This window comes from Pomacea canaliculata, linkage group LG11 (assembly GCF_003073045.1).
Source record: "Pomacea canaliculata isolate SZHN2017 linkage group LG11, ASM307304v1, whole genome shotgun sequence".
NCBI lineage: Eukaryota > Metazoa > Mollusca > Gastropoda > Architaenioglossa > Ampullariidae > Pomacea > Pomacea canaliculata.
Window position 1 is genome coordinate 8,508,098 of NC_037600.1, and position 485,297 is coordinate 8,993,394.

General features: G+C 39.4%; 38 protein-coding genes and 2 long non-coding RNA genes across 71 annotated transcripts; 21 read left to right on the top strand and 19 right to left on the bottom strand.

Moving 5' to 3' along the window:
• The first annotated feature begins 1,963 nt into the window (after positions 1 to 1,963).
• LOC112574891 (zinc finger protein 184-like) lies at positions 1,964 to 11,003 on the top strand. 3 transcript variants are annotated; one of them, XM_025256249.1, is made up of 2 exons: positions 1,964 to 2,766; positions 7,582 to 11,003. In XM_025256249.1, exon 2 carries the CDS (start codon positions 7,708 to 7,710, stop codon positions 9,391 to 9,393), a length of 1,686 nt encoding a protein of 561 aa, XP_025112034.1. In that variant the 5' UTR covers positions 1,964 to 2,766; positions 7,582 to 7,707; the 3' UTR covers positions 9,394 to 11,003. The 3 variants fall into 3 exon arrangements, with proteins under 3 accessions (XP_025112034.1, XP_025112036.1, XP_025112035.1); XM_025256251.1 differs by lacking the exon at positions 1,964 to 2,766 and adding an exon at positions 3,669 to 3,751; XM_025256250.1 differs by lacking the exon at positions 1,964 to 2,766 and adding an exon at positions 3,975 to 5,360.
• A 144-nt stretch (positions 11,004 to 11,147) lies between these two features.
• Positions 11,148 to 15,282, bottom strand: LOC112574893 (peptidyl-prolyl cis-trans isomerase NIMA-interacting 1-like). Its single transcript, XM_025256255.1, has 3 exons — positions 15,134 to 15,282; positions 14,582 to 14,776; positions 11,148 to 13,384 (listed from the first exon to the last, which is right to left on the bottom strand). The coding sequence occupies exons 1-3, from the start codon at positions 15,186 to 15,188 to the stop codon at positions 13,164 to 13,166; spliced, it is 471 nt and encodes a 156-aa protein (XP_025112040.1). The 5' UTR covers positions 15,189 to 15,282; the 3' UTR covers positions 11,148 to 13,163.
• A 429-nt stretch (positions 15,283 to 15,711) lies between these two features.
• Positions 15,712 to 34,392, top strand: LOC112575736 (calcium-binding mitochondrial carrier protein SCaMC-2-like). Of its 2 annotated transcripts, none has more exons than XM_025257741.1 (11): positions 15,712 to 15,751; positions 16,126 to 16,337; positions 19,114 to 19,240; positions 19,832 to 19,919; positions 20,156 to 20,474; positions 25,283 to 25,441; positions 26,421 to 26,573; positions 27,112 to 27,219; positions 28,620 to 28,787; positions 29,110 to 29,254; positions 29,516 to 34,392. In XM_025257741.1, the coding sequence occupies exons 2-11, from the start codon at positions 16,167 to 16,169 to the stop codon at positions 29,686 to 29,688; spliced, it is 1,611 nt and encodes a 536-aa protein (XP_025113526.1). In that variant the 5' UTR covers positions 15,712 to 15,751; positions 16,126 to 16,166; the 3' UTR covers positions 29,689 to 34,392. The 2 variants fall into 2 exon arrangements, with proteins under 2 accessions (XP_025113526.1, XP_025113527.1); XM_025257742.1 differs by having other exon boundaries at positions 15,718 to 15,751; positions 20,156 to 20,267.
• Positions 34,393 to 36,009: 1,617 nt separating this feature from the next.
• On the bottom strand, positions 36,010 to 84,861 carry LOC112575735 (formin-binding protein 1-like). 5 transcript variants are annotated; one of them, XM_025257736.1, is made up of 16 exons: positions 84,711 to 84,861; positions 83,760 to 83,875; positions 76,173 to 76,223; positions 62,583 to 62,730; positions 61,038 to 61,100; positions 60,499 to 60,603; positions 59,712 to 59,840; positions 58,487 to 58,633; positions 57,843 to 58,055; positions 55,657 to 55,662; positions 55,111 to 55,128; positions 50,507 to 50,619; positions 49,802 to 49,934; positions 48,977 to 49,116; positions 48,379 to 48,473; positions 36,010 to 47,656 (listed from the first exon to the last, which is right to left on the bottom strand). In XM_025257736.1, exons 1-16 carry the CDS (start codon positions 84,732 to 84,734, stop codon positions 47,499 to 47,501), a joined length of 1,659 nt encoding a protein of 552 aa, XP_025113521.1. In that variant the 5' UTR covers positions 84,735 to 84,861; the 3' UTR covers positions 36,010 to 47,498. The 5 variants fall into 5 exon arrangements, with proteins under 5 accessions (XP_025113521.1, XP_025113522.1, XP_025113524.1 ...); XM_025257737.1 differs by lacking the exon at positions 55,111 to 55,128 and adding an exon at positions 56,481 to 56,495; XM_025257739.1 differs by lacking the exon at positions 55,111 to 55,128.
• A 1,136-nt stretch (positions 84,862 to 85,997) lies between these two features.
• Positions 85,998 to 88,773, bottom strand: LOC112575737 (MORN repeat-containing protein 5-like). Its single transcript, XM_025257743.1, has 4 exons — positions 88,703 to 88,773; positions 87,874 to 88,021; positions 87,235 to 87,478; positions 85,998 to 86,839 (listed from the first exon to the last, which is right to left on the bottom strand). Exons 1-4 carry the CDS (start codon positions 88,747 to 88,749, stop codon positions 86,754 to 86,756), a joined length of 525 nt encoding a protein of 174 aa, XP_025113528.1. The 5' UTR covers positions 88,750 to 88,773; the 3' UTR covers positions 85,998 to 86,753.
• Positions 88,774 to 90,390: 1,617 nt separating this feature from the next.
• Positions 90,391 to 91,816, bottom strand: LOC112575772. Its single transcript, XM_025257787.1, has 4 exons — positions 91,693 to 91,816; positions 91,565 to 91,597; positions 91,124 to 91,208; positions 90,391 to 90,857 (listed from the first exon to the last, which is right to left on the bottom strand). The coding sequence occupies exons 1-4, from the start codon at positions 91,735 to 91,737 to the stop codon at positions 90,520 to 90,522; spliced, it is 501 nt and encodes a 166-aa protein (XP_025113572.1). The 5' UTR covers positions 91,738 to 91,816; the 3' UTR covers positions 90,391 to 90,519.
• Positions 91,817 to 93,187: 1,371 nt separating this feature from the next.
• Positions 93,188 to 94,774, top strand: LOC112575541 (keratin, type I cytoskeletal 10-like). The gene is made up of 4 exons (XM_025257481.1): positions 93,188 to 93,312; positions 93,596 to 93,628; positions 93,867 to 93,945; positions 94,252 to 94,774. Exons 1-4 carry the CDS (start codon positions 93,268 to 93,270, stop codon positions 94,650 to 94,652), a joined length of 558 nt encoding a protein of 185 aa, XP_025113266.1. The 5' UTR covers positions 93,188 to 93,267; the 3' UTR covers positions 94,653 to 94,774.
• Positions 94,775 to 97,870: 3,096 nt separating this feature from the next.
• Positions 97,871 to 99,238, bottom strand: LOC112576086. Its single transcript, XM_025258335.1, has 4 exons — positions 99,115 to 99,238; positions 98,987 to 99,019; positions 98,604 to 98,688; positions 97,871 to 98,337 (listed from the first exon to the last, which is right to left on the bottom strand). The coding sequence occupies exons 1-4, from the start codon at positions 99,157 to 99,159 to the stop codon at positions 98,000 to 98,002; spliced, it is 501 nt and encodes a 166-aa protein (XP_025114120.1). The 5' UTR covers positions 99,160 to 99,238; the 3' UTR covers positions 97,871 to 97,999.
• Positions 99,239 to 100,327: 1,089 nt separating this feature from the next.
• On the top strand, positions 100,328 to 102,309 carry LOC112576085 (keratin, type I cytoskeletal 10-like). Its single transcript, XM_025258334.1, has 4 exons — positions 100,328 to 100,454; positions 101,123 to 101,155; positions 101,392 to 101,470; positions 101,787 to 102,309. The coding sequence occupies exons 1-4, from the start codon at positions 100,410 to 100,412 to the stop codon at positions 102,185 to 102,187; spliced, it is 558 nt and encodes a 185-aa protein (XP_025114119.1). The 5' UTR covers positions 100,328 to 100,409; the 3' UTR covers positions 102,188 to 102,309.
• A 4,375-nt stretch (positions 102,310 to 106,684) lies between these two features.
• Positions 106,685 to 112,749, top strand: LOC112576084. The gene is made up of 10 exons (XM_025258333.1): positions 106,685 to 106,815; positions 107,070 to 107,281; positions 108,099 to 108,269; positions 108,407 to 108,624; positions 108,797 to 108,967; positions 109,216 to 109,334; positions 109,861 to 109,918; positions 110,264 to 110,506; positions 111,012 to 111,144; positions 111,813 to 112,749. The coding sequence occupies exons 2-10, from the start codon at positions 107,097 to 107,099 to the stop codon at positions 111,892 to 111,894; spliced, it is 1,380 nt and encodes a 459-aa protein (XP_025114118.1). The 5' UTR covers positions 106,685 to 106,815; positions 107,070 to 107,096; the 3' UTR covers positions 111,895 to 112,749.
• A 1,481-nt stretch (positions 112,750 to 114,230) lies between these two features.
• On the bottom strand, positions 114,231 to 115,597 carry LOC112576087. The gene is made up of 4 exons (XM_025258337.1): positions 115,474 to 115,597; positions 115,346 to 115,378; positions 114,963 to 115,047; positions 114,231 to 114,697 (listed from the first exon to the last, which is right to left on the bottom strand). The coding sequence occupies exons 1-4, from the start codon at positions 115,516 to 115,518 to the stop codon at positions 114,360 to 114,362; spliced, it is 501 nt and encodes a 166-aa protein (XP_025114122.1). The 5' UTR covers positions 115,519 to 115,597; the 3' UTR covers positions 114,231 to 114,359.
• Positions 115,598 to 116,677: 1,080 nt separating this feature from the next.
• LOC112575480 (keratin, type I cytoskeletal 10-like) lies at positions 116,678 to 118,628 on the top strand. The gene is made up of 4 exons (XM_025257379.1): positions 116,678 to 116,803; positions 117,466 to 117,498; positions 117,735 to 117,813; positions 118,106 to 118,628. The coding sequence occupies exons 1-4, from the start codon at positions 116,759 to 116,761 to the stop codon at positions 118,504 to 118,506; spliced, it is 558 nt and encodes a 185-aa protein (XP_025113164.1). The 5' UTR covers positions 116,678 to 116,758; the 3' UTR covers positions 118,507 to 118,628.
• Positions 118,629 to 122,028: 3,400 nt separating this feature from the next.
• LOC112575474 (keratin, type I cytoskeletal 10-like) lies at positions 122,029 to 124,021 on the bottom strand. The gene is made up of 4 exons (XM_025257371.1): positions 123,895 to 124,021; positions 123,200 to 123,232; positions 122,885 to 122,963; positions 122,029 to 122,551 (listed from the first exon to the last, which is right to left on the bottom strand). Exons 1-4 carry the CDS (start codon positions 123,937 to 123,939, stop codon positions 122,151 to 122,153), a joined length of 558 nt encoding a protein of 185 aa, XP_025113156.1. The 5' UTR covers positions 123,940 to 124,021; the 3' UTR covers positions 122,029 to 122,150.
• A 1,076-nt stretch (positions 124,022 to 125,097) lies between these two features.
• Positions 125,098 to 126,456, top strand: LOC112575620. The gene is made up of 4 exons (XM_025257595.1): positions 125,098 to 125,221; positions 125,317 to 125,349; positions 125,648 to 125,726; positions 125,992 to 126,456. The coding sequence occupies exons 1-4, from the start codon at positions 125,177 to 125,179 to the stop codon at positions 126,159 to 126,161; spliced, it is 327 nt and encodes a 108-aa protein (XP_025113380.1). The 5' UTR covers positions 125,098 to 125,176; the 3' UTR covers positions 126,162 to 126,456.
• A 3,096-nt stretch (positions 126,457 to 129,552) lies between these two features.
• On the bottom strand, positions 129,553 to 131,540 carry LOC112575501 (keratin, type I cytoskeletal 10-like). Its single transcript, XM_025257410.1, has 4 exons — positions 131,414 to 131,540; positions 130,718 to 130,750; positions 130,403 to 130,481; positions 129,553 to 130,075 (listed from the first exon to the last, which is right to left on the bottom strand). Exons 1-4 carry the CDS (start codon positions 131,456 to 131,458, stop codon positions 129,675 to 129,677), a joined length of 558 nt encoding a protein of 185 aa, XP_025113195.1. The 5' UTR covers positions 131,459 to 131,540; the 3' UTR covers positions 129,553 to 129,674.
• A 1,077-nt stretch (positions 131,541 to 132,617) lies between these two features.
• On the top strand, positions 132,618 to 133,986 carry LOC112575570. Its single transcript, XM_025257517.1, has 4 exons — positions 132,618 to 132,741; positions 132,837 to 132,869; positions 133,168 to 133,252; positions 133,520 to 133,986. Exons 1-4 carry the CDS (start codon positions 132,697 to 132,699, stop codon positions 133,855 to 133,857), a joined length of 501 nt encoding a protein of 166 aa, XP_025113302.1. The 5' UTR covers positions 132,618 to 132,696; the 3' UTR covers positions 133,858 to 133,986.
• An 858-nt stretch (positions 133,987 to 134,844) lies between these two features.
• Positions 134,845 to 142,932, bottom strand: LOC112576114. 3 transcript variants are annotated; one of them, XM_025258368.1, is made up of 11 exons: positions 142,618 to 142,932; positions 140,373 to 140,453; positions 139,853 to 140,064; positions 139,072 to 139,242; positions 138,706 to 138,929; positions 138,361 to 138,531; positions 137,990 to 138,108; positions 137,569 to 137,626; positions 137,045 to 137,287; positions 136,406 to 136,538; positions 134,845 to 135,744 (listed from the first exon to the last, which is right to left on the bottom strand). In XM_025258368.1, the coding sequence occupies exons 3-11, from the start codon at positions 140,035 to 140,037 to the stop codon at positions 135,651 to 135,653; spliced, it is 1,398 nt and encodes a 465-aa protein (XP_025114153.1). In that variant the 5' UTR covers positions 140,038 to 140,064; positions 140,373 to 140,453; positions 142,618 to 142,932; the 3' UTR covers positions 134,845 to 135,650. The 3 variants fall into 3 exon arrangements, with proteins under 3 accessions (XP_025114153.1, XP_025114152.1, XP_025114151.1); XM_025258367.1 differs by having other exon boundaries at positions 140,325 to 140,453; XM_025258366.1 differs by lacking the exon at positions 140,373 to 140,453 and having other exon boundaries at positions 142,618 to 142,921.
• A 1,724-nt stretch (positions 142,933 to 144,656) lies between these two features.
• Positions 144,657 to 169,421, top strand: LOC112575853 (far upstream element-binding protein 1-like). Of its 8 annotated transcripts, XM_025257929.1 has the most exons (20): positions 144,658 to 144,776; positions 146,890 to 146,974; positions 148,023 to 148,055; positions 148,391 to 148,457; positions 148,639 to 148,802; positions 149,059 to 149,130; positions 149,669 to 149,726; positions 150,043 to 150,205; positions 151,860 to 151,958; positions 153,354 to 153,491; positions 154,807 to 154,909; positions 156,022 to 156,122; positions 156,500 to 156,538; positions 157,399 to 157,630; positions 157,815 to 157,975; positions 160,778 to 160,911; positions 161,135 to 161,214; positions 161,333 to 161,536; positions 162,402 to 162,577; positions 165,384 to 169,421. In XM_025257929.1, exons 1-19 carry the CDS (start codon positions 144,723 to 144,725, stop codon positions 162,551 to 162,553), a joined length of 2,139 nt encoding a protein of 712 aa, XP_025113714.1. In that variant the 5' UTR covers positions 144,658 to 144,722; the 3' UTR covers positions 162,554 to 162,577; positions 165,384 to 169,421. The 8 variants fall into 8 exon arrangements, with proteins under 8 accessions (XP_025113718.1, XP_025113714.1, XP_025113713.1 ...); XM_025257928.1 differs by having other exon boundaries at positions 162,402 to 169,421; XM_025257930.1 differs by having other exon boundaries at positions 146,890 to 146,938; positions 162,402 to 169,421.
• A 180-nt stretch (positions 169,422 to 169,601) lies between these two features.
• Positions 169,602 to 173,844, bottom strand: LOC112575854 (very low-density lipoprotein receptor-like). The gene is made up of 4 exons (XM_025257937.1): positions 173,362 to 173,844; positions 171,405 to 171,524; positions 170,677 to 170,790; positions 169,602 to 170,113 (listed from the first exon to the last, which is right to left on the bottom strand). The coding sequence occupies exons 1-4, from the start codon at positions 173,432 to 173,434 to the stop codon at positions 169,980 to 169,982; spliced, it is 441 nt and encodes a 146-aa protein (XP_025113722.1). The 5' UTR covers positions 173,435 to 173,844; the 3' UTR covers positions 169,602 to 169,979.
• Positions 173,845 to 177,505: 3,661 nt separating this feature from the next.
• Positions 177,506 to 191,232, top strand: LOC112575855 (integrator complex subunit 5-like). 2 transcript variants are annotated; one of them, XM_025257938.1, is made up of 22 exons: positions 177,506 to 177,630; positions 177,837 to 178,041; positions 179,402 to 179,511; positions 179,894 to 180,048; positions 180,183 to 180,275; positions 180,528 to 180,729; positions 181,045 to 181,162; positions 181,527 to 181,602; positions 181,893 to 181,990; positions 182,481 to 182,539; positions 182,971 to 183,113; positions 183,350 to 183,458; positions 184,195 to 184,388; positions 184,690 to 184,907; positions 187,299 to 187,429; positions 188,143 to 188,334; positions 188,579 to 188,853; positions 189,330 to 189,400; positions 189,546 to 189,694; positions 189,846 to 189,950; positions 190,208 to 190,247; positions 190,717 to 191,232. In XM_025257938.1, the coding sequence occupies exons 1-22, from the start codon at positions 177,568 to 177,570 to the stop codon at positions 190,812 to 190,814; spliced, it is 2,904 nt and encodes a 967-aa protein (XP_025113723.1). In that variant the 5' UTR covers positions 177,506 to 177,567; the 3' UTR covers positions 190,815 to 191,232. The 2 variants fall into 2 exon arrangements, with proteins under 2 accessions (XP_025113723.1, XP_025113724.1); XM_025257939.1 differs by having other exon boundaries at positions 190,720 to 191,232.
• On the bottom strand, positions 189,589 to 203,872 carry LOC112575856 (tubulin polyglutamylase TTLL11-like). Of its 3 annotated transcripts, none has more exons than XM_025257941.1 (10): positions 203,667 to 203,872; positions 202,235 to 202,725; positions 198,606 to 198,708; positions 197,587 to 198,287; positions 197,046 to 197,257; positions 196,223 to 196,846; positions 195,709 to 195,812; positions 194,613 to 194,914; positions 190,496 to 190,643; positions 189,589 to 189,709 (listed from the first exon to the last, which is right to left on the bottom strand). In XM_025257941.1, exons 2-10 carry the CDS (start codon positions 202,691 to 202,693, stop codon positions 189,681 to 189,683), a joined length of 2,682 nt encoding a protein of 893 aa, XP_025113726.1. In that variant the 5' UTR covers positions 202,694 to 202,725; positions 203,667 to 203,872; the 3' UTR covers positions 189,589 to 189,680. The 3 variants fall into 3 exon arrangements, with proteins under 3 accessions (XP_025113726.1, XP_025113725.1, XP_025113728.1); XM_025257940.1 differs by having other exon boundaries at positions 202,235 to 202,757; XM_025257943.1 differs by lacking the exons at positions 189,589 to 189,709; positions 190,496 to 190,643 and adding an exon at positions 193,103 to 193,810 and having other exon boundaries at positions 202,235 to 202,757.
• A 3,228-nt stretch (positions 203,873 to 207,100) lies between these two features.
• Positions 207,101 to 280,588, top strand: LOC112574986 (protein crumbs-like). 4 transcript variants are annotated; one of them, XR_003101544.1, is made up of 34 exons: positions 207,101 to 207,631; positions 222,640 to 223,254; positions 243,203 to 243,334; positions 244,521 to 244,625; positions 245,062 to 245,175; positions 245,647 to 245,780; positions 246,174 to 246,387; positions 246,994 to 247,177; positions 247,618 to 247,744; positions 247,967 to 248,117; positions 248,818 to 249,156; positions 250,684 to 250,836; positions 251,576 to 251,713; positions 252,528 to 252,650; positions 253,268 to 253,460; positions 254,058 to 254,120; positions 255,244 to 255,358; positions 256,522 to 256,729; positions 257,299 to 258,345; positions 258,867 to 259,569; positions 259,971 to 260,083; positions 261,117 to 261,909; positions 269,890 to 270,028; positions 270,435 to 270,488; positions 270,779 to 270,926; positions 271,599 to 271,700; positions 271,989 to 272,111; positions 272,348 to 272,572; positions 272,945 to 273,070; positions 273,723 to 273,956; positions 274,700 to 274,968; positions 275,405 to 275,486; positions 276,053 to 276,338; positions 276,787 to 280,588. XR_003101544.1 is itself a non-coding variant. In XM_025256457.1 (33 exons), the coding sequence occupies exons 1-33, from the start codon at positions 207,601 to 207,603 to the stop codon at positions 276,190 to 276,192; spliced, it is 7,437 nt and encodes a 2,478-aa protein (XP_025112242.1). In that variant the 5' UTR covers positions 207,101 to 207,600; the 3' UTR covers positions 276,193 to 280,588. The 4 variants fall into 4 exon arrangements, 3 of the variants coding, with proteins under 3 accessions (XP_025112242.1, XP_025112243.1, XP_025112244.1); XM_025256457.1 differs by having other exon boundaries at positions 276,053 to 280,588; XM_025256458.1 differs by having other exon boundaries at positions 254,061 to 254,120; positions 276,053 to 280,588.
• Positions 279,655 to 282,665, bottom strand: LOC112574987 (endonuclease G, mitochondrial-like). Its single transcript, XM_025256460.1, has 3 exons — positions 281,906 to 282,665; positions 281,464 to 281,576; positions 279,655 to 281,272 (listed from the first exon to the last, which is right to left on the bottom strand). Exons 1-3 carry the CDS (start codon positions 282,521 to 282,523, stop codon positions 280,993 to 280,995), a joined length of 1,011 nt encoding a protein of 336 aa, XP_025112245.1. The 5' UTR covers positions 282,524 to 282,665; the 3' UTR covers positions 279,655 to 280,992.
• Positions 282,666 to 284,191: 1,526 nt separating this feature from the next.
• Positions 284,192 to 287,532, top strand: LOC112574989. The gene is made up of 5 exons (XM_025256461.1): positions 284,192 to 284,217; positions 285,659 to 285,708; positions 286,091 to 286,239; positions 286,929 to 287,096; positions 287,419 to 287,532. The coding sequence occupies exons 2-5, from the start codon at positions 285,659 to 285,661 to the stop codon at positions 287,499 to 287,501; spliced, it is 450 nt and encodes a 149-aa protein (XP_025112246.1). The 5' UTR covers positions 284,192 to 284,217; the 3' UTR covers positions 287,502 to 287,532.
• A 3,268-nt stretch (positions 287,533 to 290,800) lies between these two features.
• LOC112574990 lies at positions 290,801 to 292,548 on the top strand. Its single transcript, XR_003101545.1, has 3 exons — positions 290,801 to 290,968; positions 291,455 to 291,539; positions 292,340 to 292,548. It is a non-coding gene; the product is annotated as an uncharacterized LOC112574990 (long non-coding RNA).
• A 1,192-nt stretch (positions 292,549 to 293,740) lies between these two features.
• On the top strand, positions 293,741 to 298,135 carry LOC112576236. The gene is made up of 5 exons (XM_025258541.1): positions 293,741 to 293,849; positions 294,239 to 294,285; positions 295,520 to 295,668; positions 297,417 to 297,584; positions 297,946 to 298,135. The coding sequence occupies exons 2-5, from the start codon at positions 294,239 to 294,241 to the stop codon at positions 298,002 to 298,004; spliced, it is 423 nt and encodes a 140-aa protein (XP_025114326.1). The 5' UTR covers positions 293,741 to 293,849; the 3' UTR covers positions 298,005 to 298,135.
• Positions 298,136 to 299,153: 1,018 nt separating this feature from the next.
• On the top strand, positions 299,154 to 307,933 carry LOC112575434 (O-acyltransferase like protein-like). 2 transcript variants are annotated; one of them, XM_025257305.1, is made up of 15 exons: positions 299,154 to 299,887; positions 300,343 to 300,512; positions 300,645 to 300,735; positions 301,129 to 301,225; positions 301,757 to 302,481; positions 302,856 to 303,029; positions 303,238 to 303,316; positions 304,153 to 304,245; positions 304,482 to 304,641; positions 304,927 to 305,006; positions 305,302 to 305,424; positions 305,894 to 306,020; positions 306,490 to 306,679; positions 307,329 to 307,471; positions 307,764 to 307,933. In XM_025257305.1, exons 1-15 carry the CDS (start codon positions 299,560 to 299,562, stop codon positions 307,911 to 307,913), a joined length of 2,730 nt encoding a protein of 909 aa, XP_025113090.1. In that variant the 5' UTR covers positions 299,154 to 299,559; the 3' UTR covers positions 307,914 to 307,933. The 2 variants fall into 2 exon arrangements, with proteins under 2 accessions (XP_025113090.1, XP_025113091.1); XM_025257306.1 differs by having other exon boundaries at positions 299,155 to 299,887; positions 305,897 to 306,020.
• Positions 307,934 to 308,072: 139 nt separating this feature from the next.
• On the bottom strand, positions 308,073 to 316,157 carry LOC112575435 (kelch-like protein 20). Its single transcript, XM_025257307.1, has 9 exons — positions 315,960 to 316,157; positions 314,380 to 314,990; positions 313,659 to 313,817; positions 313,293 to 313,503; positions 312,699 to 312,882; positions 311,728 to 311,871; positions 311,376 to 311,509; positions 310,913 to 311,121; positions 308,073 to 310,428 (listed from the first exon to the last, which is right to left on the bottom strand). Exons 2-9 carry the CDS (start codon positions 314,902 to 314,904, stop codon positions 310,237 to 310,239), a joined length of 1,758 nt encoding a protein of 585 aa, XP_025113092.1. The 5' UTR covers positions 314,905 to 314,990; positions 315,960 to 316,157; the 3' UTR covers positions 308,073 to 310,236.
• A 1,688-nt stretch (positions 316,158 to 317,845) lies between these two features.
• On the top strand, positions 317,846 to 325,862 carry LOC112575261 (tripartite motif-containing protein 45-like). 2 transcript variants are annotated; one of them, XM_025256983.1, is made up of 8 exons: positions 317,846 to 318,095; positions 320,078 to 321,925; positions 322,097 to 322,188; positions 322,340 to 322,581; positions 324,069 to 324,198; positions 324,822 to 324,936; positions 325,229 to 325,352; positions 325,586 to 325,862. In XM_025256983.1, exons 2-8 carry the CDS (start codon positions 320,312 to 320,314, stop codon positions 325,720 to 325,722), a joined length of 2,454 nt encoding a protein of 817 aa, XP_025112768.1. In that variant the 5' UTR covers positions 317,846 to 318,095; positions 320,078 to 320,311; the 3' UTR covers positions 325,723 to 325,862. The 2 variants fall into 2 exon arrangements, with proteins under 2 accessions (XP_025112768.1, XP_025112770.1); XM_025256985.1 differs by lacking the exon at positions 317,846 to 318,095 and having other exon boundaries at positions 318,751 to 321,925.
• Positions 325,863 to 326,023: 161 nt separating this feature from the next.
• On the bottom strand, positions 326,024 to 327,627 carry LOC112575264 (60S ribosomal protein L28-like). Its single transcript, XM_025256988.1, has 5 exons — positions 327,572 to 327,627; positions 327,236 to 327,323; positions 326,786 to 326,909; positions 326,362 to 326,480; positions 326,024 to 326,150 (listed from the first exon to the last, which is right to left on the bottom strand). Exons 2-5 carry the CDS (start codon positions 327,317 to 327,319, stop codon positions 326,067 to 326,069), a joined length of 411 nt encoding a protein of 136 aa, XP_025112773.1. The 5' UTR covers positions 327,320 to 327,323; positions 327,572 to 327,627; the 3' UTR covers positions 326,024 to 326,066.
• A 205-nt stretch (positions 327,628 to 327,832) lies between these two features.
• On the top strand, positions 327,833 to 332,354 carry LOC112575263. The gene is made up of 5 exons (XM_025256987.1): positions 327,833 to 328,408; positions 329,168 to 329,262; positions 329,478 to 329,569; positions 329,724 to 329,966; positions 330,190 to 332,354. Exons 1-5 carry the CDS (start codon positions 328,271 to 328,273, stop codon positions 330,297 to 330,299), a joined length of 678 nt encoding a protein of 225 aa, XP_025112772.1. The 5' UTR covers positions 327,833 to 328,270; the 3' UTR covers positions 330,300 to 332,354.
• LOC112575262 (protein odr-4 homolog) lies at positions 331,857 to 342,355 on the bottom strand. The gene is made up of 12 exons (XM_025256986.1): positions 342,174 to 342,355; positions 340,811 to 340,993; positions 340,234 to 340,329; positions 339,872 to 339,975; positions 339,287 to 339,323; positions 337,546 to 337,683; positions 336,811 to 336,984; positions 336,297 to 336,419; positions 335,917 to 336,001; positions 335,165 to 335,347; positions 334,581 to 334,685; positions 331,857 to 333,947 (listed from the first exon to the last, which is right to left on the bottom strand). Exons 1-12 carry the CDS (start codon positions 342,267 to 342,269, stop codon positions 333,874 to 333,876), a joined length of 1,398 nt encoding a protein of 465 aa, XP_025112771.1. The 5' UTR covers positions 342,270 to 342,355; the 3' UTR covers positions 331,857 to 333,873.
• Positions 342,356 to 344,837: 2,482 nt separating this feature from the next.
• Positions 344,838 to 359,416, bottom strand: LOC112575454. Its single transcript, XM_025257331.1, has 13 exons — positions 358,633 to 359,416; positions 357,474 to 358,122; positions 356,736 to 356,822; positions 355,806 to 355,964; positions 355,030 to 355,155; positions 354,468 to 354,618; positions 354,157 to 354,268; positions 351,352 to 351,448; positions 350,905 to 351,003; positions 350,455 to 350,568; positions 349,558 to 349,782; positions 349,212 to 349,309; positions 344,838 to 346,708 (listed from the first exon to the last, which is right to left on the bottom strand). Exons 1-13 carry the CDS (start codon positions 359,116 to 359,118, stop codon positions 346,607 to 346,609), a joined length of 2,505 nt encoding a protein of 834 aa, XP_025113116.1. The 5' UTR covers positions 359,119 to 359,416; the 3' UTR covers positions 344,838 to 346,606.
• Positions 359,405 to 365,303, top strand: LOC112575456 (proteasome subunit beta type-7-like). Its single transcript, XM_025257332.1, has 8 exons — positions 359,405 to 359,548; positions 361,241 to 361,322; positions 362,165 to 362,262; positions 362,571 to 362,711; positions 363,391 to 363,506; positions 363,631 to 363,689; positions 364,111 to 364,262; positions 364,640 to 365,303. Exons 1-8 carry the CDS (start codon positions 359,487 to 359,489, stop codon positions 364,758 to 364,760), a joined length of 831 nt encoding a protein of 276 aa, XP_025113117.1. The 5' UTR covers positions 359,405 to 359,486; the 3' UTR covers positions 364,761 to 365,303.
• A 10,528-nt stretch (positions 365,304 to 375,831) lies between these two features.
• LOC112575645 lies at positions 375,832 to 395,986 on the top strand. Of its 2 annotated transcripts, none has more exons than XM_025257622.1 (10): positions 375,832 to 377,103; positions 377,505 to 377,855; positions 387,235 to 387,322; positions 388,128 to 388,279; positions 388,389 to 388,698; positions 389,636 to 389,725; positions 390,011 to 390,135; positions 390,713 to 391,317; positions 393,660 to 393,884; positions 394,364 to 395,986. In XM_025257622.1, the coding sequence occupies exons 2-10, from the start codon at positions 377,729 to 377,731 to the stop codon at positions 394,511 to 394,513; spliced, it is 1,872 nt and encodes a 623-aa protein (XP_025113407.1). In that variant the 5' UTR covers positions 375,832 to 377,103; positions 377,505 to 377,728; the 3' UTR covers positions 394,514 to 395,986. The 2 variants fall into 2 exon arrangements, with proteins under 2 accessions (XP_025113407.1, XP_025113406.1); XM_025257621.1 differs by having other exon boundaries at positions 375,835 to 377,103; positions 393,642 to 393,884.
• Positions 395,987 to 398,586: 2,600 nt separating this feature from the next.
• LOC112575113 (ankyrin repeat and SOCS box protein 10-like) lies at positions 398,587 to 405,699 on the top strand. 2 transcript variants are annotated; one of them, XM_025256698.1, is made up of 8 exons: positions 398,587 to 399,106; positions 400,852 to 401,064; positions 401,520 to 401,665; positions 402,229 to 402,375; positions 402,730 to 402,864; positions 403,144 to 403,432; positions 404,139 to 404,391; positions 404,665 to 405,699. In XM_025256698.1, exons 1-8 carry the CDS (start codon positions 399,071 to 399,073, stop codon positions 404,973 to 404,975), a joined length of 1,530 nt encoding a protein of 509 aa, XP_025112483.1. In that variant the 5' UTR covers positions 398,587 to 399,070; the 3' UTR covers positions 404,976 to 405,699. The 2 variants fall into 2 exon arrangements, with proteins under 2 accessions (XP_025112483.1, XP_025112484.1); XM_025256699.1 differs by having other exon boundaries at positions 400,855 to 401,064.
• LOC112575112 (neurogenic locus Notch protein-like) lies at positions 405,487 to 456,012 on the bottom strand. Of its 4 annotated transcripts, none has more exons than XM_025256694.1 (44): positions 455,619 to 456,007; positions 442,375 to 442,446; positions 441,306 to 441,444; positions 440,855 to 440,925; positions 440,414 to 440,475; positions 439,972 to 440,120; positions 439,554 to 439,627; positions 438,348 to 438,400; positions 437,139 to 437,317; positions 436,593 to 436,706; positions 435,866 to 435,997; positions 435,156 to 435,265; positions 434,582 to 434,640; positions 434,231 to 434,391; positions 433,946 to 434,056; positions 432,825 to 432,929; positions 432,462 to 432,593; positions 430,940 to 431,085; positions 430,615 to 430,771; positions 428,950 to 429,090; positions 428,498 to 428,629; positions 427,963 to 428,259; positions 424,774 to 424,911; positions 424,237 to 424,374; positions 423,537 to 423,674; positions 421,862 to 422,008; positions 420,552 to 420,649; positions 419,883 to 419,944; positions 419,460 to 419,611; positions 418,946 to 419,041; positions 417,800 to 417,919; positions 417,191 to 417,313; positions 416,804 to 417,058; positions 414,836 to 414,976; positions 414,051 to 414,359; positions 413,609 to 413,779; positions 411,458 to 411,634; positions 410,926 to 411,126; positions 410,454 to 410,544; positions 410,158 to 410,218; positions 409,563 to 409,652; positions 409,135 to 409,350; positions 408,429 to 408,494; positions 405,487 to 408,115 (listed from the first exon to the last, which is right to left on the bottom strand). In XM_025256694.1, the coding sequence occupies exons 3-44, from the start codon at positions 441,406 to 441,408 to the stop codon at positions 407,969 to 407,971; spliced, it is 5,625 nt and encodes a 1,874-aa protein (XP_025112479.1). In that variant the 5' UTR covers positions 441,409 to 441,444; positions 442,375 to 442,446; positions 455,619 to 456,007; the 3' UTR covers positions 405,487 to 407,968. The 4 variants fall into 4 exon arrangements, with proteins under 4 accessions (XP_025112479.1, XP_025112480.1, XP_025112482.1 ...); XM_025256695.1 differs by lacking the exon at positions 455,619 to 456,007 and adding an exon at positions 445,983 to 446,228; XM_025256697.1 differs by lacking the exon at positions 424,237 to 424,374 and having other exon boundaries at positions 455,619 to 456,012.
• A 4,501-nt stretch (positions 456,013 to 460,513) lies between these two features.
• LOC112575115 lies at positions 460,514 to 463,680 on the top strand. Its single transcript, XR_003101566.1, has 3 exons — positions 460,514 to 461,297; positions 461,766 to 461,830; positions 462,646 to 463,680. It is a non-coding gene; the product is annotated as an uncharacterized LOC112575115 (long non-coding RNA).
• Positions 463,681 to 468,063: 4,383 nt separating this feature from the next.
• Positions 468,064 to 470,490, bottom strand: LOC112575716. The gene is made up of 2 exons (XM_025257709.1): positions 470,389 to 470,490; positions 468,064 to 469,763 (listed from the first exon to the last, which is right to left on the bottom strand). Exons 1-2 carry the CDS (start codon positions 470,488 to 470,490, stop codon positions 468,630 to 468,632), a joined length of 1,236 nt encoding a protein of 411 aa, XP_025113494.1. The 3' UTR covers positions 468,064 to 468,629.
• A 576-nt stretch (positions 470,491 to 471,066) lies between these two features.
• LOC112575114 lies at positions 471,067 to 476,025 on the bottom strand. 3 transcript variants are annotated; one of them, XM_025256701.1, is made up of 4 exons: positions 473,198 to 473,376; positions 472,936 to 473,027; positions 471,794 to 471,947; positions 471,067 to 471,423 (listed from the first exon to the last, which is right to left on the bottom strand). In XM_025256701.1, exons 1-4 carry the CDS (start codon positions 473,209 to 473,211, stop codon positions 471,291 to 471,293), a joined length of 393 nt encoding a protein of 130 aa, XP_025112486.1. In that variant the 5' UTR covers positions 473,212 to 473,376; the 3' UTR covers positions 471,067 to 471,290. The 3 variants fall into 3 exon arrangements, 1 of the variants encoding a protein (XP_025112486.1); XR_003101565.1 differs by lacking the exons at positions 471,067 to 471,423; positions 472,936 to 473,027 and adding an exon at positions 473,509 to 476,025 and having other exon boundaries at positions 471,801 to 471,947; positions 473,198 to 473,303; XR_003101564.1 differs by lacking the exon at positions 471,067 to 471,423 and adding an exon at positions 473,509 to 476,025 and having other exon boundaries at positions 471,801 to 473,027; positions 473,198 to 473,303.
• Positions 476,026 to 485,297: the final 9,272 nt, after the last annotated feature.

The following is a 485,297-nucleotide window of genomic DNA, read 5'->3' on the forward strand; positions in this document are numbered from 1 at the left end:
ATAGTTTGCAGCGAGAATTGTGTGTGGACATTGCAAGCAAGATTTATGTCAGAAAAGCCTGTACTCAGTTTAGAATTGGTGTTTCGGAAGTAAATTGCTACAGAAACAGTTTTGTTCAGCACGAAGCAACATGACATTTTCTATGTTTAATTTTTAACTTCATTCAATCGACATTTCACGTGGCTAAGCAGCGCAACTTTATTTAAAAATAATCTAAAAACTACATCCTTTATTTTTCTGCTGTTTGCTCTTCTTTAAATTAGCGTAAAAAATCCCCGTCATTGAGAGGTGGAGAAAAGTTACAGCACCAACCCGAGCCGTACGTGAAATACACTGAAATTCGTGGCCAGCGCTTTTCCACGAAAAACAGGACATACATGCGTATCAGATTATCCACCTTCGACCCCCTTACAGTCCGTTACACTGTCTTAAGTCTTACATTATCCTTTAGGTCTTCTTGTAGATCACCTACAGACCTCGGTTCAGTCTTGATGCTGTGCATACATGAGACCTGCACTTGATATGGCACACATAGCTTCGTCTTCATCTCCGATTACATTGGATTTTTTCTTCTTTTATTGTTAAAGTAGTGTCTGACTGAATCTGGACACCAGTCCTGAGGTTCTTCATCTCTGCTGTCTCTGTCCTTGGTGCTATAACAAACAGGGATGGGAAGTAGCTGCATGTAGCCTAGCTACAGCTACTGTAGCCGGCCACAAATTTTGTAGTTTGTAGTGTAGCAGGCTACAAATTAAAAAAAAGTAGTTTGTAGCCGCAGCTACATTTTAGAAAGTATGAAAGAGCATGGAGGACGTTTGAACAGTATGGTGGCTTGAAGGATTTTATATTTAATGCTAGTAATTTAATATGACAATTAGCTTGGTAGAAACTTGCTGTGATTGTGAATGGACTTCTAAAATTTTGTTTCATTTTCATGTGTTTATTTTAGAGGAAACATCCACTGCTTGCCAGGCAGTTGACTCAAGACTTGGAAACGTCACGAAAGCGGAAAAGGGAAGACGACGACCAACCCTCTGTCTCGAAGCTCTTCAAAGTGGAACACAAGAGTACCATCAGCAAAGCAGACGTCAATTCCGCCGTCCTTGATTACCTGTTGGAATGCAACCTGTCCTTCTTCATGCTCAGCTGAACAGGCAGACTTCATCATTTATGAAGAAGTTACCGGCACCCCTGAGACAACTACCTTCCTGATGTCTGGATTGTCGCAGAATGTCAATGAACTGGACAAATACCCCACGGTCAAACAACTCTATCTGCGCACCAACACCGTCTTGCCAAGCAGTGCTGCGGTTGAGAGATTGTTCAGTCTGGCAGGACTTATGACAAAGCTGCGCACTAGGGTGACAGACAGCAACTTCGAGGCCAAAGTTCTGGTCAAGTTCAATTCCATGAAGGACTGAAAAAATGTAGATTTGTTTTAACAGTATTCACAAATTATCAGCACTAAGTCAAAAGGTTGTTTTATACCTTTGCATTTTGTTGTTAATATGGAGTTTTTGGTGGTCTCAGATCAGAATAAAGGTCAATGTATATAAAAACCAGTTCTTGTGTTAGCAAGTAATAGTGTTTTGTGTGTACGTTTGATGTTTGTGTATGTTGCTACAGCCAGCTGGCTACAGCTAACTTTTTATAACATCACGCTTTTAAAAGTAGCCAGAAGAAGCTGACTACATTTTAAAAGTAGCCAAAAGTAGCTGGCTACTTTTTGGAAAATTGCAGCTGTAGTGTAGCGGCTATATTTTGAAAAAAAAGTAGCTGTAGCCTAGCCGACTACAAATTAAAAGTATCTTGCCCATCCCTGATAACAAAAACCTGCAATGATACAATGTAAGAATAAATTAATCACATTTTACATCTATCTAATGCTCTAGTTTTCTTATCTGGTAAACTTTATAAATATACAGTTGCACATGTGAAAGTAAAAGTACTATGCAATTATATTTAAAAAAAACCAGTTGCATTCTAAAAACCTACTTAAAGCTCCATTATTACTTGTAAAGAAATATTTTTCCTGTACGAAAAGCTAAAGGCGGTCAAACCCTACTGTAGGCATGAATTTACCCTTTTGCAAAAAAAAATATTAAAATGATGATGATGATGAATATTTATTCAAAATGTAACGAAGCGGTTCAAGATGGCAAACTGTCAAATTTGCAAGTGATGGAAGTGGAGAAAATATTTGTGTAGAGATCGCTAGTCCACAAAGTCATGCGACGAATAGCACAAGAAACCCGTACGTTACTCCAGATATGATTTGTTCTGGCGCTTTATGAATTGCCGAGAACTGATGTAAGCTTCCTCAGAATAGAATATCACAAAATATAGATTAATAGAGTGTTTTTGTTTTGTTTCTTTCTTTTTTTTAAGAGCACCAAATCAATAATCACAACGATAATCGCAAATGGTAGATGGAGGCCAGTTCCCAGATTTTAGATCTACACAGTAGGAATCTTTTCACCGACGAATGGCGAGAAGCCGTTACGAAGACGCTAAAATAGCTAAACAAGATATAGATCAACAATTCAAATTGATTATGACAGATCAAAATGTGTAGAAGTGGAAAAGTTTACCTTAATCTTGCTTGAGAACTCACTTTTATGATAATCCAAGCAAAATTAGGTATATGTGAAGTTTGGAAAATGTTTTTTTTTTTCTACACAACCAACCGACCTATGACGTACTTCCTTTACGAGAACGTTGTGCCTGCAGACATATTCAGCGAAATGATAGAAGTCTGATTATCAGGTCGGTATAAAACATTCTGATGTTGTACTTAGCCTTGAACACAACTGGCCGTTTTCTCTGATTAATCATTCTGCCTGGATACTAATCCAAGCCCTAACCTAAAGGTAAGGTGACCAGACGTTTCGGGGGCGAAAGCGGGACACGTGCCGATGATGGTGTCGTCACCGTCAAAGAACGCCGAAAAAAGTGATTTTTAAAGACAACCGGGACATTTATGGACTTGCCAGAAAGCCAGAAAGCGGGACATTGGGCGTCCCGTCCGATATTCAGGCGGGACACGAGGTCAAAAGCGGGACTGTCCCGCCAAATGCGGGACGTCTGGTCACCTTACTAAAGGTATATAATATTAACACACACACACACCCTTCAATAAAAAGAAAAGAAAAAATCAAAACGTATATAAGTTTGCAACTGACTACAAAAATGAGATCTCACTTTATAAAGACTTCAGTAGTAGTGTGTTATGATAATGTATTGTTATAACAAAATCAGGAAAAGATAAGGCACAGATCTCTTAGAGGGAGACACGCGGACCACAAAATGGCGTACACAAGATGGCGTGATACAAAAGGGCGTCCTTGACCTCCGTCGTCTGCTGTGCTAAACCCATGCAAAAACTATAACATCCCTATCATAGATCCACCGAAGGCAGATTATTAACGGCACACAACACCACATGACACCCACCCACGGTCCCCTCTAAAAGATTGATCATACCCTCTCCTCTCACCTCATCAACCACGTTCCGCAAAAAACTGAAAACCCATCTGTTTCTTTCAAACCAGTCGTAAACTCCCAAGAAACACTTCTGTCTATATTTTTACTTTTCCTGGTGTTTTATATATTTGGTCACTTTATTTGTTCTTCATTTGTTGTTTTTTTTCTGCGCAATGAGCATTCTTCGGAATGGATACCTGCGCATTACAAATCGACATCATCATCATCCTCTGTGAAAATAACATCGGACTGTCACCATGTAAGAAAGGTGTGCCAAAAGGGGTATCATTTAGAAATTTCACAATCTAAAATTATCTCAATATTTAAATGTAGTAAATTATTATCCTAATGTGCAAATGAAAATATTTACAATAGAATGCTCCATTCAGTATGCACTGTTAACTGGAAAATAAACGAAGAAATGTCCTTTACAGGATCGACATACATTGTTCAGGCCTATCCACATACTGCTATTTCAAAATCTACTTTCTAGTGTTGATTTAATGAATATGCAATTGGTTCCTTTATGAGATCTTTTCTTGTAATATGAATCCAGTTGTAATGCCTAAATGTTTAAAAATAACTATTTTTTAATTGGAAGGCAATATTTCCTTACAAGTAATAACCCAGCAAACACACCTAGATTGGGCCAAGCTTGGTGCATCCTTGGTCAGCCTTGGTACCAATATTGGCTCTTCCTTGGTCTTTTCATTGGATCTTCATTGGAGGTGATAGTTGGGCCATGCTTGGCCCAAGATTGGGCAAATCTTGGTCGAATCTTGGCACCAAGGTATCACCCATCTTATCCCAATCTTGGGCCAGTCTTGGGCCATTCGTGTGTTGCCCAAAGATGCCCCACATTCAACCAATAATGCCCCAATGATGTTTTTGGTGGTATATTAGCCCTATTTTGCTGCAGTGTTGTAGCTGAAGACAGCTTGGTTTGATACATTTAAAACATTGTCATTTGTTTTGGTCTGTAAAACGTCCTTCAGTTGACAAGTCATTAGAGCAAGACTAACAGTAGCTATATTTACTTGCAAGTTGTTCTATATTATCAAAAACCATATTAAGATACATTATTTATTTCCTATCATAACCAGCAGACACACAATTTTCTTATCACGATTTAACCAGGAGAACACAGTGAATATGAATAATAGCCATTTTATTTCTACTTACTGTCGATAAAGATTTTTAAAAAATGCACCAACATAAAATATACACCAATACTAAATGTAAACACCCCTCTCAAAAGATCTATAAATGAATAAACATAAAATTTTATCAAGTTATCAATATTATTTACAAATGCCCCTCCAAAAGGCCATAAAACACCCAAGTATAAAACTCATACACATAATATATACAAGCACCCCTCCCAAAATGAAATCAAGATGAAGTGTTCGACACACTTTGTTGCTTTTTTCCCTCCCTCCACTTGCAGCCTCCATCACAGTCACCTGATATGGCCAGCCATTCCCCTATATACTTGTCCAAAGTGGCCATTGTGACATTGTTGTATCGTTTCAGTATAGGCTCTGGATAGAAAGAAAGAGAAAAAAAAAAGCAATTTCATGTGAGTTGAAAAGAAATAGGTGTTAACTTTCCAAAAAGGCGTACAATATCCACTAAGAAATTATCTTTGCAATTACATTAGTCTTAACATTATTTGCTTAGGAGAAAATTGTGTATTATTGCTGGTGGCATAGTGTCAAAGGCATGATTTATTTTAAAAATATGGACTTTTTTGCAGCAACTAATGTAAATCAAAGACTAGTGTCTTGGAAGTTGCAGGAACAAAGGGCTCTTAAAATGGTGCCAAATTAAAATTAGTGACAAGCTGGGTGTTAAGGGCATCCTTTGTGATTGGAAAGGTAAGCTTAAAAATCTCCATCCCAAATCCCCAAAACTGCTGTGAATATTACTTATTATAAATTGTGGCTTTTAAATGTTGCAAGGTGTTAAATCTTCGTTTCTCCTTCCTCCCTTCCAAGCTGTGCAGATGCTTCAGCAGACGGTACAGTGCCTCTTTTCTGTGTGCGGCCACCAAAATAGCTCAGATACAAAACCTGAAACCAAAAAATGTTTCGATCAGCATCAGTCTCCTTATACATATATAAAAATCCCATCTGTGAATCTTCTCAAGATGGCATGTACAATGGGTGAGCTGATATGGTAAAACAAAGTTTAACAAATATGGAAGCAGTAAACACTAACATGTTACTTTTTACTCCCGGTTATTCTTTCGTGTCTCTTGGGATTGCCCTTACTGACAAAATCTTTCCCGCATCTTACCATTCTTTGTCTGGTATCCTCCTCTGCCAAAGTATCGTTTAAGCTGATGAAAAAATATCAATGCAAGTGTATTTAAGTGTACACACAATATAATTACATCTTTTACTTGTGCATGAGTGGGTGTGTGTGCACATGTGTGTGTGTATGTCGCCAGAATCTATTCCCTTTCATCTCTCACATCATTCTTCCCTCTAGTGTGCTGGCGTGTCATCATACCTCTAATTGCCCTTGTGGATGAATAAAGTTGTATTGAATTGAATTGAATACATAAAGTAAACAAAAAGGTACTTCTAATTCTCTGAACATATTAATTTCAAACTCAAAAGTAAACAAAAAGGTACTTCTAATTCTCTGAACATATTAATTTCAAACTCAAAAGTAAACAAAAAGGTACTTCTAATTCTCTGAACATATTAATTTCAAACTCAAGTGTAACCTTACTGTTAATAGCAGTAAATGGTCATGGCTGTTCTGGAGAATCTACAGACTAAACACATCTAATAGAAGACGGAGTTTGCGCATAACTGAACCCACAGGTCTTGGTGATGCTGGTGGGGGGAATACAAAGTGGTGATGTACTGCTTTAACAGCCAGGGCTCCTAAAACAAGCAATTTTGGTATCAAATCACCAGAAAAGTCTTGTTCACACTTATGTTTATTTGATTTCTAAAGTATCAAATACTAAATTTCTTTCAAAAATTCTATGATATACTATATTCAATTTATCATTAGTGAATTAGAAGAATTTTTTTAATTTTTTAACAAAGGAGTAATCAAATGAGCACACACAGAGAAAATAACTTACATGTGCTTTTAATTATCTGCTGGTAGGTGAAAATATTCCAGTTTGGGCCTGGCTTTTTGTGTTTTTGACCTAGGTGGAGTCTGCTTTAGAGCTAGGCCAGAAATATCTATTGGTGCTCTCTGGGATTAGCCATTCATCGGGCATGATGCCTGCAGACTTCTTTCCATCTTCGAATAGCTCGATAATATGGCACATCTTTTAAATCTTTGATCATCAAAACCTAGCAAATAAATAGGAAAAGACTATATAAAAAAACTTTAACAAATTAAATGTCTTTTCTTAATCTTATTTCTTTAATCAAAATACTGTGTACTTGTACCTTGATAACTTTCGGAGAACAATGAAGATCAGACGATCGAGTGTAACTCCAATGTCGCTGTATTTTATATTTAAATATGGCGGTGACCGGAACACATTCGAATAAGGGTTGCGCAAGTGATCGTTCTTGATAATATATTTACATGTGTGTATACTTTATATTTTTTAAACTGTGATAACTATTAAGTATAAAATATATTTATGTGTTATTTAACAATCTACAAAATAATTACAAATAAGCGCTTTGTAAAACGTGTCTTGATAGTCATAAATCATTCGATGTCAGCAAGCTTGGGTCAAGCTTGGCGACCGGGGTTCTTGGCCGGCCACTATTCCTCCAAGCTTTTTCCAAGTTCCCCATCGCAGCTGAATGAGCGATTGCGTTTCGCGCGCACCGTGAGCCTTGGCGCTTGCTTGGTGGATGCTTGGTACTGGGCTAACCAATGTTACAAGATTTTCCCAAGCGTGGCCCAAGCTTGGCCGAATCTTACGTGTTTTTTCTGTGAATGGAGTTTTAAGTAGATTTTTAGTATTAGCTTGTTTTGTAAAAATAATTGCAGGGTAATTTTACTTTCACATGTGCAGCTGTATATTTATAAAGTTTACCAGATAAGAAAACAAGAGCAGAAAAAAGATGTAAAATGTAATTAATTTATTCTTACATTGTAATATTGCAGGTTTTTGTTAGAGGACAGAGACAGCAGAGATGAAGAACCTCAGGACTGGTGTCCAGATTCAGTCAGACACTACTTTAACAATAAAAGAAGAAAAAATCCAATGAAATCGTAGATGAAGAGGGAGCTATGTCTGCCATAAACAATCAAGTGCAGGTCTCATGTATGCGCAGCATCAAGACTGAACCGAGGTCTGTAGGTGATCTACAAGAAGACCTAAAGGATAATGTAATACTTAAGACAGAAAGCGCATTTTGTTCTGATACAGATATGACATATTGCTCACCAATTAGCTGTATGCAGGTTGAAAACATTTCTGCTCCAGCTTACATAAAACCTGATCATGCTTGGAATATTCCTGAATCAAACTGGAAACATGAGGATGCTGTAAAACTGGAGCTTAATCCTCAAGATTCCTATTGTATTAAAACTGAGCAAGTTCCTGGTGAAAAACTTCGTCCCATAAAAGCCGAGAGTGCTGCACACATTGAGCAGTCAGATTGCAGTCATGAGAATGCTGTGAAAGTGGAGTACCACTGCCAAGATGTCACCTGTTCGATTAAGACTGAGCAGGATCCTGTGCAGTGTGCAAAGACAGAGGAGCAGCTTGTATTTAAGCAAGAACAAGATCATACTCACATGGTGAAGACTGAGACAGGGTGGCCTGGTCCGCATGCAGAGACTGTTGCGGAAGTAACCATTGATACAGCAACAGAAATCCAGAAGAAACAAGTGATGATCCATTCTGATTTAAAAGATTACAGTTGCACTTCATGTAGCGTTGTAGTATGTCAAGATCATACTCACATGGTGAAGACTGAGACAGGGTGGCCTGGTCAGTATGCAATGTGGCATGAGAATTGTCAAGAAATGAGTGTTGCTAGATGCATAACTCCTGAGGTGACAGATATTATGAGAGAAAATCAACATCAGACTACGCCAACTGTTACTGAAGTCCCCATTAATGCAGAAACAGAAATCCACAAGAAACAAATGATGATCCACTCTGTTTTGAAAGCTTACGGTTGTAGTCCATGTAGCGTTCTGTTAGAAAGAATAGATACTTTAAAAGAGCAGAAGGAAGCTAACAGTAATAAGAGATCTCACCACAGTGTTGAAAGACCTCACAAGTGTAATGTATGTGATGCAGCTTTTAAAACATTAGATGTTTTAAAAAAGCACATGTTGACCCACAGTAATGTTAGACCTCACCAGTGTACTTTATGTCCTTTAGCTTGCAAAAGATTAGACCATTTAAAACAGCACATGTTGACCCACAGTAATGTTAGAACTCACCAGTGCAGTATATGTAATAAGGCTTTCCTGTGGCCAAGTAATTTAAAAGAACATATGGTGACCCACAGGGATGAGAGACCTCACCAGTGCAGTATATGTAATGGGGCTTTCAAGTTGTCAGGTAATTTAAAAAAACATATGGGGACCCACAAGGATGAGAGACCTCACCAGTGCAGTATATGTAATAGTGCTTTCAAGTTGTCAATTTATTTAAAAAAGCATATGGTGACCCACAAGGATGAGAGACCTCACCAGTGCAGTATATGCAATAGGGCTTTCAAGTTGTCACGTTATTTAAAAGTACATATGCTGAACCACAGTGATGAGAGACCTCACCAGTGTTGTGTGTGTCATTTAGCCTTCAAAACAACTGGTAGTCTAAAACAGCACATGGTGAATCACTGGGATGTGAAACCTTGCCCGTGCAGGGTTTGTAGGAAAATGTTTAGGCGGCCATTTGATTTAAAAATGCACATGCGTACCCACAGGGATGTGACCTCACCAGTGCCATCTGAGTAGACCTAGTTCCAAGCAGAGGGCAGTTTTAAACACGTGATAATTAACAGGGATGTGATTAATGCAGTGTATATGAACAACCACGTGGTATGCTATCAATGAGAGAGACCTTATGAGTAATGTACTTAAAGCTTTTTTTCTTTTTCTTTTTTTTTTTTTTTTTTTTTTTTTTTTTTTTTTTTGAGGTTCCATGACCATTAAAACTGTCTTATATAAGTTTGTCTCTGAATGATTCATACTGACATTTAGACATAATGTAAAGCTTTTTTTTGTTTTGAGGCTCCATGACCATTTAAAACAGTGCATTCTTATATAAGGTTGTCTGTGAATGACACATACTGACATTAACACATACTCATTCATGCATGAAGTGTGTAGTGGTGCTAGTTGGTTTCCTTCCGTTAAGAGGATCAAATAATTTGAAAGAGCCATTTTAATCCTCTTTTTCTCAATGCAGGTTGTTTCTTTGGACATTTTGTCAGTGCCCTAAATTTTTTATACTTTGTATTAATCCATGATCTAGGAGAGAGGTGATTTCTCTGCCAGAGAAACAGCTTGTCTTTTCAAAGAACATGTACTGATATTGATGAGTATCTTTGTGCTCAGTGTGTACAGCCAAATCCTAAAAATGTACATGATAATTCAACATGTATCACACTTAGCCCCTTTTTGGCCTATTTTCTCCCTGCTTTGTATGAATTGTCAAAGATGTCATGTTTTTTCAAAAACTGAATGGCACACTATCAGAATGGTTCCAAATTAGAAGAGGATGCAGGCAGGGTGACCCCATCTCGCCTTATTTATTCATAGGTGTGTGCACATCCTCACAAAGCACTGTGATTTTGGGGATCTAGTTTCTTATAGCAATGCTAGTGTTTCGAAAAAAGGCAGGTTGGGCTCATGTTCAATCTAAATAACATTTGACTGTACTTGTAAATGAATCTTCTTTCGCTGGATATTTGTCAATCAAGCTAGTCATTTCCATGAATAACAGTACATTCTGTACACAATGCACTTTGTACAAATGTAAAAGTGAATGAAACCTATAGGGTAAATTTAAACCTCTCATGAGCGTGACCTCTGCCTTTTTTCATTTCCCTTTAGACATGGTGTTGTTGGGTCTTGTGTATTACTTCGCAAAAATCAGTGATTTGTTTTAAAGTGTACATACTTTGTGCTGGGGGTGTCTGAAGGTCTGCATGATACATTGCTTGCTTTCCCTTACTCATGAATGGTATGAGGAAGCAATGTATAAGCAGAATTGTTGTCTACAAGACTGCTATGCAGGTAGAACCTTTTTTTTTGTTGTTGTTGGTTGTTTGTTGGCTAATCAAAAAAGGTCCTGTACTTCTTTTTTAAAAAGTATACAAAGATCTTTAAATTTCATCTGGATATAACTCAATAATTATATAACATGAGAGTTGATACGAATGTACAGATGCTTGCATCACTAATTTACAAACAAAAGCTTGCAGATTTTTTCCCCAGAACATTGCACAAGTTGAAATGGCTTACTGTAGCTGAAGAGTTTCAGTGTAACGAATATGCTAAGTTTCATCATTGACTCCTAAATATTGCTGTTCTTGTTCTGTGTGACTACAACCTCTACCCATCAACAGTCACATTTCGTTATTTGTCCTCCATGTTTTTATAAACTTTCATCGTTGAATATAAGCTGTAATGCATGACCATGTATCAGTGTTCCTGTACTGTTTCATTTAAGATAATACACAAACTCTAAAAGAAAAGAATATCCAAACTTGCAAACATTTTAATGCATGAAACAAGCAAGCCTTTATCTAATGTTCCAAAAAGGCATGACATTTTAATTTTTCAACAGCAGAATAATAATACTAGAGTTGGCTTAAATAACTTCACATTTAAAATAAATTTACATTTAATTCAAAGCTAAATTATTATTTTGAACTTCAATTAAAAGATGTTTACATAAGATTACCCACAATTTAGAAATATGAACAATACTTTATTTTCAATCGACATTGCACTATGTTCATAAACATATACTAATCATGATATGTGGGATCATAGTAGTGTTGTGAAACTATGCATGGATGTCACACAATAAACTGCATTTGGGTTATCGGACTCTCATAAAGTAAAGATGAACCAATAGAACAAAAACTCAGTTGTGATTACATTGTTACTCATACCTGCTTTTTCAAAAATTAATTCTAAACCTCACTCAAATATTCAAAGTCTTTCTCGTTTACATAACTGGAGTGCTTCCAGTAGACTCATGCCATGGTAAAGGCTGAAAACATCAATGCCATCAGTTTTTTTTTGCTTGTTCCACACATTTAACATTTCATTCCTGGGGTGGGAGGGAGTAAGACATTGCTGAAACTTTTCCCTTTATAACAGACTAAATACATAAAAGTAGTGGATGGAGGGATCTTAAGAGACCTAAACTGTGACTGAAATTGCAGGTAAAAGAGTATCCAGTCCATCACTTTTATTTTGTGAACTACAAAGCTAACTTTTCATCACTTTGACAAAACCAAGCCAAAATTTAGACCTTTAATTCGATTTCTGATAAATCCTACAATGGCATACCATGTCCATCAATCTAACACTTAAAAAACATGTACATCTGAAAACTTGAAAGATATGATTGCTGACAGGTGTATATTTTAGGGCCCACTTCTGGGCTGCAAATGCATGGTGTGAGCTGACAGTTGACTGTCAGCCTGACTAAAATGATCTCTATGAAATTTTACACTTTCCAATTTGTAACCTAAGTTTGCTTTAGATCTTGTACAGTTCTTTAAAAGACTTGCTTTGTAAAAACTATGTTTAAAGCTAGTTTACAAGTAAGGTCATGAGCTTTAAATTTCTTTCATGTATTTATTTTTTTTTTATATTTAGGAGATGCAAAGTTGTCACGAAAACTTTGCAAGCCTGTGAGTGATAGAAAAGAACTGACACCTGAGCAGGGTCATGTGCACTATGTTAGAAAGTGGTCCATTTCATTCAAATAAAAGAAAAACCAACCTAAAATGCATTTACAGGTGTTTTATTTAGTGATGCGGTTGTAAATTTTTTGTCGCCTCAAAATGTGCCTGTGTGGCATATTCATGCATGTGTGTTTGCATGCTTCTGTTCATATTTACACCTTTACAGCTTCATTGCATCTACTTGCAATGTTTGATTTCCTTGCTGCAAAACTCACTCACAATTTATTTTACTATTGATAGCTGGCTACTCTATGACAGTCTCTGTTTGGTCTTTGTGTTGATGTTATTCTTAAGCAATATGTCACATCCTAGCATTCAACAAGTTTTAGTTTATCTTTTCCATCATGCTAGAAGTAGAGGGAAAAGTTTTTAAAATACGACTTGTAAAGAGACCTTGTTGATGTTTTGAAATTTATCCATAATATTATTCATGAAGTTTTAAAAAGACATCTATATTATCCACACAACATGAAACAAAAAAAGCACAGAGAGCAATGATACATTAAGTTTAATAACCCAAGAAATGCTCTCCTTGACTGGATTTGATTTAGCTCCACATTTAAATAATTTTTTCATGCAAAGTGAAACAACTAAGAAACAGATTTTTAAGAATTGAAATAACTAAACATCAAATCTTACAGCCAACAACTGAATCTTGCATTTCAGTAAGCTGTTATTTAAAACCTATAAAAGCAAATGGGAACTTAGTGTAGTTTAGATACACAATAACGAGGGAAGGTAAAAAAGAGATTTTTAAAAATTTGGAATCTCCCTTTTCAAATATCATCCACATACAAATCAAGCTGTTCTGAGAATAATGTGTACTCCAGAATCAGTCCACACAGGCTTAGACATCTCTCCAACCTTCAGTGAAAAAGAGACTTCTTCAAATGGTTTTTGCATAGCACCACGTCCAAATGGTCCCAAGTCTCCTCCTTTTGTTGCAGAGCTGCAATCACTGTATTGTCTAGCCATCTCTGCAAAGCTGGCCTTACCCATTTGAATTTTGGTCATGTAACCTGAAAGTGATAAGATACTCAATTTATCTGTAAGTTGATAGCAGCTCTATAAGAAAACAAAGGTTAGAACCACACAGCACAACATCAACAATTAACAGTACCATCACACATATTTGCCACAACAAAGTGACTCCAGCCAAAAAATTAGACCTACATATGATCAACAATGTTTCAAAATGCCCTCAAATCTAAGGTTTATTACATGGCAAAATTTAATGTAAACATTTGCAGGCCATTCATTCAACCGAAATTTTATCTTAAGGACACTCATCCAAGTATCTCCAATTATATCTTCTACAGGTTTCCCAGGGATCAGGGATGATGCCAGGTAAGGACATTATAAGGACTTTTCATGCATTTGTAAGGACCTAAGTGACAGTCATCAATGCTTAAGTTTTTCTCATGTACAGTCAGAAAGAGGTATTATTTATGAATCTTTGGTCTTCTCTATGTTCTGAAATACATGTATTACTATTCTAGTAATAAATAATCAAAAAGTTAATTTTGATGCCTATCTGCCATATTTAGATAACTGAAAAAGTCTCTTTAGCGTGCTGATAACATACACCGTTAATATTAATGTTCCAAGTTTTCTAGAAATCTAAGTAATTGCTAGACCTGAAATCCATTCTTTAGTGCAATACAAAAAAAAAGTCAGTTCATGTCTCTCTCTCACCTACTCAAAAGAGGACTAAAATGTCGCGAAACGTAAGTTCTTGTCACAAACGAGACTCGGCAGTCGTGTGATTAAAATAGCAGTGAGGATAAGAATCGTCAGTATTTTGCAGATTTATAAGAGGCAGGAAAAATAAATCTGTGGTAATATTTTATCGATATAAGGACTTGTAAGGGTCACAGAGAAAATGTAAGGACGTGTGTGAAGAATTGTAAGGACCACATGGCAAATATAAGGACTTATAAGGCCTTACGGCGAAAATTCTCCATGCAAGGACTTGTAAGGATAGGTAAGGACCCTGCGAACCCTGCTTCTAATATAAAAAGTAAACATTTATTGCTTTTTGAAAGAAAAGTGATAAATACCTTTACCATCCCCCATTATATAAGAACCAATTACAAAAAACAATTAAAACCACAAAAATTGTGTACATTTTATTGCTTCAGCTAGCAACTCATTTTTTCCATTTAATTGTTTGCTTTTGATATATGTTAATATAGTATTTTATAGTGTTTGCTAACCTTGTAAAAGTGCCAGTGCTTCCTCCTTATTTCTCGTTATCTTTTCTCCTTTGTAGTTTTGTGGTCGACGGGATTCATTGTGTTTGACTAGTAGGTGAGAACACTGAACCTCCTCAGCTCTATTACGTTCTGCCGGCTCTGTCGGCAGTTCCCACTGGCTCTCTTTTGTGTAGATGTTTAAGTAATAATCTCTCCCTGAAGAAATTGCATTTATAGTTTTATACATTAAATCTATCGTTCCTCATAAAGTATGAAGAATACCCACTGCGTACCATTCAATTACCCCTTACATCCTCAGATTCGCCACGACTTCACAACCACTGATTCTGCACTGGAATACACATAAACATATCACATGTCTCATAATTACATAGACCTCTTACGTAAGGCAAGAGATCTTTCGATTAAATATCTTTGGATTCATACACAGTCGTAAGACTTTTTATTCTAGACTGAGTAATCAGAAGCAGTTTCAAACCCAACAGGAAAACAAAAAATTAATCTGTAACTAAAATAATCAATGTATTCTTTAAAAGTTTCTTAAATACGAACCACTACTCCGACTCTGTTTCTTTTGCCAGCCTGACGGTAGATCTCCATCAGCCATGCTGAGTTTCCGTCTTTCGATCTCCTCGCGTCGGCTCAAGCAGTAAAGTAAAAACCATTTTCTTCAAACTATTTAAGAATGAAAATAATGAAGATGGTAGATTTTAGAAACCGACCGTTTGAGAACCTCAAAAAAAGACCAAAAAGAAACCAATATATATGTTGACGTATTACCCAATTTACAAAAAAATACTAAGGCACAAATTTAGTAGCGCTTCAGATATTTTATGAAATTTCTGTTACGTTGTCATTTTATTTTTCAATTTTTTCCATTGAACCTCATGAGCAGACGAGTCGACTACAAGGGACACAACCCCGTGTTGTTGTTTTTTTTAATGAAAAATGGTCGAAAAGTTACAAAGCAATAAAGAAAGTTATTTTACTTTTAAAAAAGTGGAAGTTCCATGTTGGTTTTTTCACTTTTTTACTTTAAGACATATATTTTATCTTATTTGGATGTGTGTGGGGTGTAGTATTCATTTTTGACGCGCCTCTGCACGGGATTGTGTGTGCACCATCATCCGTGGTGTGTGAGGATGAGCGCTTTGTAAATTGTAACAGATGGTAAATATAACAATTTGCATTTTTAGCCTAAATCTCTGGTTAGCAGAAATAGGAGCTTCAGAAAATTCAAAAGCAAAACATAAGGTGGTAAGAAATATATAAAATGTTTCTGGTGATACGTTATGTGTGGTCTTTCAGTCTCCTGCATCAGCGTCATTTTCTTCCATGTAAATGATATGATCAAATTTTAGAAAGTAGTCACAAATATTGTGAGAGTTATTAACTACCGTTTAGATTTTACAATGTGATAAAAAGTCACACATTATCAGTGTGTTGTGTATAAAATAGTTGACGAACATACTCTGTTTTTCATTGGTCAAAAATTAAAATCTTATCCAATCATAACGTGACTTTTGCTTAGGTGTGGGTTTGAGACCGTCCCATGGAAGACGACAAGTAATCAGACAAAACCATAATGTCCACCGAAGCAGAGGTACAGGCCGGAACTATGTCGTCCGAAGAGAACAAAAAGCTGCACGATCTATTTGAGCAGCTTGACGTAAACAAAGATGGAAGGATTGACATCGACGACTTGACCCATGCAATGGCGAGCATGCAGGTTCCACAGATACCCGGACATGCACAGGTGGGTTTGAATGCCGACTAAAGTGACCCATAAAATTGTACAAGCATACAGCATATGAATTTCACTTTCGCGACACGACTTCGAAGTGGTTATTAGCATGAGAGCGTAAAAAATACTCCCCTAAAAAAGTGTGATGAAATGCAGACGACTTTATGCAGTCTTCTTTATGGTGTTAGTATAATTAGCGACTTATTATGTTACATTCCTTTATAAATTTAAAGTCTCCGTTTTCCGGGGACAGCCCCTTTTTTCGGACGTTGGTAGTCAACGCTACTGTAGTTCCCCCCTCCCGGCTCATGTCTCCGGATTGGCTTAAAAAATGCTGGTCACGTTAATAAATGAGGCTTCAGAAAATGTAAACTTAGCAGGGTTTTTTTATTTAAAAAAATTGTATTCGTTATACCAGCGAGAACAGAATTGTTGGCTGCTGTGATAGTCCTGGGTGTGTCTGTGCCTCAAGACTGCCTATTTATTTAAAACATCATTCAGCAACCAACCTAGATATCAAAGCCGTATTATTTAAGTTGCACAAGCTGTCTTTCCTGACCTGCCACACCCAGTGTACCTGCATATCTTGAGGCGTCTGTAGCAGTGACAAAATCCTGTGTGACTAAACATACAGTTTTTTTTAATTTACATAGGTAAGGAGGTGTCGTGTAAGACTCATTTAAAATGTCATTCAGTCATGTTTGGTGGAAGGGGAGGGGATGTAAGAGAATGATAAGATTGTTGTATTTTTTACAGCACCATGAACTAGCTGTGGACAGAAAAACACAGTTCAAGCACTCTATTATAATTATCATACATTTTCAATAAGTTTTGTGTTGAATTTTTCAGTTATTCAGTTTAATTGTTTGGGTTTTTTTGTTTTTTTGTTTTTGCTTCTGCTGCTACTGGTTTAAAAACTTTGCAAGTCAGAGAATTCAATCAGATAACTAACAATTGATATCTCTTTACAAGTGTAGTTAGCCTTTTGACAAAAGACTAGTATGAACTGGAAGCCGAAACTGATTTTTCTTAGAGTTTCATAAATTAAAAAGTCAGAGATAATGATCCTTAAGCCTGCAAAGTAATATGGAATATAGTTCTATTTATGAAACTGAGATCGACAGTTCTTATTTATCGACAAAGCTTATTTATTTTTAAAACTTTGAAATAATGTACTACATGTATTTGAAAGAACAGTTTCCCTAATGCTATAAACATAAGCATCTGCTGATTCTGTTACAAAGTCAATTTAGATTTTAGCTAAATATTATCAAAAAAACAGAATTGAAACTATTGGGAATGTGGGTGGGAGGGAAGCTGATTTACAGTGTTTTAAAACATTTAGTGTTACCAGAGGATTCAAATCTTACCATTATGCAATCAGAGACAAATCACTTCCACGTGAGCTGATTAACCCATTTATATTATAGGTTGACATTTTTGAATTTGTGCAAGAAATTCATGCATATGATCTACAAATATTCAACTTCAAGGAACAAGAATTCTAAGAGAAAAGAATTTTTATTTTGTTCCAGTAGTGGAATATATGGCTTAAATGGGTTAATATAGATTTGTTGCAGTTTCTACTTAATTAATTAATTTTGGATCGTCAGATCTGAGAGTAAACATTCTTCTTTAGTTCTGCACTTTTTGTGAAATAAATTATTATTAACAATAATGGTAAACTGGGACATTATATAGGCTGCAGTTCCATCAGAGTGTGAGTCTTAGTTCCCAGTTTCCTGGAATCTGTCACACAATGATGACTTCATTTAGTGTATGCTGATATCTTTTATGACAGAAAGTTTATGGAATGCAGAAGTTGTAGCCATCAAGGCTTTCAATGAATCCTGTTATTGGGGTTTCACTTGTGCTACACTTTGGTCCAACTAGTGCTAACTGCAGGTGTAAAATAGTATTGAGTCAGTCCCGTTAATAAATGTTGAGCAAACATAAAAATTGCAGCATTACTCCTAGTATCTTTTATGTGTTGTTATTTCAAATCATTCAGGTTTGTGCACATAGAATAATTTTTTTAATTTTTGTGAGATTTATTATTTCTTCCGCTACCCAATGACAAAATATTGAAACTTATTTTCTTCAATTGTGTATAATGCTATATTGAGCCCTGCCTCTCTAGCTGACACAGTTTGTGAGGTGGCTTTACATGTCTTTCTAAACTGTTGTCAAAATTTCAGTGAAAACGCAGTGTCTACTTGATAGTAAGTAGTAGATCTATTTGATTTTATTTGATGAGCCAAACTTTGTCCAACCCTGCCTCACCTCTACCACACAGGGTGTGCCAGATATGCAACGATTAGTGCCTGTCACCAATACAGTGAAGGTTGGCTGTCTTGGTTTCAGCTCTCGTCTCAGGCATACTGTTCTTTCTTTGCATGTGGCATCTGTTAACAGCACTTTCTGTCCCGTGATATAATCTTAGTTGTTGTCTGAGTATAAACTGCTAATTCTCCCTCTCACCACTACCCTCCCAGTCTTCATCGCGGGACTTTCCAGAAAAGCTTTTGGTGTCGGTGCAAGTCTGAGGCCATGAAAAACATATCCTGTAGTTCTCATTAGAATTTTTGTTAAAATGATGTTTAGTTATTTTTTTTTAAATTCTTAATGCTGTATACTGATCTCCTTCCACACACACAAAAAAAAAATCCCTAATTTTGCAAGCATTTTACGTCCAGTTTATGTCTGCTTGACTAGAGAGAATGTTTCTGTGTTGTTACACTGTAATTAACTTTTTATTTCTCCTATTTTCTCTTAACTCATTTTTCAGAGGCTTTTCAAAAAGTATGACAAGGACCGAGATGAACAAATTGACTTCTCAGAGTTCGTAAAGTATGTGCAGGAACATGAAAAAGAACTCCGTCTGCATTTCAAAAACATTGACACCAATGATGATGGTAACTGTTATTCTTGTTATTATAAATATTAAACTGTGAAAGGTTCGATTTAATTATGATTTCAGGCTATGTGAAACAAATTATTTTGCTTTTTAAAAAAAGTTTGTAATAGTGATATTACAGTTTAGTACACAAAATAATATTTGTATTTTAAAAGTTATTGATTTTCATTAACTTTTATAACGGAAAGACTTATCTGCAACCACTCAGATGTGATGGTACTTCCTCAGGAGAATGTCTGCATTGAGTGTCTGGTGTGTACAACAATTTTAAAGTTGACAGTTTGGACATACAAAAAGAATTCCTATCTGACATCAGCCTGTTTGGATATTGAATAATGATTTATTCTGTTGATGATAAATTCAAAGAATGTACTTGTATACATGTGTTGTTTCCCTCCCAGTCTGGTTGTCAGATGTTGGGGTTTGTGTTTCATGTTGGCCTGATACACAGTTAATATTTAGACAAATATTCAGCTGCATGGGAAACTTACAAGTCAGCCATCTTTGTCATTTTAGTGTCTGCTGATGCAGATGTCAAAGAATTTGCTGGTGTTTATTTGCTTTTGTCTTTTTTCTGTTTGTTTGGCAGGAAGTATTGATGCTCAAGAAATTGTTGAATCCTTCAAAAAACTTGGTGTCAACATTGACTATAAAGAGGCAGTAAAACTGCTTCAGCGGTAAGAAAGTTTCCAAGTAGTGTGCATGTTTGTATGTCTTCTGAGACAGATAAAGTTTCAATGTTCATGCTATAAGGTTATTTTAAACTGAGAATGCATTTCTTCAGAACAAGGTTCACTTAAAATTTGATGGTTATTTAGAAAAAAAAAATTGTAGATGAGATGATGTGTTGACAACAGTAGAAAGAAAGGAAAAAATTCTGAACTTTGGTTTAGATTGTGTTTCTGCTTGACAGGATGGACCGAGATGGAACCTTGAAGATTGATTGGAATGAGTGGCGGGAGTACCTGCTGCTTTCCCCTACAGGCAGTATCCAGGACATCTTACATTACTGGCGACACTCCTCTGTACGTCCTCTACTTTGCCACTGCCTCTCACTTAGATCTCACTTATCTTCTCACCTCGGCCTCCGCTTTCCTAACTCAAGGATGCCCTGGCCCCTGCATGCACAGTGTGCCTGTGGTCATGGCCCCGCCCCCTCCCCAGGAGTCTCTTTGGCGCTGCCTACAGACTGGGAATGGGACCATGGCACTCACCCAATGTGGCCACTAACAGTGGGTAGCTCTTGTCTTTCAGCTGGTGATTGTTGGCTTTATGCCATTCCCTCACCTGTCCATTGTGTCTGTGTTTTTGTTGGGTGTCCTGGTCCACAGACATTTTTATCTCTCATGGCCATTTCACCCGTAGTCCATGAGTTCCAGCATTGTTTACTGTATTATGTCAGCATCATCTAGAGATGAGTCGTCACTATCTGAGCACATTGGTGGTCAGTCCTGATCGTCGTCTTCACCAACTTTCATGCCATCGTGACTACGTTTTCACCAGGTCACCCAATTTGTCAGTTTTTTTCTTCCTTTGTGTGTTGAAACCCAAACCAGCTAATTAATTGGACAGCTGACTATAAGTCACTACATTAATCAACCCTAACTCACTTAACTCTTGCATGAAGGAATGTTTTCCTCTTCCTGACAGCTTTGTTGACCACATTTTGCACTTTCCAGAAGTCTTGTTTCATAGGACTGGCAGCCCACTGACCCATACAGTGATCTTTGATGCATCCCCATCATGCTAGCAGCATATAATAACCTCACTGTTTGATAGTTTTGCTTGCACATGTAGATAAACATGTAATCTGTTTGTTTTTTGATTTGTGCTTTTTTTTTGTAGTTTCCATACTTAAATATAACCATTAAAGCTTATATTGCTGCAAAATAAACTTTAGACTGAGTCTTTTACATAATTAGATTATTCAGAATATGTTCTTTTACTATTAATAGCCTACTGAGCTATGGTTTTGCCACAGATTTCAATTATATGTGAGCAGCATGTTCTCATAAGTTGAATAATTTTTTACTATACTCCATTGTCCCTTGACCGGCACCTGTCGTTGGGGAGGAGCACGTGGATAGATGTGACAACTGACGGCCCACCACTCTTGCCTGTTGTGGGCGGTAGTCAGCAGGTCCTGTACAGGACGACCAGTCCAGTCTTTGACTTTCGTAAGCCAGTGCTTTCTTTGGCCACTATGGCATCGGCTACCCTCCAAGGTGCCTTGAAGGATAGTCTTGACAAGGTATTGTGCCAGGTCACGTGGCCAAAGAAGACCAGCTTATGTCGCTTGACTGTTTAGAGGTTCCTGGTGTCATACGAGTGTAGCAATCTTGCTTACTACAAAGTCGTTAGTTCTGTGTTCTTTGTGTGAGATCTGAAGCAGCCTCCTGAGGCACTTGTTCTTGAATGCCTGGATTCTCCTTTCCGTTTCGGCGAGCAGAGTCCAAGTGTCACATTCGTAGAGCAGAATCGGCACTATCAGGGATTTGTTCAGCTTGTACTTGGTAGTGAACCTTATGACTATGCCAGATCCTGTCTAGTCTAGCCATTGCTGCTGTTGCTGTTGTGATCCTGATGCAGATATCTGGCATGGAGCTGCCGTCCTTGGAGAGGTTGGCTCCCAAGTACTTGAAGCTGCTTATTTTTTCGAGCTGTACCCTGTTCATATAGATCTCTGCTTTGCCGCTACCATTGATCATAACTTTGTTCTTTTCAATGCTGGTCTCCATTCCATATGCATTTAAACTGTCAGTCTGTTGGTGAACTATTGTAGTTATTTGTTAGTGCCTGCTAACAGATCTATGTCATCTGCAAAGCATAGGTTGCAGATCGGTCTTCCTCCAGTTGAGATGGAAGTATGATGGTCATGGAGAGCTTTGAGTATGATGTTCACCAAGAAAATATTAAACGGCACTGGTGATGGGGACATTTTCGACATGCGCCTGCTGTGCTTCGAAAGAGAGCCCCTGTTTGGTTCAGCAGTACTGTACTCGTAGAGCTATTTTACAGCGCTTCAGTGACTTAAACAAGGCCTTCTTCTATGTTCACTTTTCATATCACATGCCATAGCACCTTGTGCTATACTCTGGCAAATGCCTTTTTAAAGTCAGTGAAGTTATGGTAGAGGTTCCGCTGATGCTGAAGATGCTTTTCTATGAGAATGCGACAGTTGAAGAACTGCTCAACTGTGCTTCTACGTGGTCTGAATCCAGCCTGTTCTTCTAACAGCTCTTCTGTGGTTGTTCTGATACAGTTCTGTATGTACTTCAGCATGACTTTGCTTGGGTGACTAATAAGGTTTACGGTTCTGTAGTTTTCCTGTTTTGGGGAGGGGTATGATTAGTGACTGCGTCCAGTTATACTCGCAAAGGATGTAATACAATTTTATCCCATTGGTCTATGTTTAAATGCCTTTCAAAATATATTCTGAGTTTTATGTCCTAGACCAAGTGTAAGGATTTCATGGTAATACAGGGTCTTGGGTTCTCAAAGAATTCACTCACCTTGCCAATCTTTCCCTCTGGCCTGGTGCTGCAGGTGTGCCCTATCCTTTTTTTTTCTATTACATACTGTATCACAGGCATTAAGTGATGATGCCTTGTGTATCTTAATTGCTGGGCTTCATGCCTGTTGCATCATTTTGTCACAAAATATTCATGAGCACTCTCACCCAGGTACTGCACTGCATGATAAGTTCACATCTGTGGATTTTTTTGTTTTAATTTTAAAGTATTCCAAAGACTAGTTTCTTCTGTGGAAATTAAAATGTAGACTGAATTTTAAAGACTTAAATACTGCAGTACAATAATCCAGAAAATGTTTCCAGAACTTTTCATTAGTGTTTATCTTTTTACTCGGATGAAAAGACGAAGTGATGATTAGAACGATAATTTAAATTTATTTTTTATTTAAAGATAGTTGTTCTGCTGTATTGTGTATGAGATGGACTTGATCTTTACTGTTTTTCCCCCATCTTTCTCTCATCCCTCCTCCACCAAACATTTCTCCATTCTTCAACAGCAATTATTCAGAACAGAGTTGTGTGTAAACTGATTTTTTAAAAAAAAACAACCTTTGTTTCAAACTTACGGTAGGGTGTTAAAGCGAAGTCTGAGGATGCATTCTCATCATTCTTCAGGGACATCCCAGAATGGCATGAAATCCACATAGTAGGCTTGCACTGTCAGTTATTTAAATGCTTAGTGTGTTTGGCTTTTTTTTATGTTTGCTTTTTAAAAAATTATTATCAGAGGATGTTCTCATGATTCATGTTACTGTTTCTGACACTGAGAGATCACTAACATTTTCCTTTTGCTTGTTTACAGTGACACTTTTCTTTGCTGCGTAAGTTATAAAATATAAAGTTCATTCCCTCTTGCAATTTTTTTAATGCTTCTTTATTTTAACAAACAAACAAAACCAGTTTGATAACTTGCTTTAGAATCTCCCATCTTCTATTAGATTTTCTACTGACCTGTTCATATTTAGATAAGCAACAGTGTTGTCATGCAATCCAACCTGCACCATGGTTTTCAAATTGAAGGTATATAATCACCAAGTTTTCCTAAAGTAATGGCAAAAAAAATCATGTCTTGATAAATAATTTCAATTGAAGTCTTTTAAAGAGAGCAAGGTCTAGCTCTCACCTGCCCTTCTGTTTGTTTTGGGTTTTTTTTTTTTTGAGGGTAGGAAGAGGAGGTGGTTGCAGTGGTTTATAAATCTTTGGGGAGGGAGTGATTGGCACTTTAATATCACTAATGTCTTCACTGATCAGACCATAAGTGGAACCTAATTATGAAAAAGATGATTTATCACCCATTAAAAGGAAAAAATGAGAAGTATTATGTGCTGAATTGTTATGTTCATCAAAGGTATTGAGAAAATGCAGTAAAAATGTATTTATCTTATTCAAATAGGCTTTTTTTATGGGAAGGATTATATCGAGAGGGCCTCTGAACCCCTCTGTTTTGTAAATCCCAGAATAATTTTGCATGAATGTGATTTCTAAAAACCACCATTCTGTCACAACAGATGGAGGAATGGCACTGGTATGCCTAGTCACTGGCGTAGTCTGTAGGACTAGTTAGAAGTACTTTAAGCTGTTAAAATTTGTTTAGGTTTTTTTTTTATAATATATAAGTGTGGTGTAGTCTTCTCAAAGAAAAAAATACTGCAAAAGTCTTGAGGAATTTTATGTTGTGGTGTTCTAGATCCCCTGGATGTTTGCAGAAAAGTTGTGATATTTTGGGTGTAATCACCAGAACAAAGATTGTGTGGAAAGAAATTTATACCAGTTTTAGGGGAAAAAACCCTCAGATTTTAAATTTGTGCCTAAATAGTATTGATGGGAAGAAAACACTGTTAAACCCCATGAAGCTAACTTTGGGTGTAAGTAGTGAACATTAGCAAAAGAATAACAAATGATAACTGTCTTTAAAATAAAAAACAGCAAACTGCATTAGTACAGTATTTAGATTGCATGACAACACCCACCCCTCCTCTTATTTGAGGGTGGTGGGAGGACAAAACTGCCCAAATCGTGTTTCCAGAAAAAAGTGGAAGTATTTGTGCATAATAAACCCTTTTTGTGAAGATGCATGTTTTGAAACAGTAATGTTGGTACCAAGAACACCTTACCTTGTTAATACTACATTGTGTTTCATTAACACCAAAGATTTTGATGAATAACCAGTTGAAAATGTGCAAATTATGGTATTTAAGGGAGGTTTTAATCCAGATGAAATGCTGTTGGAAAAAAATAAGATTTATCTCAAGCTGATAAAGTTAATATTGTTTTGAAATTTTAGTATATTTTGCTTAGTACCTTGGTTTCCTTACTGTATGCATAAAATTGTGCAGGAATACTATGTCTTCTTACAAGATTTTACATTAAGTGTCTGTTGGCTTCTGTATATTTTACAAAAGGCACATGAGGTAGACTGACAATGCTGTAAGTTTGACCCCAGTTAAGGTTGTTACTTAAGGTAATTGAGGAATGAGATCAAGAAATCGTCTATCAAATTCTGAACAGATTATTGACATTGGAGAGAACAGCCTTGTGCCAGATGACTTCACCGAGACGGAACTCAAAACAGGAATGTGGTGGCGGCATCTGGTGGCTGGTGGGGGTGCTGGGGCAGTGTCCAGGACATGCACTGCTCCACTCGACCGGCTGAAAGTCTTGCTGCAGGTCGAGCGTTTGGATTGTCTCTTTGTTTGTTCATGTGTTCATGTTTGATGTAAGTATCAATGTCTTGGAAGACATCGGAGCATAAACCTTACCTTCAACTCATTCTTCATTAGTACACAAAATAATATTTCTAATTGCTCACCAACACCCCCACCCCTAAACACACAGACACATGAACATCCACATGCACATGGTTTTTTGTTTTTGTTTTTTTTTTAATACAGCCTTAAACTGCTACGGGTGATCTAAAATGAGTAATGCAAATAGTTTTTTTAATTCTCCGGTCATCTCGTCTTGGTCCAACTCCTATTGCTTTTCAGTAAACTAAAATGAATTGGGATAACATGATCATCACCTCGATCATTTGTGACGTTTACAATAAGCACATGACAATAAATTTATAATAATAATGTGGATTTATATAGCACATTTTAAAAAAAAAATTTATAGTGGGTTTCACAATTGAGGACTGTGATGTTGGTGCACTTTTGTAGTATGGATGTGCTTTGAGCTGAGTACCCAGTCTGCTTATGAGAAGGGGAAAAAAGTCAAAATACATAGTACACAGTAAAATGATGACAAACGCTTTAATTTAAAATATTGTTTAAAATGGAAAAACACGTTTATTTGCAATTGTAAGATATGTTCTCTGCATGAGTATTGCCAAGAGGCCTTTTATTTTTTAAAGTGGTGGCTAAACTTATTCGCATGGTTCTGCTAGAAATAGGCAACCAAGCTTGCATATCTGTATTGTTCAAATAATGTATGGCTCGATTGGTAACATTTGGTATTAATATTAATTTCCTTGTTTCATCAGTGATCGATTTGACTTTTGGGCTTGGGCTTTAAAACAGCCTCTCCCTATACAACAAGTTTTGTGTGGTTATGTGGTTCACAATTTTTTTTTTTTTTTTTTCAGTTGTTTGCAGTATGTTCACATTATGTGCCATGCTAAAGACAAAATTTCATGTATGTTTAGGTGCACGGATCCAGCAAAAACAATTTGACAATAATGTCCGGATTCAAGCAAATGTTAGATGAAGGGGGCATCAAATCTCTCTGGCGAGGAAATGCCATGAATGTCATCAAAATTGCCCCTGAGTCTGCTATTAAGTTTATGGCTTATGAACAGGTGAGAAACTGCTGTATTATTGATATTTGGGTCTGTGTTGAGACTTGGTACTCTCTAGCAAATTAAGTGACATGATGACAAGGGTAAAAACTGACAAACAGTTTTAAACATGCTGCTAAATAATGATTAGGTAGTCCTGTATGAGCCTCGAAGTGTGCAGTGATGTGGAATCTTGTGAATATTTCAGTAAAGATTTCTGTATTGAATTAATTCCGAAGCTGGAACTTTTTTATTTTTGAATGTCCACTTACCAACTTCATTTATTGATCTGACAGTCTAGGTTTGTTGCTCGTTTTGTGATTCAGGAAAGCAGTGATTTGAAATTGCAGAATAGAAGGTAACAATGCACACTTGGGGACAACGTCTCAGTTTTGAAAGTGCTTGCTTTTCTGATCTGTATGATAATAATTAAAAAAAATTGCATGTACCTTTAACTTTTATTAAGAGCTTTTCAATTATACCATGCTATCAATTTTCTCCTCGTGTATTTATGAAAATAGTACAAATATTGTTGTAACAAGTGTTACTGTTGCAATAGATCAAGGCCATGGTGAAGGGGGACTCTAAGGAAATTGGAGTTGGGCAGCGGCTGTTATCAGGTTCTGCTGCAGGTGCAATAGCTCAGACCCTCATCTACCCCATGGAGGTAAGGTTTCCTTGGTTTTGCATCCAATTAATGAAGACTCACTTTTGTAGCTTGTAAATCACCAAGTCACCTTTATTTGTTTGTGTAATTCTTGCTCTCAGGCTGCCCTGCATACTGCATTCACTGACTTCAGAAAGTACAGAACTCTGCCACTCAAAACAAGGAAACAGGACCATATCACTCGTCTTCTTTGCTCTCTGGGCTGGCTGCCTGTTCATGCTCACATTCATCATAGGTTGTCAATGTTCTGCTTTCATTTCTTTTCAGACTCCTGTCCTGCTTATTTGTTCAAACTTCTTTTCCCCAGCCAGAAAATTTGTCTGTCCATCACACCTTATCTACACCTGTCACCGAAACAATAGTGTATAGTCACCAGCGTTTTAGCCTATGAGGCAGCAAAGCAGTGAAATTTCCTTCCTTTTTATGTCTGCCCCTTACACTAACACACCATTGAGTCATTTCAACTATTATGGGTATCTAGCTAGGGTTTGCTGTGAACTTTTCACATGACCATAATTGACCATTTGACCAGTAGCGTTTAAATATTTATAAATATTAGCCTACAATAAAGACATCATGACACCATTCTAGAGCATTTTTTAAAAAACTACATGGTGTCATTTTTAAGAATTATTGTTTTTGTTTCCTTTTACTAAATTCAAATAAAAGATGGTATCTGTACGTAATAGGATGGCTCAGGTTCAGGAAGTAGATCACAAAGAAATTCACACAAAAAATATTTACAAAGTACATACACATATAAAGTGCCAAGCAGACATATATTAGAATTTAAATATTACTACTTTCTTACCATTTTATTGTAGTAGAAATCCACATCAAATTGAGAAAGCACCACTGACTCAAACATGGCGCTTGATCAATTGAATTTTTGCCTTCTTTCAAACATAAAATACCCGATTAGCTTTCTAAGGGAAATAATCCATAGTAGAACAATTCCTAAATATGCTAACAGTTTCTTCCCTTACCTATAAATTTACGCTCGATTTGACGTATTTGCTGACACTAAGCTACTGGCAAAAAAAGTTTGCATGCAGTGGGGCAGATGCCTAGAAAAGGTTGAGCATGCATTAAAATCTTTTCCATGAGCATTACTCCTGAACATAGTCCACTTATGCTGCTAACCTGTTCTTTTATCTCTCTTGATTAGTCTGTCCTGCCAATATCCCTTTCTTTAATTACTTTTTAGCTAATACTTTATCATCACTGGCTGTTACCTTTGTATCTTCACTATCTTTTGTACTTTGTCGTCTTTGTTGCCCGTCTTTCCATTTTATCATGTTTTAGATGTTGACCTAGCTTTTGCTTTAATCACTTAATATATGACATCCTCTATGAGTTTGATTCTGTGCTACATAACTTGTACATTGTTTGGTGGCCAGGTGATGAAGACACGGCTGACACTGCGCAAGACAGGCCAGTATGATGGAATGTTTGACTGTGCCCGCAAGATTGCCAGGCACGAGGGCATGAAAGCATTCTACAGGGGCTATATCCCAAATCTACTAGGAATCATACCTTATGCAGGGATTGACTTGGCTGTTTATGAGGTGCATGTCTTGGGTCTGACTGATAAGTTTTGAAATGTCTTCTGCATATGTTGTCCAAAATCTTCACCTAATGAACACAGTATCCTGGTGTGTGTATGGAGCAGATCAATTTTATAGCCCTTTTGGTTAGTTTTTCATGAACTACCAGTATGTATTTATTTGATGGTCACAATTGCAAACCCATTTCAGAATAAACAAAAAAATAAATAAAAATAAAGATTTCTTAAAAGCTTGATTCCCATTTAGCTAGTCTATACCACCACCACTAACAAAGAAGCCGTTTTCAAGTACAATGTCTTAAGTGTTCACTAATGTTTTCCAGACACTGAAAAAGCTGTATATGCAGAAGAACAAGAACCAGGACCCAGGAATTTTGGCATTGTTAGGTTGTGGCACAGTCAGTAGCACCTGTGGTCAGCTGGCCAGCTACCCACTGGCCCTTATTCGCACCCGGCTACAAGCCCAAGGTAGAGCAGAAATAGCATTTCAGTGTGCATGCCATAGATGTAGAATATAATTTAAAGCATAAAATTTATTTCTTGGTGGTTTTATTCATTAAAAAGGATCTCACTAAAATTTTATTGTTAAATGTTCAACATTTTAATTTTCACTTCACTGTTGCGTACTTTTACATTCTTGATTGCAAGCATGAAACTTACTAATCCATTTGTATGCAATTTTTTAATTTTATTTATTTATTTTTTTTTTGTGTGTGTGTGTGTGTGCAGGTGGCTCCAAAGCTAGCATGGTAGGACTGTTCCGTAAAATACTTCACGATGACGGTCCAAGAGGTCTATACCGTGGAATTGCCCCTAACTTCCTGAAGGTGGCACCAGCTGTCAGTATAAGCTATGTCGTCTATGAACAACTGCGCAAGAGTCTAGGGGTCACAATGTCATGAGTGAGCAGCTTTGCTTTGTCTGTTCATGACTCCTAGCAGACATTCTTCCCATAGTGAATGAGCTGTGGTGTCTTTCTCCTTCATTCAGACTTCATTCAAAAGTAGGGCTTGAGGCATGTAGAAGTGGTAAATGGTAATGGATTTGATGATACATTTTGTTAGTTGAGAAAGAACAGAATGTTTACCAGAATGGAGGGTTTGTGAGTTCAGAGAGAAAATAAATTCTGATATATTCACATAGATTAGGTGGATAGAAGGTATATCTTTGTTAGTGGAAGGCTGCAAGGGAATGATTTTTGTCTTTTCACTTTTCCACAAAAGTGAAAGCAGGAGATGGTAAAGTGTTGGCCAGAGTTTTATTTGCACTTTAGTTTTTATACTGGATGAATGCAGAGCTTACCCAAGGTATTTTTTGTTGGGAGAAAAGCTAGGATACTTGTATAAAAGAGTGTTTGAGAGTCCCGGTACTGGTTCTTGGTAGAGCCTTGGAAGCTCATTTTTCTTGTGATTGTACAGTAGAGGCTGTCTTTTCTTGATCTACGCATTTTGCTTTTCTTACCATCATTGCTTCTTCCCTCTCCACGTGCTTGCTCATCACTCGCCTTCTTGAGTATGTGAGTTGCATTCATGCATTTGCACACAGATGCAATAACTGTTGTTGCTGTCATTGGCAGTGGGAACTTCTGGGCTGTAAGAGCTGCACCTTTGTGTAGATTCATGCTTTAACGCCTGAACCACCTAATCTGGCTTCCTTTCGCTTTTCAGTTGTGTGAAGCCAAAAGGTGTGTTCGGGCAGGCAAAGGTCAGCTGCCATCATCGGACGAGTCATTCACTGATACAAAAATATAAATAAACAAGACAAATGAGAGACATAATTTGCAAACCAGAGAACAGAACAGCCCTCACTAGCTTCCCTCTTCCATTGTCAAATGCAAGATGAGTGCAAATCATGGCAGTTGGCAGATGGGTTTTTGGAGGTGGGAAGGGAAACTTCATTTTCATCAGGGTGTCTCATTCTTTTGGTTGACTTTCTGTGTTACTGTATTTTGCTGTTGAGGATTGGTTCACAGCTGTACTGATCTAGCTGTGAGACTGTTGATGATAACAGAGTTGGACATTTTTGTGCACCTCTGAGCAACTAATCGTGGGTAAAGAGCAGGTTTTTCATCCCTTTGGGTCTTTTCCCCACTTCCACCCTCATTAACATAATCATCTTTTATGGAGAAATCTTTAAAAAATCTTCCTAGTAGGATGTTTTCATCTGCATTCTTCATGTGAAGGTATTTCATCATTATGACGTCCAGCCTTCATTGTAAGAGTGGAGGAAAGAGAGACATAAAAATAAAGAATTCATTATTGTACACTTGGTGCTGTGATCTCAGAGGCAGTCATGGGAGTTACAATAAGTTTATTGAGAAGGTGTGCATCAGGGTGACAATGTTTATCATATCATATTTAATAGACCGATCACTGATGTTATTTTAATTTGACATATTCTTCTCCTTGATCACAGTTCTATTATTATCTACTGTTTATGTGAGCAGGAACATTGGTCATATTTCTTTGTGTCTGTTATTGTAGTGCAGAGTTAGTACTGAAACTCAGTGTCACGAAGTCAAAGCTATGATTAGTTTGGTGCTCATTTTGTTAGCTTAAATTGGAAGTCTTTTTTTTTTTTTTCTATTTTTGGTTTGATATTTTTCAATACAAAGGCAAAGAAAAGACAGGCAAATATGATTATACATGATTGTAAAACAAATAAAAGGCTGTTGATGGGCTCCAAGGTAGAGGAGCAGTTTGGATTTGGATCTTTAAACAAAATACACAAATGATCCATCAAAACTTGTCACCAAGCCCACTTTCCTTTTTTTTATTTTTATTTTTCACTTTAAAAAAGTTAGACTTGAATAACAAAGGTGTTAACATATTGAATCATACATTTTTCTCCTTCACCCCCTCCACCCCTAAAGGGAAAACAATGTCCTTGATTTTGATCTTGAAAGGCTGAGTGATATGACGTTTTGCATTTGTTCACACTGTTGAAGCATGTCAAACAATTTCGCTGGATGGTGAGGCTTCAATGGACAGGCTTTTAAACACCAGAATATTGTCTCCACAGATGAAGGCTTTCCTATTTTGTCAGTATCATCTCAGGGTAGTACTTTTTTTTTTTGTCCTTGTAAGAACATCTACAAAACTTTTTCTCTAGGTCTGTGATAATTCATCTTGTCTTTATTTTGTTCTGTGTTTCTTCATGTTTACAAAAATGAGTTGTAACATCCATAAACTCAAGCATTGGCATTCTAGCGTGAGCTTTTATCTAAGAATTTCCTTGTTAGGAGGAAATAGTGGTGCTTTGAAGTAGCTTGTGCTAGTAGGTGATGTCTTTTTAAAGCATGAGGTCACAAGCAAGTTCATTCTTTGCCTTATTTTTTTTTTAATCATAATTGAGCAGCAGATGTCAATGGTTTAAAAGGACTGTTATGAGTGGCTGAGGTGGAAAGTTTGACGATTGCTGAGAAAGATTATTTCATAAAATGGATATATTTGCTTGCTGTTGAGAGCTGTGTGTTGAATTTTTTTTTGGGGGGAAGAGGGGTAGAGGGGAGGAAAAAAAAGGTTTAGGTGAAAGGTTATGACCTGTCAGTCATGAAAGTTTTTCCTGCCTTGATCAAAATCGAATCTTTTATTAATGTGACTACTGCCTTTGTCTACCATGGCTTGTAGCGGCTACTGATGCATTGTGCCGACCTGTGCATCGTGGGGAAGCACTAGTTGCCAAGATCTTAAATGTGTGTGAAATATAATTAGCTACAAAATGTGTATACCTGTCAACTCCAGCAGCTTTTTTATTGGGTGACATCTTGGTTTTTGTCTGTGACGATGGTTAAATACTGCAGAGGTATATTAAGGTAATTGTATATTTATTATTAGCTCTGTTAGCATACCCTTGCTCTTGAGGTAGTTTTTTTTTTTCCACCAAGTAGTTGCTGTATTGTAGTTTCCTGCTATTGTGTGCTGCTGTTTTGTCACTGCAAAGGGCTGGACTTTATGATGCATTATGTACAATCAAGTTTGGGTCAGTATTGACCCTGGCTTTATTAGCTAATGCAAGCTGTGGACAAACTTGTGTTAAAATATTTCACATTTGTAACTACTCTGAGGTCTGCACAACTACTGTTTTAATCTGCCACCATTTTAAAAACTCTTGTGTCCTTATTTTCCCTTACCCACACTTCTGTGTAATTTTTTTTTTTTTTTTTGGGGGGGGGGGGATGAGACAATGTCAAATTTTGTTGGACTCAATATTGAAGAATAGACATCATGAGTTAGAGCCACAAGATTGAAAGATGGCTTCAATCGTCAAGTAAAATCCATAGTTTGTGTACCATGTGGTGAATTCTCAGTCTTTTTCTTGACAATAAACTTGGTACTAATCAAGAAGTTACACATATTGTAGCTCATGTACAGTATAAAATTCATTATAACAGATCTTTAATGATCCTGCAAAGATCCAAAAGGTCCCACGCTTAAATTTCCAGTTGACCATTTAATAAAAATCAAGCATTCGGAAGCACTTTAATAACAGCAGGAAATACCTTTAGTTCAATATCATGCAGTGTCCCATGTAACTCCAAACACCCCTGTTAACTTGCAGTTATTTCAGGTGGTGAGCATAAAACTTTTTATTTGAAGTGCCTTGTGCTAGCATTGTGTAGCTTGTGTAAGCTCCAGACTGTTGTGATTTAGGCGTGTTAAAAGAACTTTTTTGGTGTACGTTTTGTAGTATTTTTTATTATTGTGGAGTGTAGTTATTCCCCTTTCTATTCATGCCCTCTACCCATTCTTCAGATCCCACACTCATTAATTCTTGAAGTTGTTGAGTTTTTCATTTGCATTTAAATGCAATAATTGCTTTCTCTTTGTTGTACATGAACTTCTGCCACTGTTCAAAACCAGTATTTGCTGTCATCTGGCATGTTTTCATGCCACAGTTTTGTCCTTTGCTGGTGGGCATATTACAGTTTCACAGTGCAAAAGCGCAAACTTCTCTCACAAGAAATTGTTTGTTATATTCTTTATCTTGATTCATTGTGCTTATTTTTATTAATCAGTAGTATCAGAATTCATTTTTTATCAACCTCACTTTGAAGAAAATTTTGACTCTAGTTTTATTACTGCTTGTTTCCATTTATTAATTTATTTCTCTAATACTTGTTGTCCCTTGCTAATGTTGCTTGATATTTCTCTAACACAAACCACCTGTTAAACATTCCTTTCTGGTTATACAGGGATGTTCATGAACCTGCTCCCACCCTGACTTCCTTAATCCACCCCACACTTTCACCTTTTACTAACCCCCAGTCGCATGCTTCACTGTTAACTGCTGCAATTCATTCTGCAAGCCTGTTGTAAATATTTTTGTTTTCAGTGCAAGATTTATTAAACTTCACTGTACATACCTATGCTACCAGAACCTTTATTACTGGGGGTTTGCACCTCTCCAATTTAACATTTTACACTGTTTTTGTACAGTATCAATTCGACTAAGGCATTGATATAATTATATTGCAAAAATAATACCTTTTTTAAAAAAAATTGCAAGTGTTTGTGTTTTGTGCAAAGATTTGTAAAAGGTCAGTATATTTTCATTTTTTAACCAGAACAATCTAATCTTTGCTCTTAAATACACAGAACTATGTGCTCACTCTTCCCCCTCTTCTCTGTGTGTGTGTGAGAGAGAGAAACATGTACCTTGCACTCAACTGGGGAACATTGATGGGCAGAGGTTAGAGTCAGTGTTGTTTTAGGGTCATGTTTGGTTGAGGCCTTGAAAGTGTAATGTATTTAATTGTCTGTGGTGTTAATCAACTACTGAACATATTTCTCTTTTTTTTTTTCTTTTTTGTCAAAATATAAGATTCAGCATGATCTCAACAATCAAAGTGTTTCTGAATGTATCAGTTGGAATGTTCCTGGTCTGCACAAGAACTGTGTCACTACTTTTTGAATTCATTTTATCTAGGGACACAAGAAGTAGTCAAGGAAGCCATTCACAAGATCAACTGCTAGATCCTGTTCCCATAACCCCCACTCCCCCCTCCCCCATATCAATTGAAGGCATTGACTCGCTTTTGCCTTTGATCATCAGTTATCAGGTTAGTTTCCTTAACCATTCAAGTCTGTATGGTAAAATCACTCCCCAAGACAATGAATGTAGACTAGAATAAACTCAGAAATGATGTTTAGGTATCAATTGTAACTTAATGTAATCCAGTCCTGAAAGCAACTTATATACAATTTGCATCATCTACCAAACAGTACCTGCCATTTTTTTTTTTTTAAGTCAACTTTAAACAAAGTGGAGCAAGGGAAACAATTTGTCTAGCACCTCTGATGTTTACAGGAATTGTCTCCCTTAGACCATAACTCTATTTAAAACACTTTTCATTTTTAATCCCAGTGTACCATATGAATTATGTAACTTCACCTACACTTTTTATAGTGTTTGGGTTCTGTTTTGCAGCATCAAATAACGTTCTAAAACCAACTTCAGTTTGCTTGTAAGTGTACTGGAGTACTGATGATGCTACCCTAATCCTTGAATACCTCCTACCCCATAGCCACCTAGCAAAGACTAGATCATGTGTTTATGATTTCACTCAGTATGCAATACACACCTCATGGTAATAAAACTTGTTTTTAAGTTAATACAAGGTTAATATTTTGGATTACAAATTTTCTTTATTAACCGACCTAAGGCAGTAGACTATTAGAATTTTTCTTACAAATTTAACTGGTGTTTCACAAGGAACAGTCACTTTGTGTTATCACCAGTGTTATTTGCATTGTATACAAATGCTTGCAGAAGCCCTAGTCTCAATGAGCATTCCAGTGACCTGTCAAACTTGGACTTAAATCTCAGGAAAATGAAGAGATGCTAATAGACTTACGTATTAGATAATATGAAAGGAGTGACTGCTTACAATTATTTAGGGACCACAACTGACAAGCTCAAAACAGTCCACACACAAAAACAGACCTTTGCACCCAGGTCTATTACACTTTTAAATGGGTGTTGAAAGTGCTGCATCCCAAGTCAGCATAAACGGAACATGAAGGCAGAATGTGATAATATACACACCTTGATATACTTTGTAGTTGCTGGGGTGAATACAAAAATGAAGATATACTTTGTATGTTATGTTCAATTTTGGAGTTGTGCTAAAATGATGAGAGCATTGTCCTGGTCTAAAACAATTTTCTAAGCAACCTAAAAACAAAATCTCAAATACCAAGGGTATTATATGCAAAAGACGCTTCTATTATACAAGTCTTATCTTTATTTTCATGAAAAGGGCAAAAGACAAAGACATACACTGATGCAACCATGTCCTCCATCTTGGACAAGATAATTTGTTTCCAGTATTGTGACGACAAACAATACTCCTTACATTATTGTAATGTTGCCAACAAAAAAACAAAAAAAACAAACTTTCATGCATATAATTAGGTGACGACACTGTACAAAGCTTGCAAGCAATACTGCTAGTTGACAATCTGCCTTTAACCAGCAAATCATTAGAAATATGAATGGATTCACACATGCACACTTCTGCACCTGGAAACATTATTTCTGCCACATCCACACTTCAAGATGAAATTATGAGCAAATGACTTTTGCTTGTACATTTCCTTAAACTTAATTCAAGACCATCGTCTGGGGTGGGGGAGGAGAGAGAACACTAATTTTTTTTAAATTGATTTTCTATCAGATGCATGTACAATCAAAATAGTGGTAATTTGCTGTCAGTCAAAAACTTATCACAATTCAATTAAAGAGTGATGTGCAAATGTTTTTAAAAGATGAATGAACCTTTTTATCATGGCCCACTTTTTTCAAACTGTTCTTTGAAAACTTGGACTGAAAAAACAATAAGAGTGCTGAACAGAATGGCACCAAAATATTTAACTCTTTAATAAAAGGTGCAAAAGTAGTGTACACACAGCATATTCACTACACTCAAAAAGGGAATCAGATTTCAAGCCCGTACAATGAAAGGCTCTTAGTATTATTCATGAATGTGTCAGTCTCGCGGTTCTCAACCTGTGGGAGAAGTGGGGCATGAAGGCAGTCATTTTATTTTAAGGTTTCTCATATCTCATATTGGTATTAGTGAAATTAGCTGGCTAACAGGGGCGCACAGACGTACCTTTTTTTCTCTGGGGGCGTCACACAAGTAAAAGATTGAGAAATGAGGTGTTAGTCCTTTAGCAGGGTCTTGCAATACTTTTCAATTCCCTCCCAATGACTTCCTCGGGAATGTCAGGACAAATTTCATTTTTGCCAAGTTATTAAAAAAAATGATATTGCATGCAAGTCAAAAATCTCTATTCTCTGAAATGGATTATCAGAGAAGAAAAGGAAAACATGTTTCTCTTGTTTTAAAAAAAACAATACAATTTTTATAGGGAGAGCCAGTTTTACAACGGTGGTCTCTCAATTCTGTTATCGATCATCCTTTATTATTGCAATGGTCTAAATTGATTAATAAGTCATAAAATTTCATAGGTTTTACAAGACAACATTCTGACCAGTTAAAAAAAAAACCTGAAATATACCCATATACAACAACAGAAAAAAACCTGCAAGGTTGCACTGTGGCACAACATACCACATCCCCATTAAAAAAAACTAAATTTAAGAACTTTCAAATACCAAGATGGTCCTCAAACTCTTAGCAAAGTGTTCATAATTAAAAAGATGAAATTGTTCATCTGCTGTACAAAACCAGTCTTTTAAGTCTGTGCTTATCAACAGCTTTGCATACATTACACATCTGTGAGCTGCATTGTAATGGAATGAACTGCCAGGAGACATTTTCCAAGAGACAAGAACTGGTCAGTTTTTGTTCAGAAATCCTATAGACACACCCCAGTATTTGAAGCCTCCATTCAAATTCAAAGTTGTTTGTTTTTTTGTTTTTTTTTGTTTCTTTTAAAACAGTCATTTTCTCTTTCTTACAATTATTTCAAAGAGCACTTCTAAGGTTGAAGAACTGAAACGAGGGCAAGTCGTTGCCCAGGTGTAACATGGAAAATTCAAGGAAAAGCTTCTTGTTTCCAAAGTTATATAGGGGTATCCAGGTGCCATAAATGGTGTTTTACCCCTGGAGTGGTGGCAAAGTTGCCCTGGGGTTAAGAAAAATGAAGAAGTGTTTGCAGGGTCTAGGAAAAGCATTGTAACTTAAACAGTTCCCGACTTTACTCCAGGAGAAACTTCATAATGATGGCCCTTATTGGTGATTATTTCCCAGATGGCAAAAACATTCAGGGTTGCTAAACTAACAGCTGATTATTTTTTTTAATTTTCTCAAAGGTTAAGCATGGAGGAGATCCGTCTTTGATCCTAATTTAAACTTTTACTAGTTTTAAGTTTGCATTTTCTGAAACAGTGAAATACTTCCCATGAAAGCAGCTTGTTTGAAGGAAGATAATTTCTTTTTTTTTCTATACTGTTGTAACAATAGTCTGATATTCTACTGCTGCAGAAATATCTATTGGACAGATGTTAGACTGATAACTGTGTCACAAACATGATGAACAGATATTGTTAGATATAGAATAAACAGCCATCCACACACCAGGTATCAGAAGAGAATGCTTCTTAGAATGCATGGAATTTATCTTCTTTTGTCCATCTGAAGTCCATCTGGGGTTATGCCCGTTTTCTGAGAACTATAGGCTGTTGACTAGCTAAGGAAGAATACTGCTGCTGTAGTAGAACGGTAGTTACCTCCCCTTTGTCCAGATGACCAAACCACAGAGCCTGACTTCCGAAACCAGATTAATCTAGAATGCCAGCAGGCAGCAGCATCTGATATGACAAACTGCAAAGAAACTGATATCCCTCAAAGAACTTTTGCAGTTCTTTTCCTTGGCATTTGCCTTCCTACTGACCAGTTACAAGCTAATGTAACCGCTCATAGTTGATAGTTGTGTTTTCCTTACTTTTCAAAGCAGCTTTTAAAACATCCTATAAAAAGGCTATGGTGCATCATAATTAATTCAGCACATGTTCAGTCTACTGATAATAGTTTGCATAAAAATATTTTTAAAACATTAAAAATCATTAAAAATAACTTAAGTGGAGTAATCTGTATTCCACAAGCAATTTTTGGTTGTAACTCCTCCAGTCTTAAATATCAACATTGCTGAATCAAACTCACCAAAAAGGAGTGGGATGGGGAAGAATTAAAAGCAAGTTACACATGTAGACATGGGTACACATAGAATCTAAAAACTGAAATTGTGCACGTAATAATTATTCTCTTGCTTGCACACACAGCTAGCACATCTCAAGATAAAAATCACTTTCACTAAATAAAATGTACAACATCCACTTCCAGCAACTCCGCAGGTCTGCAGCAACAAGTAAATGCAAGAACCAAAACTTCAAGTTATTATTCTTTGAAGAAACAAACACACATTTGACAAAACACACAAGCAGCTAAAAGCCTGCATCAAGAATTAAAGGCACCTGCACAGATTTTCTAAAATCTATCAACATAATCACATGTTTGCTAACAGACGTATATATCGAGCTTCACAAGTACACCACACAACCACTCACTGTATCCAAGACATTTTTCTGACACCCATATTTCCAAGTACTTACATCTTGCATGTTGAGTATGCATTTTTCTTGGGTATGGAGGTGGTGAGGGAAAGGTGGCCACACCAACAGATGTACATTAAGAGTACAGACTACCTTGTAGACTAACAGATCACAAACCATAAATATCCGACATCTTCCACAGTCTTTGGCTGTTATTTTCTTTGAGTACATGTTGTGCCCAAAGAGCTGGGAGGACAAAATTCTATGGAAGCAGAGCACACACACTCACATATACAATGGTGAACTAATGTACAAACTACAGACAGCTACTGTGACAGATAGGAATCCGAAAAAATGTTGAATGTTTGATGGTGCACAAATTTATATTGCTCCATCTGTTCAGTGCCTGAATCCCATTCACTTTGACCAACTTCCCCGTCCCCTCCCCCCAACCTCATTCTAGAGACATGAAAATAGAAGAGATTTCCAAGAGCTCCTTAAATGCATAATGGTCTTGACACGTCTTCAAATAGATTAGTTTGTCTACTAGAGTAATGAACACTTCACCTACAGACCAATGATGCAACACTCATCAGCCACAACAGTGGGATACTGGCATTTCTAGCTTCCTCCACACAGATAACTGAAACTTATCAACCTACAAAGCACTGCTAATTGTCATGGCACTGGTACCTGCATTGTCAGTCAAGCACTTTAGCCAAGCGTTGAACAATGGTTGCATTTAGTAACATCTCTACTTCTGAACACAAGAGAAAATTTCTTACTGGTAAAAGAGGACATGGTTGTACAGCAAATGTAATCAAAAATGTTGCTTTATACCAGCAATGCAAAAGTTTCTTACAGGAAAACAAGATTCGGTTCAAGGCAACAGGTACACAAGATTAAAGAAAACTGTCATAACCTACAATTGTGAAATTAAAAAAAAATATCTGACCCTTTGATCATTGTCAGTTGCTAAAAAAAAAATGTTGACTCTCAAATTCTAATAACTGGAATTTGACATTCATTACAAAAGCTTACGGATGCAATGCTAGAAAATTTCTTATCATCTTAGGTTACAATCTAAGGGTTTTGCATTAGTAACATAAAAAATTATTTTTAAAAATAAATAAAAATCATAATACCACTGAAATGATTAATTCTGAATGCACATCTGTGGATCAGCTTCATCTGAGTACATAATACCACAACAACGTGAATATTTTATAAAAAAATTCCTAATAAACCTTTCATTAAGTCTCTGAATGTTCAGCATTTTACCAACAGTATTTGGGAGAAAAATGCAATGTCCAATCTCTGTATAAGTTAAGAACATCAAATAAAGTTTCACACCTCACAAAAATCATTCTCACACTGTGCTAGTTCCAACACAGCTTCACATGGCTTCACGAGTGTTTACCTGGTCAAAGAACTAGTCTCTATAAGGGCCCCATTCCAAGACTATAAGAAGTTCAGCCTACACAAAAGCTTTTATTTTCACTGACAAAACTCCATTACACTTTTTTGTTAAAGCTGCCTGAGCTACTCATTTACAACTTTCATTAAATGTTACTTCTTGGCATTCCATTCACTGCTACTCCATCATAAGGCAGTGTGATTATCCATAGCTTTACCATCACACTAGGTTAAGAATCAATGGATTTTATTGTCAGCAAAACAAGATTTTAATAAATTAATCTTACAAGCAGAAAAAAATATGCAACAGGGCTAAAAAATCTGGTTAAATCTAGAAATTGGGAAAAGTTGCAAATTCTATGACATATATGACTTGATTCTTACTCAGAAGGTTGTATTACAAATCAAGGAGCTTGCTAAAAAATAAAAAGTCTTAATGACACAAGTAACCAAACATTATTGCATCATTCTGAAGGATTAAAACACAAGTTTATCATTACACTTGATCATCACCTTCAACATGAAAAAAACAACTTATTTAAAATGTCAATGAAATGCATATCATCTAGCATAAACAGATGAACAAAATGCTTGCTGCTGCATAAGTCCAAAGCTAAAGCAGGTGTTGGTGAATTGTATCACCTCAACACATTGATTTAGCACTTTTTATGTGTGGATGGGAGGTGTTCATCAACTATATTTTCTTATACATCATGCCTTGTTGGAGTTTTCCTGATTGCCAACTGTGGTCATTATTTCTGTGCATATTTTGGGCACTTAATATTTTATACCATAAAAAAGGTCATGACAGGCAAGTTGATGCAAAACTACTCATATGACTCCAGTTCTAGTCGCACTTCCTCAAAACATTCAAAAAGAAAAATGAAAATGTCAATGATTAGTTTCTACCTTGTAATCATTCTAATGCACGGGACCAAGCCCCTTTTTAGATGAATGCAAGACACACTAGTATAATCTACGTGGAGAACCAGCTCCTTGTCACACAGATCAATGCCCACATTTTACCTCTATCCCTGTCTATAATTTGGGAGGTGGGGAGGTTTCGGGCAGTTTTTTGTGGTTTAAGGGGAAGAAGGGGTATGCTGTCTGCACACAATTTGAACTCTGAAAACCCAAAAAGGTTTCTTGTTAAATGGTAGGGCAGGTGTGGAAACAAACTGTTGTTTGCAACAATATAAATTTTAAGCAGTCAGCTGCTAAAAAGTTGGGTGATGGGATAAATTATCTCCCCTTGGCAGAAGAGGAAAGCTCCATAGCAAGACACTGAACCTCCACACAAATATCCACAGGACCATAAAAGGAAATCAAAGTCACTTTGTGAAGCCAAGTACTAAAGGATAATAGCTAAAAAAAAGATTTCAAGTTAAAGGCTCATCCAAACTGAACAAACCCTTTATAACTCGATGTGAACACGATCAACTCTACTGAACTACTATTATAATAATTTAACACAAGGCATTGACAACATGCAAAAAAGAAAAACCCACCAAAAGACTACAAAATAAGAAAAAGAAAGAAAACTCCCTGTATTTTTTTTGACTAGATGAAAAAAACTGGATTTTTTTTTTCATTAAACGATTTTTCTTTCAAGAAATCGTCTCTCGTTACTGTGCCTCCATCGCTTTACAATTTCACAAGTCATGGCTGCATGAAAATTGCATTTTAAAAAAAAAGTTGGGAATTGTTTTAAGGCAACAAGATTAGCTCTTGTGGACAGAGAGATAAAGGGGGTGGGGGACAGGGGTTGGTGTTCTATACCCAACCAGCAACTAAGGCTCTATCATAGTTAAGTAGCAGCCCTTGTAAACTGATGCTACATGCAGAGAAAGAACAGCAAGCCTGAGATGAAATCTGAACCCAAGACAACTTATCCTCATTGCATTGGTAACAGGCACCATTGCACCATCGGACTGCCCAACAAATAGACCAAAGTACTAAACACATTCAAATGTTATATTCGTACTAAACTTTCATCTGTAATTTGAATTAGGCTGTATACACATACACTTCCTCTATGCAAAATCACTAAATAAAAATCAAGTTCTTTTAACTTAAGAGTCTTACACAGACTTCAAAAATTTGTGTATTTAAATTTTCTAATTTTTTAACTTTAATTTATAGGGAGCACAATGTAGTATGTGTCATACTATCTTCCATATAGGGCCTCACTATACTTTTCAATTTATTTCTCTTAACACCTTGACAACAAATTCATACTTGCAAAAACACCAAACAAATGTCACCTTCGCTGACTGATTCTTCACCCTATTTATGTCCTACTCACTGGTTTAGCCTCATTCTCAATTTAACTGCCAGACAACAGTCTCACACATGCTTAGTGTAAAATCCTTCTATAACCTCTTTCACTGCTTTAGATTTCCATTAGTTATAGGAAGTGCTTGAGAAATGTATAAAGATGGGCTTCATTTGGAAAAAAAAAACATATCTGGATGAAGGATTTATCCATATTTAGATTTCATGACATAAAGCATTGATTGAATAGAAGGTACAAATAGTTATTAAAAAAAAACCAGAGAACTTACTATACTTGCTAAGTATCTTGCACTTGTTTACCAAACTTGGAGAAGTTATCAGAGTATATAAATATAAACCAGAAAAACTAGACTGTGCTAGAGTATGTTCATACCAGTGATCAGTGGTATGATGACCCAAATAGTGCGAACTGAAAAGAACCATACTTTTCTCAGGTTTCAGGGTAAACAAGTCGGACACAAACCAGATTTCACATGGAAACATTTATTCTCACAAAACTGGAACACAAAAAAAGCACATTCACCATTAGACTAGAGATGCCATCAGCAGTCACTGAAGGGATGGGATGAGAAGGCATGGGGGAAAAAGAGGAAGAGGTCATTTTATTTGTTCAATACTGTCTGACAGCAGCTGCTGAAGCAAGTATAAAAAAATGCTGAAACATCATTTGAAACTTTGAAAAAGTTTCGCCTAAAATTGTGGGTGTTTTGTGGACAGAGCTTATAAACTGTCATCAAACAAAGAAATTAGAAAAAGGTGTAAAAGGTAATGGAATTTCATTTTATCAATAAAATTTTGTAGCACTTACAAACTTCTAACTCTGGGGGTAAACTTCATGTGGGATGTATAGAGCATCAAGAAGATTATGATAGGATAAAAAGAACGGTCCTGTCTACAACCACCCCACAAATGAACTCTTCCTTCACACACTCCCATCAACGGCAACAGTCAAATGCAATCGTGAGCCACTTCCTCAATGCACAGACCATGCAGGATGACATTCAACATGGCTAAACAAGGAATGATTGGCAAAATTGATTTTTTTTTCTTTCAGTCCCAAGAAATCAAAAGGAGGCACGCAGAAACAACAGAACACAGTAAAGACAGTGACCATACATGAATGTATAAAAATGAATAAAAAATATCACAATGATGTAGAAGAAAGCATTGAACGTCTGTGCTAACACTGACCCCATTCTATATCTTACACACCATGCTATTTGTTGAGTTTTGTAATAATCTCAGTATTAAGTCAAGGCCCAACTGCTATAACATGCAACACCACTCAACAAGACGCCTTTAATGTATGTCAAATTGTAACTCCTTTTGTCTTGGCAATATTGCATGTCACGGGATGAACATTTTACTGATGAACACAAAAAAAAAACACCCCAAAAAACTAAAAAAAATAAATTATTAAAAATGAATTAATTACGCAATCACTGCCATGCAGTCTTAATGTTCCTCAGGAAATTATTTCTCATTCACCACCCCAGATGATGAGCGTGTAATTTATGCAGTCTTTGTATGAAGTTCTATTAGTTCTCACTGATGATAAGCTTTTTCCCTCTTTTTTTTTAAACAAGTAGACAGACTCTAGTTTAAGCAAAACAGCAAGTGAGCTTCAACTGTTATTTCTTCAATCAAAGGTGCTTTATCATTAACCAAAGTAGCTTTCCAAAAGAAACTGCAATCCTATACATCAAAACATTTACACTGAGGTGAAAAATTTCATGTAGGAGAAAAATTCCTAACCACAGGCTATGTGCTGGTGCTAGGAAAGGTGATCTCGATAAAAGTTGGGCTCAAAAAGTAATATTCTGGTGATAAGAGCTCACTATGAAAATGAGCTTGAATCAAGAATGAATACATAAATACAATAAAACTTCTTATTCTTAAGTGATACAGTTCATGGCACTAAAGACACTGGCTCAAAAGGGCAACCTCTATCATTCCTCATCACAGTGGTGCTATCACTCTTTAGCATGCCACATAGCACACTTCCTGCTAAACCAAGTGTACTTCCAGGCACAATTATATTAAGATGAGAATAACTTTAGCACTCATAGACATCACACACACTGCTGTAAATGTATGGTGCCACTGTCCTGCTTTCAGAGGATTTGAATGAAAAACTTCATCACTGTGCAATGACCTACTATTACATCTTTATCAATTTCTGCAGTTTTGATTTCAAAAAAGCTGTAACATACGTTATTATTATGTAAATTTTTCTTTAAAATATTTCTTGCCTTATCCCATTTCAACAAAAAAAATTCTTCCACAAAAAGGATGGGACGCATGTAGAGTTGTCCCTTAATTCCCAATTATCATCCCTTTGCTCATCCTTATAAAAGCAATTAACCCTGATTGCTCCCACAAAACCAACCTCTGTATAAGAAATATGCATCTAAATAAGAAAGGTGTACACTGCTAACAGCGCACATATATGTACCGTTATGATAATGATTTACAAGTCAAAAACCAGTTAGTCCAAACAATATCAGATTTAGTATGAATCACACATTATAGATCATTTGAATGACTGCAAGAATTATACTAAAAGTTACAAGTTTCCTCTCCTTACAGTAGGACGTCATGCATTTTGATGTTCAGCTCTATGCCCAAAAGACTGACTTCCTCAAAGCTGCAGTATCAACTTAAGTCTACTTGTAGTGTAACAGTAACTACACACTTCTAGTCTACACCACAAGACAATTTGATTGGTGTATTGACAATCTATAGCACACTGATAGCATAGTTTTCTTTATAATGCTAACTCAGGGTGTACGCTATACTTGCACTTCTGACTGCACAAATCATAGTCATTGAGGCACAGGATCAATGAAGAAGCTTCCTTGATAGTTATGTCTCAATTATTTGTTTGATGTGGCAAAATCGTACCCACCAACGTGTTGACATTTAAAAAAAGTAATCTATTTGTAGAAAAAAAAATTTAACATTAATGCTACCAGTTATAACTTTGGATTTCCTTCTTACTTCATGAATCTTTTGGTTGTGCGGGGGGTGGGGGTGGGGGGGGGGAGTTAATTAATATTTAAAAACATCCAGTTTTTAATATTCCATAAATGTACAAAATAAAAAAATCAGCACATTTCTCTTTGATTACATGCTATCTCTAACTTCTACAAAATAAAGAAGTGAACAGAGACAGGACAAGGTGAATAATTGAAACTGTTAAAGAAATTTACACCATGACCTTCTAAAAAAGCAGTGGTCTGTTAGGATCTGAAAGGTTAAGTAATGAAGTAGTGTTGATAAGAGTGTTGATAACCTATCTGACAAGCAGCTGTAACAGAACTAATTTCTGATGACACCTGCCGTTAAGCCGAATGTGCTTTTTGTTCTGTGCAGCATGTGAGCTGAGCTTACAGCCTGTACAATTTTAAAGCTAAAAATTTGGAATAATTTGTCCATGTCAATTTCCACCATAACTCATCAACCAACCACTTTGGTATTTTCATTTAACATAGCTGATGTCAAATTCATTTTCTGAACCTGAAACTTTTTTCACTCAACTACTATGATGTGCACTGTTTTACCCGCTGGGACTACCATTCTAATTAATCCTGACAAAACTTTACCCACCAAAAGTTAATGCGAAAAACTTAAAACTGGAAGCACGATGTACTATTATCAGTATGCACTTATGTAAAAGAAAGTCAGGTCCCTGATGGCAATTTTTCAGATTTAACACCATGCCATGCCACTTGATGTTGAAGTAACCACAAGAAGTCAGTACTGATGACTACATAAAGAGTTGCACTACACATCTTTCACAACATTCTATAGAAAACTTTCTTCCGTTCTTTTCTTGTATGCTGAGGTAGAACTCATAAGCATCAGTTTGATCCCAGTTCTGACATCAGATTCACCACTCTCTATATTTCTCTAAAACATTCTTAAATTTGAAAATCTACAAGTCTTTCCGTACATGGATTAACCGTTTAAATTAAAAACACTAAAAAAAAAATTTAAAAAAAAAGTTGGGGTAAGAAACTGATGGAACTTAACAGTGACAGAATGCATCTTCCCGAAAACACAGGCCACTAAGATTAAACATAGTGTTCTGCTACTAATCATGCTGGCCAGTTCTGCTATTGGACATGTTTGCCGGTTCTGCTGCTGGTCATGCTTTCTAGTTCTGGACATAAAGCACTGAAGACTTGTTTCTCCCTATAGTAACCAAGTTGCCAAGCCAAGAATCATCCACTCCACTTACAACCTTCTCCAAAAAAAAAAAAACCAAAAAAAGCAAAGACCTAAACTTCAAAATTCCTTTTTTTCCAAAAAAAAAAAAATAATGATGACCTTGCCTATTTCAGTAAAGGGTCCCTCCCAGGAGGCAACTCGAGTTCCAGCACCCAGCAGACCTGACACAAGTCCACCATCAAAATGCTACGAGAAACCGAGTCTTGAGCACAGCAACAGTCTTTCTGGGAGCAACACAGCTCATGTCTTAATCACTTGTGAGATAATGGCACTGGACGTAGGAGGACGGAACGAATCCCTCGGTCCCATCTACCTTCCGCACTCTTGTCCAACCATCCCCCTGGTCCTCTTCCAGGATCTGCATTTCCTCGTTTTCAGACATTGGCACAGAGCCCTCATTGGTTGCTGCAACAAAACAAAATCACTCAAAGTGCACGCAGAAACTAAGCAACAAAAAGAACAAAAACTGGATTGTATTTCAATTAACATGTTATCTTTCTCATTTTTGACACCTGATATAATTGAGCATTACTCCTAACAACAGTCCGCATACCCCTCCTACTGCTACTTTCCTTCTCTTCTTCCTCTGCTGCATCACAACACTCTTAGTTCTTGTTACCTGATTCCTCTTTGCATTTTCTGCATTTATCTTTTATTAGTCATCAGTATTGTTCGTTCATCCTTCTGTTCCTTCATATGTTGTCCATGTCTCATTCTTGTCTCAAGCACTAAGAGCATGCTCTTTACAAGTATGTGCTATATAAATCATGCATTTATTATTATATATTTCTTTTCATCTGTCACTCTAAAATATAACATTCACTTACTAACTATAAGAGGTTTAGCCTGGTTGCACTACTAAGCATCAAGACTTACTTTAACATAAACTGCAAGGCCATAGAACTTCTATGCATAATAGAGACAAAACAAACTTGGAGAGTCAAGTAATAACTTTTTAAAATAAATAGGAAATGCGACTTTAATATAAAGAACAAGGTGAGCAGAGACAGAGAGATATAGCAAGATTAAAAAAAAAAGGGAAAATGAGGGATGGGAGAGAGGAGGAAAGGTGAAACGCAGATACAAATATGTACAGATTATGCACACAGTAATCACTTCATGCTCACCTTCAAACGGATAAAGTGCTCGACATGTGCCGATAACATGGAATTCTACATCTCCTTCTCCAAACTCATCACCATCCTCATCACCATCTATTGGACTGAGAAAAAAAATCAGAGAACTGAATCATTAACTGTCTTGCTCATCTTCCAAGTAAATGTAGTTTTATACATGGTTTTACACACCTGGCTTAATATGCAGAAAGCCCTGATTCAACTATCATAATGACAGCGCGTAAAAATTCTAATGCAGGAGCCCACGACTGCTGGCTATTGTATAATATGGTGCTGCAACAGGGCCCCTGCATCAGAATTTTCAGTTGCTATCATGACAAAAGTCCAATCAGAGCTTCCTGCACACGAGGACTGGATGGCACACACACACACACACGCTCAAACAAACAGTCACAAAAAAATATGTTCCTTGAAATTAACTTTCTTGGCAACTGAATGAAAATCGCTGATGGAAGACATGTAGCAAGATATATACATGCATGATTCCACCTACAAAACAGTTGTGTGCATGAACTTGATCACACAAACACATACCTCTCGACAGACACACACATACAACACTCTCTCTCATGGTCCAAGCAATACCTACGCATACACATTGTGTGGCTGTTGATGTGGTGTGCCTGGTGTGGAAATGGTGTGTGGAGCATGATGCCCACTGTCTGAGGAATGAATACTGTCTCCTGAGGCACTATGTCTTCTCTTGCCTTCACACTCTGCCAGGTAACCCTGCATGTCAAGAGAGAAATAAAAATAATGAAAATGGAAATGCACCAAACCACAATCAAGATCAGAAAAAGAGCAAGATATAACTACCTAACTCCTTCAGACAAGTCACAAATAATGTAATATATAATCCAAGGCTACAGGGAAACAGTTTTTAATTTGCCTTCCTGAATTCAACTTAATTATGACTAACCTACCTTATGGAAGGAAAAATGGTTCAACCCAGGGGAGGGAGATGAGTAAATGCAGTGCTGGCTACCCTTCTGGTCATTTTATGGTGTTTTCATCTTGCCCAGCAAGTACTCTCAACTCCCTCAGACAGACTGAATTCATTCTTTCCCACCAGATAGTTCAGTCTTAAAGGAATCAATGGTTGTCCTAACCACACCACAGCCACAATTCAGCCAGTGACCCACAGGACACTAGAAACTCCAGAAAGTTTCTTTGATTCACCCTCTTTACTAGACATTCAAGAACAAAGTAATGGTTGCTAATAAATGGAGAAAATGTGTCAGCAAAGGCTGTGCTCCTTTCACTTCTGCGATAATCAAATATCAATAAATCAGTTTGGTTCATATTTCCCAAGATGTGTTTCATATCATAAAATCTACTGCAACCTCATGTATACTTGAAGAATACCCTTATTACTGCAGCTAGGGAACTTAAAAAAAATAAAAACACCACTCACTTCATATTTAAGAAGCTCCTGCTGTAATGCATCCAATTTCTGTGCATTTTCTTCCACCTTTTCTGCCAACATATTGGGATCACCAAGTGCTGGGTTGCTGACATACACATCTTTCAGCTTCAGAATGCCTTCTCTAAATTAAAAAAAAAAATTAAATGTTCAGTATCACACAACGTCTATCCAATATCAATAGAACTGCGTCAAACAAAAAGAATTAAAATGTCAACAATTTTAAAAAGCCAAAACAAAACAAAAAAAAAAAAAAAAAACAGTCAAACATAACATCTATAAACTGTGACATAGCATTCTGCATTCAAAAATGCTTTATATTTGTTAACTATCACTTTACAAATGGCAGTTGCTGTTAAGTGTTCATACTGAATGCCCAAAAGAGATCTTTGAAAACACTGCATCTCTACTGATAGCAATTTTTGCCTAGTGACAGATTTATCTAGGCAAAAAATCAAAGTAAATGTTTAGAATCCCCATGGCCATTTTGTAAACAATACAAAGAAATAAATTAGTAATACAAATTACCTTTACCTTGAAAAACCAACATCTCCATACATGCTATATGTGACTATTCTTTCTGGTTCCTAAATCCAGCTCTAAAGACAAAGTCCAGTGTTTTGAACACCTGTACAGTGATCCATAACCCAACAAATGATGTACAACTGATGAAAACCAAAGAGAATCATGAGTTACCTTTCTGCAGTCTCTTTAGCCATATCTTTCTTGATCAAGTCTATCTTCTGCTGCAGTTTTCTCCTCCGCTGGTTTGGTGGAAGGTCACTGAAATCTTCCTTCTGATCGTCAACCTGGTAATCAAAGGTATTGTCCCATTACTGTACTAAAAACTAAAAATAAGCACAAGGATAACAAACAAGCCACAAAAAATGTCAAAATTGCAAATGTCAAAATTGCAAACATGAGCATGACCATAAGACCATAAAAAAATTATAACCTATGCCTGTTTATTTTAAATTCTTACTTTTGTAAGGTATAAACTAAGCTTTCAGACAACATACTTATTTTGAGAGTGTTTAACTCAAAGCTTTATGATAAAAGCTAAGTATAAATTAATGCTATATTCAATAGCTGTCATTGTCATGAACTGATGCATTTTAAAAAAATGATGATGATAGCAAACACAAAACATTTACACAAAAAAATTGTGAAATCTTTAAATGTAAACTTCAGTTCTATGTCAGAACCTTTTGCAATCCATAATCCCATTATACATTTTAAGAAAAGACTTGTTAAAAAATAAATTTAAATGTATAGTCAAGCAAATACAAAGAGACATAAAGCATTTTCATAAGCTACACTCTTAGGTCCTTGAAATAATAAACAAATTTTATGATCAACTAGCCCAGATTCAACAACAGCTTGTCAATGATTATGCAAATCTGCAATCTAACCTCTCAAAGCAAATTTCCTGCATCAAATCATTGCTTTCTTCAAGTCAGACATTTTTTGTCAAACACATTTGAAAAGCAGCATGGACATTTCAAGATGTAAATTAATTACAAATACAAACTAATCTTTGTAATTGTAATGAAATGACCTAGCTTCTTCAAAAATTGAATACAAAGCCTATGCTATATATATATATCATGAAAACAAAAGAGAGCAATGAACAAACTTAAAAAGTAGAATAAATGTAATTTGTTCACACTAAGCAAGTGAATGGAGAAATTCTTGCATGTATATGGCGCACACACACACATGCATGCATATGTTGCCTTCAAGTGAAAGGGATGGAGAGAGAGAGAAAGCAGATGGCTGATGGGTGGGTAAGTGGATAGAAGCAAGGTGGTGGTGAGGAGAATCAGCCAAATTTACTGCTGAATTATGCTTTTTAATACTTCATGCTGTACAGTCTGCATATCACAGTTGTCTGGGGGACGGGGGTATAAGGTTTGCAAAAACCCACAATCTGGCACTTATATCAGCAACTGAATTTCCACAAAAGAAGACCAATGTATTTAAGTATATAAATATGAATTCTATGCACTTAAAACCTCCAGAAATTTTTACATGAAATGACATCACAGGGGAAAATAATAAGCATGCAATCTGAACATAAAGGTTTCAATAAAGTTCGGGCTATAATCTCTATAATTTATACGTATACAATATACATATAGAGAAATTAATACTGATTGTAACAAAAAAGGGACACACTTTACAGGCTGATCTTGTGCTTTATAATAACTACTCTTTACTCTCCTCTCATTTTCCTTGATCTCCAATTTTTAATGCATGTTAAATTGTAGAAACCTGGCCATTTAATACACAAATCACAAACTAAAAATTGAATATCCTTGTGGCAAACTTGTGAGTCTTTATTCAAGGATGCATGCAGCGAAGTTTTGTACTGACAATCAAAGGATATGTCATCATCTATTAATGATTAAACAAGTGATCATCTTAAGTTAACACAGGAAGAAGCAAGAATATGAAGGAAACAAGATGTGATAAAAAGTAAAAGACTTCAAATCAGTTATGCTAAGTTCCAGACATCACTCCAAGTTCCTTAACCAGCGGCATGCCAAGAATTTTTTTAAAAAACACTAAAATATAAAAGGGCAGAGGGATCAAACATATCTAGCAACCAGCAAGTAAAAACATCAACCTCCTGACAAAGTCTGTCTTAAATAAATACAATGAGAAACAATAAATCCACTTTCTTCTTGTCTTCAGCACTGAAATAATTCTCCTTTGAGAGAATGATCATGCACTATTTCACATCTTTTTATTCTTTTAAAATCTTGATCACATCCACACTAAATATGTATTTCAAACATACACTTTAATCTGACATGGTGTCAAAGCAGCAATAGCATCTCACTTCACAGACAAGTGGTTACACCATGCAACACATGAATGATTGTAACAATAACAAAGATCAACTGTAATGGGAAAGGGATATTGGGTAGTGGGGAGGTAAGTAGCCTGTTAAAATGCAAATTAAATAAGATTGTAAATTAGATATAAACTGACAAAAACTGAGCAAAAGCTTTTCTGCTTCCAACACTACCTGCCTAGAACAAAGAACACTATCAACAAGACCTCCACAAAAATCTCCAAAACTGTAATGTAGGACTCTCCCTCTAGGCAACAGGGAAGGAGGGAAGGAAAGAAAAAAGTCCTGTATGGGTCAAGAAAAAAATGACTTGTAGAAGGCAAAGCAAATCCAACACTCAAGTCACACAGGCCAGTACAGTGCTAAATCTATGAAATTCCAATCTAGATTATTTTCATATGATAAACTGTCATTTTTTTTGTATTTTTATACTGTGTGTTTGACTAACTCAGATGGCAATAAATAAGGCAAAAAATCTGTCTAGCTATAGCAGACCACAACCAATGAAAAAACTCCAGTGAAAAGCCACTGCATAAAACAAGAGACATTTGTGACAGTGTTATGTGTTGGTTTTTGCTTAACCATCATTTCTAAACAATAATAGATCAAAATGGGACAACCTACCCGGCAAGTTTGCTTGTAAAATAAAATAAAAAAAAACATAGTTCATTTGGCACAATCTTCCAAGCAAAAGAATATCTTTATCCAAAACTAACCAACTACAGTAAGAACACATTTCCTGTATTTATGGTAATATATATTATTTCTAACATTTTCAGCAACTTTTCTCAAGAGAAGGGAGAAAAATAATTTTGATGAAGAAATTTTCCATGCTGATCAACCTTCTGGACAGAATGAGAATGTATGCCTTTGTAGATAACTGCAAACAAGTGCAACTAGGTTTTCTTTTAATAAAAAAGAGTGAATGATAATCTCAAAAGAATATTCAATGTTCATTCAAACACAAAGTTCAAATGACATAGCCACCACTCCTATATGTGATACATAAAAATATCTCAACTGATTCCACTCTAGCATTCTCTGCACGATATCTTTTTGTTGCAGCAGTCCTTCTACTGATAAGTTTTGATAAACAGCAGACGATTACAGATACACATACATATACTTTAGGATATTTTAAACATTTGCAAACATGCACAAAAATGGACAGATGGGCACAATTTGGCAGTTATACTAAACCCATGCATGCATACTTGAGCACAGCCTGACCATCTCAACATGCACAGAACACTTAATATCTAGGGCATCCATACCCTCTATCCAGGATCAGGAATAGTAGAAGGAACGAGTACTGGTTTTCAGTTACAGCATAATTAAACCCTTGGCAAGTCTAAGCTAGGGTCAAATGACAACCTCTCAAATTAAATACAGAATTTGTAGTCAAATTAATTAGGTGGTGTAATCTGATGATGAAAGACAAATCTGATCTCATAAATATTCTCATCATGCACAACAAATGATAGCAGTAAGTTTCCTATACTCTGACAGGTGCAGGGGGTTAGGGGGGAGGGTGTTGTGAGTTGGGAGCAAAGATGGTTAAGATAGATGCATTTACAAGGCAGGGAGGGGAGGCAGGGACAATGCCTGTGATCTTGACCGCTGTCTATAAGGTCACAGGAATGGAGTTTCAAACAAACAAAAACAAGCCACAATGCAATTTTGTATAAAAACAAACAAATCACAGCAGTTTGTTCTATTAACCTGTCAGCAATTTTGTGGCAATGTGAGAAACTAATGTCTGCACTAAGTTCTATTAACCTGTCAGCAATGTTAAGGAAAACTTCACATTTGGATACTTGTAAAATCTTTTAACAGCTAATTTCAAGCAACCAACCACGCCTCAAAAAACAACGGTCGAAGTATTTAAGTAACCCAAAAAAAAAAAAAAAAGAGAGAGAAAAGGTGGTTAATGAAAACCTACTGTATGTACTAGTGTTTTTATGTATGCAAACATTCACAGCAACAACAATATTGGTGAATCAATGCACCACCCATGCAACATCCTGCATATCAGCAATGCTATGAAACTAGCTTCTTTAACAGCACACTAAACTTCTTCAACAGAAATTTGTGATATTTAACCTGTGGCTACTTCTTTAAGCAAACAGAAAAGAATAAATTGCATTTAACGTTTTTTGTCAACCATTCTAGTCTCGAATGTAGTTGTTTCATATATTAAATATTAATTCTCTCCCTTCCCCTGTTTCGCACGCACACACACACATGCAAGCACATGCATAGACAAGTGTGAAATCAACAAAATGAATGTTTGTTCCTTTAAGTGTGTGATGTAGTGTCTACGATATGAAGCATTGTTGTGTAAAATGAAATGACCCTACGTCAATATACTCTGATAATAACAAGCAGCTAAACATTTTACAAAAGAAATGTCACATTTCTGTAATATGTACACAATTACCACAGGAAGCAGTGCAGGCTGAAATAAAGTGGGAAAAATAATAAACTAAGTCTGGGTGTTCACAATGCAACCAAATTACCACATCAATTTTTCAAGACATTTCCATTTCTTCTACAGCCAAATTGAACACCACAAACCTAACTTCTAGTGCAATCCATGAAGTTGCCTTATAATCAACTCACTCATTTCACTCTTACGTTCACACTCAGCAGTCCTGCTTTCACTGAAAACTGCTAACACAACATCAATCATTCTTGAAAGTGCCTCCTGGGAACCAACTAGTTTTGCTCTCTTTTCAAAAATTAACTTAGTTATTTTTACCTAGATTTGTCAAAAATAAGTAAATCATGAAAGATTGAAGACAATCAACTGCCAGAATAATGCAACTCAGTTTTCTTATATTAATGACTACTACTCATGTTGTGAAACATCTGAATGAGGCACTTCTCAGAATGAGAAGAAAAAAGGTGAACAACAACAGGGCATAAACACCATGAGACATTGTTAAAAATTAAAACAATTCACAAAAAGCATCAATATACTCACTTTGCCCTAAAGCACATTAAACAGAAAAGGGATCAAAAAAGACCTGTGATCAATGCCAAAGCAAACACCGGGTGCATATCATTTTTTCATAAGCTAAGAATATACAGTAACATACTGAAACATATATCCTAGTGGTAACTGTCATAATGTAAGATGTATCTTTATGTAACTCAAATACTAGTCTTATCAACAAACACAGTGCAGAGGTGTCTGCATGTGCATCATTATGCATGCACCCACTCATCCTTCAATACTGCTGACAAATACACTTTAAATGAGGTCTTTCATCACAGCATGTCCAATTTCTTGTCAAGCACAACAGCCCTCTTCTACCAGGTGGCATGAACAGTGCTGGTATGCACCTGACAAATGTGCTGTGATGCTGATGCAGATTAAAGCAAATTTTTTTTGCAACCATGTTCCTGGCATGAAAGCCAGCTTCTCATTCACTAAGCTTCTGCAAGCACTCGGTTATCTTACTATCCCATCCCCTCCCCCATTCTGCATGCCTTGCATGTGTGGAAAGTGGTGCCTTCTATAGGCAAGCTGCTCACCAGCGCCAGCACAACAACCTACTAGCCAGCAGCATGACAAGAACTACAACTCTGCCTCCACCCCTAACCAAAACTGAACATAAAAGAATTCAAACGAATAAATAATTTTGTTTTAAAAGATAGTATAGGGTAAATGTTCATGCAGTTGAAATATATGGAATAACTAATAAAGGGAAATAAACCCAATCAAAAAAGAAAAACATCCACAAGCCCAAGCAAGGATGAACTAAACATGGGGCAATGAAGGACTGTGTGTGTGGTGGTACATACCAGCAGTCCTATGATCTTCAAGTTCAAGAAAAGAAGTTATAACAGAATTATGTCAGGGCTCACATCTCCATGAAACAAAGCCTAGTACAAACAAAACTGTAAGGCAGACAGACAAAATAAACTGGACATACAAAACATAAACAGCGATTAAATAATTTGCTGACAAAATGGAAACAGCAAGAAAACGCATGCGGCAAGAATGGCAAAGGTAAAGAAGAATGTGGAGTAACAATAGGAAAAGATGTAAGGTATCTGTCTCTGTCTTGGGCGTTGACTAATAAGTTTAAGCCTGCAACAATAACCTTCCAAAAATTAAGGGAAATAAACAGAAACAGATAAAAGAAACAGGATGTCTTTTCTTTTATAGATCTATAGAGCCAACAGAGGTCCATCACTAAACCAAATATCACAGTTCTTTCTCTTTTGGTTTTCTCTTATTCTTAGTTGCTTTTGTGCGTGTATGTGTGTGGAGGGGTGGGAGAGGGTGCACAAACATCACTTAGTTCACTGGCAGTTTAAGTCTAGCAACGTTCCATGATAAGCATCACTTTTGCTATCATAATAAGAGCCTTCAATGATGAAAACACAAGAGCTATGTGTAAGATAGCTATGACAGATTTAATCACAGCTGGCTATGATTTGTCTTCCATTTTCCCTTCTGCAAAGCAGCCACTGATAACAACACTAGCTTTCCCAAACCTGTAACCTCAAAACACACACACATACACACAAAATTTATAGCTGCTTTTGTTAAAGAAAGCTAATTTTAAAATATACAGCACACACACACATACACATACACAAAGACAGCAAACTCTAATGTAGGTTTGCTCCTTTCGTTAGAACAGGGATAGCTGCCATGGATACAGTCTACTTTTTTTCTGGCCTCTGCACCTACACTAGGTACTTTCTGAAAATCTTGCTCACAAGTATAGAAGTCTAAATAGAAATGACAGTGGACCCAAGAGAAAAACATGCAATATATGCAGAAATAATTATAAGCAAAACCAAAAGCATAAACTGGCGGTATGGCATGGCTGGCACTGTGACCCTTTTTCAACCGAATGCATAATGTAATAGGACAATCAGCAAGATGCATTGATGGAGGGGGGTTGGAGAGCCCATTTTCTTCCTGCATTTTGTAATTCAAATTCAAAACACCTGATAACATTTTCCAGTCAAAACCCTATACCCCTAAGTACAAACCCCCAAATAAAAATTATTTTCAAGGCATCAGGTACATCCCTCTATTACATCATCCCATCCTTTTAAATCTAGTATGATTTTTTTTAAATATAAGAAAAAACTGAGTCCATTTTATAACACTTTTCTGCAAGGACTGGCAGTTCATCTACAACATACCTTTGATGATCCAAAGAGGCCAAACAGACCACCTCGCTTCTTCTGCTTGCTTGATACAGTTGACGGTTTCATAGGATTAGAAGGTGTTTGTTTGTTGGAGGTGGAATTATTCTGGTTGTCGACCATTCCACCCATATTGCTCAGATCCTCAAAAGGGACATCTTGAGGTATAGGGAACCCAGATTTGTACTTGTCTATGACTAACTTAGAATCCTGAACATACAGTATAGAAGACAAACAGCAAGCATAAGTCTGCTGCCTTTGGGCAAATAACATTTTTTATTTACACCCACATAATATTTGTGCAGGCAATAGTACTTTAGAACAGGTGGTACTAGAGTACACTTTAAGATATTTCTGAGCATTTATTAACAGAGCTGCTTTGCTTAAACTGCCTGATAAATTAGATTGCTTCTACAATCTTTTCATGCCAAAATATGTGAGAAAATTGTTTTGAGAGAATCATTTGAACACTTGATTATACCTGACCAAGCAGAAAATCCTTTTTATTTACTGTATTTAAGCTTAACAGCTGAGCCCTAGGTGTTTTCTGCTAAGGGCAAAAGGTAATTTTAATACCACTTATGGACCTTCTAATTAGCAGGCACTCCGGGTGTAGTGTGTCACTTCCTGCCATGACCCACCTGAGCACTGTTCACACTGCCTGCAGCTTTTATCATGCCTTCAATACAGGTATTGATGATGGGTATAACACTTTTTTCTATTTCTGCACATTGCAGAACACAGTCTTTCATTTTTGTTATCCGCTTGGTTTCCATTTCTTGAAGTTGCTGCAAACAAAATTCCCAACAGAAATCAGGTTTTAGGGGGTGGAGGAAAATGTCTCAACATCGTGGACGATATGCTTATAAAAGGATGCAACATTTTCGTTGTCTTAAAACCTAAACACCAGGAATATGTGAATATGTTAAATAATATTAATAAATTAAAAAAGGGTAGTTCACTACAGGCTTAGCAAGAGACAACTGGGGAAAAAAAAGAAGAGCCCCAGGTGAAGTCTGGCCTAGAAAGCTTCTAAGGTGGTCACTGCTAAGTGTAAGTGAAAGAAAAATAGCAGCACCCAAAGTAAGTCTCATTTATAATGTACTGAAGTTAATCATGAAAAGGCACATGTGTACATTGTAACTTACTGCTTACTGTAATCTGACAAAGGAAAAAATTATTTCTCTGAGGGTTCTGCTTTTCACAAAGTGCAACAATGTTACTATGTTTTCTCATCAAACACAAGACACTGGGCCCAGAGAACTGGCAAAGTGGGTATGAGTTATAGCTGTAACTGACTATCCATATTAACACACGACTGCATAGGAAACTATACTTACAACGTTCACACACCAGTCAATTAAAATGTTAACGTGCAGCCCACAATCCCCCACCCCTGCTCTTCAATCAAAGTACAAGAGAAAAGGATTTATGAAAAAAATTCAGGTTATGCAAAATTTATACATACAAATTTTGGCTCACCCACAAGGGTCTCTAAAGGGAAGACTTACTCAAACTTACATTAGCCACACATTGCCCCCATGAGACTGGCCAGTGAAGGAAACAAATACCTCAGTGCTGCTCTCCACTAGTAGGTGCTTACATCTGTCTTCTGGTAACAGGGCACCACTCCAGTAGCTTCATCAATGCCATTGTTCTTACTTGACTGCTCTAAGGCCACTTAGAACTTGGTATCTTATATAGTGCTCTCTGACAGCTTGTACACAAGACTTTCTTAGTCACTTAGTGCTCTCTAGCTGTGACCACATGGTCAATTTAGCCCTAGACTTTAATTATGGGAAATGTTCACGACCCAAAATAACCACATGACAGAGAGTATTAATAGGCAATTTTAAAAGCACGGACCTGGAAGACCATTGGCATGGCAGTATGGTAATGTTCCTGCTGATGACTGTTGAATTGCTGCAGTACGCTGGCATACTCATTTTTGCAATCTTCACACTGCTGGGCTTTCTGGTTCATTATAATCCGTTGCTGACAAAAGGTAAGAAAAATGGTTAAAACATCAACTACAGCACTACTGCTTCATTCTTATAAGGAAAGTATAGTGCACAGCTATAAAAACTGGCTGCAAAGCCATTTGATCTGCACTGAAATGTACATTTCATCTAAACTAGCAAACTACTACAACATCAGGTGTTATAGTAACTGCATAGCTTTCTGAAGGATGTGTGAACTTTCAGAAATTTCATCACTGCTGTTAACCTGAACTATTACGTTTAAAAGTCATTTCACTCAGTGAAAATTTCAAGAAAGTAAAAAACAAAATATACATACGCCGTGTACTTTCATTCTTAAACACTCATATTTATTACTGTGCTTAAGACTTTTCTCTAAATAGTATAATTATTAATGGCAAAATAAGCTAGAACTTTACAACTATCAAAATCCTGAAAACAAATTTTCTTAAGTAACCTCAGTAAAATTGCACTTACTGAAATCTTTTCAGTTTTCCTACAATTGCATATGAAATATCAAAACCCATGACAGAAATTCCTAATTATCTAAAATACAATTCCTAGTTATCTACATACAAGAATATAACTAATTCCGTTATCAAACAGATAATGAAACAACCTTAAGATAATGAAACAGCCCCACCACTGAGTTTTGTATTTAAAAAAAAAAATACCTTCTCAACGTCAGCACGTGATAAATTAATGTCGGCATCTGCTTTTCTATAGTTGTCTAATGCTCTCTCTGACTCTTTAAATGCCTTCTCATATGTCTTCTTTGCCTAAACAGATTAGCAGGAAAAGGATGGAAAGAAATAAAATAGATTTCAACTTGATCATTTCAGCAACAAAGATTAACAATTAAGATGAACAAACTAACATCCTGAAAAATAAATTATAAGTGTGTCTGATATTAATAAGGCTCATTTCTATGCCACAGTGAATTCAAAACCTGAGATAAAAGGAAACGTTCCAATAATAACAGTATGTTTCCACAAAGTTCTGGGGTTGCTGCTATGTTAAATAACCCTCACAGAGAAGGAAACACAGAAGAGCAACAATTGCAAGAGTACAAACTACTTTAAGTTCTATGATTATGTGCAATCTGAATCTCTTTTTTTTTTTTTTTTAGCAAGGTGCACTTCAAATATGTGCTAGATCACCTAGTCCCACATATTCAATCCATGAAAGAACTAGCTGCTGTGCAGAAACTCACTTTGTCAAGTGATAATGCCATTTGCCGTAGTTGTTCTTGAAGTCTTGCACCCTCTTGAAGATGCTGCACAAACAAGTAGTATGGGATATAACCTTTACCTTGCTAAAAACAAAAGAGGTCTTATAATGTGCAGCAAAACAGACAAAAAAATATTTAACCACTTCCATTTGCACATGGCCACTTAATAAAATCTTCCATAAGCTTAAAAAATGTTCTTTTTCAAAATAATTTTTGTCACAGCTTAGAATTACAAGGCAAAATCTTCATGAGAAACATCAACTGTTTAGTCATGTTTGTGCCAACCTGCAGTTAGCAGTAAATAAGCACTTTTCGTTCTACCCTTTACCTTTGTTTTTATTTATCAAAAGGCCTACTCTTTACAATCACAACAGTTATACCCTGTAGATATACCAAAGCCATTGTCAGCTTATTTCAAAGAGATAATGAGAATGAATCTTGCTGAAATCTAGTAGAAAAACAAGCTATATAGATAACAGCTTTCCTCTCCTTGTTTCATTTCATGACACGGACCCTATGAGTGAAAGGAATAACAATCTTATATTTAGTATTTTGGTAATATCAGGAAAACAGCTAAACAGCTTTTTGCTGTTTGGCAAGTACATTTTAACAAGGTCACTTATTCTTAACGAGATTACATTACAGTGAAAAATTATTACGAAAACTTTCCTCTTTCACCCCCTAACATGCTCCTGATCAGGGGTGGTCTCCCTTGACATGAGATATGAAATATTTTGGAATGCCACCACTTCCACAGTGAAAGCACTCTTTACCTATGAGTCATCAAGTATCTGCTTCAAGTTTAAGTCATGGAGGTATACCTCTGGACTGCTTGCAGACAAATTTTCCTGGTTTAACTTCTAGAATGACAGTAATGCACAAATTCTCTTTTAGCTTTATTATCAACATCAAGAAAAAAAGCAGACAATGCAAACTCTCTACCTAACAGAGGTAACAAAAAAAAAAGCTCAAGCTGTTTTCAGTTTATTGGCCTAAAGTAATGAGAAGTGGAGGTCATGGATGTTTGCCAAAAAAATGAAAGAAAAAATGTAAGTAATTAATTTATTCCAAGTCTATTGTTGACTGTGAGAACTGTATTGGAGTTGCAGCTCATAATCAGATATTAAATGGTTTACCAAAACCTAACAGCCTACAACTTCTTGCGAGGCTGGTCTCAGCAGACAGTCCAGCAGTTCAGAGACAAACATTAACGATGAAGCTGAATTGCAGATCTACTTTTCTATGTTTCTTTTCCCTTCTTCCAAATATTAACAACAACAGATGTGCCCCATGTAGTAAATCTATTTTAGATAAAAATTTCTACATGATATTTAGCAAATGAAAAACTGGCGAGCTCCTTGGAAAACATTACACCATATAATAATCTTCTGTTATGGAAACATTGCAGAAGGTTGAAATTCTGTGCTGGTTTCATCTTAGCAGCAATTTTTCTGCAACTGCGTCAAAGCACAAACCCTTGTCATAAGACTGGTCTGTCAGAGGCAAAGAAGATAAAACAACTGAAACCTTCTTGCGATCCTGCTTAAGCTCTGTCATGAGATTCTGTAAATCTTTGTAAACAGTGCCCTGCAGACTCTCTGCAATGACTTCGTGTTGGCCAGCGATGTCGTGGACCTCTTTGATCATGTCGACAAATCCTTTTGCCCATGTGAATCTGGATTTAAAAAAAAAAAATTATGTTTAGCCCATGGCTCCTCAAATCACAAGGAAAGATTCTTTTGTTATTAAGAGTACACATGTATTTCAACAATACAAATTTACAATGGGGGGTGGGGGCAGCGGTTGAATCAACAATAAAATCTTTCCCATACATAATAAGCCTTATACTGCTTTTATGAACAGCATCCAAAACTGTTTTTTACTTTAGCCTCTGTGTGAGTGTTTGAATGTCTCCTGTGCTCACTCACACATTCAAGTACACAAAAAGTATCTAATCAAAATTCAAAAGGTATCTTATGATCACAGTAGAGTACTTAAGGAAAATTGTCTAGTTTATATTTATAAAGTGACAGCTGAGCCAAAGAGTAGGCCATGAGAGAAACATGCTGTTGACACCAATTTCTGTCATGCACTCTGGCATAGCTATCACATTTACTGTTAATAAAACACTGTGGCAAGTGAAGCTTCCAGCTAACATCAACATTTTACTTAACACAGTTTATGGACTGGTGTTGGTTTTTTGGCATGCAAAACAAAGTACCTCTTTATGAATTGGGCCAAAAAAACTCAAATGCCACATTTTTGCCATAGTTATCTGTAACAATACAGAATGTACTACAGTGACACCACAGACTAGGTTTAAAACCGAGTTTAGAACCCATAAAAACAGAGAAAAGGTCAGAATTCATGCAAATAATGTGGTAGTAATTGTATGCTGGAATCATTGCTGACCAAGACGAAAACCAGCTATAATCTTAGACATCATACCACAGTTCTGGGTTAAAAGATAAAAACTGAAAACTAATAAAATAAATTTCAAAGTTAAAAATCTGATGAAAAAGTGAACTCTGAAGAAGAAAATTTCTCTTTCAAAGCTTTCTTTTCAAATCATCAAACTTGAGGGACTGGTGTTATGCAAAATAATATAACAGCCATCTCCAATCTCTGATCAAAACATACTTGAGTAATGTAACATATAATGCAATGTCATTAGAATGCCAACTCTTTATTCCTTTTTCCTATGTTTCTCCTTCTAGCCACTCTCTTCCATAAATCTGAAGATTTTCCCACACAAACCCTTCTCTTCTCCTAATAAAGCAGCAGGCAGTAACTATACTTCTGGTCATTCCACTTTCTCAACAGCAAATACTTTAGCCATTGGTGTGTAGTCCCATCCCTAAAAATATATATTTAATCCCTCCTGCCCCACTCCATCAGATTTATTGGCCAAGAGACTGCTGTGACTAACAGTGTGGTGCCTGCAGCACACCCAGTAAAATTCATTGTCCTTGAATCCTGACGCTGCAGCTTATGAGTTTAAAAACAAACCAAGCTTGCACACTGGTGCTTTTCCCATATAGATCCTACTAGATTATAAAAAAGGTTAGGGTAACACTGTGCCTTATGGAGTCTCCTTGTTCTCAAAAACCTTCACGTTGGAATAACTTTTTTAAAATTGCATTTAAGAATAAAGTCAATTCTTTAAAACCCTCCAGCCACGAGCAATGAAAAATCTAAATTTCCTGTTATGTGTACCATGCCAACTGGGTAAGGAACGATAAAGTTGTTGCTTCTAAACAAAATTGTTTTTTAAAGAAAAAACATTGTTCTGCTGCTGAAACTGTTATATTTTTGGCATTCAAACTTTTCCTCTATACCTAGGACAGCTGAATGCAGCAAAACATCAAGTTCTTCTAGAAGAAGAGACAGGTAATCCAGGGAAAACTGCTTTCCTCTTTTGCTTGCTATGCAACCACTACCGTTAGCCTTGGTGTGTTCGTGATTAGTGCCCTAGCAAATCCTTTACACACAGACGGCCTCATCATGTTCAAAAACATTCTTTAGGACCAAACGACCGGGCAATGGGAGGCTCGGTTACATCGCTCATAAACCCCCCAGTAGGCAAGGTCTTCGTAACCTTACCCACCCCCTCCACCCTCAATGCCCTCTGGCTTGACAAATCGCCTGTCGAGCAGCCACTCCCCCGGCCTTCCTGGAGAGGAGTAGCGTGGGCAAGGACCGCACGAGACGCTACGCCTAAAGACCAACCTAAACGGTTTTCGTTTTTTTGCAGATATCGGTAGATAATCCCAAACCCATCCCTTAATTAATTATCCGCTAGCAAGGTACGCGATTCGCACCTGCGATCAACGAGCGATGGTAACAGTGTACGACGTCACGCTAGTGAACCATTCACAAAAGCTGCCATCAGTCAACACCAGACAGAAAATGGGCGACAGACAGAAAAAAAATTAACTTCAGTTGCACAGTAGCCGAGAAAGGAGACGGGAGTGGTTCGTGTTGATGATGCTCTCGGTCAACACGAGTGTTTATTGCTTACTACGGTCAAGCGGGTGATCAGCGGCACTTATCACCGTCGTTGTGACGCTGGGCATCACTTGACTCCACTACGATTTCCACCGTGCATAGCACTTCAGTGCTCGCTCTCTCGCTCTGTGAAGCTGTTTCTGCTGTTGTTGCTGACGAAGAACCGTGCGCGTGTACACACCACTTCCACTCTTTCTGGTTAGCACCACCACGCACCGATGGGGGAGTGGGGGGAAGTCAACATCGTCAGTCGTTGCCTCGCGGAAGTTCCTCAACTTTCACTCTCATACGTGTTCCTTTTCGTCATCATTCCCCCCCCCCCCCTTGGGCCAAAAAAAAACGTGGCGGTTCTTTCTTCGTCTTCGCTCCTTCCTTCTCACCCACCCCCACACAGCACTTTTTTTCTTCCCTTAACAAGTCGCAGGATTTGTGTTGTGTCTGCGTTTGTTTTTCGTTGGGTTTTTTTTTTTTTCTCTTCTACTTCAATAATAAAAGATACTTATACATGTATATGCCCAGACAAATGGGCATGCTCATAGCGCTTTACAAAAAAAATGGTTAAGGCTGCAAATGCTCCGGTCATGGAACAGATCATATATAAGTAGGTGCGAATCATTTTTTCTGCTCAAAGGGCAGTCTGTGAAATACTTTTATGCGTTTGCATGTAAGAGAGAGGAAAAGGGGAGAAAGATGAAATTTAAAAAATTGTATTGTATTTGTGATATGTTTTCCGCAGCTTGCCTTTGTATATATTACTTTGTTTTGTTTTCTGAATCTTATTGAGCCTGCTACTTTAGTATGCTTTATAATCCACTTTATTATTACTTAGAGGGAAACGTTTTAATGCTACAGTGTAGCTGAAGTCAAATGCAGCAATGATAGCATGGCGGCTGCTTAGCTAGTGAAAGGAGTGTCTGAGCTGATCTGTTAAACAAAACTGTTCTTTAAGGTTGTGAAATATGGGAATGGAGAATGTGAGCATTGTCTTAAACTACAATAAGTTACTCAAAATAAAGATGATTTGCACGATGTTTAGCGAGTGTAGAATAAACAATAAATAAAGAGCAAGTGATTATAGCCACAAGACATGTACTCTTGCGTAGGATAAGAGAGAGTGGGCGGGGTCAACGGATGGATCCTTCTGATCTTCACTTTAACACTGCTGTTGGTTTTTTTTCTTTCTTTCTTTTTCTTCTTCCTCTTTAATCACCAGTCCTCGACTATGGCAGTCTGGCCAAGCTTTAAAGCGACGGACAGTCAATGAAAAAGGAGAAAAAAAAAAAAAAAACTCATTCCGACCTGCCCACCCAAGTTGGACAAAGAAGTGACTGTGGCTCTTGAGGTACCCGGCATTTGCGCGAGTTGAACCTTACTAAATGCGGCCTCTGGATGTTTATTTAACTCGACTGAAACAAGCTGTAAAACTAAAAAGGTGGACTGCAAGAAAATTTTGTTTTAATGTCTTGGAAACTAAATCCTTTCATCGTCTGGCTGAGCAAACTGCGCTGCTTTCCCCTTCCTCACCCTTCCAATGCTTAGTTTTCCGATACTCATTTTTATGTAACCCTCAAACTCTTAGCGTGCAAACCTTTTGTTCTTTATTCAAGACTGTAGAATATACTGCTTCTCAAAGTCTGAATGAATAGCCCTTCTTACATCACGAAAAACATCCTCGTGCACAGAAAGAGCTTAACAGTGACGTCACGAATGTCCATGGACATGCTTCGATAACATAAAATCTCAGTTCTGCCACCGGCTGTAGCCTCGACATCATCAACGTATTAAGAAACATTCCTGATGTCCTCTATCGGCGAGATAGGTCATGTTTGTATGTCCGATATTTCGAGATATGTGGAGCTGTTATGTGAAGTGCTATCTTGCATAGAGCTCAGCCATCTGAGCGACAGTGACCTCCTGCAGACTATAATACGCGCGCTACTCCCCCACCTTCCCAATTCTTCCGTCCGTGAAAAATTTCCACGACAGTCGGAGAGAACTCGTTCGACAATGTGTTTCCTTGTGCGATTACCTTCACCACCAATGTCAAGCGGAGAAACCCATTGCCTTTATTTCTCCCGTTGCTAAAGGGCACGTAATTCTGTGGGACACCACAGTCACCCACCCCTGCATTTCCTAAAAACGCCATGTCAACAAACGACGACACGAAAAGGTCACAAATCACAGTAGCGCGTGCCGCAATGAAGTTTACCCGACAGTTTGCGAAACCCGAAAGAAAAAAAAACAAACAAGCAAAATACGCGGGTCTGCCACGAATGGACTGACGCTGTTAAGGCCGTTCTTAACAGGACAAACAGGTCGAATATTTGACCAAGCTGGGTAAAGTTTTTCTACATTTGTCATATAATGAGTTTCGCAAAACCTGGTCAAAATGTTTTTATCCAGTTAAGGATGACCTTCAAGTATCCCGTCTTCCCTGGCCTTAGGTGAGTGGGTGACAATGACCAACTGGCAAAGAGTTACGTGCTCAACCCTCAGACATTTGTTAGCCAAATATATGACTAATGTCTTACATGGTCGTCAATGTCAAAATGTCATGTCAAAGCCCTTCAAAGACGGTGTCATCGTGCAGATGCCGCGAGCTGGCAATCGAAACCTATGGGTCCACATGTCCGGCGTGGATAGTGGAGGAAGTTTGGGGAGGTTGGGGGCAGGGAGTAAGGTCAATTATCAATGATTGGCAGCAACCAGACAACAACAAACGACAAATGTCTGGGTCCGACTCCGTGGTCTGCGAGTGGCATGGCAGCAGTTCAGAGCCAATAATGAATACAACAGGTCGACAGTCTACCTCACCAAGTTACACATCGACACCTTGACTCAGTCTTTTCAAACATTTGTTTATTGGTGGTTGCGATTTCGGGTTCCTGAAAGAGTAACACTTCCTCGTTCGCCTCCCTTCCTTGTATTATTAATGAAGTATTCATAAAATACGACAGAAAAAAGTCACATCTCGAGCAGGCAGGTTCGTAACCGTACCCCCTGTCCTTCCCATGCGACAAATGACTGAGAAAGCATACCAGTCAACTAGCCGGCAACGTACAGTTATCGTCTGTACAATCTGATGCTAAGCTCCAAGCGGATGAAGATTTCAACTTGTGCTTCCGGCCAAAGGCAGATTTGAGATTAACGCGAATTTGCTCCAAGCGAAGCAGCGAGTGATTTGTCATAGTAGGCTTCTTGCGCCATTTAGGGGATTATTATGGCTAACCCGATTAGCCACTCGTATGTTAAGAGGCAACGATTCGCAAGAGCTCATTTCCCTAGTCTTCTATTGTGTGTACACGCGCACGGCACACAATGCGGCTCTCTCCGAGACATTAGACCAAAACAACCAACCTCCTATATCGGCCACTCAAAGCTGTCGGAGGCGGGATGCACAGCAAGTCGCTAGATGATAGCTGTAGCTGTGTAACGCGCAGCACTGACCTCAACTACTTCTATCTAGCGTAATCTTTAGCTGACTGCTTTAGATTAGCCGTCGAGCTAGCGCCTAGCGACGTGCCATGCAGCCGGCCCCACACCGACATCCATAGTGCAAGGCACGAAGAGACGTGTGCGACTCCGCAAAGTGGCTCGTTTTTGGATACAAACACGCTAAACATCCAAGCCCTGAGCAGTTATAAGCTTACAAAGGAATCAAGCAGCCATAAAAACATAAATATGGGCAATAAACCGCTGTAATATGTAGCATCTTCACATGCACTTCACCTTACAACCGCGTGCATGAATGTTAAGCGTGAAAAAGGTCAAGGAAGTGCTACGACTCCTTTTTCTTCTTCGGTAAAATGCAAACATGATATCTTAAAATATTGCAAGACTTAGCCATACGGTGGGGGTAAACTGCTAGGAAGGGGGAGGCTATGGGAGGGAGTTTTGCTCTCCTTGTGGGCTTCTCGTCTTTCTCCTCTCTGGTTTGGGGATTTTTATCACTGCCGCCATTTTGACGCGAATTTTACTGTGTGTATCTTATAAATAAAACAGTGTACAGATGTTACATAGAAAGTATGTTGGGGGGGGGGGGGCTGAAACGTAATGAAATCCATACAGTATGCCTGATCCTTACCCTGGCAAATTCCTTTCAATTACGGCTCAGTTATGGGCTATGTTAGATGTACACCTGCCCGAGCATATTCATTTTTGTTTAGTTTCTCCGTTCTTCTGGGTGGCTCTTTATCGTGAAATATTCCGCAAAAGAAACAGCAACATACATCTAACGTAAACATCGGAATCTCAGAATTTGAGACGGTATCGAAGAGAGAAGGAAGAAAGAAAAAATATGTGACAGTAAAAGGGGGGAGGGAGGAAAAAGCGAGAGGCCCGCGCTGCGACTTCAGTCGAAGCATGCACCCGTTGTCGAACATGAGCTGTCGGGGATTCGTGGGTACAGGCCGTCTCCTGTGAACGGACGTGCGAATTACAGACATCCGTGCTGGGGAACGAGTTGCCACAAGGCCTGTTGAGTAAGAATCCGTATTACTGACAAACAGTCCGTGGTAACGAACTAGAAAACTATTTGTCACTCTACTATGATTGTGTTCGTGGTGCTTTGTGGTATTTGGAAGTGTTTCTAACATGTTTTGTACGCACATTACTGCACAGAAGGGAAAATATGACTAATTGATGCTGAAGCCAAACCGAAAGTATGGGTTCCATCTTATTTACAAAACAAACTCCGGAACATAATCTCGTTTTTGTAACCCTTATTGGCGAGACGGCCTAATACGTGTTTCTTTATTTCACTAAACACACTCCGGGTATGACTAAGATTGACTCAACTGAAGCGACAGGTCAAAAGTTGACAACACCACCACAGCTGGAAGAATTAATAACAGAAATCAAGCCCGGCTAGTAGTGACATCAAACAAAGATTGATTTCAACCTACAGCAAAAGCTAAGCAGTAATGTCAGACAGCTCCTACAGTCCAACGCTGACCTTTGACCTCACTACTTTGGTTCACTTGCGATCGTCCCCGTTTTACCTACTTTCCTAGTTACTGGTTGTGCGCACGCACATCAGCGACAAAGCCTGATACTGTTTCACGGAACACTACTTTGTAGTATGTGTTCTGCTCGCGGCACTAAGGAAAAAATCAGTCATGCGTAACAGGATTTGTGTTTTATGCCGTGTCAGTGACTAAGGGTATATCACGGCGATGTGTAACAGGAGGGTACTCGCCATATAGCCCATGGCGAAAAAAACAATGGCGGCATGGTTGTGTTACTGAGTTCCGTTTGCGGGATACTTTGTTACCTATCCTTCTAGGCACCCTTTCCACCACCATCACCACTCGTGCTCTTCTTGCCTGCGTCGCTAGGAGAAGAGATTAAAGTTCAATCAATGCAGTAATTAAACAAAGTCTCCTTGAGGCGCATAGCGCTCTTTCGAGTTTTTAATGGATTAGTTTTCTCCTGCTAATTACTCCCTCAGCCATGCCTGCTCAGCAAATAGCAATTATGTTATTTAATATAAATACTACTTATGTCTAATATATTATTATGTTATTGGTAATATTTGATTACGTACGAGCTAAAATTAAGATAAAAAATATGGGTCATCAAGAACAAGCATCTAAATGGGGGTTCTCATGCCGGATTTTTATCTCAAGCTTTGTACTGTTGACGCTGAGGTTCACACATCTATTCCGTATTTCACAACCACCACCGCCACCACCATCACAAACACACACACACAGGTTCATATTTTCTCTTCATACACACACTGCATTTCAAGTTTGAATGAAGGGACACCTGGCAGACAAAACTGACTGTGACAAAGGAACAACAGTTATTTTCCCCTTCGCAATGGTCCGTCTCCCTAACTATATCAAAATATCAGATATAAGCATGTTTACTTTCATGGTGCGTGTTTATCAACATTACAGAAGTGTATGCGTCCTTCGTCTTCATTTAAATGCGTTACAAAAACACGGTTGACGCAGCAACCCACAAAGAAGCCGTGTGTAAGGTGTCCAACACAAGCCAGAACTCGCCTACTTTTTGTCTAGTCCTGACAGTACAGTCTTCTGCCCACTATCACTGGTCATTTTTGCGACTATCGTCCGATGAACGATCTCTCCCCACACACTTCACGTCTTCCCGCGGCTTCCATAATGAACGAAGCACTGCAGGTGTCTAAATGTTCACCCGCTACACCCGTGACCAAAGACAGCATCCTTGGTGTACGATATTCGACAAGAAGATGAGGAGATTGGAAGATACCAAATGTGGATGAGGGAGTAGGGCATTGGATAAACAAGGCCGTTCCGACGTATCGAAGAATGCCAGAAATTCTGAGCAGCACGACCTGTTATCGCTTGAAACCTAGTTGGGATGGGTATGCGGGAATGCTGCCAAGAAGTAGCTATTCCCTTTGCGGTTCGATAGCACACCAGCGGCGATGCCAGACCTGAACGAAAACGTTTTTCCCAAATTCCCGAGGAGTCCGGTCTCTCTCTCTCTCCTAATTCTCGACTGCCTTTTATCTGCTCAGACATCGGTTGTCTGTGGCAGGGACAAGCAAATCGCCAAGTCTGCCGGAAAGTATTCCTTGGTATGATGAATAAAATAACGAACAAGATAAATTTGGTAACTCCGTCTTGAAATACAATTCCCGACATCAAGATAGAGAAAGTAAATAACTGTCGCGCGCACAGCATTTTTTACTGCATTCCGGCCTAAGAGCAACCTGACCGTTGCCGTTTTTGCAAACAGAGGCTCTCAGATATAGAGCTCGAGTATGAAAGACACTTCAACATCGCGCTATCCAGGCCAGAGCAGACGAGGCGACAGAATGTAACCAGGGCACGCAGCCAACTCTTGGCAAATGGTGTCATCAGAACCACACAGCACTTAGTCTGACAAATGAGCATCAACCTGCAGTCCACTCGGGCGCTTCTGCGTCTCAGTAATATATCCCAGCGGTTGGTCACAATGTAGGTGGCACACTACTGTCCGGGGCTGGAATTCGTCGGTGACTAACCTGTCTTGCGTACCACAGCTGTACAGCTGACGTGGCGCTAGCTATCCAGCAAGTACTCAGCCTTAGCGCTTTATGCGTGCAGTTTCCTGCAGTTTTGCCCACGCGTGTTTGGAGAAATAACAATACATAATGCACCCAGAGCCATGTCGAACCCACAAATCAAACCCACTCTACCCTTTAAACAAAATCGATGTTCCTAATAAACCATCGCACTACAAAAAAGGGCGGGGGGAGAAGTGCTGCGCATTTCTGCACACAATGGCCACTCAATATCACAAAAGGTACCGATCCGAGTGCTCAACTCAAACCCAAGTCACAGCTTTGAGGTGTACAGCCCGTAGCTGACGGGCGTCGACAAGGTAAGTGTCCTCCGCAGTTCGGTTGGTTGGTTTGAGAGGAGAGAAATTTCACCAAGAGGCCATTTCGCACTACGGATGTCGGTGGTGAACGGGAGACGGGGAGAAAGAAGGAAAGCACAGTACTCCGGCGACGGTGTACGGAGAGAAAGGAGGGGAAATCCAGACAAGTTCTACGAATAGATGTTAGCTACCAGAAGCCTTCCTGAGATGCGTATCACATGAAGTAGAAATTACCTCAATCCTTGGATTTCAAGACTACAAAACCTCTCGGCTTTACGGCCTTCACTTCTGTCTGGTGACAAGTCAGCGTTTCACGTCTGCCGCACAACCCTCTTCGCAGCCTCTGGCGAAGGGACAAGAGGCCAAGCGCTCATCTTGCTCCTTGTACCCCTTACCCCCGGCCCACTCTTGACGTTGCTTACGTCTACGTTGACCGACTGCCTACGCCACTCCAGCACCCTTCCCCTTCCCGGGAAGCTGGCAGAGGGAAGTGATAGGACCGCTCCCTCAAGCCTGTTGCTGGATTGTCGAGAGTCCCTCCACAAATTCCCCATGCCGTCACACCCTTGCTGACCTGACCGCATTAAGTGTCAAAAGTGGCGGAGACAGACAAGGAAGAGCTGAAAGACTTCCCTTCGTAGGTCACGATACATAAATACAATCAGATGCCTGCGGAGAAAACAAAATTTTATCTACCGACGTGCGTAGCCAGCTGGCAGCCATAATAAGTTCACACGTACACGTCTGATGCTACTAGATGTAAAATGAAGTCATCACTACCGCGATGGTCTTACTGGCCTCGATGGTAGCAGATCTGGCAGCGAATCGCAAAAGCGCCTCTAACGCCACTGCTAGGCACGAGAACTACAGACTTTCAACGTCCGAATAACCCAAACTGTCGGTCTGATTTGTGTTTACTGCTGGCAGTGTTGTGAACGGTGTAGTACACTGACGTAGTACACTGTTAGCGGCGCTCGTTGATCGCAGGTACGAATCGCTTACTTTGCTAACGGATCGGTTTTGAAAGCTGAAATTTACAGCTTAGGTTTATATCGCCTATATCTACCGATATCTGAAAAAAAAAAAGGCAAACCATTCAGGTTGGTTTTTAACATGCGTCACGAACACGTGTGCGTGTGTGTGTGTCAAAGAAAGAGAAGGGGAGAGAATGGAGTCTATGGAGATCATGAACTAATATCTCTGGACTGCTGGCAGACGATTTTTTTTCCAGTTAACTGCTAAAACGAGGTATTAGACGACATAGCTTCCGGTTTAGTCACATTCTTTGTTACAGCTCGCCGAGACTAACAGCGGATCACTTCGCAAGAGGCCAAGAGTGAGTCTCGGCATACAGACATCAGTTCATAAATACACGTCCATGACAGAGATCGAGAAAACTGACAAATTTAACAATTGTAAACTTAAAGGCCTACATAAGTGAAAAAAACAACTTTCACACAACTGTAAGAAACGCTCACAAAGAGAAACAAAAACTAATTTATGACAGGCCACTCTTTTTCCGGGGTCACTTCCTCCGTGTTACTGATGGAAGAAGAGCTTAATAAGGATCTTTGTAGGGCTTCCCGTCCCATCACAATTTTCCCCATGATCGTAGCTTTTGCACACAACAGCAGAGATGAGCCTAAAAGAGTAAGTAATTAACAAATAGAAAAAAAAAGTATTTTGGGAGAAGGGAAGAAATGAACTGGCTGAAATCGAAAACGAATGCGGAAAACTTTGCAACATGGGGCTCAACAAGTAGCGAGTTTTAAAAAATGTATAAAATGTATATCAACGTAACATATGCAAATGTACACAGTTGTTTTGACCGCAGTTCATACAAGACCCTGATTTTCCGAAAGTCAAAGCAGATTGTATGTTGTTTTTTTTTTACTCGTGTAATTCTATTTTATGAACACGCTCTTTCACAGAAAGAAGGAAACCAGATACAAGTATGGAGTGGGGGACCTCGTACGTACAAATGTTCAGAACCGTCATCAGCTGTATACCCATTTCCGGCAGCCAGATCTCCATTCGCATCTCGGCAAAAGCCTCACAATGTCACCAGTTCCCAAGTTTACGTTCCGAGTTCCACCAAGACGACAGAGAAGTGAAGGAGGTTCTACGAAGATCTGGATAGGGTCATAACAGCAGTACCGAGAGCTGACATCTTCGTCGTACAGGAACGAAGAAATCGGCCAAGATGCCTTCCAGCAATGGGCCGTAACTGTTACAGCGGACAACATAATCGTTCGTTAACTGGCAGCAATCAAAGGATGGATGAGCGAATGAATCTTTCATTGCACTGTCGTCAGAGTGTCATCAAAGAGAAAAACCCTGCGTATAGTCCACACTGTTGTATCTTTAGGACGATATTTCGGGGGCGTCATGGCCCGCGATTTCGATGCCTGGTTTCAACAGCTGTTTAATGGCGATAGAACGACCGGCAAATCTGAGCAGCAGAAACAGAAACGACCTGACGGAAAGCTTAGTCACGAAAGCCATACGGCTCTTTAAAAAAATCCAGGGTAGATTAATAGCGCTTCATTAAGGGAAACTCCACTCCACACCACCCTTACTCTTACCCTTGCATTATCACTTCCTTCCCATCCTGTTTCTTTACTCGCGCATTTAGGAGCGTTTCATACTCCCACCCCTTCGCCTTTTCCGCTTCCAGCACGCAATCCCTGCGACTCGAGTTTCTGACCTGACTATTCTGTTGCCAGCGTATTCGCGTAGCAGCATAGCCGTCCGTCTGCTTCTCGCATCCCAGGCGAGAGGGACGGCGTGACAGATGCGCTGAAGCAGTGAACACCAAAATGCTCGAAGAGTAAGCAAAGCATTAAACACCATAAAAAAGCAAGAACGCGCCAGTGAATGGACGACGTAGTCAAAAATGAGTAAGAGAGCTAGGAAGGTTAATCCTGCGTGCACACGATGCTGGCATCCGCACGATTGTACACCGTAAAATTACTGCCCAAACAAATAAAACGAAAGGAAGGAGAGAAAGAAAACTCAGAAAAAAATACCTCATGCAAAACACCCCTACACCATGTCTTGACTTCAAAAGGAGAAACAGTAGATCGTGCAGCAGGTGGCAAATGGCAGGGAAATCCCGTAGTACGCAATTATGCAGCGGAATGCGGAGCATGCAGGTCTGCGCAACCTTGGTCGCGTCGATATCCCGATTCTATGAAGGGGCGGTGGTCGTCGGTCTTGACGTTTCCTCCTGGGATGGCAAGCGCAGCAACGCCTTCAACGTCTACGTGTAATAAGCTCGTAGTTATCAGCCGCAACAAAGCACACAGGTTTTATAGTTCAACACCTCTATGGGACATTCCCCAGTGTTTTCTCTTCGTTGAAACGCCCCCTTGTTGCCACGACTAAAAAGGATGTTAAATTTAAATGAGGCATCGAAACAACAGCCAAAATAGAATCGTCAGTTAGTGCTAGAAACAAGGATTTGGAACTGGCTGTTCTGCAGCGGTAGCAACGTGCGTCAAGGATTGTCGAGCGCGCTGAACACCAACCCCCTGCCCTCTCTGATGACCCACGTGCTATGGGTAAAAATTATGGCCGTCGGTGACTGGGGTAAAAGGAAATACATGATAGACATCGCCCAAAGACGAAATGACGGAAGAAATAACAATGAGATCAAGAGAGAACTCTAACTTGTATAAGCATTGTGTCCTCATGCAGGCCCGCACAGACAAACGAGAGGAACTGAGAGTGAGATACAAATCGACTTACTGATACTCGTCTTCTTCTCTCTTCTTCGGTTGAAAATTTTTCACCAGTTTCCTGCAACACATGTGAAACAGTGAAACATTAGTGTCTTTCTTCTCCTCGAGCAACGAGTGCTAACGTTACACTTTTGATAAGACAACGTTCCACGGGTCACTGTCACACCCCTCCTTTAGTCAGCTTCACGCCTGCAAACAATAATTCTTAACTGTAAGCAGATAAAGCCACGAGCCATGTGTATTTTCTGTTATATATCATCTGCTTTTCAATCATTCTTGGTTCGCATGTTTTTATAGCATGTTTTAAGGATGCTCATGTTTAATTTTAATAAATGAGTATAATAATACGACCACCTGTACCATAAGCCGTAAACAAATCTTAGAGAGAGAATATGCCTTGCGTATCGTTTATCTGACAAAGATTTTTGAGGCGCTAATTAATAAAACATATGTAGTACACTTAAATAAATGGGGCAAAAGAAACCCCGTTTCGAATAAATGTTCAAAGGCTGCTGTTGCTTATAATTTCTTTTTTAAATTCTCGTTCGCAGCTTGGGCCTGAAAGGCTCTAGGCAAGGGAGCGCGCAAATGGGCGGCTGCTGTCCGTACCAATCGCCAGCCTCTCCAGTTTGATGAGGCTAATCGCTGCCCACAGGCTCTACACGCTTTCTCGCAGGATAACCTCTCGGAAAAAGAAGGGAGGAAACTGGAGGCGGTGATGGTGGCTGCGGGGCAAGTGAAAGCGCGTCTAGTAGCCCACCTAAAGTGCACACGCTGTCCACGCCATTCAAAGCTCACGTCCAAAATTTAAAGGCAATAATTTTAAGATCGATGCTTACAGACAAAGGTCGCAACTCAAACGAATAAACAGACAACACGAAAAATGTGTGAGTAAAAGAGGGAGTGAGAAAAAAAGTGATGGGAGGGTGGGAGACAGGCAGGGTAACACAACATTTTAAACGTTTACTCATATTGAAAGGCCATGTTACCAGCGCTGATTTTAAGAATATGGTGCTGCAGTACTAATAAAACAGGTCAGAGGGGTTCCAGTTCTACAGACTTCCATAAAGTTCTTTCTCTCGCTAGGTCTAGTCCCTCGCTCGCTCGCGTTCATCATGCACACGGCGAGCGTCGTGTGGCGTTAGTGAATGGGGTTCAGAGACTCGACCATCCACGCTCTGCCCTTGCTGAATGTTTATAGTTTAGGACTGGCAGCGTTCGCGCCTGTTAGCACCTGACACGGATTGTTTTCGCGAATGAGGCCGGCGTGGGGCTAGGGGTAGGGAAGCGTACAATTTACGGTCAACAACTAAAGTGTTTATTTTTTATGTGTACTCACAACAACCAGTACTTTCACTATGAACCGAGTCCACAACGGGGAAAACAAACACTAAAGACCCCATCGTCAGTGTAAGTGTGCGCGAGTGCGTTTGTCTGTGTAGTTGTGGGAGGGGGGAACGCTCGCACGAGGTTGGTCGTAAAACAAAAGAGGCACTTGCCATCACAAGTGTTTCCCCTGGAGAGCAGAGTATTTGTTCAAGCCGCATTTAAGCTTAATGATCCCCAAATTCACTTAAAAAAAAACAAAAACAAGATCGTGCTATAGACCGAAACACAGCCCAGTCTTCCATCCGCTGCAATGCAATGCGATTCAATAATCCCTAGAGGGAAGTCCCTTCACACTCTACGACCTTTGTGGCTGTTCCGTCTGCTTGTTACCTCCTGAACTATTCGTCATTTGGTACTATTATCGTTAAGCATATGTATGCATACATTCATCTGTCAAGGGCGTAGCGAGCTTTCCTCTCGCGACATCCGACCCAGATCAGGAACATGATGCACAATCGAGCTCGCTGGATAAGTTAATATTTCTAGAATCATCACGGTTGGCATTAGCATCCAGGTAGTTCGCTGTCTTGAACGCTGAGTTTTTGCTTTTCCTGGGTGTCACTTGGGCAGCTTTCGCTTTCCTATTTGTCACTCCAAGGGTTTCACGGCCGGTTCTCAATGTGCAGTAATTTCCAACTACTGTTGCACACCAATCCGCTTGAAGACACTGAATCAGTTGGCACAGATGCTTCTCAGCTAGCCCCCTCATGGTGGGGGACTGCTCGTATTTTCTCGCTTTCGCCTCGTTCTTCCTCTCCCTTCCCCCCCCCCCACTACCACCAATCAAGACCCAGATGCAGGCGTGTATACTAGGTCCATAGTGACAAGCCCACATATTCAAAATCCCCTTTTGCCACTCCTCGACAACTGGGGAACGTTTGTTGTTATGTCAATGGTAAGCGTTCAATGGATGTGCATACACGCTCGTTCCACAGACATCCCGTCTCTTGTCGCAGCAGACCACGTGCACGTGGAACTTCGAGCACCAAACGGCGCATTACACAATCACTTCTGCGACGCATGTAAGTCTCTGCTCAAGCTTGACTGTTTGGCGCGCTGGCTGGCCGCGCTCTCGATCCATATCCTCCACGCAAATGCCACCACCCTTTACAGGTGGCCTTTAGCTTGGTGTTTACCACGGCCCAGCGCAAAGCGTTACAATATCTACTTCTCCATCCGGCTATTGCTATACTCGTACAAAACCCTTTCTTTCGTCCTCCGCTCCTATTACACGTGGATAAGAGATAATCATCTGGATGCATTTCTTTTTTTTTTCTAAACAGGTGCTTTTGCATGCATTGTCCCAAATCATGATCAGTTTCCTTGCGGCAAACACTACAAAAACATTTTCCACATTCTTTATTATTTCATAAGGTACACGATTCAAGCAAGCCTTTTTTTTTAATATAAGTAGCGGCACTGTAAGACCATTTAAACAATACTTATTCTCAGTTAGGAATTATCCTGCAACCTCCATCTTCCTCACACACGGCAGAAGATGGAAAGGATGGAGGAAGAGGAAAGACAAATTCTTTTGATGTTTTCAGGCAGCTAAAATAAGGTGCTGGAAATCAACACAACAACCCTAAACTCTTTTTTCTTCCCATGCTAACGAAGTCCATTACAGGGGGAAAGCAAGCACACACTCACGGTCGCATGACTTTATTTACTTGAGTGATGGCGGCGTGCCGACAAAAGCCTGACACCTGGGGACTGTCCAAATTATGTCAAAGGCATGGCAAACGCAGGGCTCGCAAACAAAACTGCCCTCCAACCCTGCCTTGTGTCGGCGTGGTCCGAGTTGCCGTCACACCATGACAAGAGTCATCCTGCTGTACAGCCAGCCAATGGAGAGATTTGAGAGATCAAGTCAGTGCGCGAAATCTTATTTCGAAATGGACTTATCTGTGCTCTATGCGTTTCCGTTGAAGCAGATGCTCAAAACTGCTATGCATGATAAAGGCGTTTTAGGTCTCCACAGAGCGATTGCAGCTACAATAGACATTTAGCTCAGGACTGCTAGCAGTCTGCAGACACCAATTCTTACCCTTTCGCGAAGTTGTATACTTTCAATAAGACTTATTTAGTTGTCGTAGACCTCACAACTTTTCACGACTTAAAAGCCATGAAACTGAAAACACAACAGACCATGAATCTTGAGCTTTTGTATATTTGTTATGTCGCGAGTTCGCATCGTCTGCTCTTCTTTATCGTCTTCGAAAATAACGACGAAAATCCAGAGATATCTGTCCGTGACCTTAATTTATTCTCAATCTCCCTATTGTTATCAATTCTTCGATAGAGTAACCCAGAATTCACTGAAACACTGTGTGCACAGAGCAAAACACAAATCTTATTTGAAATAATTAGAGCAAAGCACAGCTTAATCTACTTTAAACGTACACTTCCTTCTGCATTATTTCCCGGTTTTCCCAAAACTCTTTTTTTAGTAAAAACAGTAAACACGTTTTAGCCATTCCCAGAAGTGCCTAGTCCTGACACTGCCTCCTTATTTTTCGTATTGGAAACATCATAAGACAAGCAGCAATACTCTTGAACGTACATCAGCCTCTCGACTGCAAAGGGACTACTTGGTTATCGGTGCTAGCAATCGAAGCGTTCATTCTCTTCTCCGACAGGACTGCCTACGCCCTACGGCAATGAGCAGCTGTGCTGCGAGTACCGACGGCGGGAGAAAGGGGAAGAGTGGCCAGGGTGGAGGTAGGGTGAAACTCTCTACGTATCCAGGCAGCAGGGTATGGGCTGAAGAACGAAGCAGAGAGGTACTCTCATCTGTGCGAGCAGGGGAAGAGCGAATTAGCCCTGCCCCTCAGATAAAGACTGAAGGAAGCTGGCGCCACTTCCTGTCGCTCTCTCCGTCTTTGATTTGTGGATACGGATACCCGCCGGGTGGTTGTAGCCTGTACGGCGTTGTGTATGAGCGCATGCACACAAGGGCGATGGCGGGAATTGTGCGACTTTGCTGGCTTGGTACCTGCGGCTGGACGACACTACTCGGGCTCTTGACTGCCGCAGCGCAATCCGACGACAGCAACGTCACGGTAGCCGGGTGCCAAGAGCTACTCGTGCCCATGTGTCGGGGGCTAGTGGACTACACCCATGCGTACCTGCCCAACCGCTTCAACCACACGAGCCAGCGCGAGGTGTACTGGGCCCTGCAGCCGTGGTGGCCCTTCATGGACATGGGCTGCTCCGACAACTTGCGCAACTTTCTGTGTGCCACATACCTGCCCAGGTGCGTTCCCAGCAACAACGACAACGAGCACGACGAAGGGCAGAAGGAGGAGATGGAGCAGGGAGAGCCACCCTGCCAGGGGACCTGCCGCAAAGCCAAGCAAAGGTGCTCGGCCTTGACCCAGCGGCAGGGCATGCAGTGGGGCCGAGAGCTGGACTGCGAGGGCTTGCCCAACTACAAAAAGTCCAAGGCCTGCGTCAAGCAGAAGAGAGAGACCAACAAGAAAAGATGGCGGCGGCAGATGGAGTGCCAGCCAAACCCGCTTCATATTTGCCAACATTTGCCCTACACGCTGGGATCCTTGCCAAACCCCTTCATGCAGGCATGAACATTTGTTTTTTTTTTTCATTTTTACGAACTCTGCCTCATCTTAAATTTATGACATGGTTTTCATAGCTGAAGCACTAAACAAAGTGTGGCTTAACTTTGTTCTCAATCTGATTACAGACATATTTTAATGCATAAAAGAACTAGATTTTAGTCCCAAGGTTAAACAGCAAGCTTTTTTCTTACAACACATTTTCTCCAATTTAACATTTAATTTCTCTTTAATTTTGGTCTCAATAATATCATTTTAACAGTTAACTTGTTTCAGTTTTTATTTATGTGTGAACCTAATTCCTCATTTTTACTGGTGTTTACAGTCTGACTTGGAAGAAATCAGACATGAAGTACTGCAATATCAGTCACTGATAGAGTCAGGGTGCTCCACACGTCTGACCTTTTTACTGTGTGGTGCATTCATGCCATTCTGTATTCATGGCCCAAGTCTTGATCAGCCCTATGTAGTGCCTTGTCGAGAAGTGTGCCAAGAAGTACGCAACGACTGTCGCCGGCAGTTTCAAGAACTCTGGGGAGGCATTCCCTGGCCAGCAAAACTACACTGTCATCGGTATCCTTCACAAAGATCCAAGTTTGTGAAAACTGATAAAAAGAGTGACAAACGAGCTGTTCCTTGTGCAATGCCACCAGTGGGATTTTAGAACCTGATCTGCATCTCATCATCTTATCTCTTACACTAACAGAAAAGAAACCTACAGAGACTTATAATGTGCTGCATGAGTATTTTTTGCATTTATTATACAGGAAAAGCAGGAAGGATCAGACATTTACAGATTATTTATTTAAACTGTCAAGAGTCTGCTAGACTCATCCTACAATGGGATATAACAAGAAAATGAACACCAAGTGCAAATATTAACATAGTGTAATGCTACAAAGAAAATAATTTTGGATTAAAATTAAATATCTTGGATTAAGTTCAAATGTGTGTTTTAGGAAATAAAGAACACTTTCCATGCTAATCTGATAATGTTCTCAAATAAAATAGAATCAGTTTTGTAAGCCCTACATATTACTTTTTAATTACTTTTAATAACCATTAATCATGAGATTATTTTCCTCTTCATTCTACCTGAAAGGGTCACATCTTTAACTGGGATCAGTAAATCATCAAGATAATGATAACTATAAAATCTATATGATTAGTTGATTAAAAAATGCAGCCAGTATGTCAAACACAGAACTTATCAGCATTTGAACATGTGTCACAAGAATCACAATCACACATTTGGCTAAGTGATACAATAGCACTAACTTCTACACAAGGCCCTTTTCTCAAGGATTCCAGCAACACAAAATGTAAGATGGATATAGGAAGATGACCTAAATTCATCAGATATACATAGAACACAAACTTTTTCAATTCGAAACCTGAAGCCTGTAAACTACTGCCTTATGAATGCAGTAAATCAAACAAAATACTTCAGCAATTGCCTTGGGCACTTACTCCATCATATCTAGCACATGACCCGACAGCAGATAGCTATGTCAGTCCAAATCATTAACCACAATAATCAGGGCACATTTTCAACTGCTTTGGTACAAAAGGAAAACTGAGACTAAGTGGTGCATTCCTGAATTGCAAAGTGGTCAGATTCACAGTTTCTCTATATAAAGAGAGTAAGATAAAATCTACAAAACCAATCCTTAAAAGCTAATGATGACTGAAATGATATGGATTGGTTGGAGAAGGGGAGGGAAAATGGAGACTGTTACAGTGCAAGTAAAAGTGTATGCTTTATAGCATCAAAGAGAGTGAGCCAGTAAGTGTATGTGGATGTTCAGGTCATACAAACGCCCATAAGGAGACATGAACAGATCCAGACTACAAACCTCAAAGAAAGATTTTACCATCACTTGGTTCAGTCCCATAGACATGTTTCCAGATTTTAAGACACTTGAAACTAAAAGATACAGCAACAACACTAAGACTATGTAAGAGGACCAAGCTGTACAAATTATCTGCTTCATAGTTAGCTGTTGTCACTAGTAGATATGAGGGGTCAATTGTCTATGTTCTGCAATTTTGTTTCTGCGTGTATGTCTTATATAACCTGAAAGACTTTAGGTGGTTCATTGTATATCAGGGCTTCTGCTTACGCAAAAAATTGCGTACAGTACGCATTAAAAGTTCGGAGGACCCCTTCAATTTTCATCAATGGGGTCCCTTTCAAATTTAGCCTTATCACAAGCCCTGTATATCAAGATTTTATCTAATTCTCTGCAAATTATGTCTAATAACAATTAGATTTAGCAACAACTTATTGAATAACAAACATGGAAACAGCTGAAATCAATTTTATATCCTAAGTACCCTAAAAAGATGTCAACAAACCACTTACTACTATTTCACCATCCACCTCATCAGATGGACACCTATATCAGAAATTAATTTTTGAAACTTCAGGTTTCATTCACCACACTCTGGCTTTTTGTCACTACACACATATGGTTCCTAACTCCATCCGTCTATTGTCTTACACCCAACCACACTGTATACAGTAGGTACAATAGCCCTTTAGCTCAAAATTATTTCATAAGCTAAACAAGATAAACATTCAACAAATAAAAAGATCAACATCACACACACACACAAAAAAAACTTACTTCAGATTTCGTGCATATTCTAATTCCACAGCAGATCTCTCCTTTAGAAAGTGTGTAAATTTCTCACAAAAGTCAATGCCCTTTTGTGTGTGTACCCCCACATTATCATATTGATCCTGAAATAAATATAAACAAATACAATCATGAAAGCGGTGATAATTTATTATAAAAATAAATTGATACAGATGTATTAGTACTGTTGATTCTTTACTGGTGAAATAAAAACAAATTTTACATTACTTGTCTAGTAACTAATGTATATTACACACCTAGTGACATACAGTAACATATCGTAAGCTACTTCTTTTGCACAATTTATTTTTAAAAAAAACAAAAACTTAAATTGCTACACTTCAAAAAGGCTAATTAAATGGAAATAAAATCAATAAAATTCAAACTTATTTGTACAAACGAATTTCTTTATGACTCTTCCTGCGTATGTAACTTACTGTGTATATTATTTTGTATCTTAACTTTGGTAAGCTATGACAACTTCCTCCCTACCAATAAAATGATTTGCTCTCAAACTTTGTACACGAACCATATTCGCGATGATGGATATAACATGCATGAGTAAATACGATTCTAAGGTCTGCTAGCCATTACCATAACAATCGTGACGGCTGCGATGCACGGAGCATCAATTAGGACTAGAATATGACGTTTATTCGCCGACTTTCTAGCTATTTCTTTCACATGATAAATGAAACATAAATGAGTGTAAATATATCTCTTGGGCGGAGGGAACTTCGAATATGAACATGTTCCTTTCAAAATGCAGCTAACAAGCAAAACGAGTCGAAAACCCTTATCAATGGTTGACGCTATCTGCAGCACAAGCTAAACAAACGCAGACGGCACATCTTCAGTAACGTCTGCAACCATGATCTGCTGCAAAAGCCTTTGGATTTTGTAAAATCAAGAACATATAGAAAACAACAGGATAAATACCCAAAGCTCAGTTCCCCAGCTCATGGCTGCATCTGCAAAAATCAGCTAAGAGAGTCCGATCACAAGCAGTGTTCTTATTTCAGACGACTTCTTCCTTCTTTAGGATGATCAATCTAATATGGCGGATGGATGAGTCACGTTCTTAACCGAAAATTACGAGACTTTCTTGTAAAATAAGAAAATAGCATGTAATACAAGATAATAAACTGACAATTTCATCTTTCGAAAAATTCTAGTTTTCGTCTGGCATCAGCAGAATCAAGAAAACTAAATTGGTTAATTATGCTTGTGAGCAAGGGAAGTAACATTTCTTTAGATTCGTATCGTCTGCTGTGCGTTTTTGCATAGTCTACCCTGTTATACTGTGTAATGAGCCGGTGAGGAGAAAAGAAGCGAACTCTAAAGTTTAGCTTGGAGAAGTGAGTTTCCCTTTTTCTTGTACTTATTTGACAAGTTCAATTGCGCCTCTTCACAATTTAACCTTTTTCCCTTTTCAAAAGCTGCCTCGATATTTTTAGGTGAGATGCCTGCCAACGGCAAATCTTCGTTACTTTCTAGCTGTGTATGTTAATATTTAATATCAAAGTTGAAAGAATTACATTTCATCAGGTTGCAGCTTGTTCAAATTGAAACAAAGGAATCGTACAGTTTCAGCGATCATGCTGTTTGTAAACCCTCTAAATATTTAAGTTCTTACACAATCTATTTTCATCGTGAGAGCAATAATTGTATTTTACGTAGGGAAAAATAAGTGTTCAACTGTACCCACATAAGTGAAGCACTTATGAATAAAGAAAAGTGACCACAACTTAACACAAGATCTCAGCATGTGGAATCCTTGGAGATTAAATGGCTTTTACACTGATAAGGAAAAAAGGATCAGGAGCAAGTTCTAAAACCTAGTGAAACAGAATCCCTGCATTATCAAGTCCCTGTACAAGAAGTCATTACAGCCATCCATTCACAAATATTGCAGTCACAAATGCCTGCTAAATTGAAAGTTGGCTGGACAAGCATCTTGCAACATCAGACCAAAATAGTATATGTGTTCACTATCTAAACATAAACTGCATCTTTTTGGAATAGTCAAATCAATATGCGGAAAAAACAGCTTTTGAATGTAAGAGTTGGACATGCACACAAAAGAGAGAACAACAAAGAAGTAGCAAATAAAACATGCATGATCCAATGGTTCATTTCCAAAATTTCTTTCTCTCTCTCTCTCACTCACACACACACACACACAAAATTGCTGTGTCCATTGGCATACATGAAAGAACTCACAAACCAGTTAATAATTAAATTTTAATTTTATGGCAGAGAATGGTGGTCAAGCATGAAAAACACACACAAACACGACACACACATGCACACTATTCATTCACATATGTCGCCCTAACATTGTCTATATCCAGACTGTGACTTTTTCTACAACCAGTTTATTTATATTATGGCATCTTATTTAGACAATGATGACTGTGTCCATTTTATCTTGAAACATATGCTGTCTTGCACATCTTTAACCTAAACATCTATAGTCTTATCACCTATACTAGTCATCAAACTCTGCAAATACATCTTTGTATCTTCCAACCCATACATAATGAAGGCAATAGAGAGAGAGAGAAAAAACAAATGATAGATTTCTTTTATCCTTGATACAAATGAAGTTTGTCAAAGAGAGACTTTTCTTGAGTTCTGAATTTCAGATGCATGTTTTACAGATGTATTTCTTCTGATTTCAACCATAAACAACCTACAAATTTTAGATATTACTGGCATAAGAATTCAAATTTTTTTTCATGGTGTTTTCACACATTAATTAAACTGAGATATCTTTTTATTAAAGATTAGTTTCTGATGCAAAAGATTTTGTTCTTTGTATTTTATCTAGAGCAGACTAGTCCTAGACTTAGCTCTATCATCACATGAACTAGAGAAAGTCACTTTTATATTTCCTAGCACAGCATGCAAAACAGCCTTATGTGGTGAAATTTATTCATAGAACTATTGGCTTCTTGTCTAGCTTTGGCTGGATAATTTTCAAGTTGCTGGCTTTTCTGTGTAACCAACATATTCATCCCAGGCTTTCCGACAGGTTTTCAAAATCCATTCATGTTCATCATCATCTGAAGCAAAACAATATAAAAAAAAAAAAAGATTTAACAGATGCACTAAAATATGTTGAAAAATTATTGAGATAAAAATTCTTGTCCTTAAAAATTAAAAAATTGACCGTTATGTCAGATGAGCTTCCTTAAGGGCTACTAGGCATATTTGTCTTAATATATCTTAATGACAATTGCTACTAAAGATGTTAGTAAACAATTTAATGATTGTCACAGTATTTTTTCCTTTTTTTAAACCTTTTATTTATTTATTTTTTGTTTGCTGGGCTTGTCAGTCATGCATAGACGTGAATAATAATTGGCAAAAGCAAAAGGAAACTGGCAGACTGTTTCAGATCAAAGGGAAAATAACCTGTATCTGTCAGTAACTAACATTCATTTGTTATAAATCTAACCTGCATTTCTTAGAAATTTAAAATTGTAGTCCACAACAACTCGAGTGTTAGGATTGTAGAAGCCATCTCCACAGTCATAACAGCCTTCTGGGATTTTCCTTGGTGGAATTTTATTTGTCAGCTGGGAGCGACCTGCAGGTTTAAGACCATCACATATCTCTGTGTAGAAGCGGCGGTCATATCCATCACAATATTCCCAATTTTCTTCTTCATATTGCAGTCCATCAGCAAAGGTGTATTTACCCTGCACACAATGTTAAGCATTCATTTATATTTTGATAAGTGACTACTCACTTTTTCAGATGGTAAACATTTGTATCCCTCTTCTTCTCTCTTTCTCTATTAGGTGTATATATCTATCTATAATGTTGCTTTGCATTTACCATGGTTGCCTTTGTTCTATAGCCCTGAGTGTAGAGGCCACCAGCTTTGTTCTAAAGATTCAATTCTGGTCTGTGTGTGTATATGTGTCTGTGAGAGAAAAAGAAGGATATATTACACATATTAACATATTTTTAGTAACACGCATGCAATTAAGGGTTTAATGAAAATGTGGGATTATGTCTAGTAGTATCAAAAGATAAGATATCAAATGTCTGTTTATCTTCATATTTACAAATGAAAAATTGATTTGCATGCCTCTTTTGCATAACCATTTTCCCAAATGGCTTCATATCTGCTGCCATTGGTAAAAAAGAGTGTTCCTTTGCCATGGAACATGCCATCTTGCATCTCTCCTTCATAGCGAGTTTCAGTCGGAAAAGTGTAAATGCCTTGACCCTCCATCCTAATAAAATCATAAAATGTTCTTTGTTAGAGTTTTTAAACAAACAATTTTTAACAGTCTGTGACATATGGCAGTCATGGATAAACTGACATTATCAAGAAGGATCATTAGTTATAATGACAGGCACGATGTTGAACAAGCACATTTCACAAATAAGTGTAGCATATAAATTAATAGAAATATGTGATGCAGTGATTAATTATGTGTCCTCAAAGGATCAAAACAAGACAACATTGCAAGGTACTAGCTTTGCATCAGACAAAACTGTTTAAAACCTGATTTTTATAAACATAGCTTAGCAAGGCAAAGCTATACATATATAAGGAGGCTGGATAAGCTCATGCATGGTCTGTTATTTTATCCGGTACTTATAAGTAATTATCATCCTACATTTGGGGTCTAAGACAGTCAAACAATACTCAATTTATATCACTTAAAGACCACTGCATGTCTTAATTATGAAATACAACCTATAAAAATCAGAATGAACTTTTCCGCATAAGGAATGTTGGTTGACTAAATGAGATGACATGATCATGCAAGAACAATTAAATCGAGAGGTCCTATCTCGAAATAATTAAACGTTTATGTGCTAAATGAAAACTTTGACAGATCAAAATGAACAATGTACGAGCAATGGCAGAAATGTCTTGAAAATCGATCCATATTTTATTTAAACACCTTCCATTTGTGTAGTCCCCATCGTAGTTGCTGCCTGTGTACTCCATTTTTAAGCCGTCATTAGTTGCTATAGCAGCTGCTCAAGGGAAGGCACTCTTAACACCTCTGAAACCTCTCGACCGAGCGATAAACATGGCTTGATGATGGCCGCCTACTACTCAACAGATACCAATCTAACACATGCACTTGCAGACAATACTTCATTCGCTGCTATACGTAAAACAATATAAAAAAAATGAAAGGCATAAGAAAATGAAGAAATGAAGTAAATTCCTCTCCTGGCGCCAACACGAGCCGCAACCCCCTTTCATATGCACATGGAATACATGTATAATAATAAATGCAAAATTCATAAAGCGAATAGGAAGCACCCCAGCACGCTCCCTGAGTATTTCAAACTTGATTTAAAAAGGTCTATTCTAGGATTGGGAATATTAAGTTTTGCAGAAGTTCTACTGGTATTGGAAGAAAATATAGAGTCTCGGCGATAGTTTACCAGTCAGTATTGTACACGAAAAAGCATTTATTTTATTTAAGTTTAATTGTTTTTTAGAGGAAGAACTCCCAGAGAGGCGAAGTCATTTGGCTTTATTTTCGGCTTTAGCAGAACAGCTTTGATTGCTCGCCTCTGAATGGTTGATAGAGGTTTCATGGAAGCTCCACTAGCGGAGTCCCAGAAGGTGCAGTCAATGACTGAATGTGGGTAGTATAGATTATAGAAGACTTTCCTTGCGTGATGGTCTAGGACTCTAGGTAATGTTTAGTTCTTGGCAGGTGGTAGACTTTCTTGGAGATGCTTTTGCTTGTGGCAGAGATGTGTTGGGACCACAATGAGTTTGTGATACTGTATTTCCATTATTGATTGAGTGCTGATATGGATACTTGGAAATGGGGTGGCTAGGTTTTGTTTTTGTCTGATTCTTAGAAGCATGATTTCAGTTTTCTTGAGGTTGAGTGACATGTGGTTTGATTCAGTCCAAGCCTGGAGCTCGTCGGCGCTCAGCTGTAGGAGGAAAGCACCTGGCTTAATCTGCTGGTGGTGGTGGTGTGTGTGTATTGTGGTGTCGTCTGCTAACAATTCACATGATTGGGATATGTGAAGAGGAAGATCATTTATGTATATAGAAAACACAACAGATCCTAATACCGAGCCTTGAGGAACACCAAATTTAACTTCAAGAGGATCAGAGAAATAAATGGTTGTTTACAGCGATTTGAGACTACCCTAGTAGCAATTCCTGCAAAATGTGCCTTCAGTGTGTTAGAGAGTATTTTAATTGTAGGACCGATTTGTCTTGACTTGTTGGTTAATTGATTGATGACTTTCTAGATCAGTTGAGTGTTCTTTTTGCATTCTATAGGTTCGCTAAAGTAGTTTCTCATCTTGCTTCGTTTCATAGTGGAGACAATGTTTCTTTGTTGTTGTTGTTGTTGTTGTTGTTGTTGTTGTTGTTGTTGTTGTTTAACTCAGCTTCTTGGCCCCTCTTTTTAAGTGTGTCTCTTACATTAATCGCGTTTTGGACCTCCGCGTCGAACCAAGCAGGCTTAGTGTTACATGGCTGTGTTAAAAGAAAAAGTCCCCTCCCCCTAAAAAACATTAAAGAATGGAAGGGGTATCCCTTAAAATTATCGGCACATTTCTAAAAACAACTTTGCTCACTCCTGTTACTGAACACATCACACCATCACGTGATTCCTACGTCATTTATTGCCATGTCATGTCATCAATTCCATGCTCTGTGCATCGTAGCACAAACGGTTTTCTCCTCCCAAAACAATGACATATGCAGCGTGGCGAAACATGGCGTCAGGGTGAGCTAGAGTGTGCCCACCACACCTGACTGCCCTCCGAACGCCCCGCCCACCTGGCCGCCACCAAAGCCTCCTTCGCCCAGGCCTCCAAAACCAGATAGCAGAGGGAAGTGGGGCTTCCTCAGGCATCGGGTCTCGTACATCCCAGTCCTTCTGCGGACTCGGCAGCACTTATAGGGGTTGTCGGTGCCGATGGAAAGCCCCATGTATCGTCGCCTGCAGGTCTGGTCGCTGTTGCACTCTCCTAGCACTCCTACTCCTCCGATGCCAGCGGCTTGACGCTTCACAATGGGAGATTCCGTCAGATCTCTGGCTCCCATTCTGTTGCAGTCAGGGTCCATTACTGACGGAAAGACAATGAAAATATTGCACAATATAAGTAGTGTATCTTGTAGACTATTTGCGCGAGTATGGGACTGTGGCGATAATGGAAGTTGTAGGTGTGCCATCACAATACGATTGTTCTCAAGTTAAGAGCGATTTCATGTTTTTGGTCAACATGACAACCGATTATAAACTCAGTATGGAAGATTTAAAGACAAGGACTGAATCGAGAAAAATCGCTTTCAAACGACAGAAAAGAATGAAATAAGCAAATGATTTACTTACAAACACATTCGGATTGGGAGCCCATGCCGGACATACCCATCCTCATGCAAATGTATTTTTCAGGACACACATACTTGCTCTGAGTCTGTGCGACACAAAAATGCTTTGTAAATAATAATGTTAGTATTATGAATGATAATGATGATGGTGGTGATGATAATGACTACGACGCCAGTAAAGACATCTTTCTTAGTGTTAACAAACACTCAACACGCACATGAACAAGAGAAGAAGTATTCAAAACATTGACCATGGGAAGGCGCTATATGTATCATCTACGTATATGAAATCATTTTTTAGTTTCATATTATAGCTTCTTAGATTAATCTATCATTGAAGAAACGTAACTTGTACATCCTCCTCCTTTTTAATCATTATCCAGATAAAAGGTACATTATCCTCATTATTAATCATTATCCAGATATAAATAAAGGTACTCACAGACATGCAAATGTTCCACATCTGGGACGTTGCCTAAAAAAAGAAAGATTAGGCTGTTAGTTAAAGTTAAAGAACTTTTGATTTTTAAAATTAAACTATCTTTTCTTGCTAACTAAAGGGATACATACGAGAAGAAACATCGATGACAACAAGACCAGAGACAGCAGCGCCATGTTGGATTCTAAAACACTGGAAACGTCACGGGTCTCGCTGCGGTCCAATCAGATGCTCTATCCACTGTGGACTCCGGCTTTTATACCTGAGTGTGGCAACATGTTTACTTCAGCACCAAAATTTTCGATTACTATCGGCTGATGGGTCAACATGTTGATCTCAACATTTACTTATAATTAAAAACCAAAATTAGAAAATTTAGTCGAGTATGAAACGGTTCAGTGACAAGATCCTCTGACATCTTACACTAATATCAAACTTCAAGGTATAAGTTTGAAAGCATTGATAACATCTGCTATCACAGTTGTTGTGAAAACATGATGGAAAGGAAAGTAAACAAAATGAAACTGCGTTTTACGAAAAATAGTGAAGGCATGAAAAGGAAGAGACAAGCAAGAACAAAGAAAGGATGAAACCGAACATGAAATGAAATATTTATTTAGCTTTTGCCACAATGTGATGTCTTCTGGAAGATAAAGCGACTGATAAATTGCTGTAGAATTGAACTACAAACCTTTCTGGTAAAATTTGTGGAGCTTCGGTCAGAGTTCCAGAAACTTATTTTAAAGCCAGTTTCATGAGACATCGCTTAGAACAAAAAAATAACGACAAAGATTTGTGAGACCGAAGAAAAGTTCAGCAGCCTATTTTGACTATTTTATGTTTTCTTATTAAGTATCGTGTAGCCGATGATGTTCTTTGATAATGAAAAGTTCTTTTCTTGAAGGGATATTTCTTAATAGCGAAGGGGCTGACCTCAGCACAATAAACTATTTTCTAAAATTTTAGTGAATGTATTTAGTTATCATGATACATATCACAGTTCAGAGATAAAATTCAACACAGTGATATCATGACAGTCCAGGAATATGCCAAATCAGTATCTTTTCCAAGCATATCAAGAGGCTGCAACCCGGGCAACGTACGAATACCCATGATATGAGCCCAGACAATAAGAGAAAATTTAACGCACTGAAAATCCGTTACTGTTTCCTGTTAATTTGCAAAGGCTGGTGTAATGTTTATTGTACAATATCTGTTAAAAGCAACTTTTCTTGTGCTTAAACGAGAATGGAAAAAGCAAAAAAAAAGTATTTAAATTACAATTAAATTGAAAAAGAAAACAACAACAAAAATAGGAATAAATCGAAGGATTTTTGTTTTATGTAGTCGTTAGTACCAAGGTCATCTCCGCTCTCTAAATATAAAACGACATCAAAATGCTTTCAGAGTCGCACATCATGTGTTGGCTTATTTTTCGAGCCTCTATCTGCGAAACAATCTCTTAAAAACACTGTCATCGCAAGACCACGTTATTGCCTCGTCGTCACTCATCTGTCACCACCACCAGCTCCGAGTGTGCGTTGCATGACAGGCGGTTTAAATGTCATGGTCTGGACACTAAACAGGTCAACAAATAAACAAGATGGACTATAAAAGGGACACTGTCAGAAGGCTTGAACCATCCGCTCCGGTAAAGACTTTGAACACTTTTGTCATCCAACGACAACCAGTGTCCGGGCTTCACAATGCTGCTGTTCTTCGTCGCTGTCACTGCCTCTGTCTTTCTAGGGGTAAGTGTTGTGTACGGATGCCATTTAACAGACACAATCTTTAAGGTTTGATACCCACTTCGTTGTATGTTTATTCCTAAAAACAAGCTCAGGTGTTATATGCAAACTAATATCCTTCCTTATCCAACTACACTTTCTAAATATATCGTTCTTATAGTTCAAGAACATACAAACTGCTTGCATCATTCGAGAAACAGTGTGATACACATCATTAAAGGAAACCCGTGTTAGAATGCGTTGTACACGAATTGCGAGAATATTACTGGTCTTCCTCTCATTTCAGGTGTCTTCACAGATGTATTCAGCATGCATGTCGGTGAGTACGCCTCACGTATCCAACTCCAACGCATCCTGCTATCCACTTTCCACTGTAAACGGTAGCGGTCGTGATTTAAAAAAGAGAAACTAAAGTGGCATATGCTTAAATGGTAGTGACTAATAAATTTGTGAAAAAATATAAAAATTGTAAAGATATTTTGACAATTAGGTTTAGGGAACGTCGCTGTCGGTTGGCACGGCTGAGATGAGAGTTGTTGTTTTCCTGTGTTGTGCAGCAAATTACCTGTGCCGAAAGCTTCACCTGTATGTATGTACGATCTCCACAAAGCTTCTACATGCGTCCCGCCTGCGTCCGTGAGTATATCAGAGACAAGCACAAGGAGATTTTACAAGTTTGTTAGTCGCCTCAATCCGAGTTAAACACTCGCCTAGCAGAGCACAGGCTGAGTAACCAAAAAGCAAACAAACAAACAAACAAACAAACAAACAAACAAACAAACAAACAAACAAACAAAAACCCGCTTAAATCTTTAAATGTCATCGTGTGGGCTGGTAGGAAGGTTGAGAAGAAAAGAGTGGAGAGGAAGGTAGTGAATTGAAAGGAAAATGTGAAGGAGGGTTGGGTCACTTTTTCATGGTCATCTCGTCTTCTGTGGACAGAGATGGACGCTGACTGTCAGACGCTTGGCGGGTACGATTTGACCGACGTGGGCAACGTCAAGCGACAGATCGGAGGTCAGATGGGGTGGATGCAGGCTGAAGGAGAGTGCAACAGCGACAGCATCTGTACCTACATGTACAACTTGGGTGGTGGATTCTATGGCGGAAGCTTCGGTGGAGGCATGGGCGGCGGCGGAATTAGCGGAGGAGGCATGGGCGGAGGACTGGAGGGTGGCATGGGAGGAGGTTTCGGAGGAACAGGGGGAATTGCAGGAGGCATGGAAGGAGGCATTGCACGTGACCATCCTTACAAGTGCTGTCGGATGCGCTCGTACTCCGGGAACCTGGTGACGCGCTGCGTGCAGAAGCCGCACTACTTCATACAGTACGCCATGGGCTGACCTGTGACCCGTATGTGAGCTGGTCCTGCAGGCGCAAGAAAGGGTATCCATGTCAAGCTGCTGCTCTGTTTGGCAAAATGTACGCAGTGGTCAAAAGACAACAATAAATGAGTAACTGAAAAGGGCACTTGTTTATTTTAACACATGCGTGTGAGAGACATGTCAGCAGAGAGATATATATATATTCTTATATAAACATATGTGTGCATGTGTGCATTTAGCTATGTGTTTGTATGTGTGCGCGTGTATATATCTATATGCGTTCGTGAGCACGTTTGTGTGTATTTGTGCGCATTCTTTCTCTGTGTGTGTGTTTCTATATTTGTTCCTCTGTCTCTCCTTCATTCTCAGTATGTTTGTTATATTAGGATCGTGGGCACATGTGTTCGTCTTTTCGAATGATGTGGTGATGCAACACTATGTCCCACTAACTTAGGGCGAGTACCACTCACTCCTGTTTTCATGACCATTCCTACACTCCGTTTTTGTGAATCATGGATGACACAAGAATGTCACTTATCCGAACCACAGACACATGTATCTACAATTTAAGGCCGTCTTGCAATTTTGCTCATTTTACGTTGACTTATCATTTTACTAGCAAGTTTACAATACATTCAGCTGTTATTAGTTTGTTACTAAATATGTAATATCATATTATCGTTTTAGATTACTTTAAAAAATAACACACCAGGAATTTAAACTTCTGGCGTTACCAATAGCTTCGGGCACGAATTTTATAAATGAGTATATGTTCATCACAACTCAATACACTTGTTTAAAACTATTCTTTACTCGGGTTGGCCTTTGTTTTAGTAACAAACATAAACGTCCACTTATCCCTTTTCTTGTCTTTCCGACATTTATTCTGTCTGTAAATCCTATTATTTTATTTTAAGTTTTACTGTTCAAATCTAGCATTATTGTTTGTCTGTTAATGTTCCATCTTCACTGATTAATTTTTGAGTTAGAGCCAGACCAGTTATTTCTCTTTAATCGTCAGCAATTAGAAGTGAGTTAATAATTATTGTGTCTTATCAATCCGGCCAATGGTGTTGACTGACATACACGCCTTGACTGCTACAAGGTTAGGGCAGTGTGCTGATCTGTGATTGGTCAGAAACAGGCCAGGCAAGTAAAGAAAGAGAGAATCGACTATTTTCACGATGCTGTTCCATATTTGGACTTTTAATATTACGCAGAGACAAAGTGAGAAAATATAGAAAGTTTATCACGAAAAAAAAAAAAATCAAAAATAAACATGTCTACAGTATGTTGCATATAAGAAACGTTTTGACCTATGTCAACAAGAGTAAAAATGATATATTGAACTGATCATAAATAAAATAAGCAAAAACAAAATTTTAAACACACTTTTATTTTAAATGTACTAAAAATTGATGTACGTCAGCGGTATTCGACTGTTTTATAAGCAGGGCCAGCCAGCCTTTGAACAAATCGGCATTAATCGGTGTAATAAATATCATCTGTATTCGTGTCATACCTGCGTGCCTCTAGAAAAGCAAAGAGCGAGACAACAGACTGCATCTAAAGGGAAACTGTGGATTTTTAAAAAAGTTTTTTTTCTTCACGTAATCGTATGCATTAATTCCTTTTCATTATCATTTTAATGTTATTTTTACTTTTATTGAAGTGATATTTCATGTTTTCATGTACAACATGATGCAGAAATGTTAATTTTATATTTGTTAATAAACTTTCTATATTTTCCACTTTGTCTCAGCGTGATGTCCGAAGTGAAGACTGCAGTGTTATGTGAAAATAGTCTCTCTTTCGTCACTTTTTCTCCTATTTCGGACAAAACATAGTTCAGTACACTGCAATATCTTTTCTGCAGCAATGGCGCGCCTACCCAGCAAGAAATAAAACTTAACAGATAATTTTTTTTACCCGAAACAGAGTCAGTACATATCGTTAAACTCATTCTTTCACTTGCCTTTTCCTTCATATCTAACGATCAACGCATTGTCAGCTATCCTGAAAACCTCGCAATCAAATATTTTTCAAAACACGCGAACTAGCAATTTATCTGCATTAGTAGTGTCTACAGTGGAACCGAGAACTGTGCTTCACCAACAAGCTAATAAAACACTAAATTATTCATAGCACAGTCACAAAACAGCAAAATTGGATGCGTCTATTAATAAACTATATATAGCTTCAGTTAAATGACTATGACAATGAGAATTCTTTACTAACGAGAGGTAAAATAAACAAGAAAATGGTGTTTTTTTTTCATTTAGCCCTCACCCATTAAGGGGAAAGAATAAACTAAGTAATTGTAGTAATTAAGTACTATGAGAATAACTATTAGTAAACATAAGAAAGGTATCAAAAGAGAGTTGAAGGTGAATATGTACAAAAGTGATGGCTAAGAAAAACATATATTTACTAGGTTTTTTGGAGTTGGGAGGTATCTCTGTTATGGATGTGTTTTTCGAAGGGTTTTAAGAGAGGATTGAGATTAGAAGATAGCTTGTAGGGTCACTTGGATCACCTGATTTATGTATTGGGATTACTTTAGCTTGTTTAAGGTGCGATGGAAAGTAAGATTTATAAATACAGAGGTTTTACAGGTAGGTCAGGATTTCAGCAATGACCGGTGCTGAACGCTTTAGAATTTTGTTGTCGATGCTGTCTGGCCCTCCGGTGTTGGTATCTTTGAGTTTGGTAAGTGCTTGATATACTTCTAATATACCCACTGGGAGAATGAAAAAAGCGGTATCAATTTATTTTGACTTACAGAAGTTTCGTAGTTTGTCTAGTTTGTTTTCTTGTGACTTGTCGTTTGAGACTACCGTAGTAGTAATTCGTGCAAAATGTGCCTTCAGTGTGTTAGAGAGTATTTTAATTGTGGACCAGTTTGTCTCGACTTGTTGGTTATTTATTGATGGCTTTCTAGATCAGTTTAGTGTTCTTTCTGCATTCTATAGGTTCGCTAAAGTAGTTTCTCATCTTGCTTCGTTTCATAGCGGTGACAACATTTCTTTGTTTTTTGAACTCAGCTTTTTGGCCCCTCTTTTTAAAGTGTGTCTCTTACATTAATCGCTTTCTGCACCTCCAAGTCCAACAAAAACTAACAAACAAACAAACAAACAAACAAAAATTAAAGAATGGAAGGGATATCCCTCACCACTATCGGTACGTTTCTAAAAACAACTTTGCTCACTCCTGTTACTGAACACATCACACCATCACGTGATTCCTACATCATTTATTGCCATGTCATGTCATCAATTCCATGCTCTGTGCATCGTAGCACAAACGGTTTTTTCCTCCCAAAACAATGACATATGCAGCGTGGTTAAACATGGCGTCAGGGTGAGCTAGACCCCGCCCACCACACCCGCCTGCCCTCCGAACTCGCCGCCCACCTGGCCGCCCCCAAAGCCTCCTTCGCCCAGGCCTCCAAAACCAGACAGCAGAGGGAAGTGGGGCTTCCTCAGGCATCGGGTCTCGTACATCCCAGTCCTTGTGCGGACTCGGCAGCACTTATAGGGGTTGTCGGTGCCGATGGAAAGCCCCATGTATCGTCGCCTGCAGGTCTGGTCGCTGTTGCACTCTCCTAGCACTCCTACTCCTCCGATGCCAGCGGCTTGACGCTTCACAATGGAAGTTTCCGTCAGATCTCTGGCTCCCATTTTGTTGCAGTCAGCGTCCATTACTGACGGAAAAACAGTGAAAATATTGCACAATATAAGTAGTGTATCTTGTAGACGACTTGCGCGAGTATGGGACTGTGGCGATAATGGAAGTTGTAGGTGTGGCATCACAATACGATTGTTCTCAAGTTAAGAGCGATTTCATGTTTTTGGTCAACATGACAACCGATTATAAACTCAGTATGGAAGATTCAAAGACAAGGACTGAATCGATAAAAATCGCTTTCAAGCGACAGAAAAGAATGAAATAAGCAAATGATTTACTTACTAACACATTCGGATTGGGAGCCCATGCCGGACATACCCATCCTCATGCAAATGAAACGTTCAGGACACACATACTTGCTCTGAGTCTGTGCGACACAAAAATGCTTTGTAAATAATAATGTTAGTATTATGAATGATAATGATGATGGTGGTGATGATAATGACTACGACGCCAGTAAAGACATCTTTCTTAGTGTTAACAAACACTCAACACGCACATGAACAAGAGAAGAAGTATTCAAAACCCTAACCATATTTCATCCACATATATTAAATCAACTTTTCAGTTTCATATTATAGCTTCTTAGATTAATCTATCTTTGACGAAACCTGTGTATCATCCTCATTATTACTCATTATCCAGATATAAATAAAGGTACTCACAGACATGCAAATGTTCCACATCTGGGACGTTGCCTAAAAAAAGAAAGATTAGGCTGTTAGTTTAAGTTAAAGAACTTTTGATTTTTGAAATGAAACTATCTTTTCTTGCTAACTAAAGGGATACATACGAGAAGAAACATCGATGACAACAAGACCAGAGACAGCAGCGCCATGTTGGATTCTAAAACACTGGAAACGTCACGGGTCTCGCTGCGGTCCAATCAGATGCTCTATCCACTGTGGACTCCGGCTTTTATACCTGAGTGTGGCAACATGTTTACTTCAGCACCAAAATTTTCGATCACTATCGGCTGACGGGTCAACATGTTGATCTCCCCATTTACTTATAATTAAAAATCAAAATTAAAAAAAAACTCAAACGAGTATGAAACAGTTGAGTGACAAGGGATCACATATCCTCATTACAAACTTGAAAGTATAAGTTTGAAAACATTGATAACATCTGCTGTCAAAACATGATGGAGAACAAAGTAAACAAACCGAAACTGCGTATCACGACCGAAACTGCGTTTCACGACAAAATTAAAAGAAAGGAAGAGTAGAAAACAAACAAGAAGAAGAAAGAAAAAGGGGAAAAAAACCCAAAAGAAATGTAAGCTTTTGTCACAATGTGATTTCTTCTGAAATAAAGATGGATGGATAAACCGTTACTGAGTTTTACATCAAGAAGTTCAAGAAACCTATTTTAAAGCCAGTTATTAGAGGCATTGCTTAAAACAAAAGCAAAAATAGAATAAGTAAAAAATAAAATTAAAGAAACTTTTATTTTAAGTGTATTAAAAAGGTTAAATATTTGTTTTCCTTAGGTCATGTGATTTTCTTTAAGGTGTATGTACACCTTAACATCTAAAAGTGTGAAAGGCAGCATTTAAAAAATTCAAAGAGTGCCATTCACAATTTTATATTTAAGTTATATGTGTTAAAGGAAATCTCGAGACCTAAGGAAAAAAAATTACGAGTGAATGAGAGGATTTCTTTTTGAATTGGGTCTTTAGTATCAAGATCATCTTCTCTCATTAGTTTTCCACGCTCTCTCTCTCTCTGTAAAACGACATCCAAACTCTATCAGAGTTGCTGGGGTGGTGAACCGAATGACTGGCACATCATGTGTTGGCTTTTTTTTTTTTTTCGGTGAGTCTCTATCTGCGAAACAATCTCTCAAAAACACTGTCATCGCAAGACCACGTTATTGCCTCGTCGTCACTCATCTGTCACCACCACCAGCTCCGAGTGTACGTGGCATGAGAGGCGGTTCAAATGTCATGGTCTGAACACTAAACAGGTCAACAAATAAACAAGAGGCAGTATAAAAGGGACACAGTCTGAAGGCTTGAACTATTCGCTCCGGTAAAGACTTTGAACACTTTTGTCATCCAACGACAACCAGTGTCCGGGCTTCACAATGCTGCTGTTCTTCGTCGCTGTCACTGCCTCTGTCTTTCTAGGGGTAAGTGTTGTGTACGGATGCCATTTAATGGCCAACGACGATTTACTCTTTGAGTAAACTACCTACACCTAGCTAGACTAACCATCTGATCAAATGTAGTACCTAGCAAGGCGAAGAGGAAAGATAGAAAGAAAGGAATAGGATAGTGATGTCAGAATGGGTTATAGCGTCCCATTCTATACCTTTCAGGGGTCAGTTTGTACTTTTCTCCCAACAGTATCTTTTTTTGTGGATTGCCATCCTGATCTCTCTATTTTGTTGTTTTGCCAGTGCAAGACGGAAAGTGTAAAAAAATGTTGTAAATGAAAGCTATTCTTAAAGTCGGTATAAATAAATTATAGCTTGATAGACTCATTCCTTATTATTCGTCTCAAACTATTTTTTTAAACAGACGGAGCTTATAAGTTTGATGATAACTTCGTTGTATAGTTACTCCTACAAACGAGCTCTGGTATTATATGCAAATAAGGATCGTTGCTTATCAAACTACATAAGAAAATTGGTCGGCTGTCTTTTCGTTCTTGTAGTTTTAACCAAACCCTAACCAGAACATAGAGACTGCTTTCATCATTCAAGAAACAGTGTAGTGCACATCATTAAAGGAAACCCGTGTTAGACTGAGTTGTACACAAATAGCGAGAACATTACTGGTCTTCTTCTCATTTCAGGTGTCTTCACAGATGTATTCAGCATGCATGTCGGTGAGTACGCCTCACGCATCCAACGTGATTAGGGTTAACCTGCTATCATACATCTTTAACACTGTAAACGGCCGCGGTCGTGATTTTGAGAGTGACATATGCTTAAATGGTAGTGAATAATTGGATTTGTAGTTAAATGCTTAAAAAGTTAGAATATTTTGACAATTAGGTTTAGGGAACGTTGCTGTCGGTTGGCACGGCTGAGATGAGAGTTGTTGTTTTCCTGTGTCGTGCAGCAAATTACCTGTGCCGAAGGCTTCACCTGTATGTATGTACGATCTCCACAAAGCTTCTACATGCGTCCCGCCTGCGTCCGTGAGTATATCAGCGACAAGCACAAGGAGATTTTACAAGTTTGTTAGTCGCCTCAATCCGAGTTAAACACTCGGCTAGCAGAGCACAGGCTGAGTAACCAAAACACAAACAAACAAACAAACAAACAAACAAACAAACAAACAAACAAACAAAAACCCCGCTTAAATCTTTAGATGTCAACGTGTGGGCTGGTAGGAAGGTTGAGAAGAAAAGGAGAGGAGGGTAGTAAATTTGGAAGGTATGAAGCCTTGAAAGGAAAACATGAAGAAGGGGGGAAGGGTCAATTTCTCATGGTCATCTCGTCTTCTGTGGGCAGAGATGGACGCTGACTGTCAGACGCTTGGCGGGTACGATTTGACCGACGTGGGCAACGTCAAGCGACAGATCGGAGGTCAGATGGGGTGGATGCAGGCTGAAGGAGAGTGCAACAGCGACAGCATCTGTACCTACATGTACAACTTGGGTGGTGGATTCTATGGCGGAAGCTTCGGTGGAGGCATGGGCGGCGGCGGAATTAGCGGAGGAGGCATGGGCGGAGGACTGGAGGGTGGCATGGGAGGAGGTTTCGGAGGAACAGGGGGAATTGCAGGAGGCATGGAAGGAGGCATTGCACGTGACCATCCTTACAAGTGCTGTCGGATGCGCTCGTATTCCGGGAACCTGGTGACGCGCTGCGTGCAGAAGCCGCACTACTTCATACAGTACGCCATGGGCTGACCTGTGACCCGTGTGTGAGCTGGTCCTGCAGGCGCAAGAAAGGGTATCCATGTCAAGCTGCTGCTATGTTTGGCAAAATGTACGCAGTGGTCAAAAGACAACAATAAATGAGTAACTGAAAAGGGCACTTGTTTATTTTAACACATGCGTGTGAGAGACATGTCAGCAGAGAGATATATATATATATTCTTATATAAACATATGTGTGCATGTGTGCATTTAGCTATGTGTTTGTATGTGTGCGCGTGTATATATCTATATGCGTTCGCGAGCACGTTTGTGTGTATTTGTGCGCATTCTTTCTCTGTGTGTGTGTTTCTATATTTGTTCCTCTGTCTCTCCTTCTTTCTCAGTATGTTTGTTATATTAGGATCGTGGGCACATGTGTTCGTCTTTTCGAATGATGTGGTGATGCAACACTATGTCCCACTAACTTAGGGCGAGTACCACTCACTCCTGTTTTCATGACCATTCCTACACTCCGTGTTTGTGAATCATGGATGACACAAGAATGTCACTTATCCGAACCACACACACACACACAGACACATGTATCTACAATTTAAGGCCGTCTTGCAATTTTGCTCATTTTACGTTGAGTTATCACTTTACTAGCAAGTTTACAATACATTCAGCTGTTATTAGTTTGTTACTAAATATGTAATATCACATTATCGTTTTAGATTACTTTAAAAAATAACACACCAGGAATTTAAACTTCTGGCGTTACCAATAGCTTCGGGCACGAATTTTATAAATGAGTATATGTTCATCACAACTCAATACACTTGTTTAAAACTATTCTTTACTCGGGTTGGCCTTTGTTTTAGTAACAAACATAAACGTCCACTTATCCCTTTTCTTGTCTTTCCGACATTTATTCTGTCTGTAAATCCTATTATTTTATTTTAAGTTTTACTGTTCAAATCTAGCATTATTGTTTGTCTGTTAATGTTCCATCTTCACTGATTAATTTTTGAGTTAGAGCCAGACCAGTTATTTCTCTTTAATCGTGAGCAATTGAAAGTGAGTTAATAATTATTGTGTCTTATCAATCCGGCCAATGGTGTTGACTGACATACACGCCTTGACTGCTACAAGGTTAGGGCAGTGTGCTGATCTGTGATTGGTCAGAAACAGGCCAGGCAAGTGAAGAAAGAATCGACTATTTTCACGATGCTGTTCCATATTTGGACCTTTAACATTACGCAGAGACAAAGTGAGAAAATATAGAAAGTTTATCACAAAAAAAAAAAATTAAAAATCAAAAATAAACATGTCTACAGTAGGTTGCATATAAGAAACGTTTTGACCTATGTCAAAAAGAGTAAAAATGATATATTGAACTGATCATAAATAAAAGAAGTAAAAACAACATTTTAAACACACTTTTCTTTTAAATGTACTAAAAAGGGTAAAATAATTTTTTCCTTAGGTTTTGATATTTTCTCTGATACATATAACTTAAAATATAAAAGCGTGAGGGGCACTCATTCCATCCTAACAGATAGATAAAAACGGTAAAGAAGTAGTATTTTATTTCGATGTTTCTAAGAATGTGTCACACTTTTATAATTGAAATTATATGTTCAAAGATGATCTAGAGACCCAAGGAAAAAAATTATTTTACTCTTTTTAGTACATTTAAAATAAAAGTGTATTTTAAAAATTTTACTTGTTTCATTAAAAAAGTGTTAGTCTTTTTTAATTTTCCATGATTTTTTCGAGTTACTTTGTGAATTTATTCCCTTCTTTAATTCAATATAAACTGTATGCAAATTATGAATATTAAATATTGAAATGATGTCATTAAATCTATCATCATTCTATTTCTCAATGTAGCCTTCTTCGTAACTTATCAAACTAATGGTTTGGTTTAACAGATTACACAAGGCGAAGGCGAGGATAGGTACTTGAAAGTAAGAGGCTAAATGTAATGACTTACATAGCTTTACTTTCTATATTAATTCTGCTCTTTACTTTTTTTGGGGGGGTGGCCTTTCATACAATGTGCCCAACCAAAGTTATGTGCGTATTTTGAATTTCTTTTAACCGAGACACAAAACAATTTTTTTAATGATAAGCACGCTCATACTACTTTTCGTGATGGACAAGCAATCAAATCAGTGTAAATAGCTGGCTGCTCCCACGCATTACACAACGTTTGATATGAAACTTCGGTATGAAAGCGATTGAAATGTCTTGCTATTGACTTCATCTAGTCTTGTTTGTTTGTCTTTTAATTGCATTCAACCAACGGTTAGTTTAGTGTCTGGTGCTTTATTAGACTTACACATTTTATGCAAAATTAATTTTAAAAAATTACTTTACTACTTGTGGACTGCTGGAAATTATTTAATATTGTACCGGGAATGAGTAACTGGTGAAAAATTCTTACAATAGGACGATAATTCAATTCAATTCAATCAATTCAATGGAACTTTATTATCTCACTAGGAGAAATTATATGACGTGGTATGACAACTGGCAATAGAGGTTTTTGGTTCTAGGAACAGGACATATGATGGATTTTTCCAGATATTTGGTACAGTACTCACATTTTACAGACCAAGAGAACAACTGAGTAAAAACACCAGACAGCTGAGTAGCACAGTTTTTCAACACTCTTCCACAAATACCATCAGGGCCACATGCGTTCCTCACATTCACCGGTCTAAAAGGGATAAAACAGCGTTTTCCTCAATCACAAAGTCATCCAATTCGCTCCCATGCTGCTCCTCCCCTACTCTCTCCTCCAGTGCAGAAATCACATTAAATAACTCCTCCCCAACATCATCCCTCTCAAAGCGACAATAAAATGCATTCAGTTTGTTTGCATAATCTACTCTGTAGGCAGGAATAAGACGTACATAAGACGATTTGAGGGAGCTGGATGGATTTGAATGCATTGGAATGTTGCCGTAGCAACGATCGGGGTCACCATCAAGACGGGTATTACAAGTTACATATTGTTTGAAAGCAGGCAGAGCAGATCGTACAACCCCAGTTATTAAAATCACCAAGTACAAAGTTAGGAGCATCTGGGCTAAGTGACTGTAGCGATCGGACAACTTCGGCGATCTCCATGGCGGCGCGTGACAGTTTCGCTGTCGGGTGCGCATACACAACAGTGATACACACCAGTCCAAACTCACGTGGCAGATACTTGGGCGTGAGAAATACAGTGGAACCTCGGTTAACGAACTTAATCCGTTCTGGAAAGTTGTTCGTTATCCGAAATGTTCGTTATCCGAAACAATTTTTTCCATAAGAAATAAAGGAAATAGATTTAATTGGTTCCCAGCCCCTGTTGACTGGCTAATATTTGAAAGTTAAAGGCTATATAGGTATTTGTTTAATAAGAACAGTTATGAAACAAAATAAATGAAGTTAAATAAACATAAAAACATTAACGAAAGCATTTAAACATCAGAAAACTTGCCGTTTTGACGGCGTGGGTGGATGGAGGTGTGGGGAGGAAGGGGTGGAACTACTGCTTTGATTCTCCCTCCATGAGCACACGTGACATTGTAAAATCGGGGGAGACTTCCCTTTTCTGTAGCTTTGAAGTTGAAGGTAAAAACTTGTCCAGTGTCTGTTCCTTCTGTCTTTTTTGTAAAACTCTTGGGTAATACGACATCACATATCCGACAGACGCATGCCACCTTCATACTTTGAAATCATTTCATTTTTCAATTCATTTGTTGGCCGCTTCCTTGTGATTACCTCACTACTATTAATTGCTCTTAATCTTCTTTGGAGCCATGATTGAGGATTATATTACTAAAATAAAGCACAGCAATCACTAAATAAGAAGGATGCTCATAGATAAGGAACGACCGATCGTAACTGTGTCTCGAGCGCGAATGATGACATGATGACATGCTGGTCGGTCACGTGTGGTTCACGTGGCTGTTCGTTATTCAAAATTTTGTTCGCTATCCGAGACAAATTTTTAACAAAATTTTTGTTCGTTATCCGAAATTTTGTTCGCTATCCGAGACAAATTTTTAACGAAATTTTTGTTCGTTAACCGAAAAATTCGCTATCCGAGGCGTTCGCTAACCGAGGTTCCACTGTATGTCGATTGAGCGTCTGGATATCGGTCGCCATGTTGACCCGGTGTGCCAGCAACAACACCAACTCTGAATGCACAGAAAACTACTGCCACCACCACCAAACCGTCCAGCAGCAACACAGCACGCATCCTGAATCTTTCATAAAACTTCCAAAACGAAAAATAGTCCCTCCAACAGGGCTGAAACAGGTGAACAAATGTAAAACCTATGCCAGCTGAACACACGCGTCTGAGTCGCCCCGTGTGAAGCGCCCCTTTTGTGACGTATACGGTGGTTATTAATTATAGGAAGTATGGACGGATGGACGGAAAGGGTAACAATTGCCAATAACCTGGTGGTGGATATACACAGGTCAAAAGCACAGCATGAAGTGGGTCAGTGATATAGTTCGAAGTCACGCGGTGATGTCAACAGTGACGACAATGTATTATGACGTAGAAACGTAGCGGACTAGGTACGGAAGCACAGACAAAAATAAATGTGAATACAGGAAAATAAGACCACATATCCACAACCACCGTCTGCAGGCACCGAAATACAGAAATACAGGTATATACAATTTTTATGCTAATTGCGTTGTTAAGGGTGGTGTATACTAAATGTATTGCTGCTTTTCTGAAGAATGATACCTGATATCAAAATGTCTACAAATGTATTCCTTCCATCCTTTATTCCATTCTCAACCCTCAAGTATACCATGAATTTCTCGACCTCTTCTATTTCTGTTGCTCCTTTTCTTTGGTAGACCTTTCCTTTTTTATTTCTATGGTTCGTTGATTTTCGTCTCTTTTTATGTCATCAAGTTATCCTTAGAAATATAAAGGAAAAGAATGACAAGTGAATCTCCAGCGCAGATCGAAACAGAGATGATGGAGGTGTTCACAACGTCGATGCCCGAAGGGAAAGAAACTGTTGTCGAGAGTGCGGAACAGTTGCCTCCCTTGACTTACGTCGATTTTTACCCTCGCTGCTTGGGTACCAAGTTTGCCGGCGAGCCACAGTACGCAGACTTTCAGTAAGTACACGTCTCATATCTACCCTTTCCCACCATGCTAGTCCTTTCTCACATCCTTCCCTGCTCGTCTTCCTTTAGCAATATCATGTTACTCTCAATTCTTGTTCTTTGCTTCCTATATATAGCGTTTTCTGTATTTGATTATTCTTTGTTAGTACTGTTTATTCTTTTATAGTTCATCTGCTATTTTTTTCCTGTCCCATATACGCTGTCCATGTTTAGTTCTTGTTTTTAGGCGCTCAGAGCATGCTCCTGAGTGCGAGTATGCTCTTTACAAATTTTGCATTTATTATTATTATCACCTAAGAATTCTCACCATTCATCTTTCGTTCCTTCGCGCGCGCGGACACACACTTCTCTTTCTCGTGCGACATTGGATCTTTACCAGAGAATACTTCCCGATTATCTTGACAATGTACTTCTGATCAATCTCTAACAAATCAAGTGGTCAAGAGTACGCTCTTTTTAAACTGTTGGTTCAGTTTTTCACTCACGAGTCGGCGATACTTCAAACGATTTTCGCAGAAGTTTTTTTAAAGAATTAAAATAAAATAAAAACAACAGCCCCCTAAGAGAATACGAGAAACACCGTGTGACAGGTTGTAAGCGTGTCCTTTTGAATGTGTAACTTGCTGAGAATGTATATTTTAACTTTCGTCAGTAACACAATTCTTTATCTGTGATTAACAAAGATAGAAACAGTGCATAATAAATTATTCGCAGCAAGAGAATGCTCTCCCCTAGCTCCTCTCGTACAGCCAATAGTTTTGTCGAGTAAAATAAGATGTGTGTTTCTTTTCGACCAATCGCCTTGCAGGACTGTTGTTGAGGAGGCCAATCAGTGGCTTCGCTCGATGCCGCAGTTTGTGGTCGTCAAGTGCGAGACAGTAGAGAGCAAGCTGAACTCCGCGGATTTCAAGGCGGACTTCGATTACAGCTTCTGTCACGTTTCCAGTAATGGCAAGAATGTCTACCTGAAGGGGCTGAGGTGAACGGTCTTGCTTGGTCTTCTGTCTTTCAAGAGTCACGCATAGTGTAGTTCCATGATATTCCATCCATCGATGTGTCCATTAGCTTCTAATAAATGGCTCTCACTGAGTGGTGCTTATTGCCATTGTCCAACAGACTATGGCTGCGACCGCAAGGAGAGACGCCGGCGCCGGTGCAGAAGCTGGCGTACATGACTGTGCTGCCAGACCACAACAACCTCGTCAGCACCTTGGCCTCTATGGTTGCCACGATCTCGCTCCGCGTGGCGCCGGACAACGTCCTGCCGTCCTTCGATTCGCTGCCTACCATGTTGCAAAAGCTCAGCCGCCATTTGCAACAGAAGCCCTTGCCAGGTATGCCATAATGTCTGTTTTGTCTGTGTAAAGGTCTGGAGCGGGGCTCTGTCGTGCAATGGATAACTTTTGACACACGAATTTTCTAATTGAATTTTCTTGTTTGTAAATCACGCGAACTTCAATTACATCTAAATCTGATTTTTTTTCTTCTGCCTACCTGCATGTCCAGGTAAGATCTTAACTGTTGAGACGGTGACTTTCAAAGTGATGGAGACTGCGTCGCTAGATAAGATTGACACCGAGAACTGTCTTTGGTGGGAATCAGGTCGCACTACCCGGATGTACGTCTGCGGCATTCGACTGTTTTATGAGCAGGGCCAGCCAGCCTTTGAACAAATCGGTAGGTTGCCTTTGAAAATAACGAATTAATGCCTGTGGAAAAACAGGCACTCTGCCTTGGATCATAGTAGAATGTTGCCATATCATATCTGCATGTCGTTTAGATAATAAATCTGGATAGTCACTTTGCCTTCTATCGGAATGATGGGTCAGATAAACGGTCTGCTTATTTGAGAACGGAATGTTTATTTTGAATTGTAGCTGTTTGTTCGTCTGGGCGAGTATTCTTATTCTTATTTTTATTTTTAGGCTATCATGATGAAGTTCCGGATATAGCCCAGGACCACGAAAACTTTATGCACAGAGTGCGGTTCGCTCCATTTTCCAGCATTGTCTCCAAGGCAGCGCATTGGCTACAAGGCCAGCAAGTAAGCAGCTACCAGCGTACATGTCCGGGCTGCTTGCAGACGAATTTCTGTTCAGAGTTGAATGCCTTTTATGCCTTAAATCTACTGAAATAATCAGCTTTGTAGAAAATAAAGTCTACAAAAAATTTAAGAACCTATTTTAAAAATAAAATTGTTTTAAATGAAATAAAACTGTTGAAACCAGACTTTCACTCCCATGAGCAAAATTTGTGGATGCGGTTGTGGAACGCATCTAAATGGCATAGGAGGAATTTTTGAAAACTTTTAAAATTTGCTTCTTTAGAACAGTTTTAGAAACATGTCGCAACTAGCCTATGGAAGCGACTATGCAGTTTGTATTGCGCACGAACGAGTTGAAAGAGCGGAAACAGTGGGAATACGTGGGGTATGACAAAGCGAGAGAAATACCTCAGTCTGAGAGGGACGATTGCCTCGTAAATTCGTTACTCTTAATGTATAACAATACTTTGTATAAACATAATCAGACTTTAACTAAGTAGAAGTACATTTTAAAAATTTCTTTCAGAATATTCGAGCTGTCAACTTTCAGTCCCTGACGTTCAAAGCAGAGAGGCCAGGGGGAAGTAAGTGTGGAGTATCTTTGTAATGACCCATGATGTCATGTTTCACATTGTTCGTCAGTCAGTTAATCTGTTAATCTCTTGTTATTCGTAATCCAAGCGAACTATTCCGCTTACACCCCACTTATTCGTTTTTATCCACACACTTCGTTCATGCTTGCCACAGTCTCTTTCGATTGTTGTTGCCTCTGTCTTCGTTCTGTTCGTTCGTCTGTTCGCCTTCACACGCGAAAATGCGATCTAGAAAAAAAATAGTTTAAATCAGTGCAACATTTATGTCCTCTGTTTATTTTTATTTTTTTTAATTCTTTAACGTGTCATAACTGTTAGTTACGTGTCATTTTGCAGTGGGCCCATACCTCATTGAAACCACGCAGTCTGGGTTCGCAGAAGCGCCCAGCCTCCTGGAAACGCGCTACATCAAAATTCTTCGCATTTTTTACGTTAAGGACCAAAAGAGCGAAAACTCGTCTCTCTACAGCTCCGTTCATCTGACAACTCGACTCTTCGTGCCCGCTCGACCGGCAGGTGCAGTGTTCGAATCTCGCTCCAAAACTGCTCAGAGAATCATTTCCTGGTTGAGCGCTACAGGTAAACAGCTCTACCCACGGTTATATGTACTTGAATCCTTATGGTCTATGCATGCAGCTTGTGCGACGGGTATGTTAATAAACAAACAAACAAACCAAAAAAAAAAAAAAACGAAAACAAAACAAAAACGCACACTTCTTTGAAAACTGTTTAAGTAGCTTGCAATAGTCTGAGGCGGGATACTGTGAAGGAGAATTTAGAAAGCAAAAATGTTTTTTCTATCAAGGAAATATTTGTTTCACGGGGGTGCTGGGGGAAGCATATCTCGATGGAAATTTTCTTAACCCTCTTAGCTCACTACCGCGCAGAAACACGTAGTTCTTTTCAAGCCTTGTTCAAGTGTCTCAGAGTGTTGTAGCCATAGGATTATTTTATCATCTGCTAGGGGAAGGGATGATCTTCATCTGGATTTTTGAAGTTTTTTTTTATATCAGCTTAATCGTCGAGCATTTCCAGGTTGTCTAGACGCAGAAGCTACAAGTGAACGTTGATGGAATGTTCATAGGTGTCCCAGTGCTCAGCGCGGAAACTGTCCGTTACGCTGTGGACAAGGATAGCGAAGGTACAGGTGTCAAGGAAGATCGCTCTGACTCAGTAGCGACTACGTCGGCAGGCCAGCAGTACGTCACCTGCGTCAGGTGAGGATTCCTTAAAATGCACGGTCTACCTCTTCCTATCTCTGGAATCTTCTATCCCTGTCTGGTGTTTTTTCGGTCTCTCATTCCTTTGTGTGTGTGTGTGTGTGAGCGCGCACGCGTTTCTCAGCCTGCTTATCTGTCTGTCGGTCAGTCACGGTCTCATTTTGGTCTAGTATGAGTGTTAACCCATGTGGTGTCCATCCATGTTGTTTCAGTGTTCGCCATTAACATTAAGTTAAAAGTTGTCAACATGAAAATATTAGCAATGGAAAAAAAGATTTGTCACTTGCTTTTTTTTATTGCTAATATTTTCATATTGACATCTTTTAACGCTGCACATTGCAACGAATTTTATTCTTACTTTTATTTCTATTGCTTGTAACTAGATCACCTACCCATGTTCAAATTGTCCACTGGGACAAATAAAGTTGACCATTGTCATTGTCTTTGTATTCTCTTCCTCTGCAGATTTATTCACTCTCCATCCTTACTGTTTGTTCCCTGATTCCTCTAAGCGTCGCCTACGTTTGTCTTTTATTTCTTGTCTGCATGGCTGTTACTCCTTCCGTCCTTCGTATACTGTCCATGTCTTTTACTTGAAAGCATGCTCCTTCGTGAGCGTTTCTTCTCCTTGTTGTTGCTGTTATTATTAATATTTTTGTTTCCAGATTGTTCTTTCCGTGCGAGTTCCAGGAGCCACCGCCGGAAGTCGTCCCTCAAACCGCAGAAGAATGGTGTGTTATTGTGTAGAGACCTGCTGCTACGATCCCTTCCTTCGTCGCCATCACAATCATTTTGCTGTGAACAGACACAAGTTTTAGGAGCTCGGTCATTTTTCTCCGACTGTTCCGCTGTCGCGGTTTACCAGGCTAATGTGAAGGACATAAAAATAATTGACATCTTACAGTTTCGTTGCAGGAAGTGGACAGAGGTGGAGAACAAAATCTTCTCTCCCTCCACCACTCCACATCTTAGTCTCATTTTGATCACCTCCGAAATGAGGCTGTTACCAAGCTATGCAACCCGGCATTTTTTTATTTTGTTTGTCTTAAGCACAGTATCTCAGAGCATGACCACTTTCATGCAGCTCTGTGGAAGAATCAATCAAAGCTACAAAGATATATTTTTTTATTTACAGCGTTGTTAAAGTGTCTTTAGTGCGAACTACGTTGAAACTTATTACTAGGAATTCAAAACGTAGGAGACACCCTACCCTTCCTATACCTCCTTCCCACATTCAACCCTCACATCCTAGGTTGCAGACATCTTACACACAGATCACGTAAATGGAGCGAAATTTTCGTGCGTTTTGCATCTAGTTGATTTCTTTATTTGTTTACTTATTTACTGCGGTGTAATAAATATCATATTCGCGTCATACCTGTGTGCCTTTAGAAAAGCAAAAAGCGAGACAACAGTCTGCATGTAAAGGGAAACTGTGGATTTTTAAAAAAGGATTTTTTCTTCACATAATCGTGTGCATTAATTCCTTTTCATCATCATTTTAATATGTTATTTTTACTTTTATTGAAGTGATATTTCATGTTTTCATGTACAACATGATGCAGAAATGTTAATTTTATATTTGTTAATAAACTTTCTATATTTTTCTCTTTGTCTCAGCGTGATGTTCGAAGTGAAGACTGCAGTGTTATGTGAAAATAGTCTCTCTTTCGTCAGTTTTTCTCCTATTTCGGACAAAACATAGATAAGTACACTGCACTATCTTTTCTGCAGCAATGGCGCGCCTACCCGGCAAGAAATAAAACTTAACAGATAATTTTTTTACCCGAAACAGAGTCAGTACCTATCGTTAAACTCATTCTTTCACTTGCCTTTTCCTTCATATCTAACGATCAACGCATTGTCAGCTGTCCTGAAAACCTCGCAATCATATATTTTTCAAAACACGCGAACTAGCAATTTATCTGCATTAGTAGTGTCTACAGTGGAATCGAGAACTGTGCTTCATCAACAAGCTAATAAAACACTAAATTATTCATAGCACAGTCACAAAACAGCAAAATTGGATGCGTCTATTAATAAACTATATATAGCTTCAGTTAAATGACTATAACAATTCTTTACTAACGAGAGGTAAAATAAACAAGAAAATGGTGTTTTCTTTTCATTTAGCCATCACCCATTTCGGGGAAAGAATAAACTAAGTAATTGTAGCAATTAAGTACTATGAGAATAACTATTAGAAAACATAAGAAAGGTATCAAAGGAGAGTGGAGGGTGAATATGTACAAAAGTGATGGTTAAGAAAAACATATATTTACTATGTGTCCTGGAGTTGGGAGGTATCTCTGTTATGGATGTGTTTTTCCAAGGGTTTTGAGAGAGGATTGAGATTAGAAGATAGCTTGTAGGGTCACTTGGAACACCTGATTTATGTAGTGAGATTACTTTAGCTTGTTTAAGGTGCGATGGAAAGTAAGATTTATAAATACAGAGGTTTTACAGGTAGGTCAGGATTTCAGTAATGACCGGTGCTGAACGCTTTAGAATTTTGTTGTCGATGCTGTCTGGCCCTCCGGTGTTGGTATCTTTGAGTTTGGTAAGTGCTTGATATACTTCTAATATACTCATTGGGAGAATGAAAAGAGCGGTATAAATTTGTTTTGACTTACAGAAGTTTCGTAGTTTGTCTAGTTTGTTTTCTTGTGACTTGTCGTTTGACACCACCGTAGTAGCAATTCCTGCAAAATGTGCCTTCAGTGTGTTAGAGAGAATTTTAATTGTAGGACCGGTTTGTCTCGACTTGTTGGTTAATTATTGATGGCTTTCTAGATCATTTTAGTGTTCTTTCTGCATTCTATGAGTTTGCTAAAGAAGTTTCTCATCTTGCTTCGTTTCATAGCGGTGACAACATTTCTTTGTTTTTTGAACTCAGCTTTTTGGCCTCTCCTTTTAAGTGTGTCTCTTACATTAATCGCTTTCTGGACATCCAAGTCCAACAAAAACAAACAAAAAACAAACAAACAAAAAATTAAAGAATGGAAGGGATATCCCTCACCACTATCCGTACTTTTCTAAAAACAACTTTGCTCACTCCTGTTACTGAACACATCACACCATCACGTGATTCCTACGTCATTTATTGCCATGTCATGTCAACAATTCCATGCTCTGTGCATCGTAGCACAAACGGTTTTTTCCTCCAAAAACAATGACATATGCAGCGTGGCGAAACATGGCGTCAGGGTGAGCTAGACCGTGCCCACCACACCTGCCTGCCCTCCGAACCCGCCGCCCACCTGGCCGCCACCAAAGCCTCCTTCGCCCAGGCCTCCAAAACCAGATAGCAGAGGGAAGTGGGGCTTCCTCAGGCATCGGGTCTCGAACATCCCAGTCCTTGTGCGGACTCGGCAGCACTTATAGGGGTTGTCGGTGCCGATGGAAAGCCCCATGTATCGTCGCCTGCAGGTCTGGTCGCTGTTGCACTCTCCTAGCACTCCTACTCCTCCGATGCCAGCGGCTTGACGCTTCACAATGGAAGTTTCCGTCAGATCTCTGCCTCCCATTCTGTTGCAGTCAGGGTCCATTACTGACGGAAAGACAGTGAAAATGTTGCACAATATAAGTAGTGTATCTTGTAGACGATTTGCGCGAGTATGGGATTGTGGCGATAATAGAAGTTCTAGGTGTGGCATCACAATACGATTGTTCTCAAGTTAAGAGCGATTTCATGTTTCGCTCAACATGACAACCGATTATAAACTCAGTATGGAAGATTCAAAGACAAGGACTGAATCGAGAAAAATCGCTTTCAAACGACAGAAAAGAATGAAATAAGCAAATGATTTACTTACTAACACATTCGGATTGGGAGCCCATGCCGGACATACCCGTCCTCATGCAAATGAAACGTTCAGGACACACATACTTGCTCTGAGTCTGTGCGACACAAAAATGCTTTGTAAATAATAATGTTAGTATTATCAATAATAATGATGATGGTGGTGATGATAATGACTATGACGCCAGTAAAGACATCTTTCTTAGTGTTAACAGAAACTCAACACGCACATGAACAAGAGAAGAAGTATTCAAAACCCTAACCATGTTTCATCCACATATATTAAATCAACTTTTCAGTTTCATATTATAGCTTCTTAGATTAATCTATCTTTGACGAAACCTGTGTATCATCCTCATTATTACTCATTATCCAGATATAAATAAAGGTACTCACAGACATGCAAATGTTCCACATCTGGGACGTTGCCTAAAAAAAGAAAGATTAGGCTGTTAGTTTAAGTTAAAGAACTTTTGATTTTTGAAATGAAACTATCTTTTCTTGCAAGCTACAAGAATACATACGAGAAGAAACATCGATGACAACAAGACCAGAGACAGCAGCGCCATGTTGGATTCTAAAACACTGGAAACGTCACGGGTCTCGCTGCGGTCCAATCAGATGCTCTATCCACTGTGGACTCCGGCTTTTATACCTGAGTGTGGCAACATGTTTACTTCAGCACCAAAATTTTCGATCACTATCGGCTGACGGGTCAACATGTTGATCTCCCCATTTACGTATAATTAAAAATCTAAATTAAAAAAAAAACTCAAACGAGTATGAAACAGTTGAGTGACAAGGGATCACATATCCTCAATACAAACTTGAAAGTATAAGTTTGAAAACATTGATAACATCTGCTGTCAAAACATGATGGAGAGCAAAGTAAACAAACCGAAACTGCGTAACACGACCGAAACTGCGTTTAACGACAAAATTAAAAGAAAGGAAGAGTAGAAAAGAAACAAGAAGAAGAAAGAAAAAGGGGAAAAAACCCCAAAAGAAATGTAAGCTTTTGTCACAATGTGATTTCTTCTGAAATAAAGATGGATTGATAAACCGTTACTGAGTCTTACATCAAGAAGTTCAAGAAACCTATTTTAAAGCCAGTCATTAAAGACATTGCTTAAAACAAAAGCAAAAATAGAATAAGTAAAAAATAAAATTAAACAAACTTTTATTTTAAGTGTATTTAAAAGGGTAAATATTTGTTTTCCTTAGGTCACGTGATTTTCATTAATACATACACCTTAACATCTAAAGTGTGAAAGGCAGCATTTAAAAAATTCAAAGAGTGCCATTCACAATTTTATATTTAAGGTATATGTGTTAAAGGAAATCTCGAGACCAAAGGAAAAAAAATTACGAGTGAATGAGAGGATTTCTTTTTGAATTGAGTCTTTAGTATCAAGATCATCTTCTCTCATTAGTTTTCCACGCTCTCTCTCTCTGTAAAACGACATCCAAACTCTATCAGAGTTGCTGGGGTGGTGAACCGAATGACTGGCACATCATGTGTTGGCTTTTTTTTTTTTTTCGGTGAGTCTCTATCTGCAAAACAATCAAAAATACTGTCATCGCAAGACCACGTTATTACCTCGTCGTCACTCATCTGTCACCACCCCCAGCTCCGAGTGTACGTGGCATGAGAGGCGGTTCAAATGTCATGGTCTGAACACTAAACAGGTCAACAAATAAACAAGAGGCAGTATAAAAGGGACACAGTCTGAAGGCTTGAACTATTCGCTCCGGTAAAGACTTTGAACACTTTTGTCATCCAACGACAACCAGTGTCCGGGCTTCACAATGCTGCTGTTCTTCGTCGCTGTCACTGCCTCTGTCTTTCTAGGGGTAAGTGTTGTGTACGGATGCCATTTAAGGGCCATTTACTCTTTGAGTAAGCTACCTACACCTAGCTAGACTAACCATCTGGGCAAATGTAGTACCTAACAAGGCGAAGAGGAAAGATGGAAAGAAAGGAATAGGATAGTGATGTCAGAATGGGTTAGGGCGTCCCTACCTATACCTTCCAGGGGTCAGTTTGTACTTTTCTCCCAACAGTATCTTTTTTTGTGGATTGCCTTCCTAATTTCTCTATTTTGTTGTTTTGCCAGTGCAAGACAGAAAGATGTAAAAAATTTTTGTAAATGAAAGCTATTCTTAAAGTCGGTATAAATAAATTATAGCTTGATAGACTCATTCCTTATTATTCATTTCAAACTATTTTTTTTTAAAGACTCAGCTTATAAGTTTGATGCTAACTTCGTTGTATATTTACTCCTACAAACGAGCTCTGGTATTATATGCAAATTAGGATCGTTCATTATCAAACTACATAAGAAAATTGGTCGGCTGTCTTTTCGTTCTTGTAGTTTTAACCAAACCCTAACCAGAACATAGAGACTGCTTCCATTATTCAAGAAACAGTGTAGTGCACATCATTAAAGGAAACCCGTGTTAGACTGAGTTGTACACAAATAGCGAGAATATTACTGGTCTTCCTCTCATTTCAGGTCTCTTCACAGATGTATTCAGCATGCATGTCGGTGAGTACGCCTCACGCATCCAACGTGATTAGGGTTAACCTGTTATCACACATCTTTTCTACTGTAAACGGCCGCGGTCGTGATTTTGAGAGTGACATATGCTTAAATGGTAGTGAATAATTGGATTTGTAGTTAAATGCTTAAAAAGTTAGAATATTTTGACAATTAGGTTTAGGGAACGTCGCTGTCGGTTGGCACGGCTGAGATGAGAGTTGTTGTTTTCCTGTGTCGTGCAGCAAATTACCTGTGCCGAAAGCTTCACCTGTATGTATGTACGATCTCCACAAAGCTTCTACATGCGTCCCGCCTGCGTCCGTGAGTATATCAGAGACAAGCACAAGGAGATTTTACAAGTTTGTTAGTCGCCTCAATCCGAGTTAAACACTCTGCTAGCAGAGCACAGGCTTAGTAACCAAAAAACAAACAAACAAACAAACAAACAAAAACCCCGCTTAAATCTTTAGATGTCATCGTGTAGGCTGGTAGGAAGGTTGAGAAGAAAAGGAGAGAAGGGTAGTAAATTTGGAAGGGATGAAGCCTTGAAAGGAAAACATGAAGAAGGGGGGAAGGGTCAATTTTTCATGGTCATCTCGTCTTCTGTGGACAGAGATGGACGCTGACTGTCAGACGCTTGGCGGGTACGATTTGACCGACGTGGGCAACGTCAAGCGACAGATCGGAGGTCAGATGGGATGGATGCAGGCTGAAGGAGAGTGCAACAGTGACAGCATCTGTACCTACATGTACAACTTGGGTGGTGGATTCTATGGCGGAAGCTTCGGTGGAGGCATGGGCGGCGGCGGAATTAGCGGAGGAGGCATGGGCGGAGGACTGGAGGGTGGCATTGGAGGAGGTTTCGGAGGAACAGGGGGAATTGCAGGAGGCATGGAAGGAGGCATGGCACGTGACCATCCTTACAAATGCTGTCGGATGCGCTCGTATTCCGGGAACCTGGTGACGCGCTGCGTGCAGAAGCCGCACTACTTCATACAGTACGCCATGGGCTGACCTGTGACCCGTGTGTGAGCTGGTCCTGCAGGCGCAAGAAACGGTATCCATGTCAAGCTGCTGCTATGTTTGGCAATATGTACGCAGTGGTCAAAAGACAACAATAAATGAGTAACTGAAAAGGGCACTTGTTTATTTTAACATATGCGTGTGAGAGACATGTCAGCAGATATATATTTATATTATATGTACATGTATATGTGTTTGTATGTATGTGTGCATTTGAGTGCACGTGTGTGTATGTATTTGTGAGCACTAGCGTGTGTGTGTGAGAGAGAGAGGGGAATAATTTGTGTGCATGTTTCTTGCCTGCTGTGTGTTGATATCTTGCTTTCTGTTTCTCTGTTTCCCCTGTCTTTCATCAGAGGCGGCCTGAACAGTAGCTAACCCCCACTCCCAAAGGGAAGCCTCTATTCTCGGTCGGTTCGTGGGTACAGGTATTAGTCTTGTGACGATGTCCCACCAATTCGGGATTAGCACTACTTATTTCTAATGACTATTTGTCCACTCCGTGTTTGTGAATCACGCACGATACCACAAGAGAAACTATGAAAGTCGGTTTGGAAAAATACCCTTCCTGTACCTGACATACTTGAGGGAAATTTCTTTCAAACGAAGAACACTTGCTGAGGCCTCCCATCCACCCCTGGAGAACCAAGCAGAAAGAACCATTTAACTTTTAATCTTTCTGATGCCAGAAAACATTTTGGTACTTGCTTCATGACTCCAGATTTTTTTTTTTTTTTTAGTCTAGATCAGACCTGGGCAAAGGCCGGCCCGCGGGCCGGATCCGGCCCGCCTCCTGTCTCTGACCGGCCCACCCGCTGGCGAAGGATAGTATATATACTATACATACAGTACTGGGTAAAACTGAGTTAACTATATTAGTCCGGCCCTCTAAAACCATCCCAATGTCTCATGCGGCCCCTTGGGAAAATTAATTGCCCACCCCTGGTCTAGATGATGACAACAATAATGATTTAGAAGGTCGATATTTATAATTTAAGCCTAACGGGCCGATTACGTTGTCTTTTTCTTGAGCGTGCTTTGATTAAAGGTTGCATGTGGACTATACTGAGGCAACATTCTGTGTAAATTCAAACAAAAAATCTCGGTATGGTCGAGTACAGGATTTATTTATTTATTTTTTTTTATTACACACTTTTATTTAATTCACTTTGTCTTTCCGGTTGGAATTTTTATAATCGATTTTTCACTCCCTTCTTATCGTCCTAGTGTGTGAATTTTTCATCAGTTACTCATTCCCGGTACAATATTAAATAATTTCCAGCAGTCCACAAGTAGTAAAGTAAATTTTAAAAAAATAATTTTGCATAAAATGTTTAAGTCTAATAAAGCACCAGACACTAAACTAACTCTTGGTTGAATGCAATTAAAAGACAAACAAACAAGACTAGATGAAGTCAATAGCAAGACATTTCAATCGCTTTCATACCGAAGTTTCATATCAAACGTTGTGTAATGCGTGGGAGCAGCCAGCTATTTACACTGATTTGATTGCTTGTCCATCACGACAAGTAGTATGAGCGTGCTTATCATTAAAAAAATTGTTTTGTGTCTCGGTTAAAAGAAATTCAAAATACGCACATAACTTTGGTTGGGCACATTGTATAAAAGGCCACACCCCCCCCCCCAAAAAAAAGTAAAGAGCAGAATTAATATAGAAAGTAAAGCTATGTAAGTCATTACATTTAGCCTCTTACTTTCAAGTACCTATCTTCGCCTTCGCCTTGTGTAATCTGTTAAACCAAACCATTAGTTTGGTAAGTTACGAAGAAGGCTACATTGAGAAATAGAATGATGATAGATTTAATGTCATCATTTCAATATTTAATATTCATAATTTGCATACAGTTTATATTGAATTAAAGAAGGGAATAAATTCACAAAGTAACTCGAAAAAAATCATGGAAAATTAAAAAAGACTAACACTTTTTTAATGAAACAAGTAAAATTTTTAAAATACACTTTTATTTTAAATGTACTAAAAAGAGTAAAATAATTTTTTTCCTTGGGTCTCTAGATCATCTTTGAACATATAATTTCAATTATAAAAGTGTGACACATTCTTAGAAACATCGAAATAAAATACTACTTCTTTACCGTTTTTATCTATCTGTTAGGATGGAATGAGTGCCCCTAAAGCTTTTATATTTTAAGTTATATATATTAGAGAAAATATCAAAACCTAAGGAAAAAATTATTTTACCCTTTTTAGTACATTTAAAATAAAAGTGTGTTTAAAATGTTGTTTTTACTTCTTTTATTTATGATCAGTTCAATATATCATTTTTACTCTTTTTGACATAGGTCAAAACGTTTCTTATATGCAACCTACTGTAGACATGTTTATTTTTGATTTTTTTTTTTTTTTTCGTGATAAACTTTCTATATTTTCTCACTTTATCTCTGCGTAATGTTAAAGGTCCAAATATGGAACAGCATCGTGAAAATAGTCGATTCTCTGTTTCTTCACTTGCCTGGCCTGTTTCTGACCAATCACAGATCAGCACACTGCCCTAACCTTGTAGCAGTAAAGACGTGTATGTCAGTCAACACCATTGGCCGGATTGATAAGACACAATAATTATTAACTCACTTTCAATTGCTCACGATTAAAGAGAAATAACTGGTCTGGCTCTAACTCAAAAATTAATCAGTGAAGATGGAACATTAACAGACAAACAATAATGCTAGATTTGAACAGTAAAACTTAAAATAAAATAATAGGATTTACAGACAGAATAAATGTCGGAAAGACAAGAAAAGGGATAAATGGACGTTTATGTTGGTTACTAAAACAAAGGCCAACCCGAGTAAAGAATAGTTTTAAACAAGTGTATTGAGTTGTGATTAACATATACTCATTTATAAAATTCGTGCCAGAAGCTATTGGTAATGCCAGAAGTTTAAATTCCTGGTGTGTTATTTTTTAAAGTAATCTAAAACGATAATGTGATACTACATATTTAGTAACAAACTAATAACAGCTGAATGTATTGTAAACTTGCTAGTAAAAGGATAAGTCAACGTAAAATGAGCAAAATTGCAAGACGGCCTTAAATTGTAGATACATGTGTCTGTGTGTGTGTGTGTGGTTCGGGTAAGTGACATTCTTGTGTCATCCATGATTCACAAACACGGAGTGTAGGAATGATCAGGAAAACAGGAGTGAGTGGTACTCGCCCTAAGTTAGTGGGACATAGTGTTGCATCACCACATAATTGGAAAAGACGAACACATGTGCCCACGATCCTAATATAACAAACATACTGAGAATGAAGGAGAGACAGAGGAACAAATATAGAAACACACACACAGAGAAAGAATGCGCACAAATACACACAAACGTGCTCGCGAACGCATATAGATATATACACGCGCACACATACAAACACATAGCTAAATGCACACATGCACACATATGTTTATATAAGAATATATATATATATCTCTGCTGATATGTCTCTCACACGCATGTGTTAAAATAAACAAGTGCCCTTTTCAGTTACTCATTTATTGTTGTCTTTTGACCACTGCGTACATTTTGCCAAACAGAGCAGCAGCTTGACATGGATACCCTTTCTTGCACCTGCAGGACCAGCTCACACACGGGTCACAGGTCAGCCCATGGCGTACTGTATGAAGTAGTGCGGCTTCTGCACGCAGCGCGTCACCAGGTTCCCGGAATACGAGCGCATCCGACAGCATTTGTAAGGATGGTCACGTGCCATGCCTCCTTCCATGCCTCCTGCAATTCCCCCTGTTCCTCCGAAACCTCCTCCCATGCCACCCTCCAGTCCTCCGCCCATGCCTCCTCCGCTAATTCCGCCGCCGCCCATGCCTCCACCGAAGCTTCCGCCATAGAATCCACCACCCAAGTTGTACATGTAGGTACAGATGCTGTCGCTGTTGCACTCTCCTTCAGCCTGCATCCACCCCATCTGACCTCCGATCTGTCGCTTGACGTTGCCCACGTCGGTCAAATCGTACCCGCCAAGCGTCTGACAGTCAGCGTCCATCTCTGCCCACAGAAGACGAAATGACCATGAAAAAGTGACCCTTCCCCCCTTCTTCATGTTTTCCTTTCAATTCACTACCTTCCTCTCCACTCTTTTCTTCTCAACCTTCCTATCAGCCCACCAGACCACACGATGACATCATAAGATTTAAGCGGGTTTTTGTTTGTTTGTTTGTTTGTTTGTTTTTTGTTTGTTTGTTTGTTTGTTTGTTTGTTTGTTTGTTTGTTTGTTTTTTTGGTTACTAAGCCTGTGCTCTGCTAGCCGAGTGTTTAACTCGGATTGAGGCGACTAACAAACTTGTAAAATCTCCTTGTGCTTGTCTCTGATATACTCACGGACGCAGGCGGGACGCATGTAGAAGCTTTGTGGAGATCGTACATACATACAGGTGAAGCCTTCGGCACAGGTAATTTGCTGCACGACACAGGAAAACAACAACTCTCATCTCAGCCGTGCCAACCGACAGCGACGTTCCCTAAACCTAATTGTCAAAATATTCTAACTTTTTAAGCATTTCACTACAAATCCAATTATTCACTACCATTTAAGCATATGTCACTCTCAAAATCACGACCGCGGCCGTTTACAGTGGAAAAGATGTATGATAGCAGGTTAACCCTAATCACGTTGGATGCGTGAGGCATACTCACCGACATGCATGCTGAATACATCTGTGAAGACACCTGAAATGAGAGGAAGACCAGTAATGTTCTCGCTATTTGTGTACAACCCAGTCTAACACGGGTTCCTTTAATGATGTGCACTACACTGTTTCTTGAATAATGCAAGCAGTCTCTATGTTCTGGTTAGGGTTTGGTTAAAACTACAAGAACGAAAAGACAGCCGACCAATTTTCTTATGTAGTTTGATAATGAACGATCCTAATTTTCATACAATACCAGAGCTCATTTGTAGGAGTAAATATACAACGAAGTTAGCATCAAACTTGATAAGCTGCGTCTGTTTAAAAAAATAGTTTGAAACGAATAATAAGGAATGAGTCTATAAAGCTATAATTTATTTATACCGACTTTAAGAATAGCTTTCATTTACAACAATTTTTTACATCTTTTTGTCTTGCACTGGAAAACAACAAAATAGAGAAATCAGGAAGGCAATCCACAAAAAAGAGATACTGTTGGGAGAAAAGTACAAACTGACCCCTGGAAGGTATAGGTAGGGACGCCCTAACCCATTCTGACATCACTATCCTATTCCTTTCTTTCTATCTTTCCTCTTCGCCTTGTTAGGTACTACATTTGCCCAGATGGTTAGTCTAGCTAGGTGTAGGTATCTTACTCAAAGAGTAAATCGCCATTAAATGGCATCCGTACACAACACTTACCCCTAGAAAGACAGAGGCAGTGACAGCGACGAAGAACAGCAGCATTGTGAAGCCCGGACACTGGTTGTCGTTGGATGACAAAAGTGTTCAAAGTCTTTACCGGAGCGAATAGTTGAAGCCTTCAAACAGTGTCCCTTTTATACTGCCTCTTGTTTATTTGTTGACCTGTTTAGTGTTCAGACCATGACATTTGAACCGCCTCTCATGCCACGTACACTCGGAGCTGGTGGTGGTGACAGATGAGTGACGACGAGGCAATAACGTGGTCTTGCGATGACAGTGTTTTTGAAAGATTGTTTCACAGATACAGGCTCATCAAAAAAAAAAGCCAACACATGATGTGCCAGTCATTCGGTTCACCACCCCAGCAACTCTGATAGAGTTTGGATGTCGTTTTACAGAGAGAGAGAGCGTGGAAAACTAATGAGAGAAGATGATCTTGATACTAAAGACTCAATTCAAAAAGAAATCCTCTCATTCACTCGTAATTTTTTTTCCTTTGGTCTCGAGATTTCCTTTAACACATATACCTTAAATATAAAATTGTGAATGGCACTCTTTGAATTTTTTAAATGCTGCCTTTCACACTTTAGATGTTAAGGTGTATGTATTAATGAAAATCACGTGACCTAAGGAAAACAAATATTTACCCTTTTAAATACACTTAAAATAAAAGTTTGTTTAATTTTATTTTTTACTTATTCTATTTTTGCTTTTGTTTTAAGCAATGTCTTTAATGACTGGCTTTAAAATAGGTTTCTTGAACTTCTTGATGTAAGACTCAGTAACGGTTTATCCATCCATCTTTATTTCAGAAGAAATCACATTGTGACAAAAGCTTACATTTCTTTTGGGGTTTTTTCCCCTTTTTCTTTCTTCTTCTTGTTTCTTTTCTACTCTTCCTTTCTTTTAATTTTGTCGTGAAACGCAGTTTCAGTCGTGATACGCAGTTTCGGTTTGTTTACTTTGCTCTCCATCATGTTTTGACAGCAGATGTTATCAATGTTTTCAAACTTATACTTTCAAGTTTGTATTGAGGATATGTGATCCCTTGTCACTCAACTGTTTCATACTCGTTTGAGTTTTTTTTAATTTTGATTTTTAATTATAAGTAAATGGTGAGATCAACATGTTGACCCGTCAGCCGATAGTGATCGAAAATTTTGGTGCTGAAGTAAACATGTTGCCACACTCAGGTATAAAAGCCGGAGTCCACAGTGGATAGAGCATCTGATTGGACCGCAGCGAGACCCGTGACGTTTCCAGTGTTTTAGAATCCAACATGGCGCTGCTGTCTCTGGTCTTGTTGTCATCGATGTTTCTTCTCGTATGTATCCCTTTAGTTAGCAAGAAAAGATAGTTTAATTTCAAAAATCAAAAGTTCTTTAACTTTAACTAACAGCCTAATCTTTCTTTTTTTAGGCAACGTCCCAGATGTGGAACATTTGCATGTCTGTGAGTACCTTTATTTATATCTGGATAATGATTAATAATGAGGATGATATAAAGGTTTCGTCAAAGATAGATTAATCTAAGAAGCTATAATATGAAACTGAAAAGTTGATTTAATATATGTAGATGAAACATGGTTAGGGTTTTGAATACTTCTTCTCTTGTTCATGTGCGTGTTGAGTTTCTGTTAACACTAAGAAAGATGTCTTTACTGGCGTCGTAATCATTATCATCACCACCATCATCATTATCATTCGTAATACTAACATTATTATTTAAAAAGCATTTTTGTGTCGCACAGACTCAGAGCAAGTATGTGTGTCCTGAACGTTTCATTTGCATGAGGACGGGTATGTCCGGCTCCCAATCCGAATGTGTTAGTAAGTAAATCATTTGCTTATTTCATTCTTTTCTGTCGTTTGAAAGCGATTTTTCTCGATTCAGTCCTTGTCTTCGAATCTTCCATACTGAGTTTGTAATCGGTTGTTATGTTGAGCAAATCATGAAATCGCTCTCAACTTGAGAACAATCGTATTGTGATGCCACACCTAGAACTTCTATTATCGCCACAATCCCATACTCGCGCAAATCGTCTACAAGATACACTACTTATATTGTGCAACATTTTCACTGTCTTTCCGTCAGTAATGGACGCTGACTGCAACAAAATGGGAGCCAGAGATCTGACGGAAACTTCCATTGTGAAGCGTCAAGCCGCTGGCATCGGAGGAGTAGGAGTGCTAGGAGAGTGCAACAGCGACCAGACCTGCAGGCGACGATACATGGGGCTTTCCATCGGCACGACAACCCTATAAGTGCTGCCGAGTCCGCACAAGGACTGGGATGTTCGAGACCCGATGCCTGAGGAAGCCCCACTTCCCTCTGCTATCTGGTTTTGGAGGCCTGGGCGAAGGAGGCTTTGGTGGCGGCCAGGTGGGCGGCGGGTTCGGAGGGCAGGCAGGTGTGGTGGGCACGGTCTAGCTCACCCTGACGCCATGTTTCGCCACGCTGCATATGTCATTGTTTTTGGAGGAAAAAACCGTTTGTGCTACGATGCACAGAGCATGGAATTGTTGACATGACATGGCAATAAATGACATAGGAATCACGTGATGGTGTGACGTGTTCAGTAACAGGAGTGAGCAAAGTTGTTTTTAGAAAAGTACGGATAGTGGTGAGGGATATCCCTTCCATTCTTTAATTTTTTGTTTGTTTGTTTTTTGTTTGTTTTTGTTGGACTTGGATGTCCAGAAAGCGATTAATGTAAGAGACACACTTAAAAAGAGAGGCCAAAAAGCTGAGTTCAAAAAACAAAGAAATGTTGTCACCGCTATGAAACGAAGCAAGATGAGAAACTACTTTAGCAAACTCATAGAATGCAGAAAGAACACTAAACTGATCTAGAAAGTCATCAAACAATTAACCAACAAGTCAAGACAAACCAGTCCTACAATTAAAATTCTCTCTAACACACTGAAGGCACATTTTGCAGGAATTGCTACTACGGTGGTGTCAAACGACAAGTCACAAGAAAACAAACTAGACAAACTACGAAACTTCTGTAAGTCAAAACAAATTGATACCGCTCTTTTCATTCTCCCAATGAGTATATTAGAAGTATATCAAGCACTTACCAAACTCAAAGATACCAACACCGGAGGGCCAGACAGCATCGACAACAAAATTCTAAAGCGTTCAGCACCGGTCATTACTGAAATCCTGACCTACCTGTAAAACCTCTGTATTTATAAATCTTCCTTTCCATCGCACCTTAAACAAGCTAAAGTAATCTCACTACATAAATCAGGTGTTCCAAGTGACCCTACAAGCTATCTTCTAATCTCAATCCTCTCTCAAAACCCTTGGAAAAACACATCCATAACAGAGATACCTCCCAACTCCAGGACACATAGTAAATATATGTTTTTCTTAACCATCACTTTTGTACATATTCACCCTCCACTCTCCTTTGATACCTTTCTTATGTTTTCTAATAGTTATTCTCATAGTACTTAATTGCTACAATTACTTAGTTTATTCTTTCCCCTTAATGGGTGATGGCTAAATGAAAAGAAAACACCATTTTCTTGTTTATTTTACCTCTCGTTAATAAAGAATTGTCATTGTCATAGTCATTTAACTGAAGCTATATATAGTTTATTAATAGACGCATCCAATTTTGCGGTTTTGTGACTGTGCTATGAATAATTTAGTGTTTTATTAGCTTGTTGATGAAGCACAGTTCTCGATTCCACTGTAGACACTACTAATGCAGATAAATTGTTAGTTCGCGTGTTTTGATAAATATATGATTGCGAGGTTTTCAGGACAGCTGACAATGCGTTGATCGTTAGATATGAAGGAAAAGGCAAGTGAAAGAATGAGTTTAACGATAGGTACAGACTCTGTTTCGGGTAAAAAAATTATCTGTTAAGTTTTATTTCTTGCTGAGTAGGCGCGCCATTGCTGCAGAAAAGATATTGCAGTGTACTTATCTATGTTTTGTCCGAAATAGGAGAAAAAGTGACGAAAGAGAGACTATTTTCACATAACACTGCAGTCTTCACTTCGAACATCACGCTGAGACAAAGTGGAAAATATAGAAAGTTTATTAACAAATATAAAATTAACATTTCTGCATCATGTTGTACATGAAAACATGAAATATCACTTCAATAAAAGTAAAAATAACATTAAAATGATGATGAAAAGGAATTAATGCATACGATTACGTGAAGAAAAAAAAAACATTTTTAAAAATCCACAGTTTCCCTTTACATGCAGTCTGTTGTCTCGCTCTTTGCTTTTCTAGAGGCATGCAGGTATGACGCGAATACAGATGATATTTATTACACCGATTAATGCCGATTTGTTCAATGGCTGGCTGGCCCTGCTCATAAAACAGTCGAATACCGCTGACGTACATCAATTTTTAGTACATTTAAAATAAAAGTGTGTTTAAAATTTTGTTTTTGCTTATTTTATTTATGATCAGTTCAATATATCATTTTTACTCTTGTTGACATAGGTCAAAACGTTTCTTATATGCAACACACTGTAGACATGTTTATTTTTGATTTTATTTTCGTGATAAACTTTCTATATTTTCTCACTTTGTCTCTGCGTAATATTAAAAGTCCAAATATGGAACAGCATCGTGAAAATAGTCGATTCTCTGTTTCTTCACTTGCCTGGCCTGTTTCTGACCAATCACAGATCAGCACACTGCCCTAACCTTGTAGCAGTCAAGACGTGTATGTCAGTCAACACCATTGGCCAGATTGATAAGACACAATAATTATTAACTCACTTTCAATTGCTCACGATTAAAGAGAAATAACTGGTCTGGCTCTAACTCAAAAATTAATCAGTGAAGATGGAACATTAACAGACAAACAATAATGCTAGATTTGAACAGTAAAACTTAAAATAAAATAATAGGATTTACAGACAGAATAAATGTCGGAAAAACAAGAAAAGGGATAAGTGGACGTTTATGTTGGTTACTAAAACAAAGGCCAACCCGAGTAAAGAATAGTTTTAAACAAGTGTATTGAGTTGTGATGAACATATACTCAGTTATAAAATTCGTGCCCGAAGCTATTGGTAATGCCAGAAGTTTAAATTCCTGGTGTGTTATTTTTTAAAGTAATCTAAAACGATAATGTGATATTACATATTTAGTAACAAACTAATAACAGCTGAATGTCTTGTAAACTTGCTAGTAAAATGATAAGTCAACGTAAAATGAGCAAAATTGCAAGACGGCCTTAAATTGTAGATACATGTGTCTGTGTGTGTGTGTGGTTCGGGTAAGTGACATTCTTGTGTCATCCATGATTCACAAACACGGAGTGTAGGAATGATCAGGAAAACAGGAGTGAGTGGTACTCGCCCTAAGTTAGTGGGACATAGTGTTGCATCACCACATAATTCGAAAAGACGAACACATGTGCCCACGATCCTAATATAACAGACATACTGAGAAAGAAGGAGAGACAGAGGAACAAATATAGAAACACACACACAGAGAAAGAATGCGCACAAATACACACAAACGTGCTCGCGAACGCATATAGATATATACACGCGCACACATACAAACACATAGCTAAATGCACACATGCACACATATGTTTATATACGAATATATATCTCTCTGCTGACATGTCTCTCACACGCATTTGTTAAAATAAACAAGTGCCCTTTTCAGTTACTCATTTATTGTTGTCTTTTGACCACTGCGTACATTTTGCCAAACAGAGCAGCAGCTTGACATGGATACCGTTTCTTGCGCCTGCAGGACCAGCTCACACACGGGTCACAGGTCAGCCCATGGCGTACTGTATGAAGTAGTGCGGCTTCTGCACGCAGCGCGTCACCAGGTTCCCGGAATACGAGCGCATCCGACAGCACTTGTAAGGATGGTCACGTGCAATGCCTCCTTCCATGCCTCCTGCAATTCCCCCTGTTCCTCCGAAACCTCCTCCCATGCCACCCTCCATTCCTCCGCCGATGCCTCCTCCGCTAATTCCGCCGCCGCCCATGCCTCCACCGAAGCTTCCGCCATAGAATCCACCACCCAAGTTGTACATGTAGGTACAGATGCTGTCACTGTTGCACTCTCCTTCAGCCTGCATCCACCCCATCTGACCTCCGATCTGTCGCTTGACGTTGCCCACGTCGGTCAAATCGTACCCGCCAAGCGTCTGACAGTCAGCGTCCATCTCTGTCCACAGAAGACGAGATGACCATGAAAAATTGACCCTTCCCCCCTTCTTCATGTTTTCCTTTCGATTCACTACCTTCCTCTCCACTCTTTTCTTCTCAACCTTCCTATCAGCCCACACGATGACATCTAAAGATTTAAGCGGGTTTTTGTTTGTTTGTTTGTTTGTTTGTTTTTGTTTGTTTGTTTGTTTGTTTGTTTGTTTGTTTGTTTGTTTGTTTGTTTTTTGGTTACTAAGCCTGTGCTCTGCTAGCCGAGTGTTTAACTCGGATTGAGGCGACTAACAAACTTGTAAAATCTCCTTGTGCTTGTCTCTGATATACTCACGGACGCAGGCGGGACGCATGTAGAAGCTTTGTGGAGATCGTACATACATACAGGTGAAGCCTTCGGCACAGGTAATTTGCTGCACGACACAGGAAAACAACAACTCTCATCTCAGCCGTGCCAACCGACAGCGATGTTCCCTAAACCTAATTGTCAAAATATTCTAACTTTTTAAGCATTTAACTACAAGTTCAATTATTCACTACCATTTAAGCATATGTCACTCTCAAAATCACGACCGCGGCCGTTTACAGTGTTAAAGATGTATGATAACAGGTTAACCCTAATCACGTTGGATGCGTGAGGCGTACTCACCGACATGCATGCTGAATACATCTGTGAAGACACCTGAAATGAGAGGAAGACCAGTAATGTTCTCACTATTTGTGTACAGCTCAGTCTAACACGGGTTTCCTTTAATGATGTGCACTACACTGTTTCTTGAATGATGCAAACAGTCTCTATGTTCTTGTTAGGGTTTGGTTAAAACTACAAGAACGAAAAGACAGCCGACCAATTTTCTTATGTAGTTTGATAACGAACATTCCTAATTTGCATACAATACCAGAGCTCGTTTGTAGGAGTAAATATACAACGAAGTTAGCATCAAACTTGATAAGCTGCGTCTGTTTAAAAAAATAGTTTGAAATGAATAATAAGGAATGAGTCTATCAAACTATAATTTATTTATAACGACTCTAAGAATAGCTTTCATTTACAACAATTTTTTACATCTTTCCGTCTTGCACTGGGAAAACAACAAAATATAGAAATCAGGATGGCAATCCACAAAAAAAGATACTGTTGGGAGAAAAGTACAAACTGACCCCTGGAAGGTATAGTTAGGGAAGCTATAACCCATTCTGACATCACTATCCTATTCCTTTCTTTCTATCTTTCCTCTTCGCCTTGTTAGGTACTACATTTGCCCAGATGGTTAGTCTAGCTAGGTGTAGGTAGCTTACTCAAAGAGTAAATGGCCATTAAATGGCATCCGTACACAACACTTACCCCTAGAAAGACAGAGGCAGTGACAGCGACGAAGAACAGCAGCATTGTGAAGCCCGGACACTGGTTGTCGTTGGATGACAAAAGTGTTCAAAGTCTTTACCGGAGCGAATAGTTCAAGCCTTCAAACTGTGTCCCTTTTATAGTCCCTCTTGTTTATTTGTTGACCTGTTTAGTGTTCAGACCATGACATTTGAACCGCCTCTCATGCCACGTACACTCGGAGCTGGTGGTGGTGACAGATGAGTGACGACGAGGTAATAACGTGGTCTTGCGATGACAGTGTTTTTGAAAGATTGTTTCACAGATACAGGCTCATCAAAAAAAAAAGCCAACACATGATGTGCCAGTCATTCGGTTCACCACCCCAGCAACTCTGATAGAGTTTGGATGTCGTTTTACAGAGAGAGAGAGCGTGGAAAACTAATGAGAGAAGATGATCTTGATACTAAAGACTCAATTCAAAAAGAAATCCTCTCATTCACTCGTAATTTTTTTCCTTAGGTCTCGAGATTTCCTTTAACACATATAACTTAAATATAAAATTGTGAATGGCTCTCTTTGAATTTTTTAAATGCTGCCTTTCACACTTTTAGATGCTAAGGTGTACGTCTTAAAGAAAATCACGTGACCTAAGGAAAGCAAATATTTAACCTTTTTAATACACTTAAAATAAAAGTTTGTTTAATTTTATTTTTTACTTATTCTATTTTTGCTTTTGTTTTAAGCAATGTCTTTAATGACTGGCTTTAAAATAAATTTCTTGAACTTCTTGATGTAAGACTCAGTAACGGTTTATCCATCCATCTTTATTTCAGAAGAAATCACATTGTGACAAAAGCTTACATTTCTTTTGGGGTTTTTTCCCCTTTTTCTTTCTTCTTCTTGTTTCTTTTCTACTCTTCCTTTCTTTTAATTTTGTCGTGAAACGCAGTTTCAGTCGTGATACGCAGTTTCGGTTTGTTTACTTTGCTCTCCATCATGTTTTGACAACAGATGTTATCAATGTTTTCAAACTTATACTTTCAAGTTTGTAATGAGGATATGTGATCCCTTGTCACTCAACTGTTTCATACTCGTTTGAGGTTTTTTTTAATTTTGATTTTTAATTATAAGTAAATGGTGAGATCAACATGTTGACCCGTCAGCCGATAGTGATCGAAAATTTTGGTGCTGAAGTAAACATGTTGCCACACTCAGGTATAAAAGCCGGAGTCCACAGTGGATAGAGCATCTGATTGGACCGCAGCGAGACCCGTGACGTTTCCAGTGTTTTAGAATCCAACATGGCGCTGCTGTCTCTGGTCTTGTTGTCATCGATGTTTCTTCTCGTATGTATCCCTTTAGTTAGCAAGAAAAGATAGTTTAATTTCAAAAATCAAAAGTTCTTTAACTTTAACTAACAGCCTAATCTTTCTTTTTTTAGGCAACGTCCCAGATGTGGAACATTTGCATGTCTGTGAGTACCTTTATTTATATCTGGATAATGAGTAATAATGAGGATGATATAAAGGTTTCGTCAAAGATAGATTAATCTAAGAAGCTATAATATGAAACTGAAAAGTTGATTTAATATATGTAGATGAAACATGGTTAGGGTTTTGAATACTTCTTCTCTTGTTCATGTGCGTGTTGAGTTTCTGTTTACACAAAAAAAGATGTCTTTACTGGCGTCGTAATCATTATCATCACCACCATCATCATTATCATTCATAATACTAACATTATTATTTACAAAGCATTTTTGTGTCGCACAGACTCAGAGCAAGTATGTGTGTCCTGAACGTTTCATTTGCATGAGGATGGGTATGTCCGGCATGGGCTCCCAAGCCGAATGTGTTAGTAAGTAAATCCTTTTTTCTAATTTCATTCTTTTCCTTGTTTTGAAAGCTATTTTTCTCGATTCAGTCCTTGTCTTCGAATCTTCCATACTGAGTTTGTAATCGGTTGTTATGTTGAGCAAATCATGAAATCGCTCTCAACTTGAGAACAATCGAATTGTGATGCCACACCTAGAACTTCTATTATCGCCACAATCCCATACTCGCGCAAATCGTCTACAAGATACACTACTTATATTGTGCAACATTTTCACTGTCTTTCCGTCAGTAATGGACGCTGACTGCAACAAAATGGGAGCCAGAGATCTGACGGAAACTTCCATTGTGAAGCGTCAAGCCGCTGGCATCGGAGGAGTAGGAGTGCTAGGAGAGTGCAACAGCGACCAGACCTGCAGGCGACGATACATGGGGCTTTCCATCGGCACCGACAACCCCTATAAGTGCTGCCGAGTCCGCACAAGGACTGGGATGTACCAGACCCGATGCCTGAGGAAGCCCCACTTCCCTCTGCTATCTGGTTTTGGAGGCCTGGGCGAAGGAGGCTTTGGTGGCGGCCAGGTAGGCGGCGAGTTCGGTGGGCAGGCAGGTGTGGTGGGCACACTCTAGCTCACCCTGACGCCATGTTTCGCCACGCTGCATATGTCATTGTTTTTGGAGGAAAAAACCGTTTGTGCTACGATGCACAGAGCATGGAATTGATGACATGACATGGCAATAAATGACATAGGAATCACGTGATGGTGTGACGTGTTCAGTAACAGGAGTGAGCAAAGTTGTTTTTAGAAACGTACCGATAGTGGTGAGGGATATCCCTTCCATTCTTTAATTTTTTGTTTGTTTGTTTGTTTGTTTGTTTTTTTGTTCGACTCGGAGGTGCAGAAAGCGATTAATGTAAGAGACACACTTAAAAAGAGGGGCCAAGAAGCTGAGTTCAAAATAACAAAGAAATATTGTCGCTGCTATGAAACGAAGCAAGATGAGAAACTACTTTAGCAAACTCATAGAATGCAAAAAGAACACTAAACTGATCTAGAAAGTCATCAATCAAATAACCAACAAGTCGAGACAAACTGGTCCACAATTAAAATACTCTCTAACACACTGAAGGCACATTTTGCAGGAATTGCTACTACGGTAGTCTCAAACGACAAGTCACAACAAAAACAAACTAGATAAACTACGAAACTTCTGTAAGTCAAAACAGATTGATACCGCTTTTTTCATTCTCCCAATGAGTATATTAGAAGTATATCAAGCACTTACCAAATTCAAAGATACCAACACCGGAGGGCCAGACAGCATCGACAACAAAATTCTAAAGCGTTCAGCACCGGTCAAGTGAAAGAATGAGTTTAACGATAGGTACTGACTCTGTTTCAGGTAAAAAAATTATCTGTTAAGTTTTATTTTTTGCTGCGTAGGCGCGCCATTGCTGCAGTGTACTGATCTGTTTTGTCCGAAATAGGAGAAAAAGTGACGAAAGAGAGACTATTTTCACATAACACTGAAGTCTTCACTTCGAACATTACGATGAGACAAAGTGAAAAATATAAAAAGTTTATTAACAAATATAAAATTAACATTTCTGCATCATGTTGTGCATGAAAACATGAAATATCACTTCAATAAAAGTAAAAATGATATATTAAAATGATGATGAAAAGGAATTAATGCACACGATTATTTGAAGAAAAAAAATACTTTTTTTTAAAAATCCACATTTTCCCTTTACATGCAGTCTGTTGTCTTGCTCTTTGCTTTTCTAAAGGCACGCAGGTATGACGCGAATACAGATGATTTTTATTACACCGCAGTAAATAAGTAAACAAATAAAGAATGCAAAACGCACGAAAATTTCGCTCCATTTACGTAATCTATTTGTAAGATATCTGCAACCTAAGATGTGAGGGTTGAATGTGTGAAGGAGGTATAGGAAGGGTAGGGTGTCTCCTACGTTTTGAATTCCTAGTAATAAGTTTCAACGTAGACACTTTAACAACGCTGTAATTAAAAAAATATATCTTTTGTAGCTTTGATTGATTCTTCCACAGAGCTGCATGAAAACGGTCATGCTCTGAGATACTGTGCTTCAGACAAACAAAAAACAAAACAAAAAAAAATACCGGGTTGCATAGCTTGGTAACAGCCTCATTTCGGAGGTGATCAAAGTGAGACTAAGATGTGGAGTGGTGGAGGGAGAGAAGAGTTTGTTCTCCACCTCTGTCCACTTCCTGCAACGAAACTGTAAGATGTCAAATATTTTTATGTCCTTCACATCAGCCTGGTAAACCGCGACAGCGGAACAGTCCGAGAAAAATGACCGAGCTCCTAAAACTTGTGTCTGTTCACAGCAAAATGATTGTGATGGCGACGAAGGAAGGGATCGTAGCAGCAGGTCTCTACGCAATAACACACCCCCACCCCCACTGATCTTCTGCAGTCTGAGGGACGACTTCCGGCGGTGGCTCCTGGAACTCGCACGGAAAGAACAATCTGGAAAAAATATTAATAATAACAGCAACAACAAGGAGAAGAAACGCTCACGAAGGAGCATGCTTTCAAGTAAAAGACAGGGACAGTATACGAAGGACGGAAGGAGTAACAGCCATGCAGACAAGAAATAAAAGACAAACGTAGGCGACGCTTAGAGGAATCAGGGAACAAACAGTAAGGATGGAGAGTGTCATAAATCTGCAGAGGAAGAGAATACAAAGACAATGACAATGATCAACTTTATTTGTCCAAGTGGACAATTTGAACATGGGAAGGTGATCTAGTTATAAGCAATAGAAATAAAAGTAAGAATAAAGTTCGTTGCAATGTGCAGCGTTAAAAGATGTCAATATGAAAATATTAGCAATAAAAAAAAACCAGGTGACAATTCTTTTTTTCCATTGCTAATATTTTCATGTTGACAACATTTAACTTAATGTTAATGGCGAACACTGAAACAACATGGATGGACACCACATGGGTTAACTCACATACTAGACCAAAATGAGACCGTGACTGACCGACAGACTGATAAGCAGGCTGAGAAACGCGTGCGCGTTCACACACACACAAAGGAATGAGAGACCGAAAAAACACCAGACAGGGATAGAAGATTCCAGAGATAGGAAGAGGTAGACAGTGCATTTTAAGGAATCCTCACCTGACGCAGGTGACGTACTGCTGGCCTGCCGACGTAGTCGCTACTGAGTCAGAGCGATCTTCCTTGACACCTGTACCTTCGCTATCCTTGTCCACAGCATAACGGACAGTTTCCGCGCTGAGCACTGGGACACCTATGAACATTCCATCAACGTTCACTTGTACTTTCTATGTTTAGACAACGTGGAAATGCTCGATGATTAAGCTGATATCATAAACTTCAAGAATCCAGATGAAGATCATCCCTTCCCCTAGCAGATGATAAAATAATTCTATGGCTACAACACTCTGAGACACTTGAACAAGGCTTGAAAAGAACTACCTTTTTCTGCGCGGTAGTGAGCTAAGAGGGTTAAGAAAATTTCCATCGAGATGTGCTTCCCCTACCACCCCCAGTGAAACAAATATTTCCTTGATAGAAACAAACATTTTTGCTTTCTAAATTCTCCTTCACAGTATCCCGCCTCAGACTATTGCAAGCTACTTAAACAGTTTTCAAAGAAGTGTGGGTTTTTGTTTTGTTTTCGTTTTTTTTTTTTTTTGTTTTTTGTTTTTTTTTTTATTAACATACCCGTCGCACAAGCTGCATGCATTGACCATAAGGATTCAGGTACATTTAACGGTGGGTAGAGCTGTTTACCTGTAGCGGTCAACCAGGAAATGATTCTCTGAGCAGTTTTGGAGCGAGATTCGAACCCTGCACCTGCCGGTCGAGCGGGCACGAAGAGTCGAGTTGTCAGATGAACGGAGCTGTAGAGAGACGAGTTTTCGCTCTTTTGGTCCTTAACGTAAAAAATGCGAAGAATTTTGATGTAGCGCGTTTCCAGGAGGCTGGGCGCTTCTGCGAACCCAGACTGCGTGGTTTCAATGAGGTAGGGGCCCACTGCAAAATGACACATAACTAACAGTTATGACAGTTTTTTTTTTTTCTATATCGCATTTTCCCGTGTGAAGGCGAACAGACGAACGAACAGAACGAAGACAGGCAACAACAATCGAAAGAGACTGTGGCAAGCATGAACGAAGTGCATGGACGAAAACGAATAAGTGGGGTGTAAGTGGAGTAGTTCACTTGGATTACGAATAACAAGAGATTAACAGATTAACTGAAGAACAATGTGAAACATGATATCATGGGTCATTACAAAGATACTCCACACTTACTTCCCCCTGGCCTCTCTGCTTTGAACGTCAGGGACTGAAAGTTGACAGCTCGAATATTCTGAAAGAAATTTTAAAAATGTACTTCTACTTAGTTAAAGTCTGATTATGTTTATACAAAGAAGCAAATTTTAAAACAGTTTTCAAAAATTCCTCCTATTTGCCATTTAGATGCGTTCCACAACCGCATCCACAAATTTTGCTCATGGGAGTGAAAGTCTGGTTTCAACAGTTTTATTTCATTTAAAACAATTTTATTTTTAAAATAGGTTCTTAAATTATGTTGTAGACTTTCTTTTCTACAAAGCTGATTATTTAAGTAGATTTAAGGCATAAAAGTGTTTGAAATTAGTAGTGTGTTGTTCAACTCTGAACGGAAATTCGTCTGCAAGCAGCCTGGACATGTACGCTGGTAGCTGCTTACTTGCTGGCCTTGTAGCCAATGCGCTGCCTTGGAGACAATGCTGGAAAATGGAGCGAACCGCACTCTGTGCATAAAGTTTTCGTGGTCCTGGGCTATATCCGGAACTTCATCATGATAGCCTGAAAATAAAAATAAGAATAATAATACTCGCCCAGACGAACAAACAGCTACAATTCAAAATAAACATACCGTTCTCACCCAAATAAGCAGACCGTTTATCTGACCCATCATTCCGATAGAAGGCAAAGTGACTATCCAGATTTATTATCTAAACGACATGCAGATATGATATGCCAACATTCTACTATGATCCAAGGCAGAGTGCCTGTTTTTCCACAGGCATTAATTCGTTATTTTCAAAGGCAACCTACCGATTTGTTCAAAGGCTGGCTGGCCCTGCTCATAAAACAGTCGAATGCCGCAGACGTACATCCGGGTAGTGCGACCTGATTCCCACCCTAGACAGTTCTCGGTGTTGATCTTCTCAAGCGACGCAGTCTCCATCACTTTGAAAGTCACCGTCTCAACAGTTAAGATCTTACCTGGACATGCAGGTAGGCAGAAGAAAAAAAATCAGATTTAGATGTAATTGAAGTTCGCGTGATTTACAAAACAAGAAAATTCAATTAGAAAATTCGTGTGTCAAAAGTTATCCATTGCGCGATAGAGCCCACACTCCAGACCTTTACACAGACAAAACAGACATTATGGCATACCTGGCAAGGGCTTCTGTTGCAAATGGCGGCTGAGCTTCTGCAACATGGTAGGCAGCGAATCGAAGGACGGCAGGACGTTGTCCGGCGCCACGCGGAGCGAGATGGTGGCAGCCACGGCGGCCAAGGTGCTGACGAGGTTGTTGTTGGTGTGGTCTGGCAGCACCGTCATGTACGCCAGCTGCTGCACCGGCGCCGGCGTCTCTCCTTGCGGTCGCAGCCATAGTCTGTTGGACAATGGCAATAAGCAGCGCTCAGTGACAGCCATTAAAATTATTAGCAGCTAATGGACACATCGATGGACGGAATATCTTGGAACTACACTATGCGTGACTCTTGAAAGACAGAAGACCAAGCAAGACCGTTTACCTCAGCCCCTTCAGGTAGACATTCTTGCCATTACTGGAAATGTGACAGAAGCTGTTATCGAAGTCCGCCTTGAAATCCGCGGCGTTCAGCTTGCTCTCTACTGTCTCGCACTTGACGACCACAAACTGCGGCATCGAGCGAAGCCACTGATTGGCCTCCTCAACAACAGACCTGCAATGCGATTGGTCGAAAAGAAACACACATCTTATTTTACTCGCCAAAACTATTGGCTGCACGAGAGGAGCTAGGGGAGAGCATTCTCTTGCTGCGAATTACTTATTAGGCAATGTTTCTATCTTTGTTAATCACAGATGTAGAATTGTGTTACAGACGAAAGTTAAAATATACATTCTCAGCAAGAGTTGCACATTCAAAAGGACGACGCTTACAGCCTGTCACACAGTGTTTCTCGTATTCTCTTAGGGGGCTGTTGTTTTTATTTTATTTTAATTCTTTAAAAAAAAAACTTCTGCCAAAATCGTTTAAAGTATCGCCGACTCGTGAGTGAAAAACTGAACCAACAGTTCTTGACTACTTGATTAGTTAGAGATTGATCAGAAGTACATTTCAAGATAATCGGGAAGTATTCTCTGGTAAAGATCCAATGTTGCACGAGAAAGAGAAGTGTGTGTGTGTGCATAATCAAATACAGAAAACTCTACAGAGGAACCAAAGAACAAGAACTGAGAGTAACAAAATAATGCAAAAGGAAGACGAGCAGGGAATGGTCTGAGAAAGGACTAGCATGGTGGGAAAGGGTAGATATGAGACGTGTACTTACTGAAAGTCTGCGTACTGTGGCTCGCCGGCAAACTTGGTACCCAAGCAGCGAGGGTAAAAATCGACGTAAGTCAAGGGAGGCAACTGTTCCGCAGTCTCGACAACAGTTTCTTTCCCTTCTGGCATCGACGTTGTGAACACCTCCATCATCTCTGTTTCGATCTGCGCTGGAGATTCGCTTGTCATTCTTTTCCTTTATATTTCTAAGGATAACTTGATGACATAAAAAGAGACGAAAATCAACGAACCATAGAAATAAAAAAGGAAAGGTCTACCAAAGAAAAGGAGCAACAGAAATAGAAGAGGTCGAGAAATTCATGGTGTACTTGCGGGTTGAGAGTGGAATAAAGGATGGAAGGAATAAGTTTGGAGAAATTTTGATATCAGGTATCATTCTTCAGAAAAGCAGCAATACATTTAGTATACACCACCCTAATAAGCAACAACGCAATTCGCATAAAAATTTTATATACCTGTATTTCTTTTCTCCTCTCTTTTATTTATTTTTATTCTTTTTCTACCTTTAATCTTTCTTTACTTCTTTCTTTTAGTCTCTTAATGATGTATCCTTTTGTTCTTGTTCAACAGCACACAGGGTTTAGCTAGAATGAAATAGAAAATAATTAAGCTGGTGATAATAGCAAATAGCAACAAAACTAATGCTAATACGATATACTATAATTTTCCATCCAAACTGTGTGTGGTATATGTATCGTGTCAGTCTATTCACTTATTAATGTGGGTTTTTTTTAAAATAGGAAAAACGTCGATGTGAGTCATTCACTTGACGTTTGGTTGTAAAAAGCCACTTCATGACCCTATGCTGACCTCAATGGCCTGTTATTCATCGATCCCTGCTGAGACATTGGACATTTACAACACAAGTTCGTGCTGAGACCTATCCCCACCAGCCCTGCGTTCCGCACTGCGGCGCTCACTCGATCTCGCCTGCGAGACTGTGAAACCCTTTGCACACCGCTGGCGCCTTTTTAAATGGCGGTTGCTCGCGAAGTATATAGAGAATGGAATTGTGTCGATGGACACATTTGAGAACGACGACGAAGTAATAGAAGCAATCTATTGCAGCACCAAACAGTATACTTCTAGTGGCATTCATTTCTTAGCGCTCCACAGTTTATCACAGGGGATTATGGGAACAAAATTATGAAACATCAATTGTTTCGGATTAATAACATCATCAGTCACTCGTTAACTGGGATCTGTCGTTGAGGGGAGCACATGGATAGACGCGTCAGCTGAAAAGGCTCGCCTCTCGTGCCTGTTTTGTACGATAGTGAGCAGGTCCTGTACAGGACTACCAGTCCGGTCTTCGATGTTCGTAAGCCAGCACCTCCTCTGGCCATCGTGTCGTCGACTTAGGTACCTTGAAAGACAGTCATCGACAAGGTGTCGTGCCCGGTCACATGGCCAGATCACACCAGCTTACGTCGCGTGACTGTTGCAAGTAGAGGTTTCTGGTGTCCTACGAGTGTCGTAACCGTGCTTCGACAAAGTTATTGGGTTTATGTCCTCTGTACGAGATGCAGAGCAGCCTCCTCAGGCATCAGACATAAGGTGAAGATCACACTAATGCTGGTGGGAAAGTGGTAGGGTCTAGGTGGCGCAAGATGTTACAGGTCTCGTGGAGTAGTAGTAGTAAAGTACACACATCATATTATCACCAACAATCTTTGTGGTGGTCATAGACTGGATTATGCGCAAGACAACCCAAGACAACAACACCGATATCCAGTGGATCTTCACAAAACAGCTACAGGACCTGGACTTTGCACATGACATTAGTCTCCTATCTCATCGGCAACTACTTGCACAAACCAAACTGAGTAAGCTAGCTGAGGAAGCAGAGAAGACTGGCTTAAAGGTCAACAGAAAGAAGACCGAAGCGATAAGAATCAGCAACAAGCAGGAAGTCCCAATCCAACTTCAAGGAGAGAACATCCTGGAAACAGACTGCTTCACGTATCTGGGGAGCATTAATTGTCAACAAGGACGGTGGAGCGGACGATGACATCAAAAGCCGCATCAACAAACCCAGGCATCCTTTCAACAGCCTAAGCCCCATCTGGAACTCCCGAGAATTATCCTTCTGATGCATCTTCAACCAATGTGAAGGCAGTCCTACTGTATGATTCTGACAACTGTCGAGGGACAAACATCATCAACAACAAGCTCCAGACCTTTACCAACTGATGTATACGTCATATTGTGGGAATAAGATGGCCTGAAAAGATCTCCAACAACAGCCTGTGGAAAAGAACTAACCAGAATGCCACTAGCCAAGACATCAAGAAGCGCAAATGGGGCTGAATAGGACACACCCTGTTCAAACCAGCTGACACCATTGAAAGCAGGCACTTGACTGGAATCCTTAGGGGAAGAGGAGAGTTGGGAGACCAAAGCAGATTTGGAAATGAGCAGTAGAGAGCGAAGCAAAGGACGTCGGAACAACATGGGCCCAACTGAAGGGGCTGCCCAAAACCGGGTCTCTTGGCGAGGTCCTCGAGAAGTAACAAGGGCTAAACTAAACACACAGCTGTCACTTTTTTAAAAATTAAACATTTCATGAAGTCAAATACTCTTGGATCATTAGCTCTTTTCTGTTGTGTATGTGATTAACAGAATCAAATAGGTAAAGACAACGTAGTGAGCGCGTTGTGTGCTGCCAAAAGAGTCAGAACGAGTCAACATCGGACCTCACCGAAGCAAAGTATAGGTAATTTCATGTATGCATGGCGGTTACCTTACCTTCGTTGTGGGGAAACACAACAGGGTAGACAACCCTTATCACTCGAAATGTGTAGCTGGCGCAACAAGTCTCATGACCGCTGAATGCACTGGGCACATGACCGGCTACTTCGAAGTCCGTCAAGAAGGCAGAAAAGTGTCGCGGCAGATTTGTTAGAACAAAGTATGTAGAGGTTGAGTCTGAGCTACGCGGTACTCCTGTGAGCACGTGGTGACATAGTTTGAATGTGTTTGCCCCTGTCGCCAGGCAACGACTAGACAGGTGGTTTGTAACTCCACGTTGCAACTCGCACGAGGAGCTCGCGAGCCTTGCGCAGTCGCGTGAGGCTACAGACAACTCTTGTCTATACATTGTGAATGCACTGAGGCCAGTCTTCTGGGTCTGCGCTGTCGCTGTATGTTCCAGCACCGACTTGTTAGCGAAGAGCGTTTAACTCTTCTCCATGACACAAGAGTTACCGGACTTTCACAGGTACACATTCCGCATGAACTTTTAAGAACTTGTACTCATTATACAGTGGAAAAACTAAACAATGAACTCAGGTTTTGCAACAAATGGCAGTGGTGCATGCAAGGTTTCAGCTTTGGCTGACAGCCAGAAAAGGGTTCTTAGCAGATATCTGATCACAGTGATAAAATCCATCTGAAATATTTAAATCCATATAATGAAAAAATGTTATAATAAGTTAGTGCGTGGTTCTCATATCATTCAGGCCATTGAAACTGTTCATGTTGGTATTACGATTTGGTAAGCTTTGTTTGTCTAGATAATTTTATCGCTAAGACAATAAGTGTGGGAATATGAGCAAAATTTAGGACATGCAGTTTCAATTAGGTTCGATCTGTTCTTCCAGTTTGTACACTCATCTACAAGACAGCTTACAAATCAATAATTTATAATACTGATTCGAATAGGACAAAAATATGTATACTAATCGATACTTTTCAACAGTATTTGTCTCTCACGTATCTGTCAGGTAGACGAACAGCGACGATTAGTGGCACACAAGCTGGGTCTCTCTTTCAGTGTGTATATATGTGTGTTGCCTCTGTGTGTGTGCGTGCGCGTGCGTGCATGCGTGCTTGATCAGTCCTAGATAATTTTGCTTCCTGCAAAACATCCTAACGCTTCAACCAGAAGGTGATGACAAACGGCATGACAAGCGTTAATCGACACAATTAAGTCCACGGACGCCACTGACAGACGCGCAGGATTCAGTACTAAGAAGAGCGCGCGCGTTTTTGTTGCACGCACAAATTTATATTTCATAAGGCTAACTTATCTCATAGGTAACAGGAATCAGAACAGCAAATCATAAACAGAATTATCATCTCTTATTTTTTAAGGCGCGGAAGAATGCAATGCCTTTATGGCTTTATCGCTAAAATGCGTTTATGTCGATCTCACTGTCTCTTGTATAATCTTCTTTTGAAAGTAAACCATAATCAACGAACTGTATAATATATATACCGTAAGAAAGATGTGAATCTAACATAAGATAATTATCACTTTATTTAAACTATAGGGGCAGCTCGATATCAAAAGCACAATACTAGAACATCCACCAAACAGACTCATACATTCATGGTTCAGACAGCTGCATTCATTCATAAAATAGAAATGGCAACCGAAAAAAAAAACGATTTATAAGTTAAACTCCAGTCTCTTTTGACCCCCCCACAAAGTGTGTGAGATAAAAGATACAATACCTTCCTGGAGAAACAAACTATACATGTATAGGTTTTGTAGATTTACAAAATAATATACCACTGCCCTATCATCTATTAAGAATATGTATGCACGTACACGATTTTTCCCATTAAAATGTCTCATCTCACTCAAAGGAGAGTATTAAATTTCTAGTTTGTAGTTGCACTTGCTTCATCACTTGTTACTTGTTCTGGAGTGTGACAAAAGGGGGGGGGGGCATCATCAATGTTAAAGGGATACAACTTTTGGTGACGCGGTTTACAAGGTTATCTGTTCATGGCTTTGTTGGAAAAATTATGCGATAGGTGGCGCTTTTTCTTGACTCAACCAACCACCAACTCCGCTACCATACGCCATCTCTTTCCTTTCTAGTACGCCATTTTGCAGAAAGATCATGGCCGAGGACTCCAATAACGCATTTGCGTCCGCTCTCGCTAGAGCTAGACAGGTAAAACAGTAGAATAGCATAAATTTGTTGCGTGTAACTTTCACAGCATAGAAGTATATTATTTTCTGATTATAGCGATAAATAGCGCCTTGAGAATTCCAAGTACAAGGATGTCAGGCTTTGCCGGGAAATTCGCCCGGGTGGGCGTCATAAAATGCACGTGGTTTTCTACTTTGCTTCAATCGCTGCTGTATATGACATGTTTAAATAAAGAGAAGTGATCTTTGTTTTCAAAACAGTTTCGTTATTCTGACAATAACTTAGGCAATGAATATTACCACAGCGATCACTTCCCAGCTCAGATTTCTTCCGATTGACCTTGCGGTTGTTACACGAGGCCGATAAGCCGATTAGACTGAAATGAAAGCTCTGTTAACAAACTTATATTTTAATATTATTAAAGAATGAAAATATTTTTTTGTGAGGATATTGTTCAGGCAGTGAACACGAATCAAGTTGTAAAAGTGTTTCTCTCTTCCTTGAATAAATATGCATGCTGCTTATACTGCGAAAAGATGGACGTGAAAGTGTAATTTGCAGACTTGGCATTGGGTTGACCGACTTAACTGGTTATATCCCGTCACACTTACTTGTCCAAACGTACTTTTGCTAAATTTAATATAAACTTGACGCGACACACTATAATTGTTACTGTATAGATCAGTTTCTTCAAAACAGCTGTGATGACACTACTACAAACTACATAATTCACAAAATCTTAGCATTTAATCCAAAGTTGATTTCATCTCTATATTTGAGAATTATAATTGATGCTTGTTTTTTTTATGCGAGCTGGAGGGGGGGGGTAGAAGCATGTCTCTCATTGTACAGTTAAAATTTTGTCATGTTATATACAGCATGGACACTTGTATAAGAAGGCATTAGACAATGATTAAAAATATAGTAAACTAATAACTTGCTGTGTAGAAGAATAGACAGTCATTAATACATTTGTTCGTTTACTAAGTGATTACTAAGCAGTGTGCAGAAATGAATACTCAAAAACTAAACCCAGGAACAGAACTTCCCAGTCTAAATATTATCCACACTGGTGGATATAGCTGATTGAGATAAGCTGGCTAAGAACTGCATACCTTGAATACCACTCTAATTATGACAGAATATAAAAAATTTCGAGCATGACAACATCGCAGAAACTAACGGCACTAAAGCTGATCAAAATATTGCGCCAGATATTTTCCAGTCATAATTTAATGTGTGTGCTTACTCTTAAAGAGCATGTAATATAAGAATTAAATCTTCTTGGCCATATTTTCTTTCTAGACAGTCATTTTCCTTTTTTATAATATTTTCCAGTTTTTTTTTTTTTTAGTGCAATAGATTAACATGGGATATCAGATTATTTGGAGGTCCTACTGAATGCATTAAGATGTTTTCTTCCAGCCTGCACCACTGATTCCTGAAAATAGTGTAGGTCAATGTGTTTTACAACACTTGACAACAAGCAAGTTTCAGCATCAAAATTTCGTAGTTTTCATTTTCTTCACTGACGCATTAAGCATGTTTTAGATTTGGGGGAATCAATTGTGTGATAGTTTTCACTCTGCAGTTTATTTCATTTTCCCACCCGATTTCCTTTTTCACAAAAACGCCAAAAATGTGTATTGCTTGGCTGAGATATTTAATTTTTATTTTGGTATATTTGTTTTCTCAGGATAGCTTTTGGCTGTGCATCCATAAAGCTGTTCATAGAACGTGTTAATGTGTTTAATTTAATGATTCTTCAACATTTTTGTAGAATTTCCTTAAAGCAACAAAGTTAAATGTTTAGGATCATGGTCATGCTGGAAGAAATTTTGAAAGCTTCTAATGATATTTAACACAAGAACCCTTGAATAAGGACATGGTTGGACAAATCTCACCCCCTTTTCCACACCCCACATTCCCAGTTTTAATTTTGTTAATTTTTGTTTTTTATTTCCTGTATTTGTATCTTTTTTGTTTTGGGAGGAAAATAAGATTCCCTTGTCCAGTTCTAACTCTGCAGAAATTAATTTGCGGATAAGTTATCCCCTTTTGCCTTTTTGTATTGAGCGGTTTAGATACTGCTTCCTTACAGTACTAGTCAGTGTCCACTTTAATACTCTTACAGATAGCAGCCAAGATAAACCAGCCTGGCGCGGGGGATGCACAGCCACAAGGTATCAAGAGACCTTTTGACGACGAAGCCTGCTTCGGTAATTTAGCCTGCTTGCTCGTCCACACCTTGCACCACAGAGCTTCGGAGACAAATGTTTAGGCTTTTCTCCCTTGACTAGATGACTGTGGTGCTAACTCGCAGTTGCCCAAAGCTAAGGAAGTCGTTTTAATAACGAAGAGGCTTAATGGAAGTCGGTTCTACTGAGTACGGCTAGCATTGATAGAGTAGTAGTGACAGGGTTTGACCGGCAGATTTCAAGGTGAATATTCCACCCCCTTCAGGAATTACTGCATTGTCATCAGAGATTTATATTTAGACCTCCACAACATATGCCAGTGACCTCTGGTTTCTAAATCAGAAACAAACCTTTAAAAAAAAATTCCCCTCGGCAGATGTCTACTGCATGTTTCATTTGAATGAAGCGATTTGAAAGACTTTAAAGGAATCTTGCTAGAAAAGTTAATTTGCTTTTTATCTTATTCTTATTTTATTACTGTAAAAAATTCACAATTGCGGAATAAAGGCTTCTGTCCTCTGGACTGATGTTTGGACATAGAGTGCAATCAACTAATAAGGAAGAGTAGGCAGCGCTTTCACCAGTAGCTGGCTTCATGTGGCGTCAACAATTGAGTGGAGTGAATTTTATTTTCCTTTTGTATATTGGACTACAGTACATGTATTGTCTGTTATATACGTCGTCACAATGGACACTTTTTCCTTTTTCCTTCGGAATTTGATTTCTATGTCTGGTGTGCAGTGATGTGTTTATAATAAAGTGGAGGTCTTGGTCATTGATTCTATTTTCACATTCCCTATTCCACCCTAAAAACACCTGTTGTGGAGTTATTTGTATAGTTAGAAAGAATACTGATATAAAACACGCATTTATTTGCGTATGAAGTTTATATTTAGTCCACACAGAAACGACTTCCATTTCCAAAAGTGACGGTTATGAAAATGTTATGGAGTTTTTTTTGTTGTTGTTTTTTTTGTTTGTTTTTTTTTGTGAAAAATAAAGTTTTTGCCATCCAATGATGTTTGGAATAGAGAAGGTGAAAGATTTTGTTTTGGTTTTTTTGTTTCAGGTGAGCCCGATTCAAAGAAACCCGCCCATGATCGTGAGTCAAAATTTTCTTTTACTCAGCTGAGACTTCAGCCCTGGTGCTGTATCCGATCCGAAAAGCTGAGGGCAGATTTTTCCAGACGACTGGTGGTCTCTAATCTTCACAACATGCAGTAGAATGCATGTCATTCAAACTGTCTTTGCACAAATGTATTTCATGCTAAATTGTGGGGTTTTTTTACTTTTGCAGCCAGTTCTGCAAATCAGCCACACACCAGGCATCATACTTAAACTGTTGTATTTTGGTTTAGTAGTCTTAAGTTATTGGTGCTGCATATGCTTAGTTACTGCTAGTCTGAATGGGTTTTCAGCTGTCTTTTTGTGTTACAGCAGCAATAGGCGGCATTGGAGCCCAGTTACAAGCTCTTGCCAACCAGAGTTCAGTCCCAGTGTCCAGGTTGATAACTATTTGGACTATTTATCTTATATTATAAACAATGTTAATTCATTCTTTTCAAATTGTATTTTCGGTAAAAAAAAAAAAAATCATTTCTGAGTTTATAGCTATAATCAGTTGTTTTTTTTTTTTTTTTAAATAATGGTAAAGGATAGGGTCACAGATTTGTTTTTTGTTGCAGTGAGGCAGCTCAGGCAGCACAAGAGGCTGCAGCACGAATTAATCGACAACTGGGACTAAATCCTGCGGACGGGGTCATGCAGCCACAAAAACCAGGCCCCCATGCTGGGCTGGGGCTTGTTACTACTGAGAACTACCATGTTCCTGACAAAATGGTTGGATTGAGTAAGTGGCTTTTGTAAACTAACACTTAAGTGCTTTGTTGCTAAATTTTTACTATTTAAGTATGATGCTACCTCACTAGTGTTTTTATCAGTTCATTCTTTAACTTTTTAAAATTTGTCCTTTACCTGACAGTTGTAAAAATATTCCTTAATGATTACTCAAAGCGTGTAGGTGTTTCATTTTGAAAATGACCTTTTAATCCTATTTACACCCTTTCCAAAATCTCTCATCACTCGTAAATTTGTGGCTGTTTCAGTTATTGGCAAAGGGGGTGAACAGATAACAAGGCTGCAAGCCGAGTCTGGGTGCAAAGTTCAAATCGCACCAGGTAAGAATTTTTATCTTGGCTTCAAAAGCACCTATTTATATTCTGTAAAACTGTACTGCTCCATTGTAAAGATATTTTTAACCTGATAATAATAAAACTATTAAAAACTTTAAAAAGAATAGCAATTATAATAAATTTTTAATTTAAGCAATGAATCAGAAAACCCTAAATCACAGATTGTTGATTTTAGTGTTTTTGTAAAGTACGAGCTGGTATCTAAATTTTTGAGCATGTTTATTATGAAATTCTTGAAGTATATTGAATTATTGAAGTATATTCTTTAAATATCCAGGTGTTAGACTAAATTTGACATTGATTGTACATAGTGAAAGCTTTCCAACTTCAGAACAGTGTTATTCTTGCATTGTAATCAATTTCCTAGTCTGTTTGCCTGCACCATCCATAGCTGTTGCACAGTGATAGGTGGTGAGCAACTTAGGATATCCATAATATTTATGGATAACATCTAATTTTTGAATTGGTAGTGTTGGTTTGGTAAAAAAGATATGCAGAATTTTATGTGTTTCGATTGCTTCAGACAGTGGAGGCATGCCTGAAAGGCCATGCACCTTAACAGGAACTCCTCAAGCTATAAGGTATTTCATAACATTTTTACAAAGTTCTTGCTGGAGAGAAAAGGGTTGTGTATGAACTGGTGTCCACATTAAAAGAAAATCTTGCATCGAGTTAAATTTGTCATTTTGGTCTTTTTTTTGTAGTCTTGTATACTTCTGATTATCTTTATAATGTTAATTATAAACTGTTCCAGATTTAAAATTATTCACTGCATAAAGACCACTTACAAGCAAGAGAATCAATGTGTTACAAATATTTAACAGAAGATATTTCAATTTGGTGCTATTTTATAACCTTATATGTTTATATTATTCGTCCTGAATGATCTGTGTGCAGTATATGTAAGCAGTTGATCCAGCAGATAATTGACCGAGGAAATGCACCACATATGGGTATGGAAGGTGGTACTGAAAACCAGTCTGTGGTTGAGATGTCAATCCCCGGGGGCAAAGTTGGTCTTGTCATTGGGAAAGGGGGAGAAACAATCCGACAGCTGCAGGTGATTTATAAATGATTTTAAAGCCTTGTTCAATTGCTTATAGATTATGTGGTCTGAAACCAATCCTTTAAGTTAGTACTGTTAGATTAAGGTTCGGCATATACTCCTAAAATTAAAAGCAATATTGTGAATATCTTTAAGGGTTTTTTCATATAAAGTAACAAAATAACATAAATATCACTTTTAAACTGTTGGTAAGGTTAGGGGCGCCTCAGAAAAATAGGCTTGAGGTGTCATCATATTCAAGATGACACTGTATTTGCATACTTTAACATATAATAAAACGGATTGCAGGGTGTTCTTGAAAGATTTATGTTTGATGCTGAATAAAATTTTTAACATCTACTCTAATCAGTTTTATCCCCAATACCGAAAATGGCCCATTTGAGCCTTGTTTGCGCAGTCGCAATCTCACGAAGACCAAACTGTTGTATACCCTTTGAAACGGCAGTCTGACCCTAACTCACTACACAAGTGAAAGGCCTATGCTGTCTATTTTTAAACCAGGTCACCCTTTTTCGCATCATATGCTGCCATTTGCTTCGTGGTTTCCATTAAAAACTTTAAAACGAAGTGATTTGTTTGGTTTGTAACCCTAACAATGAGCACTTCCATCGTTCCCAAAATGTCTGATGCTGTTGATTCATTCTAACTCATTTGCACTTGGGGCATAGTTTGCTGAATATTGATCTAGCTAATGTGAATGGCTCTGTGTACCAGTTTTCTAATTGCCCACAACTGTTTTAGTTAAAAGATTAGATACGCTGAATTTTGTAATCATATCCAGTGTAACAATGTAGAATCACAATACAGTCAAATCTCGCTACTATGCCACCTACCGGGACCGAGTGGCATAGTAGTGAGGGTTCGTAAAAACGGCTTTATTTGCTCAAGTTACCCGTTGGTCCAAAGCTCTCAACAATCGTCTGCTGGCACTAGCTGTCTCCTCTCATTCTCCCCCTCACCTCTTCATCCTACACCCCTCCGAACCACAGCTGCGCACCTGCATCCTGTTGCTAGTTGACCCCCTCCCGCTCTCCCTCTATCACGGGGCTGTCACCTGGCTAACGACTACCCACCCCCCATCGCCAGCCTCCACCCTCCCTGAGTGGGTGCTATGTTCCATCCCACTAAACTGCCATGTCCCACACTACCATACAGAATGATAACCGAGCACCGCGCGGAATTTCACAACTTGTGTCTTTTAACAATCACACAATAGTGGCATAGTAGGGGGTGGCATAGTAAATTTTTTTTTGCATTGAATTTAAAGTCGGGACCGAGCAAAGGTGGCATAATACCAAGAGTGGCATAGTAGCGAGATTTGACTGTATATCACAAAATGTTCTAATTAACATGTGCCACTCAAAACGACCAGCAACTTAGGGATGACCCAGTCAAATTTTGATTCCTAAACAGATACACAAGGCTCATTAGTGTTTTTGTTAAAAAAAAAAATCCCTTTTAAAGTTGGATCTGGCATTCATCAAATCTAGTTTTCTAGGAACATAGCCAAGATTTCAGATGCTTAAATTCCTTTCCTTGTAAATAAAGCGCTGACCATTAGCATATTGTTAGTTGGGTTGTAAGTCATGATTTTGATTGGCTCATTTTGAACATTTGGCATTTTTCTAATTTGGGTTTTGATGTATAGGAACGTGCTGGTGTAAAGATGGTCATGATACAAGACAGTAATGCACCTACTGCTTCAGACAAACCGTTGCGCATTACTGGTGAGCCAAGCAAGTGTCAAGTAAGTGTAATAAGCTCACTATCGCAATTGTGTCTTAAAACCGCGAAACCTTGGTCTGATAACTCATCATAACTACGGGTTATATATTTCCACATAATAACGTAAGTGTCAGATTTGCAAAGTTTTTGAAATGCGGCAATGTGACATACCGAAAATTATAGTAAGTCTTTAAATGCTTTCATTCTTTCCTCCCCACACCACCACCACCACCCCACCCCACCACCCCTCACAGTTTTCACACAATAAGTACACTTATTTTACGATATAATAAACATTTCTGGATCTTTTTCCTGATTTGGACCGAACAAATTATGAAAGTTTGCTGATAGATATTTGTTTTCTATAACTATTTGTTCCCGATTATTTAGAAATGAAACCTGAACGGAAGTGTCAGTATCAGGTACCTAGTGAATTTTCAATTAGGTTATGCGGTGATGAAAAATGTCAACGTCATATGTGACGATGAACAACAGACCATTAAAACAAATAAGTGAGTTTGCGTGGAATATAAGTAAAACTGTTTAATCTGCAAGGCAAGCTGATCATAAGGCTTTTTTTATAAAACATAGACACTGAGAAAACAAAGAAGAGAACACAACAAAAAGTTGATAGTTTCCGAGCAAGAAAGCTGTTGGGGTGAAATTTATAGTCCTGACATAGTAGGATGTTCAGTGTAGCATATAAACACTGAAATATATTTTTCAAAAATGATCTAATACAAGATATATTTATTTTAAATCTTTAAGCTTGAATTTCTCTGTTTGCCGTTTCTGACAATCAGTACTTAATCTAAAAACCTGATTCTCAAGATTGGCTTGTGCTACAGCAGTAAAATTTTGCAGTTTTGTTTAAAAATGTATAAGCTACAAAGTGATGCATGTGAGATTATGGTATAAACATTACTTTTGATAAAATTAACACTTTTCTAAAGCTTTAATTACCACATTCACACTGAGTCAGATTTCTTATGTCTCCTAGAAATCTTGAGATATCAAAAAGGCTAATGCATTCCTTTTTATATCAGTGCCTCTAGTTTACAAAAACTAACCCTAACCCAAAACCTTTGGTATATGACTTATGGTATTGTGTACATGATTTTTTAAAATACGTGTACCTTTTGAAACAAAAACATCGACCAAAGTCACAATTTTCACTTTTAGGTACTCAAAAACGGTTTTAAAGTGCCCTAACTATGTTATTTTGTAACTCTATATTAAAAAACCCTTAAAGATATTTAAAATATGGATTTTAATTTTTGGAGTGTACTGGTTACCTTTAGGGCCTATTTTTGAAACAATAAGTTTTTTGTTTGAATTTTCTGAATGTCTCACATCTTTCCAGTTTTCGAATTGGTAGTTTGTATTTTAAAAAATAAAGTACTCCTGCTACTTTCAGCGTGCCAAAGAAATGGTACTTGAACTTTTGGCGGAAAAAGATATGCATGGTGGCATGGGCACATTCAACAATTATGATGGAATGGGCCATGGCGGCGGCGGCGGTGGTGGTGGTGGTAGCGGGCCAGGGGGAATGGAGGTGAGAATTTAATATGCTTAGAGCCTTTTAATTTAAAAAAAGCACATCGTTAGAACCTGACAGTATGCTATTGCTTTTTCAGGTGTAGATAATGTGCTATAGAAAGATCGGAGGGTCTGTTTTGATCCCAAAATTGTAATAATGGGATCTTACTTATCCTTCGCTACATAAACATCTTTTTTCTTTGGTTTGTTGTGCGTTCTGTATGTTAAATAGTTAAGCATGCTAAATATAGAAATAGATTTGAAGAACCGTTTTAGTGGTTTGCTAATTTAGGATACTGTTTGAAATAAATGTTGAAAAATAATATTTTGTACTTATAACATATTTATAACATATTTAATGTAATCACTTAAATTATTTTCTACTTGCTAGATTATATTTTTTTTTATTTTATTTTATCACTTATTTTGAAGACTTCATCCTTGTAAAGGAATTTTGCTTTAGAAATAGCATTTGACCTAAATGAATTGCTTTGAACATAGGTATCAACAGACATTGCAGTGCCAATTGATTTTTATGCCAGATCTTTTGTACCCAAGGATTTTTACTAAAAAAGAACTATAGAGCACATCTTACAGCTTGGTGTAAAGCTTATGCTACATCAAGTGTCAAATGTGTGCAATAGTAAATTTGCAAGAATTCGCGGATACCATCTAAGGGGTGCTTAGCTCTGATATTTGGTATTTGATAAATAACTTGCCACAGAGTTTTTCACACATCAAGGTTAAAATGGTTAACAAGTGCAAAAATTGAAAATCTTTATCTGTGAAGTCATTTTTCAACAAAGATCAAAATATGAAAGATATCTGATGAGGGTATCATATGTTGCTAATGTGATGGCCTAGGCACAGTATTAGAGCTTAGTGCATTAGGTGTCAAGAATGTGAAAAAGAGAAGTTGCAAGGATTTGGGAATGCCACTTTATGAAAAACTTCATGATATGGTGTTTGATAAATTCCTTACCATAGTGAATTTTTGTTTACAAATGTATTCTTGGTACTTTTATGTTAGTACAATGTCATAAGGAAGTTCTGAGTGATGACGCGGGCACATCATTAGAGCTTGGTGCTAAGTTTTTACTGCATCAGGTGTCAAGAATGTGCAACAGAGAAGTTGCGAGGATTCGCAAATGCCACTTTGGGGAAAAACTCCATAGCAAGTGATGTTTGATAAATGCCTTGCCACAATGTCTTTTGTATTTGTGATATACAAATTGCAACTCATTTGCCTCCAGGAGACGTAGTCTTGTCAAACTGTTTTGTAGAGGCTTTTTTTTTTATATTTCAAACAATGTATGATTATGTGCTGGCAGATTCCTGTTCCACGCCAAGCTGTTGGTCTTGTAATTGGCAAAGGTGGGGAAATGATAAAAAAAATTCAAGGAGAGACTGGTGCCAAAGTGCAGTTTAAACCAGGTAAGCAAGTACTCCCTTATTAGCTACACATTGTGATGTTAAAGGGCGGGGAGTGTGGTGGTTTGGATAAGGTATGGAGTTGCTTTTTTTTAAATGGAATATCAGGCTAGGGTTGGTCTAGGTTACAATATTTAAAAACAATCAAAAGAAGTATAATCATGGTAAACTAGAACCATTAGATTTGAAACAAATATTCTTCGTGACTTATTTTCCAAACATTAACTCTGTTCTGTACAGTCCATCACACATCTTTACTTTAAATTTAGAAAAAATCAAAATGTATATTTTTTTTTACCTAACTTGTAAATGTTTCCAAAAATAAATTTCGTTAAAACACAAATGATTGTTTAGAATGTAAGGTTAATTGCATTTTTTGTTTAAATAAAGATGTTTTGATGTGTATTTTTAGCACCTGCCCTTCCCAAACCTCTGAACCTGATATCAAATATTGCTTATGTTTGAATCTTGTTTATGAACACAGCAACCATAATAAAAACCTGATATGTCAAATATCTGTAAAAGTAGACACCAGTCAGATTAAAGATGAGTTTTCTTTAAGTTAATAAATTTACACTTGCCCATTTGAATTTCTAAATGAACGCTTTTCACGGCTACTTAAATAAGTGTACGATCTGAATCATCACTATAAGGTATAGTGATGTGCTTTAAATCATTTTCATATGTATTAACCATACTCTGCCTTCTTTTCCCTCCCCCCAACCCCCCTCCCCTCAAAAAAAAACCTTTCCAGTGATAAAATATGAATTGATAATCTTAAAAGATAGCTTAAATTCAAAATTTTCAATGAAACCACTTTTTTGTTAGTAAGAAGTATTCTGTCACCAAAAAATTAAGTCTTTAAAACAAAGAATTTCGGTTGCAGGGTGGTATTTATACTTTGAGTGTTCTGTATACAAATACTAGTATATATTAAAAAATGACAAGTCTGTTTAGAGGTATGTGCAACTAAAGGCACATTTGTCTGTGCTTAATTCGTTTGCTTATTTTTAAGTTTGTATATTTTTAGACATTGCGAGAAAAATGTGATTGGATCTAGTTTCCTGTCATAAGACGGCTTATTTAACACCTACATCTTTTGCTTCACGTAACAGATGATGGCCAGAGTGAAGACCGCCTTTGTGCGATCACAGGTTCACCAGACAAAGTGCAGAATGCAATTAGCATGATCCATGAGCTGCTTGCCAATGCCAACGTAAGTTAAGAAATTTTTTATCACCAGCAAAATAAGACATAAAGTCATATGGTTTTACTTGGCATCCCAATGATCACGCTTGACAAACCGTTTTAAACTATTTTAGCAATTAGTTTGAAGTACAGTTTATTTTTAAAGAAATAAGTGTACACTTGTTATTATGGTAGAAGTTTAGAAGGGAGGGGTAAGGGTGTAAAAGGCCACGTCAAATGAATTCATCACCTTATGATTTCAGCATCCAAAACTTAAGAAAATTTTCTACATTTATTTTGTTTAAGTCACTTTCTGTTTTGGGATGGTTGGACATGCCCAAGATTTAAATTTTATATCAGCTAGAGTGTATACTGGTGTTAAGAGTTATGTTTCCCCATGGGCAGATTGATGGCCCAGATTTCCGACAGCAGCATTCCAGAGAGGTAATTTCAAAATATATACCACTTTTGCCTTGAGTGCAAATTTTTTTTAAATAAAAGTTTGTGGGTATATATATATTTTACAACATGTGCTTTTTCAGCGTGTAGAGTACATTTAAATTTCATTTTATTTAAAGTATCCATGGTAATAAAATTGCAATTGTTGTATAGTGTGTTTATCTTGATAGCTTATAAATCAATATTTTATTCTTGAAAGCAGAAGCTGTACACAAAGACAAGTAAAACTGAAAACTTTTTTTAAAGGGAGTGTTTAGATCAAAATGTGCCACAAACAGAAAATGTTTTTAAAAAAAACCCTCACAGAAGTTCCTCCCCTTATCATCGTTTCATGTTGAATTGTGTGGGGTATAGGCTTCTGTGCATGCTTGTGCAGCTGTTCAAGTTCACCTCATTGTAGCTGTATTTTAAAGAACACATTTGTCTTTTAAACATACAGTTGTGGTATTCTTGTAAAAATACTTTAAAGAAGTTAAACGGACTATTGTACAGACAGAATTATAGCGGACAGAATATTTCAGATTAAGGGAAAATAAGGTTCATGTACCCTCTTTTCATTTGAAAGAGATTAAAAGTGTTATCTTCCAATTCTTCAAACTATAAAGCATACCATTAATATTGCGTAGTCAAGATCAGTTTCAAATACCATAACAGAAGTTACTCTTGTTTAAATGCCTCCCCTTAATTCTGGTGTACAGTAATATTGCTTTTTAGTTCCATCACTAGGGTTCAATAATGTAGATTGCATGCACTCTACTTCAGATCATAATAATTCAAGAAATTCTAGTTGCCTTAGAAAAGTGACGCATGCATGAAAAGTGAACTAATATTTTTGTTTGTTTCAGTACAATATTGGAGGTCGTGGAGGTGGTGGCTTTGGCATGGGCCGTGGTGGAGGTCCACCAGGCCGTGGTGGTGGTCGTGGTCGTGGCGGTGGTCCGTTCCCTCCTGGTGGTCCAGGCCGTGGTGGAGGAGTTGGTGGTGGTATGGGAAGGGGTGGCTATGGAGACCCCAACTTTCAGGATCAGACATCGTACTCTGTTCCAGCTGATAAATGTGGCCTAGTCATTGGGAAAGGTGAGATTTATTCCTTGTGATTTATGTAGATTTGCACTTGCTAGCCCTTTGTTACAAAATTCTTCTCAGTAAATTTTTTAAGAACAATTGTACTACTTAACATTTTTGTGTTGTTTTTTTTTTTCGGGATGGGTAGTCTTTCAGAGAAAAAAAATGGTTGCAAAAAGACTTCTTTCACCTGCAGGTGGTGAAACAATCCGGGAAATTAACAGACAGTCTGGAGCTCATGTGGAATTAGACAGAAATGCTCCTCCCAACATGGGCGAAAAAATCTTTACAATCCGTGGCACACCTCAACAAATCCAGCACGCCATACAACTAATCTGTGAGAAAACAGGAATGCAGGTGAATTATTCTGTTATAGTTTTTGTATCAGGTCGTAACTTTCCCCCCTTGGGCCTGTGGCCTTTGCTTGTCTACATCATAACTGGCTGGCATGTGCTGTATTATAACCAAAGCAGAAGTCTAAGGTTGAAGCATAAGGGAGAAAATACTGGAACCTGTTAGCATTGTTTCACCATGGATTACTTCCCTTTAAAAGCTGAAAAAAAGGCAACAAATCAGGCATTTCGTTATGTTTGGAAGTAGGCAAAACACTAGCACTGATGCCGAAAATGGCCCTTGTCTGAGCCTTTATAAAGCATACGACAATTGCGTGAAAGCCAACATGTACACTTTAAACCAGCAGTCTCTCCCCTAACTTTCTATACACATGAAAGGCTTATGGTAAAAATACTTTCTTAGCTATTTATAACTAAAATAGGTCACATTTTTCGTATTGTTCACTGCTAATGGCTTACGCTGGAGTTTCCTGCACAAAGGTGATCCAATTTGTTCTTGACCACAACAATTAACGCTTCTTTTTTCCTCAACCTGTTTCGCAACACAATAGGTGAGGGTATGTGTGGAAAATGATTTCATTCAGCATCAAAACACATTTTAAGGTGGGACACCTACTCCAATGAGTGAAATATTTGTTTTGAATATATATTTAAATGCTTTATATCCCAGAGTGTTAAAATACCATATTTGTAGTACATGGATAGTGTTTTTGGAAGCTACAATGAAAATTTTGATTTTAATCAACATTTTTCGTTAAAAACGTACAAGTATTTCAAAATTGCATACACACAATACCATATGTCATATACCAAAACTTTAGGTGTTTTTATAAACTAGAAACAGTGATCTAAAGGATATCCAATTAACTTTTTGTTATCTCAAGAGGTTTAGGAGATACAACCAGTCAAACATGGTACCCACCAGTAGACTCGGCCATTGGATTTTTTTTCCTCTTCAAATGCTAATTTCAGTCAAAGTAATGTTTCTACCAGGAAATCCATAAGCTATCCTTGAGTTTATACATTTCTAAATAAAACTGCAAAATTTGGATGTTGTAGCACAAGCCTATCTTGAGATATAGTTTATTTTTTATTTAAGCCGCTGCATCAAAACGGAAATAAGAAAAATTCCGGTTTAAAGATTGAAAATGAATATATCTAATATAAGATTATTTTTGAAAAATATATTTCTGAGTTTATATGCTACACTTGGCATCCTACTATGTAATTTAAGTCTATCCTAGTATCCCAGGACTATATATTAATCTTTAACAGCTTTCTTGTTCAGAAACCATAAGCTTTTTTGTTCCTCTTATTGCTTTCTCACTGTCTGGGTTTCAGGTATAGCCTTATAATCTGCTTGTCTGTGTTAGATTAAGCACCATTATACTTAAGAGTCCATGCACATTTGCTTATTTATTTTAGTGGTTTGTCGTTCATCATTACAATATTAATATGAGGTTAATATTTGTCTTTACCGCATAGTAAAATTTATTGAAACTTCCACCATTTACCTGATAGGGACGCTACTGTTTTCAGTTCTATGTAATCGTGGCCAAATGGTTATAGGCAGCAAATGTCCATCGGAAAACTTTAATAGTTCGTTCTTTCACTAAAACAGTTTGCGGGAAAAAGCTCCAGAAATGTTTATTATATCGCATAACAAGTGCACTCATTGTGCGAGGAAGTGTGTGTGTGTGGGGGGGGTAACGCAGGAACAAATAAAAGCATTTGTAGACTCGCTAAATAAAATTTACAGGATGCCGCATTTCTAATCAAAACCTTTGAAAATCTAAAAAATTTCCTACATATAAAAGATGTTACTATCGGAATTTTGTTAAATTGTCAGGGACGGTCGTTACTTGCACATCATCGCGATGTCATTTCGGCACGTGCTATTTCCCGAAACTTGTGTTATTTTGCTGTGTAGTCGCTGTATTTCGCTTGTTCAACTCCAAAGAATGTTTCTCACGCCAAGATTTCTTTTTCTCACTCATAAATTAAATGACATTTATTAAAATTGTGCGTCAATCCCAACTGAACTGGACTGAATCAAAAATGTCAGCCATTTTGTTGACGACGGAAGTTTTCATTGCTAGGACCAAGAACCAATCGGATCACGTCGTTTCAAATTTTGTACCGGAAACTACAATGTAAGCCAATGGCAGTGAACAATACGAAAAAGAGTGACATCATTTAGTTAAAAATAGCTTAAAAACTATTTTTACCATAGGCCTTTTACTTGTATAGTGAGCTAGGGGAGAGAATGCCGGTTCAAACGGTATACAACATGTCGGCTTTCGCGGGATCGAAATATGCGTAACCAAGGCTCAAAAAAGAGCAATTTTCGGTATCAGCACGAGGTTTGGAAACAAAATCGGTAAGGGTAGGTGTTAAAAACTATTTTATTAAGCATCAAAACACACATTTTTAAACAAAAACACCTCGGAATCTGTTTTATTATATGTCAAAGTACGCAAATCTGGTGTTAGCTGAAAATAGACCACGGCACCCAAAAATCGATATTTTACCGAGCCGCGTCCCACCTTAAACAAAATTCGAAATCTTGGGGGGGGGGGGGGGGAGTTGATTGTATTTCTAAGTACACAGATCTAATGTAAACTCAGAATCAACCATGGCACCATAACCTCGATATTTTCCAGAGCTGGGTACCATCTTAATCATTGTGCAACTTTCTACTTTGTTTCCCATGAGTATTGGATAGACTAGATTTCATGACCTGGCACTCTTTTGAGCAAATAAAGTAGCAACTGAGTGTATAATGTTTTTGATTAAATCATTTCAGGGTCCCCCTGGTGGTCCTCCAGGTGGTCCTATGGGCCCAGGACCTGGTGGTCCAGGCCCACAAGGCCCTGGTCATCAAGGTCCAGGTCCTCAAGGTCCAGGTTATGATCAATATGGTCAATATGGACAACCCAGGTAAGATTTATGATGATGTTATGAGGGTTAAGTCTTAATTGGTAGCCAAAATACAACCGAAGGTATTATCATTGAGAAATTTTACGTTTTATAGATTTACATTAGGTAAATGTTTGCAATTCAGTATTAAAAGATTGAAAAATTTTGAATAGACATGTTAAAGGTTGAGTGGTAGTATTCATGTCCTTTGTTTTCAATTTTGAGGAAATGATCTATTTTTCAGTCAACCTCCCCAACAGTATGGGGCTCCACAAAGCTGGAATGCTTACGGTAATCAATATCAACAGCAGCCGAATGACCCAAGTAAGTTCATTTCTCGAGAATTGATCGAAGCTTTGTTTTAGGTTTTTTGTTTTCGTTGTTTTATGTAATTAAGACCTTTTGGTCTAGGCTAAAAATTAAATGGGTATTTGTCTTGCAGGTGCTGACAAACAGGCTCAGGATGCCAATGCTGCTGCCTGGGCGGCTTACTACTCTCAGTACTATGCTCAGTATGGTCAGTACACACAGTATGCCCAACAGCAACAACAACAGCAGCAGCAGCAAGCCCCTCAACAGCAGCCACAGCAGGCGCCCCAGCAACAGCAGCCACAACAAGCGGCCACAACTAATTATGCCCAGCCCAGTAAGTGTCTAGCAGGGTCCTTATAAGTCCTTATATTTGCCATTCGGTCCTTACAATTCCTAACACACATCCTTACATTTTCTCTGTAACCCTTACAAGTTCTTATATTGATGAAATATTACCTCAGATTTTGTTATTCATGCCATTTATAAATCCACAAATTTATTTTCTGAGTCGACTTTAGCGCAAAATACAGAATATTTTCCTCTTTAATCACACGACTTACAAGTCTTGTTCGCGACGAGGACTTAAGTTACGTGAGATTTTAGTCTGGACAGATGACCACATTTCTTTGTCTTCTTGACAATTCAACAAATGCCTGGGGAGTGTTTTCAGAACTGGCTAAAGACAGAAAAATATCAAGACTCTAAAATAAACATTGTTCAGGATGTGCTGCTTGCGAATTATCCTGGAATCTTTCGTCAATGGGCAAAAGTGTTTTGAAGAAGCATGTGCTTACTGATAGACACAAGAAGCACATGAAAGTATTTCTGGAAGATCTGCACATTTGTGTTACAGATTACTTTCGTAATCAAGAATGCTTAAATAATATCTCAACGTTAAAAATAATAAATGGGCTTTTATGCTTGACAGTTTCAACTCTTTCCATTTTTGGTTTAGCATTAGGTCTTTTTAAGGTCCTTACTTGGCACCATCCCAGATTCCTGGGAACCCTGGTCTAGGATAGCGTTAGGTGTTTAATCAAGTAGAGACACACTAGCATGTTACCTACAGTTCCTTTGATACCATTGCGCATTCAGAAGAAGTAGCATAAAAAAATTTAGAAGATGACAAAAGGATGGCTTGTTTTTCCATTCAGATTCTGTAAGGTTTATGCTTATCTTTCAACTTTTCTCTCCTACAGCAATCAACCCACAGACAGGCCAACCTGACTACAGTGCAGCATGGGCAGAGTACTACCGACAGCAAGGACTGTACCATCAGGCCAACATGATTCTGCAGCAAGCCCAAGCCAATGCTATGCAGAACCCTCAGCAACAACAGGCACCACAATGAGATCCTTCTTCGTTGTCTGTATAGGTAAGTGTTTGTGTGTGTGTGTGTGTCAGGCATGGTAGCACTGTTCCTGTCCACTCATAAGTTGTCACCATTTTTGTTGTTGTTGTTGAGAAAGGCAAGTGCGTGGCTATTCTTATTGCCCAGGCCTAAGGTTTTTTCTTATCTGCTTACCTGTTTGACGGGCACTTCAGAGAAGAGGTGCCATAACCTAGTTTGGTTTTTTTTCTTTTCTTTTGAAGGTTGTGGTGCTATGCAGTTTTATTAAGTGGTTTTTACACATTTATAGCTTAGCTGCTTGGCGTTGATGGTATGAATGAAGGTCAGAATAGTTATCTTAATGTCTGAAAATACTGGTTACAACCGACAAATTTTTAAATATCTTGATTTTAGCTAATAAACTTCTGTAGGATCCTTGTAACTTTTTTAACGACATTTTATTTACTCTGTCTGCTCTAACCTGCTTGATGCACAAGTGCTGATAAAGTTAAGAAAATATAAAAATTCTGGTGATCGCTTCTTTTTGGTAGTAAACAGTATTCAGATAGTAAGCCTGTGGCAGCAGAATAGCCACTTAAAAATCCAGTGCCTCTTTAATTTTGTTGAAGACATCGTTGATAGCTCTTTTTATATGGTGGCAAGATTTTTTTGAGTTGGACATTGGACAGTTGTGTGTGTTTTTGGTCCCATTCCTCACAACATTTTCACACTATTGTCAGGCCACAGCTTGCTTTATAAATATTGCATTCTACGTCTTTTTTATCATGGCACATACTCATTGACGTAGTTGTTGCTTTGCACAAAGCAAAGCACAAAATAAATTACCCTGCCCACACCTAATCAGATTTTCTTGTTTATAGAAGAAATTGGGAATAGCTTTATGATAAATCATTTCACATTAAGGCATAAAACCCTTATAATTTTGATTGAATCCATGTCTAGGGACTGAGCGGGTGTTTTAGTTTATGGTCCAATGCCATAAAGGGTTTCAAGACCGAAAGCAACATCTGATCAGTAGGTACAGAACTACAGGCACAAGGCGCATGCTGATGTGGTTGTCATGGCATTAATATTACAAAGATTATTTTTAAAATATTATGTTTCGAAGTAATTTTTATTTCATGCAGTTTTAAGTAAAGTCATTGCATTTTTTCCCCTTGCATTTGACGTTTTTATTGCACATCTCACAAAAATCATTTGCTTTGAAAAATGATTCTCTGAAGATATTTTAGTCTGACGTGGCGTGGCAGCATCTGGAACGTTCTGTAAGTGGTGTGGGAAAGGGCTGGTGGCACACGCAAGGCAGCAAGAGCAGCTTCTCCATCCCAACCTCTGGGATTGTGGTATCAGGGATTAACTTCAGAAACATTTGGTCTAGATGTTTTTCCTATGTCAAAATCATGAATTTTTTGAATGCATTTTTGAAATGATGATGCTCTGTGCTAATTAAACAGTTAGCTTTTTAACATGTTTGTGGGGAATTTAAAAAATTTGACCCTTTGATATGACAAATGAACGGATTTTTCTAGCAAAAATTTGTCTACATTTCTTGCATTTTGTGTGCCGTAAACTCTCTTCAGGTCTAAAGTCTGGTGCAGGAAGGAAAGCTGCATTCATCTTGTTTACCTCTACTTTGAATGCATACGTTGACATGCCATTCCTTATAGAAACAGCATTCTTACTCATTTACCAGTTTCATGCTGTATTTCTATGCTGTTGATGCTTTAAGAAAGTTTCTGATGCCATGATGTGGTTCAAGCATTTTGACATGTCTTTCCTAATCTCCTAGTATGAATTGCCATGCTCTTGCCACCACAGGGGTCAGGGATGAAAAAGGTATATAACAGTGCTAAATCCTTTGTACAGTTGCACCCATTATAAAAGTTACTTTGCCTGCATTTAAACAATGTTTTAATTATGCAAGTGATCATCGTATCAAGCTGCCCTTTGAAGACTTATGCGTTATGATTTCATTATGCAGAAAGTGTAGGTTCGTCACTTACATTTTATTTTCTGGTTTTTGATTCATGTGCCAAACACATCTTTAATCATGTGTTACTTTCAGAAGTGCTTTAAGATGTTGCTCTTTTAATAATTGAGGTTGACAGATTTTATAAGGATAATGCCAATCATTTAAACAGAAATTGCGTCATTTTCACATACATATGTGGTCATTTACACACTCAGCCTGCAAATAATTTGACTTGCGATCTCAGGATTTGCTTTGCATCATAAGCACAAATTATCACAGTTCATGCAGTTGAAGGTTATGCATGTTGACACTTAATCCAGTATGTGGATTTAATGACATGGAATTTATGTTGTTTATCCACTTGCAATGCCAGACAATTCTTTTTTACCTGTTGGTTACTATGCACATGCTGTCGTTCATGCCTTGGTTTTTGTATGGAGTTCTCCATGATGTATGCATTTGCATCGTTACTTCGCTGGCCACGTGCCTTTTAAAACAAAAAAGCAGGTGCGGCTCATAGGCACATGGCTTGGTAGAAATCCTCACTAACCATGGACGAGGATGGGTCCTGCAAACACCCCACAAAACACCCTGCTCGCCATTCTGTAAGTAACAAGCAAATGTTGAATTGAAACTTGGACAGATGGTGCCAAAAACCTTTGATGGATTTTTTTTTTAGAAGCCCTATCATTCACAGTTATTCTTAAGGGATTTTCTTTTTAGTAAAATTTTAGGTTTGCCATGTTCGTTCATATGTCAAGCATTAATAGGTAGGCCTTCCACACACAGGTGAGTATGAACCTGATCTCTTTGTGAATGTGGTTGCATTGTTTTGTTGTTTTGTTTCTGTTTTGGCAGGGTTCCGGGTGGCTGCTTGCTCAGTCTTCTGCAGCGAAAAGCATAGTGTGTTCAGTATTCGATGTCTGATGGATCTTCACAAAAATGTCTCCTGCGCTAAAAGTTTGCCATAGCTAAGCTCATGCTCTCACTTTCTTCATCTTTACTACGTACTCTTCTAGCATTTGTCATGTTTTCCCGTAATTAATCTTAGTAATTTTATTGTAAGTTTGAGTGCTGAATATCCATACCACTAAGCCTTCTCAACATTTAAGGCCTGTCTTCTGTCTTCCTCCCCTAACAACTTTTTGGTGTTATTTACCCACCATTTCCTCTCTTGTCATCCACTTCTAATCACACCCTAATGTATCCATGTATACTTTGTAATTTAACAGTTTTTGATTTCAATTCTGAATTCGTGGAGAATACTTTTCTGCCCTGCCTTAGTGCTTTTTTCCCTTTTTTTAAGACTTATGGGTTTTTTAAATTTTTTTTTTTTTTGGTAAAAAGTTTTTATGCTAAGTAGTGTTGGTGGTTTGGGGTGTAGTATTGCTGAAAACAGCACATTCCAGGCACTGCATAGATTGACCGTATTTCTGTTACATCTGACTTGCAACAGCTACTGTATGTATAAAACTATGCCAGACACCAGTAAGAAGCTGAGGTGAAAAGTTGATTGTGTGTATTTGTGTGGGAAAGTGTGTAAACATGGGTGAATGGAAGGTGTATGTGGAATTTTATATTGCAGAATTTTTGTATGTTTTCCCCCCTTTCAGTTTTTTTAACAATGTCTTTGAAAAAAATGTTCCAAATGAAGATGTTACTTAGGCAGTGGACAACATCGGTTATTTTAATGTATAGATGCACGCTTTTTTTTTAAAAAAAAACAAAAAGCATGTAGTGGAAATATTTTCCACATTGAAAGGGACAGTATTCTATATTGAAATGGATATATTGTTATTTTTCGCCAATTGAGAATGTGCTTATTAAATACAAATATATAACACATTTGCAGCAGTTAACTGTGTGAAATTATAAGGGAAAGCTATATTTTGGAGGCTTGGGTTCTTTCTACAAAAAGAAAAAAAGAAGCAGAATTTTCCAATGTTATCTGACCATGTAAATACATAATACGCTATGAATGGTTGGTGTTACTCGATTGAGTGCAAAGGTATTTACACTGTAGGTATAGGAACAGTTTGTAAGTATGATGTTTTGCTGCATTGCTGCCCATATGCCACTCCTGACATTCTCACCAATGTTTGATTACTGTGCACAAACATGTTCTCCCTAGTATAATGTTGAAATCATGTCTTGCTCCTGGTTGCTTCTTTTACTTTGATGTCATGTTAAGGAAAACAAGGTGGGTTAAGCTGTATCAGCAAGGGTCATCTGGGTTGGGGGATTCCCCCCTTCTCTTTTTCTCACCCCCCACCATGTCCATGTTCTTATCTGTGCAGATGTATGTTGTTTCTTTCAGCAATCAGGGTGGCTCTCAGGTAAGGCTTATAATTTTAACAAATGTCTTTGCAGGTATTTTTAAGAAACAAAATGAAAATTTCTTAGTTTGCTCTTAACTTGTCCTTTGATCATGAAACATGCAATTTGTAAGTATTTGTGTTTTGCAGTCTGTAGCGTTTTAATACATTAGTGTAAGATGCCTTGATGCTAAATCCCCCAGTAGATCTTCTTTTGCAACCACTTAATATTATGATGAAGTCTGTTTACTCTTGTCCCATTTCTTGTCCATCTTTCCCTTGCCTTTAGATTGACCAGTATGACTTCAAGCTTATCACTAAGACATGCTGTTGTATTACTTACATTTGATAAATCTTGCCAAGTGATTTTGCTCACCTTTAAAAATGACATTTAATACTGTTGAAGTCATTCCAGGATTTGCATATTGTCTTTTAAAAAGTCATTATTTTGTCTTCTTATCCCTCTGCCATTTTGTTGAAACATTTGTAATCTGTTAACAGCCATGAAGTGTTTGACTGGTTATTGATCTCGAACTTGAGGTGTTTTTTTTTTTGTTTTTTTTTTTTTTAATAAGAAGGCTTAGTGCAAAGCAGTGCTCTATTTTTTCCATTTTATTGGCTCTAACATGTTTGTGTACATACTGCATGAATTTTTAGACCCATATAAATTGAAATAAGAAACGGCAACTCATGAATTTTTTGATGCATCAGCACGAAATCATCTCAGTCCATGCTGTCAATTAAACCTGGTAGAATCAGTTGTTGAACACTGTTCGTGATGAACATGAGTTAATTTTTTATGCCTTGTCAATGACATATATGATGCTGTCTGACTTTTAATGCAGGTTTATGCCATTTTTAAGAACACTTTTTTTTTTCATTTGGAAATTGTGGATGTAAATAGCATGAAACATAGGTTTTAATAGTGGGCGAAATGTGCAGATTTATTTATGTGTGGTAACCCATGCCATCGTACACAATGAACATGTCAAAGTATTTTCACTGCCTCAGTATGCCACAAAGTACCCAAAGAGCTGTTAATTTAAAAATGTGCATAAATAATGATGGTATAATGCTATATAATTCATGTCAAACTATTATAAAACTAGAATTGCACTTATTTTAACTTCTATTTGTACAGAGCATATTGCAATACTCGATGCTAAAAATTTTGCCCCTCCCCCTTTAATGGTCTCGATAAAGATATGTTTTTAACTTGATATCTTAATACATATGGCTGTTTTTTATTCTGTATTTGAATCTTGATCCAGTCAAATAGCCATGGAAACTGAACCCAAAAAACAATGTCTTTCACAGTCATGAAAATGCATCACATGTAATTTCCTTCCCAGAATAGGATTAAATGAAAGACTCTCATGACATGTATAAGCCTGGAGTTTTATTTGCCATTAAGTAGCCTTTTCTGTCTTGACATGCAACTAATTTTGATTGTTTCCTTGTATACGTACTTCCAACATGATGCTTGCATTGATATCATTAGTCGTGCTGTTGTCAGTTATGGGCGGCAAGGAAGCTGTGGGCTTTTTTTGCTGCTTCCCATCAATTTGAGATATCCAGCTGTGATAACTCGATGCCTGTAGGCAGTGATTTACCCCAGCGGGCGCAATGCACAATGACCATACATACAGTATAAGTTGAGATATATATATTATGATCAGATATTTGATGTGCGATGATACCAGTCAAATTGACATTGATGTACACTTTATCACATGAAAAATAAATAGCATGATACTTTTTAAATGAGGAATTGTATTGATTTGGTTATAGCATTGAAGAGCACTTATGAACTACAAGAAAGAGACCTTATAGTAATCTTTTGCATTGTTTTGGGATTACAAAGTCCCAGTTTAGTTTAATGACCTGTGAAGTGTTAAGATTTGATTCCCCCATATGGGGGTTATTTTTTTCATTTGAATGAACAACTCTGTCTGGATGATGAAGTAGTGCTAGAAGAGAACTTGAAGTTTGGAAGCGTGGGTGAGTTGTGTATGTGTGGGAGCAAGCTAGGTGCTGGCTTGACACAAGTTTGAGGGCCTATGGTAAGGTTGGACTTGAGTTATTTTTGACATGAACACAGTGCAGTCATGTATCAATACACCTCGGGTTTTGCATGTTGTCATTGTTAATTAATACCTGGTTCAAACATAACCTTACCTCTCAGAATTTGCCAGTGTACAGTTCATGCCTGTAAACAATGCTTTTGCTGTTATTAAAGGATTATCCCATGCACATTGTATTCCCCTTCCCCGTTCTTTGGCTTTTAGACATAACTGATTACTGGATAATATTGCTTGGTAATGTATGATGGACTTATCCTAGCTGATAATGTTTGCTTTAACAGTGAGTGTTTTAATTTTTTTTTATTTTGTTCACTTTTCCACTTAACGTATGCAGAGGCTTGTGACAAATTATTCTTGACAACATTCATGGGTCTGTTTTTTTTTTATAATCTTTTTGTTGAAAAATGCGAATGCTGTATCTGTTAAAGTATGTCATGTAATGCATATTTGGTTTGATATGTAACATGCAGATAAATAAATTTGTTGTACAACACTAATTCTGTTTTCTGATGTATACAGATAGCTGTGAAGAAAGTTTGTGCTTGTCGACCTGTGTGATAACTTAGGAGACAAGAGCTAGAAAAAATGCTGACTGTGAAAGGGAGAATAGGAAAAAAGTGAAAGTATTTCTTTTTTATACTTGTTCATTTTTAAGGTATTTTCCATAGCAAAAGGCATAATGTTTCCAGTAGGGTTTATTGGTAAACATTGATTCAAGTAATGCGTATCAGTATAATAAACGATGCAGGCGTTTTTTTTTACATTTATAAATCTCTTTAATGTACACGTTACCTAGATCCTGGCTACCGAAAGCTGGAAGTTTTTGTCAAGCACTGAATGGAGCAGCAGTTCCTTTACACATACGAGAGAACACATTTTCACGCAAACATCATCAGTAACGCTTAATCACCGCTGACTAGAACTTAAAGATTCTGATGCGACTAAAGTATGTAGTTACAAAAACGGAAGAGACTAACGTCTGCACGTGCGACATCCGCACTTGAGTGCCACAGCAGGCTCATGACCAATCCTTGCTAACCGCACCACCAAACAGCCTACTGACGCGGCAGGGCGTCATCGCTGTGCAGCCGCCGGTGCTCATGGAATCCGCGGTGGCTGTTGGAGTGATGTACAGGCACCTGCCCGTTGGGGTTGTCCTCGTTCTCTTGAGGTCTGACGTAAGTTTCACCTGATAGGCACAAAAGAGTCTGGTCTTAAGCATGTCTCGCAAAAATAAAGCAATAGGAATACAGCGCGAAACAAAAAATGGTGTTCATGGAGTAAATGAAAATAGGTGCATACATTTCAGATAAAGTTCTCATAACATTAGTGTGTTTACGAGAAATCGCGAAATAAAGCCGTACTATGATGTCGCCGGTGAGTTTAAACAGTCTCATGCATAGTGTGGTCAGGTGTTAAATCATCAATGCCAAATTAGGCAGGACAAATCGCCGAAAATGCTTACACATTTTAACGTATTTACCATGGACGCATACAATATTCTTGCACATGCAAAGAATAGAGCGGCATCTTACGGTCGTGTAAGATTGACAGTAATGATAGAATAATGAGAAGCACACTGACTTGTTTTTGATCAACTTAAGGTAACTGACCGTAAAATGTGACTGATGCTAGTGTCTTGTGTCTACAGCAGCCGAAAGAAAACTCCAGCTTTAGCAACACTGAGGACACGTGAGAATGGATGGGGGGGAAGGTAGTGGTTGTGGTGGGGGGAGTGGAAATAACACTCACAATTCCTCTCGTCGGTGCCGTCTTCGCAGTCCATTTCCTCGTCACAGCGCCAGTTCTCTGGGATGCAGTCACCATCACTAGCGCACATGAAGTCGCCAATCGGGCACTGATGGTCTGTAAATGCAATCACACAAGAAAACATAACTGGCTACTTTCAGAAAGTTTCGTTTTCAGTTACCTCCCATGTATGTCGTACTTTACGCGACGACTTTATCTACAAAAATGTGCAGCAAACCTTTGATTGTGGGGTAGAAACGTAATCGTATTTTTTTTTTAAACTACTGTTTAGTGTGCTGATGTTATTTGTCGACAAACAAAGAAAACCACGAGTTATAGACCATTATCCAGTTTAGCTGCTTTTAAAAAGAATAATTTGGTGCTCTATTGCTTATTATCAAAACTTAGTGTTGAACACCATATTGCAAAGTATCGACACAGTTTTGTAAGTATCCAAGTCTTGGCTTCTGCAGACTTGTTAATTGAATGTGCATGTGAAGTACGGTCATCTTAAAAATAACATATTAGTCATGTTATGGAAGCACTGTAAGAGCATTTGTTTTATTTCCTATTATGTCAAGTTTTTGTTTTTTCGGAAAATACTGTCCAACATATTAAACCGGAAGTCTCACTATCTGAAGCCACCAGGCACAAAATTAATGTTGTAATCTACATTCTACAACAAAACCACGCTATGTTAAAACTGGATGCCAAGGAAACAAGCATCATACCTGAACAATTCCTCTCATCTGCAGCATCTGGACAATCTTCGTCGAAGTCACACACCCACGCCCTTGGTATGCAGGGACCCGCGTTAGGGCACATGAACATGTTGCTTCGGCATGAGGTGGCTGCACGAGACAAGACGATGATGACGTCTTATTTTACTGCTGTTTGTACGTCAATTTAAAAGTGCACTGACGTCACACTAACGTCAATAGAGTTGTCCAGCATTATCGGGTTTTCTGAACGAGGCTTAAGCGTCCCAAAACGAGGCTGCTCCACAAGCTGGAGTATGTTATAGGAAAGGTGTGAATCATTTCTATGCAAAGAAGTGCATTTAATCTGATTAGAGATTCTTACGCTGCGCATTTCAGAAAATCCGTGACAAACTACAAGGAAACAAGCGACAAACAGGAGGAATAACTCGCTTTGTGTGTCAGAAATCAAAGAAACTTGTTTATATACTAGTCTGTATGAATCATTGTCAGGTCGATAGTTTTGTTGTTTGTTTTTTGTTTTTTTTTTAGGTGGTGGGTCTTTTTTTTTTATATATTTTAATAGCCAAGCCCACCACCCCACCCCCAAATAAAAACCGAATGTATAAAAAAATTTGCTTCACAGCTATACATTAATAGACTCAGCTCTGCGTACATCGCATTCTCGTTCGTCGGCTGTTTCATTATGCCAAGTCGGTCCCGTGGCATGCAACCATCCGCGACACGTAGTGGAGGGCAAAGGGCAGCAGGCGATATGGCTTCATACTGAGCGTGCCTGCTTGTCCGTAAGAAGATTTATGCAACAGCGAAATAAAATGGGACTCAAATGGTTCTGAAAGCCAACTTCACGTTTTTGCGTCATGAGACCTCCATCTGCGATTCCTCCAAGGTGTATAACATATGTGGTCGTCTGATAAGGAGTTGTATTGTCTTCCCTCTTTCCTCTCGATATCCATCTAATCAGCTTTTCTGTGGTTATTTTGTTCGTTAAATTAGTCGATATCAGAAAGAAGAAATTTTTACCTCATCCCATCGGTAACTGATCCACCCTCGATTTTTGTTTCAGTCATTTCAGCCAATGAGAATGATGTGAAGAGAATTGTTCTCATGTCCAAAACTAACCACATATATTCTTGAAATGATCCCAAGAAGCCCTCTCTTTGAGTGTATCGACCTTGCCCTCCCATCTTTTATCTACCTCATCAAAATTTAACACCAGATGTGTACCGTTTCTACTATTTAGCATATTTCCTTTGACTCTTTTTTTAACACCAGTCAGCCTCAAAGATTGACTAGCACACTTAAGATTCCCAAATCACGTTGTAAGAACCCTTTTCCACCCTAAACCTAGTTTTCAACCTGCCATTGAATCAGTGTTCTTTCTCGATATATAAGGGGGAAAAAAAACCCTGGGATCGACAATCATTGCTTATCCTTCCGAACCAGGTTCACACGTGGAACCAACACCCCTTTATGTCTTGTCTAACAGAAAAGGGATAGCGATAACGCTGACTGTTTGAACCCAGTGATAATACAAGCTTGGAACACTGGCTGGAGTTTGCTCTTAGCAAAGCTCAAGCGCTAGAAACGCCTTCTGAGTCATTCTTCAAGAGTAGTCCGCTTCTAACCTTGGTTTTCCGCCAGCGGGGTCATGCCAAATAGGTCACTGTAAACAACGATTGCTTATACAATTCATGCACTCTAAGCGAACTTTCATTGACGGACGACAAACACGGGATCACATTATATAATCTCTTTCTCTCTCACACATAAAGAGAATACAATTAAAGAGCAACAAGGGTAGGGAGTCTATTAATCATTCAATGCATCAAATGTTTACATTTGGTATGCACATATCTGCAGAGAAGGTAACCTGCCTTCCGCCAAAATGTGTCCCCTCCCGTTATAACCTTGCCGATGCATTCTCAGAACTAGGTCAGTATATAAAACTAGGTCAGTTTGTACTCACGTGCAACTCTGGCTGCAGACATTCCAAGGGCGATAAGCAGCAGGGAGCAGGTCAGAACTACGGAGGAGACCATAGTTGCTGTTGTTTTATTTTCCCCCGAAACACCGCTTGCTGTGTTTGCAATCAGAATCCAGAAACTGCTAAGAAACCCTGTATCTGGGCCACAGAACGTTCGCGAAACACTCGCAGAAGTTAGTTTGCTAAATAACCATTAATGTATTTTGAGACAAGTTTTTCTCAGATCACTTTCGATATATCCAGGGAATGTCTGTAAATGATTTTTCAGATCGTCCTCTGTTGAACGGAACCTGTTTCCCCCTAATCAGAACTGATTACAGAGTAATCTGAAAAAAATAAAGGGGGAAAAAGAATTAAGGAACGTTGTGTTCTATGCGAAAAGATTCTGACAGTCGAGCACGGTGCGTTAACTGCAAGACGTTGGTGTCGAGTCGACAGTGTCTGGCGCTAATAGTTCGCCCAACTATCCAAGCAGCTGAGTTTTGTTTGGTCTGGCTGGAACTGGTTTAATGCGGTAAAGAGAACATGGGGAGGGTGGTGGTAGTGGGGTGATGTGGGGAAAGCGAGGGGTTGGGGTGAAGATGTGAAGTGAGCTCGGCTTGAGAGACGGCAGCGAGGGTCAAATCTAAATAAAAACCTCGATCGAAAACTATGAAGGATGCAGTCCAGAGCTGTCATATTGTTCTGAGTTGTTTGCTTTTTATATTCTAATAACAGAAGTTTATCTTAAATTATTGAAAGTGGAATGCGGACATCTACCTCTAAATACACTCTGTGTGTTTGTGTGCGCGTGCACGTGCGAAGGAAAGAGAGAGAGTAGGCAAACGGACAGATGATGGACAGTAGATCAGATCAGTAGGGACGCAGCTGGAGGACTCAACCCCTCTAAGTGGACGATGGCCTGAATATCAGATGTGGCTCGATTGACGATAAGCTCTGATAAAAGAGATATTATCACCTGCCAGGTGTTGAGCATACAAACATCCCACTAACCTGACATGACTGGGTGAAGTGACGTCTTCCTTAAAGCTTTTGAACTATAATCTCAACCACAAATATGGTATGTTCCTAGTAAAAGTGGTACTAGAGGAAATATGCGAGCTGGTATAGAAAGCATGTATAAGGTAGTGAAAGCCTGGGTTAGATGTGGCAGGACGTGACTGATCTCTTCTCTTGCCCTGAAACCCTTATTATTCCTGTTCACCCCCAGTGGAGCATAGGGCCGCCACCTGAAGCAGGGTGATATAACCAGCCTTCTTTCTCGTTACTAATAAAATGTATCTGTCGCACTTTATGTTGTAGTAAGTCATAAATTGACTTTTTTTTTTTTTACAACAGGCACAATTAGAAGGTCAGTCTGTGCGTACATTTTCCCGAAAATTTACGATGCGTTTTTGTAACAAATTATAGAATATAGATACTTTGTTATGTTAGCTTGCAAGAGAATTTGAGTTTAATTCAATGTTTCGTTGAGGTTAACCTTGAAGAATACAACAAAGTAAAGAACTCGCTCTATGCGAAAAAGACGACCTTTCATGCCTTGAAGGCAGAAGTTATAAATAATCCAACTAACATGGCTGGGGTCAGTCTAACTGTAAGAAGATACAGCCCGTCAAGTCAAGCGCCAATTACGATCAGTCTGATAGCATCTTCGTCTCCTGCCAGTGACACGTAGTGAAAGAGGTGCCGCAGCTAATTACCAGCCAATGTCGTAGATAAACAGAAAAGGACTGGGTTGGTACCACAAAAGATTTCTTTGAAATGCAGCAGTTACGATGCAAGATACTTTTATTGCGAACAGATAAATGCGGAATGAAGTTTCCATACATAAATAATGCACACACACACACATACACGATTGATAGAAAACTTTAAGCAAGTACCAGCTTTTAACAGAAAGCCTCTAGTGTAGGCAATTCACGCACTTTTAAACTTTTCAAAGCATAACATGCTGTTGTTTTCGTCGGAATCATGTACTGAAATTGGCATCATTTGGAGCTGTCTGGAAACAAGACTACATTGAAAACTCGTTAGCACACTTTGTACCATCCAGCTTGTTTACGAACGGCTCCTTCTTGTAAGGATAAAACACAAACGGCTTTAAAATAGATTTCTTTCTTCCCATGTTGATTCTATGCAGGATTTAAGTGTTTGATGGAATATATATATATATATCAGCTCTTAAACTATGATTTAAATAATAATAATAAATGCAAAATTTGTAAAGCGCATACTCTCCTAAGGAGCATATGATCTTAGCGCTTAAGAACAAGAACAAAACATGGACAGCATACGAAGGACAGGAAAACAAACAAATGACATATGAACTATAAAAGAATAAACAACCGTACTTAACGAAGAATAAAATAAAATACAAAAAAAAAAAACACAAAGAGGATTCAGCAAAAACAAGAGCTGAGAGTAACATGATATTGCAAAAGGAAGGGTGTGATTGGATTGGGAAATGTTGCTAGAAATCCCTCTGAAATGCGTTTAGTTCAGCATCAGTAAAATGTATTGTGCGAACTGTTCAGTTTTTGATTTTTTTTTAATTTCACCGATCGATCATTTGGTCACTCACAATTATATACTGCTTTATCTGCAAGAAAACTGGATTTATATATTTAAAGCATCATATTCCTTATCACACCCTCTCTTGCACTTTGCAAAACCCAGTCATTTTAGCAATGGTCCTGCTTCATGTACTGTTAAACTATGACCTAAAGTTGTTTACCTCTTGGATTCGACAAAAATATCGTAAAAAGTACCCCAGCACCCTGTTTGGCCTACATCCCTTGCAGCAGCTGTTATAGAGAGGCAGGCAGGAAAAAGAAAGGAAGAGGGAGAGAAAAAGAAAGAAAACATACAACATAAAGATGAAAAATTAAAATGGAAAAACTTTATTTTGCCTCCTATCTCCCGCTCTTGCCAGAGCTTGCTGCTTCAACACCAAAGCATTAGGTTACGTCGGTGACCTGCTTATCTAAAATGTAACGCACATATTCGGGGAAGGATAAGGATGGGGAAAAGGAGAAAATATAAAGAGTTACACCTCCCCCTTTTTTCCCCATTTTAAAGGAAAGAAACACAGAAATGTGATCAAGCAGAATGGGGGAAAAAAAGAGGATGGTGTGGTAAGGGGGATGGGAGAGGCGCGTGAACACTCAGATCGCGTGAACCGTGAGAACGTCATGCGTGCGCAGTTACAAACACGTGGTGTTGTCTGTTGATAGTCTGGATACTGTCTGTAAACAAGGTTGGCGTGGGGTCACAGATTTAAGACTGCCTCATGCCAAAGGGAACTCTCAAAATATTTACACATATTGCACAACCGTTTTAAAGTAGGATATCCTAAATTTAAAAAAAAAAAAAAGAGTTTAGAAAGGATTTGTTTTTCTTTGCCAAAGCTGCAGCTTTCATATGGTCGTATGTAACAGGAATGAAAAAACTAACAAAAACCGGGGATCGTGAGTGAGAATACCACAATATGGAGGGAAGATTAAACGATCTTTAGAGGAGGAGATCGAGGAAGAACGACATCAAGCGAATGCTCCTCCAATGACTCCATGCTATTGAAATCATAGGGGATCGAGGAGTTGATACGTTGGGGAGGGAACGGCATATATATATATTATTTTTCTAGCTATTAACCTGGTTAGCTGATGCATCAAACCTCGATCTGAACGAGACGACATTTTTATACGGAACACTACTCACGAAGGAAAGGACAGAAGGGATAAAGAAACATTGAGTGTCAAAAGGAAGTCCCGATCGGTCCCAACATTTCATTAAAATGACGAGGAAAAGAAAGAAAAGTTGAAATCATCTATGCTCTTTTCGTGGACTATTATCACTGATAATGACGAGGAGGAGAAAGTCGACAAGCGATGAACCTTAAGGCTCATAAAGATATACATACAGTATGTATAATGCATACTGTATTCTTTCACTGGCTTACATCTCGTGCCGTCGTCTCTTTTAAAGTAAGCTAGATACATAATTTGTTGTTTCTCTCCCTGGCTTTGACTTTGCAGTCTTCTTTTTGTTACTGATTTTTTTCTTTTACCAAGCTTTTTTCCCCACCCTCACAGACGCCATTTCCAGCTGCAGCATTAGCGCCAAACCTTTCTCCAGCTGCGTGAGCTCCAAAACAAAGGGGACATTACTCTATAGCTCTTTAAATAAGCAATGGCGTCCGCCTGGGATTCTTCTAGCGCTGGCAGCATCTCGTCAGCTTTTGTTGCCCCTCATGTAAGATGTACTGATTAAAAATTAAGGAAGGGTATATTTGAAGCAATTTTAAATATAGTTAAACGATTTTTCAAAAAATAAATCGAGTGAGTATATATGCACATTTGCATCTCACTACGCGTGTGTTCGTTTTTATGGATAGGTAAAGAATAAGTGGATATGCTGGTTTGGTAATCTCTTGACTATTAATGCATTTTGTTTAAAAGGATATCTTAAAAGAAGTGAATGTCTTCTTGTGCGGAGCAACATGCCCAGGCAAAGTTCCGGTTGAGCACCTCTCCCAGACAGCCTTGTTACTGCTGCAGAAGATGCCCGCTGCCAGACATGCAGTACTAGAGCATTTTTGTAATGTGTTTGACGAGGCAGCCGGAGCTTACATCAAGCAGACTGACGGTGACCACAAATCAGAAGGTGTGAAAGATAAATGCATTGTGGGTGCTGCATTAATGTCAATACAGTCTGTTTTGTATAATGGTTACACTCTAGCACAGGGGTGGGCAATTAATTTTCCCAAGGGGCCGCATGAGAAATTGGGATGTTTTAGAGGGCCGGACTAATATAGTTAACCCAGTTTTACAAAATACTGTATATATAGTATATATACTGGCGGGCGGGCCGGTCAGAGACAAGAGGCAGGCCGGATCTGGCCCACGGGCCGGCCTTTGCCCAGGTCTGCTCTAGCAGATAGGAGCTTTCATATTAAATTTACTGATGATACTGCCCTGCTGTCACTTTTGTATACAAATGACCATGTTCATAGTGCCATTCTTGCTGACTTTTTACGCTGTTGTGGCAAAGACTTCTTTGTCTCAAATGCCTCAAAGACTAAGAAAATTATCTTTGACTTTCGGACAAACATGCCTGAGGCAGTCATCAGTAGTATCCATAATGATGCCATTGAAATAGTCAACTCTTATAAATATTTAGTTACAGTCTTCAATAAAAGGCTTAAATCTCTCATCACTTTTTCTTTCATCTCTTGGTTCCACCTCTCCCTAGGGAACAGGAACAGTTTTGTCTCCCTTGTTAATATTTGTTCCAAGATCACCAGAACCAGACAGAAGGACGAGGCAGTTTAAGGTCATCAGCAAATCTTTAGAAATGTGTACTGTATTTTCACTATTTCTGATTATGTGTTGGCATGTGAGTTTTTACTTTTGCGGTTTAGCTGCAGCTACACAATGCCTGTATGCAGAACTAATCATCATTGCAATTTATTTATTCCATATGCATTCACTTGATCAATTTTACTAGCTATGATCCTGTATTAGCCTCTAAGGTCAACAACTGTATCTTACTGTTGTTGGTAGTATGTGTACATATAGTGTGTGAAAAAGAGAAATTTCAGCATGTATATGCATATTGTTAGCATTTGAGCACTATCTGGAATTGCCGTTGTGGTTTAATAAAATTGTATTGTATTGCAGTCATTATAAATGGATAGGAATATACTTTAAAGAGATTTTAAAGTTTTTTAAAATGTGTGAATTTTTATTCAGTTTAATTTAAAATGCCTTTAATATTTGAACGAGAGTGGACTTAAAACTAAGATTATTTTTAAGAGATGGTTTATACTTGTAAAAGTTGTTAACAAGATACAAAATTTAAAATGTTTGAATATAAGTGATGTATGTTGAAATGCATTATCTAAATAAAATATTTAAATTTCTAGCACTTCTCAAATGCATCAATATCATTATAAAATAGTTATAAATGAGTTTTCTTTTATACAACTTAAAAAATAAGTTTTTTGTGTGCTATAATTTTGCAGAGCTTGGTGACAGAGGGCAAAGTCAGTATTCTGCACTTCAAGATGTAACAGGGGTGCTTCTAAACTTCATCAACACAAACCCAGAGGCCTGGGCCCCCATTGTCTCCTCAGTAGGTCTTAATTCTTTTATGTCACTAGTTTATCCAGGAAATTCACTCATCAAAATTTTTTAAACACATGCATAATAGGTACACAAGATTTCTTGAGGTTTTCATTAGTGGGAGGAGGAGGAAAATATTTCTAAAAATACAACCCTCCAATGTCTAGTTAATTTTTTTTTCTATACCTTGCCTGAGCTAAGTAATCAGAGGGTAGGTCCACCATGATGAGCACACACCAACATTTTCAGTGGAATGTCAAAATTTTCTAACAAAGACTAAAGTAATTTAGATACCATTCAATGTCAAGCATGACATTCACTTGAAACTATTTGTTAATATTTATTTCTTTGTGTGATATTTTTGGAGGATGATGAAAGATGGGTTCTTGCAGTGGTCCTTGAATCTGCTGGGCCAGATAAGCAGCAAGTATTGTGATCAGCAAGGTATGGCTATGTCAGCCTCACTGAATGAAGCACTTCAACTCTGGATGACATGCCCACCAACTAAATTGTTGATGGAGCTTGCCATTGAATGTTTTGCGACAATGTAAGTTATCATATCAGTGCATGTATGTTTGCATGCTCATGTACATTTGTGTGTGTATGTGTGTGTACACATTTGTGAATATTTTTATATGAACAGACATGTAGGAATAGTCACATGTTATGTATGTATTGCAGGGTTGGAAGTGCCCCAGATGTGTGCGTAGATGCTCTTTTAGAGGCATCTGTCAAGTTCAGCCCTCACTTTGACTGGGTAGTGGCCAGGGTTGGGTAAGATCTATGTTACCTGATGTTATCTTTATGTATATACTCATTTTAAAAAAAGGATTGGATGTGAGTGAAAGAATGTGTTTGTACATATGTACAACGTACATGTGCATTGCTAATGAACATTTTATGTAAGCCTCAGCTTTCATATGCACTCATTGGTATAAGTATGTGGCCTGTATATTTTCTAATGTTTTTGTTACACTACTTTTGAGTTTTTCATGTGATTTATCTCCATCTCCATCACCATCCCAGGTCCTGTTTCCCTACCACCATTATCACGCGTGTGCTCAACTGTGGGCTGAAAGATTTCTGCAATGTAGGAAAGGGACTCTCAGATCGAGACCCTGGGGCACGGAAAAAGATCCCAAAGATGGCATCTGTTGTAGGCATTTTGGGACACTTGGCTTCAAAACACCGTCAGGACATTAGGAAAGCACTCATGGCTTTGTTTGAGGTTTGCAGAGTGATTTTCTTTGATTTAAAGCTTTCTCAGTTCACAGCATCAGAAACATGTATCTCAGCTACATTTTTTACCATTGTGAAAAGAGTTTTGGAAGGGCTTCTTTTTATTTTTAATTAATGTGATTACATCTGTTAATGTGAGCCTGTTATGCATCAGTACTTTTTTTAATTTTTGGGTGGGGGGGGGGGTAAAAGTCTTTAAGCAACTTTCCTGTATGATGGAGGTAGTGTAAATTATCATTATTGGCATTGTTGTTATTATTTTGTTAAACAAATGCTGCCCTAAGCACACTGAGGATGTTCATAGGAAGGACTGCAGTCTGATGGAGATGCTGTTCGGGTTACAACAGTTCCTTTCTTGCTGCAGCTGGCCTCCATGTCTCCAATGTTATTGCAGGTTCTCACCACAGACCTTGTCAAAGCCTGTGAGTGAACAAACTGTGACTTTCATTATTCCTTTTCTTGTCATATTTTTCCGTTTAGTTGCATGTCACTATATTCAAAGTGATTAGATTATATAATTTATCTAGTTCTGTTTCATAATTTATTTCACTTATTTACTTTTTTCTTAATTTATTCAACTCTGAAATGTCAATTTAATTTAAATGTTGAATACACAGCAATAGAAAACTTGCATATGTGAGCAAATAGACATTTATAGCCAGAAATACACATGGAAGCGTATATCTGCATGTTCATGAGCAGTCACAGAAATATTAAAATTATCTTTGGTTTTTGGAAAAATTGTCTTTTATTTTAAGAATATCCTCGTCTTTATTATTGTTTCAGTAACCCCTTCTGTTCTGAACCGATTGCACCATCAGTTTTCCGGATGGAAGATGTCTAATCCAGTTGATTATAACAGGTGAACCTATTTGTTAGTTTCACAAAACTTTGATACTGGGAAAGGGTTTAATATCTTAATATGAAATGCAAGGCATAAATCTTTAAATGGTTGACCTATTGCATTCATGTCATACTTTTGTTGTGGGTACCTACACCCTGGCTTAAGTGGAAAAGTCTTTAAACTAAGTGCAAAAACTTATGACCACCTCTTCAATGAGAAACAGTTGTAAATCAAGGACAATAGATCACACTTGTTTCCTCATTCTTAGAGATATTAGAGATTTTATTATCTCTTTGTTATTCTTTCAGTTTTCTTAATCTGGTGGTGCACCTGCTGGGCAAATGTGACATTGGGGCTTTTGATATTCTCAACTTTATGATAATCACAGCAGTTCCTTCTCTCAGGGGTAGGTTATCTATTTGTTTTTCTTCTTCTTTCTGATGGCCAGCCAGTTGTTCTTTTCAGATTCTTTAGTCAACTGTAGTTTTGTCACTGCATTAGGTGTAAAAAAGGGCAGAACTCCAAGAGAGGGAGAGTTTGTGTGTGTATATTCATACATGCTTGTGTGCATTAATATGTGTGCATGTATGTTAATTAATAGTTGTCTGAATCTCTGTCTGCAGTTGTCGCAGAAATACAAGACCATTACAATTTTGCTATTGCAGTCAAAAGAGGACAAAGTCTCATGCTTTTATGTTGAAACTGCTCCTGTTTGTTCATTGTGATGGTTGTTTACACATAGTACATTATCTTCAAATGCCACTTGATGTTGCTCCTTCCATAGTCAAAAATTACACATGAGAACTGCAGTGTCTACTTTTGGAACTAATGAAGTAAAGGAGAAGAGTGAAAACAAAAAATGTCAGAACCATATTCATACATTTGTGTTGTTTTAGGGTCTGTTCCTGAAGAGTCTGTGACAGAAGCAGTACAAGACACATGCGTGGAATTGATTGTTAGTGATTATTTTTTACTTTCCATATTTTTTTTAATGTTATTAGTCTTAATTGTGAATGATAGCTCTTAATTTTTTGTAAACAGATGCATGGGATATTGCTTTACTTCCTTCTGTTAAATCTTTGTTAGAGTTAAAAGAACTTACTGTGATGACAATTTTCAGTCTTTAAGAAAAGGACCATTTTTCAGATTTTTTAAAAATTCTTGCTCTGTTTAGGTTGATTTCTGAGTATGTTCCAGCTTAAACTGGGTGCAAGTTTTTACTTTGTCTTAAACTTCTTGCTGATGTTTAAATGCTGCTACGCTTGTAATTAATTCTTCTGTATGACTGATACTATAGATGTGTAATTTTCTGTGAATGTGTATGTGCACGGACACATTCACATCCAGACATGTAATTTGCTTTTATTTCTTTATTGCATTTTTTAGCACATGCTGCTTTTTGAGCTTCAACGGAGTGTCTATGGGAAAAGAAGAGAGGGAACACTGTGGGAAATGCCCCTGCTTGAGGGTCTGGCCAGGGAGACAGAGAGACTGGTCCAGCTGCTTCTTACATCTGCAGAATCTTCTGGGTCAGTTAAGAGCTAAATTATCTATGGGCTTCTGATTGATTGGTCTGTCAGCGTGTACTACATAGGCCAGCGGCATGTATTTACTTTCATTTAAATGTTTGTTTTGGTGGTGTGTGAGTGTGTAGCAGGGTGGGTGGGGGTAACATGCTTAGATTTTAGAAATTAGCTTCTTAGAGGTTAGCCAAATCAGAAAAGAAAAATTGAAATGGGTATTCATTCTGTTTTGGGTTTTTCAGCTTACCTTGGATAGAGAAACTGCTTATCTTTACTGCAGTCCATTCTGGTGAGTCATGTGCAGCTAAAATTTTGGCAGCAGTGATCATGCAGGCATCAACACCAAAGCAGGTGAGGAATGAAAAAAAGTGTATGAAATACTAGTAGTAGTACTGAAGCTGGAAGTTGCAGGAGTGCAAAAAGATGACAGATTGTTGCTTAATTTGTAACAGTCCAAACACATATTTTAAAATTTGTCAGTCTAAATTAGTGTAAAAGTATTAAATACAATCAGAGTAATATGCAGATAAGAATATAAAATATTTTAAGAAATAGTAAAAAGGAAAAAAAAATCTACAGTATTATGCATGGAAATCCTTTGGATAGCCATATACTTGTGTCTCTTTGGAGGGCATACAGCAGTGATGTCTTTCACTTCTGTTTCTTTATACCCCATACAAATTAAAACGAAGTGTCATTTTTATTCATAATCATAATTTTATTTACTGTAGAATAAAGGGGTGCATTTTAATAACCTTACATAATGGCTTAGTAACGTCATTCATGCATGCGAGAGCAGCTTTGGTTTGGGCAAATTAAGATAGATCACTAGTTAACATGAATCTAAGTTGCGGTTGACTGACTTTTTATTAATAATAAACCTTTGACTGTCCAAATCAGATTCAAACTAGGTTTGATTCAGTGTAGGCACTCCTTCTCTTCATGTTACCTTTTACTTCACCTTTATGCTCACTTGTTCTTTTAAGAGTAGTCCTCGGGGTGGGGTTTGATCCTATATGTAGACCACTTTCCCCTGTGTTGAAGGCTTGCCCAGTAGGGATCACCTGGAATGTGTGTCTGTCATCAGCTGTCACTGTACTTTCACCTCCAAGAGAACATGGAGAAGAGTCTGGGTAACATAGCTCGAGACACTTTAAACAACGTTTTTGGTGCCATTTCTGCTGTGACCGAGCTACCCCAGCTGGTCCAAATGCTGCGCAACTTTGAGCGGGTCATTCTTGGGGAGAAGAAGCGTGCTCGCCTGTTAACAGCTCTTTCCAGGTATTTTTAAAAAAAATAAAGTTCTTTTCTCACTCTTTCTAGTTTGCATGATGATAGTAGCTGGAAATAAAGAAATTTTCATGAGTGCAGACTGTTTTGAAAAATTCCAGACTTTTTAAACATCTTTTTTTTGTCTTTTGATTGGGTCTTTTATCAAAACCTAGTTTATTTCTTAAGTTTTAAAACACAAGTATTTTTTGCAATGAGGTTCATTAAAAACTGTTAAAAATTATTATATTTTTTTGTGAGGTGTAGCGCATGCCTAAATAAGTTTGATAACTCTGCCATTAACTGTTGACAGTTTCCTGTTGGAAGCCATGCAGAAGGAGCTAGGAAAGCTGAGTGACATTCTTCTGCACCCAAACATAGAAGTCAGCATGTGTGGTTTGCGACTTTTAGAAACGGTGGGAGTACCAGCCACGACAGAAATGCCAGTGTTGACATGTCTTTCTGCGAGTGTAGTGCTGGTGCTCTTCAATTTACTGTGGGAAGGCGTTAGGCAAAGGCGTGCTGGAATAGGTTTGTACAAAAAATTATATTAACTTGGTCCTGACATACTGAAGTGCCAGTTTCATGTTTTGTGTTCGCTACTAACAACTGAGTTTATGATCCTTTTTGAAAACTTCCCACTCAAGAACGTTTTGCTGTATTAGGAAAGAATTTGCTGTGTTTAAAAGCGGATAAAATTCTCTGTAGAGCTCGATATCTTGAAATCTATTTTATTTAATGATGTCATGATTAAGTCCATGAAGAGGTACAAATGATGCTTTTGTGCATGTCAGTAAACTATTTTATAGACTACATTATATTAATTTATTTAATTTTATTTTTACCATTTGAATTTTACAACTTGCAGGCAAATGTTGCTCCTTTTCTGCATCAGTTTCATATAATAAATTATACATTAATTTATACATTAAATTATGGACTACACATTTTCTACGGGATTTCTGGACCTGCACTAGTGTGGTTCAACTCCCATCTCACTGATAGGATGCAGACTGTGTTTGTTGATGGTCAAACATCTCGCCCTGCTTCACTTTCTTGTGGTGTCCCTCAAGGCTCAGTACTTGGCCCAGTTCTGTTCATTCTGTATATGAAGCCACTTTTTTCTTGCATGCAGTTTACAACATTTCTCATCAATCATATGCTGATGATAGACAGATGTACTGCTCCACTCCACCCGCTGAGTCTCACTCTGCTACCAGCACTATTGAAGTCTGTATTAATGAAGTCAAAGTCTGGATGGTGTCAAACAATCTTAAACTCAATGATGATAAAACAGAAGCCCTCCTGTGTTTCAGAAGAAGAAATCCATCTTCACTTGTTTGTCCACCAAGTCACATCAAGGTGGGCGAAATCAACATCACCTTTGTGTCCTCCATCAGGAATCTGGGATGCAGACATGACTCTTGCTAAACAAGTTACAGTTGTGTGTCAGTCTTCCTATTATGATAAACAAGTTACAGCCGTCTGTCAGTCTGCATATTATGAACTATGCAAGATCAGAGCCATCCATCACATTCTGTCTACGCAGGCTACCAACACTTTTTGTCTGTGTGTTTGTTTTATCCAGACTTGATTACTGCAACTCCTTGCTTGCTGGCTGCCCTGAATACCTTCTTCACAAACTCCAGAAAGTACAGAACTCTGTACTAGAGCTAGGAAATGGAACTATGCCACCCCTCTCCTTCGTTTTCTACACTGGCTTCCCATCTGTTCTCACATCCAGTACAAACTGTCTGTGCTGTGTTTAATTTCTTTGCTGGCACCTGCCCTGATTATTTCTCTGAACTGCTCTTCCCTTGCGTCCCAGCTAGACAACTCCGCTTGTTATCTGATGATCATCTCCTTACTTTTCCTATCACCAAAACAACAACATATGGCCACAGGATGTTTAGTTATTGTGCAGCGAAACAATGGAACTCTCTCCCTTTCTGTATCCACCACCTACCCGCTATTGAATCCTTTAAACATGCACTGAAAGCACACTCCTAACAACCTTTCCCATAATGCTAGTCCTTTTTCGCACTCTTCCTTTTGCAACATCATGTTACTCTCAGCTCTTGTTCTTGCTGGTTCCTCTTTGTGTTTTTTGTATTTGATTTTATTCTTCGTTTAGCACAGTTTTTTATTCTTTTATATATGTTATTTGTTTTCCTGTTCCTCGTATGCTGTCGATGAGCGGTCCGGTGGCACAACGGTTAGCGTCTGTCACCAATACAGTGAAAGCTGGCTGCCCTGAGTTCATTTCTCGTCTCAGGCACGCTGTTCTTTATCTGCACGAGGCATCTGTTTACAGGGCTGGCTGCCTTGCCGTGTTATAGCCTCAATTGCTGGCACGGCGTAAAACACCAGTCCCCCCCCCCCCCTTGTATGCTGTCCATGTTTTGTTCTTGTTCTTAAGCGCTAAAAGCGTGCTTCTTAGGAGTGTGTATATGCGCTTTACAAAATGCATTTATTATTATTTTTGTTGAAATTATCATATGGAACTGATGCAGAAAAGGAGTAATATTTGCCTGCAAGTTGTAAAATTCAAATGGTCATAATAAAATTATTAAGAAAAGCTTGAAAAAATGTGAGAGGCTGAGACAGGTAAATTGGTGTCAAAATATTTTGTTTTTTAATATGAATGCATACAGGCACCTACATGCTACCCAGTTTATCACCTGTGGTTGCATTCATCATCCATTTGGTAAAGCTTAAATGATACTTCACTGTCCTCCATACAAACTTTTTTTTGCATTGCCAAAATAGGGATTCTTATTGATTCATATGCTCATTTACACAGTTTTATAAGTGAAAATCATGCTTAAATGGTGCCTGTGCATTATGACAGTAGTGCACAAACACTCTCTTCTGATTGTTGGTATGTGTTTGCTTTCTTCCTCATTTTTATGGCCACTGCAGCAAAGAAGCCAAGATTTGTGGGCTATCAAAGGGGAGTAGGCTTGTGCCATTCATGTCTCCGGAACCTTAGTCAACACACCTTCACTCAGAGCCTCTTGCTTCAGTACCTGCTTCAGGGAGCCATTCATGAGGTGAGATATAATGAGAAGACAATTTATATAAGATCATTTCTCTGAGTGGAGATGAGCTTATTGTGCTATGCTCATAGTACAAAAAATGAACAGACTGTTGAACACTTGACAAAGCACACAATAAAACATGTATGCAACAGCACAGAAGGAAGATGAGGCTATAAGGAGTGAATAGAAGGGGAAACTAGATAGGCAAGTTATTTCTGAAAGGCAAGAGTTATGAGGCTGGACTTTAGCAGCTTCAAATCTAGTCACAGTTCAAAGAGAAAGAGGCAGAAAATTCCAAACATTGGAGCCAGTGAATGAGAAGGAGCATTGACTTAACTTGTCTCAGGTACTTAACACTTGTGCAGGTTTAGCAGCAGATGTTGGAAATGTTCTTTGTGTGTGTAAAGCATGAGATTTGGCTCTCTTGCTGCTTAATAAAGATCTGACTTTGTTTTTCTTCCCACCATCTGTGTCTTAAAAATGGTTTTGACACACAGAATTGTCAGAAACTCAAATGTCTGTTAAGTCATTCAAATGACACTTTCAGAAGACCTACCTTCTTCAGCCATCTTTTTACAGTTACAGTTATTTTGAGATTTTAAAAACTCCATTCAGAACTGGAATTATCTGTATTTACATGCCTTGAAATACATTTCTGTAAGATATCAGGATTGAGGTAAGCATAGAAACAGAAACATGGAATAAAATGTGATTTGTCTTTAAAGGAAAATGCTGCACTGTTTGGAGGAAAACCACCAGAAGTGTCCCAAACTAGACAATCAGAAGTTAGTCTTCTGAAGGAAAACTGCCGTTTTGGGCTCTCTATGCCTCTGCCTCGAACACATGCTAGTGTCTTTCATGCAGGGGTTATTGGACAAGGGCTGAAACCTAATCCCCCAAATGTCACCATGCAGAAGGTTTGTCCATGTCATCATTTTCAAGTGATTTTTTACTTCTGAGGTCTTTGTGTTATTTACATTTAACATTTGAGCTAAGATCTGTGAGGACTTGTGGTATGAAATAAGATTATAACTGGTGTCTGTAGTCTGTTGGCAGATGTGCCAGAAAGTTATAGTATAGAATACTTATCAAATTACAGATTACCTGCTGTTCCTGTCTGCCTGCTTTTTTTTAAATATTTGTGTGCCTTAACTGCTACAGGAGTGGGTTTTGTGCCACCAAGAAACTTTGCTAGAAGCCATTTGGTCGTGCAGTCAAGATGCTGCTGCAAGCCATTTGGTCAAAGACAGCACTTCAACACCTGCGAAAGATGCTAGATCACCTATGAGGTTGTCTTCTATGATGATGTTGCCCAAAATGTCTGACGTGGCAGCACGGACGCTTGGATGTGCACTGGTGGATATTTGCACTATGGACACCCTGTACAATGATGTCAACTGGCCTGATCCTGAGTTTTGCAAAGTAACATTAGAAAGGTACTACAGTTGTTCTTTAAGCTTTCAGTTTTTTTTGCTCCATCCTTTTTTTTTAAACTTATACATCTGTTCTAGATGGTACTTCATCAAATAGACAACAAGGAGAAAACTATTTAGTGCTTAAAAAAATAAAAAATCAGATGCACGTAATTGTTTATAACACTAAGAAACTTGGTTAATGCTGCAACTTAGTTTATATTTCAGTGTTTCACCCCTTAACTCTCCATAATAAAAGTATCTATGCTGAGCGCATCACCAAGTTAGTGATATAATACTTCAAGCGTGACAACCCTGTTACAGTCATATTCTACTTACAGGTTTAAAATAATAACTTGACAGCAAGAAAAGGACAAAATAAAGATTCCATTTTATGTTTCTCTCAGATGGATATTTTTTGAGGGGTTCTTTCTTTGATGGTCATTGTCATAGAGTACCTAGAATGATAACATTGAAGTAAGGTTACATTTGATTTTCAGAGACCTGTATGTCTGGAAGATGACAGAAGACCACCCAGTCCTTTGGAGCATTTTGAGAGCTGCTAGTGGAAGTATGACTATTACTATATCCTCCTTGACCTTTAATGAAACATACGTCACAGAATGAATTGTTTTCACAACTTGCAGTGTTTCTTCTTAATGTGTCTGGGAGCTCACAGTTTTCTTCTTCTATACTTCTCTCTATTTCTCTTGCAGGCAGTGTTTTCTTGTACTACTGCTCTCCACTGATGAAGTCATTGATGGCTAGGGTAGTCAGTGCACTGGAGGTTTCTCGAGTCAGGAAGCTGATGGACCTGCCCCAGTTGTTTGAGCGTGCTTCATGGATAGTCACTATTCTGTCGCAGGTAGCAATGTTTTTTCTGTTTTGTTTGAAAAAAAAAAGGAGCAACACTGTCATGTATTCATCATCGGAACCTCTTTTTTAAATTTTCCTATATCTTTAATCAAAAAAAAAATTATTGTCTCTTTTTTTTTCTTTTTAACTTTCACTACCAGGGGAAGTTTATACCGCCACCATTATCCAATATCTGCGAGTTGTTTCCACATGTGTCACCATATGAGGGCTATCTGCTTCTTCTATCAGTCTGGAAATTTATCAAGGTAGGCAGTTCTTTTTACCCTTAAAAAATAATAATTAAGGTAATTATTTGTGTACTGACTACATTTATTACACTTTATCTAATTTACATGGCCTATTTTACTAATTTACTCATGCCTGTTTGACATTGCACTTCAATTGAGATACTAGCTACATTTCTCTTAAATCATCAATGTTACCTTAAGTCACAGAAAGCTTAAATTGCAAAAAAGAGAATCGCTGATGAAATATAATCGCTTGTGATTTTTTTTTTAATTAGGAAAATCCACCAACATTGAATAAAGAAGGAGTTGCACAGAGTAAGTTTACAGATGAGAGAAGGAAAATATATGATAGAAGGGGATAGAATAATAATAATTATCACAATCAGTGTTCTAAACTTTCAACATTTTATTCCTCATCACTTTATTCCTTGTATAGCAGTCTTTCTATTTTAAAGTTTAACTTGCACATTGTGCTTGTTAATTGGTTGCTCATAATTTGTATGTGCATGTGTATTTGAAATTTATTTCCTGTTTGGTACACCTTTAATGTAATATTTTATCACCTTTTTCTGAGCTGCATGTTGTGTTCTCCACCTGTAAACAGTAGATATCAAATCCACAGAGTCGTTTCTTTATCCACCTTGGCAATGTCTTCTGTTTTATTCCATCTGGCAGTGTTCCTCCTTCTCCTCCTCCAGCTTCCAGCTGACCCTTACAGTCAAGTATTACTCATCAGTCATTTGTGCCAACATTGAAAATTGACTTTTTTTTCTAATTGTGTCAGCAGGATGTGAAATCGGTCACCTTCAAGTTCTTAGAACAGTTCTCAACTCAAACATCGACATGGTGGGCCATCTGTATCCGAAGATCTTTGACACATAAGTGTTTTATTACATGGTTGTGCTAGAGCATGTTTTGAGACTGCAGCATGGAGTCATTGGACTGAACTTAACAGTAAGCAACAACGCACTTTGTATGAACCCAGAACATCAAGCTACATTTCTTCTTGATATGGACCTTGCATATACTGCAGTGATGTGTATGCAGTTTATTGAAACAAAATTTTTTGCAGCAGTTCCGGTTGTACCTTCTGTGTAGATCAAGAATTATTTTTTAATTGAAAAACAGTTTCTGTAAGAAATATTTGATTATTTATGCATAGATCAAGGATTATTTTTTATTGAAAGCAGTTCGTCAGAAGTGCTTGAACTTTGTATGAAAATACATGATAACAAGGTGGATGTGTTAGATTATATTGTGAGAAATTGTAATGGAAGAATGAATTATGTTTTCACATAAACAACTAGATACTTATCTTCTTTTTGTATGCATGCTGCATGTACTTAACAGGTATATTTTGAACACATTTGTACATATGAGACAAGATAAGCCAAAACACAATGCAGCACCATTTTGCTGCTAAGATGAAATCGTCTTGGATACATGCATTGCTGGGACAGAACACAAGTCAAACACATGCGCAACTATTTCTAGTAAAATTAATTCCCTCCAGTTGTGGAAGATTTTAAGTTCATCAGCTAAACTAATTTGAATAGGATCAACCGCTGTAGATCTCCCCTCTACTTGAACATGCCTGGGTTTATTCACATCTCTCAAGCTGCTGTTGGCTGTTAGCCACACCACTCACTTGCTTTACTTGTTTTCGTCTTTCTGCTCTAGGGTTATGAACCCACTGATTCATGGGAGACTGACTTTTCTTTATGTGTCATAAATATGTTTCCAGTCACGAGTGTTACTATTTCCTGCATCTTTTTGATTGTGATGATATCACATCTAGACTTCATTTCTTCAAACATTCAGTACAAAGCAAATTTAAAATCACATTTCTCGTTTTATCTTTTCACAGGCTTCTGGTTCATAATCTTCTGAGAAGATATATGGTAAAACAGAGGTACACATCTGAAAGATAACTTTGTAAAATTCTGAACTTAAAGAAAAATACAACTGCAGTAAACTTTTCTTTATTTGCTTAACTTTTAAAAAAAAAAAACTAGTTTATTGTAAGTTACTGTATTAGTCTGATATTTTGATTCATTTATATTGCAAAGACAACTGTTCCTTTCAGCTTCAGAAATATGTCCTTCACCGTCCACAAATTTTACTAGGTTTCGCCAAGACATTTTATGAATGGATAGGTCAGATGAAGAAACAAATGTTCAAAATCTTCAACACTGAAAGAGTTACAATTTGATTTTAAAATACGGTAACACAACCTAATATCTTCTTCTTTCTTCTTGTTCCTAATTGCCCCCAGTGGAGCATAGAGCTGATAACCTAATATGGGTTTCATTAAGTTTGTGCACAAATGCACATAAGAATAAACATGTTTATATATATATTACATATAAACATGTAACCTCCTTAAAATAAACTTCTACCAGCATACTAATCACACACATGCACACTTTTACATGCAATATAAAGTGTGAGCAAAAGAATAAAAGGCAACAGCATAATTTATGCAGAGTTTTCTGCATGGTATAAAGCTTTATAACATAATTGAAAATGATGCAGTCTATAGTCATCACAATCAAAAAACCCTAACATATTCCAAGAGCATTTCATCATATTGCAAGGGCAGTTTTTTCAGATTTAAGGTCTTTCATAAAAATACCTTTTTTTTCCATTTGGATTGCAGCATCTTTTTCAATCAATTTTTTAATGTATCCCCTATTTGCTGAGCCACAAGAAAATTCCACAGACAACCAATCAACCATGCACTTATTTAACAACTGGTTTTAAACATGAACAACAAAAATTAGACAACAAATCATCAAAACCCTGAGTTACCACACTGTAGAAGTGAACTATTTATATTTTATTTTTTTTTCTTGATTTCAATGTAACAGAAAAATTAGGACTGGTAGCATATGTTTATTTTGTGGTGCATCAATAGTACAGTTGGACTGATTGGTATCATTAAAAACAAAAGTTTGCACGCATACGTACATTTTATATAAAAGTGTACCAATGGTTGCTGAAGAAATATATCACCCATACTCTAACAAACTCCATGTTTTCTTAGTGATTAATCATAAAGCAAGTAAAAGGCATCTAAAGGACCTAAAAAAGATCAAGGACATATAACTTGATCCTACCTTGACCTCATGTGTGGCAGTGACAATCTTGCAATATTCTTGATTTTTTTGTTGTTTTTTGTAAAGTTTGACCCACTGTATCTAATAAATCATTTTTATGAGCAAAAGTACTTTTTTAACATGAAAAACTTACGAATTATAGAAATAATCCTGCAAGTTTCTCTAAAACTCTGATATGCATAAATTAAAATTTGTAGGCTGCTAGAACAAAAAAATTAGCTTGAGTAAGAGGAATCTGCAAGTTAACTCGTCGCATGTGGTGTGTGAGAATGTGTATGTGTGGTCTATTCTCTTGTTCATGTAGATAAGTATGCACACCACACACAGACCACATCAAAAATTGCACAACATTAGAATGAAGTCTTAATTGTATAGTCCCGTACAATGAAATATGGTTGATCTCTGTGCCTGTCACACAACATGGTCAATGAATCTGTCTCTGTGACATGGGCGTTAATGGAACCTCCAAAGCCAAAAGTGTAAGGAAAGTCAAGCAAAATTTTGCCACTGATGTTTTGATGGTAAACTGAACAGTCAGGTCAAAAGTTTTGTCACAACAACAATAATTTCCCATTACTAGCAGGTGGTGGATCAGGAATGAGGAACTCGAAATGAGGAGTTGTGTAAGCATCCATTTGTGCTGACATCATGCACTCACTCTCCCTCTGGGAGCAACAACGACATTGGAGAGGGAGCGTAGTGTCGTTTGTGAATCTCCCTTATCAGATTGTTCATCTCTGCCGTGTATGATTTCCGATGCTGAAACCAAAATTATCTAGAGAATGTACGAAGAATCCCAAATATTTTTATGGAAATTGGCAAGATGAAAGGAAAAAAGTAAAAAAAAAAGAAGTCCAGTCTTTTTTTTTAAAAAAAATTCTACCACTGCTACTGCTCTAACTGGATCAGCAGACATCAGAAAATCAGTGATATTAAATAAACTAAATAGTGTTTTAATGTAAATGTATGCAATATACCAGAAGAGAGAAACTGCTGAAAATCTGGAACTGTTGATCAGTCAAAAATTACAGTCAAGTCAAGTCAGTGACAATTAAATCTTTGTACCAAGCATTCTGTGAGCCTAATAAGTGCAGCACACAGCACACAAAACCATAAGCAGTCATTTGTAATGCGATAATTGATTAAACGAAGGCTATCACTTTTTATTTGAAATGCCACCATGCGTCCTGTAGCACTTACCATAATCACACACGACTGAACTTTATCTTTTTAATGTCACAGTGAATATTTAACTTAACACATATAAAAATAGATGAATCGAAAAGGTTCTTGACACTGTGCCTCACAGTATTAAAATCAAGGAAGTGTATAGGGACATTTTCTTGATTAAAATCATAGGTTTATTAACAGGTAGCATATATAAATTAAATGTATATAACTTCAAATAGATTATAGAAGACTTCATAAGAATATATTTCCATATAATTTAAAGTGTAATGTTTCTCGTGTAGACGTCATGCCTGTAAAACTAAATAAAACAAAAATAAAGATACTTTCAAAAGGCTCCATAGCAAGAGTACGTTTGTCCCTACATCTGTACCTGGAAAGAAGAGTTGTCGGTGTCTTCTTCAAGTGAGGTGATTCGGCGAGGGAAGAACTTCTCTGTCTCCTCCTCGAGGGATGTGATCGTTCTACGAGGAAACAGGTTGACGGAACGCTTGGGTACACGTGACATCTGAGCAGATAACCGGGTGGGAGACACCTCCTCCTCAACCGCTCGGTGCTTCATGTTCTCCTCACAGTAGCTGACCAGCTCCTCCATCATCTTGGCCTTGCTGTTTGTGTGAAACTTGCGCCTGGCGATTTCGAAGCAGATGTCCACAAAACCGTGAAAACTAAGACCTGCAGGACAGATCGCGAAGACCATGATGAATGTTCCCCATCGCAGGATAGTAAGTTAATTTTTCATCCATTTCGTGGAGGTTATATTTTTTCAATTGTTCACCATGCTGGTTCCTTTTTGTTAGCTATTTGCTCTTGAAATGAAATATAAATTGTTTCTTTATAAAATATTTACTTTTTAATTTGTTTTTCGTATGTTCTTCTTGGTATTTTTTTTTTCCTTGCACGAACGAGCACTTAAAGTCCTTTTTTCTTCCCTTATCACTTATTCATCCTATTCGATTGAGATCTGGATGAGGACAAAGTGCACATTGCTGAGTACGACCAACTGGCGTGCATGCCAACTGCACGCATCTGTGCTGATGTTTTTGCAAACTTTTAAACAGAAGGATGCATGATGCTATTTTTTTTAAAGAATAAGAACAGCTCAGAGCGCACAACATATCGCTTAACAAAGTCATGTAGCAGTGAAACTGGATAAAAGTGTACAAGGCGCGCATCGAAACAACAGAATTTAAACAATAAAAATAGTTAAGTGAAGAATAGAAGAATGTGGCTAATCCTGATATCAGGCACATTTCCTCCAATATTGACAATGTTTAAAAAAAAAATCTGGAGTAAATGGAGATTGGGGTAGGGAAGCTGTTTGGAGTGTAATGAGGCTATTTGCATAGTGCCACTCTACTACCATAATCGGTCTCACATTCTTGCTTGTATACACTAGTGATTAAAGTAATAATAATAATAAAGATGGCTAAGAAGACGATCACAACTCCATCGGCCTTCATCCTCACCTGCTGTCATGTCTGGATTCAACATTTCCCATTTGCGCTTCACGTCGATGTACAAGATGTCGATGGAGGCGTTCGTCAGGCCTTTTTTGTTGAGTCTGCACTTCCTGTTACATAAACATATACATGTATATATAAACAAACACGTACGTGATCGGAGATTCACGTAAATACAGAAATACAGAAATTTAGTCTTGTGAACTCATCATCAGCTGGTAAAAATTCAACATAAACACCATGACCATAAATAATTTTCACACACACGTGGAGGCAAGCAGCAATTACCTCATCCCCTCCCTTTCACCCCACCAACACACACACACACACACACACACACACACACACACATGCACACTCATAAATTATGGATGTCATTTCCGTCCAACACAAGATGAGGTCAGGAGTCACGCTGCACGTGCGTGCGCAAACCAGTTCCTTGGCCGACGTTTGCACTAAAGTTTCGCGGGATTCAATAAATAAATAAATTCACGCTCTTTGACCACCAAAGCTCGCTCACCTGGCGAACATCCTGAACGCCGTGGGTCCCATGCGCGAACACCCCCGGACGCTGAGACAGCCAATGAAAACGTCCGCCAGCCTGTCCATCACCCGCAGATGCTGCAGATCGTCGGCGTAGAGGGCGGGGTAAATTTCCTTCAGGCACGACTCCTCCTCCTCCTCTCCATCCTCGTCCTCCGACGACTCCGGGTACGGATAGTTGGGCAAGGGCTGGGAGGAGATGTCCACATCCCCTTCCATGAACGCCACGAGCTGCTTGTTCTCCCCACCCGTGGGCGACTGCTGCTGAGTCAGGGCGGGCAAGTGCTGGTCGCCGGCGTCCAGGAACACGGGTCCTCTCAAGTGCGGTGATGGCGGCATGGGAGGCGACTCGACGTTGGTTTGTTCCCCTTGTGCCTCGTGGAAGACGCGACAGGTCTCTTGCCGCACGAGGGGCCGAGGCTGGTTCTCTGCGAAGATGGACTTGACCGTCTCCGGCACCGGCGGGTCTTCTTCCACGATTCGGATGGAGATGTCGCGCTCACGCTTCCGGTTTCGATGGCGGGTGAGCTTTATTGACGGAGGAGGGTCCACTTCCATGTCTTCGACGGTGACTTGTGTCCTGTGGTGTCGCTTCTTCCGCCTGAAAGATGAAGTGTATGGGACTTTTTAAATTAAATAAATAAATCTTTGCACGCCAAGCCTTGGATAAAACTTTTTATCGGTCTTGATTTAATTCCCTCTTTCCTGATCCCTACTCTTGACCAAAAGCTTGGGACAAGCTGTCGAGAGCATCACAAGCATGTTTCTAAACCTTCACAATGGACTGTCTGTATACTCGCCTCCTTCTCGTCTTCTTGTTCTTGGGTGCGATGAGGATCAGAGTGTCACGGATGAGCGCACGCTTTACCTCTTCATCCTTGATGGAGGGAATGTATTCCACGATGCCGGGGGCGACTTCCTGTTCTCCCATGATACTCAGGCTCGGGTTGGAGTTGACCTCCAGGAGCACGGGCCGCAGGTCCTTGAGGAGGAGGATGTCGAATCCTAACACCTGCAACAGTGTCCCAATGCGTGGCTGTGTGAACCTGGTTGGCCAACAACATACGCATAAGCAGGATATGCGATAATAATGTACAGACACTAAAAACATCCATGTATTCTATGACTGTCTCTTTTCGCAGTCGATCTCCACATGTCTCTCTGTGCCTCTGTGAGATGCACAGTTGTTAAAAACAGACTTTTACGCCAATTCTCTTCAAACGGATGATAAGACTGCCGTGTTCAGTCCTCAGGTGGAAAAAGTAGTCCAACCGAGAAGCCAGAGAAGAGATAGAGAGCGGGGAGAAGGAGGTAAAGAAGAAGACGACGAGACACTCTCACCTGAAAGCAGGTGGGATGGGGCTTGCATGGCGAAATCACCGACTGCAGCTCGACCTTGAGTTCACCGATGACGGCCATGAGGGTCTTGCAGACGATGCGCTCGATGGTCACCCACAGGCGCTGCGTGTCGTAGCCCATGCGCTGCAGGCGGCGGAAGACGCTGGTAAGCTTCCGCTTGCTGCCCTCGTCCTCCTTCTCGGACTTGTCAAAGGTGGCGCTGCGCTTGTTGAGCGAGTAGTTGGTGAGATGCATGTAGGTCTCGCCCAGGTTGCGGTTGCTGGGCTGCTCGTACTGCACGGTGGAGAAGCGCGCCAACCCTTCGTGGCAGATGTGCACCTCCAGCGGATCCAGGCTGCGCAGCACGGCGTACACGCGCAGGTCGAACTTGAAGCCGTCCAGAAGCAGGACGTTGGCCAGGTATTCCTGCGCCACGTGCGAGCGGTTATTGGGGCCGGAGTACTGCTGCGGGTCGCGGATGAGGTAGATGCCTTCCCCTTGCGAACCCTCGCTGGGTTTGATGATGAAGGTGGGCTTGTGGCGTCCTCGCCGCTCGCTCAAGTGACGCACGTCGTTGGAGAACTCGTGGTACTGCTGCGGCAGCAGCCAGGTGCGCGGGAAGAAGTTGAAGTCATCCGGGTACATCTGCTTCATCAGCTCCAGCTGCCGGAAGAGGTTGACCTTGTGAAAGACCTCCAGCGAACCTGCGACAAGGCGAAAGACGAATGGAGGTTGGAGGAGGTAAAGGGTTGAGTATGGGTCAGAGGTCGAGATCTTTGACCTGGCATGACGGTGGGTATACTGTGGAAAGTTATCAAGGAAGCCAGCTCTGTATATAGAAACAACACCAGGGATATCGTTGTCTACAACATCAATGAAAACAAAACCGAGATCAAAAAGGCTTTTGTGTCTGTGTGTCTGTGTGGCTGTGTGTCTTGACGTGGTATTTATTTTCAATGTTGAGTTGATTACAAAATATGAAAATCCACCTCTCCAGCTTTCTTCCCAGAACAAAACATTACCGGGAAATTTGTTTACTTGTCCAGAAAAAATGTCCGGCTGGTCGTAGAAACTGACCGCGTGCCACGTGACGTCACAGGGCTGGTCTCGTCGGGGCCACGGGCACTGCGATGGAAGAAGCATGCATCATGATTACTTCTCCCAACAAGCAGCAGCGCAACCACAGACTTACAGAGATCACAGAACTTTATCTTCCTAGTCACGTGAAGTTTTCCAACGCCAACGTCTTTGTACTACCTTCACGCCTTCATTCCCTCCACCCAACCCTCCTCTCTCTTAATTAAATTCCTTTCTCGACATTTCTGTGTCGCACACCTTGTTAAAGATTTCATTTGGGGTGGGTGATCTCATTTTGGCTTTATTTGTCTACACGGGTAAGTCTACATCGGACGTGTTTTACAGTTTGTCCACCAGACTTTGTTTACTCCTCAGCAATCGTTTGACGTCTGTCTACCAGCCTTTGTCTACAACTCTTTTTCTGGCTGTTTTATCTACCAGTCGACGTCTACTCTTCAACTCTTGTGTCATATTTTGTCTACTAGCCTACCTCTACACCTTAGCTATCGTCTGATATTTGTTCTACATGCCTACACCCATGAGGGACAACGACACTCATAAAAAAGACAGGTAAGAGAGGCGTGAAGACCGTTTCGCTTGACTGGGCACTCAAGAGAGTGCGAAGGAATGGGCAAGAACAAGAACTTGGGACCATGCATTTTTCATCGGTTCCATGGTTTGGACGTGAAAAAAATAATGGACTCGTGAAGAAGTAACGACCACCCCCGTCTCCCCTCCCAATGGTGTTCCGACCCTGTTGTCGCTGGTCTTGTAATGTTGTCACCGCGCCATCTCCCCCACCCCCTCCACCTCAAACAACAGCTTTCTTATTAGTTTATGACTGTCATGTTCTTATCTCTCCCTCTCTCACACACACACAGATAACTCCAACATGGACATTTCCGCCATTTGTTCCTCCCTCCCCCTTCGTACACCACCACCACCACTTTCCATATTCTCAGAGCTTTAAAAACGTGGTAACAAGCGTTTATCGACATTAAGACCGGAACTGGATACTTCGGTTTGTCATGTTGTTTCCCCTTGTAAATCGTTTTCAGCACAAAGGCAAGAATCCTGACACAAGTCGATTCCTTCCACAAGCAACGTTTGGTCGATGTCGGTCCACAACAGAGACAAGGAAATGACTCCAGGGAAAGTAAATGGTAGGAATCGAAGTGGTTTCTCCCTCCATGAGTCCGTCTTATCTAAACAGCCACAGACAACCCACCACACAGAGAAACTAAAGTAGGATGTAGATCCGTAAGTTGATGATGACAAAACCAGAACAAATCGTAGAGAAAATAGAAATACAGAATTCCACCATTGAGAGGGGATATCACTGAAGGCAAATAAAGATAAGTTTCAATAGGTGTAGCCTGGATTTACAGACACAGCCTTCTTTATGCAAGTTTGAGTACCCTACTTTTGCTCTCGGTTTGTTCTGTAAGCGGCATAAATGTTTTATTTGCCGACAAGCTGACTCATTGATTGCGAAATATTCAACCGAGATGTTGAAAAAAAGCCAGCATTGCGCATGTAACAACCTGTCCTATGTATGTACCATTCTGAGCGACTATTTTCATCCCTACCCTCTCCACTGTCAGTCATAAATATGTGTGTGTGTTTTTTTTTTCCCGGTCTCTACCCGCTTTTAATTGAACTCTACACACATCGTCACCTCCCAGGCATCTACTAGGTAGCTAACAGTAGTACAGTAACATTGTAGCCGAGGGCAGTCACAGGTTCCACTGACTGCACTACACTCTTCCGAGTCCTTGTGTCAATCAGACGCGGCTTCCACTGTTCGTCTGCCATTCGCAGCGCCCCGGGGGTTTGCTGATTATGTTGGGCGAACAATGCAGCAGATTACACGTTAGCAAGCCGTTGAATAGCATGCCTGATCGCTGGCAGCGTCGCCCAGAGACATATGTTCCCCAGTTCCCTTAGAAATTGCCACAGAATAGGTATTCAATCACCCAGTTTGAATGTATATATTCGTGCATACGTACGGACATACACATCAATACACATAAGAACACAAATACTAAGTAGATACAGAATACTACGGACATGTACACGTACATAGCCTATATGCATATCTTAAGTCTATTATACAAATACTTGTCCTAAATGCATGTCCATTCATAAACCTTAACGTACATGGTCAGTTGATTCCCTAACCACCTACACCCCTCCTAATCGCCCCGCTCAGGTCCAAAACAGCGGTTGGTGAAGACCCACACATAGAACTGGCTATACAGTGACTACATAATGCAGTATAAAATAAAGAATCTAAAATTAAGACAACTCGTTTATCCTAATTTAAATTTTTTCTGTTCGTTGTGACAAGGTGTTGGCAAGCCTGCAAGTCCAGTATCGGGATTTTGTTTTTTTATTCCCCTTCTCCTGTTTAATTTTTTCGAAACGAGTTGGTTCAACATCGCGTACGAAGCGAGTCCACAGCGCACTACATACATACTTAACTACATAATACTTAACTACATACTGTGTACATATTATTGGTGCATACACACCTTATCTCAATACATAGGTTCGTCCTTACACATACATATCTAGAAATGCACGCGCGTACACGTACACGTGCAGATATATCCGGTTATATTTCATCACAGTTGGTCATACAATCACCGAGAGAACTACAGCACTAATGTACCTTCCCTCCCGCCTCCCCCCATTCCCCGACTTCATGGGTGAGGACATACATCTCGACCTTAAAAAACCAGTTTCAAAATATGTTTCATTGTCCGACGATACATCGTCGTCATCATCGTTATCTATATTTGTGGGGCTAGAGCGTCTCGTCTGCTGAATTTCTCTTGTCTGGCATGTGGCACTGTCAGTGCCAGCAGACAATATGTGTCTGCTACATTAATTTATTATCGATGATAATGATGATGTAGCACTAGCACACTTATCATAAACTGTCTGATGTCTAAGGTATAAATGTTCGTCAGACATTGACATCACAGGTCATTTCCCTGTCGTTGTCGACGTATCCCGCCCTTTATCTTTCCTGACCAGCCCTGCAGACTCAGCTGCTGTTGCGCCTGACTCCCACAGACATTGCGCACGAAACCCGTAATTATCTAACTGCCATCTAACATAAATATGCACGGAAGTGTATGAGATAGACATGGGCTTCCCAGGGTTTTCTCGGATTTCTTTACTTTAAATTAAAGATAGTCCTGCCACCTTCTTGCTGTCGGGGTATAAGATGCATGAGACCGCAGACCGCAAGCTTGTGTGTGTGTAGGGGGAGAGGGGGCCATCGATATGAAAAGATTCTACCTAACAACTGATGGTATGAACCATCTAGTTTTTCTACGCCGGTTCTCTTACCTCTCCGCAATCCGTTTCCCCTTTAACTTTTACAAGACTTCTCTCACTTTCTCTTGCTTTCTAGAAAAGAAGGCTTTGGTCGAAGAATTAATAAGATAAACGTAGAGTGTATGTGTTTTAAAGAAAGAAAGGCCCCATCTTCGAAAAGTTACTTTTCAAAAATCAATGTTTACAGCTCTTCCCATTATTCCATCGACAGACGAAATACCGTTACCTCCTTCCAGCCGAGGTCTCTGGCGACCAGGCGCACGACATCTGTGTTACCGCGCGCCTTGGATGTGTCTATGGTGACGATATGCTTCGGGGTCGGCTTCTCATTGACCTGGAGCGGAGGGATCAGAAATGGCCGGCGCCGTACCTTGGGCTTGCTTGCGAGGGTAAGGGCAAAAGTAGTGCTGATGGAAACCCGCGAGTGTGACGTCTCCGCGGGCCGCTGCACAACCTGTGACATCAGCGAGGGTCGTTGGGAAATCTGCAGGCTGCTGTGCGACTTCTGAGCGGCCTCTTCCTTGGACTCTCTGACATCACGCTTGGACGATTGCATTTCCACCAGCTGCGCGATTTCGGAGGGCTTTAATCCCCGGATGGGCTGGATGCCCCCGTTGGTGTTGCCGTAGATGGCTCTCATCTGTTGCTGATGCAGGAGTACATTGTTTTTTCTTTGACTTCGCATTTTGTTGTCATCGTTGAGGGGGATAAAGATGCCTGGAGATAATGTAGAGCCCCAGCATCAGTATCTGCATCACGCAATCAATCAGCCAACTGAACAATCGACCAACTAACTCCAGATGACTAACTAATCAACCAACGTTAAACGACATGCACGTTATTTCTTGTATGGTTTACAAATCTGAACTATACCTGGAATATTAAACTGTGGATGAGCAACGTAACATGGCTGAAGAGATGACTGGGCATCGACTGACCTCTAGCTTCACATGACAATCATATCCTAATTACCCTATTTTATGTCTTTCGTGTTATATTCTTTTGTGAAACCCGTTAAGCTTCGCTACTTAGTAATGTTAGATGTTACTATCGCCACCTTCTCTCATGTTCCTGCAAATCTTCACTGTGCATGTGTTTGTGTAACCCTGAGCTCGCCTCCATGTAAAATAATAATAATAATAATAATAATAATAAAATATAATAATAAGATATAATAAAATATATATAAATAATAAATAATCAACATTAAATACTGTTAATCAATTATTTTTATCAAAGCACATTAGCCTTAATTGTTGCCAGCAAAATGCACTGTGGAAATACTATAAGACAGAACTCTTCCATCCTGTTGTCCTATCTCTGCATTTCTTTATGTTCTTGTATTGCTAACCGGTGCATAAGTTACTCTAGTAGACCCAAGACATTATCTTGGCGCGCCCAAGCACACACACACACTCTTGGTGGGTATAGCTTATAATTTGAGCTTGAGCCTCGAGATTCATCATTATTATTGAGCGTCGAAGCACAACATAACCATGCAGCATTTAAAATACACTTACAGTCATGCAAATAATATGCACAAAAATACATATGCACACATATAAAACACACGTAGGCTCACATACAGAGTTCATGTAGCTTAAATATCAAAGTGATGAACAGAATTAATAATACTGCAATCATGCAATCTCAAATACCTTAATTATTCCAGTGCACGAGTAGATCTCTACTGATAAGGTGAAGACGAGCCTTGGGAATAACTTTCAGTCAATTCTGTCTGAGCAAACGAAGTGATTTTTATCTTTCCCATGACTCAGTATGATACTGATTACTCAACAGTATTGAGCACGCATGTGTTCACGACGTCAGCTTCCGACATATTTCAACAACTGAGCTTGCTTAGCAACAATCACATGATCAGAGACCTTTCATGAACTCATAAATGAAAGATTTAACAAGGGAGGCCATTCTGGTCGATACGTAACCTTGTCGCTCAGCAGACGACCTGACTGAATACGCGGTGAGGTGTTACATGGACTTTTTCCAATCGAGACAAGGCCCAGACAGTGAATGCAAATTGTGTAAAAGACCCAGTTCTGTATTTTTAGCTCTGTCAGAAACATAAAAAACAGCTGCGGGATTGTTGTCATATTAATGTCGCGTCAGTTTTGATATGTGATGTTCCTTTCCGCCAGACGTATGACGATGTCAGTTTAGAACCCTAGAAATTCGTTATATTATCAAAAAAAAAAAAAAAAAAAAAAAAAAAAAAAAAAGACTGACTGAATTCCCAATTCAGGACTTTATTATGCGCAGATAGATTTATTTATTTTATTAACACTTTGAAAGCTGTTAACTATATTTCCTTCCCAGCTGCATGGTCAACTGCCAGCTCAAAAGATCACATGGAAAACTCACTAATTTATTCATTCAGTTCTCACACGCACCTTGCGTAAAGTAGCAAGGAAACTATCATGTTACCTCTTCTAGCAATATTTGCCAAGACAAAGACAGAGATCATATCTGGTTCATTGCTTTCGACTCAGAGGTGTTACTGTTGGGTTGGGTTTTTTTCTGGTTTTTGTTTACAGCAGAAATTATGTAACGGTAGCCTAATTTAATTAAGACCATAATATTAATAATATCATATTATTGTCTATTGATTAACAGAACACGTAATTAGAATCAAACAGGCCCGTGGCACGTGGATTAGTTCGTCTTATATGTGTTCTTGCTTTGCTGTACAGTTGTATTCTAACCATGTTAATTGCTACAGTCAAACCCCTACAAAGTCGGTGCATCGTAGACCAGGATTGGGCTGCAGGAGTATTAATATCTCATCTCAAGACACATATGCGACCGAACATCAGACAGTGAGCGGGATCCGTGCAAACATTTGTTTAGTTTTAGTGCCTATAGTTCCTTACTCGACTTCACAGACAGACACACTACAGGGACAAAACCTCGATTACCGCCCTCTGCGCTACTTCACATCTAGAAGACCCAGGGTTGCGTTCACTCGAGAACTGCCTCCGAGATATCTGGACTCGCGGTTCCCTAGCTAATTCTAAACTTTCCAGACTTGCTATCTTCAATCGTAGAGACTTTATTGAGCAGCACAATAATAATTTTAGAATCGCCATCATTCAGCGCAGATACCCTTTCATACAATTGAAATGCCGTTCAGAATAAAATGAAGCTGATGTCAACGCTTAATTTTTTTTAAATTCTTTGTTAAGGTTGCAAACCCTATGTTTTGTTTACAGTATTGTACTGCCTCGCATTACACGTATTGCCCCATTTTCTCGATCTGAGCGCATTTGTCTGACAATTGATCGAAATGTAACAATATACACTCCTGGTAAATTGCTTTTTTTGAGGTTGATACAATAATAATAGTTCATTTCCAAACGTTCTACTTCTATCCTGATAGCTGTTTACGACCGTAAAAGTACTTAGTTTTCCCCCACCTCTAACACAAGCAACCACACTATTTATTCTGTAATCTCAAACTCATCACACACCCATTTTTCTGTTGGGTTTTTTTTTTTTCTCCTGCATGCTATTTCCTATATATGTATTGGGCGGGGTTTGTACATGGGTAGTAAGTATTATGTAGTGTGCTGTGGACTCGCATCTTCCACAATTTTGAACCAACTCGTTTCGAAAATAATTAAAAAGTCTCTTTGCATTTCTCGTAAGCTACGCCTTACCATAGACTTCAGGCTTTCCGTGCTTCTAGAAGATTGGAAGCTAGAAATTAAGGTTTATGTTTTGGACGCAGCTGTTAGTATTCCAATGTTTGGCTTTTGATCGGACATGATTCAGAATGTCAGGATCTATCATTTAATCCCAACTTACCATTTGACTAGCTTTTTCCTTTAACCATCTGAGGCTGTGAAGAGAATACTTCCCGCTCCATTTGGTGAGGTTTTTGTTTTGTTTTGTTTTGGATATAATAATGATTGTTCGTTTAAACGCTCTGTTTATTGCCTGGTGGCAATTTACGACTACAAAGTATTTTCATTTACCACCCACGTGCTCACCCACCCACATAGCATTTATTCTGTAGTTTGAATCCTATCAGACTACCATTCTTTGGGATATGTGTTTTTATGTCCTGAATACGGTCTGGTTTCTTTACGCCTCGTTTACTAACCTCCCTTTACTCGGGCCAACTATTTTTGGTTGTTTTTCCTCATCACCATGAGCGAAAAAAAAATTTTTTTTTATTTCCTTGCTTGCTTGTTGACCTCAAGCTCTGTTACAAAGGCGCCGCTTTCCTGTTTTGCCCAGCGTTCGCACTGATCGATGAGTGATTGAGGTGGTCCGTGTGGAGTCAGCGATGAGGTTTGCTATTGATCGTCCTTGTTTGAGGTCTGCCAATTTGGTGTCATCTGTAGAATTCTTACCAGATTCTTTTTTTAATTTTGTTTTTGGCATTTTAAGGGAGTACTTAAATCGGCATCTCAAACAGTTGCTCGTGTACTTCACTTTGAAGCTTGTGATTTGAGCAGGACTCGGAACGACTAAAAACATTAATGAATGCCTGTCAGTGTAACTGTTATGTTGGAATGCATGAGATTTACTTTATGTTAATATGACAGTCAGAAGTATATACGGGTTTCATTGTCATCTATCCTTTGTAAACGCCATGAAATATGGACAACAACAATAATAAGATGATGATAACAACTTTCTTTGTATTATTGTGTTCACATGTGCGCATGCATACCTATGTGAATATAGATGGAAAGTACATTTAAACAGATTTCATGAAGAGGAGGTATAATTGCAAATGGGTTTATTCAGATCCTTTAAAACATTTGACGCATTTTAAAATGATCACAGCTAGGTGTCTTTTAATCTTAGAATCCCATGTTTTCATGTTAATGATACGTGATCAAAATAATTGTCCCAGTATCATCATATTTGACCAAATTTTTAAATAATAACATTATTATTATCATCATCATATAATAACCTACATTTTCATTTGCCGTTATGTATATTTTTTTATGGTAAACAAAGACAAGCAGTAAAAATGTAACAATGTTCTTGGTACGTGCAGGCAACTATCTCTCATGGGAGACAACTTCTCCAACCATGGATTTAAAAATGTGTTTGCGTCCCTTGTGTCACCTCTAAATCCAGGTGAGAAAATCGTTGACCGACTTTCTCACCAGCGCGTGAAGAATTGTAAGGGGTAGATAACTGGTGAGGAATGTACACAGGGTAGCGTTTGTGTAGATCGAGGTAAACAAACTACCTGACAAACAAAAAATGTTTTCATTGGCGCGCTGTCCTTTTTTTCAAGATAAATTGATAATGGATGATGAGACTGATCAGAACATTTAGATGAAACAGATTCTCATCGAATAGCTGTCGTTCTGTACGAAGGAAACAAAAGGAAATATGCGGAGCATCTCGGCCAAAAGTCACGTGACATTGTTTGAGGAAAGGGACGACTCGGCGAGAGCTGTTGGTTACTCGTGCGATTGCTCCCCCCACTTTTCGCGATTCGCCTCGAACGACCAGTCGTCGGCCGCGGAGTAATGTTTTGTGCAATCTGCAATGCTCAGTGTGTCGTGTGACTCGTATAAAGTGTTCTGAAGGCCAGGAATAGCAGCCATGGCGCAAACAAAATGCTTGCTTTTGACCGGTGAGTGCCCGAACTGTCTCCTCGTGGATAAAGTTCCCTCTTTTTCGTTTTCCGCGCCTCAGGTGTGTTTGTACGTGACCTCTTCCTCTTTCGTCCCTCCCACCCCCTTCCCAACAGGTTTAGTTCCCATATTCGAGTGCTTGCTGTATCGACAAACGTGTGTGTGTGTGCGCGAGAAAAAAGCTTACAGTTCTTGAATTATGCGATTACACCTGCTGTGCCAGGTAATGGTGTATAAAATCGATTGAAGACCAGCAAAATAGAAGTACCATAACATTCTTGCTAACATATTAATATATTGGCCTTGCTTGCAGGTCACATTTTTTTAAGGATGAATTTTTGTTATTTACTCTATGCCGTGAATCCCAGTATGATGCTACAATTTCCAAGAACTAACATACCACCAGCTTTGGACATGTGTAAGATTGACTGTTGACTCAGGTTTCACTTCACTGGTTGTTTTGATGGTGACCTTAATGTACAAGCAAGCATGAGATAAGAAATCACATCATTAGGTAACAGTATGTAATATTACAAATAAAACAAGCTATCCTTTACAAGATACATTATATAATGGTTTCATTATGCTATCTACTACTACTACTGTAAAATCAGTTTCATAACCCAACACACACAGATATATAGGTGCAGTAATATGAATACATCATTGCTATTTCATCATTGTCATGTGCATGTGAGACACAAAGACCAAGACAAACCTCGATTTTTTTGCCTTATCTTTTATTTCATATTGAAGCTGGACTTCAGTGTGACAAAAGACTGATAGTGGGTAGAAGATGCTTGGCTTTTGGGGAGGGGGGATGAAATTTCATGCTGACAGTGAATGACATTTGCATTTTTGCTTTCTCAATATATATTTTGAGGGGGTGTCTACCACCCTTGCCCAAACTACTACCTCCTACACCACTGACTATGCTGCAGTTGATTCATTTATAATGTGAGATTCCTATGATTTGAACTTAAATGTACAGTCAATGTGTGAAGGGTAGACTGTGCTCTGGGTTATTTCAATCTGACAATTTGTTTTTCCCAGGAATCTATCAAAGTACAGCATAATAATGTTTGGAGAGGAATTTAGCTAATGATGCTATTAATTGATAATAAGATTCATTGGAATTAATTTTCACAATTTTACTTTACACCCTATCTCATCTGAAAGATACTAATAACAAATAATAAGGTAGCTAAGACTGAAAAGAAAAGAATAGAGAAGTTTAGACAATAATATATGGTTACTTGCAATCAGCCTCCTTCAAATAGAAGAGATAAAAATTATATTCTAGTGTATTTCTAGCAGCAAGTGGCAGGAATCAAAAACCTTCTATCAGCAGAAGATACATTTGAATACAAACCTTATTGCTTTGTCCGAATCGATGTTAATTGTATATACAGTTCACATGTAATTTTGTTTGACAAGTGTGTATAATGTGTGCCATCTTGAGATATATTTACATGATAGTCTAATTGTGAAGGATTTTTATTCACTTGTGCCTCCACATGCATTTACACATGGGTCCACACAAACTTTCTCCTGAACTTGCTGATTTCTTTTCAGTCTGTGCTCTGTGCTTTGCTTATTCACTCTTTCTCTTACAATCTCTCATTTAGTATCCATTCAGTCTCCCTTTCACTCACACACTCTAAAGGTAAACATCTCAAAAACATAGTCAAAAATTACTGTATTTGGTAGCATCAGTCCTTGTGTCCTTTTAAATAGACTTCTTAAACATTAGTGAGTACTACTTTTGTAAAGCAGTAAACATAAACAAAGAGGCATACAGTAAACTAATCACTTAAAAATAATGTTAAAGAATGTTGAAAGTTGAAACTTTGATGCACAACAACCATCACCTATCAAGCCAGTCTGAACGCCATGGCATTTGTGTGGATTATGTTCAGCCTCAAACTCTACAAATCCATTAGGATTTTGCCCCCTTTTATTGTTTTTTGTATTTGCAGCTGTGGCACTTTCCCTAATGAGAAACCATCCATTTACCATAATAATAGATTATAGCCACTTGTTTTAATGACACTCCAGCCCCTTGTCCTGATAATTTCCACCACTTAAAGCACTTGGTGTTATTCTCATTCCTTTTTACTTCTGTTTTAAAAGAGCTATGATTTAAGGGTGAAGGAAGTGTGAAATATTCTTATGTGATAAAATAAAAACACACAGCAGGTTAAAAAGCCATGCATGATTATTGTGCTTTAAATGTCCATGTCTGATAAACCTTTCTTTATCTGCCACCAAGTAAAAACTACACTTTGCTAAAACAGTGTTTTGCTAATAAGACACAAAGGTAGAATTTTTTTTTCTATCTTTAATTGTGAACGTCCTGACAGCGCTTGCATGTGGGAGGGAGAAGGTGAACACATTTTATGTTTTAACTCTTTTAAGCTGACAAAATGCATGTCAGCTGACATCAAAGAATCTGAGCAAGAGCCCTGAATCAGCTGTAGGATATGAAACACTTGAAACTGTCAACGAAAGATAATTTGGCAGAGGGCTTAATTTAAAAAAAGCTGAGCACAGTTTTGATCCTGATTGATAAAAAAAATGTCAAGAATGTGCAGGCATGCTTTTGGAGAAAAGGGCAGATGTCAAGAGTTAAAGTATTGTGTAAATATACTCTGCTAGTTTGTTTGAAAAAGTGTCATGAAATGTAGACAAGCCATCAGCATATTTTTCTGCACTGGCCACATTTTCTTATGTCAGTCCTATGGACAGTATGCAATTTTAAAAATAAAACAGCTCAATTTTATGTACAGTTTCTTACCTGTTAAATACACTAATCTTTTTTTTTTTCTTCTTCTCTTGCTATTCTTTCTGATAGAGATTTCCCTATTTGAAGTCAGAGATGATAACAACAGTTTACGGGCAGTGTTTGCACGAACTTGTATTATCTATTATAACCTTTGCACGTCCATGGTGTTTGAGGATGTGTGTATGTGTTTTGAGGATATGTGTGAGAGAGAGAGTGTTGAAAGGGGTAAGCAAGTACTTTTGTGGGAAGGATGAGGTGGGCTTCCATCTACAGGAGAGACAATGTATGACATGTCAAACACATGGTGAAAATGTGAAGGAAACTCAGGCTGCATGACTCAAAGTAGGATTGGCATGACCCAGTGACCCCCAGGCTCTTACACTCAAGTTATTTCAGTTATTTTGTTTGAGGTATGTCCTTTTGACATTTTCCCTCATTTCGTCCATGCTTTAGAGGTCAGCCTTGTTGATAATGCAGCCATACGTCCACTGGCGTTTGAGGCCACTCTGCATGTCACGTCCCAGAGCGACTACTCACCTCATGCGCGGCTGGGAGAGCACGTGACATCACAGTGCACGTGCCGCAAGGAGAAGCAGCAAGTAAAGGAAGACGACTGTTATAAGACATCGTCGTAACCCGAACTTGGGGGTATCTGTGGAGCAGCGAGCGTGCCATAACCCAGGTCACGCCTACTCCAGATAATTTGTTGTCACACCAGTGCCCAGTGTCATTGAACAATCGCTTCATTCTTCTCATAGTTTTGGCCCTTGGCCGACGGGTGTGTTTGTCGAGGGTAGCATAACATGGAGCACAAAGCATTTGCCTCGCATTCAATTCCAGGCGTGATGATTCTTTACTTCTATCTCGTGGTAATTAATCGCGATGCAATAGAATAGCTTTGGGATATAAGTGTGCTCACTCTGGGGGGTATGTCTGTAAGCTGAGACACGTGTGTGCATGGGGTGCAGCCAGGTTTATATTTCTTGTTCTTGTCGGGTGCAGGACGCAGCAGTCACGATAGGAGAGGCCACCACCTCGGTCACGATCTGTGAGGGAGTGGCCTACCGTACCAATGTGTTCCACCTTTTTTATCAGTCTGTTTTATCACGAACTGACATTTCGTGAGCAGTGGACCGTATCCTGCAGAGGCCATTGATGTGGTGGTGGTCAGTTGGTCAGTTGGTCCAGCGTATCACGTGATATGTAACTAAGGATCATAACCCGAGGACAAACAGCTTCCATATCTTATGTTCCTAATCGTTTACAACGGAAGTTTTGATTGGGTTGTCTTAATGGTAAAAGATTAATCTGGTCTTAATCTCTTTGCTTATCAATAAAGGTGCACCTTAGCTAGTCTGGGCTTTCTCCCTTTTCACGATACATGGAGGATAGTAAATTATCCGAGACTGTCAACTTAACTCAGGCCTGACGAAGTTGTACACGTGCCCGCGGCTGTGAAGGGGCAATCGAATTGTAAAACATTTATTATCATATACTGGGAAATAATTTACGATTGCAATTACAAAGGGCCAGGAGAGGTCGTCTGCCCCGGGGGCTCGTGCTGGCTGTCGGCGGCCCATTCTCAACTACATGAGATCACGAACTAATACACACGTCCATGATGAGATCATTCTGACAATGTTCACACATACACACAACTTTATACTGTGATAGTAGTAACTGTAAACAAGTATAAATGCCAGCAGTAACGACTCCTAACCAGGATAAGATATAGTTAGCATTTGGCATCAGTAAAGTTATTTTTCCTTGAATCAAATGTACTTGTGTCTGTACAAGTATAGGGTGGGAGTGGGATACATCCCCTCTTTTTTGTCGCCTCAGTAAACATGAAACAAAAGTAATCAAAAGTTTGATGTCTTCACTTAATAATAAGATTTGTATAGCGCATGGGGCAGCGCTTTTCTGAGCTCTCTCTTTCTCACAGGAAAATCTTTGAACAGAGTTACAGCAGTCGAGTATGGACAATAAAAATCCTGAAATAAGCTGCTTGGTGGAGGCAACAGAGAGGAGATGTCTGATGCGGCTGATGCTGCTCAGTTCGAGAAAGATGGATTTGCAAACTGAGTTGACATGATTCTCGAAGGACAACGACAGACTGGGAGAAAGCGATAGTTGATCCGGAGAAAGTGAATGATGTAGATAGAGGTAGATGTTTAAGTGTATGTGCAGAGGCCATCTGGATGACTTCAGTTTTCTCCCCATGAAACTTTAATTTGTTCGTCAACATCCAGTGTTTGACAAAGTCGAGGGTTTGCTGTCACTTTTGACAATGGAATCATAGTGGAAGTTGAAGTCGCCAAGTGTGAGAGGATGCATGCTGATCAAAGAGCTTTCCAAAGTCATCAAAGAAGACAGCTGCGAGCCCCCCATCTTTTTTTTTAAATACGAGGTGGACTATAGAGGAACAGTAAGGTCGCACGCTGATGACGGTGGTTCAGTGTCAAAGTGCAGAGTTCAAATGTAAAGACTGTTCTGTTGCAACAGTTACGCAGAGAACAATTAAACCGGAAGACACGCGGTGCAAAAAGTTAAAGAACAATTAGAAACCAATGCATGTTTTTTGACAAAATCATAGCGAAACTGGATTCATTTGCACAACACCTTCACCTCGCATTCATCAAACTCTCTCTCTCTTTGTAAAACACTAATGAACTTCTCTTGCTCTAATGAATGAATCGCACCAATAATGCCGAAAAAACTTGCGACGCCAACGCACGATATATTTAAGTATGAAATATGGAACAAAGATCGGCAGGTATTGTACATTTGCAGATACATCCCAGCCAGGCTACACCTCTCATCGTCTGATGACCGTGTGCTATCCCTGTCACCAGAATAACTATGTTTGGTCAACGGAGTTTTAGTTACTCTTTTCCGTTCCATATCCGCCATCTACTCTCCATTGAATCCTTTAAACGTGCACTAAAAACACACCTGTTGCACGAGCTTTACTGCTTCATCAATCAACCTAGTTGTTAATGGGTGTGATTATAGTCGATTGATTCGTCCGCCTGCTCGTCCTCCTCTACAGATTTATGACCCTCGCCATCCCTGCTGTTCGTTACCTGATTCTTTTGTGTGTTCTCTATGTTTGTGTTTTATAACTTGTCTGCATAGTTGTTTCTCTTTCGTATTCTGTTCATGTCTCCTACTCTGAGAGCATGCTCCTTCTTGAGAGTGATTATGACTATCACAGTTTATTATTACTATTCCTGGAAGCACGGACTAGATATCTCAGTGCCTGGTACAATATACTTTTATCCAGTTTATCCGATTCTGAATAGAAGTCTATTCGCACTCTCTTATAAACCAAGATATCTTTCTATTTTTTTCCCAACCAATCCAATTACAAAATTACACATAAGATGATGCCTACTTATGTTGAATTGTACGTAGGAAGTCCCAGCAACATTCACCTGTACACAAACATTTTCTATTCTCTGTCGGTCCCCTTCTGTTTAGGCATGTAGTGGGGTAGGGGTTGTAAGTGTCACCTGATGCATGTTCAGGTTGACCATAGCTGTATCAGAAATTGTGACTCATCTAACTTTCGTTTTTTCGCGCCAGGCATGGTGGGACTTGGGCTGGGAGGAGGTGAAGTATCATCTGTTTACCTGTCTGTAAATTAGATCGTGTCGTCCTATATCTCCCGCTTAAACCCCGGCGACCGTAACCCGACTTCTCTGGGAACTGTAGTGAGTTATTTATACCTCCGAGTATGTGCAAACAAGGCAAGCGGCAATGTATTCCTGTCAACTCCACTGTCCTCCCAAACTCGTTCACTTCCGTCTGTCTGCTTGACCTCCGCTTTATTTCAATCGTTTCAGCTCTCACAGTATCTTCTCCATCTCGCCTTCGCTTTCTCGTTATCTCTTGCCTCGAGCCCTCCCTTTCTCAGTATCTTTTGCCGGGTATCTTCACTCACTCAGCATCTTTTACCTAGTCGCCATTATGTCAATATCTTACGTTTCCAATCGGCAATCCGTCGGTATCTGTTGTTTCAGTCTTCTGCTCGGTATTCTCTAATCTCCGCTCTGTCGGTATTTTCTCCCTCTATTTCTCCCTTGACCTTCATTTAGCTTCTCCTTCAATATTTCCAATGTTATTGTTCAGCAACCATCTCCATTGTTACTTGTTCAGACACCATCTCCAATGTTGTTGTCCGTGTTTAACAACCGTAGAAGTGTTGTATTCTTAAAGTGACCGCGGAATTTTTCACAATGATTTCCCTTACCCCTACTCTAAACGGACAGACGTTTTCCTTCCGTCCCTACCAATAAAAAAAGTACACAAGCTCATGCTTGCAGTCTCGCACGCAAATGGAAATAACTAGCCTATTGGTTCCTCACAGGAACTAGTCGTTGGCTACCAGTCTCTTGCAAGTCCAAGACGCCGGTGTGTGTTGACACCATAAAACTTGCACATACCTGGGGTCAGGAACGATGTGAGTCATGCCTGTCCCACCCGTCACCAGCAAACAGTATTAAATCGTTTTTGCGACGCACCCGCAGCGGAGCTGTTGCATGGATAACCATCCACAAAAGCTACCCTGGCGGTCGGGGTCACAGGTCAGCGGCATAGCGCACTGCCACTCGCTGTGTCACAGCATGCTTGGCCGTGACAACTAGCCGCTCGTTCTAGGTGTTTCTGCAGAAATGTCTGGCGCAGACGAGGCCTTCTCGTCTTCCTGTGAAAAAAACAGTAATCATGTACGAAATCGTCGTAAGCGGAACTTTGCTTCCAAACCAGCGGATGTCATCATCACCTTTATCCGTATGCTAGTCTTGATATTATGAAAAGTCAAGAGTTCCCCCTTAAACCCGTGGTATAGTAGAGTTTCAGTTTATATAATACACAGATTGGCTGTATAGACGAACCATTTTATTATGTTTGTCCTACATGGTTCGCTAAAAAAATCCAATGAAACAACGGGGCGAAAACAACGGTGCTTTAACCGTCATGGGACGTCAGCAAACACAACTTTAGTTCAGTTTTAGTCGAAACCCGGGATCATACTTTTCATCGTCAAATCTAATCACAAACTGTCTTTGACCCCTCTTTCCACCTCCAAGAAAAAAAGAGAAAAGGGGAAAGGCTTTCGACGAAAACTCCATAAACTTTTTGTTGCAGGTCTGAGTATCTCCCTTGACTTAAGTCGTACGTTGTGAAGTCGGCTTTACGGTTGAAGTTACCTCTCACATCAAGATTTGATGGGTCACAGTAGTGCTTGTGTGGTCTGCACGTGACACAGGTCTCGTCTGCTCATGAACATGTTCTGACAAACTTTTCCGACTTAAATATATCACTTGTTATCAACTGTGGTTTCAAATATGTAAATTGTACTTTTTATTCTTTTTAAGGTAGCTAGCTTTTTCTGTGTACTTTCTGTAACCGCTGTAAAGAGGAGTTTCAGTTCGTATAGTATAAAGTTGCCGAGACCAAGGAATATATTGTATCTGTCTCTGTAGCTGACACAACTTGATCACACAACGATTCTGTAATAGAATGGTAGCCAGTATCTTCATTTCGGCAGGTGTTTGGCGGACCAAGCAGAAATCCATTCTATCAGCACGATAATCACACATTTTAGACAACTGGTCTACCATTACAGCTTCTGAGGACTCCACGATTCTTTCAGTATACCTCGTGCCGAAACTCCCGACTTGATGGTTGCAAGCCTTCACACGGAGGCTTGAAAGTGCGCCCTATATAATACACGTCCATAACATTTATAGTGTTCATAAACAGTATTTAAAGACGATTTTTTGAAAAAGTAATACATAAAATTCAGTTTAAATATCACAACATGCAATACCCACGGAAGGGTCCTGTCACTGAGGTAGCACACTGATGACTCACTGATGACGCCCGAGGTGAGACAGGTGTTTGATACACCTTTAGGTAGGCGGGCGCGAAAACAAATTGACAAATTTTCGAATTTTTGTTTTCTTATATGTCATTGAGCATTTTTTCCCAAAGCTTTTCTTTATAAAACCGCAGATGGTGATCCTGGAATTAACTGGGAAAGGTGGGGCACACTGCAGTCGTGCAAAAATTATTTTTTGTGACTAAGTGCGATGTTTGCATGTTGTTGTTTTCATTTGCTGTTTTGCCTACAGCCAGCAATCCCCCTCACACACCCCTCGAAACCTTACACCGGCATTGTCGTCCCCAGAGCCGAAGTCATGGATATCTTGTGGAAGAAACGACTGATACAATGAAACCGGAAACGACTCGGGGTTCTGTATTAACTAATGTATATGTAACCATGGTGCGCGGAGGTGGGCGGTGGAAACTATTGGCACGTTCTATTTTCTCCTTCTCCAATCTCACAGGATAAGCAGGACAAGTCTTTCTTGATCCACGAATTAATTTTATTCAGGTCGTGCATTTAGAATGCTCGGCACGTAATGTACTATTTTTAAAACTAAAGGTCTAATTAAAAAATACTTTACTAAATATCTTTATACGTCTCTGTCTTTGGCTTGGGATCCACCCGAGCCCATCTCATTATCGTCGTCGTTGTCAGCGCTAGAGACATATCAGTGAACATCATATTCTACATCCACCCTTGTCTGCTTTTGTGGATTTGCCTTCAATACAACCTGCGCAAATCGAGTTTTGAGAAATTAGACCTGCGGTGGTGACAACCCGAGGAGGAGGTAACTCCGTGCCCAGTTATCTCGTTTGCGATTAGGTGATAACCTGAGGAGGGCGACGACTCTGCAACGAAGTTGTTTTTATGCGCGCGAGTGGAGCCAACGAGAGGCACGCCACCTGGCGGTTGAAAATTTGTCCGCAAATAATCGCGTGTCTCGAGTTTCTGGGTGTTCGATGTCACTTCGCCCATGCGGATGAAGTCGTGTGACTCAGTGGATGTATGTGCTGTGTATTTATCCTCGGTCTTGTTGACCATTGCCATCCAACAATTCCTTGCAGATCACTGCCCCTCCGACACCCCAACTATCTAATCTACCCGCATTCAACCTCCAGAACAATTGGGCATGCATGTCAAAATGTTTTTAATAAAGACATGAGCATTTCCATATCTAAACGTGTGTTTGAGGGGAGAGGGTGGTTGGAGCTAGCGATAGGGAGGTTTGTGGGTGAAACTAAGAGCACTAAATGCCTCACGCCTTGTTTTTCTCTTTATTTGCGTCTGAATGCAGCCTCGGATATTTAAAGGGAAAAGCAAGTCAAATGGTAAGTTGGGATTAAATGAAAGTTACCAACGTTCTGCCGATGAAAAGTTTGTGTCGTGTCTTGTTTTTAGCTTCAGTCCTCGGAGAAGCATGAAAACCTTGCACAGGGTTCCCAGGTCCTTGCAAGGTCCTTTTAAGTCCTTTTATATTGAATTTTCGCCAAAAGGCCTTTTAAGTCCTTTTATTTGCCATGCGGTCCTTTCAAATTCTCACACAGGTCCTTACATTTTCTCTGTGACCCTTTTAAGTCCTTTTATCGATAAAATATTACAACAAATTTATTCATTCCATCTTTGGTTTAGCATTAGGATCACACTCTTTTCATTCCTCATCTGATCCTCCAATCCTTGGCATTCCTTGTAGTCACAAGAAAATGTTTGGTCTACACATCTGTACAACACTAGTTGCCCTTCCGTATTCGCAAAAAACGCTCTTTTTTTCAAAAGTTCTTTAGAAACTTACTCTTTCTTGAACTTTGATCTTCTAGTACTACTGTGCATAGCTCTATTTCTATCTCTCTCTTCCCATTAGAGTGTGTGTGCGAGAGAGAGACACGTGAACTGACTTTTGTATTACACCAAAGAATGGCTTTCAGGTTTTGCAATTATTATTACTTAGATTTCTAGAAAACTTGGAACATTAACGGTGTATGTTATCAGCGCGCTAAGGACACTTTTTAAGTTATCTAATCTAAATATGGCAGACAGGCATCAAAATTAACTCTTTGATTATTTATTACTAGAAATACATGTATTTGAGAACATAGAGAAGACCACAGATTCATAAATAATACATCTTTCCGACCACACAAGAGAAAAACTTAAGCATTGATGACTGTCACTTAGGTCCTTTCGAATGCATGAAAGGTCCTTTTAAGGTCCTTTTAAGGTCCTTTTTTGGCACCATCCCTGATCCCTGGGAACCCTGCTTGCAGTAGTTCACGAAAATTCAGACAGACTTGTCTTAGTTGTGTCCTACTATTGAAGTTGAAAAAGCAGATTCGTGGGCATCACTTTGTGTTTAAGTTTAGTTTACTCATTGAGCTTTACTAATGAGCATAGGGCCGCTACAACACCTCGCCAGCGGACCTGGTTTTGGACAGCCCCCTTCAGTTGAGCCCAGGTGGTTCCGATGTCCTTTGCCTCGCTATCTGCTGTTCTTTTCCAAGTTTGCTTTGGTCTCCCAACTCTCCTCTTCCCCTGAGGGTTCCAGTCAAGTGCCTGCTTGGTAATGGTTTAGTTGGTTTGCACAGGGTGTGTCCTATCCAGCCCCATTTGCGCTTTTTGATGTCTTGGCTAGTGGCATTCTTTTTTTTTTTATTTTTTTATTTTTTCAAATCAATCAAATTAAACTTTATTGTCTGTCAGAGGAAGTCCAAGACAGAAATATTTCTTTTGCTCACAAATCCAGCCACATATACAAACATAAGTTTATATATATGCACAACATAATGGGCAGAGATACATACCCATACAAGACACACACGCACACCTACACCTTCTCACACATATATGTGAACCTCCTAAGGAGGATGCCAGGTACTATAGCAGCCCTACGTGTCCCTGTGCTTTTTTTTTTTTTTTTCTTTGTTTTTATCGGCTCACTTCTGCCATATTCTTCGCACCTCAAAGATTGTGACCCTACATTTCCCGTACAAGAGATTTAAAATACAAACACCTACTTCACGACATTTGTAAATAAGCCATTACATTCCATTGTTACATAGATGGGTAGATAAAGCTTGTACTTGAAATTTATCGGCTTCTATGATGCCTTACAGGTGCATGTACATCAAGATGTGGCTTTATCTAAAGTATGTCAGCATTTGACAGGTTATCTGTTTCTGTATGCTGTGCTACCAAAAATCTTTGTGAGCATAAGCTGTCTTTCTCTGCATCACTCATATTTACTAACCACTTGAAATTCCTCAGTCAGCGAACTGAATTTCCAGAGGATGGGAGTAAAAAAGAAGTTGTTGCATTTTTCAAACATTGTTTACAGGTGTCATGTGCAACACTGATGAAAACATGTAACAAGATCGTAAGCAAAACGCCGATGAAACTTCAAATTTTAAATGTCAATAAAAGACAAGACAAAACAAGCTAGATGTATAGCAGAGCGAGCCTCTGTAAGCTTCCACCATTATCTGCCCTGACATGTGAAGCCATATTTCGTAAATTTGAAAGGGTTGAGGAGGAACAAAAGGATCAGACAGCTCGTGAAGAGCTCCCCAGTCGCCTGTCTAACAATCAGTTTTACTGCAAAGGCTAAATAATGTATAACACAAAATAATCTCTTTATAAATGCGCTGGCTCATGGAGACGGACATGTTTTATTCTCAGACAAAAACTAATAGAAAACCAAAACAGTTCCAGTTTTGTTATTTTTTTGTTTTTTTTCAAGTTTTTTTTTTTCTCCACCAATAATGTATCTTATAATATGAAACACAAAACATTACACAAAAGTTGCTTTGTATCAGAAATTCACAGGCAAAAATTGACCTATAAATGTTGTAAAACAAAAAACAAAAACAAAACAAAACAAAAAAAAAAAAAAAAAACACCAAAAGAAAAAACACCAAAGAAAAAACAAAACAAAACAAAACAAAAAAGGTACCGCAAAGATGTGTTTAGGACTGAACACTGTGCATCTATACTGCATTCAAAAAGAAGGGTGTGCATGCACACACAAAAGAGCATAGACAGAGACTGAGAAACATGTAAAAGGAGTAAACTGTACTAAACTTTTCAGCAGCCCACAGAGAAAAGCACTCCCGTTTGAAGTACCAGTAGGAGAGATTAAATGTTTCCCCAAGAAAGCATAATGCCAATACTGTCCAATAACATGTGGCAACCACATGATTACAACTGGCAAAATTTGGGCAGTACTCATAGGTTTCATTCACAATTTGACCATTTCCCAAACTCAGAAAATATCCATATAAAAAGTATTCACACAAGAAAAACTCTGGAAATGGCATATTAAATGACCCATCTTAGTTAACACCAAAAATAACTTAAACAAAATGTTAGTCACTGAAACTTTGACATGAAATCCTTATTTTCATTCCAAAAGTTTGCATATGTAGCATCACTACTAAACAGACTTCTTAGTCCTGTTTGCCCCCACTGGAGCATAGGACTGCAAACAAATCAATAAACAGTACCCACATAAATAACATATCAATAAAAACAATTAGAAGTTGCACAGTAATTGACGTGATAATTGGTAGAACATGGAGGAAATAATATCTGTTTAACATTTAATTATTTTTTGAGAGAAAATAGGACTTTTAAAACTAAATGCAGAAACAAATTAAATATATTTTACTTTTCTTGTTTTACCTCTCCCCCCACCAGGCAGTCACATTGATTTTTTTTTTTTATTTGTTTGTTTGTTTTTTTTTTAATACAAAGTCGTGAAATTATATATTTTCAGATAAACTCATAAAATTCATATAATCAGCCCAGCTTATTATAAATTCCTGCAATTTCATATTAACAAGTGCGCTAAATTCCTCAATCTTGTATTTTCTATTTAACTGCAGAATAAAAACTCTTAAGTCTGGCTGTTTCTTCTCTATTTTACATTTATAGATAAAAAACTTTGCTTCTAGTAGTATATTCTCTAACGTCTTATCTATTGGACAGTTTGCTTCATATCCAAATAGTATTACAGATTCGTTAAGTGCTAATTTATTATTTTTAGAGCATTTTTCCCTTATTGCCTTTTCTAGGCTTGTCCAAAATAGTTTGGTTGCCTTACAGCGCCAAAATAGATGCTAGTGGCATTCTGGTTGGTTCTTTTCCACAGGCTGCTGTTGGAGATATTTTCAGGCCATCTTTTTCCCAGAATATGGCGTAGGCATCGGTTTGTAAAGGTCTGGAGCTTGTTGTTGAGGGTGTTTGTGTTCAAAGATCTGTTCAAATTCTACTCCAGCACAATCCATCCTAACGAAGTCTTGCCGAAGAATGTTCATTCAATTTTGTAAAGACTTCTTTTTATATTAATAACACATGGAGATCAGTGGTTGCGATATCGAAGAACAGTGGCTATATTGTCACATTATTCTTTATGACAGTTGCTAGTATTCTCCAGTTCATTCAACTTTTCATAACTGCACGATCTCAAAATCCAGGATGCTAGTATTTTGCGTCGACGAAAATACCCTGTCAGTAATGTAATCTGACTTTTCGCCATCCTCTTCCACCATCATCGTTTCATCAGTATCGTACGTTTTACTGTCATAATAGAATTTTATTTTCTCGTTTACTCTCTCTCTGACTCTTTAATCTTTTTCCCTACTCATTTCCGTCAATAGTTCTCATCATCATTCTTTTCCATTTATATCAAGTGTACTTGTTATTAATTTTTTTAATATAATCGCGCTGGTTTCGTAGTCTGAACAACTTTTTACGCTATGAGGGGAGGCAACTGGTTTGCTGGACTCACAGACACAAGTAGCAAGAGTTGTTTCCCTTTCTGTGCAAAGTAAACATCTCGCGGTCCTACATCGCAGAAAACATTTTGACCACATTATAATTCTCGCTTCGATACCCGTCGATTCACCAATTGGAAATCGAAGCTGAAAACGCGTTTTCTAAGCGACCATGTGATAGAAATAGTCATCATTTGTATGCTATATATTATGCTCTGGCAGCGAGTTATTTGGTTTTTCTCATACATTCTCACCATTTCCAGCCGTAGTTGTGAAATAAAAGTGGCGTTACCACACGGTTAACTGGGAACTTAAAGGCCATCAGGGTCCTAAAAATATAAAAAAATTACTGGTAATTTAAAGGTCCCTTTTTGTGTAGAGTTCACAGCTCTGGTTAATAAGTTTGCTAATGTTGTTATTATTGAGAGGAAGTAAACTTACGGAAAGAATTTCTCATATATATATATGTGAAGGTTACAGATGCGCTTACACACATGCTTTTAGCAACAAGCAGCTATATTGGATACTGATCTGAAATTATTTGCATTTTTTTTATTCCAGGCACATTTATCTTACTGCTGGCTGCAGGGTGGCATTGCTGCCAGTCCCAGACACCATCATCCTTACCTGCCTCTCCAAACCGCACTTTTGGATACTTTAATGCGACTTCCCAGGTGACGCTGCCGTCATCGACATGGAACCTGCAAAACACAAAAGAAGTGACATTCAGGACGTGCATGCCAGATGGCACATTTCTCCTGCAAACGGCAGCCTCTGTGAGCACTGGTGGTGCCCACCATTTTAAACTTTATTTGAGTAATGGCACTGTGGTGTTCCAGTGGAGCTTGGGGACAGGCAGCAGCATCTACAACATCTCTACAGGCAGCAATTTAGCAAACAACCAGCAGTACACAGTGAGGTTGACGTTTTTCCTTGGGGTGATCAACCTATATGTGCTTCAGCAAAGTGTCATCAAGTACAGTGCCACTGTGGCCAACTCCACATTCAACAGCAACTTACTGTCTGCTGTAATTAGTTCTACTGACCTGCTTGTGGGGCAGAACTTCACAGGATGTTTGTTCTATGGTCCTGGTGTGAATTTTGCATTGGCACTTGTGGCAGCAAATGTTGCATGGAACACGTGCCCATTGCAGACAAGATCAGGATGTTCTGAAGGTAAGGACCCTTTGCCACCTCAATAAAAGTCATAAACATGACAACACATGATATAGCTATCGTACCTTGTCATTAGTATGCTAAAAATCACATTTGTGACCTGTTTTTTTTTTTTTCTCTATTTGAAAAGCATGATTCAACAGTGTACATATTAATGCTGTCAAAACCACAGCAGATGGTTGACTTAAGTCTTAAGGTAATGCCACATGGTCAATAAAAACAGTTTTGGTTAAACCAGCAGTTTTCAGAAAGCTTGCGCAACAGCTTTCCTGTTTCATGATGCTGTGCAAAGGAAAATTTTTCCAAAAGAAAGGTAAACACATGATAGTAGCATCGTTTAGTATCTGCAATTGTGGACTCAGCAGGCAGTGAGATGCTAATGCTTGCAGTAGCATTTCATGTGGTAAAGAAAAAGAGACAAACCAAAAAGAATGGATGAAACCATGGCTCAAAAGAATAGCACAGGATGGTGCCTGTAATATTTTGATGAAGGAGCTGAGTACTGAAGATTCAGATGATTACAGCAACTTTATTAGAATGGACACTCAGCTCTTGCAGATTATGTTATAATTTTTCATATTTCTCTGGTATTTTGGAGGTTGGTTACCTTAATTGGATAATTTCAATGGCATTACAGTCATACATCATAACCTCATTAAAATAAATAACCAGTTGACCAGATTTATATTACTTTTCTCATCTGTGAATGTTAAATGTGTGGCTTTTATGTTGAACGTTGTGATCATGACGAACATATAATTTTTAATTAAATTAATTACATATATTTAGTAGGTTTCCCATGCTGTCAATGGCGAGCATTTTGTCCATTTGCATTCACAAATGGGCCTGTGGCTTTAGTGGCCATTTTGAAAAACCGTCTAACACACTCTTGCTCTGACAAACAATGTCACCATTTCCCATCATACCATCACCCAAGCCAAGGGAAAATGTCCCCACTTCTTTGTGGGCAATCTTGGGAAATAAAAGCAATTTCTATAGAAAATCATAACATGGCATTAGCAGGCAAAGACTTTCCATGATGAAAGTACTAGTCAGGGTTCAGTACCCACATATTCGAAACCCATCGGGTGTGGAGAGGAAAATGAGCGCCACACAAGTGTACAAACCGGGGTCATCAACCCAGTCCGTGATGATGATCATCTACGGTTGAGATTGTGCCCTGCTTCAGAGTCCCATCTTGGTCACGAGAGCAGCATCAAGCTCTTATTGTTTTTCTTTTGGTTGGCTTTTTAAAATTTATTTTAGAATGACACTTAAGCCAAAGCCTTAAGCAGGATGTTTGCTTGGAGCTGGACAGAGTAAAGTCAGAGCCATTAAAATAAAGGCGGAAGAATAAAAGTTTAAAGGCACAGTTTGACTTCTTCCCTGGAATACACGCGCTAACGACCGGTTCAAGGCGACAGTCAACACAGCAGCAGTCGGTGAGGCTGAAAGATTTAAACTGTTTCCTCCTCTACAGGCATGTTTGCAGGGCCAAGTTAGACAGCCGAGCCAGCGTCGTCTCTTTGCAAGGTACACTAGGTGCCCAGGTTAGTTTGCAGGCAGTTTGTTGTTTTTAAAGCCACACCCTCTCGGCAAGTTACGCCACTTTCCTGTGTGACTCTGTAATTAAAGCTGAGCGGGGCCAAGTGTCTGTTCCCTCCAGCTCTTCATTAGTCTTCGTCTGTCATACTTCCTGAGACACCCTGTCTCACAACATCCGGATCAGTGACGATGGGTTTCACCAACCTCTCCTGCAGCCTCCCTCTCCCCTCCCCCCAAAAAAAAATTATCTCTGCTATAATCCCTCACCCCTTCATAAATTCTTCTTCATTGTGAAACGTTTTTCCAATGAATTCTCGTCTAGAGGTTTTAGTCTAAAACCAAGGGTAAGTGGCTATCCAGGAACACGAGGGAAAACGTCTCGTCTCCATAGTTACAAAGTGGGGTCAAGCCCATGCAGATATTCCTTTATGTTTGCCTTAGGGTTTAGGGCATCTTTGCCATCACTTACACCAGGGCACTTGTTTTATAATTACGGTTTCTAGAGATAAAGCAACACCCCTGGGTCTTGACACGCTGTTAAGCTACAGAGAGATTTCCTCATCTAGCACCTGGGCAGCGCCTGACCAACTACAGCCCCCAGGGGCAGGTTTCATACGAGGTATAAAAACTTTTAAGTCGCCGGTCACAAGTGCACGGGGCGCACGGTAGTGTAGTGGTTAAAACCACGAACCTGTATTACTGGACTGCTGGCAGACGATTTTTTCCAGTTAACTACTAAAACGAGGCATGATACTACAAAGCTTCCGGTTTATTCACATTTCAGATTAATTACTAAAACGAGGAATGCTACTACAAAGCTTCCGGTTTAGTAACATTCTTCGTTTAGGCTCGCCGAGACTAACGGGAGGATTTCGCAAGAGGCTAAGCGTTGGTCTTGGCAGACAGACAGCAATCCACCTATACACATCCATGGTTAAAACATTCGCTTGTCACACTGTTGTCAGAGGCTCAGGGTTCAGATCTCGTCTTGGGACACTCTGTATGTGACACCAGTTTGCACGGCTGGACGTCGGGAGTTTTCTCTGGGTATTCCGGTTTCCTTCTCCTGTCTTCTCCCCAAACTTCTCGAAATCCTCTCAAGGTGAAGAACTTTCCTACTAAATAAACCATCTAACCAGTCACACGTGCACGTGTGGTGTGAACAGTTGACTGAACAGCCCCTAGATACCGGCAAGTCATTTCCAAGATGTCACGTGCCAGCGGAGATTTTTGGACGTTATATTGAAAAACCGGACTTTAACTGCCTTAAATGAAACCAACCCCTGAAGATTCCTTATACTTGGTGCCTGACCGCCCTACCGCCTTTCACAGATCGCTTGACGACTGTGACGTCACAGATGTAGCTCAACTGGCGGAACTGCTGTTTAAAGTAACCCCTTCATCCGGGTTCCCCTCTCCCCGGGCGTAACGGCCTGGAAGGAGATAAACAGTAACTTCCTTGATCCGCCCAATCCATGCCGTTGGAATGCAGGGGAGAAAGGGAGGTGAGAAGGAATAACGACACAATTTTTTTTTTCACCTGTGCGAGCGAGGTGTGAAAAAATAAGGTTACGAGCTTCCTCAAGGTGGACAGTTGCATGATTTATTTTTCCCCCTCTTGTTTTAGTTCATTTTAAATTTTAATTATATATTTATTTTTTTATTTATTGCAGAGGCAGAGTGGAGCCTTTGTTCTCGTGGAAGTGTAATCCGTAGCATGGGGTTGGCTTAGCATGACATAAGTACAAGAGTGGAAAATAAAAATAAATAATGGTTCATTTTATTAAAAGATCACTTTTCCCCACCACTGAATGCGAGCTCAAATCGCTTGATAACATATTTCTCAAATATACATGAACATAATGGAAGGCGCTCGACCATACATCGTAGGTGGGCAGCTACTGGGCTTTAAAAAGTCTGTCACATAAACACACGGTTCCTAACGGTAAAAGAAATGCAGAAGTGGGACGAAAAAAATATAAAAAGATTGTGTACACTATAACATGAATAAAATGGCAAAATTTTGAAAAAAATAGTTCTGTTAAAGAGCTAAAAAATGTAATTTTAAATTAAACTTAGCCCATGGCCATGTGTGTTGTCTATGGTGATGCGTTGATCGGGGGTTTGTGGGGGCTGGGAGGGGCGCGGGGAATCACCTCTGATGATTATCAAGTTTCGTGTCAATGGGTCTTCTCAAACGGACTCATTCTGTCATACATGTAAATAGACTGGGCGGGCTTGTTTCACCCTCAAATAAATTAAAAATATCAACAGTCCCATGTTTGACACTATGAACCAGGACACAGGTTGGTTTTCTAGTCTCGCTAGGGTTTTAAAATAATTCCTTTTCATTTCTCTTTCAAATTATTCTTTAATGTCTTGCATTGAAATGCGCCGTCACCTGCAACACTGTAGGACATTGTGCAGGAAGTGTTTGCACGAGCCCTCGTCGCCTTGAGTTCCTCCTCCTCCTCTCCACGCGCCTCTTGCGACACAAGATGGTGCAGACGGGCCGCGGTGAGAGAAGCAAAATTTTGCCGTGTGTCGTCGGTCACGATCACATGCAACGGTGCAGAGGTGATGGGTGGGGGGGGGGATAGCTTGGTCAGGCGACTTGCAAGGTAAGGTGCGCCTATTTGCAATGCCCCTGTACCAGTGGGCAGGGCTGTTTTTCAGAGTGGCCCGCGGCGGAGGGCCGGAGTTTTGGGGAGTGGTTGAGGTTGGGATAAGAGGATGAGCGCGAGCTGCTGGAGGCGAGGCGAGAAATGGAAGCAGGGTGGGCTGGGCGGGGGGAAGGGGCAGACGATACAGGAAACAATGAGGGAGATAAAATATAAACGTATCAAAAATCCGACAGGACGATCGCCGCGCCCTTGTGGTTGTCGCTGCTTATCTTGCACGAGATCAGAAAAAACAAAAGTGATAGAAAGTTGGAGCCGGAGACATTTTTCAGGATATTGTGATGGCTGCCCCTCGTTTTCCATTTTTAGTTGAGAGCGGGGAATCCCACCATTAAAAACCTTGTTTATGGCATGAATAGGTGCAGGAACTTTTAACTGATATAAAAAAAACAAAACTTGAGCTTAGAGTTTGCCGAGGGCTTTGTTATGCCACGAAGTGTTATTATATTTTGTTTTATGACTCAGAACATGCGTGCATTGGCGTGCGAAAGTTCGCCCTGCAGTCAGAGTAGAGCTTAGCGCTACTTTGTCGTCTGAAAAAAACTCTGACAGCTGTTGCGTAGGCTGTGACCGCTGTATCTTTTGTTGTCAAGACCTGAGGCGGGGGGTTGGGAAATAAGGTGGAAAGCGAGGCCAGTATGTCTCAGGCCTCGTGTGAGGAGAAGTGGCCTATTCCTTGCTTCTCTAACTGGCCCCGCCTATTCACGGAACTTGATGAACAAGGTGCCCTAAGCTTCTCACCTGGGGTCTTAGGTACGAAGCAGCGTAACGCTATCCTAGGGTTAACTTTGGATTAAAAAAAAAAAGCTGCCGGTTTATTCACATTTCAGATTAACTACTAAAACGAGGCATGATACAAGAAAGCTACCGGTTTAGTCACATTCTTTGTTTAGGCTCGCCGAGACTAACAACGGATCACTTCGCAAGAGGCTAAGCGTTGGTCTTGGCAGACAGACAGGAATCCACCTATACACATCCTTGGCACCTTATCCGCCTGGGTGTATCCCCACTCAGTACGGTGAGAGTACCGCCAGAGTGGCCGAGTGACCACAAGACATCGGCCCACGGTCAGAGTGTGTTGCCATACTCCAGACTCCTACCAATCACAGTGCACAGCTACGCTAGCTTACATCCAATGTGGCGACTCGCTTTGTGGCCTTTTGCCATTCAGTCGATGCTGCATAGACCTTGTCATTTTTATTTTGCATAGTCGTGTTCATGTTTTATTGTAATTTTGTGGAGGTGGAGACGTGGTAAACACAAATTTTGCAAATAAAAATTCATCGATACTTAAACGTTGAAGTCGAACTTCCGGTTTCACATTCACGACATCGGGATTGTTTATATTTCTCCTCTCTCTTGTCATAGGAAATCGCTATTATAGGCATCATATATATAATAAGTCGAGAAAATATATCTTAATAAAATCACGTCTACCATCCCCCCCCCCAAAAAAAAACAAAAAAAACAAACAACAACAACCAAAACAAATGCAGGGTTCATAACAACATTGCGTCGTCTGCTGTAAACTGAGGCAGCGAACGATATATATTATATCTGCTTAAACGCTCTTTCAAATGACCTTTCGAAACGTGTTTAATCATAAGTGCAATTATTTTCTCTGTCAGCTGTAATTCAATAGCATACATAAATTAAGAAAATAGATCTGAATGAAATTACTTAAATACTTGGGTCAGTAACTATGGAATAAAAAATGCGTGGGTCACACAGAAATAGTACGGAATAATTACTTCAGGCGTTTTCTTATGCTATTTATTGAGTCCTATTGGGATTATCTTATTTTAACGCAATTTTTTAAATATCAGCTTGAATTCACTAGCATACCATAACACATTAGAATTACTGCGTTGTGGCGCAGACAAAACTTTTTAATCTGCTGTACAACAAGGGCTGTAACTCTTAGGAGACTTTTTATGGCGCCAGTATTTTATTTATATATATATACTATTTGGAAGGCGAATAAAATGGAAGCGAAGAAAGCAAATGTACGTAAATATAAACTGTTTTGAAAAACCTGCTAGGGCAGTTAGGGGTTCTAAAAGTCAACGTATGTAAGCCACATAAATCAGGTTTGAGGGACTGCAATGATGGTCGAGACAATTTAATCCATCTAATATAATAAGTAAACCTTACATAAGCAAATCTGGCCACTTGTACGGCTCCAAGAGGGTATATGGTTCATTCGTAATTAGTGAGCTATCAGACAGTTACAGTAGCTTTGCAAGATCTCTACCATGAGGAAGTCAGTGTTGTCAAAACAAGATAACCTGGACACCAACTGTCAATTCAGATAGCAGTGCTGACAGAATCACATTGTGAAGGTGTATAATTCCTTTGGTAATGGCCTTATCTGCCATAGGTTTCAATATTAATAGGACTGTATAAACAACCAAAACAAAGAGAAATAGCCATTGATTTACATAAAATCCTTGCCTTTGTAATTTTTTTTAGAAGCAAAACCCAAGAGCAATGAATATATTTTGGGGTCATCTAGTAATGGTTGTTAGAAGGCAATCATTCTGCAAGCTGATGATGATGCATACAGACTTAAACTGTGCATCACATTTTCATGCAGTTCTTTTATATGTAGCACACATTCTCACTGATAAAAATTCAGCATACTTTCGCAATTCCAACAGGTAGAAACAGCCTCAAATATGACAAATAAAAATACACAAATGACAAGTAATTATACCACTTAATGGGATCATCTAGCACCAAGTCAGCAGGAAACCTGATTGTACCATTTTTTTCTTAATATATTCTAAGTACATACGTAATAGATATATATTCCACATTTTCATCATAAATTACCCTGCTCCTCTTAAATTCACCTTTTGTGCAAGGACTGTCAGGGAAATAAAGCTACTAATGTTGTCGTATACATAACAGAATGTCTGAAAATGACAACACCATAACTGTACATATAATCATGCAATATTGAATGTCATTGTATTGTTTACCAGTAAGTTGAAATCTCAAACTCAATTGGGGTATTGATTTTGTGCAACCACCCACTGTTAACGTGCATGTAACCAGTAGTATATGGTGTTGATATTGACCAGATGGCCTCCCAAAAATTAAATAAAATTATTATTATCACACATACACACAGAGTACAGCAATAATTGAAAACAATACCAGAAACCTGATGTTTAAAAATTACATTTTTCTTCAAAGCTGGTCATTCTGAAAGGTTCCATGGCAAGTAATTATACACAGTCATGCCTTAACAATTGTTTGGACACAACTAAAGTGACAGGCAACTTCTTATGTAATCCTTTACCATTCCTAGTAACAAAAAGGATCTGCTTGTGTCTACATGTGTCAAAATTATCTCATATGTAAACATTTTGATATCACTTTCAAGGATGTTATAATTTTATAACTGCATGCTTTAAATACATTCTTAAATCTTTTAGAAGAAGATTAAGTATGCTGATAGCCATACAATATTTGAACTGTTATGACAATGGGATCATGCAGATAATACTAACAAACTGACAATCTCTTTAAAAATGCACACAAATGATTTTATTTTCAAATGAAGCGAGTAATCCTGATTAAGTATAGTTGCAAGTAGGGGCTTTAATCATCTCTGCTACTTGTGTTCAATGATACATGCATTATTCTCAACTGCACTTATTATTCTCAACTGTTTTTACTTAGAGTGGGAAACAGAATATGAAATTAAGGATGTTTTAATGCTGCCCTTAGATGCTGCTCTGTACACACTTAACTTGTAGACTGTTGTGATACTGATTAATGCATAAAACATTAACAGAGTAATCAGCGCTACAGAAAAAATAAAAATGCAGTTAACTTGATACAATATGTGACTTATTTTATTGAAGAGATTACCTGTGCTAGGTAAAAATATTTGCAATGTGGTTCTTTTATTATGTGTTCACAAAAATACATTGTGATATGTTTCAATACATTTCTTTGTGTAAAAGAACACTGAGAAAAAAAGAAGTAATTACCTAGACCATACTTTTCTAATTGATGCTAATTTCCTTCCTTAGAAAAGTGGTATTTATGAGTTTTTGTACATGCACCGATGCTGTCATAAATAGTCAAAGCATGAATAATATAAATGTGTTACAATATCACAGTATGGACTGCAAGAAATTCAAGCTGTTTGCACACTTTTCACTGGACGTTTGCACTTTTATGCTCTATTAAGGTGGCAAAAACAATGGGCAACTGTGATACTCGCCCCAACAATGAAAAAAGGACATTTACAGTTGATAAAACCCCTTTTTCCAAAGATATATCATTGCTTCTATTAGCAATAAAAGAGTAACTTTAAGAAGAAATGTATTTTGAGGCAATTCTTGTAACTTATCTGAGTCATGCAGCTACGTGAACATGTTTTCACTTGTTTTTAGACAGGAAAACTGCCTTATCTGGTTACACTGAAAACTGCCATGGATAAAATATTATGCATAGATGCATAATATTATTATGAAGGCATTTGTACCAAACAATATCCAGTTTATCAGAACTTTTCTTAAGATATTCAAAAGTAATAATGAAGGTGAAATCGCACAGATTAACATAACTCTGTATTCACTGTGGTAATGTCAGAGCTTTGGGTATTGGACATTTTTCCAGGAGTGACCATCCTTTAGCTGCACCGAAGAAGAACAAAACTCTTTTCTGTTAGACTTAGCTAAATTGGAAAGCTCAAGGCCTGCTTCTACCATCAAGGCCTTCCTAGTACCCTAGTGTATTATAGATAGTACCTATAGTAAGTTATATATATATATGAAACACCCTACGAACAATAAAATTAAAAGTCAGTTTTTTCCAAAGGCGGTCCAAACAATAAAAGCAAAAGTGAAAGGCAGCAAATGTCCTGTGGAATCATTAATATACACAATTCTGAGATGAGAGTCAGTGGGATTTCATACTAAAGAGACTTTTTTAATTCTAGTGAAATAAGAAACTATATATATTTATCATATGTAATTTCAAGACTTTGTGTGTTTTCTTATTTGACTTAATGCACTTACCACCCTATTCCTAAGGTCAAATTTCACTATAACTAGATGCTAAGACACATCTAAGTGTGCTTATTTTTACAAGCACAAACTCATATGAGACATTGCTAGTTCCCTCTGACTTTCTTCTATGTATAGGGGTATGTAGGGCACCCGCTTATGGCAAGTGCATTGGTGCACTGTAAAATTCTTTCTTCCTATATGTTTTTTCGTGTGCACTCTCTTTCTCGCACAGTCTTTTTTCTTCTGCAATCGAGGCGCATCTTCCAAGTTGTGCAGTTTCCACTTATTTAGCAGTGATATTAAGCGCTGTACGACGGCTCCAGGAGTTGCGGTACTCCTAACACTGAGTTAGGTCTTTCCTGCATGATGCACTTCAGGACCACCACATCTTTGTGTCCATCGGAGGGAGCCCGCTACCTAACCAATGCTTTGCGACGAGATCGGTCTGATGTCCAGTAACAACACCAAATTACAGGATCTGACCTACAAGCTCACTACCACCGTGAACGCTTATGAGAAGCAAAGCAGCACGGACAAGAGCAAAGTCATGGTGAACACCACTGGGTCTGGTAGTATAAGATCCACATGAACGGAGTTTAACTAAAGATCTTCGAAGGCTCAGACCTAGACGCGATTAATTCCAGTGATGATAGCTGTGCGCCGGGCATTCGGCTCACGATCGGAGTAACGATGGCCAGGCTCACCAATTTATACGCAGCAGAAATCAGATTTGGCACCATATTTAAGCTATGAAAGTCCCTAGTTGTCTCTATTGCGATGTATGGCGTGCACATTTCTCATCGAATCCGTTCGACGGATCCAGGCGTTCAAAATAAAGTGCTTTAGGGGACTCCTCCGAATCTCCGACAGAGAACACAACAAATGAATTAGTCCGTTGCGCAGTCACCACAAACCACTTTTCACCACCATCAAATGATGGAAGCTGACATGGTTGATTCTTGGCATGACATTGCCAAAGACGCTCGTACAATGTATGCAGATGGCAGTCATCGTCGAGAAAAACCAAAGAATCGCTTGGCGACCGCGAATGAGTTAATTTTGATGTCCACTCACGGGATCGGAAGCGTTGGGAGACTTCGCCGCTGATACGTCTCATTGTATACCCGACGAGAGGAACTGGTAGGTCTCCTACGAGTGGGCTTGCTTGCTCCAAGTTGGGCTAGTTCCAATGAATCGAATGATGATGTTGATGATTAAGAGAACCAGTCCGAGTACTGACAGACGTCCTGTCATCAATTGAGCATAAGACCAACATATAAGACTATCCTAATTGTGGTTGCCACCAAGATGGACCACTAGGCCTGGTTTGCAGTTAGGGTTTTGAAAACAAGTAAATCACCGTTGTAAGTGTGCAGATAGCTTGGTCTGAATAGTCATTATGCAACATGAGACTAAGACGCGTGCCTCATTTTCAACACTTTTCGTGGTAACCCAATAATCTTTTCTCAGCACAACAAAGCGATGTCAACCGGTCTGGTTCGGCGGTGTTACCGGTACTACGTCACACTTTGATATCGTCCGTCAGGGTACCATGGACGGTGGTCAAAACTGTTCGGGTAGGGAAGACAGAAAAATACTGGCTGGGTATAACAGACTTGCCATACCATACAAAACTGACATGCAGCTGATCAAGGCAGACCTCAGAAATGAGCCTGGTGAGTCGATGCATCTATATCCATATGTCCACCCTCCCTCGACAACCTGTTCTGGAGGAGAAGCTTGACAGGGCGCCATTTGATACCAGTGAAGGGATGAATAAATTAAATGCTAAAAAGTAGACTGCAAAGCCAAAGATCATTGTCGCGCTGACCATCCGTCTCCGGACCTTAACTCTCATGGACCTGTTCTGATACTTTTTTTCTCATAGTCCTGATTTCATCCACCTATGCGTTGTGTGCATACGTACATGATGGTGACTTTGTGAGGCACTAGACTGTGTCTTACATGATACTTTGTTACATCCATTACGGTTTCAACTGGAGCTCACGTATCACTGTGGGCTAACTATTTTTTTTTCTGACAGCAGTGGAGCGACTATAGTGTGGTTTGAACATGTAATCCATAACAATACTGACGAGTTTATCTTCCTTCAAGGTATTTTCGAATACAGTCGACGATTATGCATGAAAAAAAGAGGAATAACGTGCTGACGAATGTACAAGAATGGACTGGCCACACTGACAGAACTTTGCTCGCGATCACTGCCACTTAACACAAACCTAATTAAGTGGCGAGGCTTAAGCTTCTTAGCAGTGGGATGTATGGGATGTATATCCAGCACCACTTGCCATGAGCTGCCATCAGGCAAGCGATAGACGAGATTGATCATGATGTGAATAGGAGGCTTCGTGCGTGTCTTACATATTTGTTGTGACAATTCGATGTATAAATCGGAACAAAATGCACGTGTCATAAAACGTCAGCCCTCATGACAAATTTAAATGTAATGTTAGCCGTTGCACCTATCCAGCACGTGTACGACGGTCAAAAACTTGTATATATTAGGCAAGCGATAGATAGGTAAGAGTGATGCAACGAGCTGTGACAGTATAAGGTGACCAGACGTCCCGCATTAGGCGGGACAGTCCCGCTTTTGTCCTCGTGTCTCGCCTGCTCATTGGGCGGGACGCCCAATTAATGTCCCGCTTTCTGGCTTTCTGGCAAGTCCATCAAATGTCCCATTTGTGCCCAGTCAGTTCTGGATACTTCGGTTGAAATACAAAAGAAGGCTAAATATACTTATACAAGGCTTGCCTACAGCTCTGTTGCAACATATTTTTATCACACCTTAAGATATATATATATATGTGATGTAACCATTCAGTACTTTCATCTGTCCTCTCCAAAATAAAAAAAAGCAGCTAGAATAGGAAATAATAATTATCATCATTTAATTTCAGTATAATTATTTTCATACAGCTAACCCCATGAAGAAAATAAATACTGTGTCACAGACAATACCAATAACATACAAATCAATGTCAGTTTATTTGTCTACGGCAATGTACTACACTAAATTAACCTACTCAGTGATGATTTGGTGACAGATTTTGGTATTGCTTGGCAGTGATTATTGATGAAGTCCCTAAAACTGTCATTTGTATTAAACACACTGAACCTTGCATACTGCAGCCCTAGTTCACATTTTGTGTATGTCCAAAGTTGGTATCCATTGAGATGACAGACCGTTTAGGTTTCCTCCATAAATATATGTGCAAATAAAAGCTTAAATTGCAATCTTGATAGAATAATAATAACGGTATCAATAAAGTACCATTTCTTGTTACATGCATGCATTCATGATGCACACTTATAGAAACTCATAAACACATGCCCCCACATACCTAAACACACACACATGGGAGGAGAAAAGATAAGTTTCAATAGGTGAAGCTGAAGGCAGTCAGTTTAGGATTCTAGCAAATATATATTGACAGAAGTCTGGTTAGAAGAATGCAAAGCCAGAGAGAGAATAAATGAGAAGAAGACAGCCTGTAGATGTGAACTGATTTGAAAATCAGTTCCTGTGGCATTGAAGATACTATTGGAAATTATCTCGTGGTTTAAACAGTCATATGTTATATTTTAATTTTTAATGGGTTCATGCTCCTCATGCTGAATGATTATGAGTTTATTGTGTTCTGAAGAATGTAAAGACCCTTGAGGTTCCAGAACTCTTTTAGGTAAATCACACTTGAATCTTATCCAACTTTCCATTGTCTTTGATAACACCAATAGTACCATAATGAATTATCCTTTTTCTTCTACTTCTACACATTGTTGATTGCAGAGACAAATCTGCCAACTGAAAAAAGTACCTCTAACCAATAACTGTTGACCCTACAATTCAATGAAAAATCATCGAAATAGCTGTAGTTGTCCAATTTTTCATTTGGTCTGATAAGTGCTTATAAAATACTTTGCAAACTACATTACGAACAGCATTTCGCAAATGAAAAATATATATTTAGAATGTCTACAGACTCTTAGAATATGCTGTAGATCTCAGTGACAGTGACAGAAAGCAGCTGGATCCAATCACAAAATTGAGCAGACAATAGAATGCAGATGATGTGAAAATCCTTTTGCTTCAGAAAATTAGTCCCCCAGTCTCCCTTTGTTGCTGTTAGTATCAACATGAACTAAGAGTTTCTGCCAAACACAAACTTCACCTTATCAGGTTTGCCAACCATACTCAGAAAGACAATGCAGTGGTATCTCAGCACTTTAACTGCTCAGAAATAAAATATTTTGGTCCTTGATAAATACCTATGATAAAATTCTGTTTTGGTGCTCAACCACTTGCTTGGCACTCAACCATGCTTAACTATGGTGCTTAAAAAGCATCCCTTTGTGTGCATTGATTTAAAGCAATAAGCATATTCCCTGGTGTTCATGATATTGTGCTTTTTGAAAATTATATATATATACATACAAACAACACATATACATATAGTCATTATATATGGACTACAAAACATTATTAAGTGTTAAATGTGAAAAATAGGAAAACAGTAAGAATAACTGTTAAATAAAAAGGAACAGTGAAAAGTATAAGAATTATATACATGTTTTTAAAAAAATAGCCATTAGTATGGCTATCGACAATATCAACAGCACTAAAACAAAGCTATTAAGGCAGATGATATTGCAAAAATAGTAAATGATACAAAAAAAAGTATTCAGTTTTATATTTATAATACTGTAGGGATCAAATTGCATGTTTGAAGAAAACATTTAATAGGTCTGTCTTGTATATAGGCCACACTATACATTGTTATGAGAAATGCGACAGCTATGCTATTGTAGCCAAAACATATTCAATGCATTTATATTATTTCTGAGTGTGGGTGTTGGGTGGGGCCTGGGTGCTAGGCAATCGGATATGACCATCCCTAGGGTGACAATTGTTGTGGAGTGTCGAAGCATCACTGTATTTTAAACGAATAAGACATATATATATATAGTAATAATATAAGCAGCATATGCCTCTCTCCTAAAATATGGATAGACGTGACAAAACAATTACTGCATCTACTCACCAAACTGAATAGATAACAGAGTGCAGGAAATTTTCCAAGATTAAAATTCATGCCCATATTTATCACATATTTTAAAAATGTAAATCATGTAGTATTTAAAGTTTTAACTGTGTGAGAAAATTGGTGAACAAATAGTGTGTTAATGTTATTAGAAGACATTCAAAGCATTTACAGTATTTCCTATACTTGGGAGGTTGGGGGTTGGGGGGGGTACAGGCAATCGAACAATCCCTAGTATCAATTGCTAGTGAATTCAAGCTGACGGAGAAACAATTGCGTTAAAATAAGATAATCCCAATAGGACTCAATAAATAACATAAGAAAACGCCTGAAATAATTATTCCGTACTATTTCTGTGTGACCCACGCAGTTTTTATTCCATAGTTACTGACCCAAGTATTTAAGTAATTTCATTCAGATCTATTTTCTTAATTTATGTATGCTATTGAATTACAGCTGACAGAGAAAATAATTGCACTTATGATTAAACACGTTTCGAAAGGTCATTTGAAAGAGCGTTTAAGCAGATATAATATATATCGTTCGCTGCCTCAGTTTACAGCAGACGACGCAATGTTGTTATGAACCCTGCATTTGTTTTGGTTGTTGTTGTTTTGGTTTTTTTTTGGGGGGGGGATGGTAGACGTGATTTTATTATTTTATTAAGATATATTTTCTCTACTTATTATATATATGATGCCTATAATAGCGATTTCCTATGACAAGAGAGAGGAGAAATATAAACAATCCCGATATCGTGAAAGTGAAACCGGAAGTTCGACTTCAACGTTTAAGTATCGATGAATTTTTATTTAGAAAATTTGTGTTTACCACGTGTCCACCTACACAAAATTACAATAAAACATGAACACGACTATGCAAAATAATAATGACAAGGTCTATGCAGCATCGACTGAATGGCAAAAGGCCACAAAGCGAGTCGCCACATTGGATGTAAGCTAGCGTAGCTGTGCACTGTGATTGGTAGGAGTCTGGAGTAGGGGAACATACACTCTGACCGTGGGCCGATGTCTTGTGGTCACTCGGCCACTCTGGCGGTACTCTCACCGTACTGAGTGGGGATACACCCAGGCGGATAAGGTGTCCTTGGATAGCACAAGAAACTTTATTACATCAGTAAGATACTTCCCTCCATCATCCAAGTTGCTGTCGTACATCACAATATGTTTCCTACACATCAGTTTAATCAAAAATAAAACGCTTGCCATGCGTGAGAACACACCAGCAAGGTAGTTGACATACAAATAAATTGTTTAAAATAAAAACAAATGCAGATACACGGCTTATAAAGATGAAGGTGAAGCTTCACAGGTGAAGACTACCTGCAGGTTCGGTTTTAAAAAAAAAATACCATAAGGAAAATGCTTTTGAGCTATCCTTTCACAACTGGGAATAGAGAGGGACTCAGAAACTTCTCACTGTGTATAATGTTGGAGCCAAAGGCTGCGTCTCCACCCCGTTTTTTCCTGTTATACCTTTCCCCGCCTTCTCCTACCTTCACGGCGACTAATGCGCCAGGTCAGGAGGGCAGAGAGACCGCGAGGGTGTAGCGGCATGTAGCGTGCACGGCGACTGGGCGATAAGGCATCGACGGTAACGGGGAGGTTGGGGTACACATTTGCTTTCACTGTCCACTTGTGGTCCTGGCTAAACGCGCGCGCAAATTTCACAGCACGCGAAGTGGACGCAAGCGGGCTTCTCACCTGCGGTCGACATGGTAGACATCGCTGACGCTGATGCGAAGGAGGACCCTTTTGGCGCCGACTGTTTAGTTTTCGTCGTTATGACGCGGCGGGACCATCTTCCTCGACTTTAGCTCCTTGGAGCAATATTGGCCCTCGGCATGTGGCTCGGCAGACGTGCGTATCCCATCGATCGTCTGCCTTCGACGGGATTGTTGCGAGGATTATCGCCCCTGTCCGAGCCATGACCACGCCGCAGGGAACCTTAACAAGAAGGCGATGTCCTTAATTGATTGACAGCAGCCGCTTACCAGGTGAAAATCGACAAGAATCGCTGGAGAAACCGAGGATTTTTTTTTCTTCTTTTTTTTTTCTTTTATTTTCTTGGCCTCGCGGTTTTCCTATCTAATTCGCTTGTTCGCTGAATGGAGCACGGCAAGTGGCGTCACCCGCGAATGAAAATTTGAACTCGTCTGCTGTTGTCAGACGCTGTCCTTAGGTTTCTCTTAATAACACGGTGCTACAGCGGATTTTCCCTCTTCCCGGCCTCCGGCCATACACCAACCGTTTTCTTTTCTGTGCCTCACGCTGTGTTGCGTGCGGAGGACGACGACAAAGAACTGGAGTGGGAGAGGAGGGTTAGAGTGTATTGAACTTGTGTGTCATTGTGCCATGCCGTGCAAAAGGTGGGCGAAGGACTCCATGCGATCGCGCGTGCTTGCTGTTATATACGAACCCTACCTGTGATTTTCGTCGTTGTGGTGTGCGATTCTGACGTTGGAAGCCCTCGGATACACAAGGGCTTAACGTCTCAAGATAACCAACATCAGTGATGGTGTTTGTGTGTTGTGAACGTGTTGTGTAAATTGAGGCGTACGCGCACACACCACACACATTCATACTCAAAATATTCGTCAGCGTGATTTATTCAGTGAAACTATGTAACTGCGAGGAGGCGGGGAACGGCCGCTATCACACCTGTGGACCAAAATGGCGCAGCGTGCATTCCTGTGGATGTGCCTCGGTCTGTGTTTCTGTCCGAACATCGAAGGACAGATTAATCTTACCCCGATATGTAAGTTGCTTACTGGCTTCACGTTGTTTACAAGCTTTAACGCTCTCTTCGCTATTTGGTCTTTCCCTCTATTTGCGAGATGTCATAGGTTTTAGTCATTCGTATATACATGTATATATGTGTGTGTTAGTTCAATTAACTGTGTCCAGCTTTTGTGTAAAACTGAGATAACATTGAAATCGCCGTATCTCCCTGTCACTTAACGGACGATATATATATATGTATTCATATGAGAGAGAGACATCAGCGTCGTATCAACCCATCTTCACAAACATACGAGTGTGGATAACAGTTATGAGACTTGAGAGAAATAGAGACAGAATGTGTATAACCACAACTTGTATACACGTCCATGGTATAACGGAATTTCGTGTATATCAGTTTGAAAGAATGATTGATATTATCTACTAGATGATTTCATAGATGAAGATGCTTCCACCTGGCAGTGATCTTTCACCACTAGGAGACGAAAACAAAACGTGATGAATGGGACGGCAGCTGCCCAGTAAACACGTAGAAATGCTTGTGAACTGATAGAAATCCTTGGACATATAATCAGAGCGTTTATCATCAGTGAGGGGATACCTTTGAGCTATCGCGCTTACAGTTTGATGACGTAATGACGACGTTGTGTCGTCTGCTGTTTAATGATCAGACATGGAAGCGTTCCAGCGACAGACTTAAAGTTACTTACGAATTGACAGGTATGTGTCCGTAAAAAACTGCAGTCATTGCAATAAACCATCTAAATAAGAGAGCGAAGCTTCATATCATAGGATCAGCCGAGTAATCTCGTATCTAAGGCCTTTTTCTGCCATTGATCGGGATTCTAGTGTGAATAAAATTCTTGACGTGTTACCAAACATCGGGACTTGTTGATACTGAGTTGATACTTTTGGTGGTTGTCAAGTGATGTTTCGATTTTTTTTTTTTTTTTTTTGTTGATTGTTACATCTCTTAATCGAGCTAACGAGGAAAGAACATCTTTGATTTTTTTTATGCCCTTTTGCGAACGCTGTAGTATGTCGTAGGCAGTATGGTGATCGTGAAGTAAGTAAACTGAGTTGATAATGGAAAATGTATCAGTTCGTCACCAGTTAGTAATTTAGGAGGTGGAATATTCAAATCATGGCGTTTGTTGAAGCACAAACTTTCATAAATTTCCTTGGCAACTTGTAAACAGACTGACTTGTTGAGGTATCGGCCACAAGGGTATTTATATAGTCTTGGACCTCTAGGAGAAAGCACACATACATCATGGAAAACAAAGTAGACTGTCACTATCTCAGATATATATATATACACACAGATCAGAATGTCAGATTTGTTAATTGTATAGTACAGTTATGTATTTGAAAAAAGGCATATGGTTTGATGTTATATCTTTCTTACCATTATGACGACTATCTTTTCTCCTAATTCATATTTTACACACACTCTCTCTCTCACACACACACATTTTCTTTCTCTGTCGACAACCAAATAAAGTATGCAGTTGAACTGCATTTTTTTTTTAAAATCAATCGAATGCAAATGATGTTATAAAGAATTTTTTAGACCACAGACTTGTACCAGAGAATACAATAGCCATTTGTCCTGCCAGCTCCTACAGCCCATTGTTATCACAGCCAATTCCCTGCTGCAGCTCCATTGTCTCATCTTTCTAGTTGCCCTTTTATGCCTTGGTGTCTCCTTTTTTAAGTGCCTGAATGGCTCCAGAAGACTACAATTCAGTGCGTGAAAGGGGCATTCTGATAAGGTTTGACCTGCCATGGGGTTCGTGAGAGGATGTCTTAGAGAAATAATGACAGTAAAAAGTATTTCTTCTTAGTGTCCTATGCCTGGCCAGAAAAGTTTTCCTAGCTGGAAGCCTTAAATATGTGACTAGGCTATGTTTGGTAAATATCTTTTGTAACTGTCATTTAAAATGTTTGTCAAATAAAAGTCACATTCACCAAAGATGTGATCAGTTAAGAAGTCTGATCATAGTGTGATGTTGCAGTTGACCTTTTCTGCAGTATCAGAAAATGTTTAAAAATAGACATCATCAATACAAATGCTCCTTTCTTGGTTTATCAGCAAAATTACCACTTTTTATTTCACAGTTTCATTAAGGATTTGCTTGCTTTTTAAGATGCATTCGATGCTTTTTTGTGTCTGCCATACATTTTTATATTAAATGTTTTGCCATGTGATTGTGATGTTTAATGACAGTCATTACATTAACACTTTCTTTTTATATCTCTTTAATGGTTACTGACAAACAGGATTCTTAGCCTTCTTTTTTGGTAACCTTGTCATGAATACTTCAAATTTAATATCATATTTTGACCTATGCCTTAAATGAGCTCCTTTTTGTGGTTGATAGGTGTTTTTGAAACATTTTAACATTGAGTTATTTACTTTCTTCATGTAAAGGTTAGAGTGGGGTGGGGAAGAATTTTGTTGAATTTTTGTAGTTTGTTCCCAAATAACTGGTCTGTTTTTAAACAAATGCTTGTCATCCTGCAAACATTTTCTTGGGGCATCTTGGCCGTTAGTTAGGATATTTCTACTAAGTTCCTATGCAAACCAACATTTTCTATTTCACACAAGACAGAGCAGTGATGTCCTTATCTCAGAGAAGACTTGTATCAGAACAAGGCTCTTACCTTTGCCTGTTAACATCCCAAACACTTATGCAGATGAGAGATTTTTTAGCTTTGTGAAAGCCACACACACATGCACACAGAGCAAAAAGCTTAGGATTACTTGTTTGTTGGACAAGTTTATCAATATTTCAAACTTACAAGACTGAAATTATTGTTTTTCTGTCGATTACCATCAGGGCTTCTGCTGTATTTATTTGCAGTTGAAGCTGACGGGGATAACTGCTATTCAGTCATCTGCCAAAATGGCGGAACGTGCAAAGATGGTTACAGAAATTACACCTGTCAATGTCTACCAAACTTCAATGGCACTCTCTGCGAGAATGATCTTGCAAGTGGGTACTTGTAGCACGATGTTTAAAATTAATATAATGTTTTTTAATATGAACCCAAGTTGCTAACCCATGGCTCAGTGTTTAAGTATTAATATAATGTAATTGACTATATCACTAGCTGGGGTAAGCTGGAGTGAATTTCTTTATTTTTTATGTGTTTTTTTTTTTTTGCTGCTAGCTCCTCTGACTGTGATATTATTGTCAACTTTATATCTGTTGCTTCATTTAGTTTAGTTTATTCCTTGTAGCTCCTTTGAGAAGCATAGGGCCACAAGTTTGCTTCATTTAAGTCATTTTTATTCATGTGTGGCATTGGTGCCACAAAATAGTTTTTTTGTAGTGTACTCTTGATGTCATTTCTTTACCAATGTGACAAGTTGACAATGTATGTTTAACACCACATTTTTAGTAAAGGGAAGATAGACATCACTGCACACTGCCATAGGAGTTATGCTCATTTGCTTACACCCCTCCCATCCCCTCCCACTGGGGCTTGTGCCCCAGGAGTTAAGCTCATTTGCTTACTTCCCCTCCTACTGGTGCCTGCTTCCCCTTACCTTTTTCAAATTATAACATCATTTATTATTCTGCAGAGTAGATATATGTTGACATTTCTTCAGTTTAGTATTTATTCATTTGGTGGCACTGGTAACATTTTATAACAAAAAAAAATAAACATTAAAAATAAAACAGGCTGTTAAGCAAGGTGATCTAAAAAACATAGTTTACAACCTACAATAGATGACAGAAAAGGAATATTCCTGGTGAAAATTGGACAAACTGGTTTTTTAGCATAATTATTAACTTCCATGACACCTACAAATATTGCAATTTTTTGTATTGTATTGTATTGTAATCCTCTTCGTGCATCAGGTTGCGCATAAGGCCTCGACCAGAGTCTGCTACAAACATTGCAATAGTCTGCTTTAATTACAAGAATTTAGAATGTGTAATATTATTAGAATTGGTAGTTTAGCTTAAAGTTTGCCATGAAAAGTATATGAATTTAAAATGAATGAATGTTAAAAGGAATGCCAAAACGTGCAATAAAGCAGGATTTCCATATTTTTTAGAATGATCTGTTGTCTCCTTTTTTTATATCTTGAACTGTTGTGATATGCTTGTATGATAATCTATGATGATCAGCTTGTCTGATCTGTTGTGATCTTGTTGTATGATGCTTCAGGGATGTATGGTTGTCAAATTCAGCCATGCCTGAATGGTGCCACCTGTGTTCCCCAAACTCCCTCCACAACAGGTGGCTTTCCATACCACTGTAACTGTGTTCCAGGTTAGTTTTAAGAGTACAATATGTTTTTTAAAGATGTTATCCTCTTGACAATATTATGATTGCCACCTCCCCTTCTTAAATTGAAGTTTAAATAAAGTAGCCTTAAAACCGATATGAATAAAATTTCCATTTAGTGGTAAATAAAGCAATTAGAATAATTTTGAATTGCAATGTCTTTTCATTAAATAGATGTCTTAATGAGCAAAGCTATGTAATATAATAACCATTAACATAAAATCATATGTAGTAATATTATCTGATGATCTAAAAATTATTTAATAGTGAGAAAAATGGGAAATTACTTATAATTAAGCAATGTTCATTCAGGGACAGGGTAGGAAAGTATAGCAAATAATTGACATGTAATAAGAGAAACATGAGAGATAGCACCTTCAGAGGATAAAATCTATTCTACTGTGGTTCTTCATTATGACAGGCTATGCTGGTCAGAATTGTGAAACTGAGCTCAATGAATGCCAGAAGAACCCTTGTAAAAATGGCATCTGTAATAGGCAGGTCAATGGATATACTTGCAACTGCACAGGTACAGGTATGTGAGTGTTCTTATGTTGGTCAACTGCTCAAGCATCACTGTGAGGCTGTGGTATGTTGTTCATTCATGTTATCCTACTGACTTGATGACATTTAGGTATCAGTGCCATTAGGTACACATGGATATTGTTACTATTGGCTACAATATGCTGTCAGTAGATGACAATGTAGATGTTTGCTTTAATGCAGCTGAGAAGGTGGCTATAGAAATTAACTATAATGTTGACAATGTGATGTCATAGGCATTTACTGAAACTCTACTGTCAATGTGTAGGTATTACATTCAGTGCTACAGAAATTTTTTGCACAGAGATGAACATTAGAGAAATCTTGTTTTATGGGAGAGCTGCCTTCCTAAGTTCTGAGAAGACCTCTGTGGCAAGACATGTAGCTAGTTTATGGATATTTACCTGTATATGGCTATTATTACAGAGCAACACTGATTCCTCTTGCAATATTTCTCTTCAAGGTTTCATGGGCACCAACTGCAGTGAGGACATTAATGAATGTAACAGCTCACCTTGTGGTATTGGCAACTGTTTTAATATCGCAGGTAGTTACAGCTGTGAATGCCCTTTTGGCTATGGTGGACCACACTGTCAGGTAAGACATCCTGTCAGGTTTGGTGCCAAAAGTTGGCCTTTGGTTATTTTATTGAGAAAACTGTAATGAAAACAGCATTGGCTGAGATCTTTCTTGCTGTGCTTGGATCATGCGTACATTTACAGTCACAAAAATTATCATTTATTTTTTTATCGTATATCTTTAAAATATTAGTGGAGTTCAGATTATCAGAATGGGATTGCCACTGCAGTTTGGCTGCAGGAGAAAAGGCACCAGTAACTCTCTCTTTTTTTTTTTTTTTTTAGCTGTTTGCCACCATAAATATTTTCCTAAAATGCCTGTTTAAGTTAGTATTAAAACTGTTTCTTTCTTTTATTGTTTAGTGTTAGATGAATGAATTTTAATGGGTTCATTAAATCTGCTTTTTAACAGGATATTAATGAATGTCTTTCCTCACCTTGCCAAAATAATGGAACGTGTGTTGATGGCCTGGCCAGCTTCACCTGTAGGTGTCCCCGTGGCTTCAATGGCAGTCAGTGTGAACACAATATTGATGACTGCATTAATATCGTCTGTCCAGGAACCTTTAGAATGTGTCAGGACCTTGTTGAAAGTTATCAGTGTGTGTGTCTTCCTGGATATACAGGTTTGTGTTTCTGAAACTTTGCCAACCCATGTCTAAGAGACTGCTGATACTATCACAATTGAATTAGAGTAAAGATACTTTTTAAGATGTGCAATGCCTGCAGGAAATGTTATGCTAAATCTGTTTACTTTTATGATTTTTTTCTGGTATAATTTTTTGGCAAAGAAGCATTATTTTCTTTTTGAAATGTCTCAAAGTACCATAGTATTCTTGTTTACTGTTTGAAGCTGCAGTGTTTTCTTCTGGGATGTACATCACTTGGAACTATAGTTTGTTTCCAGGAACAGCTATTAACACTAGTGGTGTTGCTTATAAAGGCATTTTAAAGCAACGTATTAGAATTTGTTGTCATATATCTGTAGAGAGGAATGTTGCCCCAGCTTGATTGAACAGCTAAAACTATGCACCACTGAATGGATGAACACCAAAATAGTTGTCTTGTTGTAATGTGGTTTGCTCTTGAGGCTAACCCAACAAACACAAGTGTTTATGATGAATGATAAATATGTCAGTAGCATCACCATGTGTAATATTTTGTTTCAATATTTTTAAAATTAATAATTATCAGATTTATGTACTCATTTATTTATGTGCAATTTGTTGCAGGAGCAGCTGGGTCTGGCCCTTGCACTGAAATCAATGAATGTTTGTCTAACCCATGTCAGAATAATGCAACATGCCAAAATCTTATCAATGGCTATAGGTGTAGTTGTTTACCGGGATATTCCGGCACCAACTGCCAGACAAATATAGATGATTGTGCCAGAATACCTTGCGAAAATAATGCAACGTAAGCATGGAGATGTCATGTGTTATGTACCCTTTGTCATGCATTTAGTAGATTATTTCATGTGTTATATAATCTGATACGTACATCGTGCTGTGCTGTGTAATCCAGTGTATGCATGGTGTCATGCATACTCTTTGTATGATTGGTTAGTTTCAAGCAAACTTTTTTATGAAAAGAATTATAATAGTGCTGAGGAGGTTCTGTTTTGAAAATCCAGTAGTGGATCCTGGGACATGGTTCATTTAAATTTAGGATTTTGCACAAATTCTGTCAACTGCATTTATCTCTGTAGCATGAGATTTCTAAAAAGAAATGTGTGTGCAACAACATGCACTCTTTGTGAACATTTTCTCTTTTTGCAATAAAAAAATGCAAAGTCAGAAACAATTTACTTGCACATTGTTTGCAAGTTACACATGGTTTTTTTATTTGTTCTACAGTTGCATTGATGGTGTCAACTCATTCTGGTGTCAGTGTCAGCCTGGCTTCACATCCTACAACTGCAGCACCAATATCAACGAGTGTCTTGGCAACAACTGCAAAAATGGGGCCACTTGTATTGATCTTGTATGTTTTCTGCTTTTTTTTTTTCTCTCTCTCTATTGATAGCATTTTATAGCCAGGGCCTTGATTGCAAGAGTTTGGCTGCATTGTATCTGTGTTTATAGTCTTAGGTGAAGATGAACTGGATCAGGTAATACATATCAGTTTATTGTAACACATAGGCTTAAAAACAGGGATGCGTCCTCAGTTGAACATGTGTTGAACGAAAATGCTGTATTTCTACAGGTAAATGGCTTCAGGTGTTCATGTGCAGCAGGATGGACAGGTGAAACTTGTGAAAGAGACATAGATGACTGTGCACCAAGACCTTGTTTACATGGATCTTGTGTTGATCATCTGGGATATTACACCTGCAACTGTGCACCTGGTTATACAGGCATGAACTGTTTTTAAAGAGAAGTAGTTAAAAAAAAAAAAAGTGTGTGAGAGAGAGAGGGAATATATTTTGATGAGCTTACATGCTTGCTGACAGTGAGTGGGTTGGGTTTTGGTATCTTTGTGCTCAAGTAATTGAGAGATCAGCATAAGGCATACTAAAGAGACACAAGGCGCTACTAGCACAACATGTTTCTCAAACTTTAAAATCTGTTCCGGAAAGGAAATTTTGAATGCATTGCACAAAGCCATACAAAAAATTGTGCTAGGGCCATGAAAATCTAACTTAACAGTTTTATCTTATTTAAAACAATTTTAGTTTTAATAAAGTTCTAAAATTGTGTTGTGCTGTGTTTCTGTAAAACAGATTATATAAATAGATAGGCCTTAAAGTGTGTAAAATTAGAAATGTGTTGTGCTATTGGCCCCTGGGATTTTTTTTCTCTTTTTTTAAAAAAATCAGAAATTGAGAAAGTTGTGCTGGTAGTTTTATTTCTGCCGTTTAGGCCTGTCATCAAAGATATATCTCTTGAGAAAGCTTATCAGTTCTGAAGTCAAAATGTGCTAGAAACACCTTCATTTCTTGAAGCAACGTAAGAAATTGGGACTAAATAGCACCATAAGTAAGCAATTTTGTTTGGGAAAAAATAAAACAGTGTGTCCATAATATAAATTGAAGGGTTTTTTAATTTTTTTTTCAGGGAGTAACTGTGATGTTGATATTAATGACTGCTCACCAAACCCATGTCTGAATGGAGCTACTTGCACAGACAAAGTGAATAATTACACTTGTACGTGCTCAACAGAGTGGATGGGCAGAAACTGTACTGAGGAGTACGATGCATGTTCATTCCATCCTTGCCAAAACAATGCCAGTTGTACATCCTTGAAGAGGCAGCGTAGTTACAACTGTGCTTGTCTCCTTGGCTTTAATGGCACCAATTGTGAAAACAACATTGATGATTGTCTGGGAGTGACTTGTGAACGTTACCATGTTTGTTTTGATGGAATCCACAATTATACCTGCGCATGTCCCCGAGGTATGTTTTCATGAATTATGTATGGCATTCAAAGATGTGTGACATTTCTACCTCTCTAATCACGTGCACATATGTGTATGTGTGTGTACATGTGTGTGTATGTGCCTTGTTATCTCACAGCCTAGTGCTTCTTCTCTCTGTCTCTCTGTCCCATAATCTCTACCACATCCTACTGTTCTCTCTTTATATATGTTGTCATTTTCTTGTTTCCTTACCTTATTCTTTTCCCGTTGCCTATGTCTTCCATTTTTCTCCTCCCTTCTCTCTTATTCATTCACTCACTCCTGGGTGAGCTTAATGGAATGCATCTTGTGTTTTTTTTGTGTCTTTTTCTTCCTGTCTTCTCTCTATATCTTTTGTGTTGAGGAGCCACATTTTTGTCACATTGTTAGTCTTTTAAGGTTCAGCTGTTATGCTATATTTATATATACTCTTGCATTCTCCATTTCCAGTCACCTGCATCTTTTTGAGTGTGTAAAAACTCTGTCACCTATTTCCTGAAAAGGTTAATGTAGAATATTGACCCATAATGTTAGTGTTAAATTATAATAGTCGGACCTTGCTAAGTTTACCTTCCCTATGTTGAAAACGTCCATGGAACAAATTCCCATAAGACCAATGTATTTTAGATCTCAGCTCGAAGACTGTTCAGCTCCAAACCTCATTTAGTCAAATTTTCTAAGGCTTGGGATGAAGTTCCAGAGGAAACAATCAAGAATCACTTCAAAAAAGCAGGTTTTGGGCATCAAACCATTGATAATTTAAAGAGGGACCAAGGGAATGCCAATGGAAACAGACAACGCACTTCCAAGTCCTGAGGAATGGTCCACAGGTCTGACAGCTACTGGCGCCAATAAGGAAGTGTCCTTTCAAGACTTTCTCAAAGTTGACAGTGCAGTGAGTGTTTCTGGAGAACTAACGTATGCTGACATTACTGCTGAGGTGGCAAACCAGGAACAAAAGGAAAAAGAGAGTGGGGAGGAGGAAGAAGACTGCAACAATGTCAATACTCAAACTGTCCCCAATCAAAAAGAAGTGAGGCAGGCAATTGATATACTGGGCAGATTTTTTGAATTTATGCAAAATCTTGAGGAAAATGTGTTTTGGTCAATTGATGAGATTGAGGAGATCATTGAGCAAGATACATCGGCACATCAATGCCAAACAAAGTTAGACTTTTTTCTCTAAAGGTAAGGATACTATAGATACATGTACTGTAGCCTACATGTACACATTTACAATGAAAATATAAAGGTTATAATAATTAAGCTGGAAAAATATTGGCTTTGATTAACCCATGCTATTACACAGTTTTCCTCCACTCGAAAACTCTGTAAGTTGAATGTTTTGTGGGGGGTTCTTTTGAGTTTGACTTAGCAAGGTCCAAGCATAAAGAAAGGTTTTCTTTTAGTGTAAGTGCAATCTGTTTGTCTCCTCATCTTTCTACCTCTTTATCTGCTTGGTAGTCAGCCAGCCTTTTTGTATCATGGAATTGCTCATCTTCTTCATACTGATTTTCATGTGTAGGATTCACAGGTTTAAATTGTTCAACTGACATTAATGAATGTGAAAGCAACCCATGCCAAAATAAGGGTAACTGCACTAACTCCATTGGTGGCTACAACTGCACTTGTGCCACTGGAATTAAAAATCCAGATCACTACCAAACTGGCTGGACAGGTACTCATTATCTTGTGTCATTTTCACACATTAGCTTAGGAGGGAAGACAGAGATGCTTAATACAGTGCTTTTAAACTGGGCCTTTTGGTCATATTTATGAAAATTGCATAGATAAGAGCTATTTTAAAGTACCCAAGAAATTATCATTTTCAAGCAGCTTAAAGACCACCCTGAATGCTTTGCGTTTGTTTTTCTGATGTTGGTAAAAGGCGATATAAAACCAACCTGTAAATTTCAGCCTCCAAAACCCATCCGTTAATTGTACACTATGATTTGTACCTTCTATCAATGAGCACCGCTATCAGTGTACTATGTCATGCTAGTGGACCATTCACAAGGCTGCCAGCAGTCAACACCAAACACACAGAGAGAATGAGCAACATATCAGATTATTCGGATGCTAGAAGTCTGCATATCTCATGGTTCTGAAATGTCACATATTGTCAAATACATTGCAAATCACATATTTAGAGTTTGGGATAACCTCCATTGTCAATGTGGATGTTGTTGGTTTAAGTTGAATTTAAGATTCCTTTTCTGTTTGGATAATTTAATGTTCACTTGGTCATATTTAGGCTGATTTCTTTATATTCCTCATTTCCTTTACATACATAGGCATACATGAAATTGTCATTTAGATGTACTTCACGTGGAGAGAGACTGCAGATCACCTGTTACTCAGATATTACTGCTGTTACTGTTGACAGTGAGAATGAATGTTGCGCTTGATGGTTTCAGGTGTCAACTGTGAGACTGACATCAATGAGTGCAATTATGACCCACCAATATGTAAGAATGGTGGCGTGTGCACGAATCTGCCAGGAAGACACAGCTGCAGCTGCACTACACAGACTGAAGCAGGCGAATTAATCACTGGTAGAGCTATGGTGTCAGATTTTTTTTTATGCCTTGCTGTCCCTTGTGCATTTGTACTGCCTAGCTGCATCCCTGTCCATAAACAACTCCCCAATCTAATAATTATATAATACACAAGAGTTGAATTATACTCATATTAAACAGCATATCAAAACTCTTCTTGATAAGATCGAACATCAAAGAACACAAGGCAATTTTTCTTTCACCTGCATTTTCTTAAAAGGTCATTATCTGTAACATTTTAAGACTGTGGAGTGGGGCTGCCACAGCTAGAATACTTTTGAGCATGCTTCCAAGTACTTAGTCTAAGTAGAAAACACAATTTTTAGTGTGTGTCTTAGGAGACGAGAAAACGTTTCAAGTCTTGTCTTAGCAGACAGCAAACTTCTAATTGTTTGTTTTAGCAGATAGCAAACTTCCAAAGCCATAGTCTTACCAGACAGCAAATTCCAAGCATTTTCTAAATGGGGGTGAGGGCTCATATAGTAGTGAGTATATAATACAGGAGATATGTGGTCTTCATTGTTAGCAGGACTTCAAAACAGCTAGGCAGGGTTTTCAATGATTTGACAGATAATATTCCCTCTCTCTTTGCACTCTTTGTAAAATGACCTCCATAACATGTTCGCTGTTCTCCTAGTTCCAAAATATAAGAACACTTCACCTTCTTATTACCTCAGATAACATAAAAGGACAATCCCCCTCATCTCCCTGCCTTATCACAAAAAAGGTATGACCTCTCAGGGAGGAATAATTATCATGAATAATTATCATGCAAACTCGGTTATTTTTTACGTTGTTTTTTTCTTTTTAGGCTACAACTGTGAATTGGTGACATCGTACTGTACATTTGATGGGAAGAAGAAGTGTGAAAATGGAGGAACGTGTATTGGCAGAACTGGAGGCTATGATTGTCTGTGTGCTGCAGGCTTCACAGGTAAAGAGAGTTAATTAGCAGGAAACTTAATTTAGTTATTTTATTAGAATTGATATATTTTTTCTTGCTTCTTCACACTCCTTTACACACACACACTTTCATCTTTTTTCTTAGCACATTCTTATGTTTGTGTATGCATATGCAGTTTTGTATGTTTGAGTCTGTAAGATGTACCAAAGGAATTTTTATCTCATGAACTTTTCTCTTTCAACTTGTTTGACTTGCTGTTTTACCGGAATATTATCTTTTGCATCTCTTTGTGTGTAAAATGCTACAACACCATGGGAAAATGTACTATTTGAAGTAAGAAGTGCATTTATCTGACTGTTAAATATACAAGTTACAACTTTGTATGTAAAGTTAAACTGATCCATTCTTTGCTTCCTTAGCTTTTTTTAAAAGATGATCTTTTATCTCTTCCTATACCATTTGCATCTACAGATGTGAACATCTTCATAGGTATAGCTCAATTATGTCAATTACCTGTATCGAATGAGTTAGGTGCAAAAAGAAGGGGAGGAAAATTATGTTTCTTTGTAGGTTAAGTTTCATGTCACAGTTTACTGACTTGCATAACCTTTATTTATTTATATTATTTTAATCTTTTCCCTCCACAGGTGCTGACTGCGAAATAGATATAAACGAGTGTGTGTCATCTCCTTGCCAAAATAATGGAACTTGCATAGACAGAGTCAATGGTTACATGTGCCAGTGCATTCCAGGTATCACAGGTGGAAACTGTGAAACTAACATTGATGAGTGTGCAAGTAGCCCTTGTGGACATGGTGCATGTATAGATCAGGTCAATGGGTGAGTGAAGCTTTTAGTCATTCTCCACGTGAACTATTTGCATTGCTAAAATAATGCTCCATGGATTCATGTGCGTTCACAAGTTTTTACACAGAATTAATTATGATATTTATTAAGGCAATCTGTTATATTAGTTGTATCAATGATAGATTGGCCAATAGGGTATTATATTTTTAGTGAGAACATGAAGGGAAGGATATGATTGAAAGCTTTGAAGGCCTTTGTCTCTTTGTAGAACCACTATTTTTTAATGTTATATATTCACCATAATACCAAAGTTACCTCAGTTTCTACATAGTTGACACTGCAAGTAAAGCATCAGCACATGCAAGCATGAATCAATGTTCAATGTTCACAACTGTAATAAATTAATGAAGTGGTTGTTATGAGTTTATCTCTAAACTCATTCAGGATAGTTGTTGTCTATCTTGATTATTGATGGTCTTTATGATTATTAACTCCACATTTTCTGAAGCAGTTATACCGCCACTTCTTATTTCTGTATGCTAATTATTTATTATTTATCAGGACAGATCCTTTTACATTAGGTTTAAGTGTTTAGTTGCTTTCTTTGTGGTCTCAACTGCTTTTGTTCAGTAGTGATGAGGACAGTAATACAACCTGGTGTCAGGGGCCTTCCTGTCTTGATACCAGCCATCGGTACTGTTGCTTTGTTCATTTGTGCATGAACAGCACTATCTTCTTCCCATTTCTTGAGCGTTCATAATGTTTGCACTTGTTTGATGAATATTTATCCATGTAGTTCCAGGAAGCAGAGGTTATTTGCATGCATCTGGATTTTTGTGCATGATAGGTGTGTGTGGGTAGGGAAAGGGGGAGGAGGTAATGTATGTTGTATTTGTCTAAAACTAAAATTTATCAGTCATCATGGCACTACGGTCCCCTTATGAACCATTGAGTCATTTAGTCATGCATTATTCAACATTCTATTATCGTTCACTATTATCTACCATAAGTTCATCATCATCAGCAATTCTAGACTAAATCTAGTCATTACTCTGTTTGATGATATTCTATGGTTTCAACACTTGATGGCATCAGGAACTCTAGACATAATCCAGTCATTAGACTAAGTTCTCTGAGAAAGATTGTTTATTTTATTCAGTGATGTTTGTGGCTTCAACAGTTGATGGCATCTTGTTTATTGCTCAGCTATTCTTTTTCTGCTTATTATTTTTATTCTTCTATGAATTTATTGCATTGCTTTGTGGAAAATATCTCATGCAAATGTATACACCCATTCCTTCCTTTATAAAAGTCCTGATTTAAAGATTAATACTCAAATATGATTCACTGAGAGACTATAACTCTGTATAATAACACTGTAACAGACCTTTGAATCTTAAAATCAAAATAAGAGCACCAGAAAGATGAAAGTAGGTAATGCTTAAAATACAAGCCAGAAAGGCTATGAGATGTGATTGATGTTCACTGTTCATCTTGTATTTTGAGCAGTTATGATGTAAAGTGCTGATCTCAGACTTTTCATGGATGTTGACTCTTGCCTTAGTTTTTATCTTTCGTCTTGAGCAGTTGTTCTATGAGTACTGATGCTTGTGTAGTCTTTAGTTACTGAACCTTAAAAAAAAAATGAAAGAAAATTTTTGTAGAGATTTGTAGATTTTTTTTTATTGTTGTAAATATCCATTAGCAAAAGTGTTTTTAGTTATTGTCTCTAGTAACAAAATGAAACAGCCATGCTTTAGAAAATTTTTATGGACATTATTGCATAGCAAGCATTCTATTGTCTACATTGTTTCAGATTCATCTGTGATTGCTTCAATACTGGTTTTCAAGGAGATTTTTGTCAAAACAATATTGATGACTGCTTGAATGCTACCTGCCAACATAACAGCACTTGCTTGGATCAAATTAAGGTATGCAACTCTTAATTTAGTCCCTTGATACTCCTGGTCATCAAAGTGGGTCAGATACATGATGAGAAACAGCTGACAGCCTCCCCACTGTGGCCTAGCTCCTAAGGTTCAGCAAGTTTCAGGTATCTAGAAGGGTACCCCTTTTGAATATTTTTAATCAGCTTGCATTCTGCCTTCCGCCATGTCTTGTTGGCTATTCTTAGCAAGACTGTTGTGACATACCACATGGTCATGTTGTAACATCCTCCTCTTGATTGCAGCAAGGAATGGCACCCAAGTAGCAGATAGGGTGTCAACATTGGTGTGTGCATGAGTCTTATTGTTTAGTTCATGAAATAATAATTATGAAAACCGCTGATCTTTTATAGCATAGCACCCTAGCCTAAGCCAGGCTCATGGCACTTAACAAATATAAAACACAAAGTATGTCCATAGTAGTGACGACAAATACAGACAAAGAAACCGTCATAGCATCAGGTAGAAAAGACTGGCAGTCAATGTAAACTGTGGAGCTTGTAGAGGAAAAATAAAGTCTCATTTTTTCTGGAAGTCAGCTCTTAGGGTCTAGCTTTGGTAAATGACTATACTTTTGTACAGTTCAAGTGTCAAAAAGGCATCTCTGCTGCTTCACCATCTTCTATTGACTTGGGTCATTGCTTGATCTCTAAGGCTTTCTGTTAAAGAATTTTTCAAAATAAGTTGACTTTAAAAAAAGTGTATATGGGGCATACTGGTACATGGTACATTCTGCAGACAGAAGCAATCGTGGAACTAAAGTAAACACAGCACTAGATTTTGGCTATCTCAGTATTGAATTTTAATAATAAATATAATAACAAACGCAAAATTTGTAAAGAACATACTCCTAATGAGCATGCTCTTAGTGCCTTTTACCTTGGTCTACTAGTAGAAATGAAATTGTTTTAAATAGCACAATTTTTGCTATGATTTTCTTTTTTGGAAAGAAGGATTGGCCAAAACAAAAGTACCATCATGTCTTGGATGATATATAATCTTCAAAGAATGTTTTGAGCAGTGATCATAAATGATATTCACTTTCTTCAAAGCTAATAGAGTATTGTTGCTAAAGTAAAAAAATTAAATTTTTTTAAGGTCAATCATACTTCAAAATGTGATGTAAACAACTTCTAATATGTTTACAGGGCTATGCTTGTGACTGTTTAGCTGGCTACACTGGCTTGTCATGTGAAGGAGACATCCTTGAATGTGCCTCAAACCCCTGTCAGTATAATGGAACATGCCTAGAGTACTCTAACCAGACTCTTTACACACAAAATCATCTAGGATTTTCCGTCTTCTCATATGCAACAGCTGCTGGATACAAGTGTGAATGTATTTCTGGCATCACAGGCAAGAGATAACTTCCATTTTCTTCTGAATTATATAGCTGCTACTTCTTTATTTATATTATGTTTAGGTGTAATATTCTGAATTTTAACTTAAAAATGTGAAAGATGGCAAAATTTTTTTTTTTTTTTTTTTTTTTTTTAAATACAGTACAGTAACTAAATAAGTTACAGGCAAATGACTTGTCTGAATAAGAGTAGTGTATGTGCTGAGTTTTCTTCGTTGTGCTCAAAATGGCTGTTGGTTGTATTTTTCTGTGAAAAGACAGAGTTCATGACACACTATTACTATTGTGCATGTGTGTGTGACCTTGTTGCGGCCCTATGCTCCTCGAGGAGTAGCAAGGAATGATGATGATGTGTGTGTGACCAATACTTTTGTAGGTTATGACTGTTAATGATATAGACTGTTATTATTGTTTCACCCCAGAGATGGGTGGAATGGCTATAGATGAGTTTTTCTTTTTCCATGCTCCAGTTTGGATAGCATCTAGTTGATGCCTATTTTAAGTCCAAGATGGCTGAAAGATAGTTTTTGTGTTCTAAAATTATTTCAAATTTATTGTTGGACAGGAGCAAACTGTGAGACCAACATTGATGATTGTGTGCCTGGAGCTTGCCAGAATGGTGGTACTTGTCAGGATCTTATCAATAATTTCACCTGCTTGTGTGCTTCTGGATACCGTGGAAGCCGCTGCGAGACCGAGATAAACGAATGCCTGGAGTATCGACCATGCCAGAATGGAGCCACATGCAAGGACTTGATTGCGGATTACACCTGTCAGTGTCGAGCGTTCACTATGACTGCAGCTAACTATGGAGGGAAAAACTGCAGCGTGTATTTGCGTGGCTGTGATGTAATCCATCCATGCCTTCAGGGCCAGTGCATACCTCTTTTGTTGGATGAAGCTTCAGATAGGCATGGCTACAGATGTGAGTGTTACTCGGGCTTTACAGGAACATTCTGCAATCAGTCAACCACCATGACATTCAGCGCCACCGGTAGCAAAATTTGGTATGCACCAGATGCAGGGGACAGTAGTTCTTTGTCACTGCGCTTCCGGACAACACTACGAGAAGCTGTTCTTGTGCTGTACAGTTTTTCAACAGATAATTTTGTGTCACTTGAAATTCATGGAGGACAGTTGGTAGTTAAATATCAGGACAACAGCACTCAGATTATTCAAAGCGTGGAGGCTCAGGACCGGGTCAATAATGCAGAATGGCAGCAGGTCTTGCTCAGCTTGGGCCAAAACATATCTGTTGTGCTGATTTCAAAAGTTTGTGGAACACAGCGATGTCTCACACAGTTTAACTACCCACTGGGGAAGCCCAGCACCCACCAAACTTTAATCTACTTTGGATACCTTGACTCTCCGTTACGTGTGAGGACTGTTTCACAACAAACTTATGTTGGCTGCATGGAAGACATCAAAATCAACAACATTTACTTCTTTGATGGGCAACCACAGGGTCAGTACCAGAACATGACACATGGGTGTCCACGAATAGAGCAGTGCGATCCTTACACATGTTCTCGCCATGGCACTTGTGTTGATTTTTGGGATACATTTAACTGCGAATGTGATCGGCCCTATTGGGGAACCCGATGCGAGAAAGGTGAGTAACCCCAAATCCTTCCCCTTTCCACTATAAAATATCAGATTTCTCTAATTCAGTTATAGCAAGTTTAAGCTTGTTCATCATCAATGTGATATGACTAGGGTCATTCTGTTAGTATTTTACAGACATAGCATTTTTGCATGGGTTGAGAGGTTGGACTTTTCATGTTAAAGTGGTCTTGTAAATTAGTCTTTTTTTTGAGATCTCTTCAAAGTTGGGGAAGTGGATAATCAGGTGGTTAGAGTGCTGGCGTCCAAACCCAGAGGCGTGCTAGTTCGATACCCATGTAAACTTCCGCCATTTAACTCATCTGGCGATGCCAGACTTCATAGAGGGTTGGGGAAGGTAAGGCAGTAAGAGAGAGGAGATGATGGGCACCACCCTCACATAAAGCTGGCCCTGAGAAAAGTGAGGTCTTTAACACTTTGCTCTCTAATGACCTGAAGAGGTTAGGGAACAACATTTACTTTACAATGTGTATGGTTGTTAAGCATAAGTTTTTTTATATTTGCTTACAGAGTACACATCAGCAACCTTTTATAAAGATGGCAACCCAAGCATGGTTCGTTTTGCTCTCACTGCTAATGTCACTAGCTCTTTTCAAAGTGGCATAGAAATTTCTTTCTTCATGCGTACACGAGAAGAAGATGGTATTATCATGTATCTTGGCAACTTTGAACAAGAAGGGACACTCACATACATCACTTTAGAGATGAATGGTGGCCGTTTGGCAGTACGGTTGCGTTTCTGCACTTTTGGCAATTTCTTTAACTCATCTGGAGGTGTTCTTAATGGAGGATCCATAAACTTTGTACGTCTGAACTTTACTTCCTCAACTCTTGTCTTAGAAGTGAACCAGCAAGTAGTTATTTACCAAAACATACCTACACCTCCCTGTAACCTGACTGCAGCATTAATCCTACTGGGTAAAGTGGTTACACCATCCAGCCCAACAATTCGTAGAAAGCGACGCCAGGCTAATACAGAGCTCTCAACAGTGTTGAGCTTGCAGCCTTTTAATGGTGTGGTACAGGACGTTCGGCTGCAAGGCTTTAAGCTGGATTTCTACGACCGCAATGCTTCAGGTGATACAATGGTGTTAAAGATGACAGATTCGCAGAACCTCACCTTGGGCACTTATTCAACGCAGAATGTTTGCAACATAAGTCGGCCCTGTGATAATGGAGGGACTTGCCATGATGTCTTCTTCAATGACTTCAGGTTGGTCTTGGTTGCCTTAAAGATGATATGCATGCTGACACAGTTGATATCGTTGACATGATATTTTTATCTAATGGTTGTCTTGGTAATTGTACACAGTTCATAGAAAGTACAAATTTTTCATCTTCCATCTTCCTCACTTTATGAAATCCTTGTTGCTTAAAAACTTTCTTTGTAAGAAAATATTGTTGTGGTGTTTTGGTAAAGATTGTATAACTTATCTGTGGTTCTGGTCATTAAAATATGCATATATCATGCAAAATATATCTTAGTTTGCCTCAATACCAGGAAATGCACTGCATAAGTTCTATTACTTTTGTTGTTGTTAAGATAAACTATACACTGGTCTATTTGATTTGCAGCTGTAAGATAAACTATATACTGGTCCATTTGATTTGCAGCTGTGATTGTCCTGCTGGTTATCTGGGAAAAAACTGCAGCCAGCTTGATTTTTGCAAAAACAACAGTTGTCCCAGCTGGGCTACATGCAAAAGTCTACAGATTGGCTTTGAATGTAAGTACACCTGCATATGTAACTTTTGGTCTGTTAAGTGCACCTGTATATAAGCCGCATCCACTACATTTTTAAAAAAATCTCTACTTTATTCACAATTAAACCAGAGTAGTTTATAAGCTGCAACAGCTTGATTGCCTTTTTCAAATGGCCAGATTGATCGCCTTCAACTTGAAAGCTGCATTGTAGGCATTTCATCTCATTTTTGGTATAATGAGGTTGTGTGCTTGAGCAAATGATATGAATGCTTCAGTTGTATGTGGCTTTGTGATCAAAACACAAACAATTAACACTTTAACATGGAGCTCATCAAGAGAGAAGCTAAAAATAGACAAGAGTGTGATGTTCCTGGAATTGGAAAAAATCCTAAAACAAGCCTCATTGCTGTTGAAGCTGCAGGGTTTAAAATAGGGGGAAAAGTCGCAGCTTGCAATCCAAAATTTATGATAATAAGCTTTTGTTTCTGATATGCATAGTAATGATGATGAGGTGGTGATGGATCAGTATGTGGTGGTGATAACAATAAATAATGATGCTAATAAACTCTGGTAAGTTATACATCTTCTAATTGTAGTTGGTGATAGCTATGATCTTTATTCTATCATGATGCAGTTATGATACAGTCTTTTGAGACTGAATTGTTTTTAATGTCAGCTAGCAAATATTTTTCATTTACAAATGCAGAGTAATCTTTTTTTCACTTTCGTGCTTCATGGTAATGTTGCAATAAGCTATATGTGCAAATTTTATGAAACTGCAAAGGGAATAAACTTTTCATTGGCTTTGTTTGCTGTTAAAGGTTGAAGGACAGTAAAAATTACAATTAAAACAATATAATTATTGCTTTCAAATTTCAAACATAACTGCATCAGGAAAAGGTAATCTGCAGACAGCTTTTTGGGCTCTCTTCACCCCTTCAACTCACGCCTGAGCCACAGTGCTGCTTAAGCCTAGATTGCAACACTATCCTAATGTCTTTTAATATGATTTTCATTTTAGATAAAATTATAATTTTGATAAAATTTGATTTCAGGTATTAGCACTGGATCGTTCAATGGAATTAACAGTGTGGTGCAGTTCCAGAAGAATTTGACAGGCTATCTCCCTTTCCAGGAGCTGTCTTTTCGTCTTCGCACACAAGCAATTTATGGCGTCATATTTGAAGCTAGAAATAACAACTTTTTCATAAAAGTCCGTCTTTGGGATGGAAGCTTGCAAATCAACTACCTTTTGAAAAGTGGGTGGTCTGAAGTTGTTCACTTAACACCACACTTTGAAGTCAATGATGGCCTTTGGTCAGATGTTAAATTGGACGTCACCAATAACAGTCTGGTTTTGATGTTGAGCAGAAATGGAAGTATCTTGGTAGAAAGTGAAAAGCGTACTTTAGAAGGGGCTGTTGTGAACTTTGCTTCTTTAGTGGAAGATGGCATCGTGACTGTTGGCGGAGTTGCTGACATGAAGGAACAGGCATTCAAAGGCTGCCTGGAAGAGGTCAGAGTTGGTGGACTTCTTCTGCCCTTTGTAACTAGATCTCAAATGGTCAACAATGATGCAGTCCAACACTTCATAGCAATGTCTACAAGCAGCATTCAACAAGGGTGCCTTGTTCCAACCCCTTGTGCGAAAAACATTTGCTACAACAGTGCACAGTGTTATGAGTCGAGCAGAGGTTATCAGTGCCAATGCCCAGTTGGTTACACTGGTCAGTACTGTCAAGCTAATGTGAATGACTGTTTTTCAAACCCATGCCAGAATGGAGGGCAGTGTGTGGATGGTGTCAATACTTTCACTTGCAAATGTCGTCCAGGATTTCAAGGATCAAAGTGAGTGTTGACTTTTTTTTTTTTTTAACATGCCAATACATATACATGCACATAAATATACATTGTATTTATATGTTAAGCACAATAAAACCCTCCTTTTTTTAACCAGTGTGTGATCCTGGCAACTTTTTCCTAAACCCTGCCCATGTGTCACTAATACAGTAATAGGAGATTGTATGATTTAGGGTTAATGTTTCAGCATAGCTGTAGAGGGATAGTGGTGGGCAACGTATCAACAACTCATTTATTTTTTTTTTGCTTGCAAATTTGCATGAGGGGATATGTGTGTGTGCATGCACGTGTGTGTATAAGCGAATGCAGTTTTATAGATATGTGGGTGGGAAGATGCAATTTTATGTTATCACCTGTGGATTTCATTGGGGGAGTGGGGAACCTCTAATGGTACAAATGGTCCATAAGCAGAGAAAATGCTTAGAAAGTTTGATCTGCATCTTGGTTACTTCCTCAACCATAACTACAATATCGGAGCAGTTGGTATCTAAGAAATATAGACGAAATGGCCCACACTTAAAATGGTCAGTTGAAAGGCTAGCTTGTTCACATTAGTTTTTTTCTTTTGCTTAGGGCTAGTCTTTGCACATTCCTGCACAGTTAGCTCTTGTTCCCTGCATTAAGGCCATGTAAACAGCAGTCCCTTTCAAGGCTAATCACAAATGTTTCCTCAAGAGGAAAAGGTCGCAGGGTGACAGGAGAGTCCCTGTTTAAAGGAGAGAATGGAAAATGCACCTTTTAGACACCCAAGGAAAGAATGGATGGACAAATTAGCCGGTTCACCATTAGGTGGCCTGAACATGGCCTTTTGAAGTGTGTTACCAATATGTGTTGGTTTCTAGCAGGAATGTATCTTTTGTAGCAATTTTAACACATTGAAATTTACTTTTACTTTGTTGCCTGCTGTTTCCTGAGATTTGCATTTCTTTTTAATCAAGGAGCAAAGTAACATACATGTGCATACATGAAACAAAACACTCGCACACATGCACAGACGGTTGCTACATATGGTATAATATGTTTATAATAACAGTTAACTTCAATGAGTATTGGAGCAACAATGATTGTGTCACATTTATAAATATAAATTTGGAAAGATGGTTCCCTGGAAGTAATGGCAGTAACACTTTTTCACAATGTATCCCCCTTCTGTGCAACAGGTAGCTCTGTGATTTATTTATAATAAATTCGAACAAGTAATGAACAGGAAGACAAGGATTATATCACATTTGAATATATACAAGCAAAAAGGTTTTCAGGCCAGATAATGGCATTTTAACAACACATTTATTGCATTACACACACACTTTCACACACACTGATTCATATACGTTTTGATAAGTGGACTTTATGAATAAGTAGCATGTCTTAATTTTGTTAAATATTTAGTGGTGGATTAAACAATTTAGAAATTCCCTGACCTCTCAGGAAGGAAACAAAAGGAATAATTACAAAAGTGCCAATTTAAGAGACTTGAAATGTCAGCAGTCAGGCAGATAGCAGCAGTGAAGAAACAGGTGAGATGGCAGTGCAGGGTGATGATGCTGAATCCGCCTCCAAGGTGGATAAAGGGCTGGATTGATTTGGGAAAACCTTGTGGGTGTAATGGAAGGGGTTTGGATGATTTGGGACCGTGTTGACTTGCAGTGTCAAGGTCAGGCTATTTGAGGCGTGTTTGCTGCTGCTTGTGTGAGCGTGACAGTTCAAGAACAAACAAAAAAAACCGCTCTGCATCTTGGGAGTAGTGAGTGAACAGTTATTTAATGTTGTGTCTGTTTTTCTCTCTCACACACACACACACATTCTTTTTTTCAAAATATTTTGCAGTGCTTTAAAAACAAATTCCATTTCCTTGTTTTTAGGTCAGGTAGTGCTTATGTAGGTAATCAGTTATTTTTACCTGGAGGTATGGACATCATTGATCTGTCTAAACGATTTGCAGTGAGTCATTTTTTTTTTAAAGCATACTACAACGTTTTACATGTTTCCCCTACAAGGGCCTCCTCTCCTTTCTCCTAAGACTGACCTGTACCGTCCCATATCATAGTTTGTCGTGAGGGACAGCGCGCAGTTGAAGCAGGCGAGAGGGACTGCATGGAATCCAAGCACCTTTCTCTTGAGGGGGTTTCCGTTGTCACTTGTTAACACATTGACATTCCATGGCAAGCATACAGTCATTTGTTGACAAGTGTTGATCCCATCTGACGATAACAACAACAAAGCTGAGCAACTTTTTGCCACCCGCCTCCTCCATCCTGGCCCAACCACCCGCGGCCGTAAACCCGGCACGGTACACAATTTCTGCCTACGTCTGCCCTGTGATAAATGTATACCTATTTCAACGTTCAAGTGTTCCCGAGGGCAACTTTTGAGGCTAGCGACACGCACGCACGCACCTGTACTAGGGTAGGTGGATAGGTTTGGAGGTGGGGGAATGGAAATCGTCCCTCTCCTTTTCTCGTCAAGGGGAGCTAAGTCCGGGTCGCTAGTGTCGCTCGGCAGCGACTGGTCTAGTGTGTCGTCTGGCCCACTTGTGTTAACCTGTGTCAACGCGGCTTTTCCTGTCTGCTGATTTTTTTTTTTCCTCACCTGGACAGTGGCAGTATAGTTCGAGGTGGCAGATGACACAAACTACAGGTGATTCCAGGAGTTGATGTATCAGTTGCAATTCCCACAGTGTAAAGTGGTGGGTGGTTTGTGGTGTTGCCGCCAAACGAGAAGGTGATCGAGAGGTTTTGTCAAGTGTGGTTTGTGCTTCGAGTCCGAACATACCTGGAGTGTCGTCTGCTCGTTTGGGAACTTCTGTGTTGGCAGGTGTGCCCTTCGGTAAAGGAATACCTGGTAAAAATCGACTCCACCACCTGGATTTCACTCTCAGTGTGTGTTGTATGATGAATGACGTTTGAAAATGATCAACACGTTACGTTAGTGCTGTTTGTAGGATTGTAGACCTGAGTGTATAGCCAGAAATGATACGTGAGTCGCTGTGTCCTTGTTTGAAACCAGACTATCAGCCAGTTGTAGGTTCACCGCCCGTCTAATAGCTCAGACAACAACAAGTTACATGTCACACCTGTGAAACGTAAGGTATTTTGGCGTTTTAGTAGTGAATGACAACAGCAAGGGGAGTGGCAGTGGAAAAGAAATATTGCTTATGCGTGTGCGCGTGTGTACATGCAATCGGTAGTAGAATTGTAATGTGCTAATTATTTAAGGAAAGCTGGTAGTATATCGTGGGTGGGCTTATGGCGGAAAAAAGTTTGGTGTGGTTTGTAAGAGAGTTAGAGAGATAAATAGGAGGGATAGAGGGAGAGAGAACGACACAAACAGGCTAAGGTACAGCTTCCTTCAGAGTTAATGATGTCGCGGTGACGCCTTACGAGCTAGCTTTTTATTTTAAAGCGCTCAGCAGCCCCCGTCGCCATCGAAAATATATTGCTATAAATAGCAGAGCAGCAGACGACAGCAGTGTTCGAATCCAGAACCCGTGTTAGCCCAGATCGTGTTTACTGACGACGACGATTATAAATAAAGGCCAGGTTCCTCATACATAAATGCTCCCATTAAATTTAGAGGATTAACTGGTTCTTTTGGGACAGACGTTTATGCATGGAAACGGCAGTACGAACGGTTAAGCAAGATGCTCCTTTTTATGAACACTGTAGATCGCGTTATCATATCACAGTTTATTTGAATAAACCTAAAGGAATCTTTCCCCGACGAATGTGTGCCAAATATTATTCCACCAGTCAGTATATTGACACCACATATGACAGTTATCAGATTACTGCGTCATACGTCAGCGTGCGTCACCAGATGACATCACACATGACATTCTTGTTTTGAGACTTGGCTTCTCGGCTAACACAAAATGATCGTCCCTTGAAATTCCTTTGTTACCTTTGAGAGACGAGCAGGATCGAAAGAATTGTTATCTGTAAAACCGCTCCTGACCCCAGTCGTTTTGATAACGCTTGGGATAACTGCCAAGGCTGCTGCTCTGCACAAGAGCTAAATGCACCATATATCATCTCTGCCTTAGGACACAGCTGTTAGCTGTTCATACGTGTGGGTGCGTTGTACCACGAAATGGTGAATCATAGAACACTCGACTGTCACCTATACACAACCACTCTTTCCACTCATGCGATAAAAGGAAGCCAATTGAATTTCGTCTCAGTCTGGGTACTGCTATTGTAAAGCCATGCCTCGAGTTTGGAATCGAAATGCTGATCGTAAAGTTCGGCAGTTTGAGTTAACTAAAAGGTAGCAGGTCAAGCAAATTACATGTTTGCGGTTATAGAAACTAAAACTAGAAACTAAATGTGGGGCTGCACACATCGGGGAAAAAAAGCTAGGATTTTTGTAGATTTTTCTTTCGAGAGTGTTAAAATCAGTTACTGAATATATCAGTGTTGTGGTTTCTCTTTCCCAAACTGGAAATGCCTCAGCAACTTCAAAATAGCAGAATACCGATACCTAGTATCTAGAACAATGAACAAATCTGTATTTACAAGAGTAACAGAATAGGCAAGAGTTTGTTGTTGTTGTTGTTGTTGTTGTTGTTGGGTTTTTTTACATCTAGCCTCGGACTAATTAGTAGAAATAAAAACCTTACATTAATTCAGAACAAGGCAGTAAAAGCAGAAAGATTATATGTGGCTGATAGAAGGAGGAGCAGTATGCATCGATAAAGGCAAGAGTTTTTCTAGCAACTTAAAGAATGCAGAAAAGGCTCAATATTGAGCAGGGTTTGACTAGAGTTACGTTTATTTATAATGAAACGATTTTTTTTAAAGCACCAGTATGTATCGTATGTTCATAGTGATCGATCTTGAGGCTCGAAGATTGAGTCGGTCGATAAGATCGCCAAGTATGACGAACTATCTAGGACATCCTGACGACGATTACATCGATCACTGCTGCTTGTCCTATTTTCTGATAGCTTTCCAGCAGTACTGTGTCTTTAATTTTTGGTCAGTCCGCCCGACGGACGTTTCTGGCCAGATGATTGCAAGCTTGGGTACAGTGTTAGGTCACCGATTAGCTTTAGTTTTGCTTTGTTTTGTTTGTTTTTGTTTGTTGTTGTTGTTGTTGTTGTTTTTTGTGTTTTTTGTTTTTGAAGGTGTTTTTTTTTTTTCAAGGCTGCCATGGTGGTTTTTCTTTTCAAATAACTGGCCGAGCTAATACCAGATATGTTATCCCCTCCACCCTCCCCACTCAAGTCTGACAAACTCATTCGCCTTTGCTCTCGACATCACCGTACCTAGAAAACCCTGGCATCGGGAACTAGGAGAGACATGATTTACGCGCTCAAGTCCACAACTAATGTGAGACGTGAACAAAGTTATTATACATGTATTAGAGTATAAATCTAGTTATATATACTGCTACGTGAAAAGACTAGAACACGCGGAAGGTCGGCAAAATGTTTGAGTTTGCTTCCAGGTGCATCGACATTTACTGTTAAAAGACTTTTTCTGTACACGATGAGCGTGGCAGAGTGGTTTTAAAAAAGGGGGAGGGGGGTAGCCGATGGCAGCGGTTGTGCGTTCTGCGTGTGTGTGTAAGCTGATGGGAAGATGGGAGAGCTGCGACCGAAGAATGTTATTGTCCAAGTTAGTTGTAGTCGGGTGTTCGACAATAATATTCTTCGGTCGCAGCTCTTCCATGTAGTCGGTTATTCGTGATTAGCTCTTTTAGTCGCGATTTCCTTCTAGCTTTCTCTCTCTGTGTGCACCTGTGAGCGTCTCCCAAAGCACCGAAGACAACTGCACACCTGTAGGCGGGTGATGGGCGAACGCGCTCGGCCGCTGTCATTCTTCGCCGCAAAGTTCGCGCGCTTGTCCTCCATGTAAAGTCGGTGGCGTACGAGGGGTGTGGCGCTTTGGAGATTGTACGTGACAGGAGCTGCAGTGCAGCGCGAGGTGCAAAATCTGGCAATCATAACATGGCGACACGTTGTGGTAATTAAGTCGGGCTCGTGGTGGCAATGTCCTTTCTTCTGTCACTGGCGCTGCAGTGACGTCCCAGCAACAGCTTTTATTGTTCATATTTTTTTTTTAATTTAAATTGATATTTAACCGTTAATGCAGAGTTATAGATGATATAGTCATAGGCATCTGTACCACCAAGCTGCACACCTCATATACTTTATGACTTCTCTGTTCTGACTTCGATGGTTGATAATGCCGTAAAAATTTTAAAAAATGACGTTTGATGATCTTTTCGGGGAAAGTCTAGTGTAGGTTGGATGCATATGGATGTACTTTTTGTTTTGTTTTGTCCTTTACACATGTGCCTTAAGAGAGAAGAGTGTATGCTTGTGAACAAGAATGAATTAGCTTGCTTCCGCTGCATTTTTTATTTATATACAGTGGGTATATCTTTGTATAAATATATTTATAAGCTAATAAAGAAATAAATCAACATTGTAACATACACATGCAATGGGGTTCAAGGATTAATGGGGAAACAGATTCAGTCTTTGTCCACCAGATTTCTTCATGTTTAGCATTCAGAATGGTATTCTTAGAAAATGGCTTAGCTGCGTTCAGATTGCTGCTTCTCATGGTGCCAGTTGTTAGTTTGTTAGCACATCAAAGGCAGTAATTAAAATTTTTTTTAAAATTCCAAACAGTTGGGCATTGTTTATTACAAGATTATGATTCCCAGCGTCTGAGTAAATAACCCCTTTCTATACAAGAGGTACAACCTTTCAAATGTTTTTATTTATGTCTAGACCAGGGGTGGGCAATTAATTTTCCCAAGGGGCCACATGAGAAATTGGGATGGTTTTAGAGGGCCGGACTAATATAGTTAACTCAGTTTTACTCAATACTGTATATATAGGATATATACTGGCGGGCGGGCCGGTCAGAGACAGGAGGCGGGTCTAGACAGATGTAACATGATATTAGAACAAAAATAGACATAATTAATGGACACACCTAGTGCTTCCAATGGTTGTAGTCTTAATGATATAAAATTTTACAAAATAAGGTCATGGATGTGACATCTTTTCATGCATGTCAGTGTTGGAAGGCTGCACTCTCACAAATGGAAGGGAGTTACTTCTTCATATTTTGGGAAATATCATCTTGATGAGCATATTTATTTGAAAAAAGAGGAGTGACAGAGGACCACCATAAAAGGAGGATGCAGTTTTTTCAAAAGGATTCTCACTGGACATAAACATAGAATGTCAGCATTGTGATTGAAGATCAGGAGTTGGACAGCTGATAAATGCACTGGTCACTAAAAAAAGAGATCCTTGCATAATCAGTGAAGCAGATACATTTAGTATTCCCTAAGCCTGCTTGTGAAACAGACACATCTGCCTAGATAAGAAAAACCTGCTTTACCAGCGAAGTAACCTACTTGATGCAGTGTTCACGTAGGCATGGCCTGAGGCTTTTGGTGTGTGGGGATTATTTCTGGCCTGTCATCTAAATGGAGTTCATTTGGTTGCAACAAAACTCCAAGAAGCAACACTGCCATCAGTTGCCCTTGCCGATGCAAGTTGCGGTGGTGCTATGCTGGGCCTACTTTCTCATTGCATTACCTGTCAGGTGTGTTTGTGGTGTGACATAGCCTTAATAGAACTTACCTGTTGCACAAAGGATGTTTCTTGTGAAAATGTTGAAGTCATTCATCTTTTTTTGCTTACATACATATCAATGGGACATATTCATGTTAAGCCACAAGATGCTTTTGTTTATTGTTATTTTATATGAGTTAAGCCAATTTATTTTAAATACAGCAGGCATTGGTGAATATATAGGAATTGTGTGTGCACATTTAAGAACATGCATGTATGCTTTCTTGAGCATGTACACTCCTCTTTTTTTTTTTATTGCCTTCAGTTTTTCAGTTTTTGCCCTAGTTGTAAATGGAAATATGTACATGTGCTATGATTTTTTGTGTTTCCACATAGTGTAGTGTGGGTTATTGTATATGTACTTCCAGGTGTGAATATTCAGACGACCTCTGCAGCAACTCATCTTGCCCCAACAACAGCCAGTGTGTGCAAGATTCCAAATTTTCCAGAGGTTACAGATGCAATTGTTCCAATCAAAATTTCACTGGGGATTTCTGTAATGTCACGGTTAGTCATTAATGTCAAGTTGACTTGTAACTAAACTTCATCTTGCATGTGCACTTGTGCATCCAAGCATGTGTATGTGTGAGGAGAGGGCTTTGCATGTTTTTTTTTTCTTTTTTCTTTTTTTTTTTTTTTTTTTTTTTTTGTGTTGAATGGTTGTGTAGTGTGTGTGAATCAGATATATTCATTGATATTTAGTATGTCATTAAATAATCATATTTTCTTTTATTGTTCAGTAAACCTGTAGGTTTTTTTCATTTTCTATAGGTTTATGTTTATTTTGTTCATAGAGACTAAGAATTCTATGGTTCTTTTAATATTCCTAGGTTAGACCCATGATGTTGCAGAATTCTGTGGTTGATGAGGAAAACAAAACGTTTGACATTAATTTGGATTAAAATTCTTTCAGGTACATCAGAACTGTACACAAGAACTGTGCCATAATAGTGGCAACTGTACCCAGGTAGGGTTTATGGCATCCTGTGGCACTAGTTGTGCTAAATGTTCATTAACTTTTTGGCTTGCCATTTTTTGTGTAATATTGATACTGGAGAATATTTGTCAAAATTTGACATTGGGTTCTTGCTAAGTCAATCAGATTTTAAGATACACTGGACTAGAAATGCAGCCAGTGTTTTAAGAGGTTAACTTTCAAGAGATACCCAGTGATTTTTTTTTTTATATGAAGTTTTGACAATTATTTTGTTGTTGTTCTGAAACCATCTTCTAAGAAGGTTTTGTTATGCTTTCCAGAATGCATCTTCATTTTCCTGCAGTTGTGCTCTTGGTTTTCTTGGACCCCTCTGTGAGTCCAAAGAAAACTTTTGTGCAAGCTTGCCATGTTTAAATAATGGAAGTTGTACATTCAATTCATCTGGGTATACATGCTCCTGTCCTGCAGGTGAGATTTATATATTTTGTAAATTTCAGTGTACCCATCCTTTCATTATGGTAAATGTTTAATTATCAAACAGATCGGGCAAAGTCTAGATATAATTAGTATTTGAAATTTGGCGCAAACAGTATTTGATTTTTAACCTTTTTAATGATTTGACTGTTAACTATGTCTTAGCTATAGGTGAAAAAGAAGCACTAAATTAGAAAGTTGTTTTGTTGGAATGAGGCAATTTGTATGTTTACTTTATTCATAGTAAGAATGTTGAACAGTTTATTTGGGTGGTGGTGCAACTATATGTATGCATAGGTGCTGTGTTTTAATATTTTTAACCTCCTTGTTCTTTATTTGCCTGTTCTTTATTTGTATTTAACTTGAGTGCATACAAGCATGCATTACTGTCAGTTTTGAGCAATTCCTATTGTATGTGGGTCTTTGAAAGCCACAGCCACTACCATGAAGTAGTCCTGTCTCTTGAATTATAAGATAATTTGCTTTGCAGTCTACTGCCTTTATTTTTAAACATGACATCACACATAACCATATGCACATAGATATAGAATTAGCACTACAGTTTAGTCAAATATACGTATTTATGATAAAAAGACGCATTTACTTATTAGCTGTGCAAGAAACTCTGAACTGTAAACAGTCAAATACTGCATTCCCTGTGTGCAGGCTTCTCAGGACGTAATTGTGAGCCGATTATCACGTGCACCAACACCACCTGTAAAAATGGTGGAGTCTGTGCTGATGACAATAACTGCAGATGCACTGCAGGTATGATTTTTGCTAAACCATTGTTCACATGCAGATGAATATTCCTCAAGATAGATTTGTTGTTGAAGCATACACACATGCCTACACATCTTGGATAATTAAAGAAAAAGTGGTTGAGGAACAGAGAAAGCATATATTTTTCATTACTTTTGTAGCAATAGTTTTTATGTGCCATCCTTAACCATTACTAATGCCAGGACACCATCAGTAATGTCTTATAAAAATTGCTGTTATTATTATTGCTTTAAGTTTAACGAGCATTTTTTTTCCCTTTTTTTATCCTGTTAGGATGGATTGGTAGAACATGTGAAACTGATGCGAATGAATGTAACTTTAACCCATGTGCTCACGGAAGTTGCATCAACATGAATGGGAGTTATTCCTGCAATTGCACAGACACTGGATATGGTGGTAGGTGTATAGTGCATCAATTAAAGCTGCCATATTTTCTACTAGAATTGGTATGCCTAGTTTGTGCGTGCATGTGTGTGGACATATATTTGTGATGATTAAATAACTTTAACTTTTGTTGTTTATGTAATAGTGTAAGCCATTTTCATGATATGTAGATTTTTATGTGTGAATGTATATCTTTCTGTGTTAGTCAAATCCATACTCTTATTATTGATCTCAATGATCTTGACCAGGTGTAAACTGCACTGATGAGCTGAATGAGTGCGATCTAGGATTCTGTCAACATGGTACCTGCAATGATACAGAAGGAAACTACACTTGTAGCTGCGACAATGGTTACAAGGGTCTGAACTGTTCGATTGCCACCTGTGATAATATCATCTGTGAGAATAATGGCACATGTACTATTACTGATGATCATACAGCATGGAAATGCCACTGCCCTCAGTATTATGGAGGTAAAATATTTACTATTGCCTGTCCAGAAGCTTTGCTTGTCTTCTTACTGAAGTGGCAGGTGTGATAGCTAAGGGGAACATCAAGGTAGAGGAGAATCATATCTAAGAGAATTACCAATACTATTTATTTTAGAATCTCAAGCTTTTCCTGCATTTTTATTTTTTGGGCAGTGATCTCCTGATATGTGGATAAGAGATCAGGTAACTTAGATAATAAAATAAGAAATAATGATATAATAAAATGTACGTGTGTGACAATGTACACAGTTAATGTACACGTGTGCTTTTGTGACTTGCTAAAAGTTGGTCATCTATGTGAGTTTGTACAGAAGGCATGTAAATGTTGTTGGCATTGTGTCTTTGTGTTTACAGATCCTTTTTGTAGGCTTAAAGGGCCGTGTCTCAAAAGTCCTTGCAATTCCTCAAACACAGATTATTGCAATCAGACAGAAGATTTCTACATCACAAACTCATCTCGGCAGTGTATATGTAAAGCAGGTAATGCTAATCTGAAACAACAAAATCTTGTAATGTATGGATGTGTGTGTGTACATTTATATACACCTGTTAATATACGTATAAATATGCAATAAATGGATCCACATGTGAAAGATAGAATAGGCCATATTTATACATTAATTGCCACTTTCTCTTTAATGTGAACCAGATGACAAATCAATCATGTCTTTGATGGTTTTAATGATTCAAAAAATGAATGACATAAAATAACTGTGGTGAGAGGTTTAGGTGAAAATATGTATGTACGTTTAGGATTGTCAAAGAATGACACTATTAACATAAAGGCTAAAGGAGATATTTGTGTATTTGTGAATGTACACAAGACACTTGGTCTAGGTACCACCACACAAAATTGGGCTTCCTAACTCATTCAATACAGATTTTATTTTTTGACGTTTTGATGCAGTTGAGCTGTGGCTATGAAGATGTTCACATCTGCGAGTGCAAACTGTTAGGAAGAGTTAAAAATGAGTAATTTCTTTTTTTACTGTTCACACTTAAGTTCAAGAAAATATAAGAAAAACATCACAGCTATGACTACTTATTAGCACTTATCGTTCATTTTATTGTGAGAGCGAATTAAAATGGGACTGGGCTTTTTTTTTTTTGTTTTGGTTCTATTCTTTTGCAGGTTGGGAAGGAGACTCATGCTCAGATGATAAAAATGAATGCAGCAATACCAATTTATGTCTGAATGGTGCCTCTTGCCAGAACACACCTGGTGACTTTATGTGTCAGTGTCCTTCTGGTTATGATGGTAAGCATTGTGATCATGACATTGACGAATGCGCATCCAGCCCTTGCCAGAATAATGGTGTTTGTTCCCAAACTATAAACAACTACACCTGCAGCTGTAATGGCACAGGTAAGTGCAGACAATACAAGCATATCCTAGCCTCTGTGTATGTGTTTCCAAGTTCAAACGTCTACCAAAGAAAGAATAATTTGACCTAGGAGAGGGCAGTGAGAAGCACACACACGCATGCTAACCACCATAGTGGTCATGCTTTGTTGATTGTTTCTGTTTGGCCTTAAAAGTACCCTCACCTTCCTCCACAGAATCAAACCTTCCTCTCCTGCCATAAAGTAAAAGTTTAACCTTTTAGTGCATAGCACAGCTTTAAGGACAGTTCAATTCGCCATCTATTTGGAGTCTGTCAGAATACTTTGACATTGCAAAAGCTACAAGTGAGGTAGTTATGTAAATAAAAAAAAAGGGGTTGACACACACCTCATGTGTAACACTTGAGATAGGTCATAATTTACTTTGAGCGTGGATGCCTGATTTGACATACTTCAGTTGGTACATGCCTGATGCTGCACTTTATTTGACTTAGTGCATGCCTGCCATGTTATAAGTATTATTGTGTTAGCAGGTGCTACAATTTGCTTATTACATGTTTAAATTGCAGTCTTTCTGAACTTGTGTCTGCATGTACACATGCATACATCAACACGACTTACGTTAGTGCATGACTGCATGACTTCGATAATCAATACAGTGCATATATAATGTTCTATACATCGGAGTACACAGGTGAAACACAAGAACAGGAGTAGTTTCTGTTTTCCTTAATAAGCAGCATTCATGACCTTGATCTTTTGCAGGGTATCAAGGGCAAAACTGCACAGAGGACATAAACGAATGTGAGGAAAGCTCTCAGTGTAACAATGGTAACTGCAGCAACACTGTTGGAAACTTCACCTGCCTTTGTGGTGACCTTTACTTGGGTAGGTTTTGCGAGTACAACAACCCCTGCAGTGGGCAGGTCTGTGCCAATAGAGGCACCTGCAGCCCGATCTTTGACACAAATTCTGACTCCTACAAATATCAGTGCACCTGCAGTGATGGGTACCAAGGTGACACCTGTGAACAGGTGAGTTGAAATTTTGCTTGTTACAATTAATAATTTATTTGTTTATTTGGTCATATGTTTGTGTTTAAGGGAAATTAGAATTAAGGTCTTAAGTGGTGTGCTTAATGTACAGCTGACACTCCTTGGGAATGATTCAAGTTGATATTTTATGCATTTGAAGACAATGTCATGATTAGTTTAACCCTTGTCTCTCAGTTATAAAAATAGTTTTACCTTCTCCCCATCCCTTCAACTTCCAAGTTATACTTGTCTCTTTGCCTAGACCATTAAACATTAATGCCAGTTCTCTGTTATCATCAGTCAATATATGAATCATCTTTCCCCATGTATTTTTATGTATTTATTTACTTATTTTTTAATTTTTTGTTGTTCTTATTTATTGGCATCTGATCTTAGCACAGTTAGTGACTCACCAGTATGTGCTGTCTCTTCACAGAGCCCAGAGAAAACAAGTGGTGTTGAACCATATTACATTTATGCGCCCATCATAGCTTTCATCCTGCTTGCTCTTCTTATTGGTATGTATGCTTGAGTAGACAAGTAATGGCAGCCTTCCTCTACCTGTTCAGCTTAAATTATTTTGACTGGTTGTGGGTGCAAGCTGTTATTGGCAACCTGCCAGGGAAGAATGCATGAAGTGGCAACCATGAGAACTAGTCACTTGGCAGTGTTTATTATCTTGCCTGATAAAGTTATTGTGACTTTTGTTGATGCAAACATAATTGTTAGAGTCAGCTGTCTCGTATATCAAAAGGTTTTTCGATACATCAAAATGCTTTTAAGCTACAGCACCTTTCTCTTAACGATGGGTTAGTGTAGTCTGCTAATTAATGAAGCATATACAAAAATCATGAATTTAAGAAATGATTAGCATACAGATCTGCTGAGGGGACACAACGTTAAACCGAAGAGTTACACTTGCTTAGCTCGGGTCACATTTGGTTTGTTTTATGAGTATTTTTATATTTCCTTGAGAGTTAAGTGCTAACCTGGTAGAATTTCATGTAAGCGACACTAATTCCACTCGTATACATTGTAGAGGGATAAGATTGAAGTGTTCTGACGTGTCCTATGTCTATTGCAGGTGTAATTGTTTTTATCATAATTGCAAAAAATAAACGGGCGACTAGAGGAGCATACAGTCCAAGCCAGCAGGAGACAGCTGGATCACGTGTAGAGCTCGGCAATGTACTAAAGAAACCTCCAGAAGAACGCTTGATATAAACAAATGCATTGCATATGGTGGTCAGGTAGATCAGGGTGTGGAGAGAATGGCGGATGCACCACAGGCCTTTTAAGATATCATCTACATTTCCTGAGCTTACTATTCTGCAGCATCTTAAACCCAAATGTTCTTGCAAAAGTGTCAGGTGGGGGCACACAGAATTACTTTGTTTATACTCATTGTCTGTTTTAAAGATTCATTTGGGAAAGAGTTTGTGTAGACCTTATGAACACAACATTGTGGTTGTTGTTGTGCAGACTCAGACTGAAGCCCAGTGACTGTGTTTTAGTTGGGTTTTTTTTTTCATCCCAGAAGTAAATTACTCTTATAAAGGTGCCTATGGAGATTCTGGTCACACTGGTTCTTGCCTTAAAGCTGGCATAGTTGCCTTATGGTAAAGCCATCACACACAAAAAATGCAAACAATGGTGCGTTTTCTGATACAGCACCAATGGCAGAACAGTTCTATTTTTCACACAAGCAAAGATCTGAGAATGATGCAATTTAGTTAAAGTGAGTTTGCTGGTGTGTATCTTAGAAGAGCTGTAAGTTCATGTATTCAGCTAAAGCTGGATATTTTTTTTTTTGTAAAGGAAGCATTCATCATAATAATAAGGATTACAGGATCCGTAAGTTGAATATGTGGTTTGCATCTTTTTTTTGTTTTGGGGCTTTTTTTTTTTTTTGCCAAGGATTGCAAGAGTTCATCTATGCAAACAGCACGTTAGAAAATAATTGTCAATGTGTCAGTTGCAGAATGAACTTTTATGTGCATGTTTGTGTTTTCAAATTTAGTTGTTCTTTATTCATTTGTCAAATGGAAATGATATTGTTTTACATAAAAAGACATTACTTTAAAGTTGTTGTTTTGTTGTTGTTTTTTTTTGTTTTGGTTTTTTTTTATTTTTTTTTTTAGATTCTTGCATCATGACATTTCTATTTCTTGTCAAATATTGTGCAACATTCTTCAAGTCTTTATATCCTGGTAAAATATCAGCATGGCAGTTTTTGTACTATGGTAGGTAGAGAACAGCAACAAAAACAGGATTAGCTATGGCACCAGATTAATACAATATTTAACAGCTAAGTAAGCTACTTCAAGTAAATTTTTTCAAATGTTTCAAAAGTCTTTTATATAAATCTTTTCTCCCCTTCTTTTATACATAGGGTCTAAAAAGTGTTCTTATCAAGTTGGGTCACTTCTTTCTTTTCAAGATGCTGGCAGCAGGGGAAACAATCTGATGCCATGCCATCATAGTTCTCGTGGTGTCTTGCAGTCTCCCACCCCCATTCTACTTCACCCCAATTTTTTGTTTGAAGATTTTTTGATTAGACGATGATAAAATGCAGAAAAGACATCATAATTTCAGTGGAACTGTCAGCTGTATTTTCATTTTACTCTTGATTCATTGGTTAATAGCATGTCTGCTGTTGATTCTACACAGCTTGATTGTGTGACCTTCAAAGTGTATCTTACCAAATATTTGTATTTATTTCAGTAAGAGAGTATTTACATCCATGTATGATTGTTGTGAACATGTGTATGTACATTTATTGATTTGCACGTGCATACACCTATTGGCTCTGTTTCTTTGTATAAATTCCTGCAGCATAATTAATATTCCAATCATCATCAGTGTTATGAGATCAAGATTATCAAAGAAAGCTATACTATGCAATGGTGCATTCATTGCATATTTTTATAAACAGCTTCATGGAAAACAATTTACATTTGATGTGTAGCTGCTGGTAGTTTTGCACTTATTATTAACCAGATGGAACCATTGTACTCATTTAAATATATTCATATTTGTATTTTATGGGAATTAATAAGCATTTTGGGCCAAAGGCAACACAATGTGCAAGATATGTTTGAAGTACTTTGTCCATCAAATACATTCTTTTGATCAATCCATCCTTATAACCTGCTTGGAAGGAAGTATAATTGTGAAAGTTTGAATGACCACAACAGTTTAAAGTATCAGTTTTCAAAGCTGTAGAGGCTTAACTCCAGATATGAGTGTGACAATAATTTAGCAGTCACTGTAGTTTTTCATATTAGGTGGTGATGGTGTCAAGACTGCTTTTAGTGTGGAGAGTACAAAAATACTACTTATTTAACAGGAGAGTGGGAGATCTTTCAGAGGATATATGCAGACTTCTTGGCTAGAGCCAGGGTTAGTTTGTCAAGACAGCTGTGACCTAGCTTTGCCTGCTTTAAATATACCTAAGCTGAGGATGAAAAACCATTATTTATACACCTATAACCTGCTAAATCTTTTAAAAAATAAAGTTTGAAGTTGTCAAGACAGAGAAAATCTTCAAATGTGATTTTCAGATTGTATGTAATCGAACTTGATCCTAAATTGCTGCCAAAGAGAGGTATTTAAAGCAGGACCTAATTGAAAATATTTTTAATGTGAAGAGAGCTGTACTTAAAAATGGTTATTGTGTTGTTCTAACCAGGATTTGCCTTTACCAGATTTTTTTCCTTGCCCTGCACCACTGTAAAGCTGTTGGGCCTAAGCAAGCCCTTGTGAGACTGAATTTTTTTTTCTTTGTCTTTGTCTTTTTTTTTTTTTTTTGAGTCACATTCAGAAGACTGAACAATTGTGTGTGTGTGTGGAGCTATGTTTCTTGTGCCGTGAAGTATCTGTTACATCTTAATGAATCCTTGTTGTGAGGGGAGCAAAGAAATGAATTAGAGTGTCTTTTGGGAGAAAGCATGTTTCAACAAGTGTGAATATACAGAGATTACAAGTGACTTATACACCACACACATCATTTGCTGTATTTGGAGATTCCTCTGCGGGCTTTGGCGAACACCACTGTTCAAGGAGAAACCTACAGGTTTTAATATTTTCAGAATAGGGGAGGGAGTTGTTCATGCATTTTTTCCTTAGTTGTGGAGAATAACCTTGGAGCATTATGCTATTTTGTTTCTAATCATTCATCAATTTAAACATATCTCGTTTCTTCTACAGCAGTGAATTCATTTGCATTCCAAAGAATTTTTGCCTACCTCAGTTTGTGCATTAATGAATTTTTTTTTAATCTCAACCACATATTAAAATTCTTGCAACACTGAATGATTGAGACATGAAAGTCTGATGGTGGGTTTTTGGGGGGTAGGGGAATTGGATGAAATGGAGTGTCGTGCACAATGTACGTAGGTTATTTTGTGATACCCAAATATTAAAAGTCAGCCTGTATGTGCCTGGGTCTTAAAAAGATGAATTACATGCTTAAGGATACCCAAATATTAAAAGTCAGATGTGCCTGCATCTTATAATGATGAATTACATGGAAAATCGGCCTTTTTATTAGCTGTATTTTTTCATTGATTGGAGACCAGCCATTTTTCAGTAATTAAATTTTGTGGAGGTGATTGGATGATTGAACAAACAAGAATGATATAAAGGTGTTTTCTGCATGCAGCTAAAATGGACACGCTAAGAGGATTTTTTTTTTTTTAAGGAATGGGAATGTAAAACAGAGGTGGATTAGCTTATATGTTTTATGAAGAAAATGATGTGTGATGCATTCATTCCAGCCTTTGCAACATTAGATGGGACAAGTTTTGTCTGCGGCTGATCAGGTTTTGTCTGCAGCTGACCATCTGTGCTGTAAAAGCGAAAGAGAATTTCTGCTCAAGGATTCCATGCCAGTCCTAATCTCAGGGTTGGTGATAGAAGTCTGCAGCATTATAGATAACTATGCACTGTTGGTGTGCCACCTTTTCACAAGATTGAAAATCATTCCAGGAACACCACTCCTGTTTCAGTTTCATTTCACTAAACATTGAATTTTTAAAAAAGACAAACCTGTTTTTCAGTTTAGCCCTTTGAACCTGGGAGATCAGCTTTCCTGCTTGTTAAACATGTAAAAAGATGTAACTTCTCAAAATTGTTTTCAAAGTTTTGTGATAGCAGTAAATTTCTGGTTATTACCGCTGGGTGTCTGTGTTCAAACTACAAACTTTCTGGAATAGTCATTCTCAGGAGGATCTGTTTTATGCTGCTTGCAGTTAATAAAGCTTGATCTTTTTATCTATAGGGTTAATATATATATATTGATCTTTTGCACGATGTCATGAAAATATACCTGCGTCCAGATCATGTTCTAGCACCTCAAGGGGAAGGAAACCTTTACAGATTGTTAAACACTGAATCTGGCTGTGTCCAATATGGCGGTTGTGAAAAAAATGTTTGTGATATAAATGATATTATGCATATTCGTCTTGAATTCTTGTTACTAACCATAGTGTGGTTTCTGAAGAAAAGACAAATTTAAGAACCTCACTGTTTGAACATCTGTACATAAGGATCATGCTATCAATCATGAACGAACATTTTTTTACATATATTTTATTGACAATAAACATGAGACTATAAATCGGTAGATGTGTGCTGCTTGTTAATGAGAGATAAAAGATAGAGGAGGAAGAGAGTGAAAAAAGCGAAAGCATGCGATTGAAAAAGAAATAAGATGTGGTGTGTACATGCAGGTTATGTGCAACTTGATGAATGTATCCTGAGAACATTAGGAAGGCAGGGAAGAAAAGTGTTACCAACAATACCTGCGACAGTTTTTTCTTAACAACAGCTTCATGCAAACATTAGCTTTGACAAGTAAATGCTCTCTCCATCTTCATGTCCACCCACAGCAACAACAGCAAATGAAAGAAAAATTTTGACAAAAGAATCCACTTTATTTCTTCACTAACATAAGGCACTGATTTCTGGCTGTTTTATTTCTGCCCTGAGTAAATGAGGTTTTCTATTTTAATCCTAATAATTTCACTTAGGTACATCACCATTGATTCTTCTAAACCTTTTCCTGGGAATCTTTTCAAACAGCAGAAGTCCCGCAGCCCTTTCTATTGTCTCTATGGGTGTCTGAAATGCTTTTAGTGGAATTTCTTCAGACATAGGGGCATTCGGCAACACAAATGATTTCATTTCATATTCTCCTTTTTCATTCTCAACTACCAGAACTTTGAAGAAGTGGGTTGGGACAGCAACATGGTTGGCACCAATGACCTCGTACTTGACATACAACTTGCCATCAATGTCTTTCCTGGTTAATAAAGTAAACAATGTAAAATTCCTCATTCTTGTATTGCATCATAGAAAATCACTACATGACACTAAAATTTTCACAAAAAAGTGATAACAAGAAAAATGCTTGCCTCTCCAGTTTATGTAAAGAAAAAAACTTTAAACTTGACAATATTTTCACATAAAAACAACTTTCAGTAAAAAGCATACCTTGGAAGATAAAGTGGACCAGTGCAGATGTAAACACAGCGGTTTTTACGAGCTAAAGCTCTTGTATACTTCTCCAGTGAGTTCCATATGCCTCTGTTAAAGCCAGCACCCACCTGAAAAGGTACAGCATAAGAGTTTCTGACACTTTTGCCATGCAGCCTAAAGAGATAATAAAAGGGGAACAAAATCAAAAGCCATTATAATTCTCAGATGATTCAAACAGAAGTAGCCACTTCCAGTTTACTTGAAAGACCAACATGTTAATTTCACTTTATCTGCTGCTTTAAAACCAAAATAACTGCTTCCACTACTTCAATCAACACATTAAAGCAAATAAGATATTATAGTTGAAGTTGGCCCTTTACAAGCAATAACTGCAATATCAAGGTTACCCAAATGAATTACCAAAACGCCACTGGTAGAAATTAAACCCCTAAAATACCTGTGGTGCAATGTTGCTAAGAACAAATGTTTCATTCATTGCTTTCAAAGACTGACGATGATTGGATGCTGCCGCAAGATGACCTCTGTCATAACCACTTTGTTTATAGTCGGCGTTTGTTGAACGAAAATAAGGATGGATAGTTTCATCTTCTCTAAATCCGCCACATTTGTTTCTGTCCACTCCTTCGCCGTAGGCACAATTCTCTTTTTTTATATGCTCAAACACCCAGTGCGGCACTCTATTTCTGCGATCATATGAAACAACGAAGTCTCCATGAAATCGTACAGTATCCATACCTGGATAACCATATTGCATAATTTCTCCAACACGATAAGTAGGAGACTCGATAGCAGACGACGGTGCAACTTGAAGACTTTTGTCAACTGGCACTGACGCCGCAAAAACAGAGGCTGAAACTGGGAGAAACTGATACCAAGATGGTGTAAAACTCTTCTGAGCATTGTCGTAGATTTCTGATTCAACAGAAGAATTGTGTGGTCCACGACAAATTAAATTCCACAACCGAGATTTGACATCGGTGTTGCTAGTTTCCACGCCGAGGAGAAATCCCAGCCCACCAGATACAGAAACAACAGCTGCTAATCTTACCAACATTTCGTCGATTCTTTACGAAAAATGCAAAAAACACGCACTTGTTAGATTTTAATTTAAAGATACAAAGACAGTGTCTAAGAATAAGATTTATAAAACTGTTTTTCTAATGCCTCGTCGCGACAAGGTGATTTTAAATTATCCCCCTTCCACTAATAAGGGGCATCACTCTCCTTTTTATTTTTTTTTTAGACGTACAAGTATATAAGATAGTTGGTCAGAAGAAGTAACAGATTCTCATTTATATTAATGAAAAATGTTATTCTCTGAAGTCAAGAAGCTCATAAATTTGTTCATGACTTCATCTGAAATCTCTTCTTTCAGCAGCCAGCTCAGTATCGCATAAATGCCATAAATTAAAGGGATTCTCACCTCTAACTACAATTAAACTGTTGGTGTTGAAGTAAGATCCTAAAAATATCGGACATTCAAGCCACATCGGGCTTAAAAGATGAGCATTAGTCAAAATTGTCCTTTCTAACGAATGGAATCTTTAATACTTGTGTTCCAACAAGTTGATAGACTAAAATGTGGAAGTGGCACAACCAAAAAAGCTGCACGAGGCTTCACAAACTGACACTGAAATTACTAACATTAAAGTACAGAAGGTGGAAAACTTATGTATGTGTCACATAAACTATTAATTTTCTCTTTATCACAACATGATTGTAAAGAGTTTAGGAAGTTGAAATGCCTTAAAAGAGTGAAAATTGTCACCATGACAACACGCCAAACAAGTACAAGAACGAACAATTAAACGGTGGGATTGATTGGCTAAGGCTAAGACCTGTATGTCTGAGGTCAGAGAGATATGGACTAAGCGAAATAAATGTTTTAAAAGAAGAACATACAGAGAAGCGTAAGCTACTGGTGAGTTTATCGTGCCAGTCCTATTCATGACAGTCTATAAACCTCAGTTTAAACTCCATTAAAGCAGTTTTATATTCTGAGAGAGAGAGATGTGCCCTTTAAAAAATGCATTCAAGCGTTTAATTTGTGTTGCCTCGAGTCATCTCTAAGTCCAACTCAATAATTATTATCGTGACACAGCGCTCTTGAGTGCTGTTGAGCTTATCATTGTGCATATAACTCACAGTCAGCTCCAGGTCTCTACTTGGTGAGAAGCGGCCATTCAGCCTCCAGCAATACTAATGTGCAGCTGACAAAACATGTTTCTGTTTTATCCTCCGTACAAGTCGCAAATTTGTATGGCCCCTTCAGTTTTGGTCAATCCCAACGTTTATGTGGGTGGGCGGGGGAAAGAGGGGGATGTAGGTAATTGTTGCCTACTAGTGTTTCGATGGGTCAGCTCTCACCCTTTCTACGTTCTTTTGCGTGTTCCTTTCCTCTTTTCTGATTTAGTCTTTCGGTCACACATCTGGCTACACATTTGTATTAATTGTTGTTTTTCTTTCTTTCTCGCTCGTTCGCTCGTTCACTCGCTCAGAATAATCTTTGGTTAGATTTTTTAAAATTATGGTTCCTCAGTAAAAAGAAACTGTAAAAACAATTGCAATGCTGGGATTTTTCCCCTTTATGAACAGCCGATAAGGAACATGCTGTTGTGATAAGATTTCATCTCAATGTGCAGCTCTCAAATCTCGTCTGACAGCTGTGAACAGACAAGGAGTGTACAACAAATTTCCTAAGTGAGTACTCTTTCTACGGATTTTCTCGGGCCTCAGGTCAAGCTTGCTGTACGAACTGTTATAGCGTACAGTAGATGCACACCTTTGGAAACAATTGCTAGGAGTATATTTATTATTGTATATGTAATTCTGGCGATTTGTGTATTACACTAGTTGTAGTTTTATAAAAGTCATATGTTACTGAAATAAAATTAGTCATTTCTTATCCATTTTTATGTGCTCAGCACGAATATGACAAACAAAATGCAATATTGGCTCTAGTTTTTTGGTAAGTTGCAATAATTATTGTGTACATCAGGAAATGCTTGCTACTAGTAATTGACCTCTGGTTAACACCTGTAAACAATCAAGCTCTTTGCCTGTCTCTTGTCCAGCTGTTCGGGAGCATCTCTGGGGAGTGTCCACCGGTAGTCAGCCAGCATGGTAGTGGACAATTTTCCCTGATATCTTTTTTCCATTGTTGCGATATCTTCAGGCCTGACGAGAGGGGGGGGGGCAGGGGGTTCTGGTGTACCCAGGCCCGCGGCTTTCAAGGGGGCCCGGCCTTGGTCAGTGAATTTGTTTTTACATTATATACATTTTTTTATACATTATATACTGGGAAAATAATTTACGATTACAAGTACAAGGGGCCCGGAGAGGTCGTCTGTCCCGGGGCCCGGGCTGGCTCTCGGCGACCCTGGATATCTTGATAGAAACGTTCGCCATGTTCAGCACAAACCATACCACAATTATCTGGAAAGCAATCCAGATGTGAATGAAAGAAGTGGATCTTTAGAGACATATTGCAGACAAGCTTCTGATATTGCATCAGCATGTTTTGTACTAGTTCCTTGTAGTTTTCTACCCTTACATTCCCGAGAAAGTTTGTAGACATTAATTAGGAGAAAAGCATTCAATGCTTGTTTCGCTTCACCTGCAGCAAGTTGCTGAACAGGTAACTAAACTGAGAAAATAATACAATATTTTCAAAACGAGAGCCAATAAAACATTTTCATGGTCGTATTCGTGTTAAGCACACCAACATAGTACAGATTAGAACCTTTATAAGTCAGTAATAATTTCAGTATTGACCAGTACTATTCATTCTTTTCGTCTGCTTTTCTGCAGTCTCCATTTTCCTTGTTTGATGTTTGGTTAGCTTGTTTTATATGTATTTCGTTGGAGTTTGTAGACAAGATAAGTTGACCCAACAAACAGTACAAAAATTGTCGGTCAGAGCTGATGACTTTTCAGGGCTCGCCATGACTAAAGGTCACGTATTAGGTCAGTTCATTTAAATCTAAATACTTCCGGGGTTACTTCCGCCGCGACCTCGGATCAGGCACTGACTTTCATTTCTCGGAGAACTCGCACTCGCATGAGTTTAAAATGCCCACAGACGGCTTTTCTGAAGTCATATTGGAAGCACAAATTTCATTATTAATTGGTGGTTAATTCTGAGGCATTAAGGTGGCTGACTTAACATCAACATTGCTTTTGAACGCAGATGATGCCTGGAGCCATCTTCTTTCCGCTGGTGTTGGCTGCTTTGTGTGGGTATGTTTAGGACTTTTTGTTATGTGTGTGTGTGTTTTGCTCATAATGTAACTTTAGGTCCAACGGGGAACAAGAGAGAAGTGGTAATTGAATGGACAAATTGGAGTTTCATTGCTATAGGTGCTTGCTGTGTCAAATGACAGGTTAATTAAAAACTGATCTCTACTTTGACTTCTTAATCAAATTTGTGACTGACTTTTTACGAAGTTTAATCTGACAGTCATGTAAAAATTTGCCAAACAAGCTACATACTCCATTATATATGATCGCATTATATAATTAATATACATAATACATCCACATATAAAATATTTATAGGTCGGTTAACAAGACCTATATATATATTGTATCGACACAAAGTAAACTATCGACCCGTGTGTAGACTGGTGCAGTGCCAAGGTAACCGACCTCCTTTGATAGACCCATCCGCCGCCAAGGAGCTGTTCCAACAGGTGGACCGGGCTGGCAGCAACGACGGTAACCTGACATTAATGGGACTGAAGGAGCTTTTCGATGAGTTTGATTCTAATGGTGAGAACTGTTTTAAAAGCTACACGAGCGGAAAAACAGAAGAATAGTCAATCAGGCAAACAAAAGTGTCAGATGACCGAGATTGGTTCATCTGCGATTATTTTCTTTCAGATCCATGACAAATTGAAGTGTTTGTTTCCCCTTCAGACAAATCTTTGAATACCAACATTATCCCCTGCTTTTGAAGAAAGGGTGTGGAAGGAACTTGGAAAATTTGCGGCTACATTACTGACCCAATGGGATGGACTTGTTCGAATCTAGAACAGTCCGTCTGTGCAGCTATTAAACAACGTTCATTTAAAAAACAAAACAACAACAACAACAACAACAAAACAATAGAATATTGGTTACTGTTGAAACTGTAGCTAAACATCAATTAGTGTCGAATTGTAACTACGTGTAGTGTGCATTGTATGTAACTTACTATCACGCATCCCATGTTTGGGAAAAAGGAGAGGCTTCCTTTAATACTAAAATGTAGATGACCTGGGCATCTAAAAGCTGCCTACTGTTCTGGGGAAGGAACTGTCATATTGAAAAGTGAAGTAAGTCCTATGAAGTGACATTTCCTCACTTTTATCCATTGTAGCGTGAAATCACCGCTAGGTGGCAGCAGTTTCTTATCAAGTAAACCAGCCAGTGCTCGATGAGCCGTCTAGTGATCCTTGCTTTCATGGCGTTTACCGCAGACAACAACCTGGTGGAGAGAGCTGAGTTCATCAGAGCATGGCATGATCGGGGCTTGGGAAGCGAGGAGTCAGCCAACGCCCTTTTCCAGAAAGCAGACACTGACGGCGATGGTGTCATCAACATGGACCCTGATGTCAAACGAGTCTTCAAATATTTCGACATGAACGGTGAGCCCTGCTAGTCGAGCGATCGTTTCTCTCTCACACTCGTTAACTGTCGTGCATTCTAAAATGATACAAAGTTAGGAAAGTTGATAATCTAGTGTTTAGAGCATCAGTCTCCAAAGCCCACAGGCGCGCCGGTTCGATACCTGCATGGCGCGGCGTACTTCGATTTTTTGGGGGAGGGTCCTAATCCCTCACTCCCCTATGGATGTAAGTTTGTGGGACCTTTATGGTGTTTAAAAAAAACTAAAATGGTAAAAGAAAATAACTCATAATAGTATGCTAAGGAAAGAAACTATTTTTAATAAGCTATTATTTTGTTCAGATGATGGTCGGATTTCTCTGCCAGAATTCGTCGTTATGTGGGCAACACTATCCATACCTGCCTCGAATTCATCGACTTCTTGAGTGGACAGCTCGGTTTCATCAAGTTTTTTTTTAAATATCTCTATGTAGCAGAAGACTTTTGTTTATTTGAAAAATATTGAAGAGACATAAAGAAAATTGCTTCGGGTATTATTTACATGCTGTTTAAACTTTGTGTTTGATTGTCTTTTCTTTCTCACTGGTGTCCGTGTATCCCCACATAAATGCGTGCTTGTGTGTTTGTGTGTGTGTGTGTTCAACTTCCCCTTGGCTATCTCCACTGCTTCATAAAGGCTGTGAAGAAGAGAAACATAACTCTCACGAAACAAATATAATCTTTTTTTGCCAACTGTCCTTTTCTCAGAAAACATAACGACATTCGCTTGTTATCTCCATGACTGTACATTGCGCCCCTCGTTCATCATTGGACATTTTTCAACCAATGACAAAACATCTACGACGAAAACAAAAAATTATTTGTACACGAGAATCGCTGATCAAGGACGTTTAGCCCTTGAGATTCGAACCAATGACAAAACATTATGACATCTCATGACTGTGAACTGTGACCTGTGACCTGTCCCCTACTCTCACCACGACCCCATTAAAGTGCTTAACTGCAGCAGAATCCCGTCCAAAGAGAAAAGAGTCCAATGTCTCGAAAATAAGTTGCACTGAACACCAAGGCATTGGTCCTAACAATAGCTAACCCCGTTGAAGAAAAAAAAACAACCTCTCCTTATCTTGAAAGGCAGACGTTATATTTGCCGTGGAAGGGTTCTACCCTCCCAGAAGACATTGTTGTCCGAGCTAAACTTTTATCGTACCAGCTCGGCTAAGGTCACGTGACAGATCTGTGGAAACAAAGGCAAGTAGGAGGCTTATTAGAGAAACTTTTGAGTCCATACATGCTAAACTGTCGGTAGTTATACACGTGGGCATTTTAAACTTTGGATATGTCCGTGTACGCACGTGCTATTGTGTGTGTGTGTGTTCGCGCACGTGTATTTGAACATTTAGGTTATAATGTTGTCAGTAAGGAGATTATCATGGATTATTTTGTAATGTTTGCAGTGACATTTACATGGTTATACAGTTCTTCGTTCCGTGCCTGCAGTAATAACGATTGGAATAATACTAAATAATAATGCTAAATGTGAATGAAATACAAAATGCAGAAAAGAAACTGTATTTTCTATGTTCACTCTCTTAGTGTAAGTATTAAGACGCACAGGCAGGCACACATATCATGTTTATGTCTATTTCCATATATAGCGTTACAGATAAGACGCCATAACTTGTAATAAGTTTTTCTGAAGATAAAATACACTGTCTTACTCTTAATCCCGTAAACTCAAAACTACAAACTGTCACTCTATTTTAACTTTCCATAGTCTTCTTTAGTCGAGAGAAAAAAAATTAGTCATTTAAAAATCAGTTTGAATTAATTTCTGTACCTCCATCCAGAATCTACTTCCGTTTTACCCTCCATTTGCCTTTCTTTCCCCAACCACTCATTCTGGCCAAAAGAGTGTCCTAGAGGTGAATTAATGGTAAATTATGATCAAATAACGATTTAATGCTGATATTAAGTGATATCAGCCTTTTAACTATAGCTCATCAACATCAGCTAGGTGTTGTGTTACCTCCCTAACCGGAAGTACTTCAATTCTAACATCAAGTATTACATTCGTGCCAAGTATAACATTTACACTGGTTGTTCTTAACTACCTAACTTTTAAACTATAGCGACTAGGGAACAGGACTACAAAGAAGGGAGGACGAAATGAGTAAAGAATGTGAGGTAGGAAAAAAGATAGATTAAAGAAGAAGGCTGTTTCTTGTCTCCACAGATGAGAGCCAACATACTTCCGCTCGTTGTGGTGTGTACAGCAGCTGTTCTCGGGTGAGTCATTTCTAAGACATTCACTCACTGTCACAAATATCGCAAGTATTATGTACTAGCTTGGGTACCTGGCATCGCCTGGGTGACTGTCATCATACCGTGCATTCGCGCGGAGCAGATCACAGGGAGGGTAAGGAGACAGACGATGCTCACCCGTTGTGACTTTAGTTTCAAGTTCACTTTTCTGCACTTTGATTAACTCAAGTACACTTTGTCATTTAGATGTCGAAGGACTAAACTGAACTGGAGAATGAGATGTATTTCAATTTCTTAAAATGTTTTAGCGAGTCACAAATGATGCTAAATCTTTAAATAATAACTTTGAACACAAAACAATTTATCTGTTTCCTTTCTGTGGTAGATGCGTCAGAACAGTCTTAGTAATTAACATCTTAATGATAGTAAGGTTATGGACCCCGAATTCTTCCTTACACATAATGAGTCCGCAAGAAACAATACCTACAAGGACAAAGGTTCCATCAATCTCCATCCAGGTTTGTAGGTGGAAGACTTGCATTCATATGTACAACCGGTCGTGCGCTCAGGGCCGCCGAGAGCCAGCCCGGGCCCCGGGACAGACGACCTCTCCGGGCCCCTTGTACTTGTAATCGTAAATTATTTTCCCAGTATATAATGTATGTTTACAATTCGAATCTCAATAGCTACACTCAAACTCAACTTCTGCATGTGTAATGCTTGGGTGGTCTGTCCTTAGACCTTTCTTTAAAAGAAAAAGAAAAGGAGAAGAAGAAAAAAAAATCCACTGACCAAGGCCGGGCCCCCTTGACAGCCGCGGGCCCGGGTACACCAGACCCCCCTGTCCCCCCCTCTCGTCAGGCCTGCGTGCGCTTGTATGCGTACACACATGCTTACACCAACGTATTTGTCTTGACTGCGCGTGTATGTGCGTGCGTGCGTACGTGCGTGCGTGCGTGCGCGTGTTGTGTTCATATGTCAACAGACAGGTGCGTGGGACCCCTGACAGACCCCCTCTGATAGACCCCAGCAAAGCGCGAGAACTGTTTCGGCTGGGCAGCAGCTCTGGGAGCCTGACTCTCACAGAGATTGAAGTCATCTTCAGGGCGTTTGACGCCAATGGCAAGTGTCACTTTACCTACCTGACAGTGTGACAGCGCGTGCATTATGTCAGTTTTTAGGACACCTTTTGAGGCCATGGCCACGTGTTTCAGAACATACGTGACACGAAAGGGAGGAGTCATAGTGTGTACGTGACACCTCCTGAACGTGCGTGACAACGACAGTTTGGCACCTTAGAAACCAGATTCATAAATGACAGCCATTTTTTAGGACACCTTTCCTGACGCAAACGTCATGTATGATGTGACCTAACGGACGTGACACCAACCTTGTGACGTACGTTTGGTTACGTGCTGCTCGAGCTCGCGCCCCTCATGCATTCCCGTGGCCCGTGCAGGTGACAATCTGATGGAGAGAACAGAGTTTATCCAAGAATGGTTAAGACTGGGCTTTGGCACTGCCCTGTCCGCAAGTGCTCTCTTTGATCATGCCGACACTAACAACGATGGCATCCTAAGTTCGAATCCGGACTTCGGCCGCATATACACCTTCTTCGACCTAAACCGTATGTATATCTATATATATTATCTCTCAAACAATAAACATACTTTGGAACAGTTGCTCCTTCTTAAGTCAGGAGACATTTTTTTAATCGTCAGTCTAGCTAAGTATATCGGATATATTGCTAGGTAATAGATATTAGATAAAAGAAGAAGAAATCGAAGTCTTTTTCTCTTCTTTACTCTCTTGCTTTCTAAGTCTCTCTCTCTCTCTCACTCACTCACAGAGACAAAATCATCGATTTAGGTATTCCTTCTCAGTCGCTTTCTCCTGTCTTTCTCGTCACCCCTTTTTTTCCCTCGGTCCTTCCTGCCTCCTTCCCTCCGTTTCTCTCGTGTCCCTGAGGCTGAGGTCGACAAGTAACCATATAGCAACCAATATCAGATGCATTCTTGTCTTTTTCTTGTGCTGCGTAGAAGATTTCGGTGTTGATTAATAATAAACAGATTAAAACCTCTACAACCATTGCTCCATGTGTGTGTGATAACAGATGATGGTCTTATTAGCGAGCCGGAGTTCGTCGTCGCCTGGGCAACCCTGTCAGGGTAGGAGGCAACTGAACAGACTCAGCGGAGGTGAGTACAAGATAATGCCAGGATTTAAAAAAAAGACAAAATAAAGCAGCTGAACAAAGTGTGGGTCTCCGCCTGATGTGAATCTGGCTCAGAAGAAGTTTCCATAGTACATTCTCTTCAAACAGAAGTGTGCCAAAAACTCTGGCATAAAGGAAAGCAGCCTAAACACTAAACTTTAAAAGAAAAATAAGGATCGCCAACGACTTAAAGCGAGCGTTGGATTTATTGGAGGCCACCGCATCGGTACTGACAGCATAGAATATATTAATCAGTATTTAAGTACATGTATTGAACGAAGAAAAAGAGCGCTTCTAGCAGAGATATTTCACGAATTTATATTTCGAAGGACTGCTGAGCCGGGTCACGTGATTCAGCAAGTCTCAGCGCTGGCGCAGGAGAGACTAAACACATCTGAGTTCGTTTGTTCGTTTGTCTGTTAGTCTACCTACTATGAATCACTTTCTCTTTATATGCTCTACCAACACACTTGTCTGCGTGTTTGTTCTTTCATTACTGGCTACATAACTTTCATCCCATATGGCATTGTATGAAAAAATATAACAATTGTGCATGTTATGTTGCGCGTGTGTGTGTCTGTTCGTTTTATAATAAGCCACAAGCTTGCCCATCGGACCGGGATATGGCACTCTATAAGTTAACTTTTGTTGTTGTTGTTGTTATTATTATTATTATTAAAGGAAACTGGATGCAGGTAACAGTTTGATGTAATATCGACAATTCTTGAGCCATGTCAGTGGGTTTCAAAAATTATATAAACTGTGTGTAATCCTTGGTTTCAGAACCTGCCTGCCCATCAGTTACACGCTTTGGTGGATCTTAGAAGACCAATCAAACCCTTTCTATTTGCAGATGTATGATTATTCAGTTTTTATCTGATTGCTGCGCAAACACGACTTCGGAGAAAGTGTTAATTACTAAGACGGAATGTCGATCAAATTCTATGTTTTGGTTAATAAACTGCAATAAAGAATAGCATGGTAACAATGAATTTTCCTTTATATCAACTTCACTGTTTATGCATGATTTTGTGTACGTACGTGGATATTTGTGAGGGTGTGTGTATGTTTGTTTGTTTGTTTGTTTATATGCATGTTTGCGTGTGTGTACTCCCAGAGTACCATACAGAAGTAGCTCCAGGCTAGACTGCCTTCAGACTCACTTACAGAAAATGTGTGTTTTGTTTAAATAATAAACATTAAAGTTCTGAATAATTTCCGCTTACAGTTCCTCTGAGTTGTAATCCAAATCACTGGGCACGAGCACTGACTTTCAGTTTTCTAATTGTAGTCGCCGAAACAGCGGCCTCATGGACTGTAGGGTTAGTGCCATCCGATTTTGATCCTGGCTTCAGACAATAAGTAGGGAAAGGAAAGGCGGGACAGAAAATGACCCCCAGACACACACACACACCTTTTTTTTTTTGTTTTTTTTTTTTTTGTTTTTTTTGTTTTTTTTTGTCAAAAGATGCCACCTACGACTTTAAGAAATGACACTACACGAGATGCTGATTGCTGATCAGAACGAGGCCCTTGATACTGTCAATGAATATATTTTCTGTCGACTTGATTTTTTACAATAAATTTCTGTTGGAAATAAGATAGATATCTATTTAAGTCTAAAGCTCGACGATTATAAAACTGGGAGCAGATTCGTTGTGGCGCATGCGTACATCACAATTAGACTTGCACCAAGTGCCGGTGTACTAAAGGGTTGGGAGCTAGCCGAGGATGCGAACAGCTATCCACTCACGAAAATCAGAGGTTAGAAAATATATAAGTAATCTAGAAATCTTGATCCCGAAAGACGTGAACGTGCAAGGAGGATAATGTGGAAGAATGCTGCTGAATCTTCATCTCTGTACGGCCATTTTTATCCTCTCTCTTTTCTCTCCTTCCATCTCTCTATCTTCTCTCTCTCTCTCCTTCCCTCTACCTCGTGTGTTGGCCAAATCAATGAAAATTTTCGTTGGTTCGTTCTCCGTCGTGTGTTTCTCCCTCCATGACCTATGTGCTAACAGATAATGACTACTTAAAAACTCTCTACGAAGATAAGCTTCATTTGTGTAACGACCTTACATACCACCCCCACTCCGTCAATCTCCATGACTTCGCTAGTACACATTACCTTCACCAACCGACTGATAAAATCAAAGGTAAGTAACCATCCATCCATCCCCCCCCCCACCACTGCAACCTTCCTGATAACAATCGCAGGCAGGATAGTTAAAAGCTTTGTAATTCGACTGTTCCTTTTGATTGCCAGACTTTGATCCCAGCAGACGTTGACAAGGTAACACAGTCTGTAATGTCTGTAATGTATTACTTCTCTGTTTGTGTTTACTGAGTTCATGTCAGGCCAGAAAACGCATTCATTGTGACAATTATCCGAAACTAACCAATGTAAGTTAAAACAATTGTGTAAGGATGCTTTCCTACAAGGCTACATTAACAAGTCAGCTTTAAAGAAATAAATATGATATTGGGAATAGAAAAAATATAAGTAATAAGTAAAAAGAAAGCGAGAAAAAAAATACGAAAGAAACAAAGGAAACACAAAAATTGAGAAAGAAAGTAAAAGGAAAAAATATAAAAGAAAAGAAAGAAAGGCCTTTCGGAAATTTAACGTTTCGGTACTTTGACCGTTAAAAACGTGTTTCATGAGTTTTCTGTTCTTTGCAGATGATAGCGAGGGCGATGTTAGTGTGTGCGTTTGTCGCATTGTTCGGGTGAGTTTAGACCTTCTTTTGGGCGTGATATAATAATAATAATAATAATAATAATAATAATAATAATAGCCTTTGTAGAACGGGTATTTCTTGTGGTTTCGAGCTCAGTGAGCTGGACATAGAAGATTAAAAAGGTCAACTATACAAGAATCGTAAGCGTCGGCAAACGGATGACAGCATGGCAAACATGAATTAAGCTCGTGCACGAAGATGCTAATTATTCACGATTTTTTGAAAGACGTGGGCTTTGAGGTCGGATTTGAGGCTTGGAATGTCCACGTCGCTCGATGACAACATCGCCTTAGTTTGCTTGCTCGTGATTGGAACCTCTGGGGCGATATCTCTGAGTACGTGAGCACGTTCTTCTTCGGGGTGGGGCTGGGTGGGGTGAGGGAAGAGAGGAAGGAGAGGGGGAGGTCCGGGTTCTCAAAAAGGAAGAAACTGTAGCGATGCTCTTATCGTGATCCCGATTTTGTTCTCAATATCCCATGTGGGTCAGTTGGCTTGCTGATCCACATGCTGGAAAATAAATCTGCATTCCGGTTAAACTTTTAACGTTGACTATACAAAAAGTGACAAATTTTAAACAAAAAATATTTATATTGAACAAAAACAAAAAAATCAGCAAAAGTGTGTGTGTGTGTGTGTGTGAGAGAGAGAGAGAGAGTATTGGGGGTCTTGTGAGACCAAAAGAATGCTAGAAATGAGGGATGGGGGATCGGTGTTTTATACCGAGCCAGCAACTAAGGCTATATCCTGGCAAGCCAGTCAGCCCTGTAAACAGATGTCACGAACAGAGAAAGAACAGTGTGCCCGAGACGAGAGCTGAATTCAGGACAGCCAACCTTCACTGTGTTGGTGACAAGCGTTAACCGGACACGCCCATCATGCTAGAAATGAAATGAATTGTACGACAGATAAAATGATAAAAGATAATATTATTTTGAACATGTGTGTGTGTGAGCGAGATTGAGTGTGACTGAGCAAGTGTATGACTGTGTCGCTATATGTGTATGATTATATGACTGTGTACATGTGTAACTGTACACATGTGTGAAGTGGTGTGTACATGTGTATGACTGTTTAGATGTGAGTTATTGTGCAAATAGATGTTTTGTTGTATGCATGTGTGTGAATGTGTAGGACGGGTACATGTGAATGACTATAAATCACTGTGTCTATGTATGTGTATACAACTACACACGTGCTTGACTTTAGATGTGTTTGCACACAGACTGCTCCAAGCTCACCCAGAACGACCTCCCCTCACTGACCCCGGCCAGGCCAGAGTGTTGTTCAAAGAGGTGGTTCAATCAGAAGGCTCCACCGGCAACCTCACCGTCACCAACCTGATTCACATCTTCAAACTTTTCGACACAGACGGTGAGTGCAAAGGTCAAGAGGTACCAAAAAGCGTGTGTTGTGTCTGCCTTACTCTGTGTGTGTGTGCGCGCGTGAAAAAAGTGGAAAATGTTTACACCGTGGGCAAACCTCGTGATGTCCAACGTCAGGTGACTAGATTCGGACAACCCAAGTGGTTAGAGCTGATGCACCACTCACGGTTTGTCACCCGTGTGGCGAGGGCGTACTTTGATTGCAACAGCTAACCAAGCTGTGGAGTGGGTGTCTGACACAATACAGTGTCCATAGGATTGTGGTCAGTGAGGCAGCAAGGGAGAGGAGACGGGCACAAGCTGGCCTGGAGAGAACACCTCCCTCCCAGAGAACCGTTAACATCATGGAACTATCTTTCCCTATTTTGTTTAAAAACAAAGATGCCGAGTTATTGCGAATTTAACATAACTTACCACTTGTTGTTGCCAGCGGAGAATAGAGCTGGTAGGCAACTTGCAACATATTAATGTTAAAAGAAACTAAAAATTGTCTAGGATGGTCAATGCTTTAAGAGACAGATTGGTTGAGCTGGCAGGTCTCTACAGAGCATGACATAGCTTTGGCTACTAGATAGTTGGTTACAGGAAGCAAAAAGCAAGAAAATTTAGACTGAAAACTTACATTAAATAATCTGAGCAACAGTAGACAACACACACGCACACATATGTAGGTAGGTATTTTTACAAATATATAGTACTATACACACATGCATAGATATGTAGATATGTTGGTATTCAAGTGTTGGCTTGGTGATTTGTTATGAGCAGTGGGTGGTTGCAGTCTTTTTTCTAGGAACATTTTGCAACATTCCAAATCATCACCTGGCTCACACACATAAATAGAGGAGAGTGACTTGTTTTGCTTTATTTATGTTTTTTCTCCCCTTCTTCCTTCATCTTTCCCTCTAGTTTATGTTGTCTCCAGAATTTATTAATCTCTTTGTTTTTAAAAGAAGGAAGGAAGCAGAACCTATTATTTTTTTAACTCTGCGAGATAATTGTGTCCCCCCTTGGCTAGAGACTCGCCCGCTAAAAGACCATTCCTCGTGTCTTCTGCAATCTGGAGTCGCCATTCTGTGGCACACCTGTCCGGTTCACACGCTGAGCACAAAGTTTTGCCAGGTGTGCTGCATGTGCCACAGCACGCTCCGCCTCTCGTTCTTTCTCCTCCCACAGATAAGAAGAGAGAAGATAAGGCTAGGTCTAGAAATGTTAGGCTGGTAAGCTCTTATGCTGGGGAAAATGGAAGAGAATTTCCAAGGTGGTAAAGGCCCACCAGGGTTGAACCTGCATAGTTCAGATGTACGCATTTTACTTCCCTTAATCGTGTATAGTTAAACTATATCTACGTGTTACATGACTGTGTAGAATTCAACCTTATCTGTATGTTACGTCACTTCAACCGTTACGTACATTGTTTAAGAATATATGAGATGTTAAGATATTTCCGATGCCATACCTGTATTTTACTTGACCTCAAAAGTTATTGTACACATATAACTGTATTTTACGTCACTTCAAATGTCGTTAGAAAAAAATTATTATATTTTATTTGTTTGTATTTTTTTAATGGTCGTAGCAATGTCCTCGTTGTTACATCGTTCACGCGAATTTTTGGTTGACGCTAATGAATTAAATAGTTTGTGTGCTAGCTTGTCTGTCAATCCATCAGTCTGAGATAAGGACACTCAGACAGACAAAAAAGACGGAAAGACAGACTTTGCTTATGATCGCCAGGTGACAACCAGGTAGCCAGGGCGGAGTTTGTCGCCAAGTGGCAGGCCCTCAAGCTCGGCGACGCCATGTCCGCCATTTTCCTCTTCCAGCATGCTGACACTGATGGCGATGGCATCCTGAGCATGGACCCCGACCTCCCCCGAGTCTTCAAGTTCTTTGACCTCAACGGTAGATGGCGCTGTCCTTCCGCATCTCTCTCTCTTCCTCTCCCTCCCCCACAACTCTCTTCTGTTGTTATCACTCTAATAAACTCTTCTGTTGGTGGGAAAGGAGATAATTTCCGAGGGAGCGACAGGACAAGAGGGTTGCCATACTACCCCCGGACTCTTTTAATAGAAAGAAGAACAATTTTTCCTAAGTGGAGGATAATGAAGGAGAATGTAAAATGAACTCCTCGTGGTGGTGAAAATAAATAAACAACATAATAACTAAATCACCACTCGAAAACCCATTTTAGAAAAATTAATAACTGCAAATCAGTTATTGCCTTTGGTTATATTCTCATTGCCATGGTTTCATGTTGCCCTAGGCGACGGTGTCGTCAGCGAGCCCGAGTTCGTTGTGGCCTGGAGCAGTCTCTCAAGCTGAACCCACGATGATAAGGCTACTGAGACAGTACAACTGTAACTAGTCAAAGCCCTTGTCTCCTCGGCCTGATAACTTGAAACTTTCGGTTTTGCGTTGTTGAAAAATAAAAATTCGCTGACTGTGTAAGATGTGATCTGTCTCGGAGGAGCTGCTACAGTAATTTCCATTTATAATAAGTTACAATAAATATTATTGTATAAAGACAATGCTCTGCAGTGATGACATGACCAACATTTTTAAAAAAATATTTTTCCATACAGCCACATAACTCTTACCTGTTTGCTTTTTTTATCATAATCATTTCTTTCTTTCTTCTTTTATCATTACTCGATTTTGCTTTTGCTTGTGTACCAGATATGCTTGTTGCTGTTGCTGTTTTTTGTTGTTGTTTTTTTCTCATTTCTATGCTTCGTTTACTCTGCAAACTTGACCTCGTACAACATCATTTGTTTAATTCGTATATTTAATTATTAGTTCATTACATCAGTGCGTACTTGAAAAAAATAATAATGAAGGTGACAAAGTACTGCCGTAGTCATGAAATTGGCCGTTGGCTAACTGATGTACATGGAAATGAGAGCTAGGTTCCTAGGGTTCATCGCTGGTCACAGCAACATCACCAAACGTCCAGAGAAAGAACCCAAACACGTGAGAGGAAATCGGAGTGACTGAAGGGAACCCACGGAGACATGGGGCGACTGAGCCAACCCTACACAGACAGTGGGAGTGGCCGGGAACATATTTTTTTCTCTCATGATCGCTGCTGATGTTAAACAAATGAGGACTGATCCCTGTATTTGATCCCTGTATAGTGCGCATGCGTTGATTACTAGAACAATATCCATGATTGATGATTGATCAATCGTACAATTGAACACTCGCGCAAGTACACATGTCTTTAACACAATTACAATCGCTGAGACGTGTTCACCCGACAGACGACTGTTTACTACCAGACATTTCAAGACGAGGGGGCAAGTCCAAAGGACAAGCTGTTCCTTCACATATTTTAACTCTGAGCTGTAACAACACCCAGAAACTGTCACCTGCCTCCCTCTTGTGCACGCTCGAGGCCAGCGTCCTTCGGCGTCATGATCGTCAGCGATAACATTATCAAGTCAAATGGAGGCAACCGAGTGTAAACGAGGTCGGGGAAGGGGTGTATACCCAACTCTGCGGGGGTTAGGGATGAGGGACTCAACACACACTTGATTTAGGATGTCCATGATTGCAGCTCGAGGTTTCTGGCAGTAGTCGGTGTAGGCGGTGATGTTGGACTTTGTCACGACCGTGTCTGGGTCACGCTGCTTGAGTTTCAGCTTGTCCCTTCTCGACGATCCCTTCTGGTCGAAGCATAATCTTACTTTGTGAGTGACTTTATTTGCCGTTGAAACTAATTTCCCCTCGATAACTTAACAGTCTGCGCTGACTACAGAAGAAAGAAAACCCAATCAGACAAGTAAGTCAAAAAGAATTTGGTTACAAACCATCAATCGGAGCAGACGACTTCAACAGAGAGCAAATAACTTCAAGGTATACAAAACCAAAAACAGCTATGTGCTTGAAGTCTTCGCCATGCAGGACATTTCTTTCTTCGGTTGTGCTCCTGGCAAGCGTCAGTTGGATACTCGCAGGGTCGTCAGTTTTAGACGATGGGACAAGCGTCAACTTGACGCACACGTCCACTGCAGACGGCGTGAGGAGAACGCTGATGATGGCCGTCACCTGGCCGTCGTCTAGACAGGCAGAAGACAACGACAGCGACATGATGACAACCAGTAATGTCCAGAATAACCAAAATTATTCGTCCTTCTGGCGATGTATAGAAGACTTGGTCACGCTGGCTGTTGGTGTGGATCAGAAGGAGGACTGGGCGGTGCAAAGTAAGTCTTAGTTCTTGCTTTAGTCACGTGGGTATTTTTATGTGTAGGATAAGAAAAGTCACTTTTGTTGAATTCTTGTCTTGTCGTAGGGGTTGTTGACCATGAGAAAGTACGTTGTATATGGATCTTATTCACGCAAGCGGCATATTGAAACCAGAACGAGGCCAGGTTAGCCGGTGGGCCGGTGGGCCGGTGTGGTGGCTACCGAAATGTATTGGCGCTGACCTCTCTCTATATATATTAAAGGTCTTATAGAACTTACAAACTTTGCCAAACTTGGTCTAATGTGTGTAAAGTTAAGAACAACGGCCTATAACAGATATAAGCCGTTAAAGAGTCAGAAACTTTTATTTTGAATTCGGTGAATGATTTTGCTTTACGAAATATTCAGCAAGCGCACCTCGAGGTGATCGCCAACTGCTTGCTTATCCTTTTGTTTGTTTTATTTCTACGAGTGCGAGATGCTTCTGCATCCGTTGGTGAGGGCCTGGCGCCCATGGAACTGGACCTCATGGGTGTTGCCTCGGAGTGTGTGAGCGTGGAGCCTCCTCGTGCACTACTAATGAAGGCTAAGTACTGCTCACTGTCCCTCCAAACACCATTCGCGGAAAGGATGAACACATTGGTGAGAACATAACTTTATTTTCTTCTTCTTCTGTCTTCGAAATGATAATAAATAATAATTAACGTTTGATTTATACAGCGTATAATCAGGCTCAGTTACCCCGACATACTCAGGGTGAACTCTTTTGTCCAGGTTGCCCCCTTTGCTATAACCAGCCAGTCGGTGGGACTTTGTGTGCCCGCCTCTTGTGACGAAGATACTTTGCGTCTTGTCTTCCGGCAAAGTGAGTACAGAGACCTTTACGTCACTTCCGGGAATACATTTTGACGATGGTCTGAGCGATGAAATTTCTTACCTGTGGGATCTGGTACCAGATAAATATTATTCTTCCTTATCTTTTATACGGAAATGCTCACACAGTGAAACCTAATTAACACCATCTATGACGTCATAAGTGTGCCGTTGTTCCTTTTCTTTTTGAAAATATTTGAATTCATCCTTTATCATTAGCATTCTAAGACTGATCTGCCAGGTTCTTAGTGCGCATTATTGTTCAGGGTAAAAAAAATAGAACAGAATGAAAAAGAAAAAAGACTTCTCATAATATGCACAAACAGATGTGTTCTCAGAAGTAAAGAATCCCTAACTGCTTGTTCCTGTGTGTATGCATGTGCAGAGGCTCCTTCGCTTAATCTTACCAACAACACAAAAGTCAACGGCGTCTACTGTGAACAGAGCAGCGGCCCTTGGAAGCCAGAGCAAATAACTCTATTGTAAGTTGTCATCTTGTACAAACTTCGCGTTCAGAAAAAGTCAATTTTAACAATGGAGAATTTGAGTAAGAAGACTGCAAGTAGCTATTTACAATTTTATTCTGATCATTTGTTTGAGGAAATTTATACTTTTGAATTAAATTAGCTCTATGCGTCTTTAAAAGCACCATTATGAACTATATAACATTAAAGCAGCAGTGGAAATTAAAACCCTCGAAATATAGTTCGATATATAGTGTTTTGTCTCACCCACACACCTTTTGAAATTTGTACTTACCATAGTGTCTGTGATAATGCGCTTATACTCATAAAACTCATTTGACTTGAAGACTATACATCTTGTGCAAATGTGGACAGGTTTTCGAAACGTATTCGACGATACAACCAACTTATAGACTGTGGCTCATTTACACGTTAGTAAAAAAGGGGGAAGGAGATAACAACTTTGTGACCTATAACCTCTGGGGAAGGGTTCCTTTTGATAAAAACACACTTACCTTTCATTTTTTTCTGAAATTATTACTTTTTCAGGGTGCTTCTATGTTGCTGGATTTGTCTTCTCCTGGTGGCTACTTGCTTCGAAGTGTACACCTCTCACCTTGATGGGCGGAAAGATCAAAGTAATCACCAGGTGCCATTGAACGTCACGCGACGTCATCAGCTGCCCACTCGCCTGACGCGACCTGACGATTTAGAAACGGAATCAACCTCCAGGTACATCCAGCTACCTCCACCCTTATCGTCCCGACTGTTTCTTGGCAGCCGACGAGGTGAACTTCACGGGTTTGCAGACCGAGAACACAGAGCGAGACAGGAAGAAGACTATTCGAGGGGAAATGCATGGCCGGAAGTGACGTGTTACATAAGCGAGAACCCAACAATGTCAAAGTCGACTGAAGACCGCGTGTTACATTCTGGACGTTCACAGCGCTTCCCGTTAGGTCCGTCGTCGTCACACGTCGATGAAGAAGAAAGAGAGAGGGAGAATAAAAGGTCTCATCGCTCCCGTCATCGCCGACGAGACCATCCAGCAAGCCAGTCGGACAGCGGGAGCTACGGCAGCATCTCCTACAGGTCGTCTGGGCGCACAGACGAGGAGAACTATTTTTCTTTCGCCAGCATCTCAACCCTCCGCGGCACATCGCTGACCAGGCCACCTGGGGAAGAAGAAGAAGCTGGACAGGGGTCGTCAGGTCAAGGATGGAGGAATAAAGTCTTGAAATGTCGCGAACTGTGCGGGGGAGCAAGCATTGCAGGTGAGTATATATTTTTTTTTTTTGATAGACAAAGTGTGGGGAGACGGATAAACGATCATATGATAGACACAGATAAGCTATTGTTTGAAGCACAAGGTGACTGGCATGAAAAAAATTATGAGGCTAATTATTGACAAACAAAATAATAAAGAAGAAGGTAAACGACGGAGAAAAATTAGAAAGGGACATGGCAAGATGACCGTTTAGATTCAGCTGTTTTATTGACAAGATGTATCTTTTTCAATGTACCCGATTTGGGTAAGTATTGTATTGTACAGTGATATCTACCCATCGTTGGAAAAAAAATAGTTTTGCACCGTCGTAGACCTTTAATCACGGCGGATAGTAAGTAATATGATGCTTCGTCTTCCCAGGGCTGAAGATGAGACGCCAGCTGGTGAAGTGCTTGTCTTTTTCCTTCAACATCTCCGAACTGATGGACACACATCAACAAGATCCCCAGTTGGGTTTCCTCCATGGCCTTCGCGCATGCGCAATCATCTGGATCGTCTTCACGAACACGTTACTTTACATCGCTCCGTTTGTGCGTGAGTAAATCAGATCAAGGAATTGGTGATTTCAGGCATGATTGAATAAGTAAATATTAAATTACATAACTGTGTATATATGTATGTTACAGTTTAAGAGGAATATGTATAAATATGTAGGTGGTTATAAGTTAAAGTTGAAAAATGTTATGTGTGAAAACTGTCACAAACTCTTGATGGACAATAATTCTGACAAATTAATGTGCAGGCAACTCGCGAAGTTTTGAGGAGAACGTGCTGCCCTTCGCCAGTGGCTCCTATGGCGTGGACTTTCTTCTCGCCTTAAGGTACGGTCTACCCGGGAAAGAGGATAGTTGTGAGAGTGTCGACCTCCCAGGCTGCAGCATTCTCCCCCAGGGGCCGTAGTTATGAAGCGAGAGAAGTCGTTGCTTTGGAACATCATGACGAGCTCACGGAGAAGAGTCTTGTTTCCAGATACTCCAGATGTATCTATGCCCCTGGGCCAAGTTACAAAGAAGGGGCAAAATGCCCCAGGGTTAAGTAATGTAAAGCAGTGTTTGCGGGGGTCTACTAACCGCTTTGCAACTTTGGAGACAAGACACTTGCCTCAGATTTTTTGGGATTTTTTTTTTATTATTTTTTTTTCCCCAACTTATCCGGTGCAACGTTTCACCTCGCTTCATAACTAAGAACCCCAGCTGACCCTTATGTTAACTGAGTACATAACTCCCTTGATGATTGGGGACGAAAGAAAGGATTAAAAAAAAAAGAAGAAGAATGCAGATATCACAAGAAGAAACAATGGCGTGGGGTCAATCTTGAACACCTTCTCCATCCCCCCGACGAATAAATATGTTAACGTGCGTGCGCGCGTGGTTACAAGAAGAGCGATGTCTCGGAGGACAAATTCCACACCAAGCGTCACGTGACCAACCCTACAGCGGCCAATACTTTCCGAAGTCAAACCCATGACCCACGTGTAAATTAAGTAATTTTAAGACGTATGCAGGTCGATCGTCGTCATTCACCGCTAATCACGTGGCTTCTGGTGCGAGATTTTCCCGAGAAGTCAGCGTTCTCACAACGCAGCGTCCTAGGGGCAGTACGCTATGACGTATTTCCTGTCACTCTTACTGACACATGCATCGTGACTTAATTGCAGGGGTGTCGTGTCTGGTTTTGTGATGTCACAGAAGCTGGAGCAGACAGGCGGAAGGACCAATTGGCTAGGGTTCTACATTCGTCGTTTCTGGCGGTGAGTCCTCACCGTTCACAACAGGTGAACGAACGAACGAACTATTGCGTGTGCAAAGATTTAAACAATCACGGGGGGAAAGATCTCATACCCCATGTCAGACGCTGCAGCTTTCTTTAAATGGAGGAGAGAAATAAGTCCGAGATTAGTTTAGAGTGTGGCTGTCAGTAATGGTGTCATGTCAAGTCGCTCTAGTAACATTCTATGCTGTCAATCACAACTTGTCATGGGTGCAGGTTGATGCCTACAATGGTGCTTGTGGGTGTGGTCTACGTGATTTTCTTCCCGTCAGTCACAAGTGGACCGTTATGGACCGACCACGCCCCCGACTATTCCCAGTGCAAGAGTTATTGGTGGGCGAACCTTCTCCTTGTACAGAACTTTCTGCAAAAAGGAGTAAGCCTTTATTCTCCGTTCATCTGTCTTTCTGTCCCTTTCTCTTTCTTTGAAGCTTCACTATCCGTCTTCTCTCTCTCTCTCCACTTCCCTCTCCCTCTTCTACCTTTTTTCTGCCGTTTGTCTTTCCTTCCTTTCTACATACCTCTCTTCTGCCGTGGGGCAGGAAATAAATAGCTCCATGACTTAGTGAGCGTAGAGACAGTTCATGGTATTGTAAATATAGTTCACTGCATGTGTTTCTCCATCTGCTCGTTCGTGCGCATGAATCTCGCGCATGCCCAGTGCATGCCGTGGACGTGGTACCTGGCGGTGGAGTGGCAGCTGCACGTCGTCACGCCCCCAGTGCTCATCCTCCTTCAAAGGTAAAAAGATTGGAAGGGGAGGGGACTACATTTCAGCGGTTAAAATTTATCAAGTTATAGTTGTCTATTTCGGTCTTAGAAAAATATATTTTGTTGATGGCTGTATGCTAGTGGGACAAGTAAGTGGGTGGATTTACCCGATATCATTCTACGGTTGACTTGTACACCCGTCTCGTATACCTCACTTGTGTGACCGACATGTATATCCAGCTTTTACACATTCCTAAATAGTGATCTTTGTTTGAAGACTGTTCACTTAAAATTACCTATATTCCTGGATTGACTACAACTGCAGGTGGACCAGGTGGGGTGTGTTTTTGGTGGCATGCCTGGTCACGCTCTCCTGTGTCACCTGCGGAGTTCTGTCGCACGTGTACAACCTGCCGCTCACCCCTCACGTTCCGGTCGCCAACGTGACGTAAGAACTGCCAAAGGGAGGCTACTGTATGAAGCGGGGACAGTTGGGGGAAGGAGACAAAAACACACCTGTACAGTTTGACCAAGTGGATATTTATCGAGTTTGCTCCGTTTTCGAACTTGAGTTACAAGAAACACGTGGTACACCCGCTTTAAATCTTTTGGTTTTTTGTCGGTTAAACGACAATGTTTGTCCTACACTTCGCCCATCATCCCGCTTCATGAGTGTAGCTCGCTTTTTCCTCGCCAATGCTACAATGTTGATATCCCACAATGCCTTGCGTGAGCAGCAGCAGTGTAGCGGAGTAAGAAAAGTACAGGTGTAAGGTGGAAGAAGGATGATAATGCTAGACAGATGTAATATCTGTTTATTTGAAAGGATCAAACAACGCATGATTGTATTTTGAGGGGTCCGGGACGTTAAAAGATTATCTTGAGGTGTCGGATGTCACGTGGTCTTTTTGCATCAGCAGGGAAGCAGCAGACTACATCTCCGTGTACCTGAGGCGACCTTACACGCATGCGCCGTCCTATTTTCTTCCTCTCTTGGTTGGCTATGTGCTGCATAAACGGAAGTTCCAGTCGCCTCTAAAGCTGGTGTGTATAATAAATATCACGTATGTGCAACGTATACATGGCGTATGTGTGACGTACTTAGACATGTGAAACTCATTTTACCATCGTGATCGCTTGTGTACGAAAGGAAATGTATATTGGGTATGTTGATTAACTGATTGATTAATGTATTCGTCCATTGACTGGTCCACTAGCTGGGCGAGTCAGGTCCACGAGGAGAACAGGATGATAAAACTGTTTGACAAGAAACTGAGAAGAACTGGTGTCACGTGATTGGAGAGAGAAAACGTTTCTTCGTTAATCACTCGTTCTCAGTTTGCATTCCTGTGTCTGCGAGTTGGTGCAAATGTTTATCATGTTATCATGAATACGAGCAGACATGGTGTATCCAGGGACATCTATTTTTTTCGTATTTACTTATTTATTCTTCCATTAAGTTACCACAAGTTTTAAGGCGACCATAAAAATACGATTTTTGCATTCTGTGCAGCTACCCACCCTTGTGACGTCAGCTTTGTGCATCGCTAGTGTCCTGGCCGTTGTGCTGGGCCCAGCCTGCTACAGTAAAGGCGGCAGTTCTCTCCCCTTGCTGCTCGTGGTTGTCTACCATGCACTCAGTCACACTGTGTGGGCTCTGGCCCTTAGCTGGCTTCTCTTTCTCTACGCCAACGGAAATTTAAGTAAGACTGGAACACTTGTTGTTGCTGTCGTCGTCTTTTTCCTTCTCTTTCTTCGTGTTTTCTTTTTCTCTCTTTTTTCCTTTTTATTTTTTCTTTTCTCGTAAAGGTTTCCCTCTGTTGGCTTCACTACATGTATAAGGGCAAAAACATAGTGGGACCAGAGGCCGTATTCATGAGGCGAAGATAAGTTGTCGGCCGGGTAAATCACGCGCAAGCGTTCTATCCCCGTGGTTGTGAAGACTCCATGGATGTCGCTTTACCCCTGGGACCGTAGCTAGAAGTCGGTGGCAAAGATGCCCTGGAATAAAGTAATGTAAAGCAATTTCCGCGGAGTCTGGACAATGCATGGTAACTATTGAGATGATCTTTGACTTCCCCATTTTGACCACAGATTATGACTTACTCTCTCTTCATGACTGCGGCCCTATATAATGACACAAAAAAACAGGGTTAATCAGAGTCCTTTCTTTTGCGATAGCTAATAATGAAAAAAAAAAATTCATACCGTAAATAATTACCTCGTACGTTAATTGTTGTGTCCGATAAAAGTTGCCTGCCAAGAAAAAAAGATTTTATTTTAAATATAATACTTTGATTGCCAGTATATGCAATAGACAGTATTTCTCTTAATTGTCTGTCCTTTGTGAAGACGTTGTCAGCAAGTTCATGTCTTGGTCTGGATGGATACCCATCTGCCGCCTGACCTATTCCATCTACCTGGTACACCCGATTGTCATTTTTTGCTACACCGTCTGCTTGGAACAATTCTTCTACTTTACCTTCTACACTGGGGTAAGACGACTTCTACTGTTAGTACCCGGAAAAATAGAATCACTAAGCTCCTGCTGAAAACATCCTCTATCCATCCATCATTCATTATCGATCCATAGTCCCTCGTCAATCATTCATCATTTCCTCTCTTCATCCTTTTCCCGATTCTTCTTTTCCTTCTAGTCAGCAGCATTTTGTTGTTATTGTTGATGATGATGATGATGATTAAAACAGCTTATGGGCTTACTTGACAGTTGTAAAGCACAAGTGTGTGGTGTAACATTTTCTCCTGTACGTATTTTTCTGTTCACAGATTATCCTTCAACTGGGAATACTGGTAATCAGCATAGTTGTGGCCCTCGCAGTCGCACTGTTGGTAGAAATGCCCCTCTCCAACCTTGAAGTCTTGTTGAGTTACTATGTGGAATTGATACGATCAAAGATGCTGAATACTAGTATTTAACATCTTTGATACAATCCAATCTTTAGCTTAGAGAATAATTTCTACTCGGCAAGGAGCTTTTCAAAATTGACTGCACATTAATATTATCTGTTAAATATCATCAGAATATCTATCTTCTTCATGCTTATCATAAAATAAAAGAGGACAAAGTCTGAGAAGTCGGTTGTTGTTTCAATTTTTCTTCAAAGGTTTCTTTTATACTTTACAATTCCACAGCATAGCAAAGAGCATTTCTGTGGCGCAAGAATACATGAAAGACATTTGTTACCATTGCATCCAATGATAAGATTTTTATTTAACCCAAAGGTCTTAAGCTAGATTTTTTTAAAGTTGAAACTGCATCTTTTTTAAAGTCTGTACAAAACATAAAAAATTAGATTGTAGTTACAAAAAAATAAAGAGGCAAGACAAAATTTAATAGGCATTTTTGGGGAAGGACAGACAAACCACCTCATAACATTTACACTAAATATAATATTCTAGGGAATCTCTTTTGTACACAATATATTAAAACCCACCTGAGACATTGAATCCATTCATGTCTATGCAATGACTTGTACAAGGTGTGATCCCCAAAAAAGGACAAAACCCTATGACAACTCCTGTCTAAACCCATGTGTTGAAGGATTCATATCTCTACTGTTTTGGCAGCCAATGTCCCAGCGGAACATTTATCCCACATGCATGTTAACCAATCTGCTTAACGTGTGTGAAATAAATTATTAAACATCAAGTCTCCCAACATGCTTCTATTGATTTTTTTCTATGTCAAATGTTGTAGCAACCACATTTTCTAAGCAATAATTAATACTATGTCAGAGCTGTTCCCTAAATATGTTGCTTTTCTACCAGCATTTTCACTATTTAAAAAAGTTTGAAACTGATGCCAGGATACCATGCACAGAAAAGTTGGTAATTAGCAAATGCTTTCATGGCTGTAGTGCTTATGTTTTAAAGAACAATAAATGCAACTTATATGATGTGGTATGATCCTCCGATTTTACAAGCCTGTGAAAATATAAATAAAAATGACATAGATTATGTTTCTCCATAGTCAGACCTAGTGTAGCAAAAACTATCTTACAAACTGGCAACTTTAGCATCTCTTTCAAGGACAAACACAGACAAATCAAAACATATTGAAGCAGGCTGGCTTGCAAATTTCAAGAAGCAAAACAAAGCCCAGAAGAGAGTGCTTACAAGTTCCTCACAAGTGCAAAAAAATAGCAAATTGATGGAAAAGCAGTAAGCAATTTTTTTAACCCATGTTAGGACATGCAAATAAAAATCTGATTGTGCAGAAAATCTTTAAGGATATGATAATTTCAGATCTTTCTAACTCTAAAACTTAAGATAATGACTAACAAGCCTGTTTGCTTCACCCACCCTATCATGACATTTTCTAAATTTTATCAATTAAAAAAAAAAAATTGAACAGCTCTGCTTTGGTCACATCACTGCGGCATGGAAGATGAACATTTTTATTGATTGTAAAGAGGACAATTACACAGAAGAGGCAGGAGAATGTACAGCAAGTTCATCAATAGACTTTGTCAGCTTTAACAAAATAATGCTCATAATGAGAGCTCCGTCATACTAAAGAACATTCCCCCCACCCCAAAAAAGGAAATTATGGGTCACAGATGTATAGGTAAATAATAATACAGTGCATTTATACAGCACCTTGCCTGGCACCAGCATACAGGGACAAAAACATATTTTAGGGTAGGCATTAAATGTGCTTTCATGAACATGCACCTAAAACACACGTGCGCGCACAAGCACACACAAACACACACCCCTGGCAAAACCACCAACAGTCAAGCGTCATGTCCAGAGAGAGAGGCATGTCGGAGTTGAGATGACACCCATGACACCTAATTCTCGCTGTTGTGATTACAAATGCTTTAAGCTGTTGAACCCAATAACCATCCCACAATCTATTAATTCATTATTATTATGTTATTGCAAAACATCAGATCTGCTGTTGATCAGAAATGTCAGCTGTACAGATGGATGGCAACCAAAAAAGGCAACCCCCCACCCACCCAAAAATAAAAACACAAAACAAATATGGCAAAACAAATGGGTATCTAAGATGGCCTTGACATTCACTATGAAAGTGCATGCCTATTCAACAAGAAAAAGGATTAAAAGGACAAACATACTGTCACATCCATACAAGTCTCACCTTGAGTGTCTGTTGATCAAGTAAACAGTTATACAAAGGGGAAATCCCTGGATGTCAATGTTGTGTCCCTGCGTCCTGTGCATTCTGACTCCCACCAACACAAATCCCCCGTCCCCAAATACCATGTCGGTATCACCAAAGGTGGGAATCATTCTGGGGCATTTTGATAACACCCACACCCCCTCCCAAACGACGGTAGTTCATGCCACCCACAATGCGCCAGCTGTTGGAATCGGGATCGTATATCTCCACAGTCTTCAAGTATGTGGTGCCATCAAATCCTCCAATTGCCATCAACTGGCCATTCACCACTGCAAGTCCCACCTGCAGCAAATAATCATAAGATTTATGTCCTTAGAGAGTGCTACAATAATAAGTACATGTATAGCAATACTTCTGTCCTTTAAAAAATTTGCTGTTTCTTTGTTATTTAAAAAAAAAATCAAAATCCTTTTGTTTTGAAACAGTGTCTAACTTTGCTTTATATCTTGTAAGTGTTTTGTTATTACAAAAATATTTTTCAATAAAAATATTCCACTGTCAGGTCTTTCTGTAAGATTTTATAACCTGAAAGTGTAGCATGAACTTTACCTTCCTAACAAAAACAGATACGATATGGAGATGCTTGAAAAGGGTATCAGACTGTAGAAAGTTGTCAGCACATGTGAACAGAAAGCTTCCAAAACAATCATGCATTATGAGCTTATTCTGTTAGTGGCAAATACTAATAAATAAAGTTGTACTTGTTAATAAAGTTCTTTCAAAAACAAAAAAAAAACAAAATGAAGTACATCATGTCTTTGCTCACCCCACTTCTTCTCGATGTCATGGCAACGACTGGTTGCCACGAGTTGGTCTGTGGGTTGTAACGCTCAGCACTGCTCAGCTCAGTGGTATCATCACGACCTCCGACAGCATAAATCATGTTGTTAAACACTGCCACGCCAAGGTGCTTCCGTCGGGTTATCATGGAGGCCACAGGTAACCATCTGTTGTTTCTAGGGTCAAACCTTTCAACTGAAACAAGTACAATGTGGAAACAGTTCTGCCAGGTTTAATTTTATAGAGTATTTTTTAATCTAACCTTTTATAAAAAATAAAAATAGAGCTATCTTCATTTGAATTTTCAAGCCATAATACCTCATATAAAATTTTACTGTCTGTACATGGCAGTCTAAGACAAAAAGCAAGACTCAAAGCAATAGGAACAGCATGGTTTCAGAAGCATCTTTAATAAGTGCTGTTTGTGTAAAAAGTATTTTGCCTTATACCTGTGTTAAGAGGACAAGTCCCATCACTGCCACCAACTGCATAGAGATAACCTTGTAAGACAGCCACGCCAACGCCTAGTCGCCTTGTGCTCATGGATGCCACCTTCTGCCATTTGTTACTCTGCGGATCATACCTTTAAAAAGACATAGGACTATCAACATATTTTTTGTGACAATTAATTTCTTATAGATGCTTTTAAATTCATAGATCTATATATATAAACACAGACACATATGCCATCTTATCAACAAACCTTAAATATGCAAGCAGTCTCACACACACTTTCTGCAAGATCCTGTCCTGCCTTCTTGGCATGCAAACTTTCAAGTGATTTCTTTTTCTTTCTTTCACCTCTCCACATAGTTGAGACAGGAAACGCCGTCTTGACCTCCCACAGCATACAGAAAATCTCCAAGCACTGCCACGCCAACACTGGTACGACAAGAACTGGTGGGAGCGACCTCACTGCTCCATTGATTTGTATGTGGATCATATCTGTTCACATGGGTAAAGAAAAAAAACTTTTATCCTCAAAAGACAGTATGATTAGATGCAGAAAAGCCCAAAATGTCAACTGTGTTCAACAGCCCTTTGAAACACACCCTAATATTCTAAAATATTAGCATCTGTACAGTGCTGACAGACTATATTCCTCATCATGATATTCTGTGCTGTTCATGAGTAAAACTTATGATGTAAGCCAGGGGCTTTAACAACCAACGGCTATTTGGATAGCTGTAAAATCATTCGCAGGCCATGCAAAATTATCAACTTCAAAATTAGACTGCTATGGTTGGTCATGCCACAGTTTTTCCAGAGTGTTAACACTTCTACAGCATGTACACTCCCAGCTTGCCTGGCATAGACTTTCCTCTAATGGAATGCAACACAGGGAGATAGGCCAGAGGCAGCCAACAAGAAATATACATCTGTCCCTCATGTACTTATATATGCCCTGTCCATTCCGTAATGAAAGTTCCTTACTTGTCCCACAAAAGGTACATTATTATTATAATTTACTTATATGTTGTTATATATAATATGTTGCTTTGAAAAAAGCTTCTAGATTTATTGTTTCTTGTCTGCGGCTGCCTTGGCCAGGCCAGACCAACTGGACTTTTCCCACTCCTGATGCTGGCCATGAAAGTGCACACAGACAAGACCACAGATTATGCATTAATTAATATAAGTAACTGACACAAAAATATCATAGTACACAGTCTTACAATACAAACTGGAAAAAAGGAGCGAAAACAACAGACCAGATAGTTGTTCACCTTCCCAACTAGTACTAAGAAAACAAGTCACATAATAAAATGCACCTTTCTATGCTGTTAAGATATGACTGCCCATCATGACCACCAACAGCATACAGCAAGTCGTTCAGGACAGCCACTCCCACACCACAACGCCGCTTGCTCATTGGAGCAACAAGGCGCCATTCATTTGTCTGAGGATCATACTTCTCCACACTTGAAATGGCATCGCCACTGCACCACCCTCCAACTGAGAATAATGTCACAAAAGAAATCATGAAACTAGAAATAAAAAGTACTACATATATATATATGCAACCAGCTTTAGGACATGCTTGTGTTCTCCATGGTGCATTAACTTTTTCTAGTCTTAATGCAGAATAGATTTTTATTTTTCCACATCACTTTTTTAAACACAATGAGACTGGGATATCTGCTGTGTAATTCTAAATGTCATAGTGCTAATGAGTAGTCCTGCTACGACTAAGACAATAGCCTGTGCCTGTGTGTTCATCCATTTACAATCATTCTTCAATTGTTTTTTTATAAAACTTGTTTTATTTGGCAGATTATATCTTCTTTGCTTTTTTTACAAAAATTCTCTTGCTTTCTTTTAAATGTTTTTAAATGTCCCGAGATTTGATATAGGCTGATTCTTACCTGCAAACAAAACCTCCCCACATTTGATGGGCTTTCGAGGGCGTGTACGGGGACCCTGCATGAGAGGTCGTTCCTGAGGCAGGAGAAGATAATTCTTTGCTTCATCTAACAAATCTCGACATGCCTCATCACTCTTGATGAGCAGATCTGCTCCAACTGTGCCCACCAGAAACTTTGCACTTGTCAAGGGCAAACGAACATGTTGCAACACCTAGGATAAAAAAACCAAACAAATTTGAAAAATAACAAAACTACAATCATTGAAAAAAAATAACTGAATACATTTATCTTTGTATTAAGTATGAAAGGGTCCTGTTTTATCTATTTAACTGAGAAATCAGGATTCAGCTTCACAGGCATAATTACCGTGGGCAAGTGTTGCCTGCGTTCTTGGATGTTGTACCTAATCCAAGACATCACAGCCTGGTACACCTGCTCCTCAATGCGTACGTTCAGCTCATCACTTGATATGATGTCAACAAGCTGGTTTACAGGTAGCAACATAAATTCTTCGCTCTCCATCACCTACAAAACATCAAGGGGAGAGTAATAAAGCTACCCTGGCCTGTAAGAAATATGTAATAAGCAATACCTAGCAAGTTCCTAAAAAAAAGGAAAGACATCAAGCATTACAGAGAATGTTCAATATTATGGTCTGCTACCCTAAAGCATTTAAAATATGTATGCATACATGTATCTGATATAAGTAAATCATGGTAATTAAGAAACATTTAATTATTCTTATTTTCTCTAAATAATGCTTTTACAAACAATCTAAGAAACTTCTAGCAATAAAAATATAAAAGCAACCATTTCAAATTATTATGAAATAGATTTGTTTTTAATTATCATGATTTAGGTTAAACAAAATGAGCAAAAAAGACTAAAAGAGTGACTGTGTATGCTTGCGTGTGATTCTGTGTGAGTGCCCGAGCTATCATGTGCCCATGTAAGATTACAAACAAAATAAATATCACAAGCGATCTTTCTCTGACTGAAGCCAGTTTCACAATCATTTTTCCTAAATCTAGAGAAAAGAAACCGTGAAGCATGCAAAAAACAAAACAAAGCAAAACAAAAATCACACCTCCTGAAAATTGTGTTGTGTGAACTTGTCTGCAATACGAAGCAGGTCCCTGCAAGCATGTGTGTCAGCAAACGCACGAATCCCAAGACAGTTAGAAGGGTCAAGTTGCCGCTTGAGAAACTCGCAGCAGACATCCTGAATTTCGGCCAGGTGCAGTAAACATGCTGCCGGTAATAAAGTCTGAACATTACTCTCTTCCACAGTGATGTTTGAGGTGTAGCAGAAGTCTATCAACAGTTCCATTGCTGTTTCATCAATGTCTCGTATCGTCACTTCTGTCTGCCGACTCTCTGCCAGCTCTCCAGTGAACATGGCACGGAAGTATGGGCTACATGCTGACAATATAACACGATGGGCAAAAATTTTCTTCTGTCCCACAATGAGCACCACATCACACAATTCACGATGTTTTCTCAGCACGTTAATAGCTTCCAATGTGTGACGAGGATGCTTGTCAGATGTGTAGGCCAGTCGTGCTGGAGATGGAGGTCGTTCCATGACAGTGTTAGACTCAAACTGACTCATTGCTTCAGAAGATAAATTTCATCCTCAGCATCAGAAGCAGTCTCTCAGCTTGCTGGAATTTCTTGCTGGAATATATGCAGCATTTCCTACAACAAGTTTTGATCATTCATTTACCAAAGAAACATCAGTACACTAATACTATTATTAAAAAGTTACTGCATATCTCTAATTCAGTTGCATTATTTCTATCTTTTATTCATTAATAACTTCTTAAATTAAATAACAGCTTTAATATCCAGCTACTTGTTGAATACACTCTATTGAAACTAGGCTGTTTTAGATTCAAAAATGTTTAAGGTCATCCTACAATTTGTGACTAACCTATTTTTTCCCCCTTCATCTTAATAGTTCCTAAGTATTATTTTTTATTTTCTGGGAGGTCTGTTGTTAAGGCATACCCCTTGATTCCTTATTTTTCATGATTTTTCTCATGTCTGTACTAAGAATATTTTATTCTAATGATTTGTTTTCATACACTTGTTTGCTGTGAAAGAAAAATTCCAATTGCATTGTTATAATGGACAATATTATTATTGCTATTGTTGTTAGTATTATGTAAAATAATAAAACCAAAAGTAATTTGAGAGAGTGAAAAAGATCTATATATGTAAATCAAAGTTCAGTATCTGTCTGACACATCTCAGTTAATCAAATGGAGGCAAATTTCCAACATGTATTTCTAGAAAAATGAATAGAATCGCACGAATAGTTAGACATATATACATACGACAAAAGCGTCAGTAAATATGATTTCAATCGTCCTAAACAAGAAAAAAGATAAAACAGAAGAAATAATAAACCGCACATTTTTGTTTTAAAGTTCAGTTTCACTTTGTGTCATCAGTTCAGAATGAGTACAGGCTAGCACCATTAACAAAAAAGATTCTATTAAAGCTCACTCCTGAGTTTTTAACTAATTTTCGAAACTTCGCGATACAACACTGCAGAATACTTATCTACAATGAAACCTACAGAAAGCTTTAAGACATACAAGCCGTGTTTCCAGAAGCGTACTAAGACGTTTCCGCAACAGTTCAACACGAATGTGTACAAACCTTGAGATGTCTCTTAATCCAATGGCACGGAAGTGTAGAGGTTTATTTTTTAAATTCACTAATGTCTTTTGAACTTAACAATGTGTATACACTCTTCCCAGGATAGCGATGCGAAATGAGGAGCAGAACGAAAACGATAAAAAAAATTCTTCGCAGTGTATGTACTTCCGGTTTAGCACTGGCGACGAGCTGAGAGATTGTGGTAGCCTCCCTTGGCAAAATAAATCGTTCACAGACTTCGGTGTAAGTCTGTGGAATTTTTTTTTTTATTATTGTCCTTCGTTACACGCGAAAACATATCAAATAGATTAATTACTTTTTCTAATATAGAGCTAGTCATCAAACAACTTGTTGGTCGTTATGTATTTAATATGTCAAATAGAAAGAAATAAAATATTTTCTGCGTGACAGTTCTGTCAGTTTCACCTTTCTGCTCATCGATACATTCCAAGCCACACTGTCCGCCTGTTGTGATCGATGAGGCAGAAATACAAATGCAAACGATTTATATATATACCGTTCATTTTAAACAATTATAAAATTGTAGTAATTCTCTACGTGAAAGAGAAAAATCTTTTCCCCGATATACATACAGTTCACAATTAAATATAGGTATTCACAAAGAAATAATATACCTTTTGAACTGTCAGTAAGTTCTTAACTATTTCAGGCGAGGATGGGACTGTGTTGGTCAGTGATTTGAGGATAATGTGTAACATTCATGCATATTTTGACTTTTACCGTACGGTAAATTCTTTAGACCTGCAACTATATTTCTCATTTACGAAAGAATCTGGAGTGGGGTCAGGTGATCTCTGGTACGTGATGTGGCCATGCTGATCGAGTGATCGACGAAGATCGATCTTGTATTATATATATATTTGTGATATATATCGTTGTTGCAAGGCTGGAAGAATAGCGTGTAAAAAACAATATCACAGGCCACAATAGAAGCCACGATCGAGGCACCATAAATAACATAAATGAGCGACATATCGTAATTAACAACATCGACCACCCAGGTAGGACCTAAACCATTCTAGAGCGGCACCAATCACATCAAAAGACTAGACAATCAAACTTTGCATCGAGATCATGAAAAGCAAGCACTGATGCACCTGCCTTTGCAAGCAACTAAACTACTCACGGCACAGAAGTTTCGATCAGTGCTGTGGGGGTTGTTTTTTTTTTTCTGTAAGATGATTGAAATTTTTCGGAAAGATTTGAGAGAGGTAGGTTTGCAACTGATCCAGAACGACTTTTCCCACGATTTTTTTTTTTTTTTAAGACGAAAGGCAAGTTTGAAATAATTGGGTATAGTCATTCGGGTTAGCCCTGATCGATCGTTTCTTTGGATCGAGTGGTGTGATGACAGATATCTTGAGGTAATGTGCCAAAAGCAAGTGAATGATTCAACATTTAGGTAATCACAGGAATGATGGTAACCATTGTTTAGGGACGTGTGTGAGGACTGAATCGTGACAACAGGTTTTGAAGTGCGATTTGATAATAAGATCATGACTTTCTTTTGTCGGCTTGGATTGAATTTGAAACTAATACAGTTCTGGATGATTATAACACGCAAAGGATTGTGATGGGTATAAATGTGAATGAAGATCAAGAATCTATAAGACGGATTTAAAGATAAACATTTTAATGTTAGGCGAAGACTCTACGAAGAGAAGGTCTCTTGTAATTTTTTTATACGGATGAGCAAAGTATGGATTCGTTCCTGTGCTACTTTTTCAAGTAACTTTTCCGAGTACATTGCAATGCCTACCTTCAGTATAAAAAAAATGAGAGTATTTTTGGCACGCCTCAACCGCTCACATGTGTGTGCCACAAGTTACAACCTAATTTTTCACTTCTAGGACAAACATCCATGGAGAACGCCGGAACAGGCCAGGCACAAAAAGAGAATCAGTTACCTGTTGGCTACAGGTGAGCCAAGGAATACAGGTGAGATGGGGATGGGCAGGTGGGGATGGGGCAGGGTCTTTTACTTGCCACTGCCACAGACGCTTCTGTGGTGAGTGCGGCGGTTTTGAAAGCTTAGCGTGACGCCAGGAGCGGAGGTAAAAGCTAAAACACTGCAGGTATCGTTGAAAGCGTGGTTGTTGCGAGAAGTTGGCCTAGGTGAGTATTCTTTTTTTAAAGACCAAAGGACATGCAATTATTCTACTGACACATTTTTGAAAGTGGGTTGCTTCACAAACGCAAATCTGCAAAGTACTTTATTGATGCTGGTAATAAGTGGTTGCTGAGGCTTAATGTGCTTTCAAGAACCTATTTTTTTCCTGGGAACTTTGGCGTAAGCTGTGGTTGATAAGTACTGCCTGTACCGTCGTCATACGTTACCAGTTAGTTGGGTTTTTTGGTTTGTTTTTTATTTTGGCATGCCTGTCGGACTAACTCTAGGACCATTTTTCTGCTGCCATATGGGATAAGTAAAATATTAACGTGTTCTGGCGTGCGCGCGCTCAGTCATCACAACGATTCGGTCAGGATTTGCAAGCAGGTATATTTTTAGTCTCGGACAGACAAAAATGGAGGTCTCTGGTGGACACTAGGTAGGAAAAGGACTAAGTATTGTATTACCTCTGGGTAAGAGGTTGTTGCTCAGTAAGAGTTCTAAAAAGCGAGAATCAGGCGAGGGTTACACCATTCCTTACCTGCAAGAGGTCGAGAGCGCCGAGTCATTGAGGACATCAGACAGCAGTAAGAGAAAGATGAATAACAGGCCACGTGACCGTATTGGGGGGGGGGGGGGTGTCGTGGTGTGTGTGGGTAGTAACATAAAGATAAAAGATATTTCTTCGATATTTTGTCGAGAAGACTAAGGTGAATAATAGATTTTGACAAGGAGAAAAAAAGCAAGGTAGGTATGACCACCATAGCTGTTATTTTCGCTTAACGAAACGCCGGCACATGGTAACTATCCCCGCTCTGACAAGATGATGCCAGACTGCATGCACGTGCTGCTGCTACTGCTGCATAGCGTTAAGCATGCACGTGCTGCAGTCTCAAGCCGAGGGCAGCGGCGCTTTCGCAGGCCCGGAACTTGCAGACGTCAGACAGATACTAGTCGTGCACCCTGGTAATTCCTTCTCGGCATACACAGCACGTGTCCCCCAGGACTGACTCGCTCCCGTCTGCTGTTTCTGTATACTCGCGATGAGATGATTATAATTACTGTTGAAACGCTTCCTGGTCCCCCTCCCCCTCCCCCTCCCGCCGGTTCCCACAGCTCATTAACTTTGTTTTTAAAAGTCCGTCACCATGGGGATGATTTGCTTACATGATATGTGTGTGGAGCCTGCGCATAGCTCGGAATGTTTATGTTATGCGTACGCACCTTAGTGATGCAATTGGTTTAAAGTGCTTTCCTCTTTCTAACGTTGAAGTTAATTTAAGAAAAGTCATTTAGACAAGGCAGACAGGCAAGTACACAGAGAAAGGAGAATATAACTATGCTGCCGGTGTTTAAGTGTATTTTATCTCAACAAGCTTTCGAGCTCTGTGGGATAAAGTATTCTTAGACTCTGGCACAAACAACAAGGGCCGATGCACGCAAACAAATTATCTCATGGGCATAACATAACTCTGCAAATAGTGGCGACGATTGCTCTTCCCCAGGTGTGAAAGAAGCTATTTCCGGTTTGGCCCATACAGTGGTTTGAAATTAGCACGATTTCGAACCATAACAACCAAATAAGATCGAAAGAAGGACAACTTTTGTCCATTACAAAACATGGTGTCCGGGAGATTGTTAGTCTGTAACAAATAAAACGTTGTCAAGAGTCATTAACCTGTCTTGTAGCAAATATAAAGAATGTGCTTTCAAAGCTACCTGGAATTTGACATACCTACACATGAGGAAAATAACATAAGAATTGAAGGGTGTGTCTTCTAATGCTTATGAATGTCTGAGAGAGATAGATGGATGATACTGGCTGCACCAACCTCACAGCACGTGTTTCCTTCATGTCAAAACGCCGCTCCATCATTCAGCGGGGTTAGTTAATTCAGGCAACTATTCGCCTTCCTCTATGTGGCAGACTCTTGTTACCTGCAACACTTGTGTACTATCTTTAAATGCCTCTTTCTGGCTGTTGCAGTACCTGCTGCCAGAGGTCTTGCAACTGTGCAGCTGTACTCTAGCTCTGAGCTTAAGAGAGCTACCCACAGGAAGTGACATAATATCACACAATGTAGAACATCACAATACTGCATTGTCTAATTCTGTGATTTTACCTTTGCTATGCTTAGAACCTCTGAATACTCTATTATACACAAACTAAATCAAACAGCTAAACTAAACTGAAAGGAAACAAGAAACTCGAGAAATAAAAATGGCACTGCCGTATCGAAGTTCTTCGATGCGAAGCAGGCAAGTTTATGAGTCAGAACATTCGGAAGTTAAGGTCACGCTGAGGCCCAGGAGCAGCGACAAGAGTCAAAGGTCGTCCTCGTGTTCAGCCTCCACCACAGAGCCCCGTAGCAGTGTCGTCATGTCGAATGTCAAGGTAGCCTCTCCAGCAAGCAGTGACAAGATCCTGATGCAAGAGACGGTAAACGGTACTCATTTCAATCGCAGCTCAGGCAGAGAGCGCACGCGAACAGCACCAAGCAGCATCAGCAGATCAACTGAGTGCCAGCAGGCGAAAAGCTCTGCAGCAGACTACAAAGAGGAGAAGAAAGACAGCAGTCAGGTGCAGATCGGTGAACATGATCTCGAACGTGCACGTGACAGAACAGGAGAAGAAAGTAAAGGCAGCTCGTGCATGCGTTCTCCAACGGCGCCGGGACCATCGTCCATTACTCGTCGGAGACGCTCGGCCACTTCCGGGGAGGACCTCGTGTGCCGCGTCTGCAACGAAAGGTTCAAAAATCCCCGGATATTGCCCTGCCTCCATACCTTTTGTGCTGGGTGCATCGCCAGGCTGCAGACGTACCCTTTCAACGTCGAAGACTCTGGAGAATCACAAGCTTCCAACACAGGCAAGGAAGAAGAAGAATCTAGAAAACAACGATTCGCTCAAAGTTCGTCGGAACGACAGTCGCCGAACTCTCCTCTTGGAGACTTCCGAGAGCCATCCGAGTGCAACCGAGAATCGCCGGAGGTTGCCGACAAGAATAGGAAGCAAACTAGCTCCAGCTGTTTTTCCCGGCCTGTACAGCGGGTGGTGCTGTGTCCGGTCTGCCTGAAAGAAACACGCCTGTCAATCACCTTGGTCGAGCTACCCAGGAACTACGTCGTGGAGCGAAAGGTCGCTGAGGAAGAAAAGGCCTCTGTCGTCGAGGCCGAGGTGACGAGGCTGGAGTGCGATTCGTGCGCGGAGTGGAATGAGTCCTGCCCGGTGAGCGCCCGCTGCGTGGACTGCGCAGAAAACTTGTGCGCCTGGTGCGAGCTGTCTCACCGACGTCAGAAGAAGACCAAAGGCCATCAGTTGATCGACCTCACTACTACGTCGGTGAAACAGGAAACGGTGCATTCTCAGGTCCCTCCCCTTAGCCCCGTCGCCGGCACCGCCCGCCCTAGCCGCACGCGTGTACGTGCTGCCGCTGCCAGTGAAGAGGCAACTTCCGAGGACAAACCCCCCACTTCCGGTCATATGCCACGTTTTTGTCAGGTCCCGTGCCCACGCCACCCGGACCAAGACCTGGGCGTGTTCTGCCGCACGTGTGGTATTCCCGGATGTCGGTCCTGCCTGATGCTGGATCATCGGGAGCACGAGTGCCGGCCCCTTTCCCCGGAGCTCTTCAAGCAGCAGATGGAGGAGGTGCAGCGCCTGATCCGGGATGTGGCACCCCGGGTAGCGGCCGTAGACCAGCAGCTGCAGAAAGTGGCGGAGGCGCAGTTGCACATCCAAGAGAAGGCCCGGCAGGTGATAGAAGAAGTCAACGTGTGCATGGACTCTTACCTGACAGCCGTGAAGGAGCATCGGCAGCAGCTCGTCAAGCAAGTAAGCTTCCTTTACTACCTGCTATTGCGTGAAGCTCACCTTGTCACCTTTCATAAATTATTTTGTGTATCTTTGTGTAATATAATTTATCCTTAGAGTATATACACACACGTTTGTCTTTTTTTTTTAATTCCTTGATACGGTGTCTTTGGTTGTGTGTGCGGTTTACAGGTGGAATCTATGGCTGCGGAAAAACAACGGGCACTTGGTGTCACGGAGAGACACCTGAAGCAGGTGCGTGCAGACGTCGAACAAACATGCACGTGAGTTGGCAAGATTTGTCCACGGTCGTCACAATAGCAACACCACCCCCACAACTGTCGTGTCGTCACCCATCTAAACCTTTATCGTCATCTTCTTAATTTACTTCTCGTCCTCCCCTTTATTAATACACATGTGGTTGTGTCTTTCCAGGTTCGTGTCTGACATGATAGAGAACGCAACAGACGCAGAGATACTGTCGGTCAAGAAGCTAATCACTGACCGGCTCAGGAGCCTGAGACAGATGACCGAGATTTGCGCACCGCACCTTCTGGACACGTGGGGATTGCGCTTTTGCCCGACCGAAAAGGGGCAGGTCATGCACAGCTTCCAGATGTTCGGCCTCATTCTCTGTCGAATGGCGTCAGCTGCTCATTCGACCGTGACTGGAGACGGTGAGCAAATGCACGCATACACACAAACAGCGTCACAAAGTGAGCAAAGACCGTGTTATCATTTTGGACATTTTTTTTACATTTTGCATCTTTGGGGTACACTGCCTTGAATGTGTCTGGCATGTGTTTCATCATCGAAAAGGGTCTCCTCCAAGTCGGCGAAACGCTGTATAAGAGCTCAATGTGCGCAGTATTGCTGAATAATCAAATGTGTACTTTCTTTAACACGATAATTGGCGTCCGTCAAAGGTGCCCCCTATCGTCTATTATTTAACATCAGCAGCCGTTGTCTTTTCACTGGTTTTTATTCATAGTAGAGCGTGTGTGTTACAAAAAAATTCATTTGGAATTAGAAGACCTCTGCAATGAGATGCTAATGTCTCTCATTGCCCAACCGCAACCTTCTTGTGTTTGTGTGAACTGTCGGCGCTCGCTACAAACAGCTGCCAGTGGGGAGAAACAACAGAAACCTTGTTAAGGAACAGCCTGCTGCATTTCCTCCTCCCCAACCCCCACACTCAGTATCCCCTCCACGATCTGTCTGTGAGTCAATTTACGCAAACAGCACCGGGGAACGGAGATAAAAATAGAAGGCCTGGCTCGGGTAGTTTAAAATAAACATAGCATCTAGAAAAAAAGTGTAGTCATGCCAGTCTGTAACTGAAAACAAAAGCAATTTTCTTTAGTCAGCAGTTCGCTCTTATAAAGGTATCCCAGAATGGCGGGTGGCTTAACATACAGGTGCGCGAACTGGTTCATGCAACCTTGCCAACCCTACACTACGAACAGCAAGCAAACGAATGTTGCGAGCTCAGAGTTAAAGCAAGCACACATGGTTTTTGTTTGTGTTTGTTGTTTTTCGAAATGGAAGGCGACTTTCAAGTAAATGGCGCAAGTAATGTTTACATTCAAACATGATGAACAATATAAATTATGTAAAGATGACTGAGGCTATTCACGACTTGTATACCTATCATCAGTCCACTGACGTTTATATTTGGACTACTTGCAGGCAAATTTTAGTGTTCACTATACTAGATTAAGGGCGCAGTGGTCGAATGGGATTCCTGTTTCGTGGGAGAAAAAAATCTCTTCACAAACGTATCTCTATGTGATCAGTTCGTTTCTCTTTGTGGTTGGGGAGAAAAAGTCGTAAGTTCCTAAGGAGAATTTTTCTCTATAAATCCTTGCGCTGCAGTGGGCTTCCAGTCTAGTTTTAAAGTATCCAGAATTCGCCCACATCTGGCAGTCATGAAGTGAGCTTAGCTAATCCCATGCATAACAATTATCGGTTGGGACCGTACCTGTCAGGTAAATGCACGTAAAAGATGCAAGGGGATGTAAGCACTCAGACCCTGGCCATTTCTTATAGTATGGTGTACGGCTTATCTCCTCTTGGGGTTGAAAGTGACGCATCAAACAGTTTCCTCTAAATATATAGCTGAACCACGGTCTACAATGATGACTGCAATGTTGATCTGTGGCAGGTTTCGCCACTGCCCGAGTGGGACACGAGTCTACCTTGCGTCTGCACATCAACAGCGAAGATGGGAGTCAGTACACAGACAGGGACGTGCAGGTTAAAGCATGGCTTCTCTCCCAGAACCGCTCCGCCAGGTCGGTGACTTCTTGTAGCTCTTCTGCCTGTACCGTTTGTGACGTCGTTGGTTAATTTCCCGAAGCTAATCACATGTGTGCTTTTGTAAACTGTTATTTACCGATCCCCGCGAGCTGATGCTCAACTTTTTCTCCCTCCCTGTGTGAAGAGGTGCAATGACGTCATTGTTTCATGTAAACTAATGTTGATGCCGCAGGATGTAAGAGATAGGCTATTACCTGCCTCCATTTTTTGACTTAAGAAAGAAACGCATCTCAAAGCGTCAACAGGAGACAGAAGAAATGCAGGAGTTCAAATCTTGTTTCGTTTTGTGTTTTCTGCCTCCAACGGCAGACAGTAAGGCCTGTAACTTATAGTATATGTTACAGCTACCTCACAGAGAGAACAAAAGTAAAAATATTCCCATATAACTTTACAAAACACTTTGCAGAAATTTGTCTTCCAATTGTAACATTAATTCACTAAATAACCCACCCAGATTTAAAAAAAAACAAACAACCCTGTACTTGTTCTCCTAACAGTATAAAAATTGAAAGGTACAAGAGAAATGGAACCATATAAAGCTTGTTGCAAAATGTGTTGGAGCTTTTCCTGATGTTAAATCTGGTCTTTTTGCTCATAGGAGAACAGCTGTTCACCTGATAATTCAAAAAGATGGCACCTATGTCTTAAAGTTTACACCCACCTATGCAGGAATTCATTTCCTCCATGTAGCAGTCAACAATCAGCCAGTGAAGGTAATTTTTTGCACAGTACATGTAGACTGATCCAGACATTGTTTAGCGGTCACAAGATTGACAGTTTTGATGTTTAACTCTACAAACACACTAATTTCTCATTGGTGTTAACTATATTAAAAACCTATCTACTGCTAATCTCTTCTGGAGTTAAATATGAAGCAATGATCAATTTCATTGATTTATTTACAAGTTTTGATTTACTGCTCACAAAAGGTAGCTGAAGTTTAAAGACTCTTTACTAAAAGGTGTTTATCATGTTGCTGTTGAACTCTGAAATTCCCACCACCAGGACAGCCCTATCAAGTTCAGCGTGAAGGGGCAGTGGCGTGAGCACAAAGGAACATGGCACTGCTGTACAGTGTGTTCCACAGGGGGACGAGGGGGAATGAGCTGCGGCTGTAGAGGGGCAACAGGTTTCGTACCCTGACCAAATCAAGTTTCACTTATTTTACATATTATCATTGTTCCATTCTAGCACTTCCTTTAGCACTTGTCCCAGATATTCTTCTACATTGATCAGATGATGACTTAAAAGTAATGGTCCGAGATAACATTCTATTAGTATCCAGTCCCAAATTGATGTTCTCAAAATCTATAAATATAACATGAATTTTTTTGTAGATATTTTTCCAATATGCTTTTTCAGATGCTTCACGGGGCTGCTTTCACGCTCAACAGTCACACCCTGGCGGCTACCACTGGTCCTGTTGTGGCAAGATGACACAACAGTCTGAATGCTCCAATGCACCATGCCAGAATTTTGTCAGACAAGTGACATTATAGCGGGATGATCTACCAAAAAAAGGAATGCCACCGCTTTCAGCATAATTGTACTGATTATTGTATTCATAGGAATTATCACAAGGATTAAGCTGGACTTCATACTTCCAAGTCAGCAACTACAATAAAGTTTTATTACAGTAGATTAAGCATTTTGGGCTGTTTTTTTTTTTCTGTTGAGCTTGAAACACAAAACTGAGATGAAGCGTGCTAAAAAACCATTCATAAGAAAGTGGATGTCTCAAAAAATTTTATCTCAGCAATGGCCCATCACTCAGTTCAACAAACACAATCCAAAACACACTAATGTCCACAAGAGCAAACATTTATTTACACTTGAAATAATTTTACTCCTTCTTTGGGCGGCCGGTCTTTTTGGGCACAACAGGTCGCTGGCTCTTGATGATTGCTGCAGCACGACGAATGGCAGCCTTTATGATAAAAAAAAAAAGTGCAAATCAATTCAATGACTTCCACACAACTGTTAAATATCCTAAGCTAATTGCTGAAACAGTCCAACTTACCCACTTTCAGCAAAGATGCTTTTCTTTTACCTCAAGATCATAGCAAAACGTAGGCCTACTCTATGAACAAGATTTGCTTAAAACAATTTCCCCAAAATTGGTAGGAAGATGAACAAACCGTGCTCAGGTCTTTTCTGTAACCACCACATTTGGTGATCTTTCGGATGGCATTGAATGTCCTCCTTGGGTCACGTTTCAGCTCCACACGAGAGTAGATCTTGGCTGGGTTTTTTTGCCCTAAAAAAAAAAAATAAAATGAACAAAAAGTTATCATAAAATCCTCAAGCACCATAAATGTGTTTAATATCATTTACTTTTAAACAAACCATATTTGAAAGCACCTATTCTTGCTCTATATTCATAAAATTATTTTTGTGTTGTAACAAAGTGTACATTTTAGTGGATGTTCATCACACCTCCTAAACTGGTGAGATCAAGAGAGTGAAGCTAATGAATGATAAATGAAAATTTTTGAGCAGCTGTTTTACAGCAAACTAGAACTAATGTTCTAAATCATTACCAAGTACACACAAACAACAAACCATTGGCTCTCTTAGTGACAAGCACAACACCCTTGCCGTCCTTAGCTGGTTCAACACCAACTGTGCGTTTACGTATAACTCCATTGAAGCGGAAGGAATTCTGACCACGCAGATTATTAGGCTCCTGTAATTTTGCATTGAATCGATATTGACGCATTTCCTTCGAGGTTGTATAACCAAACAAAACATTTTCTTCACAAATACTCAAATAAAATAGAACTTTCTAAATATTCTTTCAAAAAATCTATCTATGGAGGCCAGTTAAAGCCTCATATTATAAGCTTATTATACAGCTTGACAAGTCACTAAGTAAACGTGTTAGAATTATAATCAATTTTCTTTTTACTTTTTAGATCTTGAAATTATGAAATATAGACTGAATAATTCTTTCAATGTGCACTAGGGTTCTTCTCGCAGACCAGCAGTTAATGCATCACAACGTCAGCTCACCTGTGTAAAATTTTGCTTATTCCTCTTCAGGAGGAAAGACGAAGTGTTGCGGACAATAAGCCATTGCAAATCAGCAGAAGCCATTTTACTGAAAGTATATAATGATGCTTATTATTCACCTATCTGCCATCTACGTTAGCACAGAAGTAGCGTTCTTGTAAAGTCAGTTTACTTTTTTCGTTTCCTGAAGAATATAATGTTTTTAACAAATATGTGACAGCAAAACAGATGCACAAACACAGAAAAAACATAATGAAATCAATATATTATTACTATGCTATGAGTTAAAGGTATAACGTTAGATTATTTGAAAAGATTTTGGAGGCCATGCGGTACCTTCGTGATGATGGATGAAGAAAAGACCACTTCCGGCAAAGACGACTGCTATTACTGAGCGAGTCGACATATAGAAGGCACTATAAGACAAATAAAATGTTAATTATACTCATTGAGCAGATAATAATCTTTTTGTTTCAATAAAGGTGACGCAATATTTTAATAGGTATTGGTTTTTGTTTTTAAAAGGTGAGTTAAATGAGATCTATTTACTGATCAACGCCATGACGTAGGTGATTAGGCGGAAGCTTCCCTCGCCCCTGTAAGGAACTAAAACAATTTGGGAATACGCCATCCGCAGATGCAACCTATTTGACATAGTACACTGGAGTAGTTTTTTTCTGACTGTAGTTAGTTGACCGAAAATAAACTACAGTTTTTCGATGAAGGATGCAAAGTTGATGCTTTTAGTTAGGAGCAATTCCTGACCATTTTTTTTTGTTTGCTTTTTATTTTGTCTGAATGGAAAGTTTAGAAACAGCACCACTTTCATTTTCACAACAGCGCTCACTGTGTCACATGGTGGGGGAAAATAAAGTTAAAACTAGGCTTTCTTCGTAAACGTTGATTTTGATATCTCCATGTGTGTGAACTGTAACTTGGCTTTATTTTGACTTCAGTATTGAAGAATACTGACAATGAAACAAAACATGTGGTATGTGTTGACTCTATAAACTATCAGTTTCACAAATTAACCTCATGGCTGAACTTCCTACGATCATTGAAGCCCTTGGAGAACATTTATACATTAAGATTGAACATTTCACACAAGTACAATCCATAGAAACTGATATTGGAAAATTAACTGGCATACTTCTTGAAACTGGGGAGAAAGAGGTAGGTTATTCCTTTCACATTTTGATAATCAATTTCGCCAAAGCACCCATCTCTTTCTCTATCATTCCCTGATCCGGTGGACTCTACTTTTTTTTTTATTTCTTTCTAGAATTGAACTCTCATCATTCAAAATTCTCATGACCAAATGGCTTCATATTGTCTTTCCTGCCTTAGACATATTCCATATGTTTGATAATTACTTCTTACTCTTCCAGTACCATAAAGAACATTGCCTTTATTATGGAAAATATAAAGAAAATATTTTGAGTCTTATGGAAACACAAATTGAAAATAAACACTTGCATTGTCTAATGGTCTAAATCAGATGCAGAGTTATCAAGCATTTGTGGGTTTTTTTGTGTTGTGTTGTTGATGTGTAACCCTGTAAGTTTAAAGGCCAAACTTCTCCTGTCTGACAGGAACAATGGTTAAACACAGCAGAGGGGTCTTTATTGGGCCAGATGGAAAAAATAAGTGAAGCATGTGCTTCTCACTTCCCCTGGGTCAAACCATTCTCTCACCCAACAGTAGAAATTTGGTCTGTAAATGCTTTGTGGCTGAGGTGCCACATAATGTGAATCATCACTGTCGATGCAATATCTCCAAATACTGATATCTTGTGACATTGGAGGGTTCAGGGAGGGGTGGTAAATCAAACATCTCTGCCAAGACTAAGATTTAATGGATCACAAGTATGTACATGCTAGCATAGCATGAAGGCCTCAATTGCTTCCAGTGCTGTTTGAACTCTGCTTTTAGGTGCTAAAGATGTTGCAAAGTGACCAATATCTGCAGCAATGCATGTTGCAAGCCAGGATGCATGTGCCTTACATCAGTCATTCACCTCAAGAGCAGTAAGGACATCTGTAAAGTCTGCCATTAGATTTTGCATATTGGTTAGCTCTGACTGTAAGATCTGATACAAGGAGGAAATGACATTGTTGATATAACCAGTATTTTTTTTTTTTACCAAACATTCGATTGGTTTTTTTGAAACTAGATTCTTATTCTTGTTTTTTTTTTTCTTTAATTGTTTCTTTAACTTCAGAAATGTTTTTTTTTTCGAAAGAGAACACAACTTTCAAGATGCTGAAGATTTGGAGGAAACACTTTATGAAGAAGTGAAAAAATTAGAACCAGACCTTAGTGGCAAAATAACTGGTAAGTTATCACAACAACAAAATAACAATAATAAACTTTTATAGTGCACTTCCCAAGCCATGGAAGTGAGTGCACAGTGCTTTCTAGATAAAGTTATGTTTGAATCACAAACATAAAGATGGAGAGATTAATGACTTGCCAATATGCTGAACAGGAATGATCCTGGAAATGGAGCTGTCACAAGTGAAGATGTTATTATCATCAAACAGTCATCTGAAGTCTGCTGTGAGGAAAGCTAAAGAGACCTACCTGTCACATGCTAAAAAAATCTCTGAATCAACTTCAGACTGCACGAGAGATGAATGCTGCTCACATGGCTTGTCAGACGAGGAGCTTGGAGAGATCATATATGAAGAAGCTGAAAAGCTGTCGGCAGCTCATGCAGAAAAATTAACAGGTATTGAAGTAGAATGACTGAATTTTTTTCATTTGTCTAAATTGTGATGTTTCCTTATTTTGTAAAAAGATATTTTGCTTCTTGTAATATTTTGTTCGTCTGAAATTTTGCAAACAAGATTTGTTTTTGTTGTTATGCAAATAATTTTATTTATTTCATTTTGGGCATCTCTTGTATCTGCATATTTTTGTATGGTTTTTGTGGTTGTTTTTTTTTTCTTCAGGCATGATCCTAGAACTGGATTCGAAACAGTTAAAAAGTTTTGTGCAAGATTCACCGAAACTTCGAGAGGTGCTTAGGATGGCATATGCTACACTGCAGCAAACAAGCTGACAGCCACTTTTAAATGCTGTTTTGTTAGATACCAGGTCGAGTGATTCAATTGTGATCTTTTTTATACATTCCTCATTCCTGTCTCAGTTATAAATACCAGTGTAACTTCGTGTAATTTGGTGGGAAAAGATAAAATAACAGGCATTACATAAACATTACAGGATTGCTAAAATAATGAATCAGACAAAAAAGGAAAAAAGAAATATTAAATATTTATTTACAAAAGTAAAAAATGTAAGTTGCTGGCATCCTCAATTGCCTGATTCACTCATTCAATTCTCTTTGTCTCTGCAATGCTTGACAGGGTGCTCACTTCTGCCTATCACAGGCCTGCCTACAGTTATGGATTTTCTGTAGTCGTAATGGATATCAACACATACTAGCTATTGAACTATGGTCGAGTGTTTTTTAAAAAAAAAAAACCTATGGAAAATTACAGTTGTCTGTACCTCGATGAAAAGCACAAGAAACTAAGAAATGTAAGCCGGTTTGAATGGCTAGACCAATTACTGAAACATCTGAATTGAATTAGTCTTGGGTTTATCACTTGTGACTGTTGTCTGTTATCATCATGAAAACGTGCCATCCTGTGCAGCAACTTTCGTCAGTAACATTTACACAATTTAAAACATATCAATCCATCAACATGATACTTCACAATTAACCATTAAATAAAAGTTTAGATCATTCAGAAGTGTTGGTCAATCAAAAGTAGTTAGTAGGCTAAAATTCCTCCAACAGTGGTATAGGGTTGATTTCTTCTAAAAGGCTTTCAGTCCCAAGATTCAACTGTATGCAGAAGACTGCGTCTGACTACCCAATCCTCAAATTGTGGGAAAAGGATATTATCTATTTGTTATATGTAAGACTATTTGCCTGTGTGAAATTGAGTACCATTTGCAATGCATGGGATGGATGTAAACCAAGTTGGTTTAAGCCCTGTCCAAACATTTCTGAGGCATGTAAATTTGCATTTTGCCAAAGCTGAACCAGTCTTTAATCGTTGTTGATTGCTCAGAGACTGATTATTTATGAAATACTTATCTATGCAGTCTAGACATAAGTCATTTTTCATCCAAATATGAGTAACAACTCGTTAATGTTTCACAGGCAGGCATTCAGCTTTAGTGTGCCACAACCTCACATTATAAATCCATATCTTGTATACGAAATATTTTGTGATATTTATTATTGATTGTGATCCATTTAGTCCAAGAAACCCATCTGAGTGAAAACAAAATTGTCAAAAATGAATCAGTGTTTTTGTGTGCATGCATGTATCATATGCTTTTGTGTACAATGTATCTCACATGTTCTTCATTAAAACTATATTTTGAAGCCTTATATTTTTGTCATTCATCCTTGTGCAGTCATGATTAATTTATTCTTACATGGGGATCTACTCCCCTAACATCCAAAATAGTGAAATATCTATTTTCCTAATGAATATTTATCAACACTTTCAAACCAAATAATATTTATCACTTGACTTTTCGATGGTTCATTTGTTCTGGCAAAGTCTGGACCAGTCAAGAAAGATAGCAAAAGATTGTCAAAAAGAATGTGACCCTTTATTCTGCACTTAAGGTGATTACAGTTCATGATGTGCTTCTGAAAATGGTAGCTTCTTGAAAGTCAATAAATGTGTTGTACAGTGATTATAGTTTAAGGAGGCTGTACAAAAAAATTCTGGAAATGCAGCATATTGTGCCGGATAAACATTTTCTGCAAATATGCAGCATCTATTTGTAACAAGTAGAGAAAGAATATTTTTGTGGTTGATATGACTATGTCATTATAGGGCAAAGGCTGCTGCTTATAACAATTCCTGAACAAAATGTGAACATACCTGTAAAAGTCTGGACAAGCTAAAAAGCAGCAATGGTTTAATATAGCAATTCTGGCAACATTCACAAACATGCAAGGATTCTTTTTTCTTTCACTACATTTCTGCTGCCTGTCAAATTCTAATAGCACAAACATAACAACCCACCAGTATTGAAATCAACATGTGTATATATATTATTTACACCTTTTGTCCTTATGTTCTCTCTTAAAAAAAAAATAAAATCAGATTTCAACAGCTCACAAACATGCAAAATGTTTAATCATATATCGTTTATATGTTTATACAAAATCATTTCATTTGTTTTTTGTAACTTTGCACCTTGTTCCTTAAAAAAAGAAAGTAGACTTACCCCAACATTCAGTTATAACAATATTCTGACAACTAACTGAAGTGATACTTCATAAATGTTAAAGAGGATGGGTAGGAACTAAAAGCCTGTGGGACCCCTGGGTATGCTTGCCTCGCAAGCATTGTAAGAATAGGGTCCCTGCCATCCAGCAAGGCATGTCGTAAAACACAGAATATATTTGTCAGTGCATAGTCATCGCCCTAAGGTTTCATATATCTATACACACACATTTATATTATAGCTCATACTTGCACTGTCTTTCTCATAACATTTCTTCATGTGTGCCTTTATAAGTAATTGTGGTTGCAAAATGAAATGCCACTCATTGTAAACAAAGATAATCTACCACTTATACCTATGTTGGACTTTGCAGTGCAAATGAACTGCTTTACCTTTCAATTTATCGTTTTTGACAACATATTCAGAGGTTATATTTTAAAACAGGATTTACTGTTCCTTGTGACATTTCTTAAAAAGACAGCTGACTGAGCAAGGTAGCTAAAGCAACAGCTTTCTGTATAGAGTGGCATGAATCACCAGCAAAATCGTCATTGCAAGCTACAGTGGTAGTCAAATACATAAAATACTGCAAGTAGGCATGTGAATGTATGCATTATTAACTGAATGGAGGAAGTATTCTATTACTGGTATACTCAGATTGAACTGAATGAATCTGAGACAGCTGAGTCAACGTAAAGTGTATGTAGCATGCGGTCTATTATTTGATGTACGTAGAGAATGAAAATAATTTCTCTTTGCCGTAAAGTCTGGATCTATATGAAAGGAATTGTGGGGTGTGTGCTTGCAACCCACCAGACGTCTATAAATGATCTGTCATTGTGAATGTGGTGTTGCCTCATGTTGGCATGTGCAGTGAACTGTCAATGAACAAATTAGTGAGATCTACCACATTTGTGGCCACTGTCATTTTGGGCAAAAGTATTTAGGTTGCTTTTGCAAGGTGACTCAAGTCTCTCTCTACTGGTCCCAAAATCAACCAGCCAAAGAAATACTTGTGTGAATAAAACTATCAAGTATAATCTAAAAACTTCAGTTGTGCACTTGAAAAAGTTTACACTTATTCTTCAAAAGTCTTAAGAGAAATTGCTCTTTATTCTTGTAATGTATTTTTAAAAAATGGTTATGTTTACCAAGTGATATCACTCCTATAAGACATCAGTCTTATCACCATGATCTGAACGTTAATGAACTCGGAAATGTTAATTAATGGGTAGAATGCCATTGCTTTCCTAATGAAAGCACAGATGGAATGACTAGGGATTTTTTTTTTTATTGCTAAGAGTTGAATTCAAGAGCTTGAAAAAAATTCAACAAAGAAAATAATTCCATGAAAAAGTTAATAATACAGGTTGTTTCTAAGTAGCTTCCTGGGTTAAATAGAAGGACATCGCGGCTGCTGCAACTGCTATAGTACCACTTAGTACTGCACCTGTAACAGATATGTAAAGTACACTGTTATCTTTTCTTGATTGTATTGTAACAATTCTAAAGAGCAGTGGAAATGCCCTTTGGCTAAATAAGTAAGAATATTTTTATCTCCCATAAATTAAAGTCTTCAATATGAAAATAATGTGGGTGTAATCATTTACCAAACTGTGTGCTAGTTTATCAAGTGAAGCGACATTTTGAGAGTACCTTTAGTAACACAAATCATTCTCAATATCTTAACATCCATTTCATTCTTAACCCCTCCCCCTACCAAAAAGTCATTTTGATCATTCTTTCAAAAATCACCAAAATGTGTAAAACCATGTATAAAACATGTGCCAAAAATAAAAGGGTCACATTAGGTCACACAAACTTAAAATGTTTCAGGAGTGACTTAATTCTTTCCTTACCATAAGAAAACTTTGAAAGGTTCAAATACATTCCCTCCTGAATGAAGAAGAAGCAGACTATTGTAATAACCACAATTTAAATTACACAGTTACTGATGATATCTAAAATAAAAAAAAACCCTGTGTGGGTCAATGGCAGCGCAAAAGTAAAGATAGAAAAAGGAAACCACAGTCCTGATGAAAAAAAGGAACCTCTGATTACACCAATATTAAAATTAACTTACCTAGAATGAAACAGAATCTGGACTGCTTAGTGCCTGTTTTGCAGTCCTCTTGCAAGCTGCTCAGATTGTATTCCGATGAAGAAATTTTGTCCCAGTCACTATCTCCTGTTAATACAAAGTAAATGTCATATGGACTTTGTACATCTCTTAGTCATATATAGAATTCTCTTTGGTTGTACACAGAATTCTCTCCTTTTTTTATATATATATTAAGCTGCACCTGAGATAAGATCTGAACCCAAGGTATTCAATCTTAACTGCTTTGGTGAAAAATGACAAGTGGGCCATTTAGAAATTCAGATAATATCAACAAAACAGAATAAAATACTTATTTCTGGCACTTAAAAATCAGTTTCCGTTAGCTAAAAGCACATCTGTATAAGGAAATATTCATATGTGTGCATATACATGTGGGTTATGAGAAAGAGAATGTGGGTATGTGTATGCATGTCTGTGGGATTTTTTTTTAACTTCAAACGTAACCATTTTTAAGTGTTCTATGAACTCTACTCCATATCTGTTTGCATAGTGAGTTCAAGTATGCATAAATGTGCAAATGGCAACAAACAGTTTCTGACACATACTAGCTGGCCGTTCGCAGTCCAGCTCAAGTTTATCAGTCTCAACATCCACATCTGTTAGCTCTTTTATCCTCTCCAACACCTCCTCTGTCTTCTCATCCTGAAACATATAGTCGCACAAGTCCACTCCACTCTCCGCCACAGGGGCAAACACTCTAACTGGAGCATCAAACAACTGGCGGGTCTCTGTTAAAAAATAAACAAATATTTGATAGTAACTTTTCAATGAATAAAAAGATGACTGTGATTCAGGACACTTACTGATAAACATAGTTTCACAATATTATGATAAATTGATTGGATATTTGACTCAAGCCGATCATTGCTCAGTTTTTTTCTAATTCAGCTATTGATTGTTTCCATTGGTCTTCCTGTCAGCCAATAGACTGTGCACAATTTTGTGTAAGAAATATGTCAGTCTGTGCTAATTCTGTTTGTGTTTGTCTGTGGGAAGTCTAGTGACTGACTGGCTAGCTAAGTCATGCTAACAATCAGTCCCTTCTGCAGCACTAGTATTTGTTCTACCAACTTTTTACACAACTTGATCTAGCAGGGGAAGTTGAGAGGGGAGTGGGGCAACCTGTAAGCATCTTCTGTTTTTCTGGCAAGTCTTAAGCTCAATTAAGTGCTTGGTGTGTTAGCATCAGTTTACATGAATGTGTCTGGTGGTGAAAATCCTGGGAGATAATGCAATAAAAGTGCTAGATGATCTTCATTAAGTACTGGAACAAGAGAAAAATGACAATAATTCTCACCTGTCAACTCACCCACAACCTCAATATCTTCACAAAGCAGTTCACATCTGGCACACAGGTTACGGACAACATCTGTTTTAATAGCCTGCAGAAGATATTGCCATGCTAACATTTATACAGACAACAATAACAATTATTGTTCATCATATTGTATAGCACAAAATAAAGGAGAAGGCTGTACAAAAAAAACTGATTAAATAAGACTATATTCTTTGTTTTTAGCTTTAAACATTGTAAATTTGTTAATTATGCATAAGATTCCAAAGACGTACAAAAACACAATCACCCCACTAAACATCCATGAATACAGTATACTTGTGCTCTTGCGCAGTGCTTGTGCATGCATACACACATGTGCATGCATAAATGCTTTGTGATACCTCTAAACCATCTTGCACGCTGGATTTCCTGTTGACAAAGGCACGACAAACAATGATTCCTCTGACTGACACAAGCTCCTTTGCCTCTATTACTTTTGGGTCCAAAATATTATCGCTTCCAGACTGGAAAGAAAAAAAAAAAAAAACTCAGATTTTAAACACAAAAATTATAAAAGTTTTATGCTGTTTTCTGTCCCTCTAAAAAAGTTTTAAAGAAAACAAGATGCAGCACACCTCACAAGTTTGTTGTTGAGCAAAGCAAACACTTATGAAGGACTACTGCAGATTTATGGGCATTTTAAATCCAGTAGATTTCTGTGATGACGTTGAATTATATGAAATAAAAGCTGATCTAATTTGTTGTATAATGGCATTTCTCTATTGGCTGAGGATGGTGCAATTAGCGAAACAAAGGAAGGAAAAAGAAACAGCATGTTAGAGTGTAGGAGTCAGACATAACCTAATATAAATGTCCATGAGGGACTACTGTGACAAGCAGGAGTCAGCTGCTTACCAAAGGCATCATGAAGTCCACCTTAAATGATTCTCTTGGACAGTGATCTGCATCCCTTCCCTTACCCTTTTTCTTGGCATCTTCTCCAATCAAAAGTTCATGGAAATCTCTTATTTCACCATTTACCATGGCTGTGCTTCTCCAGATATCTTTGCAGAATGGAGAAATGGCTTGCTTAAAGACAGAACAAAACGTCGCAAAAGTGGTTATGCAAACTACAGAATCATATGGATATGATACTGATGAATGCACAATTATGTGTCAGAAAAGCTTTGAGTGGTTTCATGGTTTTGTTTGTTGAACCTTGATATCTAAGAAATTCCATGCACATGATTTTGATGAAAAGCATTCATAAATTGCCGGGTTTAAAGAAATGAAAAGAAATTTAAATTTAGCTTTGACAAAACTCATAAAATTTTATACCTTTTCTTGTAAATGTCAAAAAAGTGCTCTGATATCTTTTCTTTCACTCATTTTATTTTTATCTGACTTGTTTTATATCTCATTCGTTTCTTCTTAAGTTTATCACCTGTATATATAAACATAAATGCTCATCTCCACATCCATACAAGCCTAAAGAAAAACTGTTAGCAAACAAAGCAACCATGTGAAAAACATTCAATACTTGACATTCAAATATATTCAGATATACCTGTGCACAAAAAAAAAGTTTCAATCTTTCTGGATAAAAGTAAAAAAACTATCGACATTAGAATATTTATTGGAAATAAATACCTGAATTTCTTTAAGTAATGGCATATGCTTGGTTTCTGCAGGCACAGAAAATGACTGGTCTATAGAGATGCAAGCATCAAGGCGTATCCATCTTGTGGGAAAAGACTGGTATTTCCACTCTGCTGGACGCATTGTGCTCTTTAACATGACAATTTGAGCTTCACAATTCAAATAACTCATGCTCTCAAGATGAGAGAAGAGAATATATAATTAAAAAGTAACAAGTGTAAATGAAATCATACTTTTTTCCATTTCATATAATTAAAAACTAAGAAAGCATTAGTTTTCTCTTCACTGTCATCATATATAGCTTGTACATTGTCACCATCATCCTACTTATGTCAAATAGATTATTACTGTTGTCATATGTACGGCTAATACACTGTCACTCTTGTCATACGTATGGCTGTCACTGTAAAATCCCTTCAAGACATAGGTTAATAGAACTCTTAAATATTTCGTGGAAATGGAGTTACTTAAAATATCTTGAATGTTGTCCCAGTATGTCCTAAAGAGAAAAAGTTAAAAAAAAAAAGTTAAAGCTATTTTATGATGCAAAAATGGACCAAGATTCAAGTTTAAGCTCTTTTAAACACAGAGATTAACCAAGAGAGAAAACTGTTATCAGAAAACATAAAGTCAGAAAGTGGGCATAGCACGAAGGGCCACTTCGATTTTGGTCAAGTAAAAAAAGTAAACACCACGAGCTACTTGGGTGCATGACACATTTGTTCTACTTTCATTGTGCTAGGAACTTCGGTTTACAATAAAATATAGAAGAAAGACCTGTATATGCACACACGCACACACTCTTTCTCACACACAGGCTTGCATATATGCTCAAAATAAAACATTGAAATATGTTTCAAACTGGCAATTTTGTGAATAAAAAAAATCTTTTTTAAATCTACATTAGTAACAATTTTGCAAGTAACATGAACTCCTGACAATTTTTGCCTTTGGAGCACATGAAGAAAATGTAATTGTCATGTGCGCAGATACCTTACAACGCCTTTGCTAAACATAAGTTCAGCTTAAACTTTTTCATCTTTTCTAGACACAGCAGGAAAAAAGTCTGTTGTCTTACTTCAAAACAAAATCATGGTATTACTTAAAAATACCGAAACATGAGAATGCCTGGTCTGTACTTGTTGGAAGAACACACATGAAAATTTGATTTGTCATCGAAAAATTTCAGAAATTGCGCTGAAACTACCTCCCATTTCCTAGTGAAGAAAGAATTGAAAATGTCAAGGATTCGGTTTATCTCTCTGCCCTCAAGTTACAGAAGAGGTTTTCTATGCAGCGTTGGTTCAGTCTGCCAGTGTGGAAGAATTTAATCTCATACATTTTACATTCTTTCAAAATTTGTAGCAAGCTTTGTATGGCTGAAAAACCTGGCAACCTGGCGTGCTTTTGTGTTTTGGAGCTATTCTGAGCAGCTCTTACCATTCATCTTGTACAAAAAAATCTTATATGTATTTCTATGAAGTTTCTGCTTTTTGTGAACCCAGCATTTACGAAAGACTGAGTCTTTCAGAAAAGAAAATAATCAAAATCTTTTGCTCTAAGTTTTGACAACTCAATGCAGCACTAAATAAACCACTAATTGTCATTTTTCAAGGAATGATAGTCTCAAAATGAGCAAGCGGTTGTGCTAGAATGCCGGGCAGCTTGGTTTCACTTTCCCACCATAACGTTCTCTCTTGGTGAATCTCTTTGCTTAAAATATGGCTCCTACCTTTAAGTCAGACACATCTATAGAACTGCATAGAATTCTGCAATAATAATAAGTACAAAATTTTAATTAATTTTGAGCATTTTTCTAGGATATCTTATTAATTCTACATTTGGAAAAAAAATGAGTTTATATAGTTGAGCCAGTGGATGCTGAAAGAAGGGGAGGGATGAAATTAGGAAGTTGCAGATGTCAAACATGCTATTGGGCCCAAATCTGTTCCCATATCAATGACCACATAAACACATCTACCTTATTATCAAATGTTTTCTGATTGTTAAATGCCTTGTTCTAAAAGCAAATCATAATTTCAGGCCTTTTTTTCCCAATATCAAGTCCAGTGAATGACAATGATCATGGCTTTGGATGTGACAGGATAAAAAAAAATACTCTGATAAAAAGGGAAATAAGAAACACTATGCATCTTTTACTATCAAAAATGCATTTCCAACCAGGAATTCTTATTGCACAGGTTTATCTTCTGCATCCACTACAATAATGGTGTTGACCTTGGCTCCTACTATTTCTTTTTTTTTAGAACAACAGGAAGAAAGAAAGATGAGAGTAAAGATGTAAGTGAAGGCTTACTTGCTAGAGATCTTGTCCACTTGCAGGATGATGCGGTCCCCTATGCTGTCTGCAGGTAACGCAGGCATATTTTTGGTAACTGCCCTCTGTGCTGCAAAAGCCAGCTGCAAAATAAACATACAGCAATAATGTTCACAATAAAAAAATAGATGCCTTTGCTTCACCAAATTTCAAAATATTCAGTCATAGGAGTTCTTGAGAACCTACATTTCACCATGAATTCGAATACAGAGTTTGCAGACAAACTTTAGAATAACATTCTTTGCTGAAGCTAAATTTAAAGTCTTACTGAGACAGTACAAACTACACTAAGTTAAGTCAATGGAGAAAGAAGATTTTCTGAAAATCCAATTGTGGCACACCTCACGCAGCTTTCCTTGAGAATCTTTCAACATCTTTGCAGGAGCAATAGCAAAAATGCCAATGACATTGAGGCCACCTGGCAGCATCCTTGTAACCTGATATCAGATAACCAAACAATGGTCATAAAAATCTGATTTGAAACAGCAGCCACAAATCCTAACAGTTATGTTAAACATTAAATCACAAATCATATTGTGACATGAGAGTATGTGTTCAACCAAAATGTATCTAGCTAGAATGATAAAATCTGAGAAATGTTAAGATGATCACATTTAAAGTTTATAAAATTAATGTTTGTTCTGACACAAACAACTAAGAACACAAACAATACTCCTCATTATATGATAGTCTAAGCCACATCTGTATCAATTTAAATAAACTCCTAACACAAGATTTACTTAATTATAACAATTACAACATTGTCCAGTTGAGACTTTGGGAAAAGAAACTGGGAAAAAAACTATGTGGGTTAAGAAGATGAAAAGTGGAATAGGAAATGAGCAATTTTTCCTTATGTAAACTTAAACAGATCATTTTACACCACCTGACATGTTAAAATATAAAGAATTTAAGCACCTGTTTAGCATGAGTTGCAACCCACTTGTCTTCAGCATCACTGAGAGATGCTGGCCGTGGTGATGGTTCCTTCAGTTCCTTACTGGACTGCATACCACTATCCTCTGATTCCTCACAAGCTTCATCTTCAGCTGGATCTGGAGTACGTGCTAATCTCAGCACATAATCTCTCTGTTGTGTTAGCTATAAATTTAAAATATGCTGTTAATTACAAAATAGTAAGTAAGCTTTTTTTATTTATTCAAAGGTACTTCGTAGATCATGTCTTACTAGAAGACCAAAAATTCCTGAATTGTAATTGAACTTTTTTTTTCTTTGGGGTAGGGAGGGATGATCTTTTTTGTTAACATTAAGCTTAATTAGCAAGAACAGATTTTTCTTGTATTCATTTTTAGCAAAAAAGGATCTGAATTTTCATTAAGGGTTCTACAAGACTCTCTCTAAATATATATTTAGCTGTAATACTGGATGTGAGTATGGATGGCATATAGTTACTTTAAATGCAATTTGGACTGTTATGAACTTGGAAGCTACGCTAATTTCTAAGTTATAATAATTCTTTTGTTCTAATTGCATTCTTAAGTTATACTAGAGATGTTGTATACATTTAAACATAGTCCTAATATTTTTTTTGTAGACCATTTGGACCCTTCTAACTTAGTTATGATAATTTCTCTTAGTATTTCTTTGAATACACTTAATGTATGTTATGTCATGCATACAGTTAGACCGTCAAATCAGCCCTATGGCAAAAGATGAATCAACTAATGCCAAAACACTAATTGATCACCAGAACCAGAAATTGTTATTAACATAAAACATAGCCAACAAATCCACACACTATTCATGGACTGTATGCGAACAAAACTAACATTTTAGTTCTATAAATTGTCATATAATGTGTCAGTGATGGATTTGTACTTTGGAAGAGGTTAGTTGGTCTTGCATGGGTTCATTGAGTCTGTAAAAGGGTGGAGTTGTCTTTGGGTCAGGTTGAAATGGCTTAGCCAGCTTGTGTTTTGCGCTCCCTCGTTATACATTGGTATAGAAGGAACACAAACGTATATGGGATATTAGTTCGTGGAAGGACTTGTCTTGATCAATACTTTATGTCTACCACAAGAAGTTTGTAAATGAGGCTCTAAAAAAAAAAAAATACAAATTTAGCGACTAGTTTGTTGGACCTAAAATTATATCTAAGTGGCATATTTCCAAAAACTCTACAAAATTCACAATGAATGGAAGGGATTTACTGTTATCTAACTTAGACAACTGAAACTTTTTGAGACCATACAATGTTTAGCAGACGATATGAAAGTAACTATAGCACAACACCACACTCAAAAAGATTAAATGAGCGTACCTGTCCCAAAATAAGGCCGACATACCACTGATTTTTCTGTAAAAGATTTTTAAGGTATGCCTCTGTTGATTGGTCTGCATAAACAGATCTTCCCATCCTTTTAATCCCAAATTCAGAGAACAGCTGTCAAGCCGCCGTTCCTCAGTTCATCACAACGTAAGAACTTCCGGCAAGGGAGTATTCATTATGACCACAGAGTGCTATGCAAGTCTGTGATTATGACATTTAAGCGGAAAATTAATAACGTTCGAAGTCTTCAATGTGGTAGCAGTTGTTTCATGCAATTGTTTTTCAAAATCAAGATGGTTTTACAATTTTGATAATTTATACTAAATTGTATCTGATTTTGTGCATAAAGAATCGATGTCTTTTCATTTCACTTCACGTAATCATCATTGTACTCTCCAACAGTAGTGATCGTATGTTGTACAATATTTCAATACTTTTCAATATTATTGAGTGAACGGTTTTTTTCTTTCAAAGGAGACGGACCATCCATTCATCTGACGCTGTGATATATGACTTAAAGAGGTTCCCCTTAAACTGGAAAGCTTCGGCCGCATTGTCAAGCACATATATAGGTTTTTCCTCTGATAACATATATGTCCATACTTCACAATGTATCACTGAAATTCCTTTAATTTGAATAGGGACAAACAAGAACAAGGTATACCAAAATCATTGCAGCTGTACTGTAGAAATTATACAATGTAGTTTGGTTTTTGTTTTGTTTAGAATAATGTAGAAAAAGCGCTGATCTTGCCTAATGATTTAATAATAATTAATAAATGCAAAATTTGTAAAGCGCATACTCACACTCCTAAGGAGCATGCTCTTAACGCTTAAGAGCCAGAATGAAACATGGACAGTATATGAGGGACAGGAAAACAAATAACATATGAACTATAAAAGAATAAACAAAACCGTACTAAACGAAGAATAAAATCGAACACAGAAAACACAAAGAGTAACCAAAGAACAAAATTAAGAACAAGAGCTGAGATTAACATGATATTGCTAAAGGAAAGGTGTGTAAAAGGACTAGCATTATGGGAAAGGTTGTTAGGAGAGTAATATTTACGGAAGAGGTGCGTTTCCAGTGCAAGTTTACAGAATGCAAGTGAGGAACGTAATTTGTTCAGGAAGGTATGTAGTTGTGCGTGTTAAGTTAACATTTGGATAAAAATATTTACTACACAAAATTAGTATTATATTATCAACCATTAGATGAGGACATGTTAGAGTTACAAAAAACTAAGAGATCAAGTTTGGAAAGATGTCATTAAAGGTATAACAATGAGACAGAATCATATTTTATTTGTTAATCTGATAGTGTTTGATGAGTTTTCCATTCACTATGTGAATATTCTTTTAAATGATAATTTTTTTGGTCTCCACTCAGCTGCGACTTTTGAAATATTTGTTTTATAAATCATTTTCCAAATACATGTACAACTCACGTGTTTTGTAGTCAAACTGATCTGTTTACATGGCTAAACACTGATTGAACCGTATGCTACCAACAGGGTTCCCAGGGATCAGGGATGGTGCCAAAAAAGGACCTTAAAAGGACCTTAAAGTACCTTTCATGCATTCGTAAGGACCTAAGTGACAGTCATCAATGCTTAAGTTTTTCTCTTGTATGGTCGGAAAGATGTATTATTTATGAATCTGTGGTCTTCTCTATGTTCTCAAATACATGTATTTCTAGTAATAAATAATCAAAGAGTTAATTTTGATGCCTGTCTGCCATATTTAGATTAGATAACTTAAAAAGTGTCCTTAGCGCGCTGATAACATACACCGTTAATGTTCCAAGTTTTCTAGAAATCTAAGTAATAATAATTGCAAAACCTGAAAGCCATTCTTTGGTGTAATACAAAAGTCAGTTCACGTGTCTCTCTCTCGCACACACACTCTAACGGGAAGAGAGAGAGAGAAATAGAGCTATGCACAGTAGTACTAGAAGATCAAAGTTCAAGAAAGAGTAAGTTTCTAAAGACCTTTTGAAAAAAGAGTGTTTTTTGCGAATACGGAAGGGCAACTAGTGTTGTACAGAGGTGTAGACCAAACATGCGGCGAAAAATCGTCGGTATTTTGCGCCAAAGTCAACTCCGGAAATAAATTTGTGGTAATATTTTATCGATAAAAGGACTTAAAAGGGTCACAGAGAAAATGTAAGGACCTGTGTGAGAATTTGAAAGGACCGCATGGCAAATAAAAGGACTTAAAAGGCCTTTCGGCGAAAATTCAATATAAAAGGACTTAAAAGGACCTTGCAAGGACCTGGGAACCCTGTACCAAAGATTCTGTAATCAGACCATTCCTCTTTCTTGTTCCAGGAGAGATGACAGAAGTTCTCAAGAATTTTCATTAAATTTCTGGCTTTCATTCGATCATTAGGTGTGCTATTTAATCAAATACCTTGTGTTGTGTTCTTTTTCTCATAACACTACACACCCACATTTAGCCTTGGAGTTCACAAAAGGCCCTGCTTTTATTCTGAAAGTGTGTTCTCTATTGTGTATTATTCAGTTCAGAATCATGTGACTTCCATCTTGTCTGTGTGATATACAACTGTACGTCATGTTCTGGATTTTAATATGCACAAAGTTTATTCGCTCAAAATACATGACGCATTCGTGTACAAAAGAGGCTTGGAAATTCAAATGCAAGTTTATTAACGGTATTTAACGAATAACAAATAACAAATCATATGATAATACTTTAGACCTAATCCGGCCTTACCCAGCACTAGTTATCACGTACTGTCTTCTACATCAACATAAAACTTCAGCACAAATACCAGCAAATGCAAGTTTATTAACGGTATTTAACGAATAACAAATAACAAATCCTACAATACTTTAGACCTAATCCGGCCTTACCCAGCACTAGTTATCACATGTCTTCTACATCAACATAAAACTTCAGCACAAATACCAGCAAATGCAAGTTTATTAACGGTATTTAACGAATAACAAATAACAAATCCTATGATAATACTTTAGACCTAATCCGGCCTTACCCAGCACTAGTTATCACATGTCTTCTACATCAACATAAAACTTCAGCACAAATACCAGCAGCCTCCCCAGAGTTTTCCTCTCCCCAAGATTAGACCGGGACTTTTGGTTTAGAAGCCCAGGGTCGGGTGGGCAGAACTAGGAAAGCTTCGGTGCCGGGAGACACGAGTGTGCTCGGGACTCTGCTGTTGGTGCATTCCCTGGAGTGGTGTGTGGTCTTGGCAGAAGTTTCTTTTTCTCCTGCGTTTTCTACGTGCGGCAGAAATAACGCGTCATGGGCCGATTAGGTGAGTAATTGGAACTTCCTGTCGCCGTTTTTCAAGCTAGTGGCTGGCCGGCCGGTGTGCAAGTGTGCAAAGTGCGTGAGCGACTGAGGCTGAGAGATCTCTGTATAGGCGTATGTGGGGAGGGGAAGACTTAATTATGTGCTGAGTCTGTATCATGGGGGATTTTTATTTGTGTTGTAATGATGTGTTTAGCGACTAAGACTGTTTTAGGGTATTTTCTCTGTGTAGATAAGGTTTCGCGCCTGTCGTAGCAGACAATCACGCTGTTGATGGAATGGTACAAGAGACGCTTGAGAGGCCAGCTTTGTGATTATATATGCATGACCGTAGAGTGTGTTGTTCATGTACATCATTTTCTGCAGGCTCAATCACCCGGTCACTCAATCAGTCGGAGTGAAAGGTTAACACATAGGCGAAGGATTAACAGACTGCCGTCAGTCAGCAAACTGAGGACGGAGCGCCGTTAACCACCTCCGTGTGACCAGACCTGCGCTGAAGTGTCAGCGGACTGTTGGCCAAGCCCCGAGGCTCGAGTCGCGAGGACGGACTGTGTGCTTGACAATAGCAGAGGGCGTGACGCCGTAACTGATCTGTGGCAGTGAGCGTCTCAGGCAGTGGCCTGGAAGAGGGGAATAACCTGTAAACTGCGATGAAAGTTGTGTGCAGCGTCGGACCACGCGAGCACCATTAGTTAGAGGGGCGTGTTTAGACGTTCGTGGGTGTGTCTGATTTCCTTGTTCTTTTTTTTTTTTTTAGTTAATGGCGGGGCTCTCCCCTATTTGTTTTGTTTGGCAAATGGATAATGGGTTTTTTTTTCTTTTCTGTCTTCCTTATCTTTTTGAGTTGGTGATCGCACTCTGCGACCGCCAATAAACTTTAGTTTTGTGTTGTAGCTTCGTGTGCGTGTTTTGTGTCCACTGAGGAGTGGTTGGCTTCGTGGCTCGCGTCGGGCGCGTGGAAGTTTGTCTGTGAGATTGCGAGTGTGTCTGTGAGAGAGCAAGTCCCGTGACGCCCGATCGCGTTACGCGACAGCTGGCATATCTGATTGCATCTTAATACTGAAACTCAACATAAGCAAAATAAACTGATGAAAATGTTGTTATGAAATCATTAACAACAGTCATGTAAGTTCATGTTGTAGGGTCTCAAGTTCCTGACAAAGTTGCAGTAATTCTTCTTTGTAGTTCTCTTCTTCTTCACACACTACCAGCTCCCGAAGTTCCTTGAATCAAATTTTAAAAATGTTAGAAATTAAAACAAATCATTAAAATTGTGCAAAACATTTTGTAATGCACTTCTTTATGACAGAATAAGAAATTTTTTGTGTGTAGTTGAAGTCATAAATGCTACAAAGAATGTTATAAAGAAACCCCTACCATATACTTTTGGTTAAAAAAAAAAAAAAAGCAAATGTATCTAAAATAGCCTTGAACGAAAGGATCTAAAGAAAGATCACAGCTATGGGAAAAAAAGTTACTTATGATTATGAATCAAGGCTGAGCCGGACATGGATGATTTAATGGCAGGAAAATAGCCAACAAACAGCCAGTATTAGTGGGCTGCTCTGCCAATTTGAAATGAAGTAACATGCATTTATTAAAAAAAAACTTCTTTGCAGACTTCGGCAGCCAAGTTCGCCATGAATTCTCCCCACTCCTGTGAACACTTTGCTTCGTCACATGCTCCTCCTTGATCAGTACTCACCAACAGACAGCCAAGGGCACAACCCTGGTCCACTTGTGCTTACTAGTCAGGGGCGATAATACTCGTTTCTGACAACGGCCAAGGACGTACCCGGGAATGGACATGTAGTGACCATGACCTTGTTCCTATGAACCTGAAGCTGAATGTGAAAGAACACCCGCCGAATTCGCTTTGATTTAGAAAAGCTGCAAGACCCAAATGTTGCAGAAGTCTTCAAAGATACAGTTGGAGGAAAATTTGCCACACTGAATTTGGTGGACTTATGTAAATATCAAAGAGGTGCAACTGTTAACAGCCCAGGAGGTTCTAGGACGACAAAGGAATGAGAAACAGCCATGGGTCACGAATGACATCCTAGGTCTCTGTGACCACAAAAGGGCCATGGAGAGAGAAAAGAAAAGTAAACCTAAGGCAGCTTCCAAATACAAAGAAGTGAACTGTGCCATCAAGAAAGGGATGAAGGCAGGTAGGAAGAACTGTAAGAAATGGTAAGCTAATGTCCTCGGGACAAAGAGGATGGAATGGCACGAGGTGACAGCAAAAAGGCCTACCAACTATTAATATTGACACAAATTATGAAATAAGATAAAGGTAATAAAATGAAATATAAACAGAAAAACAACAAAAATGTAAACAAAATATACATGGGCAAATACAAACCTAATTTTTGCTTAGTTTTAATCATTCAACAGTAGAAAAAAATAAAAATTTTATTTAAGTGTGGATTAACAATAAAATGGTTTAAAAAATGTAACTGAACTGTAAAAATAACTTGCAAATAAGTTAAAAAGAAAATTAGAGCTAATATGAATCTCTAATATGTTGGGAAAGCCAACTGTCCTACACGTTGTGACCACAACTCAGAGAAGTGCTTCTACATGTCGCATGGTGTAGCAATATGCCCAGCCTTTGCTCAGCCAATCACATAGAGTCCACATTTCCATGGCGCCACCATTACCATATACCTGTTCTTGTCAAGCTAGTGCTGAACTTCAAACTCTCTATTAGTTCAATGAGTGCAGTACAGCTGGATAACCAAATAGGAGCTTATTTTCTCACCATATTAGGCATACATCAAGGATGTCCCCTATCACCAGTGCCGTTTAATATCCCCTTCGAGAATATCAAGCACAAAACCTTCCTTCACCATCACACTTCCTCTTCAACTTGTGGAAGGTCGATCTACAACCTAAGCAACCTACGCAGATCTACATGAACAGGGTACAGCTTGAAGAGGTAAGCAGCTTCAAGTACTTGGGAGCCACCCTCTCCAAGCTCCGTATCTGATCTCCCCATCATGATTTCAACAGCGGCAATGTCCAGGCTAGATAGGATCTAGGCTCACTACTAAGCACGCTCCATACAAATCCCTGGTAGTACCTATCCTGCTGTACAGATGTAAAATGTGGAGTCTGCTTGCCGAAACAGAAGAATCCAGGCATTCAAAAACATTTGCCTGAGGAGACTGCTCCAAATCGCATACAGAGAACATAGAACCAATGACTTAGTATGAAGCAAGGTTGCCACACTCGTAAGACAGCAGAAACCTCTACTTTCAATAGTCAAGCAACATGAGCTGCTCTTCTTTGGCCATGTGACCCAGCATGACAACTTGTAGAAGACTATCCTTCATGGCACCTTGGAGGGCAGTTGACGTTGTGGTGGCCAGAGGAAATTGGCTTACGAACGTCAAAGACTGGACTGGTCGTCCTGCACACGATATGCTCACTATCACCTAAAATAGGCAAAAGTGGTAGGCCCTGCCAGCTGCTGCATCTATCCATGTGCTCTCCCCAAAAGATGCCGGTCAGGGGACAAGTGACTGACTGACTCCTGTTGTTGGAAAGAAGTTCCACCTTTAACCAGACATATTACTGAATACGTAACTGTCAAATGTTTTACATGACTGTCAAAAATTTTCAAAATTTTCAGTTTTATATTTTCAACAGTACGAGACAAGTGCTAAGTGATAAAAATGCAGTAATGAAATCACATGTAGATTACAATCCAATAAAACAAACCTGAGCTGTCAGTTCTGTAGTGTTTGGTCCAAACCTGTAGAAATACTTGCCATCTCTAGTTATGTAGACCACATCCTTGACAGACTTGATGATTATCTCTGCATAAAGGTCAGATGTGGAAAAAAAAATATCAGTCTAAAAGAATATGTGCATGATCTACTCTGAAGTAGGCTTACTATTTGAGGACCCATGTAAGTCTCTACAATGACTGCAACTATTTGTGCAGTAGAAATGAAAACTTTGTATTTAAAGTTATATATGATAATATTGATAATATTTTACAGCTGTTGTGAAGAGAACCCTGATGAAATTTTACTTCAGTCAAATGTGCCAATGCTATACTAACCAATCACAAAGAGGTCAATACACAGCACTGGGTGGCTGTTGCCGAATGTCTGACTGACAGGTATATAGATAACCTCAAGTTGGGTGTGCAAGACAGGTGGGTTCAAAGTTTTATTCATCATCTCGTCAAGGCCAAGGCGGAATTTATCTCTCTCATCTCTATTGCCCTTGATGCCCTTCACATGACCTTCTTTGGTCAACCCAAAATAGAGGGAGCCACCATGACCTAGACAAAAAAAACAAAACAAAAACAAAACATTCCTTTTTAGAACTGGCACTGGCAGATTCAAAAAGAGAAGTACAGAAGACAAAACTTGAAAAGTTGTCTTCTACAATAATTGCCATATTGAAGCATGAAGTAGCTTAATCGAAATTCCATTATTCTGACATCACTTTTCTTACATTCATTAAACTTTTTTTCACTGCATGATCCATTTGATACCAGTGTTTTGATGACCCCATGACTCCAACTCAGAAGATTGTCAGCTCTCACATGCAAGAGTTCAGACATTACTCGACAACATGACAACTTACTTGGACCACCTCTTAAATGTGTTTTAGATGCAGTTTTTGGAAGTAAATATCATTTTGTGACCAAAATTTTTTGTTCTCAAGCCCAAAGTGTTTTTTTTTAAGTTTCTGTTTGTGTGTGTGTGTGTGTTTGTTGTTTCTTTTGCCAAATCATGAAACTATGGTAACCTGAGAGACATTTTGTCTGAAAGAGGTGGTCACTTTGAGTTAAACTGCCAGTTTATTTGGAGTCCTGTGTGTATAGTGCACTAAAATTTATTATTAACTCTGCATGGCAAACACTTCAGGTGGTAGAGGTTGACCAGGAAGCAGAACATTACACAAAATTACTACATGAACAATTTTTAAAAAGTAAAATTTCACAAACCACTGTTGAGCATTCCACACATTATCTCAGCTAACATCTGTCTTGAAATCTCCTGAAAGCATTGAGCTTCAATGATATGGTGCGTGATATCATCCCTGTATGGCAAGCAGGAATCTGCAAGACCCACTGAGTTGAATGTACTTTCAAAGTCTGAAAGACTTGCAGGGAAGTCAAGAAAGCACATTATCTGACAGCTTAACTAACACATTTATCTTTTACTAAAGACAGGCCTAGGTGAATTTCTGGTCATGCTTCTGACCTACGAAAGCACAAAATTACCTTAATAAATCTAAAGAGACTACATACACACAGATTTAATGTTCAGGAAAATAATTTTCTCTTGTACATAGCGAGTTATTGCTTGTGTACATGTGAGAGAAAGGGAGAAAAAGAGGAAGACAGAATTTAAACTCTCAGCAGTTTTCAAAGACTACAAATCCAGTCACTGACCTAACTCAAAAAACTTTTTGTTTGTTTCACAAAGTGAAGTGCCATCCACTATCAGGATTTTTTCTTTCAGACCTGGAGATAATGTCAGCTTCTCAGCATCTAGGATATTTTGAAAAGCTCCATTACAGAAAAGCAAGATCTAATTTTGCAGACTGAAAGAGCGCAACATAGAAAAGAAAAATAGTAGTTTAAACAAGCTTGATAAAATTATTCAACAAGTAGACTTACTAAGAGCAAATGATAATAATTTTAAAAAAAGTATATGCTAAGTCTGCATGAGATACAAGAACAAGCATCACAAACTTGGGATAAACAATTACTTGCAACATGATCTTCTTGTACCATTCTTTGCAGACTGAAATTACTAATTACACATTTTTCCTGACTTGCAAGAGAAAATAAAAAATTATATTACCCAAGTAAAGTAGGAACAAAGACATTTTTTACCTTTTCTTTCATCACTGTCCCTCTGTGACGAAAAATTGGTTTCCTCTTCATCTTCATCTTCATCTCCAGCATATGATAACAGATCACTTGTAGAATTCTGGAACAGAATCAAACAATAACCATTTGTCAAAAATTTTGTACCTTATAAAATAAAGCAGAGTGTGGCACTATATTTTTGATCTACAAGAAAAACCACACCATTTGTCTAACCCTAATTAAATTTTTCAGGAATGTTTCCTTTTGTTTTCTGGAAGGAGTTAAACTCTTAAAAGTATGAAAACAATGTCATTTCACTAATATTTTAATCTAATTTTGAAAAGTTTTTTTTAAATGTTTTTAAGATAAAGGTTGTAATAAATACAGTAAGATATACAGTACTAAAAACATCAGTTCAGTTCATCCCAAACTGGCATCTAGGCAACTTTTGTGCAACAGTCATAAGGAGTTCTGATGGTGATTACCCTGTCCACTCCTTCATGTGAGCCTTTCCTCTCTTTGCCATGGCAGTGACTGCCTTCAATGTGACTCAGAAAAACCATCTTCGGCAAAGTGTCATGTTGGGTGACATGATCAAACCACTCAAAATTTCTGCTGATTGACAGTAGCGAGCAGACTCCAGGGACCTACTAGGCCAATGACTAGGCTGCATACGAAGTTATTCTTTTGCTCTCTGTGGGAGATCCAGAGAAGTCTCATGAAGCATTTAATCTGAAATGCCCAGATCTGCTGCTCTTGTTCTGTTAGTAGGGTCCATGTTTCGTAGCCATACAGCATGATTGGCACGAGAGACTTATAAAGCCTGAATTTGGTGAAGAAGGTGACACTTGTGCTGTCCCAAATTTGTTGGCCATTGCCTCTATGAGACGAATGTCCTCTACACAGCTAAGGTCTTTTGAAATGGCTGCACCCAGGTATTAAAGGAATGTTCCTCCTCTGGTTGTACTGTTCATTTGGTACTAGATCTGATGGTGTTTACCAGGACCTTAATTTCCCCCCTCATGCTATACTCTCTTGAATGCCTTCTTAAAGTCTATAAAGTTATTGTACAGATCTTTACCATGCTGTATGAACTTTTTGATGAGGACTTGACAATTGAAGATCTGCTCAATAGTGCTCTTGCCAGCCTGGAATCCAGCTTGTTCCTCAGCGAGTGTCTTCTCTGCCACTTGTGTGATAAACTCCACCTGGAAACCACTCGGATAACCTGCCGGTCTCAAGCCCGGATGAAGGAGGAGGGTTGGGCGTGGGACTAATAACCCCACCCTGTAAAAAAAACTAAAATGCTACAGAAACCGCAAACATACTAACTGTACAACTGTGTTGCGGCTCTATGCTCCTCGGAGAAGCAACAAGGAATAAACTAAACTGGTGTGATATGGTTCTGGATCACCTTCAGCATAACTTTACTTGGGTGACTGATCAGGATGATTATGCAATAGTTCTAACACTGCCTTACTTTATCTTTCTTAGGCTGGGGTAGGACACTGGCTGTGTTCCTTCTCATGGCAAATGCTTGGTTGCCCAGATCTTTCAGTAGAGTGTGGTAAAAGCCTTCATCTTCTTTTTTTCTGCCACCTTTGATCAACTCCACTTGGACACTGTCCACCTCTGGGGACTTTCCTCCCTTCAGGCTCTGAATAGCATATTCAACCTCTGTGCATATGACCTGCAGGTCCTCTGGGTTGGGGTTTGTTTTCTGGATGTCTTTGAGGATGTGCACTACTGTCGTCACCCGGTAGTTGTAAAGCTTGTTGCAGTACTCCACCCAGTAGTCTAGGACAGCTTTACCATCTCAGAGCAGGTGGCCTTTGCTGTCTTTGATTGCGGATGATTTCTACTGGCTCTCACTGGTGAGGGTCTTGTGCAGGCAGAAGTCCTTCAGCTGTTGCCCCAAACTACACCGTCATCAATCTCGATGCATTTCTCCTTGATATACTTTTCACAAACCTTTACACCCCAGACAGGGCCAAAGGGGTGTGCAGTTTTTTTACTTTGAGTACCATTGCTGTCAACCTTCAATGCTCTTCTGCGGGCTTTATCGGCTTGGCAGTGCCCATCTCCTCTCCAAGCCTAACACATTACATGATTATTACGTCTTTGATGCAAATACCTACCTTCCCTGCTGTAAGCAGGCCATTGAACATTTGCTATTAAAGCTGTGCAGGGACACAACATTGTAGTCTGATTCTTTTGCTAGAGACACTTCTCACTTCTGCAGATTCATGTTTTGTCATGATATGCCACACAGCCAAGCATGATCAGACACTGGTAGGTCTTAAATTAGAAGGAAGAAAACAAGACTTGAGGTGTTAACACCATTTAACAATGTTCCCTGTCCTTTCAGTGGGATGCTTAAACTGGCTGACTTAAAGAAAAGAAGAAAAGTAAAGGTAGTCTGGTGACCATATGGGTCAGGGTTAGGGTGAGTTGAGCCTGCATTTATCTCATGATCTGTTTTTATGAGTTTGTTGCCCATCACCTTTTTCTAGCTGCATTATCTTCCCCACCCCTCTACAAGGCCAGGTACGAATTCAACAGCTGGGTCAAATGACGAAAGTTCACCACCCCTCAGTTATTGAACCAGCTAGCATGTGCATTCCAGCCCTTGGATACCAGTTCTCTAATAACTTCACTGTAGTCACCCTTCCTCTTATTTGATGGAAAGGAAACCATGAATGATAAATTTTCAAATCCTGGTGTTTTTATTCCACATCACTAAAATAAGCGTGAGCATTGAAGCATGCACGATCATCACAAAATATTTAGAAAAGTAGCTGCTGGAACACTCTCCCCACTCTGTCTTACCTGCCTCAGAAGTTGATCTATCTCTTCCTTTTCCGACAATTCTCTTTCTTCGCTCCTTTGAGTATTTCCTGTGGCTTTGGGTTTGGCCCAGCTATGCAGATCTTCCTTGACACTTAGAGATGATTGTGATGATGATAATGGTAATGACAACAATGATGATTGCTTTAAACATATTTCTGCACACTAAATGAAATTAAATTTGTTTATGCAAAATTATAATTTCTAAATGCATTTCTCATTTCTAATTTCCCATTTAGTCCACGACTAATGCAATAATGCAAAATCAAAGCCTGATTTTAAAAAATACTGACCTGGGGTTGCTAACGCTCATGGCCTCAATGGTCTCACTGGAAACTGCATTCATTAGCCCTGGGTAGCATGCTCTTAAGAGGATGGCACAACCATGCCTAACAGGTTTCAAATGCTTGTGCAGTCCCATTAGCTTTAACACCACCAGCTGACCTAGGACATATTTTGCGAAAATGAACTTTCTTAAATGCATCTGAGACTTAATTAACTCGAGCTCTGACATGTAACCATAATCGTTAATCACATTAGTATCTCTGTTAGCTTCAACACCACAAGTTGATCTAAGACACATTTTTCTTTATATGCTAAACCTGAACTGTGCAGCAATTCATGACATGATCAACCATTTTTGGCAAAGCATGGAACAATGGTAATGGGGTGAGGTGGCTTATGCATTTGCCACCACAACAGTGAGAATAGGGTGTCATGGGTTCATATCTTGACTCTGACATAGTTCTCTCTGAATATGACACTTGTTTACAGATCTGACCATCAGGATTTTTCTATTGGTAGTCTAGTTTCCTCCACTTTGTTGCGTGCATATTATTATTATTATTGGCGTACCTCCACAATCGAAAAAGATGTCCCTATTTTCCTGGGTAAAGATGATAATGTTGTTAAGAGCAGAAAGGCAGCCCAATACTACTTTTCTTTGATGATCTTTTACGGACATCAAGTCAGATAGCAGATCTGAAAACAATCCAGCGAACATGCTTTTTTTTCACCTGTGGATGATACTGGATGACAAAACAGTGTTTATAGCACAAGACATTGATTTCATAATAACAAGATGCACAGACAAAACACTTATTTTTCTTATTGGCTTTTAACTCCAGAAACTATAACTTAACCATTTAAAAGTCATATTCAGAAAGATGATTCATAAGATTGAGTTGGGTATGGATAAAATTTTAACAACATAAAAAGAAACTAAAAAGTGAAACAGTACTATTGACTATGAGCATTAACTATTCTACATACAGCTGCTTAGGGAAATTGCTTGCCTTATACACCAACAGAGTACAATGGTTGTATTGAAATGTGTACACTAACAAAGCTACTTCTGCTGAGATGTTTTTCTTTAGTTTAGGACTCTTCAACAAACATCATAAAATATTGTGACAGCTTCTTGTATTCTACCAGGTGTGCATGCAGGATGATATACACATTCTGCTGAAACTGAATGCTTAACAGGCAAAGCATCAAAAGTTGATGGTATGCTCCTCTAAGAGTGTAATACCCAATGTTCACACACACATAAATCTGTCTCCCTATGCTTTGCCCTTCCATGCATAGAACATTATTTAAAAAAAAAACAAAAAAACATGAAGGTGCCATACCTATCAAAGGTTTGATAAAAATGCTTAGGTCCACCTGTCTGCGCAACCTGTAGGCCAGGTTGGATAAAAGCCACACCACTTGCGCTAGGATGCTATGATGACCACAGCGTAGCAGTGAGAGTAAGTGAGCCATTCCTCCTGTCTGGTGAAGCATTTTGCCTAAAACCATTCAACCATCTGACTGAATGACTGAACACTGCTAGCAGGAGTAAAATAAATTGTCAAACACAAGAAACATTACAAGAAGTATTCCTGACTGAAGCATGAGGGAGTATAAAGCATAATCTGATAATTAATCGGCATTCAACTAATACTAAATTGCACATAAAATAATATTTGTGACATGTATACCACTCCTCACAAGCTAATTAAGTTAAAAAAAACATGACGGTTTGTACACACACACAAAATAATCTCACATCTAAACACAATACACCTTTAACCAAACGACCCAAGATATGCTTTATGGAGAAGGTAGAAGAAGAAATGGCAGATATTATTTACAGTTATTCTGCATTATATAATTATATAAAATGTTTAATCTCTTACCACTGCTGCCAGTCTCTGATCAGAGATATATTATGATATCGGTCCAGTTAACCTGTTAGATGATGCCTTAAAGTTAGTCTGCATTTTGGTAGGCTCGGTGGTGCAATGGTTAGCGCCTGTCACCAATACAGTGAAGTTGGCTGTCCTGGGTTCAGCTTTCATCTCTGGCATGTTGTTCTTTCTCTGCATGTGGCATCTATGTACAGGGTTGGCTGCCTTGTTCTGATATAGCCTTAGTTCCAGGCTCAGTATAAAACACCAATTCCCCCCCCCACCCCAGTCTGTTTTGAAACCTAAAGATAAGAAAGTCTTACCAAAAGTCCCAGAAATTACTCTTATGTCCTAGGCAAAATCTACAATTTATATGAAAAAAACCCCAACCTGTTTCAACTAAGGCTTTTGTCATGTTAATTAGAGTGGTAAGGACCAATTCAACAGTTGCTGGATCAGCTGGTGGAGCTTGTAAGCCTACAACAGAACACTTGACATCATGCGTTTGTTTCTTAGTGTGATAGTATTCAATACAACTTTTAATCCAAAATTAGTACATGGGTGTATTTGCGCTGGAGAAGCGGATAGCCCACTTGTTAGAGTGTGGCGTCTGAACTTTGAGGTGCACTGTTTCAATACCTGATTAGCACAGCAAACTTTCCTTAGTTGTCCCAGCAGTCAGGAATGGGTACATGACTCCATACAGGGTTGGGGAAAGTAGTGCAGCAAGGGAAAGGAGATGGGCACTGTTCTCTGGTAAAGTTAGCCACAAGAAAAGTGAGGTATCTAACACTTCACCCTCCCAACAACCTGAAAAGCTTAGGGGACGACCTTTACCTTTTTTTTTTTTAATGCACACACACAACACACAATTCTTCAGTGTCTATTTCATCATTTGCCTGAAGTATTCAACAAAAATAAAAGTGGTATATCACAAATTTTAGACAATTCACTGTAAAATAGCACTGTAAAAAAAAACAAACAAACCGTAAAGCAACTTTGCTAATTTTCTGAATGAATTGTTAGCATTTCAGTATGGATTGTTAACTTATACAGTTTTGGTGTATTGTCAATTATTTCCCGTTTGCCTCATTTCATGAATTTTTGTTTAGTACATTCTTTCCTCACCTGATAAACAGCATAGCTGTGCCAGAGGTGGAAAACTGTTTACTTCAGAACTGCTGTCTATTCTGAACACTTGACATGCATCAACTGTTGTAATGAAACCATAATCAATTGCAAAAACTTTGACCTCGCTGTTGCAGAAATCCAGCACACAAGCACGGACAATGCCGTTTGTGTTTATGTGTGTAACATCTACTGTGGCAACAACAATGTCACCTTTTTTGGGTGTTACGTTGGTGAGTTTTGGTAATGTCTCTTGAAGATGAGAAGATATGGAGCTAAGAAATTTGTGAGACTCATCTCCAATCAGAGCCCAGAAATAATTTCCACCAATGATGTGTAACACATAAATATTTGTCATTTCTGATATTTCTCCATTAATACCATAAAGCAATGACATAGCAGGAGATGATTTGATTTCATCAGTGGCCAAGGGTAGAGGTAACTTCAGTAGGCCAGATCCTGAAGCAGTAGTAGATTCGTTTTGCAAAGAAATACACTGAGGCCAAGCCAATCCTTCTTTGATTAAAATTTCTGACAGTGGAGTTGTATTATCTTCAACTGATAGAAGATTTAGGTCACATTTGAAGATCCTAAGAGTCTCACCGATCTGTACCAGACTGTCGGTATAGCATTTGATCTCTTCTAGCATCTGAAATCATAATAATAATAGGATGATAAAGAGCATTTCCACACTGAGCAACAAGCTTAACATGTATGATAATACTCTGTCTTTGGGATGTACTGTTTGAAGACTACATGAGTAGTATATAAGCTATGGAGCTGTTCCTGCCTGTATGATTTTGATATATGGGCTGCAAATTGAGGTTTATGCCATTTATGTTGTATGTGAATGCTGTCCTTCTTCAGCATGGACTACACAATCTGCTACAAACCTGTGTGACTTTGTCAACTATTGGTCTTTTTTACCTGACTGTGACACCATAACAGTTTCTGTTTGTACAAGTCGTTAGTGCTATGGACCTACTTTGTGCTTTGTATTTGAACCAGCCATGCTATTATGGATTACTGGTTACTATTGTTAAAAACAAAAGAATCTTACAAGTTCCCCCCACCACCACCACTTACACACACATGCCTAATTGTGAAACAGGTATAACTAATAACCCTCTAACAAAAACAAAACCACCAAAAGACTTACTGCAAGTGTAGCCTCAACTGCCTGGATGCCTTTGCAGATGAAAAGTTTGTTCTGAAAAGCATTTAGAATTTTAATAAATTCTGGTGAGAATTGGTAAAACTTTGACTTCACATCAAGAAATTCCACAAGACAGCATACTAAGCTGCGGTTGCTCAATTTTTCTGGGTCCTCTAGAAGCTGTGATGAAATCGTCCACAAAATCTCAGCCGAAAGCCTGTACAAGAGAATATCATTCTGTTCATCGTATGGATCAAACTCTTTGGCCAAGATATTAGTCAATGTTGACAGCAGCCCCTTTTGGCAGCAGAAAGCTGCGAGGACGGGTGAAAATGTGCGGCTCATAACTTCTTTCAGCATATATAGCCCTGCCAGCTTCACTCCTGCCGCGTCACATTCTTTGATTATATCCAAGAGGTACACTAAAACAGTTTCTTCAAGAGAAATGGAGTTTAGTTGCATCTCTTCATCTTTCAAATTGGAAGCCATCTCTAGTAAAGATCAATAAAAATCGTTAATAATTATGGAAAGTCTGTTGGTGTACACCCGAAGAGTTTCACAAACCAGAGATCTCTGCACAAATATCTGAAGTCTGAAGCACATGAAGTATACGATGTCCTTGATTGTTTTGTCTTTTTTTGTATGATAGTTCTTAGTTTTTCATTTGTAGTTTGATGGTTGATGTTTTATAATAGTAATTAAGTAAATTGTACTTTGCGTTTAACAAAGTTCATTGACTTAAACTTCTCATCCTTCGAATTTTCCGCGATAATGACCCGCGCAGTAAATACACGACGCTAACAGTTTTATCCAATAGAAATCGCTTTACAATTCTCTGCGAATCTTATCGACGCAACATGGCCGCCGCTATAGCTGCTGACCCACCGACAGGTGGATTTGTATTTGAAAATTGTCAGAGGTAAGCAATATAAAACTTAATTATTGTGAATGCTATGTCGTACATAAAGGTTTATCAATTTCGTGAATCTGGAACATTCAAAACTCGTTAGCGTTATAAAAACAAACCTAAAATTCGGTGGGGTTATAATGAATCAACACATTTTGAAGAGAGCTCTCTATGAGATGATAGCCGTTGGTCATAGAGATATTTCCTTTGTGTGGGTTCGGCATTTTAACAAGATTTGCATACATGATTTTTATTTGGAGTTACTTTTACTGTGCAAACATTCTGTTGAGAAATTTGAGTCTGCCAAGTTTCATTTATTCTATAAAATGAAAACCACTAGGCACATTAATTACACTAATCACTTGTCTTACCCCTTTACGTTTTTTTTAATTATTCATTTTATCACCAAACTCTTTAAATAAGGGTGATAGATTTTATTTTAAATTAACATGGTATGACAGTCGCACGTTAATTGCTGATATGTTCTACTAAATCAAATTAATTCATAGATCATAAACTTTCAACTACATAGGAGTGCAATTGACGGTGAAGATCAACGCTGAGAAAACTAGCTCAGTCATCTTTTTGAGAGGCATCATACAGATACTTTATCTTTGTGTACAACTACAAGTGGAGAATAAATATATGTAGATTTATTTGTGTTCTTAGGCTTTCCAGAGTACAGAGAAAATGAACCAACTAAAGTTACAGCATATTGCTTTAGTTGGACAAACATTTTCACAATTCCACTTTTACGACATGACATACGGCAGTTACTGAGTAATAAACTTTACTCAAATGAGATGGTAGAGTGGAAATTATTAGACTTCAACTGTTAAACTAGCATTTCTAGAACTAACATAAAAGTCACAAAATAACCCAGAAACATAAATCTAACATTGACACATTCACACCTGAATCTTGTGGTCACCTTACCTAGGCACATTAGAAAGTTATCATTACTTGACACTTTCCAGTAGTATTTCACAACTGTTCCTACCAAACTTAATTTCATAACCTTGATAAGGTTACAGTGGTGTAGGAATATGCTCAGTGTGTGTGGGTGAGGGGGGGCAAACTTCATGCTGACAGTAAACAACGTTCACATTCCTCTCATGCCTTATTATCTTTTTTGAGGGGGTTGCTGTCCCCATTTTCCCTTTCCCAGCTTCCTATGTCGTTCTGTGCGTATAAAGTAAGTGTGTGTGTGTTTGCAGAGTATGAAAGGTTTTGTACTGCTGTTGCTGCAAAAAAGATATCCAGTTCACACACACACGGGAAAGGGGTTCATTTAGAAATGGTTATTTATATAGTCCTTTATAAGTAAAGGTAAGGTAAAAAGTGGTCTCCTAACCTTACAGGTCACTGGGGAGTGGGATGTTAGAGACCTCACTTTTCTTAGGGCTAGCTTTATGTTATGATGGTGCCCACCTCTTCTTTCCCAGTTTCTTATTTTACCCTATCCTCTATGGAGTCAGTCAACATCTGGGCCAACTAGGGGAAACTTGCTGCATCACATGGGCATTGAACCAGTTCAACTCTGTTTGAATACCATTGCTACTACCACATGGGCATCCTCTTCTCCCTTCCCCTTTATACAGATGAACATAAAGTGAATGAAGTATTGTGTACTATGTCAAATAAAGAATTTGACAAGAAGAGGATGCTAAAGTAGTTTTTTGATTTTTGTTTTTGTTTGATCAGGAACAAGTTCCTTGAAACTCAAGGCTATCAACTGCCTAAAGCATACAAAACTGGAACAACTATTGCTGGTATTGTTTTTAAGGTAAGTTTCTTTGGGTTTTTTTGGCCTGAATATGTGGAGATTGAGATCATCGCAAAATCATATATCTAAGGCAATCAAGTTCTAAAGCTTGAAAAGTGATTACTGTTGTTACCAAATCTTTATACAATGAATTTAGGATGACATATTTTTGAAAGGCCTTTATGTTGTCAGAAGTTGCTTTGGTAGACAGCTGTCCAAAATGTTTGATTAATAAGCCCATCAGATATGTTTATTCTTGGTCTTTAAAGATTTCCAGCCCCCTTCTGCTTTAAATCAGTAGGATTATCATCATGGCAATTTAATCATAGTATATGCTCAAGTTGATGTCAACTGCCAAGATGGCATCTTAACCCTACCAGACTGTTCTACCGATTCTTCTGTAATTTCTGAATCTGCTGATACACCTAATTTTTTGGTAATTTCCTAATCTGCCGCTATAACTCTGTACCGTAAATTTCGGTACTTAGTACGTGAAAATGCTCGGGGAGCCCAGGTATAGAGGACAGTTAGGTTCAGGGCCTCAGGGCTGGTAGGGTTAAGCTGTTTTGGCTACAGTATATCCCTTTATTACCCTCATTCAAGAGCTATGAGAAGCATAGTTTTTTTTTACCAGCATTTAGAAGAAAATTTGGATGCAACAAATAGCTAAATGGAAATTTTTTATTTTCTGATTAGCCTGAGTCACATTGCAGTTACACTTCTATTATTTATTTAATCATGTTATGATGTCTAAAAATGTTTTTAATATTTTGAATATGGAAAATATGGGCATCAGCAGAAGAAAAATTGCAGTGGTTAGGTAAACCTAAAATAAAAGTTACACTTTTTTCTGTTGCATCTAGGATGGAGTGGTGCTGGGAGCAGATACCAGGGCTACAGAAGGCCCCATTGTGGCTGACAAAAACTGTGCCAAGATTCATTACATTTCCTCTAACATCTAGTGAGTCTTTTTTTTTCCATCTTCATCAACCAAATAAGAAAGGTTGATTGTATATAAGTTGGCACATTTGATGTAGCAATATTTTAAAACTTCCAATGATAGTTTTCCAAAAGGCTCACTTTCAATGGTAGATGAGATGGTAAAGTGTTTTATTATTGTTATTATTATTATTATTCGACACTTGCAGTTCATTTGTGACTATTCAGAGCCAAACAACAAGCAATGGAGACATTTGTTTAAAATAGGCTTAGATGAATTTGCACATCTTTGACCTTTGTTTAAAAGCTGGTGTGTGTGTGTGACCCCAGTTGCTGTGGAGCAGGCACAGCAGCAGATACTGAGATGGTGACACAGATGATTTCATCTGAATTAGAGCTCCATCGTCTGAACACTGGTCGTGTACCTCGTGTTTGCACTGCAAACCGTCTTCTGAAGCAAATGTTGTTCAGGTATTTTCAAAATCTCAGCCTGGGACTGTGCACACCAAATCTTATAGATTTTCTTGTTGATTAAATTATTTATAAACTTTATATATATATAATCCGCCCGGCAAGTCATTACAAGTAGGCATTTAGGTGTTAAGGAACTTGTGATGAAAGAAGATGACAAGAAGTATTTATTTCAGTATACTATGTGCTGATAATGAGTCATTTATTTATTATCTTATTATTTTAAATTCTTTGACCAGGCTGTTGGGTACTTGGTCTTTTAAATTGTGTCAATCATAATTTCAGAAAAACACCAGTCTTAGATGAAATTCCAGTAATAAAATTCAGATAAAAGTGGAAGAAATGATCCATACATTTAGATGTGAAACCAACATATCTCATTATATGTCGGAGTGATGTAGAAGGATGTTAAATTCATGTGTTTTTAGTTGATCATGATAATTTTGATGCTATAGGCATGAGAATAACTTAATTAACTATAATTAATTATAACTTTGATTAAAAGAAAAAAGAATTGTAGTATGAAGAGATAACAGCTTTTGACTTTGGCTGGATTGCAGATGCTATGTCGGAGACTTTCGGTAAAATGGTGAGAATATTGATAAGCAAAGTCAGGCATTGTGAAATGTCACTTGCGATATATGCTTGCTTTTGAATGAGCATACTCTGTGTTCTGCAGATACCATGGTTTTATTGGTGCTGCACTTGTTCTTGGTGGTGTGGACATCACTGGCCCTCACCTCTACTGCATATATCCTCATGGCTCTACCGACATGCTGCCTTATGTCACCATGGGTAAGGAAATACTATTATTAGTAGTGTTTTGTACGAGTGGCTTCTCTTGAATGTGTCATACATGTGTGTTTAAAAGAAGTGGGTTAAGGGGAAACAGTTTTGAATGATGACAGCTTGGTTTCAGGTTCGGGATCTCTAGCAGCCATGTCAGTTTTTGAAGATCGCTTTAAACAAGATATGACAGTGAGTATTGCAAATATTCCACTTGTTTATATGCAGCAGAAAAACTTTTGTAAAAACATTTTGTGAGAGTGATGTCCCATGGTTTAAATTATCCATTTGCTATTCACAGGATAAATGATGTTTACGGTAGATGATTACTGTAAAGTTAAGCCTGTTCACATCTTCCACCACAGTATGACAGCATTATATTGGAAGCTTAAAACTAAGAACTTAGTAACTGGGTCAGGTTTTTTCTTCCCACATTTTACAGTGGGTTATTTTTACTTTAATGAGATATTCTGTGTAACTTTTATTTTCACCCTGTAATAGTGTAGCTTTGCTTTTAAAGACTGTTAGTGTAGGAAATCTATAAATACTTTAAAGTACTATTCCTGTAGCAAAACCCAAGCGGCAAAGAGTATTTGTTATGTGTTTCTTTCAGCGTGATGAGGCCATGAAGCTGGTGCGTGATGCTATTGCTGCTGGCATCTTCAATGATCTAGGCTCAGGCAGTAATGTTGACCTGTGTATTATCACCAAAGATAAGGTTGAATACATTCGGCCATACGATGAAGCCAACAAAAAGGGTGTTCGGTAAGTTTATATCTCTTAACTTCTTTTAGGCAGATGTTTGGTAAGAGGGAATCTGTGCTTCTGTTTGTTAAAATCCTTTTATGAAGGGAGGTAGGACTCTTGTTTTAATGTGGAAGCAAATCCCCTTTTTGATTGTCATGCTGACAGCTTTCTAAACAGCAAGAAATGCATCCACAATTTTATGCCTCAACAGGTACTAACAATAACTTTGACTTTCGCATAATCATATTTCCCTTCTGCTATACAAATTTTTGTATTTATTTTAGATAACTGTTGCTTCAAATATAAAAAAAAATATTTTAAGAAGTCATAAATGTCATTGTGCAGACATGATTCTGAAGTTTGTGTATTACATGGTGCTTTGTGCATGTGTGCAGACATGGCAAATATCAGTACAAAAGGGGTACAACAGCCGTTCTCAGTACAGAAGTAAAGAAGATCCCTCTGGAGATTCTGGAGACAGAAGTGCGAGCAACACCCATGGATACCACCGCATAGTTTTTTTTTTGGCTGGCTTCACATTTGTCTTGTTAGACACTTTAACCTATTCTTTCAATTTATGTGCTGATTATTATAGAAAGAACATTCTCAAAAGGGTTTTAACTGTGCACGAACGTCTCATTATTATATGTCCCTGACATAAAACGTTCTTCAGCTGCTTATAATTTTGTGCAATTTGATTTTATAAACATCAAGATCATTTGCGTTACCTGTTTATGCTGTTCTGTGCTGTTTTTGAATTTCTTTTGTTTGAAAAGATTAAAGTTTGAGTTGTCTTTCCATTTAGAAGACCAGGAATCTGTTACTTGATCAAAAGAAGAGTAAAGCTGTTAGAAGACTGAATACAAGATACAGAATGAATATCAGACATTGTGGGAAAATCATCTGGCCCTGCAGTGTTGTTAAACACTGGTTTTGTACACAAACATTGGTCACCTTGTCAACTATTATTTTTCATCCGAACAACAACTAGTATATGTCTGTAAGCTGCCTAATTGATGTCATGAACCCATGTCATTAAAAATACTTTTGAACTGTGAAGAAATTTAATGTCTAATAGAGTGTCTGATATATTAAGTTGTGAAAAATGTAAGACCAAGTTAGGAAAAACTTGGGTGGGTGGGAGAAGAGAGGTTGTGTACAAAATTCTGTCCTTTTTTTTTTTAACATATATTACAACAGCATTCTGTTCTGATACACTTAGAAGACTCTTCAGCCTGAATTTTCCTCTTTCCAGTATTCCGTCAATAATTAAATGTTTGAAAATTAAAGGTTAAATAAAAAGAGGGTTGCGTGAAGTTAGTTTATACACTCGCAGCTGGCGATGACAGTTTGTGAGTTAACTCCTAGGAAGACGTTAAACGACAGTTGAAATATTCTAAAAGACTGATATTTTGTATGTGTGCCAAAACAAGCACAATAATAATAATAATAATTTACTGGGGTGTGACTGGTTATTTAGTGCTCCTGTTTATGCCCATGAGGAAATCTTGATTTCAGTTTACAGCTAAGCGTTAAACCGTCAAAATTTTTGTTCTCGAAGAGCGAAAATTATGGTCTCCACTTATTCCACCCTATTAGCCCGTCCCTCTCACGTGCGCACACAGCTACCCCTCTCGTGCGAAGGAGCGGATGGCCTAATTGAACAACAGTACCTAAACCCGATGGCGCATTTGTGAGATAATAAGCGTGGTACACTGTATTTTCCTCCTCCTCCAGCTTTGAAGTGAATACTCGTCCATAGTGGGTTGGAGAAGGTAAGCCAGGAAGGCCTTTGCAAAAGCTGATTCCCAGATAAGTGAGGTCTCGTTTATTGAATAAGTTCGCCAGCTCACTTGAAACGGAAGGGTGCTCAATCAAATATACCGTTTACATTGTTCGACAACAGTAGGTGACTCCAAGATGTTAAACGTAATGCACACCCAGGCTGACAGTCAGAGTTCTGGAGGATTAAATCCAATTCTGTTGATCCTGCGAAAAGCAGGAATATTAGCAGCGAAGGGACCGATGCATTGTTCTTGCCAGGTAATATCACTTCTAAACTTCGAAGTACCGCTTTTTTCCTGTGGGGAGAAACAGACCATTGTTCGTATTTTGCTTTCGGTTCTTTGCACATCAGCGGTCAAAAGCATTATCTGAGATTACAGATGTCCATAAATTAAGGCGAGGGATTGATAAAACATGCGCTGACATGGGAGCGGGAAAATAGTCCGAAAGTGTTCTTTGTTCAGACGAATCCCGTGGTTTACATTTCGTCACAAACATGTCAAACGCAATTTATGGTAATGCTCTTCTTCATTGGCTGCTCAAGCACAGTTCAAATAAAATTTAAAAACTTTACAAAAGCGGATGTGCTAGACCGTATTTCACCCAATTTTCCCTCCGACCATTTCCCAAGTACAGAGCAAATAGAGATCGTTAGCCTTCAAAAGAGTAAAGCAGGCCTTGTACCGGTGATACATTATACCTACATTCAGTCCCAAAAGACTGAATGTTGATGATAGAAGAACAGCTAGGATAAGAATGTCATAGAGTGGTCTCTGCACTTTAATAAACAGGTCAGCTTTTGACAACAATGATCACATCCTCTCCCTCCCCTCCGTGTGCGCGCGTGTGTGTGTGTCTTTAAATTTTGAAAGACGATATGTGCAAGTAGGTAATTTTGATCACGAAGTTCCACCCTATCTCCTCCCAGCTATTAACTGTACAAAAGAATTAAAAAGTAAAAAATTATACTGTGAGTACCATATGTGCAACCATATATTTATAAAGGTCGCAGAGTAAGTTTGGGTGGTTCCTTTTGCTTGGGAGCTTGTTTATACTTGATATTTACTCCGCCCGTTCGAAGGCGTTGTTAGTGGATTCACATTTACAAAATTTATTACGCAGAATTGATTGCGATGCACCTCTACTACACAAAGAAAACTTGGACAGTCACCATTTATAAGAAGATAATCTACGAGAGAAAGATAGACACATAGGGGGGAGGGATCGAGTCGTGTGGCGGTTGACATGAACACAATTTTTATTCGCTCCCACCATCCCTCACCACAAGCCGCCATCGGACGTCTTTACCTTTCTTTGATCTGGTCCGCGCGAAAGCAGTGTGCGCTGACAGTCTGTCAGGAGACGGGACATTACATGTAGGCTAGTAAATTATATAGATATGTGTAGAACCTTATCAAAAGTTTACTAAAACATTGTTTATTAAATTGTTTACAAATGGAAAAGAAATGTTTCAGCATAATTTGTCGTTTCTATAAGACGGAAGAGGGAATAAAATTCTGTATGCAGTGCACCTAACCCGCTGGAAAAAAAAGTTGGTAAAGTTCTGTTTGAATAACATGGAACATGACGCACGAGGACTAAGTTACATGAGAATTTCATTTCGCTTCAGTAAATAACATACAAAGAAACACCAGCATCTTTATTAAAATGTGTAGACGAAGATTAAGCTCATTGACTGCTTTGACACGATCAAAAGTCATTTTTCTATGTTGATAAAGATAAACGTTCATATTCTAAACTTTTTTTCTTATCTTGAGATCAGAACTGGAAATTAACCCTTTCTCCTCCCTCAGGTAGGATTGTGAGAGAAGACTGATCAAGTCTCAACACTTATTCCAAGTAATGAAAAGATAATTGGTCACTGGGGAGGACGAAAAGGTAAAGTTTAAGAAGAATAGAAAGGATGATGAGGAGAAATCCTTTTTGTTTAATTTGTTTTGAATACATTTTTTATTTCCTTTTTTGCACCTCCTAATAGCCTCGGCAGGAGAGAAAAGTTGTTAGTCTGAAGGAAGAGGCCAAAAAGTTGCTTAAAATTGAAATTTACCCCTATGTATTATTTTAGAGAAAACTAGAGAAGCTACATGTTATATATAACGGGGGAAAAGTAACCATAACCTCGAGTGCATGCAGGTGATGTTCACAGTCAAGCAAGTGATGTTCACAGTCAGGTCTGGTGAAGGTGTAATTTACAAACTTGTAATACAGGTGTTGAGACAGGTTTATAGACTCCCGGTCAACACCCTCTAACACCTTGTGTAGGTGTAAATGAAAAGCTTAGAAAACTCCGATGAAGGCAGGAGGAGGTAAGGTTATCTACAGTCGGTTTGAAATACTTCGAGATACTTTATTATCCTTAATAAAGGCGCGAGGAAAATGTAGGTTCTCTTGAGGAGGTGTGAAAAGAATAGTTATTTAGACTGGAGGTTCGAACCCCAATTTGCTGTTTTCTAAAGAGGTGCGAGAGGAGGTTTATGGTGTTTGAGTGAAGGTGTGACAAGTACTCGAAAGCGACTTCAAGAGAGAGCACTGGATGAATACAGGTGGAGAATGACCCACCCACCAACAAAATATATTTTTTGACCCTGCTGACAACACTTATACTCAGTTTACACATCGAGTGCCTTTATATACTCTCTCACTCTCTTTCTCTCCTTTCTCGTGTGCGTGAGATGTGGGATATACCTCATCCTTTTTCCTGAATTGAGTTTTAATAAGCCGTTGGTTATGAATCGACATTTTGGGGTAGCCCCTAACTTCATGTGTTTTTCCACCTGTCTCCCATTTCAAGAGCATTTAGGCTTCCATAATTTATCTCCCTTTCAAACTATCTACCTCCATACTTCTACCTCTCTCTTCTGTTCATTTTCTTTTTTCATTCCAATCCCCCTGGCGTGCTTGTGTCAGCATGCACTCGTCTGCACAGTCACCATGGCGACGCCAGAAAGTGAGAGATAAGGCATCATGTCACACTAACCTTCCCCGTTAAAGTTTCTTTTTTTGTCATAGCATATGTCAGCCATTAGCTGCACAGTGAACAAACACCATTGTCATCCTCTCCGAGAAAGAGGTCGGGTGCCCAGCCCACCCGACTGTCCGTGTACCGCCGGTGCAAAAAGCAACATGGACGTCCTCCTGGTGAACAGGTCTCTGCTGGCAACAAAGTGGAACAGGAAACAGCACTTCGTGGGGCTAATCATAGTCTGTCGCTAATTCCTGGAAAACCAAGCAATGAGGGACCAAGATTGACCCTTAAGATAGGGCAATCCCACAGCCACTAAGATTGCAAGCATGGATTTAGGTAGAGTATGCGAATTCGGGATTGCATGGAATCCGCAACGCTGAACCATCTTGGCGCAAAATTCAGATTACCCAGTATTGCGATTCAATAGGAGGAGCATGTAAATATTCTTTAAACCATGTCAATAATTTTATTTGTTTCATGGTTTGCTCGGGAGAATTGCTATTTGAAAAGGAATTCAGATTGTGGTGAAGGAGGGTTAAAAAAAAATAGGGAGACAACATTAATAGCTGCCAGTTCGAGATTTCCAAATGAAAAAGATAAGGGCTGAAAATCACGCTGTAGATCAATTTGTCTTTGGGTTTATTTATTTTGCAGAAATCCAGGTGAGACATATTGCAGCTGCCAATCGGTCGATGAGACCCTCTGACTTTTGTTCAAATGGACAGGACACTCCAACCATAGCTTCGGAAATGCTAATAAAACTTTAACATGGGTTTGTGTTTCGCGGGCTGCGGGTGGTTCTTCACCGGTGAAGTGCCATAAAAGCGAGTTTTCGTCGCTCCCGTCATTCAAACATTGTGTCCCATCGTTCAAGCCTGTGGCTGACGCTAATAGAGGCGCAGGACAGGATGTGGGTGAGCTTCCCTCACTTCAACGCACACTCAATCTTCCCTCGGACTTAGTGGTTAGGGGTGGGAAGAGGGGTGAGTAGGTGGGAAGAGGGGTGAGTGGGAGGGAAGAGGGGTGAGTGGGTGGGTATGGCAGTTGCTGACAGGCACGAACTGTCAATTTTATCGGCTGTAGAGTACCTGTTCAGCCATTCCAGAAGCTCGGTTTCCATATTATTCTTCTTTTGCTGGTACTGACGGTTATGGCTACCTGACAGCTGACGTCATGTACAACCTGTGCTTGTCACCCTGCAAGGTTTGCTTTTTATTACAGTCGCAGTGAATACAAACTTCTTGCTTATAGTAATTTCCCTGTACTCTCGACTTTCCTGTCTGCAGAAGTCTTAACTGTCTGTCGTTTCTGTGTTCACAATGGCCTGTGTGTATTTATTCTAGAAACTGAGTAGAAACTACAGAAAATATTGTAGTTTGGAGAGTCTCTAAACGTGAACTAGTATTATTGTTAATATTAGAAGCATTATTGAAGAAGGAGGGGGCAATGAGCACTGCCAGGGGTCCTTCCTTGCGTGTACGCCACCTTTGAAACATTATCGTCCTTTTCATCTGAAGCGATCAGAGGTCAGTCTAGTGAACCTCCCAGAGAGAACCTACGCTATCGCCTCCTAGGAAATTATCTCCCTTCCTCTCCACCAGAAGAACTCGGTGAAAATGACAGTTATTTATTTACGAGAATGACAGAATAAGCACATCACTGTGGCTTTAAAAAAATCAGGCGTGTACCGTTCGCCCTAAAGAGTGGTTAGCGTATGCTAAACTGCTAGACTACTGCAATCAGAGGAGGCATAAAAATAATAAAAAGAGAATGAATGGCGAAATGAACGTACAAAAGGTAGTGATTATTTACTCATATTTCCAGACAGTTTATATTCGTAAAGTAACACAAGCAGACAGACGGACAGATTGACTGATTTTGAGAAACACAGAGCTCAAAAGCGAATGACCTGGTTCGCATCCCGTCAATACTTTCATTTCTTATTCCCATGGCGCTGAACGTTTCCAGGCTTCGTCCAGAATTGTTTTCGCCGTCACAGTCGGTTGTCAGCTCCAATTCCTCTCTAACTTTTACCGAGTCAGGCGAAAAGGCAATTTCCTCTGTAAAGTGAAATCACTTGTTTGACCTTTTAAAAGCATCGATCTGACTGCAAATCGGAAGATGGATTCGAACGCGAATACAACAACGCTGTGAGCGCGTGAAGTGAAGCAGAATGAAGAAGAAAAAAATACAGGGACGCTCACTCTCTAGTTGTTTGTGCAATCGCTCGTTAGATTACAAAAAAGTGTAGTGGATGTCATCAGTAAATGTCCCGTAACAAATTTTGCAGGTAGCTTGCGGAATGTTTTATGAAATGCATTAAGACTGCGACATTGAACGGTTAAAACGTTTGCGCCGCTGCGTTGCCAGTCAACAAAGTCATTGCAAACGTTATTTTCTGGTGATATCGATATTGTGTTGACCGATCCTCACAAGGGAAGAAGAGGTGATCGTGCCGTCTGGTAGTATAAAATACAATAAAGATATAAAATACAGCGGAGCATAAAATTGTGGTGGTAAAATATACAGTAGAACGTAGTGAGTGTGAAGACGTAAATACAACGTAATGAAGCGAGCGTGATAACGTAGATACTACATAATGTAGTGAGAGAGACAATGTAGATACAACTTATTATGGTGAGAGTGACGACGTAGATACAACGTAAGGAGTGAGTAAGACAAGTAAATAAAGTGTGACAACAAAAATATAGCACGGGCGGTGAGTCTTCATTACACACAGTTTGAAAAGATGAGTAGTCTCACTACAGGAATCGAGAACAGTCCAGAAAACACAGAAAATAAACAGTCTCGCATTGAAAAGATGACATTTATTTATTTATTCCTCTGGTTCCTGGGGTATGTGGGTGGAGGGAAGTTTGGATGGACGCAGCGGCTGACAGGACTCACCACAAAAAGACAGGAAAAATCGACTCAAAATCGGTGTGAAAAATAACAGAGAGGTTTGTGAAACAACAAAGAGGTGTGAGAAATAACAGAAGAGCACGAAACAAACAAAGAAGTGTGAAAAACAACAAAGAGGTGTGCAAAACACCACAGGTGTGTGAAACAATAAAGATCATTCAGACAAAGTTTAAAACCTTGCGGGTCGTGACCAGCCTTCTCAGATATTTTTCTCCCAGAAAGCATGAACTGTGAAACAAATTTTCCATCAGTAGCCGGGGCTAATGTGTTGTTGTTTGTGCTGTGATGCTAATGGCGTGAGAGGGACAGAGTGTTTTCCACAGCAGCCATGTTCTGTCCGGAGACAGAGCTGTTGATAGCAACGCCCACGACGGTTGAGGGGGGATGATGGTGGGGAGGGGGACACATACATCATATCTGTCATCAACAAGGTTTTTTTTCCCCTCCCCCGTGTCTGCAATTAAGTGGTCAGAGTGTAAAAATGGCTTTGCCATGTTATCCCTTTATCGACTTCGTCAAAGCAGCGCAGGTCCACAGGAATCGGGTGTCGGAATCCAAATCCTCTTGTATTCTTCTCATAGAACTCCTGCTGTGTGCCTTTAAAATGTCCGCATGTATTCCTCTTTAAACTGATTATCATAGAATTAGGTCCCATCAGCACAGACAATCCTTCTACACTCGTTGAAAGCTCTGTCTGAGAGATTAATTTTTTTGAAAGTGATTAGATGAAGTTTGCTACATAAGATGATTTATTCCTCGATACCATCGGAACAAATATTTCACTTACATGTAGAAGAAAAGCCTTTCTCATCTGCGTAGAAAAAATATATTAGAACATGGTTACGACCTCAATCTGTGTCAGAATATATTTGAAAGCTTATATCTTTCAGACTTATCTTGTTCGATTAAGTCGGAGGAAGAAAGAGCTCAATAGAATCTTGAATGACCACGACAATAGTTGTTGTCCGATGTGTCTTTAATTATTGTACTCGACGATAAGCTGCTAGAAAATTAAAAATATCTTGCTGTGGAGTGGATCTTTAACTAACTCACCTGACTGTTAGCGATGTGGCATATGAGAGAAGTGGATTCTCTTGTTGCCATGCAGCTAATTGGTCTCCAGTTGAGGACAACCGTGTTTGTGTTCGTGTTGGGTTTTCTCAGGTGTGAGAACACTTTCTCAAGATCAGAGGGTATTTGATTATCACTTTGAACGTGTCAATATGCCTGTTGAGGTGGACAGCCGTCGTCTATACACCATCTGAACGTCGGTGTGGCTGACTCATGTCATGTTTCCTGCAACTTCCGGCGTCCGCACCAGAGACCAACCACTTCCGTTGTTGGTTGCACATGCGTAGTAGATGATCTGCCTAAAGTTGATCGAATTCTGGTTGTAACCAGATGCATTTTATTTTAACTTAAATTGTTTTCTGTATTGTGAGAGAAATATACACTTTTAGACGCATGTTAGGCAGAGTCGTCACTGCCCATGTGCGTACTGCAAACGGAAGTCTGTGGTTGCACGCCGAACGTCTGACATACTAAGACTTTTACTAAGCCGTTCTTAACTGGATAAACATGCACTAACGTTTGACAAAGTTGGCCAAAGTGAACATTACGGTTATATAAATATTTTGCCTAAATTCGTTGGACTTTCGTTCTTATTTTCTGGATTAAGGGTCTCTTTCTCTCTCACTCTCTCTCACTCTCTCTCACTCACTCTCTTTCTCTCTCACGCACACTCTTTCACATATACACCGGGGAACAAAGAAAAATTGTAAGGAACAGTGCAGATAGTTATCCACCCATATCCATCCTCACGTTAAAATGTAAAAATAAACAATAACCACTATTCATGTATGACTTTGAAGCCAGACTGGTGTCTTCTTTTTATTTCGTGGACAAACACTACGTTTCTTGACGACAGCTCCGCATTATTTCTGTAATAAATCTTCCAGTTTTTTACTTAAAAAAAATTCTTTTCTCATGTTCCGCATTCAGGTACATTCTAAAGCCAAGTGTAGTCAGCAAGAGAAAGAGAGAAAAATAAAATAACAAAATAAAAAGTGTACTGTGTATTCATAGGGCGTGTCTTTGCGTCTGCAGGAATCCGTGCTGTGCAAACTTCTAGAAGAACAGGGGGTTAAAATACAACCTTCTTTTTGAAGCCATTTCAGCCAGGCTTGAGGGACCTTCAGTGATTCGTTGTTACTGGCATCGTGAAGTATTGTAGCCCTTTGTTCGCATGGTGGTGAGCTAATGTGGACATGCAGTCGGCTCTCAACCGAGTTGTCTTACAAGAAATCGCCAAGTCAGCTGCTTTCAGAAGGTCTGTTTGTTTAAAGGTGGAGTTGAGTGGTAGTGGTAGTGGTGGTAGTGGTAGTGGTGGCAGTGGCGGCGGAGGTGGTGGTGTTGGTTCTATTTTTGGCGCTACCGTACCTCTAGGATATTATTGTCGCCTTTGTCTAGATGCGGTCAATAAAAGGATTGTGTTTGAAGGGCTGCGAGGAGCTATGGCCTCTCAGCAGATTTTTCCAGGCTTCTTTTATTGAATGGGAAATCTACGACAATGGACACAGCTGGCCAGTCAACCACCACAAACATGTGGCTGTACGTTTGGCATCAGTTTGACGTCAGAGCAAAGTTTGCCGTTATGGTGTGAAAGGTCAGAGAGTTCAGAGCCTTAAACGCTGTCCTTGCGTAGGAAAATTCTATCATTTGTTCTTTCCTTCTTTATTTAATTTTGTCCCAGGTATCGTCTGCGCGATCGTCCCATGTCCGTCAAAGAGTTCTTTTGTCGATCTTGCAGGCCTTTAATGGTTCTTGAAGAATTTCTCCACTAGCCATGGTTTTGTGAGAGGGATAAATTGGAAAGGAAGGGGAGGTAGGTAGGGTGGGTGAGAGAAAAAAAGGAGGAGCACTGAGTGGGGAGAAGGAGACAAGAGGACAAAAGATTAAAAGAACATAAAACCATGGGTAAAATGTGGGCGGAATATACCCACACATATCAATAACATGCACAAAGAACAACCACACATTGAGGAAGACTATCCTACAATGAGACTCACGTTGCCCCTAGACGTCCATTCAAGACAGAATTTAAAGACTAAGCTTTCTCTATTTGACTTAGAGTTCTTGATCCTTTTGATACTAGGTTTTTATATTTCTCTGTATTTGTTTGTTGATAGTCTTCGCTCTATGTGTATGTGCTATGTTTAGTTTGTGTCTGTTGTGTACATTTATGTTTTACTTTGCTTTTACTTCTGTACAGCTGAGCCTTCTAGAAGAATTGAAATGCCATATACAAATTATTCTTCTTGTTTTTCTTCTTCTTGGAAAATTTCTTTGCTGAAACAGTAACCTACCTGATCTCCGCCGTTGTTCGTATCAGGACCAGTAATATTTGAATGTTGTCTCGTAGTAGTGTGAGGGTCACACAGAGTGCAAGTGTATCCATGTGTACCTGCTTGTATGTCTTTTGGTATTCATAGTTTATCTCACATGTGTGGGTGGTGTATAGTGCAGGTAAAAGAGAGTGAGGGAGAGAGTAAGCAAAGTGGTGTGTGTGTGTATAAGAAATAATTTGTTGAGTGCATAAATAATAGTGCGAGTGTGGGTGTCAGTGTGACTGGTGTTTGTAGAGTGAGTGGTGCTTACATCATGAAGTCAGATTCCTAGTGTAATGTCTCTTGGAAAATAGACGAATTCTTCTTCTTCTTCTTCTTTTATTATTATTATTAGTAGTAGTAGTACAAAAATATTATCGAAAGAAGTCACTGGTAATCAAACATGTAGACTGGCCACGTCACCCACATCATGCAATCGCGAATAGTAAACAATCGTAAATGACAAGGGGCGTAATGTTTATGGCAGATCGGGTGCAATTTTACCCGTTTCAAAATATGTCGCTGGTTTTGTGCTCAGTGATGTGTGTTCTGTGTGAGTCTGCCTGCGTGCACGTCCGCAATAAAAGCGAGTGCACCGAGCTGACCACCCGAAGTTGCTTTTGACGACCTCCATCAAGAAAGAGCCAGCAACCCCACAGTCGTGGTTTTAATTATCGTCAGGGCAATGGTTTCATCGTTTGTTCCTTTTAGAATCACACCCATCTTGCAGTCCGTGCGTAAGAGAGAGTGTGCGTGTGTGTGCGTGTGTGTGCGTGCGCGCGCATCGATCATGTGACTAGCGGAGCTCTGTGACCAGTATTGATTCTACGGAAACTGTGGAATTATTTTCTCATTGAGTTAGCGATATACTGGAGTAAGTGCCGAACCAGATACACAACAAATAAATAACGATCCGGGAACGAGAGTAGGGAGAGAGAGAGAGAAAAGAGAAAATAAAACGTCTTGGTGTTCTTTATGTAAACCGAATGAGGCACACGCACTCACACGCACACACACATATAAAGGAGAGAGGAGCACCGAACAAGTTGTTTGACCTCGATCTACATCGCGATCGACTTCTTTTTTTTTTTTTTTAATATCGTTGTCGACAGCGTGTGCGCGTGGCGACCGCAGTGTTTGACTTCTTTGGGTCGTTTACACATCTATACCCCTTCCTAACACACACACACACCCGCTACCTACCCACCCGTCCCCCCGTCCACCCATCCACCCGTCCACCCGCCCATATCAGTGTCGGGTAGAGAGAAGGGCGATCGAAAGCGCCCTTACCTTGGCCGAAGAGTTATGCGCTCTCGGTGAATGACATCTCGCCAGAAATCGAAGAACCACGCCCTCCACCTCTCCGCGAGACGCAGGAGTGTCATCTGTCATGTTCGCTGGTGGGTGAGACTCGTTCGTCTGCCCGCTCGCTCGGCTTTGACCACTGATTTGTCGCCAGGGGTCGAGAAATGAGTTGAAGAGAGGATCATCGAGGAGCGCCAATGCTGAGGACGTTGGCCAGTTGAGTGTCGGTTAACCTCCAGGTTTTGTGGAGGGTTGGAGGTGTTGGGGGGATAGGGAGAAGAATGTTACCTGGGATTACACTTTCAGACCGAGGCAGAGGCAGACCGGTGCTTTGACGGCAGACGACAACCGGCACACCGCAGCTTTGAACAGATAAGGACTTCTTGGCTTTTTGACTTCTTTCAACTCTTGGCTTAACCCTGGACCAAGACGACTTGCTGTTAGTCACAACCAGAATGAACAAATGTGAATAGAGGTAAGAGACCTCTTTATCATTATTTCTCTCTTTGACGCTCACTCGCTTTTCCGTTTGAACAGAAGAAAGAAATTCATCAGAAAATCAGAAAATTTATTTGAAGAAGTTTCTTCCATGGTCGCGAAAATAATGACACAACATGTTTATATGTAATGTGACAAACAAAAATGGTATCATAAGAAAAAGACAGAGCTGTTGCTTACTGATTGCTACCTCAAATATAGTCACACACACACACACACACACACACACACACACACACACACACACACACACACACACACACACACACACACACACAAACAAATAAAATGTTTGTTTGAAGAGTTTTATCTGTTACAAGAAAAAAAGGAGTTCCAACTAAGAGATTATAATTTTCATTTCACAATACTCACACACAGGTTATACATTGTCATGAGGGTTTGAGAATAGAGTGGGCACCCGGACTGGTGGCGCCACACCGGCCACCCAACCACCCAGAACCCTGAGTGCCTCCACCTCTTCCATCGGTTTTATAATAACGGTGACCTTTGACTGAACGCAGCTCAGCTGCAGCGCCGTGACGTCGTCAGTGGTTGCGGCAAGCGGTTGATGACGTGGTCGATCTGCAGTACCAGAGGACACGATGTCGTTGTACGACAAGCTGGTGGAAGTGATCTCCAAGCCCCCAGAAAAGCGGCAGGACTTTGAAGTACAGCCTCTGTTGTCATGGTTCCGGAAAAGGACACAAATATTCGCGGAGCTCAAGACAGGTCAGTCTCGTGTTTCCTACTCTTACTTATTACTCACATTTTCAGGGGTTTTTATTGTCTTTATTTTGTTTAGAATTGTGTGTATACGCTACATTATTTGTAAACCTGTTTTCGTTAAGTGTAGCTGAACAGTTTGCAGGTAGAAATATAACGGTTCACTTGGGCAGTGCGGAGTAGAATCAGGTTTTCAATGCCATGTCCTGTCAAGGTCCCGGAAATCTTTTGTCCTGTCGGCGGTTATTTTGAAGTCCCGAAACTCTACTTACCCTGCAGCTATGTACAAATAAGTCTTTCACAACATTCCTTCAAACGGTCATGCGGTGTTCCCTTACATTTGAATGCTGTATTTACCACCAGACATTGTTGATGTTTGAGCTCTCTGGGAAATGGCCACAAGAGGCAATGGCAACAGTCTTGCTTCTTGTACACCTTGTGAATACACAGAGGGAAAGAGAGAAATTTCATAATCTGATCACAGAATCACAATGTGGATGAAGTCAAGTACATATGAGTTGTAATGCAGTTTGTGACAGCTGACTACAAGTACATGTAATAATGCAGCTGGGTGTTTGAAGCACATTAGAGTAGAGAGCCGAGTGGTTGCACCTCTGACATCCGAACCCGGATGACGCGCCGGTAGGACACCCGTGTGACGTAGCAAACGCCCTCCCCCTCATACTCTGTCGACTTTAATGTCCGAAAATTGGTGCCTGGCTCTATAAAGGGTTGGGGAAAGGTAAAGCAGTGAGATGGAAAGGATCCTGTCATCACCCTAAAAAACAAAAAATAAAAATTTAAAAAAAAAATAAAAATTAAAAAAAAAAAAAATAATTAAAAAGCTGGTCCCGAAAAAAAGGGGATTTCTACACCTTACTATACCCCTCTAACGACCTGCAAAAAAAGAAGTGAGGGACTAAGCTTTACTTCTAGCATAGCGTGAATGTATATTGCTGTACGTGTGGACGTGTTATTTGGGATAGAGAGAAGACAAAGTGTTTCAGGCTACACAACAAACACCTCATCTGAGGTTTATCGTCTGCTGTGGGAAAACATCCAGTCATTTGAATTTCTGAAAGAACAAACCGAATGCAGTTAATGCCTCGCACTCAAAATCGCAAACAGAAAAACGATTTTCAAGAAATTTAATGAAAACGCCCTCGGTTGACCTGTGACCTGTTCCCTGGTCAGAAGCCGCCGCGTGCTAAATATAGCGACTGACGTCACGTTGGTGAGCCAGCAAACTGCCGGAGCTTGACGCTAAGCCAGTGATGTGAGCAAGAATGCCGAGAAAATATCACATGTTGTTGGACATGGAACGCTTTGTGTTTGTTCATTGACCCATTACATCTTTTCATCTCAGTCTGGACAGTCGACACAAATGCTGGCGTGAGGTATTTCGCGCTTGTCATGCGTGAGTCCGGTACCTTTTCCTCCTTCGTGGTTTTTTTTTTCAGTCTGCCTTCATGCATGTGTGTGTGTTTTTGCACTACATGTGTGCAAAGTCACAAAGTTTCTTCTATCCTAATCAAACTTGTGCATTGCTCCTTTCGTAGGCACAAGCTCGGTGACGACTCATGGTTTCAGAATTTTGCTCCAAAGCAACTTTATTGTCATGTTTGTGTTACCGATAATAAGATGCGATACCGGTGATTCCAAAAAACAAAAAAACAGTATAGAACAAATCAGAGCAAAGTTTTTTTTAAGCGACATCACTGGGAGTTAGTGGGTCTCTTTGTGTCGTCTGCTCATTCAATATGGTCAAAGGTCTGGTGGGGTGAAAAAAAAATTCTAATTTACAACCAACATTATGGACAGAAAAAGTCAACATTCTCTCTCTCTCTGTGTCTCACACATACACATGGATTTAACATGATACGTTTACATTATCAAAGCCTCAGCCAATAGTTGAGATCATGTGTCAATCATGCAGATGAGTACAAACGTGACGTCACAAGTTTGATCTTTCTCTGTCTGTGCATGGCGATGTTTGTAGGCCTGTATCTCGAGAACAGAAAGAAAGTTTTTCCTCCCAGATTTTAGGCAAATATTATTTGACATCTTTATCCACCACTCAACAAAATATTTTACCCCACTAGACCTTTCATGACCTTCTGAATCGCACACGTTGTTGAACACGTGACTACGTTTGCATGATAGTCATCTGCGAGCCTCGCCAGCCGTGCTGTGCTCCTCATGGCTTAGAAAGCAACGGGTCTCTGACCTTTTTTCTCTTTCCCTTTTTTTTTTTTTTTGTGTGTGTGTGTGACTTACACGACCTGCATAGCCGAGTAAATGCACGGTTATGGTTTGCTTATTGGCGTTTGAGGGACAACGGGGACAATGAAGACAAGGGTGGAAGTGGGCCCCGATTCACAAGAGGCATGTTCAGAGGGCGATCTTGAGCCCCGACAGGCCTTTCAGTCAAGTGCATGAGGCCACAGCTGACGACTGCGACGTTTTGTGGTTTGTGTCACGTGACACGAAGTTGAGGATTTCTTTTCCTCTTTTTTTCTCTCTCTCTCTCATAATTCTGCTCTGGTCGGTTTATATCTGCTGTAAGGAAATCTATGGCTTGTTCGCTGATTTAGTTTTTCTCCTGTTATTGAGGTTATTATATTACTGATGGCAAAGTGTGATGGTAACTCAGACAGAAGCAAACGTGAGTGAGAGAGAGAGAGAAAGAAAGAGAAAGAGGGTTTTGACTTGACTTCTTTCTACAGTGATCACGGTTACCGGTAATATTACACCCTTACATCCAAGCACCTGCTGCGTTTCCCTCTGCAAACCGCTTGCATGGAAAACAAAGACCTACCCCACAAGTTGAGGAGTTTGTTTGAAGGTTGTACAATCGAGAATCATTGTTAAAACAAAAAAAATAATAATATGGTATGGTGAGAAGCTGAAGCTGCCAGCTCCACAAACAATCCCTTCTTTTCTTTCTCTCCTGCCATTTTCCCTCCCAAATAGCAATGTTTTGTGTCTGCAGGGTTCGTTGTTCTAACTGACCGCAGAACTTCAAATCTGCGTGCCTTGCGAGAACAAGGCCATCAATGGCGAGTTCACTGTTTTAGAGAATTCTCAGTGAGATGTGTCTAAACTGGTGTTTAGGTTATGTTGTTGGTGGATGAAATGTCCCATTCTGCCTCAGGACAGCGACTTACCCTCGTTTTGTATCTACCGCCGTGAAATTGAGAGTGAAAGACAAAAGAGATGGACATCGCTTGTCGTTGTTGTGGACAGAGAAACATCTATTACCACACATCGCTGGCATATTTATCTAAATTCGAAACTATTGTCAAAAAATGTTAAGTATTATTACATAAAAATTAGATAAGGAACACACATACACTCGCGATGACCACGTAACCAACCCCCTAGCCCCCTTTCCTAATATTTTAACAATGCGCTAATAATAGTAGAGGCGGGTTGACGCTCTCCTCTCTCTATATATATATAAAACATTATAAATCAAGGAGACGAGGGACACGCTAACACACACACAGATCAATGCCTATCACTCAATGTATCGGGGACATTTGGCAGTCTCCCGCTGACGTCACAATGGCACGTGACAGTGAGGTGGACTCACTCGGTTGGTCGTCTAGTGACTACCCGAGGTGCAGCGGTGCCAGAAATGCTGTTTAAAATGGCGATCATTGCTAATCAATATGTCAAACTCTTTTGAGAAGAGTTTTAAAAGCTGCGTTTCCATAGCTACACGGATATCTTCTTCCACCCAAATGGCGCGGTAAAGCTCGATTTCCTTGAAACATTTATGTGGCGGATAGATTCCGTTATCCGAACCAGCACCGTGAAGTAAGCTTTTTATCCCAGTAACACTACTATGGTGTCTGAAATATAGTGTTTCCCGACATGCATCACTACGTCAGAAAAGAGAATTCATCAAAATGAAATTGGTTTTATGTCTCTGTGTGTCGACGGTCCTTTTCTGCCTCTTCACCATCCCCTCCACTCTTCCCACTTCCCCCCGCCACTCACTCCCGTTGTCTCTAATTCCATTTCTTCTGACAAGACAGTCTAACAGCTTCATGTCTATCATCAATCACGATAACTTTCGAAAACTTTTGACCTAAATTTCAACATCTACCCAAAGCTGTCATGTCGATGAAACCTACTTCAAATGTCGGTGCTCATTGAACTCTCCCTTCCTATTCAACTACCGGCCACTCCACCCCGGGTTCCTGACGCACGCACGTACACATATACACACACTTGCCCATGGCAAGAAAAAGCTTCTGATAAGTGCAACCCACCTACAATGCTACCAGACTATGTTTACCCCGGGTAAACACGATAACAAACAAGCATTAGTCAAGTTTCCACCTTCTCTCGATATTTTTTTGACGACGCTGGCTGGAAATGGCGACAAAACTATCAACACGTCTGTGTTCCCCTCATGGCCATCCCGCAGTTTTTATTGGTAGTCCATGTCTGTGTATGTAGGGAACATGTGGGGAATATGTGGGGTGTCACATGGTCACACGGACATATCATATGAGAGAAGAATCATTGAGTAGGGATGGCACAGACGACTGTCACGATACTGTAGTCTTGTGTTTTGGTGAGATGTGTCAGATGTAACAAAAGATATTATTGGCGAGGGTGTTGCTATTGTAGAAAGATCTCGCCTCCCTGTACAGTCCACCATGTATACTCTGTCTTGCTTTAAATCTTGTTTTGTCTCGTGACACGATGGACCTTACAACGAGGATTGTTTTTTTTTTTTTAAATTAGTGGAAGTGATTTTGATTGGCGGAGGGAGGTTTACAAAGCTAAACTATGTTTTTCTCCTGAAAAAAAATGCTTTAGGATGCTAATATAATGCTCATTGGGAAATATATATCAAATCTACCTACTCACACTGTCCTACAAGCTGAATAAAAGTCGTTGAGAACTACTTTCCCCCTTTTTGACTGAGAGGTTTTCTACAACCTCTTTGTTCCTCCTTTCCGAGGATGAAGAAAACTTCATATGGCAGCTGATTCTTTAAAATTAAAGTTTATGTTACAATAATTCTTTTTTTAAACCTGATGTTTCAATGGACTTACTGGATCCTTCTAAGTCAGGGAAATAAAAGTCAGTTCTTGTTTCACATTTCCTGCTGTAAGAAGCATTGTGTGTGTTCAAACGGCCGATTTGTTATTTATTTATTTTGTTTCACATTTAATCAGTCATTAAAGACTGTCTATTATTCTCCTTGGTGTCAGTATTATGCAGTAGTTTCTTCCTGTCATAGCATCCAGATTTTAACCTCTTGTCGCTTGTCATCGCTTTGTGACCCACCTCCGGCTCCAAAGCCCTGTCACGTGATACATGCGTCTGCTGCCCATGAAAGCAAGGTACACAATATATAGATATATTTTTTTCCAAACACCATTGACGTCAAGGCCGACTCATGTTTAAGCAACACAGCACGTGGACTTCAAACAATCGGCCGGCAGTGTGTGTGTGTGCGCGCGTGCTCGCGCCGGCGTCAGCTTTGTCGTCAAGGAGCAGTTTATCACCTGGCAAGGTGTTCCGGGACGTGACCCCGATGGCGAGTTCTCATACCGGCAGGCGGAGGCCCAGTGGACGCAGCGACTTCCCTTTCACACAAAAGAACTCTTGTCCTCCCAGCTTAGCCAGCGCGACCTCTGGAATCTGGTTGCTAGGGAACCCACGTGGTGGACGAGTTGGCGACCTTTGACCCGGACGAGCCATGCGCTTTGTCGTGTTTAGAGGACTAAAGACATTCCTTTTCTTTAGACTGATAGGAGTGAAAATGTTAATATGTTTACAATACATACAACTATGGTAATCCACAAGGGACATTCCTGTGTGTGTGTGTGAATGTACAGCGCATAGAGCTACCTGTGGTAGATGATCATTATAAACCATCTGTTGTTGCTTTTATTATTATTATTTGCATTATGGTGTAAACATATCCATATTGTAAAATAACTTCTATCGCGTCTGTCCCTGCATGTCAAAGTTTCAAAGCTTGAGCCTCGCAAACAGAAGTTGGTATTAATTGTCCAGATTTTGGGGAAATTATTACTTAATGTCAATGGACTTAACACATTTATTATTTTTTTAAGTTGTTATTCTAGTAGGTCTTTAAGCCTGATATCCTTGTGGCTCACTTACCACAAAAGAAGACCTCGATCTTTACAGACTGCGTACACAACAATAGAATTTTTTTTTAATTTATTTTGTGGAACCTAGCGCTAAAAATACTTTGTAGACCTGACTTTTCTACACCGAAACAGCTCCAGGTACCCGAGAGCAAACAAAGCCATCGGTTTCTTGTTGTCGCCTTATAAATAAGTACGGGGGTCGTTCACGGCGTTGGCGTCGACTTCTCCATCGATTTTAAGCTCTACTTCTCATCGTCTTGACCTTCTCTAGCTCAGTGTTTTTGCTCCTAATTAGTGTGCGGGTGAGTACATGCTTTCCGCAACCGCCGACCCGCCAGCCAACTCGGTGACCCTTACCTCATTTCCACCATAGGTGTGCATTTTTTTTTAATTTTATATTTTGATAATGGCGCTGAATGGTGGTGGGAAAGGGTGCTGATTTAAAGGAAAAGCCAAGCTTAGTTGAAATGACATACACTGATGTTCTGTTTCTCTTTAAATAATGTAAAACAATCGCGTTTAAGATACGGGTGTGTGGCGGTACAAGCAGGCCGCCATGTTTTGTTGTCAAGTGACATTATCAAACCTATTCGGCGCGAGTGTTTTACTTTCAGTAAACATAACTTGATTAGAGATTCTATCCCTTCTTTTAATAACTAGTTACCTGTGAACCCAAATGGCTGTCAAAGGCAGTTAGCATTCTTGAGCTTGATGGGAAAAAAGGAACCTCCCCCCTACAAAAAGAAAACCTACCACTTCAAAACGGAGTATAATTTTTACAAAGGTACTGCGAATTGTTTGTAGTTTCTTTTTTCAACTTTCCCACCAGATCGAGAAGTTTCCGCTTTCTGAATGTTTTTTTCGTTAAACAAGAATGATTAGTGCTCACTACAGTGAGAAAGGAAAGAGGTGGAAAGTGATAAAGACCGAGAAAGAAAATCATGAGGGGAGCTGGAGACACAAACATGAGGGGATCGACAGACACAGGTAGACAGAAACGCAAACAGGAGGGGAGCAACACAGACAGGTAAACAGAAACACAGACAAACATAAAGACAAGGACAGGTAGGGTTGCTGAACGGATCAACTTTGATTCTCCGATCTCCCCCCGCACTTGTACAGACATCAAGACTTGGTGATAAACATTTAGAAACATCGCAACTCGCCCCACCGTCTGTGATTGACAGACCCTTGTGTCCATGCGTTGCCAGTGGTTAAAGTTGCTCAAATAAGTGATCGGAGGGCAAACATGTCTTTCTAAGCGCACAGGTCAAGAGCAGGTAGCGGGTACATTACAAAGCTATTTCAGCGGAAACAGGAGTGTCTACCCAGCGAGGCCAGTCTCGGATATCTCAACGTTCCCCTTCTTACCTCCGCTACAAAAATCTAAACACAAAAAAAACCCTTCACCCTTCACTTGTTTTGAAGTGAAGTTTTGTTGGCACCATAGAAATCAAGAAGACGACCGTGGACAGCTATACGCGTGCCGCAAACACGTGAATGTGCTTTGCCTCGACGAACAAAATATTTACCTGGGGGAAAGAATGAGAACACGGCTTTGATTCTTTCTTCCCTTGCAACGACTCTCAACCTTTGTGTGTGAAAGTTGACTACGTCAGCTGACGATTCATGGTGGAAAGGGCAAGAAGCCAAGATCCCGGAGAGAGAGAAAGACAGAGGGAGCGGGGGTGAGGGAGAGAGAGAGAGACAGAGGGTGAGGGGGGGAGAGAGACGGAGGGAGCGGGAGTGAGGGGGGGGGGAGAGAGACGGAGGGTGCGGAGGTAAGGGGGAGAGAGACAGAGAGCGAGGAGAGTGAATGGAGAGAGTCACTGAGTACTTTGTAACATGTTCGTTGTCGTGTCTGTGGTGAAGTCGTTGGCTTGACCAGGGAAGACAGCGAAAACAAACCAGTGACCTGCGCTGCTACCATTCTATCTGCACCCCTGTATTCTATTATTCTATAATTAAAGTTAGATATTCCCATAGAATCTCGGAGCTAAAGAAAAGAAAGACAAATATACGCTTCTGTGATTTGTGTGTGTGTTGTGGAGGATGGTTGTGCTCACGCATGTATACAATAAAATTACAAAACAACTGAATATCGCAACTCCTTAGAGATGCAAGACATTATACATAAACAAAACAAAGACAGACCTTACATAACTCACCATAGTGGGTGTGGAATGGTGTGTATGTGTGTGTGCGTAAGTGTCTGAGAGTGTGTGTGAGAGACTAGATCAGCATGACTCAGACTGGAGAGAGCACGTGACCAACTCCTCCCACATCCCGTGCTACTCTACATTTCCCCACAAGTTCCATGTCACCCTCCCTGTCCCACAACCCTGAACACTCAGTGAAGTTTAGCCTCATAATTACAGGTAAGCAAAAGCATGTCCAATGTCGCAAACAATAAATTAAGTTAACGGTGGTGAAATTTTCTTGTCTAATGGCTGTCAGTCGGAGGGAACAAGGTGCGTGTTGTTTCTCTAGCGTGTGACTGAGTAGAAACTACTCACGCCACAGCACTAAAAATGTCAGGATGGAAATGGGATCTCAGTTAAAATAATATCACCAGAGAGCTTCCACAACAGGTTTTAGTCCAGCCATTAGGGTCGTCAGCGGTTCAGCCACCTCAGTAGTTGACCCATTATGCAAATGTCACAACAAACCGACAATCAAGATACAGAGAAATAATTTTTTTTTAAAAAGTGCGCGCACAAAGGACTCTTGAGTCCGAAACCTTGGCTGAGGTAGCTTACAGGTCATTTACATAGTTAATTAGCGAGGTCATTTCACGAAGAAGTTTGAAAATAAAATATCGTGAGAACTGTCTGACGTATTCGGAGCCAGGTGAAGAAAACATCTCGTCAGCATTCATTGTATTTTATTTATTGAAGAGAAAAGTGCTGCCGGGCTTTGGACAGAATTTCGGCTTGAACTCCTGACAAACCCGCTTCATTAGGACCAGACGACAATAAAAAGAACGAGCTCAACTCTTCAACCCATAATTCCTCCAATCAAATGCGCTGACAAACACGTTCTTTCCCGAGCGTGACTGTGACGAGTTCATGACAGGCTAGTAGTTTGACGTCACACGATGACGCCATTTTCAGCCCATTGTGTGGTCCACCGGAACCAATATTTACACAGCTGGAAAATAAATATGTGTGTGTGCGTGCGTGCGTGCGTGCGTGCGTGCGTGCGTGCGTGTGTGTGTGTGTGTGTGTGTGTTTGTTTTGCAGAATTACTCAAAGACATCGTTCGGAACTGCAAGTTTGGGACAAAGATGACTGACGACATGATCATCAAACAAGGAGACCCAGGGGACTGGTAATCATCTTGTTTTGAATTATGTCCCCTTCCCTTCCTTTCCTCCAGCATTTTGATGAAAATACCCCGATAATACCCCGATAATACCCCGATAATACCCAGTAGCAATCATCCGGGCTCACTTTTCAGAAGGTTCAAACTCGCCCGCGTACTTGAATGGGGGAAATAAGTCCTGTCCACCCAGCTGAAGGGCACTTAAGTACGGGTGAACGTCTGCACTTCCGAACATTGGAGAGAAGGAGAGAGGGTAAACAGTTGACATGTGTAAACAATTACATTTTGTAACCTAGCAAAGTAATTAACCTGAGTATATAACCGAATGAATGGAGATAATAGACAGCAAACAAAGATTGAACAAGGTCAAACAACAGGCTAGCCCTTGGGTTTAAAGAGTGCTGGCAAGATGTGTACAAACAGTTACATTAAGACCAACAAAAAGAACTTACCAAGTACATATGTGACTGAAGGCATACAAACAGCGGACACAAGCAATAAAAACAACTGGCATAATTAGTAGGATTGCTGTTCAGCGTAGAAAACTCAGTGGTGGTTATGAGAAAACAGATAATTCTGCACAGAGAGTGGTTCTCAAGTTAATGAGTATTATGACTTTTAAATTATCTGTGGAACATGTTGACAGAGAGAAGTATCACAACAGAAATTATGACAGTTTTTGTAGTTAAGCGCCTGTTACATCTTTCATCACACATTTCACGTTTATCATCATTTTATCATCTAAAGGTAGTCTCAGTCCTTTCGTAGTCTTTTCTTACCAATACGTTCTGTCTTCTCCCTGTACGTCCAGTTTCTACGTGGTGCTGTCTGGCAAGGTCTCCATCTACATCTTGAACCAGGACCACGATGATGAGGAGGAGCGGGCGGAGCTGGCGTCTATTGTGCAGTACAAGGACGGGAGGCTGGACAGGGAGAAACTCGGAAACTACGTCACCACTCTCGGTCAGTCACATGTCACATACCTTGTACATACTGTAACCTTCACCTCAATAAACCTCTTGAAGTACTATAACCTTCTCACTACCTTTTCCATGGCCTTGACCCCGTGCAGGTGTGGGCTTCTCTTTTGGCGAGGTGGCGCTCATCGACGAGACGTGCGTGAGGACGGCGTCGATTGTGGCCGACGAAAGGACGGACCTGGTCATCGTGGACAAGGCTCTGTACACCAGGTCTGTCAAGGACATCATTGCCAAGGAATTTGAGGACAAGCGGGACTTCATCGCCCGGAGCAAGCTCTTCTCGTCCTGGGCACCCAAGTACCGCAAGCAGCTGGCCATGGCGCTGTACAAGGAGGTGTGGCCTTACGAGAGTACGTTGGTCCGCCAGAGCGAGGACGTCGAGTTCATGTACTTCATTCTGCAGTGAGTTCATTGAACGTTGTTCAACAGTTGAGCAAGATCCTTCTTCGTCTGGAGTGCGTTGCTTGGGTAGCTTAGTGGTTAGAGCACAGGCTTCTGAACCCGAAGACGATCACAGTAGATGTAAGTTCGATACCCATGTGACGAGGGTAGATTTACCACTCCCTTACCCCTCCCCCTATTTGATCCATCTATGTACCTGGCTCCCTGGGGGGCTGTGAAAGGTAGGGCAGATCAGAAGAAGAGATGAGTATCGCCTTCACGAAAAGCTGGTCCTAACACCCTAGGGCCATATTTAGGAAGCGAAGGTAAGTTATCGTCTTCAATAATTCATGGGCAAGAATCTTGTTTCCGAAGTTTATAAAGTGGCGTCCAGACTCCACGGGTATTGCTTTACCCCTGGTATTATTGGTCAGATTAAGGACGCCCTGAAGTAAAGCAAGATCCGTGAGGTCGTAACTATGGAAACATGACATTTTTCCCTGGTGTTTACATTTTGCCCACAGGTTACGACTTACCCTCGCTTCATAAATAAAGGAACTGGTCTCGAACACCTCTGTCCCTAATTATTTTAACACCGCGATATTACATTTACCCTGAGTGTATTTCTCCACATCATTCCATAGTAAATCCAGAATCTTTTCACCACGAAGCGAAGTTCCTCAGTTGTATCTTTAAAAAAAAAAAAAAAAAAGCAGGATTCTTTGCCCTGCGGTAAGTTATTAATACTGTCAACTTTATTCTAAGATAAAGAGAATTTTTTAAAATCAGATGTTTGTTCTGCAGTGAGATACTGCACGTCATTCTTAAAATATAAAATGAATGACCTTTCACCCAGTCTAGCCTTTAACTGTCAAAACACCCCAGAAGTCCAATCTGGTTTTGTGTTTTCGTCTGTCCGAGGACGTGCGCGTGTCAAGGTATATTATTTTGTCTTCAGGGGACAGGTGGAGATCCAGGTAGACCCGTCAAGTCATCCCGCCCAGTATCCCAAGATCTTTGCCGCTGCCCGTCAGAACGAAGTGGAGAAGTGAGTACTGTTCAAGCCTTTCTTCAGTCAAACTTTGCCCGGCACAGATGTGTGGTTTGGGGAAGGATACATTAATATGGTTTGGTAAACCCAATGGTTTGGCATGCGCCAACTCGTCCTGAGGAATATGGTCATGAGATAAATGCATGAGATAAACAAAACGTGACCCAGCTGTGGCTAGTAATTTACTGTGGGTTTACTGACTTGACGATGAATTTATAAAGTTCAGGTCAAAGCAGAGATAGAATTTTTGCTTGGTGTTTATGTCTAACATCTCACTTGCAGGTTGATTAAGAGGACCGACAAGCCACGACCGCAGCCATCTGAACTGCACTTCAGCAACAGCATCAAGAAACGAGACAACTTCAGAAGCATCCGCCTTTGCTACCTCGGGATAAACGAAAGAATAGGTAAATTTTCGAGGGTAGCTATAGTCTTCATCTCTCTCTCTCTCTCTCTCTCTCTCTCTCTCTCTCTCTCTCTCTCTTTTATTCGAGTAAATAAATGTTTAGTGGAATCAAAATCACTTGTACCCTCTGTATTCAAGCTGCTCAACTATAGATGAATTGTCAGTTGTGTGAGTTTAAATGAATGTGGGAGGATGTAGGTGTGTCTTACGAGTGGTCTAGAGTTAAGATTGTTTTTTTATGTTTTTTTTAACGGCTCGCCTTCTGATTTTTCCTTTTATTGCAAATAGAACTTTTTATTTTTGCAACGTTTGTAATTAGCACACTTCCCCAGTTTAATTACCAAATGGGACTCATAAATCAGGTCATTTGTCATTTTATTTGATTTATATAACCACTTAAAAGAAATCGTTAGCGTGAGAAGGGTTAAAAAAAATTAAAAGTGAGTTCGCGAGAGATGAGAAAATTTAATTTGTGCGGGTATGTGTCTTCAGGAGGAAAAATGATTACCCCTCTTTACGATAAGATTAGGAGAGGAGAAAACGTAGAGGAGAAAAACAACGCCATTTTCCTGTTGTAGGTGACACGGAAATGACGATGGAATTGCAGACGTACATGCAGACGGCAGTGTGCAAGGAGCAGACGGACGTGTTGGTGCTGGAGCGGAAGCACTACGACCGTCTGTTCGTCAAGCGCCACCAGCGCACCATCGAGGCCATGCGACAGGAGATCGGCGTCAAGCTGACCGCCCGCACGGCGCTGCTGTCCTGCAAGGAGGACATCGACTTCTTCGGCTACCTGGCCAAGATCATCGACGCCCTGAGTCGCCCACACCCTCCGCCCGCCCAGGAGCGCCTGGAACGTTCGGTGTCGGACGCCGAGAAGGAGTTCCTGAACCACAAGGGTCCGTTGATCGACCTTCACGGCCCCGGCAGCGTCTTCTACCTCATCAAGGTGCGCGAGGAGACGAAGCAGAGAGTTCGCTTCAACAAGCGCGAACGAGGGCCGGAACGTCAGAACGCGCTGAGGCACGTGACTGCTGGCGTCATCGCGGCAGCGCAGCAGCTGATGAACGGAGGAGGAGGTGGTGGGGCCGGCGAACACGATGGGCGACCGATGAGTGCGAGGGGTGAAAGGTCACTGGCCAAGCCACGGTCTTTCCGGGACATACGTAGCGCACACAGGGTAGGAAGGAAGACCAGTCCTGAATCTTCTTGCCAATGTGTCTTTCTTCTTCTTCTTTTGTGTGTGTGTTGGCTGCTTTCATCGGGATTGTTTCTCCGACGATCTGTCTGTTCCTTATTCTAAAAATAAGAGCAACGTGGTTTCACAAATGTTGGACTGAACTCATTTGACGACAGCAGGTTATGCGGTACTTGCACCCAGTTTAGTAGAATAGGAAGTGACGTCATGAATGTAGGTTTAAAAAAAAACACACACACACAAATATATTCAGCACGGTATGTGGTAATCTATCGCCCATAAGTTCTCAAGCATGAAATAATTCTTTCTAGTCGGCCTACCGCTTTTTTCTTCTTTCTCTCTCTCTCTCCTTCAGAAGTAAAATAACGCATTAAGGGAATGGCTAAGATTAGGTCGTAAAAGCGGACAGCTGAAAATGAATAATTTCTCTATGTGCTTGATTAAGCGAACACGATAAATAGAATTGTGTTGTGTGGAGAAAAAAATGACTTGTTTCCGAGGAGATTGAGTAAAGGGGAAAATATTCACATTAGAAACTGGAGGTGTGTTTAGAAAAGTCAAGAGAACATTTCATGATTAATGCATGCAAGGGGTGTATCAGTTATCAAAAGTCATTCGGTGCTGAGAGTGACATCAGAACTGGTCGCTGCGCCAGGTCATTATCTCGACCATGTCATGCATGAATGGTGTTCACAATGAGGTATACAACACTACTAGTCCGTTTTGTCGGCTATAAACTGTGACACCAGACAACCCTGTTTTATTCAATGAAATGCCTGGCCTTGCATTTAATACACTCCTTCTTTTTTATCGTTTTCTATAGCCGTACACAAACATCAATTCTACACCTTTAGTCTCCTTTGCCGAAAGAAAACACTTTTAAAGAACAAGCGCACAAACAATTTTATGGTTTTCTCTTCAATCGTTTTTTTTTTATTATCTGAAATTAATATGTTACAAACGTGTTAACTTGAATATTTCATGAAAAGAGTTCAGCTGTTTTGTTTGAAATGAACGATAGCTACCCTCTGATCACAGAAAAGAAACTCTGCATGAAGTGTTTGCGACATGTTTTATGTTGTCGCGTGTCATGGTACCCTGGTGCTGAATAATATGTAGCGTATGGACAGGATCACACAGAATACTACAGGTAATAAACATCACGACACCAACCCCAATCCCTCCGCTAAAAAGGTTTTTATAACTTTCCAACGCAAACAGAGCATAAGATCGTATCCTGCCTTCTTTCTATCGTCTGAACACTAAAAAGGCATTCAACGAGTGCAGATAATGTCCGTAGACAGAAAAAAAAAAGATACATATAAAAACGTGGAGCTGGGTTTATGTCTGTTAAACCAACCGACCGAAACTTGACAATTTTACAATCGCGCGGGTCGGTTCCGGAGCTAGCTGCGCGACAGCGGCAATGGAGAAAAGGTGTTCAGCCGTGCTGTTTCCCTGACGTCATCTTTGTACAAGCTACTCTTTGGACGAGCAGTTCTGAATGTTCGCCTATAGTTCGATGCGGCTCGTAAAGTGTCATTACACAGTTTACTAAAGAGTTCTATTTCAGTCTAGTTTGTTTGCCGTTTGAAATTCAGGATTCGCTGACATTTTGTGCATTTTCCTGTATTGTTTGGTCTTCCATTACACTGTTCAGTCTCTCTCTCTCTCCCTCTCTCTCTCTCTCTCGTAATCTCTCGCCATCTTGTATCTGATTTGCTCCCAATGAAAGTTTGAGTTTGAAGACAAAATGCGCGTGTTGTTTGATTGTCCTGCCTAAGACAGTTATAGATCGAAAGTTGATGTGTTAAAAGATACACGCTCATGTGGTCAGGGCACAGATGGAACCACTCGAGTTTTGCTAGATAACTCCGAAACAACCATCAAACAAATTTCTAGATATTTGCATCAAGTATTTCTAAAAACAGAAATGAAATGTACATTGTTGGAAACATAAAGAAGTGTCGGTATGTAAAATGTAACTCTATTGCAAATATCATTGATGTTTTATTTATCCATTTCTCCCTTGAAACAGACCAAAGGGTTTGCTCACTAAAAATGTCGAAATCTCTCCATCATAACTCTTCTTTCTTTTAAAACTTGAAGGTTGCATATGGTCATGTGGGTTTTTTTTTTACGTCATAATCTTAATGACGTAATAAAAATGTCATACAATGACGTACAAGGGCGATTTTCTTTTCTATTAAAATGGCGACGTTTAAATACGATGAAGACTAAGAGGCCCCTTTACAGCTTTGCTGATTCATGACTTTGCTCAGGAAAATTTGTGTTTGTTTATACAGACCCAGTGTTTCTTCCAGGCATCGTCAGACACCTCGCCATCGGCACCGGAAACAGACGAACCTGGTGACGCAGCCTCCGATTGGTACTCGGGTAGCCATAGCAACGGGCTGAGCGTCGAAAACCCCGAGGAGGAGGACGACGCCAGACTGAGTTTCCTGGAGGAGCGCATCCGAGCGTGGCTAAGGAAGGACAATCCACGGGCAGGACCACAGGTGGCGCAGCTGAGGCGACTGACGGCGCAGGTTTGTGTCACGTCACGTCACGTCACGTCACGTATCGTTCTGTCTAGTTGCAAACGTAACGGTACTAAGGACACGGTGCGTGGGCGGCGGGAGAGAGGACGGAAGACTCGGCCATTCAACTTAATAAACAAATAAATAAACCAAACTTTTAAGCAGTTCTTTTCAGAACGATACGTCTTTCTAATACTTCAAAGGTCAACAAGAGTGCAACATTTTTTCTCTATGATCGGGTTTGGTTATTTTAAAACAATATGATATAAGCCTTAGAATATCGGCATTCTCACCTGTTGCTCCAAAAGCAGAAAAAACTACTCTCTACAGAGAGAAGCTGTTACGCAGCGAGTATGGCTGAGCTTAGCAATGATGGGAGTCACGTGATAAACATCGCTCGTGTTTTCTTGTTTGTTGGTTGGTTGGGTGGCTCGTTTAATTAGTTTTGGTCTACTTTAAATGATGGCGTTTTCATTATATCACCCTAGGACATGGACTCGCAGCCTCGTCCTGGCAACAAGGTGGTCATCCGAAGAAGACGACGAGTGCCTGACACCGCTAGTCTGGACGGTACCCCGCGACCCAGGAAGGACGACAGCCGGACAGAACAGTACAAGATCCTCCTGGCCAAGTCATGACGCGCAGGTCATGTTAGTGACATGTCGTGACATCTCCATGACCTCAGCGGCCTCGTGGCTCATTAAGCTCATACCGTTCGCTCATCGTCAACTTGTCATCTCGTTCCTGCGTCACATTGGACATCAGCATCTGACGTTACAACTGATATCCGCCTCAGCCTCTCATTACAGCTGCTATGCAAGCAATGATGTGGAATTACCGACACGTCACATAAGAAAGGACTGCAATGGGTCACCGAGTACACCATGTCAGTGGGTCTGAGGACGAGTCTAGTGGCCTTGCCTTCTCTTGGATCACGCATTTGTATTCACAATGACAGCGGCCTTACAGGCTTTGGGCAATACTTTCTTACGAGTCATTTACTCTAGTTTTTATGGGTCTGAGGGAAGCGTCCTGAGGACATTATATACAGGGTACGCAGACACGTGGCATTAAGGCTAAGATGAGTTAAAAGCTCGGTACAAACATATGAACTAATGTGTACTGTCACTTAGTGAAGAGAGTGGTTACGCTATAATTAGTCAAGACGATCACGTGACCCCGTCATTCTACTATCTGCTCATGGTCGACTCAAAGCCATGAGTAAATTCAACGTATTGTAAATGTCCGCCTTTGAGAGTATCCGAATGTGAATGTTCCAGGTGATGGAGATGTTCTGTCTTTGCACGTGTGTGTTTGTGCGTGAGAGTGTTTGAGGGCTTGTGAAGACCTGTCTGTTCGTATGTGATTTTTGTCTTGGCTTGTATTCACGAAGGACGTTTATCTCACCTGTTAGTCTGGGATGAGTTCATCTGCTGCCTGTAAACAGCGTCTAAAACATCCCCTTGGTTAGACCTACCCAACCCTCCCTAACCCTCCCTTCTAGCGGGTATTGTATGGGATGAGGCCCAAGCCTACCTAAGCTCCTATTCACGAAGCCCGTTTACCCAACTTCTTAGTTACCTCGGTTGGGTAACTGCCTCCTGCAGGTAGCCACTAAAATTCTGTTTCCATGGCCACTTGGTACAAACCTCCTTCCAAGTGGGGGTCTATGGAACGATCTGGCCTGGTGGGTATCGTGTTTGAGCTAATACATCAGAAACGAACAGAATTTTTCGTGACTGGAAAAATATAATGGTACAAGTGTTAAGTAAGTATGGTTTCTGCTGACTAGCCTGACTTCATACTCTCAGATTAACAGAAGCCATAAAAAAACGAAATAGAATATCTCCGTCGATATTTGGTTCTTCGATTTTTTTTTCTCCCGACACTGAATTAGATCATTCACACCTTTTGTTTTCTTTCTTCCCTGCATGTAGGCTGGTACCAGATTCTCCCACCTCGTATAGATTAACAGGTTATGTGAACATTCTTCATGAATACTAGCTCCGGATAAAAAACGAAAAACAATTTTCAATGACTGTGATACGATGTCATTTATCGTAACGATTTCGTTACTGCGGTGATACGCAATAAATACATATTCGCATTTACCAGAAGAATATGAATTATTTATTCTAGTACATAGTATCATCGAGTGTGACTACCAGTAAATACTTGTTTTTAGTCTTTAATGTGATCAAACGAGCACTGATGTGATGGCAGGAAGAGAGCAGAGCCTTGTTGATAAAGATGCACGGCTAAAGGTCAAGTTGACTGTGACAACTGCTACATAACCTGCCCTACCTTGCCAAGCCCATGACAGAGGTCTTCAAAGAAGGTTCATCCCCCAGCGAAAATTTTATTATTGAAATGCTATTATCCTGTTATATTGCTGCTTCTAGGTAATAGAAACAATCAGGATGCATTTGGATTTGTTCATATTCCCAACCTGCTTATTATCCCTCTCTTTCTCAGTTTGCTTTTGTAGTCTGCAGACTGTGCTACTTTATTTATTTATTTTTATATTTTTTATTTATTATTATTTTATTTTATTTTATTTTTTTATTTTTTTTTTTTTTGTCAATCACATTGAGATCACTGCCAAGTAGGGAAGTGCACATATAGAACGTCATCGTCCTTATTATTTTTTCATTGAAAATGGCATCGTTAGTCAAAGCTCAGCTTGACAGTAAAAGAAAATCTGCTCGAAATGCTTGAAAAGAAGAGATAACAGTGAGAGTATCAAAAGAAAGTACGAGGGATTTAATGAAGACCGTGGTGTAGAAAGTAGGGGGTTGGGGGGAGAGAAATAATCATGTAGGTACGCTTAAGGGGAGAAAACTCGTGTTTTGTTCTTGATGCAGTTATTTTACGCTTACGTCCCCTCACTGCGAACGGTAGCGGGAACACTGAAGCCAGTAGAGCTGCAGAATATTGAAAAATTAAAAAAAAAAAAAAAAAAAAAAAAATTGCCTTAAGATTTAACCAGAAGATTTCACATCAAAAGCGATTATTAGGAAATCTGAGGAAAAGAAAACGTTCAATCCTTCAGCAAAATCCTATTGACTCCTCTTTCTTACTGTACCCTCTCTCAGAAATAAAACCTAACCAGAAAATAATCCCTAGAATGATTTTTCAGATATATTTATATAGATTTATCAAACATTATTCCCCAGTGACTGTTGATACAGTAACAAACAAGAGTTGTGCCGAACTTCACATTCCATTATTTTTAAGTTGATCATCAAGAAAGGCACTTTCTCTCATGACAGATTTTAGAATTACATATCATTATTAAGTAATAATAACATACCTTACAGATAGCAGCAAGGATTAACTGATGTATGTTTACTAGGGAATTATTCTTTTTAACATTGGTTGTGTATTTTTATTATTTAAAATTATTAAATGTATACAGGCCTACAAAAGAGGTCGAGTTGTTTTGTGTACAAAAGAACGCGCAAATGTCCAGACGTTTGTGGGAACACGAGTGACTGTGACAGATGATCATAATAAAAACGTAAATTTTGAGGGGTAGACAAGAAACTCCACGAACATACAGGCTACCCGTGGGCCGTTGCCTGTACTGAGTTGACTCAGTCAGGACAGTCAGTGCCAGCACGGATGTATAGCAAGTTCGTGGTGCCAGGCAGGCTGGGACATGTTGCAAAAATGTTAACACGCTGGTAAAACTACGGCTTGACCAAATATGGCAGGCTTAATTTTAAGTTGATAAATTTATCTAGTCCAATGATGTTATAAAAATAAAAATGGACCTTGAAAGTAAAAAGGCTCACCACCCTTGCCGTAAAATCAAGAGGAAGACTAGACCAGAGCTCGTTAATGAACGAAGATGATAGGCGGAAAAGACAGCAAAACCAAAATGAATAATCTAGAAATTAGGTAAATGACTCAGGTCAGCAGAAGACATCTACAGTCTGTTGATCCACGGACGTGACAAAATGACAGTTTTCTAAAACCAGTTAAGCGAAGAGACATCACTTTCAAATCGCATACATAATTATCTCACTCTTACTATCTTTAGCTCTCTCTCTCACACACACATAATCAAATACTCTCTCACTCTCTCACACACACACATAGTCAGATACTCTCTCACTCTCTCTCTCACACACACATAATCAAATGCTCTCTCACTTTCTCTCGTAAAAACACAAACATACATACATAATTCATTCAAATACTTACAACATGGACACACAAGTAACTTCTGATTTGTAGATAATTCACACCTGTTTATAGTGCGTTGTGAGCTGTGACCTAAGCGCACTGACTAGCCACACAGTGTTTCTCATCACCAACAAGTACATATATTTAAGCTCTGGTATGATTCTACGTCTACCTGGTGTTCTGCCCGGTGAAGAGGATGGATGGTGGTATATCAGAGCATCCATATCCAAGTCACCTACTTCTGAAGACATGCGCAGTTACGTGCACAGAAAAGTGCGAATTTTTGTTTTTAAGTTCCTTTTGCTTTGAGTTCAGCAACAAAGAAAATTTTGGCACATCCTCGGACCTGTGTCTTTTTTTTTCTTTTTTTTTTTTTTTTTTTTGAAGCTTGCTAACAGCATTGACTGACTTTCTTTCATTTCTGGCATACGATGCTCGCGCAGACGCAACCTTTGACACCAACCGTTCTATAAATAAAGAGGTTGCACGTGACGTCGAGCGAAAATTCGTTGCGTCAAGAGATGATCGGGCATGCGCGCGCGTCTAGAGAGTCGGGAAGAGGGAGAGGGTAAAGGGAGGGTAATGGTAGAGGAAACAACGATAAAGACTGACGTAATCTGCACGCGCATCGTGAGAATTCATCCGCGTACATCGGGAGTGTGTTAGACAGTCAGGCATACATACGCCAAGACGCCACAGCCAGGCTAAGGTCGACTAGGTCAAGCAGCCCTCGCACAGCAGAGGATTGTGGAGGGAGAGAGGGGGAAGGAGGAGGAAGAGAGAGAGAAAAAGAACGAGAGAGAGATGGCGGATTCCAAGAGGTGGCCTGCAGAGGCAGAGGGGATCATAACTTCACTTGCCAACAGCACTGACTTCAAGTTCCGCTTTTGTTGAAGTTGTAGACGTTGTGCCAGCAGGTGCTGGTGTTGTTCTGATGCTGATGTCGTCGTTCCCGGCTGTCAGACAGGGGTGAGACAAGTGTTTTCAGGTCTGCTGCACAGAAGATGGCCGAAAGACGGGACCCTCAAGCTAACCACCAGGTAAAGTGTTTTGTTGTTTGGTTTTGTTTGTTTTGCTACTCCCCTCCTCAAGCTCCTCCGTCGTGCAGTACCTGAGTGTACCACTTGTTTACCACCTCGTCTACGCCAGTCCTAAGTCGTTACTGTTGTAGTCGTCGTCGATGCTGTTGCTGGTGTATGTCCTCACCTACATTTGCAACCTGTTGGCACTCGAAGTTTCTTGTTGCGCCTCATCCTTGGCAGAGTCCCGCGCTTCGCGGAGTGCCAACCTGTTTGGGCTGTAAGACCGTGCGCCCGTTCCAAAACAATTCTAGGGCTAAGACACGGCATTTGGTCGCCATGGCAACTGAAGCCGCGTCGTGCACCTAACGCTTTACTGTCCTTGGGTTTCTAGCTCAACCACCGCGTAAATGTTGTTTCGGGACTATAAATATTGGAGTAAACAAGAAAGAGTTGTGAATCTATCTGTTTATCTATCTGTCCGTCGTTGGTCTGTCTTTATTTAAAGTGGGGGCTAGCTGGAGACAGAGAGGAGCAGAGGCGGGGGAGGAGAGCAGAGGTAAGGGATGTGTAAAAAAAAAAAAAAGCAAACAAAACACACTGAGGTTGCAAAGTGGCCAACTGTGTATAACGTATAAGACCAAAAGTAGGAATCGCTAGATTGTGATGGGAGGTGTGTGTGTGTGATGGGGGGAAGGAAGTGGCAATGAACTCGTGCGTGTGTGAGGGAAGCGGTGGGAGGATGTTTGAGAACTGGGAGGGATTTTTTTTTTCTTTTGGTGTGTGTGGAGGGGGGGGGGGAGCAGTACGATGGCGGTGAATTCCACCAAGATCCGCGAGGATTAGCCAGCCTGTGGTGGAGAAAAAGTCAGCCGCAGATTACCGTTGATACTCGAAACGTCTCGAGCAAATGTCAGGGGCGTTTGTTGCGCATGCGCAAACATTTCAACGCAGCGAAAATGAAGTCGAGGCACACTTCTGTATCTCCTTTTACTTTCTTCGATTACCTGTTTCCTGTCAGGGACTGACACCTGGGCAGGTACAAGTGCTGCTTCCTGCTCTCTCTCCCTCTCTCGCTCTGTGCAAGCGTGTCTAACAATTGAGTTTTCTCATCAAAAGCTTTAGTCATTTGATTCAGTAACATGGTCATCATTTTCACTTTGACAAACAAGAACGCAAAATGTTTTAATAAAAAATAGATTTTGTATAACATTGATACAACGGTCTCTACGTTGAAGGGGTGTGGCAGCAAAGCTGGTTTGCCGGTCGGAAAGTCAGAAAACTTATCGTCTCAATCCCAATAATTAGATGCTGGCTTCCATCTTCTTTCCCTGGTCCTCTAACCAGTTTGAGGAAGTCATCCTTGTCATGCATAAATAGGTCAAAGTTCGCATGCACTTCACCTGCCCACTTCTTTTGTTTGACATCGGCCAATTAGGCGCTGAAAATTATTCTGATGCTTATCTCAACCATCTAAACTGAAATGTGCATAGTGCTAGCAAGAAATAATAATAATAAAAAAATTAATAAGAGCCGATCACAAATTTCTTGAAGTCGTGTAGCGAAACTGGAAAAAAAAATATTGAAGGAAAGGTCCTTAACTCCGTTTCTGACGCTGATTTTCTCCCTTGAAACAATTGTAAATTTAAAAAAAAAACTTGATGATGAAGAAGGGAAAATGAGATGCAAACAGTATTTTTTTAATACTCACAATAAAGAAAGCTTGAGGATCATCATGGTAATGAAGCTTTGTTCCTCTTTTGAAGCAGTCTGAAGACAACGCTGACAATGATACGAGAGAGGCGCGAAAGACGACACCACCGCCGTCGTCGACAGCAAAATCAGATAGCAGCAAGCCGGCCATCCTGCAAGAGGAGAACCTGATGCAGCTGCTGGCCGATGCCATCACCTACAGGTCATCACTGTCCGACATCTCCATCGTTCTCAAATGCGGAGCAAAGGTCAACGCTTCCGTCAAGGTGACGGTTACATGGCGTTATTAGTTTGTGTTTGGAGCGGATGGACATACACGACACAAAAAAAGAAAAAAAAAAAACCCTGGCACACACAGAGATGCATACACATACATGCGTAGATATAACTTTACAACATACACAAAAATACACGTAAACATCCGCCAGCACGCACAGAGAGAAAGTTCCCTCGAAATGACCGACGTTGTTGCGAAGGCAGAAACAGTTGGATGCAAGTTGTTCTGACACGTAAATGCTTTGTATTTATCTACCAACGCGGCAGGCGTTGATTGCAGTGTAAATAATCTCTGTTCAAAAACGTGTATCAGTTTGGAAACGAGGTAGAGGCTGAGCTCGCTCATAGCGTTTCAATTTTGCCGCGCCGCTGCCGCCACCGCCTGTCGCGCCGCCTCCGCGTATGTCCTCTCCCTCTATGTTAACCTCTCCGCTTCGTGTCGCAGCGCGGACTGCGGCCGCTTCACTACGCCGTGTACGCCGACTACGTGGAGTGCGTGCGGCTGCTCATCGACCAAGGCGCTGACGTCAACATCACCGACGACATCGGCTACACTCCCATCCACCTCTGCGCGCGGAAAGGCAACATCGCGTAAGTCCGAGCGTACTGTCATCTGTGAAGCGTGAAGGTGAGGACGGCGAGCTGAGCTTGGCAAGCCAGTCAGCCCTGTAAACAGATGTCACACGCAGACAAAGAACAGCGTGGCCGAGACGAGAGCTGAACCCATACAAATCTTTGTAGCCTTTAATTTTATTGGATGGTTCCTCTGCTGATAAATCAGATCTTATCTGGTGAAAACGGCAAAAATCGGGTTTGATCAAAACAAACAAAAGCAGATCGTGTTTTTTGAGACCTTTTCAATAAAATGGGGGAAAACGATGGTACACCGCCTGTGGTAGGTCCTCCTCTTCCTCCTCCTCCTCCTCCTCGTCATCATCATCATCGCCATCTTCTTCTTCTTTTTCTTCTTCTAACCCTCTCTCCATCTCTTTTCTGCTTCTCCCTATGTCTGTCAACATATCAAGAGGTCAGAAATCAAGCACATCCTTTGATCTTCATCTATTCCTTTGTCACATCACCGGAAGTCTCTCTCGGGTTTCCGGCGATGATGCGTCAGAGCCCGAGATGTGACTGGCTGGCCGCGTCTGTGACAGGTCGATGAAGATCCTCATCGAGCACGGCGCGCGGGTGGACTTCTTCACGGGCGACGAGGACGTCGATGAGAACAGCAAGGCGCTGGGTTATCTCACCATCGAGCCGCTCAACCTCGCCATCGAGAACAACCACGTCGACTGCTTAAGGTGCGCATGCGCGGTGCTAGCACTCAGTCGTTCCTTGTCTGGCATTGACTGGGACTTAGACAACGTGTGGGTATGGGTGGGACATATGCGGGTATGAGCAGAACGTGTGTGGAATATATGTGGGTATGAGTGGGACGGATGTAGACGTGAGTGGGACATCTGTGGCTATATCGTTTTTTGTTTTTGTCTGTTCTTTTTGTTTTAGGTTTTTGTAGTCTTTTTAGTGTTCTGTTTTTTTTTCTGCTTTTCCTTTTGTTTTGTTGTTGTTGTTGTTTTGTTGGTTTTTTTGTTTGTTTTGTTTTATCTGATATTTATTTGCTTTTGTTTTGTCTTGACACACCATGCATCTCGCAGGTTACTGCTGGAGAGCGGGGCGCGACCTGACCACAGATATTTCATGGGTTATGAGATCAACCTCGTGCCGTTAGAACACCTCGAGTGTCTGGAGATCCTCCTCCAGTACGGCGCCGACCCCAACGTATTTAACAGGTGCGTTGTGTGTGCATACCCGCTCTTCCACCCTAACATATACTCACACACATGTGCGCAGAAAGAACAAGAAAGAGTTTAGATGTTGCTAGGAACGAAAGTACGTCGATGCCACAGATACAGAAGAAGACTGACGACAACGACGACGACGACGACGACGACGACGATGATGATGATGATGATAATGATGATGAACCATTTCTTTGCTGATCTCTCTGTCCATTAAAAATACAAGCAAAATGACTTTCCCTCCAACCCTTTCCTTCTGTCTGTCGCCAGGTGCGGAATGACGCCCCTCATGAAGGCCTGCAGGCAGCAGAAGTTGCAGGCGGCCCGCCTGTTGCTGACGTACGGCGCACTGGTGGACCTGCAGAGCCCCCCGCGCTTCGAGCAGAAGACAGCCTTGCATTACGCCGTAACCAGCGGCAACCTGGCCGTGGTGCACGTGCTGCTACGTCACGGCGCCTCGCCAGCTCGCCCACCCGACTACAAGTATGCAGCACTGCATGCCGCCGTCCTCTGTGACAGACCCGACATCTGCGAGATGCTCATCAGGTGGGGCGCCCAGGTAGGTCCTCCTCATCGTCTATCATCTAACCCCCTCTCCAGCGGTCTCCGCTAATTTTTGTGTACTTTTTTATTCGTTTTCTTTCTTTCGTCCTCTTTCTTTCTCTCACTCTTGCCAATTGATCTCTATTACTCCTTTCACCATCACGCTCTCTGGTCGCTAGAGTCTCGAGGGGGGGGGTCATGTCTTGCATATGTGACTGACAGGTGGGGGTGGTGGTTAATTATACTCATCTTTTACAACCTGTGTCGTCAGATGATAACTGTGACAATAAAGCATGGCCTGAGTCAAGAGGAGCTAACGATCGCTATCTTATATATGACCTGTGTCATGACGTGATAACTGATTATATATACCATGACCTGTGTCACGCGGAGCTAACGATTGCTACCTTGTATGGCCTGTCTCAGGAGGCAATGATTGTCGTTTGTTATATATATCACATTATGACGATGACTTAATTACCTTCTATGACCTGTGTCACAACGCGATGTGTATTAATTGTGTGACCTGACATAAAGCGATGACGCGTATCATATGGCGAGGTGTTACCACCAACTACATTGACCAGGAGATGACTATAAAATTCAGTTTAATGTCATGTCACAAGGGTATAGATGACCTGTGTCACAGGACGGTGGATGACATGTGACACAACGTGAGTCATGATTTGTGTCACAAGGTGATAGATGACCTGTGTCACCAGGTGGACGAGGTGACGGACGAGTGCACCACCCCGCTCATGCTGGCTTGCGGGACGCGCGGCCTGTGCCGCCAGGTGGAGCTCGTGCAGCTGCTGCTGGACAAAGGCGCCGACCCCAACGCCCACTCCGAGTTCGTCACCTACACCGCCCCATACCTGTCCGCCCTCCCCGAGTACCTGCGCACCATCACTGCCGACGCTGACCAGAAGGTGGTTCACCTGTTGCTGCAGCATGGCGCCAGGGTTCACTTCAGAGGTGGGCCCCGGGATCTGAATTGATGTTTGTGTGTTTGTGTGTGTGTATATACGCGTTAGGGTTGGGGAAGATTGTGGGTTTTTGATCTGTTTTCGATTTTGTGATTTTTTAGAAGGGTGTGGTAGACTTGTTTGTAAACTCTGTCTGGGATATGGGCGACGGAAGAAATAAATCAGTTGTTCAAACTCACACCCATAGTGTGGACGTTGCTCTAACTGTCCTACCCACACATACCCATCACAAACTCCCACCTGCCTTATGTCTGTTCCCCAGTCTCGGCGTCTCACATCCGCGTCACGGACCCTTTCGGAATCCTGAGCTACGTACAGTACATCAGAAACAACGACAACATCTTCGAACTCCTCGCGCAGGCCGGAGCTCTCTTCGACGTCGACGCCATCCGCTCCAGCAACTCGCTGACATCCTGGCAGAAGCAGGTACTCCTGAGGCTGGCAGCGAACCCCAGAGAACTGAAACATTTGGTGCGGCTAAAGCTCCACACCATTCTGCGCCCAAACTTCCCACACCTGGTGGAAGCTCTGCCTCTCCCTGCTATCATGCGGAATTTCCTCGTCTATCACTGAGAGACTACCGAGGCCCGGTGTCGGAGATATTTTTTCTCTGTTTATTTACCTTTGAACCCGATCAGATGCAAATTTTCATGCCGCGGAAGGGTTGTCCGTCGTGGAGGGGAAATGCATCCAGAATACTTTCAAACAGTCGGTTATTTTTCACTGGGGATGTGCATTGCCTCGTCCGCTTTCATTCCGCTGGCGCTCAGAATGTGAGCTGGGCAGTGCCTGGGTCAGTGGGTGAGACTGGATGACTTGAAGGAACCTGATCCACGTATAAAATATTTTCTGTTCTACAAGTTTCTCACAGTCGTGCCAACCTTTGCGACATCACATGTTTACCATTTAATAAAGTAATTTTAGCGACTGTGATATTTGTGTTCTGCTTGGGCAACGCGCCGAGCCTTTTGCGGATCTTCCTGACATTTAGCGATGACAGTGATGATGGTGATGATGATGATGATGATGATGATCCTAGCCCAAACATTTACAGTTAAACATTAAAAATATCTGAAAACATAAAAAGGAAATTGCTTTCTTTATTAAACGATGTGATCCAGAGACACTATAACAATTATATTAGTAATATAATAAAGTTCGTAAGGGTTAAAAACGTGGACTATTTTGGTGAAGATTTATATTGCTTTTAAATGGATTCTTTACAAGATGCATTCATGTAAATAAAAAATAATGTGCAAATTGAATTTGAACCAACTCCAAGTGCCGCATTTACTTGTTTAAACAAAATTAAACATCTGAGTAACTTTGGTGCAAAGATATGTATATTTACACTGACAAAGGTGCAACATAAAACCCAAATCGTATGTTTACATTATGTAGTCTCGTACAACCCTGCTTAAGAACTTTTCATGCTGTCCAACATAACCTCTTCGGGTAAGAAGGGGTGGATGTTCCAAAAATGTGAGGCGATGTTCCACCAGCATATAGGGGTAGAATGCTTGTGGCTTCTATTTAAAGGAACATGTTTTTGTGTGACACAGACTAAAACATCAGGCCTGTACATTTTGTAAATACAGACATACTAACTTTCATTTGCAACTAGACTACACTTCACATTAAGTTCATGCAGGTACATCACCATAAAAAGGAAAAAAAAATACTAAAATAATATAAAAGCTAATAGGTTCTCACCTATATTTTACATATGATAAACAGATGTAAAAAGATCATGATATGAATTAAAACTAGAATCTGGAATGTTAATTCTAAGCAATTCTATGTTTTACAAAATCAAAAGCTCTTATTGCAATGGATTTAGTACTGAAGATGCATAATGATGCCAGTGGCAACAACACTGAGCCAACCGCAGGAATGGCTACAAAATGACCTCTAAAAATATCTGGAAATATGCACCTGCTATTTCTGTCGTTCATGCAACTGCACCACCTTGATGCCCTAATATCTGCAAATGCTCAATAAACTGGTCATGCAAGTGCATCATGTAAAGATATCAAAAAATGAAAAAAAAAAAAACCAAGCCAAACTGCTGTTAGCTTCACAAGTGAAACTGGTTAAAATAACATGTTTACTGGTGTTCCGCTTCAATTTTTTAATAATGTTTTGACAGGCAACAATTAAAGCTGATGGCCAAAGAACTTTGTAACCAAGTAAGACAAGATTTATGTTGTTCTTCATATGGATAGTTTACAATCATACAAAATAAATTTAATGAATTAAATAAACATATTGTTATAAAAGGATTTACAACAGATTAAGTACATGTAAATATTGCGTTTTAAGATCCTTGATACGAAAAGATTTTGATATATACAACCTGTCATTTATTTTATTTAAAATTAAACACAGTAAAACACATGTTGAAGAAATAAAACCAGTCTCAAAACAGCATCACTTTAAATCACTTCTCCAAATCTTGGCTGCTTCATTTTGAAATATACAATCAACAACAAACTGTCTATGAAAACATTATCTTTACAAGATCACAACAAGAAAGATTTTACAAAAATTTCCTATTTAAAAAAAAACACCTGAAATAAGACATTGTCTACCTGAACTTAAACATGTAAAGTGTATTGCATCCTAGGAATTCTGTCCTGCAGTTTTCTTTTTTTGTTCCACCAAATGACTACGTACAGTAGTGTTTGTCTGCCACCAGCCACTCTCTCACCCACCATTATCCTACTCGCATCTGCTGGTTTTCTCCATTTTTATCATGATGTCCTGTACTCATTCCTTATAGCATTTAGAAAAAAGGTAACACAAAGATATGAAATCATGTGAACCTCTAATAACCTAGCTACAATTTTCAAACAAGGTTTAATGATATATCTTATCCTAATCATACAAAGAAGCTATTATAGCCACCCGCACAAGATATGTTTCAATTTACTATTGTCCCATCCCAGGGAAAAAAAGTCATGTACAAAAAACAGAATACTCACTATATCCCCTAAATTAGGCTACCATGCCTTTTCTTAAACTCTAGATTTTATAAAGAAAATATCAAAGACATACACCTTTTCATATGCAAGTGTTCTCAATCCACTTGGAAACATTTTTTTAAAGTGACATGATGGCTTCTTAATTTATTGCTAAAAAGGAATGTCAGTGTCAAAAACATTGTGTAAATATGATATGTAACTTTATCAGACCACATGAGAACATGTATTTGCACAGTTTGCAAATTGAGTATCTGCACAACAGATCTTTTTGACCAGTGTTGATGAGATAAAGTCTTATTTACAGAAATAGAAATCTTGAGTCCCCATTTTTCGTTTCCTTTACAAGGGAAAACAAGCTTCAGGTTTCTGGAAATACGTGTTTACCTCCCTACTCAACAACACTGGTCACGTCCATAAGAACTAGGAAATGCCTTAAAATTGTGTGAAATGTTAGTTTTGAAGAAAATTAATATCACAACTACACATTCAACACAAGAGGGAATAATGTGATTACAAAATGCTAAATGTAAGCAGCTTGTTCTTGTCCTTTTTATTTACATCACTCAGATAAAGGAAGAACAATCACATGCGGACTTTAACATATCCTGAAGATTCATCATATCCGTCCTCGTATGCCTTGTTCTCAATACCTCCAGATAACCTCTGTGCTGAGTTCATATTGATCATATCATATGTGTTATTGCTGACTGAAGCTCCACCACGGGTGTTCTAAAAATAAAAAGTAATTTACTTATTCAATCTTATCCTCTTTAATCAAACAGTTTTAAACAGTTACAATTAAATGATGAGCACCAAAAGAAAACACACATCAAGAAATATGCAAATGAAAACATCTACTCACACAGACATTTGCATGAAAGAAGTTTGTGGGAAGGCAGTTGGACAGGAAGGTATTTCAGAGGGAGACAAATACAAAATTAGTTTAAAATAACTTGTGAATTTTACTATCTGTAAGCCAGCATATATATGTGCACGCAAGCACACACACAACACATGCACGATGCAAGAATGTCTCACTCACTGTCTCCATTTTGCTGTAGCAGCCGTTATCAGCTTTGGCAGCAGGCTTTTGTTTTCTGCAGCAGCACTGAAAGTACAACATGGACAGAATATGTCAGGCACCAAGTAAAACAGCAAGACTTTAACCTGTGACATTCGCTATTGACCCAAGGTCTAGCCTGATATTCAGCAATGGTGCAGGGTAAACATCAGAACGTTAAATAAAATTGTTAGAGTTTAAGGAGTGACTGTGTGGGAGAAAGAGTGGACTATTTATTGTAGTAGGTTGAGATAAGTTTAAGTTAAGTAGAGGTGAGGAGGAGATGCATTATTATTTGGTTACTGATATGTGTTCATTCATGACCTGGCTTTAGGAAAAAAACTATAAATGAAGCTACACAAAAAAAGGAAAACGCCCAAAGTGAGAATAACACTAACCCGTGGGTTTTGGGGTGAGAATAACGAAGGGAAACTCAATGCAGATGTTGAAAGAAAGAGCACGTGTCAGTGACTCAGTGTTTGCCTGTGTGGTGTAGACGTTTGCATGTGTTCATGACAATATGACCACACAACAAAAATCTCTGAACTATTTAAGCTTTATGGACCAACGTAACAGATAGATGTTAGTGCACTTTGAAGTATACATGTGTCTGTGTGATTACACTATCAACTAAACAATCACATTTTTCTACTGCTGCATGCATATGTTAAAAAACAAAACAACATACAACAACCACAATAATGATGATGATGATGAGGGCTAGCCCAGCAACCGGGCAGATGACTGCAATAATGATAATTTCTTCTGTTGTCAGTCCATGTTTCTCTTCTGGCTTCTCCTCTTCTTGAACTTGTGGAGCTGTGGTGACATTAAAGGTCAATCCATCAGACATGAGGGCGAATGTCTGATTGTTCACTTCCAGATTCAGTCCTCCTGATTCAGCCTGAGAAAAAATGAAATATTTAATAGGACGTGCTAGAACTGCTTTGGGTGTTGTTTATTTCTACTTAATCCTTTTTAAAGTCTGTCAATAATTCAATGTAGGCATTGATTTCCCCCATGCACTTAAATGCAGCATATCTGGAACCATGCACATTCAAGTGCCTTCTAAATCAATGCTAATATAAAATTCTATAGCATGACATTTCAACTCACTTTCTGCTCAACTAGAGGCTTCACTATGGCAATATCAACATCGGTGTCATTCTGTACATCTGCTTCAATGATGACACTGCCACGCTTGACCTGTCAAAGTATCAAGACTTTCAACTAACGTCTAGATTTCTGCTCCTTTATTGTGTGTAGGGTTGGAGGAGATGTTGAGTTGGCCATTAAGCTAATGCAAGTAAGGGAAATATTTCTAAATAAAGCAATTTTACAGATGGTTAATAATTATTCCACAGTTAGTTTCTGTGTGAGACACTATGTAGGAAACAAGATGGCATCATCATCAAAATTCTTTGTGATCGTCTTAAGCTCTATTTTACTTCACCAGTTTCAAAAAATTGTGCAATTTTAAGTTGTATTGAGACAAAGCGAAAAGAGAGAGAAAAGTCAGTGGAGCGGCAGACAGAGGGATATAATGATGATAATGTTTGAAAAAAGACACATTTAAAAGGAATGAAAAGAGATGGTGGAGGTGGGTATAATAATCCTATTGATGGCGATGACATAGATGCACAGGGGATTTTTTTATGCGTCTAATTTATCTCAGCACAATATATACAAATGTGAACAGCACACAGCTTACCTTCACATTTTTTATCATCCTGCGGGGAATGCCGAAACTCACCATGCGGTCCACTAAAGCCCTAAGAAGTGCATAGACATTAAATCATTGAGGTAGTCTAAATAGCAACTGCACTTTATATTTTTCAGGTCATCCATGAGAGTTTAAACTACTTGTTTTATTGTTTGCATATTCCTGGCTATAGGTGGGTAAAAATAAATTAAAGACAGATTGCCTATGAAGAAATATCAACTAAATTTAATTCTGGACAGGTCATGGACTACATGGATCAACACCTTGGATATAAAGCAACTTACTTCTCCACCTCACTCTCTTTTCCTGCTGCGTATTTGTCATAGTCTACGTCATAACGCAGAATGATCTTGATCTCAACAATCTGGTCCTTCTCTGCATCGCAAGAAATTGCACATATAAGGTACAGGGCACTGAGTGGAGACATTAAATGGTACACGTCCAGATTTGAAATGACATACATGGAGATAAAAAACTGGAAACAGGCACACATCCAGACAAAGTGCTAGTCTGCATGATTCTGATAATGACAACGCCAAAAACAACACTTCAATATAAAAAATCATCACCGTCACATATGTTTTTGTTGTTTTCCCTGCTTATATTTTTAATGTGTCTACTTGAAATTCAGTTAAAGAAATACTTCGAGAGTCTCAATGTTGGCAAAAAGTTGAAAAGCAGAGCCACCTCAGGCAAGGGTTGAAGATGAGAAAGGATAGCAATCCCCACAGAAATAATAAAACAAAATCCACTCACTGCACTTGCCACTGGGTGGGACCAGCTGGACCGCCTCACCAAAAGCATCCACGCAGACCCGAGTGCCGTTGTCAAGTTGCTGGATAGGGCTGTATGTTCCATCATCAGTGCAGACTGGCAGAACTTTCTGGAATTTCTTGTCAGCATTCTCATTGGCTGTCATTACTTTACATGTATGTATCTCACAAGATGTGTGCAGAACTGAGGAAATGCATGGAAGCAGATATATTTGCACATATGTGTACAAACACACAAATAAGCACATAAATCTTGTAACTAATAATTCATAATGTGTCCGACAATAAATTCAAGGGGATGTAAACAGAATATAGGTGTACATGTGATGATAGCTGAAGGACTAGTCCATGAATCCCATACACTTGAAATGACAAAATCAGGAGACAAATAAGACAAGGAATTAGACATGAACTAACATTACTGGAGACAGAAGCCAATGCAAATCCACATTTGCCATTGAGGTGTGAAGAAACAAGTGAATTTCAGTATTGACATCAAAGTCAAAGCCTCATACTTGAATTGCAGCTAGAAGGCTGAAACCGTCTGCTTTTGTTAAGACGATCCGCTATGTAGGTCTCTCCAGTGCATGTGTCTTGCATGTATACAGCACAAGGACTATTGAAACATGTAGAATCCTTGCATATGGAGGCATTACATGCCAGCAACTGCTGGTAACTGTATGCTTGGCTGGCTGTTGAAAAATAAACATAGAACAGTCAATCACCAATGATCTTGTACTGAGCTAATCAACAATAGCAATGTATTTTTTAGTTATTTTTTCCTCACCTTACAGCAACTGAGCTTTTCCTCTTCAGAAGTGTCAGGTATATGGAATGGGCAGAGTAAGAAATTTAAATAAGGCAAGACAATGCTGAATTTCACATTTCCAATTATCATGTAATAGCTTCTGTGATTGTCATCTACACCATTGTCATCATCAATGTGTAGCACTCTAGTAGTGTACTAAGTGATGTCTTTGTTTGTAGAGGGTAGGGATCGAACAGCTCCCAGGACTGTCCCTTATGTACTGAGTTATGTCTTAGTATATGGTAGGGGTAGGACAGGACTGTCCCTTTCTCACGCTAGCTGCGTTTGTAATAGCCAGCCTTGAACTGCTCACCTGCGGCTACCGGTGACTGGACCTATTGTTACACCAGAAGTGAAAAAGTTGCCTGAGCCACTTGGGGAGACCATGACCAGACAGGGTGGGATGGGGTTGACCACACTGCCAAGAGGACAGGGAGAGGTCGTGATGAGACCATGAGAAAAAGGGAGGGGGTGATGGTTCTAGGACGTTCGATGGGGATATGATAAGTAGTGTAGCTTTACAGTTGAGAGAAGTTTTTTTATTTTGGAAGTGAGAGTGGAGAGACGGCAGGCCCGCCACTGAGTGAGACTGAATAAAATCTACAGTTATGCAGCAATTTCCATCTTTGTTGTGTTCTTGTACGACTAGCCCATTCCTATGCAGCAATCAGGGACTGACAAGTTGGTTACAAATGTTAATGTTGTCAGAATCACCACTGCCACCATCAACACAGACCAACAAAAACATCACTGGTCCTCCTACTTTAATTGTAAGGGCAATGAGGCTCACCTTGTGATATTGGCAGTAATGGCCAGATGTCAATAAAAAGTTTGAGTTTGAGTTCTACTTGAATTGTAAAGTGTGTAATCTGATCAGTCCTCACAACTGCAGGCCTATGTGTGCAAGCAGATGCAGACTGATGTATGCAAGTACATGGTAGAGATAGACTTGGTTGCCAGCCAAAGGCTGAGTAGTCAGCAGAGCTGACAGATGAATGAGCTTTCTTCTTTAACTTTACCAGATGACCTGACCATAGGAGTTCAAGTGCTCTACAAACAAACAAATGTTTCCCTGGGCATAAGTGAAACATCAGTCGAATTTGGTGTAGTATTTGGTGCAGAGCAAAGTAACTAACTTTAAGCAGCTTCTTCCTTCAAAAGAGAGTTCTAATATACAGTCAAATCTCCCTACTATGCCACCCCGCTACTATGCCACTCTCGGTATTATGCCACTTTTGCTCGGTCCCGACTATAAATTCAATGTAAAAAAAAATTTACTATGCCACCCCTACTCTCGCTACTATGCCACTTTTTTGTGATTGTTAAAAGACACAAGTTGTGAAATTCCGCGCAGTGCTCGATTATTATACTCTAGGGTAGTGTGGGACATGGCAGTTAGGTGGACGGAACCTAGCACGCACACAGGGAGGGTGGAGGGTGGCGATGGGGAAGGTCGCTGGCCGGGTGACAGTCACGTGACAGAGGGAGAGCGGGAGGGGGTCAACTAGCGACAGGATGCAGGTGCGCGGATGTGGTTGGGAGGGGTGTAGGATGAAGAGGTGAGGGGGAGAATGAGAGGAGACAGCTAGCGCCAGCCGACTATTCTTGAGAGCTTTGGACTGACGGGTAACTTGAGCAAATAAAGCCGTTTTTACGAACCCTCCGTATTATGCCACTCTCGCTACTATGCCACTTTTGCTCGGTCCCGGTAGGTGGCATAGTAGGGAGATTTGACTGTATATGTGTGTGTTTGCACATGGGAACTAGTTTTTCCAGTATCAGTGTAGGCATGAAACAAGAAATGTTTTACACTTAAAATCCTTTCCTCCACATGAAAGTGTATTGACTGTTACATTACCATTAATTCCACATGTGCTGCAGCATTCTTGCAAGGTCTTGAAGTTGTTGTTGTTCCCACCACACTCTCCATAACTAAAGGATTTGCAAGATTTTGTCTCAGTATCAAAGTAGAATCGAGGCATGGAAGAACTGCATGATTCTTTCACAACTGGCAGATGGCATATATGAGCTGTCAAATACAACCAGACCATTTTTTTAAAAGTAAAATTAGAGTGAACTTTGAAATACAGACAGATATGTAAATTATTATTATTAATAATAATAATGAAAAACAGCACTTAATAAAATGCATTTCACTCTTTATTGACATCTGGCCATTGAGTAAGCTCAATGCACCATAAAAGTACAATATTGATAAACATAAGCAAACTAGGAAATCCAAAGAAATTTTAACCAATATAAACATTGTGCCCTCATAGGAAAAAAAAATGCTAACTTACTAAGTGGGCACTGAGGTGGACTTTCCGAGTTTGATGGAATGTCCATGCGCCGTTGCTCATTCTCATCTACACAGTAGCATTCTTTTGTATCCGGCTTGTCCACCTGAAACTGACAGCCTGCATTTGTGTAGCTGCCATTGGGAAAGCACTGTGGCTGCCATACTGTGTTCACATGGATCTCTCGCAGCATGCTGTGAACAATCTCATAGATGAACTTAGCAGAAATCATTTCCAGAGAAATCTGACTGCGCAAAACTGCCACGACAAGCTCTCCCAGTCCACGCCTTCTTTCACATTCTGTTTCATTTGCTGTCAAACAGAATCAAAGCCACAGACTGTCATCATGTTTATAAATTATATGCAACCATATTTACTTACTATAAAACTGTTGTAATAATGTACACTGCACACCATCCCACTCTTTTATCAAGCCCATATCTTGAACATAGATGACACATCTGTGTTTATGAATGTATACATACACATCTATAAATACACACACATGCATATATGAACTACATAAATAGATACACTCTATACAAACATATATAAACATATATATATATACACACATTTTATATGTATGCATGGATGTAAATGCATTTGCATATGTGCATAAGAATGTTATTTTGGTATATAAACTGATTATTTAATAACTGTTACTATTTATTATTAGTATACTATATATATATTATTAATTGAGGTCAAAATCTTCTCAAAACACACATACACCCACAGAGATGCACATACATGCACATGCTGAAGGACAAAACTGCAACCCTTACCTTTCCCTGGCAACTCACACAAGGCTCCATGGCTAGGCTTCTGGGCAGTAGTACAATCACACAGCTGGTTATAAATGTTTCCAACACACTGGCTGCCACTCTGGCAAATATTATACTGTGTCATCACTGAGCACACTTTGGCTGCACAGACAAGGATAAGATGCAAATCACTACTGACAGAACACTTCATGTCCGCTTTAAACAATCTGAATAATATTGGCTGCATGGAACTTGCAATGCTAGGGGCATGCATCTTTTGCCTTGCATCCATTTTGCACAATTTAAATCCATCCTTCTCCCTACCTCTCTCATGCGCCCCAACCCTCTATATATATGTTCACATGCACATGTGTGTGAGTGAATGTGTGTGTGAATGTATCTATTTGAGTATATATGTACATGCACATATGCATGTCTATAATAACAAATTTATATAGCACATTTGCCTGATGTACAGAAGACTCAATGAGTTTTACAAAAGCAATGCAAAAACACAAAGAAGGACACAAATTCACACAGCAGACAAAACTGATACAGTCTAAAACTTGTTAACAAACAACTGCACTGATATATCAACAGACATAATAAACACAAGAAAGAAAAATCCACGTAAGGTCAGGTTTAAAATACTGTAGCCAGACTGACAATGTGTCTCGCTAAGGCTAACACCGCGATGCCTAGTGCCAAATCAAACCAAAGTAGACTTGGAAAAGAACAGTAAAAAGCGAGGCAAAGGACGTCGGAACATGGGCCCAACTGAGGAGGGGGGCTGCCCAAAACCGGGTCCGCTGGCAAGGTGTTGTTGTGGCCCTATGCTCCTCGAGGAGTAACAAGGACTAAACTAAACTAAGTATATCTATTCTAACCTAACTAGCCTACTAAAACCTAGCACCTAACTCCCTAGGGTGGGGAAAGAGAGGGTTGAGTGATGTAAGCAGCATTCTAGTGGGACCAAAACACCTTGCGGTAAATCAGTACTTCTCTTGTACTCAGTGTGCTTTTACATAGAGGATATGGTTGAGTGACACAAGCTGCTTTCCAGCGGGACCAAAACACCTTGAGCAGAATGGCACTTCTCTCATACTCAGTGTGGACTAAACTAAAGCTGTATTTAGGGGGGTTGTTTGAGTGATGCGAGCTGCTTTCCAGCGGGACAAAGACTCGATCTGCAGCAAAATGGTACCTCTCTCATACACTGACTTTTGCCTGCTATTTATATTGGACAGTTTGGGTGCTACATCACCCACTGTTGTTGTCTGTCTCGTGCTGTGCTGCTCACTCGACCAATAATGGGGTGGAAGGGGGTCGAGGGTGGAGGGAACAAGCACTGTCAGTGGTACACACTGCCCTGAACAAGCGCTCCCGCTAAAATAAATGTGTGATTATGTACTTTTTCCACTTCTTGGCTTCCCAATGTTTCTTTCCTGTTCCACTAATTGCTAAGTGTGCTATTTTACCCCCAAAAACCACAATATAAAAAGCCTGAAACATTTCCAAGTTCTGGGATTCTGAAAGGCCTGCAAGAGTTATTAACATTCTGGTAAATGATGGGATTCTTGGATGCAAATGACATCAGTCTTGTTGTCTCTTAGGAAGGCCTATTGCACTGGTTTCTTGCACTGTCACCATGTGCCTACACAAAATCTACTAATGAATCGTCCCAGAACTGTGTTTTAGGCACATATGTAAATGATTCTTTTGCAACCCAAAATTTTGAGCAGAAATAATTCAAAACTTTAATACCCAACTTGCTTGTTAGTTTATCTTTCTTGTAAAGGCAATTTGTATACATATAAATTTACATGTACATGCAGTACATAGAACTTCTTCTCTAGTCATATCTTTCTTAAGGCATCAGCTATAATAATCACACTCTGAAACCATTACCATACATTATCATCACTACAGAGAGTAAATTCTTGGATGCAGCAGCTGAATCCAAATGTGCTGCATGCAAAGATCACTCACCCTCACAGTTATCTTCAATTCCATCCTCATCTACGCATGCAAAACGCGTCTGCAGACTTGTGACACTGGTCATGTTGGCGGTAAGTCCATAGGTTCCATCTGTCTGACAGCTGTATGAAGGCAGCCAAAGTATTTTTGCAGCCAACAGCAGCTGGCGTAGCTGGTATGCTGTGATGCCAATGACTGGCACACCCTTCAGAATTTGGAGAGCAAACTGGCTGAGGCGTTGTTTTCTTTGACAGCTAGACAGTTTCTCTGGAAAGTTTGTAATCAGAAATTATAGAGTTGTCAACATTCTGTAGACAGCAAACTGTGTTCACAGAAGTAAGTCTTAAGTAAGAGGTGGACGTTGCATTATTCTATTTAAAAAAAATTCCCAACACTCACCTGAGCCTGTCTCCTCACAGAGGATTCCCTTTCTATCAGCTGGACACTCACACAAATTTCTATCAAGATCACCAACACAGCGCCCCATTCCACACATAATTGGGAAAAGACTGCATGCAGACTCTAGACAGCAGCAAAATATGATTCTCCATGATTTTGACAGAAAATGACAGATTTGTTTGAGTTATTTCATTTAATTCTGTATCAAGATTTTACTTATAGGTAAGTGTTCTGGCAATAGAGTAGGATAAATGTCTTATAGCTACCTTAAATTTCAACTCACTGAAACCTGATTTGTACTGCTTAATATATGCTGAAATAGAGATAATAGAGCTTATTTTAAGTGATGGTTATGTCTACTTTAAGTAATAACCAGAGCTAGTGGGTTTGCCATATCCGAAATGATATTTCAAAGTTCGAAAAAAAAGTAGGATAAAAATGTTAAGGAGAGACAGCAATTGCAAAAGTGCAGTCTTTCATGAGGTCAATGAAAACTAAATCAAACACTGAAACAGTTAGCTACCTTTGTGAAGAACTAGGCAAGGCCCATAAAACTGTCAAGCTTTACTTCATTACTCAAAGTAGTTGAAGAAAAGAAAATCTTCTGACCTTCACAATTATTGCCATAGACACCAGCAGGACAACTGCAGAAGTAATTCCAGGTGAAGTCTGTGGTCAGGTGACTGCTACAGTTGCCACCATTCTGACACACCCCTTGTTGGCATGGATCTGATTGTGTACATGTATGTGCACAGTGACAAACACACATATATGCAAATGTAATATTTCATAATCAGTGTGCCTACCCTAAATAAATATGCTTTAAAACAACACTCTGTGATTAAACAAGAATGATACACAGGAATGTTTAGAGGCACATCTTGAAGAACGAGAAGACCTGATGAGCCTTACTGCAACTCTGTTGCTGAATTTATATGTACCACTCTAGTAGTGTACTAATTAAGTTATGTCTTTGTTTTGTAGAGGGTAGAGGTCGAAACTGGAATGTTCCTTTCTCACACCGGCTGCGTGCGTAATAGCCGGCTTTGACCTGCCCACCTGTAACTACTGGCTACTGTACCTATTGTTACACCAGAAGTTGAGAATTTGCCTGAGTCACTTGGGGAGGCCATGACCAGACAGGGTGGGGTGGCGGTGACCACACCGCCATGAGGGCAGGGAAAGGTCATGACGAGACCGTGAGAAAAAGGGAAGGGCAGATGGTTCTAGAACACTCGATGGGGATAGGATAAGTAGTGTAGCTTTACAGCTGAGAGAAACTTTTTGATTTTGGAAGTGAGAGTGGAGAGATGGCAGACCAGCCACCGAGTAAAACTCTGAATAAAATCTACAGTTATGCAGTAATTCCATCTTTGTTGTGTTCTTGTATGACAAGCCCATCCCTACGTAGCTATCAGGGACTAGGTGTTGGTTACATATATAAATACATAAAGCAAAAAGAAGTACCTAGTATTATTTACTCACTACCTCCTATAAACAGGAATCAAATACATGGGAAAGAATTCACAAGTTAAAAGCTTGGCTTGTTCAATACCTGAGTGGTGAAATGCGCTTTTTCTCCTTGACTTACCAGTTAAACGAGTCCCTGACTTTATAGATGGTTTACAAAGATAAAGCAGCCTCACAAAATCTCTATCACCTCATCCTCCACTGACCATAAAGGTTACAGGACTATCTTTATCTCTTTGCTTGTAAGTCAAGGCAGTGGTCAATGTGTTCATAAAATTATCTCACCTTGTGACAGCTTCGATGGACAGAGGCATTGCAGTCCTTTGGCGGTTGTGTTAATACACCTGCACCCACTTTCACAGCTAAGTGTTTGACACTGGTCTGTTAAATGGATGTCAAAACAAGTAAGATGTAATTCAGGGTTTTGAGTTTTATTACTCCAAAGCAGAAGAAAAAGTTAATCCTGCAGGGTTACATTATCTGTATGCCAAAGTGCTGAATGCAAATCATGTGGCATTCTCACAACTTGTAATTTATCTATCAATACGATCACAACATTATAAAACAACACATTCTATAAACCTCAAGAACTATTATCTTTTCAATCCTCTTTATAACAGAGGGCACATTCAGTCCTAATTGGATGCGAAAGGAACATATGCTGTCTGTATTTTTGTAATTCAATTCATCACCCTTTTTATAATTTCTATACATTTATCTGAATTTAAAAAAAGAAAAAAAAACATATAAAAGCCTCCAGACAACAATAAATTGCACAAAGAGGTCAAAGCTCAGTTACCATCTGGTACATAAGTTGCATTGGTGACTTGATAGGTACTCCCATTTAGCGTAATAGAAGACAAATTTAGTCCTAATTCCAGCTTTGAGATGCTGAGGATGGAGACACTGACGTTTGTGGTCACCCGAACATCAGCAATGATGCTACCAGGTCTGTAAGCAACCCCCGCCAAAAATAAAATAAAAATATGAAAAATGAAATTTACATTGTCTTTATTTGATAATTACAAGACCACCCGACTATTAGGAGCAGCTGTAGCCCTTAAGGTTCTAATAGTCAGTTGTCTGATAAAGTTAAAGAAGAAATCTCGAAGGACCAAAGAATTGATGAGTCATTCTTCAGTCTGTCCTGCTGACACCATCAGAAACTACATACACAACCTACCTGACACCATCAGGTACAGAAACTAAACAAACAGCCTACCTGACATTGGTTATGTTCATTGAGATCATCTCTGGGAGATATGCCATCACCAAAGTTCGTAGCTGAAATAGAACAATTCATTCCATTTAGCATAATTAGGATGATAATCAAAGAAAGTTCCTGTTGTAAAAAGATATGAGATAGATAATTTGTGTTTTAAGTCAAGCCAGCAAGGCGGCTACATTCTGGCAAAAGCAGCTGGCCTTGTAAATGGCTGCAGCGAACATATATGAGGTGAGATTTAAACTTAGGATACCTCATCTTTACTGTACTGGGGACAAACACTTCATTTTACCAATGGACCATTTAGCAATAAAAAGTAAAGAGAAACCATGGAGGAACAGAAGGTAATGCTGAGTGGGCCTTTATCACCTACTTATCAACCATTGATTTAAACAAAAATAATTTTATTCTTTTAGATTCAGTATGCTAAGACTGCTAATAGTGTCTTAATGCAAGGGAACATACACTAAAAATTATAAGAGAAATTTTGCTCCTTCCTGAATTAATAATAAAGAAACAATTATGTAATTGTACAGAAATTCATATCTGGTCTTTAAAGTAAAAGTAAATGGGAGATGAAGATTTATATCCACAATAAATGTAAATCATTTAATTGTCTCCTGCCTCCATCTTTGTGTACAACATTTGAGAGAAAAAAACAGTCACCTCTTTCATCAGTGCTGCTCTAGGCTGAGACTCTGAAATATTGTATTCTGGAAGCCATGGGCTGGAAATGTTAATCCTCATGGTAAAGTAGGAATAATCTGCACAAGAATCAAGAAAACCAAATATAAAATGTTAGATACCATTGAATATTATTTTACAAGATATATAATGAACAAAAAGCTGCATGAAGGTTGCGAGGAAGATAAAAGGAAACTTGAAGGATTTACGTGTAGGTGTGCAAATATCTACATGTGAACATGACTTCGTTGGTATATCTGGATGCATACGAGGCCAGGGAGTGAGAAGCGTCAAGTGCGTGTGTGTGCATGCAAGTGCAATTGAGCACAATGTAACAAGCAGTCCTTCCATATACAGTGATACCTCAGTTTTCGTTGATCAATAATCTGTCCGAAAACAATTGGGGAAATCCCAAACCGATGAAAAACAGAAGCAATTATTTCCATATGAATCAATGTAAAGCCAATTAATTTGTCCAAGACACTCCAAAGCACATACAAAAAACCACACATTTTATAGACAATATATAGTGTGTCATATTAAAAACAATAAGAAATTAATATAAAATGAATATAACAATATAAAATTACATGTAATTGTAGTATTAGCACTCACAATTCATAAAATAGCTGGAAAGCAATGGAATCATACTGACTAGACGTGCCCAGTGATGCTCACATGAGAAACAATGCCACACCGAGCAAGAGAATGCATGGGTTGTGCTTTGTTTTCATAAAATTAGCAGTGAGGTCATGTGGGCACGCGGACAAAATCTGAGGCTACCAAGGAAAACCGAGACAAATTTTTGGCAAAAAAGAAAAGATGACAAAAACCGCAAACCGGCTAAAACCGAAATCAATGAAAACCCGAGGTATTACTGCATTACCTGGAACATCTTTGCTACAATAATAATATGTGATTTATACAGAACATAATCATGCACTTAAGATAAGTAGAAGACATGGACAGAATAAAAGGGTGGAAGGAAAAACTATGCAGACAAGTAAAAAAAGACAAACAGATGACACTAAGGGAAATAATACATGTATATGCAAACTTGTGTAAAGATATACAATGAGGTATGATATGTAAAAATAGCAACCATGAGGCATTTCATTTCACTGCAATTTTATGTAGACTATAAGCTCAGGGGAAGTGGGGAAGACTTTATACTTTTATTATACTTTTAATGGATATAGTGGAAGATGAAAAAAAACCTAACTCAGTTGTTTTGCATTTTGTCAAGTTCTGACAGCTATCCCCTACTACCATCAACCACATGAACTACTTACGAACAGGGTCAACACAAACATGCCCTCCACCATTGGAGCAGCATTTCTGTGCTCGGGAGCAGTCCTTATCATTACTACAGCTCTCCACTGTGATGCCAAATGTGTTGGGTGGAACCACAGGACAAACTCCTGGCTTGTTGGAAGAGGCTGTAATATCATACAACAGAAAATACATTTGTAGTTATGTGGGGCAGATGTGTGTGTGTGTATACATGTATGTGTGTGAGAGTATATGTGTGTGTGTGCGTGTGTGGAGTGGGTCACAAGACTGTATTTAATGCTGAGGTGATTTCAAGGCAAAGAAGCCTATAGATTTTTGGAAAGGAGAAAACTTGAACTTTGCAATAAAAGTAATGAAAATTGCTTTCTTTCACTGATGACAGCAATAATCCAAGAAAATTCAGTTTACTATTTAAAAATACATCAGGGTCCCCGGGTTATGCAAAACAAAAATGGAATGGAAGTGGCCAGACCAGGCTAACATCGGGAGAAACCATTATTTACTCTGGCCACAAAGACATGGACCACAATCATACCCAGGAAGAAGCAATACTGATGTCAACAGAGACAAGGGCGCTGATGGCCTGGGAACCAGTCTCACCACGGCTCATATCAGCAAGATTTAACCCCAAAGGAAGAAAGAACACCATCATCCAATGCTATACACCAATAAATGCAGCAGATGAAGAGGAAAAAGAAGACTTCTACAGTTCCCTGCAGTCTCTGCTTGACAGCACACCAAGAAAAGATCTGAAGATCATTATGGGAGACCTAAATGTCGAAGTGGGAGATGATAACACCAACAGGGAACTCATCATAGGAAGACATGGTGTCAGCACCTGCAATGAAAACAAGGAGCTCTTCACAGACTTCTGCACTTTCAATGACCCCGTCATAAGTGGCACTGTGTTTCCACCCAAAAATATACACAAGACAACTTGGACTTCCCCTGATGGCCAGAGGGAAAGTCCTTCATTGATCCAGACAAGCCGGTGAAAGACAAAGACAGCAAGACCATAAAAACCATGCAAAACAAAGAGACCGCTGGATGGAACACTTTGGACAATGTATGGCGGAGTGGATGATGACATCAAAACCTGTATCAAAAAGAGGAGAGTTGAAAGACCAAAGCAGAGTTGGAAAAGAACAGTAGAGAGTGAGGCAAGGACGTCGAAACCACATAGAACCAAATAATGGGGGCTGCCCAAAACTGGGTCTGCTGGCAAGGTGTTGTAGCCTCAAGGAATAACAAGGAATAAACTAAACTAAGCTATGGATTTAATACAGGTGCATGACCCAATTGAGCCACAGCATAGCTTGTTCAATATTGGTGTATCGATGCAATTAGGCTATAGAGCTATAAAGATGTTCTCATTCGCAGGTATGAAATGTAAGGAAAGAATTAAGACATAATTTAAGTTGTGGCACAGAGTACAATTTAAAATGAGGCCAAGCTAGGTTTCATTTTAGTGAAATCTTTGTTTTAATTATGTGTTCACTGGACTAAGAACAAAAATATCCACGTGGACCAAATATTAACAAAATGAACTCCATTACATTATGCCAGAGATGCTCAAAGGGAGATAGGAACCCATACCAATGAGGTCCAGGGATGAAACAAATGCAAATCTACCAAAACAAACAGTGCATGTTAAACATTGTAGAAGTCACTTACTTGTACTTGTATCTGTTTCTTCACAGGTCAAACCATAAAATCCAGACGTACACATACAGAATTGCCCTTGGCCTTGTCTGAACATACAGGAACCACCGTTCATGCAAGAGAAGTTGCTGCACTGTTGCCCAACATATTCTGTAAAATATTGCCGATTTAAGTTCAAAATGGCTGACTTCTCAGTTTTGTTATGAGGCTGTGCCCTCTGTTTGTATGTACTGAATGTAAACACACACCCATGCAAACACACAAACACCATCTCTCCTTCTCTCACTAATTCTCCAATTGCAAAAAACACTGAATAACAGCAGCTTATCACCACAATTGGCTTCATGGCTATTATTGCCGCAGTCATCTTTTTCATCACAGATGAAACCTTGAGAAATGCATGTTTTCCAGTTGGGGCACAAACCTTGCTCAGATTGACATGCTTAATAAAAAGATTTTCCGATTTCAGCCAGCATGACATGGTCCGAGCTGGAAAGCGACTCCCAGAGCCAGGTCCAATGGTGGGATGTGGCTGCGGCCCTTTGCTCCACTGGGGGCAAATAGGACCAAGAAAAAGAAAGTGTGCAAAAACACACACTGAGCTGGGCAGAAAAAAGGGACGTAAGAACCTTTCCTGCTATGGTCCAAAGATGAAAAAAACGCAAATCTACCAAAACAATAGTGCATGTTAAACATTGTAGCAGTCACTTACTTGTACTTGTATCTGTTTCTTCACAGGTCAAACCATAAAATCCAGACGTACACATACAGAATTGCCCTTGGCCTTGTCTGAACATACAGGAACCTCCGTTCATGCAAGAGAAATTGCTGCACTGTTGCCCAACATATTCTGTAAAATACAATAAAGGTGTATGGCTGTCTTAAGACTCACTGAAATCAAGTTCCATGATTAAGTTTTAAACTGCCTAAGGACTCTTATTTTTTTAAGATATACAATTCCTGATGTAACTGCAAATTTGCAAATGGCATAGTAACTTCAAAGCCACAGTTCCCATGGGATTTTCTATTCTACTCACTTCCCCTTTAGCCAGTTGTCTGCACATTTATCAACAACATAAACTGCTGAACCTTAACAATGTACACCCTTAAACATGTCTCTCATCGTGACCCAAAAAAGATTCAACAAACTTTTACACTGTCTTGTAAATAAGTGATCTTTAAGCATGGTTGGTAGTTAATTTACCAAAACAACAAATAGCTCATGTTAAACATTGTAGAAGTCACTTACTTGTACTTGCATTTGTTTCTTCACAAGTCAAACCATAAAATCCAGACGTACACATACAGTATTGCCCTTGGCCTTGTCTGAACATACAGGAACCACCATTCATGCAAGAGAAGTTGCTGCACTGTTGCCCTAAATATTCTGTAAAATATTGCCGATTTAAGTTCAAAATGGCTGACTTCTCAGTTTTGTTATGAGGCTGTGCCCTCTGTTTGTATGTACTGAATGTAAACACACACCCATGCAAACACACAAACACCATCTCTCTTTCTCTCACTAATTCTCCAATTGCAAAAAACACTGAATAACAGCAGCTTATCACCACAATTGGCTTCATCACTATTATTGCCGCATTCATCTTTCCTGTCATGGAAGAAACTTTGAATGATGCATTTTTTCCAGTACGGACAAAACCTTTGCTCAGTTTGACATTTTTAGCATACAGGGCTACAGGTGTTCTTTAATCAAATGAATTATTGCTCCTGGGCAGCAGGGTGTTAGTTATCTTGACTGCCAGAGTGCTCTCCTCACAACCTTCAGCTATTAAAACAAAAAGCCCACATGGGTAGAGCAGTCTTTTTGACAACCCCAAGGCAGAGAAAGGGAAGGTTGGAAGGGCATTCGTATCAGGTTGTCTGTAAGTATTGAGGAAAAACAGTTTACATATAACTTTTCATTTCTTTCTTTACTTTACTTGAGGACCTCACTACAGCAGGATAACTATCAGAAGAAGGGCTCTGCCAAACCACCCTCATTGATCAGCCATGTACCTGAAGTAAATAAGTCATAGCTTGTTGTGCCAATGAGACAGGCCAACCAGATGCTGTACTGTGGCAAGGGCAGACTAAGCAGTGAAGGTTGAGTCAAAACACCACCTGATAGCAGTCCTGATATTGGCCAAGGCCACACCCAAAGAATGGTTAGGCTTGCCCTAGTACCCAAACCTCATCCAACCACACTTAGTCTGGCGAGAGACTGAAAGGAAGCTGTTGATCTAGATAGACAAAGTTGGAGTCTTTTAGGTCTGGCTGGACTGGAAGGAAATCGAGGACTATCCTTCTCAAAGAGAATGTCACCTGCACAGGTAAGTCCTCAAGTATCTCACTAGGTGCTGTAAGGCACGGGAACATGAAAGGTCAAGGACCCACATGGGGTAGCCAATCACCCAGAACAACAGCTCAGTGAACAAAAGTACTGATTCATCATCTCTTGGAATCCACTGACAAGGCATTTAACTCCAACACTAGGCTAAGCCAGAAGGAAGATCAATCATTTGTCACTTGTGTAAGGGAAGTCCAGGTGAGGTACAAGGTCTCTTAGGTCAGATCAGTAAGAACCCAGGCTAATTCCACGCAGGAAGAAGGGAACAAGATCTAGAGAGGCAGGACCAGAAGTCCCCAGAGGTCGTGGTTGAACCCCCCACCACCATCAGACAAAGGTGCCAAAGGTTGCTGACAGCATGATCCAATATACGTTGATGGTGACGAGAGATAGGTGTGTTTCATGGAACAGCTAGGGAAGAAGTCAGCCTTCCTAAAAGGAAAGACATCTCTCAAACAAGAGATCTGCTATGTTTTTAGCCAAAGCCAGAGGGAAAAACTCTCCACTTGCTTTATACCCATTTGCATTAAGGGCTTTCTAGTGGCCACAATTCTCTACCCTGCCTCACTCGAGAAGAATATGGGAGACGGTTGAGTGAAATAATACCCAGGCAAGAAGATAAGAGTTTCTGGAAACTAGCTGGGTAAAACAACAACATTAATGGCTGCTTCAGAAGATGAAGAGGAGCTGAAAGCTTGTTTGTAAGGCTCAAGTTCAGGGCCAAAGGTTGGCCATCCCAGACCTGTCCTCAAGTTCATGCTCCAGCAGGAGGCAAAGAGATCCCCCTAAAGCTGGACAACTGATGGGAGAAGAGACCTCACAACCCATTAAGAACCCCAGAATGAGTCTGATGAAGTGAACCTGGTGATCCTTGCTCCACATCCAAAATCCAAACCCTCCTGCAAGGGGAGGAGACTGAGGCTCTCCTTGGCGCTGCAGCTAAGCGACAACCGAGGAGTTGTTGTACCGACTCCCTGCCCCTGTGGCAGGGCAGTCTAGATGTTGAGGGCTTTCAAACTACTGTCAACTTAAGGATCTCAATGTGCAGAAGTTGGAGGTCACTGAGAGACTACCCCCTTTTGCTCCCAATCCTCCATCTATCAAATGTGCCAACATTACTTCCACTCCAACAGCAACATTGTGCATGTGCGGGTAGAAACATCTGCTGTGAGCACATAAATGACAGCCGAGGATCAAGAGATCTGCCCCTGTGTTGAAGAGGCCCAAGAGGTGAGCCACTCTCGAGCAGTCTTTGGATGTGAAGATAGGAAGGCTGAACTTCTGACTGGATGGTGTTGGCTATCTTGTGAGGCAGACACACCCAACTGAGTAGGGTCTGAAGTGATGCCTCTGCTTTAATTGAAGTAAGTCCGGAGAAAAGTGCAAGTCCAAATTCTGCAAGTTGACCAGCCAGCCCAGCTCTTTCAGTCCTAGAAGACAATATTCAAGGAGGTCTGACAGTTGCAAAGGAGGCACTCATTACTCCAGTCAAGGCCCATGAGGCAACAGAAGCCAAAGGGAAGGTCAACAAACAGGAAGAACTTTCCAACATAAGCAAGGCAGAGAAAAATGCTGGGTGGGGCAGCAGATATAGCTACCAAGTAGATGCACACAGCATAGTCTCATGGGGCTAATGAGCATCTGACCAACCATGCTGCTCTGCCCCCACCCCCACCAAACGTATACATGTGCTCAAGTCAAATCATCCATCATTTTCCCTTGAGCCCAAGATCACTATGCCACCACTGCGTAAGGGCAATAAATCGTTTGGTTAAAGAGCAGTTGTAGCTCATATAGTTAGGTCATCTGGTAAAGTTAAAAAAGAAATGATTAATATGCATAGTAGCAATTAAAGGCTGACTTTATTAAAGTTCACAAGTTAAACAACATCCCAAACTGGCTGTACATATTTAGAAGTCAAATTATGTTAGTAAAAGACATGGAGAGATGAGAAAAGTTCTGCAGGTGACTTTACAAGCCAAATGCATGATCCCAATGAAACACATAACAAAGAGATAACCAAAAGAAAAGTTACTCAAAATGAATGATACCATAAAGAAACCTTGTGTTCATACTCTGCATGATACTTACTGCTATCACAATCACCATTCATTTTCATAATGCCACGCTGTTCACCCAAATCATTTGTGCACATGCACCCGTCCGTTGTCAGGCTTGTTACATTGAAATCACAGATGTACTTGTAGTTGCCGCTGCTCATGTCATTGCTGGGCCAGCAGGTGGGCACTTGCAGCTTGCTGATGTTTAGCCCTATCAGCATGGCTGCCAGAGTTGTATTGATGGACTCTGGTGCCGGAGTTTTTCCAAGTAGAGTCTGCACCATGTAGTTCATCAACTGGTAACTCCGCTGGCATTCTGTCAGCACATCTAAAAACAGAGAATGTTTGTAATCACCACTACTTCTAAAAACAAAAATAAAATAAATTTGATATGATGAATGTTGCATTATCTCAACTTGTAAGATGCACACAGATGGTAGGCTTCATCCACACTTTGACCTGTGCATATTTTCTGCTCAAGCTTTGCAAAGTTTGTGCACAAGCTTTATGTAAAAGCTACATCTACATCCAAGAAGAAAATGGTTCCCCCGAGTACTGCTGCTTACCTGGTGTTGGACTTTCACAGGCAATGCCAGAGTATCCTGGCTGACATAAGCAAAGGGTGCCATTAAAAATGTTCCCCACACAATGACCATTCTGGCCGCAAGGGTTTGCGATAAATCTGCGGCATACTTCAGCTAGAAAGATAAAACGTCACCATCATTATTGTTAAGCTAAGCAGAAAGTGAACAATGAGATGACATAACATGTCATACCATGCAACTCCACTTTTGATTCAGGAAATACTTAAAAAAAAAAAACAACAAACACACCAGGACATACACACATGAATGCATTGACATGCATATGGTGCACCCAGCCTTTATGTTCTTGGATCCAATGATTCTCCTCCACCCCACATCCAACTGAATGAAAGACACCATCACTTGTGCAAGTTACACAATTAAAATCTTTTTTTTTTTTAAATCTACATATGCTCAGAACACAATGAACTCACTAAATAATGGTTCTTGACATCTGTAGCCAGTGCTCTCTTTGCAGCATTTTCTGCTTCCATAGCAATCTACATCTTGAAAGCACTCCATGGTTCCACTGCCAGCGTCTTGTGGTGATGGACACCAGCCAGGCTTCTCTGTGACTGATAAAACCAATCTAATCAAATAGCAACCATTCTTAATAGATCAATCCCCTGCCCAGCCAGCCAGAAAAGCTCGTCAACAATGGTCATGTAACAGTCGATGACAATTATATTTACTGTCTTCATAATATTTTTTAACATATTTTTTTTTTGCTTGTGTGTTTGTTTTTGGTCATGTTACAAATCTCTCATAACTGCTATGTTAAAAATTTTCTAGAGAGCATATGGTCATACTAGGTGTGATTTCCAGGTACTTTTGTGTCTTGCAACAACAAATCTTTCATTGATGAATGTTAGAATTCGGAGCCAACAGCTGAACAGACTACCTAATGACTACAGTTTACAACAATCATGAAAGAAATTGGACTGTAAATGATACAAAATAGCATTCACAAGATCATGTAAAAAGTAAGAAAATATTCCCCAAACCATCTAATAACAGAATATAACTACAAAGTCTATACAAAGTCTGGAAATACTCAACATTAGTGCATAAAAGAAAAAAAAATGAAGTGCACAAAATTCTAAAACAAACATCTTGTTTAGAAAATGTGAAAAAGATCTTAAAGGTATACTGAAGGCTGTGATAAGGCTGTGGTGATGGTCAAAACTATATTTAGTTACGATTGAAGTGCACAAAAGCAATGCAGAAGAAATAAATGATTCATTTCTCATTTTATTACCACTTATTAGCAACTATTTCCGTTACTGATGTTTACAAAAAAATTTTTAAATCCAGTGAAATTGACCGATGTGTCCATTCGCCGAGTAACCACGATATCTTCCCGAGACAGCAGACGAACTTGCGTGTGACACAGGACCAAGACAGACAGGAAGTGTCAGTGATCATTGCTAGACTTTCAGCTCATGATTGGTGGTGTCTTGCTATTTGGATAAGTGATATCCAAAATTATTAACAATAAAGAAAGCTATGAGTAAAGTCCAACTATATCAGTTTGAACCAATTACATCAGCTCACACTGTCATCAACTGGACATCATCGGAGGACAAGGAAAATGTTCCAGCAGTCAAAGGACAAAGCAGGTAGGACTAAGCAAATCATTGTGTCCATGGGAACAGAAAGTGAACAAATGCTTTAGATTCAAGCACTTAAAAAAATAACATAATGCATTCAAACTCCTTACACTGGGTGTACACACACACACCGGAATATTCACAATGTATATGATAATTTAGGTTTTAAAGTGAACTTTTCAAAGCATAGTTTTAAAAATTATAGAAAATATTCTGTCTCACTCGGTAAGCCGTCTTGGTCATATGTTATAAGGTCACGTGATGGAGAACGAGACTTCATCTAAGCAAAATAAAGGGCCCGTGTGATTTCTCTTATTTAACACAACATTCAACAAAAGCTTCAACTTTTTCCACATGAACAGACAGAAAATATATGAGATTCAAATTGATTCTACCCTTTACGAGATTCTAAACAGTTTTATTTTATTTTACAATCCCTTTAAACACTTTTATGCAGTTTTTAAAACAAGGGAAAACTCGTTTACGCACCTTTGCAGCTGCCATTAGAGTATTTATTACTGATGAAGGAACCATTGCTATTGGTACAGTAGCACAATGGGCTTTCAGAAATATTGGCTGTTTTGTACACACAAACAGATTTGTACTGGCCATAGCGGAGTGATCCAGAGCTCCAGCAGCTGGATACCTGCATTAACGGAAAAAACTTAAAACTGATTTACTTCTTCATTATGAAGGAGCGAAACCAAAAGGCTCATGAGATTATTTTTTCATTTCTTCTTTATCCAGAATCACAATCAGCTAAGCTAACAAGCAAACAAGATGGTATAAAACAATAAGAAGTATTCTCATGTACCTCTATGTTGGTGTACTGAATGTCTGAAAGCTGCTGCTGTAATGTTTTTCCATTTAGAAAAGCAGGTAGGACAGTAACTTTTCCCATCAAAGCTTTCAGGAAAAAGGTGTTGAGCCTCTCCTGACGCTGGCAGTCTGTCAGATTATCTGTTAAAGATAAGGGTAAAGATAAATGGTAAATAGCACTTACTAGGATTATCTCCCTTTAAGACAAAGGGTTTCCGTTAAGTGCCAAATTTTTTGCTATTTTTCAAAGAAATTATACAAAAATAACTACGTCACAAAATTCCAGTTCATGTCCTGCTCACTTCACCACAACAGAATTAAATTTGATAAAGACCTAATGTTCTGTTGTTTAAGCCAAGGGAAGTAACTTGTAGAGAAATAATTCGGCTTTAAAGTGTACGATATTTTTGTTTGTGCTGTCAACCGTTCGCAAATAAAAAAAGTAATAAAAGCACTTTACAGCTGTTAAATATAATAATAAAGTTGATTTGCATGGAGCTTTTCCCCACAATTAGAGGTGGGCTCAAAGTGCTTTTACTGAAAACAAAAACACAAAAAAATTATGGATGCTGGACTGAAAAACAATAACTTTCAGTGTTTTTTTAATTATTTATGCTCACTCCTTTCCTGCCAGAACTGGATTTTGAAGTTGATCTTCACAAAGCAAGGATTGGTATAAGTAATGTCTTGAATTTCAAGTGAAGACCGATAAAAAGAAAGATTTGTCAGAGTACCGACTTTGAAGTTTTTGGGCAACACAGTTGAGAATAAAGCACATTCCTGGCACTGAAGAAGCGAAGGCTACAGCAATCAACTACATGCATGGAGCAACATGCAGAATGACACAAACATGTCTCATCACCAGACAGCATTGCTGAAGTTCATAGATCCAGAATCTAATCTAAAGAACATGAAGCAATGTACATCGTTTGTAAATTGAAAATGGAAAACAGCATGGTCCCCAATGCTAGAACAGCTAAAAGTGTCAGTAAGAGAGGCATATAATCCAGTACAGTCAAAATTCCAAAGCAAGATGGCAAAATGAAGAACAGGAGACAGAAGCCATTCGTGGAAGATGTCTATTGTAAAAGCACAAGCATTGAAGAACAATCCATCACAGAGGTGAACGGCACAATGAACATCCCAGATGAGTAGGAGAAACTGACACTTGATGTACATACACGGACGAGACAAAACGACAAAGAGCTGGTCCCCTCCAGCCAGGAAGGCGATTTTTTAAACAAATCTGATTGCAGCTTACCAGTGTGACCAGAATGAGTTACTGAGGGTTAAGTAGTACTTACTGAAATACAGAAAAAGACAACTAAAAAGGTTACTTTAGACAAATGACACCCTAAACAACTCTGATGTTCCTACTCAGAAAGGTAGTGTAGCATTTAATGAAATGTAAAATAACAAGTAATACTTTGAGAAGAACACCCTCTGATAAAGAGAAGCAACACCCACAGGAAAATGCAAAATTTCTTTTCTTAAGATTTGCCTTCTTCTCATCTCACCTTTGCCAGTTTCATTACAGAAAATTCCACCATAGCCCTCATCACATTGGCAGATAATGTCGTACAAGAAGTTTCCTATGCACTTCCCATGGCCACTGCAAACACCCGCCCCAAGCTCTTTGCACACATTGACTGCAACATCACAAACTTTGTTCTTGTTGACCTTGTAGGAATCAAGGAAATGAAAAGTTATCTCATCAAAGTAAAATTGCATAAATGATAACTGATGCTAATTACAGAAAATGGACATATTTTCACTGGTTTGTAACAAAATAAACCTACTGCTTGGATCAATGAATAGCTGCATCTCATCCTGCTGGAACAGTCTGTATCAGTTTTCAAGTTGTTAATCACACACTTTACCTTCACATGAATTTCCAGAGAAGGACTGTGAGCAGTTGCATACATATCCTCCATAGTAACTGTCATTGATACAAATGCCGTTCCGGCAGACATTAATCCCACAGTCTGAAAAATGAGATACATCGAGAGGTACATGTATGTGCACAAAAAGTGTTCTACAGCTTTTACTGCAAAACATGACAAGGCAGCTTTATAGACTAGATTAAAAAAAAATGTTGTTTACCTGGTCCAAGAAATATTCGCAAAATGAGAAGATAATAATGAAGGATGCTTTTGCTGACAACAATAACAGTATATCCTCACTTTGCAAAAAGCTCTATATATACTTTATATGAACATGAGAAACCCTCTCTTGTAAGCACATAAACATTCATGCGCATGTGTGCATATGTACAAATGTTCACAAAATAATAATAGAAGTTATACAGTGTACCACCATTTTCTTATTTGGGTGTCCTCAGAACATTTATGTAGCACTCTAGCAGTGAACTAAGTTATGTCTTTGTTTGTAAAGGGTTGGTGTCGAACAGCTCCCAGGACTGTCCCTTTTTCATGCCGGCTGCATACGTAATAGCCAGCCTTGAATTGCCCACCCGTGGCTACTGGCAACTGGGCCTATTGTTACACCAGAAGTTACAAAGTTGCCTGAGCCACTTGGGGAGACCATGACCAGACAGGATGGGGTGGTGGAGACCACAAGAGCTGAAAATGGTTGTGATGAAACCGTGGGAAAAGGGGGTGGATGGTTCTGGAGCATTCGACAGAAGAGAGAAAAAGTAGCGTAGCCTGAGGGTTGAGGGAGGCTTTTTTGATTGGGAAGTGAGAGTGGAGAGACAGCAGGCCTGCCGCCGAGTAAAACTCTGAATAAAATCTACAGTTGTGCGGCAATTTCGATCTTCGTTGTGTTCTTGTAAGCTAGCCCACCCAACATAGCCATCAGGGACCGATGTGTTTGTCATACTTAATACACAGTCTCTATAGTCAAATTTTAGTGAGAATTCCAAAGAATGAGATCATGAAGTCCATGCAGTCACTGAAATCTCCACCACTGCCAAAATGCAGGACTAATAAATACACAGCAGTTTATTAAAAAAACACAAAACAGGCCATGCAATACCCACCCATGTAGTCGCAGTTTTCAGGTGATTGCTGAGGCATGCAACGGCACTCTGATCTTTGTCCCATCACAACAACACACAGTCCATTGCCACAGGAGCGTATCTGGCATGGACCTGTAGAAGATATATGCAACTCATGTGTCAAATGTTTGCACATCAAACACAGCGGTGTTTCAAACATTTTAATTATTAAAGGAATTAGTTTTTAATAAAATTTTAAAGAAATCTATAACTCACTATTATCCCAAATAAAAAAATCACAACAGAAATAAGCATGCCTTGACCAACCTTGTCTGGCCTGTATTATGGTGGTCACATTGATGGTTTTAGCACCTATGCTAAATCCCTTTTCCTGCAGCTTCTGTTGTCTAGCAGATATCTCCACAGCATCAAGCACTCCTGAGAAGTTGACAGCCACTGTGACAACCAAGCTGTTATCACCTCCATCCCTAAGCAAAATCAGAATAGCTGAATTTGTAAATAGTACTTTTCTTACTACAAATTGGCCCAGATATCTTAAAATCTTCAGAGTTGTTCTTAAAAGACCTATGTACACCCGCCAGGTTAAAAAAACAACATAAATTTCTTTTACTGAAACATTGCAATGCCTGTATGAATTTGACCTTTCTGTTCACCAACCTTATATTGAGAACATTGGAGGAAATATAGTGAATGGCCCCATACATTGTTGAATTCACCTGTCAAAAATATACGGACAAATAATCTGTATTAATTGGTCACAAAGCTGTTCAAACTGTATAAAAATGTGCTAAACCATGAAATGTACAGCTAGTTTTCTAAGACATTTCCACCATTTAATGCTCAATAATGCAGGTGGGAGATATCACAGAAGAGAATAAACATGTAAGGTTCAAAATACTTAATAATTATTTAAAACCATTCTGACTCGTTACTTATAGCTGTTACAGGCAAATGCCACAGCGACAAAACATGCTACTGTATGGCAATTTATTTCATACATTAAAGCCTTGATAACTCCATCTGTTGCATTCAATCTTTTTGCTCAAATAAAACCCAAACAAACTATAAATGTGAAAATGTAAGCCAAATGTATCTAGTACAATTACTGCACAGACACTTTGTTTACATATTTTGAATCCACGACACTATGTGATATAGAGGAAAAGGAACATGCATACAAAATGGGAGTTTCATGAAATTATATTTTTAAGAAATAGTGCATGCTACTCACTCCAGCAATGATACCATTGGACAAGTTCTTGTACATGTTACTCATAGGATCAATGAAGTCTGCCTGCCACTTGTACTGCACAGTTATGTTCACTGCATACACTTCTTGGGCTGAACAAAAGCCAGGCAAGAAAAACTTTTGTACTGACTCAAACACAAGTCTGTTCCACCTTCCTTCCCCAAAACATCCTTTTGCTCTGGTCACAAGGTCAATTTTTACATCCTGTGATCTTTAACTATTTCTATACATTTCGTACCCACAGATGCGACCATCTTCATAGCTGTAGCTCAATTGCATCAATTCATCTAAATTGAGTTAATGCATTTAATACAAGTGTATGACCCAATTGAGCCATAGCATAGCTAGTTCAATATGGGTGTATCAATGTAATTAGGCTATAGAGCTATGATTTACATTTTCTCATTCACAGGTGTGAGCTGTAAGTAAAGCATTAAGATATAATTTAAGTTGTACCACAGGGCACATGCAATTCAAAGTGAGGCCAAGTTTTCATTTTCTTGAAATCTTTGTTTTCTGTGCTAAGGACAAAAATAACGTGGACCAGAGTTTAAAAAAATAAACTCCATTACATTATGCCAGAAATGTTAAATGGAAGATAGGAACCCTTAATGGGATGGTCCAGAGATAAAAAGATGCATTTCTACCAAAACAACAAATAGTGCATGTTAAACATTCTAGAAGTCACTTACTTTTATTTGTGTCTTTACAGGTCAAACCAGAAAATCCAGACGTACACATACAGAATTGCCCTTGACCTTGTCTGAACATACAGGAACCACCGTTCATGCACGAGAAATTGCTGCACTGTTGCCCAACATATTCTGTAAAATACAATAAAGCTGTATGGCCATCTTAAGACCCACTGAAATCAAGTTCTATGATTAGGTTCTAAACTGGCTAAGAACTCTTATTTTTTTAGATATACAATTCACTCTCATTCACGCTCTTTCTTTTTTTTTTCCTGATATAACTGCAAATTTGCAAATGGCATAGTTTCTTCAAAGCCACAGTTCCCATGGGATTTTCTTGTTATCTACCCACTTCCACTTAAGCCAGTTGTCTGTGCATTGATCAATAACATAAACTGCTGAACCTTAATAATGTGTCCCCTCAAAGATATCTCTCAATATGACCCAAAAAAGATTTAACAAACATTGTTACATTATCTTGTAAATAAGTGATATGGAAGCATAGTTATGAGAATGAACTGTCGTGGGCCATGCAAATATAATATCATAGGTTCGCTAATTTAAGTTCAAAATGGATCACTTCTATGTTTTGTTATGAGCCTGTGCCCTCTATTTGTATGTATGGAATGTAAACACACACCCATGCACACACAGGTACATACACAAACACCATCTCTCCTTCTCTCCCTAATTCTCCAATTGCAAAAAAGACTGAACAGCAGCCTACCAAGACAATTGGCTTCATCGCTATTATCGCCGCAGTCATCTTTCCCATCACAGAAGAAACTTTGAAGGATGCATTTTTTCCGGTAGGGGCAAAACTTTTGCCCACTTTGACATTCTTAGTGAAAAGATTTTCAGATTTAGAAGATAATTTAATTTTGTATGTATACACAGAAGGGTAGATGCAATGACTGTACAATGGCATGCACAGAAAAACATATATGTACATATCCCTATAAGCAGAAACATGTACACACTATGTGTATGCACTCACACACCTGCATCCACACAAGTGTGCATTCACAAATATTCATGTCCTTGTCCATGAGTCCATGCACAAACATACACACATCATAAGTACACCACACACTCACACACACCCCTATACATATATACTAATATATGTATACATAATATATCTGCACGTTCTCTTTCACGTCTGAGCATGAACACGCAAACATGCACAACACATGTACATGCTAAGTGTCCACAATGCACACTATAATAATGTGAGAGCAGGTAACAAAAGGAAAAAGAAATAATAAAATACCATTAAGCTCTGATGGCACATCCCAACACATTGGGTTGTTAGTGCTGTTTGTAATGTTGTAGGAAGCTGTGGCTGTCACGTTGACTTTAGTTCCGTTAAGACTATGCAGTGTTGAATTGGCAACAGCCACCAGCACTTTGAGGACTGTCCCATTTACAAATGCCATTGTACAGTTTCCTCTAAACAAATGGAAGGCAGAAACATCCTTAACTGCCATTTTCATTTTCTACTAAAACAAGAACTTTAAACCCTCAAAAATATCTTTATAAAAGTGTTTTTCAAAGTAGGTCTCACTTTGTGATGCTTCTCTACCCCCTACCTTTTCATATATTTACCTCTGCCCCTCGCACTTAGCACATGGGCATGCATAAATGCATTCTCCTTGTCTTTGCAAAAAGTGCCCTATTACTGCACCATCAAACCACCTAACCACATGCATGTATAGATTGGAGGTCCTATGGTGTCACCCTAACAGTAAAGTGATTGTTACCAACAAAGTGTGGATCATTATTGTGTGTTAACCACTAATCCTGCCTTTAGCAAAACAAATTCTTTCAGAATGTGGCGCCTGCCTACAGGGTGAATCTGCTCACTGAAACATAGCCTCAGGTGTCTGATCAATTTTGTATAACAACAAAAATCTATGTATGTACATTTATAAGCATGTATATATGTGCAGTGTGGTTTGCAAAGATATATGCCGATATGAGTATTTGTTTTAAATCAAAGTAAGCCATCCAACAAATTGTTTTGTTTGTTCCTTGTTACTACTCAAGAAGCATAGGGATGCAATGCAAATCCAACAAATTAACAGGCAAGATTTAATTTCTGCTCTATTAAGTTCTAATTGTTCTGTTTAACAGAGAGAGAAAAAGAATTCTGTCTTCAAGAATTTAACTGGAATACATTAAAAAATGTCTGGGATGTGTTCAAGAACATTTTAATCTCATTTTCAATTATAAAAGTAACCATTAATATAATATACCATGCTCTTCTCCAAAAAGCTCAATGGCTTCATGATGTAAAGTGGTAATTTGCAACCTTCAGGGAGATTTAAGAACAAAAAAATAAAAAAGAGATGCTAACACTAATGCAATCCAGCCCTAGAGTTTTGGAGTCACCTAGAGAAAGCAAAGCTGAAGGCTGCTGTATTAATTATGATGCCTATCAATAATATGCACTTGGTGGAATCCATCTGCTTTAACTTACATACTGCTGAAGTCCACGCTCCACTCTCCCATGTAGTCCACTTTTCTCAAGAGCTGTTGTAAAAAAAAACAAAAGAGGTTGTCACTTATCATTATTAATACACTTCTCTTCCAAAGCCATGGGTGTTTGGATTCTCATTCAAAACAAAAGTTCTAATGAAGTGTTCACACTAACCTGCCTCCACCTTGCCTTGATTGTGATATCTCATTGCTTTTAATGTTGTGTTGCTGGGTCTCTGCATATGGTTTTTTTATGTATTTTAGTCCATGAATGTGTGCTATCTATATTTGTATTTTTTAATACTTTTTTTTTTGAACAGCCCTTTAAGCCTCCCTAGAAGTAGGGAAGTGCACTATAAAATTATCCACATTATTGATTCCATTAGTCAATTATGGTGTTGTTATGTTCTCCATTGTAATTTATGTTCATTATTGATTTATGATCAATGGTCACCTAAACCCAAAACCAAATCATCCCAGCCACACTGACCTCATCCCAGAGTTAGACTGACCTTTACCATAACCAAATTATTCCAACACCAAAAGATGAATCACCCATGCCCAGAATATAAATCGTGGGATGATTTCATCATGGCAGGAGTCCATCTAACTCTGGGACAAGGTTGATATGGTTTATGGTCGATGTGGTTTTGGGTCAAAGGGACAGATTGCCATACAACTGTTAGTCAATAATGTTTGCATACATATCTAAAAACTAGCCTGATACTAATCCCATCTGGGTGCATAACTGTTCTCTTCCGTTTACAAGATACTTTACAGTAAAAAAATGTAATTCTCACTGCATTTCTGAATGATGTCAAACTTTTTCTCCCCACAAACATGGACGCATTGTTAAGGTTATCTTTCATTAGCATGTGCTCAGAACTCACACACTGACTGCAGCATTTAATGCCATTATGAAGTTTACATTTATATCTACTTGTATCCTTTCAAAAATTGAATTTGAAAATCCCCATGCATTTTTGTGACTAATGACAGTACTGTGTTCCATTAACCTTCAACATTTTTAGTTTCATGCTTTACTTGCATTACGCTTTAAAACTGGATGTAAAGTGAACTTCATTATTTTTCACTTAAGTGAATAAGTGACATTATTTCTTACACAGCCCTGCCCTTTTACTTTGCAAAAAAAAAAAAAATAAATAAAAACCAAACCTAAGGTAGCTAAAAACAACATTAAACTTACATAGTTTTGCAAGATCTCTTCGTTTGTTTTGTTGACTCGGCCCAGTATAAACAGTCTAACAGCAACTGAAGTTCCTATGATTTAAGATAAAAAAAAAAAATAAAACCAGAAACTCACAGCCAAAAAATAAACAAAACAGGGACACAAAACTTAACCATCTTGGTTAAGGTACAATCTGCCTTTCCACCCTTTAGATAGAGAACAAGAGCTCACAGCATCAACTTTCCAATAATTCCCATAAAAAAGTAAATTTCTTTAAAAAAAAAATTCTTATTGTAGCAGTGTTAGGTTAGCTTTCTACAGATGCAAGAAAACATTACCATAGCCTCACTATTCTGAAAGCAAAATGTAAGAGCATGTAAAATGGAAGAAATGTTAAGAGTAAGAAAAGAACATATATTGAGCTTTTGTAGAATACCTTTACAGTCCAGACTAACAGTTGTGATGTTGACAGGATTTGAGACACCATCCATAATGATATTTACTCCCTCCAGAAGCATAAATAGGTTTGAACTATTATCATCTCTTCTACTTGTCAACAGCACATGGAAACTTAAACACTGTTCTCTGTAATGAAAAATATTGTCTTAGGTAATATTCACAATGTGTCATTGTACAGAGTTTTAAAAAAAAGAGGAAAGGCAAGAAAAATTTAAAAGTCTAGTACAGATGAAAAAAACATGGCCCAGGTACAAGAACAGGCTGTTTCATATCTCTGCTGTGTCCCTTGAACACCTGACCCTAAATAAGAAGTTTCCCTTTATACCTAGATTTCCATAACAGGCATCAGTCATATTAATACTTCTAAGTCAAATAATTGTACCTTATGTAGAAACTATAGAACTATAAAAATTACTCACTGTTTAACATATTCCAGATCAATGGTTCCACTGAAATTTGCAGCTGCTAGAGTGGCATTAATCTATCAAAGAAGCAAACATCTTGCAAGAATATCCTGAATTTTGCAATCATAGCAATTTCATAAATGTCATGTAATTACTGTCATGAGCAGTACTGTGCAATATAGATTTCATGGTTATAAAACTTGTAATCTACTTGTTTTTTAAAGTAAAGGCTTATCTGCCACTCTATCCTCCTTCCATATGTCTCTAAATCAGTGTTTGCATGCAAGTTTGAAAAAGTTTTGATCACACTTGATGCAGACATTAAATATGATGATGCAGGCATACATGTGTGTGTGTGCACAAATAAACTTCTCTAAATGTGGATGTGTGCATTGCAAAAGGCAAACAAGAACATGGATAAAAAATGCAGTTTGAAACTTTATCTCCGTAACTCACATATTTCTCCAAGAACATCTCATCTTTCTCCTTTAACCCTAAGGCATAGAAGGTGCCTGAATGTATGCTACCTGAAAGAAAGCAAACATTACAATGTTAAATTTTGTGTCTGCATGGACATATTTTTTTTTTAGCTAGCATAGAATTTTTTTATTTCTGGGAGATGGGTTAAGGAGGAATATGAGAAATGATATACATATGAGACATGAGATATGTTGTGGAATGCTTCATAAAGACATTATGACCAAAGCATAGCTCTAACAAAATTATTTTATACATGTACACATATGTATGCACACTTTCACTCATACACTTATCTACACTTTCTTTCTCTCATACACATACAGACACAAAACACACAGATTTACTCAATTCACAAGCAAATATTTCCATTCACTCTCCATAATAATGCCATCTGAACTCAAAAACTCTAAGGGCTTGAAGAACATACCAGATTGATCACTAGTTGGCTCTGTTATTTGCGACACCACCAAGGTATTGAGTCCAAGCTCACTGATTGTCAGCAGGAGAAGGAAGCATCCTGCAGCCCCCATATTCCTGCTCTTAGCTCTATACTTGGTCTTCCTGACCTGCACATGAACAGTCAGAGCAAGTGAAACATTTTTCAAGAAGCATTGTACTCCCCCCTCCACCCATTCCCCTGATGTCATCTCTTGTTAGCCATTTCTATTCACAAACAAGGCCAGTTCTACCCTAAAGCAAATTAGGTATATTTAAATGTCTACTGGGGTGCATTTTTCTTTTAACGACAAAATAAAGCTCACTGCAAGTAACTATTTTACAAAACATCCTCCCCTACTCCACTTTAATTTTAAGATAAACATCTACAAATATCACCATGTACAGAAAGTGGTAATCACATCAGACAGTAGGATATCATACATGGATATGTTTACATTGTCAAGGAATAATATGTTAATTAGGTGCATATGTGGACTAAAGGTCACCTTCTGTGTATAATGATGTCTGTAGCATTTATCTTAAGAATGGATACTATTTACTCAGATTGGGAGAAATATATATTGTATCTTGCACTAAGCAACATCTATAGTCAATAAAAAAATGTAAACCACTATAGCCTTTTATTCTCTAGGAGCCTTACCTATATACTGGGCTTAACTTTAGCCAATGCAACTACGAAAAAAATCCCTACACATCCCTGTTCATTAATGGCAGTTCATTAACATACGCAGCTCAACCCCCTTACTCTCCTGTTAAATTTGATCAGTTCTGTTCTAGAATCTGAATTTGGCACTGAGCTTGCTACCTATGTAACACATTTGTATGGCATTTTTAACCATCACCATTAACTTAAATGTTTGATCATTAAATGTTATCATGTATTCAGTCATTATATTCTCAACTGCCAAGTTTGATATTTCTCTTGTTTTCTCTGGACGCGTAATTTTTCCCATGTATACTTTTTCACTGTCAAGGAATGTAAGCAGCAGACTACATGTATATAAAAAAAGAACGCTTGAAACATCTAAAATACACACTCGTTTGGCTGTCGTCTGCAAAGTCCTGCCGCCAAGAGTTGGACCGTGTGTCGCTACCTGGCGTCACTTTTGCTGCAGATGAAAACGACGAGAAGTTTAGTCGATGAAACCCATGAAGTTGTATCAATGAAGCCTGGCAATGTAACTTTTTTTTTTTTTTTGCAACGCTTTAGTGTAAATCTGAACTAAAGTGTGACTATAAGGACTCTAACAGACTTTGGCGGGTGTCACCCTAAGCCTGTGTTGCTGTCCCGAAAGTGGCACAATGCAACAATTCCGTGCTTTCATTGCGACCTGTCTGTCGGCTGACACCTGTGCGAGTGTGGTTCTCTGCTGAAAGGAGTGCACCATGGAAACCTGAAGCGTACAGAACGTTGCAATGTTTCTGTAACACCCTGATAAATTTTAACTGCGTTCAAACTAATTGATCTTTAAAAGCGCTTTTTTAAAATCTAAATAGAGAGGTTTACTTCACGTATTACGCAAGATCGACTCTGGCAGTCTATAAAAGAAATGTAGGTGTATGTGTGTGTGCAAGCGCTTTTGATCTATCATGGCATCATAGCAGCTAGATCTGGCTTCATCTACTGGCGCGTTTGTTTAATAGATCGATAGTAAAATTCCAAACAGAAGTTTTTTATTATTATTATTATTAATTATTATATAATTATTTTAAATGTGCTGCGCAAAGTAAATCTTGTAAAAATTTTAGCGAATTGACAATGTTTCGCTACTTTTCATATCTGCAAAGGCACTATTTTATATAAGAATATATACATCTATACTATAGAGTAAGTTTTCATCGTCGATGAGTGACGTATCTGGTGTCTTCTGTTGCGCAAGGCCGTGCATTTATGTACAATATTGACAAGTTGTCGCAATAACCCGAAAAACCTCGGTATAGCTTTTTAACCCCATCAAGCTGCGCTCTCACTCTCATCGTGTTTTCGGTGGCCTTAAAATAATTCAGGATCCCATGGACTGTTCTTTACGGCCTTCGAGATTTAATGGGAGCTCTTCTGCGATCGAGGAAATAATACTCGCGTTTATCGTTTTAAATAGGAAAACCCGTTTAATAATTTGGTGGTGTTAAGCTGTCAATAACACTTTTCATATGCGTTTGGTCTTTTGAGTGCAAGTAATCATAGACGAATAGTGCATTTGTTGTGCTGTCAGACAGTTTCAGTTGATGTATTGTGATAAGCTTTTACCAGAACCTGCTTTAGAAAAATTTCCATGCAGGTATAGGTCCCTGGTTTTAATCATAATAGTCTTTCTTCTCTGTGTCTTTTTTTGTTTGAGTGATTCCTGACCACTAGAAAAGTGCGTTCTCGTGTCAATAAAAAACCTTTACACAAAATTATAAAGATTGAAAAGATCATGCAACGCAGTTCCCCCCCCCCCTCCCACCACCACCTCCTAACCCTTGATCGGTCCTAACAACTGGAAGCAACGACATAACGGGAGTCAGTTGATTGGATTTAAGGAAAAATAATAATTGATAAGAGGCTCTATAGTGACATTTATGCAAGTCCTGGTTAAAGACAGATAATTCATTGTCTTCGTCAGCAAGGAAAGTGCATGGTGTTTTCATGGCAGGAATTAACGTCTGGTGCTCACTTTCAAGCCGGTCAAGCCGATAACCTGTCCTGCGTACATATCAGTCCCAAGCACGATAGATCACACAAGCCCCGGCTGTTGAGCAATTGATGCATATGTAACTTTGGAAAGTCGTCCTAAGGAGACAACATTGGTGTTATTGGCTTGACTGTCCTATAAAGGTACAGGAACAACAAGACCCTCTAACAAGTTTCAAGGAAGCCATCTCAGTCATGCCTCCTAAACATTTTACATTCGGGGCGGTAGTTATGAAGCGAGGGTAAGTCGTTGTCGTGGGGCAACATGGGGAACGCAAGGACAAGCGTCTTTTTTCCCAAATAATAAAGTGGATTCCAGACCCCGCAGATCTTTTACCCCTGAAGCCGTAGTTATAAATTAACGGTGCCAAAGGGGTCCTGTGCGTCCGCAGTGTCTTTATAACTTCAGAAACAAGATACCTTTCCCTGAGTTCCCATCTTTTGCCTCGAGGAAAAGACTCGCTTCATAACTACGGTCCCCGGAAAGACACAAGGGCTCATCAAAACGCACTGAAAAATTATGTGCTGATGTTTTCCTCCACCATTTAGAGTTTGCGCACTCCTATTTAAAAAAAAAAACAGAAATGTGCATTACTATGTAGTAAAATAAAAAAAAAAAACCACACACACTTATATATATATAAGAAACCACTATATATATATCTTGGCAAAGTCATGTACAGTGGAACCTCGGTTAGCGAACGCCTCGGATAGCGAATTTTTCGGTTAACGAACAAAAATTTCGCTAAAAATTTGTCTCGGATAGCGAACAAAATTTCGGATAACGAACAAAAATTTCGTTAAAAATTTGTCTCCGATAGCGAACAAAATTTCGGATAACGAACAGCCACGTGAACCACACGTGACCGACCAGCATGTAATCATTCGCGCTCGAGACAGTTACGATCAGTCGTTCCTTACCTGTGCGCATCCTTCTTATTTAGTGATTGTTGTGCTTTATTTTAATAAGATAATCCTCAATCATGGCTCCAAAGAAGATTAAGAGCAATTAATAGTAGTGAGGTAATGACAAGGACGCGGCCAACAAATGAATTGAAAAAGGAAATGATTTCAAAGTATGAAGGTGGCATGCGTCTGTCGGATATGTGATGTCGTATTACCGAAGAGTTTTACAAAAAAAGGCAGAAGAAGCAGACACTGGACAAGTTTTTTTCTTCAACCTCAAAGCTACAGAAAAGGGAAGTCTCCCCGATTTTATAATGTCACGTGTGCTCATAGAGGTGGATTCAAAGCAGTAATTCCACCCCTTCCTCCCCACACCTGCTTCCAACCACGCCGTCAAAACGGCAAGTTTTCTGTTTAAATGCTTTCGTTAATGTTTTTATGTTTATTTAACTCCATTTATATTGCATTATAACTGTTCTCATTAAAACAAATACCTATATATATACAGCCTGTAACTTTCAAATAGCGAGTCAACAGGGGCTGGGAACCAATTAAATCTATTTCCTTTATTTCTTATGGAAAAAATTGTTTCGGATAACGAACATTTCGGTTAACGAACAGCTTTCCAGAACGGATTAAGTTCGTTAACCGAGGTTCCACTGTACAGAGAAACAGGTTAAAAGTCTATTCGAACCCAGCAAAATAACAGCAGGTCCCTACTGGGCCGAAGCTGAATCAGATCACTTCCTCGCTGACTTGTGACAACAGAGACCAGATGGAGGCAAGAGAGAAGGTGCTGAAGAACCGGCGAGTTTTAAATGATCCTTCTCAGTTACTCGATGCGAACTGGGAGACGCGTTTATTATTATGTGACAGGTGTTATACTACCGTATTATCCTTATATATTTCGCATCGGTGTGTGTGTGTGGTGGCTGGGAAGGAAAAAAACACCTCTTTGGTTCTGGGATGTATAATTCATAAATGTTTTCACACACACACACAAAAAACCAAAACAAAACTAGCGATCCCCGTCCAATGCCCTGTCAAAACAGTATCAAAACTCACTTGTTTTTCCTTCTTGTCATGCGTCAGCCGTCGAGCAATCGGTCACATCATGTGCTGCATCTTTTCAGCTGGCGATCACTTTGGCCTTGGGCCGGAGGTCTGACCTTCCTCTACCTTCAGACCTTAAATAGCTTTAACCACAATACCTGGGGCTGTATAACTGTCAACCACCAGGGACCGTAGTTATGAAGCGAGGGTACGTAGGACGTTTGCCCGACGGAAATAAGAGGAACTCAAGGAAAAGCGTTTCGTTTCCGAAGTTATAAAACGATGTCCAGACTCCAAGAAAACTAATTCATGTTATTTTATCCCAGGGCATCTTTGACACCGCTTTATACCTACGGCTCCTGTGGTAAATAGCATCTCCGGTATCTAGATACCACTTTAAAATTTGGCATTGTCACTGGATACCTGAAAAAAGACCAGCTAAAAGATAGTAGTGCGCATGTGTTGGAGAGGTCAGTCAGTGCAAAAAAAAAAAAAAAAAAGTCACAGCTCGTCGTAGCGAGTGCAGATCGCAACCAACGCTTTGATTCGTGACTCGACAAATCAGGTTTCTGGTCTTTTGTCATTTGGGAGTAAAAACTTACAGATAAAACAAAAAGACTATATAGACACGAGTCTGCGCCCTGAGGTAAACCAGACATGTCTGACTCATCATTGTGTGGCTGACAGAGGGGTTCAAAACGGTCCAGCTACCCAGTCAAGCATGGTGAGGAATGGCAAAATTTTAAAGAAAACTACATAAAGAACAGCTCGCCTCCATTGAGTGCCTCTCTTTGGAAAGCGGGGATGGTGTGTAGGGGTCCAGTCCGGACAAGAAGGAAGAACGTGATCCGCCTGATGATAAGAGATCTGTGCCTATCTGGGCAGTCTACCCTCGTGTATCCTATGTAGCTTTGATTTTTCTTTGATGACAAGGATAAAGGGAAATGTGGTTGCTCTTTAACTGGGCAATTATAGTAAACGCTATTGCGAGGAAGAGAAAGAAAGAAACAAAAAAGCCGACTAAATTGATGCTAATGCTCTTCTTGTCCCCTTCCTCTTACATTTCATAGCTATTGTTTCAAAGTATGTAATGTGAACTGATGGGAAAACTACCTTCCAGTCCAACGCTTTACTACAGCTTTCGCAGTTTACCAACAGCTGCTTGCCGCAAAGTAACATGGGATTAGACAAATTGTGTCCAACAATGAAGCGCAAGTCAGCCACTCCTCTAAAGCCTGTCCCCCATTTTTTTTTCATACTTGGGGCAATGTCTGTATTATTTTTAGGCACTTTTCTTTCTGCTGAAAGAAAGTACTCTGCGTGAATTCTCTGAAAACTCTGCATACTAAAGCATATAAAGGTCTGTTATTAATCGTAAACCATTACGATTTTTTTTTTATTCCCACCTTCTTACAAATGTTACATTTAAACAGGGACACGTCTAGGAATGTGTTCCGTGAAATAAGGTCCTTTAGGTCTATGGTTTTGCACCCAGTCTTAGCGTGTGCAGCTTGTATTTTCAGTCCGTGTCGCGGTGATTCTAGTACAGCCATTCAACAGCTTGTCAAACATTCTGACCCAAATCACATAAAAGGTGCTTTACTTTCGTCAAAACTTTTTGATGACACAACGTACGTAAAGGGTGTTCTACTTTCATCGCAGATAAAGCTCTACCCCAAACTTACTTTCTCAAATATCAGTCATCCACTAGCGTACTCTGTTTGACGTTACATTTTTTTTTTCTCTCTCTCCATCTCTCTCGTTCTTTGGAGACGAATGGTACTGCAAACAGAATTTGTTTGCTGAGCCACCAGGTACTTATGCTCGTGTAAGCAAGAAAGCAAACGCAAACAGTGATCGATCATGCCGGTTACTTCCAGAACATCCAAACCCAGCATCCGAAGTTTTTCCCTTGACTGAGACGTTGACAACAAAAAAAGAAAAAAAAAATCAGCGCCCCGCCCTGCCCTCGCTAAGGATATCTGATCCCTCTGGGTTGTCGGAAATAGGGTTTGCTCTGCTGGGATCAGGGGCTGGCCAACTGCGCGTTACTACTGCCTATTAATCATCCACCTACTGCTCTGCACCCAGAATAATGACACCGAGAGTTTGGCACAAAATACACTGACGTATCCAAATGGATCGGGGGCCAGTGGGAACACCCAAAACTTTTACCCCCATCCTCTTTTCTTTATCCTCTTTTCTTGTTTATGTAGAGGATTACTATATTTCCACACTTTAAAATCGTGAGTTTTAGTTTGAGCGTGACTCCCAGCCACAAGATCAACAATGAGAACGAGTCATACTCACAACAGACCCGACGGCTTTTGGAGTGTGGGAATATCCTCTATATGAAAAGCAAAAAGAGGGTGGAGGGAAGCAAAAACTTGGCACGCCACTGACAAAAAAAAAAAAAAAAGGTTTAACTGCCATTGCCAAGTCAACAAATAAAAAAAAATAAAATGAAGGATATTCTGATGTAAAATTAAACTGACTCAAAAACATTCCGTTTTTTCGGTCAGTTTATTTATAGCAATTCACAGTTTGTGAGCTATGGACTGCAGTGTTTTGGGATACTCCTGAGAAATCTTTTACATTTTAACCAGTCTTTTTGACAGAACTGTTACATCGATGCTCACATTAAAACCCGCGTTTGAACAATCTTATTCTAACAGAATAGTTGTACATTGTCAGACATTTTACAGGATTTTGAACTCCAGTCAGACGACTTGACAGGACTTAACAACGCCTTCGAGCAACACAGTTTTTTCCGCTAAAGACTGATTTATTTTGTAACACCCGGTGCCTATATGTATGTCTGTAACATCCTGTTTACTATTTTCTTTGACTGTTGCATGTCGGTCGATCGTTGTTTGGTCTTTTGTATATATGGAATCCAGTTCCTTTCGACCGGCGTTGATCTATGACAGAGGGAGAGAGATGCTTCATTCGGCCATGCAAATCCTATTGAATCTGTGGAATGTAGTGCTTGAAGTCTGCATTTGCCATGGGTGCGGTTTCGATGTGGGGAATATCTTTTATCTTGAAGTAAACAGTCCTGTGAATGCATACATACATCGGTCGTGTCATCGTCGTTGCTTTTATGAAGTACCGACCTTAACCATAAGTCTGACATCTTGAACTGGACAAAACCAACACAAGGTGAATGGACAAATCTGGACGTCCACTGTACGGACGAAAGTTTTGACACGATTCCCCAGTATTCCTCAACTTGGGCGGGAGGAGGAACGTAGTGACCTTCTCTCTCCGCCCCTTTCTCATTCACAGGATGAAAACTGGTTAATGTTCTCTTTCTTCTCTTCTCTCCATTCATCCCTTTACTTTACGCAGAGTACTGGCAGCTACGTTGACCCTCCGGCTACAGGCCTATCTTTGAATCTCTCCGCTTGCCGTCCACGCCATCTGATCAAAGCTAACAGTTCGGGTCCCTTCTTATGCATTTCTAACCGCGGCCTATTTTATCCTTTTGTCACAATGAATGTGTGTGTGTGTGCGCGCGCGGGTCGTGCGTGTGTGGGTGGAGGTCATCCGGTCTCCACTGATATAATCGGAATCGTTCGCATGGACCGAGTGTCTAGCTGGTACGAGGCGAGGTATGTAATTTTATAAACAGTTCACTATATGATTGGAAGAACGGCGGGAAAGATATAAGTTCCCGTTCGAGATTTTGTCTGTATCTTTCCTACCCCACTCCCCAATCTCTTTTGTCTCTCCCTCACTTTTTCTCTCCTTCGATCTTTCCATCCCCAATTGAAAATAAATTGGTCTACATTAAGCTCGTCAATTTTGTGCAATTCTCCCTGCAGTTATTTATACCTTCCCTTCTCCTGGTCAAAAAGACATATCTATGACACATCTATCCATGCCCCTTGTGACACCGGGAGATTTTAATGCAGTCCTTTGGCGGTTGGTGAATCCTGTTGGCCAGGCGGACTATACCCTTGAGCCTGACATCGACGTTTTCTTCAAAACTATAACCCAGCTCTGTGACGGTGATAACCAGGTGTGCAAGGAGCTCACCCCAGCAGGCTACCAGATCGTGTCATTTACTCGCTATTCAGGAGCGGGTAGCATCGCTTTCATCGACAGGGATTGTCTTCACGGTCACTCTTCTGCCTGTGCCAATCTACCGTTCACTCCCAACACCTTTCAAATGCGTGTCCCATCTCACCCACCCACCGAACGTCAAAAACAAACTGACAAACTCTAACATGTTTCACGGGATTTGTGCCATGACACACACGACGCATCTCGCATAAAGTGATGCGCATGTGCGTGTGTGAGAGAGAGAGAGCGAATAACCTTTGCTAAGAGAAATATATTGTAATCAAAGCGTGCAGTGCCCAACTTCTAAACGTGATCACCATCTTTGAAGTACATTGGCCCTCTCCATTAACTCCTAGTACAGTCGCGTTCAGATAATACTGCCAGGTAAGGTCTTCCTTCTATGTCTGTGGCGTCTAATAAGGGATTCCACCCTTTGCCTCACCTGTTATCTCTTCTCTCCTCGACTCTTTGAGAGCGTACGTCTCTGGCGAAGAGTATAGGGAGATAACTTTCAGTCACTTCCATCTGTTGGGTATTCTCTCTCACACACACACCTTCTTCCCCCCACTCCTCCCCACCTTCATCTCATTTTCTCGGCCTTCTCGCTTGCGTAAGCAGACAAAGGAGACTATAAAGATGCAGGTTGTCAACAAGGCAACGGCTAGTGGGAGGAGACAACGTCCTCGACACACGGTATATAATTAGATGGCGGCGCCTGTTTGACGAAACTGCAGCCCTCGAAAAGGAAAATTATGGGGGAAAAAACACCCCACCATGCAAATGGCTTTTTGCTAAATGCCGGCAGGTCTGGATGTTGACGAAGGTAGACTCAAATTTAGCCACGAGGTGTTCTTGTCCTCCGATAATGATCTCTTTTGTCTTTTGGCGTTTTCCAGCACAGGTATCCAACGTATGCAGATGTACCTAAGCTGGATGGAGTGGGGGAGTTTGAGAAATGTCCAGACGTGCTCTTATCACTCGGGAGTAAGATTTCAAACCCGTACCCCCGACCCGCATCGCTTCGGTCGTATGCTGGATTGGATCCCGCCCCACACCTCCTACCTTGCTTACTGCGCATATGCGGTGACCTTTCCTAATTTTGCAAAAGATTTAGTATATTACCTAAATCTGTCAACGGAATAGCATTTTTGAGAACGTTCGATGCGAAAGATTTTGCTCTGCTCAAATAATTTTAGCCCGTTTTGGTTTTTTAAGCGACATTTGTTTCAACTTGGAAATCCTTCCAAAGTGGTGAAAAGTTATTGAAATCTTAGTGTCAGACGTGTAGGGAAGGGATGGAAGGAGTTGGTTTTTACTCAGCAAATAAAGTTATATTACTGCAAGGTCGAAGTCTTCTCCAATGTGGAATTCAGCGATTTCAAAAATGCTAGCTCAGCGCTGTCATTACAGTTTGCTACCAAAACAAAAACACAAAATAAAAAAGAAAACCACAGATGGAGTGAACTGAATTATGTCTGCTATTGTGAGTAATGGCTATATCTTATAAGACACTTTGGAGCACATGCACTTTCCAATTAGCAAGCTTATTTTTGTGAAGTCGCCAGAAAAAAGGTTTAGTCTTTTCCAAAATCCAGCATCATTAAAATAATGTTGCGCTCGCCGGTTAGCTTTTATTCTTCGTGCTGACTCTGGGAGAGTTTTGTCAAGTTTCCAAGGTAGGTTGGGTCTCACAGCTATGCCAGATAACCCGTCAAAACGTCCTCTCGGTGGCGTAAGCAGACAAAAGAGACTATCACGACGTTGGTTATCAACAAGGTAATGGTTAGAGGAAGGAAAATATCATGTCCTCGACACACGGTATATAATTAGATGGCGTCCTCTGTTCGACAAACGCAAGTTCCGCCCTCAAAAAGGAAAAAAGAACTTGAGACTAAACAAGTCAACATTGAAAAGATTTTTCACGAAAGGCAGGGGTGTTGACGAAGTACAGGTGCTCGCGCAGGGAGACTGAAGTTTCGTCACGAAGTGTGTCACCTGGCAGGAAAGGTTTTTGTCCACCCATAATGTTCTCTTTTGGCGTTTTCGAGCACAAGCAACCAACGCATGTAGCAGTAAGCAGAGTTCTACTTTCATGACCTTATAAATAAAATTTGACGTCACAACTGGTTTACTTGCGAAGTATATATATTTAAATCTCGCCGATTGTTTTCCCCCGCCTTTTGTTGTTTTGTTTTCACGGCTCGCGTAAGCTAAATGTAGCAAATTACACGTCACCATTAAGAGGCAAGAAAAACAAGAATTTGTTTTGTGTGTTTGTTCTTTAGAAAGAGACGGAGAAAGAAACAGCTTTAAAAATATAGGTCTCTTTGTGGTCGCGTGCTACTCAGGATTGCCTGCTCATCTTTCAGTCATGTGACACAAAGAAATATGACGTGCGCTTAGTGCATACAAACACGCGAAGGGAGACTGCGAACCCAACCACTATCTCTCCCTCACACAAACACACACTCACCGAGGCTACAGAGGGAAAGACAGACCTGAAAACACAGAAAGTAAAACAACAAGAAAGATGTTAAAGAGTTGTCGGAAAGGGGAGAGCGAGTGAAAAGGAGTTTGGTTTTTGGCATTCAAAATAAATATTTATTTATATAGCGCCTCCTCCATTATCATGGAGGGCTTAAAGCGCTTTACAAAACAGCACACAGATGTCCATTTTTTCGGCCAACACACAGATGACTTTCAGATCAACACAATGGCAGTGAAGAAAATGAATGAACCAGGAGCCGCCATTGTTCACCACGAGATCAGAGGGTCAAGTCTACGCTTGTTGACTCACGTAGATCAAGGGGAGGGGGATGTGGCAAGGAAACTAGTCCATCGAGTAGAAAGTATTAACAGCTGCATGAGAACGAAAGCAAAAGCCCCGAAGTTTCACACCATCAGCAGTTGAGGCTATGTCCGACAAAATAGTACAGCCCTGTAAACATCTATAGACATGGCGGAAGCGAGATCCTGTAATCCACGTTTCTAAATCAAAACACTTTGAGGGCCTAAGTACATTTAGTTAAAAGCGCTTTATAAAATAGTTTTAAGTGTGTTGTACACACGCTTCTAAAAAAATGTTAGAAGCGTTTTTACTTTTAGTTAAACACATTTAACATAAAATATTTCTTACTACCGTCACGTTCAATCAGCGTGCGTTCTGTCAGTTGCTATGCAGCAGCTTTTACCAATATATCATTTCAATTTTACATGCGTGTTTAAAGTCTAGGAACAAATGCCTTACGCGGTGAACAAGATGGCCACGCTGCTTTCTCTCCCTACTTTTTATGATGACTGCGAAATGTTTGTATAATTTCCGCATTTGTACTTCGTTACTTTGATTTGTATCTACCTTGATTTGCATCTACCGGTTTTGAAAATGGCGGATCTACAGTACTCCCGTGAAGTTTTGATACGCCTTTTTTCCTCCACAACCGCTTTATCTGCCTATATTGAGTATCTGGAGCTAGAGTTTGTGGTATGATGAGCCACTCTCGAAGAGGATATAGATATATCCCCTGTCTCCGCTTGGTAGGTAAATGTAAAGCACTTGGGCACGGCCTGCAAGCGCATTTGATACGATACTAACTGCTCGCAAAACGGTAGATTTGTGAACATTTACTGTGTACCCCACCACAATCTGCATACTTACAGTCGCACAAAAACGCAGTGCAATTAGTATCTGCTACATGGGACCCAAACTTCCCTTTCGTTGATAGTCGAATTTTACGTCGTCTTTGATTTCTTTCACAATTTTTAGCTGGTATTTTTTGCATGTTCCAGGCTGCCGCACTGTTAGAATTACGTTAGAATTTTGAGGCCGGGCCACGAGAAAGAAAACTTCGCATTTTTTAATAAACTGAGTAGTAATGATATCGCGACAACAAAGATTGCAACAGGTAGGGTTACGAAAGGAGACAGAAGTTGTAATGTAGAGAAAGATGGAGAGACGCAGATAAACTTGAAGAAAGTTTGACAGAAAAATAGTAAAGAAAGGTAGATATAGACTTCAGAGAAAGGTGGAGAAAGAAAGACAAACGTAGAAAAAAATGTGTGTGATGTCACGAAATCTTAAGCAACGTAGATACAGCTAAAGAAATGTAGGTAGAGAAATGTAAAGAAAGTAGATGAATGTAGATAAAGTAGAAAAATATAGGTAGAAAAAGTAGAGAAATATATAGAGAAAACAGAAAGGTAGTGAGAGCCAGAGACAAGCAAAGAAATATATAGAGCTTTAACAAAATGCAGTAATCTCGATAAAAGGGAATCACTGTTTTACGAGTACGCCGAAGGTAAAGCCTTGTTGCGTCTTGTCCCCGGCTCCTGTTAAAAATTCATGCCCCCACAGAGACACGGTAATCGGCGAGCCTGTAGGTCAGCGTCAGATACAGACGCCGGGTAGAGGGAGAGACCTCGATCCGGGGCACTGACATCACGAGCGCACATGTGCTGGCACGTGCTCCCTGCGCGCGCTGGGTGTGTCCAGCAGTTTTAATATCCGTCTGTTGATATTTTTGTGAACGTTATTTTTTTTTTGGAGGGAAGAGGGGCAGTTTTTGCTGTTGATTGAATGACTGGTAAATCAGCGGGCTTTGACAACGGCTTGACATGCAAAATGAGAGAAGTGCTCAGAGACTCTGTAGCCACTTGTTCCACCAACCTGGATAAAAACCTATGCATCCATAAACAATCGTCTGTGATCAAATTCAGCCCACCCATCTTCTCACTTCTGAATTATTTGTAAGGGGAGAGCAGATAGGGAGGGAGTCATAACAACACCCGTAAAAGATTTTTTTGTTGTTGTTGTTCAAGAGAGTGTGTGTGCGCGCGCGCACACACATATACGTAGTGGTGGGAAGTTTAGCAGAGAATTATGCTGTGTATAAACCTTTCACCAAGCTACATTCATTTTATACTTAGAGGAATCCGTTATCCATATCAGTCATAAAAGTTAAACGCCAGCATCAAAATATATTAATATGCGTAGATTCCTATAATTCCAATAATAACAGACATATTGATATGTTAATACTAATATAATACCTATCATAAAACTACTTTTTATTTTAAAACTACAGTTAGAGAGTACGTGTTTGTGATTTACACAATCTGTTGGTAAAACTACGCAAAAAGAAGTGCAGAAAAATTACTTAATATTACGCAAAAAATACAAATTATTTGTATCCATTTTTTGACAAATGTAAAATTAAATTACATAACAAATTATGTAACAGACTACAAAAATAATAATCTATGAAAAGATGTGTATCGTCAGCAATAAAATCATTCTAAAATAGCAATTGTCCCATTTTTTCTAAACGATTTTCTGCCTTGTTTACAAAAAAAAAAAACAAAAAAACAAACAGGCACAATAAAATGATTCCCGTCATGAAAGAATGTACTGTTTATGTGTACGAGTGAACGATGTGCTGTACACAGGGCTGGGTCGCATTCCTTCCTTTTCATCGCCTTGAAAGTGACTGGTCTGTACAACTGTATTTTCATCGCAGTGGAACCTACATGAGCATGCACTGACAGACTCAATGAATGACAACACTTAAATCACAAGCTACTTACCATCAGATTCAGACCGTCGCTAAAGATAATTCCATAACGGAGAGCGAAGCAATGTTTATGAAGTCGATGAATCGCTTGAAGATCTGCGATGTCAGGCAAGGAGTTTACAAACTTGTCGGGCCAGTTAATCACACACCTCTTTCACGGCAAGCTAGACACGCAGCCCTGCACTTTGGTCACACACGAATGAAAGAGCTCGCCACTCAACTTTTTCAGTGGATTCCCCCACAAGCGCACGCACTCACGCGTGTTTATACGAAAAACAGAGCGGGAAACAGGATCGTCTGCCTCCTGCGACACAGATGAAGTAGTGTCCCTTGTCGTCGGTATGTTTGGGGGTTACTTCCCCTCGACTCTACAGGGCGGCGCTCCAGGGCCACGTGACGTCGAGGACCAGTCTGCGGGATGTCGTGTCTGTCAACCACCATACCTTTCACGATGATTTTTTCTCTTTTTTTTTCTGAGGGCAAATGGGGAGTAAAGTGGGACGGTTGGGTGGCAGCAGGTGCGGCAAAATGCTTACTAACAATACCAGCAAAGGGGAGAGGTGACCGTGACAATCTGTTGGTGTGAGACATCCTAGGGATCGTTTCTTTGTACTCTCGTGGGTGACATAAGCTCGTGATGTGCAATTAGCTCGTGATTAGGTGAAATATGTGGGTGGAAGAAAGCATGATGCGAATGAAACATGAAATAAGTATGCGATCATTTATTCGTAGGTGTTAAATAAATGTGCGACTGATTACAAAAAAGCTGTCAGTTTGTGAAATGTATGTGACACGGTGAAATAGCTGTGTGTGTCCCCCGCGGCAGATGACATAAACCTTTTCATTGGAATCTTTAGCAGCTCCTTTGTGTTTGGTGCTTGCATAGTTTAAAGAAAGAAATGGTGTTTACCGGGGAACATAGGGGTGAACTCGGTTCAACTGTGCTTCTAGACTGAGGACTCGCGCGACGTCATGCTCGATCAGGACCATGGACAGCATCGGGTACGATCCCTTTGAACAGAGGCAAGTGGAAATGAGCAGATGGGAGTATGGTGAGGAGTTACACATTATTAAAAGACTGCCTTAAATGAATCGGTGATACATTTTAGTGGGTTTTTTTTTTAAATTATGGCCGGCACGTAAAGAGCAAAGCGTTGCACCTGCGTTACACCTGCCCTCGAGAATGCTTCCCCCACCCTGCATACATTCTTATTTGTATGTTCACCACGAGCGACTTTTTTGAAGGCGTCATTTAAGAAACATGTTTAGGTAGCTCTCATTCACTATATACGCACTTAAACGTGACTGCACACATATACTCCCATACATATGCGCGCGCGCCCTAGCATTTTTTTTCATGGACCATAAGTGACTTATCTAAGGTGTCATTAAAGACCATGACTCACCTATCATGTACGTCAGAGAGAGAGAAATTCAGAACTCAAATTCAACTATATCGTTAGTTCATTGACCCTCACCATTAAATTAATAGATTTCCTTGTATAAAAAAAAGTTATGTACGTCATGGTAAATACTTTCTATATTTTAAAGGTAAAAAATTTAGCTTCAGATCAGCGAATGGTATGAATAAGAATAAAACTTGTATTTCTTAAAACAGCTCGGCGTTACATCAGGGGCATTGGAAAAACTCGGCGTCGACAGCTGACTATGTTTTTTATGGGTGTAAATTTCTAAAGCGCCATTCCTAAATCGAATCAAAATGTCTCTGAAATGTTGTTATAAATATGGTCAAAATAGGGATCAACCTTAATACCGAACAAGAGCTCTGGATACTACTGTAAATCTTTTACTGTTATACATGTGATCGTGTGTATAGTCTGTAATAAAAACCAATCAATTAATCTTTCATTGCAGACTCGAATAAGAGAGAAGGGGGAGGGGAGGGCTGTTCAGACAGGTCCCACTGTATTCCCACTCGCAGATCTTCTCACGAACCTCGAAGTGAGATGTTGTGGGGCCTGACCGCTTTTGACATAATGGGGTCGTGATGGCCGCTCGAAGATCTGATTTGCTAAACTATTACCTGGGATGAAGTCATGCGTCTATGAAAAAAAAAAACTCTTTTCAAATATGCTCTTACTTCATTTACGTGGATGCTTCAAAAAAAAAAGGATCGTAAATTTAAAACCTTGCACCGCCTCCTTGAAACACGACACTTTCAGCACTCTTTGCTTTTCTTTTAAAAAAAAAAAAGGGTGGGGGGGCAGAATTGGCTACAAACAGTATGGCTGGGGCATGCTGATTACTCTGCTATTGTGTAAAGCAAGAAATGTTTGGGTTTTTCCCTTGCTCATACATAGTTGTCCTAGCGCCGTATACTAACATCTTTTCATTTGTTAACAATGGTGGCTGACCTATGTATATCATGTGACTAATTTCTATTTTTTTAAATTTTATTTACTTTAATGCATATACAATGAGCAATTATACTAAACAGTAACTTTGCTAACCCTGAGCAAACAGTACTCCCAAGCATGCAAAGTAAACACAGCCATCAGGTTTATAGTTTTTTTTTTCCCCAGGCTGTACATAAAATTAGAAGTAACATGAAGTACCTTTCCCCATTTAGCATGCCATCTCCATTTCCTCCCATGTTTTGCCATCCTGACAGCATATCAAGAAAAAAGTCACTTCAAAATTATAAAATATTACATCAGAAACATTTAAGAATTTAAAGGCAGCCAAAGAACCACATATGCATTAAACCAAACGCAGTGACTACATTTCTAGTTTGAAGATAACATTCTGCTTTTAACACCAAACTCTTCATCCCTGTAAAATGTGTAACTATACTCTCTCCAGTATAACTTCACTTTATAAACTATCGTGAAGGAAAAAGGTTGGCGCAAGCTTTTTACAGCAATGAAGAGGTTAAGATATAAGTGGGCTGGACAGACTTTGTTAGGGTTATTAGGTCAGACTATAAACTTCAGGGGTGGGGAGCATTTTTTCCTCCAAGCTCAGGGTAAACAATCTTTCCATCCCAAAATCCTTTTTGTACACACATTTCACAGCCATAATAGCTGGAATGACCTTTCACTTGCTTTACAAACGCACGAGTAGGTGTATCACAGATAAAACAAGAAATTAATCTGTACACACTGAGGGATACCTTCTAGTTCCACTGGCCCCTGCTGTAATTCTGTCATATCCCTTACAAGGTCTTGTAAAAACATATTAACATCTTCGGGTTTTCTATCCCCACAGTACAAGCCAATTACAAAAGGGTCAGTTTCTACAGGGCTATATATTCTCCCCAGAATAGGCCAAGACTGATTACATGAGGAATGAAAGAGTGGCAGACCATTGATATTTACTTGTATATATAATAGGTTTCAGAATTTGTGGTTATTATATTTTTCAGAAATAATACTCCACAAAAAAATGGATGGGAAGAAGAGAAAGTATCCATCAGAAACAAAGATGCAAATGCACACACATTGGATGATAACACTCCATATACTTGGTGTTTTCTTTTTTATTTGCTGGTTCAATCTTCAACAAAAAATGAATTTTTATCATATTGTGCTCTGCAAACTGGTGACCAGACTACAGTGAAGAAATAAGAAAAATTAAATACTTCAGGTAGCGAAGATTGCAAAAAATAAACTTAAAGAATTGTGCTCTTGGATAATTAAGAGAGGAAGACCATAAAATTAACAACAGTATGAAGGAAAGGAGAGAAGCATAATTAATCGAGAAAAGTTGTTTGATGGCTGATGACTAAGACTAAAAATGATGTGGGACAACTGATGCATGTTGAGGACTGCTGACAATGTTGATCTACAGTATCTTGGTGTGAACAAAGTGGATAAACGACATCAGATTCTGCCGAAATCCATTACATTTCAGCATGAAAGTCTTTACATGTAATTTGTAACAACTTGTCTTCACTTCATCACAATTAAAAATAGTGGAGTATAAAAATAAAAATTAAGATCAAGTATGTATGCCAATCCTTGTATCATAGGCATCAGTGAGGTAGTATAATTATTGCAATCTTTTCATAAAAACAAAATTCTACTTAGCTCTTAACAGTCATTTTTGTCATAGTCTGTTGCAGACAGGGCAAGCTTTAATTGTTATTCATCAGTCCTCATATGCAGGAAGCCCCAATTGGACTATCGTCACACGATAGTGCATGTAAATTTTGATGCAGGGGCCCCTTTTTGAAGAAGCCTACCATGGTTTAGCGAATTACTTCAATGGCTATGTCAGCAAAGTCTGCAAGAGTAACATCAATAAAGAAACGCACAAAAGGCGGTTGATACTGCTGCTGGTAGAATGTAAATGCAAGTATCAAATCGTTCGGTGTAAATTTTTTTCCGCTTCCGCGAGCAGCTAGGAATATCGACAGATCAAGACAATTAGTGGCGAGCGGCTCTCATTCATGCTACAGGCCGCTAGATCAGACCACAAGTTTCAATCTACTGACAGCCAAGATTTGTTCAAGGCACTTGGAAGAAGAATGCATTAAAAAAGGCACTGATCTTATTTACCTCTTGCTCTTGTTTATCCTGTTCATGTTATAGTTCGCGACTACAAGGCGACAATTTTCACATAGCCAAGGATATGCCCATTAAAAAAAAAAATTTAGTTATTAATAATCGCGTCATTCATTAAATTACTTGAGAAGTGTATTGATTAAATATTCTTCATATTGTTTTTAAAAGCTCGCTGTAGATGAATAGGCCTAGAACAACGAAATAACCGATTTTATATAAAAGCGAGAGACCGAGGTAAAGCATATATATGCGAACACTTCATGATTCTAGATCTAGAAGATCTAGAAGTTTAAATGCAATTCATATCTTATTTATTATTTCATACGAAAGATTTCCGACTAGTGAAGCAAATACTTTTGTGTTCTAAATAGCTACGAGTAGGGGTAAGGCTGTAGTGTGGGTTTGTACATCTGTTTTACTGAGAAATGACGTGGTTTCTCTCTCTAGAAATTACATCATTTACGCGGATACGTGTGGGAGCTTAAGCTCGTGTTGGCTGTGAGGCGTGATTGGTTGTGGTATGTCAGGTGGCATGACTGGCCAATGGAAAGGGGTTTTGGACAGAAAGATCTAGATGCAAGCTCAGCATTTTGGGCTAGAAGCTTCTAGAGAGTGACATCAGCGTCTGGGTCTTTGTGATTGGTTGTGGTATGTCAGGTGGCATATAACGGAGTGTATAGTGCTTCAGCACCGGCAGCCGCTTGATGAAACCGGTAAAAGCTGCATCTGGTGAAGGCGTGATTGGCTGTGGTATGTCAGGTGACATAACTGGCCAATGGAACGGGGTTTAGGACAGAAAGATCTAGATGCAAGTTCAGCGTTTTGGGCTGGAAACTTCTGGGACGTGACTGACGCTACTGGGTCTTTCGCATGCATTTTGTGGAGTAAAGTTGACTGAAGTCGGCTCAAAGCTGTTTAAAGTCTTCACTGCAATCCTGCCTGAGAAGTGTGTCGACTTAACTGCTGATTTCAGAGGTGCGTTGACCCGCTCTATAACGGAGTGTATAGTGCTTCAGTACGGCAGCCGTTTGATGAAACCGGTAAAAGCTGTATCTGGTGAAGGAACGTCGGTCCCTGAGCGGTGCTGCAGTTGAATCAACGCCCAGATCTTAAGGGACGAAAAAGCCGGAGTGACACAAGGCAAGACCAGAGCAAGAACGCCACGAGTGAGTGTGTTGTGCTAAGTAGTGTATTGTGTGTGTGATTAGATTTAAGGTTAATTGAACAGTGACTCATTAGTTATCTGGACACATTAGACGTAAGGGGAAACAATTGGGAACGGGACGACCTAGGGAACCGGCCAAGTAAGGGGGAACAACTTATTACAAAGTTACTTCATGTGTATTCTCCCTTTTTTCATTTGGTAATAATTAATAACGTTCTTTTAATGCACTAAATTGTCTTGAGTTTTCTTCCATTGGGGTTATGCGTGCTTGGGTGCTCGAGCTAACTAAAAGTTGATAATTAATAAGCAATTTAGTTTGGTAGCACGCGGTAAATGTCGACGGGATTTGGTGGGGGTATCGACGGTGTTTTGAACCGGTGACAGAAATCGTACCCCCTACCAAATCTACGGATCGACCCCGCCCCAGGTTTGCGACAGATGTGTTTACTGTTTTGTAATGCATTTGCAGATCAAAAGCCTCTCTTGTGTAGGTGGCTTTCAAGGGGCTTTCAAAGGTGCAGACCATGATATGCAGTAAGTAATGATGTATAAATATTAGTATTTATCAGGGATGCCCATCCTACGGCCCGCGGGCCATATCCGGCCCGCGAAACTTCTGCCCACAGTGCAGGAAATCGGCATGTTAGTAATAAAAAAAGACCTTAAAAAAAAGAAAAAAAGGGAAGAAGAAGTATTTATCCCTACGTAGGGGCGTCTCTCAATTTTTTTTTCGATGGACGAACATTTGATTCAGTGCTCCGACTTGCTGTCTCTACGATGCAGCCGGACATTCAGAAGTTGGTTTTGGGTAAACAACTTCAAATATCTCACTAATTACTACATAATTAACGGCAAGTACAACTTGTTTCTAATAAAAATGGTATCTGCTCTATTTTTTTCTTCTGTTTTTTTTTTTGTTTTGTATTTTTGAGGTGAAGCGGCCCGTGACATGCTTGTCGGGAAATGTGTATGGCCCGCAGGCCGAAAAAGGTTGTGCATCACTGGTATATATTATTATTATTAAGTTACAGAAATATGATTTGTTTTATACACTTTTTGAACCAAAAAGAAGAGGTGCTGATATAAATGCTTATTTTTGTATAATATAAATTGACACTTTTCATGGCTAGCTCCACAGTTCAACATTTTTTTAAACTCTTGTCAGAATCAATTGTGCTTCCATGTGTGAAACTTGCTTAAAGACACCTGAAAACAGAAAGACATGGGGGAAGAAGCAGAAGCACCATAGAACTGAAACAAGACTTCTTTTAAATCTGTTTTTAATCTGTAAACCTATTAACCTTCTTTAATTTACAAATCCCAATTTTCCCATATTTTATTATCTTCAGAAGCTGTACAGAAGAACAATGGGTGAATGAAGGCTTCAGATAACATCATCGAAAAAAACAGCAACAGAAAGAGTCGGGGTAGAAGCAGAGAGAACAAAACTAAATGCTAGCATATTTCAAGGAGGTGACAACTGTGTTTCTGTGCCCTGTGAATTTCCTGGAATTTCCTGGAGTATTATGGCAGAATTGTGCAGCTACGTTTCCTCGTTGGAATTTGGAATGCCGAACTGCTGGATATTTGTTTTATTCATTTTTGGAAAATCATCTTGGATTATCCAGCTTTTTGCTGCACTGTATCAACCTCTGTATACCAAACAACTTTGTGCTAATTTCCTTTCCCCGCCTCCACCCCTGCAACCAGGAGGTGAGCACAACTCATAGGCGCAGTCAGACGTGTTTCTGAGCGCTCCCGATGAAATTTGGAAAATCTGCATTATTTCTACTACATTAAATCACCCCAGGCTAAAATTGTGAATTCCACTGTGTGTAATACATATTTACTGGTCATGCCTGCGGAACTTTCAACTTTTCGTGTGCTTTGTGGTCGCTTTTTGTGGCGATACGTCTACTTCATGCAGCGAAGGGCGACGGCTGCCGCAGTCAAACAAAGCAAGGTGAGCACTAAGAGAGCACAATGTGTGCTGCTTGCTATCATCATATCTAGTCTGCTGATGTGTTCTGGAAATGTTGAACTGAACCCCGGACCCCTCGAGGAAATAATTCATGTTCCAAATGCAGCTGATCAGATGACAAGTGACTGCACGGTACCTGACGTTTCGTTAACGGACACACTTGTCCCTGTACAGCTTGCCACAAGTGACAGCGAAAACCCTACCTGTGCCGGCCCTGAGCCAGAACAACCCACGATTCAAAGTATATCATCTAGTCTCGCCCTTCTCTCTACTTCTCTGTCCCGCTTGGAACAGTCACAGTCCGCTTTTGTCTGTTCTGTAGACAGCCAACTTCGTGGTATCGGAGACATCATCACTCACCAAATCTCACAGCAAATACAAACATTTTACCAGTCCTTGGTGCGGAACATCAGCGGGATCCAAGACAGCATTGACTCGGTCAATGTGAAGATTTGAGAAAATAAGAGACACATTGACGTGTTAACCGAGGAAAATAAATTGTTAAGAGAGAAACTGGGTGAGATTACAATGGAGATGGACAAGCTCGAAGCTGCGTCTCGACGAAAGAACCTCAAAATGTTTGGCATTAAAGAAACGGCTGGCGAAAATTATGCTGAGTGTAGCTCTAAAGTGATATGCCTTTTAAACGAATTTTGTGTGGAAAAGTCATGGTGTACGGAGGACATTGAGCGGGCTCATCGCCTCGGAAACAGAAAGCCTGGTGAGGCCCTTCCCAAGGCCCTTAATTGTACAATTTCATCGGTGGAATGACAAAATGCGAATCCTGAGCAACAAGACAACTAGAGACAAACTTCGGGCGGCCGGCATCAGAGTCGCCAGTGATTTGACGAGACAACAGACGAACAATATCTAAAATGCTCGCGAGGAAGGGACTTTTACATTCTATAAAAACGGTAAACTTCATACAGTACCGAGACGTACACCTACGTCCCCAAACCCGTGATGCCTACGACAACAGCAGTGTCATCAAAGACGACGCCCACTACACCACGATAGACCCCGGTCACCCTGCTACTGTCTCTACAGGCGATGACAACGATAACGATAGTGATGCGTTGTCTGCTGAATCGCCGACCTTACAGCAATCTAACTCTTTTGGACTCATTGAAGAACTACCTACTGGTCATGACGATTGCAACATGTCTCATGTTAGCTGCACCATTCAACAGGCAATCGGCGGGCGCCAAAACAGTGTAAGTGGGCCAAGTTCACCACCTGCTACGCACAAACACCACGTGCAAAACGCGGATCGAGCGAACGACGTCAGAGAAACACACCCGACCCAACAGCCAACCAGCATGAACTGTTCAGTTCCAGGCGCCATGAACGCCGGTCAACCTCACTACGAGACAAGATCACGTCGTGCTACGACAGCTGACGCTACACAACAACAACTACCCGTCAGCTGGACTAAAGCAGTTTCCCGCAAACCGGTCCCTAGCTGTAGTGACAGAAATAAAACTGCAGTCTCAAACAGACAGAACTCTAAAAATCAAATCAACCTCCACCCCTGCAACCAGTTCATCACCTATTTTCTGATGGAAAAGAGACTTACAAGAAACTGAAATTAAAAACTGTGACATCATTATTATCCTCATCTTCAATCAAGGCCAGGCACCTGAGGTAAAAAATTTTTTTTGTTTTATGAAATAGTGCAGATTTTTGTAGTCACCTTAATTAAAAAAACATTTGGTCTGCACATCTGTACTACACTAGTTACCCTTCCGTATTCACAAAAAAATGCACTTTCAAAAGGTCGGAAAAGTGATCCTAAAAAGAACAAAATATTTACACTCCTAATCATTCACACAATCAGGATAGAAATGTAATTACAACTTCCCAACGTGCCTGCACAATGATTCGTAACACCAAGAGGAAATAAAAATCCTTGAGTTAACACAGTAGTAAACACGACACGACACGACACACGACACGACACATTTTTTTTAATGTCAATGGCTCATGCAGTCATTTTGACATGGGGTATATATACATAGTGATAACACAATGCATCATATTTTACAACAATCACATATACATCTCCATATATTAGTTCTTTGTATTAGTTCTTTGGCCATCAGAGAGTGAGACTTTACGCATGCATACCCTCACACACACTACTAATCTTACATGTTCTAACTCTATTGCAACAAACCTACTAATTAACTAATCTCTGTTCTACTTATTATTTCTTTATTAAGGAGTTCTTTTAGTCGCATCTTATTAGCTTCAGCTACAAATTTTGCTAAACATTTCAGTAACTTTTTGTTAGAAAGGGATAGGTATACCTCTATTGTTTGAACAGTATGTGATTTGAAGAGTTGGTTATTCATCCGAAGGATCTCATAATATGGACACCTAAACATGAAATGCTCTTCATCTTCTATGACAGTTGTTTTTCCACAAGCTGGCCAACCTAGATATAATTCCAAAGGGGCTTCAAACCATCTTTTATTCGCATTAAGACCTAAGGTTCTTGTTCTAAGTCTAGCTAGGGCACTTCTGTTCCACCTATTGTTTATAATCGATAAATATTTTTCTGGCTGTAAATTATCTTTAAATGATAGGAACCATTCATATTTTGTGCCTTTCTCCATGTTTGCGTGTCTGTTTTGCTTAAAGGAACATATTATGCGGTCGTTGAATTCTGAAAGGAACATATCTTCATCCCCCACCCCCTGGTTGACCCACACTATCCCAAACCCATTTTCTGAAAGTACTTTCTTTATATTAGATATCCAGTTAAGCTTTCCAGACTCATGCTGCTGGTGAAGCATTTCATAAGCTTGTTTACAAAGTCTTGTTATGGGTAACTTAAGGATGCGTAGCCAAAATTGTATGCATTTCATGTAAGTATCTATGTACAGGGGGTATCTACCCGTTTCACCATATACAACCAAATTTGAAGAGTGCAGGGGAACATTTAGAAAACGTTTAATTGCAAATGTATGTATTTTTTCTATAGGGTTATTTATATATAAGCCCCAAATTTCTGCAGCATATGTCAACACTGGTTTTACCTGGGAGTCAAAGAGTTTCCAAAAGATGGATGGATTATTTGAGCTCAGCTTTCTAAGTACCCTAAGAATTTCTATCACCCCTTTTTTTTCCTTTCATACATAATTCATTCCATGCTGCAGTAAAGCTCATCCTAGTAGAAAAATATACTCCCAGATATTTATAGTTATTTGTTACTTTAACTTCTAAATTACCATACATCCATTTCTCTTTGGAGGAGAGGTAACCACCCTTCCTAAAAACTATAACATTAGTTTTATCCAAATTAACGGTCAACTTCAATCTATCTGCTTCTTGTTTCAGTAAATTTAGTTGATTCTGTAAACCAATAGCTGTATTCGAAACAAGAGCCACATCATCTGCAAACAATAGTAAAAAAATTTCTACAGCCTCAGGTATTAACTGGATCCCATGTTTACCTCCCTTGCTTATTTCAATTGCTAGTTCATTAATAAAGAAGGAGAACATTAAAGGACTGAGTAAACAGCCTTGCTTGACTCCTTGAGGGCATTCAAACATGTCTGTAGTTACAGACTTATCTCTAACCCATGCAAAAACTTATCTATATATTGCCCGCAAAGCCATATACATTCTACCATTCACACCATTCTTTCTCAGAATACTCCAGAGCAAATTTCTATTAACTGAATCGAAAGCTCGCTTAAAGTCCACAAATGCAACGTACATCATCTTATTTCTTAGCAAGTGCTTCTGCACTATAGCAAACAAAGTAAAGATATGGTCAATTGTACTATAGCCTTTTCTAAAGCCTGCCTGCTCCTCTATAAGCTTTTCTTCTGCTTCTGCCCATCTTGATAATCTCCTATTCAATATATCTGTGTAAATTTTACTAATAACACTAGTTAGTGCCACTCCTCTATAATTTTCTGGTTCGTTTATATTTCCTTTTTTATGTATTGGTACTATGATAGATTTGAACCATTCGCATGGGAAGGTGCCTTTCTCAAATAAAATATTGAACAGTTTTAGCAAGAAGTCAAGAGAAGCTTCGTTTGAGTTTTTTAACATTTCACTAATAATTTTGTCTGTACCTGCACTTTTTCCGTTTTTTAAATGTTTAATGCCGTTTTTGACTTCTTCAATGGTTATTGGGTCATTGAGTAAACATTCTTCTTCAGTCGATCTATCTAACACTTCATCTGTATCTTCATCGGTAGAGAAGTCAGGAGTATTAAAGACTTTGTAAAAGTGGGTATACCACTGCTTTTGGTCTATCTCGTTATAAATATTTGTCTTTCTGTTTATTCCCTTGATTGTTGTCCAGAATAGTTTGGGGTCATTTATAGAGGTTTTTATTTTATCTAACTGGGCTTCATTCCATTTTCTCTTTTTTTCCCTGATTACAACAATATATTCTTTCCTTTCTCTAACATAGGCATCTTTATACACAGTTTTAAGTTCCATAGTTTTTGCTCTTCGGAAGCGTTTAAGAGATTGCCTGACTCTTTTCCTCCTTTGTTGACATTCAATGTCAAACCATTTATTATATCTAGGTCTTTTCCCTCCTACTTCTCTCAACATGCTAGTAGCAGCTCTGTGTAGACCCTTTACTAAAGTGTCCAATGCATAATCTATATCTGAAGCAAGTAACTGATTAGCCTGAGTGAGACACTCTTTGAATTCATCAGAATCTAATTTATCTTTGTACTCAATGGCCTTATCCTCGCACCATACAATTCGATTGTCGTAGTTTTTTACACAAAGGGACCTCCTCTGCCTTAATAAATGAGCCATCCCATGCTAGTTCAACTGGAAGATGCCAGGAGTGTAGCGCATTACTGACTTGAAGATTACAATGGTCTATAAGGCTCTCTGAGACAATAAAATAGTCTATAACACTATTACCTTGTGAAGATACAAATGTAAATTCTCCTTCTATATCATCCTTACAAGTTCCATTCACTATAACTAAGTCATAAGTGAAACATAAGTTTAGCAGTGATCTGCCAAAGCTGTTAATGGTGAGGTCTTTAGAGTTCCTTTTGCATATTTTGTTTGCCTCATCCATGTCAAAAGGGAAATAATTTACAATATCGTCTGTAATAACTTGTTCGGACCCTGTCCTTGCATTGAGGTCTCCACATAAAATTAATTAGAATTCATCTTTATCTATATACTGCAATACACTTTCCTCTAGTAGATGAATGCCATCTTTTGTATCTAACAAATTGTAAAAAGGGCTGCCTTCTGGCACTACATAGCATGATATCAAGATAACATCTTTGTCAGAGTTCATTAATTCTTTATCAATTTTCAATGTAACTATGTTGGCTGATTCAAATCTTACTTCCTTTATATGGTTTCTGGGTCGCGGCTATCCGGGGACACCGATGTGGGGTGTGGTGACGATACTTGCACATTGCTGTCAGGTGGACTCTCGCTGACATCGGCTGTCTGGCTGTTGTTGACCTCTATTACACTGGTGTATGGAGGTGTGTCCTTCTCCTTTGTATTGTCGCCGGTCGATATATTGGTAATGTTGGATTCAGAAGAGCATATGGTAGGCAAGATAGCAGTCGGAGTCATCTGTGGGTTGTTGCTAATGTTGCCCAAAGCTTGTATTATTGTGGTCGGTGTGCACTGAATTCTCTTGGTATGTCGGTTTTCCGCTGTTGCCCCTCTGTAGGTGGCAGCGTTCGTGTCAGTTTGTTTTCCATGTTTATCTGCCTGTAATCTGTTGATATCTTCTTCCTCATCTTCTGCTTGCAGAGGTAAATAGCGGTTCCGCAGAGGTAGAGGTAAATATGACTGACTGCTCCGGTGCTGTCGGACTCCTTTGTTCCGCTGCGCTGTTACTAGTGTGTATTCATCAGTCTGTTGCTGTAGGGTTGTCTGGTGCTGAGAGGGGGAGCTGTCCGCGTTGGTTCGGGGTTTCTCCCTCTCATCCTGTTGTCTGTTCATGTTTTGGTGTAACGTTCCTCCGACAATGAGCCGGTCTCCTCTGTAGAACGCACGCACCCCGCTATCTCTGTAACACTTTATGATCGACTGTTGTCTTTCTGTAAGATCACTAGCCACAGTTACACCTTTTACTCTCAGTTTCTCACGAGCTTTGGTAAGTATATCCAACTTGTCAGACCATCGAGTGAACTTAGCGATTATGGGACGTGGTTTGTTTTCCCTGTTTCGGGTATGTCCTGCTGGCACAATTTTCTTACCGACTCTGTGCGCTCGCACGATGTCAGTAGTTTGCCACACTTTCCCCGGAATTGTTTCTTGTAGGAGTTGTATTATCGTAGCAGCACAGGTTTCGTATGAATCATCTCCAGTTTCTGGTATCCCGAAGAACCTCAGGTTGTCTCTGCGTGAAAAACCTTCGAGCTTGTCGAGCTTGTTCTCAAAGACCTGGAGAGACTGGTCTACATGATCTTTTAGTTTCTCAGTGTTTTGCTCTAATGACTCTTGCCTTTGTTTAACTTGCTGTAGCTAAGTAAACAGATTATCAATGGTCAATTTGAAGGATCTCAGTTCATCTCTAACTTCGTCTATGCGGTGTTTAATGTTTTCCTCTTGTTTGTTAAGTAGTGTCTGGATATCAGTTAAGACAACACTCTCGTTGGGGCGGGCCATAGCGTCCGGTGGAAGTGTACACAAGGCTACCGCCGTGCTGTTCACGCTCCGTTGAACACTGTGGTCACCGGGTTTCTTTCGTAGATTTGTTAAAATTCAATTGTTTGGACCGAATATCCGCATATAATTTACTTTTCTATGTAGCTTGTGATTGAGGGATCAATACTGTCTGCACAATACACCCCAAAGAAGAGGAACTTCCGTATAACTAGGTAAAAAGCACCTTGTATTGAAGAGCGTGGAAAAAAAGCGTCCGCACAGCTCGTGAACACAGCTCATCCCCCCAGTAGTAAACACTTTAAAGTGTAAGCACTAATTCAACAAATCAAGGCTATTTCAGTAAACAGGTAAGCATTACTATCAAACACATTTTTCTAATTTGTCTCGCATTAAACTGCACTATGTATACAGTCCAAATCTAGCGGTATGCACAAAATTTCCACAAAGCCAATTTCACTCTAGAGATGCAATAGACACATACCTTTTCTGCTGGCTCTACTGGGAACCAGCTGTACCTGTGTCTTGGGGAGGGGTTGGCTCTCTTGGATGAGAAGTATTGAATTACTTTAAAAACTCTTAACATATATTATGTAGCTCCATGTGGAGATCCAATAATATCTCCTCAGGTAAAACGTCAATGATAGATCTAAGAAGTCTAAAGAAATGTCTGTTTTCTTTCTTTTTCTTTATCCATCTCCCCACTCCCCCTTGGGGAGGGAAAAGCAAGTCAAATGGTCAGGTGGGGATAAGAAAATAAAATTAAACATTATAGAGATGGAGGAGTTTATCTCTACAAGAGATATAAGGGAGATCTTGGGAATGTGGGAGAAAGTTGTAGAGTTCGTGATAAAAATCGTGTACGCATGTGCTGCAGGATATGGCCCGCGGGCCGTAGGTTGGGCATCCCTGATATATACTAATATTTATACATCATCACTTACTGCATATCATGGTCTGCACCTTTGAAAGCCCCTTTAAAGCACATTTTTCTCTTCTTTGGCCTTAACAGTTATGAAACCTTGTCGATCAAGATTGTCCTCGTGATTCTTTTCAGGCAATTCTTTGCATCTGTCCAACCTACACAAGAGACGCTTTTGATCTGCAAATGCATTACAAAACAGTAAACACACACACACACGCACACACGCACACACGCACACACGCACACACGCACACACGCGGTTATGTTAGTGTCACTGGTGGCAGACCATTGAAATACCGTGTTTATTATAATTATATAAATACTTCCCCCTATATATTGCTAATAAATATCACATTGTAAAAATAAACATTGTGGAAATATGCATACCTGGCAGCAGGTTAAAAGAGCATGCTCTTGACCCAAGGTCGTTATCTTCATTGACGAGGCACTGGTGCCGACCCTCATGCTGTTCTGTAGAATTTGGGATGAGGATTGTTAGATGGCTGGTTATTACTGTGATGAGATCGAACTTTACTTTGTACTTGTTTGTCGTAGGTATACCGAGTTGAGAGAAGAGTGTATTCCATCCAAGTTCTGTAAATTTCCATCTCACTTTAGATTTTCTGTACTTACGGCTGATAATAATCTAGGCATAACACTTTGCTTTGCCATTTACCTTTACAAAGCATCGGAACGGAGGAATAAGGAAGAAATTATTAATTATTGGTCTCTTTTCAAATAAAGTGTCTTTGACTTTATATTGCAGCTTTTAGACAAAACACACAAAGTATATACTTACAAAGTTACAATAATTGCATTAATATCAAAGATAAACATGTCTTGTTTCTAGCAGTTTAAGCTCTAAGAAACCCACAATTGCAGTAAACAGCAAAACTGAATCCACAGCAAAAAAAAAAAAAAAAAAAAAAAAAAAAAAATGCTGGTGTAAAAATTGGGTAACAGCCCCGTCAATGTGGCGATCTCCTCGCGGACAGCCGCTGAGGGGTGTTGGTTTTGCTGTAACTCCATCTCCAGCAGTATCAGCTGCTCATCGAGCAGTCTTGCCCGCGGGGCTCGACGAGGCTGCGTGTTGTCGTCGGGAGTGGTGGTGTCGTTTTCTACAACAAGCAGGGGCAGACAAGCCGTCAGAATGTGTGTGTCGATGAATAAGATGTAATAAAACGCCACTTAAAGAATTAAAGACTACCCAGGCATGCTGTTTTCATTTTCTGCATGCTTCAACTATTTACACAATTGGTTCCTCTATGACGTTAGAGCCTTAGTTACTGGCTTTATGAGGGTTTCTGATAAAGAAATTCAGAATAATCACCAATAATAATAATAAGAAAAATAATAATGTACATTGTCATAAAATAAGACTTATTGCAAACAATTTTTAACAAAAAATTAATGCCCAGAATCCACAAAAATGCGTGGGAGTTCTCCCCTGTGTTATAATGAAGCGTATGGAAACAAATCAGTTTTAGGGAAAATATGTTGTCATACATAAATAAGGTCAAACAATACTAGTGGTACAATACATATACCAATCAGCCCAAAGTTTTCTTAAAATCATAAGGGCAGAAAAGTGATCCTAAAAAGAACAAAATATTCACTCCTAATCCCTCACACAATCAGGAGAGAAATGTAATTACTACTTCCCACAAAGAAAGAAGCGGAACTTGACGATTACTTGATGATAGAAAGACGTCTAACCTGCTTTTCTGTCTTTCTGCGAGGCCAACAGGGGCGATAGCCACAGGTGGTAAAAGCAAGAACTGTCTTTGTTGCATTTTAATCGTGGAAACCGCGGATGTGAACTGGCGAGCTGCTACTTTTGAGACAGCAACTCTCATTATTGAGTGAACAAGTCTACGGTTCCTAATTTTCCCTTCTAGAAAACTCTACTCAGAGCAAAGGCAAGATTCATGACAGTGACCTCAAGGCACAAACTAGAAAGGTCTAGAGTCTTTTAGAGTTTGACTTCATTAGCAGAGTTGACAGCAACTCGTAAGCGATGGGCATTTAGGTACCTCTGTGTGTGTGTGAGAGAGAGAGAGAATGCTTAACCTAACAATAATGAACCTGGCCTGTTAAAGTACTCACGTGGTTCTGCCAACTGGAGAAGTGGCGGGGCAAGTTGAGGGGGCAACGGAACCCCCAAATGAGCCGCCATTCGTTCCAATATTTGTCGCGACCTGAAATGATGCCAGTAGTGTAGTTAAAAACGGCCTTAAAAACGATTATTATTCAAACTCTAAAGACTGAGGTTTTTTTTTAATCTATCGTCATATTAGATATTAGCATATGTAAATATAGTAGGGGTTCGCTCTCTCTTTCTACTTATGTCGCAGTGAAATGTACTTACTGATTGTTGTCCATTCACCCTCTCTTTTCCTTCTTCTAGCAGTTGTTCTATCTGAACCACAAGATCAGTCAGAAGCCGAAATATGGTGTTCAATATTTCTTGCCTCCTGAAATGATGCCAGTAGTGTAGTTAAAAACGGCCTTAAAAAGAATATTCTTCATAAATTCCATATATATATAGTTCTCAAACACACCACACATGTTACAACTGCTGATGAATACCGTGTTTATTATAGTTATATAAATACTTCCCCCCTATATATTGCTAATAAATACACATTGTAAAAATAAACATTGTGAAAATATACACACCTGGCATGCTCTTGTCCCGAGGCATTGACGAGACACTGGTATCATGCATGATGATGATGATGATGCTGATTGATAATTTGCGATGATGGTTGATCGTGAATTCTGATAATTGATGATGATGAAGACGACGCCGCCGCCGCCGCCGCCGCCGCCAACGACGACGATGAGGATAATGATCATGTTTGTTGATTGGTGATATATTAATGTCTGATAGAGGATTCTATAATTTCTCTGATTGATGATGAATACTGGAGGTGTATCGTCGTTGTTTGATGATGATGACGACGACGCATGCGCTGTATGTGGTAATGATGATGCTGACGATGATCGTGCTGATGGTGATGCTGATGGTGATGCTGATGATTGGAGGGAAGGCGCCTGCTTCAACTTTCTTCTCTGATTTTTAAACCACTCCAGGAAAGTAGAAACACAGCGCACATTGTTAACAGGTGTCTCTTTGAGTCGTTCGCAATAGTCGTCGTCGTTGTCGTTGTCGATATATGATTAACACATATATTCATCATGCATAGAAGGAGGTCAACAAGACTGAAGTCAGGGCTGTTTACTTAACAACTAGTGGACTAGTCTTTTAACCGGTTTACTGTGCTTACCCGCACTTGGTCTTCCGTTAGCCCCGTCTCTCGGGCGAGTTCTTCTATGACATCCCACGAGGTGCGGGTGTTCCGAGAGAACTCGCCCTCCAGCAGCTTCAGCTGATAGCCGCGATACCTTGTCCGCTGGATGAGATGAGGCTCCATGTTGTCGTCGGGAGTGGTGTTTTCTGCAACAAGCAGGGGCAGACAAGCCGTCAGAATGTGTGTGTCGATGAATGAGATGTAATTAGATGCCACTTACACTTAAAGACACTCGTTCAGTCACACGCATGCGCACTTTTGTCATGCATGGTAAGAAGGGGCACCATTTCTCTTTGGGTATGCGTGTTTCCCCTCTCATGTGTTCATCCACTTGTGACCGATTAAAAGCTTTCAAGCACGATCGTGCATGCTAATTAGCCACGTGCGCTCTGCCGAGCCCACACGACGCGAGTTGCTGCTCTGCGTCTTTGTCAGGTCTGTGAACACGTGATAAAAGATTCATCCCGTTATAGCTGTTAACACCTGTCAACGAGTCAAATGGGATCCTGCATGAGTCGCCACGAAGCTGTGCTGTAGATGCGTTTGCAAAGAAAAAATTCGTTTCGTAGTCCGAAATTTTGATCAAACATGATTTAAACATCAATATCTATTTTCTAACTCATAACATACATTATGTAGCTCCATGTGGCCAGAGCTTGAGCTTGTCTTCTGAATGCATTTATGACGTCTTGCATCCTGAAATGATGCCAGTTAGTCATTCAGTCATTCTCTCTTTTTTATTTTTAAGAGATGACTATTTTAATCATCGATCACCTCGCTTAAACTCCATAACTTCATTTTTCTGTTGTCTCCTAATATTGTCTACCGGGCAGACCACAAACAACAGGAGTTGTAACTTATGAAACGACATGGGCCATGGGGATGCCTTTTTGACAAGCTACTTATTTTCAATTGAAAAAGATACAACAATAATTTGCTCCTACTTACTCAATATATGTTTGTCAGTATTTCTGACAAGTTGAAGCTGCAAGGCCTGTGTGGCTAGTGAGCCAGAAAAGCTTGCCTTGCTGGTTATGATGAACTCGTGGATGTAGTGAAGTGTCATTACGGGGATTTCCCATCAGGTGTGTTTGTAAAATAATAATAGACACACCTAATAAAGTGAACCACACTGAGATGCTTGCAGTAAGATTTGCTGTATTAAGCAATGTCTACATGAAAAGTCTAGTAGTTGGGGGCTTAGGCAGAGTTCTTTAAAGCAAACAATCAGTTCGGAAATTTCCCCAACATCAATATGTAGACAAAGAGATTAGCAAGACAGTTGTCAGGATGACTGATAAAGACGAGAACTATATGCCTACCATTCTATTTGTAGCAGGACAGCAGCAATCAGTATTATAACTGACACTGCCGCTGCCACTGCTACAATCTTTAGCTTGGAGGAGAGAGGGTTTCTCTTGTTTTCCTGCAGTCACTTCGCCCGCCGGTTTGAGAACCACTCCTGAGTTAGAGCCACGTCGTTGTCGTTGTCGATATATGATCCTTTTTTCATATTCTTCTTCCCTCTCTGTCACCTGCACTCTGCAGTGCCTTTCAGATGAGGAAATTAAATCAAATCAAAACATAGACAACAATTTAAATTTTAAAAATATAATATAATTTAAAAATCAAAATGAGAAACACAACACAAAACAATTCCTAATTCCCCAACCCCACAGTTCAAACACACATTTCTTCCAACAATTTCAAAAGTATTCATTCTTCTTGCACAGTTCCTCTCAAAGTCTCACTTGAAACAACACAATGTTTCCGCGTCTAAGATACACCATATATCCACATGAAAAGTACACAAAGTTTCCACTTCTTCTTGAAGTTATATCCCAAAGAAAATCCACAAGTAAATCCACAAGTAAATCCAAAAGTAAATCCCAAAAGTAAATCCAAAAGTAAATCCACAAGAAAATCCAAAAGTAAATCCACAAGAAAATCCAAAAATAAATCCAAAAGTAAATCCAAAAGTAAATCCACAAGAAAAGTAAATCCACAAGTAAATCCAAAAGTAAAACCTGGAGAGAAAAACAAAACCATTCTTTAGATAAATGTAAATTCACTCTCAACTATTTCAAACCATGTTCATGAAGTATACACAAATATATCAGACTCATCAGAAATACACACTCACGGAAAAATCAACAGATTCACACTCACCTCAACAGGTTCAATGCTAACAAAAATACAAACAAGTTTGGTAACTTCAAGTCGGTTCAGGACTTGTACCACACAATACAAATCCGGTCAGGATTTGTACAACAACACACAGTCCCAAGACTGCTTACAAACAAAAACTGTCCGCTCGGGACGCACTGACAACACCAAAGAGACTGTCCCTTCTCCCCGCTCCCTTCAAGGAAAAACCCAATCAAACCACACACATCCAAAACACTATCACACTCTTTCCTTTGTTCGAACTAACCAACAACAACCTATCAACAGAACTTAATTAACACAAAGACCAGGTGGCACCCTCAGGCTGTTGACACTGACAGCCCACTAATAGGTGTTTTACCACCTTCCCTTTCCAATTCTTCTCCCTATCCCCTCCCTAACTAAATAAAAAAAAAATATTTAAACAAAATACACAGCAGGTTTGTGACACTCTCTTTGATGGGGCAGAATCACTCCTCCCTGGCTGTGGCTATTCTGGGTTTTGCTGCAAATAATTAAAGACTACCCAGGCATGCTGTTTTCATTTTCTGCATGCTTCAACTATTTGCAAAATTGGTTCCTCTATGACGTTAGAGCCTTAGATACTGGCTTTATGATGGTTTACCTTTTCTGCTGGCTCTACTGGGAACCAGCTGTACCTGTGTCTTGGGGAGGGGTTCTCTCTCTCGGATGAGAAGCATTGAATTACTTTAAAAACTCATAACATACATTATGTAGCTCCATGTGGCCAGAGCTTGATCTTGTCTTCTGAATGCATTTATGACGTCTTGCATCCTGAAATGATGCCAGTTAGTCATTCAGTCATTCTCTCTTTTTTATTTTTAAGAGATGACTATTGTAATCATCGATCACCTCGCTAACTCCATAACTTAATTTTTCTGTTGTCTCCTAATATTGTCTACCGGGCAGACCACAAACAACAGGAGTTGTAACTTATGAAACGACATGGGTCATGGGGATGCCTTTTTGACAAGCTACTTATTTTCAATTGAAAAAGATACAACAATAATTTGCTCCTACTTACTCAATATATGTTTGTCAGTATTTCTGACAAGTTGAAGCTGCAAGGCCTGTGTGGCTAGTGAGCCAGAAAAGCTTGCCTTGCTGGTTATGATGAACTCGTGGATGTAGTGAAGTGTCATTACGGGGATTTCCCATCAGGTGTGTTTGTAAAATAATAATAGACACACCTAATAAAGTGAACCACACTGAGATGCTTGCAGTAAGATTTGCTGTATTAAGCAATGTCTACATGAAAAGTCTAGTAGTTGGGGGCTTAGGCAGAGTTCTTTAAAGCAAACAATCAGTTCGGAAATTTCCCCAACATCAATATGTAGACAAAGAGATTAGCAAGACAGTTGTCAGGATGACTGATAAAGACGAGAACTATATGCCTACCGTTCTCTTTGCATCAGGGCAGCAGCAATCAGTATTAAAACTGACACTCACACTGCCGCTGCCGCTGCCACTGCCACTGCTACAAACTTTAGTTTGAAGTAGTTTGTTTGTCCGCCGCCACTTCGCCCGGCGGTTTGAGAACCACGTCGTCGTCGTTGTCGATATATGATTAACACATATATTCCCTATTCCACAATCCTAAGGAATCAGCACCCTTCCATTTCAGACATGTTTGCTTACAAATATCATCATGCACAGAAAGAGGTCAACAACACTGAAGTCAGGGATGTTTAGTTAACAACTAGTGGACTAGGCTTTTAACCGGTTTACTGTGTTTACCCGAACCCTTATGGGTAACAGCCCCATCTCTCCTCGCGGACAGCCGCTGAGGGGTGTTGATTTTGCTGGAACTCCGTCTCCTGCTCGTCGAGCAGACTTGCCCGCGGGGCTCGACAAGGCTGGGAAGTGTCGGAAGTGGTCGTCTCGTTTTCTGCAACAAGCAGGGGCAGACAAGCCATCAGAATGTGTGTGTCGATAAATGAGATGTAATTAGATGCCACTTAAAGACGCTCGTTTATCAACATTTTCTTTGTTTGTTTGATTCTTTCATTCCTTTATTTTTTGGTTCATTTGGAAACTGCAACGAATATGGGGAGCTGCTCACACAGACTTCTGCTTGTTCAATGACCTATTTTTAGATTGACTGTCGGAGGCACAGTTTTTCCACACAAAATCATCCACAAGACCACCTGGATTTCACTACATGGACAGGGCTGTTTGGTTAACAACTAGTGGACTAGGCTTTTTACGGGTTTACTGTGCCTTCCCGTAAACCTATGGCCGACAGTTCGGTCTGTCTGGCCAGTTCCTTGCAGACAGCCACCCCGGGGTAGTGCGTCCTCTGAAACTCTTCCTCAAGCAGCTGTCGCTGCTCATCCCGGAGTGTTGTCCGTGGGGCGCGACGAGTCTGCAGGTTGTCAGGAGTGGTGCTGTGGTGTTGTCTTCTGCGACAAGAGGCAGACAAGGCGTCAGGATGTGTGGCGATGAATAAGATGTAACAAGACGCCACTTAAAGACGCTTGCTTATCACATTTTTCTTTGTTGGGTCTCCAGGAAGGGGAGATGAAGCTTTTTCGGCAGCTTGATATTGAAGCACGTTTGGCTACAATTCTGAGGTGTGATGAGAGAGGGTTTCTCTTGTTTTCCAGCCGCCACTTTGCCCGGCGGTTTGATATCCACTCCTGGAAGTTAGAACCACAACGCACAGTGTTAATAGGTGTCTCTTTGAGTCGTTCGCAATAGTCGTCGTCAATAGTCATCGATATATGGCTGATTGATTGGTGGTTGATTGATGATATATAGATTGTTGATGAAGATTGGTTCATTGATTGTAGAATTTGATGATGATGCGAGAGGGGGACTGTTTCTTCTCGTCTGTTCCCTCCGCCACCTCGCCCGCCTGTTCGAGAACCACTCCTGAAAGGTAGAACCACAGCGCACATTGTTAATAGGTGTCTCTTTGAGTCGTTCGCAATAGTCGTCGTCGTCGTCATTGTCGTTGTCGATATATGATTAACACATACATTCCCTCTTCCACAATCCTAAGGAATCAGCACCCTTCCATTTCAGACATGTTTGCTTACAAGAAAAGCAAAAAAAAAAAAAAAAAAACATGCAAAAAGACTTCCTACAGCCCTACCTGGTTATGTTAGTGTCACTGAACTAACGGTCCGAAAGCACGCTCTCTCTCTCTCTCGTTACTTTCCTCGTGATACCTCTTTTTTTTACGTCATCCAGTACTCTCAAGCATGCAAAGTATTGCTTGATATAGTGTACAATGTGGTGATGATGATGCGAGAGGGGGACTGTTTCTTCTCGTCTGTTCCCTCCGCCACCTCGCCCGCCTGTTCGAGAACCACTCCTGAAAGGTAGAACCACAGCGCACATTGTTAATAGGTGTCTCTTTGAGTCGTTCGCAATAGTCGTCGTCGTCGTCATTGTCGTTGTCGATATATGATTAACACATACATTCCCTCTTCCACAATCCTAAGGAATCAGCACCCTTCCATTTCAGACATGTTTGCTTACAAGAAAAGCAAAAAAAAAAAAAAAAAAAACATGCAAAAAGACTTCCTACAGCCCTACCTGGTTATGTTAGTGTCACTGAACTAACGGTCCGAAAGCACGCTCTCTCTCTCTCGTTACTTTCCTCGTGATACCTCTTTTTTTTACGTCATCCAGTACTCTCAAGCATGCAAAGTATTGCTTGATATAGTGTACAATGTGGTGATGATGATGCGAGAGGGGGACTGTTTCTTCTCGTCTGTTCCCTCCGCCACCTCGCCCGCCTGTTCGAGAACCACTCCTGAAAGGTAGAACCACAGCGCACATTGTTAATAGGTGTCTCTTTGAGTCGTTCGCAATAGTCGTCGTCGTCGTCATTGTCGTTGTCGATATATGATTAACACATACATTCCCTCTTCCACAATCCTAAGGAATCAGCACCCTTCCATTTCAGACATGTTTGCTTACAAGAAAAGCAAAAAAAAAAAAATAAAATAAACATGCAAAAAGACTTCCTACAGCCCTACCTGGTTATGTTAGTGTCACTGAACTAACGGTCCGAAAGCACACTCTCTCTCTCTCGTTACTTTCCTCGTGATACCTCTTTTTTTTACGTCATCCAGTACTCCCAAGCATGCAAAGTAAACACAGTCGTCAGGTTTTATAGAGTTTATCTCCAGGCAGTACATAAAATCAGAAGGAACATGAGGAACATACTTCTGAATTTTTCTTTCGCTCTTTCATGACTATCGTAAAAAAAAAAAATAAAAGAAGATGAAAAAAAAAGTCACTTCAAAATTATAAAATATTAGATCGGAAACATTTAAGAATTTTTATGAACTCCCTCCTCCTCTTGGATGCGGAATCACTCCCCCCTGGAATTGGGTCTTCTGGGTTTTGCTGCAAATAATTAAAAAAAGACTTAATTAATATGTCTATGCATGAACTATTACAAAGTCTACCACTGTTCTGTGGCAGTAGTTATGTATAAATAAAAAATTTCTTGAGGCAGCACATCTGTCAGGCTTGCCATATGTAAGAAAGACCTTTCATTGCTCATTATTTTCATTTGCTCCCTCCTCCTCCTCTTGGACGGTGAATTACTCTCATCCGAGTCTGGAGATCATTAAAAAAAAGCCTCGTTTCATGATCTATTCATTTGCAACCTCCTCGTCTTCATTGAAGAATCACTCCCCCCCTGGGTTTTCCTGCAAATAATTAAAAAAAAGAGTTAGTGTGTCTAGGTTCGCATGGAGGGGGAGACGCAGTAGCTAAATATTCTGCCACCACTCTGTGGCATACACTATGTACTAAAAGATGCAGATCTCCCTGTAAATAATTTTCAGGAAGCACATGAGTTAGACCTGCTATTAGGAGGAAGAAGGCCTCATTGTTTCTAGCTCTAGACTTATCTCTTCTCTTCCTCCTCCTCCTAGGTGGAGAGTCATTCTCATCGGGTTTTTCCTGCAAATAATTAAAAAAAGACTTAATCTGTCTACGCATGGTTTACCTTTTCTGCTGGCTCTATTCCGAACCAGCTGAACATGGGTCCTGGGGAGGGGCCTTTTGCTCTCTTGGATGAGAATCAAAATCAATATAAATCAGAGTTTTCTCAGGTAAACAATAACATTGTCACACTTTCAGAGTACAAACTAAGACTAACAAAGTAAAACTGTCACAAAGAAAGCAAAAGCAACATTAAATGCTTTTCCTGAGCAAACAGTACTCCCAAGCATGCAAAGTAAACACAGCTGTCAGGTTTCATAGCTTTTTTTTCCCAGGCTGTACATAAAATTAGAAGCAACATGAAGGAAGTACCTTTCCCCATTTAGTGTGCCATCTCCATTTCCTCCCACGTTTTGCCATCCTGACAGCATATCAAGAAAAAAGTCACTTCAAAATTATAAAATATTAGATCGGATCGGAAACATTTAAGAATTTAAAGGCAGCCAAAGAACCACATGTGCATTAAACCAAATGCAGTGACAACATTTCTATGCAAGCCATTATTTTTGAAGATAACATTCTGCTTTTAACAGCAAACCCTTCATCCCTGTAAAATGTGTAACTATACTCTCTCTAGTATAACTTCACTTTGTAAACTATTGTGAAGGAAAAAGGTTGGCGCAAGCTTTTTACAGCAATTCCAAAAACAAAAATTAGTTTGTCGATGCTCTTCCTTAAATATTTTTTGGCAGCTGAACAGGATTCATGAACAGATCATTGTGTGATCATTGATGTTCATTCATATTTTTCTCCTCCTTCTTACACCACTAACACTTAAATTTTTTTTATATTATTATTTGATTGTTCAATTTGTATTGGTGGATATATGCACACCCACATATTTTGTCAGGTAAGGTGACCTGTGCAGGACCCAAAAAATGCGAGGTACCCACTTCTGTACAAAGGAGTGAAATTTTCACCACTTGTGAACAAGTTGTGTGTTCAAGTAGAGGAAACTTAAATGTATGAATGCTTTTACTTTTAATGTAAAAAAATTGCTCTTCCTGTGTCTTTGTAAAAATTGCATTTTTCTTCAAATTTTTTTGAAGATGTTTCCATTTGCCCAAAACAATTTTTTTTTGGGCAAGATTTATTTTCTCCATGAAATAAAGTATCACTGTATTGTAAACTTTGGGGTTTATTATAAAAGTTAATAAATTATAAAAAAAGTTTATATCAGTGATTTTGTGTGCTCTTTTGTGTGCATGTATGTGTCCGATTTTGTGTGCTCTTTTGTGTGCATGTATGTGGGCCTCGTGGCTGCTTGCAAAGCGAATGTAATACCTGAAACCTTTTTGCACTGCTTAAGAAACAAACGCAATACTTGAGAAGTCGCACATGTGACACATTTCAACATTTAAAATGACTTCTGCAACATACTATTTTCTATTCTCACTTTTGCAGAACCCACTATTTCCTTTCTTTCTTCCTGACTCTTCTTCTTTTAAGGAAATTCATTTAAAGAATCTCACTGATATTTGGACACTGTATTTTCTTTTTATTAGGGACGCATTAGAGGAGGGGGTATTGTTTTTACTGTAAGCCAGCAACTAAGACTAAGCAGCCAAACCAGTAAACAGGGGCCACATGCAGAGAAAGAGCAGCGTGTTCTGAGATTTGAACCCGGGATAGCCAATCCTCATTGTACTGATGAAAAGCGCTGGCCGTTGCGACGCCGCCACCAGGTTATCTCAGTGGTGACCAGTAACAAATGATCAACTTTACTAATCCTGAACCGCCAAGGACGGTCCCAAGCCCGGCTGAAAAAGGAGGAGGGTTGGGCGTGGGGCTAGCACCCCCATCCCGTCAAACAAACCCTTGCTACAAAAACATCGAAAGCAGTAAAACTATTACCAACAGTCCTGGATTGCAGGACAGGAGGCGTCGGAGGACTGTCGTCGATGGCCTATGCACCAGGAGGGGTGAAGGGCCTAACTAACTAATCCTAACCCTTTTAAATCCCGTTTCCTCTCATCTGTGTATCGTTTCTCATGACGAGCCCTTCCCATTTTCGTCTATTGCGGTTCCCATTTGAGAGCATGGACGACTACAGAGGCCAAATTTTTATTGCACGCTCATCTGTAGGACCAGCTAATTGCCGGTTAAGCAGGTGAGCAGGCCGCGGTTGGACACAGGTGTTCAGATATAATGTGTGGTGTCGCTATTTACTGCCCGGTCAGGGAAGATACATGGGTTCAGGTATTCATTACTTTTATTAAATTTGAGTCTTTTCTGTTGCATGATGTAAGCGAAATTTTTACACTGCTCAGGTAAGTGCTAGAAAGAAAACGCAGTTCATTTTTCATACATTTGTCGTGTAAAACTTAAACGATGACCTAGAAGATTTTTTTTCATTCACCTGCAGCACTTACTGCGCCTGTCTTGTTTTTACAAGGAAGAGTCGGAAGGAGGTAGGAAGGGGCAACTGGGGTTGTGTTTAGGGCATTAGTTGCTCTCTCTCTCTCTGCTTCGAATAGCGCAGTATATTATGGTAAGTAGACGAGAAGTACGTGTGGTTGTCAGCAGCTGTTATTCGATGTTACAGTGCCAAAACAAATGGCACACGCACACAAACAAATGCACACGCGCAGGTAGATATTCACAAATCCTTCCCGATCTCTTTTTGCTTTCGTTTTGAAAAGGGCACAAAAGTCATGAATGGGGACAGGGGGATGGGAGGAGAACATTCCTGTTCGTGTCGTGACCAACCTCCACCTCTATTTTCACGGGAAGTTTGGAGTCACGCCAGATTCCCCCACCTTGCCCAACCCCACCCCACCCCACCCGCGACATCCATCGGCGCTGCTGCACCTGAGACGAGGCTTGCAGCGACAGCTACACGCAGGCACGTATCCTGCACGCCCACCGCCACTGCGCCGCACGGCGAGCGTCCAACATCATTTCCTGCTCCTGACCTCGTCACTAAGGTGCACGGCGTGCAGTTAGGCACTGCTAGCCACACTCATTACACTGAGTGAAACTCACTGCATTGTACTGAAGTCAGTTATCGTGTCGTCTGTAGCATTTTAACTGGTTGCTTTGCATTATGACCTCTTAAGCTGTGTATTATGAAACAATTATTAAACATCGGAAACTTCAATCACAATTATGTCTGGATGCTCTTGCTTTTTTGTAATTGCATCTTTCTCAATAGCCATTATAGATTCGCTGTTGTTCAAACTACTTCGTTATTAACAGGGTTAACTTTTTTCCAACGACTCGAAATAAAGGAAGTAACACGAAAATTTGTGTGCGATATGTGATGTACGGGTTATTTCCCTTGGCTTTCAAAAGTTATCTTTTCGAACGCTAACATTTTCTGTTCTTTGGACTGTTTTGCTCACTGAATACATTTGTTGTTGTTGTTGTTGTTGTTGTTGTTGTTGTTGTTGTTGTTGTTGTTTGAAAAAAAACCAGATAACTTAATTTAATTTTATAGCTGGTAATTTAATCATAAGAGATTCCAAATTTAAAACACTTTTTGTTATTATTGGATTGAAGATAAGGAATCAAGATGTGTATAGGTGTGTTTCCTTCAATTTTAGCTACTTATTTTTTATTATAACATAACGTTTATATAGATATAAAGTGTGAGAATGTCTGTTGTTATTTACTGTATATTGATGTTAACGTGAAATAAAAAATTTCGAAATTTTTAAAAAATAATTTTTGACAAAGAATGTACATACACTTCAGCCGTCTAAAAATAAATAAATAAAAATCCAGTTACATACATCGAGTACAAACGATATGGATGTGACTTGTCCGTAGTAACTTGATAGGGAATCAGATTTATGGCTGTTGTTGTTGTTTTGCATAAGACCAACCAACTAAACAAGATTTAAAAAAATAAATAAAGATAACAAATCTACCGTTAGATTGAGAGAAGCGAATCGCTAACTTCGAGAAATCCATGCGCGAGACGTTGACAAGTATTTTATTTCAGTATCATCTCGACTGAAGTCTGAGAGTCATAGTGTGCCTTCTTTATTTCTCCGC

Excerpts from the sequence above, each read along its gene's own strand:
- LOC112574891 (XM_025256249.1), top strand. The coding sequence starts at position 7,708 with ATGTCTGCCATAAACAATCAAGTGCAGGTCTCATGTATGCGCAGCATC.
- LOC112574893 (XM_025256255.1), bottom strand. The coding sequence starts at position 15,188 with ATGGCTGATGGAGATCTACCGTCAGGCTGGCAAAAGAAACAGAGTCGG. Across the intron at positions 14,777-15,133 it reads GAAACAGAGTCGGAGTAGTG|GGAGAGATTATTACTTAAAC; the intron begins GTTCGTATTTAA and ends CAATTTCTTCAG. Across the intron at positions 13,385-14,581 it reads AGCACTGGCACTTTTACAAG|GTTACATGACCAAAATTCAA; the intron begins GTTAGCAAACAC and ends TATCACTTTCAG.
- LOC112575736 (XM_025257741.1), top strand. The coding sequence starts at position 16,167 with ATGTCCACCGAAGCAGAGGTACAGGCCGGAACTATGTCGTCCGAAGAG. Across the intron at positions 26,574-27,111 it reads AGTTTATGGCTTATGAACAG|ATCAAGGCCATGGTGAAGGG; the intron begins GTGAGAAACTGC and ends CTGTTGCAATAG. Across the intron at positions 28,788-29,109 it reads TTGACTTGGCTGTTTATGAG|ACACTGAAAAAGCTGTATAT; the intron begins GTGCATGTCTTG and ends AATGTTTTCCAG.
- LOC112575735 (XM_025257736.1), bottom strand. The coding sequence starts at position 84,734 with ATGAGCTGGGGAACTGAGCTTTGG. Across the intron at positions 49,117-49,801 it reads AGGAGCTTCTTAAATATGAA|GGTTACCTGGCAGAGTGTGA; the intron begins GTGAGTGGTGTT and ends CTTGACATGCAG. Across the intron at positions 48,474-48,976 it reads CAGCCACACAATGTGTATGC|TCCAATAGATGGTGATGAGG; the intron begins GTAGGTATTGCT and ends TTTTTTTCTCAG.
- LOC112575737 (XM_025257743.1), bottom strand. The coding sequence starts at position 88,749 with ATGGAGTACACAGGCAGCAACTACGATGGGGACTACACAAATGGAAG. Across the intron at positions 87,479-87,873 it reads AAAATGGTTATGCAAAAGAG|GGTAAATACACCTTTGCTGA; the intron begins GCATGCAAATCA and ends CATTGTGTGCAG. Across the intron at positions 86,840-87,234 it reads TAAATTTCTAAGAAATGCAG|ATGATGATGAACATGAATGG; the intron begins GTTAGATTTATA and ends GTTTTGCTTCAG.
- LOC112575772 (XM_025257787.1), bottom strand. The coding sequence starts at position 91,737 with ATGGCGCTGCTGTCTCTGGTCTTGTTGTCATCGATGTTTCTTCTC. Across the intron at positions 91,598-91,692 it reads TGTCATCGATGTTTCTTCTC|GCAACGTCCCAGATGTGGAA; the intron begins GTATGTATCCCT and ends TTCTTTTTTTAG. Across the intron at positions 91,209-91,564 it reads TGTGGAACATTTGCATGTCT|ACTCAGAGCAAGTATGTGTG; the intron begins GTGAGTACCTTT and ends TGTGTCGCACAG.
- LOC112575541 (XM_025257481.1), top strand. The coding sequence starts at position 93,268 with ATGCTGCTGTTCTTCGTCGCTGTCACTGCCTCTGTCTTTCTAGGG. Across the intron at positions 93,629-93,866 it reads TGTATTCAGCATGCATGTCG|CAAATTACCTGTGCCGAAAG; the intron begins GTGAGTACGCCT and ends TGTGTTGTGCAG. Across the intron at positions 93,946-94,251 it reads CATGCGTCCCGCCTGCGTCC|AGATGGACGCTGACTGTCAG; the intron begins GTGAGTATATCA and ends TTCTGTGGACAG.
- LOC112576086 (XM_025258335.1), bottom strand. The coding sequence starts at position 99,159 with ATGGCGCTGCTGTCTCTGGTCTTGTTGTCATCGATGTTTCTTCTC. Across the intron at positions 99,020-99,114 it reads TGTCATCGATGTTTCTTCTC|GCAACGTCCCAGATGTGGAA; the intron begins GTATGTATCCCT and ends TTCTTTTTTTAG. Across the intron at positions 98,338-98,603 it reads CTCCCAATCCGAATGTGTTA|TAATGGACGCTGACTGCAAC; the intron begins GTAAGTAAATCA and ends TTTTTCCGTCAG.
- LOC112576085 (XM_025258334.1), top strand. The coding sequence starts at position 100,410 with ATGCTGCTGTTCTTCGTCGCTGTCACTGCCTCTGTCTTTCTAGGG. Across the intron at positions 100,455-101,122 it reads CTGCCTCTGTCTTTCTAGGG|GTGTCTTCACAGATGTATTC; the intron begins GTAAGTGTTGTG and ends TTCTCATTTCAG. Across the intron at positions 101,471-101,786 it reads CATGCGTCCCGCCTGCGTCC|AGATGGACGCTGACTGTCAG; the intron begins GTGAGTATATCA and ends TTCTGTGGGCAG.
- LOC112576084 (XM_025258333.1), top strand. The coding sequence starts at position 107,097 with ATGACAAGTGAATCTCCAGCGCAGATCGAAACAGAGATGATGGAGGTG. Across the intron at positions 108,270-108,406 it reads GTCTACCTGAAGGGGCTGAG|ACTATGGCTGCGACCGCAAG; the intron begins GTGAACGGTCTT and ends ATTGTCCAACAG. Across the intron at positions 111,145-111,812 it reads CAGTACGTCACCTGCGTCAG|ATTGTTCTTTCCGTGCGAGT; the intron begins GTGAGGATTCCT and ends TTTTGTTTCCAG.
- LOC112576087 (XM_025258337.1), bottom strand. The coding sequence starts at position 115,518 with ATGGCGCTGCTGTCTCTGGTCTTGTTGTCATCGATGTTTCTTCTC. Across the intron at positions 115,379-115,473 it reads TGTCATCGATGTTTCTTCTC|GCAACGTCCCAGATGTGGAA; the intron begins GTATGTATTCTT and ends TTCTTTTTTTAG. Across the intron at positions 115,048-115,345 it reads TGTGGAACATTTGCATGTCT|ACTCAGAGCAAGTATGTGTG; the intron begins GTGAGTACCTTT and ends TGTGTCGCACAG.
- LOC112575480 (XM_025257379.1), top strand. The coding sequence starts at position 116,759 with ATGCTGCTGTTCTTCGTCGCTGTCACTGCCTCTGTCTTTCTAGGG. Across the intron at positions 116,804-117,465 it reads CTGCCTCTGTCTTTCTAGGG|GTCTCTTCACAGATGTATTC; the intron begins GTAAGTGTTGTG and ends CTCTCATTTCAG. Across the intron at positions 117,499-117,734 it reads TGTATTCAGCATGCATGTCG|CAAATTACCTGTGCCGAAAG; the intron begins GTGAGTACGCCT and ends TGTGTCGTGCAG.
- LOC112575474 (XM_025257371.1), bottom strand. The coding sequence starts at position 123,939 with ATGCTGCTGTTCTTCGTCGCTGTCACTGCCTCTGTCTTTCTAGGG. Across the intron at positions 123,233-123,894 it reads CTGCCTCTGTCTTTCTAGGG|GTGTCTTCACAGATGTATTC; the intron begins GTAAGTGTTGTG and ends CTCTCATTTCAG. Across the intron at positions 122,552-122,884 it reads CATGCGTCCCGCCTGCGTCC|AGATGGACGCTGACTGTCAG; the intron begins GTGAGTATATCA and ends TTCTGTGGGCAG.
- LOC112575620 (XM_025257595.1), top strand. The coding sequence starts at position 125,177 with ATGGCGCTGCTGTCTCTGGTCTTGTTGTCATCGATGTTTCTTCTC. Across the intron at positions 125,350-125,647 it reads TGTGGAACATTTGCATGTCT|ACTCAGAGCAAGTATGTGTG; the intron begins GTGAGTACCTTT and ends TGTGTCGCACAG. Across the intron at positions 125,727-125,991 it reads CTCCCAATCCGAATGTGTTA|TAATGGACGCTGACTGCAAC; the intron begins GTAAGTAAATCA and ends TCTTTCCGTCAG.
- LOC112575501 (XM_025257410.1), bottom strand. The coding sequence starts at position 131,458 with ATGCTGCTGTTCTTCGTCGCTGTCACTGCCTCTGTCTTTCTAGGG. Across the intron at positions 130,751-131,413 it reads CTGCCTCTGTCTTTCTAGGG|GTGTCTTCACAGATGTATTC; the intron begins GTAAGTGTTGTG and ends CTCTCATTTCAG. Across the intron at positions 130,076-130,402 it reads CATGCGTCCCGCCTGCGTCC|AGATGGACGCTGACTGTCAG; the intron begins GTGAGTATATCA and ends TTCTGTGGACAG.
- LOC112575570 (XM_025257517.1), top strand. The coding sequence starts at position 132,697 with ATGGCGCTGCTGTCTCTGGTCTTGTTGTCATCGATGTTTCTTCTC. Across the intron at positions 132,742-132,836 it reads TGTCATCGATGTTTCTTCTC|GCAACGTCCCAGATGTGGAA; the intron begins GTATGTATCCCT and ends TTCTTTTTTTAG. Across the intron at positions 132,870-133,167 it reads TGTGGAACATTTGCATGTCT|ACTCAGAGCAAGTATGTGTG; the intron begins GTGAGTACCTTT and ends TGTGTCGCACAG.
- LOC112576114 (XM_025258368.1), bottom strand. The coding sequence starts at position 140,037 with ATGACAAGCGAATCTCCAGCGCAGATCGAAACAGAGATGATGGAGGTG. Across the intron at positions 139,243-139,852 it reads CCACAGTACGCAGACTTTCA|GTCTGTTGTTGAGGAGGCCA; the intron begins GTAAGTACACGT and ends ATCGCATTGCAG. Across the intron at positions 135,745-136,405 it reads CAGTACGTCACCTGCGTCAG|ATTGTTCTTTCCGTGCGAGT; the intron begins GTGAGGATTCCT and ends TATTTTTTCCAG.
- LOC112575853 (XM_025257928.1), top strand. The coding sequence starts at position 144,723 with ATGGCCGAGGACTCCAATAACGCATTTGCGTCCGCTCTCGCTAGAGCT. Across the intron at positions 157,976-160,777 it reads GTGAGAAAACAGGAATGCAG|GGTCCCCCTGGTGGTCCTCC; the intron begins GTGAATTATTCT and ends AAATCATTTCAG. Across the intron at positions 160,912-161,134 it reads GGTCAATATGGACAACCCAG|TCAACCTCCCCAACAGTATG; the intron begins GTAAGATTTATG and ends TCTATTTTTCAG.
- LOC112575854 (XM_025257937.1), bottom strand. The coding sequence starts at position 173,434 with ATGGTCTCCTCCGTAGTTCTGACCTGCTCCCTGCTGCTTATCGCCCTT. Across the intron at positions 170,791-171,404 it reads AGATGAGAGGAATTGTTCAG|ACCATCAGTGCCCGATTGGC; the intron begins GTATGATGCTTG and ends TTGCATTTACAG. Across the intron at positions 170,114-170,676 it reads CGGCACCGACGAGAGGAATT|GTGAAACTTACGTCAGACCT; the intron begins GTGAGTGTTATT and ends TGTGCCTATCAG.
- LOC112575855 (XM_025257938.1), top strand. The coding sequence starts at position 177,568 with ATGGCGTCCGCCTGGGATTCTTCTAGCGCTGGCAGCATCTCGTCAGCT. Across the intron at positions 181,991-182,480 it reads AGCAGTTCCTTCTCTCAGGG|GGTCTGTTCCTGAAGAGTCT; the intron begins GTAGGTTATCTA and ends GTGTTGTTTTAG. Across the intron at positions 189,951-190,207 it reads CAGTCTGGAAATTTATCAAG|GAAAATCCACCAACATTGAA; the intron begins GTAGGCAGTTCT and ends TTTTTTAATTAG.
- LOC112575856 (XM_025257941.1), bottom strand. The coding sequence starts at position 202,693 with ATGCGAAGTCAAAGAAAAAACAATGTACTCCTGCATCAGCAACAGATG. Across the intron at positions 196,847-197,045 it reads AACAAGAAGACGAGAAGGAG|GCGGAAGAAGCGACACCACA; the intron begins GCGAGTATACAG and ends TTCATCTTTCAG. Across the intron at positions 189,710-190,495 it reads AACATGCAGCTCAGAAAAAG|AAAAAACATTGCTACCTGCG; the intron begins GTGATAAAATAT and ends CAAACAAAACAG.
- LOC112574986 (XM_025256457.1), top strand. The coding sequence starts at position 207,601 with ATGGCGCAAACAAAATGCTTGCTTTTGACCG. Across the intron at positions 258,346-258,866 it reads GGGAACCCGATGCGAGAAAG|AGTACACATCAGCAACCTTT; the intron begins GTGAGTAACCCC and ends ATTTGCTTACAG. Across the intron at positions 272,112-272,347 it reads CACAGACACTGGATATGGTG|GTGTAAACTGCACTGATGAG; the intron begins GTAGGTGTATAG and ends GATCTTGACCAG.
- LOC112574987 (XM_025256460.1), bottom strand. The coding sequence starts at position 282,523 with ATGTTGGTAAGATTAGCAGCTGTTGTTTCTGTATCTGGTGGGCTGGGA. Across the intron at positions 281,577-281,905 it reads TTAGCAACATTGCACCACAG|GTGGGTGCTGGCTTTAACAG; the intron begins GTATTTTAGGGG and ends GTACCTTTTCAG. Across the intron at positions 281,273-281,463 it reads GGTCCACTTTATCTTCCAAG|GAAAGACATTGATGGCAAGT; the intron begins GTATGCTTTTTA and ends TTTATTAACCAG.
- LOC112574989 (XM_025256461.1), top strand. The coding sequence starts at position 285,659 with ATGATGCCTGGAGCCATCTTCTTTCCGCTGGTGTTGGCTGCTTTGTGT. Across the intron at positions 285,709-286,090 it reads GTGTTGGCTGCTTTGTGTGG|ACTGGTGCAGTGCCAAGGTA; the intron begins GTATGTTTAGGA and ends ACCCGTGTGTAG. Across the intron at positions 287,097-287,418 it reads CAAATATTTCGACATGAACG|ATGATGGTCGGATTTCTCTG; the intron begins GTGAGCCCTGCT and ends TATTTTGTTCAG.
- LOC112576236 (XM_025258541.1), top strand. The coding sequence starts at position 294,239 with ATGATAGCGAGGGCGATGTTAGTGTGTGCGTTTGTCGCATTGTTCGG. Across the intron at positions 294,286-295,519 it reads GCGTTTGTCGCATTGTTCGG|ACTGCTCCAAGCTCACCCAG; the intron begins GTGAGTTTAGAC and ends GTTTGCACACAG. Across the intron at positions 295,669-297,416 it reads CAAACTTTTCGACACAGACG|GTGACAACCAGGTAGCCAGG; the intron begins GTGAGTGCAAAG and ends TATGATCGCCAG.
- LOC112575434 (XM_025257305.1), top strand. The coding sequence starts at position 299,560 with ATGTGCTTGAAGTCTTCGCCATGCAGGACATTTCTTTCTTCGGTTGTG. Across the intron at positions 305,425-305,893 it reads GTTCCGGTCGCCAACGTGAC|CAGGGAAGCAGCAGACTACA; the intron begins GTAAGAACTGCC and ends TTTTTGCATCAG. Across the intron at positions 306,680-307,328 it reads CTACGCCAACGGAAATTTAA|ACGTTGTCAGCAAGTTCATG; the intron begins GTAAGACTGGAA and ends TCCTTTGTGAAG.
- LOC112575435 (XM_025257307.1), bottom strand. The coding sequence starts at position 314,904 with ATGAGTCAGTTTGAGTCTAACACTGTCATGGAACGACCTCCATCTCCA. Across the intron at positions 313,818-314,379 it reads CACAACACAATTTTCAGGAG|GTGATGGAGAGCGAAGAATT; the intron begins GTGTGATTTTTG and ends GATGTTTTGTAG. Across the intron at positions 311,510-311,727 it reads TGTCTCAACTATGTGGAGAG|GTATGATCCGCAGAGTAACA; the intron begins GTGAAAGAAAGA and ends GTCTTTTTAAAG.
- LOC112575261 (XM_025256983.1), top strand. The coding sequence starts at position 320,312 with ATGGCACTGCCGTATCGAAGTTCTTCGATGCGAAGCAGGCAAGTTTAT. Across the intron at positions 321,926-322,096 it reads GGCAGCAGCTCGTCAAGCAA|GTGGAATCTATGGCTGCGGA; the intron begins GTAAGCTTCCTT and ends TGCGGTTTACAG. Across the intron at positions 324,199-324,821 it reads TCCCAGAACCGCTCCGCCAG|GAGAACAGCTGTTCACCTGA; the intron begins GTCGGTGACTTC and ends TTTTGCTCATAG.
- LOC112575264 (XM_025256988.1), bottom strand. The coding sequence starts at position 327,319 with ATGGCTTCTGCTGATTTGCAATGGCTTATTGTCCGCAACACTTCGTCT. Across the intron at positions 326,910-327,235 it reads ATAAGCAAAATTTTACACAG|GAGCCTAATAATCTGCGTGG; the intron begins GTGAGCTGACGT and ends GCAAAATTACAG. Across the intron at positions 326,151-326,361 it reads ACAGAAAAGACCTGAGCACG|GCTGCCATTCGTCGTGCTGC; the intron begins GTTTGTTCATCT and ends TTTATCATAAAG.
- LOC112575263 (XM_025256987.1), top strand. The coding sequence starts at position 328,271 with ATGGCTGAACTTCCTACGATCATTGAAGCCCTTGGAGAACATTTATAC. Across the intron at positions 328,409-329,167 it reads TTGAAACTGGGGAGAAAGAG|GTGCTAAAGATGTTGCAAAG; the intron begins GTAGGTTATTCC and ends CTCTGCTTTTAG. Across the intron at positions 329,263-329,477 it reads AGTCATTCACCTCAAGAGCA|AGAACACAACTTTCAAGATG; the intron begins GTAAGGACATCT and ends TTTTTTCGAAAG.
- LOC112575262 (XM_025256986.1), bottom strand. The coding sequence starts at position 342,269 with ATGGGAAGATCTGTTTATGCAGACCAATCAACAGAGGCATACCTTAAA. Across the intron at positions 340,994-342,173 it reads TCGGCCTTATTTTGGGACAG|CTAACACAACAGAGAGATTA; the intron begins GTACGCTCATTT and ends TTAAATTTATAG. Across the intron at positions 340,330-340,810 it reads TTGCAACTCATGCTAAACAG|GTTACAAGGATGCTGCCAGG; the intron begins GTGCTTAAATTC and ends ATCTGATATCAG.
- LOC112575454 (XM_025257331.1), bottom strand. The coding sequence starts at position 359,118 with ATGGCTTCCAATTTGAAAGATGAAGAGATGCAACTAAACTCCATTTCT. Across the intron at positions 358,123-358,632 it reads CAGTTGAGGCTACACTTGCA|ATGCTAGAAGAGATCAAATG; the intron begins GTAAGTCTTTTG and ends TTATGATTTCAG. Across the intron at positions 350,569-350,904 it reads CAAAAAGTTTTTTGAGTTAG|ATTCCTGCTTGCCATACAGG; the intron begins GTCAGTGACTGG and ends TGGGTCTTGCAG.
- LOC112575456 (XM_025257332.1), top strand. The coding sequence starts at position 359,487 with ATGGCCGCCGCTATAGCTGCTGACCCACCGACAGGTGGATTTGTATTT. Across the intron at positions 361,323-362,164 it reads TTGCTGGTATTGTTTTTAAG|GATGGAGTGGTGCTGGGAGC; the intron begins GTAAGTTTCTTT and ends TGTTGCATCTAG. Across the intron at positions 362,263-362,570 it reads TACATTTCCTCTAACATCTA|TTGCTGTGGAGCAGGCACAG; the intron begins GTGAGTCTTTTT and ends GTGTGACCCCAG.
- LOC112575645 (XM_025257621.1), top strand. The coding sequence starts at position 377,729 with ATGTCGTTGTACGACAAGCTGGTGGAAGTGATCTCCAAGCCCCCAGAA. Across the intron at positions 389,726-390,010 it reads CGTCAGAACGAAGTGGAGAA|GTTGATTAAGAGGACCGACA; the intron begins GTGAGTACTGTT and ends TCTCACTTGCAG. Across the intron at positions 391,318-393,641 it reads ACATACGTAGCGCACACAGG|ACCCAGTGTTTCTTCCAGGC; the intron begins GTAGGAAGGAAG and ends TTGTTTATACAG.
- LOC112575113 (XM_025256698.1), top strand. The coding sequence starts at position 399,071 with ATGGCCGAAAGACGGGACCCTCAAGCTAACCACCAG. Across the intron at positions 401,065-401,519 it reads AGGTCAACGCTTCCGTCAAG|CGCGGACTGCGGCCGCTTCA; the intron begins GTGACGGTTACA and ends TTCGTGTCGCAG. Across the intron at positions 402,376-402,729 it reads AACCACGTCGACTGCTTAAG|GTTACTGCTGGAGAGCGGGG; the intron begins GTGCGCATGCGC and ends TGCATCTCGCAG.
- LOC112575112 (XM_025256694.1), bottom strand. The coding sequence starts at position 441,408 with ATGGGGGCTGCAGGATGCTTCCTTCTCCTGCTGACAATCAGTGAGCTT. Across the intron at positions 436,707-437,138 it reads TGTGCCATCAGAGCTTAATG|AATGTCAAAGTGGGCAAAAG; the intron begins GTATTTTATTAT and ends CTTTTCACTAAG. Across the intron at positions 409,351-409,562 it reads AGCCTCTAGTTGAGCAGAAA|GCTGAATCAGGAGGACTGAA; the intron begins GTGAGTTGAAAT and ends ATTTTTTCTCAG.
- LOC112575716 (XM_025257709.1), bottom strand. The coding sequence starts at position 470,490 with ATGTTAAGAGTTTTTAAAGTAATTCAATACTTCTCATCCAAGAGAGCC. Across the intron at positions 469,764-470,388 it reads CAGTAGAGCCAGCAGAAAAG|CTACAGCAAGTTAAACAAAG; the intron begins GTATGTGTCTAT and ends CTGTTTACTTAG.
- LOC112575114 (XM_025256701.1), bottom strand. Across the intron at positions 471,948-472,935 it reads TCTCCAGTTGGCAGAACCAC|AAAACGACACCACCACTCCC; the intron begins GTGAGTACTTTA and ends TGCTTGTTGTAG. Across the intron at positions 471,424-471,793 it reads GAGATCGCCACATTGACGGG|AACTTGGATGGAATACACTC; the intron begins GCTGTTACCCAA and ends GGAAATTTACAG.